The sequence below is a fragment of the Rhinatrema bivittatum genome, chromosome 4 (assembly GCF_901001135.1).
Source record: "Rhinatrema bivittatum chromosome 4, aRhiBiv1.1, whole genome shotgun sequence".
Taxonomy (NCBI): Eukaryota; Metazoa; Chordata; class Amphibia; order Gymnophiona; family Rhinatrematidae; genus Rhinatrema; species Rhinatrema bivittatum.
The window spans coordinates 219490935-220067023 of NC_042618.1; the positions used below are offsets into that span (position 1 = coordinate 219490935).

Below are 576089 nucleotides of genomic sequence, written 5' to 3' on the forward strand. Positions count from 1 at the left end.
AAAGAGGAGATTTGTAGTAGCCTAGGCCTGACAGCCAAACTACGAGGCCAATCCAATAAGGTACACTCAGCAAAATGCATATTTTTTGTGTGCAAATGTTACTCCCTATACAGTAACGAATTTTGCACACAAGAAAATATGCATGTAAAACTGTGCACCTTGCTAAGCGCCCTCGCATGGAAATCCCATGCAAATAAAGGCATTAGCCATTACCCCCTATGCAGGGAGGCATGCTGGCTTAACTCATGTTTTCTGGGCACTGGAAATTTTACTGGGACCTGTAATCAAGATTTATGAGCAGAAAACATGCTTTAAGGTGAATTTTAAAAGCAATACGCGCACCAAAACCAGAAGATGGACGCTCATACATCGCTTATTCGCGGCCACCTGATTTTATAAACCAGCTGCAAACATGCAGAAGTACCAAAGCGCGAATATCTCGCATCCGGGAAAAAAAAGGGGTGGAATGTGGTCAGGGCATGAACGTTCCAGTGTGAGGCTACGAGATATCTGCATCCAGGTCCTTTTCAGCCCAAAGTTACTTCTGCTATTTGTGAGGTGTAAGTCTAACTAAAACAATTTTTATATAAGCACCACTGTAAACAGCGATCCACTTAATATAGTCAAATCTAGAGCACAATATTTTTCTGTCGCTGTGAAAAATTTTTTTTGTGTGTGTGTGTTAATTTTGAATGAATATCAGAATTAATATCTTAAATTCAATACCTACACTCAATGTAGATCTAATAATTTCCAAAAAATCTTATTTGACTGTCTGAAAAAATATTTTTGTAGGAAGAGCAGAAGGTTTCATATAGAGTGTAGGTGTCCCTCACCAATTTGTTGCCGGTTATAATCATTAACCTCCTGCCTCCTCCGTGTACAATTTATTTGAACACTTTTTGAAAACTTTTCCAAAAAATTGTACACGGAGGAGATTTTTTGGAAATTATTAAAACAATTTTTAGCCATATATGAACAGCCTGAGAAGGTCTGGCTGAACTGGAGGGTGTGCAATCTAAAGACCTGGGGGGGGGGGAGGGGGGAGTTTGAGGACCTAGCTATAGACTGGACAAACTGGTGAAACTGGTCATGTTCTGGACATGTACATGTTATAAAATTCTCTTAATTGCGTGTCTCAAAACTGACATTTCGTTACTGTGTGCATAACATACCGTACACACACCTGGACTATTTTATAATACTTGTGCATACCTCTGCATAGAATATAAAATGTCAGTGCATCTGGCCACGTGCCCAGATACACTTGTATATGGGTGCACACATGCATGTTTTAGAGTTACTGTCTAAGGGCCTGATTTTCAAAAGCATTTACGCACGTAAAACTGGGTTTTACGTGTGTAAATGCACTTTAACTGTGTAAATGGACTTTTGAAAATTGCTACAATTTATGCCATTGACTTGTCCATAGGATTTACCCAGGTAAGTGCACTTTACTTTACATGAGTAAATGGCTTTTGAAAATTGCTATGATAGTATGTCACATTTACTCGCGTACCTCTATCGAAAATTCACCTGTAAGTGCACAACAAAGCAGGTTTCAGTGCATAAATATGCTTTCTGTGCCCCAAAAATGCCTTCTGCACTGAAATTATTTTTGTGCGCACAAATCATAGGGGTAGATTTTTAAAAACTGCGCGATCGCGTACTTTTGTTTGCGCAGCAGGCACAAACAAAAGTATGCTGGATTTTATAAGATACGCGTGTAGCCACGCGTATCTTCTAAAATCCTGGATCGGCGCGCGCAAGGCTGCCGATTTTGGGCAGCCGGCGCGCGCCGAGCTGCGCAGCCTGCCTCCGTTCCCTCCGAGGCCGCTCCGAAATCAGAGCGGCCTCGGTGGGAACTCTCTTTCGCCCTCCCCTCACCTTCCCCTCCCTTCCTCTACCTAACCCACCCCCCCGGCCCTATCTAAACCCCCCCCTACCTTTATCCATGGATTTACGCCTCCCGGAGGGAGAAGTAAATCCACGTGCGCCAGCGGGTTGCTGGCGCGCCGAGACCCGACCGGGGGGCGGTTCCGGAGGGCGCAGCCACGCCCCCGGAACGCCCCCGGGCCGGCGCCACGCCCCGGGCCCGCCCCCAAACGCCGTGCCACGCCCCCAAACGCGGCGTCACTCGGCGACGCTCCCCCCGACATGCCCCCGACACGCCCCTTTTCAGAAACCCCGGGACTTACGCCAGTCCCGGGGTTCTGCGCGCGCCGGCGGCCTATGGAAAATATGAGCGCCGGTGCGCAAGGCCCTGCTCGCGTAAATCCGGGCGGGTTTACACGAGCAGGGCTTTGAAAATCCGCCCGATATTGTATGTATAGAAATCATGTTTGTACACATAAAAGTTTTTTATGTGCACACATGATGATTTTTGCCTGAATAACCCCTAGGTGTAACATCTGACTGCACTGCTTTTCATTCTGGAATATATAGCTCCGTCAGGCAACAATTCCAGAACCAAAGGTTTGCTTGCTTTTATCTTTCTCTAAATATATATACATATATTTTTACAATTTTTCTAGTGAATTTAGGTTGCCACAGGGAAAGCAATTTTCAAAGCAATTCACCCTGGTGACTTAATCTGTCGGAAAATCACCCTCCTTTAATCTGGTTAAAAGTACTCGTGCTTGTTCACACCGTGCCTCCTTTAGCTGAGTTATTCAGATAAATGTCGGCTTTAGGGAACCAGTTCCTGAATGTAGGAGGGACAAGACATCAGTCACTTACATTATTCGCATCTCTTGATACATGACAAAATGTATTTCAACAACACCAAGAGAAAATTCATTAGCATTTGAATGCTTAAAATTGATGCATGTGTCACTGAGTTTATTACACTGAAATACTGCAGCTCACATTCCCATGAGGTGTGGAGCCTTTGGTTCACAAGATTGACAAACATAACACGTCAGCCCAGTGAGCACAATGTAATTCACGTTTATCTGGTTTGACTCTGGGATTCGTAGGCCTTCGTAACCTGTTTTCTATTTCTCCATTTCCTTAGCATTCATATGTGTTGATTGATTCCTTCACTTGTCCTCCACACTTTTATCAGGAAATATTATAAAAGTGCAAGGGCGGAGCTGGGTCCCAAAACTGCTCCTTATGAGAATAGCATCAGTGTCTCAATAGATGTTGCATGAGCTGTGCGATGTCAGAACAGAGTGGAGGAAGACATTAGACACGTGGGAGGCGTCATGAGTTTAACTAGCTCGGGGATACTTCTCTCAACAGAGAGATGTTGGAGGGAGTCTAGTCTCCAGGGTCCAAAGTCGGGGTGCCCAGGCATTCAGGATAAGGAGGTCTCATTTATTTAGGGGGCAAGATTCAGCTGCTGAGTGCTTCGCACCACTGAATATACCTAGCTATGTTAAAGTTAGCCAAATATGTTTATCTGGCTTACTTTAGGACATGTCAGTGGCACGACCAGAGTTAGCTGGAAAAATTATTTAGCTAATACTGAATATCGGATAGGGATGTTCATTTGTTTCATTTGTTTAATTCGTTTCATACGTTTCCCATTACATGCCAATTAGATGTGCATTCGTTTCATCTACTTCATATTACATGCTTGTATAGGAAACGTATGAAATGTATGAAACGAATGCACATCCCTAATATCGGAATTAGCCGGTTAATTTAGCCAGCTAACTCCACTTCTCCTCAAAACGCCTCCTACCCACCCTCAGAATTCCCCCAACTTATCTGGCTAAATTCTAGTGGATAACTAGTTAACCAGTTAGAATTTAGATGGATAAGTCTCTAAATATGCCAGTATTGCCATTTAGACAGATAATTTTTCAGTTATTTGTCTAAATAGCTTTTGAATATCAACCTTTATATTATTTTAGCACATAATTATGAGATGTCTGTTCACTAAAAAAGATCCAGGTGATGGACAAAAATAAAACAGTTCTAATAACTGGGGTCCAAGAATGGATTTCTGAGAAATTCTGAAGATAAAAAGAAGAGGGGAGTTAAGCTCCAAACCCCCTATTGTGTCTGAGAAGGATTTCTTCAGAGACTGGAGAGCAAGGATTGTGCTGTGCGGGACAGAGAAGATAGCAAGAATTGCTGAATGAAAAAAAGGAATCAGCTAGAGACTCATCTGCTCTTATTTAATGGAAGAGAAAGAGAGAGAGAGAGCTGCATCCAGAGGAGCAGGTGAAAAGGGAAGTGCCCAGGAAGGGTGCTCCTGACCTACAGTGCCAACCTGCCAGAGTGTGCAGGATATTTCAAATTGTTAAAACAGCAGTGGATCATGAGGAATTGCAGAAGGGCTTAGAGAGATTAGGAGACTTGGCTTCTTAATGGCAAATCAATTCAATGTAGACAAGTGCAAAGTAATGCATGAAGGGTAAAATAATCCCAGCTATAGGTACACATTGCTGGGTTCTCTGTTTAAGTGTCACCACCTAGGAAAAGGACCTTGGCGTTCTAGACAACAATTCCTTGAAATCTTTCCCTCAGTGTGCAGCAGCGGTCAAAAAAGAAAACAGAATGTTAGGAATTATTTGAAGAGGAACAGAGAACAAAACTGAGAATATTATAATGTCCTTGTATAGATCAATGGTGTGACCACACTTTGATTATTGTGTGTAGTTCTAGTTGCCCCATCTCTAAAATACATAGGGGCGGATTTTCAGAGCCCTGCTCGCCTAAATCCGCCCAAAACCGGGCGGATTTAGGCGAGCAGGGCCCTGCGCGCCGGTATGCCTACATTCAAAGAGGCCTACCGGCGCGCGCAGACCCCGGGACTTCGCGTAAGTCCCGGGGTTTTTAGGAGGGGGGCGTGTCGGGGGCGGGCCCGGTCGTCGCAGCGTTTCGGGGGCGTGTCGGCAGCATTTTGGGGGCGGGTCCGGGGGCGTGGCTACGGCCCGGGGCGGTCCGGGGGCGTGGCCGCGCCCTCCGTACCCGCCCCCAGGTTGCGGCCGGCGCGCAGGAGGCCCGCTCGCGGCGCGGGGATTTACTTCTCCCTCCGGGAGGGCGTAAATCCCCGGAGAAAGGTAAGGGGGGGGTGTAGACAGGGCCGGGCGGGTGGGTTAGGTAGAGGAAGGGAGGGGAAGGTGAGGGGAGGGCGTTAGAGGATTCCTTCCAAGGCCGCTCTGATTTCGGAGCGGCCTTGGAGGGAACGGGGGTAGGCAGCGCAGCTCGGCGCACGCCGGCTATACAAAATCGATAGCCTTGCGCGCGCCGATCCAGGTTTTTAGCAGATACGCGCGGCTCCGCGCGTATCTGCTAAAATCCAGCGTACTTTTGTTTGCGCCTGGAGCGCAAACAAAAGTAGGCCTATTCGCGGAGTCTGAAAATCCGCCCCATTGTGGATATAGAAAAGGTAACAAGAAGGGTGACAAAAATGATAAAGGGGATGGCAAAGCTCCCTTATGGAGAAATACTAAACAGATTAGGGGCTCTTTAGCTTGGAAAAGAGATGACTAAGAAGGGATGTGATAGAGATTTATAAAAACATGAGTAGGATGATGGAATGGTAAATAGAGAATAGTTATTTACGCCTTTCAAAACAACACCAAGACTAGGGGACTTTCTATGAAACTAGCAACTGGCAGATTTAAAACAAATCGTAGGAAGTATTTTTTTCACTCAGTGCACAATCAAGCTATGAACTCTGTTGCTGGAGGACGAGGTCAAGGCAGCTAACATAGTGAGGTTCAAAAGAGGACTGGACAAGTTCCTGAAGAAAAAGTCCCATAAAAAGTTATTGGCCAGGTAGACAGGAAAGCCAGTGCTTATCCCGGAGAGTACCAAGAAATAGTGTAATAAAGTAGACTGGTTACTGCCAGAGACAGAAGGCTGGGCTCAGTGGACCTTGATCTGACCCAGCATGGCACTTCTTATGTTTTATTACTATTGCTTGAGACTGTGATTTCTTTTAGGACCATGTGTCTCTGTACTGAACGTGCAGTAAGCTATGGTGTACACACAGTATCTTTTGTGATTTTTGTTTCCTGCAATCAAGTTCGCACACACACATGAGATAAGCATAATACAAACTGGCTGTTCATTAGATATAAGATTTGTTGAGAACCCATTCAATAATCTTCCAGAAAGCATTGCACATATTTCTGTATTTGGTTCTAAATGTGTATCAGACCATCTTAGGCCAAAGTACCATCTATATAGGCTAGTGAATAAACAGAATTTCCCTGTACGAAGCCAGATCAGTTCAGACTCCTGGGTTTTGCCTCCCTGCCAGCAGATGGAGACAGGGAAAGTTTCGCTGACACTGCACATAACCCAGTGTTCCATCTGCAGTCCCTCAGTATTATGTCTCCAGCAGATGGTAGATGGTGCAGAACCTGCAGATCTGCAGTCAGGAGACTGTTTTGGATTTATCAGCCTTCCTCCCAGAGGATTTTTGTGTCCTAGTGGGTCCTTCCCTGTCTGGTTGAAGTGGACGAGCTAGGCGTTGGTGACCCTTCTCTACACTCGCTCCTTTCTTTTGTGGGGTGTAAATCTGGTAGTCCACATCCCTCCCCTTCATGAGGCTGCTCAGGCAGCTACAGGCTCAGCGAGGCTGTTTTCTTTTAGTCGGTCCTGTTTTTAATTTGGCTGATTTTTCTTTTTTTCTGCTAGCAGCTCTGTGTTCAATTCTAGGGAGTAGGTATCTTTATGCATGGTGCCTTCTTTTCTGCCTGAGGTAATCTCGGCGTTCCATTTAGTTAGACAGTAGAGGTTCCAGTTTTTATGGATTGGATTCCTCTATGCCTCGTGCGGGGAGCTTAGGCTCTTAGATTGGAGGCATGCATTATTGAGGTATCTAAAGGTCACTTATGATTTCTATAGATCACATCTCCTCTTTGTAGACCATATCACTCTTTGTACTGTGGATTGGTCCAGAGAAGGGAAATAAGTCATCTAAGGCTACAATTGTGTGGGTGGCTGGAAGAAAGCGATCGAGTTGTCTTACATTTCTAAAGTGTACCGCTGCTGGAGGGTTTAGTGGTGCACTTGATGTGTTCTCAGGTGACTTCCTGTGCTGAGTCACATCACGTGTCCGCATGAAATTTGCTTGGGTGGCTACTGGGAAGTTGTTTGCCCACTTTTTCTAGGCATTATATTTTGGATGTCGGGGCCCTGGCTTCCATGTGCTTTAGTGAGAGTGTTCTACAAGTGGAACTCTCCACATCCCACTGAGTTAAGGGGAACTTAGGTACATCCCAGGAGTCTGGACGGATCTGGGTACATACAGGGAAAGGAAAATTGGTTCTTACCTGCTAATTTTTGTTCCTGTAGTATCACAGATCAGTTCAGAGACCCACCCATTTACTGGGGGGAGAATCTGTTGCTTGTACTGTTGCTTTGTGTATAGTGCGGAGTTGGAGGTTTTTAATGCTGATAGATTATGTTAAATTTGGGAAACGAGTTTTCCATTGTCTTTTTGGGCAACGTCATCTTCTTCCAGCTCGTTGGAGGGGAGCAAGTTTGCTTAGAAGCTTGCTTAGAAATTTATGGTTGTTGCTGTCATCTTGGCTTGGGTACAGGTTAATTCAGGTTAATACTGAGGGACTGCCGGTGGGACACTGGGTTATGTAAACTGTCTCCATCTGCTGGCAGGGAGGCAAAACCGAGGAGACTGGACTGATCTGTGATACTACAGGAATGAAAATTAGCAGGTAAGAACCAATTTTCCTATGTGATGGCTGCCCATTAAAATATAAAGAAAAGTAAAGAAAAAACCTGCAATAAAAGCACATTGCAGGAAAAGCACATTGCTGGAACTATGATTAAAATCAATACTGATTGCAGCAGATGATTATGTTCTGGTGTCATGTCATGGTGATTTATGATTGTCCCTTAACGTTTGGTTGTCTTCCCTTGCAGCTTTGCTTGTGTTTTCGTGATTGCTTTATTTATTGCTAGTGATATGTCTGGTTCTATACTCATATTTATTTGTCTGTTAAATATGGCATTCTTTCTCTTTCTATTCACAAGCCTGTTAGCATCTCATCCCCAGGTAAGCATCCTGTTACCATGGAGTTACCATGGTATCTCCATGGTGATGACTTGGAATCTTTAGCTTGTACCAGTTTTTGTGTTCATGGATCTTGTTTTAACCACATCAGCCCATTAATTTGAATTGTAAAGAGAAAAGTCCATTGAAATAAAAATAAATTACCACTAAAGAAATCCTAAGTAAAATAACTAAATGTTCAAAATCACTCTCACAACATCCTCAATTTCCCCAGGTATCACACTGTCACTTATACCTGTAAAAAATCTATCACAGCCACTTCCAGTCACATTTTTATTAATTACATAAAAATTAAAAAGGTTTAAAACAAACTAGGGTCTAGATTTATCATTTTGCTATAAATATAGCAGGAATAGTTCCCGTGATTAAAAAAAATAATGGGCATGGTTAAGCATAGAGTTACTGCATAGATATTGCAATGCACAGTACATTGAGAGAGAGAGAGAGAGAACGCACTTTAATAGGGTGAATAAGACTCTATATAAAGTAGCACTGTAAATGGGCACATTCAACTCAGGGTGGGTTAGGAGGATTGGGGGGGGGTGTTATATACAGTAAGGGGCAGATTTTCAAAGCGGTAGGCACATAAGATACACGCATACCCCCCGAAAACCTGCCCCAAGTTCCCCCTACACGCGCCGAGCCTATGTTGAATAGGCTCGTCGGAGCGCACAAGCCCCGGGACGCGCGTAAGTCCCGGGGATTTCCTGGGGGGCGTGTCGGGGGCATGTTGCGTCATCCGGGGGTGGGGCCGCGGGCGTGGTTCCGGTCCGGGGGCGTTTGGGGGCGTGGCCGAGGCCTCCGAAACTGCTCCCGGGCCGGGGAATCGTGCGGCCGGCGCGCACAAGTTACGCCTGCCTCAGGCAGGCATAACTTTTAAACAAAGGTAGGGGGGGTTTAGATAGGGCTGGGGGGGTGGGTTAGGTAGGGGAAGGGAGGGGAAGGTGCGGGGGGGGGGGGGGGGGGTGGAAGGAAAGTTCCCTCCGAGGCCGCTTCGATTTTGGGCCAACCCCATATTTTAAAGGATACGCACGGCTATGCGCGGTTCTATTAAAATCCGGCGTACTCTTGTTTGTGTCTGGTGCGCGAACAAAAGTACGCGCAGGCGTACTTTTTAAAAATCTACCCCTAATTGTACAAATCAGCTCCTCTTGTTGTACCTTTCATTGATTCAAATGATAGAAATTCATCATTCATATCAAATTTGCAGTTAATTCCTCTGACTCTGCATGTAACACCCCCTTCCCGCCAAACCCACCCTGAGTTGAATGTGCCCATCTATAGTGCTACTTATATTGAGAAGCTTATTCACCCTGTTAAAGTGTGCTCTCTCTCACTCCCTCCTTCCCTCTCCCTGCTGGTGATCACTGCCTAAAATCATTTGTAGGGTCAAACTCTGAGCTTCATCAGGTTATCTTCCTCTGACCATCACTGAGTACAAGAGTGTAAAAAGCCCACAACATGGCTTGGAAAATAACCCCCTTAATTTGTTTGTTCTTGGAACTTTATTTTAACTTGCTTAAATAAAGAAAAAACACCGTAAAATAACTGTAAAATAGTCCATAACCAACCCATGCCAACATTTTCTGAATTTCATGTGCAAATTATCCCATTAAATTATTTAATTCTTTTGATGCTGCAGTTTGTTTGTGTTCCTTTGGGCTTCCAGCTCAGTTGTTACCAGGATCTGGATCCGACACCATAAGCCTTCTTTTGCAACTACCCGAGGGATTTCCCCCTCTGTATTTATTACCCCCTCCTAGCTTATTTTAGTTCTGTCATTGCATCGATTGTCAGTTTGGGCATGTTGTATCTGTTATGGTTAAAGTGAGGAGCTGGATAATGTGAATATTTGGAAGTAAATTTTCAAAGCATTTTTCCTGGTACAAATAAAGGGCCAGATTTTAAAAAGCATTTACATGCGTAAATCTGGGTTTTACGCATGTAAATGCACTTTACTCGAGTGAGTGGGCTTTTGAAAATTGCCACAATATATGCCATTGAATCGTCCATAGGATTTATTCGCATAAGTGCACTTTACGTGAGTAAATGGCTTTTGAAAATTGCTACAATAGAAGTTACATTTATGCGCGTAACTCCTTTGAAAATTACCCCCAAAATGAACCTTCCTTGCCACAGAAATATGAGGAAGGGTTGGGCTGCATATCTGATAGGCATGTTTGGGAAAAGCACGTGTAAAAAATGTGTGCACATAATAGTTAAGTCACTGAGGCACCTAAAATATGTTAATGCTTTGAAACCTGGAAGTGTACACACATGAAGCTGAATAACAACTGCACATTCAAAGACAAATGTACGTGGGTACCTTGGATTTGAAAATCGGCTTTTTTATGGGGCTTAAAAATACACAGGCACTTTTGCAGTTATGCACCCAACTGAAAATTTACCCGTTGTAATTTAAAATCTGAGCCAACCCCGATTTTAAATTTTTGACCTGGTTTATGATTTGGAAGGAGAGGCACTCTTTTTTTTTATAGTTTGCAGAAATTTTTCTAATGCTGCTGCTGCTACTGCAAAAAAAAAAAAAGTGGAATAGGTACTGCCGTCTAGTGAGATATTACCAACCTGAATTGCTACCCAATTGCCCACAGTCAGCTGGGCAAATACAAGCTGGCACAAATTAAACATCCGCATCAACTCTCCTTAAATTCAGAGCCAGCTGGTCCTGAAATTCAGAAAGGAGATGATTCGCTCTGGACAAATCTGAGCTTGTCTCAGCAAAATGGATTGCACAGCAGGCTGGTGACAGCCAACATTCCAAGTTAGAGGTTAATCACAGTTTGTTTTTTTTCATCTTTATATTAGCCGGGATTATTATATCAGCCTTTATTCATTAAACTTATTGCTTGCCTTATTTTTCTGGGCTCGGATGATATTAGAAACTATGCAGCGCTTGGCATGACATAGAACCTACCCAAAGTTGGAGGGAAAAGGGATTGGCAGCCACAAGGCGGGGTTCCCTCTGACCAGGTTGCAGTTGCACAACCTTCTTTTTGTCTTGCTTCTCGTCATTAGGCCAGCTTTATAACCTGACAAGGTAGCTGAGTGGGAACCAGGAAACACTGGATGATCTCAGCGGTACATATGCAGCAAGCACTACCTGACAATGTGCTCATTCTGATACACGGCAGATGCAGAGCTTAGCAGACTGAACGCCTGGCTACTGTCAAGTGCAACTTTTTTGTTTGGCAATAGGTCGAATTAGAACCTTAGAAAGTTGCAATTCTCCAGAAGAAGAAAACTATTGAAATATATATATATATATATATATATATATATATTAAAACTTGCTCCACTAAAAAAAAGACTTGCTTCAGTTGAGGAAAAAGGTTATATTAAGGGGTTAAAAATTCTAAGCTCTTTGTCGCAAGGGGAAAATGAGCACATCAAATGCAACTGGCTCCTTCACTGTCTGGGACTACGTGGTATTCGCTGCCATGTTGATTATTTCTGCCGCCATCGGCATTTATTACGCGTTTGTTGGCGGTGGCCAGAAAACTACGAAAGATTTCCTGATGGGGGGCAGGAGCATGACCGCCGTCCCCGTGGCGCTCTCCCTCACCGCCAGCTTCATGTCTGCAGTGACTGTCCTGGGCACCCCCGCGGAGGTCTATCGATTTGGGGCCATGTATGCCATCTTTGCCATCAGTTACACGTTCGTGATTGTCATTAGTTCAGAGATCTTCCTCCCAGTTTTCTACAGGTTGGGCATTACCAGCACGTATGAGGTAAGAGCTGGTTCTCAGACTACTAAACTGTCCAAAGATTATAATTTTGAGGCGCTGAAAAAATGTACCTAAATGAAGGTTGGCAAAAATAATCCAGTTTAGATCTGGTCCTCTTCCTCTTCCCTGGATTAAGCCAAGCCTGGTTTAGTTTAACTAACCATGGCTTGACCCTTTTCTAAATTCATAAATATTATAAATGTGTTCGTAGTATATAATATTATATGGCTTTTTTAAAGCGTTCTCTGGATGACATAATTTAAAAGAAAATTTTAAATACAACAAAAAGAATGTTAGTAGTAGCAGTGTTTAATTCATTCAATCATTAATCAGTGAATTCATTTTGTATTTATTTGGTGCCCTGATCCATAAGGTCAGTCTGAGGTGCTAGGTGCTTAGAGAAATTTGAATGCAAGATTATGGCAAGCCTAGATGCTGAAGGGAAGCTCTCCATTATATGACATTGGGATGTTTCATCATGGCACTACATAGCCCTACAGAAATATGTATGGGAATAGATTTTTAAAAGACAGCTCAGTGGCTAAGATAATTGGATAGTTTAAGATTCTTAACTTTAGTTGGGTTTCCAGCTACAAACCCTGCAAGTTGGGTGAATTGATTTGAACTTTAATTCAGAATCATCCATTTGAGTAATGCATATTTGATAATTTTGGGAAAATGTGCATGCAAAACCAAAAATACACACATACTTTCGATGATTATAAAACAGCATGTATGCAATTATATGCATATATGCTATTTTTCCACGTTTAACTGCTTTGAAAATTTACTCAATGAGCTTCTGAAAATTGCTACTTTATGCACATAACTCCTTTGAAAAGGTGCTCCATATTGCTAATTTTCAAAGGTTTTACATGGATAAATGGGCTTTGAAAATTGCCCAGATATATGCTACTTTTACACATGTAACTCTGTTGAAAATTCACTCCTGTATGTAGAGATAGAAACATGGCACATTACTCACCTTTCCTCTCTCTTTTTCTCATTATAATATCACACCCAACTCTAGTAATAACTCACTTTTACGATAATTGTTGGCATCATATATTGGACAATAGATCCACCCTATGACTCCTCCAAATAATCTAATTTCCTTTATTCTCCTATTCGGAAGATCCTCCTGTCCTAGGACTTTCTAACTATGCTGAATCAATCTCCCTCTTGCTTTAGCTTCCTTCTACTGTGCCCATATTTGGCTGTCCTCCAAGCCTGTTACATCATACTCTTGTTGGGTCTGAAAATCTCAAAGATGAGCACACTCAAAACCATAGGCAGGCAAACACAAAGGAATCTGTTCAAGGGGAAAAGTTGTCCTGAGTGTCTGTTTTGTATTCATTTGTAGAGCAGAAAGCATAGCCAAGATGTAGAGGGCAGAGATAGCAATGACAACGTTAACCCCTTTGAACCTGGGTTTTTGATGGAGTTCTGATACTATGTCAACATTCAACTCACTGCTCTCTGTCCAGATTCAGTTCATGTTAAATGTGAATCTTCTTACCTCTGCTTGGAAAATCTGATTTCCAATTTTAGTTTAAAGCAGTGATGATTGGTAATTGTGAGTCACAGAGAGTGTGGGGTTTAGCAGTCATATTGTGGGGTATTTCACAGAAAGTTTAAGATAGATAACAGTTATTTAAGGTAGAGAGATCACATTGTAGGGCTAAGATGTCTTAGTACTAAGTCATGTGAAAACTGCCTCTGTAACACAAGTTACCTACCTGATAGTTTTAATGCTGGCTTAGTTCCCAAGTGCCCAATATACCAAATTAATGATAAACAGAATGTGCCAGCATTACCCCTAAAACATTACCCCCAAATCAGTTCTGGAGTCCTTACCTCTGGAAGGACCTAGACACAGTGAAAGTGGTGCAGAAAAGGACTACCAAAATGGTGTGGAGTCTACATCAGTAGCCTTATGAGACTTGGAGATTTATATATGTACAGTATACACTAGAGCAGCGCTTCTCAACCAGTGTGTCGCCAAACACCAGCAGGTGTGTCGCGTCTCTCGGTGTCCTACTGCCCCATTGTACTTTCCTTCTCCTTTTTTCAGCCCCCGCGGGCCAATTGGAAGTCTCCTTTCTTTCTACCCCCACTGCCCAATGGGAAGCCTCCTTCATTCTGCCTGCCCCCGCTCAGGCCAATCAGAAACCTCCTCTCTTCTACCTGCCCGTGGGAGTAGGGAGAAGGGAGGAAGCCTTTGATTGGCCGGTGAGGCAGGCATCGCCTAGCCCGGGGGTCAGATGGGAAGAATAGCAGTTTTGAACTCCAACGAAGCAAGGCTGCCACGAGAGCCCATTCCTGTGGTGACGAAGAGAAAAATCCGACCCCGATGAAGCAAGGCCACCACGGGAGCCTATTCCCATGGCAGTGAAGAGGAAAACCCGACCCCGACCAAGCAAGGCCACCACAGGACAGTGGCGGTGAAGAGGAAACCCGACCCAGACCAAGGCCACCAAGGGGGCCCATCCAAGTGGCGGCGAAGAGGAAACCCAACTGAGGCCACCACAGGAGCCCATACCCACGGCAGAACTGGAACCCATCCCTTCAGTGAAGGAAGAAGTTTTTGGTGAGAGCTGGTGTGTCTGTGTGTGAATGAGTGCCCTGATGAGAGCTGGTGTGTCTGTGTGTGAATGAGTACCTGGGTGAGAGCTGGTGTGTCTGTGTGTGAATGAGTACCTGGGTGAGAGCTGGTGTGTCTGTGTGTGAATGAGTGCCCTGATGAGAGCTGGTGTGTGTGTGAATGAATGCCGGGGTGAGAGCTGGTGTCTGAGGATGTGAATGGGTGCCTAAGTAAGAGCTTGTGTCTATGGGTGTGAATGGGTGCCAGGGTGAGAACTTGTGTGTATGTGGGTGTGAATGGAAGCCTGGGTGAGAGCTGGTGTGAATGGATGCATGGGTGAGAGCTTGTGTCTGTGGGTGTGAATAGATGCATGGGTGAGAGCTTGTATCTGTGGGTGTGAATGGATGCATGGGTGAGAGCTGGTGTCTATGGGTTTGAATAGATGCATGGGTGAGAGCTGGTGTGAATGAGTGCTTGGGTGAGCTTGTGTCTGTGGGTGTGAATGTGTGCCTAAGTGAGATCTTGTGTCTGTGGGTGGGAATGGATACATGGGTGAGAGCTTGTGTGTGTGGGTGCCTTGGTGAGAGCTTCTGTGTGGGGGTGTGAATGGGTGCCTGGGTGAGAGCTTGTATGTGTGGGTGAATGGGTGCCAGGGTGAGAGCTTGTGCATGTGGGTGTGAATGGGTGCCAGAGTGAGAGCTGGTGTGAATGGGTGCTTGGGTGAGAGCTTGTGGGTGTGAATGGAAGCCTGGGTGAGAGCTTGTGTGTGTGGGTGAATGGGTGCCAGGGTGAGAGCTTGTGCATGTGGGTGTGAATGGGTGCCAGAGTGAGAGCTGGTGTGAATGGGTGCTTGGGTGAGAGCTTGTGGGTGTGAATGGAAGCCTGGGTGAGAGCTGGTGTGAATGGGTGCGAGAGCATTTGTGTGTGATTGAGAGCTTGTATATAAGAGACCATGAGTGTGATTGAGAGAGAGAGAGACTGGTCAAGGAGGTGATGTGTTTCTGTGTAAGAGAGAGAGACTGGTCAGGAAGATGACTGGTGTGAGAGAGACTGAGACTGTTCGTGGGGGTCTAATTGTGTGTGTGTGTGTGTGTGTGTGTGTGTGTGTGTGTGTGTGTGTATGTGTAAGTGACTGGTTGTGGGCGCTAAGGAAGAGGACTGTGAGGACAGGGCTTCAGCAGCCCTTGCTGCTTCTGGTGAGTGCTATTGGCTTGGAAGGGAAAGGAGTAGGAGAGTTGCTGGAGAGGGTAAGTAAGGTGGCTTTTTAAATTTTTTTTCTTGATTGCCATTTTAATTATTGGGTATTATGCAATGTCTGCTGTTTTGAAATATTTTATTGATATTTGGACATGTTTTAATAATTTTTATGAGTTTTTAATTGTTGGATATTATTCTGTTCAGCAGCTGTTTTGTAACATTTTTAGTATAGATTTACAATTATTTCTGTGTGGGGCTCTATAGCAGCTTGGCTTATTCTGTTTTCCCAATAGGAAATGTATTAGTGTTTAGGGCCTGGTTTAATAGTTGTGTTTCTTAGATAGGGTTGTTACTGTTGAGTGTGTTCCATAATGCAGGTGTAACTTTGTGCGGGTTAGTTTGTGTGCATTATTGCAAATCCTGAGAGTCTGTTAGGTGCTATATTTCTCTTTCCATTTCTCCAGGTTTGCACTGCATGCAGAGTGGCTTTTTTTGTTTTCCATTCCAGTTTCTGTCTCCATATTTATAATTTGTGGTTTTTCTGTACTTGGTGAAGGGTGTGTGACTGAAGTGAGGTATTTTACTAGCATGTAGGCATTTGTATCAATCTTATTTGTTGTGTTTTCTCAATAGGATATGCATTAGTGGTAAATTACTGTCTTTTCATAAGGAAGGCTATTGTGCGTGGTAGTAAAGGAGTTTGTTTTGCTTTTACTGGGATGTCATCAGAACCAGAATATCTTTTTTGTATGGCGAGTTGTACAGGGTAATGCCCTAGATCTGCTCTGCACTCATTGCTGGGGGTTGAGGGGATTCCTGTGGATGCAGAGTGCATGTTTACATTTAGCCCTGTGATGGTCACATGTTCAGTGTGTCACGCATGTGAGAACCATCTGTCAGGTGTGTCCCGGCCTAACAAATGTTGAGAACCACTGCACTAGAGGAGAGAAGGGACAGGGAAGATATGCTAGAAATCTTCAAATACCTGAAAAGTATTAACAATGCACAAAAATCATGTACTACCATTAACAGAATACATGGGGGTAACCTGCACGATGCAGCAGTTATTACCATAAGCCACTTGCTGGGCAGACTGGATAGACCATTTGGTTTCTTTCTGCTGTCATTTGAATGTGAGGCTCCAAGAAAACAGACTGAGGAGGAATATGAGGAAATATTTCTTCGTGGAAAGCGTGGTGGAAACATGGAATGCATATGCCCTTCCAGAGTAGTTGGTAGTAGAGATGTGAATCGTGTGATCGATCGTCTTAACGATCGATTTCGGCTGGGGGGGGAGGGAATCGGATCGTCGCGGTTTTGTTTTTGTAAATATCGTGTAAATCGTAAATCGGGGGAGGGCGGGAAAACCAGCACACTAAAACATCCCTAAAACCCACCCCGACCCTTTAAAATAAATCCCCCACCCTCCCGAACCCCCCCAAAATGCCTTAAATTACCTGGGGTCCAGAGCGGGGGTCCCGGTGTGATCTTTTACTCTCGGGCCTGCGGTGCGTTGTAGAAATGGCGCCAGCTACCTTTGCCCTGTCATATGACAGGTCAAAGGTAGCACCGGCGCCATTTTGTTTTTTGTCCCCCGACGTCAGGAGCATAGGAGATCGCTCCCGGACCTCCCGGACCACTGTACGGCCGGCGCAAAATGGCGCCGGCCATACAGCAACACGATTCGACTGCAGGAGGTCGTTCCGGACACCCGCTGGACTTTTGGCAAGTCTTGGGGGGGTCAGGAGGCCCCCCCAAGCTGGCCAAAAGTCCCTGGGGGTCCAGCGGGGGTCCGGGAGCGATCTCCTACGCTCCTGACGTCGGGGGACAAAAAACAAAATGGCGCCGGCACCATTTCTACAACGCACCGCAGGCCCGAGAGTAAAAGATCACACCGGGACCCCCGCTCTGGACCCATAAATACATTTTCTCCTCTACGTCCACAGTCCAATTTCTTTAAACCATTCTATGTCTATTCTTATTTGACAGTTTCGTTTGCCCTTTATTTTTGCCATTGTATTTTTAACCCACTGTGATCATTTTATTTTGAATGTTTTATTCTGTATGTTTCCATTGTAAACGCCCCAAACTTTGGTGGGCGTGGGCAATGTGAGCTTTTTAAATAAATAAATTATTAAAATAGTGAGAGAGTTCAACAGAGCATGGGATAAACACATAGGTCAGGGCTTCTCAAATATTAAGCCAATGTGACCCCATTTTAGAACCGCAAAATTCACATGGCCCCCAGAGGACGGCCACAAGAAATCAGCAGAGGTGAGGTCCCTCTCCATCCCTCTCATCTTCCCCACATGCCAGCAGATCTCCTCTCAGTCTCTACCATCTCCCGTTGGTCCTTTCAACCTCTACCCCCTCCAGAGGACGTTCTTTCTTAACTTTTTCCCCTTCAGTGGCCCCACTCTTTTAACCTGTGCCCTGTCTAGTTGATCCCCTCTTACAGCCCTCAGCTCCTCTCACCTCTCCAGCCCCTCTCCTCTACCTCACCTCTTCTAGTGCTTTTCACATTCCCCACCTTATACCTTCTTACCGTAAGCCCTTCGTATAACCCTCAACGGATCCTGTTATCCTCTCCCTCTCACCCATCCTCTATTCCCTGCTCAATCTCGTCCCACATCACCTCTCTCTTATCTCCCTCCTCCAACCCTTCTTTCACATCCCCCAAATGATCCCCCAGCTCCGCTTTTACATTCCCTAGTTGATCTTCTGTCATTCCTCCTTTCTCAGCCTCCACAGCTAATCAGGGCATACCCTAGGCAAACCTTACAGCCAGGTGCTGCACCCCTCACACACATAATAAAAAATTTATGCAATAGCAGATTTTATATGAAAAAGGACAAAGTACAGTCTTCTGAGATAAAATTCGGCCCTTGGGCCTCGTTGTGTTTGGTTTATTACCTGTTTCAAGGAATACAATAAAAATTGCAAATTAAAAAAAAAAAAATCACAATAACATAAAGGTTTTATTTAGTGCATGTATTGCTATAGTCCCAGCCAGAAAACCCTAAAAAAGACACTTGGAACCCATATGGAATTAGGTCTATTGTAACACATGCTGGGTGTGGGCTTGGCCCTCAGAAAGTTATGAGAATATGTGAATTACATTTACATATCAAAACAGCACTAAATGCCAGCACTCAAGCATTAACAATCTTACCTATGAGAAGGCAACACTGCAAATATTACAGCAGGATCTAAAACACCCATTCACCTTCTTTTAGGAATACAGAACAAGCCAGGTTGCTACAAATCTCTATACAGAAATTACATGCTAGCAGGATTCCTCACCTTGGTTACATATGTGAAACAGAGAAACCCTCACCAAATACAGAATAAGATGATCATAAAGTTTAAATAAAAATGTGCAGATAAAAAAGCGGAACTGAAAACTGCAACAAATCAGACTGTATGCAGTGCAACATGGAAAAACTGAAATGCTACGATTTCTCATAAACCAAACAATAAAACAGTACAGTTCTCTGCTGTACTGGCATTTAGGGGTAGATTTTTCAGCGTGTGCGTGCATCTATGTGCGTGCGCTTCCCGGCATGCACACATGGACGAGCCTGGTGCACGCATGTTAGAAAATCCGTGGGCCATGCGCACATGCACGCCGGATTTCATAATACACGTGCGAATGTCTGGGCAGCGTGCGCAGGGTGGGGGGGGGGGGACGGGACTCTTTTGCAGTTTCCTCGCGTCGACACATTCGAGGCTTCCCCAGTTCCCTCCCAGTCCACTCCAATTAAGGAGTGGACTGGGAGAGAACTTCCCTACCTCCCTACCCAACCTCCCTTCCCTACCTCCCTACCCTACCTCCCTTCCCTACCTCCCTTCCCCTTCCCTTCCCTTCCCCTCCCCACCCCCTAAACCCTACCTAGCTTTTAAAATGTTTTTGTTTCAGGACTTACTTCAGCTCCAGAGCTGAAGAAAGTTGCGCACGCCAGCAGCCTGGTCTTTGGGACAGCGATCAGTGGTGCTGTCCCGCCAGTCCCTCCGGCCCACCTCTTCAAAGAGGCCCGGCCATGTCTTTTAAAATCCACCCTTTAATACTGAAGCCAGTGGGAGAAAGACAGAACCTCTTCTTCTCTGGCTGGCTTAACTGTACACATCTGGAGGTTGGGGTGCGTTGAAGGAAGGATCAGGATAGATGTCAAAATAGGGGGAGGGATCGGGGCTACTCGCAGGCTGATTACTATTTTATTGGGGGCATTGGGAGGGAGGGAGAGGGATTGGAGTGGCTCGCAGGCTACTTTAAAAACCATAGTTTAATAAGCCGCTAAGGGCTGACTTACTTGGATAACTTTATCTGGGTAACTCTAGCCTTGCATATTGAGTGAGTGATTCTTCCTGCTGAATATTTGGCATAAATCATCCACATAACTTTATCCAGATAACTTTGCTGCTGGCAATTTACTGAATATTGACCTCCAATACACCTTCTAGTGGAAAAACAGAACAAGCTGAACTACTACAGATCCCTTCACAGAACCTACATGCTAGCAGGATATTTCACCTCCATTACACATATAGGGCCAGATTTTAAAAAGGTTACGCGCACCGGGCCTATTTTATAAAGGCCCGGTGACGCGCGCAAAACTCCGGAGCTTGCAAAAAGGGGCGGGGCTGGGGTTGGGGTTGGGGACAGAGGCCTCCAACATAGTGGCCATTGCGTGCTGGCAGGCGCAAAAGGTAAAATAAAAATTTTGGGGGGGTTAGAGTAGGGCTGGGGGAGGGAAAGGTTAGGGGAAAGGGTGGGAAGGTCAGGTTAGGGGAAAGGGAATGGGGGAAGGCGGCGCGGCTCGGCACGCGCAAGGTGCACAATTGTGCACCCCCTTGCGTGTGCCGGCTCCTTATTTTATAACTTTCCCGCGCGCAACCTTTTAAAATCTACCCCATAGAACACAGACCCTCACCAAATTCAGAATAAAGGATCACAAAATTAGAAATAGAAATATGCAGATAAAATCTGAATTCTTCTTTGTTCTGCTGTCATGTCCTGTCCCTCCCCCCTCTTTCTGATACCTGCAGATAGGATAGGAGGGGGGCACAAAAGAGGAGAAGGGATTGGATTAGGGAGGGTTTTTCTTTTCTTTCACCTGTGCTCTGTCTACTCCAGGCTCACATCCTCCCCCATCCAGTTCCTTGCAGGCTGTTTGGGAGGGGAGGGACTGGAGTAGGAAGCAGAGGGCAGATCTCTGCTACCTGAGATTTTGAGCCCATAGGTAAAAGCAGCCTTGCTGATGATGCTCCTGCCTTGGGATTGACATCCAGGGCAGCCGCCCTCTTTCCCCTCCCCCATAATCCCAGCTCTGATGGTGAAACTTCATACGTGGGGAATGTCTAATTTTTTCTGGACTTAAAGCTTAGGGCACAAGAACACTCAAAATCAGCAAGAGGTTTTTTTTTAATCAAATTTATTTGGCTTCTTAAAAGACAAGTGTTCTTGTGAGATGCACTATGCCCTCTATCTGTAGTAACTTGCATCTCAGTGAATCTCTGACATGCCCTGACTTATATAATCAAACTACAACATTCCCGAAGCTTCCAGAAAGGTGTATCCGCCCACAAACACATGATACTGTTGTCATGACAATCTATCCTGTATAGGAAATGCTTGTGAGGACCTCCCTCAACTAAGAATTCTTCTAACCCTGTTCCTCCTCCCATGATAAAAGTTCCTTTATCAATGACTTTGCTGGCTTTGTTCTTCTGTTCTTCTCTTGATATTCTTTGTTGTATAAACAGGTAACAAGTCTGGTGTTTGAATAGAAGCTCAGCATGAATTCCATTTCTTGGCATCAGGGTTTACTTGAAAACTGTAACCTCACAGGATCTTCTTTTCAACTGATTTCTGTTCTTTGAAAGAGGCATCTGCAAGACAAAAGCTTGCATCCTGATTTCCTGCAAAATAAGTTTCCATGTATTGTGGTGCAGATATTGTCATTGATGCCTTCCTGGCCTGTAATTATAGGCTTTGCAGAGCCTGCCAGTAGGTCGATCTCAGGGATATTCTGCAAGTCATGCTCAGAAAAACACTCAAAGTTCATTCACCTTTGACAGGCTACAATACCGCAAAGGCATCTGGGAATTCTTGGTTATCTGCTCGGCCTATTCTTCAGGAAGAAGGAAGAGAGGCCTTGTATGGGCACTTACAACCAGTCTGACTCTTTCCTCCTGTGACTGCCCCTTGGTTTACTGGTTTCCCTCGTTTGTGAAGGAAATGGCAAATTCAGATTTTGTGGCCTTTGCCATAGATGTAGAATCAGAAAAAACCAAGAGCTGTGCCCCTGTGTACCAGGAAGTGCTGGGCAGAAGCACATGGAGTTGGGTTTAGTTTAGTTTTTCCCCTAGCTTTCAGCAAATCCCTGCTAAAAATAAAACAAACACTATATATGCATGTGTGTGTGCACGAAAACTACAGGGAAGTGAACAAGTAAAACAGAAGCTAGTTTGTAAATACAGATGAGAATTTAGATTCTATTGATATTATGTCAATTTGTTCTTCAGTTAGATAAACACTGATTCTACATCCGTCAGTTGTAAATTATTAAAGCAGCAATTCCAGATAACTTGTTTTTACATCCTGTAATTCAGTAGGAATTTAATTAATTACTTTATTTATTTTACTTAAGCACATTTACCTATTGCCTAACCCAAAAGTTCAAGGCAATGTATAATAAAAAACAACAAATGCAATAATATAAATAATTCAAAATAATACAAATACATAAATGAAAAGTAAAAGCTAATAAATAAAAATAGCAATGAGGGTGATATTCAGCAGTGGCACTACTAAGACAGATATGTTAGTACTTATCTGGCTAAGTAGCGACAGCTGAATATCTGGCCCCACTGATCTTCCACCACTTAGCCAGATAACTAGTTATCCAGCTAAATAGTTAGCCAGACAAATGGCAGGCGGGACGAGGGCATTCCGGAGAGGTTCCTACTTAGCCTACTAACTATTTAGGCAACAGAAGCCAATGTAGCTTGACAAATACTGGAGTCATATGGTCCCTCAGAAATTGCAACTGGAAACCATCTGAACTGCTGCATGTTGGACCATCTATAGGCTATGCAAAGTTTTCTTTGGCTGGCCCACTAAAAGGGAATTACAATAGTCAAGCTGTGAAAGAACCACACTAAGAGCTAGATTCATCAAACTATTGCATGCAATAGGAAGAGGGGTGTGTTTTGTGGTAATAGCCTATTTATCACAATGTGCCCTATTACCACAATAATGTTTTGGTAATACCACAATTATTGGAGCGAGAGAGAGAGAGAGAGACAGAGAGAGAGACTAGTTATAAGGCTCTTCTAGTAGTTAGGTATTTTTATCTCTATAGGAGGCCCACCTAGTATCTCAAGGTGAGATTTAGGTAGTAGGGTAGGGGTTAGGGGCCACTTTGTCATGCAGAGTGAGACGTACGTACAGAACAGTGCACTCTTGTTAAGATTTGATGTCCTTCGGAGTGAGGAAACTCACATAAAGATGAGATTTGTATAATGTTCTCTCAACCTAGCTTGATGGACTCTCTACCTGAGCTAGGTTGAGCTAGGTTGAGAGAACATTGAACAAATCTCATCTTTGTGTGAGCTTCCTCACTCCAAAGGACATCACATTTTAACAAGAGTGCACTGTTCTCACTCTGCATGTCAAAGTGGCCCCTAACCCCTACACTACTAACTAAACCTCACCTCGAGTTACTAGGTGGGCCTCCTATAGAGATATAAAAACCTAACTACTAGATTTGCCTTTCCGAAATTTCAGAAAAAATTCATTTTTGAGTTAGCACGTGCTAACTCCCATTAGTGCACACTAACTCCCAATAGTGCACACTAACTCTACCGGGTTAGTGCGCAGTAACCCGAAAATCATGGCCCCCGAAAAAAACACCCTGAACCACAGGAAAAATGAAATTCCCTTGGGGGGGCTCGAAACAAAGCCCGACATGAAATATTTACCCGAAGCACATCTCTACTTTTCACATGTGTTAAGGTGCTTTTTGCATGCAAAAAGGCCATAATGCAAGTAGGAAAATAAACCCCTAAGCTGCTAAAACAGAGGATCATTCCATTTCTGGAATCCAGTAGATTACAAGATCCAAGACAGCATGGCTTTACCAGAGATAGATCTTGTCAGACAAATTTAGAGCTATTTCTTTGATTAGATGACCAGAGAGTTGGAATAGCAGAAAGTGCTAGATGTAGTGTACTTAGATTTCAGTTAGGCTTTTGACACGGTTCCACATAGGTGACATAATTAAATTGAGCATCCTTGGTATAGGCCCTGAAATGTTTGACTAGGTTTGAATATTTATATGTATAGTCAATGTGTCTCCAATGCGTCTGTCTTTGTGCGTTATAATTAAATCACCACTAGTGAAAATAAAAATTTAAACCATATAAGATCCCTACATTTATACCATATTTAAACATATTATAGATTTAAAACCATAGTATAAAAACAATTATAAAGTATCTACTTGTAAAATATGTATAGAAACAACAGCACATATCTTAGTATCCTGATCTCACCAGAGTAATTTTCCAAACGAGACTAATGCGTCAATGGTTCAACTTATGTGCCTGGCGAATTACATCTTTAAATAGTCTATAAATAATAAGATGTCAATCATAACCAAACTTACTGAAAACAAATTCGTTCAATTAGATATTTGAACCCACAGAGCTTTCTGTATGCCCAAAATACATAAGTAGCTACTTCAAACTTAACAATAGGCCAACAAAATATTGCCATCATTATGCAAAAAATCTAATGGATTATGGAGAATCTTAAATCATTGTAATATGAACCTTAATGATTTTTATCTTAAAACAGACCATAATACGATGTCAATCTTAATGAAGCTTACCAAAAGGCTGACCATTCAATTTGATTGTTCAAACCCACAGGACTTTCTGTATGCCAAGAAAAAATAAATCACTGCTCCAAATGTAACCATTTAGCTGAAATATCGCCACCATTAAAGTAAATTCGTCAAATAAAAAAGAATCTTAGATCATGAATTGTTTTTATATTATGGTTTTAAATCTATAATTATTTAAATATGATATAAATGTCGGGATTTTATATAGTTTAAATTTTTATTTTTGCTGGTGGTGATTATAACACGCAAGACAGCCGTATCGAAGACACGTTGACTATACATATAAATATTCAAAAAATACAAGGTAGGATGTATTTATAAACATTGGCTCTATATGAATATTTTTGGCAGTGAACACCTTTTTAACCATATTTCATATATGTCATAGTTTTTATACATTTCCCCTGATGAAGCCCTCCTCGAGGCGAAATGAAGACATCTTTGTCGGGAATAATAATCTTAATAGCTTGATCATGATAACATGTTCGCTGTAGTCAGCGGAATATAGCTCCAGTGAGAATCTTTTGAACAAGCAGCAGTTTTTCACTTAAGGCAGCAACAATTGATGAAGAATATATTAAGCAATGTATCAAGCACGCTTTAAGATATTATTTGTTACTAGTAATGTTACATGTAACATTATCTTTTTTTGTAATTGCATCTTTATTGAGTTTTACAATATTAAAACAAAGTGATAGTTTGTAAAGCAATAGAGAGTACAAATTAGGAAAATACATTCTATAATAAGTAAATTACAATGAAAAAAAATAAATCAATCAATCTCTCATCCATCATAGAGGAAATCAAGAGGGGGGAGGGGGGGAAGAAAATAAAAGAGGTGAATAAAGGTAACATATTTCCAGATAATTCAAATGCAGCGTAAGACACCCCACCAAATGCAACAAGGTGGGGACAGCCGACGGCCCGAGAGCGGGAGATGGCTCCCGGGACCCCCAGGTAATTTTAAAAAGTTTGGAGGGGGGGGGGGGGGGGGTCGGGAGGAAGCAGTGGAGCAGTGCAGAGTAGTGTTCTCTCACACGGCCATCTTGGTTCTGCCCCCCCCCCCAGACATAACATTATCTTTTTAATTGTTAGCCATTTGTATATACATAATCATATGTATCAATAAATTGCATGTGTTTGCTGTATGATTGGTGAGCTTGATTATGATAGTTGAAATGGTCTTCAAAATTGTCTGTGCTTACTATCTATAAAATATTTAAATATGCTGTTCGCAATTGATAACATTTAAAGTGTGAGTATTTTTCTATATTCTCATATTAAAAAATTTATGGAAATTGTTTTAATTTAAATGTTTTTATTTTATAAAAAAAAAAGGGATATTGAAGTATTTTGTAGCAGAATTGTTCTCTCTATATGGCTTTTATATTTATGTTGTGAGAAAATTAAGTTGTACTTTCCTTCCCATTTTTGTCAGCAACATTGCTGAAGGATTATTGGGAAAGGCTAGCCATTTTGCCAATGATAGCGAAATCTGCAACAGGATAGACAGCCAGGAAGGGGTGGAAAATATAAGGAGAGATCTAGCAAAGCTTGAGGAATGGTCTAGGGTATTGGCACTGTGAGTTAATCCTCAAAAATGCAGAGTTATGGATTTAGGCTTGCAAAAACCCAAGGGATAGTATTGTGGGTGAAAGTTTAAGTTTGAAAGGAGAGCATGATCTGTGGATGATTGTATCTGATGATCTTAAGGTGGTCAAACAGGTGGATAAGGCAATGGTAAAAGCCAGAAAGATCCTTAGGTGCCTAGGGAGAGGAATGGTCAGCAGAAAAAGGGAAGTGATATTGTCCTTGTATAAGTCCATGGCAAGCCCTTATTTGGAATGCAATGTACATTTCTGGAGAACGCATCTTCAAAAGGATATAATTTGTTTGGAGTCAGTCCAGAGAGTGGCTACTTAAATGATCAGTGGTCTTCCTTGTAAAGCATATGGGGATAGACTGAAAGATCTAAATATGTATGTTCTGGAAGAAAGGCAGGATAGGGGAGAAGATATGATAGAGCCATTTAAATACCTTGAATGTTTCCATGCACAGGAGGTGGACCTCTTTCAAAGGAAAGGAGGCTCTCAAGCGAGGGGTCATGGGATGAGAGTGAAAGGGGTAGACGCAATAGGAATCTAAGGGCGGGTAATAGATGTATGGAAAAGCCTCCCCATAGAGGAGATGGCGACAAGGACAGTATCTGAATTCAAGAAGACATTGAATAAACACAGAGGATCTCTGAGGGAGTGGTAGGGATGATAAACTGAGTAGTTGTGGGGATGGGCAGACTGGAAAGGGTGTAATGGTCTTTTTCTGCTGTCATGTTTCTCTGTTTCCATAAATAAGGAATTATTCAGAAAAGGCCTGAAGCCAGGCCTTACTCGAAACAGAGGCAATATGAACCTCCAAAACACTGTGCAGTATCTAAAAGCACCCCCAAACTCTTTACAATGATTTTTGGTTCTAGAAGTCACCCATTTACATTGATAAAAATTCTATAGCTAGGATACCTGATTTACTAATCTAAATAATCTCCATTTTTGAGGAATTTGTCCTTAATTTGTTGGTTCCTATCCAATTGGAGACTTACGCTAAACTTTTAGGGGTCAATTTTAAAAGGAGCGTGCTTGTTACGCTCTCCTCCAGAGGGGAGGAGTTAGCAATCTGTTATCGCTCACTCCGCCAGGAGGGCAGAGTTAGCAATCTGTTCTGCTTTCTTCCTGAAAGGGGGAGGAGTTAGCAATCTGTCATGATCTGCTCCTCCAGAGGGGAGGAGTTAGCTGTCTGTAGTGCTTACTCCGTCAGGAGGGCAGAGTTAGTAATCTGTTAGCAAACTGCTGTTAGATGCTCCTATAAGGGAAAGAGGTAGCAATCTGTTATGGATCAACTCCCCAGGGAAGAGGAGTTGGCAATCTGTTCAATGATACTCTTCTGAGGAGAGGAGCTAACAATAGATATATTGTACTTCGCTATTGAGATAGCAATCTATCATGCCTCCGCTAAGGAGTAGCAATCTGTTATATATAGGCTGCTGGCAAGTCCCATAGAAAGAGGAGTTAGCTATCTATGTAATACTTCCATAAGCAGTGTTAGTGGTCGGTAGTGGTTAGCTCCCACAGAGTGACAGTAGTGTAAGGAATGACCACTTGCAGGAAATGGTGAATCCCTGGGCTGATGGCAGATGACAGCGCCCTCAGGAGGAGATCCTGAGAGGAACCACCAACTAGGCAGGAATATGAAATAAACTCAAATAGTTCTATATTAGGCTGGAAGCTGAACCACCAGTGGTGGCAGAAGTGAGTCATTGTGTCTGGCAGGGCTGAAGTCCTTCTGATACTGGAATATAACCTCTGGGTTGCTGAGTTGTAGAGAGAGACTAGAAGTAGTGAGTAGACAGGGTATACTGGATACAAGATGGTACACTCACAATAGTAGATGTCTGCAATGGTCTGTATGCCACAGAGAGTCTTCAGTCTATTCAGGAACAGGAGCCGTAGGCGAGCACTGGTTCCTATAAACAATCTGTAATAAGAACTCACAATAGCTGTATATGAAATGGCTTCTAGAGTAGAAGAGAGTCTGTAAAGGATTCTAGGAACATGGGCCCTCATGGAGCGAGCACGGTTCCTATCTGCAATCTTGCCAATGTAACTTACGAACTCTGTACCTGCAATAACATCTTGGAAGGGAGTCTTCAGAGTTATAGGAATGTAGGCCCTCGTGGAGCAAGTACCGATTTCTATCTACAATAGAACTCACTGGTTCACGTCTGCGATCGCTTCCAGGCAATGAGGAGTCTTCTGAGTATTCAGGGACGTAGGCCCTCGAGGAGCGAGTACCGGATCCCGTCTTGGCAATCTGAAATCAAGAAGAGAGAGCGGAGCCCCCGTGGAGCGGGTACTCCTGGTAAGTTTGAAAAGGCCGAGCAGTGAAGAAGGATTCCCCTCGCTGACTCGGATCGTTGTTGCAAGTATCGTGGACTGCCGAAGCAAGTCCTGTTGGAGTTCCTTGCTGACTCATTAGAGGTTAGCAAACAAAGACCTTTTAAAGTGAAAATGGATGACGTCACTACAGGGGGACACCCCCGAGGTTTGCGCCCTTGCTGGTACAAAGTCTGGAGCGCGAGCGCGCCCTTACGTCATCAGGAGCATGGCGGATCCATAGTGTCAAGCCAGCCCGGGGACACCAGGACCAAGAGGCAGGGAGAAGCCGCGGCTGCATCTGTCCATCAGAGCCGAAGGGAGTCGCTCCCAAGCTAGAGAGGGTGTAGCGAGGGCGAGAAGCGGCACAAACGCAACAGCGCTTCCATGTGTGCACGGTTCCTGGTGCGTGCACATGGACGCGCCAATTTTATAACATGCGTGTGCCAGCACAGGGGGAGATTTTGTAACCTACGCAAGGCGATGCAGTCGGGCCTCCCCCAGTTCCCTCCCAGTCTGCTCCAATTAAGGAGTGGACTAGGAGGGAACTTCCCTATCCCCCTGCCTAACCTTCTTACCATTTCCCCTCTCCACCCTGACCCCTAACCTCTGGAGCAGAAGTATTTTCCACTCACCGGCCGACTTCCGAGGTGCATTTCCCCGGGACAGTGGCTTATGACTGCTATCCCGGCTGGCCTCCATCCCGCCCTACCTTGCCCCTCCCCGCCCAGATCACGCCTCTGGCCCGCCCCTTTCTCAGGGCCAGGCACGTCTGAGTGTAATATGAGTTACATACGTGGCTGGGCCCATTCTAAAATGCGCGCAGCACGCGCAAGTCCCAGCCACGCACGTAACCCCTGTTTTTTATGCGTGTGGCCCTTTGAAAATTAACTTGATATTGAACAAAGTCTTCTTGGCTATCCAAACAAGGGCAGTAAATTTGAAGTACATCAATATAGTACTTAAATTTAAACTTGTATGACTTAATTATATCTAACAGGAGGTGGAGATAAATAATAAATAAAACTGGAGACAAAATAGCCTACTGTGGCATGTAGCTTTCTACAAGGTCTGGGTTTGAAGTCTCTAGACTACTGATTGATTGAGAGCTATTAGTAAAAAATGAAGTGAACCACTGAATGGCTTTGTCTCCAGTTATATTACCCAACTTTGAGATTCAGATTGAGGGATCTATGGTGGCAACAGCCTTCATTACATCCATTAATACCAAAAGGAAAGATTTTACAGGGTCAGTCTTAAATGATCTAACAAAGTGACTAATACAGTTTTCATACTAAATTTGCGAAGGAAACACATGTCCCTTAGGACAATGACAAGGATTCAAAGTACAGAAAGCGACCCATGTGTTCCCCAAGAGGCTAGGAACCTCTTCCACACTTAAAGGCTCAAATTCCATCATCTTATTTGGACAGTTTTCTGGTACTAAGCTACAGGTCATATCTTCACTTGCTGCAACAGTAGCCATGTGGTGAATTTTTAGAATCTTGTCCTTAAATTAAAAGAAACAACACGGGTACACTCCAAAATAGAGAGTGTAAGAGGATTACTCAAGGGGGAGCTAACTAATCGCTCCAACACAGCTAAAAGTGCCTTAGAACTATCAGCTGCACCAACAATTTCATTCTCAAATTATATGCATTTGACTTCCTGTATAGCAAATTTATAAACCTGGATTTGAATCTGAAAATGTATCTTATCCACCTTGGCCTGTAACTATTTGTCTGCTGCTGTGCTTCAAGTCGTGCAGCTCATCAGTGTGGGGTTAGGAAAACTAGAGCACCAATTCTCTCAGGGAACAAAAGATCATAGGTCAGAAAGAGAGTCAAATCCCAAACATCAAGCAGGTTGAAGAAAGAATTATCAGTATCAAAAACCACATCTTTCTTTAATCCCATTTCCAGAAATAGCAAGGTCAGCCTTCTTGTATTGTCCTTTCTTTCTGAAAACTGTCAAATAGGAATGGCTGCTCTTTCAAACAAAACTTCACAACATGCTCGTCTGACCAACAGACTGGGAGGATTTCTAAATTAATGGCAGACATAAAGGAATTGCAACTAAAAAAAAAAAGACCAAATCCAAAATATGACCAGCAGAGTGAGTAGGGGAAGAAACAATCAGCTTAAAATCCATAACTGATACAAAACCTGTGCATTCCCAAAAATTGGAAGATCCGCTTGCACTTTAAAATCACCCAATAACCAAGAGGAAATACATTTAATAAAGCCTGAAAAGAGACTATGCTGTCATCTGTGGCAGACTCTGTACTTACATACCAAACATACCAAACTGATTTGTTTCACCTCACTTGATCAATATACCTTGGGAGGAATTTTATGAACTGATAAACTATCTATGTAAAATACTGCTACCCCCACCACCCAGCTTTCACCTCGGCTCCTGGCTCTGGCCAACCTTGCATTTGTTCCTGTTACTCCTTCTTGCTTTGCCTGGTTCCCAGTAAGGACCTTCTTTTCTGGACTGTCTTGTCTGGTTTGTTTGTTTGATTCCATAGTTCTTGTCTGTTGCCAATCTTGCTTTGTCTTGTGTTCACCTTGACTTGTCATTGGTTCTTGTTTGCCTGTGTTTGTATATACATTGCCCTGTTCTTGTGTCCCTGTCCTGTCCTTGCCTTGTACTGTTTGGACCTCTTAGTGGCTCTCCTGTGTAGCTTTTCTGTGTGTTGTTCCTGTGCCTTGTTTAGGCTTCCCAGTGCATTTGCATGTGATGAGCACTATTACATTCACTCTGCATTGGACGCATGTTGAATAGGTGCTAATCCACTTATTGCTGAGCGCACTGTATTGCATCGGTCCCTATACGTTTTACCCTGTTCTTATCCTGTCTCTCCTTGCTTCTGCCTTGTCAGCCTTGCCTTGCTGTCTTCCTACCGGACACTGCTTGCCCAGCCTTGCTTTTGTTTCTCCCACCAACCTTGTTTCCCTCTCCTGTTTTACCTTTCCTCCCAGTCAGCCTCCCTTAGACTGATCTTCTGTTGCTGACCTGGACTGACTCTGCCCTTGCTTTGCTGATCTCTGATTGTCCCGACCACTGCTTGGACTCTGACTTTGTCTGACCGCTGCCTACCCTGACCACAGCCAGCCATGCTCCCTGTCAAGAAAGTACTGCTGGCCACCAGAACCTTCAAGCCCAAACCAAGGGCAGATGGCTGGACAGGTGGAAGATCTTACCCTGCTCGGCCAGAAAGCTCTGCACTGAGCCTGTTAGAGGAATCCCCATATCCAGCCGGTCCTACTGTGACAGGATGGAAGAAAAGCTCATGTTTTAAAAAGAGCACATTGGCATTAGGAAATGGCTTTTTCTGATCTCTGCTGCAGTCAGTGATCTCACTTACTGTGATAGAAAGACAGAGGTTTTGCTTTTTGTGTTCTTTTGGGTAGAGTAGGATAGGAGTGCAGATTGAAGCAGTGCCAATGAGACTGATTTTTGTGTCTCTCTGATGCAGTGAAGAGAAGCACAGCCTTGCCAACCTTTCTTGGTTCTAACAATTTTTTTGTGTGTGCAAATGGAGTCAATCAGCAATGCACATACATGTACTGTACATGTGAGAGACTGAGTTTGTGCACAAGCAAGCTGCTCTGGCAGTGCTTGTCAAGCATCGAACTGAACTCACTCTGTAAACTTGATTGGGTGTGTGACAGACACACTCATTCAGTACTAGAGTGGTACTGTGAGTGCTGGAATTCTACCTATATGATGTTGCCGATGTTAGTGTAACTGCAAACACCCATTCATGATCTGCCTCTAGAAACAGAGATGGGTATGGATTGCCCCCTGGGGCATCATGATTAGGTAGTGATGAGGCAGCTGATACAAATTCTGAAGCCCTTCAAGGATGCCACAGGGATCTGACTACCAGAAGCACCACCCTGGGCATGGTAGTTCTCATATTAAATATTCTGGAGGAAAAGAGAGAGTGTTTCCATGAGCAAGAGGGTATGGAAACAGAAGTGTTTCAATTTGTGGATTCCTTACAACAGCAGGTGCAAGAGAAACTGAAACCTCTGACAGAATACAAAACTTATATGCTTGCCATGATTTATGATCCATAGGTGAAAGTAAGTCTTGCCCTCTGGTCCCAGCACCTCACTTACATAAAGGAAATACTGGCAACTAGGGTGCATGAACAGGAGTGCCAGAGGCAGATGTGCAGTGGGGATATAGTGCATTAAAGAGTGGCCACCCCAGAAAGTAGTGCGAGCATAGCAGCATCCAGTCAGCTACCTTCCCCAACTCAATACACTAAAGCCACATTTTTCCCATAGAATCATATCTCCTGACACAGGCCATAGCTAAAGCAGCTGGCAACAGAGATTCTTGCCCCAGATCTCAGCAGAAATTTCTGTGACACTTTATCTAACAGAGGACATGGAAACAGACGTGCTGGGCACATGTCCATGGTCTGGCCAGGCCAAGGTGACCTAGCATTATCTTTTCGGCTCACTAACTAGTGAGCCGAAAAGATAATGCTGCCTAGACATTGCCCAGCAAATGTGTCTCCTGAATGGCAGGGGACATCATGAGCCCTCATTGTTCAAGGATGATGCATGAGTTGATGGAAAAATTGGTCTTTTTGAAATCAATCTGTTTCTGCTGGATTTCTCAATATTTCTGTGTGAGTGACAAGATAACTGAAAGCAAACAAGAGTACGCCGGATTTTAATAGATACGCGAGTAGCCGTGCGTATCTTTTAAAATCCGTGGTGGGCGCGCGCAAGGGGGTGAACATTTGTGCACCTTGTGTATGCCGAGCCCTGCACGTGCTGCCCGTTCCCTCAGAGGCCGCTCCGAAATCGGAGCGACCTCGGAGGGAATTTTTTTTTGTTCCCCCCCCACCTTTCCCTCCCTTCCCCTACCTAACCCACCCCCCAGCCCTAACTAAATCACCCCCACTACCTGTATTTTAAAAGTTACGCCTGCCCGAGCCAGCTGCCGGCGCGCCATTCCCCGGCCCGGGAGCAGTTTCGGAGGCCTCAGCCATGCCCCCGGAACACCTCCGGGCCAGCACCACGCCCCCGACACCCCCCTCCCAAGCAAAGCCCCGGGACTTAAGCGCGTCCCAGGGTTTTGTATGCACCGGCAGCCTATGCAACATGGGCTCGGCGCGCGCAGGGGGAGCTTGGGGCAGATTTTCAGGGGGTACGCGCGTATCTTATGCGCGTACCCCTTTGAAAATCTGCCCCAATATGTGAGAGATAGTTTTGCACATATTTTGGGAATTGCTGGGTGTAGTATTGTACTGTACAACAGTAGTATACTACATAGAATAGCCAGCCAGTAGAGTGTGTGTGCCACTGCCAATCTTTCTAACTCTGATGGTCATTCACTAAGCCGTAGTATTTTTCTTTGAGGGAAAAATACCATGGAATTCACCAAGCTGTGGTAAATGAACCAATGGCTTGGTGAATCACCCTGTTGCTTAGTAAATCCTGTGGTATTTTCCCAGCAGGAAAATACTGCAGCAGTGAAAGCCTCCCCACCCAAATCATGCTTGATGGCAGCCTGATGACAATGGGGCCACTTGGCCTGAGTAAGAACCCCCCAAGTAGTAAAACCCCAGGGGTCTACATTAGACCCCCCCCTGTCATACCATCATGCCATACACCTACCGCTGTTGCAGATGGCCTTTCGTTGTAAACGTAAAAAAAATAAATCTTTTACTGGACAGGAAAGCCTTGCTCTCCATCCCCTACCCCACCCCTTGACCGAAAAAACCTAGCCCTGGGATGCCAGGATACCTATCCTGTGGATCTCTCCTTTAAAAAAAAAAAGTGTCCCTGGTGGTCTACTGGACTCTCAACCCCATCCCCTCGTACTTCCTCTTACTTAAAAAAGCCTCAATTTAGTGCCTCCTAGACTCTAGAAGAGGGCGGCAACCATTTTCCAAAATGGTGCTGCCCAGCCCTTGCCTCATTACTTGATAAACTTTTACTGGATGGGGGAAGTCCCACCCCTTACCCCCAAACCCCACTCTTTGATTGAAAAAAAAACCAGTTTTTAATCCAGTCAATCACTCTAGTGCCCATGCCAAGAATGCTCAATTTATTTGTCAAAGGCCTTACTGAAATCCAAGTACAGTATATCTAGCTGTGATGGATATGCTAGGATCTTGGTTAATCCTTGTGCAGAAGGAAGACATATAGCGTGGTTATAAGGAGATATGGGGGGAAAAAGCAGGCTGAAAAAAAGCTACAATGACCATCAGTGGTACTACATTGCCCAAAAATCCTGAGAACTAGCATATGGCAAAACAACAATAATCAGCTGAGGCAGGATGAGTCTGCAGTTGTTTTGCTATAGGTTGTTAGGCAGTATAAGAGAGGGAGTTTTACTGCCAGAAAGAGGGAAAAGGGTAGGAAGGAGGAGTAGCTTCAGCCCCATTATGGAGGAACCTTCTGCTGAGGATGAGCCAGATCCTGATTTATAGACATTGCCAGCATGTAAGCTAAATCCCTTTTGATTGCCATTAACAGAAACATTTGCACTCAGTGTGGGGCAGTAAAACGGATTCCATATAGACCATGTGTGAGTATATTACAAGGATTAAAATAAAACTTAGGTTTAAATTGGCTGGACAATATTGTGATTTCTAGAAGCTATAGACTGGGCTGTTTATAACATAAAGACCTGAGAGTTAATTAGGTTAAACAGAGTGGACAGCACAGTTAAGGAACATTTCTTTTATTAGATGATAGGCATGGGAAAAGCTGAATACCTATTACTAAGCCAGGGACTAAGGTTTGTTTCTGTGAAGATACTAAAATCTTGTGCAAATTGTTGTGGTGTTGAACCCTTGGCTGAGACAAGGTTGCTGCTACCTGTAGGGGGAACCCCAACAGGTCTTCGTCGTCAGCAGGCAGAACTGGATGATGTGGAGACCCAATTAGACCTTCAGCAGTACCAGCCCTCGTTCACCGCAGGTTGAGCCCTTGGGTACTGGGGCTGGCTGGACTTAGGTGGGGGTCTCCGGGGGTGTAGAATTCCATGACGAGAGCCAAGGGCGTAGTCTGACAGGCCACAGCCGAGGCTGGCGGCAGTTGAGCAGAGGTCCAGGTACATTCCAGAGGTCGAGCAGGCAGTAAGCAAGTGGAGGTCAGCAGACATTCCAAGGTCGGGGCAGGCAGAGGACAGGCAAAGATCACAAGGCATTCTGAGGTCGGGGCAGGCAGCAGGCAAGCAGTGGTCAGCAGACGTTCTGAGGTCAGGGAAGGAAGAAGACAAGCGAAGATCCAGAACACGTACCGAGGTCAGAAGCCAGAAGACAATCCAAGGGGAAGGAGTCAGGAACATGGAGTCAGGAACACGGCAACAAGCAGCTCTCAAGGAGTTAGACTTGACTTGTTGCTGAGGCATCTGATGATTGCAGGACCCAAGGCTAAATAGGCCACAGGCTTGATATCATCAGGAGCGTGCGACTTTTCCCACCACTGGCCCTTTAAAAAGGAAGGAGCAGTGCACGCAGGCACCTAGGGAGCCAACCAAAGGCAGCCACAGGGAGAGCATCCCTGACACAGCGCTCTGAAGAAGACTGCAGGACCGGCATTGCCTGTGGGCACCGGCGGGGATTCCCCGCTGCAACGAAGGGAGCCTGAGGACTTCCTGATGCTGGTGGTGAGCGGGGGCCGGTTGTTGCTTGGTGCAGCTGGCCCGCATAACACAAAATGTGGCTACTGATATAAAGAATTAATATCTCCAGTGAGTGGATATTATGAGGGCTGCTTTAAAGCTTAAGAAAGTCAGGTATAACAACCTGAGAAAAGGAAAACTGGTACTTTATTCCCTCCATAGAGTCACTGCTGGGGAGGCTGCAATGTTAAGGTTTGTGCATTGAACCTCAGTGGAACACTAGGACTTGCCTCAGATTGTCAGCTGTACCTTTTTTCCCCCAGTGTAGATTGAATGGGGGGATAATTTAGCTGGAAGTCTTGTTCTTGTCTAATTAATATTTGGAAATAGAGAATGTTACAGGGAAACCACAGGGAACTAGAACCATTGTTAATAATTAAGCAATAGCTAGTGAGTTAAGTTGAAACTGTTCTGAAGTTAATAAATCCTTAATTATGGAAAGTTGCTATTGATAAGAATAGTGTGGGTTACAACAAGATGTTTTAAGGGCTAAAATTAGAAAATAAAACAAAAGTGATTTTAGAAATGTTTTCCCTTTTGAGAGGAAGCTGAGACAAATGTAGTAGGAGTGAATTGAAGGTGGAACTCTATAAGAGTCAGGACAACCAGATTAAGGGAACTGCCCTTCCAGATTAGAAGGAGTGGTTTTAACTACAGTGATTGTGTTTAGTAAAAAAAAAAATAATAATAAAAAGAATGTCTTTTGGATGTGGTGATTCACTGTGCATTGTGGAGGGTCATTAACACAGAACTACTTAATCAATTTAGAAGCAAAAAAAGATGCACAGGTGCCTCTACAGCAGGGCTTCTCAAACCAGTCCTGGGGACCCCACAGCCAGCCGGGTTTTCAGGATATCCACAATGAATATGCATGAGATAAATTTGCATATGCTGACACACACACACCCCTACCTGATCTTGTGCTCAGTTAAATCCTGAAGTTGAATTTTATTTTAAATTAGCCAATAATTTGTAGAGATGTGAATCGTGTGATCGATCGTCTTAACGATCGATTTTGGCTGGGGGGGGGAGGGAATCTGATCGCCGCGGTTTTTTGTTTTTTTTAAATCATTTAAATCGTAAATCGGGGGAGGGCAGGAAAACCGGCACACTAAAACAACCCTAAAACCCACCCGACCCTTTAAAATAAATCCCCCACCCTCCTGAACCCCCCCAAAATGTTTTAAATTACCTGGGGTCCAGTGGGGGGATCCCGGTGTGATCTTCCACTCTCGGGCCACGGCTGCGTTAATAGAAATGACGCCGGTGCTACCTTTGCCCTGTCATATGATTTAAAAAAAAAACAAACCGCGGCGATCAGATTCCCTCCTCCCCCAGCCAAAATCGATATGACAGGGCAAAGGTAGCGCCGGCACCATTTCTATTAACGCACCCGTGGCCCGAGAGTGGAAGATCACACCGGGATCCCCCCACTGGACCCCAGGTAATTTAAAACGTTTTGGGGGGGTTCGGGAGGGTGGGGGATTTATTTTAAAGGGTCGGGGTGGGTTTTAGGGTTCTTTTAGTGTGCCGGTTTTCCTGCCTTCCCCCTTCCCCCAATTTACGATTTTTGACGATAAATCGGGGGAATTCCTATTGTATCGCGCCTCTAACGATTTTTTACGATTTAAAATATATCGGACGATATTTTAAATAGTCAAAAAACGATTCATATCCCTAATAATTTGGAATGCTTTTATTGCTGTCAGTTTTGTTCTGCATTATCTGTGTTTGCATGGTTTGAAATGTTTCCTAGTTATATAGAATATTAAGAACGTGCAAATCTTTATTTAAGTGACTGTGTTTATTAAAGAATATAAGAGGCTGTTTATGAAAATAGTTTTATCTTTAAATGAACTTAATCTTATTTTATAAACTTCAATTTCCCTTGTTTCATTAAGACTTATTTATTTATTTTATTTTATTTATAGCTTTTCTATACCGACTTTCCAATAACAGAATTACTGATCAATTCGGTTTACATTTTAAACTTTAACAGTGACAAGTAATTGTCTTACAATGAACAGGAAGAAATAACTTGGAAATAAATATATGGGGATTATAACATAGATACAATATATAAAGCCTAATGTAGGCATAGGCATAAAAACATATCTCATATGAAGTGTTTCCCCATGGAGAGTTGAAGAATATGAAATAAGATAAGTTCTTTTAAAGATAAAACAGTTTTCATTTTTTATATGCAACATGCAAAACAAAAAAAGGTTTAATTTCAGACCTATGTTTATACATAAGGCAATTTGAAGGTTGTTACGGCTTGTAGTACCTATTATGAGGTGGAAAGTATTTTGGAAATAACAAAAAAATGGAGTTGATTACAAAAGATTATAAAATCTTGACTTTGTTCAATCCAGTTTGATATATAATAAGCACAGCAATGTTGTCTTTACTATGTTTATGTTAATTTTGATTTGAGATCATCTAATGATTTCAAGACACTCAATGTTTTTGCAATACATTTTAGTTTTATTTATTTATTTAAAAGACATAACTTGCTTACTCCAAAATTTCAAGGTGGGAGTACAATATAAACATGGATAAATATAAGATTATAAAACAGAACAACATTAAAATAATAAACACCACAAAAATGGAAGATAATGGCACTAATATACTGTAGTTCATGAACGCAAAATACTTTTTACTGTAGGTTTTAGTTCATAGGCTTCAATGTGTTCTTATTTTCCAAAATTTAATGTTGATTTCCAAAGCCTATATTTCACCGTGGAAGAACGTGTCAACCATAATTGTCAGCTTCAGCCTGTTAGAAAGTACATGATTTGAAAGTAAAATTATTTATATAAAGACAGTGAGGCCGATTTCAAAGGCATTTATTTGGATAACTGAAACAGCAAGTTTTGAAAATCAGGGCCATTTATCAGGATAATTGTTATCCAGTTAAGTCATTATCTGGATAAAATTTATCTGGATAAGTTCCTCAACAGAATTCAGATAGCCAAAGGCTAGCTCTGGATACGTGCAGGAACAGGATCAAAATTCTGAGTTCTCAGTCATGGTAAGAGGTTTTGGGGGGGGGGGGGGGGGGGGTGTCCATGTGGGATGGGAGGTTTAGGGTGGGGTTGACAGGGTTGGGGAGTTTGAACAATGACTTTATGCTTGGGGACCTTCGATTAAATTAGGGGAGAGCGAAGGGAGAGGTTTTTTGGGCCAATAGGCCCACAAAGTTTGATAGAAATTTTGGGAGGGCTTGGTGGGGGGGGGGGGGGGGGTGGAGGGATAACTTTGAAACCTAACCAGTGATATTCAATTAGAGGCAGGTTTCAAAGTTAATCGGGTAGGTTTATCTAGCTAACTTTATTCAAGGCTATTCAACAAGATATTTATTCCACTGACTATCTCTAAAAACTTATCAGGCTAATTTTAACCAGAGAAGTTATCTGTATTCCGGGTTTTTGAAAATTGACCTCATTGTATTTTTCAGAAGGAGCGGTAATTACGACATCGGTTCACTGGTGCCTATACCGGAGATTCTAGATTTTTATTTATTTGTTTTATTTCTATTCCGCTTTTTAGGTACTTCCGAGCAGATTGCATATGTTATCACATGATTTTTTACAGTTTAAGTTGCTGTATTAAAATGACTGGATATAAACTGTGGTTATTTTCCATCACTAGTCATGCTGCTAATAAATGGTATTTGCATATTATTCAATAGCTAGTATTTACATTTACATGGCTGCCATTGTTGTAAAACTGTTTTCCACTCTATTGAACCTTATGGATATATTTTCATGATAAATGCAATAGCAGATAATATTGTAATTTTTCCAGAAATCTTAGCTATTGTTCTCATTTTGGAATGTATTGATATGAACATTTCCCATATTTGTCTCTTTTTACAGTACTTAGAACTCCGATTTAATAAAGTTGTACGTATCCTTGGCACACTGATATTCATTGTAGAAATGGTAAGTCATTGAATAAGTTATTCTTTAGATCTTTTAGACTCTGTAATCTTCTTTAACCTGATTGCAGACTTACACATAAGAGGTTGCCAATACGTTTGTGCACACGATTCACTAAAAAAAAATATTCAAATTAGGGCCCGTGGTAAAAAGAGGCACTAGGGACACTAGCGCGTCCCTAGCGTCTTTTTTTTGACAAGAGCGGCGGCTGTCAGCGGGTTTGACAGCTGACGCTCAATTTTGCCGACGTCAGTTCTCAAACCTGCTGACAACCACGGGTTCAGAAACCAAACACCGGCAAAATTGACCATCCAGTTTTCAACCCGCGAGCCATTTTTACATTTTTTTTTTAAATTATTTTTAACTTTTGGGACCTCTGACTTAATATCGCCATGATATTAAGTCGGAGGGTGTACAGAAAATCAGTTTTTACTGTTTTTCTGTACACTTTCCCGGTGCCGGCAGAAATTAATGCCAACCTTTGGGTAGGAGCTAATTTCTTAAAGTAAAATATGCGGCTTGGCTGCACATTTTACTTACTGAATCGTGCGGGAATAACTAATAGGGCCATCAACATGCATTTGTATGTTGCGGGCGCTATTAGTTTCGGGGGGGGGGTCGGGGTTGGCCGCGCATTTTTGACGCGCTATTACCCCTTACTGAATAAGGGGTAAAGCTAGCGCATCGAAAATGCTCATCCAAACGTGGGTTAACAGTGCTGTACTGTATCGGCCTGATAGATTTTAGCACGGGTTTCATTTACGCATGTTTTAAAGACAAATAGTCCCCATGGATTGCAGGAAGATAATGATATGTAAATATACCAGGAGTAAAAAAATCACACTAAACTGAAAAAACTCACTTTTTTGACTAATGGCCCATTTGCATACCAACCTACGCTAGAAAAACTAGAATTCCCTGAACTTCCTAGTGGCACTCTCTTCCTTCTGCTTGGCTCGATGTGGCCAGGCTGGGCTGAGTGGGTCAGCCTGACAAGTCCTCTCTCCCTCCCTCGCCACTTTGCCGCACCTCCTCCCTCTTATCGAACAGGGCAGGGTTGGGTCCAGATCTGGGTCAGTCCTCCTCCTCCTAAACTCCTCCCTTTAAAATTAAGTTGGGCCCAGCAAGGCAGGATCGAGTCTGGGTCTGAGACCGGATTGGTCCTCTTTCTCCTCTCAGCCCCCTTCCTCTCACATTAAAAAATGTAAAATCAGGTGGATGGAATATATTGAAAATTGTATTGAGTGTCTTTGTTCATTTATAATTGTGAATCTCTGTGTTCTTCGATAGCCTGTTGTTTATGACTACTGGTTTATTGTTATATATCTTTCTAAATAAAATTATAAATTACAAACAAATTTAAAATCGGGCCAAGAGGAAACCCAGAGCCCTCCAATCCCCCGGAAACCACAGCTGAAGGAGGCCTTGCCTTTTCCAGCAGGGCTATTCCCTCTCTGGCAGCCGATTGGTCTCTCCACTGTCACATGTCTCAAAGGACAGTCTTCTGAAAGGGGATTGGTCCTTTCACTGACAGCTGCCAATGCGGGGTCATGTTTACTGGGCTGGCCCAGCCTGCCCAAATGGGGTTTGGAGCCCTCTTCGCTACTCTGACTAGGCATTAAATTTCCCACGGTAAAAGGATACTCGCTGGGCAGCCTTCCCACTAGCGCACCTCTTTGCATTGCAGGGTAATAAATTATGTTTTATTACCCTGCATTTAGCATGAGACGTGCCAACCTTGCTATGGGTTTTATTGCACAGGTGTTTCCATAGCTAAAATCCCTATTGCATGCCTGGGTTAGGTTAGCGCCAAAAAATCCATGCTAAAACTGGAGTTAAAACCTGCAGTAGGAGTTAATCCATGCTAAAGCTGGAGTTAAAACCAGCTTATTACATCGGCCCCTGAGCTTTTCCCTATAGATGCCCAGAGATCAATATTCAATGGGCTGGTGAGTGGGAAATTATCCTCGATAACTTTACCTAGATATTCAGTGGAACATACCTAGATAAAAGAGTGCCATTGAAAATATACAGTTAAAATTACCCAGTCAAAATAGCTAGGTAACTTTAGGACAGGTATTTTACTGTTCAGACATACCCAGCTAACTTCAGCTGGCTAAAGCTGACTATCAGTGCTCACTGGCTAAAATTCTACCACATCCCAGAATGCCTCCATCACCACCTTTTTTTAATGTAGTGTAATTCTGTGTGGGTAATTTTGAGTTACCTGGACAAACTTTATCTGGAAAGCGGAGGGAAATATTCAAAACTCAGGTTCTGTTTGGGTAACTTTAAAAGTTACTCTGAGAAACCCTTTGAAGATCAACCTCAAAACAACAAAAAAAGCTTTTCAGGATATCAAGCTTGATTGCAAATATCTTTACAGGAAATCAGATCTTTGTAGATTGTGACACGTTTTAAAGAGCAAACAAAAAAAATGTTTTTTGCCAAAGTATCACAATAGATACAAAGTTTCCCGTTTTCCCTAGGTAGTTATGCTACAATAAATAGAAAATATTTGCCTTTCTGCAAAATCTTTTGCCATAGGTGTTAAAACAAAAAACATTTGCCCAATCATGATTTGGCCAGGCACAGCTTTCTTGACTTTACTCTTATTCGTATCTCTAATGTACTGTAGATGAGAGAGATTTGTGTTATTGTAATGTCTCCCCATCTGTATATTCATTCCTAATGAGGTCCTTATACATTACAGGTGACCCCTATCTCTTTTCTTCTCCCCTTCCACATTATATGCATTTAGAGAATCGAGATGTAAAGAGATGTTTTTGGTTAATAGTTGCAAGTAGTGAGCATTTCATTTTGTGCACACTTTTCTACAGACCTCCAGTTGCTACTATATAGGCACATTTATTTCAAAGAAGTGTTGGAGCAAATGGTAGTCTAGAAATGGAGACAATGTGACATCACAGCTGCTATATAATCGGTTCCCTGGATGGTTTCGACAAACTTTTTTTGTATCTTTGAAAATGCAAATAGTACAAGACTACAGATTTGTTTGCACAAAGTAATCACTGTGTTAACTAATCCTGTGATTAAGATTTACTAAGAAAATGGAATCTATTTCTTGTTTGTGTTATATAACTGCATCCTTATTAAGTTTCTTATAATATTCTTCCTGTAATAATTGTCCATCTATTTCCTTATTGTGATCTATTCAATTGAGTCACACCCTTACCTTCTTTGTACAATGGTTTTATGATAATCTTTTAATCTTTTCTCAAACTATTGAGCCCTATACACTCATTTCTTGCAAGATTAGTGCATAGTTTCTTTCAACTGTTCCAAATATATTCAGCAATTATCCTTCCTCATTGATAGGAAAAAAAGTATCCTTGGAATGATTATTAACAGGAAGAATTGAAAGTACCTTTCAGTTTTAAGAGTTGCATTTCCTCTTTATTTATTTGATTTATTTAAAATATTTATAATCTGCCTATAATAATCAAATCATGCTAGGCGGAGCACAAAATTAACATAGAACAATGATTAAACTGTACCTCACTTTAAGACATCAACATACAATACAAAATACAATAAACCCACCACTACTGAAAATTTTGTTCTATATATCATTGCACTATCAGGGCATAAGTTACTCAAAAGCTTCTTTAAATAGATATTGTGTGTTTATTCTATTTATTCCCACAATTTTTGTTACTTAATGTTATCTAAAATATAATTTTCACGTCAGAAGCTTCAAATCCAAATCAATTCAATGTATAAACTGTGCACAAAGCCGAGGCATTTCCTTCAACTCAAAACCTCATCTGTAGGTAACTTACTACATGAATAGAGCAAGAGAGAGAGATTTTTCCTGAGTACCAGCATTCAAGGACATAAAGGTCGATTTTAAAAGCCCTACATGAGCCAAAGCTGGAAGATACGCGCATGTCTCGGGCCGGCATGGGACACGCAGATTTTAAAAAGCGCGCGAGCACGCATCAAAAAGTTTAAAAAGTGGGCGGGCGTAGTCATGATGTGGGCAGAGCACGGGCAGGACATGGACATTCCGGGAAGTTATCTTGAAATATTTACGCGCACAAGCACACATCAGAGTGTCCTATCGCATAACTTTACTTCTTCTATGGAAGGCGTGTAAGTATTAAAATTAAAAAAAATAGGCGAGTCAGCAGTGTTTTAAGGGTCAGGGCTAAAATGGTGAAAGGGAGGCTAAATAACGGGGGGGGGGGGGGGGGGGTTAGGAAATTTGATCTGTTAACTTGGCAAAATGGGAGTGAACTGGGAAAAAAGGCTATGGTTTCGGCGTGCCTGCGTATCTAATAAAATCTCCCCCATTTACGCAGTAGAGCCGGGATCTGCCCGCACATGCACACATCCATATAAAATTGTGTGTACCTGCAGCTGTTACTTCTGGGGTCTTGCCCTCTGCGGTTGATGGATCAACTGCTGTGAAGGATGTGTCAGAGGGCAACATCACCCGTTACCACTTGGCACTGGTCAATACAATGGGCGACCCTGGTGTTGTGTGATGACGTAGCCAGTGGTGATAGATCCAGTAGTGGTCCGCAGAGCGGAGTATGCCGAGGATCTATTCTGGGGTGAGACAAGGCAAGAGAGACTGAAGAGTATGAGTACTCACAAAGGCTGGCAAGCTGTTGGAGAAATGACCTCCGCAGCACGAATGTAGAGAAGAGGCTAGGCCCGGAGCGCTGGAACCCAGAAGTCCTTGCAGGAACAGGTCGACCCAGGGAGTAGACAGGAGTGAGGCAAGGCCCCCTGGGATTGGGTACCTTGAGTGTCCTTGTAGAAGTTGGGTAACCTGGAGAGTAGAAAGGAGCGGAGCAAGACCCACGAGAAGCGGGTGCCTTGAGTGTCTTTGCTGGAACAGTGTAACCCCGGAGGGTAGTAGGAGCGAGTAAGGCCCCCAAGGAGTGGGTACCTAGAACGCCCTTGTGGAATCAGCATAACCCCGGAGGGTTGGTAGGAGTGAGAATTCAGAGCGGAACGCCTCTGAATGGAGACGAAATTAGCTGGACAGAATCCTTGCTAACTTGTAGCTGGATTGGAGATCGGAGGCTAAGTACCCGGAGCTAATGACATCATGCAGTGGGGATGCCCCTGAGGTTCCCGCCATGACGTATTCAAAGGGGAGGGTGACGCGCGCGCGCGCGCGTGCCCTAAGTGACCTCAGTGTAAGAATGGTGAACGCAATCGCCCATGCTGGTCCGGGGACGCCAGAGAGGTCGGCGAGGAGAGGCGGAGGCAGCCATCTTGCCCAGAGGAGAAGAAAGAGAAAGAAAAGAGGTGAGACAGAGAGGGCACAGCTGTCTGCGACCGACGGGCACAACATATGGAACCTAACATTGTGTAACTATAGCATGGGTTATTTTTCCTTATATGCATCACCTTGCACTTATCCACATTAAATTTCATCTGCCATTTCGATGCCCAATTTTCCAGACTCACAAGGATGAAAGAAGCACTGTCTGGCAGATGTGCTGGTATTAGGGTCAGATAAGTGAAATGATGACCCATCCCGCTTTGGAAGGTCTGCTTGGTTCCTCCCACACATCTTTTATATTTGCACTGGATGAGGTGTGCTACATTGTTAGAGTTGCAGATGTAAGACCTATGTACTTCTATGGGTTTGCAAAACGCAATCAGGATGGCAATTTGTTTGCATATATATGTCTGCAAGGCTTGCATTTCTTCTTACCACATGAGCGTTCCTCTTGGCGCTGGGTATTACATAAATCTATGACTGTTGAACTATTAGAGGTGAATTTTAAAAGCCTGGCACGCGCATCAATTGGGGGATGCGTGCACAAGTCGGGTTGGCATATGCTGACTAAATTTTAAAAGCCACCCAGATACGTATCTCCCGTTGCGTGTACATCTCAAAAGTTTTCAAAAAGGGGCAGGGTGTGGGTGTGGACTGGGCAGGGCATAGGCGTATAGGGGTATGGCCAAGAGAAGTGTGCAGAAATATTTATGCGGCCGGGCATGCATCCAGGTCCAGTGGTGTGTAAGTTTACTTCTGCTAGGGACAAGGTGTAAGTTTAAAAATAAACTGCCATTTCTCAGGGGTTTGAAGGGTCTGGGTTTACTGGGGGAAGTGCAGACTATCAAACCAGGGGGGGGGGCTGGAGGATCTAGCTGTTAACTGTGCTAACTGGTGGATGAGCCAGGGTATACTGGCAATGGCATGGATGCATACCCATTTTAAAATTCCCCGCCTTACACGGTAGAAGTGGGATTTACGTGCAAAGGCATGTGCCCAGGACCGGCGCAACCAACTGTGCAAGCCATGCACTGGCATGGGGTGGTGGCCTGAAGGGGGCAGAAACCTGGGAGCCACATTCAGCCCTAAGATGAAGACAATGAGGTTGATGCTGTCACCACTGGACCCCAATTGAACAGGAGGCCAAGATCAGGAAGAGGCCGCTGCCAAGCTAGTGGTCCCAAATCTGCCAGGCAGCAAGAAGACAGCGGTTCCCAAGAAGAAATGCCGCTGACACCGCCACCACCAGACCCCACCAGGAGGCCAAAATCAGGAAGAGGCCGCCGCTGCCTGGAGGTTCCCAACCCACCACACAGCCGAGAGGAAGAGGCTGCGGGTTCGAAAGGAAGGAGCTGTGGTTTTACCCGGCAGTCCCAACCTGCCGTGCGGCTGAGAGGAAGGAGCTGCGGGGGCCGCCCGGCACTCCCAACCTGCCAAGCAGCCAGAAGAACAAAAGTCACGAGGCAATTCCTAACCTGCCCTGCGATGGAAGTGAAAAAGAGGAGAGCCGGTGGCTGCTGAAAGAGTCTTTGGTCTGTGTGTGAGAGTGAGCCAATATGTGTATGAGTAGGAACCTGTGTGTGTTTCTGATTGTGTATGTGAGTGTCTGAGCATGTGTTGTGTGTCTGAGTATGTGTTGTGTGTCTGAGTATATGTGTGTGAAAGGGAGCATTAAGACAGTGAAGAGACCAAGCTCTAGGTATGATGGATTAAGAGTCTAAATATGGTTTTTTTTAGCAATAAATTATGCAGATTATATCAGGAAAGGTTGCGGTATCCAAGCATAGGGTGTTCTCTGAATGGGTGGGAGTCCAGGCCTGCCACTTCTCTTCGTGTGTGTGTCTGAGCATGTGTGTGTGTGTGTGTGAGAGAGAGAGGGTGTGTGTGTATGTGTGTGTATGTCTGAGCATGTTTGAGTGAGAGGGATCGTGTGTGTGCCAGCATGTGAGTGGTGTGTGAGAGAGAGGATGGATGTGTGTATGTGAGCATGCATGTGTGTTTATGAGCATGTGTGAGTCTCAGCATGTGTGAGAGCATATATGTGTATCTCAGCATGTAAGTGTGAGAAAGATCTTGTGTGTGTATATGTAAGAGGGAGCATGTGTGTGTGTGAAAGGGAACATGTGCATGTGAGAGAGCATATGTATGTATGTATGTATGTATGTGTAATGATAGATACATATCTATATCTATGAAAGAGGGAGGAGAAAGCTTGTATATCCTTCTCCCACTAATCTATAACAATCCCAGGGTGATTGTAAATAAAAAATTTCCCGGTATGGAGAGCATGAATCCTTATCCTTACTAGTTATTAGTTTTAATTGTTTATATTATTTGCTGTTTTGAATATTTTATTGGTATTTGGGCAATTTAAAACAGATTTTATATGAGTTTTTAATTATTGGATCTTCCATTCATCAGCTGTTTTGAAAAATTAATTTTATTAGTATGTTTATACTATTATGATTTATATATTTATTATATTTCTTGATTTTATTGTTTAATGGCTGAGAATTGGTGCAGTTCTTTTTTCCCATTGTTGCACTGCATACAGAGTCTGACTTCTGGTTTCCATTTCGGTTTTTGCTTGCATGTTTCTATTTATATTTTATGGTTTCTTTTTTTCTGAATTTAGTGAGAGTCTGCCTGTGTTCTGTATGTGTGATCAAGGAGAGGTATTCTGCTAGCATTTAGGAATCTAGTAGCTTGGTTTGTTCTGTTTTCCTAATAGGAGGTATATTGGTGTTTTAGGGCCTAGTGTTGCCTTTTCTTGATAGGGTTCTTACTTTTTAAGTGCTGGCAGTTAGTGCTGTTTTGGTATGGGAGGCTTATTATATTTTAATTGTAATTTACTCATGGCTTTCTGAGGGTCAAGCCCACTCTCAACATGTGTTACAGTAGTCCTAATGCCATATGGGTTCTAAGTACCTTTTTTTTGTAGGGTTTTCTGGTTGGCACCATAGCAGTGTATGTAAATATTAGAGCTGTGCTTCAGCTAAAAATTTTGTGTCGCGCTTCGTTTCGGGGCCCCCCTGCGGGAATTTTGTTTATCCCGCGGTTCGGGTTTGTTTTTCAGGGGCCCCGATTTTCGGGTTAGTGCGCACTAACTAAAAAATGAATTTTTTCCAAAATTTCAGAAAAAATTAAATCGTTTTTCGGTTCTCCCGAACCATTCCGAATTAGGCAATTTAGTTGACATTGACTAATTCGGGAAAAACGATTGCACATCCCTAAGTAAATATAATATACATGTTGTGATATTTTTCTATCTCAGAAGTCTGAATATTCTTTATCATGTAAAATTTGTCATTATAAATGCATAATTCTTAGCTTTGTGTCTGGAGAGGGTGGGGGGTGGGATGCAAGGGTACATGGTTCACCTAGGGCGCCTAACACTCTTGCACTGGCCATGGGTTCCGGGGGAGGGATGAAGACCTGGAGGTAGGGGTGGGGGAGGGGGGGGGTGACAGTTTTTAAAGTTTAAGTTGCTGGAAGGAGCTGGGCTTTTTTTGGTGGGCCCAAAGAAAGAGACTAAACGAAAAAGGGAAATGGCGGGGCAGCACAATAATTGTTCGCACAGGGCAGCAAAAAGGCTAGCACCGGCCCTGCGTGTGCCCACTTAAAATTGGGCGCACATGTACGCGCGGTCAGGCTATTTTATAACATGTACACATGTTACAAAATAGCCGCGTATCTGGGCGCGTGCCAATGCAAGCACGCCAAAGAGCGCCTGCGCGCCAGATTGAAAGTTCCCTGTGTTTGTGTTGTATGTGTGATGGGAGGCAGGGGTCTGAATTACATTTCATTTTAATGTATTTTATTGTTCTTGATATTCCACATTTCCCATGAAGGCACAACAATTACAAAAAGAACTGCCAAATGATTCCTAACCCCCCATGTCCCCAGCTCAAACAGAAAAGAACTCCTAACACTGAGGATCTTAAGTGCACAATATTTATCTGAAGGTTTGATCAGGCTTCATTTTTTTTTCACCCTCAAGGACAAGTAGCTGTGGGGAGTACTTTTTGTCCTTTTGATGACAAAAAATGTGGCAGGTTTTGCACCAGGTCTCAAAGGGAAAGTATGAGCTTATTTTTCCTTTGAAAAGTGTCCAACTTAAAAGTAATTTGGGTAGGATCACTTTGAAGGCGAATCTGTGTGCGCAGGTTCACTTTGAAAGTGAGTGTGACGCATGCGCGTACCTGCTGACCTTATTCAGACTTTGGGTTGAGAAAGCAGCAAGGAAGGCTATCTAACAAAGCTGTGGGGGCAACAAAATGAGGATTAGAAGCCAAGATGTCAAAATTTTGATCCTTTATTGGAGACTTAAAATCTTAAAAACGCCCGACTCAGGCCGAGTTTCGCCCTCTGTCAAAGGGGCTGCATCAGGGGCTCTGTTATATCAAATAAAATTCATGCAGGTACAGATGGAGTATAATATAATGCATCAAATGGTCTCCGTGCTGATGTTTCATTCAACATATAACCAATATGTTGTAATCAGCATGTTGCAAAATAAACAGTTTATTTTGCAAATACACCGTGAAGATATGTGACTGACTGCAAATAAATGAATGGTATGCAGCCCATGGGAATACTATTGAACAAAGTTGATTACAGCCCCTGATGCAGCCCCTTTGACAGAGGGCGAAACTCGGCCTGAGTCGGGCGTTTTTAAGATTTTAAGTCTCCAATAAAGGATCAAAATTTTAACATCTTGGCTTCTAATCCTTATTCAGACTTTTACAGAATAACGCCCCCCCCCAAATGCTGCTCACATCAAAGTACCGCAGGCTGAGTAAGTTGAATTAGTCATCATTTGAAAATTCCCAACATTTGTTACGTTTCTTCCCCAGGTTTTATACACTGGAATTGTTATTTACGCTCCTGCGCTGGCACTGAACCAAGGTAGGGTGAGGGTGCGATGTTTTGTTTAATTTTTTAAAATGTGGTTAAGTGTTTCAGCGGGACTTCTGTAGAGTGAAGAGCAAGCCTTCATGGCAGCAGTTTGGCGGGGACGTCCTAGTATTGCTTGAGAGTTTAAGCAGGATGCTTCGGAAAATAAAATCAACAGTGCATAATTGAATTAATAATGTTATCTGGAGACGCTGTCCCAAGGAGAAGCTTGCATGGGCTTTTAAAAGCGCATAGGCTTTGATTAGCCGGTCTCGTGGATTTATGTGTACCCTAATATCAGGTTCCAAACAGGTAAAAAGAGCATTACTAAAAAAAATCCAAACCCTTATTTAAAAAAAAAAAGAAAACCAACAAAGTAGTTGAGTATAGATGACACTTTTGTAATTAGTGTTTAAAGCTGGACGTGTTCAGAAACACTAAAATCCCTTCATCGGGTAATGCATTAGAAGCGATGGCCATCTGCTAATTGGTATATTTTAAACATACAATAAAAAAGAGCCACTAAAGCCCCCAAAAGCAGTGATATACAAAAAAATGTGAACCAGGTACTATCATAAATAAGGAAAGCCAGGATACTGCACCATCACCAACTGGCTTGCTGTCACCTTATTTTTCAAAAATGTAAACACTTGTTATGCGATGGTGCAAAACATTGGTTTTCCTTATTTATGATATTTTAAACACACTCAATATGTGATTTTTGTTTTGTTTTGTTTTTTTTTTAATTCAGTGACCGGATTTCACCTGTGGGGAGCAGTGATTTCCACTGGAATAGTCTGCACGTTTTACTGCACATTGGTAAGTTTCCTGTTCCTCCATTTAGGAGGCGAAGAAAAGCGGCCACTAGTTCTCTGTTTGGCAGCTCTTTGCATTAGAGAATAGAGATGTGAATCGTGTGATTGATCGTCTTAACGATCGATTTCGGCTAGGAGGGGGAGGGAATCGGATCGTCGCAGTTTGGGTTTTTTAAATATCGTGCAAATCGTGTAAATCGTGTAAATCAAAAACCGGCACACTAAAACATCCCTAAAACCCACCCCGACCCTTTAAAATAAATCCCCCACCCTCCCGAACCCCCCCAAAATGCCTTAAATTACCTGGGATCCAGTGGGGGGGAGGGCGGGAAAACTGGCACACTAAAACAACCCTAAAACCCACCCTGACCCTTTAAAATAAATCCCCCTCCCTCCCGAACCCCCCCAAAATGCCTTAAATTACCTGGGGTCCAGAGGAAGGATCCCGGTGTGATCTTTTACTCTCGGACCTCGGACCTCCGTGCGTTGTAGAAACAAAATGGCGCCGGCGCTACCTTTGACCTGTCATATGACAGGCCGGCGCTATTTTGTTTTTTTGTCCCCTGACGTCAGGAGCGTAGGAGATCGCTCCCGGACCCCCGCTGGACCCCCAGGGACTTTTGGCCAGCTTGGGGGGGCCTCCTGACCCCCACAAGACTTGCTAAAAGTCCAGCGGGGGTCCGGAACGACCTCCTGCAGTCGAATCGTGTTGCCGAATGGTCGGTGCCATTTTGCGCAAAATGGCGCCGGCCATTCAGCAACACGATTTGACTGCAGGAGGTCGTTCCGGACCCCCGCTGGACTTTTGGTAAGTCTTGTGGGGGTCAGGAGGCCCCCCAAGCTGGCCAAAAGTCCCTGGGGGTCCAGCGGGGGTCCGGGAGCGATCTCCTACCGCGAATCGTTTTTCCATACGGAAAAATGATTCGACTGCAGGAGGTCGTTCCGGACCCCCGCTGGACTTTTGGCAAGTCTTGTGGGGGTCAGGAGGCCCCCCCAAGCTGGCCAAAAGTCCCTGGGGGTCCAGCGGGGGTCCGGGAGCGATCTCCTACGCTCCTGACGTCGGGGGACAAAAAAACAAAATGGCGCCGGCCTGTCATATGACAGGTCAAAGGTAGCGCCGGCGCCATTTTGTTTCTACAACGCACGGAGGTCCGAGGTCCGAGAGTAAAAGATCACACCGGGATCCTTCCTCTGGACCCCAGGTAATTTAAGGCATTTTGGGGGGGTTCGAGAGGGTGGGAGATTTATTTTAAAGGGTCGGGGTGGGTTTTAGGGTTGTTTTAGTGTGCCGGTTTTCCCGCCCTCCCCCTTCCCCCGATTTACGATTTTTTGACGATAAATCGGGGGAATTGTTATTGTATCACGGCTCTAACGATTTTTGACGATTTAAAATATATCGGATGATATTTTAAATCATCAAAAAATGATTCACATCCCTATTAGAGAACAGATAATCCAGCCTCCATGATCCATAATATGCGATCCAGGATTTGGAGTCAAGGGCCTAGTCCATATTTTATTTTTTTTTAATTACAATTCACAATGCTCATTGGTGAAATATTCTGTTTTTTTGGCCACATTGAAGGGCTTCCCTTATAACAGGCAAAGACAACTAAATTAAGCTGATATGAATGTAAAGAATAGATGTATGATAAAGAGGCGAGAAAGGCTTAGGCTGATGGTTCTTGAAAGCAGTCAAAACCTAGTGACAAAAACTGATGACTTGCTTTGAAAACTGACCTGTCTGTTTTATCAGCACTGGGATTCTCCATTGTTTACTGTTTCTACACAATGAGCTAGAATTTGCAAAGGTTTCTTCCATTTGTATGTCTGTTAAGAGCTGTTTGGGGTACTGACTCCTCTGTACTTAACCACTCAAACTTCCAGTTAGTCTGTCAACGCTCTCACTGCCAACTCCACTGGCAGATCACACTGACTAGCTTAAGTTAGAGCTAATTGACTGTATTGTTCTTTTTTCATGTTCTATTAAAACTTGGCAGACTTTGAGTGTGCAAAAACTGTTGCATTGAAATCTGAAGTGAGGGAAATTGCAAGGAGACAAATACTGTTGTTTTTCAACAACGATGGTCCTGAAGTAAGAAATAGATTTTCTTTGTACGTCCTTAACCCCATCTGAAAGTTCTGTCGCCAACGTCATTAACATAGAGCGTGCAGTCTTGCATAACAATTTCAATCCAATTTTCTTTAAAGCATCTATGAAACATCCTGAAAGATTTTAGCATTTTCAGGAGCTTGAAAGCTGCTAGATTTAACCAATTCAGAAACTGATTAAAATGCAATCCTTCCATGAGGGACAACATATATTCACTATGAAGATGTGAATATATTACATTTTGATAAAATTTGATTTTTCTGTGGTATTCTTTTACATATCTAATTGCCCTTTAACTCTAGGCATGTGCATAGAAAAAAATGTTATTTCATTTTGTTTTTTATTTGTTTATATATATATATATATATATATATATATATATATATATTGCTTGTTTTTTGCTTGTTTTTTTCATTTCACTTTTAATTGAAATGTATTTTGTTGTTTCCATGTTATTTTGAAATGACAGTGCATCTTTATGTAATTCTTCTTGGGCCCCTCCGTTTTCTGATATACTCACTAGGCCATTAGAGAATACCAGGGAAGAGAACAAATTTTTTGTGAATAGTGACATTTTTTTCTAATCTAGCCTTGATAATGTGCTGATAATATGAAAATAACACATGTACTTGCAAAGTTGAATAGCAAGTTTATCTTAGATGCTTGCTTGTGTTTCTGTTCCATGTAGGGTGGTCTAAAAGCCGTCATCTGGACAGATGTGTTCCAAATTGGGATCATGGTAGCTGGCTTTGTATCTGTTATTATACGTTCCGTAGTGGTTCAAGGTGGAATTGGCACTATTCTAAATGACTCCTATCATGGTGGCAGATTACATTTTTGGGAGTAAGTGTTTTTGAACTTTACTGCATCTAAGCTTAAATAACTAATATTAATTTTCAAATCTTGCGGGGGCAAGAATCACCTCTTGTGCATATAAAAAAACAGTGTGGCTAGTCTCAGCAGATCTGTATCAGCTAATGCAGTAATTATATTCAGCAGTTATTGACATAAAAGTTTATTTATAAAAATAAATCCTGTCTTGCTCAAGATTAGGAGTGTGTGTGTGCAATGTCAGTCCTCAGGAGGCAGCAAACTGGACTGGTTTTCAGGATATCCCTGATGAATATGCAAGAGACACATATGCATACAATTGAGGCAGTGTGTGCAAATGTACTTCATTCATATTCATTAGGAATATCCTTAAAATGAAACCAGTATGCAGCCCCTTGAGGAATGACGTTGAAAGCCCCTATACAAGAAGCATTAGTTTTCATGCTAAATATTTCTTTTCCTATTAAAATGTTTATCTTTTTATGCTTTACAAATAATAGTCAAATTAGGCAAATATTTGAGAAACAACAAAGAACTTGAAAACCATCCGTGTTATGTTTAACTTCAATCAAGCTGTGTGACCCATTTCTTTATAAATAAATTCCAAATTAAAAAAATGGACCATCATATTAAATGCACTTAGGGGTAGATTTTCAAAACTTTATGTGTGTAAATCCCGGACTTACGCATGCCGGGCCAATTTTTAAAGGCCCGGCCATGCATGTCAGTCCTGGGGCCTTGGGATAGGGATGGGGAGGGGCGGTCTGGGGGTGGGGCGAGGATAGAGGCATCGGCACAATGGCCATTTGCTGCTGTGCCGGGAGATTGCGTGCCGGCAGGATGCTGGCACGCACAACCTTCGCCTGCCCCGAGGCAGGTGCAAAAGGTAAAATAAAGATTTGGGGGTGGGCTAGGTTATGGTTAGGGGACGGGTAGGTTAGGGGAAGGGAGGTTAGTGTAGGGGGTTGGGAAGTTCCCTTCCAGTCCGCTCCGAAATTGGAGCAGACTGGGAGGGAACTGAGGAAGGCCGCAGCCGTCGACACTCGGTTCGAGCATGTTATAATACCGCATGTTATAATACCGCATGTCCATGTGTGCGCGCCGGGTAGTGCTCGCGCACATGGACACGTGTGCGCAAGTTTTTAAAATCTGCCCCTTAAGGTATAGCGCAACACCAGTGCAAAGTTATAATCACCTTTTATATTTTAGTTTTTTGATGTGTATGCAAATAAAAGTTGAAAAAATACTCCAGTCTCCCAGCAAACCATTAATTCTGCAACCATACAGTCATGTTGGCAATAATAAACACAAGCGGTATGAGTGCCTGTTCCACTCGTTGCAACCAGCGAGGAAGTTTCATGCTACACGTTCTTTAAGTTTTTTGACCCAATGATGAATTATAATCTCGAAACATAGTACTATGTCGCACTGGATTGCAGTGCACTACTATCTGTATAGCTGGAGTTTATTATTGCCAACATGACTATGTCTGTAGAAATAATTGTTTGCTGGGAGACAAGAGTATTTTTTATTTGCATACAAATTTTATTTGCATACACATCAAAAAATCTAAACTAAAAAAAGGATATGAACAGAAAATAAAAATTGAAAAAGATATTGAACAATTGGAGTAGTTGGACCTGTGATTATAAGTTTGCACTGGTGTTTCACTATACCTTCGATAGCCCAGATGAATAAGTGCATTTAATATGATGGTCCATTTTTAATTTTAGAATTTATTTATAGAGAAATGGGTCACACAGCTTGTCTGAAGTTAAAACAATAACTTTTTCTGCTTTCCATAGTGGAATTGTGGAAAGAAGTATATAAAAAGAGATCAATGTTGCTCTGTCTATCTGTAGACTTAGATACTCTCCAAAAAGGGACAGAAAACCAGAAACACTGGATCAGTTTTCACACATGTGGGCAACCTGAGATCTGACTCTATACTATTTAAACCCAGTGTCACTCTGCTGTTTATTCACTGTCCTGATGAGGGAAATTTGCAAAAGTTGTCACAGATGTATTAAGTTAGTCCAAATAAAAAAGTATCTCCTGCTGTTTCTTGACCCTTAATTTCTCAATATCTGTGGAAAGCTTCAATTTATATATCTGTTGATTTTAGACATGACATGTTGGTTGGAATAAAACTGATATAAAAGCTAGAATGAAAACAATGTATTGTTGTTCACAGTTGCCAGCTTCTTTTAGACTATGAAAAATACAGTTTATTATATCCGGTTAAACTGTAGAAGGTTTTATCTGATGAGACTCGGGAGATCTTAGAATCTCATGAGCGACATTAGTTTTGCTGGTCCTATAAAAGGTTTCACAGTCCACAGAGATTTGATTTTTCTCTAGTATCTATAGGAAAACTAACACACTACAGTACGTTTGGACAGTTCTACTGTGCCACAAGACATGAGAAATGTGACATTCTGAGCTTTCTGTTTTTGTGTTTAGCTTTGATCCTCATCCCTTGCAAAGACACACCTTTTGGACAATTGTCATTGGTGGGACATTCACCTGGACTGCCATTTATGGCGTCAACCAATCACAGGTTCAGAGATACATTGCCTGCAAAACCAGATTCCAAGCAAAACTGTAAGTTATTTTTAAAACTTTGTTTTTCAAAAATACTTTGCTTGCTCTTGGGATTGATGCCATTATCTAGTCCAGACGCCTTAATATTTAAAGAGGATAGCTGCTTTTTACCTTCCAAGTCTCTCTTATCTTTATCTTCAAATTTATTCTGTGTCATGTGTGTGGTACATCAGAAAAAGGTATTAAGAGAGGCAAAAGAAAAAAAGAAATCAAGCTAAGGGCCTGATTCATTAAAAGATGAATTTTAAAAATTAGATGTGTTCCTAAATTGAGAGATGGGCGCACATCTAGCACATGCACATGTCTACCCGAATTAATAAGCCATTCACACTTTATTTATTTTTATTTAGATGTTTTATATACTGACCCATCTAGTGATCACAATGGTTTACAAAAGTAACATTCATAGCTAGGTTCAGCATATAAAGATGGGTTACAGAGGTAGTATTCACCAACAGGCATCCAATGAGTTTTCCAATACATATTAGCTAAAGACCTAGGGCATCAGGCGTGGAGAACAGAGCATTTAATGATATAACGGATATCACATTTTAGACAGTACATTGTGTTGAGGTTCTTTCATTCCCTCGGTAAATTTATTCCTCATGCTTCAATTTATTTCTCTTGCCTTTCTTATTATTGTAGTTCTCTTCATTCTGATGATTTTATGTTACCTTATAAGCATTTTTGAATAGCCATGTTTTTAGCTCACTTTTATGTTCAATTTGTTTTTATTTTACAATAAACTAATTCAAATAGGGTGACGGAGTGCATTGGTATCTTACACACTCCGAAACCAACAATAAGCAACAATATAGCAAAATCCCATACCTGACCCCTACCACCTGCCCCTACCAACCCCAAATACAATAAACCAAGAGAAAGAAAAGAAAAAAAACCCCACAGATGAGAAAAACTGACCAGTCACTCAAGTTGCACTATTCATCAATAAACTTCTGGCTTTTGGAGAAAGTGATTGAATATAGTGGTTCGAGATTGTAAAAAAAGCACAGGAAGCTCTGTGGTCCATTTGTAGCAGGTCATGGAACAGATTATGCCATTAGAAAAAGGAAGGACCTCTGGGTTCTCTCCAGTTCAGTAAAATTGCTTTTTTACCCAGCAAGCACATGAAAAAACAAGGCATCTCCTTTAGCTTTGAAGGTCAATGGAGAAAAATGCTCAAACAGAACCACTTTAGCTCACTTTTAAATCTTTTTCTATCTGTTATCAAATGTAACATCTCGGGTAGAGAATTCCAAAGTTTTGGACCCACAATGGAAAACAGACAATCTCTTGCTTGTGATAGATGTGTGCTCTGAATTGTTGGGACAGTCAGTAGTCCTTTATTTTGAGATCTTAGTGTTTGCTGGGGTGTGTAGGGTTGTAGTGTCATGCCTATCATACTGGTGTCACTTGAATGAATAATTTTGAATATTAAAGTTAGTACTTTAAAATGGATTCGGGATTGTACTGGAAGCCAGTGCAGAGAAATCAGCGAGGTTGTAATGTGCTCAAGTTTCCTAACAGAAAACTTGCTGATGTATTTTGCAATAATTGTAATGGTTTTAGGACATTTGCAGGAAGACCAAGTAATAAGGGCTTACAGCAGTCTATGTTGGAGAAGATTAGAGTTTGCAATACAGTACGGAAGTCCTCACAGGTTAATAGAGGTTTTAACTGATGTAGTAATCGCAACTTGGCGTAGCCTGTATTAATTAGTTTATTGATGTGCTTTTTCATAGTAAGGTTCTCATCTAGCTGTATACCTAAATCCCGTACTTGATTTGAGGGAGTAATTTGAAAATTACCTAGGTTTAGAGCCAGTGGTTTAACTATCTACTTAACCAAATAACTTTAGCCTTTTTAGGGTTTAATGTTAGTTTGAGTTTAGGTAGATCCTGTTGTATTGCTTTCATATAGGTTGAAAGTGTGAATCCTGCTTTTTCCATTGTTTTGGAGAATGGAATGTAGAACTGTATGTCGTCAGCATACAAAAGAAAGTGATTCCTTAATCCACCAGTAATTTACACAGTGGGAACATATAAATATTGAATAGTGTTGCCGAGAGGGCTGAGCCTTGAGGTACACCAGTATTAATATTGGAGGTATCAGGTATGTGATTGTCCAATTTGACTTGGAATGTTCTGTTAGATAGAAAGGAGGAGAACCATCTGTGAACACTACCGTCAATCCCAATGTTGCTCAGTCATTAAGGAAAGGAGTAAAGTCTCAGTTGAATGGTGTTTCCTAAATCTAAACTGATTTGGGAAAATAATATCTTGATCTTCCAAATGATTCACAAGTTGAGATAGCACAGCCTTTTCCAATACTTTAGATATAAAAGACAAGTTGGATATGGGCCTATAGTTGTCCCAGTCATCGATTCTGCTGGTTTTTTGTTTTTCAGGATTGGCTTTATCACAACTTGCTTTAACTCAGGTGGTATGATTCCTTCTGAGAGAGATTAATTAAGGTTGTAATTGTGAGAGTGATTACACTGAGACACTTATTTCAAGGAACTGGAGGAAAATGGATTAGATGGGTGAATAGCAGGGTTAATTTTAGCAATGATTTGAATGCTTTCAAGATTAGTTGTTCTGTTGAACGAAGACCGCTTACACATAGCCTAGCTATCTTCATGCGATTTTGTGGGAGAACAGATAGGGAATTGAGTTTCAATCTATTGATTTTGTCTAAGAAGGATGTGACATATTCATTGCAGGTGGCCTTTGAGAAGTTTTAGTTTCTCATGATGGAGGATGATGGATTCTTAATTACATTTTTAACAACATCAAAGAGTAATTTAGAATTGAATATTACCCCATGAATTTGTTTTGCATAGTGTTTTTTTTTGCTTTATTTGTTAGCACACAGTATTTTGTTAGAAGAGATTTGTATTTTTCTAGGGATTCAGAGGATTGGCATGTCCGCCATTTTTTTTTCTAATTTTCTAAGGTTCTGTTTAATGTGTCTTAGATCATCATTGTACCAGGGTTTCTTTGGAGTTTTTCTTTTCTTTGTTAATAGTTTTTATCTGGACAGGACTGAGTTCTTCAGCTATTTCGTTGACAGTCTTATCCCAGGAATCCAATGCCGCAGAGGAATAGGCTTTATTTATTTCAGGGAGTTTGCTTTTTATTGATTCTGCAAGTACTTACATTTCTATCTTTTTCCTGAAGGTAAAAGTCTGTTTATCCTCTATACTTTTATGAATTTGGTTGAGGAAGGTTATTTCTGCCTTTATTAATTGGTGAGCAGACCAGGGTAACATGGTGTGAGAAGTATTGATTAAACAGTTGCTGCTACTGGCAAAAGTTAGATCTAGAATATGGCCCGCTTTATGAGTGACTTTAGAAACAACTTGGGACCATCCCATGGCTTCCATTGACTCTATGAACATTTCATGTGCTAAGGTTCTCTTTGGTTTATCTACATGTAGGTTAAAGTCTCCTGCAATTAAGGTAGTCTGGATTTGGAAACACCTTGGCAAATAATTCAGTTAGTAGTGAGCAGTCTTTTTATAGTATACCTGGTGGATAGTTGACCAATCCTAAGTTTAGTTGTGGAGATTTTAGAATTGCCACCTCATAGGGAGGGTTAATCTCTACTTTATTTATTTTATTTATGTATTTAAAGCTTTTTATATACCGATAGCCGTTTGCACATCATATCGATTTACAGATAACATGATAGAGAAAATACATGGAACGATTTGGTTATATGGCATGGTAAATGGGGGGGGGGGGGGTTACAAAACATGGTATGCAGAGAGTATAAGGTGTTGAAGGAGAAATATATATGTGAATATAAATATAAATAGAACTATGTACACATTACAAGGTATGGTCTGAGAGGGTACAAGATGTTTATATAGTGGACTTGATGATAACTTATGTATATATATATGTAGGGAACTAGCTTAAGCTCTTGGAAAATGAAATATATCATAGTTAGGATTGAAAATTTGGTTTAAGAGTACATTGTGGTTGTCATTCATCCAGGTTTCAGAAATGCAAAAAATAGTGGGATTTAAATCCTTTGTCAGATCATTAATCAGAGGGGTTTTTTTGTCAATGACTGAGCGTTTAATAGGAGCACAGTAAACATTAGTGTGAGGAAGTCCCCGCCACACGAAAGGTCCAATGCTTTTCTTGACCCCAGCTACGTCTTCTCCTGCAAAACTCAGCAACTGTTTAAATCCCTAGGCCCCGACCCGGGCCTCCGATGCCCTAGCAGGGCTTGCACACACAATTGAAATGTCTTTGTAGCAAGTCCAGCCACACTCCCAAAAACAGCACAAAATACAGTTTATGAGAAACAGTCTTTTTCCAACAGTTCCCACTGCAGACTCCCAGTGGGCCTCAAAAACAAAACTCCCCTTTTCACAGGGAGAAAACTCGCTTGGCTTTTCAGCCAGCCAAAACCGCCCTGCTTGGGAGTTGCTGCTAGTGCTGCTGGCACTAACGGGCTGCGGGCACCTGCCCGTACCCACGGTCTGCTTCTCCTGGCCTCCGCTGAGCTCTGCGCTGTGGGGGCAAGCCTCCCTAGACTGTCTTGCCGCTACGCGGGCCCTGACACCACCGGCCCCGACTCCTCCAGGCATCTCCTAGCTCGTGCCTGTGCCAGAACTCCGCCTCTTAAAGGGGCCACAGCGGGAAAACATAGCCTGGCCCTTAAACTGACGTCAGGAATCTTCGCAGATATAAGGAAGCTTCTCCAGGATTCTCAACTTGGCAATGAGTCTGCTTCGCTTTGGTGGTGCCTTGATTCCTGTTCCTGCCTTCTGAGTCCTGTTACTACCCATGCTCCCATCCTTGGTTCCTGTGGACGGATCTTCCGGCTTCTGACCTCGGACTGGCTTTGGCCGATTCTCTGGCTTCTGACCTCGGACTGGCTTTCGGTGACTCTACTGGTTTCTGACCTCGGACTGGCTATCGACGACTCTCTGGCTTCTGACTCTGGACTGGTTCTCGGTGATCCTCTGGCTTCTGATCTTGGACTGACTTTGGACGATTCTCCTGGCTGTTACCCAACCGTCTTCACAGGAGCCCACCTAAGACCAGCCGGCCCCCGCACACAAAGGCTCAACCTGCGGAGAATGGGGTTGGTATTGGTGAAGCTCCAGCCAGCCCCTGCAACTGCCCGGCCTCGCCTTCCGATGGTGGGGACCTGCGAGGGTTCGCCCTCTCAGGTTGCGCCAACTCCACCTTGGGCAAGAGGTCCACATTTCCGTCAGTTAATGCAACAGTTGCACAACATACCCCAACTCCCCTCAGTAGTGCAGCAGGTTACGGTCCTCCCAGACCTTTACAACAAAACACATAAACCCAAAACAGAGTTCAAACATACAGAATCTCCTTTGCAGTACCACTTACTCTGTTTCCATATCAGAGTCCGTGGCTTCCTCTGCAAGGATCTCTGTCTCCATCTCCTCCTCTTCCTCTGAGGAGCTCAGCTTTTCAAGCCATTCAAACCTTTCTGGTATGCCTTCCTGCTCCACAGTCATTGGTTCAGGTGTGTGTGAGCCACGGGTGCTTGGCTCAGCTGCACAATCAGTCTGCTCTCTCTCCCATTGGCTCAGCTGTGCCTCTAAGAACTTGGGAGTTGTAGTCTTTCCCCGGCAGCCGAAGCCCCTTTTGCTGTCTAATTCTGCTCCGGGCTCTCCCAGCAGTGATCCTGCCTGGGTTTTCATGCCTCAAAACAGCCTGCACTTCATCACATTAGGTATGAAGAGATAATGGAAGAGTTATTACTTATCGTAGGGATGACCATATTTGTGTTCCTTCTTTTCTTCTTTCCTCAGACACTCCTTAGATCTCCATGCTGACCCCATCCTACTACAGTTTCCATGAAGCACTTCTGATCTATAATTGCAGTCATCATTAGCAGGTGTAATGTATCTGACTTTGGTTCATAACTTCAGGTCCGCACGAAGGGGCAAGCTCCTTTGTTGTGCTCCTTCGTGCATGCGCCTCACAGCACAAGCGCAATCAGCGTCACCACCACAGAGATCTTGTCAGTGGGTGGGCTGTGGGCAGTCTAGCCGATGTGGCGCCTACCTCTTCCTCCCTCCTCGTGCCGGTTCTGGTGAGTGGGGCAGGTTGAATAGGCCAGGTAGGCCGCGTGCCCCTGCTGCTTTCAGTGGCGACGCCGCAGAGATCTTGTTAGTAGGCAGGTGGTGGGCAGGCTGTTGGCGATCCAGCCGACATGGCACCTACCTCTCCCTCCCTCCTTGTTCCGGGAGGGGAGTGTCATCAGCACATCCTCTGCGTTGCCGGTTCTGGTGTGTGGGGCTGGTTGGATAGGCCAGGTAGGCCGTGTGCCCCCGCCAATGTGCAAGCATGTCACATCGGGGAAAAAAAGGGCCAACATATAGGTGGGGCATGGGTGTTCTGGGGCATGGTCAAGAGATATGATGCATGTAACTATGCGCCTAGGTGCATGCCCAGGTATACTGTAGCACAAAGTTACTTCTACAATGGTTGAGGCACAACTCCAAATAATACTATTTCAAGCCATTTATTAAGTACTTGAGGTGTCTGGTTAAATGAGGGGAATGTAGGCTAAAGATCCAAGGGATCTGGAGGACTTAGCTATAGACTGAGCAAACTGGTGGATGAACTGGTGAAACTGGTTATGGGCTGGATGTGCACCTGATGTAAAATTCTCTCACTTGTGCAGCTCAAGGCCAACATTACACTGATGTGTGCATACCTGCTTAAAATTAGGAGTACCCTCGCAACCACTACGAGCACATAATATAAAATTGCAGTACATCTTGCCGTGCACTCATATACACATGTATATGTGTGCCTGTTTTAAATGTATCATCCTTGTGTTTTCCCTATAGGCACAGAATGAGAGAAAAGCCTTAAGTCACTCAGGTCTTAAATGACAGAGGGTTGTCCTACTAGCTGAGTCAAGGGAACTTCTGTTGGCAAGAGTCTGAAGAAGCAGGCTACTACTGCTGTCCTTGTGCTTCCAGAAAGGAAGATAGTGAAGTGAATGAGTGTGTGTGTGACTGAGCATGTGTGAAAGGGAGAGTGCACTGTGAATGTGACTGAGTATGTGTGTGTGTGTATGTTTATATGTGTGAGAGAGGGAGAGTGAGTGAAAATGTGTGAAAGTGGGAGAACATGTGTGTGATTGAGCATGTGTGAGAGAAAATGTGTGAGTAAGCATGTGTCAAAGAGAGTGTGTAAGTGTTATTGGCCATGTGTGAAAGATAGTATATGTCGGAGTGAGCATGTGTGTGTGATAGAGCATGTGTGAGAAGAAGTATGAAAGAGTATATGTGCGTGTCAGCAGCATATGTGAGAGGGAGTATGAGTGAACAAATATGAAAGCGTGTGTGTGTGACTGAGAATGCATGAGAAGGAATATGAGCAAGTGTGAAAGAAAGTGTGTGTGTGTGTGAGATTAAGCATGCGAGAAAGAAAAATAGTTTATATATGTGCCTGAGCATCTGTGAGAGGGAGTGTGAGTAAGCAAGTATGAAAAAGAGTGTATGTGATTGAGCATATGTGAGAGAGGGAGTGTAGGTTCAGAAGTTCCCAGGTATGGAGAATGTGGGATTTTTTTTATCCTTATTGGTTTTACTTATTGGGTATTATTTACTGTCTGCTGTTTTGAAACATTTTATTGGTGTTTGGAAAATTAAAAAAAATATTTAACTTATTATTGGGTTTTATTCTGTTCATCAGCTGTTTTAAAATATTTATTCTTTTTATTAGTATAGCTTTACTGTTATGCCAGATTTTTTTATATTTATTGATTTAATTATTTGTTTTGGAGTGAATTTTAAGAGTTGCTCACGTTAAAAAGTCCATATATGCGACTATCTGGGCTGAGTGAAAGCAATTCGTATTTTAAAACAGCCCAATTATATGTATATATGCGCGTGCACGAGCAACCAAATACGTGGGAGAAAGGGACAGAATTGTGTTTGTGGCATTGTGGACCCTTGGTCGCAATGGCGATGACTCTGCCCACGGGGAGGAGCCCCGTGGGGAACCACTGCGATAGGCTGACACAGATAGCAGACACAGAATGGATAGAGTCTTTATTGTACTGCTGTAGATAGATGGTGAAAGCAGGAAGGTAAGGCACAGCTCCACGTAGTGCCAGTATGTTCAACTGGCTTAGAAGTATAGTCTCACCCAGATGTTCACGATAGGCGGGAGTCCACAATGCGGGTAACGTCGTGGCTGGTGGGTGGAGTTGAGCGCCAGATCGTAGAGGTACTCACAGAATTAAGGCGTCTTCCTGGGGGTAGAATGGTGGGACCGAAGATCCGTGGTGCAGGATATGAAGATAGATAGGCCCTCGAGGAGCGAGTACCCAATGGTCCAATATCCTGAAATAGAATAGAGAAAAGACCCCCGAGGAGCAGTTGTATTAGTTAGTGAGGAACCCCGAAGGGAAGTTGGAAGCGAGAGACCCCCAAGGAGCAGGTGTCTAGAGCTTCTGCTGGAGCGAGGCCCTTAGCGTGAAAGCGGCATCTAAGCTGGCAGCTTAGAGCAGGCAGAGTAGCGAAGCGAAGTCTTTGTTAACTCAAAGTGGAAGTGGAGGTGGAGGCTAGATATACCCGGAGGTACTGACGTCATGCGGTGGGGCTGCCCCCGAGGTTCCCGCCATGTCGTGTATTTGAGCGTAGGAGATGTGCGCGCTCGTGCCCTAGGAAGCCACAGGAGTGAGCATGGCGGATGGGGACACCCATGCTGGTTTGGAAATGCCGAGGCCCTCGCACTCGGCACCGGAGGTAGCCATCTTGCCCAAAGAGAGTGAAAGGGGAGAAAAAGAGGTAAGGCAGAGCGGTTGCAGCCGTCTGAGACCGGCAGACGCAACAGAATCAGGACATGTCAGGGACATGCTGGGGTGAGGCCAACATTTACACACGTAAATCTTATTTTAAATCTGGTGAGCTGTTATTCACGTATATTTACTTCTGCTCTTGATGAGGTGTAAATCTGAAGACACTTGTTTTAGGCCAAAAATCACTGGGTGAGGAGTCTGGGTAAACAGAGGAGAGTGCAAGCTGAAGAACCAGAGGGGTCTGGATGACGTAGAGGTAGGCTGGGCAAACTGGTGGACTCGTTGGGCAAACTGGCTATTTCTTTCACGTGTGCATATTTTAAAATCTGCTTACCTGTATGCGTTAAAGCCAACAAATTCTTAAGGAAGATACATTATTTATGTTTGCTCATGTAGCCATTTAAAATTAGGGGGACCATACGCACTCCTGAAAAATTGTAAAAAGTATGCATGCAATTGTGTACAGGCGCTTGTGTGTTCATTTTAAAGTTACCGTCCCTATGAAGAAAGGTAATTTTTCTATTTCTCCAGTGTTACACTGCCTATAGAATCTGCCTTGTTGAAGTTAACAATTCAGTTTTTGTTTGCACATTTTTATTTGTATTTTGTGGTCTGTATTTAGTGAAGTTTCTATGTAGGGATCTATACCAGCTTGGCTTGTTGTGTTTTCCTAATAGAAGGTAGGGATGTGCAGAGCAAAATTTTATGTTCATATTTTTTATGTCCGAAAGGGGGTCCCACTTGCGGCCAATATGGACATAAAAAAAATCCAATGAGTTGGGTATATGTACATATGTGCAAAAAAAAAAATTAAACCCCCTCACCCTCCTTAATCCCCCCCCCAGACTTACCACAACTCCCTGGTGATCGAGCGAGGAGTGAGGACGTCATTTCTGCAATCCTTGGCGAGAAGCATGTGACGTCGGTGGCACGTCGAGTGACGCGGCGTCACGTGATTCCCGGCTCGTTCGAACTTTTGGCCAGCTCTTTTTGGGCCGAACGAGCCGTCCGGCGCGAACGAGCCGGGAATCACGTGACGCCGGCGTCACTCGACGTGCCGCCGACGTCACATGCTTCTCGCCAAGGATTGCAGAAATGGCGTCCTCACTCCTCGCTCCATCACCAGGGAGTTGTGGTAAGTCGGGGGGGGGGGGGGGGATTAAGGAGGGTGAGGGGGTTTATATTTTTATTTTGGCTCAACAATCGCGATTTCCCACATATCGAACATATCTATGTTCGATATGTGGGAAATCCGATCGTTTATGTCGATCAATTTTTTAAGTAAAAAAAAAATATGAGTTGCGTTTTACTAATGCGGTCAATCCGAATGCACACCCCTAATAGAAGGTGATTTGGTGTTTTAGGGCCTGATGTAATATTTGCTGTGTTCCCTTTTCACAAGTAAGGATGTCGGCATTTAGTGCTGTTTTGGTATAAGAGGTTTACTATAATCTAATTGTAATTCAGTTTATTCATGGCTTTCTGAGGGCCAAGTCTACCCTCAATGCAATAGGCCTAATATTATTTGGGTTCCAATTTTCTCGTTATACTTTTTAAAAGAGTTTTTTGGTTGGCACCACAGCAGGGCATGTAAATATAATATAATATGCATGTTGTAAGTGATATTTTGAATGTCCTATTCATGTAAAATCTGTTATAAATGCATAAATGTTTATGTATTTATTTTAAAATGTTTATGTATTGCAGTTTGCAGTGTTGCTTGATGCGGTTTACAAAATACATGAGTAATAAAAACAAAACTTAACACAGAAAAGCAAATACAAAAAATTACTCTAGTAGCAGCAAAACAAATCTACCTGTGGTCAAAGTCAAATCAGTTTCTTCCATTAGGCACAGTTCAACAGCGATCATACCAAATATCAGGGGCTGAAGGCCTGTTTAAACAAAAACGTTTTGAGGACCCTTTTAAATACTGTTACTTCGGTGGTCATTCGCAAGGTCAAATGTTAATTATGTGTAGGGAAATGGGGGAGGGGGGGGCTGGTGCAAGGGTGTTAGGCACCCAGGGCAAATCTTACATAAGGCTGTAAGGTTTGCCTAGGGCGCCTAATACCCTTGAAATGGCCCTGTAGGCAGCTTGCAGGGAACAGGAAGGGAGGGGTGAGGTTGAGGCTGGAGCAGACAAGAGCCAGACCACTCTGCTCTCTAATCCAGTCCCCGCCCCCTCCTGCTGTTCTTCCCTCCATGCCTGTCCTGAAGGGAATATGTGCATGTCCAAACCCTGCCCCAGCTCAGAAACACCTCCCTACAGTACATGTAAACTTGACGCACATACAGGGCATTCATGTGTAAGTTTACCCACGTGTTGGGCAGGCAGTTTTGTGAAAAGCCATTCCTGGGGGTAAAGCACTGTCACCTGTGCAAATGCCTTTGAAAATGACTTACACGTGGTGTCCCCCTCCAACTTGCTTGGACCTTTATGTAGCTTAGTGTAGTGGTTCCTAAACCAGTCCTCCAGAGCATGCAAATTTTATCTCATGCATACTCATTGTGGATATGCTGAAAACCTGACTGGTTAGGGATCCCCCAGGACAGGTTTGGGAACCTCTGGCTTAGTGGATTAACACGGCAGCCAAATGACTTCACATCAATTGCATAAGAAACCGACCCGTGCATAAATCCTTCATTTCCCACCTCTCTCCTTAGATCCCTTTATATCAATCTTTTGGGCCTGTGGGCCATTCTTGCCTGTGCAGTGTTGAGTGGGCTTTGCTTATATTCAATCTACAAAGACTGCGATCCTTGGACCTCAGGGAGTGTGTCAGCACCAGACCAGGTATGTTATCACTGCCACTGCTGGAATCACAAGGCAGGGCAGATTCTCTTTACTTCTCAAAAAGGGAGATGGAAGGGAGGCAGCAAATTATAGGAATAAGCAACCTGTAAATAAAATATTCAAAACCTTTTGTATGCTAGAAATTTTCGGTTGTTTGGGGGTCACCTTGGAGTTTGATCTGTTAAGTCGTGCCCAAGTGAAATCTGGTACTTAAGGTGGCCTTTTTTAAGCTGTGTATTTTATGTAGGCTAAAGCCACTACTGAGCGTTCATGAATTTCTCTCAGTGCTTCAGGAATTGGTACTTACTAGTTTGGATTGCTGCAACTCGATTTATATCGGGTTGACAGCAAAAGGTCCTCAGAGCTATACAAATTGTTCGAAACTCAGCTGCACACGCCCTTACAGGTTTTGGTCTTGGAGACCGTATCACCCCTATTCTCAGCGCTCTTCCTTGGTTACCAATGCAGTGAGGGATCAAATATAAGATAGCGATGCTCATCCATAAACTATTAAAGCATGACTGCATCCCCTCGGATATGCACCATGTTGTATATTTATTAAACTCCGCAAGTGTTAAAATCTGGCTAATGTGAGTTCCTTGATGTTCCCTCCTTGCAATTGGCCCATTTTTCTGAGACCAGTGACAAGGCTATTTTGGTGGCAGGCCTGCTCTCTTGGAGCATATTACCTGAGCAATTGCACATAATGTCATCCACACAGACTTTCAGAAAACAGTTTAATACTTATTTGTTACAGCAAGCATTTGAATTTAGCAGATAGGATAACATCTGCTTTGTTTAGGGCCTTTTTGTGGTCACAACTGTGAATTTCACTACCCAGGCCTTGTATGGTAGCAGTTTAATTGTGTTTGTTATTTGATTATTGCTATGTTCTAAATGTAATTTTATGATTGCTGTGTTGTACTCCACTTTGATCTGTGGATTTGCACAGGTTATAAAATAAACGAATGAATAAATAAATGGATTTCCATAGGTAAATGGGTATTTATCTCTATTTTGTATTTGTATTTTCAATGGGAAATACAAATACAAAATAGAGATAAATACCCATTTTAAACACATTGGGGCGGATTTTAAAAGGGCCGCGCGCGTAAATCCTTCTGGATTTACACGCGCAGCGCCGGCGCGCCTATTTTGCCTAGGCCGCCGGCGCGCGTAAGTCCCGGGGCTTCCTGTCGGTGGCGTGGCGGGATGACACAGCGTTTAGGGGCGGGGCACGGCATTTCGGGGGCGGCGACGCGGGCGTGGTTTTTGCCCGGGGGCGTTCCGGGGGCGTGGCCACGGCCTCCGGAACAGCCCCCGGGACCGGACCACGGAGCGGGGCAGCCGGCCGACGCGCGCAAAGTTACGCCTGCTGAAAGCAGGCGTAACTTTGCTGACAAAGGTAAGGGGGGGTTTAGATAGGGCCGGGGGGGTGGGTTAGGTAGGGGAAGGGAGGGGAAGGTGGGGGGAGGGCGAAGGAAAGTTCCCTCTGAGGCCGCTCCGAAATTGGAGCGGCCTCAGAGGGAACAGGCAGCGCGCGCTGGGCTTGGCGCGCACAGGTTGCACAAATGTGCACCCCCTTGCGCGCGCCGACCCCGGATTTTATAAGATACGCGCGGCTACGCGCGTATCTTATAAAATCCAGCGTACTTTTGTTCGCGCCTGGTGCGCGAACAAAAGTACGCATTCGCGCAAGTATTTAAAATCTACCCCATTGTTTGGACTGTTCTTTTTTTATTTGCTTATAAAATTACTTAATTTTTTTTTTCTTTTGCAATTCAACATATAATATATTAAGGTGAATGATTGATAAGACTGGGTGGCCCATGCTTTGCTGGGCACACTGACTGGCTTGCTGACACCTTATTTTTTGAAATATTTTTTGAAACAGTTTTTGAAATAGCTTTCTTGAAATTCATGTGATGGTGGATTGCAAAACCTTTCATAATAGCATTTAGTTCTCATCTTTTGTTTTGTTATAGCTTTCTGGGACTTTTAGAGGGTCTTTTTTTTGTTGTAATTGTGTTAACCAGGGAACCTAGAATTCAAATCCTGCTAATGCTCCTTGTGAGCTTGGGCAAGACACTTCACTCTCCATTGCCTCGGGTACAAATCTATATTATAAGCCCTCTGGAGATAGAGAAATACCCAAGTGCCTGAGTGTAATCTGCTTTTAAGTGTCACAAAAGATAGAATATAAATTAAAAAATATCGTAGGCACCTGAATATTGTAGGCACCTGTTAGCAAAATGTAGAAATGTTTGTATTCATTAAACTTCATCCATTTTGCGCCCTTCAGGGGACCCTCTGGAGTTGTTTGAAGAGCTCCTCTGATTCCAATATTGATGAATTTCAATTTAGTTGTGTTTGCATGCCAGCGAAAGGATTTATTTCTAAACCGTGATCATAAAATCATATTCTCCTAGTTTGACTGCCATGCTTGAACCTTGATTGCAATCATTATCACAGGGGCAGATTGCAAAAATAAAAAATGAATCACAATGGCCCTGCATAGCTTGATACATTGTGAAGTACCAGTAGATGGTGCCATTCATGGTGCAGCAGTGATGCCAGCAGGAAACTTTTCTATTCCCTTCTGTCGGCAAAGAATTGGGGGAACCTCCGGACTGGTATAAGTACCCATTCCGGAGAGGTGGTAAAGATAGCAGTTTGGAGGGCTCCCAGAAGGGCTTTTATTGCTGTGAGATCTAGCCATGATGGAAAATCACCAGGCCCAGAGGGCAGCTAGCAGTAAGCGCGGAGGCGCACTGGAAATCTGGTTTCGACAGTTACTATCCAGTTTTAAACTACCCTGGTCACAGGCAGGATTTGGCATGCAAATACTGCGTTTTAAAAGGCTTTGAAAAGGAGGCATGCCTACAGTATATATTGGTCTGACAGTGAAGGTTGAACAATAGCAACAGATGTGAATGAGCACACTACTAGAATTGACGCCAGTTGAATCTACTGCCAAACAGATACTTCAACAGCCGACTTCAACAGCCCCTGAAGCAGCTCAGAATTGAGCGAAACTCGGCCTGAGTCGGGCATTTTTTCTCAATAAAGTTCATTTGGTGTCTAAACTGTCTACCGATCCTCTCCGTTTGGTCGCTACTTGCAATATTGGATCGGTTTCCGGTTTGTTTCTTTGGACCTTCCCAGAGGGCAGCTTGCATCCTAGAGGAAAGTCCTTTGTCTGGAGGAGGCCCTGAAGACATGGCATCCTCCTCATGTTAAATGTTATCACCTGCTGCTGAGCTGGTACTAAATTTACCTTCAACTATATGACCATGGTTAATTAAGGAGTTCTTAGAGACCACGATGATAAGAGCTCATTATTACCATATTTCCATGCAGGTACATGCTAATGTTTTAGCATGGACACGCATGTACAATTTACTGTGGTGCAGGCTTTCATCTGCACTAAATCATAAGTGAGTAGCCCTCTACATTTTATTTTTAGATATTTTGATTTATAGTCTACCTTTCAGCCACTTCAAAGTGGATTACTTTCAGGTACAGGTACATATAAATGCAATTAATACTTACAGTAGGTATTTCCCTGTCCCCAGAAAACTCACTAAATTTTCTACCTGAGGCAATGGAGAGCAAAGTGACTTGCCCAAGGTCAAAAAAGATTGGCAGTGGGTTTTGAATGTTGGCTTCTCTGGTTCATAGCCCATTGCGCCAACCACTAAAATACTCCTCCATGCCAAATGCTTAGCATGCAAGATAAGTGGAAGCTTATTCTAAGAAACTGAGCCAACATACATTTTGAAAAAGCATTTTTATAAAACAAATACTGCATCATGATATGTGTAATATCTAATGGACTTTTTCAGCTTATGCCATATCTGACACTGGGCATTTTCCAAGACTTTCCAGGGCTTCCGGGACTTTTTGTGGCTTGTGCCTACAGTGGGACACTAAGGTAATTTACTAAGAGCATGATCCTGGAACATTTTATCATGTGATCTCTAGTTCATTATGATCCCTTGTCCTGAATTTAAATTGACAGTTGTTTTTTTTACTTATTATTGCCTCTTTATAACCCAATTTTATGCAGCGCTCTTAGGGCTGACATCTGCATGTCTTTTCAAAGCGAACATATGCGTCTAAGTCCGCTTTGAAAATTAGCAGGGCCACCCATTCTTTACTGTGGCAGAGGTGCGTACATTTATACCTGCTAGGGAGCATGTGTCAATGTCCATGCAAACATTTATGTGCATGCTTTTGAAAATCGAAGTACACGCATAAATGAGTTCCCCCACCCCAGCTCTGCCCCCAAGAACGCCTCTTTGCAGTATGTGTAAAAGTAGGCTTGAAATCACTTCCGCACCTACTTTTCCACATACAGGCCCTAGGTAATTAAAACAAAACAAAAATAACATTTACACACATAAAACTGCTTTTTATGCGGGTAAACACTTTTGAAAATTGCTACAATAATAATTACATTTACATAGGTAAATTCTTTTGAAAATTACCCCATAATATATATATATATGTATATATATATATTTTTTTTTTTACAATTTACAATTATATGAAAGTTGCTCTGTCTGCAGAAATTCAGATGAACAAATAGAGAAATGTGATTATTTTTATGTTCTGCAGTACTGTCTCCTCCAGTATCAATGCTTTAGCTGCTGTAACTGTCGAGGACCTCATCAAGCCTTACTTCAAATCTCTCAATGACAAGAAGCTGTCCTGGATTTCCCAAGGAGCAAGTAAGTCAAAAACTAAACAGATTGTGAAGTCTCTACATTTTCAATTTTGGAAGGAAATAATAAACCATAATAGAAAAGGCAGTGCAGGATGCTGCAATAGCAGGGAGCCAGTCACTGTCCATGTCCGACGTCTGTATTATCCGTGGCAGTGCAATGCCATCCAGCAAGCTGAAAAATTTGGCAGCAACAATTCTTCACCAGAAACATGCTATTTTCTCAGTGAAACCTAATCCTGCTCTTTACAATTTTAATACAAAGCACAATCTTAAAATTTACAGTGGCACTGATCCCTGTAAGTTAATGAAGATTTGACCCTGGTTCCAAAATGCCACCCTTGACCTCTACTGGCGCTGACCCTTACTGTGCAGAAGGGCCGATATGGGATTATCTGCCTTTAAGAAGTGGTAATGTCACCAGTGACACTTTTTGCGTATAAAGGATGAAACCTGAAGTAAGTAATCGGGTTTTTCTGCAAGGAGTTTTTACAGACAAGGCTGCTGTAACTGCTGGTGCAGAAGCAGATCTTTGCCGTTTTTCTCGTGCAGGGAGTAAATTATCTACCCTAGGCCTATGGCCCAGCTTCTTGAAAGAGCCTGGGAAAGGTGGGAGGGGTGGAATCATTAGAGACGAAGGAAACAAAGACATCTATCTACCTAAGCCAGCTGGATCCAAGCCTTTGAAAACTGGACAACCTAACTGGCTAAATGTTTCCCCCCAAAATTTGAGTAGGTGGCTAAATTTAGCCAGACAAATTCTGGGTGGGCCTAAGGGCAGTGTTAGGGTAAAGCCAAAATGCTAGGCCAAATAATGCTAATTCTAACGCTAGCCACCTAACGTGTCAGATAAATTTAGATGCTGCAAATGCAGGGCCTAAATCTGGCCAACCAAACTCAGAATAGTTAAAAAATGCTGCAGGGAAGTCCTGGGATCCCCTGCCTCACTCCAGTCCAAATAAGGATAGAGGGATGGCCAAGAGATCTCTTTTCCCACCCGCCTGTCCCCAAAGGATAGGGATCTCCCCAGGCCCTTTACAAGTTTGTTTTACATTCATATAGCTTTACGGACATATTAATTTATGGCTATAAAACACCATTTTTAAGGGAAACCAGTAGGGCAGGAGTGACAGAGGAATGCTCTTAGCTCTTTCTGCACTGAAAAACCTCATAAAAGAGTTACGTAGGGGCCAGGGAGGCCCCAGTCCAGGCTTATTTGTGGAGGTGGGGCTGGAAGAGCCTGGGGAGCCCTCATCTTATTTGCAGGAGGGTTGGGGGATATGGGGGGGGGGGGGGGGGGAGGCTCCAATTTATTTGTATGGGAGTGGAAGAATGAAAGATCCCAGGGACACCCTGTTCAGCCCCAGTCAGGTTAGGCAGCAGTGGGGTGGGGTTGGGGGGAGCAGGCAGGCCCTATAAGAACATTGCCATGCTGGGTCAGACCAAGGGTCCATCAAGCCCAGCATCCTGTTTCCGACAGAGGCCAAACCAGGCCACAAGAACCTGGCAATTACCCAAACACTAAGAAGATCCCACGCTACTCATGCCAGTAATAGCAGTGGCTATTCACTAAATCAACTTGATTAATAGCAGTTAATGGTCTTCTCCTCTAAGAACCTACCCAAACCTTTTTTAAACCCAGCTACACTAACTGCACTAACCACATCCTCTGGCAACAAATTCCCAAGCTTAATTGTGCATTGAGTGAAAAAGAATTTTCTCCGATTAGTTTTAAATGTGCTACTTGCTAACTTCATGGAGTGCCCCTAGTTCTTCTATTATCTGAAAGTGTAAATAACAGATTCACATCTACTCGTTCAAGACCTCTCTTGATTTTAAAGACCTCATCATATCCCCCCTCAGCCACCTCTTCTCCAAGCTGAACTGCCCTAACCTCTTCAGCCTTTCCTCATAGGGGAGCTGTTCCATCCCCTTTATCATTTTGGTCATCCTTCTCTGTACCTTCTCCATCACAACTATATATTTTTTGAGATGTGGTGACCAGACTTGTACACAGTATTCAAGGTATGGTCTCACCATGAGCGATACAGAGGCATTATGACATTTTCCATTTTATTAACCATTCCCTTCCTAATAATTCCTAACATTCTGTATGCTTTTTTGACTTCTGCAGCACACTGAGCTGATGATTTCAAAGTATTTTCTACTATGATGCCTAGATCATTTTCTTGGGTGGTAGCTCCTAATATGGAACCTATTATTTTTCCCTTGCATTTGTCCATATTAAATTTCGTCTCCTATTTGGATGCCCAATCTTCCAGTCTTGCAAGGTCCTCCTGCAATGTATCACAATCCGCTTGTGATTTAACTAATCTGAATAATTTTTTATCATCTGCAAATTTGAAAATCTCACTTGTCGTATTCCTTTCCATATCATTTATAAATATATTGATAGCAGCGGTCCAAGTACATATCCCTGAGGCACTCCACTGTTTACCCTTTTCCACTGAGAAAATTGACCATTTAATCCTACTCTCTATCTCCTGTCCTTTAACCAGTTTGTAATCCACAAAAGGACATCGCCTCCTATCCCATGACTTTTTAGTTTTCTTAGAAGCCTCTCATGAGGGACTTTGTCAAATGCCTTCTGAAAATCCTAATACACTACATCTACCGGTTCACCTTTATCCACATGTTTAATAATCCCTTCAAAATAATGAAGCAGATTTATAAGGCAAGACTTCCCTTGGGTAAATCCATGTTGTCTGATTTCCATTGAACCATATTTTTCTATATGGTCTATGTTTTTGATCTTTAGAATAGTTTCCACTATTTTTCCCAGCACTGAAGTCAATCTCACTATAGTTTCCTGGAGTACCCCTGGAGCCCTTTTTAAATATTGGGGTTACATTGGCCACCCTCCAGTCTTCAGGTACAATGGATGATTTTAATGATAGTTTACAAATGATCTGAAATTTCATTTTTGAGTTCCTTCAAAACCCTAGGTTGCATACCATCTGGTCCAGGTGATTTTCTACGCTTTAGTTTGTCAATCTGGTCTACTACATCTTCTAGGTTCACAGTGATTTGGTTCAGTTCATCTGACTCATCACCCTTGAAAACCATCTCCGGAACTGGTATCTCCCCAACATCTTCATTAGTAAACACAGAAGCAAAGAATTCATTTAGTCTTCCTGCAATGGCCTTATCTTCCCTAAGAGCCCCTTTAACCCCTTGGTCATCTAACAGTCCAGCCAACTCCCTCACAGGTTTCTTGCTTCGGATATATTTTAAAATGTTTTTATTATGAGTTTTTGCCTCTACGGCCAACTTCATTTCAAATTCTCTCTTCACCTGTCTTATCAATGTTTTACACTTAACTTGACAATGTTTATGTTTTTTCCTATTTTCTTCAGATGGATCCTTCTTCCAATTTTTGAAGGATTTTTTTTGGGCTAAAATAGCCTCTTTCACCTCACCTTTTAACCATGCCGGTAATTTTGGTTAAATGTTTTGTGTGTTTTTTAATTTAAGGTTTATTTTGGTTTGGCAAATGAACTGAACCAAAATAAACATTAAACAAGCCAAAAGAAAAAAAAGAAAAAAGAAGAAACAAACCAATACAAAAATTGTATTCCTTCACATCCTTACAGGATAATAAATATGTGTGTTTCCTTACTTATCTGTGAAACTTATACCCTCTGTAAACAACTAGTGCTCTGGTGAGGAACAATTAATCATAATGCATTGTCCAGTTTATACTTCATACAGAAATACCAATTATATCCCCTTTTCATTTTTCTATTTCCTTGATTTGTACATTTTATTCAACAAACATGAATATTAAGTGGGATATAATTTTTTTAAATAACTAAATATTTCAGAAGACTGAGCTAAAACTGTAGACTATTTAATGTTTCACCAAGGTATGCCTTGCTTTTTTTATTCATCCATTCTTCAGGTGTGTTTTTTGGTGCTGTATGCATTGCCATGGCTGCTGTGGCATCATCTATGGGAAGTCTGATACAGGTAGGTTTATATTAGTATTTTTTTTGTTTCATGGAATAAGAAATAAGTCAAGGCAATAGATGGTCCAATTTTGCTTCGGTGCAAAAATTGCACTGGATTTATCTGTGAGGACTGAGGAGCTCCCATTGTTTTCAGTGAGAAAATGTTGGTGCAAGAATCGAGTTTTAATGGTGATTACAACCCTAACATCCTGTGCTTCCAAGAAGGTATTGGGGTAACCTGCAAAGAACAGTAGTTATGACTAAAACAGCACTGGCGTGGTTGTATCGGGCTTCCAAAAAGGCACTGCAGCAACTTGAAGGGATGTACATTCATTTTAAATAAATGGCACATCTGCATCAAAAATGGCCTTGGATGAAAATACCAGAAAAAGTTTGGGTATTTTTGTTTGGTTTAAAAAAAGATGGCCTCCTTAGCTTACGAAGATTCCCACCAGGGCTTCCTCATGGCTTCTCTGGTGCTTCCTGGATCCTGCTGATCCCTGTCCTGCCCCCAAAAGAAAGCTTTGATGTCTGGCCTACCTGGCTAGGTTGAGCTAAGCTCAGCTGGGGCCTCCCCGGGCCCTTCTGATCCCCCTTATTTACTGGGCCAGGAACTTCACTAGTCCCCTACTTATCCCTTTCAATAGGGGTCCTGCAAAAAGAAACAGGCAGCAACAATCCCCATTCGTTCCTGCCCTGCTGCAATGTTTTTAAAAATGGCGCCAGTGGCTCAAAGATTGGCACCAGAGAGGCTTCACTTTGATGCTGATCTCAGGGCCGGACAGCACCATTACATTGTACTAAATTTCTTATTCATGTGCAGAAATGGAAAATTTCCAGCAAAGTGTATGCTGACCTCAGCAAATCATGATCTTTTGGGAAGCCTAGCTTCTATTTATGAGAGAGATATTTAAAACCCTCCAAGTTTCCATGAACAGGAGGTGAGCCTCTTTCAAAGGAAAGGAGAGTCTAGAATAAGGGGTCATGGGATAAGGAGTAATCTTAGGAAATATTTCTTTACAGAGAGCGTAATGGATGCATGGAACGGCCTCCCCATGGAGGCACAAGAGACAAAACCAGTATATGAATTCAAAAAAGCACAGGGGATCTCAGAGGGTGTTGTAGGGATTATAAAGCTGAATTAGATGGTGTGGGTGGGTAGTCTGGATAGACCATCTGTTCTTTTTCTGCCATCACGTTTCTATCTAGGTCATTCTTAATTCTGTGATGTGCCGGTATCGCGGCGGTATTATTCTAATTAGGGGAAGGGGAGGAGTGTGGGCGGGGTTTGGGTGGAGTTATCTCCTGGCAGAGCTGCGGGCGATAATGTTTTTCACATTATCTCCAACAGCACCGCGGGAAATAACTACACCTTTTCCCGTGGCGCTATGGAGATGATAGTGTGTGGCACAGTCGCACCGCGGTGGGCAAAACCACACTGCCTCCGTGTGGTCGCCTGCCCACTATCGCCCCCGCCCCTTTTTTCTTTGCGCCTCCTCATTCTGCTATAAATTTATTCATTTATATATATTCATATAGCAAAATGATGAATCTAGTGGTATGTTTGTTGTTTTCAAAATTTTAGAGCTCTATGACAGAGAATAAGTAGGCAGGAAGTAGTATGTTTTCATCCGTATACCTCATTTTAGCTGCTGTTGTCTTTTAACTTATCAAATGCTATGAATCCCAAAATTCATGTTTTTCATTCTCTACTTTTTCATATTCTAGATGTTTTCTAATGTTAAATGCATCTTATTTTTCAATATACCAGTGTCACTTTGCTATTTGGAATAGGGTTGATTGCTTTGCATGACATGTAATCTAGAATTATATTCCTTTGGCAGGCAGCTCTTTCTATTTTCGGCATGATTGGGGGACCTTTGCTAGGACTATTTTCCTTAGGCATCTTATTTCCTGTTGCAAATTCAACAGTAAGTACAAATTTAATAAGTACACAACACAGTTCACGGGGCTTTTGTGAAATGTAATCTTTGCCCCATACAATTCATTTGCATTTTTGACTAAAACATATTGGGGGTAATTTTCAAAAGAGTTATGCATGTGAATGTAACATACTATCGTAGCAATTTTCAAAAGTCATTTACTCAGGTAAAGTGCATTTATGTGAATAAATCCTATGGACATTTCAATGGCATATATTGTAGCAATTTTCAAAAGCCCACTTATTCAAGTAAATGCTTTTTAAAATCAGACCCTTCATGTAGCATTCAGTCCCTTATATACATAGCACATACAATACATGTTATTTTATAAAATAGGACCAAGAGACCCTGCTCATCTACTAATTGCCAAAAGTATTGCTCTGTACCCACGGCAATTCAGGATGGTTCCACAGACTATAAAATAACATTTAAAGACATAATTGTATAATTACAATAAGGAACTCCAGGGTGTATGGATATTGGGATTTCTCAGGCATCATGCATCACAACACAATTGGAACATACTGATACTGCACTGTAAAGTATACCTGGTCATATATTATTCAATTATATAATGACTTGAATAATTCCTCCTTGGTGATTGACTGCCAAGAATCCACCTCCTAAGCATAACGGTAATTTTATCGTCATAATAAAAGCATCGGAGGGTGAATATTTTAGTAGAATATTGCCCCTTTGGAGGTGTTGAAGGTGTTTGCATTTCAGCTTCACAATGCATGTATGGCGTGCTGATATCCACCAATAGTGAGCACTCCATCGCGCTTTATTGCTTAACTATAAATGTTGAACTCCTTGTTCTTCAATATCAGCATTATGAGGACAACTTTCAAAACAAAGAGGGAATGTGCAGAGCACTTTCCCTTTGATAATTACCTAAGGAGAAAATCCCCCGCAGAGATTTTGCGCCTGTTTTTTTCTGTGGGTACATTTTTTTCTCCTAGGTCAAGCAGAATGGTAGTCCTATATATGGGTGACATCATCAGATGGACCTCGGCACAGAAAACGTTTGTCAAAGTTTCTGGAACTTTGACTGGAACACTGAACATGCCCAGCATGCCACTATCCATGCATCCACGCGGGGTCCCTCTTCAGTCTCTTTTTTTCCCGAAGTAGTTGCCTCGCGGTAGTGGAGCTCTGCTTTTAGCTCATCCTTTTCAAAGTACTTCCTGGTTATTTTTGATGTTCTCGGCACTGGGTCCCTCTTCTTTGGTCGGTGCCATCCGACGAGAGGTAGGTGTTTAAATTTTCCATTCATGCGGTCGATTCCCGGTGAGTCGCCTCTCAGTGACCGATGGCCATTGACCGCTTGCTGGCTATTTTTCATGGTGGCATCTGGTTTTTGCTGATGTCTCCAGTGCCCGTAGACAATGTCAATTACTGATCCGCATGAGTTCTGTATGCTCTGCCTGGGGGTGTTACACGGCGTGTGAACATATGACCCCAAAGGCTGTGTGCCCAGCTGGATAAGATGGAAAATCTTTTTTCCAGAAAATCTGATCCATCTGCTTGGGCATTGGGGTTGTCGACACCTAGAGGCTGAGGGGAGCCATTAGATACGTCATCCCTCTCTACCCATCCAGTGGTCCCTCTCGTGAGAGAGGAGCAGGTGATAGGTCGTCTCCAGTGTCATCGCACTCAAGGATGTCAGGATCTTCATTTTCCTTGGCTCCAGGGAAAGACTGGGCCAAGTACTGAGGGAAGTCCCGCAAGCATCATCACTGGTCGCCTTCGGCTCATGGCCCCAGCTACCAATGCCCCTCTCTGAACCAATTCCCATTATCGGGTCCTCTGAGAAGGAAGAATCTGTGCAGCCGATGGTGCCCTTGGGGCCCTTAGTGCCTTGGCTGGGGTTCCCCGATCCTGTTCCCGGAAAATCAGGGATCTCGGTGCTGTCAATGCCCTTGGGGCCATCGATGCCCATGGTACACTTGATGCCCTCGATGCCATAACCCTGAGAGACCTTAGTGAGGAGTAACTCCCATATGATTCCTGGGAAGATGACACATCCAAATCTTCCTCGGAGCACTCAGATTACCTTCTTTCCGAGCCATCCCCATCAGATGAGAGGCATCGGTCTCCCCTGGAGAATCTTTCCTTTGCGGGCTATGGCCGAAGCCATCCCATTCTAGCTCTTCACTGAAGAGTGCACTCAGCACAAAATGCTGGAGGCCCTCCAGTTTGTTGATGCCCCAAAGGAGATAGTGGCTATCCCAGTCAATGAGATCTTCAAGGAACTTCTCCTTAGGATCTGGGAGCACCCTGTGTCCATTCCTCCAGTCAATTAGAAGGCGGACACCATTTACCTGGGCAACAAGCCTTGGGCTTTGAGAGACGCCACCTCTCGCACCAGTCTGTGGTGGTGAAGTCTGCCCTCAAGAAGGCCAAACGATCTTGCACCCAAGCCTCTGCCTCGCCAGGTCGGGGCCTTAGGTGCCCTAGGTAGGAAGGTCTTTCAGGTTGCTATGCTTATTGCCCATATTTCACCCTACTAACCATATATGACCCAATGCTACCGGAACCTGTGGAAACAGGTCCAGAAATTGTTGGAGCACCTACCCCAGCAGCAGCAGGACACTTTCATGGTGGTAGTGCAGCAAGGCCTGGAGGCAGGCAAACACGAGGTGCTGTCTACAACGGTGAGGGTGGCTGCAGTGGGCATTGCTGCTCACAGAATGGCCTGGCTTTGTGCCTTGGACCTTCGACCAGAGGTCCAGGAGAAGCTGGCGGATTTATCCTTTACAGGGGAGAATCTCTTCAGAGATATATTTAGGGACAGTGACACAGTGGCCCACTTAAAAGACCACCACGAGACCCTGCAACACCTCACAGCGAGTACTTCAGGTCCACCATGCTTGATCAGGAAATCCTCACAACAGGGTTCCAGGAAGTCATTTTACTGCCAAAGAAAGTACTACCCTCCTGCCTCTCGGGCATGCCCATCATGTGCCAGCTCTGAGGGTCACTCATGTCAACAGCAGACCCCCAGGCCTCAACCCACCCCAAAGCAAAGCCCCACTACAGGGTTTTGGCTATGAGCGAGAGAGCATGTGCCAGATTTCCTTACCTTCAGCCCCCTGCTCCCCGGTCAGAGGCCGGCTACATCTATTTATGGACCTCTGGCCCAGTATTACGTCGGACCAATGGGTTCTTGCCATCATTCACCAAGGCTGAACTTCAAGAATGTCCCCACGGACACTCCCCCATGTCCATTGTGGGGTCTGTCCTCATGAGAAAGTGCCTATGACAGAGCTCTCTGCCCTACTAATGGCTGGGGGCGTTCGAAACTTCCCCCCACCAGCGAAGCCGGGGTTTCTACTCTCAGTACTTCCTGATACCAAAGGAAACAGGGGACCTATGCCCTATTCTCGATCTGAGGGCCTTGAACAAGTTTCTTCAAAGAGAAAAGTTCAAGATGGTCTCTTTAGACACCCTGATCCCTCTCTTGCAAAAAGTAGACTGGCTTTGCTCCCTCAACCTAAAGGATGTCTATGCCCACATTGAGATCTTCTCCAGCCACAGGAAGTAACTCTTCTTTCTAGTGGGCAAGGAGCACTTCCAATACCTTGTGTTGCCCTTCGGCCTTGCTTCGGCTCCTCGGGTTTCACCAAGTGCTTGGTGGTTGTAGGGGGTACAGCTGCACCGGCAAGGAGTGCACGTGTTCCCCTATCTGGACGATAAGAAGCAACACCCAGCAGGGGGCGCTCCACTCCCTGGTGCTAACTACCCATGTGCTGCAGTCTCTAGGGTTTGTCATCAACTACCCCAAGTCACATCTCAGCCCATCTCTACATCTGGGCTTTATTGGAGCCAGACTGTACACAATTCAGGCCAAGGCATTTCTGCCCCATTACCGAGCACTTGCCCTGGCATCACTGATGGGGTTGGTCCACCGCAGTCATGTTTCCACTTGCCTGTTGTTCCATCTTCTGGGCCAAATGGCTGCATCTGTCCATGTTACAACATGTGCCTGCTTATGTATGCGCAGTGCTCAATGGACCCTGCCCTCTCAGTGGCTGCAGGCAACCCAGGACCTCAATGCACGTGTCTGCATCATGCAGCCTCTTCGGGCCTCCCTGTCTTGGTGGGAAAATCTCTCCAATCTGGAGCGGAGACTTCCGTTTCAAGCTCTCCCACTGCAAATTGTATTCACCGCCGATGCATCCACCCTGGGTTGGGGGGCGCATGTGGACAGCCTCCGTACACAGGGTCGATGGACAGCATAGGAAGCTCACTGTCAGATCAACTTCCTGGAGCTCCGAGTGATCCGCTTCGCTCTCTGGGAGTTTCGGGATCATTTGTCCCACAAAGCTGTCCTAACCCAAACGGACAATCAGGTTGCGATGTGGTACATCAACAAACAGGGAGGCATGGGTTCCTTCCTCCTTTGTCAGGAGGTGATGCAGATATGGTCCTGGGCCCTATCCCAAGGCATGCTCTTGCGAGCAATTTACCTGGCTGGGATGGAAAATGTGGTGGCAGACCGCCTGAGTCAGGCGTTCTGACCACACGAGTGGACGCTAGACCCCTTGGTAGTGGACTGGATCTTCTGCCTGTGGAGAAGCCAGGATGTGTATCTCTTGCCTCCCCTTGCAACAGCAAAGTCATCCAATTTTTCTGCCTGAACAGGAGCGACAGGAAGCCAACCTCGGATGCCTTTGCCTGCTACTGGGGCAAGGGTTTTCTGTATGTGTATCCTCCATTTCTGCTGGTAATGAAGAATCTCATGAAGCTCCAGCAGGACAAGGGGACCATTATCCTGGTGGCCCCATATTGGCTGAGGCAGGTTTGGTTTCCAATCCTGCAGGACCTGTCAATCAGAGAGCCCATCCTTCTGGGGACCTCCCCCAATCTGATCACGCAGGATCGGGGCAGGCTGCGCCATCCAAATCTCAGGTCATTAGTTCTGACGGCCTGGATGTTGAGAGGCTAGTCCTGCAGTCACTCGACCTCTCTGACGATGTGTCTCAGGTACTAGTAGCTTCAAGAAAGCCTTCCACCAGGAAGTCTTACAGGTTCAAGTGGAGGAGGTTCTCAGTCTAGTGTGGAGCTCATGGCATGGATCCATGCATCTGCCCCTTGCTGCAGTTGCTAGACTACCTGTGGCACCTCTCAGAGGCTGGCCTGAAGACCAATTCAGTCAGGGTCCACCTGAGTGCCATCAGTGTTTATCATCAAGATATTGGTGGTATGCCCATCTCTGTGCAGCATATAGTAGGATCCTGTTGTGTCCTGGGATCTCAGCATGCTGCTAGCGTGGCTCATCCATGACCTGTTCGAACCTATGTGCTCCTGCGATCTGAGGTTCCCAACTTGGAAGGTTCTCTTCTTTTTGGCGGTCACTTCATCTCGCAGAGTTAGTGAGGTTCAGGCTTTGGTGAAGTATCTGCCATACACAAAGTTTCTGCCTAAGGTGGTGACTGATTTTTATCTTAATTAGTCTATTATTCTGCCTACCATTTTCCCGAGACCTCATTCTCACCAAGGTGAATGGGCTCTACACAGTTTGAACTGTAAGAGGGCTTTGGCCTTCTATCTCGAGCACACTGCAGGCCACAGGCAGTCCACATAACTCTCCATATCCTTTGACAAGAACAAAATGGACGTTGTGGTGGGCAAACAAACTCTGGCCAACTGGCTGGCGGATTGCATCTCCTTCTGCTATGTGCAAGCAGACCTTCAGCTTGGAGGCCGCATTAAGGCTCACTCAATGAGAGCCATGGGGCATCGGTAGCCCACTTACGAGCAGTTCCCATTGCCGAAATCTGCAAAGCCGCAAAGTGGAGTTCCCTACACACATTTGCTGCTCACTACTGCTTGGACAAGGATAGTAACTTCAGCCAATCTGTCCTTCGTAACCTCTTCCAGGTTTAAAAACCCAACTCTCCCTGCCTAGAGCCCATTGTTTGGATTCATGTTGTGTCCCTGTGTTACCAAAAGCACCGCAGTTATTTTTGTGCCCATTGGCACCTGGTTCAGTGTCGGTTGGTCAACAGCCTTACTGGGAGCATCCTGTACTTGGTATTCACCCATATGTGAGGACTACCATCTTGCTTGTCCTAGGAGAAAGCAGAGTTGCTTACCTGTAACAGGTGTTCTCCTAGGACAGCAGGATGTTAGACCTCAGGAAACCCGCCCACCACCCCGCAGAGTTGGGTTCTCCTGCGTTTTATTTTATTTTTTCACTCGTGAATTCTGTTACGAGACTGAAGAAGGATCCCGTGTGGGTGCACAGATAGTGGCATGCTGGGCATGCTCAGTGTGCCAGTCTAAGTTCTAGAAACTTTGACAAAAGTTTTCCATGCTAGGCTCCATCTGATGAAGTCACCCATATGTGAGGACTAATATCCTGCTTTCCTAAGAGAACACCTGTTACAGGTAAGCAACTCTGCTTTCCTTTCCCACAGTACACATTTTTTGTGAAAATACAGAACTACAGTTATTGTAGCAATCCCAGCCCTAATCTTGCACCCAGAAACATCATAATACCAAACGGAGGGCAATAAACCTACTCTGTTGTCTGGTTTCCTGTTCCCAGAAGTTCACTATAAGCTCCATTTTTAAATGTTAATACTTTTAACTATATTTTTTTTTCATAGGGTGCAATAGTAGGTCTCATTTCTGGATTTGTTATTTCCCTGTGGGTTGGAATTGGCGCTCAGCTTTATCCCCCGTCTGCTGAGAGGAGTTTACCATTATATCTTAACACCAAAGGCTGCAATTTCACTAGTGCACATCTGGATGGCAACTGGACATCAACAATTGCAGTACCCACCATGTCAACCCTTGGGCAAACTCAAGTCCATGAGAGGTAGGCAAAAAGCGTACACAAGCCAAAAACATCCTTTACCTTTGCCTGAACATTTTTGGATAAAATTAACCCAGGATTTAAAAAATGTAGAGGGCTAAAAGGACAGTTTTAAAAGTTATTTAGGCAGGTACATAGCAATTTATGTGCACAAATTGTCTGAAAATTGCTCTGCCTTAGTACAGCCGAAGATAATAGATGGTGTTTCACAATGCATATTCTTTTAGCTGCATGTAGAGGGGGTGTTCTCGGCTGGGGCATGTTTGAACTTAGAAGTACTCAGATTTGCTGTGATGTGCTAGGCAATAGCCACTGCTATTAATTGCATCAGTAGCATGGGTTCTTCTTAGTGTTTGGATAATTGCCAGGTTCTTGTGGCCTGGTTTTTGGCCTCTGTTGGAAACAGGATGCTGGGCTTGATGGACCTTTGGTCTGTCCCAGCATGACAATTTCTTATGTTCTTAAGCACTACTAGGTTAATAAGAATTACAGCATTGTCTACGGATTATATGCTGTATAAACATTTATAGAAGGCAAATTGTTGAAATTCAAAATGATTCTTATTATTTATATAGTATTGTCAGTGGGACCAGTACTCTCTATGGGAACGGCAGTAATGGAGAAACTACACAAGGCATGCAGGGGCAATTTTCAATAGCTTGTGGTGTGTACTTAGGGGGTAAGTTTCAAAAGGATTTACATGCTTAAAACTGGGTTTTACACATGTAAATACACTTCACACATTTATGCCATTGAACTGTCCATAGAATATTCATATATCAGTGCACTTAAGAACTTAAGAACATAAGAAATTGCCATGCTGGATCAGACCAAGAGTCCATCAAGCCCAGCATCCTGTTTCCAACAGAGGCAAAACCAGCCCACAAGAACCTGGCAAATACCCAAACACCAAGAAGATCCCATGCTATTGATGCAATTAATAGCAGTGGCTACTCCCTAAGTAAACTTGATTAATAGCAGTTAATGGTCTGCTCCTCAAAGAACTTATCCAAACCTTTTTTGAACCCAGCTACACTAACTGCACTAACCACATCCTCTGGCAACAAAATCCAGAGCTTTATTGTGCGTTGAGTGAAAAAGAATTTTCTCCGATTAGTCTTAAATGCGCTACTTGATAACTTCATGGAATGCCCCCTAGTCCTATTATATGAAAGTGTAAATAACTGATTCACATCTACTCGTTCAAGATCTCTCATGATCTTAAAGACCTCTATCATAGCCCCCCTCAGCCGTCTCTTCTCCAAGCTGAACAGCCCTAACCTCTTCAGCCTTTCCTTATAGGGGAGCTGTTCCATCCCCTTTGTCATTTTGGTTGCCCTTTTCTGTACCTTCTTCATCGCAACTATAGCTTTTTGAGATGCGGCGACCAGAATTGTTCACAGTATTCAAGGTGCGGTCTCACCATAGAGCGATTCAAAGTCATTATGACATTTTCCATTTTATTAACCATTCCCTTCCTAATAATTCCTAACATTCTGTTTTCTTTTTTGACTGCTACAGCACATTGAGCCGATGATTTCAATGTATTATCGATTATGATGCCTAGATCTTTTTCCTGGGTGGTAGCTCCTAATATGGAACCTAACATCGTGTAACTACAGCTAGGGTTATTTTTCCCTATATGCAACATCTTGCACTTGTCCGTATTAAATTTAATCTGCCATTTGGATGCCCAATCTTCCATTCTTGCAAGGTCCTCCTGTAATGTATCACAATCCGCTTGTGATTTAACTACTCTGCATAATTTTGTATCATCTACAAATTTGATAACCTTGCTCATCGTATTCCTTTCCAGATCATTTATGAATATATTGAAAAACACCAGTCCAAGTACATATCCCTGAGGCACTCTACTGTTTACCCTTTTCCACTGAGAAAATTGGCCATTTAATCCTACTCTCTGCTTCCTGTCTTTTAACCAGTTTGTAATCCACGAAAGGACATCGCCTCCTATCCCATGACTTAATGTGGGTAAATGGGCTTTTGAAAATTGCTGTGATATTAAGTTACATTTACACATGTAACTCCTTTGAAAATTACCTCCAAAGTACATAAGTGAAATTATCCCAGTGCACTGCATCTGTTCTCAAGGGAAACAACCTGTGTAGCTTCCCTTAGACAAAGAACAGGTGCAAAGCATCTGTGTGCTCTGCCCCTGCTGTGTGTGAGATTAGCCGAGAGGGGATAATAATGATAGTAACATAGTAACATAGAATTGATGGCAGAAAAAGACCATATGGTCCATTTAGTCTGCCCAGCAAGTTTCCTATAGTAGCAATTGCCACTCTGTGCAGGTTACCCCTATGTTTCTGTTAAGGATAGTAACTGCCACTCTGTGCAGGTTACCCCTATGTTTCTGTTAAGGATAGTAACTGCCACTCTGTGCAGGTTACCCCTATGTTTCTGTTAAGGATAGTAACTGCCACTCTGTGCAGGTTACCCCTATGTTTCTGTTAAGGATAGTAACTGCCACTCTGTGCAGGTTACCCCTATGTTTCTGTTAAGGATAGTAACTGCCACTCTGTGCAGGTTACCCCTATGCTTCTGTTAAGGATAGTAACTGCCACTCTGTGCAGGTTACCCCTATGCTTCTGTTAAGGATAGTAACTGCTGCTCTATGCAGGTTACCTCCAAGCCTTACATATTAACAAAGAAACAATTTTACTGGATGAAGAGCCAACTTGAAAATTCAGACAATGCTGCTTGACGTGCTTTGCTTTTGAATTTGACCGTAGAAGCAGTCCTTTCCCTTTTGTCTGCGTATCAGTACCCCAAACCGTAAAAGTCAGAGCCCATGTTGGTTGACCTTTGAATCCAATTCTCCTTTCCCCCCCAAAGTGGAAAGCGATATCAAAGAGGACAGCAGTTGCTTTAAAAGCATCAAAGTTTATTGATTAAGGCTAGTAATCCGCATGCATACTGTTAAGGGTAGCAGGATAACCCCATGCGCCTTTTTCTTCATTTACGTCCTTCAGCCTTTAGGGATCCACAGTGTTTATGCCTTGCCCCTTTTGAATTTTTTGTTTTTGTGTTCACCACCTCCGACGAAAAGGCATTCCAGGCATCCACCACCCTTTCCATGAAGAAATATTTCCTGACATTGGTTCTGAATTGTCCACCCTGGAGTTTCACTTTGTGACCCATAGTTCTACTGTTTCTTTTCCAATTGAAAAGGTTCAAAGTACATACATGTGTGCTTTTGGAAATCCCATGAGTGCGAACCAGTAGATGTGGTGTATTTGGATTTTCAGAAGGCATTTGACAAAGTCCCTCATGAGAGGCTTCTAAGAAAACTAAAAAGTCATGGGATAGGAGCCGATGTCCTTCTGTGGTTTGGAAACTGGTTAAAAGACAGGAAACAGAGTAGGATTAAATGCTCTGTTTTCTCAGTGGAAAAAGGTAAACACTGGAGTGCCTCAGGAATCTGTACTTGGACCTGTGCTTTTCAATATATTTATAAATGATCTGGAAAGGGATACAGTGAGTGAGATGATCAAATTTGCAGATGACACAAAATTATTCTGGGTAGTGAAATCACAAGCGGTTTGTGCTAAATTGCAGGAGGATCTTGTGAGTCTGGAAGATTGGGCATCAAAATGGCAGATGAAATTTAATGTGGATAAGTGCAAGGTGTTGCGTATAGGGAAAAATAACCCATGCTGTAGATACCCGATGTTGGGTTCCATATTAGGAGTTACTACTCAGGAGAGAGATCTAGGCATCATAGTGGATAATACATTGCAATTGTTGGCTCAGTGTGATGTGGCGGTCAAAAAAGCAAACAGAATGTTAGGAATTATTAGGAAGGGAATGGTGAGTAAAATGGAGAATGTTATAATGCCTCTGTATCGCTCCATGGTGAGACTGCACCTTGAGTACTTTGTGCAATTCTGGTCACAAAATCTCAAAAAAGATGTAATTGCACTGGAGAAGGGTGACCAAAATAATAAAGGGCCCCCTTTGAGGAAAGGCTAAAAAGATTAGGACTGTTGAACTTGGAGAAGAGACAGCTGAGGGGGGATATGATAATCATGAGAAGACTAGAGCCAGTAAATATGAATTAGTTATTTACTCTTTAGGATAATACAAGGATTAGGGAGCATTCCATGAAGTTAGCAAGTTGCACATTCAAAACTAATCGGAGAAAATTCTTTTTCACTCAGCATACAGTTAAGCTCTGGAATATATTGCCAGAGGTTGTGGTTAAAGTAGTCAATGTAGCTGAGTTTAAAAAAGGTTTAGATAAATTCCTGGGGAAGAAGTCCATAAACTGCTATTAATCAAATTGACTTAGGGGTAGATTTTAAAAAGCATTTACTCGAGCAAAACTGGTTTTTTCTCGAGTAAATACACTTTACTCAAGTAAGTGGGCTTTTCAAAATTGCTACAATATATGCCATTGAATTGTCCATAGGATTTACTCAAGTAAGTGCACTTTACTCGAGTAAATAGCTTTTGAAAATTGCTACGATAGTATGTCACATTTACATGCGTAACTCCTTTGAAAATGACCCCCACAGGGAATAGCAACTGCTTACGACTGGCATCAGTAGAATGAGATGTAATTGCCAGGTTCTTGTGGTCTGGTTTTGGCCTCTGTTGGAAACAGGATGCTGGGCTTGATGGACCCTTGGTCTGACCCAGTATGGCAATTTCTTATGTTCTTATGTTTAATGTGCCTTCTTTTAATGCAGCTAAAAATATGTGCCTTGCGCAATCTGCATGTCCATTTAGTCGCTTTTGAGGAGAGTAATGATCAGTCAGGCCATTTTATCCTGGTAAATACCTGTTATCTGGGTATATCCCTTAGAAAATGCCCCCCTCCCCCATTTCCTTACCTGGAAAAGGCTTGCATTGTAGATGATTGTAACAGACATTCAGAATGGGGATTACTGGTGTGCACTTTAATTTTGCTTTTTGTTTGTGTTTTTCATTTTACTTGCGGTTTATTTCATTTTCTTTCATTTATTTGAAATGAAATAAACTACAAAATTAATGTAAAACAAAACAAAGAAAAACAACAATAAGATCTAGTCTCCTCTTCCTTCTCTGCCAAAAAAAAAAACATTACTGCGAAAATTTAAAAAATCTCAAGGTCCTCTGGGGGCTTGCACACATCCCCTACCCACCTCGGAGACCTCTTATACCTTCTCTCGGTTGGTGAAGTCCAAAGATATTTCTGCAGCTCAGGGCTGCCTGGTGACATTTTTAAAAATTGGTCCAGCAGGGAAGGAGCTACTGGGGATTGCTTGGGCCTCTTATGGACTTTGCCAATCCCAGAAAGGGTTAAAATGTATTCAGGGAATAGGGGTGGGGAGTGGTTGTTGGCAGACTGCCAGGGTGGGGGTGGGGGGGAGGGAAAGTGGAAGTGGAAAGGCGATAGGCATTGACAGTTATAGAAGTTTTGACACCCCCTAGGCACTTTTGGTGCTTCCACTCACCCATCTCCTGTCAGGGTAGCACAGGGATGTTCTTTGCTGAATGGGATTCAGCAGAGTTGGAAGGCAGCAAATCTTAGCCAGCCTGCTGCCCATTAATGTTTGACGCCCTAGGCACAGGCATAATGGGCGCCTATTGACAAATCTAGGGCTGGCGACAGGGAGCTCAGACTGTGGCTGGTGAATGCTTAGTGAAAAATGAAATGAAAAACATAAAATGTATTTGTTTTGTTTTTTTCCTTTTGGTTTATTTAAAAATGAAATGAAATCAAATGAGAAATTGAATTGAAATTTTCTGTTTCATTTCCAACCAATGTACATCCCCCATGGGGATGAGATGCAAAGTGAAGGCAAAGTTCTGATGGTTACAACATTGAGATAGAAGACGGAATCAAGGCTTAGGGCTGTAGAAACGTCTGAGGAACAGAGAGGAGGCTCGGAGACATAGAGGAGAAGGGAATTACAGAGGGAGACTACAGAGAGTAGGCAAACTTTGTGGAACTATGGTAAGGGAACAAATAGATCAGAGAGGAATACAGTGGGGCAGATTTTCAAAGGGGTACGCGCGTAAGATAAGCACGTACCCTCCCCCCCCCCCCCCCGAAAACCTGCCTGAAGCTCCCCCTGCGCGTGCCGAGCTTATGTTGAATAGGCTCGGCGGCGAGCGCAAGCCCTGAGATGTTCGTAAGTCCCAGGGCTTTCCTGGGGGCGTGTCAGGGGCATGTCGGGGGAGGTGTCGTGCTGGTGCGCCATCCGGGAGCGGGGGCCACGGGCGTGGTTCCGGCCTGGGGGCATTTCTGGGGCATGGCCGAGGCCTCCGAAACTGCTCCTGGGCTGGGGAATCGCGTGCCGGCGGCCAGCCCGGCGCACGCAAGTTATGCCTGCCTCAGGCAGGCGTAACTTTGCCAACAAAGGTAGGGGGGGTTTAGATAGGGCTGGGGGGGTGGGTTAGGTAAGGGAAGGGAGGGGAAGGTGCGGGGGGGAAGGAAAGTTCCCTCCGAGGCCACTCCGAAATCGATTTTGCATAGCCTTGCGCCCGCCGACCCCGGATTTTAAAGGATACGCAGCGCACAGCTACGCGTGTATCTATTAAAATCCAGCGTACTTTATTAAAATCTACCCCAGTGTATGCCAGACAAAGAAGGCATGGAAAATAATAGGTGGTAATATGTGTCAGCAAAAAGCCAAAGGAACGATAAAGGCTTCCCAGGGGCGATATACAATGAAAAAGCAGAAAGAGCTAAGGAGGCAGCAAACAGAGGAGCCAGCAAAGGGGCACTGATGGAGGAGTACAGAGTAAGAGGGAGGGGTAGAAAACCAAGACAGAAGTTTGTAGAGACTAGAAACTGGAAGAAATGGGGGAGAAAGTGGCCAATGGTCTTGACGTTTGCAGTGACCTTTTAGAAAATAGGGATAGTGAAGGGACTATGGAATTTGGCTAATGACATTTTACTATTGATATTTTACTAAAAGAAATTCTCTTTCCCCACATTTTTCTTTCATTTTTCAGACCGGCTATTGCTGATAATTGGTATTCCTTGTCCTACCTCTACTTGAGCTTACTAGCGACTCTAGTGGTTATAATTGTAGGCATAATTGTCAGCCTCCTCACAGGTAGGTATTAAACCCATTTTTGAACCACTAAATGTTAATAAGTGCTTCAAGAGATCTCTCGTATTCGAAGCAAAGCCATCCTACGATAATGGAAGGACAGGGTCTCACAGAAAAGCTGAGCTGTTCTCTCGGTCACACCCAGAACTAGAGTATGTTTCTACAGTATTTAAAAAGGCATAATTTACAATTTCAATTACATAAATCATCTTCAGTGCTATGTAATTGTGGTGATCTGCTTGTCAGTAAAAAATGCATGAGGATAAGATTTTCTTCGGCTCAGTGGAAAATCTGTTTACTGTTTCCCACCCAGACATTTGGACACTTATATACGATTATAACTGGGCAAGAAAAAGAATAGCACGGGACAAAGATGGCAGTCAATACAGCAGTCTGATTGAATGCTCCCTGGATACTTTATAACATTAAAATACTAAAATAAAGAATGACAGTATGGAAATGCCAAGTTAATATGTAGGGAAATGCAAGCCCAGATTTAGGAAGCTAGCACTGCTTCAAGGAACTGCCATCATGGCACTCTGCCTATGGGTGCTAAAATTATAAATCAGCCTTAAGGGAAATATTTAAGAACTGTACGTCTCAGCTTAAAAGCTATCTGGTATATAGGCAATATAGCATACAAAATGAATTGCAATTGTAATTTTGTTACAGGCCTAGAGCTGGATACAAATTTTTAAAATAAATACAGACTTTGTATGATATAAAGGTTGTCAAAATATTTGTCGCACTGTATATTATTAACTAGAAAAAAACAGTAAAAATGCAGGAGAATATATTACTCATTAACAGGCTGATACAGTACAGTGCGCTCCGACGGAGCGCACTGTTACCCTGCCATTGGACACGCGTTTTCCCTTACCCCTTATTCAGTAAGGGGCGGAAAACGCGCGTCCAACCCACCAAACCTAATAATGCATGTTGATGGCCCTATTAGGTATTCGCGCGCGATTCAGAAAGTAAAATGTGCAGCCAAGCCGCACATTTTACTTTCAGAAATTAGGGCCTACCCAAAGGTAGGCCCTAATTTCTTCCGGCACTGGGAAAGTGCACAGAAAAGCCCAGTAAAAACTGCTTTACTGTGCACCCTCCGACTTAATATAATGGCGATATTAAGTCGGAGGTCCCGAAGAGTAAAAAAAAAAAAAATTGGAAGTCGGCTGGCGGCTGTCGAGTCGAAAACAGGATGCTCAATTTTGCCGGTGTCCGGTTTCCGAGCCCGAGGCTGTCAGTGGGTTCGAGAACCGATGCCGGCAAAATTGAGCGTCGGCTGTCAAACCCGCTGACAGCCGCCGCTTCTTTTGCCCATTTCTACCGCCAGGCCTCATTTACATACTATATCGCGCGCACAGGCCCGCTCTCCCACGGACTTTACTGAATTGGCCTGATAGACTGCCATATAATGGAGATTACAATAGGACGATTGCAACAGAATTGACTAAAACATTTCTGTTACTATCTCCTTCACACCTCTAACTGTCTAATCATAGGTCTCATATAAAACAATCTACTTTTTTATAAGAATTTTTTTCTTTTTGCATTTAAAAATATATTATTAATTAAAATATTTCTCAATTCCAGACAGATTATTATAATTACCAGGAGAGGGGATGTAAAGAACTTAACTGGCTTGTGAGGGGTAAATGAAGTGATGAAAAATGTGAACATTAATGGAAAAATTCAACAGTGATGTTCACATTCAAACTTGAATAAGGCAATGTGTTTACCTTGGATACTTAGAAGTCAAGGTCAGCAAACAAGCTGTAGGTGATATTTTTCTCTAGCATTAATACATCTGTGATTAGATTTTGAGAACTGGGTTCTCTTCATCACATCATTTTACATTGATCTGATGAAGGCAGCCAGTCTCAAATATATTAAGTTAGTTCAATAGCTCAGTATTGCCTTCAGCTTTATTTCTACACATTCCCTGTACGTACCCAGATCAATCCAAACTCCTGGGTTTTGCCTCCTTGGCAGTAAATGGAGCAGAGAAGGTTTCACTGACACTGTACATAACCCAGTGTGCCACCTGCAGTCCCTCAGTATTTCTCTGTCTCCAGCAGATGGTAGATGATGTAAAACCTGCAGTCTGGAGAGAACAAAAAGATTAAAAGAGAAAATTTCTGGATCCTCCCAGGGGGTTGTGAGGTCCTGGAGGGGCCATCCCCCCTGGTTTGAGGTGGACGAGCAGGGGATTGGTGACCCTTTTGATAGGTTGGTCCGGAGGTCCATGGGGTGGACATCTGATGGTCCGGATCCCTCATCCCCCATGGGACAGCAGTGGAATCTGCTGGCAGTTCTGCAGTTGCAAGCCCAGTGGAGCAGGGAAGTATCCCTTATATATGGTTTGTCCTGGGCTGGGACGCTAAAGTTTGGCGAAAGGAGATGGATATTGCCAGTAGGGATGAGCATTTGTTTGCAACGAAATAGGAAATAGAGACGATATTTCCTATTTCGTTGCATTTTGGGGGGGCCGACAAAACGATAGGAAAACCCACGAAATTTCGTGTGGTTTTCTTATCGGTTTTTTTTTTGGGGGGGGGGGAGAAAGGGCACATTAAAAAAAACAACCCCAAACCCACCCCAACCCTTCAAATTTAATTAATTGCAACCTCCCACCCTTCCGACCCCCCCAAGAATTGCCCAGCACCCCCCCAAGACTTGCCAAAAGTCCCAGGTGGTCCAGTGGGGTCCCGGGAGTAATCTCCCCCTCTCGGGCCATCGGCTGCCACTAATTAAAATGGTGCCAGTGGCTCGCTGCCCTTTCCATGTGACAGGGGCTACCGGTACCATTGGTCGGCCCCTGTCACATGGTAGGAGAAATGGATGGCCTGCACCATTTTTTAACATGGCACCATTCATCCATTGCTCCTACCATGTGACAGAGGCCGGCCAATGGCACTGATAGCCCCTGTCACATGGTAAGGGCAAAGGGCCATCGGTGCCATATTGATTACTGGCAGCTGACAGCCCGAGAGGGGGAGATCGCTCCCGGGACCCCACTGCACCACCAGGTACCTTGGCAAGTTTTGGGGGGGTCGGAAAGGTGGTGGTGGGGGGGTTGTAATTAATTAAATTTGAAGGATTGGGGTGGGGGTTTTTTTTTTTCGTTTCGGGGCAGCTGAAAAGAAATGAAGGCTGAACCAAAAGGTTCTGCCAAATCACATCTCTAATTGCCAGTAGTCTAGGATGTTTATTGCCAGTAGTCTAGCTCTTTTCTGATCTGCCATGTGGCCTGAGCATCTGGAAGGTATTGGTTTCTATGTATCTTTATTTGTTCTCAGAGAATAAAAAAAGAAAAGAAAAAGAGAGAGAACAAGGAACTAGTTAGAGCAGTGGTCCCCAACCTTTTTTGCACCAGGGACCGGCTTCAAGCAAGACCATTTTTCCATGGCCCGACAGGGCGGGGTGGGGATGGGGCAGGGGTGGGGCTTTGGTCATATGGGGGCGGGGTTATGGAGGGGGTTGGATTTTAGTGCATACTTATCATTTAATTATGACATTTATAATGTGAATGTGACTCAACTCACCATAGGTTCAGAATGAGTGGGAGCACCGGGCTTGTTTCCCTTGTTTTCCAAACTTCACACCTCTCTCCTCCACCTGACGCCTTCCCACTCATGACCTCCCCTGGCTGTGAGCAAACCCCAGGAAGACACCCATTCATTCTCATACACAGACACACCCTCAGGCAGGCACCCAAGCATTCACACACATACACCCCCAGGCAGACTCCCATTCATACACATGCACACACTAAAGGCAGAGACCCCCCTCTCTTTCTTTTGCCAGCAATCTCAGAGCCTCTCTCATTCCTCTGCTGCCACTGTCACTCTGCCGCGTGGCTATTGGGGAGGCGCTGATTGCTGCTACTGGCACTGAAGCGCATTCTGCTGCCTCCTCTGTGCAGGTCCCGTGGGCTTCCAGTTCCTCCATGCTGATCTCGTACATTGTGAGATCCGCATAAAGTGCTACTCTTGCACATTCCCAAAGATTACGTGTGCCAATCACTAAAAAGTAATTTATTTTTTTTTACCTTTGCTATCTGATCTTAGTTTTCTAATCGGTTGGTCACAGGCTTTTTTCCCCACCTTCCCTTTCTTATTTTTTTGCCAATTCCTTTTATATTGTCTTTTTTTCTATTTCTTTTCTCTCCATCTTCTTCCCTCAGTCAGGTTCTCATTCTCACATGCTTTCTCTCTCACACACACACAGGTTCTCACTGTCACATACTTTCTCTGTCATTCATACATACAGTCTCTCACTGGCACATGCTATCTGTGTCTCACACACACAGGTTCTCTCTCACTCCCACATGCTGTCTTGCTCAAGCACAGGCTCTCACTGTCACATGCTCTCTCTCATACAGTCATTCATACATACAGCCTCTCACTGGCACATGCTGTCTGACTCTCACACACACACAGGCTCTCTCTCACTCCCACATGCTGTCTTGCTCAAGCACAGGCTCTCACTGTCACATGCTGTCTCTCTCACACACACAGAGGCTCTCACATGCTGTCTCTGCAAACATTCAGGTCTTCACTCCCACACACAGTCTCTCAACTCACTCTCACACACAATCTCTCAACTCATCTCATGCACACATATACACTCAGCCTCTCTCTCACCTCTGGGCCTCTTCTTTACGGGTCGCCACAGGATGGGCTCTGCAGTGGTCCTGGTCTTCTTGGGCCGCACTGCTCCTCTTCTGCATGCGGCTGATGCTCCTCCTTCTCCTTCCTGCCCGCGCGGCTCCGGCAACAGTTAGACGTTTAGACGTGACCTTTTTCTTCGGGCCGCTCTACCATGGCCCTGCTGATCTTCTTGCTGTGTGTATCCGGCACAGTAGTAGTTCACCACTCAGCAGCATCCACCCCACAAAGTGTGCTCTGAGCCACCGCAGAGCACACTGTTAGTGTTTAGTGCTGGTCTGCGGTGGCGCCACGGACCGGCAGAAAACCCCCAATGGCCCGGTCCTAGTCCGTGGACCGGTGGTTGGGGACCCCTGAGTTAGAGGAATCTGTGCAGCAGCGAGGTTCCAGAGAGGGAAGCTACCTTAGCAGCCTGGGGGGGGCTCAGCGATGAGGTTTTTCAGCAGCTTCTCTGCCAGCGGAGGAGACCGGGTGTTGACTCTGTGGTGCTGAGGGACTGTTCTGCTGCTTACTGTTAAGGTGCTGATGGTGCCACAGGTGCAGAGAGGAACAGCATGTGTGTGTGTGCAGCAAACATTGCATGGTGTTTGGGGGGTCTACGTCAAGCATGTCTTCACCAGTAGAACAAACCTTGTGGGTGACGGGGTCTAGAACTGAGGCTTTCTCTGTCAGCGCAGAAACAGTAGCTATTTTCGATTATCAGCGTTGGCGGGAGAGGCAGGGGAATCTCCTCATCGACTATCGCTGGTGGTTTCCTGTCCAAGAGAGGTGCAAAGAGACACTTGCACTGAGGAGGAGTCTCTGGTTCTGGTAGAGGTCTCCTGCCGGTTTTAATTTGCTCATGCGCAAAGCGTGTTTAGCGGGATGCTGGTTCTTGGCACCAGTCTCCATGGATTATCGGCCAGTCAAGAGCCCTAAGCTGTTGAGAAGCTTTTCAGGCTGATGATTTTTGGTGCCAGATGTTAAACGGCTCCGGGCCTAAACGCGCTGAAGGTGCTAAGCTGTGTGGTAATCCACGGCAGCTGTTCTTTTCCCACGTGCGTTGGCATGTGCACATTTTCTCACAACATGTTGGTTGCATGCGCAGGGACCTGTGTGCATAAGGCTGTGGCCTAGATTTAAGTGAGTACGATTGCAACCTAGACTTGAGTGCATATTTGCACAGGTACTTGAGCACATATTTACGCAGGTACTTGAACATGTATTTGCGCAGGTACTTGTGTTTTTGTGTGGGTACTTGTGTGCATAAGACTGAAACTTAAACTGGAGGCCGTATTTACGCAGGTCCTTGCGCATGTACGACCACGACCTAGTCTTGATCGCGTAGTTGCATGCGTCCTGGAGGGGTATGCATGTACGCCCGGGTGGCATTGGTGTGTGCACAGGAGGCTGCCTAGAGCAAAAGTTCAGGAGAAATAGGTGCTGGGGACAAACAGGTCCAAGTGTCTTTCTATCTGTGAGGCTTGCCATCTGTTAGCAATTCAGTCCTCACTCTCTCTCTGTTTGTGTCAGCGCTGATTAGAAGCTCAAAGCAATTTGACTGCTACAGCTTTTGCCCATATTTGGACATCCCCACTGCCTATGGTGTCTCTGGAGGGGAGTGGAGTGGGAGGTGAGGCAATGGTCAGTTCTCCTCTTTCTTTGTTCCCAGGGGCAGAAGTTTTCCAGAGAGAGAGAGGTTGGAGAGAGCAAGTTTGGCCTATGGCCTTTGGTATAGATCCATCCTCCTTCTCCTGGGTGGAATGTTTCCCAGGGCCTGCAGACATTTCTGCAAGGGCACCCAGCAAAGGCGAAGCAACCTACTATGTAGGGATCGCATGCTCGGGCCTCCTATTTGTCAGTCATAGCAGGCAAATGCCACAAGGAGGCTATCCCTGGTAATGTTCAAGGGGGTGTGGATCATGAGACATCGGAGGATTCCAATGGGGAATTGGCTTTCTCATTTCTAGATGAGGGAGAAATTGCATATGATTGAGAGCCGTTTTGGACTCTGCTCATTTTTTTTCTTTTTTCACAGAGATGTTTTGCCGAGTTTGTTGGCTTAGACTCTGAACACGCTCAGCATGGCCTGAGGCTGTTGGCTCAGACCCTGAACTTGCTTAGTGTGGTCAGAAATCAATTTTAAGTTAAACATCCTGTTTCTTTTCTCTCCATATCCATTTCAAGAGATATTGGATTGAAAGAAGGTAAACTCTGAGGTCTAACTCCAAGTCCGTCACAACAGTAGTACGTAAAGGAGACTTGTGTACTACTGCTATGATACCTTAATAGAGGCATATCTGCACATAGCCATCAGGCTGGAGCACTAGAGATTCTGAAGGTTCATGGTCCTAAGGGAACATTTTCCGTTTTGAGCCTACTTCGGTTGGCGATGGCTCCGTATGCCTTCATCAAGGGTGATGGTGGTGAGGGCGGACGCATTGCAAAAGGAAGGTGTGTTGTTGTATCCATAATCTGGTTGACTGGCTCATTCGTGTGAAATAAGATGACCTTTGTCGATAATCAATACAAAAGGTCCCGATGCACTTGAAGTCTTTAGGATGGTTGGTGAACCTAGCAACGAGCCATTTAGTTCTCTTACAAACTGTGGAGTATCTGGGAGCTCAGTTTAACACACTGGCAGAGAAAATGTTTCTCACTGAGAGAGATTGCTGAAATTGCAGTGTCACATTAGGCCTCTGCTAGAGCTTTCTGTGCACAGGGTCTGGGACTATTTACAGGTCCTGGGTTCTATGGCATCGACATTAGAATTAATACATTGGGCGTTTGCACTTATGCAGCTTCTGCAGCGGGCTCTTCTCTCCTGCTGGAATCCATTATTGGAAGTTTCCTCTTCCGTTAGAGAGGGAAGCCAGGGACAGTCTTTTGTGGTGACTTACTCGCAGCAATCTTGAGCATGGTGTGGAACTGGAGATTCCGAAATGGATAATAGCCACCATTGATGCAAGCCTCTCCAGATGGAGGGCAGCATGGCAAGATCAGTCAGCGTAAGGCCAGTGGTTGAAACAAGAGGCTTCATGGCCTATCAATCTATTTGAGATGAGAGTGGTGCATTTCATATTGCTTGCTTGTCTGCCAAGGTTATGTGGCCATCCAGTACAGATCCTTTCGGACAATGAGACAATGGTGGACTACATCAACCATCAAGGCAGAATCAAGAATCAGGCAGTGGCTTGAGAGGCCCCGGATTTGATATTCTGGGAAGAGCAGCAATGGAGCGTCTGGCCGAGTCTCACATCACTGGAGTGAACATCATTCAGGCAGATTTTATCAGTTGGATAAAGTTAGATCCCAGGGAATGGGAGCTGTCAGAGGCAGCAATGTGTCTCATTCACAGAAGATGGGGGTATCCTGACCAAAGAACACCAAGGTGTCATGGTTTTACAGCCGCTGAACAGAACAAAGGAATTGGAGCTCTGGTGCTGCCATGACTCAATAGATTCTTTTTTTGTTTTCCTTCCCGTGGCCTCTGGTAGACAAGGGATTACAGCGGATAGAGAAACATCCAAGCAACGTGATCCTGGTAGCTCCAAAATGGCCACATCTATCATGCTTCCCAGATCAAATCAACATTGCCATAGAAGGGCCCCTGAGGTTCAGACATTGGTTGACTGTTTTCTATCAGGGCTCAATATTTTTGGGTTAGGTGGCTCACTTCTGTCTCATGGTTTCATTTCTGAGAGAAGACGTCTGAGATGGAGGGGATATTCCAAAGCGGTTATTTCCACCTTATTGCAGTCTAGGTGATCTTCTACATCATTGACGTATGTGCAAATTTGGAGGCTCTTCGAGTCCTGTCTGTGTTGATGGAGTGTAGCCTCAGTCTATTCAGGTAATGGTGTTGCATATTTTGGGTTTTCTACAGAAAGGTTCTGGTCAAGGGACTGGCCTTTAACTCTCTGAGAGTCCAGATAGTGACACTGGGCTATCTCCAGCGTAAGGTGCAACATCTGTCTGCTCATCCAGATGTTAAAAAGTTCCTTCAGGGAGCTAAAAACTTGCATCCTCAGTTGCTGAACATTTATCCATCTTGGAATCTGAATCTAGTCCTTAGAGGATTGTGTGAGGCTCAGTTTGAACCACTAAAGAGAGGTATGGTTAAAGACTTGACTCTTAAAGTGGTTTTCTTGGTGGCTATTTGTTCAGCCAGGAGAATTTCATAGCTTCAGGCGCTGTTCTTTTGAGATCCCTTCCTACAGATGTCTGATTCGGGGGTATCTTTATGTATGGTTCCTTCTTTTCTGCCTGAGGTAGTCTTAGTGTTCCATCTTAGTTAGATAGTAGAGCTTCTAGCTTTTATGGATTTGGATTCCTCTATGCCTCACACAGGGGAGCTTAGGCTCTTAGATTAGAGGCATGTATTATTGAGGTATTTAAAGTTCACTTATAATTTCTTTAGATCATATCACCTCTTTGTAGATCAGATCACCTCTTTGGAGTGGTCCAAAGAAGGCAAATAAGTCATCTAAGGCTACAATTGTGCGGTGGCTGAAGGAAGTGATTGAGTTGATTTACATTTCTAAAGTGTGCCTGCTGCCAGGGGTTTAGTGGCGCACTTGACGCATTCTCAGGCGACTTCCTGAGCTGAGTCACAAGAAGCATCTCCGCATGAAATTTGCTGGGCAGCTACTGAGAAGTCGTTGCACACTTTTGCTAGGCATTATCACTTGGATGTGGGGAATCTGGCTTCAATGTGCTTTAGTTAGTGTTCTACAAGCGGAACTTGCCATGTCCAACCCGAATTAAGGGGAGCTTAGGTACATCAAAGGAGTCTGGACTGATCTGGGTATGTACAGGGAAAGAAAAATTGGTTTTTACCTGCCAACTTTCATTCCTGTAGTACCACAGGGCAGTCCAGAGATCCACCCATTTACTGGGGGGAGAGACCACTGTTCATACTGTTTTGGATATAGTGCAAATTGTTGGAGGTTTTTCCAGTGTTGATTGCTTATGTTAAATTTGGGAAACCAGTTTTCCATTGTTTTTTGGGCAACTTCCTTCTTTCAGCTTGTTGGAGGGGAAGCAATTTGCTTAGAAGCTTACTTAGAAATGTATGGTTGTTGCTGTCATCTTGGTTTGGATAAAGGTCAGTACTGAGGGACTGTAGGTGGCACACTGGATTATGCACAGTGTCAATGAAACTTTCTCTTTAGAGATGTGAATCATTTCCGGAATCGTTTCAGGTATTGGGTTCGTAGAACCGCGGAAAATCTTCGTTTCCCGCGGTTCTGAACGCTTTTTTTTTCGGCTTTCCTGAGCCAAAAAACCCCAAAACCCACCCCGTCCCTTTAAATCAAATTATTTAGAATCCCCCACTCTCCCGATCCCCCCCAAAACGTTTCTAAAGTATCTGGTGGTCCAGCGGGGGTCCCGGGAGTGATCTCCCACTCTCGGGCTATTGGCTGCCAGTAAACAAAATGGCACCGATGGTCCTTTGCCCTTACCATGTGACAGGGGCTATTGGTGCCATTGGCTGGCTCCTGTCACATGGTAGGAGCAATGGACGGCCGGCGCCATCTTAAAAAATGGCGCAGGCTGTCAGAAAAACGATTCACATCCCTATTCTCTGTTTCCATCTGCTGGCAAGGAGGCAAAACCTGGGAGTCTGCACTGATCTGGGGTGCTACAGGAATGAAAATTAGCAGGTAAGAACCAATTTTCCTTCATTCAAAAGATCCAGTGGAGAATGAGGACGTTATCCTGTTATTGCTCATGTTATCCGCATTCTGCACTTTACTTGTAACCAATAATCTCTGTAAACTGTGCCTGCAACTTGTTGAACAAGTGAACACAGGAAAGCTTAGCACGCACAAGAAAAGTAAACTAGAATGGCATGGTAAAAGACACTATGCACAAATCTGTACATTAAGATGCACATAAGAAGATTTTTTATACACACAGCCAACATAATATTAGAGGGAACATTGCTTATAACATACACGCTGAGAGCTTTCTCTGTCATAAATGTTATTCATAGCTGTTATTGTGTGTGAGCATAAAAAATATTTATAACTTTCAAAGTATCATACATTTTCTGGGACAAATACAGCAAGAGAACATTCAAATCCTCTGTCATAAAAAAAAGAACTAAAGCTGAACAAAGGAATTAATTCAAACAGCAAGCTTTTAAATATGATGTAATTAGAGCACAAAGCAATTTGGGGATTGTGTTATAACTGGATAGAGGCAGATATATGAGATGTTTGTACATATCTCATATTTCATTGCTAGGACTGTCTTGTAGAGAGGGTGAAGAAATGCTTCAGGGGTTACAGCAAAGGACTGGGAGTGAAGGCTTAATGGGTGAATTTCATTAAGCCACTATGTTACAGTCAGTAACTGGATTTAAGTGCATTTTTAGCTTCAATTTAGCCGATAATATTTAAGTCAGTTATACCCGTGCCCAGCGATAGCTACAAGGCCTAGGCTTCAATCGCTGAGAATCAGTTCTAAACTGATCAATTTCCCACACTTCTCAACTCAACCAAACCCCCAGAAATGCCCATTTTAAAAAAAAAATAACTCAGTATAGCTTGCCATTATATAGTTTTATTAGGTGGCTATATTTAGCCATTCCATTGGTGTGGGGGAGGGGAGAGGGGAAATCTTCACCCTGATGCAACGTTGACCCTAAGGAGGCTGCGGGGCCTGAGGAGAATCAGCTGGAGTGGGCCCTGGAGCATTGGCATGAGCTGCTCTGCCCATGCACCAGCAGGAAATAATCATATTTATGGGATGGGGCCACTGGAGTAGCATGGGGCTCAGGGCGTTTGCACCAATTTGTTGTCCTTATCCCCTCCCCCCAGCCCACTCAACAAGGACTCTGCCCCAATGGGTCTACCAGACTAACTTCTCAGTTAGCTGACTGGATCTATTTGAATATCCGACCTTCTGACTTTTAGCTTTGGCTTTGCCACTGATTCTAGGACTCTGGGCAAATTGGCACCTCCTTGTACCTCATTCTGTTAAGCTGTAAGTGGATAACAGTAATAATATTGTTCCATCTCATTTCTGAGGTGGTCGAGTGGCACCATTACATCCTCTACAGAAGTGGACACAAGTCTTGTATGTTTCTGAACTTTAAGCCGCTGTTAACACATTGAAACAGCTGTTCCTTGAAAACAAGATGTTTTAATCTTATCCTAATTACGCCTCTATCCTGTGGATATTTTGCAGGAGGAAGAAACCAAAATGTGAACCGTGATTTCCTCCTAGGCAGACAAGATGTCTCCTCCTGTGACTTCTTACCCTGCTATAAAAAAGACAAAGTAAGTAGCAGAGTTAGCTTGCTTTCTACGCGGTTATTTTCTACACCTTGACCAGCAATTCTTCTTTTCCTGGCTAAACAAAAGCTTAAAAAGAACATTCTTAGGCACACCTGTACATTTAATTGCTCTCTGTTAAACAAAAGATTTACCAATCTAGACACCTAAGAAGAAAACCGCATAGGAATCTGTGCACTAACAAGTGTTAGGGTAAATGCCTGCTTAATCGTGCATTAATGCAGGCAAAAACTCCCACCCCCTCTCTCATCATGCACAAACTCCCATGTCTGAAGCACAGTAGTAAGTGCTATTCATATGCACTTTAGCACTACCACTGGTTCCCCAATGGTAACTCTAACACATGTACAAATGCCGAAACCTAAATAAATGTAATTATTAGGTACTCATTAGGTATCATTTTTCAAAGGCATCCAGTCACATTATTAATGATTAATGTGGCTAAATTCTTCCACTTGAACATTGGCCCCACAATGCAGCCAAAAGAGGTGAGGCCAGGCATGATTAGGGCAGGAAAGGGAGAGTGTACATACCTGTACTTTCCTGTACATACTTTGCACGTGCGGGAAAGCAGGTATAAGATTGAGAAGTGTTTTTGTGCCCGCGATCTTCGGCTAATTCAAATCTTCAAAGGGGAACCCTGTGAGGATTATCCCTTTGAAAATTAGCTTGCAGGTGAGTGGATGCAAATTATCTGCAATTTTTCAAACTTTCTTCCTTGACTGCTCTACAATGAATGGGAATTATATTTATGTATTTATTTGTAATATTTCTATTCCACCCTATAGTAAACAAATTATGCTAAGCAGAACACAGCGATAACATAAAATACAGCTTATAAAACAGACATAACAGTTCATAAAAAAATCGAATTAGAATGAAAATAACAAAATCAGTTAACACCAGTTGCAGTCTCCTTGAAATAAAAGACATTTCAACTGTTTTCTGAAAAGCTTAATGGCCTGCAAGGAACACATTTCATCAGGTAGGGTGATCCATAAAACAGCACCTACGACTGTTAATGCTCAATTTCTAGTCTCTTGTAGGTGAGCTATTTTAATGTTGGGTACTGCCAGTAAATGTGAGCTTGCAGAATGCAGTAATCAAGCAGGACAGTATTTGGTAAATAAGCAAGTGCTCTCTCCTGTAAAGATTTAAAAACCATTGCCAAAATCTTAAATTTGATCTGACGAGCAACCAATGCAAATGTTTTAATAAAGGTGTTCCATGTTCCCTCTTAGGAGCATTACGAACCAAATGGGCAACTGAATTTTGCAAAAGCTGTAAAAAATGACATTTTGGGAACTCTACCTAAAGGAAATTGTAGTAGTCAATTGTTGTGAAAATAAATGCCTGGACCAAGGTTCAGAAATCTGGAACTTCCAGATACGCGCAAGGGGGTGCACATTTGTGCATCTTGCGCGCCGAGCCCTGCGCGCGCTGCCCGTTCCCTCTGAGGCCGCTTTGATTTGGCCTCCCCCTACCTTCCCCTCCCTAACCCCCCCCCCCAGGCTATCTACACTCCCCCTACCTTTATCGCGAAAGTTACGCCTGCCCCACGCCCGCCTGCGGCCACGCCCCCGGAACGCCCCAAATGACGCGCCACCGCGCCACACCTCCCCCCATCACGCCCCCCCAGGAATGCCCCAGGACTTGCATTTCAATACTAGTGATATTAAAGGACACACCGTGTTATGATTGTTTGATGTATCACTCCCATTCACGAATGGGACTTAAGAGTTAATTAGTTAAGAGTTAAGGTTGTTTCTCAATTGTGCCGATGATGGTTGATACAAATCTCACTTGCACAACTATGACCAACACATTCTGCTGTTACAGCGTTTCTGCTGGCATAAGCTGGCATCAGCTAGTGCCATGTTGAGGTTGGCTGTCAGCGGGGCAGGAGGCGGGGATGCTGGGAAGCGGGCATCAAACCTGGGCACGCTGGCAGTGGTGAGAGAGAGTACCGGGGCCTCCATAGGAGACATGTTCCTTTTCCCACTGCAGTTGTTCCATCTCTGCAGCAAGGGGGCCCTCTGGCTAACACTGCAGTTCCAGGGGATTGTAGGAGGGGGACAGTTCGAGGCAGGGAATGTGAGATCATTTGTTGACAAGATTTCCCACTAGTTATTCAGCTGATGACCACCACGTTGTTGTTTAATTGTGTTAATCACAATAATGATTTTTGGTTTTCAGGTGGACAACATTGAAGTCTTAGATTGGAAACCTTACCCAGCCTTAGATGAAGGAATTGATAATCCAGCCTTTAACCAGGTGGAAACGAAGTTCCCAGAAAATAAACAGCAACTCAGTGATGCTCATATATGACTTTCTTCGGAGTAAAAGAAGCAGCCTACAATGAGTTTCCCTATAGGTTTTGTGTAAAACAGCAGTTCAGTACAACTAACGCGGAAGTTGTTGCCGTTGAAATGCTCCAGACACCATCTAGTTCTATAATATACACTCTTAGAGAAAATAAAATGTACTTTTTGTTTAGGATTTTTTCATTTTCTCTAGGTTTTGCACACTTGGCCAGCTTCTAACTCAGGGAGCTTCTGTTGGATCACAGATTCCCTTCAACATCAATGGATCAGGTGGATCAGAGGCGGGGATCTTACAAGTTTCTGGCATGTTCAAGCCCGAAATTATAGAAAAATTAATTTTAATAGAAAGTATTTTTTTATGTTTAAGGCTATAAACTGATATATCTTAGTACTATATATCTTTGGAGAAACAGTTCAGCCTATCAAACACATCCCAGCTGACTAGATTGAAGAACTTCTTAAGAAAACATAAAGTTAAATGTTATTTTCAGGGTTGTTACAGGTTCATTTATGATTGTACAATGTCCTTCCCACCACTGCTGACTTACCAGAGCCAAAGATGTATTTGTTTGAAAGAAGGACCTGGGGGAGATCTACTGTTATTCACACAAAGTGAAAGCAATGGAAACATTATTTCTCTTATAATTTCGTATGACGCCTTTGCCAAGGACTTCTTCCAGATGAATGTTAGCAAACATTCGTTAATGGATAAATTGCAAAAATCAAAGAGAAAGGAGCTGGGAGCCAGTGACTGGCCAGGTGAGACCTCAACATGGCCACAGAACTGGTGCCCCTGAGCCCATCCTCCATGAAAACGTGGACTATCTGCATGCGTCTCCAGCTCTCACCCTCCCGGCGCCACCCCCCTCTACTTTGGTTTGGAAGGGGGCGGGGTACTCGGGGCTTCATTGCGTTACAGGCTGAGCCTGAAGACTCCTCAATCCCAGTGACAGCCTCTACACACCAGCCAGAAGAACAATGGTGGGTGGTCCAGGATGGGGGAAGGGGAACTAGTGACCGGTGGCCTGTTTAGGTCAATCACTGACACCCCCCCCCCCCTCCACTAATCTGTCTATTTTATTGTATTGAACTTTCTATTTAATCTGATTTGCAATGTGTTATGTTTTTATATGATATGCAATTTTATTGGAAACTGCTTTGATTATGTATAAAATAGTGGTATATTAAATTCAATAAACATAATCTCTGCAACCGTTTTCCAGGCATCTGAGCCTGCTAAGTCAGAGAATTCTCATAGACTGGGAGATGCTTTGTGGAGGTGAAAGGCAAGGCTCTCTTTGGCTCAGCTTGGATAGAAGTGGGCACAGCCCGGGCTCACAGTTTGAGAAACCAGGCTTTAAAGACTGAGGGCAGGGGCTCCATTTCCTGCCTCCATCACAGAGCGGTTTCTATGGCTGAGGCTGGGCTTCTCCCACTGAACAGCGAAGCGGTCCAGACACCTTCAACCGTTTACACAGGGTCAAGCCTCCACCAATGACTACTGTACACCGCATCTGAGAAGAGGATGATGATGATGAAAAAGGTGGTAAAAAAGTGAAGGTGTTTTGGGGGGGGGGGGGGGGCAGGAGGCTGTAACAGCATCTCTGCCCAGAACTGGAAGGTTGACTTCTTTGGCTAGCTCTACAACACAATGGGGAAATCCCCCGAAAGATGAAAGTTATAGGTAAGTAGAGAATAGTAAGGAATTGCTGTGTGCATGGGTTATCTAACCTTTGAATATTATCTTACATTGTTTGCTTGTATGCTGTGGCCATGCATTCCACTATGGCAGTCATCTCTTGTTCTTTGAATCAAGCTTGTATCCAGTCTTTTTCAACAGGAAATGAGGGTGGGGCCGGGGGAAGGGAAGAGGGGAAATGGATGTGATAGGAGATCAGCCACTGATTGTGTGACTGACAGCACTGGAAAGGCAAGATCTAAGAAATGAAATTCAAGGAACTGAAGAATTAATAGAAGCTCTCTTACAAAATTGTGCACCCCTTGCGCGCAGCAACCCTGGATTTTATAACACGCACGCGCCTGTGCGCGCATGTTATTAAATCGGGCGTACATGTGTGCACGCTGGGTAGCATGGACGTACATGTGCACGCGCTACCCGGCGCGCGCACATGTACGCCCAATTTTATAACATTTTAAAATCGGGCCCTAAGTGCGCTTGCACGTGTAAAGCCTATTGACAATTCAATGGCATATATTGTAGTAATTTTCAAAAGCCCACTTGCATGTGGAAAGTGCATCTACACATGTAAAACCCAGTTTAAGGGTGTAAATCCTTCCGAAAATTACCACCACAGAGGGCAAAAATTGAAAGCCCTTTCAACCTGTAAAATGCTGTTTTACCCATGTACAAGGGATTTTTTAAGAATTATTTTTTACCCTCTGTGCAGGTAAAACTACTCACACGTATATCGGTGTAACTCTCCCTTCACCAGGGCTCACCTTCAGGTGCTGCAGGGGTGGGAAAAACCTGTCTGCAGCCCCCACACTGGGGAATACATGGGGTCCAGGGGACTCCCCAAAGCGTTGTCCTCACCTAGGCTGTGTTCCAGTTTCAGAAAGCAGAATTTATTTAGAGTCCATAAAATAATCTCAGTCAAGAAAAACAGTAGAAGAAAATAGAGATGTGAATCGTGTCCTCGATCGTCTTAACGATCGATTTCGGCTGGGAGGGGGAGGGAATCGTATTGTTGCCGTTTGGGGGGGTAAAATATCGTGAAAAATCGTAAAATCGTGAGCCGGCACATTAAAACCCCCTAAAACCCACCCCCGACCCTTTAAATTAAATCTCCCACCCTCCCGAACCCCCCCCCAAATGACTTAAATAACCTGGGTGTCCAGCGGCGGTCCGGAACGGGCTCCTGCTATTGAATGTTGTTGTCTTCAGCCGGCGCCATTTTCCAAAATGGCGCCGGCTGAAGACAACAACATTCAATAGCAGGAGCCCGTTCCGGACCGCTGCCGTTCCGGACCGCCGCTGGACACCCAGGTTATTTAAGTCATTTGGGGGGGTTCGGGAGGGTGGGGGATTTAATTTAAAGGGTCGGGGGTGGGTTTTAGGGGGTTTTAGTGTGCCGGCTCACGATTCTAACGATTTATAACGATAAATCGTTAGAATCTCTATTGTATTGTGTTCCATAACGGTTTAAGACGATATTAAAATTATCGGACGATAATTTTAATCGTCGAAAAACGATTCACATCCCTAGAAGAAAATAATCAGCAAAATAGTCCAATATGCACAGTGAAAAGACAGCTTCTCGATCCAGTCCCAGCACGGGTTACTCACTTTTTTTCAAACAGCTTGAGTCGCTAGTCAGCAGAACTGTCCAACAGTCCCCCTCAGGACCCCATCCCTCCTCAGGCCCCAGATAGACAAGAGAGCCTCCTCCTCTTCCTCTTTCCACACTTTGGCAGCAGACTTCTCCAGAACAAGGGCAACTCCTTCCAGACGATCTACGCGATGTGCCAGAGTGATTGAACCGTTCTCTCTAGCAGATCAGCAAAGCTCCCAAGACAGGCAACACACTGAGGGATGCCCCCCCTAAGCTCAACACATACTACCTTCACAAAACTCTCAAAATGCCAGAAGCTCCTCCCAACTGCCTTGTGGAAAACCCCTTATATCCTATTTCCCAGACCCATCCCCTTTGGTAGAAGGCACCCCCCATCACTGAGCACATGCTCACAGCTCCCTGAACCACCCACCATGGGAAAGTTCTATATTTTACTGAGTGGCACCTTTCTGGCCAACAAACCAGACAAGGGTATGATGATAAACCTGATGATGCCTAGTATGATGGTCTAACCTATAGTCACCCTATATGATATTTCTTTGCTGAGGTGGATTTATTACTATTTGATTTCTGGGCATCCACTCATACGTTGTTTGAGAAATTGATGTTTGAACCTTTCTAGTCAACCCAGGCGAGGGTTGCATCAGCAATGCATGTACTTTTACCTGCTTATCTTTGGAGGTGTTCCCAGGTCAGGATTAGTCAAAGGAGACACTTAGGGAGGTCTGAATAATCAAACTTTACCCATATAGTTTTGCCTCAAAAAAGTACCCACATAAAAAGCAAACCCAAAGTACTTTTCAGGAGGCAATGATCAAAGCAAAAGTGCCCCCATAAGTTTGCTTTGATTGTTTCAGCAAACCCTCACAGGTTAAAACTACCCACGCGTGGCTTTCCTAGACCACGGGTACTTTGATTGTCTACCCCTTTGTGAACAAAAATGTGTTTTAAAATGAGGTTCGACAATAAAAGTAGGAGTGGTATGGACAAGAAGTTATTGGTAAAGTGAGAGTGGGTGCACAAACAGCCAGATGCAACCACACCAGAAAAGAGTTCAAATCGGGTTGTTGTGACTGGTAAGCCACAAACAAACTCAGGCAGGAAGATAAGCAGGGATACATAGACCACTTCAGGTCAGCTTTAAACAGGAATTCAAAGTATTTATGTAATGGCTCCAGAGGCGATCATGTCTAAAATGTGCAATTAGGGGTAGATTTTAATACCTACGCGCGCCCACACATAAAATCAGGGGTCGGTGCATGCAAGAGGGTGCACAGTTGTGCAACTTGTGCATGCCGATGCCCATGGCCTTCCCCGCTCCCTCCCCCTAATCTAACCTTCCTACCCCCTTCCCCTAACCTATCCCCCCCAGCCCTATCCTAACCCCCCCCCCCCCCCGATCTTTGTAGGTGCAGGTTGCGAGCGCCGGCAGCCCGCCGGCACGCGATCCTCCGGCATAGCCGGAAATGGCCGCTGTGCCGGGAGCCTCTGACCCTGCCCTGCCCCACCCCCTCCCTTGCCCCTTATTTCTCAACATTTCTCAGATTCGCACAATGTGCTCCGTATACAGATATTCAATCAATCTCCCTGTTTCATGATGCAGATGTCCTCTGTTTTTCATTGTTCCCAGATATCTCTGTTCACCTACTCAGGGTTTCCACCCTGTGTTATCCTGTTATACTCATTCTCCTTGTTATGTCTTTGCTCATCATTGTTAATTTTTGATATTTTTAAATTTCAAACATCGTTCAATGTAACACGTTGTTCTGTATGTAAACCGGAGTGAAGGCAACTCTGCTATACCTCGGTATATAATAAAATGCTAAATAAATAAATAAATAAATAAACAAATAAATAAATATTTCAGAGTCTTTGGAAATCGCTGCCCCTTTAATACCCATGGATGGACCCCAGTAGACCTGCTCCATACGAAACCATAGCTTTAAGCCTGAGATGGCATTTCATTACATCAGGCCCTAAATCTGCAAGATAATGTTTTTCCAGCTTCCCCCGATTATGGGTGTGCCTGCACCTGGGAAACCTGTTTTCTGTCAGCCTGCTTTCTAGCCAGGCCCTGCTCTATAAAGCAGGAGAAGTGCAAACCCTGATCTGGATTAAACATACGCAGTCTCTATGAAACTCTGGTTCGCTTAATTCTCTACCTGTTACAATGTCCCAGATATCACCCAAATGAGAGCCCAGTATCAGCGAACTGAGTGGCAAGAAGGGAGAGATAGAAGCAGAAGACCTAATCAGGAATAAAAGTGGGTAAATTCAACAGGGGCGCAGCCATGGGGGGGTGTGGGGGATGGGAAGAGATGCTTGGCGGCCTCTGTCCCCTCACTTTTGGTTCGGGGGCCCCCCCTCTCTCGTGATTGTCCTCCATTCCACTCCCTCCAACGCCTCCCACCTACACTTTCCCAAGTTCTAGCTGCATCCATCCAGCGGCCAATTCTAATTTTGAACAGTGCGGCTGCGCAGGCGCTCAAAACACAGCACCTCCTGAGGTGCGCGGGATGCCTGCTTTGGAGGCGGAATCCTTTGGCGCTGCTGCTGCCGCCACAGGGAAATCGGGATGCTGGATGCTGCAGAGGGTGCTGCCTACATAGCGAGCAGCTGCCGATGGTGCAAAGAGGCTAAGCAGCAACCCCTGAGAAAGTGGAAGTTGGAGTCTGCACGCTGGGTATGTGAGCCGCTGCCGCTGCTGCCTCCTCCAGCACAGCCCCAGCTGCCTGCGTACCAGAGCCACCAGTAGGAAGTCATTCAGGAGATTTAAAAGGGGCAGATTGCTCGGGGGTGTCTAAACAAACAAATGAGTGTCCGGGGTGGAGGGAGAGGGGTTTGAGAGGAAGGAAAAGAAAGGAACAAGCATGGTTCAGACCTGTATGCCTAGTGTCCATCCATATTAACCTTGGGTCCCCCTCAAAAAATGAGTCCTGGCTGTACCCCTGAAATACAGATGGGTGATAATGAAGAATTTCCTGATGCTGCAAGGAAGAATAAAAAATGAAAGCTGAACACTGCTGCATACTTCCATTTCCCATTCCCATGCAGAGTTAAGAAAATGCCATACTGGGTCAGACCAAGGGTCCATCAAGCTCAGCATCCTGTTTCCAACAGAGGCCAATCCAGGCCATAAGAACCTGGATTATTTTTATTTTGCAGTTAGATTTTTTTCTGCATGTTAAGGACATTTCTTCAGTTTGTCACAGGAAAAGAAGAAGTTCCACCCAGAACTGAAGGAACCTACTTTCTGGATTGCATGGGTGTGTGCGTCTGTGCTCTGTGCATATGCGTGTGCAGGCCTGTCCTGTTTTAAATGTTTTATCCTAAGTACATCTTTTTTTTTTTGTTTGTTTTACCGGTGGTGTTAATATTCTTCTTTACTAACCCAGAATCCTGGAGGTCTACTCTAGTACTGTTTCCGCAGGGACTTACTTTCTTTCAGCAACTACAGGGTTAACCATGGACCTAGAAACCAGCTGGAACCAGTCTGGACTCAGATATTTGCAGGGAGAGCAGGGAACCAATCAGGATTTATGTGTAAGAGCAGAGAAAATTGTTCTAGCACAGTGCGCATTGGGGAAAAATGTGAGGCAGGGAGAGTATGGAGATCTTCCTTCTCCCTTCTGCTACAGAGATTTTGGGTTAAACAAATCATAAAGGGGCAGATTTCTTAATAGGCAAAGTAGACAACCCCTGGGGTAACCTACGGGTGGCTGCCCCAGGGGTTGGGGGTGGGGGGTCAGTCACTCTGTGGGCTGGGGTTGTGCCAGCAGAGATTACTTCCATCATCCTGCACCTACTTCCTGTAGGCACAGCCAGTCGGGGGTGGGGAGGGGAGGAGCTGGGACTCCCCTTTTGATGACCAGGATGGCTGCTGGAGGGGGTGGCTGGCTGCCCATGCCTAAGAGGAACCAGCAATATAAATGTGGATGAAATCACACCAGTTCCAAGGAATTAAAACTGAGTTCACATATTGATCAGCTAACAACTCTGATGCTGGAACAGGGGTGACAGTGAAGGCAGTCATACAGAACAACCTGGAGGATTTCTGCAGGCTGTGTCAGTCCAAAAGAGATTTGCACTTTCAGCTTGAAACATAGCACCACCTTGGAGCAGAAAGCTGAGACAAGACCTTTTTCCCCCCCAGTGCCTAGCTACCCTGAGGAGAGATATATCCAAGGATTGCAATAAGCTAAAAAAAAAAGATTTCTTGAGGTCACGTGACGTAACGGTGGGGTAGGCTGTGTGCTGCCTGGCTCCGGACCCCCACCTCCCATTTTTCTTAAATTTCACAGACTCCCGCAGTGCGAAACTGACCAACTTGTGCTGAGCACCGTACTGCAATCAGCGGGCTCCGATCGGGGGAACATTTGTGTTTCTTCGTTGCCATTTTATGGCTTCTAAACCCCGGCGCCGGGAGCAGGACAAGCTAAAACCAGTGAGCAGCATATTGGCGGCGCTCCCGAGCCCGTCATATTCCAAACCTGCCTCATGGAAAAATATGTAGAACGTATGGAACTTTCTTGGAAATATCGACCTTTCCTACAAATTTGGGACCTATACCTGCAATATCTCTCTCTCTTCGAGCACAAAGTTTAATTTTGAAGATGTTACTTTACCACAGTCCATAGATGCTATTAGTTAAATCTGCGATTTGGCTCTTGATGTCTGCCTTGATAAGTGTAGAGGGCGTTGGGGGTGGGGGAGCAGGAGATACTGGGGGGAAACGAACTGTATTAAAAATGAGCATTATTCTTATTTTGTATTGCTAGCTGAGGTGTTCACCTTGGCTTATGTTTGTTACATGGTTCACATTTCATTAATAAACATATTTAAACATAAAATATTTCGTTGCTATATAATAGTTAGTTATGGGGAGGGAAATTTTGATACTGTCCAGGGTGCTGGCAGGCGCACAGTGGCAGGCCTGCTGCAAGCTCATTTTCATTGGGAAATGCCTCACTACATTTGAAAATGCAGGTGCTGTGCTCCCATGCACTTTGCACCTGAATTGAAGTAGGTGCAACATGCACGCATGAAAGTATGCGTAGAATTTGAATAGGCAATCACCGTGTGCACTTTCCCTCCCCTAATCTAATCCTACTCACTTTTTATACAAAAACGGCATGTATACTTTTATTTGCATACCGATGGGAGGTGTGTGGGTGTTGTAGGGGGGGGGGGGAGCCATTTTCAAACTGCATTTTTAGGTAGACTGAATAAAAGGGGCCACACAGTTCCCAGGATGCTCTCAACACCCCAGACCTCTGATTCTCTCTGCTATCACATTACACATGTAGCTCCTAGGATGCCAGGGTTCACCAGTAGGGTATAGACCTCTGAGGCCCTTACTGCAGTGGTGGGGATGCACAATGCAGTCTCTCAATCTCACCTATGTCTCAATTAATGATCAGTAGATATTCACTGAGGAAGAATTCAATATGCTGGGAAAGGCACCGAATAACACAGCAGAGAGCCAGTAGTGGTATTCAACAATAAAGAAAGAATTTAATTCAACGTGAAAAATAAAATCCAAGCCAAGATTGCAAAGAACAAAAATAATAAAAGGATGACTACTCCCATGGCAACACTCTCTTTGCCCATGGTGCACTTTATCCCAAATTTCCTTCGCTGGTCTGAATCCGTGTTCAGCACTCTCTCCCTGTAAAGGGTGGGAAAACTCTCCTCTCTCACTGATATAAGCCAAAGAGAAATTTCAAAAAAAGGGAAAAAAATAACTCCTTGGCTTCAAAACTGGAATCCCCTCCCCAAATTTCTGCAAACCAACAAGCTTTGACCCTGCGGTTGACTTAGTGCAGGGACACGCACTGCGCTAGCCAGCCCCTCCAGCAAGGGTGTGTCAGACCCCACTTGGGGAAACTGGTCAAAAATCACCAAAAAAAAGACCCAGCTTCTTCAATGCTTCAGACCTGCAACAATCTTCCGAAGGCTTCCACGGATCGATTGTGAGGCCTCCCAAAAGCACCAGCCTCCAATCCAATTCCCTCCTCTCCAATCTCCAGCCTAAGAAGGTCTAAAAAGAAAGAATATATATGTACATATATATATTACATCTCCTGAGCCCATTCCAAAAAGGAGAAGGCCAAAGACCAGGGGGAAGGAAACCCCAAAATGCAAATAACCTCCTGTAGCCTAGAAACCATTTAGTAATGGTGTGGAGTCACCAAGTCAATATTACCCCAGAAGAGGACAATTTTTAGCTGACCACAGGGCTTGCAGTACCGTGGGTATTTTGTAACTGTGGCTGTAAACTCACGTTCAAAAGGAAATTCTTTGTGGAGCTTCCTTTTGAAAACAACAGTTGGTGTGCACAACATGGGCACAATGTTCCTGCCTCCTTTGCACCTGCATTGAATTATTCGCGGGGATATGAATATATGCAGTCTCCGCACACACTCTGCTTCCCCTAACCCTGCCCCCTTTTCCTGCACGTCGAGGGACTGGGGAAGAGAGACGATGATTGTGTTGGTTGGGGGGGGGGGGGGGGGGGGAGTGGGGAGCGGGGTGTTGGGAGAGAGAAATGTGGATTACATAAAGATGTTAAGGGGGCCCGCACAGGCTGATTCTCTCCACGCCCTGCACCACCTTAGGTCAGTCCTGGGAATGGGAAGATAAAGTTGGAGGTCAGGTAAGGTCTGTGGTACCGCAGCAGGCCAGGAAAACGGGCACACTGGATAGGCCTGCTCGTTTTATGTGCCATCAGTTTCTCTGTTTCAATGTGGAAAATTAATTCACCAAGTTAAAAGAAAAGACTGCATCGTATCCTTTGAAGAACAGATATTTGTTACAAATCTTGCCAACACGCACAAATGAATTTAGCGACTAGGAATCCAGCACAAATTTTTCATATGCATAATTTATTTTCCAGGTTTATTGCATTTGCATCACATTATGCAATCATTCAACATGGCTTTATGCTGATGAACATTTTTCTTTAAAGCATGAAAATTAAACAATCTTCTTCCATATTTTAGGGTATGTACAAATAAGCAATCTCTATATATATACTTTATATATCCCTCTCTATATATGATATATAACACATTATATATATGGTATATAACATCATACAATTTTTTTCAGAAAGATAAATAAAAAACGCAATCAAAATGTAAACAGAATTTCAGTTTATATTTGGTGGCAAGATGTTAGATGAGGTTATAATATGAACGGATGCTAAAATGAAAGGAACCAGGTTACCACCAGGGGGGCCAAGTGCCCAAAAGGTAGCAGACTGGCTGAAAAATGAGAAACCAGTCCCAGAGTGCGTGTTTTCTCAATAAACATCTCCACCCGTTGACATACTTGTTCCATTGCCCAACGACCCCTTGCTTGCTGGATTGTGGAATGAAGTCACAGTAGATCCTTTGTGATGTGCTAACCTGCTGGTTACATGAAATGTCTTTGTCATGCTCCAAGGTGGCAGATTTTCATTCTGCAGAAGGTATGCTATTGTTCTGGCGGGGCAGGGGGAGGTAAACAGGATGCAGGTTGTTCACCTGGAAACAGTCGCAAGAATGAAGAAAGTATTAAATCAAGCCTTGATGATTCTAGTTCACTATTTTCACAAAAGAACAGGGGGGTGAGAGTGGGGGTGGGGGGACAGTCACTGTGCAATAAATTAAAATAATTGGTCAATTAGAAATGAAATCAGAAGGGTCAGTTTCCAAAAAATGCTCACCACATCACTTAGGTGGCCAAATTTTGGCTTGCTAACATTTAGGGGACTTGACAGCGGCCATTTGCCGCTGTGCCCGGGATTGCGGGCCGGCCATTGGCCAGCGCGCGCAACCTACGCCAGCCCGGAGGCAGACGCAACTTCTAAGTTAAAGGTAAGGGGGGGCTATAGGAAGGGCTGGGGGGCGGGTTAGGTAGGGCAAGGGAGGGGAAGGTGGGGGGAGGCGGAGGGAACAGAGGAAGGCTGCGTGGTTCGGTGCGCGCAAGTTGCACAATTGTGCACCCCCTTGCGCGCACCGACCCTGGATTTTATAATGCGCGCGGCTGCGCGCGCATGTTATAAAATCAGGCGTAGATTTGTGTGCGCCGGGTGGCACGCACAAATCTACGCCCGCGCGTAACTCTTAATATCCGGCCCGTAACTCCTTGCTGCATGGGGACATAATGACTGCACACAAAAAATGTGCAAGCAACTGCGAGTAGAACTGTGCCCTCTGCTGAGTACATCTTATTGCATTGGGCTCTCGTTTTTTAAACATTGGCTCACTGGTTTAAATTTGTTGCATCAAAGTTACTTTCAAAGGGCTGTAGTCACTTTTTCTAATGGGGATCATGGTGCTCACCTTTTAAAAATGACTTTGGCCTCCACTAATATCTGCATCAGCCCATGTAACAGGCATGGCATCTCATTTATCCTATTCGAAGCCTACTTTTACTTGCATTCGCAGCTTTACTCCACACCTCTGTCATACGGGTCAAATCACTACTCACACTCTCACACATCCTTTTTGCATGCGCACCCTTTTCAATATATGTGTAACCCCTCTTGCCAGGGGTGACACTTCATGCATGGAAATAAAGCACGGGTTCATGCTGTGGGGGGCAGGTTTCACCTCTAAGGCCCAGGGGATCATACTCAGAAAAAAGCAAAAGAGTCATCACACTGAGTGTTGCGTTCTAAACAAAAGTGGAGTTGACTGAAAAAAAATGAAGAGTTTGGCAGTATGAAATTTGAAACAGTCCACAGTACAAAAAAAAAGAAATAAATCAGCCTCCTATATAGATTAATAAGCACTTGTGCAGGCCTTAAAGAACTCTCCCAGCTTTCCCCGAAGGTGTCTTCTCCCTTAAAACCTAGGGTTGCCAACTGGCTCCAGATTTTCAGGACAGGTTAATCCAGTCCTGGTTTTACTCCCCTACATGCAGAGATTTGTAATCTTGCTTTTTCTTAAGGAATGCTCTAGGGAAATGAGAACAAGTCACTGCATGCAATAGGGTAAAACCAGGACTGGATCAACCTCTCCTGAAAATCTGGAGCCAGCTGGCAACCTTAACCTGTTCGGACCTGGAAATCCACTTTTGCCACACAAACTGGCCGATGCAATACTATGTGCTCAGGCTAGTGCACAGGTTAACCCGCGGTTGGACTTGCATCCATAACCCCTTATGCAATAAGGGGATAAGCGTGTTTAAAAAGTACGTCCAAACCAGCACACAGTTAATAGTGCTCATGCTCATCACACGTAAATACCATGTTGATGAGGTTATTAGCTAGTATCCCCTTATGTAAAAAATAAATGTGCACCCTATGAACATATTTTAACCCTCAAAAATTAATGCCATCCCGAAGCTGCATTAAGTCTTGAGGAGTCCCAAAAGTTTAATTGAAAAGCAGAAAATACTGCTTTTCTGTGGTTCATCCAAATTAATATCTTGGCAATATTAAGTCGGAGCAACCACAGAAAGCAGCATCGTGAAAAAAAATGTCTTGCTGGAGGTCAGGTTAGGAAAATGGATGCTCAATTTACGAGCATCTGTTTTCCTAACCCATGGCTGTGCATGGGCTAGGAAATGGGACGCTTGTAAAATTGAGCGTCAGTTTTCTTAACTCACGCACAGCCACTTCTCCTGGGCACCTGATGCCAAGGAGGTGCAAGGGATGCACAATTTGTCCTAGCACCTCCTTTTTAACGCAGCAGCTCATTTGCCTACTGTATCGCATGCCCCGGAGAGGTGGATGGGCCCCTGTTAGGAAACTGGGCGTTCAATCATGAGCTCCCGTTTTTTCCCACTCAGATATTGCATCGGCTTGAAAGTAAAGTAACACTCTCTACCTGATGGTATGTTCAGCTTCATAGATGATTCCTTTATACCTTGTAACAAGAAAAACCCTTCTTCCACTGCACTCAGGCAGATGGAGTAAAAGCTGACGTCACGGATATATAGTACTGCGCTGACATCAGCCCACCATTATTCTCTGTCTCCAGTAGATGGTGGATGCATTTTCCTATCGGGGATTGCTTGTAGTAAAAAAAAAAAAAATAAAAAAAAGAAGAAAAAGCGAAGATTATCGCACCGTTTTTACTCCTGAGGTGTCACCAAGTCCCACAGTTGAGTGCCTTTAGTCCTGTTGCCTTTTTCAGTCTTGGACTTAAAAAAATAAAAATAAATACGCGAAGAGATTGACAGAAGAGGGAGGATCATTAGTGAAGGCTTTAGCCCTCTCCCCCCATTGCTGGAGACCCGGTTGTTCTCACAAATAGATGAAACGATTGAAGACAAGGGAGGCTCGGCAGTGAAGGCTTTCACCCTCTCCCCCTGTAGCCAGAGACCTGGTCGTATTCTCAGCAAGGACCAGCTGAGCTCAAGTAAAAAAAAAAAAAAGTAAAAATAAACAAAGACGAGCAGAAGGCAGAGAATAGAGAGGTTTTATTCCCCTATTCCTTTTGTACCAGATCTTCCTCCCTCGGCATGTGTGGTCCGCGTCCTTTCCTTCTTCCCTCTCACTTCTCTGGGGAGTTTAGTGAGGTGGGGTGGCGGTGAAAGTATGGCAGGTTGAGCAGCCTCTGCCTAGGCCCCACTCCCAGGCTTGATTTTTCGAGCTGTGTGGTAGGTGGCGGCAGTGATTTCATTTGTTTGTTTATGCGCATGATTGCCGCACTGCGGTGTGGTGACATAGTCACTCACATGCGCACCCTACTGATGCACATAAGGTTGCAGTATATATTTGCGACCTATACTTCTGTGCGCCTATTTGAGACTGAGCGCCAACATGAGCATCCACTGTGCACTTTCCTAAGCACATACTAAGTGCCTGCCTGAGCGCGCACCGATTGCCTACCTGAGCATGTATTTATTGCTGAATTGTGCGCACGCTAAACATCTACCTGGGCGCGCACTGAGTGCGTACCTGACTGTGTATGGAGCATCTAATTAAGCACATACAGAGCTCCTACTTGAGTGCGTACTAAGCACTGACTTGAGCACATACTGCATGCCTGTCTGAGTATATGCTGACCTGAGTACGTACTGGGCGCTTACTTCAGAATAAGCATGCTGTGACTGTGCTTGAACGTGTCTTTTAATTGGGTGCACAATTGAAGTGATGGCGCCAGTAACAAACAAGTTAAGTGCCTAGCGATCTGTGCTGTTTGCCATATAAGGGCAATACAGCTAAGGACTTCTGCAAGTTTATGCCAGTGCTGACAGGCTGCTGGGCCATCCCCTTGGTCAGGGGGGACTGGAGCTAAAGGTGACTCATTGAGTGTGTCCCCTTCTTCAGTTGACCCTAGGATGGAATCATCTTTAGATGTTCGATCCGAGGATATCAGATTAAGGCCTATAGGGCCTGGTATAGGCCCATCCTCCTTTTTCTGAGTGGGATTTTCCAGGGACTACAGTCATTTCTGCAGGGGTGCTCAGCAGAGACTGTGATACTTTCAAAGCAAGATCACATACCCAGTGACTGTTACTGCATGCAAGCATCACGGTACAGGAGTACCTGGTTATATGCAAAGGGATGTGGATACAGATGATTCCGGCAAAGATTCGGGTTTCTACCCTGTGGCTGAAGGGGAAATCCCACCAGGTTTGGAACCACATGGAACTCTGCTCTATTTCATTTTTGCTGATGAGTTACTGAGTCTATTATCTCAGATTCTGAAACTGCTTGGTGTGACTGGGGTAGACTTTCTGGATGCAATTCAAGAGCTGATTGCCCTTTTATGGGACGCCCCAGAAGCAAACCTTAAAGAGGGACACGCTTTGGCGGACTGTACCCCTTAGAACCAGAGGTGAGGTGAACAGTTACATTTTCCAAAGGTGGAAGTGCTGGTGTGTTCTGTATCTAAGCAGACCACTTTTCCGGTAGGAGGAGCAGCTCTACAAGATGCTCAGGATAGGAGAATTGAAGCTATCCTTTATCAGGCCTTGAGGCCATGGCAATGAATTTGCAAATAGCCTCTTTTTGTTTCCTGATGTCTCAGGCAAGTCTGTACCTCTCTTGGGGCCTGAGGGAGTGGGGCCAAATAGCGGAGCATTGTTGCAACCAGGGCTGCTTCCTTAGTTGATGCGGACTGTGACTTGAGAGCAGCTAAATGACAGCTGTGGTTGTGAAATTGGTTGGCAGATAAAATTTCTAAGTCCAAACTCATGAGGTTACTCTTTAGGGGTCCTTTTTTTATTTGGAAGTGAATTGGAGAACAAGGTACATATATGAGGGGAATTCAGGTCCCTTGTATGCCAGAGGATAAGAAGCCAGCTTTGTGTCTTTTTGGGCAAGAGGCCATGCTAGAGGCTGCAGCCATTGTTGTCCCTATAGGGGAGCAACTACTCAGAGCTCTTGTCCTTTTGGTAAGCCTCAGTTCTTTTTATCCAGAAAGTTTTGGAAGAAGGTAGGCTCCAGGAGTGGAGTACCTCATCTGTCTCGCTGTTATTAGAGCTGGGTCCGGATCATGTCAGTCCAATGGGTCCTGGAAGAGTTATGAGAAGGCTATGCTCTGGATTTTTCTTTGCATTCTTCTTGATGCCTTGTATTCTTGCCTTGCAACTCCCTACAGGGTGGCAGTGGAGGCTTACTTAAGAAGGCTGTTGGAATTGAAGGCCAAAATTCCTGTTCTTGGATCATAAAAAAATACAGGACGCTGTTCCACAAGTGGCATTTGCTGGTGATTCATTTCCATATGGAAACTCTACGCATTGTAACAATGGCATTGCAATCAGGGGAATTCTCCCATCTCTAGATCTGATGGAGGCATTTCTACATATTCCCATTCATCGGGAACATCAATGGTTCCTGGGACGTGCTGTTCTAGGACATCCTTATCAATTTCAAGCCCTGCCCTTCCGGCTGGCCACTGCGCCAGGACTTTCTCTAAGGTCATGGTGGTGATAGCAGCATCTTTCTGCAGGGGTAGCATCTTGGTTACCCGTATCTGCATTGGAAGAGATTCACCTGGCTGACTCAGACACTGGAATATCTTGGCATCTGTGTCGTTTCTTAGCAGGACTGTTTCGGCCACGGAGTCTCATTCAAAAGTTTATTGCTCCAGTTCAGACCCTGGGAAGGTCTATTCACCTGACAGTGTGACAGGTCCTGAGTTCGATGGAAGCCATTTTGATTAGTGGCAGCCGACGGCCCGAGAGCGGGATATCGCTCCCGGGACCCCCATTGGACCACCAGGTACTTTTTAAAAGTTTTGGGGGGGTTGGGAGGGTGGGGGAAGCTAAAGGTTGTGTTTTAAAGGGTCGGGGTGGGTTTTTTGTTTATCGGCTGGGGCGCAGCCGATAAAAAAAACCCAAACAATCGGACCACTCGCAAAAAATTTCCCGATAGTCCCCGAACCTGGAATCGGAACCGATTCCGGCTCCAATTCACATCTCTACAAGACAGACCTAAACTTGTGTTTCTGGTGGCTCTGGCTTGGTTCAGAGGCCATGGCATGCCAATCTGTGGAGGCTATTGGCTGGCAATCCTCTCAAGCAGCCACCTTGGCTGGATCTATTATGCAAGGACCCATTCTACATGACGATTCAGGTCTATTTTGTCCTTTAGTTATTGAAGTGTGGTTATTCTGCTGCTGTGATTCCACCTTGTGCTGGGCTGGAATGTTTTTCGATGTCTCTGGAGGGTTTTCAAGGTCTGTTGTGAGGTGCGAGGTTCTCAGCCTCTCAAACTGGAAATTCCATTAATTTTTGGAAGTTTCAAGTGGCAGTTTTTGCCTCTTCTGGGGGATGGCAAGTCAATGGAAGGCCTTGGACTTCCCCTCTGGATGAGTCTCGAATCTTGAAGGGAGTTAAGAATATTTGTCCTCCTTGGTGGCTACCGGTGCCCTTCTGGAACCTTAATCTGGTTCTGGATTCTTGCTGGCTCCTGCCTTTTGACCACTACATAACCTCTCCTTGAAGCTACTTTCCTTAAAGACGATTTTTTTTTCTCTGTGTGACTCCGGGGGCAATGCAGTTCCAGACTATTCCTTCAGTTGACAAAAATGATTTCGAAGTTTCATTTGAATTGGCCTATTTCTCCTGCCCGTGCTGGGTAGAAATAGAGATGAAAGTGATTTTTGTTTCTTGCATACCTTGGATGTGGAGCAGCATCTGAGATGATGTTTGGAGGCTACTGAAAATGTCAGGAAGTCTGATCGATTGTTTCTTCTCCATGGTAGAGATAAACAAGGGGAACTAGCAATGCGGGCTATTATAGCCTGTTAGCAAAAGCATGTCATCACGGCTACCTGTTTGGTTGCCAAGATTCCTTTCTCTAAGCGACTTAGAGTGCATTCTGCTAGGGCTCAAGCGCTAGTGTGAACAGAGCTTTGATTATCGTCTCTGGACAAGTTTTCCTAGCAGCGATGTGGTCTTTCTTGCATACCTTCCCAAGCCTTCCACTTGGACGTTGGTCACAGCTTTTGCATGTGCGGTCTTAACTGGACCACAGGCAGCCTCCTGCCCTCTAACTCCTGAACAGAGTGGAAGGATTGACCTGCCTGAATGCAGAGGAAGGAGAAATTACTACTTACCTGTTAATTTCCTGTCCTCTAAAGAGCAGGCCAATCGCCGAACCACACTTGGCTTCCAATTTTTGCCTTTGGTTCGCTCTTTAAGTGCAGATGTTGCAGGTGTTGTTCTTGCTATTCGTTGGAGGACTGGTAAGTGTTTTAACTGGTCCCTCAGTTTAATGAGCATTAATTCTTTGATCTGCACTCAGTGTTCTCTATTGGTTGGAAGCATGAGTGATTGATCATTAATAATTTTCAAGTATAATCAGTTTGTCCGCAGTTTAGCTTTTCCAGAGAATACTAGCGAGCTGATGCCAGGGCAGAGCTACATATCTGTGATGTTATCTTTTACTCCATCTCCAACTGCTGGTAGAAGTGCATAACCCACTTGTGAGTATTGGCCTGCCTTCCTTAAAGGAAAGGAAATGATCAGGTAAGTAGTAATTTCTCCTTGATCTGGCACAGGTGGATCCCCATGGAATACACCCCAAACTCTGGATGAAAAGGAGAGGAAAAGGATCCACTCCCTTCCAGGAACCCAGTGCCTCCCACTAGCTCCTTTGAAGATGTCTCTTGCAATCCCCTCTACATGACTCAATGCCCTCTAATCAATCTCTGAATTAACTTATAGACCTCGTATCAATCACAAAAACTGATCCACACCTTTGGACTCCCATTACAAGAAAGTTTCTCCATTACATTTAAAGTAGGACCTCAACTTTTTCAAACACAACACTGCCTGCTGTCAGTGTCCACTGGGTCCAATCGATGTTTTCAGTAGCCGGTAGTCAAAAATGTAAAATTTTGATATTATTCAATTATTGTTCTGGTTGATGGTTATTATTGTAATGCATGTGTTTTACTCTTTCCATAACTCAAGCTGCAGTGGATAAATGATTTCACAATCAGCACATAGCTGGGACCCAACAGTTACTCACATACTCATGGCCACTCATTGTGGTGTGATTTCCCATTTTTCTTTCGCTCTTTACGCTCTTTCTGTACACGCTCTAGTTCAGCCTCGTACATCATTTCTTGAATTAGGTACTTTTCCCTCCGCATTCGGTCTCGCAGATCTTTGGGGAGATCCGGGATCAGGTAGGAAATCAAGTTTTTTATCGAAAAGACAAGGTGCTGTAAAAATCATGACATTTAGTTTAGTTTACTGTCTTATGAGACTGCCTTTCTCATAAAAATCAAGCCGGTTTACAGCAAATTTAACATACAGTCTTAAAGAGAGAGGAATACCGTAAATTCAGAGATGCATAATATGCTCTCATTAAATGACGTTAGCATTCATGTTTAAAGACATAAATGAGAACAATGTTTCTGGACCCTGAAACAGGGTGAGTGCGTCATGAATTATTTACAGTAACTGAATTTCTCACAAAATTCAATGTTTTGTTCGGAAATTTTCATGCCCAAACTCATAGAAGCATATTATCAATTACTGACTGATACCACTTGCTGGTTCTGCAAAAGTTCACTCTTATACAGTCTACATGATATTTGCAACAATTCATTTCTTTTTCCTTTTTCACAAAATGTTTGTTAAATTCGGACAGTGCAAAAAAAAAAAATTGACATTATGTGCTTTAAATACAGGGATGGTTACTTTCAAATTGGCGCGTGGGCACTCTTTGGCATAAGTGTGTTGGCATTTACCCACATACGCATCCATTTTATAACTTATGCGCGTATATGCGCGCATGCTCTAAAATAGCCTGCCCGCACGCATTTGTGCGCCTAACTTTAAGTGGGCGCGAACCTACGCGCATAAATCCTGCTACTACCGCGTAAGTCGGGGAATTTTAAAAGGGGCACACATCCACACCATTGTCAGTTTCACCAGTTTGCCCAGTTAACAGCTAGGTCCTCCAAACCCCCCTGGTTTGATAGTCTGTACTCCCCCCAGATACCCCAGACCTTTTAAACCCCTAAAAACTGGCTCGATTTATTTTTTAATTTACACCTTGCCCTTACCAGAAGTAAATTTACGCGCCACTGAACCTGGGCATGTCCCCAGGCACGTAAATATTTATGCGCACATCTCTTGGCCATGCCCCAAAATGCCCATTCCCCACCCAGACCATATCCATGCTCCACCTCTTTTTGAAAACTTTTGCGATGTGCTTGCAGTGGGAGATTTGCATGAAACTGGGCAGCTTTTCAAATTTGGTCAGCGCACACAGCCCAATTTGTGCGTGTATTCCCCAACTGAAGTGCGCACTGGGCTTTTAAAATTCACCTCTAACCTTCTTTTGGGAAAAAAAAACTTAGTAAATCAGGTCCAAAATAATATAACAAAAGTTATTGTATAAAGGGCTAAAAGTAGCAATTTCCCCTGGAATATTTTGCAAAAAAAAATATGTGCTTATCAAACTATTGATGAAGTAAGTGGAACTGGAAAATTTCACACAGCTTTCTAAGGGGATAATAAAATAAAATGTGAGTAAAAAAATGTTAATTTTAGTGCACATTTTTCTTACTCATGCTCTGAAAAACAAGTTAATTCCTGATGCAATAAGCTAATAGGTTGCAAATTTATCTGGGGTTGGAAAAAAGTGTACACCCAGTGCCATTATGTTTAACAGCTGGTGCCATTTTTAAATGTACCACAATCAAGGCAGGAGCGAGTGGGCATTGCTTCTGCCCTTTGGACCCCAGGGAACCTCACAAAGGAATAAGTGGAGGCCAGGGAACTGTCCAGCCCCAGAAATTTTTCCAGTGGACAGGTGGCATGGGGAAGGGTCAGAGAGGCTTGGGGAAGCTCCAGTTGGCATAGGCTAAGCCCAGCTGGGTAGGCTCGGGCCCCAAGTCATCTTTTGAGGGGGGCAAAATGAGGATCAGAGAAGGCCATGTAGGCCCAAGCTGTCTTTCTTGGGGGTGGGAGAGTGCTAGAGGGCCTTGGGGAGGTGATTTTTTTCAACAAATATAAAAATACTTGAAAATGTTTGTGTATTTTCATTGACGGGCCATTTTTAGTTCATTCATTAGTTGCATTCATTTTACATATGTTTTTAATCAATGCACATCTCTGTTAGCTCATTTTAATTTGAAAGTTTGGAAATTTAACTTTTATTCCAGCTCTGGCCCAGAAGTTAACTCACATTTCTGGGACTAGTATTAGTTTGTGGTGCTGTGCGCCAATGTGGCCCTGGACCTGAGTTTCCCAGTTGCCGTGGTCTTCTCAGGACCCAGGAGATCCAAGATCAAGACTCTGCACCTAGGAACTCCAAACGCAAGACTGCTGCACCATAAACCAACACTAGACCCAGAAATATAAGCTAATTTTACTCCACTTTTGGCTCCGTTTTCTGGCATTAAAAGGCACGAGTTAAGCTCTTAGGGCTTTAATTCACCTACTTTCATTTAGAAGTATTAGCTAATGCTTCATTAACATGGGATTTGTAAGGAGGTGCACTATTTTGTGTGCTAAAATCCTTATTAGATTATGAGTAAAAACAGCAGCACAAAAATATGTGCAATGACATGAATAGGAAAATGTGCATTCAGAGTAGCAAACCTTATTATATTGACCCATATATTAGTAAATTTCTGTGGCATATTACTAAATTAATATGCTTGTGGACCCCCCCTTGGTTCAGACTATGAATTACCTCTATGCTTGGTGTGGGGAGTGCCACATGAGAAATTATATTTGCTAATATGATTTATCTTCGGGTTCATAGCCTGAATGGATGATGAGACAGGGGCCCAGTCACCATGATACCACAATTCTGTGCCCTTCCCAAGCAACCTTTCACTTGTGGCACCACAGACCAGATAAAATCTTCACACCAGAATAAAACAGTAATTAACCCTTTTACTACTATTGTGTGAGTAGACAGTAAATCCAATCAGAACATTAAATGGGAAAAGTATAGTAAAAGTGAAGTATAATATAAACTTGCAGTTTTCTTATTTTAAATCAAGCAATGCAAAAATAACACTAGGTGTGGCCTGTTAGCCGGGGCAACCAACATATTCATATGGATAGTAAAAAAAAAAAATAATAATAAGGAATGCTAACAGAGAAAGGTTGGGGAGACAAAAAGCAGTGAAGTACACAGCTTTCAAAAACTGTCTTTACTCCTGAGTACTCAAAAAGGAGGAGAGGAACAGATCCACCCTAATGTTACCAGTTTGTAAAGGGTGCACCCTGTCCTAGACACAAACTTGGGTGGGAAAAAAGCAATCAAGAAAATGAAGAAGTCCCTCTTGATGGTGAGGCTGGCTAGATGATAAACCAAGGAGATGAGCACCACAGTGCATGAAAGGTCTCTCTGTCCTGGGGAGCTTCCCCAAATGGCTTACTTGGTACTAAACAGATAGCTGGCCATAAACCTTCTCCCTCCTCTACTAAGATACTCTCTGTGTAAAGTTTAGATTACTTAACCCAGTCTCTGTGCCATGTGCTCCTGGGCCTGGATATCTCTGGAAAGGAAGCCTCTCAGCTCTTGGCTCCTCTGTTGCTTGTTGAGCTTTTACATGTAGCTTGGCTATAAAGCAAGAACAGCTGTCTGTCTCTCTCTATTTCCTCAAACTATAGTCTCTCCTTCTTGATAATTAGCTCTTCAGGAGAAGAACTGATTGTAGGGCTGCCAGATACACCCTTCTCTTCCTGGCTCCCGGCTCCCACTCCTGGCCATCCCTGCCCCGCACACACAGACAGAGCCAGCCAAATTGCACCTTTTCTACCTTAAATGGTCTCCCAGCATTCCTTTGCCTTCCTCCTCTGTTGGCTATGAGGTGCTGCTCTCTGGGCAGGCTAAACAGTACAGCCCTTTTCGCAACTTGCTAACACAGTGACTGCTGGATGCTGGGTCTTGCAGAGCATTTATCATTCACAGGAGAGCTCACAGGGGGTTTGGTGTATTTTTATATTCGTTCACCTTGGCTGTGGGGGCTTGTAGTCTCTGCATGGTTGAAAACCCCTTTTCAACAGATCCAAAACACATCACTCAGATCCAGATGCAGCTTGGTCCATATTGTAAGGCTCCAACACATGACAAGCTCATGGGGGAAGGAACCTGATTTAAGTATCTTGCTACATGCTCAACAGCAGAGGGCTCTATCACCAAATAATTCCATATGATTCAAGCTAGATGTCTCCCGCTACAGTGAAACATCAAATTAAATCAAGAGCACTTATTGTAGTGACAGACTGTTCTAACAAGCAAACTAGCACTTTTATGATATAGGCCTGTCTGGATGGGAGGAAAACTGAGCTTGCACTAATACACAGGATACACACTCAGATGCCCTGCTATAAAGAAATCTAATGTTTTTATGCACTTGACAAGAGTAAGCAACCTAGAAAGACTTCACCGTAAGGGGTATGCAACGGATAACAGGTATGTAAGAACAGATGCAGATCATAGTGATGGATTCTCCCACTGAATGAAAGACAGAGTGGTCAGCTCTTGAAGCTATGTATGCGTGTGAAAAGTGTAATTTACACAGCTCATCTGCAAGCACAAAGGGGAAGACATAGTTTTCAGATGAATCCACTTTCTGGCATTGTTGCCTTTTTGGGTTGGTATTAATGTACCAGTATTTGTTACTTTATCAAGGCACACTCTTTGCCAGAGCATCCAGTCAGTAGCAGTTACTTTCCAAGCAATCAGATCAGAGAGCCCTGCTACAACTGGCAATCTGCTATCTGGCATATGCACTAGATGCCTGGCCACGCGAAGCTGAGCTGGAAGAAAAGAAGATTTGATGCCAGAAAATAAGATTTGATGCCATGTATGCATGGCATCAAATCTTGTATGCATGAAACCAAAATAAGATTTGATGCCATGTATGCATGGGATCAAATCTTGTATGCATGTATGCATGAAACCAAAAGTATGCGCATACTTTTGATGTTTATAAAATAGCACATACATGAATACAAGCTACCTATTTTTATTTGTGCTAATTTTCAGCACATAATCCCTTTGAAATTTTACTCATATTTGTTTTAAGCTGGATGTGGATTTCATGCCACAGTCAATGTTTAAGATGATTGCAGACTTTTTTGGCTCTGGCAATTCTTTGTGTAATTTCCATATCAATTAAGACACCCTGAGGTAATACATTACAGAGCTAGCAGAGCAATATCCACTAGGGATGTGAATCGGGCTCCGGACGATTGAAAATATCGTCGATATTTTCAAAATCGTCAGAAATCGGGGGCTCCCCCAAAACGATAGGAAAACCCCACGATATTGATCATAGGAGTTCTCCTATCGTTTTTTGGGGGAGGGCAGGAAAAACGGCACACAAAAATAACCCCTAAACCCACCCCAACCCTTTAAAACTAACCCCTTAGCTTCCCCCACCCTCCTGACGCCCCCAAAAACGTTTTACAGGTACCTGGTGGTCCAGTGGGGGTCCCGGGAGCGATCTCCCACTCCGGGCCATCCTCCCACTCACTGGCCGTCGGCTGCCACTAATCAAAATGGCGCCGATGGCACTTTGCCCTTACCATGTGACAGGGTATCCGTGCCATTGGCTGGACCCTGTCACATGGTAGGAGCACTGGATGGCCGGCGCCATCTTGTGCTCCTACCATGTGACAGGGGCTGACCAATGGCACCGGTAGCCCCTGTGACATAGTAAGGGCAAAAGCTATCGGCGCCATTTTGATTACTGGCAGCCGATGGCCCGAGTGCAGGAGATCGCTCCCGGACCCCCGCTGGACCACCAGGGGCTTTTGGCAAGTCTTGGGGGACCCTCCTGACCCCCACAAGACTTGCCAAAAGTCCAGGGGGGTCCGGGAGTGACCTCCTGCACTCGGACTGTCGGCTGCCAGTATTCAAAATGGCGCCGATAGCCTTTGCCCTTACTATGTCACAGGGGCTACCGGTGCCATTGGTCAGCCCCTGTCACATGGTAGGAGCACAAGATGGTGCCGGCCACGGATACCCTGTCACATGGTAAGGGCAACGGGCCATCGGTGCCATTTTGATTAGTTGCAGCCGACGGCCCGGGAGCGGAAGGACGGCCCGGAGAGGGAGATCACTCCCGGGAGCGAGAGATCACTCCCAGGACCCCCACTGGACTACCAGGTACCTGTAAAAAGTTTTTTTGGGGGGTTGGGAGGGTGGGGGAAGCTAAGGGGTTAGTTTTAAAGGGTCGGGTTGGGTTTTTTGTTTATCGGCTCGGGCGCAGCCGATAAACAAAACCGCGATCGGGCCCGATGGGAAAAAACCCACATGTGAATCGGAACCGGAATCGGAACCGATTCCGGCTCCGATTCACATCTCTAATACCCACATAGGGGTAGATTTTTAAACTTGCGTGAGCACGTCCATTTGCGCGCGCTACCCGGCGTGCGCGCATGTTATAAAATCGGGGGTCGGCGCACGCAAGGGGGTGCACAATTGTGTACCTTGCGCATGCTGAGCCCACACCAGGTCGCGCTGCCTTCCCCTGTTCCCTCCCAGGCTGCTCCGAAATAGGAGCGGCCTTGGAAAGAACTTCCTTTCCCCCCATCCCACCTTCCCTTCCCCTATCTCCCCTGCTCTTTCCCCCCTACCTTTTCCTTTTTTTCTCTCTTATTGCAAAACTTACTTCAGCTCTGGGGCTGAAGTAAGTTTCGTGCGACGGCTGACTGCCGGCACGCGATCCCCGGCACAGCGGCAAATGGCCACTGTGTCGGAGGCCTCTGACCCCGTCCTGCCCCCGGACCACCCCTTTAGTAAAGCCCCGGGACTTAGACGCATCCCGGGGCTTTATGCGCCTCGCCCGGCGCGTGTAGGGCTTTTAAAATCCGGCCCATATTGAGAACAGCATTGACAAGTAGTATATGCCAGATAGCCTGCTCTATTTGATTGTATGCTTCTGAGATCACACAGACTAATATTCCATTTTACTTGCTCTTATGCTATGTTATGTCTTCTTGTTTTTATGTATTGTTTTTATGTATTTTAATCATTATGTATGTTCCTTGTACCCTGCCCTGAATGTAGAAAAGGCGGGTAACAAATGTTTTAAAATAAATAAAATAAAAAATAAATTATTTATATACTGAAAACTGGATCATGATAATGGAAATCTTCAATTTTCTTGATATTATGAGAGAGGTGAAATCATGTTGCAATTCTCATAAACCAGGAGTCAAAAGACAAATCAACACACTGAAGAAGAACTAACCTCAAATACTATAATAAAAGCCAGACGTGCCGCTAGAACATGCCAGAACTGCAATGTGTAGGCATAAGGCTCCTGTGCATGAGGAGGAGCGCGATAGTCTCGGTACCTGAAAAACAAAAAATGTTTTATGCTTACAACATATAGAATATCTTCTGAGGCATTCACTCCATTGGAAAAACTCCATGAAGGCACTACTGGATTTCAATGGATGGGTATTTGTTTGCAAATGAAATGAAAAATGCAACAATACATCCTCATTTGTTTTGTTTGTAAAAAAAATCCCACCAAAATTCTGATTTTTTTTTTTCCATTTTTTTTTTTTTTGGGAGCTAGCATGCGCTATTTCCAAATAGTACACACTATTTCTGAAACAAAACCGAATAAAAACATGGAAACCGATGCGATGTTTGCATAACGAACGTCGGTATACAAAAATTTCAAATAAATAAATAAATAAATAAAGCCCCAAAATGAAATTCGGCCAGAATCTCCTCTTCCCCCATCCTGGAAAGGAAAGTTTTTGGCCTGCACAACCCTACTGAGTTCCATAGCCCAAATCTAAGCTTGGGATCTCATATGAGGTTATAAAAGACTTTCAGCAAAGAGGCATATCCTAGTCGTGAAAGCCCTAGGCTATAAATTCAGGGAACCACAGTTCAACTCCTGCTACCGCTCCTTGTGACTTTGGGTAAATCACTTTACTCTCCATTGCCTCATGTGCAAAACCTTCAGTACATGAATAAAATAAATAAATGACACATTAAATAAGGCACAACATTCATGATTAGCACTGTAGACTTTGGCCTCAGTGTTTTTTTGCTCCCTACTGAATCTGCTTAAAAGTTTAGTCCCATACCATATGAAATCAAAATAAAGCAGCTATTTAGAATTTTAATATTTCGCTTCATATTTTCCCGTTTGTTAAACAGAATTATAACACTCAGAAATCCAATAAGCCACTTGGTTTTGAAATGAGAATTTTAGTGGGTGTCAATGATTATATGTTTCAATCAATAGTGTAATAGCAAATGGTGTGTTTCCTTAAAACTACCTTATAAATGTCTTTTACACATTGTTTTGTCAAACCATGACTGTCATCAGTCTGTCCTCATCTCTGTTTTAATAGAAACCTGCACTCTTATTGCCAGAGCGAAAAAAAAAAAAAATCTGTTTTCAAATAATTTGCCAGTACAGAAATTAAATTCAGCTCTATTACATAAACCAGTTCACTGAATGATGCAGAGTTCAATTGATGGCATTTGAACTCTGAGCATCATGTTGTGGCTGTAATTTCTGATAAGAAAAAGATCAGTTGGTGCATAAATAATATTAAAAACCTGTAAGTAAATCACGGTCACATCATAAACTGCTGAATGATCTCAGCTTATGCCTTCTAAGCAGAATGATTACCACTGACGAATTATATGATAAGGTAGGTACATCTGAGGCAAATTTAGAACATTTAACTTAACAGCAGCATTTTTATTACGAAAATACTTCAATTGATTCTTATGACCAAAGGGTATTGTCTGAGAAAGTCAAGAGTAGGCATGTGCAAGGGAAAATAATTTGTTTTTGTTATTTGGTTCATTTTCGGGAGGGTTTTTTCCATGAATTTCACTTTATGGATTGCTTGATTCGTTTCATTCGTATGAAAAAAATGAATCAAGCAATAAAAAATATAAAACCCAAAAAATGGCCAAAAAACAAAATCAAAACCTCCTTCTAACCCACCTGGAAAAATGATAGGGCCAAGATCTCCCCCGGGCCCCACTTATCAGGTGGGGATCTGCCAGCAAGAACTAGGCTGAAGCCTTAGACTTGCATGGACCGAGACTGTGGTAGGTTGCCGCGGCCTTGACCTATTCAAGGCCAATGCTTTGGCCTAGGTTGGAGCCCTGAACCAGGCCCGATGTCATAGCCTGGAGGCCGGATCCTGATGCCGGGAATTCGGCCCGGATCCAGGCCTGATGCCGTGACCTAACCCGGAAGCTGGATCCCAATGCCGGGACCTAAGCCCGAGCCCAGGACCGAAGCCACGACCTGACCCACAGGCTGGGTCCTGACACTTGGGCCTCAGAATAGGCTGGAGCCCAGGCCTGATGCTATGACCCGACCCAGAGGCCAGGTCCTGGCACTGGAGCCTTGGCCCAGATCCAGGCCTGATACCATGACCCGCTCGGAGACTGAATCTCGATGACTGGGCCTTGGCCTGTTCCAGAACACGAGCCCAGGCCTGATGCCATGACATGATCTAGAGGCTGGGTCCCAGTGCTGAGGCCTTGGCTCAGTCCAAGCCCTGATGCCGTGAACCAAACGCCCGGGCTTAAGCTCAGACCGATGCTGCGACCCGACCTGCAGACTAGGTCCTGATGCCTGGACCTCGGCTAGGCCGGAGCCAGAACCCAGGTCCAATGCCGCAACCCAAACACAAGGGCCTAGGCCCAGACCAGGCCCGATGCCAGGGCCTTGGCCAGGAGGCCGGGACCAGACACCTGGGAGGCCTTGGAGCTTAAGTCTGGAATTCTTCTTTGGATCCTCTTCTTTTTTCGGCTCTTCAACGCCAAATGACATTGTCCACTGGGGTCATGCCAGAGTGAATTAACTCCAGCACATTCACCCCAGCGGACAGTGCCATTTTGATGTATTGCATTGTAGAGCATTGACATACATCAAAATGGTGCTGTCTGCTGGGATGAATGCTACAGAGTTAATTCATTCTGACGGAACCTCAGTGGATGCCATTATTTGGTGTTGAAGAGTCGAAGAAAAGGATACAAAGAGGATCTCCAGGCCTGTGCTCCAAGGCCCAGGCATCAGGATCCAGCCTTCTGGATGAGACCATGGCATTGGGCCTGGGACTACGCCTAGGCCCCAGAGTCAGGACATGGCCTCCAGGTCGGGTCATGGCATCGGGCCTGTGCTCGGGCTTCAGCCTAGCCGATGCCTAGGCAGCAGGACCTGGGACCCGGTCTCTGTGTTGGGTTGCAGTGTTCGGCCTGGGTCCAGGCCGAGACCCCATTGCTGAGACCCGGTGTCCAGGTTGGGTCGCAACATCATAGAAACATAGAAATCATGGCAGAAAAGGACCAAATAGTCCATCCAGTGAGCCTGGTAAGCTTATGGTAGCATTAGACATGCCATATAGGTCTCCCCCATAATGGTAACATCTGCCACACCATACAAGTCACTAGGGATGTGAATCGTTTTTGAACGATTAAAATTATCGTCAGATAATTTTAAAATCGTCCAAAATCGTTAGAGTGCAGATACAATACAAATGCCCCCGATTTATTGTCAGGGGCATTTGTATTGTATCGTTAAATAGGGTGCGAGAAAACCGGCACACCAAAAAAACCCTAAAACCCACCCCGAACCTTTAAAAGAAATCCCCCACCCTCCCGAACCCCCCCAAAATGTTTTAAATTACCTGGGGTCCAGTGGGGGGGTCCCGACACGATCTCCCTCTCTCTCTCTGGCCACGGCTGCATTGGGAAATGGCGCCGGTGGCCCTTTGCCCATATCATGTGACAGGGCAAAGGTAGCGCCGGCACCATTTTGTTTCCTGGCTCCCGACGTCACGCCTGCTGGAGATCGCCCCCGGACCCCCGCTGGACCCCCAGGGACTTTTGGCCAGCTTGGGGGGGGCCTCCTGACCCCCACAAGACTTGCCAAAAGTCCAGCGGGGGTCTGGGGGCAATCTCCAGCAGGCGTGACGTCGGGAGCCAGGAAACAAAATGGCGCCGGCGCTACCTTTGCCCTGACACATGATATGGGCAAAGGGCCACCGGCGCCATTTCTCAACACAGCCATGGCCAGAGAGAGAGAGAGGGAGATCGCGTCGGGACCCCCCGATGGACCCCAGGTAATTTAAAACATTTTTGGGGGGTTCGGGAGGGTGGGGGATTTCTTTTAAAGGTTCGGGGTGGGTTTTAGGGTTTTTTTGGTGTGCCGGTTTTCCCGCCCTCCCCCGATTTACGATTTTTAACGATTTTTTAAAACAAAAAAACCCAACGATAAGATTTCCCTCCCCCCCCAGCCAAAATCGATCGTTAAGATGATTGATCACACGATTCACACCTCTACAAGTCACCCCCATACGTAGTTTCCCAAACCATCAAAGTCAGCGCCCTTATTGGTTGCTGTCCGAGTCCAATTCCCCAATACCTCTTGCCGTTGAAGCAGACAGCAATGTTGGAGTTGATTCATCTCCATGCTTATTTGTTTTCCCAGACTGTAAAATTCATGTCTTTGTTGGTTGCTGCCTGAAACTAATTCCCCTTTTCCTCTTTACCCCCTGCTGTTAAAGCAGAGAGCAATAATGGAGTTGCATCAATACCAGCAAGTTACCCCCATGTACTCTTTTCCTCATTCCCATCATCTAGGCTTTAGGGATCCACAGTGTTTATCTCATGCCCCTTTGAAATCCTTCACCATTTTTGTCTTCACCACCTCCTCTGGAAGGGCATTCCAGGTATTTACCACCCTCTCCGTGAAGAAATATTTCCTGACATTGGTTCTGAGTCATCCTTCCTGGAGTTTCAATTTGTGACCTCTAGTTTTACTGATTTATTTCGAACAGAGAAGGTTTGTCAATTGTGCATCATTAAAACCTTTCAGGTATCTGATAGTCTGTAACATATATCCCCTGCATCTCCTCTTTTCGAGGGTATACATATTTAGGTCCTTCAACCTCTCCTCATAAGTCATTTGATGGAGATCATCCACCAGTTTTGTCGCCCTTCTCTGGACCGCTTCCATCCTGTCTCTGTCCCTTTTGAGATATGGTCTCCAGAACTGAACACAATACTCCAAGTGAGGCCTCACCAAGGAACTGTCCAAGGGGATTATCACCTCCTTTTTCTTACTGGTTTATTCCTCTCTCTATGCAGCCCAGAATTCTTCTGGCTTTAGCTATCACCTTGTCACATTGCTTTGCTGTCTTCATATCGCTGGACATTATCACCCCAAGGTCTCTCTCTTGCTCCGTACATAACAAGCCTTCACCCCCCATCACATACAACTCTTTTGGATTACCACATCCCAAATGCATGTCTCTGCACTTCTTGGCATTGAATCCCAGCTGCCATATCTTCAACCACTTTTCAAGCTTCCTTAAATCACTTCTCTTTCTCTCCAATCCTACCTCTTGGATGTCTTTAAACAGATCTCTGTCTAGTTCTTCCATTGAGTCGAAGGCCTGTACACCACTCCAGTAAAAATAGATGCACCATCATCTTTTTTTAGGACGGCCCATAATGCTTCTTCTTTACCCCACATTCCTTGCAGTTCAGTTGCTTGGATATTGTTTTTGACATAAAGAGTTATTCCTCCCCCTTTTCTGTCCTTCCATAACAAGTTATAACCCAGTATGGCATTATCCCAATCATGCAAATCTGTGAACCATGTCTCCATAACAGCAACAATGTCTAAATCCGCCTCCACCATTAGAGCTTGCAGGTCTGGGATTTATTGTCCAGACTGCAAGCATTTGTGCTCATAGCTTTCCAGCTTCTCCCCTTCAGGTTACTTCTCTTCTTGAACCTAAGCTTGGGCTCTAGTCTAGGCCGAGGCCCTGGTGCTGGGACCCAGCCTCTGGGTTGGGTCATGGTGTCAGGCCTGGACTCGGGCCCTGGCCTAGGCTGAGTCCCCAGTGTTGGGACCTAGTCTCCGGGTCAGGTCGTATTGTCAGGCCTGAGTCCCAGTCGATGATCCAGCGTCGGGACCTGGCCTTCATTGGTTACCCAATGTATCAGGTAAGGTTTTAAAAATTTTTTGGTGATCTCGGTTGAGTCCCTGGCATCAGTCCATGACTCCACTGAGAACCTGGTGTGCTCGGGCCTTGGTCATGGCCCCCTGCTTTGGGCCTCAGCCAAGGCCCTAGGTAAGGTCCTGGCTTCAGGCCTAGGCCAAGATGCTGGTGTGATGTTCAAGCACAGACTGCAACTCCTGCTTTGTGCCTTGGCCTATGTCCTAGGCAACGCCCCGGCTTTGGGCCTAGGTCTAGGCCGATGCATTAGTTTAAAATGAAAGGAATTAATAAGGTTCATTTCATTTGGATGTCCCGATTTAGTTTGGGGCCCCTCGAATGAAACAAATTAGCCTTATTCGTCAGTTTCATTTTAAATTAATTCACATCCCTAGTCAAGAGGACTAGATAATTATAACAATTATGAAAAGCTTTGCCTACTGCTGGAGACAAATCATGTGCTGCTGGTGCTTGATTGAACCAAGTGAATCATTTTCATACACAGCAACATGTCTGTTAGGGGTTTATTAGATTGCAAAGGAAGAATATGAAAGTTTAAAGAAATGAATTGAATAAGTTGACATCCATCCAATATATTAACAATTTCCATTTCAAAATGAATTCAATAGAAATGCATACAAATATATATTCTGTCCAATTGCTTTAAGTCATTAGCAAGAAATTATGGGGGCAAATTTTAAAGGCATTTATGTGCATTAAACCTGTTTTTATGCGTGTAACTGTCTCTTTGAAAATAGCCTCAATGGATATGTGCATAAAATTATGCAGGGAACATGTTTTTGCATGTATTTTTATGTGCATACTAAATAGACCTGCCAAGGAACGGTGCTGGAGCAGAATTAGGATTTACGTGCATACATTCAATTTTCATAAGTATGCATATAAATCCACACACAAACATTGCATGTGAATGCTGGGCGAGATTCTACACATACCAGTGAATTTTCTAGGCAGATATTTGCACATAAATCCATTTTGAAAATTCTGGGCAAAATCTGCGGGTAAAAAAGTACCCACAGACATTGTCCTATGTGGTGTGTTTGAAAATTATCCACCATAAACTAGGTAATATGACATCTGTAGACAGAATAAAAATCTAAGAGTTCATGCCACCTAGTCTTGAAAATACCTGCAGTATCTTATCGGTGATCCATAGACTTCATGTCCATCTGAAACAAGATCCGTGCGATTTTCAAAATCAGCCACCAGAAATACCGACAGACTGGCATTGACATAGCCGACCATGCATCTGCCATGCAAGTCAAGAAAGGAGTGGTTACCATTGGACACTTTGCAAGTTCAAAGTCAAGAGATCATGATATAAAGTTGGAAGGAGGGAAGCAGAAAGGAAATGCATCCTTATGAGAGGATAGTAGATGCTTGGAATAATCTTCCAACGATCAATCCACAAACATGGGGGTAACTCATCCTAATAACACTACCTAACCCGCATCAAATGTATTTTTTATTTTTATAAAATTGAAAACATGCCAAACCCCGGTCACCGATGTATGGACCCCAGTCACCGATGTATGGACCCCGGTCACCGATGTATGGACCCCGGTCATACATCGGTGACCAGGGTTCGGCATGTTTTCAATTTTATGGAATAATCTTCCAGCAGAGATGGTATTAGTTTATTTATTTATTTGTGCCTTTTATATACCGTCATTCCAAAAGTAGATCTAAACGGTTTACAAATATAGCATTGAATTACAATGTAGAAAGATAATAAATTTCAAACTGCATTAATATAAATGTATGAGTAAGGAAAAAGATTAAGAAACGTGATGGTCCCTTTTCCCAGTTCCCTCCCAGTCTGCTCCAATTAAGGAGCGGACTGGGAGGGAGCTTTCCAAACCAACTAACTAACCTCCCTCCTTCTTCCCCTCTCCTCCCCGCCCCCTATCCCTATCCTGTCTAACCCCCAAATTTTTATTTTACCCTTTGCTCCTCTTCCGGAGCAGGAGTAGCTTGCTGTACCGGCCGCCTCCATCCCCGTCCCTCCCTGTCCCCTAGACCGCCCCTTCCTCTGAGCTCGGCACTTTGGTGCATAACAGGGGTTACGCACATGGCCAGACCCCTTTGAAAATGCGCGTGGTGCGCGCAAGGCCCGGCCACGTGCATAACCCCCGTTTTTTATGTGCACAGGGGTTTTAAAATCTACCCGATTATGTTTTCTTGCTTTGGAGTTGCTGTGTGATTTATATTTTCTGCCCAGATTTATTTATTTCTATATATTTTTTTACTGTTTTCCCAATAGGTTTCTGTTGATAGTGAGGGGTTAATAGTTGAAGAGGTTGTGAAATAAAATTATAATTGGCAGCAATTATAATGCTATGGTGAACTCCCTTTGCTTTATAGTTGTTATGTAATTGATATTCTCTGTCCACATTTATTTCATTTATTTTTCATTTTGTTTTCAGCATAGGTGGTGTATTGGTGATCTATGGCCTGATATAATTTATTTATTTATTTTTATTTATTTAAGTTTTTTTATATACCAACATTCAAGACGATAGTCCCATCATGCTGGTTCACAAGAAACAGGGGTGCGATTATAATAAACTTTACAATTTGAACAATAGTGCAGAAAAGCAGTTACATGTAACAAGGAAATCAATAACTTGGAGTAAGAAGGGAAATGTAGATCAGATAATTATATAAATAAAACAACATTGTAAGAGGAGGCTATTAATGCCAATACTAGCGAAGTGTGTTGATTGATGGAAGTTAAATAATGTTGGAGTTAGGAAAGGCCTGTGTGAACAGCCACGTCTTGAGTCTTTTCTTGAAGGTTGAGAGGCTGGGTTCCATTTGCAGTGCTGCATTTTCCTAGGTGGGGTCATTCCTATGTGAGTCTTGAGAGTTGGACTTGTTTGTATATGGCAGGTTTACTTCCGAGGCTTTATACCCCAGGATAATTAGACCATGCTAATTATAAAGAAGGATTTGAAACTAAATGACAATTGACTACAAAGAGATAAGTGAAAAATATTTTTTCTTACTTTGGATTTGTTATGGGATCACTATTTCCTGCTCAGATTTATTTCTTTAAATCTGTTTTTCAAATAGCGATGTCTTCGTGTTTTTGACAGCAGATAAGGCAAAAGGTGCTATGGCCAAAATCTATCCATGGCTCCCTTTCCCCCTTCCCAAAATTCTCTCCCCTTTCTATTCCTTCCTCCCAGCATTCTCTCTCCCCCTCACTCCTTCTATTCACTTCTCCCCTCTCCTCTTCCCTCCAAACATTCTGTTCCTCTTCTCCCCACTCTTGCCAGGCATTCTATCTCCCTTTCCCTCCAGGCATTCTCCCCCTCATCTATTGTCTCCCATTTTTACCTCCCTTCAGACAGTCTCACCTCCTTTACCACCTCCTTTACCTCCTTCACCTCCTTCACCTATTTCCCCTCTCTTCCTTGCTTCCTCCAGGAAATCTGTCCCTTTTCTCTGCCCTTCCACCAGGTATTCTCTCTGTCTTTCCCTGCATTCTTTCAGGCTGGGGTCATTTTGCCAGTTTTGTGGGCCTTCCCTTCCCATGTCCCTCCCTCCTCTCCAACACTGGTGGTGCCTGCTTCACAGACTTCCCCAAGTCCCTTCCTTCTATGCTCAACTGTCTGACAGATCCTCCTTCTTCTGCCCATGCGGGCAGGCGTGATGTGGCTCTTATCTTTCTCCTTACTGTTGACTGCTACTTCTGGACAAATGCTCACCCAACACTGATGCTGGCTGCTAATTCTCCTGCACCACTACTCACTCATGGCTAGTGCTTCTCCTGGCACCACTGGGGAACGGTGCATTAAAGATGCAAAAGCCAGTGGTGATTCCAATGCTACCTGCCCTGGAACCCCTGCACCTGTAAGGGGTCAGCCCAGGATGGGATTTACAATGCTGCAGCTAGAATGCTTTATTTATTTATTTGTCTGTCCCATTTAATATCCTGCTTTTAGTAGCTTTAAAGTAGCTCCATCAGCCAGCATTGTCGCTGACTGGCCCACCAGCTGATCAGCACTCCAGTTGGGGGGGGGGGGGGTGGTGGAAATGCCTGTGGATCTTCTAGTCTCATACAGGCTGATTCAGTAAAGTCCGCGGGAGAGCGGGCAAGTGCCCGCTCTCCCGGCGCGTGCGCAGGCCACTCACCTGTGCGTGCGATGCAGTATTTAAATTAGGTCTGGCGGTAGAAATGGGCAAAAGGAGGCGCTAGGGACACTAGCGTGTCCCTAGCGCCTCCTTTTGGCCCGGAGCGGCGGCTGTCAGCGGGTTTGACAGCCGACGCTCAATTTTGCCGGCATCGGTTCTCGAGCCCGCTGACAGCTACGGGCTTGGAAACCGGACGCCAGCAAAATTGAGCATCCGGTTTTCGACCCGGCAGCCGCCGGCCGACTTCAATTTTTTTTTTTTTTTTACTTTTTTTACCCTTCGGGACCTCTGACATAATAGCGCCATGATATTAAGTCGGAGGGTGCACAGAAAAGCAGTTTTTACTGCTTTTCTGTGCACTTTCCCAGTGCCCGAAGAAATTAGCGCCTACCTTTGGGTAGGCGCTAATTTCTGAAAGTAAAATGTGCGGCTTGGCTGCACATTTTACTTTCTGAATTGCGCAGGCATACCTAATAGGGCCATCAACATGCATTTGCATGTTGAGGGCGCTATTAGGTGCCGCGGGTTGGATGCGTGTTTTCTGCCCCTTACTGAAAAAGGGGTAAGGGAAAACACGCGTCCAATGACAGTGCTGATCAATGACTGTATCGGCCTGTGAGTGCTCTGTTCGATCACCCAGCTCGCTCTGCTCCCAAGCTGTTGTTACTATGTAAGTGATATGAGATCATTTCATTATTTTTTGTTAGACACACTCTTCACTAAGGGGCAAACTTTAAAAGCCTTACGCGCGTAAATCCAGCTGGATTTACGCGCGTAGGGGGGTTACGCACGTCAAGCCTATTTTTCAAGCCCCGGGACATACGCGCGTCCCGGGGCTTGAAAAAAAAAGGGCAGGGCATGGGCGGCCCAGGGCGTGGCCAGAGGCCTCCCTAGGGCCGCTAGGCTGAGGGATTGCGCACTGGCACTCGGCTGGCGCGCGCAACCTACGCCTGCCCGGAGGCAGGCGCAACTTGCTAAATAAAGGTTGGGGGGGTTTTAGGTAGGGCTGGGGGGCGGGTTAGGTAGGGGAAGGGAGGGGAAGGTGGGGGGGGGGAAGGAAAGTTCCCTCCTATGCTGCTCCAATTTCGGAGCAGCCTCAGAGGGAACAGGGAAAGCCATCGGGGCTCCCTGTTATGTTATAAAATCGGGAGTAGATTTGTGCATGCCGGGTTGCGTGCACAAATCTATGCCTGCGCGTAGATATTAAAATCCGGCCCTAAGAGTGACTGGTGATTAACTATAAGACGAAACTCACAAGAATACTTTATAAGCTAAGGAAGTTAGGTTTGACTTGGTTCTGCATCTACACCTTACAACATGAAAAATCAGAGTTATAATGGACGAAAAATGATCCGACTTGAATTTTAAACTGAGATCCTCTTTGGATTTCCTTGGATTTTAAATTGAGATCCTCTTTGGATTTCCCTGGATTTTACTGAGATCCATGGTGCAACGCTTGATGAGATGATTAATAATTATTTTTAAATAAATTAAAAAATGTGAAAGATTTTTTTCCCATGGTTCTTGGCGTAATCTCGAGCCAGGCTGAAATACAGTTCAAGCTCTACTCAAACTAGCAGCCTCTACAGACAATATGCAAAGTGCAAGTCAAAACAAAGAAGACAATTCAGGGTCAAGAAGAACAACAAAGTTATAAACAGAGCAAGCAAATATAAGATGTGAATTTCTAGTAGACAGGCATGAAAGATGCATTATTAGATCTACATCGTATTTTCATATGGTATTTAGGAAACAGTCGCTTTATGGGTTGTAGAATTTTGAATGGAGACCTACTTTTCTCCAGCCTGGCCTTGTCCTGCACATGGTCCATACTTGTAGGCATAAACTAGCCGGGGAATGAAATCGGAAGTCACAGCTATGACAAATGCATTTGTGATAACAGAAAGGATGCCGATGCCCTCCAGAATTCCATACCAGATTCCTGTTCATGAAAGATAGCACCGTGTTAGCCAGAGGAAAGCAAAACTTACCAGCTGTGGTTTCAAATGGAAATGATTGATCTGACTGTCTTCATAAATGAAATCAGCATTTGATTTAAATTATCAGCTGTGACAATGCATCATCGCCACCAAAGCTCAATATGCTATTGTGCCAAAAATGTCATCAGCAGGACATGATATAGCACAAAATCAACGCCATTTGACCATACCATGGTTGCACTTTTCACTTTCTAAAATACAAATGACATGCAAATAATAAAACTAGATGTCATAACAGCATAACTTTTACAAAGTGCTCTATTATGATCAATATATTCTAATATTACTATCAGGAATACTTTTACCTTTGAGCAAAAGGATAAGCTGCCCCAGACCCTGTAGAGCAGGGGTTGTTCCTTTGCATGAGCACCCAGAGTTCTGCCTGGATGACTCTACTGATCAGTGCCCTGAACCTCAGGCAGCAGAGAACAGCCCTCTCTGCTTCCTGTTCTAGCAAATCCCCTTCCAGGCAGGGTGCAGTGAACAGGAGTGGAGAGGGTGAGCCTCGAGCAGACAGAGCACAGAGCAGATCAAAGTGGAGCCACACTGTTCCCTAATCCAGCCCCTCCCCTCCTGTCTGCAGAGAACAGGGTAAGGCTGGAGCGGACAGCAGAGCAAAGGATAGAAAGAGGAGAGGGAGAGGATCAGGGAAGAGAGGGAGGGGGACAGTCAATATGGAAAAAAGTAAAAGGGGACTCATCCACAAAAGTTTGCCCAGGGCTCATTAAATGGTTAAAGCAGCTGTGTGACTACTCAAACTGATTTTTTTTCTATAGCACCACAAATACCATGGTGTAAATCCAGAAATTTCCAACAAACAGGAGGGACAAAATAGCAGAGTGGAGAGGGAGATGACTGGATCATAAAACAATGAAGGTGGTGGAGATTCGATTTGAGCCTTAGTCGCTGGGCTTCACAGAGCTGATGAGGACCTGAACACTAGAAAGACATTGTTCTCTTTCATTTTCATTGATAACTGAAAATTTGGGTTTCAAAAAAAATACTTGAGGAGAAATTTCACTATCCTTCTTTCAAACAAAAGCTTATTGGTATAGACATCTCAGTTTCACTTAGTTTATCAAATTTTGCGGTTACTTTTTCCAGATAAATGACTGTTCTAATTAGAAGAAGACAGGATGGAGAGAAAGGACTGCAGAACAACTCACCTATATCTTTGGCTCTTGAAGCTAATGGCCGCCTCCACTGCGTGATAAATTTGTATGCATCAAGTCGGATTTCAATAATATTGTTAAGTAAGGCCAGAAGTGGTGCTAATGGAAAAGCCGCCACAAAGATGGTTGTGAAACCAAACTGCAGAACTATAATTAAAACATTAAGAATTCTGAGTCATATTTGATTCGCAATCTTGCAGTGTTTTTCCAACTATTCACTTTCAGGTCAATATTCCAAGAGTTTGATTGGGTGACCTTTGGACAAAATCAGAGATCTGGATATTTCTTCCCCCCCCCCCCCCCCCTTCCCTTGCCCTCGCTCCCTGGCTAAACTTCTTTGTCCGGGCAACTCATTACCTGCTCAAAATTTAGCCAGGTACAAAGAGATGGCATTGGGGGGCCCCTCCTAGGGCATGGTTTAACACCATCCGGGCAGAGCTCACATTAGATATCTGATAACTCTGGGTGGCTAAATAGTTGTCCTAAGGATACCTGGATAAGATAGAGGAAAAAAACTACCAAACCAGGGGCAACCTGATCCCCCCTCACTCCCACCCGCAAGATTGAAAAAGCAGAGGGCTTAGCAGCACTCAATCTCCCCCCCCCCCCCCCCCCCCGTCTTCCACCATCCAAGCTAAAGAAAGTCAGTGACAAGGAAGCCCAACACTCACCGACAGGGAAGGAGTCAATCCCCAGCCTCACTGACAAGGAAGACGTCAATCCCCCAGCACTCACTCTCACTGACAGGGAAGGAGTCAATCCCCAGCACTCACTGACAAGGAAGGAGTCAATCCCCCCAGCACTCACTGATAGAGACGGAGTCAATCCCCCAGCACTCACTGACAAGGAAGAAGTCAATCCCCCAGCACTCACTCTCACTGACAGGGAAGGAGTCAATCCCCCAGCACTCACTGACAGAGAAGGAGTCAATCCTCAGCACTCACTGACAAGGAAGGAGTCAATCCCCCAGCACTCACTGACAGAGACGGAGTCAATCCCCTAGCACTCACTGACAAGGAAGGAGTCAGTTCCACAGTTTTGATTGTGGCTTGGTCTATCACCCCAGAATACAGTGAAGAAATGAATATTAAAATTCTGGGAGCTGTGGGGATTTGTCCCACAACTTTTTTTTTAAGGTACGGGATGGGAGGGAGATTCGAGTGCTGCAGGCAGCTACTCTTCTTTAGCTTGGGGAGAAGGGAAGGGGGATCGGGTGCTGCTCAGCCCCCTGCTTTCTTTTAATCTGATGGGTGGGAGGGAGACAGGATCTGGATCCTGCTGGCCTGCAACTTTTCTTTTCAATATTCAAAAGCCCAGGGAGTGGCAAAGTTAGCCAGATAATTTTATCCAAGCATATTCAGTGCCGCTTTTACCCAGATAAGTGCCATTGAATATCTGGGTAACTTTACCTGCATAAAGTAACTTGGGTAACTTTGCCTCTCCCTGAGGGTTTGAATATTGACCTTCTTTTTCCTAATTTAGGGGCTGATGCAGTAAAACGCACACAGAGAACGGGCACTAGTTTTGAGCGCCCATTGTCTTAATGTGCCCACAGAGACATCCCCTAGGCGCCCGATGCAATATTTAAATGAGAGGCAGTGTTAAAAAGGGCGCACTAAGGGAAAATTGTGCATCCGTATGGCAATGGGCGCTGCATACGAGCTTCTATATTAATCCTGCTTCTTTATTTGTTATAATTCACTTCAGCAACCTCAGCAAAATATTAGGCGCCCTTTGCTATGGACGTCTGAATTGTGTGGCCATAAGAAAAGTGGGCTTCTTTTAATCAAATCAAAATACACATTTATTTTTCTCCACCAAAAGCAGTGTATTAAAGTTTCATGATACTAAGGGAGGAGGAAAAACCTATTGCAACACAGAGAACCTACTGTTTAATGTTTTTCATGAGTCCTTTACTCCACCTCTGAGGCTGGAGTTAACTTTTCTGTGTTTAAAAGTGCTTTACTGCATCTAATGTCCTCATCTACTTGCAATTTACATTTGATGGGCACTCTCTGGTACACGTGTTTTGAACGTGCTAATCTCCTTATTGCATCAGGCGCCAGTCTAGTGCATCCAAAACGCACACCCAACCGCATGTTGGATAAGTTCTTGGAGGAGAAGTCCATTACCTGCTATTAAGTTCACTTAGAGAATAGCCACTGACATTAGCAACGGTAACATGGAATAGACTTAGTTTTTGGGTACTTGCAAGGTTCTTATGGCCTGGATTGGCCACTGTTGGAAACAGGATGCTGGGCTTGATGGACCCTTGGTCTGACCCAGTATGGCATTTTCTTATGTTCTTATGTTCTTATGCTAGGCTGAGCACACTTTATTGCATCGGCCCCTTATGAAGGGAAGAAGGCTTGTGAGAACACCATGTTTGTGTTTGTGTGTGTGTGTATCCATGTGTCCTCTGCCAAGAACTACTGGGCCAGATTTTCTAACCTACGCGCGGGCGTAGATTTAGGCATGCAACCTGGCGCGCACAAATCTACGCCCAATTTTATAACATGCACGCGGCTGCGCACGCATGTTATAAAATCCAGGGTTGGCACCTGCAAGGGGGTGCACACTTGTGCACCTTGCGTGCGCCGAGCTCTAGGGGAGCCTCGATGGCTTTCCCCGTTCCCTCCAAGGCCGCTCCGAAATCAGAGCGGCCTTGGAGGGAACTTTCCTTTCGCCCCCACACCTTCCCCTCCCTTCCCCTATCTAACCCGCCCCCCAGCCCTACCTAAATCCCCTCCCCACCTTTATTATTTAAGTTGCGCCTGCCTCTGGGCAGGCGTAGGTTGCGCACTCCGGCCAAGTGTCGGCGCACGATTCGCCGGCCTAGCAGGCCTTCGGAGGCCTTTGGCCACGCCCCTGCCCCAGACCTCCCCGCCCCTTTTTTCAAGCCCCGGGACATACGCGTGTCCCGGGGCTTGTGCGCGTCACCGAACCTATGCAAAATAGGCTCAGTGCACGCAGGAGCGGGTTTTCGGGGTTACGCGCGTAATATACGTGCATAACCCTTTGAAAATCCGCCCCACTGTGTTTCGTATCCTATCTATACCAAAGTATCGGTAAATATGAGGGGATCCTCACAGGAATATTTGTTTGAACATGCTCACATGCGTACATCCCAGACAGTAGACTTCATTAGTACTGTGTGGAGCTTCTTGGTATGTCAGTTCAGCCATCAGAGGACGTATCCTTGCCATAGGTGAAATCCCCACCTGCTAGTCAGATGCCAACCTTTTTTTCTATCCTGGCCAGTGAGACCTGTGCACACTGTGCTTGATGGACAGATACCCCACGGAGGATATGGCATGCACTAAAGTGCATCAGGTTTCATAGGACATGGAAACATTACAGTTTTCTTTACCTTCCATTTTCAATGCTTGTGATATCTGACATACAAAGATAAGACAGTAACTTTGCCCTACTCATTTCTAGGTACTCCTCGAAGAGGCCATAAGGATTCATAGGCTGGAGGTTGTAGTCCCTTTCCCACTGCAGTAAGCTTGCTTTTCTCTCAGTGCCATGTTCTTGCCGTAATCTTCTCCTGGTCCACCAGTTCTGAATTAACCTGCGGATTTGGAAAATGGTGTTGCTGAGCTGCGTTTACATACAAATGCTGAAATTCACTAAAAGATCCTAGACGGCAGGTACTGACACCATCAATCAGATGTTGCAATAATGGCAGAAAAATAGCTGTGTGTAATAGCATATTAAGGAGCATAATAAGGAAAAAAGAACATGGAAGAGGGTCACATGCCTCATTTTTCATATAAAAACAGTTGAAGAAATAGTCCATGGAAGGTTATGTACCGTAAGCATAGAGTTTAGCTATGGCACATTAACCTTTAAGATAACTATCAAACCTACAGTTTTGCATAGAGTCTAAAACTCATATCTACTTACGGGTAGCCCAGTTCCATGAAGTTGTTCCAGGTCTGTTTTAGCACCATTATAATACCCATCTGCATACAGAGATCAATAAGGCATCCACTAGGGTGGCACTGATGATGCAAAACAGAGGATCGTAAAAATACATGACAAACCTTTATTACATCTGTTTTATGAATAACACATTTATGGGGAACACACAGTTAAGGATTACCGTAGTTTAATTTCTGCATGGCAAATATTTAATTCATTTTTATGCCTGTGATTTCTGTGTTTTATGTTCAGCAGTTTTTGCTGATGTCACCCATGGAACTTCCACTTTTCACTATCCGGATGCTGTCTGATCTTCCTTCTTGAGTCCTCCACCTGCACCTACCATTCTTCAGCTACCACAATGATATTATCCTACACTTTCAGTGCTGCTGTCAGAGTAATCCTGGAAGCGGCTGGGAGATAGTAAGGTATTATTGTACTTCTGGCTGTGGTATCAGAGATACAGGGGCAATCTCACCTGAGGGTGAGGAGCGGGGAAGGAGGGGGGGGGGTCATTATTTTGTACCCAACCCTAGGGAAGGAGGAGGTGGTTGGCCTCATGATGCTAGTACTCACTGCATTTTCTCTAATTTGGTGAGTTGGGACGGATCAGGTCCTATGCTTGACTTAAAGTATTTTTTAGCGTGGGGGGGGGGGCCTGGAGGGGGGGGGGGTGTCGGGCCTGAAGGTGCAAAAGATTTTTTTTAAAGTTCTATTTTGTAGCTACTTAACTAGCTATATTTTGAGTATAGCCAGTTAATTAGCAAACTAACCAGCCACATGCGGCCAGATAACCTCAGGACTGCCCTGATGCAGTTCCAGAGTTTAGCAGATATTGCTGAATATTGGCTAAATTAGCCGGAAAGCTTTGCTCCACTCTGGAATGCCCCTGGCCCCCCTCTTTTTCATCTGCTAAGTTGTAGCCAGAGAATGACGTATCTGGCTAAACCTTGGCCAGTTTGGCTACGTTTGGGACTGAGCTGGACAAATCCTTTAGAATATCGACTTCTTTGTATAGTTATGTTAAAGTGATGATTTAGCATGCTTGGTAAAATGTTTACCATGCACACACTAAAACATTTTTAGCACAGGATTTAGAAGGCGGTTTTCAAACTGCCAGTGTTATCACAAAGTCCAGGGCTAATTTTTGGCTGCAGACTTCGCACCAGCTTTTGAAGTGAATGTACACATCCACTTTCGCTTTTGAAACCTGCCTAAGGAAAAGTTGCCCTCAGATGTCTGTGTCCGCTTTTTTCAGCAAGGTACTTTTTCCAAGCAAAATAATGGGTGCACTTTTGAAAGTACATAAATGCATTTCCTGTTTCAATCGCCGTCCTAACCCCACCCCCGGGAAAGCCTTCTCTAAAAACAGCTAAACGTACGTGTGTTGTAGGAACAGGTGCATAGTTTTATCCCCATGCCAGATGGGGAAATTTTCAAGCGGTCAATTTCCTCCACTAAAATGCAGTTTTTACTCACATAAAATTGCTTTGAAAGTTCTCCTGTAAATGCAGAGGCAGGCGCCTCTGCACTTACAGGAGAACTTACAGGAGAGCTTCTATTGCATTCGCATGGTGTCATGCGAATGCAATAGAAGCTCTGGCCTGGCATCTGATAACTTGCTAAAGAAACTGATGACTCTTGGCATGATGCTTTCCAGCACCTCAGCCCCCTCTTCCTCCATAGCCACCACCACTTTTCTTTAAATAGATTTTGAAGGTGGTTGCTGTGCTCGGTGTATTAGGTGATACATTTAAAATTGATAAGAGAAAACCTATTTTTACTCAACGCATAAACTCTGTAATTTGTTTCCAGAGGATGTGGTGAAAGCTGTTAGTGTAGCTGCGTTTAAAAACAGCGTGGACAAGTTCTTGGAGGAAAAGTCTAGAAATCATTATTAAGGCGGGGTTGCAGAAATCCACTTCTTATCTCTGGGATAAGCAGCTTGGAATCTATCTACCCCTTGGGATCCTGCCAGGAACTTGTGATCTGGATTGGCCATTCTGGGAAACAGGACACTGAGCTTGATGGACCTTTGGTCTGATCCAGTATGGCAAGTCTTAGGTTCTTAATAATCATTCTGCACTGAGTACGACTAGTAAACATAACTCATTGAAATGCAGATCTGATGTAGATAACAAAAAATCAGGGCAGCACTGCTGTATGAGCAGTAGATGGCACTAACCTCTTCCAGTCTCCATCTGTTTAGCAGCCTCAAGTAGGCACCTGGGCGTCCTGTAAATCTTTAATATAAAAGAATATATGAAGCTACTCATGGACAAAATTTTCACAAATATATGCACTCAAGGGAAGTTCACAAAACTCTTGCTTCAGTTCTAATCTATGTACTTATAAATATATGGTAAGACCTCAAGATGCATATGGGGGAAGGGAACAGAACATACAAAGTGTAACTAAACATGAATGCTGTATAAACTTTGCATGTTGGGATAAGTCTTTCAAAAATGTATTCTCGTTGATCTCAGACTGTCTTATTGGCTGATATTAATTACTCTCAAAGGAATTAAAGGTCTAGACTAGAAAAGCACAATGCCCTGTACTATCTCATACTTCAGAAGGGGTGTCAGTTTTTCACAGAACTTAGGCCTGGATTTTCTAAGGTTGTAGAACTTAGAAAATCCGCCGGGAACGGGGGGCGGGCTTGTGAAAGCCGGCAGCCATCGCAGCACTGCGGTGCGCTGGCTGCCGGTGCGAAACTGGCGGCAATAAGGGTCCTTACCTTTCGCCTTCAGCGATGTCTTCATGGCATCGGCCGCTGCCGCCCAGAACCCGCCCCGATTTAGGTATCGGACGCAAAAAGGGACTTTTCGCGTGCGATCCCTTTAGAGAATGACCCCCTTAAAGAGTATAGGCCAAGCATATTTTGACAATTCACCAGAAAGCTGACATAGGGTGGTGTTCACAAATTCTGAGAAAGTGAACAAATTAAAAAAGAAAAAAATATATATAAATAACCTGCCTTCTTCCTCCCCCCCCCCCCCCCAACTCATCCTGTAGAATACTGAACCCTTCGGTGCTTGGATGTCTGTACACCAACCACAGTAATTAAAACTTTAATGTGCTGAGCACTTAAGATCCTTGTGGTTTTCAAGCACAAAGTACTGCATTTTATGTCCATTGCTGGTGACAGGACCCAGCGAAAGGCATCTTCTCTTCCATTAGCTAAACAGACACTATTGGTTGGGTTCATCTGAGAACTAGGCTTTGGCCATGTTGTTTATGCACTTAAACAGGAGCAGAGGACCCCCATTCTATTAATCTTCCCACAGAGATGAGTGTTCATTTTCAGTTTTTATTTTATTTCCCCTAGGAATTGCAATGTTATAACAAAAAAACAATCAGTGGAAAAATGACTTGGTTTTAACAAACAAGGAAAAAATCAGTGCAAAAAACATGAAAGTGAAGGCCCCTAAAAATACATTTCTCTTCTCTAATTCCTTGCACTGCCAACATCTGAATTCTTCTGGCTTCTTTTCTGTACTACTTAGCCTACGAATCATCCAGTTTGCTTAAAATTAAGCCTTTGGAGGACAATCTTCAAACCCATTTAGCTGGGTAAACCGGCCTGGCTTAAAATTTCCCTTCTCTGAAAGCCTAAAAAGCATGCATGGGACTCTCCCTGTGTACAAAACTTTTAGCCACATTAAAATGGGGAATTACTTGGATGGGGAGTGGGGGTCCTGGTTAGGTCAGGGGTGTAAAAACTGTGCACAGAATGCAATTTCAAATCTGCATGTGCACTTTTCCCCTGTTCCTATGCCCACAGAAAAGGGAGGTGCAAAGACCAACAGTACTTTTTCCACCAGGTACCCACATAAGCCAATTTTCAAAAGAAAAACTACATGCATTGTTTTCTCGGACAATTTGTCTACTAAGTCCGCAGGTGATCAGAAAAATTGGCCATGTGCTTTGTCCCTAGGCAGGCTACTGAAAATTACCCCCTTAAATTACATTTAGGCAGACAGCTATGTGAAGGATAACTACATATTTGATCTTTTTAACAGTATTATCTAATCTTTTTCCCACCTTGGCTAGGTCAAGAGAGCAACTGATGTGTTCTTACCTCCCAAGGAAGAATGCAATATAAAAGGTAGAACTGTTCAGATTGACAAACTGAAAAAGAAACATTTTCAAAGTGAAGCTGTTCTCCCACTCAGACTCGGTACGAGGCTGCTCTGTGGAAAACAAAAGAATGCCAAGGCTGTGTGGTTAGATAATGTCACCTAACAAGGCTGAGAGACTAGTCTGGCTCTGGAGTTAAATGGTCATGGTCATCACAATTAGGGGTGTGCATTCGGTCCCTACGTATTGGCAAGCCGCAACGGATGTGGCCATATTTGTTGTATTAGTGGGGAAGTGAAACATAGCGCAATTCCCCACAAATACACGAATCTTCGCAAAATTATTCAGCCGCCTAAAGAAACCAATTTAAACAACCCCCCCACCCTCCTGACCCTCCCCCCCCCCCAAGACTTACCAAAACTCCCTGGTTATCCAGTGGGGGGGGGCCCGCTGGACTTTTGGCAAGTCTTGTGGGGGTCAGGAGGGTCTCACAAGACTTGCCAAAAGTCCCTGTGGTCCAGCGGGGGACCGGGAATGACCTCCTGCACTCGGACCATTGGCTGCCAGTAATCAAAATGGCACCGATAGCCTTTGCCCATACTATGCCACAGGGGCTACCGGTGCCATTGGTCAGCCCCTGTCACATGGTAGGAGCACAAATTGGCGCCGATGGCCATGTGACAGAGGCTGACCAATGGCACCGGTAGCCCCTGTGACATAGTAGGTCAAAGGCTATCGGCGCCATTTTGAAACCAGCACCGAGGGTGTGAGTGCAGGGGATGGCTTCCGGACCCCCCACTGGACCACCAGGGAGTTTTGATAAGTCTTGGGGGGGTCAGGAGGGTGGGGGGTTGTAGTTAATTTAATTTTAGCAGGGGAACGAATCAAAATGGGCGTATTAACAGATCGGAGCACCATACGGCCAAATGCAACGTATCCACCCCCCGATGAATCCAAATCCCGAATGCAACGTATGGTGTCCCTCTGCACATCCCTAATCACAATGCTTAAGCAAGGCAGTTTCTTTTATTCTTGCTACCACAATGTTTTTGAAATCTGGATTAATGAATGAGGCATGTTTTTTCTTCTTTTCTTTTACTTTTTAAATTCTTTTTCTTTATTTATTTAATTTTATTATAATTATATTTTATGGTTGCATTTTAAATATTTTATTATTGTATTGTTTGTTTTTACTATCTGCTTGTTTATTTGAATTTTATGTTACTGATTGGCTATGTTTTTATTTATACATTATAAACCGCTGTGATTGATTCAGAACAACAGTATATAAATATAATCACCATTCTACAGACTGCACTCACTAAAATGTTCTCGTTCACAGGCCAATGCAACAAGATGCATGCAAAATCCAAATCCCCTGGGCACATCCCCTGTGCACCCAATGCAATATTCTAATGGAAAGAAATCAAAGTGGCGTAAAAGAAATGGGCAAGCTAAGGAAAAATCCACAGCCATTTGCCGCTGTGTTGGAGGATTGCGTGCCGGCAGGCTGCCAGCGTGCGCAACTTGCTCATACCCGGAAGCAGGTGCAACAGGTAAAATAAAGGTCGGGGAGGTTTAGGATAGGGCTAGGGGGTGGGAGGGTTAGGGGAAGGGGAAGGGAGGTTAGGTTAGGTGGTTGGGAAGTTCCCTCTAAGGCCGCTCTGAAATCAGAGCGGCTTGGGAGGACATGGGGAAGGCTGCAGGCCAGGCGTCAGCATGCACAAGTTGCACAATTGTGCACCCTCTTGCGTGTACCGATCCCTGATTTTATAACATGCGCGCGCATGTTATAAAAATGGGCATCCATGTGCGTGCGCCAGGAAGCACGCGTACATGGACGCGCATGCACAACCTTTTAAAATCTACCGCTATATGTTTTAATATCAGTACACAAATCAAATCAAATGTAGTCTCATTACTCTTAAGAATATGCCTGTACCGCTGCCAGTGGTAGGCAATGAGGCTGATTTACTAAACTGCAGGGTTTTTCTGTGGAAATGAGCTGGTAGCACTTGAAAAAGTTTGAGTGATGCTGCAAATTTAAATAATATAAAAATCACTTTGTGGTCCAAAATTTTGCGAGCAAATGTGCACAAAATCACAGATTTTATCATCTCGACGTGTAATTACATTTTTTCAAAAAAATGTAGCTTTTGCAAAATTTTTCAAGTGTAAATTTACTATTGTTGAATCACTAATGCATTGATTTGCATAGTTTTTTAGCTCATTAGTGATTTAGCATATGTTTTGTGAATGACTTTGTACAGACAAAAAATTACGCACATTAAAATGACATACAGCATGTGTTAAATATTGCAAACAAAATGTTGTGCTATTTTCCATTTTAAAGCAAATAAACATTGGGCAGTTTCTTGAAATAGGTTTATTTTGTGGCATACTTGACAGGAATGAACCTCATTCCTAAAACAGGGTAATTTGGGAATGATCTCAATCTCTCCAATGAACTGCTAATGCCCTTCTCAGTACTTGCATTGTGCCAAAGAGAGCCGCCTTCTGAAGTTCATAGGGTGTCTTAAATTTTTATCAGTTGCCTTTTGCAACTTTTCCTTTGATACTGTTGCTTGCTCTTTCACTTTTTTTTAGGGGGACTTTCTTTGTCTACCGCAAAGTTTTAAAATATGGGGTTTCTGGCATAATAATAGCAGTACATCATCTCCTTTTTATCCTCACCTAGGTAGTAGATTAATTTTTTCATTAGCGTCTGTGGTTTGTCAGCAGCTGCAGCGGAGCCATGAAAAACTTCGCCATAGTCTGTAGCTGCCCCAGTGCTTTTATGTTCACCTGAACCTGAAGATTCAGCACTATATTGCGACCACCTTCATTAGTCCTAGTGCTTAGATTAAGGATGGGCACCTTGCTATCTTGGGCTACGTGCAGCCAGTAAGTAGTCTTCTTTTTTGCTTACTATCATACTTCAATAGTAGTAGTTGCTTGGCTGAGATTCAGTCTAGATATTATGGAACGGGGTCATGATGTGAAAGCAAGTCTCGGTGAGAGACACTTCATTCTGTCCATCTGATAATTCTCTCACCCCTAAACACCCTTTGCAAAGCCATTTGTGGCTCAGTACATCAACCTCAATATTTGCACCAGGCAGAGCCTATACTATTGTCGCCGTGATAACTTGAAGCAGACACTGCAGCTGCCAACATCTCTCAGCTTGACTTGTTGACAGAATTAAACCTCACATAAAAATGGCCCAGATTTGCTGAAAACAGGTCGTTGCAACGACCCTCTCAAAACCTCAAAATGTTGGCCATATTTCCAATATTTGTTCGCATCCATCTGAAATCAGCCACTTTATGATTTTTTATTTTTATTTTTTAATAGCATTTGCTAAATCCTCACTGTGGGTCTTTACAAATCTTGTAAATAAGCCCACACAGTTCTGAGGCAGTGGAAAGCTTCACATTCATCAAGAGTCCTTCACAGCTCTCGAAACACATTTTTCATTTTCCTCATCATCCGATACATCATGAGGGAAATGATGGAAAAGGAATGCCCAAGATTTCTTGGGAGATATAGCATAGAAACTGAAGCCCTGTGAGAAAACTGTAAACTTGACCCCCTGGTATCCTGTCAGTGTTTTCACTATACCTTTCATCATTTCAGCTGATAAAATATCTTATGCTTCTCGCTTAAGAAACAAATCTGGATAATGAAGTTTACAAGGGCCTTAGCTGGCTCAGTGGCAGCAATGTTGTGCACTGCCATAGGGAGGACCTGAGTTTGATTTCTGCTCACCAGGTGGGGCCAGGGCTGGGGATGCTGTGGAGGGAGTAGTCACAGATCCTGGGGGGGGGGGGGGGGGGGGGAGAGACCTAGGTGTCACTCAATGGTTATACCTAGTGGCCGGTTATGGAGCTCGTAATTCCAGGAATCTGATGCATGGCCCTTGGCCAAGGACTCTCATTGCAATAACTGGGCTAAGCAATGTGACCAGGGCACTAACTTGCTGGCCCCTATTACCTGATGCCTGGAAATGGAGCTTTTTATGTGCTGATTGCCTATTCTACTTTCATTAATGTGTTGACATTCAGGACACAAACAGCCAGACCCTGGAGAGTTATTCTGTTCCAGCCTAACGGATATTGCAAATGTTTGTTAAATATATATTCTGCTTTTTGGCACTTCAAAGAGGATTACATCCAGGTACTGTAGGTACCCTATTCCCAGAGGCTTACAATCTAAGCACCTGATTTTAAAAAAACATTTACATGCTTAAAACTGGGTTTTACGCCTGTACATTCATTTTACCCATGAAAGAGGCCTTTGAAAATTGCTACAATAATATACGCCATTAAATTGTGAACATAATTTACCCATCTAAGTGCACTTTATACAGGTAAATAGCTTTTGAAAATTGCTACAATAGCAGCTTTATAACTCATTTTGAAAATGAACTGTTATGTTTGTACCTGAGGCAACAGAAGGTAATGTGTCTTGCCTAAGGTCACAAGGAGCAACAGCGGGATTTGAATACTGGTTTCTCTGGGTTCATATATTCTACTGCACTAACCACTAGGCTAGCCATCCACCTACAGCAGAGAAGGAAGGACAGGACTTCCTTTAACTCCCGCTTGCCGCCCAGTGACTAAAATGGCACCGTTTCCTGTGTGGAGAGTGCTTGTGGAGTTTTGGACCTCAGGTTCCTCTGTAGTAAGAAGCTGAGAACTAAAACAGCCCCTGGAATGGGAGGGGGCTGGAAACTGTGTTGATTGTTGATGGGTTTGCTTATGCAGGCCGCCCCTCCCCCCCCCCCCCCCCCTTTTTGCTTCCTTTTGATGTTGCATTTAATCTCATTGACCAATCATGCATGGGAGTGGCCAGGGATTGGGACAAAGCCAATGGGAAAACGCCGTAGACAATGAACTTGAAAGCAAGTTTAGTCACAGGAAGGGAGGGGAGGGACGAGCCAGGACAAATTGCTGACTGTGCCAGGCTTGAGTGCAATGGGAGAGGAAGGATGGCACTGACAGGCCGATGCAATATAAATGCGCTAAAAATGGGCGCTCATATTGAACGCCTGTGTTTCCCTAATGCGCACCTTCCACCTCTCCGGGGCGCGCAATGCAATATGCTAATGAGCTTCCACATTGAAAAGAACGCACTAGGGGAAACTGTGCATCCCTAGTGCGTCCTTGGCATTGGGCATCCAGGAGACGTGGCTATGTCTGGTTAGGTAAACAGATAATACAAGCGTCCATTTTATCCTGCAGCAGCTAACTGACCGGCACAATATACAGGCACAATATACACAGATTGGGACGTGTATATTGTGCCTGTATATTGTGGGCACAGACATTTTTTTTTCAGGCAAAACTTTTTAATTTTGCATGGTGCTGCTTTCTGCGGTTCTTCCTACTTAGTATCGCGACAGTACTAAGTAGGAGGAACCACAGAAAAGCAGTACTTTTGTTCTTAAGTTGAGCCCTTGATGTGCGGCAAGAGTGTATGCCTGCTCCAGGGCAGGCAGAAAATGTTCTGTGTCAAAAAGTGCACATCGGGTGTACGGCGATGTTCTGCATCAGAGGTAATAGCCTCATCTGTATGGCGTTTACTTGTGACGAGCGCTATTAGCTACGTGCTTGTCTGAACGCGTGTTTTGGATGGGATTAGCACATATTGGGAGTTGTTCTAGTGATCAAAAACCCACCACCAACCGTGCGTCAAGCTGAGCACTAGGCTGAGCCTACTATATTGTATCGGCCCCTGAGTGCAGGAGAAGAAAGGCACAAGAAGCAAGAATCTGGCACTCAGTGAGTCCATGGATGTGGGGAATCTGGCACTCAGTGAGTCCATGGATGTGGGGAATCTGGCACTCAGTGAGTCCATGGATGTGGGCACAAGAAGCAAGAATCTGGCACTCAGTGAGTCCATGGATGTGGGGACTCAGTGAGTCCATGGATGTGGGGAATCTGGCACTCAGTGAGTCCATGGATGTGGGCACAAGAAGCAAGAATCTGGCACTCAGTGAGTCCATGGATGGGGGCTAGCACTCTCAATTTCAGCAGCATCTATGAAATGGGACCACAGGAAAGAGTGAGCAGTAAGAATAAGATAGCTCCTGATTCGATGGTTAAATTAATAGCATTGCCTTCTGCCTTTACGATTAACGACATCTGCCTGAGCTCTTCAAGAGTGGCTGGATGGAAATCTGGTAATATTTCCTGTGGTGGTACAGGGCAACAGTGGTGTCCTGACTAGCTGTCAAGAAACCTAAATGGCCATATATGGGATAAGTTATCCAGCTAACCTAAGCCGGATAACATCCATTAAACAGTTTATTGAATATTGGCCTCTTTAAGATAGATCGATTTATGTCTTATTAAACTGAATCCATCTAAAAATGTGCCACAATTTAATTTGTGCTGCAAAAACACCAACAAAACCCCTATTTTTGGTACCCACCTGTGAGGGAGTGTACAGAAAACTCCCTCAGACTACCTTAAAGGTAGTCTCGCCTGGTCCTCCTTAAGGTTGAGACCCACAGGGAATCCTGGGTGAAGGGAGGAGCCCTTCACCAGAGTATAAGACCCCAGAGCCTAGAAGGATTAAACGGGCCCTGGGGAAGAAAGAGAGTCCCACCGTATGAGAAGACCTGCTACATTTAAGGTTTGAGAATGGCAATTGTTAAGACTTCCTAGGTTTAAGTTTGTGAGATAACTGTAAGTTGTTTTGTTTGGCTGTGCAATGCACTTTCCTTTGTTTTCACTGTATATAAACTACACAAAGAATAGCCAGAATTTCTTGCCTATTTTCCCCTGGCTGCCCCCAAGCTGCTACCGCTCGAGTTAACACATATGGTGACAGAGATGGGATTCCATGCAGAGTTTTTTTTTCTTTTTCCTGGGGCCTCCCAGTTCCACTCACCTAGCTTTTGCACCTCAGGCCAAGGAGGCTATCTCTGCCTGTATGGTCAGGTGTCAAGCAGTCAATAAGGACTGGACAGGCCAGCAGGTTGTTTTTTGTTTTATTCTGCTCTCCTATTCCTGGGGAGGTACATTGTGTGGAGGCAACTCGCTTAGCAGAAAAAATGGAACAGGTGATCCAGGTCCTTGCTATAGGGCAGCAAAATTACAAACTGTCCTACAAACACAAATTGATCAACAGCAGGCATTGTGCAAGCAGGCGGTGCAGCAGCAAACAGTGCTAATGTAGATTGCCCAAGCTGTGCAAATCGCCATAACCGATCCACCCTTAGTGCCACTGACACTCCTTAAAATGACCCCTGGAGAAGACCCAGATGGGTTGTTGAAAACCTTTGAGCGCACAACACGACTGGCAGGCTGGCTAGAGAACAGATGGGCTACCTATCTGAGGAATCTACTCAATGGGGCTAGTCAAGCTACCTACCAACAGCTTACCCAGAAGGGAGGGCCACCTACCAGGAAGTCAAGGCATCCAATCTCAAGCGAGTGGGACTCACCCCGGAAGCCTATTGACAGCAGTTTTGGTGGGGAATTCTTCAGGCTGGTGAAAACCCTAGGAACCTCTTCCACAGAGTGAAAGACATCACTTGGAAGTGGCTGCACCTGAAAGGGAAGACTGGGGTGGAGGTAGCCAAAATGGCTTTACTGGAACAATTCCAGAACAGCCTAGAATGGCCAATGCAACAGTGGGTTTGCCGACACCTGCACCTTACGCTGGAGAAGGCCCTAGAAGTGGCAGGCCCAGACCATGCCAGAGGCACCAAGGTTCCCAGAGACACCACCTAACCCAGGGAGAGATCAACAAAGTTCTAAGAACCAGAGGCCCAGACAACCAGTAGTGCAGATCCGGCTGGACTTTACACGTCAAGCTAAACCCTCCACCGGGTCACCATGTTACAACTGTGGAAAAAGAGATAATTTTTCCTGAGACTGTCCATGTAGAGGACAGGAGCCGATGGACATTAATGCTGTGATCCCACACTTTTGTAACTTCATGGATGTCTCCAGCCAGGGAGCTTCTACTTTTGTGATCTTGGTTGAGCTAGATGACGTTCCAACACAAATCTTAGTGGACTCTTGGAGTGTGAAAACTCCAAAAGTGAGTCCAAATTGACTATGACAAGGTGGTGACCCTAGCATGCATTCATGGGGACCCCCATGAAGACCCTGGTCAGCCAAAATATGGTTGAGATGGGAGTACCTCCTTGGCTACCCTACTCCGTGATCATTGGACAGGACTGCCCAAAGTTACGGTGTCTCTGGAAGTAGATTACAAAAAGTTCATCCAGCTACAACCAGGAAGAATTGGAGTTTCCAGAACTCTTTCCATTGGATGACCATGATCTTTTTCAGAAAGACTCTAACTCCCAAGTCCCAGAGGCAATGCCTACAGGACAAATACACATACACTGCTAATCTAGAGGCAGCTGGGGAGGAGGGCTCGGAGTGGGAGAGAGAACTGTTGCGTCCATCGGTGCTAGACGGCTTCGCCCCGTTTGCCTCACCTTATTCATGGCTCCTCCTGCTTACCTAGGAATGATTGCTACCACAGCATCTACAAGCTGACCTCTCTGGCGTCCCTGGAACGGCTATGGTGCAGCCTTCCGCCATTGCTCCTCCCAGGTACCTACTAGGGTGTGTGCGCGTGTGTACCCCACGTCTTTATGCCACCCTTGGCGCGAACATCGAGGGTGTTCCCTCATGCTGACATCACGCCATCCGGGTATATTACCTTCACTAGTTTGCTAGCTCATTGAGTTAGCAAGGACTCAAATTCGTTCTTGTCTACGCTACTCTGCCGCTTCCGTGCTGCCGCTGGAAGCTCTCTCACTGCCCTTCGGGATAACTGCTAACCTGGGTACCCGCTCCTTGGGGGCCCTCTGCTTTATTTCAGGTGCCTTACAGGGAACAGGCACTCGCTCCTCAAGGGCCTGCTCTCCCTGCCCCGGTGCCTATACCTTCATCAACATACCTGATGGAATCGCATACCAACAGCAAACACCTAGTGAGTACTCTAACTCTCAATTTATCTCATCCACAGTATCTCCTAGCTGGGAAACCTGCTGCGGAACCTCCTATCATCATCAAGGAGAGAAGGGCTCCCTCTGCCGAGGTCCCTAAGACTGCAACTACCAGACTGCCTCACTACTGCCACCTCTGGTGGTTCTCTTCAAGCTGTTTAATAAAAGAACTAACCATGTTTTGTGCATTATGAGTCTAGCCCAGTGCTGTGGCTCCTCACAGGGCTCCTCCCCGTGGGCATGGTCATCTCCCACAGCACTCAAAATACACTCACCCATAACAAGAACAACCACCCACCCAGAATGTCCTACCTGGCCCCTTAAAGTGGAAACCATGGGGTGATCCAGGAAACTTTAAGTGGGTTCAAAGAGAGGATGAATCCTTTAAGTGGGTTCAAGAGAATTTACAATGGGTGGATGCAAAGGTAGTCCCTGGAGCACAGCTTACAGACCCTGTTCCTCTCTATTTTGTGATAAAAGGGGATTTACTTTACAGAGTCACAAAGGCGAGTGTGGAAGGAGAAGTGATAGAACAACTCCTTGTTCCCAAACCCTATTTTCATCAGTCATCAAGTTAGCACACTGTCAACTTCTAGGGAGTCACCTTGGGGGAAAAAAAGACCTGGGAAAAGATACTGCACAATTCTATTGGCTGGGAATTCATAAACAGGTCTAGCTGTATTGCTGGTCCTGCACTACCTGCCAGTTCACAAAGCCTGCTGGCGTAGGAGTGGCAACTCTCATACCAATGCCTATGTAACCCTTATCTGGGGTGTTCAGTCCCAAGGGCACACAATCACATTTAGAACCTCTGGGCTGCTCTGGCTAGCTGACTCCTTCCCATATCGAATCTTGATCCCTGGGGGGGGGGGGGGGGGGGGGGAGAATCCTTTCTTTGGGGTGAGACTCTTGTCTAAGGTCCAGACAATGAAAGAAACTTTAGTGTGACCCTTGTATTTGTAGCTGTGGCATCCTCTGGAGAGGGATGCTGTGAATAACCAAACAGGACCAGGTGCTGGGTGTTAATTAACAATTTACAGATTGGTTTAAGGCAAATAAAAGTCCATCTTTAAATACTTGTGCAGTTACAGATGATGTCTTTACAGAGAGTGTTTCACTGTGGGTAGGTGTCCTTTTCTTTCAGCACACTGGATGATCTTTCCATGGTGTTGTAAATTGTGCACTAAAGCTCTCCCAGAAGCTTAACCGGGATCCTGGTCCAAATTACTTGAGATCCTGATGGGGGTCTCCTCACTCTTCCTTGACTCTATTGAGCTGCCCTGAAAGGGTGACTCCTCGGGTTGAAAAGTCTTTGGGTGGGAACCTGCTATCCAGCCTGGCTCCTAGTGAATGAAGAAGGGTGGCTTAAAATCTCTTCACAACAAAATGTATATTTTTCTTCTTGAAAACAGGATACATTTTGTCCATCAAAAATCTCACTCACAAAGATCTGTCATTGGTCTTGCCCACTTAGGGAGTAGAGTGGTGCTCATGGATCTTCAGACCTCTGGACAGAGATCCCTTTTGCCCCAAAGGGAAATCTGGCAAAAATCTCTGACTGAAATACATACTTAGGGATTTTCTGGCAGGTTGTGCACAGATGTCAATGCCCTCCAAAAAAAAGGGAAACCTGATGAGGCAGGAAGCCTCAGCATGGAGGAAAAAAAAATCCCTCATTTTGCTTCTCTGGTGTCTGCTCTAAAATGAAACTAGCCACACCTTAAAACACAAAATGGCTGGTTATAAAGGGCATGAGTAACCAATCCCTGTTCTCCTAGGTGGGAGGAGGGCAAGAGGGGGTGGAGAGTTCAAGATGTTATAGAAAAAGGGAAATGGAATTAAGGCATATGATGACAGACTGGGGGGTCCAGTCACACCTGTAATCGAGACCCCTTTTGAAAGAGTGGGCATGGATCTTGTGGGGCCACTAGAGAGATCGACTCGAGGAAATAAATACAATCTCATCATACTGATCTATGCCACCAGATATTTGGAGGTGGCACCACTATGGAATAAGAAGACCCTGATGGTGATAATCACCCTAATGGGCTGCCCAAGAGATGCTGATGGATCAGCGAATTCCTTTCATCTCCAAGGTCATGAAACAACTCTGCACCTTGCTCAAGGTAAAAATTCTGCAGTCCTTGGTGTATCACCCACAGACCAATGGCCTGGTTGAGTGCTTCATTCAAACGCTCAAACAAATGTTGAGAAAATTTGTGGAAGAAGATGGTAAGAACTGGGAGACATTACTACCCTATGTGCTGTTTACAATCCACAAAGTAACACAGAGCTCAATGGGATTTTCATCATTTCAATTACTGTATGGAAGGAGACCAAGATGAATGAATCTTGGACATAGCCCATGAAACCTGGAAAGATGAAGTGAACTCTGGGCAGAACCTAGTGGACCAAACCCAGGTTTCTTTTGAAGAGCAGCTGTCCATTACACAAACAGCTGACTTAAAGCATCTGGTAGAGAAAAACAAGATGATCTTCTTGAACCTGCCTGGTCATACCTACCTGTTGCAACATGACATCATTACATCTCCTGGAGTTTTAGTACGACAACAACCCTATCAGATTCCCAAGGTCATGCACCATGTCAAGATAGAAGTGAAAGAGATGCTCCAGCTTGAGCTAATAGAGGGGTTGAACAGTGATTGGTCCTCACCCACTATTGGTGCTGAAGCCAGATGGCGCCATTAGGTTCTGTATCAACTTTAAAAAGGTCAACAAGGTTTCAAAACATGACACCTATCCGATACCATGAGTCATTGAACTGATTGAGCGTATGGAATCAGCCCAGTTCATCTCTATCCTCAGTCTTACAAAAGGGTATTAGCAAGTGCCTGTCATGCCCTCAGCAAAAGAGAAGACTGCATTCTCTACACCCAGTGGATTTTTTCAGTTCACTGTACTCCCTTTTGGCCTTCATGGTGCCCCCGCAATGATCCAACGATTGGTCAACCACCTGTTTTGAACACATCAAGGATTCACAGCCACCTACATTGATGACATCGTGGTCTACAACTCTGATTAGAAGACACATCTTAGCCAACTCTAGGCCATGCTAACTTGTCTGAAGAAAGTGGGGCTAACAGCTAACCCTAAAAAGTGCTTGCTGGGAGGGCAAGAAGTCCAGTATCTTGGCTGCACCCTGGGGTAGGGCAAGGTCCATCCACAGGCCAGGAAGTTAAAGCATTCCTAGGCCTTATGGAATACCACAGAATGTTTATTCCGAACTACTGTTGATAAAGAAAGCCCCAGAGAAGGTGCAGTGGTCAGAGGAGGAAGAGAAGGCCTTCATGGTCCTGAAAGAAGTGATATGCTCTGAACCAGTCCTGATAAGCCTGGACTTCACAGAACACAGAACCCTTCACGGTGCATACCAATGCCTCATAATTCAGTTTGGGAACCATCTTAGTCCAGGAGAAGGATGGCCAAAAACATTTTATGGCATACATTAACTGAAAGCTGATGCCACATGAGAAGGAGGACTTGGCAGTCAAGTGGGCCTTATAGGCCTTGTGCTATTACCTGTTAGGATGGCAGTTCATGCTTATAACAGACCACCAATCACTCTTTGGGATAAATAGGAACAAATACTCCAACACAAGAGTGATGAGATGGTTTCTGGCCCTACAGCCCTTCATGTGACTCAGGGCATGAAGGGAGAATTCCAATGTGGATTTCCTGTCAAGAGAGGTGTCCCTTCTACAGGAGATGCTCATCCCGGCAAGGCTGAGCTGAGGGGGAGGGTATGTGAGGGATTGTCCAGAAAACTCCTTCAGACTATCTTAAAGGACGGCATAGCTGTCTTATCCAGTCTTCCTTAAGGTTGAGACCCACAGGGAATCCTGGGTAACAGGAGGAAACCTTCACCAGAGTATATGACCTTAGGACCTAGAAGGGTTAATGAGGCCCTGAGGAAAAGAGATAGTCCCACCGAATGAGAAGCATGCTACGTTTAAGGTTTGAGAGTGACAATTGTTAACGTCTGCTAGGTTTAAGTTTGTGAGATACCTGAAGTCAAGGTGAGTTGCCTACAAGTGATTGTTATGCTTTACACTATCATTTGTTATTTGTGAGATACCTGAAACCAAGGTGAGCTACCTAAGTTGTTTTGTTTGGCTGTGCATTGCATGTTCCTTTGTTTTCACTGTAAATAAACTGCACTTAAGGAACAGCCAAAGTCTGTCTCCTGTTTTCAATCTGGCTGTCCCCAAGCCACTACTGCTCAAGTTACCACACCACCAAAACCCCCTAATTTCCTAAAAAATAAACCCTATATTTGCATTTTATTAAACCCTAGGATCATAAGCCTTAATTATAATTTTATGGCTCATAATGTGATAAGGAACCTAGGTCTTTATTGAGTCCTTTTTTGTCAGTACGAAAGCATCTGATCATTTTGACTTCAAAATATTTTCTGTGGTGAGACTTCTATGTGAGGGGTCAGCAGGTCAACCGTTAGAAGCTGGTGAAGGGCTGGCAGCAAGTGCAAGAATTGTGCATGATGATGCCTGCCCACTGCTGGGGAGGGGAGCATTTGCTGAGTAAGCATGAAAGAGAGAGACTGTGTGTGTGTGTGTCTGAGAGAGTGTGTGAATATGACACACTCCTGCCAATCTCCACCAAGCTTAGGGCGACCAGAACTCAAATGTTCCTACCTATGCTGTTACCACCATGCAGCATCATGTTTCTTGCTACATTTTAACCAATCTGGAGACCTTTTCACAGTGGCTCTAGTGACTTTCTTCAACTAGGTGTTGGTAACACTGGTGTTGCAGAGAGACAGGATTAGCAGGTACCAGCTGTGTGAGAGAAAGATAGATCCCTTAGATTAAGGGTGGGATGCAGCTCATTGCTGAAGCCATGAACAGGAGGGAGGTGAAAATTATCTTGCTGCACTGACATTGCTGAGATCACTGGTGGACAAAAGTGGCAAAAAAATCAGCCCCAGCCCAGGGGGGGCGCAAGAAGAATGCAGGATTCTCTCTCCCTTCATCTTTACCCATCAATGTCTCGGTTTCCCTTCATTTAACCCTCCCCCCTCCTTTTCTATGGCTCTGGTTAGCCCAAGCCATTTGCACAAAATGTTCCTCTCTTCTTGCCCATTTTCTAAACATATGACACTGCTTTGTTTCTCACCAGATTTCTCTGCTAGCCACCAGTCCAACATGTCTGGTCAACTGTATGCTCCTTCTTCACAGCTGGCAAATTTTCTAACCCAATCTCTTTTTTTTTATATATATATATATATGAACTGGATTAGCACTTACTCCACTTCAGGGGACACTTGCAGGTCTGGTTACAATTCCAGTGCATGCAAGGGGGTGGAGCTACATGATCGGGATGAGGCTTGAAAATGGGGGGTCTTTTGTTTTACCTGTATTTGTTGGGATGGGTGGAGGTGCAGGGGAGGTCACTCACTTTCCCCATGGACTGCCAAGGATAATTATTTTTTTTAGGGGGGTGGGAGGGCTTTGGCTAGCATTTGTGGCCCCTTTAAAAGATTGTGGCCCTGGAATGTGAGGCTGCCACCCGTGCGTTGCTGCATCTGGGAACACATGGGCTTTCTCAGCTGTGGCAGCACGAGGAACATTCCCGCGGGATTCGCTAAAGTGCGGAACTCAGGTACCACAGTTTAGTAAATCCCCTGGTAATCTACTTGCAGTAAAAGGGTGCAGTAACATGCCAGTTTACTGCAGCTTAGGTGCCTAGTGCTGAAATCAGTGCTAAGCTCCTAACTTTTTTTTATTCCTCCACCACATCTGTGGCTCTCTGCTTTTTAGGCCTCTAAATGTAGGCGCTCTTCCCTTGTCAGGTTTCAAAGGGGCCAATTTACGTTCCAAACTCCAAACGTTAGTAACCTAAAACCATGTATAACATATTTAATATCAGTACATTCGTCATTGTACTGTGTGTGAAGATTATTATCCTCCCTGACCACAAAAATGTGTTTATCAATTGCATTTCAGAAACAGGAGCCATATAACAAAGAATTACTGGAATGCAAATACAAACAGTGACGTTCTTATTACTTTAGTTTTGAAGGCAGAGAGAACCATATTTTAAAAAAGAAACATTTTTACTTACCTAAATTTGTTAGCAGGAGAGCAACTTTTTCATATAGCTGCAAAAAAAAAACAAAAACCCAAGACTTTCGTAAACTGCATAAAATGTTTCCAAATGTGTCATTATGTGAAGCAAAAATAAACAAGTCTCACTCTGGGCACTTGCTGTCTTAAACAACCTGTAGAATGGGTCTCTTTTTATACTGGTTTTAATCTTTTTTTGCCTGCTAAATTGCTTTCCTGATTTCTCAGCTCTCAGGGCAGGACTCATAGGAAAACGGATTTCTGGCAGACACTAGACAGTTGTGAAATCCCCTGATGCAGGAGGCCTTCATTTACTGATCCTCTGCAGCTCAAATTGTGTTCTTTATGGCCAGTGAAATATCTTAAGTTGTATCCCAGACTGCGATTTCAAATTCAGAGATGTCAATATTCAGAGAGTCGGCGAGCGGGTAAGTTAACCGGGAAAAATTACGCATGTATGTATGCTGGATGTTCAGCAGGATTTATCCGGATAAAGTTCCACACACATTTATTTATTTATACAATCTCTTTTTTACTGCAAAATCATAATATATCGATGCGGTTTACAAACTTAAAATGCAGACATAAAAAGTTTAAAAAATAAAAGACAAAGAACTCAAGGTGCTATTCCAAAAACAGCTGTTCAATCGGGCTAATATCAATTCCATTCACTACTTCTGCCTTTGACGCTATAGGTCCAAAATATCTCAGAAATAGCCAGGTCTTTAAACTTTTCTTACATTCGGTAGTAGATAATTCACCTCTCAGTGATTCTGGCATATTATTCCATAGGACAAGGCCACCTATGGAAAAGTTTGGTCTCTAATCTCACCTATGAGATTGAAGGAATTTCCAGAAGTCCCTTATTCTGTGATCGTAAAGATCGCAAGGTGATTATACATTCTTAAAGCTGCACCAAGCCATGGGAAGTTTACCTGATTGATTAACTTATGGATCAGCATGAGGATTTTGTATTCAGTTCTTAATGATATTGGAAGCCAATGTAATTTAGCAAGAACTGGGGTAATATGGTCAAACTTCGTGCTTCCAGATAATAAGCGAGCTGCTGGATTTTTTAACAGCTGCAGTTGGCGTAGTGTTGAATCAGGAAGACCAAGCAAAAGGAATTACAATAATTTAAATATGCCAGAAGCAGAGATTGAACAACAAGCCTAAAATCTGAGGGTTCTAAAAGGGTTTTAATCCTCTTCAACAAACACATCCTATACCCGTGTGTGTGTGTGTGTGTGTGTGTGTGTGTATGTTGTCTCCCCTGCCCTCCTCCTCTGGCTTATAACTTTAGATAGGGTAGACCTAGCTGCACAAAATTTGATGTAGAGTTAAGTGCCTTGAGTTGGGGGAGGGGGGGGGGCATTAAACTTTTCATATTTTCCAAATTGGTGAGTACTTTGCAGAAATACAGGAAAACAAAGTTGAAACAGGACATCAGTCAATGGACAGAAAGCACACAGCTACAGCATCACAAATAACTGTAAAATTAGGAAAGCTACATTCCAGCAGGAAACTAATAAAAATGAAGTGAAAGGTACTGAAACGGTGCACAGTTCACTTAGAAGTCGATATTGAGAGGCTAACTTAGCCAGGATATACAGTGGCATGACCTCAATGCTGAATATATTTGGCTAACTTTAGACCAACTCATCTGATTAACTCAGCCAGATGAGTGTGAATATCGTGAATTATCTGGTTACGTTAAATTTTGAATGGGGCTGGATATTCAGACGTTGCCACTTATTCGGAGAAGTCCTTACTTAACCGGCTAAGTGGCACTAAATATCAAGCTTCCTCTGTGTACAAAAGTGCTAATTTATCTAAGTGGTTAATAAATACGGTGCTACTATTTTAAACACCATAAGGCAAATTTTAAAAGCCCTATGCACGCTAAATAAGGAAGATAAGCACAGAAGTCAAGCCAGTGCGAGCTGCATGGATTTTAAAAAGTGTGCAAATACATGGGTATCTCCTGGTATGCGCACAAAAATGTTAGGAAGTCCTAGCCTTTAACTGAGCAAAGTGGGAACAAACTGGGGAAACTAGTAATTACGTGGGCGAGTGTATCTACCAAAATCCTCCTACTTATGTGGAAGAGGTGGCATTTGCATGAAAAAGTCTGTTATAAATTTTCAGCTGGATATGTGGGTAAACCACGACGCGTATAGACTGTGTGCATGGAAGTTTATATGCAGTGACATGAGGCGTTCTGAAGGGTGGTATAGGGGAGGGGTTTGCCCTTCTGCACAGACTTTTGCATTTTCAAAAGAGTACATGTACATTTTCCCCAAAATAAACCAGGACCACATATTAGCAGATGTAATTAATGGTATGCAGGTCATTTTGGTGGGATAATTTTTAGTTGGAAGGCACATGTCTTCTTTCCCTTTGGAAACAGGTGTAACTTATACATGTATTTGGTTTGAAATTTACCTGGGCTGCAAAAAATGATAAAAAAAAATAGCCCCAAGGGGGTGATCTTGAAACTACCCACCTTAGTGTAAAATCCACTGGTACTTTTTATCCACTGACTTAGCCCCAGTTTTCAAAGTGAACGAATGTGCATGGATTCACTTTGAAAATGATCTCCCACCTTTACACCCATTAGTTTTGTTCAGGTTGTTTGCCTGAGACAAAAGAAATGAGTGCACGCTTTTGAAAATTCAAATGTGTGCATGGAAGTGCAAGCCCCTCCCTAACCTGACCCCCTAGAATGCCTCTTCTCAGGGCAGGTAATGTTACGCATGTGTGGCACACACAGGGAGGTCAATTAAAAAAATAATAATCCCATCTCTGCTGGTCAAACACTGCTTTAGCCACAGAAATGGCGTTCAGCATTACCCTCCCCGAGTGAAATTTTCAAGCTGACCGCATTGGGGGAAAAGATGGCGCATACTTTTGATCTCCATGGGCTTTGCACCCATTTTCAAAGCGAAAACATGAGGATATTTTCACTTTGAAATGTGCCGTGGGTACAAAGCACGCATGGATACTTGCACCTGCTTTTTCTGTGGGTAGATATTTTGCTGGAAAAGTCCATGCAAAGATTTGAAAACGTGCCTCTAACTCTCATGCTCTTCCTCTTCAACCTAATCATGACCCCAGTTATACCTCCTCTCAATGAGGCTAAAAGACCAAGTATGACCTTTAGTGAAACTGAGGCTGGGCAATTTCCAGACAAGTGATTGCTTTGAAAATGATTCTCTATAGACATTTTTCTAAAATGTTTTTATATGCATAACTTTGCAGATGTTCAGCTACTACTGCCAAAGGAACATTTAGCATAAGGCAATAATAAAGGTATTGGACAAAGATATGATTAATAGTATACATTTGTAGAGGATGCTGTGAGGGAAAAGTCAATAAAAATAAAGGAATAGCGGCAACCATGGCAGTATAGACATTTGCAAGCATTCTTTTCTCAAAAAAGAAAATGTGCCGTAGCAGTGCTTGAGTGGCACTGGGAGAAAGCAGAGTGTAAGCCCGGCACAGAAAGTGTTATTTGTAGCCTATCAACTAGACAAGTTCCACAGTAAAACAATGGCGCCGCTTACCACATTGAGTAACATGATTATGCAAAAGTTGATGCACACAGCAGTCCCGGTAGTTGCAACCTGAGAGTTATTCCTGATTAAAGCCCACTTGAAGGCAGCAAAAGTGCTGACAGTCACAACGCGGTAAATAACAATGCCAAAAACAGCAGCGATTACCACGCAGATCTGAAAGACAAGCAAACAGAGCTTATTATGGACAATGTTTCACGTCGCCTTGGAAAGGGAAAAATAAGCCAACGGGGGGGGGGGGGGGGAGGCAGAAATGTTTCAGTGTGGGCAGTCTGCAAGCAGTCTCATCTATAACGCTGGCATGTCATACCTTGCATTTACAAGTCATGAGTAAAAGCCACTCAAGAAAGGCTTTTGCAAAACATAACTATATACAGTATTCTATTAGATTACAGAACTTCATTGTAAAGTCATTGATGTCCAGACATTTTCTGGTGCAACCATCGACAAATGTCCTCACATGAGTATTTCTGATGATGAAGTTGAGAATGAGGATATCACTGATGATGAGGCAGCTAATATCACTCACACTCATGGCATTCCCCTGATGGGTATATGAGATATTCTGTCCTTATATTTATATTTTGCTTGAAATGTGGTTACTGACTACCTTCTGTGACAATTTTTTTTATTTGCAGGTAGAGGTCATTTATGAAAGCTTTTACCAGAGACACAGAATGGAAGAAAACCATTGCAAAAATCAGGCTTGTCAGGCCAATTCAGTAAAAACGGGGGAGAGCGGACGAATGCCCGCTCTCCCGGCGCGCACCGGCCACTCACCGGTGCGTGCGATACAGTATGCAAATGAGGTGGTGCAGTAGAATCAGGCAAAAGGAGGCGTTAGGGCCACTAGCGCATCCATAGCGCCTCCTTTTAGCCCAGAGCGGCGGCTGTCAGCGAGTTTGACAGCCGACGCTCAATTTTGCCGGCGTCGGTTCTCGAGCCCGCTGACAGCCACGGGTTCGGAAACCGGACGCTGGCAAAATTGAGCATCCGGTTTTCAGCCCAACAGCCGTGGGCTGAATTCAAATTTATTTTTTTTTTAACTTTTTTTACTCTTCGGGACCTCCAACTTAATAACCCGGTGCCAGAAGAAATTAGCGCTTCGCCGCTTACCTTTGGGTCGGCACTAATTTCTGAAAGTAAAATGTGCGGCTTGGCTGCACATTTTACTTTCTGTATCCCACGTGCATAGGGCCATCAACATGCATTTGCATGTTGAGGGCGCTATTAGTTGCCGCGGGTTGGATGCGCGTTTTCCTCCCCTTATTGAATAAGGAGTAAGGGAAAACCCGCGTCCAAGATCAGGCTAATAGTGTGTCGGAGCGCACTGTACTGTATCGGCCTGTGTGTTAGGGAGGTAAACCAAGAGATACACCAGTGTTGGGAGAAACAACCATCGCAATGTCTTTTAAGTTGTGAACATTTTTGTTATTGCATTTTGGCTGTTTGAAAGGATGGGGGAAGAGATCTTAATTTTGCTTTACTTTCTCATGCAAAGAAATTATTTTTTTTTTTAATTCCAGCAAACTTGTCTTAGTTGTCTTTGTTTTTCTCTACTCCTAATTACAATCCAGGATTGGAGGCCTGGATTGAAAAAAAAAAATTTGAACGTAATCATCCCACAAAAAATAGGTACTCAGAAGACAATTCTAAGAGTTGGATCATCTTATCACTAATTTCATTATTTCTTCTTTGTATAGACAGTGATTAGAAACCTATAATTAGCAGGTATTAGCAATTCCCATAAATCAGATGTAAGGGATGTGCAGAGGGTAAAGATAAGTTGCTATTCGGTATTCGTTGCGCCAGAACCCAAATCCGTTGCATCTGTTTTCATAGGGGGAAACCTGATTCGTGCTACATTCGGTATTCATTTTCCATTAAAGTTGGAAAAACAAACAAAAACAACATCCCAACTCTTTAAATTTAATTAACTACAACCCCCCACCCTCCTGACCCCACCAAGACTTGCCAAAATTCCCTGGTGGTCCAGCAGGGGACCGGGAGCAATCTCCTGCACTTGGGTCGTCGGCTGCCAGTAATCAAAATGGCGCCGACTGCCCTTTGCCCTTACTATGTCATAAGGGCTGATCAATGGCACCAGTAGCCCCTGTGACATAGTAAAGGCAAAGGGCCATCGGCTGCCAGTAATCAAAATGGCGCCGATGGCCCGTTGCCCTTACTATGTTACAGGGGCTACCAGTGCCATTGGTCGGCCCCTGTCCCATGGTAGGAGCACAAGATGGCGAAGGCCATCGGCACCATTTTGAATACTGGCAGCCAATGGCCCGAGTGCAGGAGATCACTCCCGGACCCCCGCTGGACCACCAGGGACTTTTGGCAAGTCTTGGGGGGGGGGGGGGGTCAGGAGGGTGGGGGTTTTAGTTTTTTTTATTTTTGCTTAAGATGCACAAAAAATTTGGTAATGATATGTTGCATTCATGGGGGTTCACCATACGTTTCATGGACCCACAAATGCAATGAAAAGGGACCTATCCGTTGCGGATTGCGCATACATTCAAAACGAATGCACATCCCTATCAGATGTTACCACCAATATACCCTCTAGGTTTTAAATTCTTAATCATTTAGAAATGGGATTGTTTCAAAGCACAGGAATTAATCTCGGAATGAAAGGCATTAATTCAGTTGTTTGTATACCCATATACATGTAAGAAAAAACTGAAGGGCTTGATTATAAAAACAATGGACAGGGCCTGATTTATCAAAAATCATTCTATTACTATGGGAAAAACCTTTGCCAGTGAGGCAAAAACAAAGGGGTGATTTTCAAAAGGAGTTACACGCGTACAAGTAGCATATATCATATGTTCAAAAGTCCATTTACGTGCGTAAAACCTTTTGAAAATTACCTCCAGTATGTATTATATGCTTAGAGATGGCTATCTCAATACCTAATGAATGAGAGGGATAGAATGTTACTGACTTTCAAAGGCTGAATAAACTGAGAGCTACAGAAAATAGCCACCTTCTGCCTAGGATTTTCTGTTGTAATCACAAAGCAATTTAAATCATAATTAGAAAATGAATGAAAAGTTAACAAACCATAAAAAATATCCCAGAAGCAGAAACAACAAGTCTACTACATTTATCGGCAAACGCTTGATAAGGCTCTGGCTTTCCGGATATTGGGTTCATTCGTTCTTTCTTGGAATACTTGGCTTCAAACTGGGGTCGTATTTCTTCCTAAAAGAGCAAACAAACAATTTTATAAGTGAAGTATATTTTGTTAATTTCTTCACAGTATCATTTTATCAATATCAAAGAATAACTGGAAGAAATGTGAAAAGGTTGGAATACTGGATTCAAATCAATCTTAGTTAAGAGAAGATCATTAATGGCAAAAATGTTTTTCGAACTGCAGTTATAAAATGTAATAATTTATCTTTGCATTACTAAACAATTCTTACTTGTGACAGGAAATGACCAATGAAAAAACAGGCAGAAATTCTATGAAGTCAACTAAGGATTTTTCTCATTAGTAAACATGAGAGGAATCTCATAGCAAATTATGAAATCGATGTACTAAAAGTGAGAATAATTTGCAAAGTCCACTTCACATGCAAAAATGTCAAATAGCCCACGCTACTTGTCGTTTTACTGTACAAAACAGCCTTTGCAACACTTTCTGCTTCTCAAATGTAAATTTTTCAGCTTTTCAAATATGTTTTGAGCTTGTGATAATGTATTTAAATTAATAGTTACTGAGATGCAAAATTATGCAAAGCAGCTCTTTAGCTATTATGGCATAGCAAAACAGTGCAAATGTTGATCTGCAGGCCAGGTTTGGCAAAAAAAAAAAAAAAAAAAAGCACACCTAAGAGACGTAGTTTTCTGTTTTCAGAGCTCAACTTTGCTGGTGTTATTTTGAAAATGGGATCCAGTGGCACAGGAGAGACTGAGGATCGCCCTGCCCCATTTTGACTTCTTGCGAACCACACATGGGGTGAGATGTGTCCAAAGAAGGTGGGGGGAAAGCCTGGAGGAAGTGGGTGTAATTATTTTATTTTGGCAACATTACGGTGGTGGGGGTGAGGGGATGGGGGTGTTTGGCAGCGACAGATGTGGCAGGGGCCCAGGTATTCCAAAACAAAGGCAAAACAAATTAACTTCATTGGGGGTTTTCTTTTTGTTTCGTTTTGTTTCATTTTGAAATGACATATAATGAAACAGAGTGTTTTGTTGCATTTTTAATGTCATTTCACAGCGAATGCTAACTCCTAATATTCAGAGACTGTTCCATTCACTGAGAATCCTTTCTATGAACACATGTTTTCCTAAGTTACTCCTAGGTCTACTTAGAAAATAAGCCATCCCCTTATTTTGACAACAAACACTGTATCCATGTGGTTGATTGCAAAATAAAAGACTAGCTACTTGGAAAACACTGCTCATATGGCTACTATTGTATAGTAGGAAATATATATTATACCACTAGGTCTTTACAATTCTGTTAACTTCAGTCTGCTTAGAAATATAAGGTATCTTCATCAAATCATAGTATCCAGGACTAGAACAGAACATGTATTTTGTCAGCATTATTGTGCAATGAGATTTTGCTACAGCATTTAGTTGCCATCTATTGATACAATTTTTCTCTCCATTCCAACTGTAAAATCGGTGCGGCTGAGTGAAACGCGTCAGAGATCATTTTTTGTTTCAGGGCCTACTTTGTGGAATGCATCGCCATCTTATTTGTGCTCTAAAGCAGTTTAGGAAATTGCTGAAGTCAGAATTTTATAGGCAGGTCTATGGTATGTCATGATCTGCAGTGATGTGACTTGCTGATTGTTTTTATGTTTTCTTTTATTTGCTTGTTTTTATTGTCTTACTGCTATTAATTGTATGGTTATGTTATAATTATTAGAGTATTTTTGTAATCTGTTTAGTACATATTTTGATATAAGCAGAATATAAACATTTTTTAAATAAATAAATGAGTGGAAAATTAATTTAAATTGTCTTTTATTCAGTTCCCTATGATTTTAAATATCATCACATAAAAAATATATAGGGGCATAAAAAAAATATAAAACATAGAGCCAGAAACAACCAATAGTATACAAAGTTGGAAAATCTGTATAGTAGAGCACCTTATATCCAAAGTACCTTTATTTGAAAATGACCACTATCTGAAAAAAAGCATGTGCTTCAACCCATGTTACTGCTCTGGAAAAATTCTATTATCCACAAATTGGGTGGCTTCCCATATTCTGTTATCCAGAAAAAAAACTCCCATTATCCAAAATTCATTTATCAGAAAACTCCCAGTATCTGAAACTTCCATTCTCTGGAAAAATTCATTCTCTGGAACAAGTTTGATCCAAACAATTCTGGATAAAAGGTGCTGTACTAAATTCTTAAACAATAAACCCTACAAATGATGAACCCCCAAAATCGATTCCATAAAACCAAGAACTCCAAGTACAATTAAAGGTTTGCCTCCAGGATGTATCTCTAGTTATCCTCCCTGTCTATAATAGTATCACATTAAATAAAATATGGGCCTTTCTTCAAAAGAAATAAATTTGCTTTTTTGTAGTTGTACTATGCTTCTGCATTTTCTTCAACAAATGATGCCTCTTGTATGCTATAACCTGCACTTTTTTTGCCTGATCCATAAATTTGGCTGAACATATTTCTTCCTTTTTTCTCCATTATATTATTTTGATATAATTTCAGTTTAAGATTAAAAAGTTCAAAGACATTTTTCCTATTAAATGTAGGGTCTTGTTAATATAGCTTATAAGAACACACTATCCATACAAACCTCCTCTTCTTCCCAGTCTATTAAGTCCCAGTCATAAGCAATGACTGCCCGTCTTCGTTTCCAGAACTCCAAAAAAACAGTGGCTACATCAGAAAAAGAATGGAGAGGCTATTTTTACACAAAACATTTATCATGACACCATTGAAGAGTGAAGCTATCATTGAAACATATAGAAACATAGAATATGTATAAAGCATGTTGACAAACTAAATAGCAGCAAATCACCAGGACCTGATGGTATTCACCCCAGAGTTCTAAAGGAATTCAAATATAAAATTGCAGATCTGTTACTGATAATCTCTAACCTGTCATTAAAATGTGCCACTATACCTGAGCACTGAAGGGTAGCTAATGCAATGCCAATTTTTAAAAAGGGATCCAGGGTTGATCTAGGAATCTACAGACCAATGAGCCTGACATTGGTGGTGGGTTAAAAGGTAAAAGAATAGAATTTCTGGACATATGGATAAACATGGCTTAATGGGGAAGAGCCAACACAGATTTAACGAAGGGAAGTCATATCTTACTAAATCTACTAGAATCTATTTAAGCTGTAAACAAGCACATGGAAAAGGGTGAGCTGGTTAATACAGTATATCTGAATTTTCAGAAAGCAGGTAGTAAAGTTTGTTGTGAAAGATTTCCCAGAAAATAGAAAAGTAAATCGAAAGGAGGCCATGTCCTATTGCGGACTGGTAACTAGTTAGAAATATAGAAAACAAAGACTAAATGTTTTATTTATTTATTTAACAGTTTTTTTATACTGACATTAAAATGCACATCATATCGGTTTACATTATAACAATGAAAGCAATGGAAATGGAAAGTTACAATGAACAGGGGAAGGGGTAACAGGACAACCAATATAGGGAGAATAAGTAAAGGCAGAGGTGAGCTTAATAGTGTAATATAAAAGAGAGGTAAAACTAATGGAACAAAACTATTTACAAAATGCAGCGAAGGCATAAAATTACATATTTACAGTATTCAGCAAAAAATTTGTTGGATTAAGGAAGGTTACATCTGTAGAGCACGGGTGAGCAGGCATGGGCAGGGGACGATGAGAAAATTAGTCTGGGAAGGCTTGGTGAAAAAGCCAAGTTTTTAGCATTTTTCGGAATTTTAAGGGGCATGGCTCAAGGCGGAGATGGAGGGGTAGGGAATTCCAGTGGGTGGGGCCCGCGATCGAGAAAGCACGATCTCTTGTGGCAGTAAGATGGGCTTTCTTAAGTGGGGGGATTTGCAGTGTGCATTTACGGTTCGTCCTAGAAGGTCGGGAGGACTGGGAAGGTTTGAGTGGTTCACTTAGCCATGAGGAGTTTTGATTGTATATGGCTTTGTGTAAGATGGTATGGGTTTTGAAAAGAATACGGTATGAAATAGGGAGCCAGTGTAATTCCTTCAGGACAGGGGTTATGTGATCAGATTTCCGAGCATTGCTAATCATCCTAGCTGTCGTATTTTGGAGTGTTTTTCCAACAGAGACAGGTAAATAGTAACATATCCCAGGGATTTCTGCTAGGATCAGTGTTGTTTAATGTTTTCATTAATGACCTGGAAAAGGGAGTAACGAGTGAGGTGATACAAATCTGCAGATGAAAAAAAGTTATTGAACATAGTTTAAACGTGAGCAGACTGAAGAATTTGCAGGAGGACCTTGCAAGACTGTAGAAATGGGCATCTAAATGGCTGCTAAAATGTAATGCGGATAAGTGCAAATTGATGCACATAGGGAAAAGTAATCCCAACCGTGAAATTCATTTTTAAAAACATATATGTGCATGCGTACAGTAGACCTTTCCTAAATTACCCTGCAGGTTGTATGCTTAGAGGCATGTGCAGAAGTCATTTCACATGTATTTTTACTTGTACTTGAAAGAGGCATTCTCGGGGGGCAGAGTTAGGGCATGGGAAACCAATTATGCACATATTTTCCAAAATTGAAAGAACATACATATGTATGCAACTTCTCCCATGCAGGCATAAACATGTACATGTATGCCTCAGAACAGTTTGTGCGTATCGATTAATTTTTCAAAGTGAATTTATGTGCATAAGTCGGCTTTAAAAGCCCAAAGTGCTATGTTATAAAATTGGACACCCCATAACAGTAACTTTAAAATGAGCACGCAGGTGCACATATACATGTGTATATAGGCGCATGGCAAGATGCAGAGCTATTTTATATCCTGTGCGCACATACGCGCATGTCATAAATAAATCCTGGTATGTGTCTGTGTGCTCCTAATTTTAAGCTTGTATGTGCACGCCAGCATAAGTCAGCTTTCGAACACGCAGGTGAAGGAATTTTATAACACACGCGCATCCTCCAGTTTACCCAGTCTAGAGCTAGGTCCTCCAAATCCCCCTGGATCTTTAGCCTGCACTCCCTCCAGTTAACCCAGACCCCTCAAACACTTCAGAGATGTCAAAGCAGAAGTAATTTTGCACTGGTCGCGCACCGAGGTGCTTAGCTACTTGCACGCATATCTCTTGACCCTGCCTCGAAACACCCATGTCCTGCCCGCCTTCAAACCCTTTTTTTCGATGTGAATATATGCGTGCATCAGGACTTGTATATGCATGTGGATGGCTTATAAAATTGGATGGACAGCGCGTGTGCTAGATGTATGCCCATCTCCTGATTTTGGCATGCGTCTAGCTTTTAAAATTCACCTTTATGTTCGTAATGCTGGGTTCCTTTGAGTCACTGTGGACATTACATTGAAAACCTCAGCTCAGTGTGCAGCAGTGGTAAAAAAAAAAAAAAAAAGCATGGTGGGAGACCACAGCTCAGATAAGACCTGTCACCAGGGCTGGATATCAGGAAAATATCAGCCCGGGGGATTTTTGCAAAACTGGCCCCTGGTGTTTCTGGCACCCTCATGCACTTTCCCTGCAGCACATGTGTCAACAGCTCCCAGAACTGAGCCAGGACTGGAACCACTCACCGGCTCGCTCTTTCACAATCTCTCTTAGTTCCAGGGATAGATCCTTTGTAGGAGGGGGGAAAGATTTACTTCCAGGGCACAATGTGACAAGAGTGACCTTTTTACACATTCCCTTTTCCTTTGTGTTCCCTTGGGAGAGGGAGACTTGTCTTACAGTGGGTGAAAAAAATACACTGTAGTCATTGAGTTAGTGGCTCAAACTGCAGCACCACAGAATTCTCTTGTTTTCTTACAGTCTCTTTCCCACTATCTGTGCAGGACTCACATATTAGGGCCAGAGAAACATCCTCTCTCCAGGACTTGGTTAAGTGGAGTTTCCAATCTGATAAAAAATGGTAAAAGTCTATGGCTCAGAGAGTAAATCTTCTCTCTCTTTCCTCAAGTTAGTGCAAACACCGGATGAGTGTCCCCAGTGATTTGTGATTTCCCTTACTCACGGTTAGCAGATCTTCAGGATCTCTTTGGTTCTTATACAGTCTCTTTATTTCTTCTTTCTGGCTCCCTGATGCGAGGGAGCCCCTTGAAGCAAGCAGCTCTCTTTGCTTCAAATAGGAAGGAAGGGCAGCCAAAACTTTCTCCTGAATCTTGAAGTCAAAGTCTGTTGTTCCCAACTGAATTTAACACTGGAGCTCCTCCTTGCAGCAGGTCACTGACACTTCCTTTCCTCATGGAGGGTATGGAGGGCAGGTCTTCTCTAAGTTGCACAGCCCCAGACGCAGGGTTCTCTGTGCCCTGAGCCCAGGTGGTGTACAAGTTCTCACAAGGCTCTTACCTCTTAAAATCTTTAAACATGAAAAATAGACCCAGAGGGAAAATCCCAACCAGCCAGTGGAAGAGGAAACTGCTCCCAACCCTGGTCAAGACCACCAAGCCTGGCTCCTCTGAGCCTGAAAAAACAACTCAAGCAAAACCTCCTCTCTCTACCCCATGACTCTCAGAAAACTTAAAAGGTCTACCCCCCCCCCCCCCCAAGCTCTCTGTAGACAGCTGCTATATAGACTCTCAGGGAGACGGCCATTCAAGACCCCTCAAAGGGAGGGGTTGCATTTGAATGGTAGCCTCCCCTTTATACTAACCTGTACTCCTATTGACTGAACTAAAGGGTCACCTGTTATGATTCCTGCCCGCGGAGCTACTCCCCGCGAGCAAACCTCTCACCTCCTATGTTGCCCTTCCCGTTGTGGCACGGAGCCGCCGACATCCTTCACGGCAGGAGCAGCAGTCAGCTTGCATCCTTCACTGCGGCAGGAGCCATGGACTTCGGGGTGCCTCTCTGGCACGGCGGGCCTGCTGCTATTTCTCTATGCGGCTGGGGCCGCCGCCGCCGTCTGCTTCATTTTCGCGGCCTGGAGGCTGCAGTCTCTGGTCTCTCCTGGCAGCCGGAGCAGCCTTCGATCCCTCCTGCAGTGGCAGGAGCCACTGCAGACGTCAGGGCCTGCTCTGCGGCCAGGCTCTGCTCTCCAGCGATGCAGCGGCAAGCATGGCCGCTGTCCTCGGTGCTGGACTTCCTGTTCCTGCCTTCCTAAGGGGCAGGCCCACATCTCCTTCCCCTTCTTAAAGGGGCAGCATAGGTGGGGTCCACTTAGCCCCACTGGAAGTCAGCTCCACCTGGTTTCCTGTGCCAGCCCTATTTAAGGGCTTCTTCTCCACTTCAGCTTTGCCTTGCATTGGAGTTCTTCACTCCTGGAAGTCTTGTTTTCAAGCGCTCCATCAGGTCTTCATTCTTCGTTGGAGCTCCATGTCCTGTCTTGCTTCATGAATCTTTGTTCATGAATCTTCGTTGCTTCCTGAGTCTTCATTGTGGTTTCCTGATGTTCCATGTCTTCATGTTGCGATGTCCCTAGTCCAGGCTTCCTGATGTTCCAGACTTCCTGATGTTCCGAGGTTCCGCTTCTCCTTCGCTCGTTCTGAGTCCTTCTAACCCTCCAGCTCCTTTGGTTCTCCAGATGACATCTTGTTGGGGTAAATCTGTCTCATCAGTTCCTGTCCTCATCATTGGAGTTTCGTCTCAGCTGGATTCCCTTCCTATGCTAGTCCCATTCTCAGCGTGGTCCGTGACCAGCCTCTTCAGGTTGTGTAGGGCGCGCAGTGGGACAGGGTGGTCCTTGACCAGCCGATTGGGTCTGCCTTTGTCTGTGGGCTGTGTAGGGTGCCCTGAGAGACAGTGCCAATGTCTGAACCTTCCAAGTTCCTCATCTTGTCCAGAGTCTTCCAAGTTCCTCGTCTCGTCCAGAGACTTCCAAGTTCCTCGCCTCATCCAGAGTCTTCCAAGCTCCTCATCCACATCCAGAGTCTTCTCGTCCATGTCTTGAGTCTTCTGTGTCACAAGGCCTCCGTCTGCCCTCATCCTCAGTCCGGCCTGCTGCTTCTTGCCTATCCCCAGAGGCAGGTCTGAAAGGGCTGGGAACGGTCGGAGGACTGTTCCCTAACCAACATTGCATTGTTGGTCATCCAGAAGCATGCAGGTCTGGCAGAGGGTCAGACTTTGACTTTGCCCATGCTGGGACATGCCTCGCCAACCCTCGGTGCTGTCTTGGATTCGTCTGGGGTCGTGCCGAGGTCCAAGGGCACACATTCCCCTTAAGTTGGAATTGCTCTCCTAGTGTTCCAGAAAAATATAACAGAATGCAAGGCCTTTCTCACTTAACATCACCCAGGTTTTAATGGTGACCTAACCGTAGGGTCATCACATATAATATAGCAGACAATGACAGCAACACCCATCTAATCTGCCCTTTCTATAATGACACAGTGTTGCATACTTGACTTGATTTCTTACTCGACCCTCACCTCCATGGCACTGAGACTCCTCTGTTCTCTTTTGCATGCTTTCTTGAATTTCATTATCATTTCTGCTCCTACCACCTCCACTGGGAGACTATTCCATGCATCCACCATCCTTTCTGCATTTTATGCTGCAGCAACTTGAAAGTAAAATTCTAAATTAGGGACCGTCCATAAATATCGACACACTACTTTGGCATGAAATCAGCTCCTCCCCCTTCTTGTCACTCTTTATCACAGGGCCCTTATTGGTAAATTTTTGGTTCTAATTTCCTTCCACCCCTGCCACTGATGTAGAGAGCAGTGCTGGAGCTGCATAAAAGTGAAGTATCAAGCCTAATTGGTTAGGGGTAGTAACCACCGTAATAAGCAAGCTACTCCCACGCTTATTTGTTTACCCAGCCTGTGCAATTTAGTCCTTGTTGATTGTCTTAATATAAATCCTCTTTTCTTCACTCCCCTGCCATTGAAGCAGTGAGCTGCACTGTATATGTATTCAAAGAGAGAGAGTCTCTCTCTCTCTCTGAGCAGCCGCCTCAAAGTTAAGCAGCAACATACATGCAATGCCTTTGCAAAATTTGTGGTTATAGGTGTCATTCTTGACTCTGCCTCCTTATTCTGAACATGCATGTATGTGGCTATTTTTGCGTGAGCAACGTTTTTAAAATCTACCTCAAAAGGCTGAATGTAAATGGTGCTGTGCTGTGTCATGTCTGGGTCTCTCAGCTAGCTGTGAGAGCACCTTCAGAAGAGATCAGTGAAGATATGGATGACTGATGCACTTCATATTTTATAAAATGAGCAATGCACCCATAATACACATGTCCGCACATGATTAATAGAATGCGTACATCGGCAGATTATGCTCCATCTTTCTTATGGTGTTTCATGTTGATTCATGAGTGCATTACTCATTGATGCCCTGTTGGTTCTGTTGATCCATTGGTAGGCTGTTCATTGCCATTGTTCCGGGGATGCTAGAATAGTAGAAGGAGAGGGGCAAGAGAGATGAGGCAGGCTCATAGGCAGTGGCAAACTGATGCTAGTTCCTCAAGTGTCTATCCTGGACTATGGAAAAGTTGGTAACTCTGGTGGGGAGAAAAAGGATTATGAGCCTATGCCCTGGATCTTTGAAGCTTCTAGCAATGTCCCTGCCCCAAACAACCTCAGAGGTCTGACTTTACTGCCAGTGCTACTATCTAAAGAAAGTAAGTAGAAACTGAGTAATCCTGCTGCCCCACAGTCACAGACCTGGATGTATCCCTACCCCCTCCTGATTCTGTGCAAGAGGCACAGCTTGAGTACAGGGCTGTGAGATTACTCAGTTCCTGCTTTCTTCCTTGTGATAACAGGAGCACCAGCACTGAAGTTGGAGCTCTGAGTTTGGGGGATGGGGGGATGGAGGCCCGCACACTCACACGGTGCAGGGGCAGAGAGCAGAAGGATAGGATTGGAGGCCTGCAGAAGGGTGGTAGTGGATGGGGTGGGAAATTTGTTGCTCCTAGAATTTGCTGCCTAAGGCACAGGCCTAGTGTGCCTGGGTGGAAATTCAGGCCTACTACTGAATTTAATTTCTGGATACTTTCTCAGCAGGTAATTCCCAGTTATGTGGAGATGTTCAACCTCCACCTCACACCAACATAAAAGAGAACAAAAAAAAAACTGTTGATGGGCTTGAGGTGTGCTAATATATCTATGCAGTATAATCAGGTCACCGGTCAAATAATTTAAAAGTACATAACAGTCACGTTGATTCTATGTCCTTTTCTGCACAAACTCAATTTCACTCTTATTAAGCTGTTTTAAAAACATCTACCTTCCTTTTCTGTGAAGGCTACAGGGATAGTTTTTGAAACTTTTTCCATAGGTATGTTATAACTCTTTTGCTTTGCTTTAATGACAAAGACATAGTCTTGAGGTCATATACAGCGCCAAGCCGTTTCTCCCAACACACTAAGCTAAGTGCAAATTCCAATATGGGTCTAAAATAGACCATTATTTTTTCATTAAAGCAAAGCAAAAGAGCAAAAGAAAATTCTTTAAAAATGGACTTGATATTATCAGACCTATTATATCGATGATATACTGGGTGCTAACTAGCATTATATTTGTATGCCTTGTATGAGGTCTCTTACCATCATATTTTCACTATTAACTGTGTACTCACACTGGTATAAGTGATTTATTATTTGGGATCATAGCATTTGGTGGATTGATTATTTTGTGCTGCTATCCCCTTTTCTATATTGCGTGCTATAGGATAATTGTGATTCTGATAACTACATATGATGCATTTTGACATAGTGCGAGCATTCAGAGGGTAATTTTAAAAGGTCAATTCAGAGGGTAAACCTATGCATTAGCCATGGAAGTGGCTCTTTATAAAACTGCCTGCCAAATATGAGCATAAATATATGCACATATATTCCTTTGTAGGGGTACTCTGTAAAGACTTTACGATAAATACACCTGTAAAAAGTACATCCCTTAGCGGTAAAGTGGCAGAGAGGCAGGTCATTAATCTTAAATATTGTATTATATTTTTGCTTAATATTGAATGCATTCTTTGCAAGACAATGTATTGGAAAATCCCAAGATATACAGAAATACACCAAAGGTTAGAGCCTGCATTCCATCTTAGTTCTAGTATTTACATATCACATTAACTAGACTGGTAGGAATAGTCAAGGCTGTTGAAATCCTAGAATATATGCTAAAAGTAAAAAATATGTAAAATTTCAACATGAAGTTTGGTTCCTGACTTCTGGGCTCAATTTACAAGAATTCACATTATTTAAAAGAATATCAGTATATTAATATATATGAGATAAAATTATAATGACAACCATTTAGTAAAAAAAGTTATGCAAACAAACTCATTGGTTTGTAAATTAGAGGTGTGATTTATTTAGTCTATTGTGTCAACAATAGTCTCTGAACTGCTTCTGAATTGCCTTGCTGGCAATTCTGCACTCTCCTGAAATATCCCATACTTTATGTAAATAAAGTTCTTTCTTTAAACTGCTGGTATTAAAGTGTTTATTTTATAGCCCACACAAGTTTACTCAGACTGAGTGGAGGCATTCCCAGGAGCAGAGCTGAAGAGGGATTTGGACTCAGGGCGAATCACTTTTGGAATTTCAAAGTATGTACATTAAATCCCCCCCCTTCCCCCCCCAGTTTTTCACCTACATAATAGAACTGTTTATAGGTAAATCTGGTGAGATCATTTTCAAAGTGGACTTAGGTGTGCATGTCCACTTCAAAAATTGGTGTATCTTACGTGCATTTTTTGCCTGCTAATTCAGGAAGGCTGTTTGAAAATTACTCCTTGAAAGTATAACAAAAATAATAAATTGCCATGTATACTCTTTGGGGGTTGGGGGGGAACAGACAGCTTTCTCCTATGCCTTGGAAATGTCATCAACTTCTTCCATCCCCTCCTACCTCTTCCCAGTAGAAGAGCCAGGTCCTGGAATCAAACTCTGATTTCCTACATAACAGCCCATAGCATTGTTGCTGGCCCATCAAGCCACACTGAATTTTTTAAAGTATGCTCTGTTCATAATAACGGCCCAATATGCCAAACATTTTAAACAATACCTGGCAAAGTATAAAAAGAGAACTATAAACTTGAGATGTGAATCGGAACCGGAATCGGTTCGGATTCTGGTTCCGATTCACATCATGGTTTGTTTTTTTCGTCTGGCCCGATCGCGGTTTTGTTTATCGGCTGCGCCCGAGCCGATAAACAAAAAACCCACCCGACCCTTTAAAACTAATCCCTTAGTTTCCCCCACCCTCCCGACCCCCTCCAAAAACATTTTACAGGTACCTGGAGGTCCAGTGGGGGTCCCGGGAGCGATCTCCTGCTCTCGGGCTGTCGGCTGCCACTAATAAAAATGGCACCGATGGCCTTTGCTCTTACCATGTGACAGGGTATCCGTGCCATTGGCCGGCCCCTGTCACATGGAGGGAGCACTGGATGGCCGGCGCCATCTTTAAAAATGGTGTGGGCCATCCAGTTCTCCATGTGACAGGGGCCGGCCAATGGCACGGATACCCTGTCACATGGTAAGGGCAAAGGGCCATTGGCGCCATTTTGATTAGTGGCAGCCGATGGCCCGGGAATGGGAGATCGCTCCCGGGACCCCCACTGGACCACCAGGTACCTGTAAAACGTTTTTGGGGGGGTCGGGAGGGTGGGGGAAGCTAAGGGATTAGTTTTAAAGGGTCAGGGGGGTTTAGGGGTTATTTTGTGTGCCGTTTTTCCCGCCCTCCCCCAAAACGATAAGAGAACCCCTACGAACAATACCGTGGGGTTTTCCTATTGTTTCGGGGGAGCCCCCGATTTCTGACGATTTTGAAAATATCGTCCGATATTTTCAATCGTCCGAAGCCTAGTATAAACGCAACCAGTGACTTACCCCAAACTGCCATGAAAACAGCAAAAAAGACAGTAGCTCCATTATCAAAGAGATGAGTTACCTGTGAAAGATGCAGAAATGTATTGATTTAACACACTTCAAATTTTTTTTTCATAATTACAAACATCTACACTGGATTATACAGTCATTTACAGAATATATCTCATGATTCAAGAATGTGGTCTTTCATGTCACATCAGCAGCCTGAGCGCAGATAATTCTGCAGCATTTGGCAAATCCTGTGTGGTAAAGTAATTGCTACAGCAATCACATTTAATAGTACATGACTCATTTCTGTGGTTGTGTGCAGAAATGTATTGAGGCAAACATAAGCAAGAGAAGACACAATCAAGAGATTCGTTTTTAGAAGAAAAACAAACTACAGCTGATTTTTTAAACAGCCTCTTTAAGGACTTTGCTGCTGTTTAAATATCATCTATGGCTGGATAGCAAAGTTAGCCAGGTAAGCTTACTTGGGGTCACCATTTATCTGGCTATGTCTTAACTTAAGAACGAATAGTATTTGCCTCCATATCTTCATGGTCAGGAATGAGGGATCTCAGAATGAGAATGAAAAGGGAAAGACTCAGGAGCAATCAGTGGTGGATCCATAGGACAGTCTCCCAGGAGACAAATAAAGTGTCAGATTTCAAGAAAGCTATGTCATATTTTCATACAGTGTACTTCATTAAGGGTTGACATATTGTTAATTTTACTTCCTCATTCAAGTTGGTTCCTGGTTGTCCAAACAGTGAAAAGGAGAAAACAGAGATAGCTTGGGCAGGTGTGTCAGAAGTCACTTGATATATTGTATAGAATCTCCCTCCATTGGACACTATGAAGACATAGTGAAGAACAATAGAGAAAGAGAGATGAAAGTCTGGGGCCAGATGTGGGATGCCATCATCCTGCAGGCCCCAAATTAGCAGCATTAGTGTTCTTTCATGGAAGCTCTGCATTTTTGAAAATTTTTCTTCCATGTTTCTACAGCATTTGATAATGGTTTGTCATTGTCTGCAATTGAAAGGTAGTGGTGGTGGTAGAAGGGTGGGAAATGCTATACTAATCGTTCAGCTGGCATCACAATAAGGGGCAGATTTTAAAAGATTTACGCACGCAGGGGGGTTACTTGCGCCGAGCCTATTTTGCAAAGGCCCGGCGATGAGCGGAAGCCCCGGGACACGTGTATGTCCTGGGGCTTGAAAAAAGGGGCGGGAGTGGGCGGTCCAGGGCGTGGGCATGGCCAGAGGTCTTCATAGGGCCACTAGGCTGGGGGATCGCGCGCCAGCACTTGGCCGGCATGTGCAACCTACGCCTTCTCAGAGGCAGGTGCAACTTGTAAAACAAAGGTGAGGGGGGGTTTAGGTAGGGCTGGGGGGCGGGTTAGGTAGGGGAAGGGAGGGGAAGGTGGGGGATGGAGGGAATGGGGAAAGCCATCGGGGCTCCCCTAGGGCTCGGCGTGTGCAAGGAGCACTAGTGTGCACCCCCTTGTGCGCGCCGACCCCGGATTTTATAACATGTGTGCGGCTGTGCGCACATGTTATAAAATCGGGTTGCGCGCACAAATGTACGCCAGCGCGTACCTCTTAAAATCTGGCCCTGTCAAGAAGCCATGACAGAATAAGCGATGACAGAGATACAGACACCCCTGCTAAAGAAAGAATAATTTCGAAACTTGGTTCATGTTGGGTTTTCTCAAGTTACAAGAGAATTGGTGTACACTGCTTTGAATAATACAGATAAGTTTTTTAATGATACTTTTTGGCACTATTTGTTAGGAAATGCAAAAATATCAAAAAAATTATAAAAACATGCATGAATGAAGGGGTGATGATATAACGGCTAACTGACAAATTTCAATTACAGTAGTCTATGTATGAGTGGTATTCCTTTAGAACATAAGAACATAAGAAATTGCCATGCTGGGTCAGACCAAGGGTCCATCAAGCCCAGCATCCTGTTTCCAACAGAGGCCAAAACCAGGCCACAAGAACCTGGCAATTACCCAAACACTAAGAAGAACCCATGCTACTGATGCAATTAATAGCAGTGGCTATTCCCTAAGTATAATTGATTAATAGCCATTAATGGACATGCTGTCCACTGGCGTTGTAGCAGGGTCTCAGCACAGATATCTGCTCTCTCTGTACTTCCAGCCAAGGCTAGAGAATTCTAGCAACTTCAGGACTAGTTCTCTGTCTAAAGGGCCAATCAGTACTAGCATTAGATCTCTGACCACTGGCCTTCTGATGAGTAATAATTTTCTAGCCAATAGCAATATTCTAGCCAACAATATTCTAGCCAATAGCAATATTTCACTGTAACGTTGTTATGGTCTAGAATAAATCTGCCAACCGTCACCCGTTTTTCAAGACAGGTTGATCCAGTCCTGGCTTTCACCATATTGCATAAAAAATCTTGTTCTGCTTTTGGGAAAAATCAGAAAAAATCCATGGGGTAGAACCATAGAAACATAGAAACATAGAAACATAGAAATGACGGCAGAAGAAGACCAAATGGCCCATCTAGTCTGCCCAGCAAGCTTCACACATATTTTCTCTCATACTTATCTGTTTCTCTTAGCTCTTGGTTCTATTTCCCTTCCATCCCCACCTTTAATGTAGAGAGCAGTGATGGAGCTGCATCCAAGTGAAATATCTAGCTTGATTAGTTTGGGGTAGTAGCCGCCGCAATAAGCAAGCTGCACCCATGCTTATTTGTTTTACCCAGACTATGTTATTAGCCCTTATTGGTTGTTTTTCTTCTCCCCTGCCGTTGAAGCAGGGAGCTATGCTGGATATGCGTGACGTATAAGTCTTCTCCCATGCCGTTGAAGCAGAGAGCCATGCTGGATGTGCATCGAAAGTGAAGTTTCAGGCCCATTTGGTTTGGGGTAGTAACCAGGAATGGATCATGCTGTCCTGCAAAAATGGAGCCAGTTGGTAACCCTATTTCAGATAAAAAATGCATGATGTCCAAAGGCACATAAGTAGCAAACTGAGGGGCCCGATATTCAGCATCACTTAGCTGGATAAGTTTGGCTATATCCGGCTAATTGGTGCTATTTTAATATTCAGCTATTCTTAGCGGCCACCACTAAGCTGCATAGCTATCCGGCTAAAAGTTAGTTCGCTGAATGGTGAGTGGAATTAGGGCACTCCAGGGAGGAACTACTTATCTGGCTAACTTAGATAAATTAGACTTCCATTGAGTAGGACTAAAGTTAGCCAGATAAACTTATCTGGCTAACTTTAAGATATCTGGGTATATTCAGTGGGGCAGCCACACTGCTGAATATGCTGGACAAGTTAGCCAGATAAATGTATCTGGATAACTTGCACAGCCAGATAGCAGCTGGATAACGAACTCTAAGCATTTTTCTTTTCATAAAAACAAAATGTGAAAAAACCCTTAGCATATCAGGCCCCGTATGAAGACAGGCCCAGGAACTCAAAAAGTTATCAATAATTTATTAAAAGATCTGATTTTGAAAAGGCTTTTTAAGAACCAAAACATTAGATGGAGGTGGAAAAGACCAAGAGGAAGACCAAACACAACCCCTCCTCCTCCTCCCAGTGAATCAATATCATTTACCAGGATAACGGTGTAGCAGAAGAGTAGCAAGGTGGAGGGTGGCTATGAATGTGAACCCCATATGAATAGGAAACAAGTGGGAGAAGATGACTTCTTGGTAACTACAGTATGTGACTGCCTGGCCTTACCTTGATTCAGTCTATGCATCTCCATTTTTATTAATGGTCAGTGGAAAAATGTTAGTTAATAATGCTAATAATTTGTAAAATTAATTTAATATCAGATATCTTGGACTTACTTGAAAATAATTACTTACAGTAAGAGACATAAAATGTAAAGTATTGAAGGATTCCCTTAAATTATCGGAGTAGTATTAGATTGTTTAAGGTGAGGTCTGGGCCCAGATTTGCACAGAGACAATTTAAGGAATTGGCTCCAGCACCAAATTGCAAAGGTGCCATCTATCCACTTGGTTCAGCACTGAAGAAAGTATGCCAACAGATCCAGGTGGCGCCATGCTTTTAAATCCCAAGTATTTCTCTACAATAAATCTCCCATAAACTCTTGTGTGTCATGTATGTTTGCCTTGGAGCAAGGACTGTTTCTTATGCGTCTCTGTACAGTGTTGCATATGTCTAGATGCACTTCAGAAATGATAAATGGCACTAGTAGTATTATTACTTACTCTCTAAAAGTCGAGAGTGCAGGTACAATCAAATTATTCAAACAGAATGATAATGAGCTCATTATTTATTATCTCCCTATCACTAAAGGTCTTTAAATTTACTTGGACCATCGAATCCTGGCAAATGTATCACTTGCTCTAGCTGGATGATAAATGTTAGCGTATCAGCGCATTAACATTTAACACTGGAGATAAGCCATGTTCTTGTGACTTCCCCCCCCCCCCCCCCCCCCATCCTGAAGGCCTCAGGACTGAGGACCAGGCTCCTTTTAGGCCTTTCCTCTTTCTCCCAAGAAAAAACAACTTGCAGACTTTGGTACCTGTTTTTTGTGTGGGTAAAATGTCTCTTGAAAATAGTGCATGTAGATCTAAAACCACCATCTTTGTGCGTCATTTTCTGATCCTGCCTACAATGACCCAGGAATATTCCCTCTAAAGTTAGCAGCTCGTGCAACTGCATAAATATTCTTAACTGTGCTTGGTGAGGGATAGGTGTGTAATTTTTAGGCAGTCAATTTGCCGGAGTAAATGTGTTTAAAAATTGTCCTCTCTGGGTGGAATTTCTGGAAGGACTTGAGCTGGTGAAAGAGTCAGTGGGAGGGAGGGAACATGAAAAAAGAGACTCTCTAGTTGGGTATAAGACTACTGGAAGTGGGGAAATGATTGGGGAAACTGAAGTGTCATTGGGGGCAAGGAGGAGTGAGAGTAATTCCTAGTTTTTGTAACACACCACAGAGGAATACTTCAATAGGCATAGCCCATGGGACACACTACAGATTATTTTTATGTATCTACTAATAAACACAATGGGAGGTCAATATTCCAAGCACTTAAATAGATAACTCACAAGTTATCCATCTGAATGGAAAATTTTGGGATGTTCACCCACTTAGAATAAATTCTAGCCGGATAAGTCATTATCCGGCTATAATTTAGTCGGAACAAAAAGAGGCATTTCAGGGGTGTGACAGACTTATCTGGCTAATGTAGCCAATTTTCAGAGCAGGTCTAAAGTTTTCCAGCCTTACATGGCCGGATAACTTCCTGCTTGGCCAGCTGTCTTCAAAAGATATTGGGTTGAGTAGTGCTGTCAACATTAAAAAAAATAAAAAGAAGCAAGAAATATGCCAGTGGCTCAAACCCCTTCCTTCCCCCAAAAAGGGGCCATGCACCCTCCACCCCCGAAACCTCTCTTACATATAGTTTAAGCTCCAGAGTCTGCAGGTTGGGCCTCTTCTTCTCTAGTTCCCTTAAAAATAAAAGGATCGGGCTACCTCCTACCCCCAGCCTCCCCACCCACTCACAAGTGCCATGCTGACTCCCCACATCCCTCCTGACCCTCCCCAAACCTTCCCCCCCCCCCCCCCCCGATATCTTAAAATGCCTGACTGGGAGCGTGGTAAATACTTCCCCATTTCCGGCACTTCAAGCGCTGCATTGTGAGGTTTTTCAGTTATCCAGCTACATGTAGCCGGATAACTTTAGGTAAGTATATTCAGCGGGATGTTTGTCCATTGAATATACTGCAAAAAAGTATCCGGCTCATTTGTCCACTAAACGGCCTACTGAAGATTGGCCTGTGTGTGTTTAGACTGGAGGGAGGGGAAGACATTGGCAACATCAGCACAGATGGACGAGCCTCTGAGGCGGGGCAAGGAGAGCACATCACACGTACCTTGGCATAAACACAGCTGTCCGACAACCTCATGAAGGGACAATATTTATCACACAAAGGACACATTATTATATATGTGGCTTGGCAGACTTCTTTACTGGAAAAGACAAGAAATTATTAGCCTGCTGTACCACTACTGTAATTTTCTAAAACAACATTCTCATTAAGGCAATTAATTTTGTGGCATGTCAGCGTAGCTTTCACTATTTAGAGCACAGGCAAAAGGACATTTTCAAAATAATGCAGCAGCCAGGTGGAGGATCTTTGGTCTGGTCTCACTGATGAGACCGAGGTGAATAAAAAATGTAACCGGCCAACTTCAGACGTTAGCGAGTTAAACCTAACGAGATAAAAAATGTTCCCCTTTTGACTGGCTAAACATGACCAGCTAAAATGCATCGAGGCTCGGAAAGGTAGCTGGTTAAAAACGAGGTGGGGGACAGAGGCATGGGTCGGTCGGAAGCAGAATTTTGCCACTTGGTGCTGATGTTCAGTGTTGACCAGTTAAATAACCCGATCAACTCTGAACAGAAAATAGCAGTTGCTAAATGTAGCTGGGAAAATTTTATCCTGTCGGATTTCAGTAGATTTTGAGTTGCAAACCTAGGATCTGATTCACTAAGGACTTTTTCCCATAGCCGTAAAATGGGAGAAAAGCCTTACAAGTAAACTTCAAGACATGCACGCATGCACACGCGTGCGTGCAGATTTTATAACGCACGCGCGTATATGTGCGCGTGTTATAAAATCGGCTATCCGCACGTACATGCATGCACAATATTATATTGATGCGCACAAGCGTGTGCGAATGCTGTATCAAACACGCAACTGGAAGGAATTTTAGTAGGTACGCGTGGAGACGCAATAAGCCTTTTTCCCATTTCCCTCCCAGTTTTCCCCAGTAAAGGAGAGGACTTCCTAAACCCCCTAGTTAACTTGCCTCCCTTTTACCTTATTAGCCCCAAGCCTTAAAACTCAGCTCACTAGCCTAATTTTTTGTTATACTACTTACACGCAGACCATAGCTTAGATAAACTTACGTGGCAGGGGACCCCAGCGCGGTGCTTGTGCGCGTAACTACTTATGTGCTGACTTCATGGTGCAGTCCTGGCCCACCCATGTCCTGCCTATGCCCCACTCAGACAACACCCATGCCCCACCCCTTTTTCAGGAAATTTTTATGCATGTACCGGGAGATATGTGCGTGGCCGCGGGCATTTGAAAATCCCCGCAGCAGGCGCGCGGCCCAGCCACACATGTATCTCCTGGTTTTCATGTGCACAGGGCTTTTAAAATTAGCTCTTAAGCAGGAAGTAAAAACATGAGCTAATTTTAGTGCACTTTGGGGCTGATGCAATACAGTACGCTCAGCCGAGCGCACTGTATAACCTGCAGTTGGACGCTGGTTGTAGAGGCGCTAACTAATCCCCTTATGCAATAAGGGGATTAGCACCTCTACAATGCGCTTCCAATGCGGAGTGAAACTAATAGCACTCATCGCATGCAAATGTGATTATCAGCCTCCATTTTCCTAATCTGTGCATTTGCGCTGGTTAGGAAAACGGACGCTGCTAAATTCAGCGTCCGTTTTCTTATCCGGCGGGTAGCCGCCGACAGTGGAGCTCTCTCGGGCTCACGGTGTCAAGGAGGCACTTTTAAATTGAAAAACGCTCACGTTGTTTATTTCTAAACAAAATTAAACTATGCAAACACAAAATTTACCAAGCACAAATGTCAACTACTGTATTTATCAAATAAAGATATGTTACTAACTTTCAACTCATGTGTGTGTGTATGTGTGTGTATTATGAGGGAGCCTGTGCGAGAAAGCATGTGAGAATGAATGCGAATGAGGCATAAAGGGAAGACGTTAGGAGGAGAGAGAAGAAATAGAAAAAGAAAAGAGAGCCTGAAAAAGGAACTGGGAAAAGATTGACAAGGGGCAAGTGGAAAAAAGAAACCAGAACCAACTGATTAGAAAAATAAAAAGATCAGACAATAAAGGTTAAAAAAAAATATTTTGAGTTTTTACTGATTTGAATCTTTGGGAATGTGCATTTTTTATATTTTTGTATTTTGCTCTTTTTTCAGTATTCCACTGTTCAGTCAAGTTTCTAAGACTTTCTATTTTGGTTTTGTCTGCAATGTTCTGTTTCTAATTTGTAGTCCCATATTTATAGCAGACTAGCTTGTTCCTTTACTCCAATAGGGGGTATATTAGTATTCTAGGGCCTGGTGAAATATTTCCATTACCGCCATTTCATAGATACGGTTCCAGTTTGAGGCCTGAGAGTTAGAGCTGTTATTATATGTAATGGTAGGTTCTATATGTCTTTATTTTTTTTGTAGAGTTTTGTGTTACTTCACAAATAAGTTGATTTAAAAACGAGCTTGCGTGTGCCCAAACATGAGCGTATCCATGTACAAGCAAGGATATGCTGGGATTTTTCATTGTGCGCGCACTTGCACATGTATGTTTTATAATCCACCAACCTCGTATTAAGTATACTCCTAATTTTAAGAGGTTACTTGAATACGGCTAGTGCACGTCTTCCATAGGACTTTGTCAGCTTTTATGCGCATATGTAGGCAGATTTTAAAGCATGCTCGAGCCAAGGACAACCCAGTTTTTCCAATTAGTTCACCAGTTTGCCCAGTTAATATCAAGGTATTCCAGACTACTCTGGTTCTTCATCCTGCACATCCCCCAGTTGACCTAGCCCCCTCAACACTTTCCTGTAAGCCCTAAAACTCGAGATCTACAGACTTGCTCCTCATCTGGAGCAGTATTATGTAGATAAGAAGACAATGTATATATCTTATTCAAAAATGTATATTCCCAAAGTATGTGTTATACCAATATGTGTTACTGACGATTGTTACTTTTGTAACACTTGGAACAACGGTCTATAAAATAACTAAATAACTAAATGCCACAGCCTCTGGTTTTTAAAATACAGAGTTGTGTGCATAACTGTTGGCTCCGCCCTGGTACGCCCATGCTCTGCCTATGCCCTGCCCATGCCCCACCCCTTTTCCACCCTCTTATTTTTGACACATGCACCGGTATATACACATCTACTTCGCAGCTTTTTAAAGTCCGCATTGCTTGAGGAGACCACGTGATCTGATGAGCGGGTAGGCTGCAGGCTGACCGCAGTCCCAGCTCCCCCACCAAAACGCAGTGCTTCCCGGGAGCAAAAAACACATCGTGGCTCCCCAGGTGAATCGGGGCCATCACAGAAAAAAATCAGGCTGTTTTTTCCCAGCGGCGATTCCGGGTTGGCAGCGAAACAGCAGAAAAAAGAAAAAGCAACAGATAAGCCTGCCGAACCCAAGATGGCCGCTGTCCCTCCGAGCCCTCCAAGCTCCGGCGTGCGGGCAGAACAGCCCGATTTGGTTGGGGAGGTCACACAGGTGGTGGTTCAAGCATTAGAACCCCGATTTTCAGAACTAGCCCAAAAAATAAATGCTGGAAATGAAACGCTCCAAGAACTAAAAATGCAGTTAAGCAGACATTCAGCAAAGAATAGTAGATGTGGAAACTGAAACTCAGCATTTATTACAAAAACAAGAATCTCTGACAAAAAAGATTGTGTCCCTGGAAGAAAAAGTGGAAGATCTGGGAAACAGGTCACGGAGGAATAACTTGAGGTTTGTGGGCCTCCCAGAATCTATCCTGAGAAAGACTTGGCAAACATTCTGGAAACATGGCTGCTCCCTGCTCTAGGCCTTGTGGAGCTAGCGGGCAGTGTGACTGTTGAAAGAGCACACAGATTGGGGACTATAAAACAGGAGATCACCAAACCCAGGGTGGTAATTGCACGGTATTTGAATTTCTGCACAAAACTGCTATTATGCAAGCCTATAGGAGGAGTACAACCTTATCCTATGAGGGAAGTAGAATAATGATTTTTCAGGACTACTCTGCTGCAGTATCAGCCAAACGCAGGGAATTCTCACCGATCTGTGCAGATCTTTTCAACAGAAAATTAAAATTCACTCTTCAGTATCCCGCCCACATACGTATGGAACACAATGGGGCCTAGCATAGCTTCGACTCTGTGGAGGCAGTGAAACAGTACATAGCGGAAAAAATGGATGCTAGGTGAAACCTCGACAGAAACTGAACCTTGGGTACATATTCTCTCTCCCAAAGAGGAGGAAAGCCATCCTCTTTTGGAATGGTAACACTGCTTAATGTTTTCATGTTTAAAAAACACAAAAAAGGTGGTTGTTAAGATTATTACAATTGGCCGGCTGAGGGGTGTTCCCCTTTACGATATGGCGGGGGAGCCGGTGGGGAACAATCAGGTGGTTCTCTTAACCTCTTATATATGGAGGGCATAAGTGAAATACAGGAGACCTGGGGGGGGGGGGGGGGGTGAGGGGGGACTGTGGGGGGGGGATGGGGGGCAGGGTAGCACTGGACCAAGTTTTGTGAGGCAGTGTGCTGTTAATTGTCTGTTCCTGATTTTGCTTATGGTACAAGGAGTGCAATGAATGGGCTTTCTACTAAGGTCACAAGGCCTCACTTCTAGGCTGGGAGGGGTAGGCCTCACGGTAATTTGGAGACAAGGTACACATAGTTTTCTAATCAACCACAGAAAGGGGTATGGCTGAAAGGCTCAGATGTATTTCCTGGAACATAGCAAGCCTAGGTGCCCCAATAAAAAGGACTAAAATGTTACAATCACTGCGGCGGCACAAGACAAAAATAGCGTTTCTACAAGAAACCCATTTAACTGCTGCTGAAAGCGCAAAATTAGCAAGGGATTGGGTTGGCAAGGTGTATTACTCTCCTGCAGTGCACTGGAAAGCAGGGGTGGCCATACTACTGGGCAAAAACGTAGTATTTGAAGAGGCCCATGTAGCTTCTGACGACGAAGGGCGCTATGTTCATGTGACGGGGAAATTATTTGGTACTGAGGTTACCTTGTGCAGTGTTTACGCACCGAATTCTTATCAACATAGTTTCTTCACCACTCTCACTCAATTTCTCACGATACATCAAAAGGGTCTATTCATTTTAGCAGGAGATTTCAATCAAGTTATGGATCCCGGGTTGGATAGGTCTAACCCGGGAACGCCTGCGTGATATAATCAGCGAAAGGGAGTACCTTATCTGTGTCAGCAACTACAGCTCATAGACCCCTGGCGGATTCTCCATCCCGAGGAGAAAGATTACACTCACGTAGCGAGGGCTCACATGTCCATGTCTCGTATTGACTATATCTTAGCCTCCTCCCACAGATTTAGCAAAATTGGAATGGCAGAGATAGGACCAGAAGAGTTTTCAGATTATGCCATGATATGGGTGGATGTGGGTCTGGGTGGGCCAAAACAGGGGCAGCCCAGGTGGTGGTTCCCGCCGCATCTTTCTGAGGATAGGGACTTTCGAGTCTACCTCCAGGAAAAATGGCAGGAGTATGCTCGTCACAATGAGAAACACCAAGTCAATCCCATCCTCTTTTGGGAGGTGGGCAAGGCAATGATGAGGGGAGACATAATTGCATATGTTATCAGACAACAGAAGCTGGCCAGTAAACAGCTTATAGATTTGGGGTTGAAGGCTCAAAAGGCAAAAAGAAAATTAATAGCACATCCCACTGCTCAGGTTAAAAAGGAATATAGGGACCTTCTATATACCTTAAATTGTTACATACATTGCAGAATGCAACAAGATATATTGTTTTACAAACATAAACTATTCCATTTTGGTAACAAAATGGGAAAACTACTAGCAAAACAGGTTAGAGCCCAACGAGGCACAGCATTTATAGCAGTCTTAAAATACCATAAGGGAATACAGCATTCTTCAGGGTCACAGATATGTGCACTTTTTCAAAAATTTTATGAATCCCTATATGAAGCTGACTCTAACCCACACGCACCAACTGCGGAAAGTCATTTCTTTAGCAATCTTTCTTTACCGAAGCTGACTGCTGACCAGTTGCAATTTCTCAACACGCCCATCACTATCCAGGAAATATGGGAGAGTATAGGGTCCAGTCAGTCCCACAAGGCACCCGGTCCTGATGGCCTAAATGCAGATTACTATAAATTGTTGAAAACGGAAGTCGGTGACCCCTTATGGGCCTACTTCTCAGATGTTGCTCAAAAAGGGTTTACTAAAGAGGCCACTATGGCTTACATCACAGTCCTTCCTAAAAGTGGCAAAGACTTCCTAAATCCTGCTTCTTATAGGCCAATTTCCTTATTAAATTATGATGTAAAATTATTTGCCCAGATATTGGCCACAAGGCTCAGTGGGGTGTTGCCATGTCTTATCATTAACAATCAGGTGGGTTTTCTGAAGGATAGGAAGGCCAGCTGCCACTTGTTGAGTTTATGGTTGGCGATGACACACTGCAAGTCCCATAATATCCCAGCGGTGGGATTTGATGCAGAAAAGGCATTTGATAGAGTGGCTTGGGACTACCTATTCTCAGTGTTGCAGAAATATGGCTTTCAGGGGTGTGTATTGCAGAACATTGCATGGTTGTATAAGCAGCTGCAATCTATTATTATGGCCAACGGAGTAATGTCCGCCCCCTTTGACCTCCAGAGGGGAGTTAGGCAGGGATGCCCCCTATCCCCACTGCTATATATTCTTACGATAGACCCTCTGTTGAAGGCCATAGATGCCGACCCCGAGATAGAAGGTTTCAGGGTGGGGAAGACACACTTTAAACTTGCGGCCTTTGCTGATGATGTATTGGTATTTGCGCTGAACCCAATTATTTCATTGAGAAGAGTTTTAGAACTCCAAACTCAATTTAGTCAGTTCTCTGGTTTGAAAATCAACTTTGACAAGTCGGAGGCCATAGATGTTACGGGTCAGGTCCAAACGCAGTGGCCGGGAGAATTCCCTTTACGATGGGTCACCTCAGAAATTAAATACTTGGGAATCCGCATACCGACTGATGTTAGATGTATCTATGATGTTAATATAAATCCTCTGTTGCACAAGACCAAACAAAAACTGAAAGATTTGGAGTCTCTGCCATTATCATTGTCTGGGCAGATCCAACTTTTCAAAATGATTGAACTTCCCAAGTGGCTCTATGTCATCCACATGCTGCCTGTTTGGATTCACAAGTCATACATTGCGGAACTGAACACTGCACTACAAAATTTCCTCTGGCGGCATAAGAAAGCAAGGATTACCCTAACGACCATGATGTGTCCACTGTCTGAGGGAGGGCTGATGTGCCCCAATCTTCACATATAATGTTGCCAATCTTTTGTGCCATATCAGGGAATGGCTGGGTACCTCAGACATCTTCACACCAATGGACATGCTAAAAAAACTGGTGTACACTGTTTGCCCTAAGAAACCTCCTGACAGCGCCAAAACCTGCGCTACCCCTACCCATTCAAGAATTCCCGTACGTGGTGGCTTGTCGTAAAGCGTGGTGACACCTTTGTTCACGGCTTCATGTCTCCTGGCAGACCTTAACCTTTGCAACCATTGATGGCCCTTCTACATTTACCCCTAGATAGGAAAATGTGGTGTTTCAACACTGGAAACAGCTGGGCCTTACTCATATCCATCACCTTTTTAATAAGAAAGGAGGACACATTCATTTATTTACAGAATTACAATCCACATTCAGGATTCATCGGAACAGTTTCTTTGCTTATCTTCAAGTGAGGCATTTTTTACAGACGTGGGCAGGTAGTACTATGGTCACCCCCCACCAAGCTTCATTGACATTCTTCTTCTCCCCTTCTACGAAAGAGATGACTTGTTCCACCATGTTGAAAAAGATATTGCCCCTGGACACCTCCGAGCGCCTTGCTCGTATGGCCGCTGCCAGGACTCTAGACTGTCAGTGTGAAATCTCCCCACCACAACTTGCTGATTGCTTTAAAAAAGTTGCCAGTTATACGGAAAATATACAATTATGGGAAAATCAATTCAAACTGTTACACAGAAGTTATGTGGCTCCAGTGCAGGCCTTCCGATGGCAGCTGGCTATGTCTACTGCTTGTATCAAATGTGGGCATAACTCTGCCACCTTCCGGCATAATTTTTGGGACTGCAACCTCATCCGGAGGTTTTGGGAGCATGTATTGGACGATCTGGGTCAACTTCTAAAGCGAGTGATACCAATGAACACAGGACTCTTTGCCTGCTGCATGTGACACGTGACATCTTACCAGGGGCCCAGAATCGGGCACACTGCCTGTTTTTATGCAAAGCCTTGCTATTAGCCAAACACTAGTCTATTCTGAAGCAGTGGATACATAAAGGCCCTCCGACTCTGACACAATGGAGACTGAAACTACATCAATTGGTGATATACGAGCAGCTTTCCGCAAAATCATCAATATCGGCTAAGAGAGGGCAAAAGTAGCGCCGGCCGTATTGCCAATATTCAAAATGGCGCCGGCGCTACTTTTGCCCTCACTATGTCGACATAGTGAGGGCAAAAGTAGCGCCGGCGCCATTTTGAATACTGGCAATAAGGCCCACATGCAGAAGGTCACTCCCGGACCCCCGCTGAACTTTTGGCAAGTCTTGTGGGGGTCAGGAGGCCCCCCCCAAGCTGACCAAAAGTCCCTGGGGGTCCAGCGGGGGTCTGGGAGCGATCTCCTGCACTCATGACGTCGGGTGACAGGAACCAAAATGGCGCCGGCGTTACCTTTGCCCTGTCATATGGTAAGGGCAAAGGGCCACTGGCGCCATTTCTTTTAACGCAGCCGTGGCCCAAGAGCGGGAGATTGCGCCGGAACCCCCCCACTGGACCCCAGGTAATTTAAAACATTTTGGGGGGCTTCGGGAGGGTGGGGGATTTATTTTAAAGGGTTGGGGTGGGTTTTAGGGTGCCGGTTTTCCCGCCCTCCCCCGATTTACGATTTTTTACGATTTAAAAAAAACAAAAACCATGACGATCAGATTTCCCTCCCCCCCATCCAAAATCGATCGTTAAGACGATCGATCACCCGATTCACATCCCTAGTAAAAACTACAAGCCGCTCATGTGCACACTTATCTGGAAAAGAAGAGGCACATCCGGGTAAGTTCTAATGAATGCAGCTAAGTAGCAGCACTTAGCTGGATAAGTCTGAAAAGCACTACTTGTCCATCTAAGCACTTTTCAGACTTATGCAGGTTTGTAAGAGAACCAGATAGGTCTAAATAAAAGTGCTATTTATCTGAATAAGTTGAAAATTGTCCGAGTAAGTGGCAGCAATGGTGCTAATTAGCTGCATAAGTCAGAATTTTGCCGGTTAAGTGTGCACAAATGATTTACCTGCATATTTGTACTTTGAATTTCAAAGGAATACACAAATAGATTTTATTCACATTATTTAGACCCCTTTACTCCCTATAAGTTGGCTTTTACATGCGTAAGTCGGGAGATTTTATAATATTCGCGCGGCAATGAAATAACCAGGTTTACCAATTAGTCTACCAGTTCACCCAGTCCATCTGCAGCTCATGAAGACCCTCCTGGATCTTCCGCCTGAAGTCCCCCCATTTCACCCAGGCCCTCCACTCGCTCATTTTTTCACTTTTAAGATATTTACAATTACTTACACCACATATTGACCAGGAAGAAATATACGCAAGTAAAAGACTTACCACTTTGTCAGGTTGGAAATAGCAACTTATAATCATAAATATTGGCTTCTCCCTGGAACACTCCTGGCACGCCCCTTTTTTACACGTGCAAATTTACTTGTAGCCCCCAATTTACATGCATATGTTGTGGTTTTAAAAATATACTCACATATATCCATTTTACGTATGCACATGCTATTTTGTTTTGTGCGCATCTTTTGAAAATTCAACTCTAAGGCATTATTTATTGATACATCTAGTAGGGTTCAGACCGGTATGCCTCCTGCATACCCATGTTAATCGTGGGACCATCCAAAAAATAAGTTCTGGATTCGCCACTGAACTTGACTACATCTTTAGTCCCCAAATGCCTGAACAGTAAGTTTTCCAGTGAATATTAAAAGCCCTGGGGTAGATTTTAAAAGGTTGTGCACGGGCATACATATGTGCACGCTACCTGGTGCACGCACATGTACACCCGATTTTATAACTTGTGTGCGCAGGCACACGCAAGATATAAAATCAGGGATCGGTGCGCGCAAGGTGGTGCACAATTGGGCACCTTGCGCGAGCTGAGCCGCGCTGCCTTCCCCCATTCCCTCCCCCCTAACCTGAGCTTCCCACCCCTTCCCCTAACCTTTCCTCCCCCTAGCCCTACTCTAACCCCCCAAAATTTTTATTTTACCTTTTGTGCCTGCCTCTGGGCAGGCGCAAGTTGCGTGCGCCGGCAGCCTGCCGGCACGCGATCCTTCAACACTGTGTCGGAGGCCTCTGGCCCCGCCCCCTCCCCACCCCTTTTTGCAAGCCCTGGGACTTAGACATGTCCCGGGGCTTTACGCGCATCGCCGGGCCTTTATAAAATAGGCCCAGCGCACGTAACTTTTAAAAAATCCAGCCCATTATACAAGCAAATCAATTAACTAAATCTTTAGTTATAACGCTCATATGGAACACAGAATTTGCCACGTTACCTGACTTGGCAGTAGTCCACAGTGAAGACTCCATACAAAAAGACAAACAGTCCAATGAAGGCAGCTGGGAAGAGCATTCCTGTATACCAGCCCAACCAGGCAAAGTATAAGCCAATTTTCTCTCCAAAATATCTCCTGTTTAACACAGCAAACCAGAATTACAGACCTGCTTGTTAAATGGTGTTCTCCAGTAATCAATACAATAGAATTTACATTTTTAGAAGAAAAGGTTTTTAGTACACTTTTCTGACCACAGTTTGAAATCTAAAATGGAGGTTTTCACCAAGGTTAACATGTCAAGAACAACTACAGAATTATAGGAATATCCCTTCTTTTAGTCATGAAGCCAACAGCTCAGCGATTTACCTTGATTTAAAAATAAAAATCTGTCAGCTGCGATCATGTATTATGCCAGCTAATGTTTAACATTAAAAATGTCAAACTGTTAGTTGTATTCTACAAAGAGATGGTCCATTTTCATAACACAGTAAGTCACGTTACCACCGATGAGTACTGGAGTGGTCAATTTATTTGGTTGACAATTATATTGCAACAAGACTCATGATAAATAGGTATCAAAAAGGTATACAGTATGACCAGTCTTAATTCTTCATAGCACATTTGTAGCATTATTTTTAATGTTAGACCTTGCCATGAAGATAAATGATTATGCACCTTGTCTGGAAGATTTTTAGAAAACATGATATAACTGGGAAGGTATCCACATAGACAGAAAAAAAGAGTTAGAAATCAGGAACCAAAATATTGTGCTAAATAAGCTGCTTCCAGAATAGCAGGAGATAAAAGAGGGAAATAACTGCTTTGAAGACACAGAGAGCCATTATCTGGCTAGATTTAGAGTACTTGTCTGGAAAAACAAGTAGGCAATGTGTACTTTCACTGGTTTGAACCCAGAAATAGTTGGGAATGTGGTCTAGAAATTTTATAAATAAATATGTAACCCTTATTTGGGATGTGGTAAGTCCAAAGGGCACACAATCTAATTTATTTCTTTGGGGCTGCTCTGGCTAGCTGACGTGTCCCCAGATTAACTCTCAATCCTTGGGGGATTCCTTTTATGTGTGGAAGCTCTTGCTTATGGCCCAGATGATGAAAAGAGGTTGCCAGTGTATGGATACTGTAGTAAAGTTTCCCATGAGGTGAGAGGCTGTAAAAATTAGACAGGACCAGGACTGGGTGTCAAATAATAATTGACTGATTCATAAATTTAAACAAGGTCCATTGTCCAAAAATGAGTGTATATCTGACTGCTGATACAGGATTTTCTACAAGGTTGGTAGGTATCCTTATTACAGACATCTGGGTAGAGCCCATGCTGATTTTAAATACACATACTCTCCCAGTGCCCGTCCCATGGAATCCTAGTGAGAGGTTCCCAATTTGTATTGCAAAAATCCTATCTTTAGACATCTTCCACCTTCTAGCCTGTCTTGGTCCCTTGATGTGCAGAGATCCGGATGGGGTCTCCTTCTCTTGTTCTTTCTTCCTTTGGTTCAGCTGTTCCTTTATCCTTAGCTGTTACTTCAGGTGATTTCTCTTGTGGAAAAATCTGTGGGATCAGGCTAGTTCTCAGCACTGCAATCCCTGTGGAGAAGGGGAATCCAAAAATCCTCCCTACTAAAGCTGGATTTTAAAAGCTCGGTGCACGTAAAAATTGCCTCTTACGTGCATGGCTGGGCCCTATGTGCACCACGTGAATTTTCTAAAGGGCCGTCCATTGCTCCTACCATGTGACAGGGGCCGGCCAATGGCACCGGTAGCCCCGTTACATGGTATGGGCAAAGGGCCACTGGTGCCATTTTGATTACTGGCAGCCGACAGCCCGAGAGCGGGAGATTGCTCCAGGGACCCCCGCTGGACCACCAGGGACTTTCGGCGAGTCTTTGGGGGGGGGGGGGAGGTTGTATTTAATTACATTTGAAGGGTTGGGGTGCTTTTTTTTTTTTTTTTTTTAACAAAATTGGCAACGAAAATTTTTTTTCGATCTGGGGGGTGGACCGAAATGGCCCACCCTGGACCTGAAAATGAAACAGCAATGAAAAAAAATGTATGCACACCACTACTATATACCATTTAGTCTGATGTCTGTGGTGAAAAAATTAATGGAATCTCTGCTAAAACAGAGGATAGTGCAATTTCTAGAATCCAGTGGATTGCAAAAATTGAGGCAGCATGGTTCTACCAGAGATAGATTTGTTAGACTAATTTGATCAATTTCTTTCACTGGAAGACCAGAGAGTTGGATCAAAGGCGAGCTTAGATGTAGTATAAAAGATTTCAGTAAGGTCTTCACATGGTTTAGCATCGGCAACTTATAAATAAATTGAGCACCCTTGGTAAAGGTGCTAGAGTGACTGACTGGGTCATGAACTGGTTGAGTGGAAGGTGACAAAGAGTAACGGTTAATGGAGGTCACTTTGAGGAGGGGGAGGTGCTACTAGCTCTGTGCCTCAGGAATTGGTCCTTGGACTGTTTTGTTTTTTTCCAGAATGCAATGCCGGAGTCTTGGCCTAGGCCCGGGCCAATGATGGAGCCTCTGCCAAACCCTTGCAGACAAACTTACCTGATTCATTGGGTATCCACAGAAGCAGCAGCTCTGGGTCCAGATGCCTGGGCCTTGGCCTAGGCCGGAGGCCAGACCCAGAGCTTACATCATGGCCCATAGGCCAGGACCCGATACCTGGACCCAAGTCCCAATGCCAGGACCTCAGCTTCAGCCTAGGAACAGGCCCAGATCTGGAGCCCAGGCCTTGGAGCAGCTCCAACACATCTGACATCCTCTTCTTTTCTTCTTCAACTGACTCTATCTTCTGGGGTCACACTGGCATTAACTAACTCTGGCACATTCATCCCAATGGAAGGCGCCATTTTGATGTACACAATATACAGCAATTCTGTACATCAAAATGGCTTCGCCACTGGGGTAAATATGCCGTAGATATCTATTTATTTATTTTAAAACATTTATTTGTCCTTCCTACGTTCAGGGCAAGGGTACAAGGTACATAGGTAATCAAAACGTCATTAAAAATTAACTCCGGTGCAACCCCAGTGGACAGCATCAGTTAAAGAAACGATGAGGATAGCAGATGCATCAGAACTGATTTGAGGCCTAGACTCCAGGCCTGAGCATGACCCTAGGCCAAGACCTAGGCATTAGGACTCAGCCTCCAGGCTGTGCCTGGTGTCGGACCTGGGTCCAGCCTGAGGCAGGCTGAGGTGTTGTGCCGAGGCTGAGGCCCAGGCTTCAGGATTTGGCCTCTGGGCTAATCCACAGCATTGGACCTGGGCCAGGCTCTGACCTAGCTCAAGGCCCAAGCATTGGGACCTGTTCTCCGGGCCAGGCCTCATTATCAGACCTGGGTCTGGGTTGAAGCCCCAGTGTTGGGACCCGGCCTCAGGGCTGGGCTTTGGTGTCAGGCCTGGGTCTGGGCCCCAGGCTCCAGACTGGGCTTGGCATTGAGTCTAGGCTGTGGCCCAGGCATTGGGACCTGGCCTCCTGTCTGGGCCCCGGCATCAGTCCTGTGTATGGGTCAAGGCTCTGGCATCAGGACCCGGCCTCTGGGAGGGTCCTGGCCCCAGAATGTTTTTACGGTGGATACTTGGCCTTGGGAGATCCTGTTTTTGTTTTTTTGGCATTTTTTTTTTTTAAATGTTTGATTTGGTTTTTTCACACGAACGAAACAAATCAAACATTCCATGAACCAAAATTTGTGGGAAAAAAAACCCTCCTGAAAACAAACCAAAAAAACCAAAAATAAATTTATTTTCCCTACACATCCCTAATAGTTGGTGGCCTCCTTTCTAAAGCATATGGGGACAAAATTAAAGATCTAAGCATATATACCCTAGAGGAAAGGTGAGATAGGGGAGATATGATAGAGACATTTAAATACCTCCAAGGTTTCCATGCACAGGAGGCAAGCCTCTTTCAAGAAAATGGAAGCTCTAGAATGAGGGGTCATGGGATGTGGGTGAAAGGAGATAGACTCTGGAGTAATCTTAAGAAATATTTCTTTAAAGAGAGGATAGTAGATGTATGGAACAGCCTCCCAATGGATGTGGTAAAGAGAAAAACAGTGTCTGAATTCAAGAAAGCTTGGGATAAACACAGGGGTAGTGATGGGAACTGTAAAGCTAAATTAACTGGGTGGAAGGGCAGACTAGATACTAGATAGGCCATACAGTTTTTTTTTCTGCCATCACATTTCTATGTTGCTATCTTAACCAGGAGTGGAAAACTACTTTATTTTTATAATGTAATGTAAAAGATGGACCTTTTTGCCAATATACTTCAAAATTTTCTAATTCTTGCCATAGAATCTACCCCTTAGACCAGTAGAGGCCAACTTTGGTCCTCAAGAGCTACAAAGGCTTGGTTTTCAGGATATCCACAGATTTGCATACACTGCTTTCGTTTATCTCATGCATATTCATTGTGAATATACTGAAAACCAAAGCTTTCTACAGCTCTTGAAAACTAGAATTGGATACTTCTGAACTACATTGTAGATAAGTTCCAGAGCTAAATTTATCTTTTAAGTGCTCCTAGCATAGGAGCGGGTACAGGGGTGGGTGGAGTGTCCTCCTCCAAATATGGGGAAATGGAGGAGCGGAAGAGGAGAGTGGGAGGTCTTCCTCCAAGATGTAGGGACAGGCCAGCAGCAGTTCTAGTTTGCAGTGCCCTGAATGGCATTGGCCCACAAGCCCCTGCACCTTTAAGGGAATGAATCTGACAGGGCGCTGTCACTCAGGCTAAGGTTGTTTGTGAGTGAGTGTTCCTGAAACAGAAGAAAAGTTGCCTCTTTCAGCCGGGTATCCCTAGGCAGCTGTGCGCTTTAGCTGATGAGAAATCTGGACCTGGGAGGTTCACTATAGCTCTAAAATAAGTACTGTTGGTTTACAAAATCTTGGGGGTTTAAGGGGAGAAATGATCATATGTATTATAATTAGGGGAGGTCCAAGAAAACAAACCGGTAACCGATCCAATGTAGCGGACAGCAGAAGAATGAAAGGATGGATCGGTTAAAATGGACTTTATTGAAACTTGCCCGACTCTGGCCGAGTTTCGCTCTGCCAAGCTGCCTCAGGGGCTGTGGCACATAAATATAAACAATTAAAAATACACACAAACATAAATATTTGTATCAACATATAAATATGATATAAAACATATTTAAAAAAAATATATTAAAAAAATATATTAAATAATACAAATACACAAACGCTTAAACAAGGGGACAATACATGTTTTGTGTGCATAAAATGATGATGTTGCATAAAAAATTACGTGTTTGAAAGTACAGATACCAATATCTGAAAAATCAATTGAAAACTGCGGAGAAGAGTGAAAACAAATCTTGCAAAAGACATGGTCTATGACAATCATCACAATGCATAATGCACTTCATCAAACAGCATATGGCTAATACATGCAAAATTTGTAGTAAAAGGAAGGTGAGAAAACGAAAAAAATATGAAATGGAATGTATTGTTGAGGAGATCAATGTATATAATTATTAATAAAATAATTGCGTTAAAAATTCATATAGATTGTAGTGTATAAGGATAGTATCATTTTTTGCCTCCAAAAGCAATATTTTATTTTAAAAAACTGCTCACAGGACCCACCCCAACCCTTTCCCTTTAATAAAATATACGCCATTACTCTCTCTGTATACACCATTACTCTCTCTGTATACGCCATTACTCTCTCCTCCATTAGCTTTTCTAACCGACTTATCTGTCCTGGGTGGGAACAGCAACCCAGGACAGATAAGTTGGTTATAGAAAAAGCTAATGGAGGAGAGAGTAACGGCACAGTAACACACATATTAAACAAGATTAGAGGCGCTTCATTTAAAGATTTATTATTTGAACATTTTTAAAGAGTGTATCATGCTGAAAAAAGAAAAACAAAACAAAGGGGTGGAGGAAATTGGTTAATGATTATAATTTGACAGCACATTACATGAGAGTAATGGTGTATACAATCTTGTATGAAACCTTCCACTCCATCCTTTAAAATATTTTTCTGTGGGGTTTTGATATATAAAAAATTAATAGATTGACTATAAGAAAGAAAAAGAGTAACACACTAGGGTGGTTTGCATGCCATAAAAGTTTTTTTGAAAAAAACAGTATAAAAAAACATAAACGGAGGAGTCAATGATTGGAGTATTACAAATTAGGCAGCCTCTGTCACCTGATGGGGCAATGGGCAATGAGAACCATTATTCAAAATGGTGTTATCCAGTCCTTTTCCCCTATCATGTGACAGGGGCTGCCCAATGGTACCAGTAGCCCTTGTCATCACATGATGGGACATTTTGAATAATGGCAGCAGGAGGTTGTTCCTGGGTCCTCACTAGACCACCAGGGACATTTCGGTGAGTCCTGGGGGCTCAGGAGGGTGGGCTAGGTTGGGTGAGACGGGTCAGCTGGTATATGGGTTGAATATTTTAATAAAGGGGAAGGACTGGGAGCAGGTCCTATTAGTTTTTTTTTTTTTTGGTTTTTTTTTAAATAATGAAACAAAAACAAAAAAATGATATGGCGAACCCAAAATGGCACACTCCCAAAATGATAGGGTAGATGAAAAACTTTTTTTGTGTGTGTACAGCCCTAATTGTACTGATTGCCTGTGACTAAATCACACCCATGATAGCATCTTTACTATTTTAATAGGAAGGACAATTTTCAAACCACATGGACTTGCAAGCCAATTTTGAAAAAGAAACTCCCCAGCGAATTTCCTTTTGAATATCCATGGTGGGTCAGTGGTGACGGGGTCTTTACCCCGCATATAGGCAAGTGGAAAGTACATAGGGTAGAGCAATGCTTTAGATTGTGTTGAGCCTTAATTGGAAAGATGGGCTCAAAATCCAAATATTAAATATACATGTTTACAAGGCACTCTGTTTTGTCTCATGCTTTTCAACTAACCCAAAGAGTGATGATATCCCATGAAATATGGAGCCTTACTAATAAAGATTTTGAAAATGGCTCAGAAAGTTCTCTCTCACATTATGGTTTCAATATGCATATGTAAGTGATAAGGAGTTATACATTTGAATGAAATGATAAACACAGCTGATATTGCCACATAGTGGCATATAATTACTTTCACATAAAACCTTGTGTTTGTACACTAATGATAAGCAGTAATTATGTCAGTAATTATAGAGACACATATTGATGCCTTCTGGATCATTAAGAATATAGGAAAAACAAAGTGCTTTAATTGGTTTCAAGTAATCATCAACACCTTGAGATTGTGATAAACACATTCTGTACTTTATATTGTGCATCTGGAAGGTTAGGACATAAGAAATAAGAACATAAGAAATTTCCATGCTGGGTCAGACCAAGGGTCCATCAAGCCCAGCATCCTGTTTCCAATAGTGGCCAAACCAGGCCAGAAGAACCTGGCAAGTACCCAAACACTAAGAAGAATTCCTAATCATCTCTCATGATGCAAATCTCTTTATTAGTGAAACAACCTCTCTCCCAAATGCTCAACCTCAGATTGATAACCACTCTCTTCCTACCTCCCCTTCAACAATTCCTGATTATTTCAAAAATTCTTCGTACGTAAGAGATTTAGGCACCCTCTTAGACAACCAGTTCAACTTTAAAAGATTTGTTAACAATACAACTAAAAAAAGAGGGATCACATCACTCCAATCCTATACCACCTCCACTGGCTCCCCATCAAATATAGAATTATATACAAAGTACTAACCATCATACACAAAAACTTACATAATCTAGCCCCACTCGATCTCACTTTCCAGATTCGCCCTAAATACTCCACCAGACCTTTGAGAAAAGCTTACCTTGGTACCCTCTTCGTCCCTCAAGCTAAAACATCTCTAAGAAAAAGGGCCTTTTCTACCGCTGGTCCCTCTAACTGGAACACTCTCCCTCCTGACCTCCGACAAGAGATTTGCCCTATCTCCTTTAAGAAAAAACTTAAAACTTGGTTATTCAAGCTTGCCTTTCCAGAACCATCTTGTTAGCTTAAAGCCTTCTCTACATCTCTTACTACACTTTTCTGTTTATTTCTCTCCCTTATATGGTTTGATCTGTTATTAATCTTAGTCTTTTTCATTTTTTTTTCATTTATTCTGATTCCCTCTGAAGAGACCCTTAGTCACTCTTTTGACTTTCCCTTTTATTTTATTTTTTGATTGATTGATTTATTTATTTTTATTTTTATTTTATTTTATTTTATTTATTTTATGTTATTATTTTTATTCTATTTCATTCCATTTATGTCTTCCGCTTTTCCCCACTCCTTTTCATACATACCTGCTCCCTAACTAAGCCTAGTACAAGAACAACAAATTTTTGAATTATACATTTACTGGACTTTTATCACTTATGACCTTCATTACTATGTAATCCAATCCAATTCTTATCTACCTTGATTACTATGTAATTTAAATTTTATATTTAGTTTTTCTTCTCATTGACTATTACTTAAAGTTGCTTAAATGTTCATTGTTCCATGTAAGGCCGTCTGGCAAGTTTTTGTTCTTTGTAAACCGGTTTGATTTGCATCTAATGTAGGAAGATCGGTATAAAAAAACAATAAATAAATAAGATCCCATGCTACTGATGCAATTAATAGCAGTGGCTATTCCCTAAGTAAACTTGATTAATAGCAGTTAATGTAAAGATTTGTAACCTATCATTAAAATCATCCATTGTACCTGGAGGATAGCTAATGTAAAGCAATATTTAAAAAGGGCTCCAGGGGCAATCCGGGAAACTACAGACCGGTTAGCCTGACTTCAGTGCAGGAAAAATAGTGGAAAGTGTTCTAAGTATCAAAACCACACAGAACATATAGAAAGACATGGTTTAATGGAACAAAGTCAGCATGGCTTTACCCAAGGCAAGTCTTGCCTAACAATTCTGCTTCACTTTTTTGAAGGAGTTAATAAACATGTGGATAAAGGTGAACCGGTAGATGTAGTGTACTTGGATTTTCAGAAGGCGTTTGATAAAGCTCCTCATGAGAGGCTTCTAGGAAAAGTAAAAAGTCATGGGATAGGTGGTGATGTCCTTTCGTGGATTACAAACTGGCTAAAAGACAGGAAACAGAGAGTAGGATTAAATGGACAATTTTCTCAGTGGAAGGGAGTGGGCAGTGGAGTGCCTCAGGGATCTGTATTGGGACCCTTACTTTTCAATATATTTATAAATGATCTGGAAAGAAATATGACAAGTGAGGTAATCAAATTTGCAGATGATACAAAATTGTTCAGAGTAGTTAAATCACAAGCAGATTGTGATAAATTGCAGGAAGATCTTGTGAGACTGGAAAATTGAGCATCAAAATGGCAGATGAAATTTAATGTGGATAAGTGCAAGGTGATGCATATAGGGAAAAATAACCCATGCTATAGTTACACAATGTTAGGTTCCATATTAGGTGCTACCACCCAAGAAAGATCTAGGCCTCATAGTGGATAACACATTGAAATCTTCGGTTCAGTGTGCTGCGGCAGTCAAAAAAGTAAACAGAATGTTGGGAATTATTAGGAAGGGAATGGTGAATAAAACGGAAAATGTCATAATGCCTCTGTATCGCTCCATGGTGAGACCCCACCTTGAATACTATGTACTAGAGATGTGAATCGGAACCGGAATCGGTTCGGATTCCAGTTCCGATTCACATGTGGATTTTTTTGCATCGGGCCCGATTGCGGTTTTGTTTATCGGCTGCGCCCGAGCCGATAAACAAAAAACCCACCCGACCCTTTAAAACTAACCCCTTAGCTTCCCCCACCCTCCCGACGCCCCCAAAAACCTTTCACAGGTACCTGGTGGTCCAGTGGGGGTCCCGGGAGCGATCTCCTGCTCCGGGCCATCCTCTCGCTCCCGGGTGGTCAGCTGCCACTAATCAAAATGGCACCGCTGGCCCTTTGCCCTTACCATGAGACAGGATATCCATGCCATTAGCTGGACCCTGTCACATGGTAGGAGCACTGGATGGCCGGCGCCATCTTGTGCTCCTACCATGTGACAGGGGCTGACTAATGGCACCGGTAGCCCCTGTGACATAGTAAGGGCAAAGGCTATCGGCACCATTTTGAATACTGGCAGCCGACGGTCCGAGTGCAGGAGGTCGCTCCCGGACCCCCGCTGGACTTTTGGCAAGTCTTGTGGGGGTCATGATGGTCCCCCAAGACTTGCCAAAAGCCCCTGGTGGTCCAGCGGGGGTCCGGGAGCGATCTCCTGCACCCGGGCCATCGGCTGCCAGTAATCAAAATGGCGCCGATAGCCTTTGCCCTTACTATGTCACAGGGGCTACCGGTGCCATTTGTGAGCCCCTGTCACATGGTAGTAGCACAAGATGGCGCCGGCCATCCAGTGCTCCTACCATGTGACAGGGTCCGGCCAATGGCACGGATACCCTGTCACATGGTAAGGGCAAAGGGCCATCGATGCCATTTTGATTAGTGGCAGCCGACGGCCCGGGATCAGGAGGATGGCCCGGAGAGGGAGATCGCTCCTGGGACCCCCTCTGGACCACCAGGTACCTGTAAAAAGTTTCTGGGGGCGTCGGGAGGGTGGGGAAAGCTAAGGGGTTAGTTTTAAAGGGTCGGGGTGGGTTTAGGGGTTATTTTTGTGTGCCGTTTTTTCCACCCTCCCCCAAAATGATAAGGGAACCCCCACAATCAATATCGTGGGGTTTTCCTATCATTTTGGGGAAGCCCCCGATTTCTGACGATTTTGAAAATATCAACGATATTTTCAATCGTCCGAAGCCCGATTCACATCCCTACTGTGTACAATTCTGGTCACCCTATCTCAAAAATATATAATTGCGATGGAGAGGGTACAGAGAAGGGCGACCAAAATGATAAGGGGACTAGAACAGCTCCCTTATGAGGAAAAACTAAAGAGGTTAGGACTCTTCAGCTTGGAGAAGAGATGGCTGAGGGGGGATATGATAGAGGTGTTTAAAATCATGAGAGATCTAGAACAGGTAGATGTAAATCGGTTATTTAGTCTTTCAGATAATAGAAAGACTAGGGGGCACTCCATGAAGTTAGCATGTGGCACATATAAAACTAATCGGAGAAGGTTCTTCTTCACTCAACGCACAATTAAACTCTGGAATTTGTTGCCAGGGGACGTGGTTAATGCAGTTAGTATAGCTGTGTTTTAAAAAGGATTGGATAAGTTCTTGGAGGAAAAGTCCATTACCTGCTATTAATTAAGTTGACTTAGAAAATAGCCACTGCTATCACTAGTAACGGTAATATGAAATAGACTTAGTTTTTGGGTACTTGCCAGGTTCTTATGGCCTGGATTAGCCACTGTTGGAAACAGGATGCTGGGCTTGATGGACCCTTGGTCTGACCCAGGATGGCATGTTCTTATGTAATGGACTTCTTCTCCAAGATCTTATCCAAACCTTTTTTGAACCCAGCTACACCAACTGCACTAACCACATCCTCTGGCAACAAATTCCAGAACTTTATTGTGCGCTGAGTGAAAAATAATTTTCTCTGATTCATCTTAAATGTGCTACTTGCTAACTTCATGGAATGCCCCCTAGTCCTTCTATTATTCGAAAGTGTAAATAACCGATTCACATCTACTCGTTCAAGACCTCCCATTATCTTAAAGACCTCTATCATATCCCCCCTCAGCCATCTCTTCTCCAAGCTGAACAGCCCTAACATCTTCAGCCTTTCCTCAAAGGGGAGCTATTCCATCCCCTTTATCATTTTGGTTGCCCTTCTCTGTACATTCTCCATTGCAACTATATCTTTTTTGAGATGTGGCAACCAGAACTGTACACAGAATTCAAGGTGCGGTCTCACTATGGAGCGATATAGAGGCATTATGACATTTTCCGTTTTATTAACCATTCCCTTCCTAATAATTCCTATTATTCAGATGGACAGCAGATGGCCAACTCTATACTCTCTTTACCCTTTAAATACCCACTGCTTGCCCTTGCAAGAGATAGATTGCTGGGCTAGATGCACCTTTGGTCTGTTCCAGTTTGACAATTCTTACCTTCTCACAGATATATGTGCATGCTTTCCTTTGGAAAATTTTCCCTGCCAAAACTAGCAGCACACATTTACACTGTGTGCAGAACTTTCCCAAAAAAATGTATGTGCACACTTTTGAGAATTCAAAACGTGCACAGAAGTGCAAATCCCTCCCCAACCCCACCTCTGAGAACTCCTTTTCTCACTATGGGTAAACAGGTACACATGTGCGCTGATTAGGAAAACAGGACGCTGATAAATTCAGCGTCCATTTTCTTAACCGGCGGACAGCCACCGACAGCGGACCTCTCTCCAGCTTGCGCTGTCAAGGAGGCACTAGGGGCACACAATCGCCCCTAGCGCCTCCTCGACAGTGCGAGCCCTAATTTAAATATTGCATCGTGCCCCCAGGAGAGGTGCCTGGGGGCAAGTTATGAAAGCAGGCGCTGAATACACAGCCCACTTTCAGCGCAAGTTTTTTGGATCGGCCCCAATATGTATGATGTTTACCCGCATATTGGATTAACAACTTTGTAAACCTGTTAAGGCTTGAGTGGGTGGTGGGGGCAGGGTTAAATGGTTTAGCAATGAAGAGGGTGATTATGATTGTTCTTTGTTTGTTTTAATATTTGTTAATGCTGTTTGTACTGAAAAGCGCTCTGATAGTTTTGCTAATGGTGCAGTCTATACATGTTTACATATAGAAACATAGAAATGACGGCAGAAAAAGACCAATTGGCCCATCTAGTCTGCCCAGCAAGCTTCCACACTTATTTTCCCATACTTATCTGTTCCACCATCCCCTGTCATTGGTGCAGAGAGTAGAGATGTGAATCGTGTGCCCGATCGTCTTAACGATCGGGTTCAGCTAGAGGGGGGAAAAAATCTGATCGTGGGTGATGTGGGTGATGTGAATCAGAATTGGTTCCGATTCACATCGTTATTTTTTTTGTAGTGAGGCGCGACCCTTTAAAATTAACCCCTTACCTTCCCCCACCCTCCCGAACCCCCCCAAAACTTTTTACGATTACCTGGTGGTCCAGTGGGGGCACGGGGACCGATCTCCCGCTCTCGGGCCATCGGCGCTATTTTGGCTGCCACTCAAAAATGGCGCCGATGGCCCAATAAAAAACCCCACCCGACCCTTTAAAAACAACCCCTTAGCTTCCCCCACCCTCCTGAGCCCCCCAAAACATACCTGGTGGTCTAGTGGTGGTCCCGGGAGCGATCTCCCATTCTCAGGCCATCGGCTGCCACTCATAAAGATGGTGCCGATGGCCCTTTGCCCTTACCATATGACAGGGTATCCATGCCATTGGCCGGCTCCTGTCACATGGTAGGAGCACTGGATGGCCGGCGCCATCTTTAAAGATGGTGGCGGCCATCTTTACGACAGCAACGACCATCTTTAAATATGGTGGCGGTCATCTTTAAATACGGCAGTGGCCATCTTTAAAGATGGCGGCGGCCATCTTTACGAAGGCGGCGGCCATCTTTAAAGATGGCGCCGGCCAGCCAGTGCTCCTACCATATGACAGGGGCTGGCCAATGGCACGGATACCCTGTCATATGGTAAGGGCAAAGGGCCATCAGCGCCATCTTTATGAGTGGCAGCCGACGGCCTGAGAACGGGAGATCGCTCCCGGGACCACCACTAGACCACCAGGTATGTTTTGGGGGGATCGGGAGGGTGGGGGAAGCTAAGGGGTCGTTTTTAAAGGGTCGGGTGGGGGTTTTTTTTTATCGGGCCATTTTTGAGTGGCAGCCAAAATGGCACCGATGGACTGAGAGGCTAAATTATAGCAGGATTAATACATATCCAACTAAGTGGCTGAATATGACTATTTTGCTATTTAGATGGGTAACTTTTGAGTTATTTGTCTAAATAGCTTTTGAATATGGACTTCATTGTTAATATACTCTAAGAGTGATTGAAAATGATGGAGGTTGAACAGGGTACAAGCTAATTAGTCCTTGGTAGGGCATGTTGCAATATTGGACTATCTTTCATAATTTCTTTTATGCTTTAGTTTTTCAAAATTTGTTATTATATATATGTTATGTTTGTACATTGCTTTGAGAGACTTTTTCTGAAAAGCAATTTATAAAAGGAATAAAATGAGGAAGGATAGCTGCCAAAACTGCTCATGTGCACCCATTTACATGTGTATATGAGCCCATGTAAAGTTGCTACCATATTTTATAACCTGTGCATAAAATGATATACACGGGTTATAAAATATGTGTGCATATGTGCGTACAAATGCTCGCGCAAGTTCGAACTTATCTGGATAAATGCAGATTTATCAGGCTAAGTTGTGGCAGTTAGCTGGATAAGTCCAAAAAATGCTACTTAGCACACCTGCTGCTATGTAGCTGGCTTACACTGGCACCTTATTCATTCCCCCCGCAAAACTCACACACCTCATCTCCACCAAAGACAGAGCATTATCCACTGGAACTCTATGCCCCCCAACATACGACTTGAGCCCTGCACTCAGACATTCAAAAAGAAATTAAAGGCTTGGCTCTTTAAACAGGCCTTCGTTTAACACCTCGCCACTCCATCTTGCTGACACGTGACCCAAGTCTCCTGTACATAATCCCTCTCTGAGTTATTTCTAATATGTTGATCCAGTTACTTTGTTTCTACTGTTCTCCCCCTTCTCTGCCTATCCTCCCTCCACTATCCTTTTATCCTCTCTGATTACAACCTTCTACTTATTGCCATATTGATCAACCAGTTATTTGTTTTAAGGTAACTTTCTACCCTGTTCTTTTCCATTTCCTCCTCTCTATCCGTTCTATGTAAACCAATGTGATGTCCATACAAACTTCGGTATATAAAAGCATTACATAAATAAATAAGATAAATCTCCAAATTCCCACTTACATGCACAAATCCAGTACTGTGAATAGATTCAAAAGTTAGGATCTAAGTAGGCATCTCAAAGATGAGGTGGAAGGAGAAATAACCAACAGGACACAGTGATACCAGGGTATAAATTATACTGATATAAAATTGGTGGAGAGGTGGTATTATATGTAAAAGATGGCAAAGAGTCAAACATAATACAAATCCTGCAGAAAACCTAATGCACTACGGAGTCCTTAGGATTGGAACTTCTATGTATGATGGGTAAGAGTATTGCAGTGGGTGTATACTAGAGATGTGAATCGGAACAGATATCGGATCCGATTCTGGTTCCGATTCACATCTATAGAGATGTAAATCGGAACTGATATCGGACTACTGTCTATCTGGCCAAGATGATGAAACAGACTGTGAAATGCTGCTGAAATAAGAAAGGCAAATACATTTGGCAACACAATAATAATAATGGGAGATTTCAGCTACCCCAGTATTGACTGGGTCAATGTCTCACCGGATGCTAGACAGGTTAAGATTTTAGATGCCATAAATAACTATTTCATGGACATTTGGTCCTAGAACCAATAAGAGGGACAGCTACTTTAGATATAGTCCTCAGTGGAATACGCAACCTGGTGCAAGGAGTTACTATGGTGGGATCACTTAGCAATAGCGATCATAACGCAATCATAATTGACATAATTACAGGTGGAAGGACATTAAGTAAAACTACTGGAATAGCATATTGCTTTAAAAAGAGAGACTGATGGAATGAGAAAATTAGAAAAAAATCTAAAAGGAGCAGTTGCAAAAGTTAAAGTTTGCATGAGACATAGACATTGCTTAAAATTACCATCTTGGAAACCCAAATACAATGTATCCATGCATTAAAAAAAGTTGAAGGAAGACCAAAGAATTGCCTGCATGGTATAATGGTGAGGTGAAAGATGAAGTTAAAGACAAAAGGACATTGTTCAAAAAAATGTTAAGTAGACTCAAATAAGAAGAAAATAAGCAAGAGCATAAATAAGATGTGTTAGGAAGCGCTAGGAGAGCGATTCCACTTCCCAGGGGATTGTGTGTCCTTGGACCACGGCTCGACCCCAGAGGAACTCCAAAGAGGTGCCGAGGCAAGCGAGGCATGCCCGAGCATGGGCTGGACAAGAGCGAGGCTGGAGTGAAGACAGACGATGGAATCCGGAGCAGGGACAGGGCTGGACTGAAGACAACGATGACTGAAGGTATTGATCCTCCACTGGACCTGCACGCTTTAGGAAGACCAACAACGCAATGGTGTCTTTTGAACAATCCTCCAACTGTTCCAAACCCTTTCGGTCCTGCCACTGGGTAATGGCAAGAAGCAGCAGGCCGGATGGAGGCCAAGGGCAAATGAAGACACGAAGAGGACACGGGAGTGGCAGCGGCAGTCACAGTCGTAAAGAGAGACTCTCGGCGGGGCTCAACCCTGCCGCACAGGGCAGAAGACTGCCACGGCCTCCAGGCTGCGGAGGATGGCGTCGGCGGCAGACTGCCGCAGGAAGAGAGCAGCTGGGAATGGCGTCAGCGGCCCGACTGGCCGCGAAGGTAGGGGGCCTGCCCCTGCTCATCACAGGCAGGTTCACAACAGGATGTAAACATAGTGCTAAGACAAGCCAAGGAAGAATTAGAGAAGAAGCTGGCCAGAGAGACAAAACTAACAATAAAATGTTTTTCAAGTACATTCAAAGCAAAAAGTGTGTGAGGGAATCAGTTGGGCCACTAGATAACCGTGGGGTTACAGGAGTTTTCAGCAATGACAAGGAAATAGCAGAAAAACTTAGTTGATATTTTGCCTCAACCTTTATGTACCCATGCCAGAAACATTCTTTGAAGGTGATAATGCAGGATGTAATAGATCAAACTGATAAACTAAAAAGAAACAAATTACCAGGACTTGATTGTATCCATCCCAGAGACCTGAAAGAACTCAAACATGAAATTGCAAACCTGTTACTAGCAATCTATACAATATCATTTAAAACAGCCACAATACCTGAAGACTGGTTTAAAAAGTCTCCAGGGGTGATCCAGAAACTATAGACTGGTGAGCCTGATGTTAGTGCTGAGTACAATGGGAGAAACTATACTTAAAAATAAAATTACTGAACTTATAGATAGACATGGCTTAATGGGGAAGATTCAACATGGTTCTAGCAAACAGAAGCCTTGCCTTATAAAATTATTAGATTTTTTGAAGGTAAATTAACATGTAGAGAAAATAAGCTGATTGATATAGTGTACCTGGATTTGCATGGGATAGGTGGGAGTGTTGTATTGTGGATAGGTACATGGTTAAAAGATAGGAAACAAAACATAGGACTAAATTGTCAGTTTTCCAAATAGAGAAAAGTCATTAACGGAATACCACAGGGATTGGTACTGGCACCTGTGCTGTTTAGCATATTCATAAATGATCTAGAAAACAGAACATCAAGTGAGGTGATCAAATTTGTAGATGACACAAATTTATTTTAAATAAAAGCAGCAGATTGTGAGGAACTGCAGAAGGACCTTGTGAGAATAGGAGACAGTGCATCTTTACGTCAGATGAAATTTAATGTGGAAAAGTGCAGAGTGATGCACACATAGAAAAATAATCCCAACTTCAGTTACACAGTGATGGGTTCCATATTAGAGTCACCACCACCACTACTTGTGGATAATACATTGAAATCCTCAGCTTAGTTTGTGACGGGAGTCAAAAAAGCAAATAAGAATGTTCTGAAAAGGAATGGAGAACCAAAAAGAAAATATATATTGCCTCTGTATCGAGCCATGGTGCAATTGTACTTTGAGTATTGGGTGCAGGTCTGGTCATCTCATCTCAAATCAGACATAGCAGAACTAGAAAATGTGCAGAGGAAGGCGACAAAAATGATAAAGGGGAAAGAATGGCTCCCTTAAGATGAGAGGCTACACAGGTTAGGGCTCTTGAGCTTGGAAAAGTGATTGACTGAGAGGAAATATCATAGTAGGCTGGAACAGATAAATAAAGGAGGGCTATTTACCCTTTCAAATAACACTAAAACAAAGGGACACTCCATGAAACTATCATCTAATAGATATAAAACAAATTGTGAAAGAACTTTTTCATTCAGTGTACAATCAAGATGTGGAATCTGTTGCCAGAGGATGTGGTCAAGGTGATTAGCATAGCAGGATTTTAAAGGTTTGGACAAATTCCTGGAGGAAAAGTTCATAAAACATAGACTAGAGAATACTATAGTTATGCCTGGGAGTGAGTAATAAATAATTCTATTTTGGGATCTGCTAGACACTAGGGGGTAGATTTTAAGAACTTGCGCATGGGCATCCATGTGCGTGCACTACCCGGTGTGCACACATGGATGCCTGATTTTATAACATGCGCACGCAGGTGCGCACATATTATAAAATCGAGGGTCGGCGCTTGCAAAAGGGTGCACATTAGTGTATCTTGCCTGCACCGACGCCCATTGCCTTCACCTGTTCCCTCCCAGGCCACTCCAATTTAGGAGCAGCCTAGAAAGGAACTTCCCTTCCCCCTACTCTATCCTTCCTACCCCTTCCCCTAACCTTCCTGCCCCCTAGCCCTATTCTAACCCCCCCCCCCCATTCCTTTAACTTTTCGTTTGCGCCTGCCTGCCCTGCCAATACGCGATCCCCCGGCACAGCGACAAATGGCCACTGTGTCGGGGACCTCTGGCTCTGCCGGACCACCCGCCCCCTCCCCGCCCCTTTTTCGAAGCCCCGGGACATACTCGCGTCCCAGGGCTTTATGAGCATCGGCAGTCCTTTTTAAAATAGGCCCAGCGCGAGTAGGCGTTTTAAAATCTACCCCTAGGGATTTGGACTGACCACTGTTGGGAGGCAGGATGATAAGCTAGATGGACTTTTGTGTGAACCAGCATGGCATGTTCTTATGTTCTTAAAAAAGATCTTAACAATTGCAATACCAGCCCCCGAAGGGCCAAAAATGCACATTGCTCCAACAAGAGAGCATAATTCACCAGAACAAATAGCAATGAAAGATTGAGTAATATCAGCAACACCTCTTGCCTTTTATCAGAAATCCAGAAGAGCTTTAATCAGTAGGGATGTGAATCGTTTTTGAATGATTAAAATTATCGTCCGATAATTTTAAAATCGTTCTAAACCGTTAGAGTACACGATACAATACAAATGCCCACGATTTATCGTCAGAATTTATATTGTATCGTTAAATAGGGCATGGGAATTATTTGGGGGAGGGTGGGAAAACCGGCACACCAACACAACCTCTAAACCCACCCCGACCTTTTAAAACAAATTCCTTACACTCCCCCACCCTCCCGAACCCCCCCAAAATGTTAAATTACCTGGTAGTCCAGTGGGGGGGGGGGGGGTCCCCGGCGTGATCTCCCGCTCTCGGGCCATCAGCGCCATTTTGGCTACCACTGATAAAAAGGCGCCGATGGCCCGAAAAAAAAAACCCACCCGACCCTTTTCAAATTACCCCTTTGCTTCTCCCACCCTCCTGACCCCCCAAAAAACCTTTAGATGTACCTGGTGGTCTAGCGGGGGGTCCAGGAGCCATCCCTTCAATCGTGCCGGTGCTGGAGGTTTCAAAATGGCGCTGATCGCCTTTGCCCTTAACTTGTCACAGGGAGCGACCGTCGCTCTCTGTGACAAGGTAAGGGCAAAGGCGATAGACAGCCAGTATGGTGCCGATCGCCTGTGACAAGGTAAGGGCAAAGGCGATAGACTGCCAGTATGGTGCCGCTCCCTGTGACAAGGTAAGGGCAAAGGCGATCGGCGCCATTTTGAAACCTCCAGCACCGGCACGATTGAAGGGATGGCTCCTGGACCCCCCGCTAGACCACCAGGTACATCTAAAAGGTTTTTGGGGGGGTCAGGAGGGTGGGAGAAGCAAAGGGATAATTTGAAAAGGGTCGGGGTGGGGTTTTTTTTTTGGGCCATCGGCGCCTTTTTATCAGTGGTAGCCAAAATGGCGCCGATGGCCCGAGAGTGGGAGATCGCGCCGGGGACCCCCCCCCCCCCCCCACTGGACCACCAGGTAATTTAACATTTTTTTTTGGGGGGGGGGGGTCGGTGGGGTTTTGTTTATCTGCTCAGGCCTCACTAAAAATTTAACAATGTGAATTGGAATCGAAACGATTCCAATTCACAATCTCTAACGATCCGATTTTTCCCTCCCACCATCCGAACCTGATCGTTAAGACAATCGGGCACACGATTCACATCTCTATTAATCAGCTTAGCAAAACAAGGATCTAATAAGCAATATGTTGCTCTCAACTGCCCTAAAGTCTGCTTAAAGTCAGCAATCCCAACTTCCTAAAAGCTCTAAGTCCTATTATTTGTTTCTCAACAACCGGGTGAGCTTTGCCCGTTCCCCATAGCCAAACCATTAACTGATCTTTTCATCTCTAATTCAGATCATAATTGAACAATCTTATCTGAGAGAGAGAGACCATATGGCTGACGCTATCTGGTGTGCTTACATTTGAACTATTGTCCACCACCCTATTACCCAGAAGTCTATCCACTATAGCGAACACATCCCTAGAACTAGAGCTGGCGAAGTTAATAGCCTCTGAAAAATTACTTAACAAATATTTGTGTTTGGTGTTCACCTTCACCTGTTCCCTCATAGGGGGACAGACTTAAAGATCTAATCATGTATATCCAAGAAGTAGGACCATAAAAAAATAGACACAAATAGGATTAAAATCAAGAAAAACATCAAATGATTTTCAGAAGACTGTGTTCATGAGATAGTGAAACTAAAATTAGATAACATGATGGGGCTAGATAGGATACAACCAGGGGTATTACTTTGGCAACACGTGTAAAATTGCCATGCCAAAAACCTTCTCTGTATTAAGGGACATTAAAGAAGTTCTGGCAGCTCTACTGGTTGACCTTTTCAATGCTTCTTTAGAGTTGGGAGGCAGGCAGATGTGGTTCCTTTTCATAAAAGTGAAACGTGAAGGCTGTTAACTAAGGCTGGTTAGTCTGACCTCTCTAGTTAGTATATTAATGAAATTGCTATTAAAACAGGATAGTGCAGTTTGTGGAATCCAATAGATTATAAATTCAGAGGCAGCATGGTTTTACCAGAGGTAGGTCTTGTTGACAAAGCTGATCAATTTATTTGACTGGGTGACCAGAGTGTTGGATCAAGATGGATTTCAGTAAGGCCTTTGATTATAGACAACTTATAAATCAACTGAATGCCCTTGGTATGGGCCATAAAGTCATTGACTGGATTAGAAATTAGAGGTGTGAATCGTGTGATCGATCGTCTTAACGATCGATTTTGGCTGGGGGGGAGGGAAATCGGATCGTGTTTTGTTTTGAAATCGTTAAAAATCGTAAATCGGGGGAGGGCGGGAAAACTGGCACACCAAAAAAACCCTAACACCCACCCCAAACCTTTAAAACAAACCCCTACCCTCCCGAACCCCCCCAAAATGTTTTAAATGACCTGGGGTCCAGTGGAAGGGTCCCGGCGCAATCCCGGCGTGATGTCCCGCTCTCTGGCCACACCAAAAAAACCCTAACACCCACCCGAACCTTTAAAACAAACCCCCACCCCCCCCGAACCCCCCCAAAATGTTTTAAATGACCTGGGGTCCAGTGGGAGGGTCCCAGCGCGATCCCGGCGCGATGTCCCACTCTCTGGCCACAACAAAAATAACCCCTAACACCCACCCCGAACCTTTGAAACAAACCCCCACCCTCCCGAACCCCCCCAAAATGTTTTAAATGACCTGGGGTCCCGGCGCGATGATCCCGGCGCGATGTCCCGCTCTCTGGCCACGACTGCTGTGAAGAGAAATGGCGCCGGTGGCCCTTTGCCCTTATCATGTGACAGGGCAAAGGTAGCGCCGGCGCCATTTTGATTCCTAGCTCCCGACGTCATGCATCCAGGAGATCGCTCCCGGATCCCCGCTGGACCCCCAGGGACTTTTGGCCAGCTTGGGGGGCCTCCTGACCCCCACAAGACTTGCCAAAAGTCCAGCGGGGGTCCGGGAACGACTTCTTGCACTCGAGCCGTATTGCAAAATGGCACCGGCCATACGGCCGACGCCATTTTGCAATGCGGCAATACGGCCATACGGCCGGCGCCATTTTGCAATACGGCTCGAGTGCAAGAGGTCGTTCCCGGACCCCCGCTGGACTTTTTGCAAGTCTTGTGGGGGTCAGGAGGCCCCCCCAAGCTGGCCAAAAGTCCCTGGGGGTCCAGCGGGTGTCCGGGAGCAATCTCCTGGATGTGTGACGTCGGGAGCTAGGAATCAAAATGGTGCCGGCGCTACCTTTGCCCTGTCACATGATAAGGGCAAAGTGCCACCGGCGCCATTTCTCTTCACAGCAGTCGTGGCCAGAGAGCAGGACATCGCGCCGGGATCATCGAGCCGGGACCCCAGGTCATTTAAAACATTTGGGGGGGGGGGGGTTCGGGAGGGTGGGGGTTTGTTTTAAAGGTTCGGGGTAGGTTTTAGGGTTTTTTTGGTGTGCCGGTTTTCCCGCCCCCTGTTTAATGATACAATACAAATGCCCCTGATGATAAATCGTGGGCATTTGTATTGTATCGTGCACTCTAACGATTTTGGACGATTTTAAAATTATCTGATGATAATTTTAATCGTTCAAAAACGATTCACATCCCTATAATAGAAATTGGTTGAGTGGGAGGCAATAAAGGCTAGTGGTATGGAGTTCACTCCAAGGCAGCAGCATTACAGGAATCACTCCGTGAATCAGTTCTTTTCAACAGTTTTGCAAATGACATTATGAAAAGATTATCATCTTTTTGTGGATTCCAATACCTCCAACAGGGTAGAAACCCAGGAAGGTGTGGCAAACATGCAGAGAGATCTAGCATAGCTTGACGAATGTGTTAGAGTTTGGCAGCTAAGACTGAAAGCTAAAAAAATGCAGTCATGCATTTAGGCTTCACAAACCCAAGGGGGTGATACAGTATAGGGATGAAATTCTTGTATGCATGAAATAAGAGCGGGATCTGGGGATGATCAAATCTGATGATCCTAAAGTGGCCAAACAGGTGGTCAAGGTGAGGGCAAAAGCCAGAAAGATGCTTGGATGAATAGTGAGAGGAATGGTCCGCAGAAAAAGGGAGGTGATATTTCCCCTGTATAGGTCCCTGGTGAGACCTCACTTGGAATATTGTGTACAAGTCTGTTGATGTGGGTACTCATAGGCCCTTAGTCACAGTGAAACACTTTTTGACATGTTACACAAGAAGTCATTATTCCTGTTCTCCTAAGCTTTTGATTTTTTGATCATAGGTAGCATTTAACAAGTATAACTTTATACATGACAATTGTGCTTACAGCTTATAGATGGATGCTATAAGCTAGATAAAAATGAAGAAAGAACTGGACTACAAGGTCATAAAAACATATCTAGAACATGGACAAGGCTAGTTGAAATTCCATCTAAACTTATAAAGAACATTCTTAGAACAAACATAAGGCTGCTAATGCAGCAAAATTCCAAGAAAATATTTACATATAAGACAAGGATTAATTAATTTGGAGAATGAGAGCAAATTACCATACAGCCATTCAGATTATTTGTTTATAATAGAAAGCCAATCAAAGAAATTCTGACAATTACATAGCCTAGTTTTGTTATCAGTAAAATCATTTGAGAGGGAGTTTATCCTAATGCCTTGCATGGCACTCTGCCTCTCCATAAAGTACCTTATTATTTAATGTTTAAGATTTATATTATTTTATAGCATTTATTAAAAAGCTTTTCTCTACAGCTGTTGTCTTTAAGCATTTATTTTTAGAACCTCAACAGTACCTTCAAAAGGATATAAACTGGATTGAATTGGTCCAGAAGTACTAAAATGGTCAGTAGTCTTTGTTATAAAGCATATGGGGACAGACTTAAAGATCTAATCATGTATATTAGGGATGTGCAGAGGGACGCCATACGTTGCATTCGTGATTAGGATTCGTCGGGGAGCAGATACGTTGCATTCGGCCATATGGCACCCCGATGCGTTAATACGGTGATTTCTATTCGTGTCCCAGCTAAAATTAAAATTAACTACAACCCCCCACCCTCCTGACCCCACCAAGACTTACCAAAACTCCCTGGTGGTCCAGCGGGGAGTCCGGGAGCCATCCCCTGCACTCTCACAACCTCGGTACCGGTTTCATCATGGCGCCGATAGCCTTTGTCACAGGGGCTACCGGTGCTATTGGTCAGCCCCTGTCACATGGTCATCGGCGCCATCTTGTGCTCCTACCATGTGACAGGGGCTGACCAATGGCACCGGTAGCCCCTGTGACATAGTATAGGCAAAGGCTATCGGCGGCATTTTGAGTACTGGCATCGGACGGCCGGCATGCAGGAGGTCACTCTGGGACCCCCGTTGGACCCCCAGAGACTTTTGGCCAGCTTGGGGGAGCCTTCTGACCCCCACAAGACTTGCCAAAAGTCCAGCGGGTGTCCGGGAGTGACCTCCTGCATGCCGGCCATCCGATGCCAGTACTCAAAATGGTGCCGATCGCCTTTGCCCTCACTATCTCACAGGTACCATCGGTCGGCCCCTGTGACATGGTGAGGGCAAAGGTGATCTGCCTTTGCCGTTGCCAGTACTCAAAATGGCGGCGATCGCCTTTGCCCTCACTATGTCACAGGGGCCGACCGTCGGTACCTGTGACATAGTGAGGGCAAAGGCGACCGGTGCCATTTTGAGTACTGGCATCGGACGGACGGCGTGCAGGAGGTCGCTCCTGGACCCCCGCTGGACTTTTGGCAAGTCTTGTGGGGGTCAGGAGGCCCCCCAAGCTGGCCAAAAGTCCCTGGGGGTCCAACGGGGGTCCAGGAGCGACCTCCTGCATCCGGCCATCCGATGCCAGTACTCAAAATGGCGCCGATAGCCTTTGCCCATATTATGTCACAGGAGCTACCGGTGCCATTGGTCAGCCCCTGTCACATGGTAGGAGCACAAGATGGCACCGATGGCCATGTGACAGGGGCTGACCAGTGGCACTGGTAGCCCCTGTGACAAAGGCTATTGGCGCCATGATGAAACCGGCACCGAGGGTGTGAGTGCAGAGGATGGCTCCCGGACCCCCCGCTGGACCACCAGGGAGTTTTGGTAAGTCTTGTGGGGGGTTCAGGAGGGTGGGGGGTTTGTTTAAATTTTTATTTAGGTGGCCGTATAATTCGGGGAAGATTCGTGTATTCGTGGGGAATCGCGATACGTTTTGCTTTTCCACGAATACTACGAATAGTGTAATATACGTTGCGAATAGCCAATACGGTGAAAACAAATGCACACCCCTAATGTATATCCTGGAAGAAATACTAGAGAGGGGAGATATGATAGAATACAGCAATGCACAGGAGGGAGGCTTCTTTCAATGGATAGGAGGCTCTGGAACAAAGAGGTCATAGGAAATAGAGGATACTCTGGAGCAAGCTAAGGAAGTATTTCTTTACAGAAAGGGTGATGGATGCATGGAACTACTTCCTGGTAGAGGTAGTGAAGACAAGGACAGTATCTGAATTCAAGAAAGTATGGGACAAGCATAGGGGGATCTCTGAGGCAATAATAGGGATAGTAGAACTGAGCAGTTGGTATGGATAACCAGACTAGACAGAAACATGACAGCAGAAAAAGACCATATGGCCTGTGTTTCTATGTTAAAATAGTGCTTAGTCTGTGGAAATGGCTCATTATAAAATTGCTTGCTCATTGCCCAATATGTAGAAAAATTTCAGCATTAGCAGTTTACCCAGATTGAGAAGAGGTATTTCTAGGAGCAGAGATGGGAAGGTGTTAGACTTACATGCATACTTCTGCATTTTCAAAAGATTGTGTGTAAATTATCCTGAAAATTTCCTGTGCACAAATTAACAGGTGTAATTGTGTGTGGGTAGTTTTAGTGGGATAATTTTCAAAGCAAACTACATTGTTTGAGAACTGTTGTAATTCGTGTATTTGCTGACTTTCCTATTCAGTGTATTATAAAATTACTTCCTAATTTAAGTGCATTTGATTTCATTCAAATACACTTCTATACAAATTACACACACAACAAATGTATTAAGGAGACTAATATAGAATTTTACCGTACAATATCCAAAGGCTGGTATTTATACCATACGCCCCACCAGGCCCAGCACTCATACAACAAATGTCTGTGGTTTTCTGCTCCATGTGTTCGTATAGAATTTTTACTTCTGTGACTTCCCTGAAAAATAAATAGAAGTATTATTTTGAACAACCAAAATGCATCTTAATTTTCAAATACTGCCATATTGTTATTTTCTACCTATTTAGTTTTTTTTAGGGGCAACTGTGACCCAGTCAGGCATCCAAAAACATACATTGTAACCAATGAATACACAGACAAAACTGTTTCAAACAGAATGTGTGAAGACCACAGTTTTATTGAGACTCTGACAAGGAAATCTAAGCTATATACCCAAGCCCTCATATATATTATAGAGGTATTAGGGATATGCAGAGAAACATTTTTCATCTTGATTCATTTTTGGATCTCTTTATTTGTTTGTTTGTTTGTTTTTTTCATTTTTGTTTCAGAAAATAGCACACACATTGCAAATAGTGTGCCCTATTTGTAAATAGTGTACTCTTTTGTAAATAGCATGCTCTGACCTAAATTTATCATTTTGTAAATTTCACAAGAATAGCACCTGTGATTAAAAAAAAAAAGGGGCAATGCTGTGAAAGAGAGTGATAGAGAAAACCTCTTTATAAGAGTGTCATATAAGTAAACTATTTATACCACTGTAGGAGGGGCAATCAGTAACTCGGGGTGAGGTTTTGGTGGTGGCACGGTTTTGAAGGACAGTTTTACATGCACAGTCAGAGGTACGAACAGCAGATTTGATGTCATTTGGAGTGATGAAAGGTACACAAAGATGAGATTTATACATTTGTACTCTCGACCAGCTAAGCAGAGATTGCATCAAACTAGGTCTAGAGTTCTGTACTGTCCGTACCTCTGACTGTGCATGTAAAACTGCCCCCCAAAACCTAGGCCACCACCATAGCCTCACACTGAGTTACTGGTTGTCCCTCCTACAGTGATATAAAAAGTTGACTAATGTGTGCTTCCCTAGAGGTTCTCTCTCTCTCTCATCCCATTTCAGGCATAACACCAGGAAAAAAAATGTAGTTATTTCTGGCATTAAAACCCCCAATAACATGTGTTACTCTATTGCATAGCACCCCTCATTTTAATATACTCTGACCTAACTCCACCCTAAGTCCTCTCATTCAAGACAAATTTTAAAATTTGCAAATGCATCTTGCGATGCGTTATTTATCGCAGGCGTTATGGCATTATTGCAGGTGTTAGGACCCTGATGTGATTTGAAAAATGACCCTGTTAGTTTGCAAATAGTGTACAATATTTGCAAATAGCACATACTGGGTCTGATTTGCATAAGAATTTACATGCATACAACCTGGTTTTATGCATGCAAATGGCATTTTGAAAATTGCCCGGGGGGGGGGGGGGGGGGGGGGGGGGGTTTCTGCATGTGAAAGCACATATTTCTAGTGCACACGAGCGCATACGTCTGCCATAATCTTTTGACCCTAATTTTCAAAGTAATCATACACTTTGTACTTGCAGACCTCGGCTCTACATGCCTAGTTATAAAATGACCCTCCCTATCTGTGCACTGTTTTCCGAAACCAAAACAAAAATGTTCAGGGTTTTCAGGGGAACTGTGTATTCTTTTTTGACTAAAATGAATCTAAATGAAAATTCCTGCTTTGGTGTGGGTTACCATTTATTTTAAAATAAATGCACATCCCTAATAGGTATATAAGTGTAGAAATCCAATGGAATCTCCACTAGCGGTTCTGGCCTAGTTAGAAGTTAGCAATGCAGGCTAGAGGCATATACCATCCCCCCCCCCCCCCCACTGGAGGTGCTGCAGTGGTAGTTTACTACCTAGTGACCCCCCAGGTTTAGTATGGCATTTTTGATTTGGAGATTGATAAAAATGATCTGATTTTTGTAGTTCCCCTAGGTTTACTCAATAATTGGCTACAATCATGTGCTGAGTAGATTAGGAAATGAGAAAACCACATCTTCTGATCCACACCAAGACAGAAGACCTCCCTGTTTCTGATTGCTTTTGTATTTGGAGACTTTATCTGGGATGACGTTTTCTGTTCATCCTTCTTGCTAGCGAGAGAAGAGTGGGGAAGAAGAATGATTTTTTTCTCTTTTTGCATTATTTTTGATCTTTCAGTCCAAAGGATTTCATAAACCTCTAGGAGGAGGTTGGGAGAGTGAAAGAATACTGTCTGGAGGAGAGAGAAAAAAAAACCTGAGACACCTCACAGGAGTTTCTGCCAAGGATAAACAGGAATAGGGAGGTGAGGAGATCTCTGAGTCAAGCTGAAAGCTCCAAGTTTAGAAGGGGAGGTCATGGAGGATAGGAGAGAATCTATTCCATTTCATCCTGGGTAGCCTCATAATCCATTTGTGGGAAGACATGGGGAATCCTTGGATGAAATTAAGAGATCACAGGCACAGATCAATTTGGATTTTATTTAGGGGTAGATTTTCAAAGGGGTACGCGCATAAGATACGCGCGTACCCCCCGAAAACCTACCCCAAACCCCCCCTGCGCGCGCCGAGCCTATTTTGCATAGGCTCGGCGGCGTGCGCAAGCCCCGGGACGCGCGTAAGTCCCGGGGCTTGCATGGAGGGGCGTGTCGGGGGGGCATGTCAGGGGCGTGCCGGGAGTGACGCGGCGTTTCGGGGGCATGTCACGAGTGACGCCGATTTCGGGGATGGCGCCGCGGGCGTGGTTTTGACCCAGGGGCGTTCCAGGGGCATGGCCATGGCCTCCGGACCAGACCCCGGACCAGAACATGGAGCGCGGCAGCCGGCCCTATCTAAAACCCCCCCTACCAAAAGGTAGGAGGGGTTTAGATAGGGCCGGGGGGGTGGGTTAGGTAGGGGAAGGGAAGGTGCGGGGGGGGTGGAAGGAAAGTTCCCTCCGAGGCCGCTCTGATTTCAGAGCGACTTCGGAGGGAACGGAGGCAGGCTGCACGGCTCGGCGCGCGCAGGCTGCCGATTTTGGGCAGCCTTGCGCGCACCGACCCCGGATTTTAATGGATACGCGTGGCTACGTGCGCATCTATTGAAATCCCGTGTACTCTTGTTCGCGCCTGGTGCGCGAACAAGAGTACACGTGAACGCAGATTTATAAAATCTGCCCCAGCGTGTTTATTTCATAAAGACATTTTTTTTTTATAGGAATAACCAACCTGTTGATCAGTGTCTCTTTGGACTGATTACCATTTAATGCCTTGAGCATTGAAGAATCAATATCTCCCCATGTCAAACAACTCTAGAAGTGATAAGGAGTGCATAATATAGCCCCTCAGATCCCTGAAGTGTCCTTTATGAGGGAACCAAGAGATCAAGAGATATAAACTATTGTATAATTCATTTGTATGATCTTCGATTTATTAAATCTCAGCTTGTGTAACAATGCAAGTCAAAGCTAAAATGCAATATCTGATAGCAAGGAACAAGCGTTAAAAGTTCAAACGCTCCTTTCTAAATGGTCATCAAATTTACATGTAAGTTTAAGATGCTATACAACAGATTTGTGTCGCAGTGCTACAACAGTGAATTGTTCTTATACGATCCATTCCAACTAAAAGTCTCACAGATAAAAGAAAAATATGATAAATGATGGCATTAATGCAGAAATATTCACTTTAGTATTATTGATTAGATATGAGTAAAAGGGTAAAGTGAAATGAAGGGAAAAGTAAAATCACTACCTCATGAAGTGGAAATGCAGCTTCATAGGAGCCATTAGTAATCAAACGGTTCAGTCCTAAAGGAAAAAAAATCATAATAATTAGCAAGATTGAGTGGAAGAATTGAGAAATCACTTTTATTGAGATGTCACAGTTAAAACTATAGCTAGAAAAATAAAAATGGATCATGTTCAATAAGGAAGACAGGAAATAACCTTCAGTTTTGAAAAGATGACATTTTTCGTTCCTCGATTTTATTTGTCTACATATTTTAACATTCATATGGAACAGGAAGAGCAAGAGTGCCTTAGTGGTTAGAGCAATGGCAGAGTAACCACTTCCCCCCACTGACACTGATTGAGCAAATCACTTTATCTCATGTTCCCTCAGGTACCCACTGAGGGGTGAATTTTAAAAGCATTGCTCATGCTAAAAGGCCCACATGCTCGAGTATCTGGGCCACGCATGAGCAATGCTTATTTTAAAAGCTGCAAAATACCCGCTTATGTGCCCCTGCTTGAGCAAAAAAACAAAAAGGGTGGAAAAGAGGTGGAGTTGGGCGGGGAATTGGAATTCCGGGGAGGATCCAAGAGTTACGCATGTAAATCTGTGTTTTAAAACTGGTCACCGCAGCGCACAGTGCTGTCAGCCGCGTACATCTACTTCTGCTCCTGATGAGGTGTCAGTCTTCATAAATCTCTGTTTAGGCTTAAACTGATTGGATGAGGGATGTGGGGGGAGTGCAGGCTGAAGAACCAGAGGGGTCCAGATGACCTCGAGACGGACTGGGCAAACTGATGGACTAGTGGCTAAAACTCTGAATGTCCATGTGAGCATGTTTTAAAATCCGCTTCTCTGCATGCATTAGTCAATAAAGTCCTAAGGAAGACACTTGAAATACGTTTGATCGAGTAACTGCTTAAAATTAGGCATACACATATGCATGATAGGCGAATTTTAAATCATACACACGTAAATGCGTGCATAATTGAAAATTCTAGTATTTGTCTGGTTGCGTGCCCATACACGTGCTCATTTTATTATTGTCCCTGATTGTAAACTCTTCTGGGCAAGGACTTACTGACGAATTTAAAAAAAATGCTGTAAGTCTTGCACATTATTTGGAAAGGCAAGCAAAACGGTAAATTAAATAATATTAATTTTATCAGTGAAATATTGCAGAGATTAAAATTATATGTAACCAGGGGTTACTAAAGTGGTATGTCCTGGTCACCCTGCTTTCAGTTTTTATTTCATAGGGGCTGGGTGATCAGAGCATGTTCCTGTGTTGAGTCACTAGATGGTGTGTGTGAGCTGCTGGTAGAGGAAGTGAAAGCAGCTGAGTAGAGACTGAAGCCTGGTGGAATGTTTTTGCCAAGTTTGAACAGTTTTTGAGATTTCGTTCAATTATATCTAGGGGCATGTGCCACCGTGTGCAGTCAGAATGGCCAGAGAATAGGTGCAGACTAAGTACTGGCTGAATATTCAGGAACTTTATTAAGTTACAACAGAAAAACACTGCATATCTTTACAGCTTACAAAGAAGAGCAATACAGCAACTTAGAGTTTCTCAATCTGGGCCTTTCCTAAGGTTCTTCCTATTTCCCCTGAGCCCCCTGTTCCTTCCTGGGCCTTGCTAGAAATACACCTTCCAAGGAATTTCCTCCTGGACCAGGATTCCCTGTTGCTTGGTACAGATGTGCATTCATTTAAAACGAATGCGCAAAACACAATTAAAAAGGCTGATTTGTTTCATTTGGGGGTGGGGGGTGGAAAAGAATTGGAGGCCACCCCAAATGAAACAAATCTTATTTGTTGCATTCATTTTAAATGAATGCAACGGGCCTAAGCCTAGGCTTGAGGCTAGGGCCTTGCCTAGGGCACAGGCTGAGGCCCAAAGCAGAGCTGTGGCGTATGCCCAAGTACGATGCTGGCTCCTCAGCCTAGGCTTATACCCAAAACTGGAGCCTCATCTAGGGCATAGGCCAAGGACCAAAGTGTGGGCCATAGAAGCAGCCAGGCTGATGCCTGAGCATTGGCCTAGGCTGGATCTGGACCAAGGTCTGATGCCTCAGCCCAGCCCAGAGGCCAGGTCCCGATGCCAGGGCTTCAACCCGGACCCAAGCACGATGCTGGAGCCTAGCCCAGAGGCCAGGTCCAATGCCGGGGCCTCTGCCTAGGCCAGGGCCTGGGCCCAAAGCAGGGGCGGTGGAAGGGGCCAGGCTGGGTTTCGATGCCTGGGCCTTGTAATAGGCTGAAGGGCAGACACAGACCTGATACCACAGCCTGGCCCAGAGGCTGGGTCGTGATACAAGGTCTCAACCCAGATCCAGGATCTCAACCCCAGGGCCTCAGCCTAGGCCAGGGCCTGAGCCCAGGCCCAATGCAGTGGCCTGGCCTGAAGGCCTGGTCCCAACGCTGAGGCCTCAGCCCGGACCTAGGTCCAACATTGAGGCCTGACCTGGAGGGTGGATCCTTATTCCTAGGCCTCAACCTAGGGTCAGGCCCAGGCCCGGAGCCCAAATCTTGGAGCAGCTCCAACATCCTGACCCCCCCAAAACTTGCCTAAGGTCCCTGGTGATCCAGCGGGGGTCCCGGGAGTTATCTCCTGCTCTCGGGCCATCGGCAGCCAGTAAACAAAATGGGGCCGGTGGCCCTTTGCCCTTACCATGTGACAGGGGCTACTGGTGCCATTGGTCGGCCCCTGTCACATGGAAGGAGCAATGGATGGCCCGTGCCCATGCCATTTTCTAAAATGGCTCCAGTCGTCCATTGCTCCTACCATGTGACAGGGGCCAACAAATGGCACCGGTAGCCCCTGTCACATGGTAAGGGCAAAGGGCCAACGGTGCCATTTTATTTACTAGCAGCCGATGGCCCGAGAGCGGGAGATGTTCCCGGGACCCCTGCTGGACCACCTCAGACTTTAGGCAAGTTTTGGGGGGGTCCGGAGGGTGGGGGTTTGTAATTAACGAAATTTGAAGAGTTGGGGTGGGTTGTTTTTTTTTTTTTGGGTGAAAATTGCCAAGAAAAAAAACGATATGATGGAAAACGAAGTTTTCCACAGGTTGGCTAACCCATAGCCCAACCCGGCATAAAAAAAACAAAGCACATCTCTAATGGGTTTCCTAGTGTACTCACCAAAAAGTTATAAAATGTGCCTAGCCTACCAGAAACAACAATTTCGTTCTGTACTCACCATTCAAGTTGACATCTTTGGCTTGCGGGAAGGGAGGAGGGGTAGGATTCCCCCCTCCCCACTCCCTCAGAGCACATCTATGGCCCCCAAACACTCATTTCCCCCCCCCCCCCAGCATACTCATTCCTCCCCTCCTGATACCTTGCTGTAGCCAGCTGAGTGCTACACTCCCTTTCTGCTGCTGCACAGAAGCTTCCTTGGTCAACAGCGCTTGCTCCAATGCTGTGCCGGGTCTGCCTATGTGCTCCTGTGAACATTTGCAGCTCTGGGTGCATCTGAGATGGACAGGCCTCATCGGCAGCAGCAGCCAATCACTGCAACAGCAGAGCAGAAGTCCCACCCACCAAGCCCAAAAAAATGCGATTGACAGGAAAAAACGCCCAATTAGAAGTAACCACACACACGAGCGGATACACATGGCCTTGGCCGGCATTCAAGTTGTAACTCAAGACTTTGATTGTAACTCAAAACTAAAATTTTGGTTGTAACCCAAGTTGTTCGTATGTCAGGCCAGTTGTAACTTGAGGGGCCACTGTATCTGACTTATTCTTAGACAAGTATTGCTAAAGTCTGTGTCTGCTTTTTCCTTTGAGTTTAGGTCCCAAACTTCTTATTTGTTTTCATTTTTATTGTTTTACTGCACTCTTTTTCATACTTTTTTTTTTTTTTATCTTTGATGTTGTACACCACTTTGAGTGACCTTTTGAAGACTGAAGGGGGGGGGGGGTCTTGTAAATATAATAAATAAAAACAAATTAATAAAGCAGTACATCATCACTTACCAATTTTGTTTTTCCCTTCTTCATATTTAACTCTCTGCAATATATGATGAACAATTCTACTTCTTGTGGCGTTATTGAAGAACGTGTCTTTATTGTGAATGATGAAACTATAAAGGGGGGAAAAAAAGGTACCCAAACCTATCAAATCAGTTGAAGTTTACTTAAAAATCTCATTGCATGCTAAACATTTATAAGAAATGTCTGTCACAGTTCCTCAGCTAACCATGCAAACTTCTAGTAGCCATATAGGTCCTAAGGATCATCTGAAAATAATACTGAAGGGACCTCTGCGGCCTCAGAAGCTTCTGCATATCATGATCTCTCGATAGGTTGGTCCAGTAAAAGGGATCCACTTTGCTGAACCAATGAAGCATGAACATATAATGTGTGAATTATATTTATTTTATGTTATAATATTTATTATATAATTATTGTATTAAATATCTTATTATATATATATATATATATACATACAGTATATATATTAAATAACTCTATCTATCTATATATAGTCACACACACATATATAGTTATATTTATTATTACATTATATTATATAATGTTACCTCTTCTCCGACCTAGCTGAGCACAGGAGCTAACTGGGAAGGTTAGAGGCAAGAGCTGGGCCTATGCCTCTAGAGGGCTCTTGCCACACAGGAGGGGGAAAAAAAATCAATCTTTTAAGGTTTTTAAGGTTTATTTTTCTACTTTGGAGGTCTTCAGCAACCAGTCTGGTAGAATAAAACACTGCACTTCACACAGTAGTAGTTGTGCAAAAATAAAGTCCTTTACGGTTTACCGATTTCAGGAAATCATAAAATCCCAGTACACTGAGGATTAGTGCACCAAGCAGTACAGAAAAATATAAAATTCAGCAGCATAAAAACTGTGAACGCAGTCTCTCGCATAGCTGCACAGGTTAGCTCTATGGGTCAGACACCCCCCCCCCCCCCCCCCATCCCTCCTTCTGGGCACCCTCTGATATGTTTCTTTGGATCCTGCTCTCTTTATATCTCAATAGCAAACTGGAACTTCATCTGAATAAGGTAAGAACATCAAAAGCTGATTCCCAAAGGCAGCAGCTCATGAAACAAGGCTTCCAGCTCTGGCAGTCTTCGTTGGATTCCGACTTGAAACTCTAGTGTTTTCCCATCTTAGAAGCACTCTCTTGACAGATTAGGGACTTACATATCTTGTCCTTAAGGCTACATCTGTATCTTCTAAAAAACTTAGGAATTAACCCTTTTTCTATCTGAAGTAATCCTTCTTAAATGGATTTTCAGGGAGAAGAGTAATCCTCCTTGGAAGCCTCAGTGGAACATCTCTAGTGCTAGAGACCTGGGCACTCTCACTTTGAGCTCTAGCCAACCTCATAGGATATGATACTCCTTCAGCACCTCTCTACTGAGAGAGACACCCTTCCACCAAGATCTCTGCGCTTGGAGAGAGAGACCAATGGAAAGAAGTTCCCCAGAGAACCCTGTACTCGCAGGGTCACGGGAGTTTTGTTAAAATGCTGATGCTTCCCACTGGAAAATACCAACCAGTTAGTGCTACTACTCCTGCTCTGAAATCACTCATTTGCAAGTGGTGCATACCAGTAAAGGGCAAATTTGGGGCTCCTTTACAATTAATATATGTATTTAGTAATATTATTACATTTATAACCTGCCAATCCACTGACAGCCTGTAGTGAGGAATAAAGGAAAAGCACCTGAAATAAAATGAAACTATTAGCAAAAACTAAGTGCACTGGTGGTGGAAGTAAGAGTGCAACTCAACAATTGATTCAGTCTTAACGTTACCCACTTTTCCCTATACATGGTAATATGTGTCTAGATTGAAGCACAACAGAAATAAGTAGTAATAGTAGCACTAGTAGTGATTTGCGACCTTAGTGATTTCATCTGAAACAATGGAAAAAGAAATGTCCCGTTTAATAATTGTGGCTGAGGAGTAGTCTAGTGGTTAGAGCAGTGGCCATGTGGCTAAGGTCTGATCCAAGGTCAGGTCGGCACCATTTTGAAAAATGACACCGGCCAGGCCCAGGGCTAGCAGGGCACTTCGGGCCCTATCACGGGATTCTCTTCCATTTTTAGGGGTGCGTGAAGGGGCTCAGGGGGGTGGGGTGCCCACTGAACTCCAATGCCTTTTTGGAACATTTAGGGGTTAGGTGAGGGGCAGGTATTGGGGGGGCACTATACCCCCAACGCTTTTGGTTGACTATTAGGGTGGTGGGACCATGACATCCACTATTTTGATGGAAAAGGAGGTGGGGGAACAATTTCTTTATTGAAGACAGGTTTAGGGGGGGCCCCCGGTGCCAGCCCCAGGGTGAGCAGGGCGTCAACCTTGACCTCAACTCAACTTGGTTTTTTTTTGTCACGGCACTTTTTTTTCAGCATGACCCTTTAAAGCTAAAGCAGGAGCTTTGGGATTCACGTTAGCATCCCCGGCCTTCAATATTCCATTTAATGAGTCCCCAGGAGGTGTAGTTAATGTATCGCGGTTGACCACTTTCTAAGTCGGCTGTGATAAATTATTAACATGGAAATGCATATTAATGAGCTGCTTTGCATGGCTTTGCAAAATTCATGCGTACAAATTGCATGTGAAGCAGCTCATTGTGATAAGGGAGGGAATCACGTGATATTGCTGAGATAGAGTTATATTGCACAATAAACAGTGCAATAAAGCCCTATCGCAGCTTGATAAACTGCCCTGTTAGATTGTGAGCTCTCTGGATATAGAAAAATACTGACAGTATCTAAACATAATCCACTATGAAGTGACTGAAAGGTGGAGTATAAGTAAAATAAATAAAATATAAACAGTGGGGCCATTTTTAAACTTACAACAGCTGACAGTTGTATTTTGTAGCTGAGAAATATTCTTTTCTACTCACTGAAAACACAGAAACCTCAGACCAGTTTTTCCAACAATAATTGCATGCTGTTTTCCATTTTTCTGTGCACATCCTCTAGCAACTCTTATTTTTTAATGTGTCAAGTGAACAGATGTGTGTACTTAGAAAACCTCATCTGCCTTCCCTTTGGAGACATTTCCATTAGGGACCTGACAATTTGAAAAAGCTGTACCATAACTTTCCAAATGACTACAGATTTAAAAGAGGAAAGCTGATAACCCCAATCGCAGAGGTTGAGCCTGCATTGGAATTATTATATTTATCATCACCCTGTTTTTACAGTAGACAGAAGATTATGGGAGAGCTTTTATTTCTATGTACATTTTGATCTACTAGTCCTACCCTATGTGAGGAGTGAGGAGGGTTTGCGTGGGGGTAGGAGATAGGGTCCAGAAGGGTCTGCTTTCTGTTTCCAGGAGTGAGAGAGGTATGAGGTGTCGACCAGGGTGGGTGGGGGGTGGATTTCAAAAGTCCACTTGGTTTCCAGAGAGGGATAGGTTGGGACAGAGAGCCTCTCCCTGTGCCAGGTTCATAGTGTTAACAGGTCTCGTTTCTCAGGCCTGGTTATCAGAGGCTGCAAGGGACAAAGCTAAATGCAGCCGCGTTAAAGTAGCTTTATTCAGTTTAACATGGTCTTTTTAATGCCACTGCATATCATTAGTTTTGTACAATGGAGAGTAAAGTCCGATACAATGGCAGTATTAAAACTGGCATGCAAATCATTTTACTATACTGAATTTAAACCCAGTACATAAACCCCAAAGCTTGGTATCTGTCGTTTAATGGAATTAAGTGTCATTTCATGAAAGAGTCTTGTTTGCCTACATTTAAGAGATTTTTATAATTCTGCATCTAGGAGAAATCTCTTAGTTATAAGCAGAGTCCGACACAAAAGTGGTTGACTTAGCACACATTTGTAGCTTTGGAGCCGCAGCACCAAGGCTTCAACCCTGGCCTTGATGATTGGCGGCACTGCTCACTAGTTTCAAACTTGCGCTAATTCCACCCCCTTTCCGGTCTGTAATCGTGTCGCCAATAGATATGTGCATGCAGTTTTCAGTCTAAACAGTATTCAAAAGGTTCCTCCATTTTGTGTTTTTAGGAAGCATTATTGAGGCCCAATTCATGCAAAAATCTTAGGCCAAATATAGACTGATATTGGGTTAATGCAAGTTAGTCCTTCAGGAATCCTTGATGAGAGCTCTAGAGAAGATAACCTGTAAAGCAGACTCTACCCAAAAATATCCATTGAAGCAATGCTTTTCCTTGGAGAGCGAGTGGCCTTTATACTTACGGCCCGATTTTAAAAGCCGTACGCGTGCGTATACCGGGAGATGTGCACCTGGGTGGGCTGCACGTGCGCAGGCCGGGAGCGGGGTCTGGGCAGGGCGTGGGCGGGGTGCGGGCAGGCTGGGACAGCGCGTGCCGGCAGCCAGCCAGCCAGCCTGCACAAGCTACTACTGCTCCGGAGAGCAGGTAAGTATGAAAACAAACAAAACAAAAGATAGTTAGAGGGGTTTTAGGGGTCAGCGATGATAGGGAAAAGGGGAGGCAAGTTAGCTAGGGGGTTTACGAAGTTTCCTCCCAGTCTACTCCTTTATCGGAATGGAGTAAGAGGGAACTGGGGAAAGGCCCTATCGCATCACGGCGCGCTTGTTACAAAATTTACCCCCTTATGTGCGCGAGTCGGCGCTCATGCACGCGCTAATATAAAATCGGGCGCGCAGAGGTAGCAGATTTTATAACATGCATGCATCAATGCGCGCATGTTATAAATTTGGCCCATCCATGTGCGCGTGCCGGGAACCGCATGCACACGGGTTTTAAAATTGCCCTTTTGGAGAGCAATAATGAAAGGCATTGCTGCCTGTAAAATGATATTCCTTATCGTCCTGCTAGACTAGTCATTACATAGGGGATTTCCCCACAGCTGACAGCGACAGCGGACACCCCTCTTTATGACCTCACGCTGGGCCTATAAGTGGGGTGTGGTCCTGGACCAATTCGATATTCTCTGTCTTCAGCAGTTGTGATGGATAGACAGGTGTAAAGCTCTCAGCCTGGTTGAGCCCCTTGACTCCAGGGCTACCAGTCCTTAGGGGCTGCTTCCCCCAGTAGGAATCTACTCCTGGGAAACTTAGGTCCCCTGGTTGAGCTTCCTCAGGTCTCCTCACAGTTCCCTAGGGGTCTGGTGAGTACCCTGGCAGGGGGGAAGGGGATTTCCCTCTTCTCTAACCCAAGGAATCGGGAACCCAGGAGTATGCTAAGGCTGTGAGCTCTCATCCCCCCTTTCCAACCCTATCTTTGCACTTTTCCCTGTCACCTCTACACCTCCTTTCTTCATCCTGCTCAGGCAAGTTGCCAATAAAGCAAAAAAAAAAAAAAAAGAGCAACAGGAAGAGAGCTCCGGGATTCTGAGACAGGAACTACGGTTGCTGCCCTCTCAGGAGTGATTGGAAGGGTGAGTTATTCCATTTCTACTACGAGGCAGCCACGGGGAAAGAAACCTCATAATCAAGTGCAGCGGCTGTGTTCGTGCTACTGCAGCCAGCTTAGTGCACCTGCAGGAGGAGGTGAAGGGCGTGACAAAGTGACAGGTGGAAGGCCTGGAAGGATACTTGGGCCACGAGATGATAGCATCTGCCTAGCTCAGCGGTCTAAGCACGCAGCATTGTGTTTCTATCTATGCCATTCCAAAAAAAAAAAGAAGTGAGAAACAAAGGCACCCATGACGAGGGGAGCTCAGGCCCTACACCTCATTCACAGGGTTTCCTCCCCACTCCGACTCTCTCCCTTCTATTTAAAAAAAAAAAAAAAGTGGAGGGGGGAAGAGGGCCATGATGAGAGGCCTAAGGAATTAGTTATATTGTGGAAAGTTATTAAAAAGAGCAGAGTAAAAATGCAGGGCTGGGATGATCTAGATAAGGAGCATTATGAGGAGATGATGAGAGATTATAGAATTAGTTCTCACAAGGCAAAGAGATTTTATTATGTTCAACAATTAGAAACATCCCTTAATCAACCACTTGAGCTGTTGCACTTAGTGGGAACACTGATTGCAGAACCTAGGGTAGATTGTAACAGTAATCCGAGTTGTGAGAATTTAGCACATTTTTTTTGAGGAAAAGATTTTGAATCTTCAATGCCAACTTACTTTATCTGCTCCTGTATCTGAAAGTATTCCATATACTATCTGGATGGATTTTAATTGGTCAGTTTAGATTGGCAATCAATCACACAAGAGACAGAGCTGGCTGTAAGTAAAATACATTCTACGAGTCAAGGCTTGATCCATGTCCTTTTGTGTACATTTTTGTGTGCTACTGTTTCTTATTCTTCAATAATTATAAATTGATTATTGAGTGAAGAGGTAGTGACAGATTGCTTAAAATTAGCAACAGTCAGGCTAGTATCAAAGAACAGTAATGCCTCTATGGATGACCTTGTTAATTTCCATTCAGAATCTAACCTGCCAATCCTGGCTAAAATATTGGAAAAGTATGACCTATTCCAACTGGACAAATTTATGCAAAAAGGCTCTGGTACTGGATGATAATCAGTTCAATTTTAGGAAAGGGCACAACACAGAATTGCTACTATTATCCCTTTATTGACCCTTTACTGTCATCTTGAAAAGGGAGGAATTGGATTATTGGTTCACTTGGACTTGTCTGCAGCATTTGACACTGTTGATTATGGTACGCTTTGGAATCAGTTGCGACAAGCTGGGATTGGTGGGCAAGTGATAAGGTGGCTTAGGTCCTTCTTAATGGGAAGAAAATTGAGTACAGTTGGATAACGCTTGTTCAACCTGAAAACCCTGCGTTCTGGAGTCCTTCAGAGATTGGCTCTTTCCTCTGTATTTTTGACATATATCTTTCACCTACAGGATCATATATTTCATCTATGTGGATGACATACAGTTGTGCATCCCAAGTGGCATGGATGGTTCTTCCTGCCTACCGCTCTTGTATAGATGTTTAGATGGAATGAGAAACTGGTTGGGAGTGCAAAGTTTGTCATTAAACACTGTTAGAAAAACAAGTTGATGTGGCTGAGCAAAACACCCCCTAATGCAGATTTATGGATCATCTTTGAAGGTAACTTTTTACCTGTGTATATGGAGGCTAGATTCCACACTTTCCTTGCACTCCAATGTTAAACATGTGGCCAAAACAGCAATTTTAAAGCTTAAAATGTTAAAGCCTTTGAAGGCATTATTGTCTACCCAACTTGTTTAGAACTATAATCCATACCCTTGTAATAAATCATCTGAATTATTGTAATAGTGCATGGGTTGGCTTACCAGATACATTGTTTCAGGCGTTACAAGTGATACAGCAAGCTGCTGCCAGTCTCCTGATTTTACGATCATATTACCCATGTATTAAGGGAGTTACATTGACTGCCTGTTAAATATCAATCGTATTTTAAATTGCTGCAATTGTTATATTTGGAAGATGACTGTATTGTTGCTTGTAAGGATCAATAGTATGAACCAACATGCGCGTTACGCTCAGAAGAAACAGGATTGTTGAAGATCCCCCAACATGGGAGTTTTGATCACAATTGATCCTTAGACAAACTTTGATTTACGCCACTCTCTCTCTTTAGAATAAGCTTCCAATTTAGCTAAGACAGGAAACCGATTTAAAACATTTAGGAAAGGCTTAAAAGCATTATTGTTTCAGAGAGGTATTGATTAAGTTATTTTACTTCATGTTAAAGGAGCGGGCCTTTTAATAATTTTTTATTGGTAATTAAAATGCAATATAAAAATATATTTACATATATTTTGTTATGACCGCTGTTACTCACTTTGTGTGTTGCTGCCCTCTCTCCTTTGGGAAGGCTCACGGCTGTGGCTAGCCGCTTCAGACACTCATGGCTCCGTTCCAGGATTCCCGAGGATGGCAAGGACGCCGCCACCCGCCATGTATATATTTATTTATTTATTTATTTAGAAGTTTTTAGGGACGCCAGGGCGGGAACCTCAGAGGTGTCTCCTGTTGATGATATCACTAGCCCTGGACTCTTAAGCACCATCGAGGCCTGACTCTAATCGACTTGGCAACGAGTTCCCTCCTTGCTGAATCCTGCTGTTCTTGCTACGGATGCTGGTTCCTGCTTCTCCTGGCATGAGACACTCTCGGGTACCCGCTCCTTGGGGGCCCTGCTCCTGTCTCTGGATATCCGCTCCTCGGAGGGCTCTGCGCCTTGAACGCTATCTGCCATCTCCCCGCTCCTCAGGGTTGCTCTAGGAATTACTTTTCCCGCGAGACTCTACTTCGGTGTACCCTGCTCTGTGGACCATTGCCGTTCTACTCTGCTTCATGGAGACTCAGTGTGGTGAGCCCCGCTCTGCAGACCATTGCCTTACGACTCTACTCGTGGAGACCAATGTAGGTGTACCCCGCCCTGCAGCCACTGCCTCACTACTCTACTTCGTGGAGACCAACATAGGTGTACCCCGCCCTGCAGGCCACTACCTCATTACTCTGTTCCGTGGGACCTAGCACTAGTGTACTCCGCTTCACGGGCCATTGCCACCGCTAGTGACTAGCCGCGCCCCCGCTCCTTAGCCAGATAAATCCAAATATCTGTTGCTTCAGAGGTGGACCTTTGGCTGAGGTGGGGTTGACACAACCCGTAGGCAAAGACCTACGGGTCCCCACAGTCGGCAGGTGGAGTGGGCTGATAGACAGAGGCCACTGGAGCTTCACCTATACCAGCCCTTGTTCCCCGCGGGTTGACCCTTTGGGTGCCGGGGCTGGCAGGACTTAGGTGGGCCTCTGTATATAGTCGCAGAAGAAGTTGGTTCAGCCCAGAGACAACAGGTGAGAGATGGTACAGTCTACTCCTGGACTAGGTAGTGTCCTGGAAAATCGGGCACCAATGGAATGAAGGCAGACAGGGGTCGCTTGAGCAAAGAGCAGGCCGAAGCCTGAAGAGACCGCGTCCAGGGAGTAGTAGGAGAAGCGTCCAAAGGCAGGCTTGAGTCAGGGCTGGCGGCAATCTGAGGGCAGTGGCAAGCAAGGCTGAGGTCAGGCAAAGTGGAGTTCTGAGCCTGGAGATAGGTGATGTGTAGTTGGACGAAGCAGAGGTCAGGGTCTGGAGATAGGCAATGCGTAGTTGGACGAAGCAGTGGTTGGGATCTGGAGGTAGGCAAGGTGTAGTCAAGCGAAGCAGAGGTCTAGGTCTGGAGATAGGCAGTAGCGTAGTCGGACGAAGCAGAGGTCTGGGTCTGGAGATAGGCAGTAGCATAGTCAGGCGAAGCAAAGGACTGGGTCTGGACCACTGCAAGTTTTGCAAAACACTCTTTCGGATAGTAGAAAGACTAGGGGACACTCCATGAAGTTAGTATGGGGCACATTTAAAACTAATCGGAGAAAGTTCTTTTTTACTCAACGCACAATTAAACTCTGGAATTTGTTGCCAGAGAATGTGGTTCGTGCAGTTAGTATAGCTGTGTTTAAAAAAGGATTGGATAAGTTCTTGGAGGAGAAGTCCATTACCTGCTATTAAGTTCACTTAGAGAATAGCCACTGCCATTAGCAATGGTTACATGGAATAGACTTAGTTTTTGGGTACTTGCCAGGTTCTTATGGCCTGGATTGGCCACTGTTGGAAACAGGATGCTGGGCTTGATGGACCCTTGGTCTGACCCAGTATGGCATTTTCTTATGTTCTTATGTTCTTAAGAGTTTTAACCAGCAAAAACAAAAGAGAACATATCACGGAAACACTGGTTGAACTACACTGGTTTCCGATCGAACAAAGAATCCATTACAAAACATTGTGCACCATACATAAATTAATACATAACGAAAATGCAGACTGGTTAAATACAGCCCTCTGAGTACACGTCCCTAACAGAAACCTAAAGTCAGCAAACAAAGCCCTTCTGACTATACCATCAGTCAAAACAGCAAGACTAACACAAGTAAGAGAGAGGTGAGGGCAAAGGTAGCGCCGGCGCCATTTTGAAGATTGGCAATACGGCCCGCGTGCAGGAGGTCGCTCCCGGACCCCCACTGGACTTTTGGCAAGTCTTGTGGGGGTCAGGAGGCCCCTCCAAGCTGGCCAAAAGTCCCTGGGGGTCCAGCGGGGGTCCGGGGGCGATCTCCTGCACGCGTGACGTCGGGAGCCAGGAACCAAAATGGTGCCGGCGCTACCTTTGCCCTGTCACATGATAAGGGCAAAGGGCCACCGGCGCCATTTCTCTTAACGCAGTCGTAGCCAGAGAGAGGGAGATCGCGCCGGGACCCCCCCCCCACTGGACCCCAGGTAATTTAAAACATTTTGGGGGGGGGGGGGGTTAGGGAGGGTTGGGGATTTGTTTTAAAGGTTCGGGGTGGGTTTTAGGGTTTTTTTGGTGTGCCGGTTTTCCCGCCCTCCCCCGATTTACGATTTTTAACGATTTTTAAAAAAAAAACAAAAACACGATGATAAGATTTCCCCCCAGCCAAAATCGATCATTAATACGATTGATCACACGATTCACACCCCTAATATGAATTGCCTTTATGTCAAAATTACAAGTATGCACTAACAATGTTTGTTGTTCCTCAGGGTAGAGAAGGCTTTCCCAGTAGTGAAGGCAGATATCTCTGTAGCTAAGATTCTGCTGAGAGAATTTATTCCAAGGTTAAAAACTAAGGGCCTCATTTTCCAAAGCTATCGCAGGCTTGCGCTGTTAGCGCAAGCCTACGATAGCTAGCGAAAGTAGCGCAGACCTGCGCTACTGAAATCGAGGCGGAGTCGGCCCCGGAAGAGGAGGAGTTGGGGGCGTCACCAGGGCCAACTCCTGTGAGGACGGTGCGCCAAGCGGAAAGGTAAGGCCCTTTTCACTTGCTATTTTGCGCCCAATAACTACACCTTCTATGGTGTAGTTATTGGGCGCGATGCTGGCAGCGATCGCACCACAGCGGTGCGATCGCTGCTGGCTAACGCAGGACCGCCCCCCCGCCCCAGAATAGCGCAATTTTCTAAAGTATCGCATGCCTGCGATACTTTAGACAATGAGGCCCTAAATCTGGAATTTATTCCAAGGTTAAAAACTAAATCTCCTTGAGGCATAACGATAGAAACATGAAAGTAGCTTTATGACCGCTATTTGCTGAATTAATATTAAAATGTTTAGTTTCAATAGAACTATAATTTCACTGTAATCACTACCTCAATTTTGTGGTATGCCAGACTTATTTTTCAAGTTTGACTCTGCCATGAAAGATGTGACGTTTGAAGATGACATTTTTCCCAGTTTGATTTCTTTTCATTTTTTAAACAGATCTATTTTAATTCTGACTTTTGTTTTATTCCGAATCAATCCAAACACTTCCCAAACACTTTCTGGTCTAGTTTTGAGCTCAAATATGTGTTAATTGTCATTTGTCTTGTGTTATTTGTGTGTCATTACACCTGAAGAATGCAATGAATGAATTTGTATCAGTTCAGTGAAATATATGTTTCTAGGTAATGTCTGAACACTTAAGTTGTTATGATGGAATCTTCTCACTGATTAATTTGAATTTGTTTTGCTGCTCTTATATTAGAGGCTATGCTTCGATGTCAAAAGAAATACACCATACTGGCAGAGGCCACGTGTCATTGATTTCAGAAATCAACCCACCCTTTCCATCCTTTGCAACAAAAGCCATCAGAAGCCATCTTGCACCCTTCATTATATGAACTGAAATGTCCACACTTCTTGCCTGATTTTCTCTTTACGTTTGTTTTGTTTTATGCCTTACCCAGATGCTGCTTTCCTTGTTTTTATGAGAATGTACTTTTATTTGACATGTGATAACTGATTGTCATAACAAAAATATTTTTGTGATATACCTAGTCAATATCTAGTTAAGTATCTATTTGCAGATGCCATTATTTAGATTTCCAAATTAATGATACGGTCTGAATTAATGGAGTTTTTATTAGTCCCTACATTCCAAGTGTTTTGTAGTATGCATTTACTTGCTGAGTCAGCTAAATGATCGTTTGATATGTTCTCCTCTATCTTTATCTATGGAAGCTAGTTTGATTACATTCATGGTTCAAGAGGGATCAAGAGAGATCAAGAGGGATATTTAATTCTCCCTTATTTCTTGTTTTTATTTTACTGACTTTCTTCACTTTCCTGTGCAGGGACTCGCCCAAATAGTTTGGTAGCCTTATGAGGACATTATTTTGTATGTGGACAAAAAGCATACTGAGCACTTCCCCACAGGGTGGGCCGGCACTTGTTTCAGTGCAAGTGTTTTATCTTACACACACATTTGTCTGAATTTGTCTGTAATTCCAGATGTTTACTCTAATTATTCCTGATTGAAGAGAGAATTGCAACAGTTGTTAGATTTCCTTAATTCTTACAAAACCACCCTATTAGCCATTACAGGTGTCATTCCATTAGTTACAGGGTTTCTTTTTCAATTTATGGTACAAAGATGCAGTGCATACAAGCCATTTTTAGAAGTTATGGTTTCTGAGTATGAGTGTACTTTTAACAAAATTATTAATAAATTATCACAGCTATATGTAGAACCGAATAATTATTTGTTATTATCCCAAGGCAGAGTATTTGCTATTGTAAAAGGACAAGGTTGTGTTTCCATTGATAATTTTGAATTGGCAATAGATTTGGTCTACCTGTTGGGAACAACAGGTAAATTGGCTCACATTCCTAGGGGAAATTGGGCAGTGGTTTCTTGTGGTTTACTCTGGTTCTTTTTCTAGGTGTGATAGTAGTGTGTATGTGCTTGCCTATCTGTTTATTGTTTATGGGCTCAACCAACATCTCCCATGCATTTGCTCATACCTGCGACAACTCCAACCAAAGATGCCTTCCACTCCTAAGATAATGGATTCTCAGAATAACACTGTGCATGCCCAATATGCAGAGCCACGTGCTCCTATAACTGAATCCCATATGTAAAAACTGATGGTAGAAACAGTATGCTTGGCAAAGACGGGTAAGATTTGGTTAGCCTACCACTAGGATGGGTTACACCGGACAACCTAAGACAGCCAGATACGGGCCATCCGGAGTGAAGAATTATTAGCGATAATTCTTCAAAAGGGAAGTGAAGATTTAGGTTAATTATAATTACTGCTTTAAGAAAAAGGTCTCATGTTGACTAATAATTGGAATAAAAAGACCTGAAGAGGGAAAAATGTAATTCTCTCAGCCTAAGGCTGAGCATGGCGTGAGAGTGCTGATAAGCAAGGCTCCAAGAAAGTTATAACAAACAAAGAAAACACTGAGTAAGCAGAATGTGTGATGTCTGAAAGGCGCGTGAAGGAAAAGTACCAGCAAATGTAAGAGATGAGCGAAGGGAGGGGGAGAATTATGAGAGCCATGTTTAACAGTCTATAAAAAGGTAATGCAAATTTAAAACAATGAGTAAACTGGCATTGTCCACAAAACAGTATATTCTATAAACTGGGCTCCAAGTTTACTTCCTGAAGGAAACACAATCTCGTTCCCTTTGGTTTCCACTATCTTGATTTTTGTATGCATGCATGAAATGAACAAGTCCTGCCAGCTTTTATAAGATCTCCAAGCTACTTAACAAATGTTATGTTTTGAAACTGAAAGTCTGTTTCGTCCGTCACTGGCTATCTCTGAGGAAGAAACTAACCAGGGTAAGTTCAGGTCTATTAACAGAAGGAGGGGTTTTGGGCCAGGACACTACATTTGTTTAAATCGGTGCCTTTGGTGTCACTTGTGGGGGTGGGGGAAGGAGGACCCTTACTGTCACATGGGGGAATTGGGGGAAGGGGGTCATCAGTGTCACTTAAGGGTGGTGAGGGGTATTTACTATCAGGGGAGCCAACAGTGTCACTTGGGGAGGTAGGGGGAGGGGCTGGAGGCTTTATTTTATTGGAGGGATTTGGAGGGGCAAGAGCATTTACTGGAGGGATGTGGGGTGGGGTGGGGCCATTGCTGTGCAGGTGCATTTTTTTAATTTATATTTTGGAGGAGTCAGGGCCACCTCAACTGGAAGCCCTGGGTTGAGACAGGGGCAGCACTGACCCCCGCTCAACCTCCCTCTATTTTTTGGGCCAGTGTCCCTTTAAGACGATGGCAATCCCATGAGGTTGGGGCTGCCATCGTGTTAAGACTATTCACTGCATTCTTTTGTCCCCTGGTGTTTTGGCTGTGAGACAAAAGAACACACCATACAGCCATGATGCTTTTTTCAAGGGAGGGGCCCCACTATCGTGGCGATGCCCCCTCCATGATAGTAGGACCCCTTGTGATAAAATATCGCTGCAGTGCATCCAGTTAGCTGTAGAAGTACCTCCTCCCCATTACACCCCATCCCACAAACCACCTAACTAGCTATCTACTTATCCAGATAAGTAGTTTCAACTTATCTGGCTAAGTGGCACTGTACATCAGACCCAGGGACTTTAACACCTCTATGGAAAGATAACACAAACCTGTCCTTTAATGATTCATCTCTGATTATGTTTTCCCTAATATTTTTTCAGATTCTGATTTTCCTACGACTAGGGCAGTAATTCCAACTCTCCATATAAAGGAAAGCATGATTTTGTAACAAAGTTAACAAATACACACATAAGTTTACACCAGGTTTGAAAACAGGCGTATGCACCTCTGTTCGCTTTGAAAACGATAGCACCAAAACTACCTCCACACATTTACACCTGTTAATTTGTTGGCAGGAAATTTATAGGGAAAATTAATGAGCATACTTTTGGCAATCTCAAAGTTTGGGCACAAGTCCAAATACCCCACCTGATAGCCCTCGGAAAGGCCTCCACTCAGTCTGTGTAAACTTACGTGCACACAGGACATACACACTGATCATAAACTTGGATTTTGCAAAATATGAATGACAAATAAACCAATAAATAAACACCTGCATATCAGGTGAGAAATGTGTATACCAAGCCATTTCCATGGGTAAAACACTCTTTTACCCACATAAAGGCCTTTGAACATTACCCCCCTCATGGGGGAAATTTTCAAAACTGTGAGGGTCACTGCAAAGTCTGCACCAGATCTCAAAGGGAAAGTACACACAAGCTTTCCCTCTGAAAATAGCAAAACAAAAAAGCACCTGCAGAGATTTGCATGTGCGATTTCTAGGGATACTCTTTCCTTGAAAACCAACATGTAGAATTTTGAAAATGCAAAAGCATGCACACTGCTGCCGCCCTCTGAGTGCGCCTGCTTCCCCTGTGGATAAAAGTATGCACATTGTTGGTCCCCGCATGCACTTTTACCTGGGGAAAGGTTAGGCAATTGCCAGACAGCCTATTTACCCAGGCAAATGGCTTTTGAAAATTTCCCTCCCAATAAGGAGAATTTCTAAAGGGATGCGCGTGTTCAAATTACCAGATGCGTGCACATACAGATGAATTTTCAAAGGAGTTACTCGCATAAATGCAATATAGTGTAACAATTTTTAAAAGCCCACTTACATGGGTAAAGTATATTTGCACGTGTAAAACCCATTTTTAAGCATGTAAATTCATTTGAAAATCAGGCCCAAAGTGCAAAATACAATGGCATATATTGCAGCAATTTTTCAGAAGCCCACTTACATGGGTCAAGAGCATTTACACATGTAAGCGTATAAATGCTTTTGAAAATCAGGTCCAAATAGCACATATTTGCGCAAATGCTATTCTATAAATATCCAACATATACATGCAAGTAATGATGTGCAAATAAAGTTGCTCATATAAAAAAAAAGAGCAGGTCAGGGGCGTTCCAGGGTGAGGGCCAACATTTACATGCATAAATTGCTATTTTATAACCTGCCAAAGCACCGCATATACATAGATTACCTGTGTATATTTACACCTGCTAATTACATGGTGTAAGTAAGAATAAAATTCTTTATAGCCAAATACCAACTGGGGTGTGGGTAAACTGAAGGGAGTTCATGCTGAAGAAACAGAAGGGTATCGATGACCTAGAGCACACATATCTTAAAATCTGCAGACTTGCATGTGTAAAAGCTGACAAGTGCTAAGGAAAATATTCGTGTCACATCTCCACAAGTAAATGTTTAAAACAGGGAGCACAAATATACACATTTTGCAGATGTACACCACTTTTCAAGACAAGTTTTTAAAAAGTACCATTTATCCAGATTACTAAAATAGCTGGATAAGTCTTCAAACTCTATTTAACCGGCTATCTTAATTATCTGGCTAAGTAGAGCTTTTCTTTTACTTATCCGGCTATCTTATTTCGCCAGAAAAGTCTTAAACAGCGCTGCTTAGCTGTTTTTTGAGACTTTTCTGTCTAAGTGGCAGCTTGCCGCCACTTAGCTGGATAAGTCAATACTTATCTGACTATGTTGAAAATACATGCCATGTATTAGGGATGTGAATCGTTTTTCAACGATTAAAATTATCGTCCGATAATGTTTATATCATCTTAAATCGTTATAGAACACGATACAATAGAAATTCTAACGATTTATCGTTAAAAATCGTTAAATCGTGTTAGTGCGCACTAACTCGAGTTAGTGCGCACTAACTCCCCGTTAGTGCGCACTAACTCGATTTAGTGCGCACTAACTGAAAATGATACAAATAAACACTTTCCAGGTCACTGAAGGTCAGTTAGGAATGAATATGTGTTCCTATTGGCTGGCTGCCCTCTTATCTATTGATGTTACCAAGGTTACCACTGAGGTGATGGTTGGGGGGATGGGAAATGGAACTGGAAACTAATGAACACCAACAGAAAATGAAACAAAGTGTTCACACTTCCCAGGTCAGTAAAGGTCACTTAGGAATGAATATGTATGTATGTATTCCTATTGGCTGGCTGTGCTCTTATCTATTGATGTTACCAAGGCTAATACTGAGGTAATGGTTGGGGGGATGTGAAATGGAAACAGTTGGAAGCTTGACAAAAAAAGTAATGTAATGATCAGCACTCACGTGACTAGAACTTGTTTGTTTATTATTTTTGTTAGCAGGCACCTGAAATGCTAGTGCATGTTGAATTTGCCAATCACTGTGCATTTTAGAAAGGTGGTCCTGGCTGGAACTGTACACAGTTCAAATATATGTAATTGATTGTTGGTAAGTGTATTTTTTAAGTAGCCACACTGGCACAAGTATGTTTACTTTTCCTCCTACTTAACTCACTAGCTCAGCTTTGTAAGAAGGGCTTCTCTGCTTGTGTGTTGTTTTTGTTTGGTGTGAGGAGAGCAGAAACATCAGATCTTTATTCAATCTACTACAGTCATCTCTTACAGTGCCCTATCCCTATTAATACCAGGAGTGTTGTGATCTTCCTGCACACAGTGCCCTAACCCTGATACCAGTCTGAGACAGCTCCCTCCCTGCATTACTAGTGAGAGGCTGGCTTCACAGACAGGGGGGAGCTGCCTGACCCTCACTCCTGACTTCCCCCATGTCCCAGCTAGTGAATGGTGTGTGGGTGAGGGGGGGGGGAGGATGGTGAAGTCTGAGACAGCTCCCTCCCTGCATTACTAGTGAGAGGCTGGCTTCACAGACAGGGGGGAGCTGCCTGACCCTCACTCCTGACTTCCCCCATGTCCCAGCTAGTGAATGGTGTGTGGGTGAGGGGGGGGGGGGGGAGGATGGTGAAGTCTGAGACAGCTCCCTCCCTGCATTACTAGTGAGAGGCTGGCTTCCCTGATACCAGGGGTGTTGTGATCTTCCTGCATGCAGTGCCCTATCCCTATTAATACCAGGAGTGTTGTGATCTTCCTGCATGCAGTGCCCTATCCCTGATACCGGGATGTGTGCAAGAAGATCACAACACCCCCGGTATCAGGAATAGGGCACTGTGTGCAGGAAGATCACAACACCCCCGGTATCAGGAATAGGGCACTGTGTGCAGGAAGATCACAACACCCCTGGTATTAGGGATAGGGCACTGTGTGCAGGAAGATCACAACACTCCTGGTATTAATAGGGATAGGGCACTGTGTGCAGGAAGATCACAATACCCCTGGTATCAGGGTTAGGGCACAAGTTCTAGTCACATTGACTGATCACATTACTTGTTTTGTCAAGCTACCAACTGTTTCCATTTCCCATCCCCCATATACTGTCAGTAGGAAACTTGGTAACATGAATAAATAAGAGGGCAGCCAATAGGAATACATATTCATTCCTAAACTGACCTTAACTGACCTGAAAAGTGTCAAATTGTATCATTTTCAGTTAGTGCGCACTAACTCCCAGTTAGTGTGCACTAACTCCCGTTAGTGCGCACTAACTCGAGTTAGTGCGCACTAATCGGAAAAAACGATTTTTAACGATTTTTTAACTAAAAAATCGTGCCTAAGACGATTTTCTTGCCCTGCCACATGATATCTATCGTTAAGACGATATGGAAAACGATTCACATCCCTACCATGTATCTTTTAGATATTGTCTCTGATTATTTTTTGTAAATACTTTTAAATTTATGTAAATTTAATTTCTGTACACTAGTTTTCCCCTTTATTTGACTACTGTTTCCTGTTCCCATGTTTTAATCTCAGTTACTGTTCCCATGTTTATTAATTTCTAGAGATGTGAATCGTGTGCCAGATTGTCTTAACGATCAGATTCGGCTGGGGGGGGGGGGGAATCTGATCGTTAAGATACGTGAATTGGAATCGTTTCCGATTCCAATTCACATCGCTAATTTTTTTTTTAGGGAGGCCCGCGCCGCTAAAAAAAAAACCCCACCCTATTATAATAGGGGCTAATGAGTAAAGATGGCCGGCGCCATCTATAAAGATGGCGCCGGCCATCCAGTGCTCCTACCATGTGACAGGGGCCGGCCAATGGCACGGATACCCTGTCACATGGTAAGGGCAAAGGGGCATCGGTGCCATTTTTTTCTTAGAACAGCTGATGCCTGGGAATGGGAAATCTCTCCCCAAGGCCCCCCTGGATCTCCCCCTGAGGCCCCCCTGGACCACCAGGTAAATTTTAAAAGGTTTTAGGGTGGTCGGGAGGGTGGGGTCGATTTAAAGGGTTGGGTGGTTGTTTTTTTTTTAGCGGCGCGGGCCTCCCTAAAAAAAAAGGGTCAGGAGGGTGGGGGAGGCTAAGGGGGGTTGATTTAAAGGGTCGGGTGGGGTTTTTTTTTTATCGGGCCATCAGCGCCATTTTAATTAGTGGCAGCCAAAATGGCGCCGATGGCCCGAGAGCGGGAGATCGCGCCAAGACCCCCCCACTGGACCACTAAGTAATTTAAAATTTGGGGGGGGGGGGGTTCGGGAGGGTGGGGGAGGGTAAGGAATTGGTTTTAAAGGGTCGGGGTGGGTCTAGGGGTTGTTTTGGTGTGCCGGTTTTCCCGCCCTCCTCCAAATAATTCCCGTGCCCTATTTAACGATACAATACAAATGCCCCTGACGATAAATCGGGGGCATTTGTATTGTATCATGCACTCTAACGATTTAGGACGATTTTAAAATTATCTGACGATAATTTTAATCGTTCAAAAACGATTCACATCCCTATTAATTTCCTGTTTCCCATGTTCTAATTTCAGTTACTGTTCCATGTAAAGGCCTTTGCCTATCAGTTCTAAGTTAATTGTAAACTGATACGATGTGCAAACGGTTATCGGTATATAAAAATGTTAAATAAATAAATAAATATGCGGACATGTTGTTGAGTAGGTGTATGCCTATTTTTCATAGTGTGTGCACATTATGTGTGCACGATATAAAATACATGTGCACATCCATATAGCTGCGTAGATTAGGGGTGTGCATTCGTTTTGAACTTATATATAAAACGCTACTTTTTTTTTTTTAACTTAAAAAAGTGATGAGGCGAAAACGATCGGATTTCCAACTTATTCAACATAGCTATGTTGAATACGTTGGAAATCGCGATCGTTGATCCTAAATAAAAATTTAAACCCCTCACCCTCCTTAATCCCCCCAAGACTTACCAAAACTCCCTGGTGGTCCAGCGGGGAGTCAGGAAGCCATTCCTCTATTCCTTTGCGAGGAGCACGTGACGGCCGCGTCACTCCGACGTGATGCGGCCGTCATGTGGTCCACCGCGGTTCCGCTCCCGGACCCCTCGTTGGACACAAACGGAACTTTTGGCCAGCTTGGGGAGGTCAGGAGGCCCCCCCAAGCTGGCCAAAAGTTCCGTTTGTGTCCAACGAGGGGTCCGGGAGCGGAACCGCGGTGGACCACGTGACGGCCGCGTCACTCCGACATGACGCGGCCGTCACGTGGTCCACCGCGGTTCCGCTCCCAGACCACAAACGGAACTTTTGGCCAGCTTGGGGAGGTCAGGAGGCCCCCCCAAGCTGGCCAAAAGTTCCGTTTGTGTCCAACGAGGGGTCCGGGAGCGGAACCGCGGTGGACCACGTGACTGCCGCGTCACTCCGACGTGACGCGGCCGTCACGTGGTCCACCGCGGTTCCGCTCCCGGACCACAATCGGAACTTTTGGCCAGCTTGGGGAGGTCAGGAGGCCCCCCCAAGCTGGCCAAAAGTTCCATTTGTGTCCAATGAGGGGTCCGGGAGAGGAACCGCGGTGGACCACGTGACGCGGACGTCACGTGCTCCTCGCAAAGGAATAGAGGAATGGCTTCCTGACTCCCCGCTGGACCACCAGGGAATTTTGGTAAGTCTTGGGGGGGGATTAAGGAGGGTGAGAGGTTTAAATTTTTATTTAGGGAACCGGTGCACGTATGGACATAGACTCAACTTATGGAATTCTCCATATGTCCATATTGACCGAAATTGACCCCCCTTTTCGACTTATGGACTTATGAACATAAACTTTTTGTCTGCACATCCCTAGCGTAGATGGACGATTGCACACTTGTTTTAAAGTTATACTCTTAGCCTCTACATATTCAAAAGACTGCCTGGAAACTGTGCTTCTGTTTATCGAAAAATGAATCTCATTCACTGAAAATCAGCTAAATTCACTAAGATCAGCAGAAAAAAATAGTTGCCATTTTAGTTCACCTTCATAGATATCACCCACAACTAGGGATGTGAATCATTTTTTGCCGATTTAAAACAATCGTCAGATATATTTTAAATCGTCAAAAATCGTTAGAGCCGCGATACAATAGCAATTCCCCCGATTTATTGTCAAAAAATCGTAAATCGGGGGAGGGGGAGGGGGAGGGCAGGAAAACTGGCACACCAAAACAACCCTAAAACCCACCCCGACCCTTTAAAACAAATCCCCCACCCTTTAACCACCCCGACCCTTTAAAACAAACACCCCACCCTTTAACCAAAAAAACTAAGACGATCAGATTCCCCCCCCCCTCAGCCAAAATCGATCGTTAAGACGATCGATCATACGATTCACATCCCTACCCACAACTAATCTGTTGACCTTTATTTCTACATACCTAAGATTAACAGAAATTTTCAACAAAATTGCTTCTTAATTTGCAATATATTTACAACTGCTGGCTGTGCAAAACCAAGCACACATACACCATCTTCCATTTTGAACATAAGAATCTGCTTTATGCTGCAAGACTTACTGGTGAATCCGTTGTTGGCTGAAGGGGGCAGTGTAGCAGTCATTCTCCTCCAAGTCTGGTAATGTCTCTTTGTCCAATTTCATGGGCTTTCTGGGTAGCCATCCCCGAAACCTGCTTATTTGCTTCTCCATCCTGTCATACATGGAAGTTAAAATTAAACAATACATCAGTCCAACACTGATCTATGTAACTATAATAAAATAACAACAAAAACAACTTTATGGGAATTCACAATATGTAGATCTTTGCAAAAAAATCACAGGCAATTATAAATTAAGGATGTGCATTTATGTTTTGTGTAGTTTCATCTTAGTGCACGTTATTTTGCTTTAGTTTGTGATGTTTCATTGTAGTATGTACTAAAATGAAATAGTGAGCACTAACTCGAAATGACATGAAACAAAATGAATAAAAGGATAATGAATGAAATAAAACAAAACTTTTCTTATGTTCTTTTTTCCACACTCCTATTATAAATTAGAGATAAATACAATGCTCAGTTAGATTCTAAGCACTCTGATTGGCTGGAACATATCCTTCTTCTCTAGCTTAAACTCCAGGATACTTTTATCATCTATTTAATTTTTAATACTTTAATGAAAAACCCTTCAAAAAACGTTGACTCAAAATTTAGGCTATAAATTGCAAGACTCTCTAATGCATAAGGACCTAGTAGATATCCTGTTCATCATGAATTATTGTTTAATTGGCGAGGAAGAGGGGGAGCTTTGTTGATAAATGATGAGTTGAGTCTTCAAAAAGCTCCATAACCTCTTGAGAGCTTTGTACAATTCAGTGTTCTCATCCGACCCTATCTGTTTTGACATAATTTACATATGAACAATTCACACACTGCATTAAGGATACATCAAAACCATTCAAACAAGTCCCTTTTTGTGGGCCCATCCAGAGTAACCTGCGACATGGGAGTCGTGGGGCCACTTTAACACTTTTTCTTGGAGTTTGCGTGGAACAACCATCTTCCCTAGTGGAATGGTCATAGTGGAGGCCAGAAAGATCTGAGCTGAATCAATAATGTCTTGGGTGGATCCAGGGTGCCCTCTGCCAGAAAGGACTGGGAGAGGGCATCTGCTTGGACATTCTTGGTGGCTGGCCGATTTCTCAGTTCGAAATGAAAACATGTAAATAATAGCACCCAACGGGTTTGGTGGGTGTTCAGCAGTTAAGCATGATGAAGATGTTCTAATTTAAATAGTAATGTGATGTTGAGTGCCTTTGAACCTATGGTTAGTTATATAAACAATAAGAGAACTCAAGGGTCTGTCAACATTCAATTTCAACAATATATAATTTATTCATAGAATATATATATAAAAACAATCCTATCTAAACAATAACTACTCTCTAGCACAATCATTCCTCCACACCTCAATCATACAACACATATAAAAACATTATATCATGATGTAATATCCCATCACCATAAATATAATTTCAATTTGATTAACAGTATAAAGTGTCTATTGCAATATCACATAATCTGTATTTGAATATGCATCACATTGTATTACAACCCTGCCAATCTATTTAAATATACAAAATCTTGTCTATTCATATTCCAGCAATAAACACTTTTCTTTTCCGATCATCACAACCAAAGCAGTGACACCGTCCGCTGGACCTGCCCGACAAGGACTCCTTGTTTCGCCCGACTCATCTGGGCTTCATCAGGGAAATTCTCGCCACTGTAGTCTCTAATTCATTCTCTGCACATCATACAACTTTTCACCGCTTAAAATATACAACCTCCGTTGTCATGTTCAAATAATCTTTAATCCATTCAATTTTCAAAATATTGGCGAAAGTTGCTTCACATTTAGTATATCACTTCGCTAATTCCGGAAGCCGACCGCTTCCTCCGGAACTGATGACATCACGTACAACTGATGACATCACGTACAACGGCAGTTGTACGTGATGTCATCAGTTCCGGAGGAAGCGGTCGGCTTCCGGAATTAGCGAAGTGATGTACTAAATGTGAAGCAACTTTCGCCAATATCTCCCCTCCATAAAAATGCTACGGAGGCTGTTCTCTCCCCAGTTCAGCTTTGTGGCCATGGTCCGGAACTCAATTGCATAGTCCATTAAGAGCCTATTGCCCTGATGAAGATGAAGGAGGTCTGAACCCACCATGGCCAACTGACTGGGTTTGTCAAAGATGAGCTTAAAGGCCTTGACAAATTGTTGCAAATCTTGAAGAAGGGAATCCTCTCGCTCCCACAAAGGAGAGGCCTAGGCCAAGGCCTTTCAATCCAATATGGAGAGCATAAAGGTGGTCTTGACTGAATTATTGGAGAATAGTGCTGGCTGGAGGGAGAAATGTATAAAGCATTGGTTCAAAAACTCCAGCAGACCAGAGGAACTGGAAGGGGAATCATGGGTGGAGCCAGTATGCCTGCAGATGCCGTGATGGCTGCAGGAGGCAAACAGGCAGGTGAGGCTTCCGTGGCATCCAGACGGGCACTGAGCTGCTCCATGGAGCCCACTTGGAGCTCCAGAAACTGCTGCTGCTGGATTTTCTGTGCCAGGCCAGGAATGGCCTGGAGGCCCGAGATATCCGCCGAGTCCATGGACTTGGCAAAATGTTGCAGATGTGGACCCTTAGACTGAGGGGGAGTTGGCACGACCCGCAGGGAGGAGCCCTGCAGGTTCTCACTGTTGGTAGGCAGAGATGGCAGTAGCAGAGGCCCAACTGGAGTTTCACCAATACCAGCCCACATTCCCCTTAGGTTGATCCCTCGGGTACGGGCCTCTGTGGAGGTGAAGATCCATTGTCATGAAGTCATTGCAGGCCAGCACAGAGCAGAAAATGGAGTTGGATAAGCAGCGGTCAGGACAGGCAGCAGTCAACAGGGTCAAGTTCAGGCTGTGGTCAAAGGCAGGTAGCGTACTCGCAGTGTTGTGGTTCAGACAGTGGTCTGGGCAAGTGGAGTTCAGTCAGGAGCGGAAGCAGGTAGTTTTCAGGGGCAGGTGTAGGTTAAGCAGCATTGTGGTCCAATCCAAAGTCAAGCCAGAAGTCCAGAATGAAAGCAACCAGGAATCCAATCTGAAGAGATGAGGAACAAAAAGGAGGACAAGGGACCACAGGAGCAAGATGAGACACTGAAGACAGACGAAGGAAAGACTGACCTCGAAGACAGGAACTCAAGAGACAAGCACACAGCCAAGGAACCAGGAACAGGACACAGGAGCACAGGAATGATGCACAGTGGAAAGCTAGCACCAGGAATGTGGAGGCAAAGCACTTCTCCAGGAGGAGTTGACCTGTTGCCAAGACATAGGCTGCAGGGGGAAGTTGCCATAAATACTGAAGGAGCCTAATGTCATCAAAGGGTGCAACAGGCCCTTTAAATGTCAGCAAGCTGGCTGTGTGAGCCTAGGGAATCCCTCCAGTGTTGTCTGCGGTGGCAGTGGCATTGGCCTAGCCACGCTGAGGGGAAGCCAACCACGGTGTCAGGAAGCTATGTACCTGGGTCGGAATGGAGGTAAGAGCAGTGGTCCATGGGATGGGCCAGCGGACTGCTGATTACAACAGCCCTGATTTACTAAGGCTTTTCTCCCATTCTATGTTTATGGGAAATAAGTTTGAAGATCAGTAAAGTTAAATTGTAAGCCTTTGAAGAGCAGCATTAAACCTGTTTTTCTATTTTTTTGACTGTTAAATTTCCCTCAACTCCTCTTAGCTTCCAGTTCAATTGCATAGGGCCTTCACTGGGATATGGTGCCAACAGCCTTCATTTACAACTACCCAGGCTGCTTTCTCCATTTTCAACTCTCTTCCAATTAGCCTAGTGATCAGAGAAGTAGTCTTCAGCCAGGAGCCACAAATTGTGGCTCCCTCCAGAACCAGGAATTCGTGCACCTGTCAATCTGACTTCCAGGTGTCACCACTGTGTGAGAGCCGAAACTCCCTGTAGCCCTTCTCAGTATTCTGGCAGGCTTGAGGAAATGAACTCAGGGGTTGGCATGGTTGCACGTATTATTGAATCTGAGCTTTAAGACCAGTCCCATTTTTATACAATTTGTATCTGACATATAGAAGAGGATGAATATTAATGGGAATATTATGTTTCCAGCAATGACATTTACTGAATAATGGTCTAAAATGTTTTCCCATACTAACTGGAAATAAATTAAATGTAAGGCAGAAGTATCAAAGCTGATGTAAAAAATAAATAAATTCAGATTTTGTGCAATATTTAAATAAAGTATTTCTATCTTACTGTTCTCCTAGGAGCTCATTTAGACTATTTGAGCTGTCAGGGTAGCTATTTGTGCCAAATAAAGCCAAGATGTGTAACCACTTATCTGCTAGATCACGGATGGTCTTCAGGAGCTACATACAGGCCTGATTTTCAGGATATCCACAATGAAAATGCAAGAGATAGATTTGTATACAATGGAGGCAGTGCATGCAAATTTATCTCATGCATATTCATTGTGGATATTCTGAAAACCAGTCCAGTTTGTGGCTCCTGAGGGCCAGTTGGTCACTCCTGAATTAGATAGTCATATATCAGTTATAGGTATCTGTTCCATACATCCACAAGCCTTTTTTTAAAAAAAAATTTCTAATTTTATTTCCTACTCTTCCCTTTTCTCTTAAAAAATGCTTGTTCTTGTGCATTATTTATACATAGGGCTACTGATCTTAGATTGTTATAACATGTCAATTTCAATGTTTATTTTTTAGCTAATTAGGATTTTTTTTGAAGACGTGTAAAATCGGTGTTTGAACATTTAAAGGTGTATTTTAAAAGCCTGGCGCATGCCACAACTGGGAGATGCACGCACATGTAGGACTTACATGTGCCCACTAGAGATGTGAATCGTGTGCCAGATCGTCTTAACGATCAGATTCGGCTGGGGGGGGGGGGGAGAACTCTGATCATTAAGATATGTGAATTGGAATCATTCCCGATTCCAATTCACATCGCTAATTTTTTTTTTAGGGAGGCCCGCGCCGCTAAAAAAAACCCCCACCCAACCCTTTAAATCGACCCCACCCTCCCGACCCCCCCAAAACCTTTTAAAATTACCTGGTGGTCCAGGCGGGCCTCGGGGGCCTCGGGGAGAGATCCAGGGGGGCCTCGGGGAGAGATTTCCCGTTCCCAGGCATTAGCTGTTCTAAAAAAACAATGGCGCCGATGCCCCTTTGCCCTTACCATGTGACAGGGTATCTGTGCCATTGGCCGGCCCCTGTCACATGGTAGGAGCACTGGATGGCCGGCGGGAGGGTTGGGAGGGTGGGGTCGATTTAAAGGGTCGAGTGGGTTGTTTTTTTTAGCGGCGCGGGCCTCCCTAAAAAGAAAGGGTCGGGAGGGTGGGGGAGGCTAAGGGGGGTCGATTTAAAGGGTCGGGTGGGTTTTTTTTTTTATCTGGCCATCGGCGCCATTTTAATTAGTGGCAGCCAAAATGGCGCCGATGGCCCGAGAGCGGGAGATCACGCCAGGACCCCCCCCCCCCCCCCCCACTGGACCACCAGGTAATTTAACATTTTGGGGGGATTCGGGAGGGTGGGGGAGGGTAAGGAATTGGTTTTAAAGGGTCGGGTGGTTTTGGAGTGCCGGTTTTCCCGCCCTCCCCCAAATAATTCCCATGCCCTATTTAACGATACAATACAAATGCCCCTGATGATAAATCGGGGGCATTTGTATTGTATCATGCACTCTAACGATTTAGGACGATTTTAAAATTATCTGACGATAATTTTAATCGTTCAAAAACGATTCACATCCCTAGCGCCCACCATATTTTAAAAGCCACCTACATGCACGGGTATTCCCCGCTGCGCACACATCTCACTCAGAATAAAAAAGGGGCGTGGTGTGGTCAGGGCATGGGCGGGGCATGGGCATTCCAGGGTGGGGCAAAGACATATGCCTAGGTCTAAATTTTCTTCTGCTATGGAGGAGACGTAAATTAAAAAAAAAAAAAAAAAGCCATTCCTGAGGGGCTTAAAGGGTCTAAGGGTAAATGGGGGAAGTGCAGGTCATTAAAGCAGGGAGGTTCTACCGTGTAAATTGGGGAATTTTAAAATGGGCGTGTGCCGACACCATTCCTAGTTTTACCAATTTGTCTCCAGTACGCCAAGTTAAGAGAGAGGTTCTCCAGCCCCCTCCTGGTTTGATAGCTTTCACTCCCCCAGTTAGCCCCGACCCTTAAAACCCTGCAGAACTGCCTAGTTTTCTTTAAGTTTTAACTTACATGGCATCCATAGCGGAAGTACAGTTACACGGAAGGTGGCCTCGGTGTGCACTTGGTTGCATCGGTATTTATGCGCACATCTTAGATTCACGCCCCGAAACTCCCATGCCCCACCCAGACTACGCACGCGCCCCACCCCTTTCTGAAACTTTCAAGATGTGTGCACTGTGGGAGACACGGACGCATCTTGGAGGCTTTTAAAACCCGCTCTGCGCACATCCCCTAATTAATGCACGTGTCAGGCTTTTAACGTTCACCTCATAAGTATCATGTACGCATATAAAGATGGTAACTTTCAAACCAGCGCACATGTGTACATTTATGCGAATACATCGGTCCGTGCCCAGGTACATGTCCATTTTATAACATACATGCACATATGCACATGTTATAAAATACTCTGGCCACACGCACATATGCTCCAATTTTAAGTTGGGCGCGCATGCGCAAGCAAATCCTGCTTCTACCGTGTAAATCGGAAGCATTTAAAAGGGATGCATGCTGACGCCATTGCTGTTTTACCAGATCATCCCCAGTTCACTCAGTTAGGAGACAGGTCCTCCAACCCCCCCTGTTTTGATAGCCTTCCCTCCCCACAGTTAGCCCCGACCCCTAAAACCTTGTAGATTTGCCTAGTTTTCCTTAACTTTTAACTTACACGGCATCCATAGCAGAAGTAAATTTATGCAGCAGGGGACTTTGGCGTGTGCCAGGTCACATCGGTATTTATGCTCACATCCTCTTCCCCGAGGGATGGTGAATGCTGCCTCCCCAAGGCATCCCTAGTCCTGGCTGGCCCAGGGAGCAGAAAACCTGGCCCCAGGCATAAAATCCATGCCTTCCATATGGCAGTGTACAGTAGCCAACTCATCTCCCCTTCTTTAATAAGCCACAGTAAAAGAGAAAGAGCCATTTGCTAAAGCACTCTGATCAGATGTTTCAATCCAGCATAAAAAAAAAAAAAAAAAAGTTGAACGAAGGGCACGTTACTAACCTGCTCATGAACTTGTATCGCCGGTGCAGGTAATAGATTTTTCTCCTGGAAGAACAGCAAAAATGAAGCCAGTCGAGAAGAAAACCCATCGTCAGTTACAGTATGAACTAGCAAGGAAGGAAAGGAAATTGAAGATAGAAGCCTGTAAGAGATGGAGGAAGGGACTAGAAAAAAGAGAGGTTAACACAGAGAACAGTCACGTTGAACTTTTCCCGACAACTTCACTTCAAATGTCGTTCCATTTTGTCTTGGTTGAGGTGAACAAAGTACAGAGATTTGAAGGTAGTTTTCTTTCAAAGAATTTGATGATTTGCGTTTGTTTCCTGAATACACTCGTATGGGGGTAAATTTTCGAAAGCTTAGGAGCCGATGCAATAATGTGCATGTTATAGCCTGCTATAGGTGCTATAGCTCCTACAGCAGGGTATAGAATAAGGCTCTAATGTGCCTATTAAGGCAGTTCTAACACATTGAGGTGCACCTGCTAAAACGAGTGCTTTCATGAATGTAAATGAGAAAGCATCATAAGCAAATTAATCTTTACCAGGGTCATGGTTAATAGGTGACCCCCCCCACTCATTATTTACAGTGGGCCTAATCAAGCCAAAAATGAAACTTTTGCTTTGTACAGAAAAGTTCACGGCCATGGAAAGTCTTACAATCCCCTCTGCTGACTGGCCCAATGTGAAAGAGCTGGCTAGCAGGGGATTTAATCCCCCCACCCCAGAGCACAGGGCAGGGGCCTGACAGCCCCCCCCCCCCCCCTTCCCTTCCCAGAGCACGACTGAAGGGGCTGATGCTCCAGGGGATGTTTTCCTCCCCCTTAAGGCAGATATCTCACCCTATCAGACGAAGGCCAAAAACAAAGGGGGGCAGGGGTGAGCAAGCTTCCCTCCCACCCGTAACTTAAAAACTGGCTCTGGCTGAGCACTTGGGCTCCTTTGCCTTGCCTCTGGGCATGAGATAAAGTAGGGCAGGAGCTTAGCCAGGGCCATTTGTCAAGCTTGCCAGATACAGATAAAGGACCAACACTGCATTAAAACAAAGGATGTATACATTTTTTTTTCCTGGCAACCAATCCAGTACTTATGTTAATCCATTAAACAGCGGAACGTTATCTAACATTAAACACAATTGTTTTACATATATTCTTATGAGTAACAAATGTTTATTGAAATAGTTTACACAAATGTCAATGCTCACATACCATCTTTATGTATGTAATACAATGTAAAGGTGCACACATTAATATTCATCAAATGCAAAATTCTAAAACACCATCCAAAACCATTCATACCTCATCTCTCAATCATACAATCTATCCCTACCTAGTATAGATAGATGGAATTTTGTATTTGATGAATATTAATGTTATGTGCACCTTTAGATTGTATTACATACATAAAGATGGTATGCGAGCATTGACATTTGTGTAAACTATTTCATTAAACATTTGTTACTCATAAGAATATATGTAAAATAATCGTGTTTAATGTTCAGATAATGTTCCTCTGTTTAGTGGGTTAACATATGTTGGTGAGATTCAGAGGTAAAGTTACACTCATTATGGTTCAGCCAATCCTGTACAGCAGCTCTGATGTACATTGGGATTTAATATAATGCCTGCAGTAATTGCAGGCTTTGAATGTCAGAGTGACTGTTCTATCGGTTATAAGAGGTAAAGAGAACAAATTTTGAAACAAATTATCCTGGGAAATTCAAGGGATGTGCAGCCCCCAATTTTTCATTTCCTTTTGTTTTTTTGGAGGAGGGGTGTTGTTTTTAGTTCATTTAATGCTGCATTTGGTTTGGTTCATTTGTCAAATGTAAAAAAAAACAAACATTAAACATGATTAAAAACACCAAAATAAAAAAAAAACCAACCTGATTTAGGAAAAATGGGCTTCTGGTGGCCCTGGCTGGGTCTCTCCCCAGGCCCTTGCAACCTCCACTCCCCGGCCAAAAAACCGAGCCTGCCCAGATCCAGCCCAGTATTAGGGCTTTCACCCCCTCCCCATTTAAAGTTGTCAGAGCTAGGGAGCTCCCATATTGGATCCCACTTACACCTTTCCCAGATCCTCACTGAAAATGGGCAAGAGCAATGCCCACGCACCCCTGTTCAGGTCTTTAAAAATGGTGACAGACGCTTGGAAGATGGTGCTGAAGTGATGTCACCTCAGCACTTTCCTCTGGTGCAGCCAGAACCATTTTCATGTAAGCCTAGCCCCAGTAGCTTTTAAAATAGAAGGGGGAAGGCCCATACCAGGCAGGCCTCAGCCAGGCCAGCTCCAGGCAGGCTCCAACCAGACCAGATTAATTTTTGGCGTGGGGTCAGAGGAGGCCAGGAAGGCCCAGCTAGGGCTGCCAGAGGATATTTTTGTCCAGAATTCCATGAATATGAAAACGTTGGGGTATTTTCATAGGAGGCTATTTTCAGTTCGTTCCATTCAGAACGAACCAAAAATAGTCTCATTTGTTGCATTTTTGGCATTCGTTAGAAGTAAATGTAAATTTCTAACAAATTCACCTGGCTGAAAATGACCCCCCTTATCTAGCCTAAGTACACACAGGGTTTCTGCAGCATTCATACTTCTAACTAGATTGAAATGAGGTGGGGATATTCCCATGCATGGGGAACAGGCATGGTAGGGAAAAATCTTGCACAGCTTAGATCATCAAATCTATACATAGCATTTTCCAAAAATGCAGGTATAAAGTCCATGGATACTTTGTACCCATAGATAATTTTCAAAGGGAATCTACCCCATGCAGTTTCCCTTTGTTTGTATTAGGTGCATAGTCCAAGGATACAAGGCAACTGTGGACTTTGCTGCTATCATGATTGCCTGAAAATTGCTCCCAAAATGCTGGAATAGTGACAACATCTTATTGAACCGTTTTAAGATTTAACAGACTAATGGGATTTCTATAGTAAAGGGCATTAGTACTAATGCCTGCTTAAGGAGGCAAATTTATCAGCAGCAATGGGCTTTTTAAAAACTGCCTGCTCTAAATGCAGGTAACATTATGCGCAGAGATGGCAGCTTTCAAACCGGCGCGAGGACACCCATGTGCAAGCATGCATTGGCCCGTGCCCAGGGACGTAGCTATTTTATAACTTGCACATGGGTGCTATAAACTAGCCAGGCCGCACACACATGGGTGCCAAATTTTAAGAGGATGTGCGCGTATGCATACAAATCCCGCTTATAACACGAAAATCGGAGGATTTTAAAAGGGGCGTGAGCCAATGCTATTTCCAGTTTGTCCCCAGTTCACCCAGTGAAGACACAGGTCCTCCAAACCCCCCTAATTTAATAGCCTTTACTCCCCTCAGTTAGCCCCAACCTTTAAATTCCCGCAGATCTGATTTTAACTTGCCTGACATCCATAGCGGCAGTATGGTTATGCAGCAGGAAGCCTCAGCACACCCCGGGTCACATAAATATTTACGTGCAGATCTCAGGTTCACGCCCCAAAATGCCCAGGCCGTGCCTATGCCCCGCCCCTTTTAAAAAAGTTTCTAGATGTGTGCATTGCGGGAGATACGCGTGTTTCTCGCCAGCTTTTAAAATCTGCTTGACATGCACGACGGGCTTTCCAAATTCACCTTATAGTCCTACAAAAAGTCCCTGCTCAGTATGCGGGTAAAACTACACATATGCAGCCTGTATATGTGTTATTTTACCCACATACAAGGGAGGTACTCCCAGGGGTAGGGTTAAGGAAGGGATCTGAGTTATGGCCAGTTTCAGCAGTTCATCCACCAGTTTGCCCAGTCTAGAGTTAAGTCCTCAAAATGTCCCTGGTTCTTTAGTCTGCACTCTCCCCAGTTACCCCAGATTCCTTAAACCACTTTATTTATTTATTTTTTTTAAACGTATACCGCCTCCATAGCAGAAGTAGAGTTACGCAGCTCTGGAGCTGGGCATGTGCCCAGGCACGTAATTACTTGCGTGCACTTCTCTTGCCCCTGCCCCAGAATGCCCCCGCTCCACCCATACCATACCCACATCATGCCCCTTTTTCATACCAAGTGAGTTATTAGGCTGCTTTTAAAATCGGGTGGACACTCGTATGTCCTACATGTGCGCTCATCTCCCAATTTTGGTGCGTGCCCGGTTTTTAAAATTAACCTATAAGTTTGGACATTTACCTACTCTAGGAGAGGCATTCTGAGGGGTGGGGTTTGGAACTATATGCATACTTTTGGCCAGAAAAATTATCCACACTAAATAGCAGGTAACCATGTGAAAAATGAGGAGATTAGAATAATTTGGGAGGGAAGTCTTTTGTACACGGGGATGGTAACTTTCAAAGCAGTTTGCGGGCATACACTGATGTATGTACGTTGGTGCATGCCCAGAGATGCAGCCATTTTATAACTTGCACGCACATGTGCACACAATTTTAAGTGTGCATATGCCTAGCCACGGCACGCCCTATCCAGTCTATGCCTACATAATGTCCCTTTTTGAAATCGAGTGAGATATGCGCACCGCAGAAGATACGCATGTATCTGGCGTCTTCTAAAATTCAGCAGCGTGTGCATCCCCCAACTGATGAACATGTCTGGCTTTTAAAATCTACCTCTATGGATATGTGCTGAACATATTTTTGTTTTGTTTTCATTTTATTTTAATTTTTCCTTTTTTTTGTTTCATTTGGTTTTGTTTTGGTTTGTTTCATCTATTTAGATCTAATAGAGATATTTTGTTTTGTTTCCTCTATTTAGATCTATGTAGATGAAACAAAACAAACAAATGAATAAAAAAAATGAAAAAAGAAATTAAAACTAACAAAACAAAATAATGTTGTGCACATCTCTAATATGTCAAAAATTAATATGCTAATAGCCTCATTATGTATTAACCCTGGATTGTTCAGACAGAATTAATAACTATGAAACTTAAATTGAGGCATCTAACATGCAGAGCACATTCTGTATTATCAGGGCCAGGCTATGTTTAACAGGGCCATAGTAACACTACTGCATTAAGCATATCATTAGTTTCATACATTGGGTGTTAAAGCCATTACAACCAGTAGGTAACTTGCATTATGATGCCGGTTTTAACACTGGCTATTCCATAGATGCCTATCTGTGGCTTCTATCCAGATAGCCAATTTCTGAAATACAATATATTTACCATAAATTGCATCAGTTCTAAAACATACCTTAAATCTACAATGCCTGTTCAGTACATATTTAAATATATTAACAGCCAGCATGTAAAGATATTTTTTCAAGATTAGAAGCTGCTGTCTTCAGTATAGCAACATTTTAAATCATGCTGTGCATTTCTTAGATTTTACATAAAATCCTATTTGAGGCAAAGTAAGACAGCTTCCTACTTAGTTATCCGATTCAGATAACTTTATTGGCATGATGATTTTACATGTTTTGTGAAAGTAGTAATCCAATGATTTAAAAAAGAGAGTAAGAAAAGAAAAGAACAAATTAAAAATAATATTAACAATGCATTTCAGAGTTTATATGGCCAATACCAAAACCAACTCTCCTCAAACAACCTTGTTAATTTTAGGCTGTGAATAATAATCACATACCATATGCTATAATACATTAATATGCTATTAAATAGTCAAGACAAATTGAAAACTTTGATTGGTTCATTGTCATCATATGACTATGCATTAGTCATATGATGATATTGGACCAATCATAGCTTTCAATTTGTCACAAAGAAAGGGAGAAAGGACATATTTTATACTATTAAGTGCAAAGATATATGCAAACTATTTATACCTACCTGAAAGGCATTCTTACATTCATCAGTTCTGCGTATCTGCCCAGTACCTCCCATGGCGCATGTAGCTTCACAAATATGATGTCACTATTTGTTACGGAAGACTGTGGCAGAAGAAAAATAGTCACTGAATCATTTCACTCTCAAGCATCACAACGTGGTAAAAGAGCACAGAGCCATGCCTACAGTATAATTTATAGTTGCCCTTTTCTTAGTTTTGTGAGCCATGCAGATTATTGTGGGCCACAGCAGGTCCACCTGCACTGCAGGTCAAACAATTTGAGTGAGATTTAGCCACTTTATCCTATTCCTGGTTTGAAAGGTTTCAAATCTACTCCCTACCGGTTCACTCTTCTCTACTAATGCTAATTTAAAGTAAAGCTTTTTTATTGGTGTTTTCAACAGAAACAAATCGTGTTGACCTTAGTACTACAGCACCAGTGTCAGGCAAGGTAACATATGGATGAACATGTTCTCTAAAGCATCACAAATAGTAGCAGAGAAGAAAATATCTCCCCGCAATCAAAATGAACACATTTTGCATATTTTATTAATAATAGTGTGATCAATCATGTCCCATTATTATCTGTAGAAGAATGAATGATGACTACTGCTGGAAGCTTTGGAAAGGAAAGCTATTTTGAAAATGCTAATAAACAGCCAGAAATAAAGTTCAGAGTGCTATAGAGGTCAAAAACTGAAACAGGAAAAACAGACAACATAATAAAGAAATAATTGCAAAAAAATAGTCTCTCTCTTATATCTTGATAGGGTTTTAAAAAGGTGCAAGGAATGAACCTAAGTTTCAAACCTATCCACGGTACAGCATTTGGGTGCATAATTGAAGACATGGAAATTTATGCTAGCATTTTCTAAACTGTACAGTGAGAGCTTCACAGTTTAACTAATACCACGTAGTATGTGTCTATGTTTCAGAACACATGGATACTTCCAATGCAAGAAAATGCATACGTTCTCTACCTCTTTTACTGATGAAAATGCAGTATTGGATCAACACCAATTTGGTTTCTGCAAGTTTTTCAACACTGAGACTCTGTTACTATTTAGTCTTGATACGATTAGATAGCGGAATCAGTGATATGATGGTTCTGCTGGATATTTCCGCAGATTTTGACACCTTGAATCATAAGATCTTACTGTCACAACTGAAAAAGACTGGGATTGTTGGTATTATATATGACTGGTTTTCATCCTATATTTCAGACAGAACCTGGGTCTGCCTGGTGTCAGTCACCAATGCCTGGCACAATATAACATCTAGCATTCCTCAGAGTTCTACTTTCTTGACTATCTTATTTAATATTTACATGACTCCTCTTTGTAGATTTTTACCAACGCTTGGTGTGAATTATAAATTAAATCCAGATGATATCCAATTTTTTGTACCAAAATTATCTTCTTGGTCCACAAAGTGGAATTTTTTGACCATTAAATTCTAGCTATCCCATAATCATCTAGTGTTCAATATCGTCAACGCCAAAATAATAATTCTGAGCAGGCACCTCGCCAATGATGCTCACTCTTTATTTCTTTTCAATGGCTGTAACAGTGCAGTTTCTACACAGGTCCAAAATCTAAGCATTATTTTAGATTCCAGTCTTTCTATGCACTTCATTTTAAAAGTAACGGATGCTACACAGTTTAAAATCACTACACCATTCAAATTATTTTCACTTAGTAGTATATCTATCACTTGACCTAACTGGAATAAATTACTGCAACTCTTTGTATATTGATGTGCCTGCCCAGGCTCTAATAGGCTGAAGCAGAAAGATGCGTTCAGCTGAAAGTACCTATTTATAAGGAAAGGTTCGGGAGAGGAACATACTTTTTTTTTTTTATTTGGACAGGGTTGGGGGATTTGGAAGGGACGTCATCGCATGACTACTTCTCTTTTTATTTTTTAATTACATTTGGTGGTCAGGGCCACCTCAAGTGGTGACCCCAGGATGAACAGGGGTGGGGGGGGGGGTCCAGCTTTGACCCCCTCACACATTTTCCTTTTTTGAGTGGGCTTTTTGCATTTGGCATGGCTCTTTAAGGCAAAGGTGGTCCTGTGAGGTTGGGGCCTCCATCACACACCTAAGGGGCCATTTCCACATTGTTTTGCCCTGCGGTGTTTTGCTGCAGGGCAAAACATAATGGGAGTGGCCCATTATCGCAGCAACACCCCTCAGTGATAGTGGGACCCTTCCCGTGAAAAAACATCGCAGCTTAGTTGCTCTAGGCCTACGTTTGTACCTGAACCAAAGGAGGCTAAAATGACTTGTTCAAGGCCACAAGAAGCAGCAGTGGGATTTGAACCCTGACTTGTATTAACACTAGACCCGAACCGTTTTAGCAGTTTTTCAACCAACATTTAAGCTTTAATTATCATATAGCTCTATTATTAAAATTATGTTATCGTTCCATGTTGGCACATGTATAACTTGTAATCTATACCAATTAACCTTGAATATCCTTTTGTGCCTTTTTGTAAACCGTTGTGATGGTGATTTAACTTAAGACAGTATAGAAAAGTTTTTAAATAAATAAATAGAATAGGGTAGAAGCCAGTCACCCAAAACAAGGATGTGCACAATTGAACACAAGTCTGCAGCTGTGCACACAGAATGAACTAAAATGCAGGCTTAAGTCAAAGATGGAGTCTTCAGCCACATGGTGATCATAGACACTTCCTATGAGATTGTGAATCACATAGTGGAGAAGAAACTGCAATTGTTCTTCCCTATTAGATGTTGCAGACATGTGGACTGCTGAGCAAGCATGTTGTTTGTGGAAACTTTGTATCGTCAGTCTCAGCAATCCTGTGTCTATAGATGGTGATGACCAATCCAATCAAGATTAATGTTGGATCCTAAGGAACTGAATAAGCACTGACGTTCTGAGCAGAGATAAAGTTTCTGAACTATACAGATTGTGGAACTTTTCCTGTGCACATTTCCCAAGTGAACTTTTCCTATGTGACCTTTTTCCAGAAAAGTTTTCCCAAGAATTTTTTCACCAAAACTTTAACTGTTGCAATTCACTATGGGGTGAATTTTAAAAGCCTGGCGTGTGCCAAAACCGGGAGATATGGAAGTATGGCTGGCTGGCGCGCGCAACGTGAATTTTAAAAGGCACCCGATTACACGTGTATATACCGGTACATGCACCAATAAGAAGTTGCAAAAAAGGGGCGAGCCGTGGGCATGGTCTGGACGGGACATGGGCATTCTGGGACTTTAACATGAAATGTGCGCATAAGTATTGACAAGCACAAGTGCACACCAGGGCCCCTGCTGTGTAACTTTACTACTCCCATAGATGGCAAGTAAGTAATAAAATCAAAAAGTTTAGGCTAGTCAGCGGGGTTTTAAGGGTTGGTGCTAACAGGGTAAAAGGGAGGTTATTTAACTGGGGGTTTAGGAAGTTCTATCCCTTAACTGGGTGAACTGGGAACAAACTGGGGAAACTGGTAATTGCATTGGTGCAAGTTTACTAAAATCCCCCCACTTACGTGGTAGAGGCAGCATTTGCATGCACATGCATGTATCCATATATAATTGTGCGCACACATACATGCATACAGCCTATTTTACACAATGGGGAAGGTTTTAAAAGCCCTACGCGTGTAAATCCAGGTGGGGTTATGCGCACCGGGCCTATTTTCAAAAGGCCCGGCGGCGTACGTAAAGCCCCGGGATGCGTATATGTCCCGAGGCTTTTCTGAATGGGCGGGCAGGGGACGGGACAGGGGTGGGGCAGACGGTCCGGGGGCATGGTGGGGTGGTCCAGGGGCGGTCTGGGAGGCGTGGCCGAGGACTCCGGCACAGCGGCCATTTGCCGCTGTGCCGGGGGATTGCACGCGGGCACTTGGCCAGTGAAGGCGTAACTTCTAAAACAAAGGTACCGGGGGGGGGCTTGGGACAGGGAGGGGAAGGGAGGGGAAGGGGGGGGGATGGGGAAAGCCAGCTGGTCTCCCCGAGGGCTCGGCGCGTGCAATGTGCACCCCTTTGCACGCACCGACCCCTGATTTTATAACATGCGCGTGGCTGCACATGCATGTTATAAAATCAGGCATACATTTGTGTGTGCCAGGTTGCGCGCACAAATGTACGCCCACGTGTATATTATAAAATCTGCCCCAATGTGCGCATATACACGTGTATGTTATAATATGTCCATGTCCTTTGACGTGAGCTGGCATACGCATGTACATGTGCGCCCATGCATCAGTATCAAAGTTACCATCCCAACCTATAAACTAGCAAGCTTAAGACTGAGTTCCTTGCACAGTACAGCCTGATCCATTAACCTTGGAGTAGCTGCCTTGTCATACTTGCCAATTTTGCCCCTGCTGGAACTTGAACAAGCCAAGACCTTCTTTGGCCTGTCCCTGCCAACATACCTCACAGAGACATCTGTGAGTCCTCTGGGCTCTGTTTTCCTTTTAATAACCTGTTATTTGCCTGCTTGGGTGTTCTTAGATTCCACCATGCCAAGCTGTGAGACAGGTCCTGGATCTCTACAGGATTGTGACTGGCCAACGGCTAAGAGTGAGATAAAACTGATTTAATTAATCTTTCAGTTGGATTAATTAGTTTGGCATTACATATTTGTCAAATGCAGGTTGACTTGGAGATAACTTAAAAACAAAACTATATTTACAGTATGAAAGTTTGTATACTTCTGCTGCTAAAATAAAACTGATTGACTACTTTATGAATGGTGTAAGCTTCTGCTCCCTTAAAAATTATTGAATTTGTATCAGAGATTATCAGTTACATCTGCTAATTACCTGCTAATCATCGGCTAATCACCAATGGCTAAGAGTGAGTTAAAAATGATTTAACTAATCTTTCAGTTGGATTAATTCATTTGGCATTGCATATTTGTCAAATGCAGGCTGACTTGGAGATAACTTAAAAACAAAACTATATTTACAGTATTATAGCTTGTATACTTCTGCTACTAAAATAAAACTGTTTGACTACTTTACGAAAGGTGTAGGCTTTTGCTTCCTTAAAAACTATTGAATTTGTGTCAAAGATTATCAGGTAAATCTGCTAATCACCTGTAGTCTAAATGTACCATATGTGCTTTCCTGGTTCACTGCTCTGACTACTATGCAAAAAATAGGTCTCACCTGCAACTATATTTAAAATTAATTTTCAAAGTATATATAATTCAAAGCCAAAAGCTTGAAACAGAAACAAACAGAACAATGACAGCATTATAACCCAAAAAATGAAATATAATATACAACAATTTATCTGTAATGAATTACCTGTTTATAGAAAATAAAAGAAAATCTCCAATACTAATTAAATTGATCTATGCTCAACTTATGTACAACTTCCTTATCCTGGAGACATTTTTTATGATTATCAGGATCACAAAAAATACACTTAGTATTAGCTAGTTTTACATGACATTTACAAGGAAATCTGAACTGAAAACTATCACCTAGTGCTAAAACTGTCTGGGCCCAATATTCAAAGTGCAAGCAGTGCTATTTAGCCTGATAAGTGGGACTTATGTGGCTAATTAGCGGCCGCTGAATATGCAACTATGTTCAGTAGGGATGTGAATCGTTTTTTGACGATTTAAAATATTGTCCGATATATTTTAAATCGTCAAAAATCGTTAGGGCCACGATACAATACCAATTCCCCTGATTTATCGTCAAAAACTCGTTAGAGGCGATATGCAATAGGAATTCCCCCGATTTATCGTCAAAAATCGTAAATCGGGGGAAGGGGGAGGGTGGGAAAACCGGCACACTAAAACATCCCTAAAACCCACCCCGACCCTTTAAAATAAATCCCCCACCCTCCAGAACCCCCCCAAAATGTCTTAAATTACCTGGGGTCCAGGTATGGCCATATTGCCGTATTGCAAAATGGCGCCGATTCGAGTGCAGGAGGTCGCTTCCGGACCCCCGCTGGACTTTTGGCAAGTCTTGTGGGGGTCAGGAGGCCCCCCCCCCAAGCTGGCCAAAAGTCCCTGGGGGTCCAGCGGGGGTCCGGGAGTGATCTCCTGCACTCATGACGTCGGGGGAAAGGAACCAAAATGGCGCCGGCGTTACCTTTGCCCTGTCACATGACAGGGCAAAGGTGGCACCGGCGCCATTTCTATTAACGCACCCGTGGCCCAAGAATGGAAGATCACACCGAGACCCCCCCCCCCCACTGGACCCCAGGTAATTTAAGACATTTTGGGGGGGTTCGGGAGGGTGGGGGATTTATTTTAAAGGGTCGGGGTGGGTTTTAGGGTTGTTTTAGTGTGCCGGTTTTCCCGCCCTCCCCCGACTTACGATTTACACGATTAAAAAAAACAAACAAAACCGCGACGATCCGATTCCCTCCCCCCCCCCCAGCCAAAATCGATCGTTAAGACGATCGATCTCACGATTCACAACTCTAATGTTCAGTAGCCATCGCTTAGCCATATAAGTTCCTTATATGGATAAAAGTTACACGTGCAAAAGTAGGCACGTACTGAGCGGATCGGAGTTAGCTGCATAAGTTTACGTCTACGTTTAGACACCCCGTAGAGCAGGTCTAAACTTAGCTGGGTAGATTATCCAGCGAAGTGTGCACATATATGTGTATATTCAGGGGCTTTGCCATGCTTCTGAATATACATTGTAACAGCCAGGTTAGTTCTAACTGGCTAAGTTACTTGCACGGCCAGCTTTGAATACTGACCCCTCTATTTTCTTCTGAAGAAATAACTCCCATCTGGCAGGGTTACTTTCGTCACATGGGGAAACATGTCCAGTCTTTTACCCAAAAGAGATTTCTCTTAAAGTTTAAAAAAAAAAAAAAAAAAAAAAGCTTCAATATATATATGATCCTTATGATTTTCAGAGACAAATGTGAGTAACAAAGTAGAACTAGAGCAAGCTACCTCTTGGTGCCAATTTATTAAATTTCTCCAGGCCCTATCAGCTGTAGAAATTGAAACAGCTGAAGAATCAGAAAAACTTCCTTCATTCCTTCTTTGTGGCAGATATTACACCTTAGCTCTATCAGGAATTTCAGCAGGGGAAAATCTTAAAATCTGAAGAAAAATACTCTTATGCACATCTCTAGGAGACACTAAGGAGACATTGGGAAAATTAATAAACTGCAAATTAAATCTCCACGAATAATTTTCTCTATAAAGGGAACTGCAGCAATAGCTGGAATCATGTGGGCAGCCCCTTTTTCTCTTCCTTCCCATTCAGGCAAAATAACTGACCAAAAAATGGATAGAGGGGCGTGCCCCTTTTGGGGGTGTGGCTTCAGCGCCCCACTGGAGCTCCTTTTTAGAAAGTTCTCCAGCGCGCTTGAAAATGATATCAGGGCCAGAATGTCAGCAGGCAATAGCGTCTCTCTCCATCGGAGTCATTGCTCCCCTCTGTGTGCCGCAGGAATACCTGTTTTGAAGGTCTTCTGGGGCGATTGTAAAAGATGTCAGGCCTACAGTGTCAGCAGGCGACAGTCTCTCTCTCTACTGGGGTCAGTGTTCTCCTGCAACTTTTTGTTTGACCCTTATTTCTATATATATTCACATGGACTAACACGGCAAACACAATACTTTGTCTCAGAATATAACACTGAATCCAGATGCATTTCATACCTAGCAACCCTTCCACATTTGGCACATCACCACGTAATATAACTTCTGTCTTTACTCAATTCACTTTAAGTACTAGTACATAAGAGACTACCCTATAAAAAAAAAATAACTCCAGCTATTAACATGTATTTTTGCAAGAATCATTTACAAATAATGTGCTATTTCTCACACATTTTGTAACCCTAGTATTTTCTTCCCTAATGCAAAAATTGTCATGCATTTGCTGTATTAATGTATTTTGTGTAGTTTGATTCATTGCATCTTGGAGAACGTACAGTAATTCTGCTTTTCTACTCGATCACTTTAAATGGAAGAATTATTCTGGATGCCCTTTAAAATACTACTTTATGCTGCGCCTGAGGAAAAACACACATTTTATACTTTACTATATGTAGTTTTTCAGAGTTATGGAGGGGAGACTGATGCATGTCTGGATTTTAATTTAATCATCATTCAACAGTCTCTAGACATAAGAATTTCCTTTGTTTACATGATGTCAACACTACTTTTTTTTACAGAATGCTGCTTTGAGTGTCGTGGTTTTGTACAGATTTAATATTTGTAATGCATGTCTATGAACTGATGATCTGAAACAAATCATCACCTTGTCAGATGTTTTTCTTTTAAGTTCAAATGGTCATTCACCTTTATAATGTCAATCCATAGGATCTCAGGCCCCTTCTCCAAAGACATTAATATTTGTGCTTTTACCCTTGGCCTTTCACTCTGTGAGTAGATTGCTATAACTGGAATTGCAGTTCAACAATGTTGTGATCCTGCCCGCGAGGAGCGTGGGCAGGCTCTTACCTTCTCACAGCCAGTCGGGCTGCTGACGCTGCTGCTTGCTTTCTCCCTGAATCAGCTGGGGCTGTCCCCGCAGCTGTTCCCATGCGGTCGGCTCCTCTGTTCCTGCCTTCCCCAGACGTGCTGCTGCAATCCCAGGCCCTTCAGTCAGCAGGCCGTCTCTGCTGGTGCCTGCTACAGCCCGGGTCCTTGCCTGGCTGGGAAGCTGTCCCTGCCAGTGCCTGCAGCCTGCTACAGCTCTCTACTCTGCCTGCAGTTTTACCTCTCCTCCTGGGGCTGTCTTCACGGCATGGAGCCGTTCCTGCAGTCAGCCCTTCTCCTGCTTCAGTCCTTGCAGCTGGGAGCTGCTCCACTGATCTGCCTTCACCTAGCTCCAGCCCAGGGCTGCTTCACTGCTTCCCTGGCTCTCCACGTGGCTGAGGACGCCACCAGCTTCCAGCACTCATCTCTCCAGCTTCCTAGGGCGCGAGCGCGCCTCTCTCGTCTGTTCTTCAAGGGCCAGCCAGGTGTGGCCCCTGCTGGCTCCTCCCTGGGCGTTGTCCACCTCAGCTCTACAAAGGGATTCTACGTTCAGTCTGTCTTTGCCTTCGCAAGGAGTTGGTCACTCCTGAGACTCTCGTTCCAGGAGCTGCCTTGAGTTCCAGCCTTCTGCAAGGTCTAAGTGTTCCATGTTTCCAGTTGTTCCAGTCCTGATGTTTGCTTGTTCCTGTTCCTGCCTTGAGGTCTGATTCCTAATCCGGTATCCATGATCCAGTCCAGATATTACAAGCCTGTACCTTGATCCTGAAACTCGCCTGAAAGCTAAGTACTTTGCTTCTGAATCTCTTGAAAGCTATCACCTTGATCCAGTGTCCTCCAATGTCCTGGTACCTCGCGGCAAGCCATGCCGTGGCCCGTGACCAGCCCTCGGGGTGGGCTGATTAGGGCCATCTGTGATGCAAGCCATGTACCTCGTTTCTAAGTCCCTGAGAAGTCCTTGTTCCTGATCCTGTTTCCTGCCTTGGCTGCCAGTGTGCAGCAATCCTGCCTTGGCTGCCGGTGTGCAGCAACCAGCTTCTTCCCTGTTACCTTGATGTCGGTGCCAGATCCAGTTCCTGATCCAGTCCATGTGTTCTGCCCTTCGTCTTGTCTGGCTCCTGAGCCTTCTGGTCCTGTTGGGCCCTGGAGTGGCCAACAGGTGGGATTTGTCCCTGTGCTTTGGAGCTTCCCTTCCTGCCAGCCGACGGGGCTTCGGATGTCAGTATCCCAGCATCGGAGTTCGCTTCGCCTGGATCTCTCCTGCATTCTCCTGTTCTCAGCGTGGTCCGCGACCAGCCTTCCTGGGCTGAGTAGGGCGCGCATGAGACAGGGTGGTCCGTGACTCAGTCCCACGGGTGGTCTGAGTAGGGCACCCTGAGGGACAGTGCCCATGTCTTCCTTCAGCCCTTGTTCCTGAGTCTACATCTGCACCCTCAGTACCTCACTTCTGAACCTACCTCAGCATCATCAGTACCTTGCTTCTGAGTCTACGTCTGCACTCCCAGTACCTTGCTTCTGAGTCTACGTCTGCACTTCCAGTACCCTGCTTCTGAGTCTCGTCTGAATCTATGTTCCAGCCTTCGCTGTCCTGGCCTCTGTCCGGCCTGCCGCTTCATGCTGTACCCTGCGGCAGGTCCGAAAGGGCTGGGAACGGTCGGAGGACTGTTCACAAGACCAACATTGCGTTGTTGGGTCTTCCGAAGCGTGCAGGTCCGGAGGAGGGCCTGTCACCTGGTCATCACTCCAGTCTTGCTTCCGTCCTACCCATGCTTGGGCATGCCACGCCTCCCGCAGCCCTCTTCGGAATCCTCTGGGGTCGAGCCGCGGCCCAAGGACACACCTCTCAGGAAGTGGGATCGCTCTCCTAGTGCTCCACAACAAACAATGTGATATATTATTTCTGAATTATATATTTTACAACTGCATGTTTGATCAGAAGTTTGGAAATGCTTTTATATTTGATAAATCAAAACAGGTGAGAGCTGAAGCCACAAATACATTGAATATTCATAAGTAATTCAAACTAAATCTGTATACATATATAGATGAAAATAAATGCATGTAAAATACAGGCCTGCTCATCGAAGGCCAACCGCAACCACAATAAGAGTCGCTTCAAAGGGCTGCATAACCACAGAAGCATGCCATAATATGTACTTTTTGTAATTATCACAGACCAAAATCATTGGTCTGCAATTACAAAAAGTACTTTATATTTCCTTTAAAACATGTATAATCATCCTTTTTACTGGAATGTTATGCCCAATCCCGTTTCTAGATGCTAGAAAATGCCAAATCTAAAACCGTCAAATCAAAATCAAAATTGTCCATGCTGGTGCAAACCCACAGGTTCATTTTACCCATTAGTTTGGCACCAATAATCCAAGCAAAAACCACATGTGAGTTTTGCTTGGATTGCCCATGGAAAAGTTACCTGCAAATAAGTTCACCTGCTTGCTCAGCAACCACATGCTAGGGGTGTGCACTGAACATTGTTTTTATTTCATTTGTATTTTCTTTCTTCATTTAGTTTCATTTATTTAAAACAAAAGGTACAAACAATAAACAAAAGAAAAATACTGGATCCACCTCCATCCCCCACCCTCTGCTGTTGCCACTAAAGCCTCCGACGCTGATTCCCCTAGACCCAAACACTTAACAGATCTGAGGGTCTATGGAGTAGGACCACTTCCCAGTTGTTCCTGCTCTACTATACACGTGTAATCGGGTGCCTTTTAAAATTCACGTTGCACGCGCCAGCCAGCCATACTTCCATATCTCCCGGTTTTGGCACACGCCAGGCTTTTAAAATTTACCCCATAGTGAATTGCAACAGTTAAAGTTTTGGTGAAAAAATTCCTTGGGAAAACCTTTCTGGAAAAAGGTTACATAGGAAAAGTTCACTTGGGAAATGTGCACAGGAAAAGTTCCACAATCTGTATAGTTCAGATCCTTTATCTCTGCTCAAAACGTCAGTGCTTATTCAGTTCCTTAGGATCCAACATTAATCTTGATTGGATTGGTCATCACCATCTATAGACACAGGATTGCTGAGACTGATACAAAGTTTCCACAAACTATATGCTTGCTCAGCAGTCCACATGTCTGCGACATCTAATAGGAAGAACAATCGCAGTTTCTTCTCCACTATGTGATTCACAATCTCATAGGAAGTTTCTATATACCAACCCTTTGTCTTATGAAACAGTAAATGAAATCAACAGGTCTGAAGCAGCTTCAGATGGTAGACAATCTCTGATAATTGACTGGAATGTGTTTGGTGTGAGAGTGCTTAAGGATTACTGGTAGTGGAGTGGGGTGAGAGGGCAAGGTCAGAGAAATACCAAGGAGACCCTGATAATGTTGCGATCCTGGGCCGTGCCCCAGGATCCCCACTCACCACGCGGCCCGCCCCGGCCGCGGGAGCTCCCCTCCGGCCGTCCAGGCCCGAGACGCGGCCTACCTCGGCGTGCTCCCTGCGAGGGAGACGCCGATGACGATCCGCTGCTGGCCCCGCCCCCTAGGTGCGCACGCAGGGGCTCTAGATTTAAAAGGGCCAGCGCGGGAAAACTGAAGACAGCCTCCTGATGACGTCAGACGCTGCCGGGTTATTTAAATCCGGCAGTCACAGCTAACCCTCGCCTTGCAACGAGGTTCACTTTTCGGAGTAGCTAATTGTGCTTCCTAGGGATGTGAATCGTTTTAGGACGATTAAAATTATCGTCCGATAATTTTAATATCGTCTTAAACCGTTATGGAACACAATACAATACAGATTCTAACGATTTATCGTTATAAATCGTTAGAATCGTGAGCCGGCACACTAAAACCCCCTAAAACCCACCCCCGACCCTTTAAATTAAATCCCCCACCCTCCCGAACCCCCCCCCCAAATAACTTAAATAACCTGCGGGTCCAGCGGCGGTCCGGAACGGCAGCGGTCCGGAACGGGCTCCTGCTCCTGAATCTTGTCGTCTTCAGCCGGCGCCATTTTCCAAAATGGCGCCGAAAAATGGCGGCGGCCATAGACGAAAAAGATTGGACGGCAGGAGGTCCTTCCGGACCCCCGCTGGACTTTTGGCAAGTCTCGTGGGGGTCAGGAGGCCCCCCACAAGCTGGCCAAAAGTTCCTGGAGGTCCAGCGGGGGTCAGGGAGCGATTTCCCGCCGCGAATCGTTTTCGTATGGCCGGCGCCATTTTCCGTACGGAAAATGGCGCTGGCAGGAGATCGACTGCAGGAGGTCGTTCAGCGAGGGTTCCGGCGCCTCGCTGAACGACCTCCTGCAGTCGATCTCCTGCCGGCGCCATTTTCCGTACGAAAACGATTCGCGGCGGGAAATCGCTCCCTGACCCCCGCTGGACCTCCAGGAACTTTTGGCCAGCTTGTGGGGGGCCTCCTGACCCCCACGAGACTTGCCAAAAGTCCAGCGGGGGTCCGGAAGGACCTCCTGCCGTCCAATCTTTTTCGTCTATGGCCGCCGCCATTTTTCGGCGCCATTTTGGAAAATGGCGCCAGGCTGAAGACGACAAGATTGAGGAGCAGGAGCCCGTTCCGGACCGCCGCTGGACCCGCAGGTTATTTAAGTTATTTGGGGGGGGGTTCGGGAGGGTGGGGGATTTAATTTAAAGGGTCAGGGGTGGGTTTTAGGGGGTTTTAGTGTGCCGGTTTTTCGATTTTTCGATTTTCGATTTTTAACGATGTTCCGGCGAGGGATGGGGTTCGGGAGGGTGGGGGATTTAATTTAAAGGGTCGGGGGTGGGTTTTAGGGGGTTTTAATGTGCCGATTTTTCGATTTTTAACGATTTTTAACGATTTTTCACGATATTTTACCCCCCCAAACGGCAACAATACGATTCCCTCCCCCTCCCAGCCGAAATCGATCGTTAAGACGATCGAGGACACGATTCACATCCCTAGTGCTTCCTGCTTGTTCCTGACATCTGATTCCTGGCTCCTGCCCTTGCTTCGTTCTTCAACTCTGGCTTCAGCTTCCGTCCCTGGTTTTGGCATCCAACATCTGATTCCTGGCTCCTGACCTTGCTTCGTTCTTCGACTCCTGGCTTCAGCCTCCGTCCCTGGTTTTAGCATTCGACATCTGACTTCTGGCTCCTGACCTTGGCTTGTTCTGGACTTCGGCTTCGTCTCTCTCCACTGCCGGCCATCTTTACTCATTAGCCCCTATTATACTATACTCTATAATAGGGGCTGATGAGTAAAGATAGCCGGCGCCATCTTTAAAGATGGCTCCGGCCATCCAGTGCTCCTACCATGTGACAGGGGCCAGCCAATGGCACGGATACCCTGTCACATGGTAAGGGCAAAGGGGCATCGGCACCATTTTTTTTTAGAACAGCTGATGCCTGGGAATGGGAAATCTTTCCCCGAGGCCCCCTGAACCACCAGGTAATTTTAAAAGGTTTTGGGGGGGTCGGGAGGGTCGGGTCGATTTAAAGGGTCGGGTGGGTTGGTTTTTTTTTAGCGGCACGGGCCTCCCTAAAAAAAAAATTAGCGATGTGAATTGGAATCGGAAACGATTCCAATTCACATATCTTAACGATCAGAGTTTTCCCCCCCCCCACCCAAGCCGAATCTGATCGTTAAGATGATCTGGCACACGATTCACATCTCTAATCAGTAATGTTCATTTTCCAGATTTTATATTGATGTTGTGCAGTTCAACATAATATAAATGACAGGCTTACCTCTTTTTCCATATGCAGTCCCTCCGCTCTGATATTTCTTTCAAACACCTCTCTCTTCTCCGTCTGTGGGCTGGATTTCCTATACACCAAAATGTAGTCAACACTACATTTTCCATCACTAAAATACAGTCCTTTAGTTCTGTTCTTTTCTGGTACACTGAGCCCCTGTGCAGAAAATATTCAAATGACCTCAGTTGTAGATTTTTCAAACATATTATTGCAAAAACAAAAAGTGTCTAGAAATCTGGTTTAAGACTGGGGTCGTTATCATTTCTTCCCTGATTTTTCAGCAAATCTGGCAATCTGATCTACAGTTACTAGTAGTAGTCAGTAAATTCTACCCTCCAGCAATAGCCAGATTATGGAATGGGTTTTAAAACTGGGAACATGGATCTCAAATTTTGTATACTACTTCTAATTTCAATCCAGCCAGAACAAGAGGCACATGAAGAATTTTCCCATTCAGAAATAATTATGGAAACCATAAACTAGAACCTTTTTTATGGGGTTGGACATTGCTATTATGCTTTTTAGTAGTATTTGAAATGTGCGGATTTTGTACATAACATATTTGTCCATTTCAGTCATGAATTTTCATCAGGAATAAATAAAAATGATTTTCTTTGAAGAAAACGGAAGTTTAAACTAGACATATTGGCCTAGCGCTATATATCGCTTAGGGCTATAGTATAAATGATCTATAAATAAATAAATAAATGACAAAAATGTAATTTCATCTTTGTTTTTTTCACATTATATTTGTAAAACCCTGACCTATGGGAGGAATCACATAAATAACTCCACCTCTCAGCGTTGTGATTTAGAATAGGTATGTGTAACACACCCACACAACTTCCAGGGACGGGGAGGACAGGGCTGGGACAGAAAATTAAAGTAACATAAAATAATCACAGGGAGGATAAATTTGAAACAGCCGCATGCATGCCCAATACACACATATATATAATGCACGAAAATCAACTCTTGTATTTTATAACCTGTGTGTATATGATATGCGTGAGTTATAAAGTCCATGCAAATGTACCCTGCGGCATGCATGCGTATGCAAAAAAAAACAAAAACCCACGAATATACATTGCACTTATCTGGTTAAGTTCCAACATCTGGCTTTGCTGCTACTTAGCTGGATAAGTCTTAAAATCGGCACCTATATGGCTAAATCAGCCAGATAAGTCTGAAAAGTGCTACTTATCCAGATAACTAGCTCTGTTTGAGACTTATCCATCTATCTTACTAAGGGCGGGATTCATCATTCCTCGTGGAATGATGAATCCCATGAAAAGAGGCGGGGGGGGGGGGTGGGCCTGCGAAAGGCCGCAGCCATTCACACCACAGCGGTGAGATTTCGTCGGCCGCAGTGGGGCCGGATGCAGCCTTTCACAGCGAATAGCGACACCATAAAAGGTGCAGCTATTCGCCACGCTACTGCAGGCGATAATGCTCCTCACATTATCGCCTTCAGCGGTGCCGCGGCTGACTCCTCCCCTTCCCCGCCCCGACTCCTCCCCTCCCCCTAATTTGCATTATATCGTATGCGAAAAGGCCCTAACGCACGCGATAATGCTTTGAAAAATAACCTCCTTAGATGGATAAATAATGCTTTTAATACTTATTCGGATTAGTCACAAATTAACTGGATAAGTGGTGCGCAGCTACTATACCTGTGTATTTTTACTGCTAACTTTTTTAATATACACGTGGAGATTTTACTTGCATAATTTTCTCCTTGTAAATCGGGTTTTACAGTGTAAATTGGGAGATTTTCTAACATGTGCATGGCAATGAAATTACCAGTTTTACCAATCACTCTACTAAGTCGTCCACTCCATCTACAGGTTACTTATTGAGACTCTCCTGGCTCTTCAGCCTCAACTCCTCTCATTTATTTATTTTATTTAGAAACTTTTATATACCGGCATTAGTGGGTACATCATACCGGTTCACATAATAACTGAAAGTTTGGAAAATACATTTCAACAGGGAGACAGTAACTGGGCAGGGGATAAAATAAATAGGCAGTAGGAAAGATAGTTAAAAAACAAGAAAGTCATAACCAGAGAATACAGTTTATTTCACCCAGACCCCCCCGCCCCCCCCACCTAAACGTCATTTCACTTTTAAGATGTTTACAATCACTTGCTCCAGATATAGAGCTAGTGTAAATATTCATGGGGAAGCTGCCAAATATACCTGTGCAAATCTCTTATAAAATAGCAACTTACACACGTGAATGTTGGCCCTGCTCGGGAACACCCTGGACTGCCCCTTTTTTTACACTCGAGGATTTACTCGCACATCTTACGTGTGTATGTTGTAGGCTTCTAAAATAGCATATCCCTGAGTATATACAATCTACATGCTTATCAAATAATACCCAATAATTAAAAATAATAAGGATTTTAAAAATCTCCCTCTCTACATATTTGTCATCCTAAGATTGTTGTAGACTGAGGGCACACATGCACACTCACAGACACAATGGCCAGGATTTTAAAAGGCCCAGCCATGCGTGAAAGTCCCGGGGCTTCGAGAAAGGGGAGGGGGTGGGGAGGGGCTAGAGGCCCCCGGCACAGCGGCCATTTGCAGGCTCAAGAGGTAAAAAAAACATTTTGGGGGGTCAAGGTTAGGGCTAGGGGCGGTAAGATTAGGGGAAGGGGTAGGAAGGATAGATTAGGGGGTAGGAAAGTTCCCTCCCAGGCTGACCCTAAATTGGAGCGGCCTGGGAGGGATTGGGGGAAGGCTGCGGGCGTCGGCGCGTGCAAATTGCACTAATGTGCAACGGTCCGAGTGCAGGAGGTCGCTCCCGGACCCCGCTGGACTTTTGGCAAGTCTTGTGGGGATCAGGAGGGTCCCCCAAGACTTGCCAAAAGCCCCTGGTGGTCCAGCGGGGGTCCGGGAGCGATCTCCTGCACTCGGGCCATCGTCTGCCAGTAATCAAAATGGCGCCGATAGCCTTTGCCCTTACTATGTCACAGGGGCTACCGGTGCCATTGGTCAACCCCTGTCACATGGTAGGAGCACAAGATGGCACCGGCCATCCAGTGCTCCTACCATGTGACAGGGTCCGGCCAATGGCACGGATACCCTGTCACATGGTAAGGGCAAAGGGCCATTGGCACCATTTTGATTAGTGGCAGCCGACGGCCCGGGAGTGGGAGATCGCTCCCGGGATCTTCACTGGACCACCAGGTACCTGTAAAATGTTTTTGGGGGCGTCGGGAGGGTGGAGGAAGCTAAGGGGTTAGTTTTAAAGGGTCGGGGTGGGTTTAGGGGTTATTTTTGTGTGCTGTTTTTCCCGCCCTCCCCCAAAATGATAAGGGAACCCCCACAATCAATATCGTGGGGTTTTCCTATCGTTTTGGGGGAGCCCCCGTTTTCTGATGATTTTGAAAATATCAACGATATTTTCAATTGTCCGAAGCCCGATTCACATCCCTAATGCTGATAGACTCTCAATCATCAGCTCTGTGTATAGTATAAAGGCTGGAGAAGGTATTGTCAGCTGATGATCTCATGAGCCTACATCCTGCTTCATTCTGAAAACTGCCACTGTGTTGAATATATAAGCTAACTCATATCTCATGAGGTCTCATTTGGTTGGTATGATGGCTTACGCACATTCTATATTGGTCTCTTATAAAACAAGTATTTAGTGCCACCTGAGAGCTTTAGGGGCCCATGTCAGTACCTGGCTATTTAAACAAGCCTACCAATGACTCTCACACAAACACTCACCCAGACCCACAAGGTCTTTACCCCCATCGCAAGCCCTTATTTAAATTTGTTGTTCCCTCCTATATCGTGTTTATCTCTTCAGTTATGAAAATTATAGTTACATGTTCCTATTGTCTTCATGCCACCAATCTCCCTCCAATTTATATTCCCAGCATGTATCCCCCTGACCTAAAAAACTCTAAAGATGTTCAATTTGTTAAAATGTATTTTCCTTTCATTCCTCAAATCATTTTACTGTAAACTGATGTGATGTGCAAACGAACGTCGGTATATAAAAGTGTTAAATAAAATAAAAAATAAATATGCTTCTCACAGATATGTGTCATGTTGGCAGATGTAGATAATCCTCTGTGCATAGTTAGAACTCTGACTCCCTCATTAGCAGTTAGGGAACAGGCTTCCACAGACATCAATGATGGTTGATTACGAACAGGTCAGGAACATACACATTGGCCATGTGTAGGTGCACAAAGTGCAGGAGGAGGTCTGCACACAACTATGGACCAACAGATATGTATAACTGTGTGTGTCTGGGTGAGTGATGTGCTGTGTTAGCCTCTGTTTAGAACTGTGTCTAGGGGTGATCTTGACCTCGTAGTTCCCTCTCTTTCCACACCTATGCATACCCCAGAGTTGGCATTGTGTGTGTGTGTATCTATTTTGCACACACTGCCTTTGGACACAAGTGATCCTGTGCTTCCACTCTTTACAAGGGATGCCTCAGAGAAATATATCTCTGATCGGATGGGGAGAAAATGGCCTGATGCTTAATCAAATAACATTCCACCTAGGGCTCACACTGTTTATTACTTGCATTGAGGGTGTGTGTGTTAAACTTGGCAGCATCAGACCTTAGATAAGGTGTGCCACATTTATGGATGAGTCGATATTTGCCTATAGTGTACACCTTCCACCCCTGACTCGGACCCTGATGCTTTTTTACCTAGTACCTGGAGTGGGCCTAATTGTCATGTTATTTGGGAGTGTGCCTGATTCCAAGAGTTTCAGCTGCCAGGGAATGCATTTGCCTGTTTTGGTGGGGTGGGGGGGGGGGACGGGACACGACAGGGGTTGCCTGAGGCCTGTTTACAATCCTATTAGAGACTGCTTTTTTCGAGACAGTGGCCTACTTACCCTCCTCTCTATAGAACATATCCTAGACACTTGACATAGAGGCCGCCACACCAGGCCACATCATTTGAGACATACTCTGCCATATCTATAAGTTGGCAGGTTAGACCTACAAATATTCTGCCTTATATAGCTAGATATATTTTCTGTGCATATATAGAAGTGGTGACAGATTTCTGCTGTTGATTTTAGGGGATAGGTTTAACTGCAAACATTTGCCACTTCAATTGTCCACTACACAAAATGCATTATGATGGCTGCTGGAACACCATGCCAGCAGTGAGTGACAACTGAGGATGAATGAGGGAGTTATGTAGGCCCAAGAGCAGACAGCTATGAGGCCTGCGGTTGCTTGGGACCAGGCACACCTCCACAGACTGGCTGCCACCCCTGTACTGGCCTGGTTTGTGGATCTGGATAATACCTGTTCACTAAGGATGATCCTTAGCGAACAGATAAGTTGTCACATAGCTGCTGACATGGTGTTCCAGCAGCCTGAAAGTAGAAGACATTTTGTTTAGTGTAAAACCTAAAAAGGGTTAGGTCCAGATTGCCTTTTAAGTGGAGTGAGGACACAAGTAAGGGGCCCAAAGTTAAGTCTTGTGGGGTGATTAGTATAACTTGCCTTTTACACCACATAAGCTATGTACTCTCTGGCCTTGGCACCTGTAGCTGCAGATGTATGCTCCCTAGATATGAAGCACAACTAGGCCTTTATGTATTTTTCAAGTAGTCTTCTGACTAAAGACTTATGTCATCATAGCATTCGGTGTCAAAGCCAGAGAGAAGCCCATTGGTTTGGTCAGAGGTGATATATATTCGCAATGAAAGAGGCCAATGTTTTGTAATAGCTGTACTATGGCATTTGCTTAGCTAGACAACCTGTTAATCCTCAACAGAGTAAAAACATATCTAATGCACCTCTAGCCATGCATTCCTACACCTATTCTGCATATGGAAGTGAAAACTAGCTAGCTAGTGCCCATCTCATATACATGCCTATGTACCCAAGAGTTAGCTAAGAGTATGCTCTCTGGAGAAGGCAACTGGAGCATATTGTGATGCTTCACAATAAGGAGCTTACTGTTTAGCTCTTGCCATCTTCCTTGGGAGCATACAATGAGCTTTTGATTGTATGTCATAGGCCATATGGTATTGCCTGCCAGAAAAGTGCCAGAAACATGCCTAGTTGGAATGGCCAATGGCACTCTAGCATGCAAGGTCATGTGGATCCCAAACCTTTGACCTAGAAAACCCTTAAGAGAAAAAGCACACAAAGAAAACAGACAAACAGAAAGTGTTCTTTCAAACCTGTGACCACTTTATCACACAACAAATGTCATGAACAGATTGAAAGCAAGTTGACATCTTTGGTAATCAGATTCTGCAACGACAAGATATCAAATTGCATATGAAATTGTAACTGAAATGAAGAGCACATTGAGTGTAGACCTGTATATACATTGTTCCAATTGGCAACATTACATATAGGGGCAGATTTTAAAAGGAGCGCGAATAGCCTACTTTTGTTTGCGCTCCAGGCGCAAACAAAAGTACGCTGGATTTTAGTAGATACGCGCGGAGCCGCGCGTATCTGCTAAAAACCTGGATCGGCGCGCACAAGCCTATGGATTTTGTATAGCCGGCGCGCGCCGAGCCGCGCAGCCTACCCCCGTTCCCTCCAAGGCCGCTCCGAAATCGGAGCGGCCTCGGAGGGAACTTTCCTTTGCCCTCCCCTCACCTTCCCCTCCCTTCCCCTACCTAACCCACCCGCCCGGCCCTGTCTAAACCCCCCCCTTACCTTTGTCGGGGGATTTACGCCTCCCAGAGGCGTAAATCCCCGCGTCAGCGGGCCTCCTGCGCGCCGGGACGCGAACCGGGGGGCGGGTCCGGAGGGCGCAGCCACGCCCCCGGGCCGCCCCGGGCCGTAGCCACGCCCCCGGGCCCACCCCCGGAACACTCCCGACACGCCCCGAAAACACCGTGAGGTTCGGGGCCCGCCCCCGACACGCCCCCCGACACGCCCCCTCCGAAAACCCCGGGACTTACGCGAGTCCCGGGGCTCTGCGCGCGCCGGTAGGCCTATGTAAAATAGGCTTACCGGCGCGCAGGGCCCTGCTCGCGTAAATCCGCCCAGTTTTGGGCGGATTTACGCGAGCAGGGCTCTGAAAATCCGCCCCATACAGTATTAGCATCTTATCCTTTTGCACAATCTTGATTACAGCAAAGAACATAGAAAGTGAAAGTAGCACCCCAGTAACTACAGTACAGCTCTAATGTTAGAGCTGATAGCAGCACAACTATGTGATGTTAAACAAAAGGCCCAGACAATCCGTGCTGAAAGAGTGCACTCAAGGGGACAGCCTAAGGGCCAAGGCTGCACAGTTCAAGAAGAAGGCCTACACAGTCCATGTTAAAAGAGTGCCCTCAGGGACAGCCTATGGGCCAAAGCAGCATAATTCAAGAGGAAGGCCCACATAGTCTATTTTGAAAGAGTGCCCTCAAGGACACAGCCTAAGAGCCAAGGCAGCACAGTTCAACAAGAAGGCAGCAGGACCAGGACCAAAGAGCATAGCATGAAGGTATAAGCCCCAGGAGAAGACAGTGCAGCATGGAGGCAGAAGCCCCATGAGAAGACACCATAGCATGAAGGCCGAGGACCAGGAGAAGACACCGCGGCATGAGGCAAGAGCCCAGGAGAAGACACAGTAGCATGGATGCGGCAATAGGATGAGATGAGATACCAGCATGGAGGCAGCAGCAGCAGCAGGATGAGATGAGATGAGATACCAGTATCAGGAGCAGGAGATGAGTTATGATGAGAAGAGACAGCAGCTGGACGGTGTCTGGAGACCACAATGAAGCTGGAGTTCGGGCAGAGCATCAAGGAGGATATATCAGAAGCAGACAGCAGGACAACACTAGCAGACAGTAGACCATCCCCATCATCAAGCCAGCACAGGAACTCTGTAGTGAGGATAGGTCCAGCAGGCTTCTTCCGTCTAGCCGGCACAGGAACAATGTAGTGAGGACAGGCCCATCAGGCTTCTTCCATCTAGCTAGCACAGGAACGCTATACAGAGGCCTGGCCAGGCTTGTTTTGATGTTATATGCCACCAGTTCTGCAGCTTCATGGCCCTTTGCCATGGTGTGGCTTGCCATTTGGGGTCAGTTTGTCTTTGGGGGGCCTACCCATGGCTTATCTCTCAGGAGGGGACTGCTGCAGGGGTGGAGTCCTGGGATGCTAGGGAAGGCACAAGTGGAGGCTCTGACATGCATTGTAGAATCTGAGTCAACATGCTTGTCATATTGTTAAAGGCTGTAGCCACTATTGTTAGAGCTTGTGTATGTGCTGCCAACTGATCATGCAGGGCCTGGGTTTGACTGTTAGCCCTTCTCAGGCACACTAACTCTGCCCATATGTGGTGAAGGTGTACCCCATGCCTCCTTTCCAGTTAGTCCAGCTGCTCATGCATCAAGGGCTCTGTTGGTGCCAGTGCTGGTGCTGGTGTTGGTGCTGGTGCTATGATGGTCATGGCATGATGCGAAGTTTGGACCTCCAAAAATGGCTTAATGGGGCTGGTGGGCTGCTGTACTTAGTGCCTACTGCCTTGTGCTGGTGACATGGTGTGCTCAAGAGAGGTTGTGCTGGCTTAACTGGCTCCCACTGCAGGTTCACTTCCTCTATGAAGCCTGTTATGTTTAAGCTGATATTGAGAGAGCTTGCTAAGCCGAAGGGTTCCAGCATCTACAAGTGCTCAAGGAGGCTAGTGCTGCTGCTCTTCCTCCTCCTCCTCGCTGAACTGCATCTGTGCATCCATGAGTAAGGGTGCCCGGAAAAGTGCTGCAGCGCTCCTGGTCCCTAGGGCTTGACAGCTGGGTCTGGCTGAGTCCTGGGCAAAAGCTGTGGAAATAAAGAAGAAGACATAAGTACCAATGCTAAGAAGAACACATGTACCGTTTGGCATAAGATGCACACTTTGCATCTCCATCAATGTGAGCATCTTATGCCAAATAATGTGGGCAACTGGAGCAGCCTTGCCACTTAAAGGTGAGTTGAACTTACCGGCTCTGGCTCGCATGGTGTCCAGCCGCTCAGCCATGCCCTCAAAGACATCCAGTTTCAGACGTTGGACAAGGCACTCTTCCATTGGTATCAATATTATTGGATAAATGGCTCCTCCTCTGGTTTGCCATATATATTTGTTCTAGTTAGACACCTTCATTTTCATCTGGGCTTTCATGTCACGCTACCTGTGGCTACCTACTCCCCACTATGCTTCACGCCACTGAGCCTGGATAGAGCCTGGGCAATGGTGTGCCAGATCTGGCCCTTAGCTGCCCTTGATGTCTTGGTGGCCTGGTTGCCGAAGAGCATTGCATAATTCTCCAGGACCCCTGCAATTATCATCTCATTGTCCTCCATGCTGAACTTCAAAGCCCTCAGATGGATGCGCCCTGTTGCCTAGCTGCCAGATCGGGGTGCCACTTCTGCTTCTGGAGAGATGTCCTCCCTTTCCTCACTCTTCCTCCCACTTCCCTCCCTTCCCCCCCCCCCCCGGCATGTGCCCTACCAACTCTTGTCCCCTTTGCTTCCCTGTCTGTCCCTAGCCTGCCATCCTCATCCCCCTCTCGCCTCCTCCTATCCCTTTCCTTCTACTCTACTTCTTGTCTGTCCCTACTCCTTCTCCTCCCCTCTCTCTCCATGCCTCTCATACTCATCCTCTCCACCACTCCTCCGTGACACCATCACCACCACTCCGCCACACAAAAAGACAGACAGACAAACTGGACTAACAAACAAAAACTTTCACTCCAACAAAGAAGACAAAAGACCATGGTAAAGGGAAACAGATGACCACAGAAGACCAGACAAAGCACTCAGGTAATTGAATGAAAAAAGCTCCCAATCCCACTAAACCACTAAACTCACTAACACTCCTCTCCTCTCTCCAATGCCTGATACACCCTCAAAGAGGCAGCTGCAGGAAGCCAGTATATATAAACAAAAAAAACAACACACCACGCATAAATCAACGCATGTCGCATAAAATGACACAAAACATGATAATGTATCGTGCTTCGTGAAAATTGCCTATGCAATGCAGTAGACAGGAAATTAGCCTAACCATGCCCTTTTTTTTTTTTTTTTTTTTTTTAAATCGCAGGCACTATTTCTGCTATATTTATAGCAATTTGATGAATCTAGGCCTTAGAGTCATAATCTATAGGAAACAGAAACAAAGCTTTATAAAAAAGAAAAATTATGAAAATCAGCTTTTTGTAAAATTATAACAGAAAACCACTAACTCTGCCCTACATTTCAGTTCAGTTCATTTCAAGAAATTTAAAAAAAAATGGGGCTTCAAAGTTTCTTTCTAAATTCTGTCCAGAATATTAGCATAAGTTCTAAGTTTAATTTTATGTAATTGTTGAATATTTTAGACAAACTGTCCACAGTCCAGATAGCTGATGAAGCAGTAGTTGATGCTTGGGAAGAACCTGTCAGGGCTTGATGCTGGTATACCCAGGACAGGAGCAGCGCTGGCTCAGGAACAGGAAAGGATAGAGTCTTCACCTGTACTGGCCACCTCCCCCTTGGGTTGAGCCTTTGGGATCTGGCGGCCAGCAGGACTTGGATGGTACAAGGGCAGGAATTAAAAGGCACCCACAAGAACAGGGCTAACTGTAGGAATAGAATGAAACAGAACAAAGCGCCCACATGAGACGGACAAATAAATACAAACAAACAAAATCAAGACAAGGAGATATGGGACAAAGGCACAAAGCAAACAGAAGGTCAAAAACTAAGGCCTCAAACAAACCAGAAACAAACACTACAAGAACAAGCAACAAGGTGATTACACAGAGCAAGAAGGCCACTTAAGAGAGAAGGCCAAACACAAGACTGGAACAATGGGGGACCAGAACAAGAAGCAGATGGACTCCAAGCTGAGGCAATGGTCCTGTGAGTGTGGCAGTGCTGCTTCAAAGAGTCTTCAAGGCATAAGCCTGTGCAGCTCAGACTGTGGCCCACTGATGACCCCTGCAGCAATCCAGTGAGCCCGATGGACAACTTGTCTCATGGAGAAAATGTCTGAAACTCTCACAAAATGAAATTATATTCTCTCTCTATTTTAAATAAAATTGTGACAAATCTTCCAAAATTCCCTGCAACTAAATTAGCCTAATACTAATAGTATGTAATCAACTATTCTAGGGACTATGAAGCTAACTACAAAATAAATAAAACATTATCTAAAAAATCACTTTAATGCTCTTGCTAAAAGAAAAACAACAACAAAAGTCTAAGCTTATTCCTGCTGCCAAAACAGGAAAGCAGCAAAGAGCAGCTGTTTTTCTCAAGCTGCAGATAATCCTCTCACATCAAGGCTACAACCCTGTATCTCGCCCTTTCTCCTTTCTCTGAGTGGAGGAGTAGCCTAGTGGTTAGAGCAGTGGGCTATCAACCAGAAGACCAGGGTTCAAATTCCTCTGTTGCTCTTTGTGACCTTGGTTAAGTCACTTTACCCTCCATTGCCTCAGGTACAAACTTAGGCCTGGATTTATCAAAATGCATGTGATATGTTTTATGGTAATAGGCTGTTTATCACAAAGTGCACTATCTTAGTGCTTCGCAGAGAGAGAGAGAGACTAGCTATAAGGCCCTCATACTAGGTAGGTATTTATACCTCTATATGAGGCCCACCTAGTTACTTGAAGTGAGGTTTAGGTAGTAGTGTAGGGGGTTAGGGGCCACTTTGACATTCAAAGTGAGACGTACAAACAGAACAGTGCTCTCTTCTGAAGATTTGCTGACCTTCGGAGTGAGGAAACTCACCCAAAGATGAAATTTCTGCAATGTTCTCTCAACATAACTTGATGGACTCTCTACCTGGGTAACATCAAGCTAGGTTCGCATGCAAAAATGCCATATAGCACTTTGATAAATGACCCCCTTAGGGGTAGATTTTCTAAATTTGCGCGAACAAAAGTAAGCTGGATTTTATAAGATACGCGCGTGGCCGCGCGTATCTTATAAAATCCAGGGTCGGCGTGCGCAAGGGGGTGCACATTTGTGCAACCTGTGCGCGCCGAGCCCAGCGCGCGCTGCCTGTTCCCTCCGAGGCCGCTCCGATTTCGGAGCGGCCTCGGAGGGAACTTTCCTTCGCCCTCCCCCCACCTTCCCCTCCCTTCCCCTACCTAACCCACCCCCCCGGCCCTATCTAAACCCCCCCTTACCTTTGTTTCATGATTTATGCCTGCTAAAAGCAGACGTAAATCTGCGCGCGCCGGCCGGCTGCCCCGCTCCATGTTCCGGTCCCGGGGGCTGGTCCGGAGGCCGCGGCCACGCCCCCGGGCCGAAACCACGCCCGCATTGCCGCCCCCAAAATGCCGCGTCATGCCCCAGAAATTTCCGTGTCATTCTGCCACGCCCCCAACATGCCCCCTCCCGCCCCTTTTACGAAGCCCCGGGACTTACGCGCGTCCCGGGGCTCTGCGCGTGCCAGCGGCCTATGCAAAATCCGGCCGGATTTACGCGCGCAGGGCATTTAAAATCCGCCCCTTAGTTTGTAAGACCTCTGGGGATAGGGAAATACCTACAGTAACTGAAGGTAATCTGCTTTGAAATGCTGAAAAAAGTGTGAAAAGTAGCCTTACATTTTAGACTTAATTAGCAAGGCTCATTAATATTCAGTTCCTTGCCCCTCATTGGCTCAAGGCAGGCATTTCACATACAAGCTCTGATGCAAAACCTACAATTGGTCCTTTCAAATTAAAATAGTGTCCCATGGACTAAGAAAAGGTGATTATAATATATTCTAATATGTTCCCCTGTCCAATAATGTCTACTTGGTGTCTCTTTTGCATACTTTTATTATAGTTTATTCAGCTTGAAAATTTGGATCTGATTGCTTAATGTAATGTAAATATTAGGGATGCGGTTTTATTTGAAAATGACATAGAAACAATAACATTTGTTGTTACTTTTTATGTCATTTTCAAAACAAAATGACAGAAAAATAAAACAAATAATTTCATTTTAGTGCACGTTACATGATTTTAACATGCACTAAAACCATTTAAAGGTGAATTTTACAAGCCAGGCGTGGGCCAAAATTGGGAGATGTACACACATCTAGCACATGCGTGTGTGTCCACCCGATTTTATAAGCCACCCACATGCATGCACAAGTACCGATACTCGAATATCTTGCATCAGGAACAAAAGGCAGAATGTGGGTGAAGAATGGGCCTTCTACGGCAGGGCCAAGAGATATGCACTCAAGTAGCTATGTGCCTGGGCATCTATGAACGAACTATTTTAGGGATCACTCGAGTGCTTCTCTTTAGGTTTTGGTGCAATTCACAACATTGATTTTATTTCTTAGTCTCGCTCATTATTAATTGAATACCATTTGGTGACCTACATGAAATGAATCGGTGGTCCCAGCCTAGCTAACAATGAGCAGGTGTCCACACCGCTAAATGGCCACCATCACAATTCGGCACCCCTGTTGGGCAGCCTCAGCACAGAGGTCAAAGACCGAGCAGGCGTGGGGACTGGATTGCCCTGGTGGTCCCTCCAGAATAGGGTTGAGGTACACTGGCGGGGTAGTGTGAAGGCGGCTCGCATGGCTGCTATTCATGCCGACATCCACTTTGCGGATGAACGTAGGACTTCGATTTCCAGTCCTATTTATCCAGCATCGTTCATTAGCACTAAACATCACTAGCAAAAATGAGAAGGAATTACAGGATAAAAAAAAAAAGTACACTTATAGGGCTCACTTTGAACTTTTTATGTAGTTGATATGCATCTATGTATTATTTGTGAGAAGAAAAAAAAAAAAGTAACCTGCAAATCTGCATCCTGGCTATACATAATGTTTGGATCTGGCCCAAATTTATTTTGTTCATCTGATACTCACCGTTCCATCTATTTCCAGTCTGCTGGTTTCATCTGAAGTACTGGTTGAATTGCCAGGATGGAGCAGAGAGTCATCATCTTTGGAAGGACTGTTTACCCTCTCCAAGTCATCAAAGAAAACGTTTACATCTTTAGCCACTGAAAAGGAAAGCAAAGAGTTTGAAATGAGAACACCTAAGCGGATGATCTAGCAAAGAATGCAAGTAACGCAGGTAGTGCTACCTTATTGCTTGGTGGCTCAAATTATCTTACTGTTTGGCGGGAAGAGCTGCACAGGAAGTAACTTAACAGGGAATGCGGGAAAAATGAAGTTAAAAAACTGCAGTACATGTTCTGCATCAATGATGCACAAGGTTGGCAGTCAATAAGGGTAACAAGAATAAAAATTAGTCAGTTGCAATTTTTACTTTCATACCCAGTGGGTGTTTTTAGACCTGACTAATATACCAGCTAGGACTCTGAGTTTCTGCAGAATAATTATAGGGGCTCAAGGTAGGAATTAAAAATGAGAAAAAATGAATTCTATAAGATGTTAAGCCAACTGATTGACACATTGGCAAAATTTGTATTGTATTGTTTAATATAGTCAGTATTTGTATTGTTTAATATAGTCAGGAAAATACACGTAACGAGTTTTCAAACCTTTATAGCTCATATGCTAGTATTTGTATTGTTTAATATAGTCAGGAAAATACACGTAACGAGTTTTCAAACCTTTATAGCTCATATGCTTCTTTATCTGAGATCCTATCATAACAGTTTTGTTAGCTTTACATTGATAAAACTACTATTTTTGACACATTTTCATATTTTCAAAAGGGTTGACAAAATTTCTATTAATAGGAAGTCACACTTGAAACCACACCACAAGAGATTAATAGATTACTGTTCAACTCAATGCATTACTTTGCTGCTTGGAATTGGTTTGTCTCAGCTCTGGTAAACCTCAGTTCTCAAGTTATCCAAATATAATTTAGATTTATGTTTACTTGACTTTGCCAACGTAGACATAGGTCAATTCTCCTCTCTTTTTAGAGATAGGTCAATTCTCCTTTCTTTTTAGACACAGGTCAATTCTCCTCTCTTTTTTTTTTTTTTTTTTTTGTTTTGTAGGCTGATATTGTATGATCAAAAGAATTTTAAGTTCTCCTACCGGTACTATGCAAAGTCTGAACTTCCGCCCTTCTCGACAATACTCACACAGCTGAGCATGTAGATAGGACATAAGGCACTCAGAAGCTGCACTTCTGAAGTGTATGCGTCTGCAGTTCACTGGAACAAATTCTCTTTCCTAGATTTGTTTCCAGAAATGCAGACTACAGGCTTTTCCAAAGCTATAAAATATTGCTAGAAGAAAAGAACTAAGAAAAGATCAATTATCAAGATTTATGGTTCCCAGGATGCTATGGCCAAAGCAGTATCAGCAGACAACAAAATATCAGATGTTTATTGTTTTGGGAACAGAAAAGTAGAAGGCACTTCAGGAGCTCTGTCCCCTTTTGTTCTCTTCTCTTTGTAATGATTGATGATGCCCCGAGGTGGCCACCGGGAGTCGATCCGGGCCTTGGCTGTAGGCATCCCATATTTTTGTAAGCAGTTCCACTCTGCAGGACCCTCCAGCAACCGTGTCTTTGGGGTGCAGGTGGAGCAGCGAACTGCATGGCTTAGTAAACAGTCCACCTTGATAGAGCTCTGCCTGTAGCAATCTCCCTTGGCTCAGCTCCAAGAAATAAAACTCACCAAACAACAGTAACAAAAAAAAAGACTGGTTTTAATGGGCAAACAAAAAAGAAAAAAACTCTGCACGTAGACACCTTTTCAGGCCTCTTAGGCTCTAGCACAGCTCACCCCTTCTCCCCACGTTGTGCTCCAGGCAACAGCCTTCCCAGTCCTCCAAAGCAAAACAAAGCAAAATAGTCAGAGTAACCTAACTCAGTCTATTTCCATCTCTATCTCAATTTCTGCCTTCAGGCAATCCACCTCCATATCCTCCTCCCCTTCTGTGGGGCTGGATCCCAATTTAAACTCCTCGGCGGCGTCTTGTAGTTTGTAGTTTAGATTTTTTAAATTCTGCTTTTCGCACTTTTTTTCAGCATTTCAAAGCGGATTACATTCAGGTACTTTAGTTATTTTGTACTTCCTCCTTCCTAATCAGGGGCTCCCCTGTGTGTGTCCAATCCCCCAGGGTCATGCCTCCCAGTAAATGATCAGCCCTCTCTCTCTCTCTTCCCATTGGTCTATCAGAGGCTCTAAGAGCCTGGGAAATGTAGTTTCCCTCCTGTCTCTTTGTGGCCTTTGCTGCTTGGATTTGCCTATGACTCTCCCTGGGGTAATCCAGTCCAGGTTTTCCTTACTAGGTTAACAGTGGGCCTCATCACAATGATTAAATGTATTTTCAGCTGCTATCATTCCCTGATCATTTGTTTACTCCTCCCAAGCGCAAGACTGCGGCTACAACGCCGCTGGGGGCACGGCCAGGTTGGCTGCAACTACAGGTAGGCTGCAACACCTGGGCCTCTACCTGCACTGGAGACCGCTGGGGACCGCGGCAAGGAAACGCCGGGAGTGCTCTCCACCCCTGGATCGATGAGGAGAGGAGGGACTTGCTGGAGAGAAGGGACCTGCCGGTGCTGCGGTGGCTCCCCTCCCACAGCCCACAGCCCACCTACCATCTCCCCTCTTCTCGAGCACAAGACCACGGCTGCGACACCGGAGGTGCATGCTGTGGGAGATGCACGCCCTTGGCGCACACAAAGGAGCACAACAAGGGATCTTGCCCCTTTGTGCATCCCTTCATGTGCGCCTGCAGTGGAGCCCTTGGTGATTATTAAAAGTCACTACAACCACACTACTACAACACAATAATGGAGTCACAACACCTGATCAACCCCACACAAGAACAGGACATATATGGTAACCTAAGTAGAACCACAAGAAACAACCAAAGATAGAAAGCTAAAATGGCCTTCCCGACTATATCCTCCTGCCTACCGTTTACACTGCTATTATTGAATGTACAAACCTTATAAAAAAAATTCCACTGATAAAAGATCGACTAGAGGAATTAAATCCTAAACCTTCTGCATTACTGAAACCTGGCTGAATGACAAAGACAATGACAAAGTCATCAAATTACACATCCCAACTACAATGTCTTTCACTTCCCTAGACTTAAACATAAAGGAGGGGGTCTATTAATAATCAGTAAAAACCTTACAAATTAGAGATTAACCCAGCCTACGAGATAGCAATACTAAAATCAACACAACTAAACACAGGGATAGTCTCTGCCCCCCTGGAATACTTCAAAATGACTGCTCACCACTAATCAAATTATTTACAAAAGTGTTTCCATCTCCTGACTCTACCCTAATAGTAGGAGACTTTAACCTGCATGTAGATAGAACACAAAAAAACTACATCATATGAAACCTTCCAACAAACAATGGAAGCAATTTGTTTCTAATCCCACTCACAAGGCAGGTCACATTCTTGATCTAATATTTTCCAATAACATCAATACCTTCCACACTATACTGCCCTGGTCCAATCACCAATTAATCAAACAGAAATAACCTTCCTCAACCAAACTCAAAAAAGTATAAATCAAAATCAAAATTTCACCTTCAGAAAAAAGATAAAAACTGATGTACTAGCAGAAATAATTAAAAACAAATAAATCAATCTTGAAAGTCCTTTACTTCGCAAACTTGTTCCGCAAACCAGTCTTTTTTCAGCAAACACACATTTTTGTAAAGAACTACCCACTGTCACTTATCTTAATCAGCTCCTTCATGCCCCAACATGAGTTCACTTTTCGATTGTCTGCATCAGGGGGACCATACTGCTTTCAAAAATGCTTGTAAAACGAAAGACTGTTTGCTCCAATCCATAGAACACCGAAAACGTTTTCAAAATGAAGCTTTTTTTTGCGGTCTATCACATCAAGGAGCTGATTAAGATAAGTGACAGTGGATAGTTCTTTACAAAAATGTGTGTTTGCTGAAAAAAAGACTGGTTTGTGGAACAAGTTTGTGAAGTAAAGGACTTTCAAGACTGAGATGAGAGCCTTGTTGCAAGAAAAGTTTTTCTCCAAAGTCGGGGTGTTTTAAGATATTTTAAAAAGATACAAAAAGAAGAAATAATCAATAAAATTGGATTTAAGAGTTTACAAAGGATGTAGTATGAACATTCTGACTACTTGAAAGTCCTACAAAAAAGAAAAAAAAGATACAAACAATTAGTATATATATAATCAAGAATTGTAGCGGTGGAAGATGTAAAATATTGTCTACCGAGAGAGACTTTTGGGTTGTTTTGTGATTAATTAGTCCTCAGAATACATTGATGTGTGGGTTTTGGTTTTGTTGTTTTAAGGAAAAACTCCTCCAAGTTAAACCTCCATCTCTAAACCTAGGTAATTTTCATATAACACCTTCAGATCAAGTACGGGACGACTTAGGAATCCAGATAGACGAAAATGTTACAATGAAAAAAATACATAAATAAATTAATCACTACAGGATATGCAAAACTGCACATATTACATAGACTGAAACCTTTACTAACCCTCGAAGATTTCCGAATGGTTCTACAATCTCTAATTTTCTCAAACATAGATTACTGTAACTCTCTACTACTTGGACTCCTAACCTGCCTAATAAAAAAACTACAACTACTACTAAATGCTGCTGCAAGACTCTTAATTGGTACCAGGAAATTTGATCACATTACACCCTCACTAATAGCACTGCACTTGCTACCGATACAATACCGAATCTATTTCAAAGTATTAACCCTAATTTTTAAATTCATCCACACTGATAACCCTGGACTAATAGGCAGCATGACTCTACAACCATACACACCACAATGAACTCTTAAGGTCCCAAACCAAAGGATTATTAATTGTGCCAACAATCCAGAGCACACACCTGACACAAATAAGAGATCATGTGTTTTCCATAGCAGGCCTCAAACTGTGGAACTCACTACCAGAGACAATACAAATGATCCCAGAAAGAAAGACTGGAGGCAGGCCTGTTCAAATCAAAAACTCTCCAGATCCTCCTCATTTATGCCCCTCCGGGGGTACTAAACCTTGATGTATCGCCTTTAGTGGAAATCATAGCTAAATACTTGACCTTGGATACTCCTTCCATCATCCTTGGGGACTTTAATCTACATATTGATGTCAGGCCTCAATCATCTAATTGTGAAGCTCTCCTTTCCTCACTCTCAGCCATGGGCTTTACCCAAATTATCACCCAGCCTACTCATAAAGGGGGTCACACCCTTGATCTTATCTTTACAAATAATAGCCTCATACAACTCTCATCCCCTTCCTACCTTCCAGTACCATGGTCAGACCACTTTATGATCACCTCCACTTTTAAAGTGACGACAGGATCCCTTGCACCCCTGCCACCAACAACTCTGCACTATAGGAAATCTTGTCCTTCAGAAGCCCTTGACAATTCTTTATGCAAAGAACTACCTAACTTGGATCTTTCGAACCCTAACGCAGCTATATTTTCTTGGCAAAATATCACTGAAACTATAGCAAATATTCTATGCCCTCTATTATCAAAGAATATCAATCCATCTCAGAAACATAAACAACCATGGTTCTCTATGGAGCTTCGCACATTAAAACAAACCCTAAGACAGAAGGAAAAGAGATGGCGGAACTCCCCTAATCCTCAATCTCTAGCCATCTACAAAGCAGCTCTCCATCATTACAGAACCATGACACTGCGAACCAAAAGAGATTTTTACGCCCACCGTATCCATGATATGTTCTTCGATGCAAAGGCCCTTTTCGCTTATGTTTCAGACCTCACTAAGATTACTTCAGCACCAATTTCTGATGATATAGCCCAATCAAAGGCCAATGAACTGGCCATCTTCTTCCAGAGTAAAATTGCTAATACCTTGGCTAAATTACCCTCCAATCCTTTCACAACTTCTTTAGATCCCCTCTACCGCCCCAACTCATTCACAGTATTGGAAACATTCGAACCCACCTATTCTACAGAGGTGGAAACTATCCTCAAGAGAATGAAACCCTCCTCTCATCCACAAGATTATATCCCATCTAAATTACTGCTTCTAATACCAGACTCCATCTCCAAATTCCTAGCAGACATTATTAACTGCTCATTTTCACAAGGTATCTTCCCAGACACTCTCAAACTAGCAACTCTCAAACCTATCCTCAAAAAACCAAATTTGGACCCAGATGATCTAAAAAATTATCGACCAATTTCCAATTTGCCATTTATAGCCAAAATCATGGAGAAAGTAGTAAATAATCAACTATCAAATTACTTGGAGGAAAATAATATACTTCATCCTTCACAATATGGATTTCGGAAAGAACATAGTACGGAATCACTCCTCATATCACTCCTTGATCAAGTATACCTGGGAATTGACAAAGGATGCTCCTTCCTGCTTGCACTCCTTGATATCTCCGCAGCCTTTGATACAGTCAACCATGCTATATTATTAAACCGGCTATCCGACATAGGAATCTCAGGATCTGTCTTCAGATGGTTCGACTCATTCCTCAGTAATCGAGGTTATAAAGTTAAAATTAATAATATGGAATCTCCTTATACTAATTCCCCACATGGAGTCCCCCAGGGCTCCTCTTTATCTCCCACCCTATTTAATATTTATCTCCTCCCTCTCTGCCATTTCCTCTCATCACTAAATCTGAAATTCTACATATATGCAGACGATGTCCAAGTATTGATTCCTATAACAGGCTCTTTGGACTCAGCAATCAAATTATGGGAATCTCACCTTCAAACTATTAACCATCTCCTTACTAGCCTCAACCTGGTGTTAAATACCGCTAAGACCGAACTCCTGCTTATCACCCCTGAAAATAGTCTACACTTTCAACAAATGCACAATATCTCCCACATCACTCATGCTAGAGATCTCGGAGTTATAATTGACAATCATCTGAACTTGAAGAAGTTTATAATTATACTATAAAAGAATGCTTCTACAAGTTACAGGTGCTTAAAAAACTCAAGCCTCTCCTATATCACCATGACTTCAGGACTGTACTCCAAGCAATCCTGTTCTCTAAGGTCGATTATTGTAACTCGATCCTGCAAGGTCTACCAGCTGTTACATTAAAACCTTTGCAACTACTCCAAAACGCAGCTGCAAGGATTTTGACCAACACTAAGCGCAGAGATCACATCACGCCCATTCTAAAAAACCTACATTGGCTTCCAATTAATTTTAGAATTGTTCACAAATTCCTTACCATTATTCATAAAAACATCCACCACCAGACTCCACTAGACCTACTACACCCTCTCAAATTACACTCCTCAGCTAGACCTTTGAGAGATGCCTATAAGGGATCCCTTCATGTTCCCTCAATCAAATTGGTACAAAAATTAACAATCAGGGACCGGGCTTTTTCAACAGCAGGCCCCACCATTTGGAATACACTACCCCCAGACCTTCGACAGGAAACCTGCCTCATAGATTTTAAGAAGAAACTGAAGACTTGGCTTTTCTGTAGAGCCTTTCCTGTCTCCTAGACTATATTCTACTAAGATATTATTCAATCAGCTGTACTTCAATAACTAGCAGAATGTCATATAATCATGTTATAATGCTAGAGTTATTCTCCTGAGGTTGGCTTCAACCCCCTTCTCTCTGTTATATCTCTCTACTTTGATTATCTGTCTCTTCATTTCCAATTCCAAGTTATTCACCATTGTTATAATGTAACTTTTACCTTCTGCTCCTAATCTGTCTCCTCTTTTGAGGTTTGACTAGTTACTGTTAATGTACTATCGTTCTATGTAAACCGAGTTGATTTGATCTGTATCAAGAAAATCGGTATATAAAATCCCTAAATAATAAATAATAAATAAATAAGAGATCATGTGTTTTCCATAGCAGGCCTCAAACTGTGGAACTCACTACCAGAGACAATACAAATGATCCCAGAAAGAAAGACATTCAAATGTGAACTAAAAACGTGGCTATTTCAAAATACTTATAACCTAACTTAAATCCACCAGAATGCAGAGTCAACAACAGCAAGAACAAAGATAATATCTAGTAACGAAAGAACAAAGTACATTATGACAACTCCCCTATGATTATGTAAATTACTAAACAGAATCCCTATCCTTCTAACCTAATGCCCCACCTCCTCAGCTGAGATGTATAAGAACATGGTAACATAGTGAAAAAAAGTAATGACGGCAGAAAAAGACCAATGGTCCATCCAGTCTGCCCAGCAAGCCTCCCATGGCAGTAACTGGATACCGCATGATTCTCTTAAAGGTAGTTACTGCCGCTCCGGGCAGGTTACCCCCAGGCCTCTTTTCATTCATTTCCATCCTCTAGCCTTTAGGGATCCACAGTGTTTATCCCATGCCCCTTTGAAACCCAAGATTCATATGAACCCCTCTGTATTGTTCCAAAGTATATGTGACAGCAAATTATCTATGCTAACTAAATATGTACGGGACCTAGGAATACAAATCGATGAGAACTTTACAATGAAAAAGCATATAAGCAAATTATTTAAATAGGATACTCCAAGCTGAGAATATTACATCAGCTGAAACCATTACTGACAATACAGGACTTCCGCACTGTTTTACGAACACTAATATTTTCTAACATAGATTACTGCAACTCCCTATTACTAGACCTACCTTCAGGACTATTAAAACCACTACAGTTACTACAAAATGCCTCAGCTGGACTCTTACTAGAGACAAGGAAATTTGACCACATCACCCCTTCACTGCATTGCCTTCCTGAGCAATCCAGAATCTATATAAATAAAAATGTTAAATAGTTTGTACGCCGTCGCTAATCTCGCCAACCGCTTAACCGAATGCGTTCAAATTTGCACACAACATTCACTTCCCATACGGGATGGATCTTATACACTTACATTACATATAGGTCACACCTGTGACAGGTAATACAAGTTTAAAAATTGCTTACACAAAACAGCAATATCTGGTGGCCGTCAGCGCAAGCGCAGCCTCTTACACCTTTCACACACACTCACACACCACACCCCACCCCCACACAGGGCTATTGTCTTTCATTCACACTCCCTCATAACACACAGAAATCCACACTCATCACATCACACACCCCCACCCACACGCCTGCCAATGTCACTTACTTCACCCACCCTCCCAAAACACACCAATACACAAATTCCTGGCTGCTACATTGGGAAGCCATGCATTTCACATACCCTCCGAATTTAAATTAAAGTACCCTCTTCCACCCACCCTTGCACTGCACTCCGATCACACACTACACCTGATACAAGTCCGTGCTTCTCTGCCGGCACCACAGGAACGGTCCGGGACACATCGCATTCAGTAGGGCCGTCGGATGCCAGCAACCAAAATGGCGCAGGCGGACCTTGCCCTTACTGTGCTATACGGAGACAACAATGATGTCGGTACACCATGTGACATAGTAAGGGCAACAGCCCGTCGGCGCCATATCCTCAGCGGACATTTGCCCTTTCGAGGTCAGGAATCATGACGCACCACTTTCACCGGTGAAGGTTTGCGACATGGCAGCCGGCGGAACAAACCCTAGCACACACCCTCGCCACCGGCTGGCAGTTTACACAGGTAGCCGGGGAGGAGCACGGTGAGGGACCGTTCTTATTTTCCGCCGCGCGTTTTTCACAGGGGGGGGGGCCACTGATTCTCCACATCTCCCGAGAGGGGGGCTTTAGCGTGGGTTGCTCTATTTCGCCGGGTTGGGGGGTGGGCAGGAAGGCGTGCTTGCATATTTAAACTATTCTTTGCTGGTGCTGTTCATTTGGGGTAAAAAAACACAAACTGTAACCTTTACTGCTCTGTTCTGTTTTTTCAACTTAACCAGGCTCAGCTACTGCACCAATTGCTTTCAAATTTGGACACAACCTTGCTTTCACTTTCGGCAAGGTTCTTCTCTATCTAGATTACATAGATGTCACACGGTTACAGAAAAAAACATGTTTTTACATGTGTGTGGGGAAAACAGCGACATCTGTTGCACAGACATGCAACACACGCTATCTACCTTGAGAAATGAAGCTGCTGTACTGCGCATGCGCGGGCGGGAGCGCACGTCGGGCACAGCGGGACCAACATGGCGCTGGGAGGGGCAGCAGCGGTGGACCGGCGACAATATCGGGTGTGGTGGTGTTGGCCGGCCGAAATTCGACACCTGGGAGGAGCTGTGGCGGCGATCTGGTACGGCTCACGTGCACGACAGGGAGGGATCCTCGCTGACCTCGCGCCTTCGGAAGCGGGCCACACAGAACCGCACAAGAGGGAGAGAGACGGGAGGGGGGGGGAGGGGCAGCTGGGAGGGGATTGTGAGCTGGAGGGGATCAGAATCAGGGAAGGAGATTGAGAGAGGGTGCGGTGTCACCGACAAAAGGGTAGGGAGTAGGCGGGGAGAGGTGACAGTGAGGGGAGGGTGAATGAAGGGGCAGTGAGTGTCAGTGGTGGGAGTGGGGACAGGGGAGTGAAGGGGGGGTTAGTGACCGAAGGGGGAGGGGTGAGTGTGAGGGGAGAGAGCTGGAGTGGGGACAGGGGAGGAAAGAGGGGGTGAGTGACCAAGGAGGAAGATGATGTGTGACTGTGACTGAGGTATAAGGGGAAGGGGGAGGGGGGGAAAAGAACCTGACTCTGCCACTGCAACGTGTGGCCGGGCACAGCTAGTTCATTATAAAGTATTAACTCTAATTTTAATAACATATCATAAACAGCATTAACTCATGCATAACAAGAGTGACACTTTAAACATACACACCGCAGAGAGCCCTAAGATCACAAAACAAAGAACTTATAAATGTGCGTACAACACAGAATAGAATAGACATCTAGCACAAATAAGAGACCGAATGTTTTCCATAGCGGGACTCAAGTTCTGGAACTCTCTTCCAGAGTCATTACATTTGATAAAAAGAAAGCGTTTCAAACGTGAACAGAAGACATGGCTCTTTAGAAATGCATGATTTAACACAAAATGCCAATATGCTATTAACTTGCTTCTCAGTCAAAACCATAGATAATGTTAGTAGAATGAGCAATAAGTATTGAGCGATGTAAAGTGTAACATGACAACTTACTGATTAATACGTGAATGACAATGAAATGGAAATTATATATTACAAACCACTATCTTAGCACCTTAATTAACTCGTACTTGATGTTGATATATTCTCCTAGAATATGTATTTGCTGTTGGGTTGATCCAGAATATGAATGTTGACCCAGAATATGAATGCTGATTTTGAAAACCACTGTGATCTTTTTTTTCGAACGATGGCATATAAAACTCCTAAATAAACAAACAAACAAATAAATATGTATCTTACTAAAGTATGTGACATACCAAAATATATGTATTTTACCAAAGAATGTGTTATACCAATATACCTAAATGTGTTACACCAAAGTTTGTAATGGCCTAAAGGATGAATGTTACTTTTGTAAACCGCTGTGATTCTCACTTGGAATAATGGTATATAAAATAAACTAAATAAACAAATAATGAATATGCATCTGCCAATTTACGGCTGAATTTTAAATTAGCCATGTGCTTAAAAATTGCCACTTACGCGCGTGGCCGGGCCCTGCGCGGACTGTGCACATTTTCAAAAGGGCCCGGCCACGCGCGTAAGTGGCGATATGTGCACAAGTGCCGGGCCCTGAGAAAGGGGTGGGGCGAAGGCCTGCCGAGACAGTGGCCATTAGCTGCTGTTCCGGGGAAGCCTGCGCCGACAGTTGGCTGGCACTCACAAACTACTTAATGCTCCAGGGGAGCAGTAAGTAGTAAAACAAAAAAAATGTAAGTCGCTGAGATGGGTTTAGGGGGGTGGGGAGGAGAGAGGAAGAGGGAAGGGGTTTTTGGTAGGGGGGTATGGAAATTCCCTCCCAGTCCGCTCAATTGGAGCAGACTGGGAGGGAACTGGGGAAGGGCCGATTGCGTTGCCGCATGTCGTTTGCAAAAATTTATCCCCCCTGTGCGCCGCCCGCACCGGCGCGCACAGATTGTAAAATCCGGCGCACATGTGTGTGTGTGGCCACCAGATTTTGTTATGTGTGCGCCGGCGCGCACAAGTTATAAAATCAGTGCGTCCATGTGCGTGCACCAGGAACCATGCGCACATGGACGTGCGCGCGCATCTTTTAAAATCTACCCCATAATGTGCTTTTACATCCTACTGTAGGACTATCCAAGCCTATCATGGGGACCCCATAGTCATTCAGGTTTTCAGGATGGCCTCCATAAATATGTATGAGATACATTTGCATATAGCAAATTTTCCAGTGTATGCAAATTAATCTCATGCATATTCATTGTGGATCTCCTGAAAATTTGACTGGCTGTGAGATCCCTAGAACAGGTTTGGGAAGCCCTGCCCTGCAGGCTAGGGTGGTATATCCCTACAGTGCCAGTCCTTTCCTCAGATGCATGTTCCTAATGGATCCCAACGCCATGCCACATCTCCAGAGATGTGGCATGGCGTTGGGATCCATAAGTGTAGATTAGAGAAGCAGGCCATTTTGTTACAGCACCCCCACTGGAGGCTGCTGCAATGGTCTGTTCCTGCCTGCTCAAAAGCAGGTACTCCGAGGTTTGGTGTGGCATTTTTGTCAGATTTTGAAGAGGAACTGTTTTTGTGGTTCCCTTAGCCTCCACCCTGTATTGGCCCAAAACGTTTGCTGAAGGGGTTGGGGAGTAAGAAATCTACCATACGCTGGCTCACAACCAGTAGTTAGTGGATCTCAGTGTTTTTTAGATTTTTGAGTACTGTTGAGTCTGGAGGTTTTGTTTGGAAGGGGAGGCATTTTTTCTGTGTACCCTTCCTACCCGTGAGAGAGGAGTGGGGAAGAATATGGATTTTTCCCTGTTTACATTTTGTTTTGGATCTTTCAATCAGAAAGATCTCCTAAGGTGTTCAAGGAGGAGGTTGGGAGAGTGAAAGATAGCATCTGGAGGAGAAAAGAGAAACAGATTCCTCACAGAGGTCTCTCCCCAGGAGAAATGGGAAAGTTGAGATTGGAGAATTCAGAATCAAGCTGTAGATCACAGGTATTAGAACAGGGGACCCATGAAGGATAGGAGAATCGTTCCATTTCACCATGGACAGCCTACTATCCCATTCACAGAAAAAAAGGGGACACCTGGGAAGAGACTAAGGGACCACAGACAAAGATAAATTTGGATGGATTGTAACAAGAAGAAAGCGTGCTTAGTGTCACTTGATTACACTGAACAAGCTGAACAGTAAACCTTTTATTTTTGGAACTCTTTATTCAAATGGCCAGCCTGGTTATCGATACTCTTCGGTACAGATACTAAGGGTTGAATTTTCATAGTGTTACACATGTAAAAATTAGCATATACATGCATAAGTAGCTTGTACTCGTGTACCTGCTATTTTATAAACAGCAAACATACACATGTATTTTCACTTTTGCACACACATATACATGCATAGAAAAAGGTGTGGACTAGGGGCATTCAAGGGTGGGGCCAACAGTTATACAAATAAGTTGCTATTTTATAGGGGACTTATATATGTATGCTTCTCAACTTGTTTGCATAATTTTACACCTGCTAATTATCTTGCGCAATTGATATCAGACTCATCTATTGTATACTATTAGTTGGGTGGGAGGCCTGGGTGTACTGGGTGGGGGAGTTCAGGCTGAAGAACCAGGAGGGTCTCGATGACCTAAAGATGGACTGGGCAAACTGATGGAGGAATCGGAAAACAAGTGACTTAAATTACACATGCATGTTATAAAATATACCAACTTGAGGGGCAGATTTTAAAACCTACGCCCAATTTTATAACATGCGCGCACAGCCACATGCATGTTATAAAATCCAGGGTCGGCGCACGCAAGGGGGTGCACAATTGTGCAACTTGCATGCGCCGAGCTGCGCAGCCTGCCTCCGTTCCCTCCGCCCACCCCCCGCACCTTCCCCTCCCTTCCCCCACCTAACCTGCCCCCCAGCCCTACCTAGAAACCCCCCCCCCCTTACCTTTGTTGAAGAAGTTATGCGTGCCGGCCAATGGCCAGCCCGCGATCCCGGGCACAGCAGCAAATAGCCGTTGTGCCTGGAGGCTCAGGCCATGCCCCCAGACCACCCCCGCCCCGCCCCTTTTTGCAAGCTCCAGGACAAATGCGCATCCCGGGGCTTGTGGCGCCGCCGAGCCTTTGCAAAATACTGCAATGCATTGAAATATGCTCTTTCAATAAATTGCAGGTATTCGCACATAAGCATATCTACATGTGCATGTTGGGGGGTAGACATACATGATACGCACAGGTTATAAAATAATGTAGTAGTTCTCCGCACAGCCATATACACAAGTATATGGAGCAGCATAGAGTTGTCTGAAAGTTATCCTCTAAGCATAGGGGCAGTAACTTTGAAACAGTTGTGTGGGCGCACACGTGCATGCGTTTGTCAACTCATACCATGGGGCGCACGTATATGCGCGCATGGTATAAAATAGACTGAATATGTGCACATGTGCATGCAATTGTATGTAGGCGCGCGCCTAGGCACGCAAATGCTGCCTCTACCGCATAAGCGGGGGGATTTTAGTAGATACGCGCTGACACAATTACCAGTTTTCCCAGTTCGTTCCCAGTTTGCCCAGGTAAAGGATAGGATTTCTTAACCCCCTTAGTTAAATAGCCTCCCTTTTACCCTGTTAACCTTGACCTTTAAAACCCGGCTTGCCTCTTTACTTTTATTTGCTTTCTGACTTACACGCAATCCATAGTAGAAGAAAAGTTGTGTGGCAGGGGACCCCAGCACACGGTTGTGCGGATAAGTATTTGCACACTGGTTTCACTGAGAAATCCAGGAACGTCCAAGCCCCGCCCAGACCATACCCATGCCCTGCCCCTTTTTTGAGAGAACGTTTTTGTGCACGTAGTGGGAGATACACGCATACACGAGCACCTTTTAAAATCTGTGCGATGCGCGCCAGCCCGACTTGTGTGCATATTTCCTGGTTTTGGCACGTGCTGAGCTTTTAAAATTCACCTTTCAGTTTATACCCACAGAGACATTTATATTACATCTTGGGCCCTGGAAGTTTAGCCTCCCGACTCCCATCCCTTCCCCCGTTCATTAAATCCTCACTAGGGTGTTTCAGTGACTTTGCAGTGACTAAGCCCTGGTACTGAGTGTGACCCCCACTACGGTCATAGTTAACACTAGAAGTAGGTCTACATTAAAGATAACACATACAGCACAATTCTGAACAAGATATAAACTGCATTTTTTTGGCCCAAGAAAAGGTAACATTTTGCATAAATGTTTTTAACCAGTGAACTGAAATGTAAAGCAGAGCAGTTCAGAAAACGTGACCTCCAAGCACATGCTATATTCAAATTTAAAATGGACAAAATGATCATTGCTGCAGTGCTGACATCATTATCTCTGGCAAGGACAACAACAAACAATGGGCCTTTTGCACTAAAGGTTTATCCCATTTAGGGCTTGAATTACTCTGGCTTTTTCTCACCTCGTCCATGCTTGTGGGGAGGAAAGCTTAGTAAGTCAGGCCCAGAGTCTCTATGTGCAACAATAACTTAGTTCCACTCAATAGTAGCTGCAGGCAAGCAGTCAGTTTTAATAAAATGAGCTTTGACACGGAAGGCAGCCACATCATTTTCTCACACTTAGGGAGGTATTTAAACTGAATCCTTTGCTCTCTAAATGTTAAAAGTGAACAAAAACGGAGCTCAGTTTCTTGAGCTTTGCTTTTTTTTAACCATGTGTTGTTTTTTTTTTTTTTTAATCATTAAATTTATTAACAAACTGTGAGGCCAGCAAGGACTTTATTTTTCTCTCTTTTATGGAAGTAGCCTATGTTGTGAAAGAAATAATATATTTTTCTTTAATATCTATTATAAAATATAACAGTAAATAGCCCAGAAGCACTATTTGCTAAAGATATGCAATACTTGTCATAATTTAGGCCAGCAAGTAACAAAATGATCTTAGTTAGAGCTTATCTTTAGAATAATAATTTTGTTTAGTTCATAAATATGTTTAAAAAGAGCATGGATTCAACTTTGAGGCTTGACCACACTGCAAATAAATGATGTATTAATGAGCAAGAATCTTTTAGTAATGCAACCCTGGACAGGTTCATAACAAAAGTTACATCAATGGCTGGATGCTTTTTAAAAGAGACTTCACAACTTGCATGGTCTTCGACCGATTGAGGCTCACTGAGCATTTACCACAGGGCTGAAAAATAATTATTTTTCAGATCATACAGCGCCAGCAGTTTAATACTACCAGCACTGTCATTACAAGGCCCATAAATATGCCACCCAGTTTTATTTTCTGCTGTTAAGGGGATTTAAAGCACTACTGCTGTGCAGCAGCACAGTGGCTGTTCTCTCTTTCCCAAAAGCAGTTGAACCTTTTGATAAGAGCCTCCCCTTGACAAAATACCTCTGTAAAAGTGCTTTGAGAGAGGGGAAAATGCATCTGAAAGAGCCTGATGTCTCTTAAGAACAGTAGCCTGTCACTGCTCCATACATATATTATTTATATATTTACTTTGAGGAAAAGGCTAAGTCAGCAGTACCTAAGCTTATGGTAGCAGTACAGATGAAGCTGCCATTAGGTCTCGAGGAAAGTGTAGGTGTATTGCAGGTTTCCCAGCAGTGTTTTTGAGATGGACTGAACGATGATGCCGTCTAATAGGAAATTTACTGCAAAACGTCTACCTTGCTGACCTGTCGAAAGCTGGGGCTTGCTGAAGTCTGTCCCTTTTTCTTCCTTGGTCAACTACAGAAAGCCAGCGGCAGCTCCATTCAAGGGGACCTTCATGAAGTGCCTCTTTCAACCAACTCAGTTTGTTTGTTTTTTTTGGAGTTTCAGATTTGCAGCCTACAAGAGTGGGGATGGTGCTAGAGGAGATTCTCTGTCTACTGTACATGCGCTACCCTGATTTATTAGACAAATTCAAAATATAAAAAAAAATAAAATTGTGAGGTCAATATTGAAAATGGTTTGTCTGTATAGCTTTTAAGTTACCTGCACAAACCCCTGAAATTTCAATTTTCCACTCTGGTGCTCAACAGAATTTTACCTGGGTAACGTTTAACCTGGTTAAAATTTTGCTGGATATAAGGAGGCAGGGCAGGGGTCATTCCAAGGGCATGGACTAAATTTATCTGAGTAGCACCGAAATTCAGCACTATCTGGATACATTTAGGCGGGTAAGTCTGGTCATGTAAATCACCTAGAGTTCTCTCAAAATCAAAGCGAAACCAGAGAGGGAAATAGTATGTAAACCTATTACCACAAATCTTAATACAAGACTAGAGACAATATCATCAGCAAATGCTCAAAGTTATTTAATCTGCTGTCTCTCGCTCGAAATGGGCCGCAGGCAGTTTTCAGCCTTCTGAGCAATATTCATATAATCATTTATTGTCTCATGTCTCATACACCCACTAATCCAAAAAATTTTTTCTTTGTACCTTACTTATTTAAATACTGGAATTTCCTTTATTATAGCATCTACAAATCCCAATATGCATCAGCCTAATAACAATCGGCCGATACAGTATAGTGCGCTCCGACAGAGCGCACTGTTAACCCTCTATTGGACGCGCGTTTTCGACGCGCTAGCGTTACCCCTTATTCAGTAAGGGGCTGAAAATGCGCATCCAACCCCCCGAACCTAATAGCGCCCGCAACATGCAAATGCATGTTGATGATGGCCCTATTAGGTATTCCCGCGCGATTCAGAAAACAAAATGTGCAGCCAAGCCGCACATTTTGCTTTCAGAAATTAGCGCCTACCCAAAGCTAGGCGCTAATTTCTTCGGGCACCGGGAAAGTGCACAGAAAAGCAGTAAAAACTGCTTTTCTGTGCACCCTCCGACTTAATATCATGGCGATATTAAGTCATGAGGTCCTGAAAGTTACCGAACCCGTGGCTGTCAGTGGGCTCAAGAACAGACGCCGGCAAAATTGAGCGTTGGCTGTCAAACCCGCTGACAGCCGCCGCTTCAGTCCAAAAGGAGGCGCACTAGTGTCCCTAGCGCCTCCTTTTGCCTGTTTTTACCGCCGGGCCTAATTTGCATAGTGAATCACGCGCACAGGAGAGTTGCAACCAGCTTGAAGGCTGGTTGCAACTGCCCATGGAAAGAACAAAGGAGAGGTGGCCCACCTTGCCCACAGTCAAGCTGCTATAGATTCCCAGGAGCAGTGGCTGGATTTTCAGCAGCCAGCAAGGTTCCAAGACCCCAAAGAAGGAAGAAACCTAGCGGAAGCACTCCCAGAGCACCTATTGCCCAGGCCCAAAAAGAAACCCTTGCTGGAGCTGCAGGAAAAGAAAGGGGAGCCCTCCCCCGCCCCAACACACACATAAGAGAATAGCTGAACAAAGAAATCATGAAGACTTCTTGTTTAAAACCCCAAATTTTCATCCTTTTCAGGTTTTAGTAAGAAAACTACTCATCTTTAGCACAACGGATCAACTTCTTTCACCTTGTGATGCAGCAAGCGCCCAACTACCCTTCTTTCATACAATGATAGTGTTTTTACCAAAAGCATATTGGGGCTCTGTAGGATAAACATGTTCTTGTTAAACAGGTGTGCAACTCAGCTTTCTGGCTCCCTGTCAGGAATACGGCGGTCTGATCAGCCGCCTACATGCCAGGGACAGGATGAATCAGACTGGATAGTAGCAACTGTTGACACATAACATGGGGGGATAGTGATCAATCATTTCTCTCTCGCACGCACACTTGTTTACGGCACGGTATAAAAGAGCAGGACTTTCCAGTGTCCGGCGGGAGTAGGAGATATTGCCTCTATATACGTATAGAGTGCTGGACACTGAAAACCCCCTTCTCGCCTATGCTGACCTGACGACTCCTCGATACAAGGCTGATGACACGAAGGGTGCTGGATGGCATATGCAATCATGTGGTATGTAAATAACTTTCTGTAAATAACGTCTATTACCATGATGTCACATTAATAAATGACGTCATAGATATTGTGTCAGAGTCCCGTACTCTCTCATTCCCAACATTTGGCGTCACGCACAGGATGTCTCTATTTAAAAGGAAAAACGGAAAAGAGACATCCGAACCACCAAGCCTGGTGGATCTAAAAATTCCTGGATGGGAAAAAACCCCGTATAAAATGTTGGCCCAGGAATGGGCTACGAATACAGGGCTCATGGAGGCTTGGAATATAGAAAGAGAACCTTTAGATATTGTAAATCAACTCCAACAGGTCCCTGTAATAAAAGGAAAAGAATTGGGGACAGTGGGACACAGAGGATGGGTAGTATTAACAGGATATAGGAAATGTCATGAACAAAAAAAGCGTGTTACAAGAGAAATTAGTTGAACTAGAGCGAGAGATAGACAACCTCCTCAAAGATAATGTTATGCTTAGGTGTCACTTAGAGACGTTTAAACAGAAGGCAGAACATTATCAGATGGTGGCCGAACGAGCTGCTGTGCGGGTAGCACAACACAAATATAGAAAACGAAGAAGAAGAGTAAATCAATCTAAAATACGAGCATGTATTATGAAAGATGACTGGGATCCAGAGATATGGGACGGGGACATATGGGACTCTATGGACAGTGAGGAGGAGGCAGTAATTACCCCTCCCCCTGTAGAGCAAGCCTGTCCTATAGTCAGGCGTAAATTAAAGCAGACCAGCGATGGTAGAGCTATAGAACAGGAGGGTACACAAGTAATGGAGGACTTCACCCAACAAGACGTAAGTGAGATATTGGATCGCATGGGGCAAAAACCAGGAGAACCTATTGACCGCTGGCTAGTGAGATTATATGAATCGGGGGCGGGAGACATTATGATTGATCAAAAAGATGTTAAAAGATTCATTATGATTTCTACCAATCCCGAGGTAAGGGCAGCTATCAGAACAGTAGTTTGTTAAGGGGACATGACGGACTTGTTTCGAGTAGTTGCCGCTGCCACTAAAACAAGGTATAGCACTGTATTAGATTGGCCCATCAGTAACAAACCATTATATAATATGCATGATATCATACAGCGTATCAAAGAAATTACCATGCAAACATGGTGTCTGAGGATTTTGCAGGGAGATTTTCTGGACCTACCCCTGCCCGGTATGGCTCGGGCAGAGATTATGCGTACCGTAATCCCGGCACACAGGTCCATTATGTTGACCTTGCTATTAAATACGGCTGGGAAGAAAATTGGAGATTTGATTCGGGCAATCAGAGAGGTCCTAGATTTAGGGATACAAGAGCACAATGAAAAGACTTTCACATTTAAAGGCGAAGTACGTGACAGGGGAGAAGGTATTCGAAAGGGATACAGGGATCTCCGAAACCAAGATACGGACACACGGGTGTCAAGGAGAGATATGTTTGCAGCATTGATAGCTGCCGGAGTGGCTAAAGAGAAAATAGATGGTATTCCAACCAAAGACATGTATAAATTGTATCTGCAAAAATGCAAGGGTAAACAAAAGAAAGGGAGGAAGACTGGGGAAAAGTGTTACTAACAAAGATGAACCAATTGTTGCAAGAGAAAAAAGAGCAAGAGGAAAATGCTACAAACCCCTTCATAAATGAGTCTGAGTCCGTACAACCCAGCGCCCCACCTCAGGAGGCCAATAGTACCAGACGGTATCCGGACTTATCCTGGGCAGAATAGGAAAAAGGCCATACCCCCCAAATCGCTGCCGTCACCGTGGATAATCGCCCCCATATTGGGGTAGAAATGCAATGGCGAAATGGGGACAGCAGGTGATGGCTTTAGTAGATACGGGGGCGGAGACCACTTTAATATTTGGAAATCCCAAGAAACATGGGGGGCAAAAGGTAGAATTAGCGGGTCTCAGAGGAAAAACTGTGATAGGAAAAAGAACCATAATTTCTTTAGTCGTGGGAGGATACAAAATTCCTCAAGCTAAGGTAGTAATTGTACCCATTAAGAAATATATAATTGGGATGGATCTGTTACAGGGACTTAAGTTGAATACAACATGTGGGCAAGTGGTGTTTGGAAAGGCGCCAAGTAAGCAAGAGGCATTTGAAAACAACAGACCAGTATATCTATCCAGAACAATAATAGTGGGTAGAACTGTGGGACCAGAAATAGCTTTGCCTAAAACAAGGGGTCCGGTATGCCAAAAGCAATACCGGATACTTGGAGGACATAAAGAGATAACAGAAACAATTAAGGATTTACAGGAAGCGGGAGTGCTAATTCCAACCACTAGTGGTTGGAATAATCCCATCTGGCCAGTGAAGAAATCAGATGGTTCGTGGAGAATGACAGTAGATTACAGGGCTTTGAACAAAAATACGGACCCTCTGACTGCCGCGGTCCCTGATATTGTAACATTGGTAGAGCAGATACAGCAACATTCGGGGAAGTGGTACGCCATAATTGATTTAGCAAATGCTTTTTTCACAATTCCTATCTGTAAAGAAAACCAAGAACAATTTGCCTTCACGTGGGAAGGATGACAGTATACCTTCACTAGACTACCTCAGGGATACTTACATAGCTCTACCATATGTCACCGGAGGGTGGCAAAAGATTTAGAAAGGTATGATTGTCCAAAAGACATACAATTAACTCATTACATTGATGATATATTAGTACAAAGGGATACAGAAGAGCAAGTAGCAATAGCTCTAGCACAAGTAGTAGAAAATATGGAGAATAGAGGTTGGAAAATTAACAAGAATAAAATACAAGGACCTAGCAACACTGTGAAATTTTTGGGGATACAGTGGTCGAATGGTAAAAGAGAAATCTTACCAAAGGCAAAGGATAAGATATTGTTGTTTTCCCCGCCGCGGAATCAAAAAGAAGCCCAGAAGTTTATAGGACTATTTGGATTCTGGCGACAGCACATTCCACATTTGGAGCAAATATTGTCCCCATTGTATAAAGACACTCGAAAAAAGGAAAAATTCGAATGGGGATGATTACAACAAGATGCTTTTGATCAGGCTAAGGTCGCTATCCAAACAGCATTAGACTTATGGCCTATCAGGGAGGGGCCAGTAGAATTACAAGTTTCATTTTCTTCTTGTTATGCGGACTGGAGTCTGTGGCAGAAACAAGACGGTAAACGAGTACCGTTAGGGTTTTGGAGCAGGAAATTACCTGATGCTGCACGGCAGTATTCAGCCTTTGAGAAGCAGTTACTAGCATGTTACTGGGCTTTGTTAGACCCGGACCAATTAACTCAGAACCATGAAATCCTTATGCACCCTTTAATCCCAATTATGCAGTGGGTACTCAGCACCCCGCATACCCATCGGATAGGGTAGGCGGAAGAAGCTTCCATTGTAAAATGGAAATGGTATATCCAGGACAGGGCAAAATCAGGCTTGGCTGGGCACTCCATGCTCCAAGAACAGGTAGCAGAAATTCCTATTAAGCAAGAAAAAGAACAGATAGAAACATTGGATATTCCTCCTTCTCCGATTACTACCGGGGTACCATTTGACCAATTACCCAAAGAACAGCAGTTACATGCTTGGTTTACAGACGGCTCGGCTAGAATGAAGGGAACCGAGTGATTATGAAAGGCTGTAGTGTATAATCCCCATACAAACGAAGTAAGTCAGGAGGAAGGGAAAGGATGAAGGGAAAGGAGGAAGGGAAAGGAGGAAGGGAAAGGAAGGGAAAGGAAGGGAAAGGACAGGATGAATCAGACTGGGTAGTAGCAACTGTTGACACATAACATGGGGGGATAGTGATCAATCATTTCTCTCTCGCATGCACACTTGTTTACGGCACGGTATAAAAGAGCAGGACTTTCCAGTGTCCGGCGGGAGTAGGAGATATTGCCTCTATAGACGTATAGAGTGCTGGACACTGAAAACCCCCTTCTCGCCTTTGCTGACCTGACGACTCCTCGATACAAGGCTGATGACACGAAGGGTGCTGGATGGCATATGCAATCATGTGGTATGTAAATAACTTTCTGTAAATAACGTCTATTACCATGATGTCACGTTAATAAATGATGTCATAGATATTGTGTCAGAGTACCGTACTCTCTCATTCCCAACAGGCTCAAATAAAACTCAGCACCAGTACTCATGAAAGGCAACAATTTACAACTCATCACTGGGATGAAAGTTCTATTTACGAGAAGTCACAATTTGCAACTTAATAGCGTGTCTTACTGGTGTGCCCTGTGGGCAAGCTGCATAGCGGATGTACTGCAAACCTTGAGCCTGCCAATCCCTGATTGCACTCCCAGCAGGTAAAAGCAGGCTTCAGCCAATGCTGGTGCTATTAATAGGTCCGGTATCATACCCATCTCCCTGTATATAGTGCTGTGTTTGCCCAACTTATTATTTTCTACCCTCCCTGTAAATGTTTTGAGTATTAAATGTCAAACTCAGCCCACACCGGCACTGCCCTTTTGAGCTCCCCCCAACATTTTACATGAACCCCCATTTCCTGGATTGTTCAATGAAAATGATAGCATTCTAGGAAATGAAAACCTAATTGCATGTTTGAGACTCGTTTAGATTCTTCTGTACAACTGTTTACCCCTGGGTGAGACGGATCCCTTAGATTGCACTCAACTTCACATTGAAAAAGATTTCGACCCTATCTGCTCTCAGTTCTCTATGGATAGCCCTCCACAACTGAGTTCCAGGGCTCCCTGTGGGGGAAAGCTTAGCTTCAAGGCCCTTTTCCATTATACCCAGAACAATCCCCCTTTCCTTCTCTGTAAACAGCGCAGATAATAGTCACAGTCTTTTATATCCACAAATCACACGGAAAGGTAATGTGGTTCCAACTTCTTTACTGATAGTTGATTAAATGACTGAAGAATCTTTACAGCACACAAAATTAGATTTCAAAAAAAGTCAATGAATAAATAAACAGAAGAAAGATGAATAAATGATTGACCTCACTCTTCTAGTAAAGTCTGAATTTAATGGATCTCCTTCTCCTTTTACATTTTCTAAATTAGAAGAAAGTTTAATCCTCCTTCCAGCTCCCAAAGTTATCACATAGATTCTTCCCATTGTAGTCCTGATTACCCATCAGGATGTATGTCCCAATTATCATAATTCTCCTGAAGTCTTCTCACATACAGGGCAATATAGTAAAGTGCGGCCATGGTTACCCTGCTCCTAACCCGCTTTCTACTCACTTTTTGGCCGCGTTAGTCCAACCCGCGATACACTAGCCCCTTTAACCCATTCTTACCGCCTCTTTAAATCACCGGGTAACCCCTTCCGCCCGCGGCATGTATATTAGATGTAAACTATCGAATTAGCTATTCCCTCCCATACAGTAACGCGCGCCCCGACTATCGCTTTTTTAATCTGCCGTTTTGCCGCGCATTTAACCTGCTAATTTACCGCCTACCCTTACCCCTGCATTAGAGGCAGGGGTGAGGGTAGGCGGCAAACTTTCCCCCAGCCCTCGCTCACCTGCCCTGGCCGCGTCCATGGATGCTGGTCTCCGGGGCAGCCCCAGTCCTCTCCCCTCCTCCCGAAGCAACGAAAGCGGAAAAAAATCAAAAAAGCGAAAAAGCGAAAAAAAAAAGTAGCAATGAAGTGGCCGGTCTCCTACACTCGGGATTGCCAGTCCTCTCTCCCCTCCTCCCGAAGCAAGGCGTGTAAAGCAGCCTTGCTTCGGGAGGAGGGGAGAGAGGACTGGCAGTGTAAAGCAACGAAGCAACTTACTCTTCTTGCAGCCCCCCTCCGGAGATGGACATCGGTGGACCGCAGCTCCCCTGCCTCCCGGAGCTGCTGGCGAAGATGGATGCCTGCACGGGCAAAACGGCCCCTGTGCGTGCAATTGGGCCACTCAAGGCGTGACGTCATGACGTTTGGCATCACGGCATGTGACGTCACGTCTTGAGCGACCCAATTGCACGCACAGGGGCCGCTTTCGCCTGTGCAGGCATCCATCTTCGCTGGCAGCTCTGGAAGGCGGGGAGCCACGGTCCGCCGATGTCCATCTCCGCCGATATCTGTCTCCGGAGGGGGGCTGCAAGAAGAGTAAGTCGCTTCGTTGCTTTACACTGCCAGTCCTCTCTCCCCTCCTCCCGAAGCAAGGCTGCTTTACGTGCCTTGCTTCGGGAGGAGGGGAGAGAGGACTGGCAATCCCGAGCATAGGAGAACTGTCCACTTCCTGGTACCTGTCATTTCAAATGTCATTTGAAATGACATTTGAAATGACAGATACCAGCATGTCCGTGAAGCGTTAGGCCAGCACACCCAGGATACTGTATAGCGCTCTATACAGTAAAATGGGTTGCACGGGCCTAACGCTTCACGGACACTTCTTGGATGCAGCTTGCATTTGCAAGCTATTTACATACAGTATCGAGCGGTAGGTGAGCTGGACTGTGTGTGCGGCAACCGCGGGTGCACCCGGCACTAACGCAGCTCTTCCTACCGCTCCTTACTGTATCGGCCTGATAGTTTAGATCTCCTGTGACAGTACCAATGGGCACTCTTCCCTCAAGTGTCACTCACTTGAGTCAGCAGTCATATAGTTCTTCAATACCTTCAGCTCCTTCCCTCTGGCAATAGACATGAATCCATTTCTCCATTGATGAAATCTTCACTCCTCAGGCTTTCCTAAGTGAAAGACTCCTCTTCCCTAATATTTTAGAAAAACGGATTCCTCAGTATCAAGGGCACTCAGTTCCAGGCAGAACAAAAATAGACTTTGACTAAAAAGGGGGGAAAAACAAAAGAAGACAGGAAGGGTGGAACAACTTCCTTGCCTCAAAATGAGGAGACGGTCACTAAAGACAGTTAATTCAAAACTGAAACTACTCTACATCGGGTCATGGACAAGTCTGTCCCCTGGAGGTGTGATAGAACACCACCAGAATCTTCCCAACCCCTTTATCTAACCTTACACAGGGACACCCCAATTCTCTGTAAAGGCATACCAAGGTTCTCACAGGGAAAATTCTCCAAAATAGGATTTACCAGAATAAAATATAATCAGAAATAGGGCTGATGGACAGTCAAACCCTTAAGGGCAAACTTGACCCTCTCATTAAATAAGTTCGAAAAAATTAGACAACAGCAGACTGAAGGCTCCTGATCTTTTGAAAGGCTAACTGAAAATCCACATTCCTAAGATGGTGTCTGGTAGTGATAAACAACTAGAGCACACCTTCCGAGTCTCCCACATGGGGGAGAAAAACCCAAACCTCGTCTCTAAAATTCTCTCTGAATCTCCCCATCCTAGTTAGTACAGTAGGGATGTGCAGAGGGATGCCATACGTTGCATTTGGGATTCGTATTCGTCGGGGGGGCAGATACGATGCATTCGGCAAGGGGGGCCCCTGATACGTACATGCGTTAATTCGTATTCGTTTCCCGGCTAAAATTGAATTAAGTACAACCCCCACCCTTCTGCCCCCCCCCCCGCAAGACTTACCAAAACTCCCTGGTGGTCCAGCGGGGGGTCCGGGAGTCATCCCTTGCACTCACACCCTCGGCTGCCGGTATTCAAAATGGTGCCGATAGCCTTTGACCTTCTATGTCACAGGGGCTATCGGTACCATTGGTCAGCCCCTGTCACATGGTAGGAGCACAAGATGGTGCTGGACACCAGGGGTCCGGGAGCAATCTCCTGAACTTGGGCCGTCGGCTGCCAGTATTCAACATGGCACCGATAGCCTTTGCCCTCACTATATCACAGGGGCCAACCATCGGGCATAGCACACGATAGCGCCGGCCATCCATTGCTCCTACCATGTGGTTGTCTTCGATGTCTTATTGAACTGGTCTAACTCGGTGTGCAAAACAAAGGATAATCATTTTTACCCTAAACTCACTAAAAAGGGGGAAAATAATTTGGTTCAGGTTTGTTCAAAAGTCTTTTCACACACAGACTGGCACATCCAGAGCTCTTAAGTGAAAAACAGCTTAAACTTACTTATAGTTCCTCTCCTCTGATATATTTCTGTTCTCAGAGGTTTTGAATTTACTTCCTCTCCTCTGATAGATTACTGTGCTCAGAGGTTTTGAATTAAACTCTGACCCAGAAATATCTAGTTCTGTTTCATATGAAACACTGAATAGTCACTTAAATTGCACAGTCACTCTCAGACCAGAATCTGAGTTAAGTACTTTTGCTGTAGAACTTCAACAGCCTATTAACTCTCTGGTACTATCAATTTATGTAGCAAAGGTTTGCAGTGAGGTCAGACTAAAAAGTTTATTAATATTTTTACTTGTTAACTGAAAAATGTAAACAGAGTGGGGTAGATTTTATAAATGTACGCACAGGCGTACTTTTGTTCGTGCACCAGGCGCGAACAAAAGTACGCTGGATTTTATAAGATACGTGATCTTATAAAATCCGGGGTTGGCGCGCACAAGGTGGTGCACATTTGTGCAACCTGCGCGCGCCGAGCCCAGCGCGCGCTACCTGTTCCCTCCGAGGCCACTTCGAAATCGGAGTGGCCTCGGAGGGAACTTTCCTTCCACCTCCCCTCACCTTCCCCTCCCTTCCCCTACCTAACCCACCCCACCGGCCCTATCTAACCCCCCCCCTACCTTTGTTGGCAGATTTACGCCTGTGGAAAGCAGGCGTAAATCTGTGCGCGCCAGTGGGCTGCTGGCGCGCCATCACCCGACCACGCCCCTGGACCGGCGCCATGCCCCCGAGCCCACCCCCGAAACTCTGCGTCACTCGCGGCACGCCCCCCCGACATGCCCCTCCATGCAAGCCCCGGGACTTACGCGCGTCCCGGGGCTTGCGCGTGCTGCCGAGCCTATGAAAAATAGGCTCGGCGCACGCAGGGGGGGTTTGCGGTAGGTTTTCGGGGGTACGCGCGTACCCCTTTGAAAATCTACCCCAGTGTTTTTATATACCTCAATTTCTCATACTCAGTAAATTTTCTCATTACAGCAGTCTAACTGAACTAAGCCAATGAAAATCTCCACATCTTGGCTGTAATTTTAAGTAACTGACTGTTGTTATACTTTTGCTGCCACAATTCTTACCTGGATTGCTCTAATATGAACAAAATTTTTAAATTGCAATCTCATTCCTTCCTTTCAGTCACAAACACTCTACTTTGAGTTTATTAACAATTCCCTCCGGATTCTAACCTTTCAAACAAATAAAGTGGCTCTGTAAAAGGAGCCCGAAACACTCTCCACGTGAAAAAGCTCTCCTGCTGGTGGGGACTAATCCTTAGCTTTGGCAGGACTGACATAGCAAGCTGACAATCAGAATCTATAGTCCTGCTCTTCCTGCTGAAGTCATTCTACTTCAGTCCCACCCTCTTGTGTTTAACATCTGTTTTTATATACATCCTGTTATACCTTTTCAAAATTGTTAAGAAAAAAAATTACAACTTGAATCTTGTAAACCGTTATGATGGCTTCACCGAATGACGGTATATAAAACTCAACAAATAAATAAATAAAACTTCACAACTGATTCTCCCTACCTCCCCAGGCTTGTAAGTCCAGGGGAGGTGTTATCTTCCTGCTAGCAATGATAACAAGATACTGTTTGTTTTTTTTATTCCCTGAAGCCTGTCACTTAAGACTCTTGTCATCCAGCTTCAGGTTCTATACTTTGAGCCACAACAGCCTCCCCCCTCCAGGCAGACAAACACTCAGAGGGGAAAGAAAACAAGCCACATCCCAGCAATACTTTCTACAGCCTCAGAACTCAGGTCAGAAAAAAAGACCAAATGTATTTACCCCCTTATGGTATTTTTAACCCCTGGTTACACCTCCACTGGCTCTGATCGGTTTCTGCAGGGAGTTGGAACTGATTTACAGTTCTGCGAGCTGATTTACTTTTGGAAAATGGTGGCCACTATTCTTGGTTGTTCTGCCAAAAAGTAAGCCCTGGGTAACAGACACAAAAACAGGTTGAATTAGCACAAGTTTGAAACGTGTGATTTGTAGTGCTTATCAAGGCCAGGGTTGAAATCTTGACGAATGGTGTTATTGTGTTAATTAAACCCCTTTTGGTGTCTGTTTTTTTGCTCTGCAACATTTGCTTCAGTATCACCCCCTTATCTTCCTGTTCCTTGTAGAAGAGAAGAGGAGGTAGAACAACAGGAGAGAAGGTGCTGAGTTAGTGAGTAGAGTGGCTGTTCTTTACTCTGCTTGCTCCAGGTTCACCTCCTCTCTCCTCTTCCCTGCAGGCTGCCTGAAGGGGAGGGCTGTAGCAGAACACCCCTGCTGCTCTGCCTCTTAAGTCTGAAAAGAAGTCGTGGAACTGCTTTTCGGGTCATTCCCCCACAAATTAAGCGAATTTAGGCTGTCGCCTATGGCGCTGACCCTTAGGGGGCACTGAAGAGTAGCCAAGTGGTGCCGTGAGCAGAGCCAGTTGCATCAAAGAAGAGTAGAGATTCATCAGGCCACGAACAGCACGCTGCTTATGGCCCTGAGAAGCATACAGTGGATGATGCGAACAAAATAGGAGAAGTCGGGTGTGAGACTAGTGGGGGAGCCACAAATGGGGGGTGCAGCACGACGCGAATGGTGGGGGGCAGGCACAAGGCAGATCACCTAGGTCACTCACTACCCTTGCACCAGCCCTGTCTCTCTTTCTCCCTCTCTCCACCAGTTCTTTCCCACCAGTCTGACTGTCTTTCTCCCTCCACTATTCCCATTAGTCTCTCTCTCTATCTCCCTCCACAAGCCCATCCCATTTTTATCTCTCTATCTCCCTCCACCAGTCCATCCCTGCCAGTCTCTCTCTTTCCCTCCACCAATTCATTTCCACCAGTCCCTCTCTCTCTCTCTACCAATACATTTCTACTATTTTATTTGTCTCTCCACCAGTACATTCCACCAGTTTATGTGTCTCTCTTTTTCCTCCAACAGTCCATTTCTACCTGTCTGTCTCTCTCCACCATCCATTCCCCCCAGTTTATATCAGTAAGCATTATTAAATAACTTTATTTATCATGAATGAGTCTGGTGTGCATATAATTATTTCTTTGTTATTACGTTATAAACTTTTGTACATGGCATATAACCGCAGGTAAAAATTAAAGAGAAGCATGTGGGGGTCCATGAAAATTTTGGAGGTTGAAAAGGAATCCATGCTCCCAAAAAGGTTGGGAAGCCTTGTACTATATCTACTGGCTGGCCTTTATCTACATTTACTTATACCTTCCAAAAACTCTAGTAGATTGATCAAGGCTTCCCTTGCTAAAACTATGCTGCCTTTTCCCCCATTAAGCCATGTCTATCTATATTATTTGTTAGTGTTACAATGATATGTGACAACTTATTTTTGAAAAATAATGCTCATGGGGCATCACAATCACTCCTTCCCCCATTAGATAACTAAGGATTTCCCTGTAAGCCATGGGGTAGAGTTTCACTAACAGGGATGGGGGCTTAATCATGGGGAGAGGTCTATTTTACATTTAGAGTCCCAGTAGAGTTGTGGGGGTGTAGGGTGTAAGGAGCCATTAGAACCCCAGGGATTTTTTCACAAAGGAGGTTGGGGGCCTGGAATGGGAAGCTGCCCATTGCCTATTTCCACAGCCAGGAATATATGGTACCTCTGGCCGTGGCAACGGATGTGCTGTTTTACTGCAGCATTGGTCCTAAGATTATTAAGCTAGCTTAGCCACACACAAAAAAAAAGTTTGACGCTATCGGACTGTCACTTGGGCTCTGTTACTAGCTTTGCTCATCTTATTCTTAGTTTCTGTAATCATTTTGCATTTTTATACTTCTATACAGCTATGTGTCTTGTACAAACGTTAGATTAATTTATGAAATAAATATTTAAACAGTAGAGTACTCAGTAGTATCCCATCAGATATTTTCTTTGCACTAATATGATACAGTATTATGGAACCTAAGTAAGAAAGCAATCCACTGTTCTCTTATTCAGTGCAGACAAAAAATATCCACAGTTTTCACATTACATCCACTGTTCTGTTATAGATTAGCAGTCCTAGGTTTACATTTCAAACCAGAAATATTTAAAATTATTCCAATCCTACATAAGGGTTTAACACTACTGCAAAAAGCTATTTACACCTTCTTGACACTTCATCTTCCTTGAATAAACTTCTACTGAACCCATGTTCAATCTCTTATTATAGAGGAATATGATGGTAGGAAGCAGTTCCTCAAAAATCATATAAGCATGAATCACATGTAAATACAGGACTTAGCTGTCTCTCTGTCACACATTTTCCCCTTCACTGGAAATCAGATTCTCTGATTTGGTGGTTTCTGTATTAGGAAGAGTAGTTTCTGAAGGCATAAAAGACCTAATAAGGTGAAAAACTATGGGTGGAATTACATACAACTCCCATATATTGTCCACTAGGGATGTGAATCGTTTTTCAACGATTAAAATTATCGTCCGATAATTTTAAAATTGTCTTAAATCATTAAAGAACACGATACAATAGGAATTCTAACGATTTATCGTTAAAAAATCGTTAATCGGGTTAGTGCGCACTAACCGGGAGTTAGTGCGCACTAACAGAAAATGATACAAATTGACACTTTTCAGGTCAGTTAGGAATGAACATGTATTTCTATTGGCTGGCTGCTCTCTTATTTATTGATGTTACCAAGGTTCCCACTGAGGTGATGGTTGGGGGGATGGGAAATGGAAACGGTTGGTAGCTTGACAAAAAAAAGTAATGTGATCAGTCAATTTGACTAGAACTTGGGCCTATCCCTGATACCGGGAGTGTTGGGATCTTCCTGCATGCAGTGCCCTAACCCTGATACCAGAGGTGTTGTGATCTTCCTGCACGCAGTGCCCTAACCCTGATACCGGGAGTGTTGTGGTCTTCCTGCACGCAGTGTCCTATCCCTAATACCGGGGGTGTTGTGATCTTCCTGCACTGAGCAGTGATATGGCACTGCATGCAGGAAGATCACAACACTCCCGATATCAGGGATACGGCACTGCATGCAGGAAGATCACAACACTCCCAGTATCAGGGATAGGGCACTGAGTGCAGGAAGATCACAACACCCCCGGTATCAGGGATAGGGCACTGCATGCAGGAAGATCACAACACTCCCGGTATCAGGGTTAGGGCACTAGTGTGTGCAGGAAGATAACAACACTCCCAGTATCAGGGATATGGCACTGAGTGCAGGAAGATCACAACACCCCTGGTATCAGGGATAGGGCACTGTGTGCAGGAAGATCACAACACTCCCGGTATCAGGGTTAGGGCACTGTGTGCAGGAAGATCACAACACTCCCAGTATCAGGGATATGGCACTGAGTGCAGGAAGATCACAACACCCCTGGTATCAGGGATAGGGCACTGCGTGCACGAAGATCACAACATTCCCGGTATCAGGGTTAGGGCACTGTGTGCAGGAAGATCACAACACTCCTGGTATCAGGGATAGGGCACTGCATGCAGGAAGATCACAACACCCCTGGTATTAGGGATAGGGCACTGTGTGCAGGAAGATCACAACACTCCCAGTATCAGGGATACGGCACTGCATGCAGGAAGATCACAACACTCCCGGTATCAGGGATAGGGCACAAGTTCTAGTCACATTGACTGATCACATTACTTTTTTTGTCAAGCTACCAACTGTTTCCATTTCCCATCCCCCATATATTGTCAGTGGCACACGATTCACATCCCTATTGTCCACTAACACATCACGTAAATGAGAATCAATATTTATTATCAAAATTTTACATAAAAAAGTATACAATACCAATAAAATACATCACACACAACACACTCACACCCATTCATTCAATAAAACCATATCTTCACCATTAACACACCATTTGTATATAATGGAAAATACAGACCAATATTAAACATGTATATCATGAACGCACAGTACAATAATCCTATAAAAGGTATTACCACATCATATATAATCATACAAATACACTTTCTCATTATTTCTCTGTGATAACATACCCATGATTTGAACTATTACATGTGCTAGGCAATTAACTACTGCATTACTGTTGTCGCATAAATTCTGCTTCTTCAAAAATGCCCTTGGGCAGTATTCTTTGAAGTTGCTGGGTTATTACAGCGTGTGCAGTTTTGTTGCAGTGGAATTTATGTGACACTTCTAAGCGATTGTTTCATCAGTATAGAAGGAGCAGCAAACAAGGGAAGTTTAACAAATAAAAAAGAGGGGACATTGAAGGGCTTATGTAATAATAATAATAATGACAACAGTAATGCAGTAGTTAATTGCCTAGCACATGTAATAGTTCAAATAATGGGTATATTATCACAGAAAAATAGTGAGAACGTGTATTTGTATGATTATCTTTGATGTGGTAATACCTTTTATAGGATTATTGTACTGTGCGTTCATGATATACATGTTTAATATTGGTCTGTATTTTCCATTATATACAAATGGTGTGTTAATGGTGAAGATATGGTTTTATTGAATGAATGGGTATGAGTGTGTTGTGTGTGTGATGTGTTTTGTTGGTATTGTATACTTTTTTATGTAAAATTTTGATAATAATTAATATTGACTCTCATTTATGTGATGTGTTAGCATTAAAAGAGCTGTCAGGTGGACAGTTAGGTTTCGAATCTGGCCCTTACTAAACAGAATGGAGTACAGTACTCTGATCAATGATTCCATTTAACAAGTGTGATCAGTTTGGTCAGCTAAAATTATATAAATACTGGAATCATCCTTGGCACCTATCACTGAATGGCATGTATTTCTAGAATGTAAAGAATTTTGGTGCTTGCTGGGTTTTGGAGTGGTTGGTTTTTTTTTTTGGTTTTTTTTTTTTTTACCTTGGTGAGGGATTTTTGTTTTTCCGTTAGAAAGTGCTGCTCTACTTAATCCAGAAGAGGCAGCCTCCATTCTTATTGGTCTTCTGGCCGCTGGAAGTGAAGAATGCCTGACCACAGGCAGCCGCTGGGAGATGGGATGGCTTGCCACACTTCTCCTTTGATAGATAGGCACACGCTTTTCAGCCCCATGAATGGATGTATTTATACCTGATATAAATGTAAAAAGATACCAAGCTTAGAAACAAGACCATCTACTAACGTATAACCAAGAAGAAAACAGAGTATGTTGCAGTTACAGCTAAAACATGACTAGGTTGGATCTCAGTGTTCCAGGCATCATGCCACAGTGATGTTTTCAGAATAAGCATGTTTAAAGCAGAGGCATTGCTATGTACTTAAAAAATTCAGAGCTTGGACACATAGGGTTGCCCCAAGAGATTTTTATAATTAAACTCAACAAGCACGAGCACCCACATTCGTGTCCTGTATAATACAGGAAACAAATGTAACTGAAACTCTGCTGGCCTTGAGAGCATGCACCAACCTCACAGGCAAAACACACACTGGACAAGCCAAGAAGATATGCCATATTGGTTGACTCTTACATGATGAGTGACGTGCTGCCAGTATTTTATCAAGGGGCTGTCATTAAGCTGTATTCCATTTGGTAAAACACTTCTTGTTTTCACAAAACTATTTAACCTTCTACCATATCTCTCCATACAACAAAAAACTAAATTATACATGGAGAGGGTAATTTTCAAAGGGTCTTCTGTGGGTAAAACACTGTTTTATGAACAGAATTCGCCTTCTACAAAATTGTTCACCCGATATGCAGGTAAACTTATGCGCACATGTTACATTCATATGTAAGTGTACTTGGACTGACCAGAGGCATTGCCAGGGGCGGGGTCAGGGAGAAGTTTATACTTCTGCGCATGCTTTTGGATTTTAAGAACTAATAGGTAAATTTTAAAAGTCTTACGTGCACCAAAGCCGGGAGGTACATGCGTGTATCGGCTCAGTGTGCGCAACACAAATTATAAGAGGTGCCTGGGTGCCAGGCAGATTTTAAAAGGCCCGGTGGCGCGCATAAAGCCAGGGGATGCACATATGTCCCGGGGCTTTTCTGAATGAGCGGGCAGGAGGCGGGATGGGGGCGAGACAGACGGTTCGAGGGCATGGTGAGGCAGTCCGGAGGCGTGGCGGGGCAGTCCGGGGGTGGTCTGGGAGCCATGGCTGAGGACTCCAGCACAGCGGCCCTTTGCCGCTGTGCCGGGGGATCGTGTGCCTGCACTCGGCCGGCAGGCGTAACTTCCACAACAAAGGTACGGGGGGGGGGGGGGGTGTTTCAGGCGGGACAGGTAGGGGAAGGGAGGGGAAGGTGGGGGTGGGGGAGGAAAGTTCCCTCCAAGGCCGCTCCGAATTCAGAGCGACCTCGGAGGGAATGGGGAAAGCCAGCTGGCCTCCCCGAGGGCTTGGCGTGCGCAAGATGCACCAGGGTGCACCCCCTTGCACGCGCCGACCCCTGATTTTATAACATGTGTGCGACTGCGCGCATATGTTATAAAATTGGGCCTACATTTGTGCGCGCCAGGTAGTGCACATAAATGTAGGCCACGCGCAAAACTTTTAAAATCTGCCCAATCTCTCCTAGAATGCGAGTATACATTTTTTTCATGAAAGGGGCAGGGAATGGGCGTGGCCTAGGCGGCACATGGGTGTTCCAAGAAATATGAATGAAACCAGTGCATAAGTATTTACGCACACCAGTGCTCGCTGGGGTCCCTGTCCACGTAACTTTACTTCTGCTGTGGACGGCAAGCAAGTCATGAAACAAAGAAAACTAGGCTAGTCAGCAGGGTTTTAAGGGTCGGGGCTAATAGGTAAATGGGAGGCAAGTTAGCTAGAGGGTTTAGGAAGTCCTCTCCTTTACTGGGGTGAACTGGGAGCGAACTGAGGAAACAGGTAACTGCGTTGGCGCATTTATCTACTAAAATACCCCATCTCATGCGATTAAGGCGGCATTTGCATGCACATGCGTGTGTCAATGTAAAATTGTTTGTAAATGTATGCATGTACACCCAATTTTATAACAGGCGCGCATATACGCGCATTTGTTATAAAATCATCGCACCCCTGTGCACAAGCGGGCAAATACGCGTACATGTGCTTCCGTGCGCAGGTCTTACAATTAACCTTTATGTGTATTAAATTTCACCAAAACAAGCTCTGCACATATTTGCAGCAGGTGTGTGGACAAGTAGATTTGGTGGGATAATTTTCAAAGAGGACCTCTGCATGTAAATCCACTTTGGAAAAATGGAGTAATTTATGTGCACATTTGCCAACTAGTTTATGTACAATATTTACAAAATTCTTCCAAAGAGGGTCATTTTCAATGGGACTTCTATAGATAAAATAGTTTTTTACCTCAGAGATGAGCCTTTTGACAACTGCCTGGCCAATATGACCTGCATACTCCCTGTATTTATTTTGTCTGTACCTGCGCGTATTCATTTTATTGTGTGTGGGTGTATGCTGTGAACTGCTTTTATTGTAATTTTTTTATACTGATGATGCGGTAAATAAATAGTAAACACATCTTGGAGAGGTATTTCGGGGGGTGGGGGGGGGGGGAGGTGTATGCAGTGGAGTCTAGACAGAGTTTGCATTCGTACTCCCACTTTTCAGTTTTGAAAGCATGCACACAAATTTCCCTGAAAAAAGTCCCTGCTTACAAAACAGCAGGTGTAACTTTTTGCAGATAGTTTTCATGGGATGGTTTTTGCAAAGCGAACTTACAGCGTTTAAATGCACATTGAAAATTGTTGCAGCAAAAAATCGGGCCTCTGGATGGGGGCATGGCCTGAGGATGTGACACCTGGGATGGGGTTAATGCAGCAGTGCAGGGCCTGGGGCAATTGGCAAAATGTCCTCTCTTTCTCTACCCTTTACCCCCCCCCCTCCCCCTTCCCCCCCAAGGGAATGGAATGACCCTGGGTTTTAACCAGAAGATCTAGGAAAAAGCCTAAAACCAGACTGAAATCCACCTGGTTGAAATGTGACTTTGAATTATTTGCACATCTCTAGAATTGACCTATGTGGTCTGGGAAACTCTTGTTCAGCATCACCTTTGGATAATTTGGCTGCTGGTCTAAGAAAAAGTATCACAAACTGCAAAGAAAACACCTTCAACAAAGTAGTTTCTCAGATAGAAGTTTTGCTAATATAAGTTGCATATGAACTCACAAAATTGCTTGAATTTTGCTTAGAGCAGGAAAACGTAATGGATATTAGAAATCTAAATCAGATATGTCAGCGCAGAAATGCCAGACAACATTTATTCCCAGACAAAATGCAAGCAAAAAGCATTACCACTTATCCAAAAACTCACATCTTTGGCAGTCTTAGAGCTCCTTATTTTTAAACTGAGGAGAAATATATGTTAGTTGTCGTGACTTTCAGACCTAATTTTGGTATACCTTCAGCAATGGTGCACTGCTTTCCCCAGTCGTTCCCGGATGACCGTAGGAACGATGCCAGTCATAACCGTAAACCCAACAGCTTTGAAATGTCTACATGTTACAAATGCAGTCTTGGTATCATACAGAAAGAAAGGGCTATACACTACACAAGCACTGTTCAAAGTGTAAACTACAGAAGAAAATAGCCACCAGCTACATTTTAAAAGCTTTAATAATGTTCACAGACAGGACAAAGAAGTCAAAGTGCAAGGCTTTCTGGCAGAAGAAAATGGTTATTATAAATTGGTAGATTAGGCTCAACCCGATCATTTATTTTATCGGTTTCCCGATCCATGACAATTTAGGAAATATTGTACAAATTTCCTAATTGTCAAAAAATGATTGCACATCCCTAATGTTTACTACAGTTTCATTCGCACGGCATAAGAACGTATATTTCTGGTTTTGTTTGTCTTCTAAGCCTGTTTTGGACTGCTTAGTATTTTTGTCAGATTTTTTTTTTTTTTTAAACTTTACTGCCTATATTTTGTCTAGTAAATTCTGTTTTGTTTTGTTTTGGTTTTTTTTTTTACAACAACACCTAGTTGTGGACATTCTGTTTTGGGTAGGGTTGTGAATTTGTTTGAAATGAATGTGGAGCATGAACCAAAAAAGCCTATTTTTTGGTTTACCTTGCTTTGTTTCATATGAAATACTGGTACTTCCAAAAAAAAAAAAAAAGGGTTATTCATTTCAGCAAAAATGTATTTTTAAAATGTACACTTCCTCTCTGATACCCTATTGCCAGTCATCCCATCCACAGCCATTCTGATGCTGAAAGAGGAATGAGTGACCCCCAGTTGTTCCTGCCCTGCTGGCTCTAATTTAAAAATGGTATAGGTTTCACAGTCAGCCAGCACCATGCTGCTTTACGGCTGTAAAACAACGGGCTATCAACCAACCCTGAGACCAGTGCCATTTTTTAACTGGAGATTGCAAGGCAGAAGCAACTGGGGATTGCTCCTGCCCTTTTCAGCTTTAGAGAAGAGGTATGGGAGTGGTGGGGGGGGGGGGGGGGAGGGAAGTGTTATACATTACATTAAAAAAAATAAAAATAAAAAAATATGTCAGTTCCGCAAATGAATCAAACAAAAAAAAAGACATAAAAGCCTGATTTTCAAAAGCATTTACACACTTAAAATTAGGTTTTACCCATGTAGATGCACTGTACCTGTGTAAGTGGGCTTTTGAAAATGGCTACAATATGGGGCAGATTTTCAAAGCCTTACGCACATAGGGGCTTTACGTGTGCCTGGCGACACATGTAAAGCCCCGGGACGCATGTATGTCCCGGGGCTTGAAAAAAGGGGTGGGGCATGGGTGGGGCGGGGTGGGTTAGATAGAGGAAGGGAGGGGAAGGTGAGGGGGGGGGGTTCCCTCCGAGGCCACTCCGATTTTGGAGAGCTTCGGAGGGAACGGGAAAAGCCACTCTAACCTGAACCTGAGCCTTTGTCATGTTCCTTATCTCCAGAGTCTTCATCTATGATCCTTGGACTCAAATCTTCGTCCAGGTTTCTAGTCTTTGTTCAAGTGCCAAGCCTTCAGTGTCTTCGTCCACGTTCCTCATCATGCCATGTCCTGACTTCTGCCATCGTCTGTCCTGATGCACTCATTGTTCCAAGTGATAGGAACAAAAGGAATATCTATCGAGTGGCCGGAGAGCTACCCAAGAGACCAGCATTGCGTTGTTGGGTGTCATTTGTGTGTGCAGGTTCAGCAGAAGCTGGACAAGTCCAAGTCATGTTCCAAGTACAAGTTATGTTTCAAATCCAGCCCATGCCTGGATATGCTTGCCTCCCCTACCTTGAAGCCTCGCCCTGAGGTTGTGCCATGATCCAAAGGCTCACTCTCTCTTCAGCAAGCAATCGTACCCCATGCTCTCAACATACATGCATTGGTTATTTTGATTTTAGACTACTGTACAGTTCAGTCTATGAGTTTTAGAAAAAAAAAAAAAAAAAGCTACCCATAGATTACAAAGGGTGCAGAACTGATCTTGGGAGGAAAAAAAACCCTGGAGCGACAAGATTTCTTCCCTTCTTAGGGAACTTCATTGATTGCTAGTGATGGTAATGTCTCATTTCGAATTACTGGCTTTGTTGCTCCATGCCTTCTGGGGATCTGGTCCTTTGTATCTGAAGGTCTATGAGCTAACACATGTAAAATCATTGCAGGAAGCATACTTATGCATCCTGGCCCTGAAGGAGCTGAAACCTGCAAAGACCAGGGCCAGCTATTTATGGTGGTAGGCCCTCAACTTTGGAACAGTCTCCAGAGAGATATGAGACTAGAAACAGAGTATTTGGCTTTTAGAGCAGCTAATTTTTTGTTAGAAACATTGGATTACATTTTTTTTTTAAATTGGGCTCTGGTGATTGATGGATATATTGAGAAGCCATGATTTCTTTTTAGCTGTCAAAAAGGATGGATAGGGCTGTTAACATACTTGCCTTTATGCTGTTATTGATTGTTTTTTGTATTTAGTATATAGATTGGAATATTATGTATTTATGTATGCTATAAGTCTTTATGCATTAGGTATGTATATAATATGCTCATTTTGTTTCTGGTATGATTTATGTTCTTGATGCATTGGCATCTTGTATTGTATTCCACCTTGAAGGGTCTGCAAGGTTAGAAAAAGAGATAAGAAATTATTAATTTAAATTAAATGGTAACCCTTATGCCCCCACCCTCCAGATGCAGAATTTAAATGATGGTATTTGCAGTTTAATATAAGTATGTGCAGAGGAAACATTTCATTGTGGTTTGTTCATTTGTTTCATAGTGCATCTCCATTTGTTTCATTAGTTACAAATGAAAAATGTTTTTGTCATTATTTGTTTTTTTCATTCATTTGTTTACCCTTAAAGTCAATGGGGAAACAATGCAGCCTATTTTGGGTTCCCAAATTGGGATTTTCTAATCATTTCTGATGAAACTGGTGGGTAGACATCATCAGAAGGATGAAGGCATGCCAATGAATCAAAACTGTGTCAATGTGGCACCAAAAGTAGCATGAAGAGCCCAAGGATCCACAATGGGACAAACAGTAGTGGCAGGAATTCTCCAAGGCACTGTCAGAGGAGCAAAAAAGGAGAGCACATCAAGGTTTCAGAAGAGGGTACCAACAACAATGGCATGAATCCTCAAAGACAGCATGAGAGGCAAAGTGGCACTATTAGTGGCATCTATATCTTAAGGTACCATGAAGGGGAAATGAAGCAAAACAGGTAGCAGGAAATAACCCAAGGCACCAATAAAGCAGATCAAGGAGTGGCATCAATATACCAAGACACCATGAGAAGTGCAAAGCAGACACTCACAGTGGCAAGTCTGGGATATGACAGTAAGGCAGAGTGACAACAAGACCTTCACAGTGCTAGGTCAGTGTATGGCAGTAATACTGAGTGGAAAAAATACTCCTAAGGTATAAGATAAGGCGTATAGCAGCAAGGCAGAGTGGCATAGGAGATGTCTGTCTTCCTGTTGCACTTACCAGTTGTCAGATTTAGTACAAGAGAATGATCTGTCATTAGTATCATTTTTGTCACGTAAGCTTTTATTGTATTTCCTACTTGAACTTGATCTTAATGCTGGGTGGAATTTTGTTTTTTGTTGTGAAATCTGCCTTTCGATTGTGACAAAAGTTTCAATCAGAACATGCAATGGTCTCTCATCAGTGTGGCTTTCCTGATTATTTGAAATGTTTGCTTTATTAAGAAAGTTTTTCCCATATTCTATAGCTGAACACAGTCTCTTGCCTTTGTTGATTTTCTGGTGTTGCATTAGTTCTCTATTCCTACTGAAACTTTTCCCACATTCAGAACATGTAAAAGATCTCTCCTGTGCATGTTTTCTGTTGTGTCTGCATTTCTTCTTTCTAACTGAGGATTTTTGGGGACAAACCACACCAGTATAACCAAGAAAGAAGGGTTGGAGTATTAGGCTAGGATCCTAGAGATATACAATAAAACAGTAAGGTAGAGAACCAAACAAAATGGATGGATTAGAAAGAGAAACTTATGGTTTATTTTTTCAAATTTTTTTTCTGGGGACAAAACACCCCAGTATAACCAACAAAGAAACAGGGTAGGAGAACTAGGCTGGGATTGTAGAAGGGTACAACAAAATAAAGAACCAGAAAAGAGGAAGGGTAGGAGGAAAAACATGGTTTTTTTCTTTTTCACATTTTTTTTTCTGGTGACAAAACACCCCAGTATAACTAACAGAGAGGAAGAAGTAGGCTGAGAACCAAACAACATGGAGACTTCCATGCTAATACATGGCATGTAGGCATAGTACCAGCAGTACCTCCAAGGTGTTATATCAAGGGCAATGCACATAGGCAAAACAGAAGCAGCAAGACCCCTAAGGTGGAACATCAGGGGCATGGTAGGTAAGCATGTGGCAGCAAGACCCCTAAGGTGGTATATCAAGGGCATGGCAGGTAGAGAGAGTGGCAGCAAGGCCTTTAAAGTATTTTCAGTCATCTTGCCATTCACATGGAAATTCTAGAAACCCAAGCAAAGGCAGATTGATTTTCAAAGACTAGCTTTTTATTCAACTTTGGTGCCAGCCTTGAGAGATGAGGGCTAATGATGCCCCCTGCCATTGAGAAGATATGTTCACTGGGTATGCTGGTTAATGGGCAGAAAAGAAATTGATGACCCACCTTGGCCAGGTCTGGCCAGAATATAGACTTGTATGCCCAATATGCCAGCACATGAGTGTCCATCTCCTTGATGGGCTTTGCAAGATAGCATTTCATAGAAATTTCTGTTATAGTCTTCTTTTCTAGGATGGGCTGAGAGTCTTTCTTGCTGGTTCCACACCACCTGGGCCTAGAAAGTCATCCTTTTCCCCAATAGCAATGAACCAACCCCTTGGGACCATGAGAATTGGGGAAGTGGCAGAAGAGTTAGCACCAGAAACAAATTATTTTATGGACCCTCAGGCTATAGTAAACTCCATCAAAAAAGGAATGCACATTAAATAAATAAATTAGATTCTTGGCTATGACATGCTAGTGCTGAGAAGCTGCCCAAGAGTGTTCCACTTTATCTGAGATTCTATGCATATTTTCCCCATGTAAAATGGGAAACAGGAACCTAAAAAAGCCATGAAGCTCAATGAAACCACTTTCTCTCTTGAAGGTATTTGAACCAAGCATTTGCTCGATACAAAGTCAGAAATTAATAAAAAATGTATGGGGTTGGGTTGGGGAAGGGATTGCTGGGTAGGACTTTAGAAGAATGGGAAAATAAATGGATATCTATCCATGAGTTAAATATGTGTGGCACTAATTTGTAGGCCAGCCACAAAAAGGTCAGCAGATAAAATATAGGAGGTAGGCAGAAAAGATTTGTGCAGCTGTATATATCTAGCCTAGAGTCACTCAAGTGAGAAAGGCTAAAATAGAAAGACAGACTAGGAAGGCTTTCATATAGGCATAGATCTTCCAAATTGTACACTCCATCTACATCATGATAAACCATGAATAAAGGAACCAGGCAGTCACAGTCATAAAAAGATAAAATAATATGGACATAAACTGAAAAAGATTCCCCATCTTCTTGAAAGAAAAACCAAAAGAAGGATTATTTGCCTTCATGCAAAGAAATGGAACTTCGCTTTAAAATAGTATGGGGCATGAATAGGATAATACGAGAAAAATAAAATAAAATGGGGTTTCTTGAATAAGACCACAGAGCTGGAGTAATGTGAAGGATGAGTTAATATGCTGCTGCTGAACATTACTACTTAAGGACCGTGTCCCTCTCGCTTCACTCTCCAACCCCACCAGTGGGATCTCCGTTCCAGACTCTATATTCCTGCTTAAGCAGAAAATGCAAGGAATGGCTGGGTGGGGCAAGTGACTACTGTCAGGCTGCTTGGTGATGTAATAAAAAGAAGGGTAGAGAGAGAGAGCTATAGGATTCTAGACCCTGACCCTCCTTTTCCCCTGACTGAGCATTCATGGACTTTAAGGTAAACTCCAAAATAGAGAAATTTAGAATTGCACGCCAACTTCAAAGAGTATATTTTAGGGCTCCATGACTGAGATGTGTGTGTGTTATAAAGGGCGTCTTGTAGTTGCTCTGTGAGAGAGAGGATGAATAGGGGGAGGTAGAGATGGAGGTGGAGGAATTGGGGATAGGTGTGTGTGTGGTGGGGAAGGCATGGCGAGGGTGAGTTGTCAATCTTGCAGGCAGTGTATGGGGTGGGATGGGATGGCGTATGTGGTGCAGTGGTATGGATGAGGGTACACAGGTATTGGAGGTTGTGGAGGAGTGGTGGTCAGCAGGTGGGATGGGGTGGGAAAGGGGTGTGCACTCTTTTTCCTTTCAATCTCTATTTTGTCCTCCTCCCCATCTAAATTTTCTCCCCTTCTCCCCCTTGCTGCTCTCCTCTCTCACTCACCTCCTCACCTTCCCTCAGCTTTCCCTCTCATTTACCTCCTTTCCCACTCCTCTCACTCACCCCTCCTGTCCCCTCCCCTCTCACCCTCCTTCTTTCCCATTCACCCCTCCCTTCCTTCCCTTCCCTCTCCTCTAACCTCTTCCCCTTACTTTTTTCCTTCTTCACTCCTCTCACTCACTGCCTCCCCTAACTCAGGCTTCATTCTTCCATGTTCACCCAGAGCTTTAACAAATTATTATTAATGTTTTTTATTATTATTTAAATTTATTATTAATGTTTTTTACAATCTGCATTTCAGCATTTCAAACTGGATTTACATTCAGGAACTGTAGGTGTTCTCTAGAGCTTATAAACAAACATTGAATATGATGGCAGATAAGGCCCATCTTATCCACCCAATTTAATTCCTGTTGTATTGCCTGGGGCCTACTTCACTCCTTTATAATGAATCCTCTGTGCTTATCCCATGCCTCCTTTAATTCTGTCACTGCTTCTGTCTCCACCATTTCCTATTCCAAGTATCACTACCCTTTCCCTTGAAGAAATAGTTTCTAATGTTACTCCTAAGTCTATCAACCTAGAATTTCCTTTCCACTGAAAAAGATTTATATGACAGTGTTATATAGGCAGAATATAAGTATTTCACTTAAATAAATAACTAACTAACTAACTAAATAAATAAATAAACAAATAGATAAATAAATAAATTTGCTTCTTATGCATTATTTATACCTTTAAGAAATATTTTGCTATCAAATCCCCCAGTCATTCATCTCTTCTGCTGGGATTTATATTTATTTCCTTAAATCTCATCTCACAAGACTTTTGATTTAGATCCTGCCCCATTTTTCTAATTCTATATCCTTTCAGAGGTATGGCCTCCAGTACCGGATACAATATGCCAGATAAAGTCTCACCAACATTCGTTTTCTACTGCCTATGCACTCTACTTTCCTTTGGCTCTGTCCATCTCCTTATCACACTGTTTTGCTGATCTTTGTTGGTGTACATCAGTATTTCACCCCCATCACATACTGCTTTCTTGGATTTCTGTAGCCTGAATGGATGACTCTGCATTTTTTTTCACTAAAACTTAAATGCCAAGCAAATGACAAATACTCAAGCTATCTTAGAGCTCTTTCTGCCGTGAGGTGTTCACCCCACTAAAGGTTTCTGTCTCATCTACTAAAAGCAAACCCTTCCTACTAACCCCCTCTGCAATATCATCCATGAAGATATGAAACAGAATCGAGCCTAGGAGTGAACTCCACTAATCATCCTTCTTTTCTGCTCGTGAACTCCACTTACTACCATCCTCTGTTATAAAGGTTAAAGTTTAGACATTGCATTTCACCATCAAGCTCACAGTCTGAATTATTCTAGCAACAGGCGAGTCCTCAAAAGTAGAAAATATGGGCTTAGGCTTATCCCCTCAAGATTGATGGAACACAGGCTAGGCTAAAGTCCTGAAAGACTTTGAGGTCCATATTGGGCCGCTATGTGGTTGTGCTATTTTGTCAGTTAAACATCTCCGGCTAACTAGCAGGGTGTATTCAGTGGCGCAGTTGCACTGCTGAATATGCCCGGCTTTCTTAAAGTTATCTGCATATGGTAAGCGGCTAACTCTGAATATCGGCAAAACTTATGCAACTAACTCTGCTCTTCCTGCCCACCCCTGGAACACCCCCTGACTTATGCGGCTGAATATAGCTGGGTAAGCCATTTAGACAGATAACTAATACGTTATCCGTCTAAATGGTGTTTGAATATGAACCTCTTAATTTTTTGCAGTCCACTGGATCATTCCAGCAGTTTAGGAGTGCTCCCTTATGCATAACGTATGATACAGAAATGCTACAGTAATTAGAAGGGATGATAACTTTAAAAGATATGCACGTATACCCATATCCACATGTATATGGCTGAGCGCAGATCTACACCTTTGAGGTTGGATTTTAAAAATTCTACGTGTGTAAATCCATTGGATTTACGAGCGTAAGTGGGGTTACTCGCACCGGGCCTATTTTAGAAAAGCCTAGCGACGCGCGTAAGCCCCAGGACGCGTCTAGGTCCCAGAGCTTCATAAAATGGATAGGGAGGGGGCGGTCTGGGGGCAGGGCATGGCCAGAGGCCTCCGGCACAGTGGCCATTTGCCGCTGTGTCAGAGGATTGCGTGCTGGCAGGATGCCGGCGCACGCAACAGGTAAAATAAAGGTCGGGGGAGTTAGGATAGGGCTAGGGGGCGAGAGGGTTAGGGGAAGAGGAAGTAAGGTTAGGTTAGAGGGTTGGGAAGTTCCCTCCCAGGCCGCTCCAATTTCAGAGCAGCCTGGGAGGGAACGGGGGAGGCTGCGGGCATCAGTGCATGCAAGTTCCACAATTGTGCACCCCTTGTGTGCGCCGACCCCCGATTTTATAACATGCGTGCACCGGCGCGCGCAAGTTATAAAATCTACCCCTTATTTTATAGCCCACGCGTTTCATGTATGCGCGGGTTATAAAATATATGCAGTTCTTCCCTGCAACATAAAATAGCTTGGTTCCATAATGAAGGAATGCATTTTCAAAGTTGCATCTACTTTTTAATGGGTAGGCTGCATTGGACTCATGCAAAGAGAATTCAGCTCTAAATAAATCAAATGGGAACAATGCAAACACTTGATTCTGCACAGAGGGTTGCTGTATATGAAAAGAGAGGTAAAATGATGTGCCTTAACAACAATGGTACCCAGAAAAAACGCTCATCAAACCCCTCTCCCTTGGGTGTCATGCTTTACTTTTAGATAGCTGTCATTAGTATAAGGTCACATACTCCAAGGGAGCATCAGCAAAGAAGTAATAGTAGATTTTGTGCTCACCAAAGTCTTGTAGCTTAGTCATTCATCACTCTCCTCTTCATGTGAAGATCATGCTTCTGCGAGGCACTTACATTATTCATAGAGCATTTAATATTTTATGTGTAGCAGAAATATCTCGACAGATAAAACTCCAGTGTCTGAGGAGGTATACATGTAGCAGATGTTTATGTAGCTCAACAAATTAGTGTTGGTTTTGTACTAGTCTGAACTGAGAATATTTGGATCAACCATAAATGCATTCTGTGATGGTCAGAAACATAGCGACATCAAACACTGCATACTGCTAGGCAAATCAGTAGAGATGTGCTGTTTTAGAACAGAGGTAACCAGCTCTGGTCCCGTAGTGCCATAAACAGGTCTGGTTTTCAGGACATCCACAATTAATATGCACAAGATATATTTGCAAACGATAGAGGCAGTGCATGCAATACAACTTGTGAATATTCATTATGGAAATCCTGAAAACCAGACCTGTTTGTAGCAGTCCATGACCAGAGTGGTCTACCCCTGTTTTAAAATGACAAGGAAATAAGGACATGTTTTGTTTTGTGTTGTTTCCCAAAAAGACACAAAAAGACACAAAAACAATGAAATGTTCTTTCTACCTAAGCTAAAAGCATTTAGCACCTGCTAAAATACCGTGGCACAGGCTAAAGTGAAAGAAATGAAATGAAACAGAAACGAAACAAAGCAAAAAAAAAAAACTGCAATGAATAGAAAATGAAATGGAAAAACACAAGTTTTAGTTCTATACAGGCCCCTACTTTTCAGAAAGGCCCAAAACTGAACTGGCATGGAGTTCTCAGCTCTAGAAATTAGTCCTTCTAGAATAGTGGTGCACTGGCAAGGGATGTAGGGAGTTTTGCACTGCCATTAGTGATCTGCTGATTGTGGTCTGTGGGGAATAATGCAATCTGACCAGAATGGCACAGAGCAGGATCCCAAGCTGAGAAGCCACAGTATGAATTGAAAACCAGTGTGACTCTTTAGCTGCTGACATAATAAATCAGAATGGCCTTTTTTTTATTATTATTATTATTATTTTTAATCAGCAAAGTGACCAAACATGACATGAAATTCATTTATTTATTTGTTTTACTATTTTCTATACCGGCTTTCACAACCAAGGGTCACATCAAACCGGTTTACATTTAACAGGGCGTGCATTGTACAGAGAACTCAAGCAACAATAACTGGTGCAGGAATTGTAGTTACAATAAACAGGGAAATACAACTGGGAGCATAGGAGTAAGAAGAACAGAGATAGATTTAGAACAGAATTATTTACAATGAATATTTAAAAGATGCAAAAGACAGGGGATCATTTTTTAAACTCCTGCAGGGAGCTTGCAAGCACATTTTCTAAGGGAAACTCCCCTCAAAGTTTCTCTTGGAAAATGTGGTGGCCAGCTGGCCCTGCAGGTACTTCAGTCTCTCCAGACTTTGCACCTGCTTTGTAGCAAGTGCAAAGTTCAGACAGCGAATCACATACAGGGCTTTCAAAATGAAATCTGTGGGCATTGTCTGCTGGCTCTGCCTTCCCCTGACTCCGCCCCTTTGTGGCATTGCTAAAACTATCCGTGCTGTTTCACAGCACAAGTACTTTTTTTTACCTGTAGCCTATCTACATAAAACCTTTTGAAAATTGCCCTCACAATGGAAGTCCAAATGTTTCATTTTCAGATTGCACAGCCTAGCTCTACGTATTCCCTGTGTAGCAACTCTGAAAATTGTTTACGGGGGAAGACTAATGGTTGATACTGCAAAGACAGCAGAAAGATTTCACAAATGGTACACTGTACAATTGCATGTGTTATTGAGGCTTGGAAAGGGTCTTATATTAGAAAAAAATATTGATGTTAGGCACCATAAGTTATCATATAAACAGTATAAAGGAGTGGAGAAATAGCAGTGGGTTTAGAACCGGGGAAGCCAGGATTCAAATCCCACTTATCCTGGTCTTGAGCAATTCACTTCGCCATCCATTGCTTCAGCTGCAAACTTACAAGTGAATTTCCAAAGGTGTTTCACGCAGAAAAGTAAACTTAGACTCATGTATTGTAAGTAGAATGTATGCTATTTTATAACCCTTGCGAGCATGTGCATATTTTCAGTTTCACGCATATATTTTACCAGGGAAAAAAAGGTGCAGTCTAGGGGGGCATTCCAAAGTGGGGTTCAGATGTACACGTGGTATTTTGTAAGATATATGTGTATACATTAGCAAACTTGTTCATACACTTTTACACCTACTAATTGTCTCACGTGAGTGAAATTGGACTTGCCTGTGGTCTGGGAGAGCTGGTAGGGTTCAGGGTGAAGTGCTAGAGGGTGTAGGTTAACTGGATACAGAGTGGGTGGAGGTATGAGCGAACTGGTAATTTCTAAGTACTTGTGTATGCTTCATAAAATTCCTGCTTCTATGATCAGTTGTGTTTATTCATGCAGTGTCATAATTATTTCATGTACAAAATATATTTATTGGATAATTTATTTGATAAACCACTAATCCCAAAATACATTGAATTAAGTGGTGTATAAATGCACATAAACATCAAAACACATAATACATAAAATACATTATTCAACCATAACATTTCAACAGAGGGAAGTATATCAATTATCAGGGAATGCTTCTGTAAACAGGTATTCTTTAATTGTTTGTGAAAAGTTTTCACATCAGCTATTAATCTCAAATACCACAACAATGCATGCCATAGCTGTGGACCAATTATAGAAAATATACACACATATGTTTATAAAATGGGTAAAGAAAATGTGTGTAACCTTATCGTAGGCACAAAAAATGATGGGAGATTTTCCCTATGGAGAGGTAGGTCCATCTCCCAAATTTAGTGGGTTCAGATTTATGGGTCATGCAGATGGTGAAGTGGACCCTGATGGAGACAGCAGAGGTAGCTTACAAATCTCTAGACTCATCGAAAAGAAACAACCTCCCCTCCATGAATTCTAGCCCTTAAGTATCCCTTAGTGTTGGCAGCTGTTGTGAGTGCGGGGGTGCGGTCGCTTGCTCTAGAGAGATGTGAGCCCTTGGGCCATGGCGCAGCTCAGGGAGGAGCCCCAAGACACATGCCGTGGGAGGTGAGGGTGTCCAAGCACGGGCTGGAGCTGGAACAAGGCTGGACCAAGATCGAAACATGGAACATCTGAGGAACTGGAACAAGGCAGGCTCAGACCTCCACTGGACCTGTATGCATAAGTGAGACCCAGCAACGCAATGCTGGTCTCAAGAGTAGCCCTTCAGCCACTCAGTAGCCCTTTCGGACCCGCCGCTTGGGAACGAGTGCGTGAGGCCAGACGAAGGCTGAGGGCAGGAACATGACGAGACATGGAACTGGGGAACTTGGAAGGCTCAGATGAGGATTCAAGGAACTTGGAAGACTCAGACGAGGATTCAGGATTCAGGCACTAGTACAGAGTGAGTTCTGCACCACAGCGTGCCCTACACAGCAGCCCGTGGCTGGTCGTGGACCACACAGGAAGCGAAGCAGACTCCAGGCGAGAATTCAAAGATTTGAAGCTGGAAACATGAAGAAGATTCAGGAGAGGCCTGCACCGAGGCGCGCCTTACACAGCCGCCCGCGGCTGGTTGCGGACCATGCTGAAGCGGAGCAGGCTCTAGCTTGAGTCTAGGACATGGACGGAAGCAGAAACAAGGAACCCCGAAGACCAGGAACAGGATTCAAGGATTCAGCACTCAGAATTCAGATTCAGGAACAGACCTCTGCATTAAAAGCAAGGGCCTTCCGGAGACTTGCACTGCAGACATGAAGACAGGCCTTGTGCCATGAAGCACCCTACACAGCCCCCATAGGCTGGTCACGGACCACGACAGTGGCACGCCAGGAAAGGTGGACGAGAAAGAAAACTGGAAGCAGGACGAAGAGCCGGAGAAGGGAACATCAAGACCAGGACTGGAACATCAGGAACATGGAACATCAGGAACATCAGAGAGACGATGAAGGAGCTCCAATGAAGAACAAGACCAGGAACTACTAGACCTATCCCCCCACCCTATTTCACTCTGTTGAGGCAGGTGGCATCAGGGATCATTATTCCACTAACCTTGTGGAACTATAACAAAGCCTGCTGCAAATAGCAAGGCCCCACTGCAATGAATATTAGGGACCCAAATTGTCCCTCACCAATTAAGAGCCATTGGGCCTCATGGGTATGGCTCATAGCCACCATTGTTAGAGGACAGGGTCAGAATGCTGGGCCAGTCCCCCACTAGGCCATGACAAGCAATTTTAACATGGGCCTAGGCACCAAGCATAGCCCCAAAATGAACTCCTCTCAGGCTGTCCCCCACTGCTACAGTAATACAGCAAAGAACAATGGATTCCCCTAACTGTCAAACAAAAAGGCATCCAAAAGATAATTACAAACAGAGGTAAAAATTAAGTCTACCAATTTAAATTACTTATGTTCCAAAAAAGGGGACAATAACTTTCAATAAATCAATAAAGTCTTCAAAAGGAATCTTCCAGATCAAACATTTTGGGGTAGATTTTTAAAAAATATGCGTCTGCGAGCTCGCGCTACCTGCCATGCACATATGGATGTGCGATTTAATAACATGCACACGCTGGTACGTGCATGTTATAAAATCATGGGCAGCGCCCGCAAGGGGGGACAGAGTTACGCAAAAATTGCATGGCGATGCATCGTCGGGCTTCCCCAGTTACCTCCCAGTCCGCTCCAGTTAAGGAGCGGACTGGGAGGGAACTTCCCTACCCTCTACCCTAACCTCCCTTCCCCTTCTCTACCCCCCCCTATCCCTACCCTAGGTACCCCTATTTTTTTTAATTACCTTTTGCTCCTCCAAAGGAGCAGTAGCAAGTTGCGCGGCACACAGCGGCACACAGCGGCAAATGGCCACTGTACTAGGCGCCTCCAGCCCTGCCCTTCCCCATCCTCCCCGGACCACCCCTTTGCCAAGGCCCGGCTCTTGTATGCATAACAGGGGTTACACGCGTGGCCATGCCCCTTTTAAAATGCACACAGTGCGCGCAAGGCCCAGCCGCACACGTAACCCCCTGTTTTTTACGTGCTCGGGCCATTTAAAATCGGGCCTTTAATGCTGTAGGAAAAAATTGTTTTTGGAAATTTTAATGAAAAATTAAATGAAAAACAGGTGTATAATACTGGAATCATTATCAGTTCATTCAAGGGAACATTTGTAAAATCATTACATACCTTTAAAAAAAATATGCAAAATACAAAAATGATTTTTTTAGATATTTTTTATGAATATGTGAATATACTAAAGCTCTACTATTCTAATCTCAGGCCTATACCTCTAGCTCTTCCTAAATGAGCATTACAAACAATTTTCCATTGAATACAATCACTACCCCAGATAATGAATCCGGTATTATAAAGTGTATGAACACACCAGCAAAAAATGCTTTATCCTGAAGATTCCATTAGAAGACTTATTCATTTATTGAAAATTATTGTCCCCTTTATTAAACATAAAGGCATGCCACAGTGTATAAGATTCGAACATATTGCGAACAAAAGAACAATACTCAATTGACAGTTATTCAAAGGATAAATTTAAATTGAAGAAATTCAGCAACAGGAAGAAAAAGAAGAGATAGGTGGGAGAGCTGGCAAGACCAAAGAAAGCTTAGCTGCAGCAATAGGGCGATATGGGAGATTATGTCTCTGTTTTAAATCTCGCCCCCCTCCCCCCCCCCCACCATGTTCAACATTATTGCCCGCTGCCAGCCAATCTCTTGGGGTGCAGGGTTACCTGCAGATGCAAGGAGAAATGGGAGCTGCCAGCTAACCAGGACGTGTCCATGCATGCAATCCAGTTCCATCTGGCCAGAACAAAGAAGGCATTAGGAAAAAAAAAAAAAAAGGGAGGGGGTTGTCAGCACAATTCCGGATCCACTGACCAGTGCTGCAGCTGAAAGCCCAGGATGACAGGGACGAACCATCCCACCCTTCTGCCAGTCTGGTGAGCCAGGAGAGTGGTGGGAGGGGAAGGGGATGATTCCCTCCCAGTCACAAATCGTTCTCCTGCATGGGTCCGTAGGGTTCCAGTTCTTATATCGCTGAGGTTTGTACAAGTTTCTGGAAGACAGGGCCATTAACAATTATTTGCCAGGCAGGCACTGAGGGTTGCTCCTTCGTGCATCTAGAAGGTGAGATCTGCTGGGTGCTTCCAGGAGACCCAGATTGGCCGCAGTTGGAGACAAGATGCTATGATCAGTGGTCCACTGGTGTGAACCAGCATGGCTCACCTTATGTTTTTATGTTCTTCTGTTTAGCAAGTGAAAATTCAATCTAACATAATGACTGAAAATGTAACCTGTAAATATTGAGGATATTTTGAAACTTTTATCTTCACTTAAATATGTCTAATAACATGTTTATAATTGGAACATGTTAATTGAAGAGGCCAAAAGTATATATTTGAATGAACATGGTTTGCAACAATACTGATGTTAATGAGAACAATTTTCAAAGCAATTTACATGGGTGAAAAGTGTTTTACCCCCATTAATTGGCTATCTGAAAATTGCCCCTCTCCAAATCCAGCTAAAAGCCTCTATGTCCCTCCTCGACCTGCTTTTAGCTGCATTGAAAGGAGCCATTCCTGGAGAGTTGTTTGGGGGTGGGTGTGGAAAAAATGTATGCACAGGTGGCATTTTCAAATCTTTACACATACAGGGTCATTTATCAAATCGTGTTATGGCGTTTTCGAATGCAAAAAATGCCTTAACGCACGCGATAAGCACCATTAACGCATGGTGCAATGCAAATTTTTAAAAGGGGAGGGATTGGGGAGGAGTTGGGGGTGGGATTTCTGAAAAAGTGGGCTTGCTTCTTACTTTGTAAAGCCATAACGCACAATATTGCACAGTTTTCACGCAGAAAATAACTACACCTTTTTCAATTGTGTTAAGCTGTGCATTGTGCCCATAACGCAATTTCTTCACAAATTCCGTTTTGGGCATTTTTAGGCTGGGGAAGGGCCTGAGATATGGGAGGAGAGTTGGGTAAGGGCCTGAGATGTGAGAGGGGAGGGAGGCAGGAGAGAGAGAGAACGCCTCTGGGGGGTGGCACCATAGTAAGCAGCTATTTATACTACTATAGGAGGCCCACCTAGTAACTCTAGGTGAGGTTTAGGTAGTAGTGTAGGGGTTAGGGGCCCCTTTGACATGCAGAGTGAGATGTATGAACAGAACAGTGCACTCTTGTGAAGATTTGATGTCCTTCGGAGTGAGGAAACTCACGCAAAGATGAGATTTATACAGTGTTCTCTCAACCTATCTTGATGCTACCCAGGTAGAGAGTCCACTTTGCAGATAGGAAAATGCACTTATGTAGGTATTACCATGAAGTGTGAAAAGTTAACGCACTTTGCGGTAATACATAGAGCACATTGCAATAATTAGGAAATTACCATAAAATACACCTTTTTTTCTACCGCCTGCAATACTTACAGCAATTTGATAAATCTAGGCCAAACTTTGCCAGCAAGGATCTACCTACTCAAAATGGTGCAAGTGACTATGCATAGGTTGCACAGCAAAAATCTATGCACACTTCTGCTTTGAAAATTGGTGCACAGCCTGCATGTAAAATGCACTCGCTTTCTTTGTCCCAATGAGGACAATTTGTCCCCGATAAAAACAGTTATTGAATATATCCACTCTCCTGTAACCCTAGTTGAACACTGCCTGGCAATAGCGAAACACAGATAGTCCAGCAAGCACCATATACTCTGGATACATTCTACGGTCTCTGGGAGTAGGGGGGGTGGGGGGCCAGGGGAGTGCTTGTTAAATGGTGAGAATGGGGTATGAGTGTGGGCTGTATGGTTAGGAGATGGGTTTGGCTGGTTTGGGTTTGGGGACTGTTCCAATGGTAAACAGGTAATGGGATGGAGATACTCCAGCTGTCCTGAAGCATACATGCACACATGTTATATTTATTCTACCTGCCTCTATCTTCCTTCCAGCTTGTCTTTAAGCCTCCAAGTTTTCCATACCTTGTTGATTGTAACTTTGACTTATTCCTTTTTCTTTGTTATCTATTATTTACCAGAATTGTTACCTCAGTTTTACCCTTTGTTAAAATGTAAACCGATCCGATATGGTTATCTACTATGAAGGTCGGTATAGAAAACTGCTAAATAAATAAATACATTCTGCTGTCATGGTTTGACTCTTCATTGTTCTATTGTTATCCTTTGTTGTTCTGTGATGACATACTCTTTATGTGGGCTCATGGTGGCCTGGTTGTGTTTCCTTGCCAAAAAAAATTATTTTGAAAAAACAAAAACAAAAAAACAGTTATTGGATTATGGGTAGGGTTGGGGGTTGGAACCCAAAAATATATCAATAGGAGAAGGTCTGTGGCTATTCTATCTGACTTCCATCAATGTGTTTTAGTTACAGGGCTCAGAATAGAAGAAACTCTTTTAAAATATTTACAGAGCACATAGGAAATAAAAATAAATATTTTTTCTTTAAAAGTAATATTAGAAACACTAGAGTACAATATTTAAATCCTATGAACCAATGAATCATTTTATACTTCTTTTACATCAATGCATTTTAAGCAGTTCATTATAAAATTGCTAAACACTAATATCAGATCTTTACTTAATTGCAATGCTTCCAGAAGCTAAAAAAATATAAAGTGCCTGGTTCAGCAATTAACTGAAACCATTTTAAATGCTAACATGTCATGTGTCCAGGGAAAAGTTGCTTCACTAGTATTGTTTTAATAAAGTGTTGGAAAGTGAGGGCTAGGAATAACAAGAAAATGTAAATCCCAAATTCATATTCTAGTCATGATTAAGGAGTGCGAGTTTCTCCTGAAGGCTGGAAAATTATTCATCAAGAAATACTGAGGAGTGCATATTACACTTTTTTTTTTTTTATGACTGAGGCAGAACTCCTGGAGTCTTCACTGAAATGCTGCTCTCCCAGCTGCTCCTTCTGCTAATTGTGAATCTTGATGTTAATGTAGGCACTCAGGTCAAGGCTTGAAGAACAGAAATGTAGACAATGACAGCAGGTAAGAACCCCAAGGCCCAGTTTTTCTGCCCAGGTTACAATGCTGACTAGAGTGAAAGTAAAACATGGTCATGGTGTTGGTCACAACATTTGGAATTGATTTTAATGAAAAAATCCTCACTTATCTGCAAACTAAACTCAGCAGTTTTGTGTTGCCGAGAATTGGCCAGTTGTTTAAAAGGGTGATACTGTGTATTTACATTGCTAGTTGCTATCAATTTCCTACAATCTTGAGCATCCTGCAGATTTTCCAATGAACCTTACTGTATATTGGTTAATTTCCTCTTAAATATTGAGTAATCTTTCCGTTTCTCTTATAAAATTACTGAGTCAGTGCAAAGCTACTCTATACACTTTTGGGTGAATCTCCAGGGGTCGTTCATTTCTGATAAGTACAATTGTATACACTTAATTTTTTCTATAAAATTGTTTTGTCACTATAATAATCTGAGTAATATAAGGATCAACTGGACATTAAATTTGAATATTGAGGGGCTCAGGTAGCAGCACTGTGTGTGATGTAACATAGTGGACTCGAGTTTAAGTTTTCTGTCCAGAGTTTGCAGGGCTAAGACATGCTGTTTAAGGATGTGTAGTTGTTTGAAACAACTTAGGAAATGGTGTTTCCTTGGGTAATGTTCTGAAGGAAACAAGAGAATAAATGAATTAAATTTTGTCTTTTTTGTTTGTCAATTCACATACACTATTTGAAAATAGAGCATGCTAAAAACAAAAAACAAAGTAGATTTTAAAATGGTATGAAACAAACAAAATATAAACAAAAACATAATGAAAAGCTAAATGCAATGAATGTTTGTTTTGGGGTTTTTTTGCATTAACGCTGTAGAGGTGACTCATTCAAGCCCAGGATGATTGGCAAGAGAGCAACCACTACTATGACCCTACTGGCCACCAAATGACTCTGAAGGATAGCCTCAGAAGAAGTGAAGGAGAACCTGAGATCAACAAGGATCTCCTTTAGTGGTGCTTAAGCCATTCCTCCAGCCCCCACTAGCCAATCAGATTTGAAAGATATCCCTAAGGAATACATTGGAGGCAGCACATGCAAATATGTATATTCATGAGGGATATCCTGAAAACCCAACTGGCCATAGAGAGCCCAAGGACCCGTTTGATTACCACTGGTCGATAGCATGCAACAGGAGGTAATTTTGACAGACTAGATGGGCCCTATGGCCCTATCCTGCCATCATATTCTATGTTTCTATGAGACATCTTTCTAGCCCTCAATCCCCCAGTGGGGTTGCCTAGCCCTGCCGCCAGTGACATCATCGAGGTGCCAGGATTTGAGGACCTCGACATTGCTAAGGCAGTGTGTGCAGTGCATCGTGCAGCAAAGGGATGTGACAAAGGAGCCTGCCCCTTTGTAAGCCCTTTCGTGTTGCCCCTGAGTGACACTATCCTATTGAAGCTAACAACATCTTTGAGCCTCTCCTTGGTGTTATGTACTTAACCTAATTTTTTTTTCTTTCCTTCATTCACAATGAATATCTGAATGATTACTGGACAAGGACTTTATGGACCTTTATCAAGGAGCTTTCCAACTGAAGTCAGACGGTGCTTAACGCATATATCTATCAATGCTCTTCAATTGCTATTAACTGCCTCTGTGAAATCTTGCATGTTTTTGAATGCTCAATCTGTAAGAAAAAAAACTCCTGCCATTTATGATTTACATTCCATTGACTCACTTGATTGCTTGTTCATTACAGAATCATGGTTATCGGACACTGACAACATCACTATTAAACAGCTCTGCTCCCCAAATTATGTAGCAATCTCTAGACCTAGACCAAATCGCCATGGGAGAGATATACTTGTTCTAATAAAAAATACCCTTGATCCAACTCAAATGCTGTTAAGAGTCACACGATCCTTTTAAACTCCTGTTAATCTCAACCAGATCTCTAAACTGTTGTACCTATTAGCTCAAGATATATTACCTATTTTACAAATCTTTTCTACACTACTATGTGATCCAAATAAAGCCATAATCCTGTGAGATTTCAATGTACATTTTGATACCATTCCACTACTTATGTCAGCACAAATTCTGCAAGAAGCAATGCTAGGCATGGGTTGGGAACAACTCATCAATTTCTCAACACGCAAATATTCCCACACTCTTGACTTGTTATTTATTAAACCCCCATGGGTATGTGACAACTCTCTCTAACTTTATCCCACAAACCCATTCCCTGATCATATCATCATCTTATCACCTTCTCTTGTGCACTACTTACACCAGCCGCTCCTAATATAGAACACTCCATTACCAGTGTTCTCAGGAGTGGATACATCAACCCCGATTCGTTTACAGAGGTATTTATTCCCAAAATTCTTACCACAAATGTATTCCCAAAATTCTAACCACAAATTCCGAAGACATTCACACAGCTGTTACTAAGTGGAAAGAATTTATTGGATGAAGTTGCCCCCACAAAATATGTATACACAAAAAGAGGACTCACCAAGCTCCCTGACACTCTTCTGAACATAAAGAAATGAAACAACATCTCAGGCACGTGGAACATTGATGGAGGAAAAACCTGATAACACAAAGGAAGGTAGCTTACAATATCTATCTAAAGAACTATAGGACGAAGGTTAATGCCACAAAAATAGCATTTTATATGCACAAAATACAAGCTTCCAAAAATCATGCCCAACTATTTAATATAATTTAATATAATTAATGTATTTATTTATTAAAATTTATAAACCGCTTTCCTGGTTTAAAACAAATTGCTCAAAGCAGTGTACAGTCATAAATACATTAATATACAACATGTGTGATGATTTAGGTGTATTGGTATTGGTTTCTGTGCAAAAAGGCAGCCTTTAAGTTAAAGGGCAGGAACAATTTGAAGTTGGCATTAAGATGACTATTCTAGCAGGACTACAAATCCCAGGATTCCAATCATATAGTTTGAGAAAGGTGGTGCAAAAAAAGGGCTGAGTCAGAGGGAAGCTCCCTCAACACACTAATAGGCTGCTAGTTCCCATAGAAGGAACCAGAGGGGAACAACAAGGGAAGAAAATGAAGAGATGTAGGAGGTGGAGACAAAGGGCACCTGGCTAACAATGGAGGACAGTCCTGATGAGGATGAGACAAAACCAGATGGACATTCCCATTTCTAAGCTAAGCTTCTTGCCCAGAAAACAGCAAGGAAACTGTGGCTACTTTCTGGGGGATTTGGGAAGCTGGTTTAGAAAGCAGCAGATGGTTACACTTTGAATCAATGTAATAGAAACCACTGCAGAAGGCTAACCTCGATAGAGCACAACTCATGAGAAACCCAGAGAGGGACAGCTCTAAAAGCAAAAAAAAAAAAAAGACAAAACAGGAAGAGGAAAAGGGCTTATCTAAAAACCCAAGGAACACTAATCAAGCTTGTAGCCAGTTTCACCAGGCTGATACAGAACAGTGCACTCGGCCAAGCGCACTGTTTAGCCCCCGTTTGGCCGTGCGTTTTTGACACACAATTATTACCCCTTATATTATAAAGGGGTAATAGCGCATGGAAAATGTGCGGCCAACCCCCCCCCCCCCCCCCCCCCCGAAACTAATAGCGCTCATCATATGCAAATGCATGTTCATGAGCCTAATTAGTCACCCACAATACAGGCAGGCGTTAATTTCAGAAGGCACTGGGCAAGTGTACAGAAAAGCAGAAAAAAACTGCTTTTCTGTACATCCTCTGACCCAATATCATAGAGATATTAAGTCGGAGGCCCCAAAAATTAAAAAAACAGTTATTGAATATATCCACTCTCCTGTAACCCCAGTTGAACACTGCCTGGCAATAGCGAAACACAGATAGTCCAGCAAGCACCATATACTCTGGATACAATCTACGGTCTCTGGGGGTAGGGGGGATGGTAGGGGGGGGGGCAGGGGAGTGCTTGTTAAATGGTGATATTGGGGTATGAGTATGGGCTGTATGGTTAGGAGATGGGTTTGGCTGGTTTGGGTTTGGGGACTGTTCCAATGGTAAACAGGTAATGGGATGGAGATACTCCAGCTGTCCTGAAGCATACATTCTGCTGTCATGGTTTGACTCTTCATTGTCACCTAACACAATACAAAATCATATCCAAGATGAAAAACTCAGTCTGTCCATTAAACTCATGTCCCACAGTGATATTAAACATGCAAGTGAAAGCCTTCTATAATACTGGGCTTCAATAGTTAATCTTTCCCTATAATCTGGTAAACTTCCTGATCTGTTACAACAAGCTGGTATCACATCTATTCCAAAAAAACAATCAAGTGATCCCCTTAATGAGACCAATTACCATCCGATTTCCAATTTACCTTTCCTAGCCAAACTCATCAAATCTGTTGCCCTCTCCAAACTCACAGACTTTCTAGAGGAACATGAAGTTCTAGATTTGCAGCAACATGACTTTAACAAAGGATATAGTACCAAAACATTATCATCATCATTCGACACAATACTTTGTGGTTTTGATGCTAATACTGACTACATCTTGGTGCTCCTTGATATAACAGCCGCCTTTGATACTGTCATTCCCTCATTCCTCTTAAAATGTTTGCCCTCTACAGGCATCTCTAAAATGGTTTTAAAATGGTTGAACTCATTCTTATCAGATCGCATGCACCATATCAAGGTAGGCTCTTCTCGCTCAAATTAGTTGAAAATCACCTCTGGGGTTCTGCGAGGCTCTGCCCTTTCACCTACCTTGTTTAACATTTATTTGGCCCCATTCTGCAAGCTCTTCTCCTATTTGAGGGTCAATTACGATTTTTATGTTGATGATCTCCAGTTCTTCTTACCATTCTCTCTTTCCTGAACCAATATCCTGGACTTAACATCTCTCAGTATTCATACAGTTAAATAATGGTTAATGTATCACAGATTACAATTAAATCTCTCAAAAACCTCAATAATTATTCTTTCAACAATAAAAAAATCCTTCATGTCGCTTTCCGATCTCACATATTCTTCCAGACCATTAGATCCCAATAAAACAATCTGTTAGAAATTTTGGTATTATAATTGACTGTACCTTGTCTATGAATGAGCACATTGCTAATATTGTAAGGTCATCATTTTTACAAATTGCACATTGAAAAATGTAAAATCTTTGTTAGAACTGCAAGACTTTCACTTGGTGCTACAAGCATTAATACTCAACTCACTGGACTATTGCATTTCCCTTTACCTTGGTCTTCCTCTTTCTTCAATACAAATGATCCAGAACTCTGCAGTAACAATACTAACAGCAAGCAGAGATCACATTATGCCCACTACACTGGTTGCCTGTTGCCTGGAGGTCAAAATACAAAACGCTCTATATGATATATAAACTATTGAATAATTACTCCTTCACCTGGCTTGCTTTAACACAGACTCTACAAGCCTTCATGCCAACTGTGGTCAGTGGACAAAAATCTGCTTGAGGTACCAACTGTGAAAACAGCCAGACTAGAGATTACAGCAATTACTAGAGATTATCCCCCCCCCCTAAAACTCTCTACGTCATGAGTAGTACCCTTCCCCCCTCCCTTCCCTCCCCTTATTCCACCTGCTAAGTGCTATCCACTAAGAAATCTTCTACATTTATCCATTACATGACTCCATATAGATTTTTATTGCTAAGTTATCCTCTCTTGCTTCTATGTCACAATGTCATACTTCCACATGTAGTTCGCTATTTTGATTTTATCCTTCCTATGTTACAATGAGTCAGAATGTTATAATCCTATTTTATTGATGTACATCCTTAATTTTTTTCTTGTTTTCTTACAAGTTACTATGTTACAATGTAAAATAAGCAGACTCTGCCTTATTCATTATGTTCGATGTAAACCGATGTGATATCTCGATCGAATGTCGGTATATAAAAACAATAAAATAAATAATTAAATACTTGGAACAGATCCTTCTCCCGTTAGCGCGCACTAACACAAAAAACGATTTTTACGAAAAATCAGGGGTAAAATTGATCGTTTCTTTCTTTAAACCAATTTCTAACGAATTTAGAAATATCGTACGATATTTCAATTCGTTAGAAAAACGATTCACATCCCTACTAGCCACTGTGAACTCCTAAACGGAACATGCAGGTTATAAGAATTTTTAAATCAATAAATAGCCCTCAGGCTACCCGACTACCCACATCAGAGGTAGAGGGCTTAAATGAGAGAAAAATGGGGAGAAAAAACATTAAATAAATATGCAGAAAAGAACTTGGTTTTACATTTTTTTTTCCCAAAAGATCAGTTTTAGCAACTGTCTTTTGTCTTACATTTGATACTGCCAAATGAAATGCTCTCCAAGCCAATCAGTTGTAAACTCTAGTCAGCAATATCTGACAATAAAGGTCTACAAGAAGCAGCAGTTAGAAAAATCAACATAGAAAGATATGTGTGCATATAGCGGACACATGGTAACAGATACATAAAGGGATTTAATTAGAACATGTTTAATCTTGGGAGCAGTGGCGCCATTCGTCAAGGCTTCAACTCTGGCTACTGACATGCTATTTAAATCATATTTATTTTAAATTTTTTTTAATTCTATTTTCCCAAAGTAGACGACTATACTGTGGTAATTGTCTTTTTCATGCTATTAGAGATCATTCCTCTCCCAGTGACTTGAGATATCTAGCTCCAGGTTTGGGCCTTCTAGTGGTAGAGCCTGCTAACTGTAGGCACTAGTGTTTAACAAAATGACCATGATCAATTAAACAACAATATTAAGTCTATCCATTAATAATTAGAAATGCAGCAACGGATCTTGTGATTGCAAGCTGCAGGTCATGCAGGACTGATTCCAAGTGAGGGTAGTAAATTAAAATGCTTTCTCAGCAGTCCTGTAAAAGAGATTAAGCCCTGGCAACCAGACCTCTTTTTTTTTTTTTTTTCCCAACAGTATGCCAGATGCATATTCAATAAATTGATTCCTCCAAAACCCCATTTAATTTGAAAGCAATAATTTCAAAAATGCAAATTAATTTACTTTTTGAGTAATACATGTTCATTATCCATTCTACCCGCTGATCAAAACATCAAAAGGCAATGTTCGCCAAGATGTAGAGAAGAATGTTTTAGAATGCGTGCTGTAATACAGATTTACAAGCTAGCACAAGATATAAAACCAGGTACGTAATATTCATTCCATTTATACCATTTCATTTAAATTGTATTTTTTATAGCCTAAACCTTTTACTCTGGTGTAACTTCCACTAAGCCTGTCTTTTTCCTGATGTCTGTTTTAATAAGAGATGTTTGGTAATGTCTTCTATTTCACACTTAGGCTATAGGCATCATTGTTGCCCTGGTTGATAAATTATGCAGAATGCTCTTAAAACTGCACAAGTTAACTTAATCTGTTAAAAGCAGTGTAGTCAGTCAACAGTCCCATTGTCACTGGAACTGCTGTTGTATCTTTTACTTTTGGTTGTATCCGGTTTACCAGGTTCTGCTATGGTGATGAAAAAATGAGCTTAAGCTGTCACTGAGATTGATCAAGGTCAGATTAACCAAAGTAAAAAAAAAAAAGAAAGAAAGAAAACAAGTAGAATTCAGAGACATGACTTTAGGAATGATTTCCAACATAGATTTGAAGGACTGTGTGTGGGTGTATAATGTGGAGTATGGTTGTGCGGGGTTGTTGTTGTTTCTGCTTTTTTGGGAGTATGGAGGATGTGTGTGTATGTGTGTATGAGTGAATTGAGAAGCTGTATCTTATTTTTCTTCTGTTGAGGGGAGTATGAATGTGCTGGGAACTGTGTGTGTTTGTGTGTGGGAGGTGTAGAACAAGGTGTGTCTTCTATGGGTGTGTGCATTTGTGTGTGTAGTGTGTGCATGTGAGGATTTATGGGGTTGTGTGGATGAATGTGTAGGGGTGGTGTGGAGGATGTACTTTAGAAGTGCCTTTTTGTGCATTCCTTTACCAATTGCTTCATTTATTGTCCCTGTCTCTGTGTTTCTCTGCCTGTGTTGCTCTGTGACAAAGTACTGGAAGTATGAGGGTGGGGATGGACATTTGGTATGGAGGGCTGGTCAGCATTTTTACAATTTGAACACCTCCTAATAGTTTCCCATAGAAAGCAAAGGGGATTTTTTTTTTCCCACAGAAAGCAATGGGAATTTTTTTGGAGGCTCAGTTCTCTGAAAACGCTGATCTGATATCTGATGATGTTTCTGGTTTTCAAACTCAGCTGAGATATTCACATATTCTTCCAGCACGTCAAATTTGGTGAATTTTCATTCCTTTTTATGGAAAGTTATTGTGCCTACAGATGGTTGGGTGGATGGATGGATGGACAAGTATCGATCCCTTTTACATAGAAAGCATCAAAAGTAGCACAACATAGCTGCTGGAACCCCTCAGACATGCAATCCCAGGTTTTACTTAAACCAGAAAATTTCAGTTTGGTTTAAGTTTTTGGTCAGATTTTCTCCTGGATTTGCAGAGAAAATTTGGCAAACGATACATCTCATTTTTTCAACCACTATCAGTGCTTCAAACAGCTGTACCTCCTCATGCTAATAACCCCCCATACAAAAAAATTAAAGTATCCCCTGCTCCCCTCCTCCTCCGCACACACACTACACCTTGTACTCATATCATACACATACACACACAACCCATTAAAGAAAAACCTTTCTTTCACTTTTTCTCTCCTGTAATTCCTCAGAAACCCACAGTCACTTCCTGGAGATAGCCTCTATCTGAGATAAATCTGATGGCAACATCCAGGGAACTTTTTGATTCACCGGAACTTAACTACAAGTTCATTGACTCCCGGAGCCCAATACATTACCAGACCTGGTTTGAATTTGACAGATTGTATGGGCAATCCCATGAGTTTCCATCAAACCGGTTTTTATTTTTTACATATCTCGACTGGGGGAGGGGGGGTCATCCATTTGGTGCCAGGGAGCAGGAGCTATTAGTGATGTCATCTTGCCCCACCCCCTGCCATTTAACTTAAGAGAAGAATGCGCCTATGACACTTCTCCAACTGCCAAATACTAAAAATAAGATCTCTATAATATCAGAAGAGACCAGCAGAGGAGGTCTAATAAATACTGTACAGATTACAGCCAAGAATGGCAGCAACAAAGCCAGAAGGCAGTGAGATGATTTGAGGCATTGCCCGGTTTGGTGTGCAGTCAAACCCCAATGCTTTATACTTGTTTTCCAAGAGACTGAATGCAGTACTGCATGTTTTAAATCTTATAAAAATTCCAAAACTTTTGCATTTGCATACTGATGTGATCTTGCAGATGACACATTGCCAAGTCTAATGGACCCCATACTGTTCATGCAGAAGCACATTCAATTTATTTGACTTCAGGGAACTGTAGTTAAACCTGCTGCTCTGTTGACTTGAACTACATTTCTTTTGCGCTTGAACTGCATGAGCTTTGGTGTACATAATGAGAAAGTGGCATTTCTGTTCTCAGCTTCCAAAACAAAAAAGAAACTGTAGATTGCAGAACCAGTTTGCAGCTTTCTTCTTAACCTGTCTGCAAATACATGAAGCCTGACCTGTATCCACTGAACTAGCACTATATAACTGTATAGTTTAGATCGGTGTTTTCTCAACCCAGTCCTTGGTACACGCACAGCCAATTGGTTTTACATGATATCTATAATAAATATGCATGAGAGAGATTTGCATACCCTGCCTCTCATGTATGCAAATCCCTCTCATGCTTATTCACTGTGGATTTCCTGAAAACCAGTCTGGCAAGATATGTCCCGAGGACTGGATTGAGAACCTGATTTAGATGAATTTCAGTTTAAACTGAGATCCATCAGGACTAAGGGTATTGCCTATTAGTGTTGCACATAATTTCTGCAGGTAACTAAGCATACTTTCTATATGTGTTAAATAGCTTCAAATTTAGGCCTAGATTTATCAAAAAGCAGTAAATATCACATGTGATACACCTATCTACAAGGCCCTTCTAGTAAGCTATTTATGCTACTATAGGAGGCCCACGTAGTAACTTGAGCTGAGGTTTAAGTAGTAGTGTAGGGGTTAAGGGCCACTTTTGCATGCAGAGTGAGACGTACGAGCAGAACAGTACATTCTTGTGATGATTTGAAGTCCTTCAGAGTGAGGAAACTCACACAAAGATGAGATTTGTACAATGTTCTCTCAATCTAGCCTGATGGACTCTCTATTTGGGCAACATCAAGCTAGGACTTTTAATGATATGTGTTGTTTGAGGCTGAGTTCTGTGTCTATTATTACACCGAGGTTCCGTACTTTCTCGGCTATTCCAATTTTCTGATTACTTTTTAGTAGGATCGGGGATTGGATGACTGTCATGTTTTTTCGTTCAAGATGGAGGAATTCAGTTTTCTCGATGTTGATGACTAGTTCCATTTGGTTTAGTAGCTGTTTAATAATGTCAAGGTACATGATTGCTAGATTTAGTGTTTTTTCCAGTGAGTAGTAAAATCTGAATATCATCAGCGTATATGTAGTGTATGATACCCAGTCCAGCTAGGAGGTGGCACAGAGGAAGTAGGTAGATATTAAAGAGTGTAGCTGAGAGTGCTGATCCCTGTGGTACGCCAGTTACTAGATTTATTTTCTCTGACAATGTGTTTTTTATTTGAACTTGATAATATCTGTTACTTAGGTATGATCTGAACCAGGCTTTAGTTTTTTCCTTTAATCCAATTTCATCGAGCCTATTTAGCAGTATGTCATGATTTACTCATGGCTTTCTGGCAGCCAAGCCCACATCGAAAGCACTTTATAATAGGCCTAATACCATATAGGTTCCAAGTGTCTTTTTTGCAGGGTTTTCTGGCTGGCACCAGAGCAGTGAATATAAATATAAAATGCATGTTGTTGTGACATATTTACCTCAGAAGACTGATCTTTGAATGTCCTTTTTCATGTAAAATCTGTTATAACTGCATAATTTTTACTTGGGGGGGGGAGGGGGTTGCATAACTCTGTAAGCTTTTCCTAGGATACCTAATACCTTTGCACCAGTTCTAGGATGGCAGTGGAGGATAAAAGGGTGTGATAGGTAAAAAAGACAAGTTTTCCTAATGGTGGGATGGCAGTTGTTAAATAATTGTAATTTTCCTGACTGTTCAATGGAATGTTACTGATATTTTTATATTTGGGATCATTTGCTGCACAGTTTTCTAGTAATAAGGCAAGTAATAAAAGTTGTTGTGTGGAAGGACAAGCCCAAGTGTTTGGGATAAGCATGGGGGAGTGATAAAGGAGTGAGCCTGGGATGGGTGATGAGAGAGAAGGGGTGAACCTGGGGAGGTTGTGAAAGAGAAGGGTTAGAGCATAAGAAGTGCCATGCTGAGTCAGACCAAGATCTATCGAGCCCAGCATTCTGTATTTGCTAGTCCAGGTCACAATTACCCGGCAGATCCCCAATAGTTGATCTATTTCTTGTATCTCACTCCCAGGGACAAGCACTCTGGAGGGGGCAAGTCTGGGTGGATGGGAATGAGGGATGATCCTTGTGGAGTTAGAGTGAGCCTAGGATGAGGTATGAGCAAGAGGGTTGAGCTGGGGGGGGGGGGGGGGGGGGGAGGTGAGGCACATGTCAGAAGAAGTGATCCTGAGGGGTGAGAGGTTAAGCCTGGTGTTATGAGAAGGGTGAACCTACGGTGGTGCAGAGCTGTATTTGCTAGTTTTTTGTCTCTTTTATTAGTTATTTATTTAGATTTATATTCCGCTTTTTGCACTTTTTTCAGCGCTTCAAAGTGGATTACATTCAGGTACTGTAGGTATTTTCCTATCCCCAGAGGACTTACAATCTAAGGCCTGGATTCATCATTCATCGCAGAATGATGAATCCAGCGAAAATGGGGGGAGGGGGGGCAGGCCTGCAAAAGCCCGCAGCCTTCGCACCACGACAGTGTCTTCGCTGCCGGCTTTCTCACCGAATAGCGCCACCGTGAAAGGTGGTGCTATTCGGCGCACTACTACCGACAATAACATTGGTAACGTTATCACCGGCAGCAAAGACACCGTCGACTCCTCCCCTCCCCGACTCCTCCCCTTCCCCTAATTAGTATTATATTGCATGCGATATGGCCTTATCGCGGGCATTAGGGCCCTAACGCACACAATAAAGCTTTAGTGAATGACCCTATAAGTTTGTACCTGAGGCAATGGAGTTAGTTTTATATGTGTTCATTTATTATTTTCCTTGTTTATTGTTTTTAGCTTACTTTTTACCAGAAGCTTTTTTTTTTTTTTTAATTTATGCAGTTTAAAAAGATTTTGACAGCAAATAAACATGTCAATTACAAGGCAATTTATGTATATAATTGATCAAATTGATCAGTACGCAAGACAAACAAATTAAAGGAAAATTCTTTATACATTGCCAGTTATAAGGAAAAGGAAGGCCCCAATTCAATTAGTCTGGAGCATAATTAAGCAAAATTACTTAAGGAATAGGTGCGTTTAAATGCAATTACAAATATATAAACCAATGACCAACCTGGTGAAAGTTCATTTTTTAACTCTTGAGTCTATAAATTTTTTGAGTTCCAATGGTTCTAAAAATACGTATCGCTCATTTAGATGTTTAACGATACATTTACACCAGAAGCTATTTTAATGTTTATGTTCTTATGTTTTTAATTTAGTTGTTATGATTGTAATATTTTATTCCTTGTAACGTGTTTTAGCATTTTTTTTTTCTGAAAAAAGCAGTTGATAAATATGATTGATTGTGAGACAGTGAATGGGATTGGGGTGAGAGAGAGGGGATGACAGAGGATTATATGGAGCATGTTAAAGAAAAGTGTTTAGGTTGGCGAGCAAAGAAAATATTGCATGTGTTATGAGTGTGTATTTGTGTATATGACTGAGGGCATGTCAAATTTGGGGAAGGGCATAAGACATTTTTGTGGTGCCACTTGACTGAGCAAATGAGGCTGGCTGGAGGGAATTGGAAAAATGTTAAAAAAAAAAAAAAAAAGCAAACTGTGAAATTTTAAGAAAAAAACAATGAAATAATTTGCTTTGGTCGCCATCTGGGGTTATGTCAATTTTCAACTACTAAAATAGGGTCACATCGGAGAACAGTTTGAGGAGCATTCTGTTAAGCTTCAGGTGAAGGCTCAGCCCTTTCCGCTAACCATAAATAATATGAAAGCGCTGTTCTTTGCTGTTCAATAGAGATGAGCTTTTGTTTCCTTTTATTTGAAAAGAAAACAAAATAAACAAAACCCTCAACTGAATGAAAATTTTATTCATTTTCTTTTCATTTAGAAAAAAAAAAAATCTTGGGTCCCCTCCCACTTCTCTTCCACCCCATCAGTTTCCCTCCCCTGTACCTCACCCTATCCATGAGCTCCAAATAGGGCAGGAGAGATCCCCAGTTATGTCTGCTCTGCTGCTGCAATTTTTCAAAATGGCACCAATAATGCGAGCCCAGCACCATTTTGCTGCACATTTTGGGTCGCTGGTGCCATTTTGAAACATAGCAGCAGCAGCACAGAAGTGATTGGAGATCGCATCTGCCTTATTTGGAGCTGGCAGATAGGGTAAGATACCGGGGAGGGGGTTGGAGAATGGGAGAGAGGGGCCAGAGATTTCTTTCAAATATATTTTTGTTGGCAAATAAAGAGGGTAGAACTCCTGGTCCAAACCATTTTGAGATTTGCTTTTTCATTTCTAGGTTTTGTTTTTCTATTCTGTTTTCTTTGTTCATTTTAAATAAATAAACACAATGAAACAAACATAAAATACAACAAAAGAAAGAAAAATGAATTTAAAAAAAACACAAAATAAAATGAAAAATGTGTGCTGCACACTCCTACTGTTTAACAAGAATCATCTTATAGCAAGGTTGGACAATGATATTTTGGCAGAGTGCCAAAAAAAAACCAAGAGGCATCTCCTTTGGATGATCCTTCTGCTGATACTTGTTGTCACAAGCAAGGGGTCCCCACCTGAATGAATCCTGCTGCCACCCCTCAACTAATCCCACTACCCTAATACTACACCTCTGTGCCCGAATCAGTGCCCATTGTACAGTGCCAGCATTTTCAAAACTCATGAGTCGTCCATGATGATCTTGTGCACTGCAAGACTTGATGAAGCCAGCCCATGCATTATGAAAATTGCACCGGGATCAGCATACTGGGTGGAAGATGTGGATCACAGGCTGACGGTAGCTAACCTGTCTCATAATACATGGTAAGGAATATCCTGTCTGTTCCCAAATGCAGGTATCCTTTGGTATTGTATAGTTGCTTTCTACAATCTGAGAGCTAAAATGGAATTATCAAGCTAAGGAGCATCATTTAAAAGCCATTTCCTCAGGTGGAGCAATACTTTACCCTCGGAAATGTACTTTTATAAAGCTGCATGTCCAATATGTGACTAACTTAAGAACATGCCATACTGGGTCAGACCAAGGGTCCATCAAGCCCAGCATCCTGTTTCCAACAGTGGCCAAGCCAAGTACCTGACAAGTAATCAAACAGATAAATCACAAGCTACAATTGCTTATTAATTACCATAATAACAGTTTATGGATTTTTCCTCTAGGAACTTATCCAAACCTTTTATAAACTTAGTTACAATAACTGCTGTAACCACATCCTCTGGCAATGAATTCCAGGGCTTAACTATGTACTGAGTGAAAAAGAATTTTATTTCATTTGTTTTAAATGAACTACTTGCTAACTTCATGGAGTACCCTCTGGTTCCTTCTATTATCTGAGAGAGTAAATCTATTTACATTAACTTGTTCAAGTCCTTTCATGATTATGTAGACTTCTATCATATCCCCCCTCAGTCATCTCTTCTCCAAACTGAATGGCGCTAACTTCTATAGCCTTTTCTCATAGGGCAGCCATTCTATGCCCCTTATCATTTTGGTTGCCCTTCTCTGCACTTTCTTCAGTGCAGCTATATCCTTTTCAAGATGCAGTGACCTGAATTGCACACAGTATTCAAGATCAAGATGGGGTCTCACCATGGAGCGATACAGAGGCATTATGACATCCTCCGTTTTCTTTGCCATTCCCCTCCTAATAATTCCTAATATTCTATTTAATTTTTTGATTGCCACAGCACACTGATCCGATGATGCCTAGACCTCTTTCCTGGGTGGTAAATCCTAACATAGAACCTAACATTGTGTAACTACAGCAAGGGTTATTTTTCCCTATATGCATCACTTTGCACTTGTCCACGTTAAATTTCATCTGCCATTTGGAAGCCCAATCTTCCAGTCTTGCAAGGTCCTCCTGCAATTCATCACAATCCGCTTGAAATTTAACTACTCTGTATAATTTTGTGTCATGTGCAAATATGATCACCTCAATTGTTGTAACCCTTTCCAGATCATTTATAAATATATAAAAAAGCACTGGTCCAAGTGCAGATCCAAGAGGCACTCCACTGTTTACCTTTTTTTCACTGTGAAAACTGACCATTTAATCCTACTCTCTGTCTTTTAACCAGCTTGCAATCCACAAAAGAACATCGCCTCCTATCCTATGACTTTTTAGTTTTCTTAGAAGCCTCTCATGCAGGACTTTGTAAAATGCCTTCTGAAAATCCAAATACACCACATCTACCGGTTCCCCTTTATCCACATGTTTATTCACTCCTTCAAAAAAATGTAGGAGATTTGTGAGACAAGACTTCCCTTAGGTAAATCCATGTTGGCTGTGTCCTATCAACCCATGTCTATCTAAATGTTTTGTGATTTTATTCTTTATAACAGTCTCCATGATTTTTCCCGGCACTGAAGTCAGGTCTATAGTTTCCCAGATCACCCTTGGATCCCTTTTTAAATATAGGGGTTATATTAGCCATCTGCCAATCTTCAGGGTCATTGGATTAGTTTAATGGTAGGTTACAAATTAATTGAAATAGGTCTGAAATTTCATTTTTTAGTTTTTTCAGAACCCTCGGGTGAATACCATCCAGTCCTGGTGATTTACTACTCGTTTGTCAATCTGGCTTACCACATCTTCCAGGTTCACCGTGATTTGGTTCAGTAGATCTGAATCATCAACCATGAAACCTTCTCCAGAACAGGTATCTCTTCAACATCCTCTTCAGTAAGCACTGAAGCAAAGAAATTGTTTAATCGTTCCATGATGGCCTTATCTTCTCTAAGTGCCCCTTTAACTCCTTGATCATCCAACGGTCCAACTGACTCCCTTGCAGGCTTTCTGCTTCAGATATATTTTTAAAAAATTTTATTGTGAGTTTTTGCCTCTGGGGTAGATTTTATAACATGCGCACGCGCTACCCGGCACGCGCACATGTACACCTGATTTTATAACTTGCGCGTGCGTGTTATAATATCGGGGTCGGCGCGTGCAAGGGAGTGCACAATTGTGCACCTTGCACGCGCAGAGCCACGCTGCCTTCCCCCATTCCCTCCCCCAAACCTGACCTTCCCACCCCTTCCCCTAACCTTTCCCCCCTAGCCCTACTCTAACCCTCCTCAAAAAATGTGTTTTACCTTTTGCGCCTGCCTCTGGGCAGGCGCAAGTTGTGCGCACCGGCCGACTGCTGGCATGTGATCCCTGGCACAGCGGCAAATATGGCTGCTGTGCCAGGAGCCTGGCCCCACCCCTCCCCTTTTTGCAGGCCCTGGGACTTACACGCGTCCCGGGGCTTTACGCTCATCCCCAGCCTTTTTAAAAATAGGCCAGGCGCACACAAGGCCAGTTACACGTGTAAATCCAGAGGTTTTTTAGTTATCCAGCTATATGTAGCCGGATAACTTTAGGCTGGTATATTCAGTGGAAAGTTTCACTTGCTGAATATATGGGACAAGTTATCCGGCTAACTTTAGCTGGATAACTTGTCCACTAACCAGCCTACTGAATATGGATCTCTAGGTTCCTTCCTGCTGCTCTCTGATTTCTGGGGGCAAAAACCCTCATCCCCTGATTGCTTATAGGGGTGCCATAATTTTAAACTCAGTCCTTCTACAACATCATTTTTAATGTGGGATTTAGTTCTACATGCTCAAAATTTAATAACCAATAGATCTGAGTTACATTAGAAACTATAAAGCAAAATCACTTTTTGAAAAGTTTTAACAATTTTTAAATTCAAGAGCTGCTGTCCTGTGCTCTAAACTTAGCTTGTGATTCACTAATGCTTTTTGCACATTCTGGGTCTAGGGAGGGAAAAAAAAGCTCAGTAAATCAGGAAAGGAATCAATAGAACCAGGGGTCATGAAATGAAACTCCAGGGGGAATGATTCAGAACCAGTATCAGGATATATTTCTTCACGGAGAGGATGGTGGATGCCTGGAATGCCCTTCTGGAGGAGGTGGTGATGAAGACAAAACAGTCAAAGAATTCAAAGGGGTATGGGATAAACATGTGGATCCCTAAAGGTTGAAGGATGTAAATGAAGAAAAGTGTGCATGGAGGTAGCTTGCTGGTGCGGCAATTACTACCTCAACCAATAAGCCTTGATTTTTTTGATGCAACTGCAACATTGCTCTCCACTTCAATGGCAGGGGGAAAAGGAGAGCTGGATTCAAACAATAACCAGCGAGGGCCCCAACTTTTACAGTGTGGGGAACTGATAAGCATGGGGGTAACCTGCATGGAGCAGCAGTTACTACTCTTAACAGAAGGCATGGGATTACTACCCTTAGCCAATAATCTTTGATACTTTTGTCACAACTGCAACATCGCTCTCCGCTTTGATGGCAGTGGGGGGAGGTGGGGGAGGGAAGTGAAAGAGGAACTGGATTTGCACGACAACCAACACGGGCCCTGATTTTTGTGGTCTGGGGGGTACTGATACGCGGATATAAAGGAAAAAAGCAAAGGACTGCTTCTAAGGCAAAGTCCATAAGCAAAGCACGTCAAGCAGCACTGTCTGAATTTTCAGGAAGACTCATTACCCAGTAAAAATGTTGCTAGCAGTAAATTTGCATGGGTTATTATAAAGTTTGGGGATAACAGCATGGAGTGGCAGTTACTACCCTTAAGAGAAACATTGGGGTAACCTGGATGACATGGCAGATACTACCATAAGACACTTGCTGGGCAGACTGGACGGACCATTTGGTCCTTTTCTGCCATCATTACTATGTTACTATGATAGTTAATATACATTGCTCTTGACTATATGTTCCCTGCTAAAATCTTAGCCCTCTTTGTTGAAAGTTCTATGGTTATTATGACGATGTGAACTGCATCTTTCATAACCTGGGGAATACCCTGCAGTAAGCTGCATGAAAACAGACAAGTAAGCTTGCATTTTACTCAGAATTGATTTCCTGACAATCTACAGCAGGAGATTCTATTTCACTCTCCAAGCATTCTGAGCTACTCCAGTTTGTGTAGTGTTCATGCAAAATCAGGAAACGGTACTGCAGTGTCTCCCTCCACTGTTACAAAATTTTGAAAATGTTCCTTCCTCAGAATTACCTCATCTCTCTGGCTTTATGTAGAAGGTTCTCGACAGGAAGACAGTTCTAAAAAAAAAGGAATATCCAGTTTCACAACATGGCATTTATTATAATCTTCAGAACCTGGTGCTTTAAAGATCTTGTCAATGTGCCCACTATCATACGGCGATAATTCCTAAAACCACAGATTTTTGTAACCTCTGCTTTGCTTTCAGTTATGTACATGGAAATACACACTATGTGCCAAGAAAAGAAGTAGAAATAGTCCCTTCTCTGACCTAACTCCAACTCTTTTCCCCATGGGTAAACCTATGTGCATTGTGAAACTGCACAGATATTTTTACCTGCACTATAGTGGGGGTGGGGGGTGGGCATGCAATTTTCAGAAGGTATTTTTTTTACCTGTGTAAAAACCTTTGGTACCTTCTCTTGTGCATGCATGCACTTTAACATATACAGATACACAGTCCATCTGACATGTATCAGATTTTAGCAGCACAGTGCAGTGACTAATCCCTATATGACTCAGATTTCCACAACTACTTATGACGAAGAAACCAAGATCCTTATATCTCGTTATTCCCTTCCTCTTTTTACAGTGCATTCATCACGCCAGTGGTGTCACTAAAATACTTAAATGGATATGGAAAGCAAATTGGAAGGGAGCTAAATGGAATGCTGACAAAATCAGGGACAGATAGATAGTCATGAGGCATCTTGGATCAGGCCAGAATATGTAAATGTTGTGAAATCTACTGTATGAGAAAATAAAGTTAATGAACATAGAGAAAAAGCAGGAAAAAAAGAGTAGAATATATACTGTTGTATTTCTGCCTTATTTATTCTAGTGCTTGGTTTCTGCTCTCAGGTTTCAAACCTGTGCTTCCCTCTGCATGTAAATATGTGTCCAATACAAGCTCTTTACTTTTCTGTTCACCTCTAAACAAAATCCAAATGTATGTCATTGGTGGAATACAAATATAAGTTAATGTTATACATCATTTATAGCAGTTATATAGGTTCTGCTTCAACAGAACTTGTCAAATGACTCATGCAAGCAGCACAAAATAGCCCATTACAATGGCCATCCACACCTTAGCAACATGCGTTGCTATGCATCAATACAATCTAAAAAAAACCCCCCATAAAACTGAAACTACTTCACAGCATGCAGTTATAGAGTCAAAGTTAATTTGCTGCTGATAAGATTTTTATAGAAAACCCAAAATTGATTTTGAAATTGGATTATAGGGTTAGTTTTGTGGTAAATGAAAGCTAAACTTGCATATGAGAAATTACACTGCAAAAAAATAATGAGCATAGTTAGTTTTTAATAATTATTCAGCATCCAAAACACAATATAAAAAAACTTTTAGAAATCTCCCTTTTAGAGCTTTGTGTCATCTTTCTGATGTTTCTACTCATTCAATCAGTTTTACTTATGTAGCCGTATCACAGAAAGGTGATCCTTTGCTACAACCTTCACTCTGATGCTATGACTTTATGCTCGGAAGAAGTCATCAGTGGCACCCGTGAGCATATTTGGTGAGGCTTATGATGGAAGGCGATTGTTGGCATGGAGTTTTTGCTTGAGAGAGGTTTTCAGTGAAGAGTTATTCTTCTGTACAGCTCACCTCATGGAGATTAACTACTTATTCCAATCTTAGGCCAAATGGTCTACCAACAAAAGCTCTAGGGGGACCAGATTATGAGAAGATTACCTTCCTAGAGGTCTCGCCATCTGATTCAAGTGGAAGAATGGCACAAGTGTCTGATTACTGGGAAGCGAAGATGTCTTGGTGGTACCAGAAATGAATTCATTAGTAAGGCATCAGTAAGAATATTTGCTGCTATAATGTGCTGTTGATGCTGTAATTTTTGCCCAGTATGGTACCTATGGTTGGTTATACATTTTGTTTAAATAATTGATTTTGGTCTCTTTTCTTGTAAATATATTAGAGATGTGAATCGTGTCCTTGATCGTCTTAACGATCGATTTCGGCTGGGAGGGGGAGGGAATCGTATTGTTGCCGTTTGGGTGTGTAAACTATCGTGAAAAATCGTTAAAATCGTGAGCCGGCACACTAAACCCCCCTAAAACCCACCCCGACCCTTTAAATTAAATCCCCCACCCTCCCGAACCCCCCCCCCCAATGCTTTAAATTACCTGGGGATCCGGCGGTGGTCCAGAACGGCGGCGGTCCGGAACGGCCCCCTCAATAGAATCGTGTTGTCTTCAGCCGGCGCCATTTTTCAAAATGGCCGCCGCAAAATGGCGGCGGCCATAGACAAAAACGATTTGACGGAGGAGGTCGTTCCGGACCCCCCCTGGACTTTTGGCAAGTCTTGTGGGGGTCAGGAGGCCCCCCCAAGCTGGCCAAAAGTTTCCTGGGAGTCCAGCGGGGTTCCGGGAGCGATTTCTTGCCGCGAATCGTTTTCGTACGGAAAATGGCGCCGGCAGGAGATCGAGTGCAGGAGGTCGTTCAGTGGCGGTCCGGAACCCCCGCTGAACGACCTCCTGCAGTCGATCTCCTGCCGGCGCCATTTTCCGTACGGAAACGATTCGCGGCAAGAAATCACTCCCGGAACCCCGCTGGACTCCCAGGAAACTTTTGGCCAGCTTGGGGGGGCCTCCTGACCCCCACAAGACTTGCCAAAAGTCCAGCGGGGGTCCGGAACGACCTCCTCCGTCGAATCGTTTTTGTCTATGGCCGCCGCCATTTTGCGGTGGCCATTTTGAAAAATGGCGCCGGCTGAAGACAACACGATTCTATTGAGGGGGCCGTTCCGGACCGCCGCCGTTCTGGACCACCGCCGGATCCCCAGGTAATTTAAAGCATTGGGGGGGGTTCGGGAGGGTGGGGGATTTAATTTAAAGGGTCGGGGGTGGGTTTTAGGGGGTTTTAGTGTGCCGGTTTTCCTGCCCTCCCCCCTCCCCCTTCCCCGATTTACGATTTTTTAACGATAAATCGGGGGAATTGGTATTGTATCGTGGCCCTAACGATTTTTTGACGATTTAAAATATATCGGACGATATTTTAAATCGTCAAAAAATGACTCACATCCCTAAAATATATTGGCATCTTGGAACCATCACCTATGGCATATGAATTGAACTTTATTCATCTGGTATTTGAGTTCTATTGAGGTGATAGAAAACAGAGAGTAAGGGAATTATCCAAGTTGGCCAGACAAGAGAATTATTTCTAGCCATACCCTGTCCAGTGGAAGTATCACCTTGACCTTGACTATTGCAAGAATTGCTTGACCAAGAACTCAGTAACCAGACAGGGGTTTGGTATCCACCTACCAGCCATGGGTTACACATATATTGTCATTATTTAATATTAAAGAACTGTAAAGCCCTTTGGCATAAATCATAGATTAAAAAAAAACATCTTAATGCACATGCTGTTTAATGAATAGTATATTTCTTGAGACATTATAGGGTACTTGAATGAAATTGTAGATCAAGAAGGGAGGAAAATGAATCAAAAAATGATCTAAAGGGTGTCAGTATCCCATCATAAGAGATCAGAATCTTTCTGGTATTTTTATTTTATGTTTCGTTCAATTTATTTTTATTTGGTTTTATAGTTTTGTATGTTTATACATGTTAATTTATTGTTTTATTGTTTATGCTTGTGTATTAATTTGTAAATTGCTTTTATTGTTTTTACTGATTATGAAGTGTATAATTTGCTAAATAAAATAAATCATTATTACAGAGTCGAAGATCAGCTTGTGACTTTTTATAATGCTTCTTAGCTGCATGACCTTGAAAATGTGGCATTATGTGTTGCTTTGCATATGCTATACACAGTAAATTCCAAAATATTTCCATTCTGGAATAAACTTATACCTTATAGTTCAGTTGCACATATGGTATGCACAATTATATATCAAGGCAATGCACAACAGAGATTTGTATTTAGAAACCAAAATAATACATACTGATACTATTAATAAAATCACCACACAGAAGCTCTGTATCCTCACCCAATAATTAAATTAATCAAAAAAGAGAGGATATATTCAATCTAATCTATTTTTATTTTTTCAAATTAACAGGAACAACACCATCAGTAATAGTGCAACTGTAGTTTAATCCACCGCCTCTCGCCACGCAATGGGCCGCAGGCAATTTCAGCAGTTTGTCAAGCACTCTGTTTGTAATCATTTGATGTTGTTCCTCGTATACTCATAATGTTTTATTCAATTTACTTAAAACAACATCAAATGATTACAAACAGAGTGCTTGACAAACTGCTGAAATTGTAAGGGGTAAGGGGTAATAGCGCGTCGAAAATGCGCGTCCAACCCCCCAGAAACTAATAGCGCCCGAAACATGCAAATGCATGTTGTTGGCCCTATTAGTCATTCCAGCGCAATACAGAAAGCAAAATGTGCAGCAAAGCCGCACATTTTACTTTCAGAAATTAGTGCCTACCCAAAGGTAGGCGTTAATTTCTGCCGGCACCTGGAAAGTGCACAGAAAAGCAGTAAAAACTGCTTTTCTGTGCACCCTCCGATTTAATATTATGGCGATATTAAGTTGGAGGTCCCAAAAGTTAAAAATAATTTTTTAAAAAATTTGAAATTGGCCCGCGGCTCGCAAGTTGAAAACTGAACGCTCAATTTTGTCGGCGTCTGGTTTCCAAACCCGTAGCTGTCAGCGGGTTTGAGAAACGACGTCGGCAAAATTGAGCGTCGGCTGTCAAACTCGCTGACAGCCACCACTCCTGTCAAAAGAGAGGTGCTAGGGACGCGCGAGTGTCCCTAGCGCCTCTTTTTACCGCGGTCCATAATTTCAATAATTTTTTTTTCTGAATCACGCGCAAAGGAGAGTGGCCTGTGCGCACGCCGGGAGAGCAGGCACTCGCCCGCTCTCCCACGATTTTTACTGTATCGGCCTGAAAATGAACGTTCAAAACTGAAAATACTGCTTAGCGCCCTCGCATGGAAATTCCATGCAAATGAGAGCATTAAGCAGTATTCTCCAATGCAAAGAGGTGCGCTTGCCTAGCCCTGGTTTGCTTAACAGTGGAAACCTAACTCCTGGTCAGAGCTAGAGTTAAGTTTCCAGTGCTACTGTGCTGGCACAAAGCTCATTTTAAAAGTTTTAAAAAGGGGGAGGGAAAGAAGATATTGCTGACTGGGAGAAGTTATTGCTGACTTAGTTTATTCAGTTAAGTACTGGCTTCTCTGGCTAAGTAGCCACTTAGCTGGATAAATGCTCTCTCTTCCTGGTCAGCGATAACTTCTTTTTTTTACCCTTTTTTAAAAACTTTTATATAGGTTTTAAGTGCCAGCAATAATGGGTCAGCTGTAAATCTCCCCCTCTCCTTCATGAGTTAAAATGTGCATATTTTACACTGAATGCACTTTTTAAAACTCCCAATGCATTAGCAGGCCCGGCACCACCGCATGTGCAAACCGTGCAATTGCACAAGGTGGCATACCTGGTGGGGCGGCATCAGGAGCAGGAAGAAGACATGCTGCCACTGGTGGACCCGATCCCATAAGCAGCAGAAGAAGGTGAGGCCCGTGGCACCGCCAGTGGACCTTATCCCAACAGTGGGGGAAGAAGAAGGTCCGTGGTGCCACTGGTGGACCGGATCCCACTGGTGGAAGAAGAAGAGGATGCTTGTGGTGCTGCCAGTTGACCCAATCCCACCAGTGGCAGAAGCAGGAAGCCACAGCAGAGGAAGCCCATTTGGCAGCTCCTCCTTCGCTGCTGGCCCAGCGCTATTCAACACTCGCTGTGCTAGAACTTTCTGTATTCTTGCAAGATGAGTATACAGGAAGTGCTAGCACTGCAAGTGTTGAATTACCTCAGGGCCAGACAGGAAGAGGAGCTGCAAAATGGCTGCTCTCCACACAGAAGGAACAGGCTGACAGCAGCAGCAGCAGAAAATGAATGCCCCATGGACTCTGATTTCCTGGTCTGCATGTGTGTGTGTGAGTGAATGGGAGGCTGCCTGTGATGAGTGAGTGTGTGTGTGTGTTTGTGTGTTTGTGTGTGAGTGAATGTGAAGCTGCCTGTGATGAGTGAGTGTGGGTATATGTGTGTGTAAATGGGAGCCTGCCTGGAATGAGTGGGTATGTGAATAGGAGGCTGCCTGTGATGGGTGTGTGAGTGTGTGTGTGTGAAAAGGGAGGCTGCCTGGAATGAGTGGGTGTGTGAAAAGGAGGCTGCCTTGGATGGGGGTGTGTGTGAATGGGAGGCTGCCTGGGATAGATGTGTATGTAAATGGGAGCTTGTCTGAGGGGTGTGTGTGTGTGTGTGTGTGTGTGAAAGAGAGAGACAAAGAGAGAGAGAGAGAGAATGGGAGCTGCTTGGGTTGTATGTGTAGTGTGTGTGTGTGTGTGTGTGAGTGAGTGTGAGTGAGAGAGAGAGAGAGAGAAAGAATGGGCTGCAGGTGAATCCCAACCTACCGGCAGCTGAAATGAAGATGAGGGCCTGGGGCTGCTGGTAGATCCCAACCAAAGCAGAGCTGGAGTCGCCCGCGGGTTTGTCTGAGAGGGAGTGTGTGTGTGTGTGTGTGTGTGTGTGTGTGTGTGTGTGTGTGTGTGTGTCCACTACAATCCCAGGGTGACTGGAAATCAAAAGTTCCCAGGTATGGAGAGCATGATTTTTTAAAATCCTTTTTAGTTTTACTTTTCAGGTGTTATTTGCTGTATCTGCTGTTTTGAAATATTTTACTGGTGTCTGGGACATTTAAAAAAAACTTGCATATAAGTAATTAGTATATTGTTGAAACTTTCATGAATATCCAAATTATTCTACAATAATGTTTAAAAAAAAAAATTTTTTTTTCCTCACTTACAAATTTCGTCCTCTTGGAATTGCCTCTATGATGATTAGTTTTTGAACAAATATGTTTACTTCTTATCTGTAAGTTGTGTAATTGGAATGTATGTTCAAAACTTTAATATTTCATTTTGCAAAGTTGATTCTTACTTTGTAATAGTTTTGAAAAATTAATAAATTAAAAAAAACTTGCATATAAGTTTTTAATTATTTGATCTTTTATTCATCAGCTTTTTAAAAAATAATATTAGTAGTGTGTTTTTAGTATTATGATTATATATTTATTTTATTTCTTGATTTTATTGTTTGATGTTTGCGGAATGGTGATGGGTCTTTAAAGATGGCGCCGGCCATCTTTACTCATCAGCCCCTGAAAACCTTCTCCATTACGGGTACCTCCCCAACATCCTCTTCAGTAAACACCGAAGCAAAGAAATCATTTAATCTTTCCGCAATGGCCTTATCTTCTCTAAGTGCCCCTTTAACCCCTCGATCATCTAACGGTCCAACTGACTCCCTCGCAGGCTTTCTGCTTCGGATATATTTTAAAAAGTTTTTACTGTGAGTTTTTGCCTCTACAGCCAACTTCTTTTCAAATTCTCTCTTAGCCTGTCTTATCAATGTCTTACATTTAACTTGCCAATGTTTATACTTTATCCCATTTTCTTCTGTTGGATCCTTCTTCCAATTTTTGAATGAAGATCTTTTGGCTAAAATAGCTTCTTTCACCTCCCCTTTTAACCATGCCGGTAATCGTTTTGCCTTCTTTCCACCTTTCTTAATGTGTGGACTGTGGACATCTGGACTGTGCTTCTAGAATGGTATTTTTTAATAACGACCACGCCTCTTGCACATTTTTTACTTTTGTAGCTGCTCCTTTCAGTTTTTTTCTAACAATTTTTCTCATTTTATCAAAGTTTCCCTTTTGAAAGTTTAGCACGAGAGCCTTGGATTTGCACACTGTTCCTTTTCCAGTCATTAAATCAAATTTGATCATATTATGATCACTATTGCCAAGCGGCCCCACCACCGTTACCTCTCTCATCAAGTCCTGTGCTCCACTGAGAATTAGATCTAAAAATGCTCCCTCTCTCGTCGGTTCCTGAACCAATTGCTCCATAAAGCTATCATTTATTCCATCCAGGAACGTTATCTCTCTAGCGTGACCGGATGATACATTTACCCAGTCTATATTGGGGTAATTAATAGGGATGTGAATCGTTTTTTGATGATTTAAAATATCGTCCGATATATTTTAAATCGTCAAAAATCGTTAGAGGCGATATATAATAGGAATTCCCCCGATTTATCGTCAAAAATCGTAAATCGGGGGAAGGGGGAGGGCGGGAAAACCGGCACACTAAACAACTCTAAAACCCACCCCGACCCTATAAAATAAATCCCCCATCCTCCCGAACCCCCCCCAAAATGCTTTAAATTACCTGGGGTCCAGTGGGGAGGTCCCGGTGTCATCTTCCACTCTCGGGCCATGTCTGCGTTAATAGAAATGGCGCCGGCGCTACCTTTGCCCTGTCAGGAGCCCCCCCCCCAAGCTGGCCAAAAGTCCCTGGGGGTCCAGCGGGGGTCCGGGAACGACCTCCTGCACTCGAATTGTGTTGCCGTACGGCCGGCGCCATTTTGCAAAATGGCGCCGGCCGTATGGCAACATGATTCGAGTGCAGGAGGTCATTCCCAGACCCCCGCTGGACTTTTGGCAAGTCTTGTGGGGGTCAGGAGGCCCTCCCAAGCTGGCCAAAAGTCCCTGGGGGTCCAGCGGGGGTCCGGGAGCGATCTTCTGCGCTCTTGATGTCGGGGGACAGGAACCAAAATGGCACCGGCGCTACCTTTGCCTTGTCATATGACAGGGCAAAGGTAGCGCCGGCGCCATTTCTATTAACAGATGTGGCCCGAGAGTGGAAGATGACACCGGGACCTCCCCATTGGACCCCAGGTAATTTAAAGCATTTGGGGGGGGGGGTTCGGGAGGGTGGGGGATTTAATTTAAAGGGTCGGGGTGGGTTTTAGAGTTGTTTAGTGTGCTGGTTTTCCCGCCCTCCCCCGATTTACGAAGTAAACGATATTAAAAAAAAAAAAAAACCGCGACGATCTAATTCCCTCCCCCCAGCCAAAATTGATCATTAAGACGATCGATCACACGATTCACATCTCTAGTAATTAAAGTCTCCCATTATTACTGCACTACCAATTTGGTTAGCTTCCCTAATTTCTCTTAGCATTTCACTGTCCAACTCAGCATCTTGACCAGGTGGACGATAGTATACCCCTATCACTATAGTCTTCCCTGACACACGAGGGATTTCTACCCATAAAGATTCAATTTTGTATTTAGTCTCATGCAGGATGTTTATCCTGTTGGACTCTATGCCATCCCGTACATAATCCACTCTGAAGAGCCTTGAAAAGCGGAATTTAAAGCAAATTATATTTAGCCCCTTTCACTATCTAAATTTTATTTGGCTAACTCTTTACCTGTGTAGAATTTAGCCAGGGAAATTAAGGGAGGGGGGGAGAGGGGCATGCCAGAGGCAGGGCTTCAGTTTAGCTGCGTGGCAAACAAAATGCTGACCTAATGTTATCTTGGCCACTTTAAATATAAGATGCTCTATTATCCTGTAAAATGTCCATATTCAGGAGTGCGTGGAGAGGGAAATATACCGGGGTATATAAAATCAATAAAGAAATAAAATAAATAAGCAAGAATATTCAGGGCATATTTACAATAAAAAGAAAACGGAAATATTATGTTTGAGTTTTATAACCAACCCCTCTAACGCACCGCCTACTAGTTTAGTAGTTGGCAAAGAAACCATTCAAGTTACCAAACTTGCACGTAATCTCGGTGTGTGGGTAGACACTAATCTATCCTTAAAACAACATCTCAAAAGTGGTGAAAACCTCATTTTTTAAACTACATGTTCTCAAACGATTACGCCCCCTTTTATTTCCTCATGATTATCATTCTGTGCTTCAAGCATTAATTTTATCTGGTCTAGACTATTGTAACGGCCTATACTTGGGATTGCCAGATTCCTCCATTAGACCGTTACAATTGATATTGAATTCAGCAGCTAGACTCCTCACCGGTACCCCACTAAAGCAACGTATCTCACCAATTCTGTACAAATTACATTGGCTTCCAGTTAAATACATGATTCAATATAAAATCATTATGTTAATTCACTCTCTCTTGAATAACATTGAATCTACTTGGATGTGTTTCACGTTACATTTTTACAGACCTCAACGAGAACTGAGATCTACGGGGAAGAATCTGCTAGAAATTCCCTCAGTGAAAAATGCGGCATTAAGCATGACTAGGAATAGAGCGTTCTCGGTTGCTGGCCCCATAATGTGGAACTCACTGCCAGACCCACTTAGGTTGATAAATAATCGTAAGGAATTTAAGAAGGCGTTAAAAACCTATCTTTTTCAGGAAGCGTTCAAAGATGTAGAAGTTCCTTAATAGAAAGTATAAGACAAATCACGTGTGTTTACATAGCTTACTTTACTTTTCCTGCTTTTAATTTTTTAATGAAAATTGGCCACTCTCTCTCTTAATCATTTTTATTTTTATTGATAATGTAACCATGATGTATTTTTATTCATACTTAGTTATTTTAAGTTTTATTTAGTACAAATTATTTTTAACCTTTAATAATTTAAGGTTTGTATTACTGTAAACCACTTTGATCAGTAAATTTTACTGGAAAACGGTATATAAATTTGTTTAAATAAAATAAATAAATAAATAAATACAGCAGATTTACTGCTGGGTATTCTTGTTTAAAGTTACCCATGTAAACTTCCTGCTCCCTGTGCTCCTGAATATGGTTCTCTTGCAGGATTAGTAGAGCACCTTATATTCAGCGTTCCTTAATCCAAAGCTCCCATTATCCAAAACGTCATAGGCTTCGGTCTGTGTCCCATTATCTGGAAAAACTCCAATGATCTAAAAATTGACTTTGTAAGTTCCATTATCTGGAATACTGTAATTATCCAAAAATATATGGGGCAGTTCTGTTATCCTAAAACATCCATTATCTCAAATAAGCTTGGTCCCAGTCATTTTAGATAAAAAGTGCACTACTGTATCATTTCAAGAAAACCTTGCATTAAGAAAATGAAGCAAACATGAAAGAAATAAAGATTCCCTCAGTATAAATCATCCAAGAAATATTCACATGCAGACTTCCTACCCAGCCCTCAAAGGTAGGAGGGGAGATTCATTACTGATGTTGCCCTTGTCCCGATTTGGTCCTGGACACAGAGGCTCATGGGGAGGCTCAGAGCTTAGCACAGACCCCATGACCTCCCAAGGTTCCCATACAGGGAGGGTAAAAGATTTAACTCTTCAAGGCCCTTAGGGATTTTCCTCACTAGGGTTCTTCTGCTCATCAGCCCAGTCAAAAGCACAAAAATCACCACACAGACTCCAAAGCTGCTGTTCAAAATAAAAGATCTAAACTGGCACTGATGATAGGTAAAAAAAAATATATATATCCCACTTCCAATATGGCACCAGGACAAATATAACCAGTGGTGTGACTCCTGATATTCCTTTTTCCAGAGATGTTTCCAGGACCCTAGTTAAGGTCTAAGCTATCCATGGATAACTGCCCCCCAAGGCCTTCCCCCATGACCCACTAGTTTTCTTCAGTGGTAGATAATAGATTAGATAATAGATCTTAGTAGTGGTAGCAATAGTAGGAAATCACTTCTACTAGAATTTTTAGGTGCTAGATGGGAAGTCATCAGAAAAATGACATTTTTCAAATTAAATCCCTGACCTGATTTCCCATCACTTACAGTTTGTTATGGATAGCCAAGCTACCTCTAGTCATTGCCAACCTAGAAGCATGCAAAATGTTAAGGGAACTGGATTCAGACAGCAACCAATGAGGGCACTGACTTTTACAGTCTGGGGAACTCATAAGCATGGGGGTAATGTGCACGGAGCAGCACGTTAACAGAAGGCAAGAGATTACTACCCATAACCAATAAGCCTTGATGCTCTTGATACAACTGCAACATTGCTCTCTGCTTCAATGGAGGAGGGTTGGTGGGAAAGAGAAATTGGCTTCAGATACACCAACATGAGCCCTGACTATTTTACAGTCTGGGATACTGATGCTCAGACATAAGGGAAAAAACACAGGACTGCTTCTATGGCCAAGTCCTTAAGCAAAGCACGTCAAGCAACACTGTCTGAATTTTCAAGAATGCTCATCACCCAGTAAACCCTTAAGAAATACACGGAGGCAACTTGCACGGCAAGGCAGATACTACCATAGGAAGCTTGCTGGGCAGACTGGATGCACCATTTGGTCTTTTTCAGCTGTCATTTCCATGTTACTATTTTCTATATGTTGTTTTAAAGCGTCAATTTTCTGAGAATGGTGTGCGAGAGTCCTGGGATTGGCCTTGAGTACGAAGATTAGAAGTAAATGCTTCCAGGTCCTCCAACCATTTGGAAACAGATAAATCAAGTGTGGTGATGGTCCAAAGTGCCTCTGTGCTCTGAGGCCTAGGTATTTGGTGCTTTTAAAATGTTGTGCCCTAGGCTGTTGCCTATGCCTAAATTATGACTAGAAGCTGACATCAAATTATTTAAAAAGGGGGCTAAAACTTGGCTTTTTAAACAAACCTACCAAGAGCTGTTAACATAATTATCTTACACTTCTGAGTTTATATCAAGGTAATGTTAATTTTTATTTTTATTATACTATCTCTACCCTAACTATACTACCTCGCTAAGGGGCGGATTTTAAAAGAGTTACGCGCGTAACCCTTAAAAACCCCCCCTGTGCGCGCCGAGCCTATTTTACATAGGCTCGGTGGCGCGCGCAAGCCCCGGGACGCACGTATGTCCCGGGACTTGCAAAAATGGGCGGGGTGTGGGTGGGGCCATGGGTGGGGGCGTGTCCAGGGCATGGTAGCGGTCCAGGGGCGTAGACAAGTGCCCCGACACAGCGGCCTATGTCGGGGCCTGCCGCGCCGGCAGACAGCCAGCGCTCGCAAAATAAGGTAGGGGGGGATTTAGGTAGGGCTGGGGGTGGGTTAGATAGGGGAAGGGAGGGAAAGGTGGGGGGAAACAAAAAAAAAGTTCCCTCCAAGGCTGCTCCGATTTCGGAGCGGCCTTGGAGGGAACAGGGAAAGCCATCGGGCTTCCCCTAGGGCTCGACGCATGCAAGGTGCACAAGTGTGCACCCCCTTGCATGTGCCGACCCCCGATTTTATAACATTTACAGTATATCCCTGCAGCTCAGTGTGGCTCCCATTCCAGGATTTCCTCAGGCTGCTAGTTTGTTGGACAACAAACACAACAATGAACCTCTCCATGGAGCTTTGAGGGGGCATTAAAAACTCTGGAGGGCAAGCCCTTGGTTGTCCCTTCCTCTTCACCATGAATTGTTAAAGGGAAAAGTAGTAATACTCCAGGATAAGTTGGAGCTCAGGGAGATGGTAGCTACATGCTAGGTAGGTAGTACCATCTTAGATTCCCAGCGGTTTTAAATATATTATAATTTATTTGTTTATATTTAATAATCCACTTTTAATTGTAAAAACCTCAAAGTGATATACAGTTAAAACTGTATTTCACACTCCATATAACCTACCCCACTCCTCCCCATTCCTTCCCCTTCCTATCCATATATATCGCACAAAAACAACAAAAAATACATCATCCCAAATCAGATATCACTCGTATAGTCCTACTATACCATATTAAATTCAATCCACCCCATTTCCCATATACCACTCCCCCATAGTCTAACCCCTCCCTTAAGCCCTTAAATCATCACCAATCTCATGACAATCGCAACCCTACATCATCCCAGCTTCCACTATACAGTCCCACCCCCTCCCAAAAAGAGAAATTATATGTTAGTTTAACAAAACTAGAGTGTAATTATCAAACAGAAGCAATACCTTCTCTCCCACTTAAGAAAACTCTGAAGTAACTAAACCATCACATGCTTGTTAATAGCCATGTTTTGATTATGTTTTGAAAAGTCAAGTAATTTGGTTCTAATCAGGCCTCTAAAGAACCTTAATTCCTCAACTTTGGAGTAAAATATGAAAAAGCTGTACATTTAGTAACCATCAGGAGCTGATAGCTAAACCTGCTGAGAAGATTGTAATGATCAGTATATACTGAGAAAACAGCTACTCTAGATATTGTGGTATACCTCGTTGCAAACATCTAAGGGTTAAAGACAGCACTGTAAACGATACTTTACACTTAGTTTACCAATGCAGAAAATATAGAAGTGGAGCTATGTGACCTGTACTCCTCTTACCCTCAACCAGGCTTGGCAGCAGCTTTCTGTAATAACTGCCACCATTTTACTGTCACTGCAGTAAAATGCTTTCATTAGGCAGGGTGAGACAGCCGCCTCAGGTGGCACAATTCTGGGGTGGCAGAAAATGCCCCCCCCCCCCCCCCCAGACACCCCTATGGCAGTCAGAGCCAGACATTTAAAATCTGCAGAAGTCACCAGTGTTTGACATCACTGCAGCACGCAGGCTCGCCAGACTACTCTGCCTCATGCAAAGGCATGATGGTGGTCCTGCTCCCTGCCACTGATTTCTCCCTGCTCTGCCTCTTACTGCTGCACTGTGGTGGTGTTTGCTGCCTTCATTATAATTGTTATTATAATAATTATTGTTTCCCTTTGTCTTCCATTGCTCAGTCCATATGGAGGCGGCCATGGGGGGGGGGGGGGGAGGGGGCGAGGGGGGGAGACGTCCAGCTGGGAATCCAAGAAGAAGAGTGAACCAGGTAAAGCTCTGGTAGCACATCAACCAGGAGCTGGAAGAGGGAGCGGGGGAGGGAGGTAGAAGTCTGAGGAGACAGGAAAGCTGAGGCAGTGCTGCAAGGCTGGACTGGGAGGCTCAGAGCGGAGACCCGGAAGGCGTTTAGCTGGCCCCTCATCGGCAGCAGCACTGCAGAGACAATCTCGCGCATCAAGCCTATGAATATGGCCAAATGCAGACTCTACTCCTCCCCACTCTCCAGCCCTGTTAAGAGGTGCTCAGAGTCAGAGTGTAGCTGCCTCTGTAGGCACCCTACCAATGTACCAGGACCTTGATGAGGAAAGGGTAGAGAGAGAAAGAGAGTGATTGCAGGAGGTAAGAGAGAGCGCAAGAGACTGATTGGGAAGGGGGTGACTGGTGAGAAAGACAGATTGGGGAGTGACTGGTGAAAGAAAGAGACTTTGAGTGCACCCCTTTTGGGTGCCAAAGGGTGCCAAGGGGGGGGGGGGGTGCCATCTCATCCCTTGCCTCAGGCAGCAGATAGCCTTGAGCTACCCTAACTGAGAGACCCTGTTAAAGGAAGATAAGTAGTCTATCTTCCCTAATTTAAGTGCATGGGCTGTACCAAAAAAAAGTATTGCATTAGAAACTTTCAGAATTTATTTGTATGCTTATATATTTTGCTTGGCAATTTCTTCCTGCACCTTTAGCCTTCTAGTTCAATTGGAACTGACTTCTGTTGAGTAACAGTGCCATGAGCCTTCATACACAACTATGTGGGTTATTTTCCCTATTTCATAACCTTCCCTTGCCCAGCCATTGCTGTGATGGTCATTAACTGGAAGTCACAGCCTGTGATACCCTTCAGAACCCAGAACATGTGCCCTCTAGTTTTAGCCAGTAGGTGTCACCATTGAGCACCACCCATGGGTACTTGCCTCTGCAGTATCCCCAGCCCTGGCGAGTCCAGGTAGTGATAGCTGGATTGGGGAACAGAACTCGGCTCTTCAATTTGGCAGTGCATAGTATTTGTATTTATTAAAATGTGTTAATCACTTGTGCCTAGGTCTTAAGCGATATACATAATAACTAGGGATGTGCAGACCAAAAGTTTATGTTCATAAGTCCATAAGTCGAAAGGGGGGGGTCATTTGCGGTCAATATGGACATATGGAGAATTCCATAAGTTGAGTCTATGTCCATATGTGCAAATAAAAATTTAAACCCCTCACCCTCCTTAATCCCCCCCCCCAAAAAACTTACCAAAACTCCCTGGTGGTCCAGCGGGGTCAGGACGCCATTTCTGAACTCCTTTGCAAGGAGCACGTGACGTCAGCGTCACGTCAGAGTGACGCGGCGTCACGTGATTCCCCGCGGGTTCGCTCCGGGACCCTCGTTCGACCCAAAAGGAACTTTTGGCCAGCTTGGGGGTGTCAGGAGGCCCCCCCAAGCTGGCCAAAAGTTCCTTTTGGGTCGAACGAGGGTCCCGGAGCGAACCCGCGGGGAATCACGTGACGTCGGCGCCACATCGGAGTGACGCGGCGTCACGTGATTCCCCGCGGGTTCGCTCCGGAGTGACGTCGGAGTGACGCCGCGTCACTCCGACGTGGCGCCGACGTCACGTGCTCCTCGCAAAGGAGTTCAGAAATGGCATCCTGACTCCTCGCTGGACCACCAGGGAGTTGTGGTAAGTCTTTGGGGGGGGATTATGGAAGGTGAGGGGTTTAAATTTTTATTTTGGATCAACAATCGCGATTTCCAACGTATTCAACATAGCTATGTTGAATAAGTTGGAAATCCGATAGTTTTCGCCTCATCACTTTTTTAAGTTAAAAAAAAAAATAAGTAGTGTTTTACATTTAAGTTCAAAACGAATGCACACCCCTAATAATAACATACATAACTGATACAAAAGATTCAAACTTAAGACAAGCTATAATCTAAGGTGAAAGCAACCATCACCAAGGTTGTAATCAAATGATCTGCAAGTTTGGAAGTGTTCTAAAGACACAAAATCAAGCAAAAGCCAGTCTCAGCAAAAAAGATTTCAGGAATGCTTTAAAGGGTTTTGTGCATCCCATAAGTATTAGTGCTTGCTACCATGATGACCCACATTTATTTTTTGACAATCAATCTGCAGACTTGCAGAGTCATTTTCCTCACCCAGATGGAACGGGTATAAGAGACAAACCACGAGGTAGTTAGAAGAGAATGAGGAAAGCAGACTAGAGGACAAGCTGAAAGGCAAGAGCACAGTCCACCCTGACGCCATTAACACGACGGTGGGGGGATGGGCTCTTCCTCCCTTTTTTCTCCTGTGCTACGCTTGTGATGCGGGGGTGGGTGCCTGGCAACAGCCGGGCATGTTTTTTTAATATTGTGTGGGGCTTCGGGATTGGCGGCGATTTTGAGGGGAAGGTGAGGGGGTTATGGGTTTGTTTGCCGCTTTTTTTTCCTGGGGAAGCCATTTGGTTCCCTCAGGCATGCGTTCCCTGGCTTCCCAGGTTGTGGTTTTTTTTCTCCAACCCTCCCTCCCTCCCCTGTTGTTCTGGTTGTTATTTGTATGTCATTTTTTGGTTATGTTCTTGTTGCAGTTGTTGGCGGGAAACCCAAACCTAAGTTGGGGGATTGTTCAAATGCATAGATGACCTGCGTGGTTGATGAGGTGGGGGGGGGGGGGGGGCATGTAACTGCTACATGAGGCAGCTGACATTCAGTGAGGTCACAGTTCGGGCTGCGGGTGCTGCTGGGTTGTGGAGGGCGAGGGCTGGTACGCGGCGGCGGATGGCTGGAGGAAGTCGACAGGGTGGGGATGGTGGCGGTTCTTCGCAGCCTGCCACTGGGAATGAGGTGGCAAGTTGCAGGATGGTACATTTGAAATGAAGGTGGGGGGAGGATCGGGTGTGGGTTCTGCATTGTTTGGCTCGGGGTATGTATTAAGGAAATATATTGCGGCCTTTGTAAACCCAACTTTATATACAGTGTTTTCTGTGGGGGAGTACATCACCGGAGTCCTGCTTTACCCATGTTATTGATTGCACTATGATTTTGAGAGGTCAATAAGCTTAGCCTGGCCCTAGGAAGATAGGTAGCTGTTCATGTATGTATAGTTAGAGCTCAGACAGAACTAGAGTTTATGGGTTTTTTTGCTTTCTTTTGTCTCTTTGCATATTGTTTATTTGTCCTGGTTTCCTTCTGTGTAAATAAACCCATCTGAATGTAGAGGTGTGTGTTTTATTTTGCATCAGCTATGCCAGGATTCATGCTGGCCCCTTACAAAGGGGCCCGATGCAATACAGTGCGCAAATGCATGTGAATGATCCTGTTACTCATTCACTCCGAAGGCAAAAAGATAAATGTGCGTCTCAGACGCCCATTTATCGCTCAGATATTAATGCCTGCCTGGAGCAGGCATTAATAGCTGAGCGCATTGAAAAGAAGTACAGAAAGCAGAAAAAACTGCTTTTCTGTACATCTTTTTTAAAGTAAAAATAAATAGCTCGGCGGACTGCCGAGTTATGAAGACCGACGCTGATAAACTCGGCCTCGGTTTTCATAACCAGCCGTCTGCCAGTAATGAAAATGGCCGCCGAGTTTATCAACGTCGGTCTTCATAAGCAGCAGCTGTGGCGGGTCGCGTTAGGAAGGAGGCGCTAAGGACGACCCTAACGCCTCCTTCCTAGCACGACCCCTAATTTCCATATTGCATGGCGCCCCCCCCCCTTGCGGGCGCCATGCGTGCGTTAAAGAAGCGGGCGCTGAAAAGTTAGCGCCCGCTTTCAGCGCACATAATTGCATCAGCCCCAAGCTGTAGTTATGAATTCATAAACCTTATGCTCATAACAGGAATCCCAGTGATACAAAGGTGGTCACCAGGATTGTCAGAAAGGGTGAGCATCCACCTGGGGCACCGAATGTGCCACGCTCCTACTGTCATCATAATGGCAGAAATAAAACGTGAGCTCCTACACAGCCACATCATCGAAAAGGGATGGTCCGAGGGTTACATGACTGAAATGTTCACTTCTAAGGCAGAAACAGTTCAAGAAACTGGCAATCGTCAAAGTAACATTTTCATCTACTTTTTGTTTGCACTTTTCCAGATAGTTTCATAAACTAAATACTAGATTAACAATTTAGCTTTATAAGAGAAAAATTTTGTCCCATAAAAATGGACTAAAGAAGACTGGAAGCAATAACTCCCCCAGCCTTTGACAAATACAATCCATGGAAGCTATGTCCCCCTCTTTGTATTGGGGTTAGAGGTCACTTAGTCTGTTGGGTCAAACAAAGCCATATGATCCACAAGGAACATTGCTATTTTCAATTTAAGAATGTCTCTTACTCTCCCCTCTTTCAACAGAGATTTACCTACATTATTGCATTAAATAAATGAAAAAAGGTTAATCAGCTACTGTACATGTGTAGGATTTTCATTCCAATGTGGATTTCTGAAGACTTTAAGCTTATATCTATAAACTTTCAAGGATGCATCCCATCATCACACTTGGCCAATTCAGATTGAGAACCGACACCAACAAGCCGATACAGTAAAGTGCGCTTGACTGAGCGCACTGTTTAGCACGCGGTTGGACGTGCATTTTCAGCACGGGTCGACTATTCCTTATACTGTAAGGTGTTTAGCGCGTCAAACGCATGTCCAAACCCCCCCCCCCCCCTCAAAAGTAATAGGGCTCAGCATATGCAAATGCCTGTTGATGAGGCTATTAGTTAGGCACCCGAGATACTGAAAAAAAAATGTGCGGCCAAGCCGCACATTTTATGCTCACAAATTAATGTTAATTTCTGAGCAGCCTGAAAAAGTGTACAGAAAAGCAGAAAACACTGCTTTTCTGTACACACTCCGACTTAATATCCTAGCAATATTAAGTTGGAGGAACCAAAAATGTTAAAAAATTAAAAAACATAACCAATTAAAAAAAAATGTGCCGGTCCATTTCGGAAAATTGACGCTCGTAAAATTGAGCGTTGGCTTCCTGAACCCGCTTGACAGCCACCTCTCCTGGGTTTCCTTTCCTCTAATAAGAAGGTGCTAGGGACGCGCTATTGTCCCTAGCACCTCCTTTTTAGCGCGACCCCTCGTTTAAATACAGGATTGCATGCCTAGGAGAGGTGGCTGGGTGCACATTGGGAGAGCAGGCGCTCAACACGGAGCGCCCGCTCTCCTGCGCTTCTGATTGTATTGGCTTGCAAGTAAGTGAAAAGCTTGCAATGACATCATCATACCAAGGGTGTTCTAGCTCTTTCAATTTTTTTTTCCTGCAGTTGTTTTTCTGTGCACACTTCAGGCACACAGCAAAAGAATCTGTATAACAAGGTGCCCTGAGGAAAGACTAGCATGCACTCCTTTAAATGCTCGGTCTCATCATATCATGCATAGTCTTTATGAAGATCTTTCTCATTCTTTTATCTAATTTCAGTCTTTAAAAATAAACCAACAAATTAAAAAAGCTGTGCTAACATGCAGCCTTCCATTTCTTCACAAGCACAACATAACTGAATTCTGACAAAATATTATAAATCCAACAGCCTGAGAGTAGCTTGTTATATAGAAACTGGAACTTGCTTAGCAATTTCCAAGCAATGAGATTAGCAAAGTGTATTTTCTTTGAAAATTTTAATTGCAAACTTGAAATTATCATGGTCTCTTGCGTATTGTCCATGCCATTCTGTCACAAATTATAAACATGCGATAAAACCTCTTTCCATAAAGGTTACATTTGTAGTGCTAACAGTAAAATTGAGGTATGTTTAAAGAACCATTTAAAGAAAGACAGATGAAGAAAGATGCTGAATCTTCTGAAGAAAACAGAACAAGAGGTAAACAGGGAATAGAAGGTACCATAGACCCGAGAATGCCAGCAAGATTGCTCTTAGTAGCTCTCTCTGCATGCAATTTTATTTTTTGTTTTTTTAATGTGTAAAGAGACTTCAACTGGAGCCCAAATCAATTTTATATCTGTATTTTATGGTGCCATGTTGGGGTTTTTTTTAATCAAACTCCATTCTGCCCTTCCTCATCCTCATTTTGAAGTCATTTTGGCTGACCCCTACTGAGCTAACTGCAATGAGTTTCTGCCATGTTCTCTCAAGTTCCCGGGCAGAGAAGACACAGGCATGTGCTCCATCACAAAAGCAGATGCTACCAGCCTAAGCAAGATGCTGCTAACACAAGCAAGGGGAAATTATTAGCAGGATTGTTTCTAAATATCCTCTAGAACCTATTAAGAATACCGAAACGGTGAATGGAGAGGAGGTTAAGCCATTGAAAGGGTAAAGTCATCAGTGCAAGCGTTTCCTGGTAAGAAACCCATCCAACCCCCCACCCCACAGACCCACACCTACACTGGCTGGTCTTACAAGTAAGAGAGAAAATAACGGAATAGCTGGCCAGCCAAGCTGCATTTTTTTGTCTTCTGTCTTTCAGAAATGGGGTGGTCTAGTTCTGCGTTTCATTCCAATGCAGCCCGATCGTTTGGGAGTCACCAGTTTGTACCCGTTAGAATTGCTGTACTATGGGCTTGCAGTGCCAGCACAGGACTGGCAGCACTTTCACGTTGCCTCGCAGTCTCTTAATCCAAGGACACCAGACACAGAAGCGGTGCTGCAGCTGCAGCCACCGTGCGAAGCTCATGGGGGGAGGGAGGGATAAAGCGCCCCACATTCTCTCCAGCAGCTGCACATTGTGATGCTTCAGCTAAATCCAGGGCACCAGCTTGCCTGCTGTTCTTAAATAGTGACAGTACAAGGAATGAAGGTCACAGAGCTGAGAAGCAGAAATGTACTGCACCAAGCAAGCTATGGTCAATCAATACATACAGTAGGTTCATGCTACTACCTTACTTACCATAAAAGCAGAAAGATCCGAGCACAGTGAGACGAGGGGATTCTTTCTTATCTACGTTGGACGGAAAGGCACCCAGAGACCGCTTACTGTCCGTGTAGCTTGAAGAATACGTAACGATGTGCGGCAGATGACAGCACAAAAACTGTAAACTCCTTTGATATCGCCACTAAAACAAATTTAATTTAAAAAAAAAACAAAAAAACCCTTTCTCTGTAAAAGCCTAGCAAGCCTGAGGATGACTTCTTTTCGCAGAGCTGCGGCTGAATCAGGCTTTCATTTTCCCCGGCGAGCCAAACGCCACCGTTTCCAGTTTCACACTTTGACGATCAGACTTGGAGCTTGTTCTGGCAGACTCTTATCACAGGACAATAAAAAGAAGAAGAAGAAGAAAAAAAAAAAAAACCCCAGAAACCCAAAGGCTCAGGAATTCCCTCCCCAAGTAAAACCAGAAAGGTAGGAGACAGCCAGCAGCATCGGTATTCCTAGGCAGTCACTGGGAGCAGCCAATGAGAACCCGGAAGCCGTGTCAGCAGCACCAGGGCTGTCCGAGAGGGCAGCAGCACGGACGCGGCAGGCAGGCAGGCACCGGCAGAGCAGCCTTTTGGGGTTTATCGTTCACTAGAGTCAGGCAGGCACCCAAACGGGCTCTCGCCCTTTCTGCTTTCCGGATACGAGTTGCCTACGTAGTTCTCTGCTGCTGCTGCTGCTTTATAGAAAGAAGAATGAAAAAATAATGCACCTTCCTGGGCATTTTTAAAGTTTGTCTTTGCACTGATGAAAAAAAAAATAAATCAGGCGACTATAATGAACTGAGTACTTTGACAAGAGATGTCATTTAGGGTTATGGGCATCCATGGGACAGGACCGCATGGAAAAAAAAAAGTATAAAGCACTACCACATAATTAAGACAATCAGGACAATCTCATCCCAGGACACAGGACATCATGTGATGGTACAGCATGACGGCAGCATCTAAAAGGTGGCAGGCTCAAGGGCTTATCACAAATCAGCAATCTGAAAAATCCCTAAATCCAACACCAAAAATGTAAAACAACACACACACTAGTACATTCAGCCTGTTTATGTGGATGATCTAGGACTGTGATCGTCACTACTTTTTAAGAAGGGACCTCTTTGGATCCAGTGAGGCTAGAGAAGAGCAGGGTTGGGGAGTGGGGTCCCCCCCCCCCCCTCCAATGTTGCAGATGTCTGGGGGGGGGGGGGGTCCCTGTCATCCCCTCTGTTCCTCCCTCCCTCCCTGCTGCTCTTCAGCCAGCATATTATGTATGTGTGTGTGTGTGTGTGTATATGTATGTGTGTGTCTTCCCCTGCTGCTGCTGTGTTTAAGTGTTCCATTGCCCCTCCACCTCCAGCCCCCTGCCTTAGTTCCTACCCCTCTTCCCATGCAACCTCTCAGATTACACTGGCCCTGGCTCCCCTTGCCAGCAGCTAAAACACTGAAAATGTGAACTCACGGTTTACTCTGCAGTTCTGTGCCTCCACTCCTCTCTAGGCCGCAGTGCTCTTCCTGCTGCTGGCTACAATGGGGTTGACCTCTCCCACCACTGCTGTGCTTGTCCTGCTGTTGGCTGTGCCATGTTTCCTTCCACTTTGTATGGCTGGGACCTGGCTGTTCCTGCTCTTCTGGCTCTCCGTGTATTGTGGGGCTCAGGTCAGGAGGGAGGTGGGGGTGGAGGCAGGGCTCAGTCTTCGCAGCAGGGCTGTGTGCCTCTTTTGTTCCTCTCCCACTCACTGCGGTGGGGGGCCAGACTGAGTGGGGGCAGTGCTTTTCACTGCCACGGTCTGCCTCTCCTTCTCCACTACAGCTAACTGCTAGGCCAGGCTGGGGCTGGAACAGGGGCAGAATTCTTTGCCCCGTCTAGGTCCCCAGCCTTCTCCTGCTCATCTCCCGCGAAGCAGGGAAGGAAGAGCCCTTCAACTGCAGATGAAGCATGAACAGGGTGTATTTTTTCCCAGTGGCAAAGGAAATAAAAAAGGTTTCTGCAGCAGCTGTTACAGCGGCCACTGTAAAAAATGGTCACCATGCAGCCTGCTCAGGCTCCTGTGTCAAGCTCTCCACATGGGCAAGGGGCTCAGCTCCCTGGGCCCAGGAGAAGAGAGTCAACTCTGGCTACATCATCCAGGCCCTGGTAGGAGAGAAAAGAAAAACAGGCACCTGGTTAAGGTCAATGTTCCCTCTAAGGATTGGGTTGATGTGTGCAAAAAATCTGCTTGTGAACAAAAATGTTTAGTTACATCAAATAATTATGCTCACATTGTAATGTATCATTTTTATGCTTACAGCAACCCAATCTTAAAGGGAACATTGGCTAAGCCCATCCCTTAAAATACTCACCTAATTTACTAACAGCAGTTATATATACAAAATATTTTCTGGAAGGCACATTCAAAACCATTTTCTTCATGCAAGTGAAATTAACAGAGGAAACTTCTGTTTAAAATAGAAATGAGGAGGAGATGACCATAATGCCGTAAAAGCCAGTGATAAGTGCCATCATTTTCACAGCAAGAATTAAAGTTACACAAGAACTGGACCTTTAAAATACAGAGAGACCTTCACCTAATACAGAATAGAAAGATCATAAAGTATAAATAGAAATGTGCCACAAAAACAGTACTGAAAAACCACAAGCCCGACTGTATTATGCAGTGCAACAATGGAAATACAGAAACATCATCATTCCTCGCAAAACATCAAGCAGTAAAATAAAGAGATATGAAACATCATTCATAATATTAAAACCAAACTGATAAAAAGAATAAATATGTCAAAACAGCCAATGAACATCCACTAATTTAAAGAACTTGCATAAATTTGATCTAGTATTTCTCAAACACCAATTAAATATTCCAAAACACATGATAAATAAAACATCGGATAATTTTAAAATGTTCTATGTCCCGAAAAAACAAAATATTTCAAAACAGAAACATCAAATTACACCAAATAATTACAACTAATAAGGATTAAAAAAAAAATCTCCTGCTCTCCATACCTGGGATCTTTTGATTTCCAGTCACCCTGAGATTGTTGTGGATTGGGAGAGGTAGGGCTGCACAAACTTTATCTTCAAACTCTCTGTCATACATGCCTATGCTCTCACACACACTCCCTTTCTCAAATATACACAGGCTCTCTCTTCCTCACACAGGCACACACACACATACATACAAGCTCTTACACACATGCACACAGGCTCTCTCTCACACACACATACCCTCGCATGCACTCGCACACCTATGCACACAGGCTCGCACACAGATTTGCACACACCAGAGTTGCCAACTGGCTCCAGATTTTCAGACAGGCTGATCCAGTTCTGGTTTTACCCCATTGTAGTTCTGGTGTTCCTATTGATTTCTCTCAGAAAAGCAAGATTACAAGTCCATGCAGGGGTGTGGTAAAACCAGGACTGGATCAACCTGTCCTGAAAATCTGGATCCAGTTCACACAGACACACAGGATCTCACACAGACACCCACATTTGCACGGCCTCCTCTTCATTTCTGGCTGCGGTGGGATGAGCACCACTGTGACACACCCCCCCCCCCCCCCCCCCCCGACGGTCTCTCTTCTTCTTTGGGCCACAGTGAAATGAGTTCCACCGAGGCCCCGCCGGCCTTTTCTCTGCTTTGGCCACAGTGGGATGAACTCTATTGTGGCCCCATTGGCATCTTCTCTGCTTCGGCCGTGTTAGGATAAGTTCCACCATAGCCCCCGATAGCCTCTCTTCTGCTTCAGGCCATGGTAGGATGAGCTCCACCACAGCCCTGCTGGTCTTCCTGCACTGGAGGAGAAAAGCTGTGCGTAGTCACAGGAAAAGTTGTGTGCGGCCGTGCACTCGCACAGCTTAGCAGGAACACTGGTTAGGGATACTCTCCCCATGACTGGGGGGTGAAAGATCAGGAATCCCTCCATGGATCCAGGGAGGAGATAGCAGTTAGCACAGGGCACAATTTAAAAAAAAAAAATCACTTTCATGTTTTTTCATGGGTTTTCACTTGTATATATAGAATATAAAAATTGCAAAATCTAAAAGCATATATGTGCAAACAACACAAACATATTTGAAAACACAGAGGGACACAACCACCTCAACAGAATTTATTCAGTGCACACATTCAAGCTGGTTTGAAAGCCAAACCCATCAGATGATGTATAGAAAGCTGCTGTGCTTGGTTGCAAAAAAATGTGATTATTTATAAACCACCTATCAAAATTTCTAAGCAGTTTCCATGTAAACTATTTATAAAACTTTAGCACATAAACAGATATCAACACATTAAAACATAAACATAAGACTTAGTTCATAAAAACATATCAGGACATTAAAACTAACATTAAACAAAAATGCAACCCTGCCTTATCCATAATAGCTGCCTGAGATATTGCATATTAAAGCAGCCCATTAAAATCCTATTAAAACTGGAGCCTCTTCATCCCCAGCCCTCTTACTACTGCTGGAATAGGCATCTTTCTAAATTTTGCATAAATCTGTTTATTAACAACCAGATGAGTAGATACTACAAATCGCATGAAGCTGATTGGTACTGCACATCCCATGCTGTGACAAGATACATTAATTGTATTACAACTTGTACAAACACAAAGATATGAATACTAATTGACAAAATACAAAAGATTAACCCACCCCCTCCCCGTCCCTAAACCTCCCCCCTTCAGCACTACATTGAATACAGGAAGATAAAAAAGAAAAAAAAGGGAAAAATGATTTTATAAAGCAGAGTAAAGAAAACTAGTCATATTAAGAGAAATCATTTAAAATATAACCATGAGCTCTAGGTGTAAGTGGGTCTACATAAGGAAGCCAAATGCACCAGAGGCAGCCATCCTTCCCAGGGAGGAGGAAAAAGGTAGAAGAGAGGCGAGATAGCAGGGTGGCTGGTGGACGTGAGGACTGCCTGGTAACTTGCCTTCCTGGTGCGAAGGTGGCAGACCTCATGCGTCACCTAGATAGGATGGCCTCTGTTGGAAACAGGATGCTGGGCTTGATGGACCCTTGGTCTGACCCAGCATGGTAATTTCTTATGTTCTTATGAGGCAGAGTGGTCGCAGCCGTCTGCGACCGACGGACAAAACAGTTCCTTTGGGGGTTCTTTCAAATGCTGCTTTTTCTAGTGTTTTGATACTCTCTTTAAGGAAAACTCAGTGATGGTTCTGTTCTTTTTACAAATTACAAATCATATACCCTGAAACATCCTGAAAATCACATCCTGAAACACCTAAAACCACTTATACACCATCATGATTTCCGAACCGTGCTGCAATCCCTCATCTTTAACAGCCTCGACTACCGCAACTCCCTTATGATCGGCCTCCCAAAATCCACCATAAAGCCACTCCAAATATTGCAAAATGCCGCCGCCAGAATCCTCACTGGCAAGAAGAAATCAGATCATATCACCCCCGTTCTGAAAAGTCTCCACTGGCTACCAATAGCACAAAGAATTGAATTCAAAACTCTGACAATTGTCCACAACACAATATTCAAAGAAGCCAACCCTACCCTTAATGACATGATTCACCTTCACAAAGCACAACGATCTACCAGAACAGCATGCAAACTGAATCTAGACATACCTTCCCCCAGCATTGCCAAACTGACCACCACGAGGAACAGAGCCTTCTCAATCGCAGGACCCAAATTATGGAACTCCTTACTTCACTACCTAAGTTCACTCAGTGACATTAAATCATTTAAAAAGGAACTAAAAAACCTGGTATTTCAACCTAACTTTTCGTGATGGCGTAGGTTAAGCCGTCCACAACTTCCTACCTCATTCCTCTCCTACGCACGTCTCGCTCGAACCCCCTCGAATGTCCTCCCCCTCCCCGCACCTATCTATGTGCTCTGCCCTCAGTCCCCCCATTTTTAAATGATTTTGTTTGTTGTAAATTGTTCTTTTCAGTTTGTAATCGTTGCTCCCCTTTTCCTATGTCCCATAATCCGTTCACAGTTTATTAAGTCGTTCCAGTGTTATCGAATTGTATTAAGTTGTTTTCTTGTAAACCGGAGTGAAGGCAATCCACTATACTTCAGTATATAAAAGCCTTGAAATAAATAAATAAATATACCCGTATAACAATCTAAATATTTATTACAAAATCTTAAAATACAATATTCCTAACATTTCACTATAATCACAAGCTTAATACATCAACACCACACATACATCCACTCATTCAATATTTAAAATCACTCAGGCTAACAAATGTACAATATTATCATACAATTTCATATTACAACAATAACATTTTCAAAAACTCAACTTCATATATATTAGATCGTCACATATACATTCCTGAAACAATGTTATAAATCTGATAACCACACAAATGGATTTCAGCCTAACCAATATTCCAGTCCAAAGTACTCAATAATATATTCCTCTCTCTTCTTTTCTTCTATATGTGCTTCTATATGTGCTTCCATGTATATGTGAAGATCTAATATATATGAGGTTGAGTTTTTGAAAAATGTTATTGTTGTAATATGAAGTTGTATGATAATATTGTAATACATTAGTTAGTGTGAGTGATTTTAAATTGCGAATGAGTGGATGTATGTGTGTTGTTGATATATTAAGCTTGTGATTAAACTGGGATGCTATTAATATTGTATTTTAAGATTTTGTAATAAACATTTAAATTGTTATACGGGTATTTGATTTGTAATTTGTAAAAAGAACAGAACCATCACTGAGTTTTCCTTAAAGAGAGTATCAAAACACTAGAAAAAGCAGCATTCGAAAGAACCCCCAAAGGAACTGTTTTGTCCGTCGGTCGCAGACAGCTGCAACCACTCTGCCTCGCCTCTCTTCTACCTTTTTCCTCCTCCATGGGAAGGATGGCTGCCTCTGGTGCTGATTGCCGAAACCCTCAGCATCTCCAACACAGCATGGGTGTCCCCGTCCGCCATGCTTCTTCCTGAGGCCTCCTAGGCGCGCGTGCGCGTACACCACCTACGCTTTTGAATACGTCATGGTGGGAACCTCGGGGGCGTTCCCACTGCATGACGTCAGTACCTCCAGATATTTAAACCTCTGCTCCGCTATAGCTCAACGAGTTAGCAAGGACTTCGGTTTTGCTACTCTGACCGCTTCTAAGCTACTCGCTTGGATTCTTCTTTACCCTCTGGGGTAACTCGCTCCTACGGAAGCTCTGGGTATCCGCTCTTTGGGGGCCTCTCGCTTCTATCTGCCCTTCAGGGTTCAACTATCTAACCTAGGACACCCGGTCCTTGGGGGTCCTATCTACTTTCTTCCAGGATCCTTTGGTGCTCCTAGGTACTCGCTCCTCAAGGGCCTATCCTGCTCAGGGTATCCTGCACCTCGGGTCCCTCTCTCCATTCTTCTACCAAGGAAGTTACCAGCACTGCTACTCTGTGAGTATCGCTACACTCCAACTCTCTTTATTCCACCCTTCAGGTTCGGCTTATCCCACGCTGCGGACTACTCCCAACCCTGCTACATCCGGGTGAGACCATCATCTATAGAGACTGAACTTACTGTGATATCGGTGGCCTACAGTACTATCCCTTCTTTGAAGCAAGATCCTACTTACATCAGTAGTACAATAACGCTTTCTTCCCTCAGTGTTTGCTTACTAGAGTCTAGCCTATCACTGTGGTTCACCATGGGGCCCCTCCCAGTGGAAGAAGTCATCGCCACTTCGACCAAGAGTCCACAGCATGCCACAAACCAACAGGAGCATGCAAAGTATAACATAATGAACTTAGAGTCAAGAGTCAAGTAGATTCAAGTAAGGTCAATTCACATTTTAAGGGGGTGTAATAAGAAGTGGTCATCAACCAATCTCCCACATGTCTAAGAAAGGCTGCTCTATTATAACATTTCAAATTAGGAAATCCCAATCAGCTCTTAAACCAAGGTTTTAATAGTGTATGCATCACGATACAAGGTTTACGCCATGCCCATATATATTTTCAAACAATTTTTAAAAAAGACAGAACTATAGCTTTAGAAAGAAAAATACATAACATAGAGAAGAAATAAAGCTACTTAGGAAGTTGAATCATCTTAAGAAAAATGAATCAGAGAAATGGAAAATGACAGCTAAGTTCACAAAATATCCTTTGTGAGTAGGAGAAGGTGAGACCCATTTAAATCCATCATTGCAGTAGAATCTCTACTAATAAAAGCTCCTAGATATTTAAAGAAGTCAAGGTGAAAACCTCAATCCAACTGGATGGGTCAAAAGAACCAATAGGAAGGGCCTCTGATTTATCCAAATTTAAGGTAAGCCTAGATAAATTTCCATACCTCTGGAATTCTGACAAAACTAGTGGTAAGACCTGTAGAGGTCTGAGAATATGTATCAATAAATCATCAGCAAACGCTGCCAATTTAAAGTACTAAGATCCCAAAGAAATCCCAGGAATATCAGGATGATTATGAATAACATGCAGAAAAGGGTCTGAAAGTACAAATAATAAGGCTGAAAGTGGGCAGCCTTGTCTAGTATCTCAAGCAAGTTGTATTTTTTCTGAGACAGCTACCACCACCTCCAAAGAAGAATACAAAGCTGAAAGGTTCTACATAAAGAAACCTTTGAACCCATACTGTTGTAAAACTGCAAACAAAATAATCCCAATCAACTTTGTCGAACTCTTTCTCAGCGACAAAACTAATTAAGGATTCCCACTGTTTCCTTCATGACTTTTCTAGAGAGGCAATAATCTTACGAAGATTAAGAACTGACTGAAGTCCTTTACAAATCCTACTTGAGAATCCACGATCAAATCTGGGAAAATACAAGACAACCTGTCCGCCATTATTTTGGCGGATATTTTAGTATCCAAATTCAACAAAGACGAAGGTTGATAAGATTGGGGATATAAAGGATCCTTATTAGATTTAAGGAGAACATTAGTAACAGCCCAATTGTCACTATAAGTAAATATTCCAGTTGCAATCAAATTAAAAAAAAAAGGGCAGAAGAGTTTTACCAAGATAAGGAATAAGAGGTTTATAAAATTTGGATGTAAAGACATCCAGCCCTGGTGTCTTATACAGTTTCAGCTGCATAATAACCCCAGTAATTTCCTCGAGCTTAATGGGCTCATTTTAAAACTGAAGTTGTTGGGGAGATACCCATGGTAATGGAACTGAAGAAAGGTAATTACGGGTTTGGAAGCCAGAATTCAGTTTAGCTAAATATAATTGTTGATAATAATGTATAAAGATAGATGCAATATCTTAATTTGAATTAACAAGCTTCCCAGAACCATTTTTCATTGCAATAATATATCTGGAGCCACCCCAATGTTTAGTAAGGGTAAGCCAAGCATTTTCCCTGCTTTATTTCCAAACTGAAAAAATTAATAATACAAGTAACTTTTCTTAATGAGTTGATGAATCAGTGAATTTGAAATAACCTGAGTCTCTTTATCAACACAGGAAGGACAGTATAGAAAATGAGACTTCTAAAATTGCAGTTGTTTCTCTAGAGAAAGAACAGATTTATCCAAGTCTTTACTTTTTCTAGCTACACAGTTAATGATCTTTCCCCAAAGAACAGCCTTGGCCATTTCCCAAAATAGAGGCGGATGTTGCTGATGTTGCTGATTGAAAGACACATAATCTTTCCATTTATATTTCAAATAGCTAGGAAAATATTTATCTTGAAAAAGAAAAGAAGATAAATGCCAAATAGGCTTAACTCCAGTATGGTGAAAATGTTCTAGGGACAACCACACAGAGGAGTGATCTGAAATTACAAATGGACCTATTTGTACATCAGAAACTTTTGAAAACAAGGATTGAGATAAGAGAAGATAATCAATTCGTGAATAGCTACCATGAGCCCATGATATATGGGTGTAGTCCCTTTCAGATGGAAGGACCACCATGCATCTAATAAATCAAAGATTTGACAAAGATAACATGTACCTTTGAGTCCATGTCCTTTTCATGTCACTGTAACCTTACTTTTATTTATTTATTTATTTATTTATTTATTATTTTTGTTATACCGAGTTTCGTGACTTGCATCACATCAACCCGGTTTACAATTAACAATGTGTGTAAGGCAGAGAGTAACAATGTAAACAATATTCCCAATTCAAACTTCAAATACAGTAAAACAATAATAAGGATGTGAGAAAGTTACAATAAAACAGGGAAAATTAACTAGGATCTGGAAAGGGGGAGAAATAGAACAAAGAAATATTTACATATCAGCCAAATGCATCAAATAATATAGTTGTATAGCAAAATAAATAAATATGATAAGAGTTGTGAAGGATGATAGTATGGTGTTGAGTATGGGTAGGTGTTTGTGGATTTTTATTTTAATCCAATTTTTGAATACGAGTTGGTGCTGATGGGTGGAGGTTTTAATCGAGGCCTGGGAATGCTTTTTTGAAAAGCCAAGTTTTTAGTCTTTTCCTAAATGTTAGGGTGCATGGTTCTTGCCTCAAGTCAGGTGGGATAGAGTTCCATTGAGTTGGACCTGCTGAAGAGAAAGCTCTGAGACTCAAGGATTTATGTTGGTAGGTTTTAGCATGTGGAATCTGGAGTGACTCTTTGTAGTATTCCCTGATGGGTCTGGCGGATGTGTGTTTTTTAAATGGGATTTGTAGGTCAAGTTGAGTGTGTTGGTGGATAGCCTTGTAGATGATATTGATGGATTTGTACATGATTCTGTAGTGGATCGGTAGCCAATGGAGGTCTTTGAGGATAGGGGAGATGTGATCGATTTTCCTGGAGTTTGTAAGGATTCTGGCTGCTGTGTTCTGTACCATTTGTAGAGGCTTGGTATAAGAAGCTGGGAGGCCTAGTAGTAGTGAGTTGCAATAATCTAGTTTGGAAAAGATTAATGCTTGCAAGATTTTATCTTAAGATGCATCATTCACACAACTGAAGTTCCCACCCATGAATATTGAAGGAACTCTAAAGCTTTCCCCAATACAGGAAATATTTTGAAATAAAGAATGGGAGTAAGAGTTAGGCACATATATATTACAAAGCAATAAAGGTTGGCCATAGAGGGTACCATGTAAAAAAATATAATGACCCTGAGAATCCAAAATATTTTTAATCAATTGAGAAGGTAAAGTCTAATCAATTAAAATAGCAACCCCTGCTAAAGCTGAGCCAGAGGAAACAAAATATACTTCCCCCACCCATTGACGCTTCAGCTTAGCATGTTCTATATCAGAAAGCTTAAGCCCGGATTTTAAAAGGCCTGCGCACATAAAACTCAGGGTTTGCATGCGTGGCCGGGCCTTGCACGCGCCACATGCATTTTAAAATTGGCCCGGCCACGCGCGTAAACCCCGATACGCACACAAGTGCCGGGCTTCTCTGAAGGGGCGGGCCAGGGGGTGGGGTAGGGGCGGGCCAGGACAGCACTATTCTACGCTGTCCCAGGGAAGGGCGCACCGGCAACTGGCCGGCGCACGCAGATTACTTCTGCTCCAGAGGAGCAATAAGTAATAAAACAAAATAACTGTAAGTACAAAGTTAGGGTTTAGGGGGTAGGGGGTAGGGAAGAGAGGGGAAGAGGGGAAGAGGGAGGGAGTTTAGGTAAGGGGGGTAGGGAACTGGGGGAGGCCCGATTGCGCTGCCACATGAATTTCCTGAAAATTCGCTCCCCCTGCGTGCACTGACTGCACATGTGCACAGCCATCAGATTTTATAACATGCACGCGCTGGCGTGTGCATGTTATAAAATAAGCGCATTCATGTACGCACGCCGGGAAGCTTGCGTGCACTCCTTTTAAAATCTACCCCTTAGTCTCTTGCAAGAAAGCTACATTGATTTTATGTCTTCTTAAATGCTGAAGAATCTTAAAGCGCTTAATAACAGAACCAATACCTGCGACATTCCAGGTCACTAAGCGCAAAGCACTAGGAATGCAAAATACCAAAAACAGGAAAAAATGACAAAGAAATAAACACAGGAAAAATCCCTGGAGCTTTCCCATCCTGAACCACTAAGGAATAGAAAAACTATACTTAGACACAAAGAGCAAACAGCTTAATTTCTGAGAAAATACTATGACAGTGCTGAAGTCTCCCCAAATACCTTCTAAGAATCCATCTCCCCCTCCAAAAATATTAACAAAGACATAGCTTGGTAAAAATAGCCATATCAAAAACAAAAAACATCTTTTCCCCAATATGAGCAAAAAATACCTTTCACCGTAGTGGTGGGAGTCTAATGCGAATGCAGACCCTTCCCCATAAAAAGGACCAAAAAAAGAATCCTAAACAGAAGAACCTTAAGGGGTAGATTTTTAAAAAATATGCGCATGTCCATGTGCACACGCTACCCAGCGCGCACACATGGACGCGCGCTGGCACGTGCATGTTATAAAATTCCAGGCAAGGGGGGGAAATAATTTAGCAAATTCGCGGGGTGACGCATCGGGGCCTTCCCCAGTTCCCTCCCAGTCTGCTCCAATTAAGGATCAGACTGGGAGGGAACTTCCCAACCCCCTACCCTAACCTCCCTTCCCCTTCCCCTATCCCTATCCTAGCTCCCCCATTTCTTTAACTCACGATTTGCTCCTGCAAAGAAGCAGGAGCAAGTTGCGCACGACAGCACAGCGGCAAATAGCCACTGTACCGATCGCCTCTAGCCCCGCCCCTGGATCGTCCCTTTTTAAAGCCCCGGCACTTACATGTGTCCTGGGGTTTATGCACGTGGCCGGTCCCATTTGAAAATTGGACCGGCGCTTGTAAATCCCGGCATTTACGCGCTCCGGGGTTTTAAAATCCAGCCTTAAGTCTAAGAAGTATTACCAAACTGAATTGTAACATCAATCTTGTATAAGACAGACAGCAAATAAAAATGTAAGCATATCTTGAAACAACAAGAAAGCATTGTTAGGTTGAAACAACAAGGGTTGCGAATAGTCAGGCCATGCTTTCATGCTTTTAGTTATCAGAAGTAGGCGGCCAGAGGTAAATGATTGCCTGATGTAGAGGCAAGCAATTAGTAGAATATATTTAGCTTGTCTGATTTCTTACAGCTGTGCGGGAACTAGGATTTAAGGCTTTTATTGTCAGAAGTCTGGGACAGGATGAAAAGAGAAAGTAGGTGAGAGGTTACAGAGGAAAGATGTTCTGACATGCTTAGCAATGCAAATATGGTGCAAATATACACACGGCCAGTCTATTTTATAATGTGCGCGCATATACGCGCGCAAGTTATAAAATAGCCGTCTTTCTAGGCACGAGCTGGTGAACTTGCGCACTTGTGTGCCTGCACACCAGTTTGAAAGTACCATCTCTGACTGTAAGCCCACTGCGGATAGGGAAAAGTGCTTGAATGTAATCCGCTTTGAAAGCGCCTGAAAAGTGGAATATAAATCAAAACAAATACATGAGGACGGTTCCTGTTAGTGAAGTGTTGGCCTAGTCTTTGAACTGGTTCTACTTATAATTTCACCACTCAGGCCTAGAAGAGCAAGCACTGTGGGAAGCCATGATTCCAGCAGATTCAGAAGAACAGCATCAGATAAATCCTTGGCGAACCCCACAAAATGAACATCATTTTGAAGGCAACAGTTCTCAAGGTCTTTGATTTTTGCCCCAAAATATTTTGTACAGCTCCCCAGCCTTGCTGTTCTTGTTCCAAATGTTGTGTGCAAGCTTCAGAATCAGACTGCCAATTTTCAACTCAGATTGTTTCTTATTGACATCTTCCAATTGAAAAGTAAGGCCACCCAACTTTTAAATATTTTATCAAATTTCTCATTTAAAGCCATAATAACTGCAGTTGTTATGGCCAGCACAAGGGGGTCTTGCATGAGAGAGGAAGGGCTTTCCTTGGGATTATCAACCATCTTGCTATCGGGATTTTTAGACCTATCTTTATCTTTCCTCATCAACCTGGAGGTCATCTCATTTGAAAAAGAAATGCTGGAAACTACCAACCTTCTGGTATTAAACACGCCACAAAGTTAGTTCTGACTGAAAGAGCTAAAACATGACAATAAACAACAACAAAAAAAGAGAAATGAGGGAAGGGTTGCAGGAGCTCAGCCAAAACACATCTTGCTCCTCACATCGCACTACATGACTCCCCCCCCCATCTTTTTACACTTTAGCAACAAGCTTTCCTCCTTAAAGGGTCATTTATCAAATTACTATAAGGTGTTTTTGCATGTGTTAAGCCCCTTTAATGCCTGCAAAAGCACCATAACGCATGGTGCAATCAAATCAGAAAAAAGGGAGGAGTGTACAAATGCTGTTTTTAGCTCCTGGAGAGCCAGCCTAGCTGTCAGGGCCCTTGAGAGAGAGAGAGAGAGAGAGATACTAACCATTTATATCTCAATAGGAGGCCCACTTAGTAACTTGAGGTGAGGTTTAGGTATTAGTGTAGGGGTTAGGGGCCACTTTGACATTCAAAATGAGATGTACAAACGGGACAGTGCTCTCTTGTGAAGATTTGATGACCTTCGGAGTGAGGAAACTCACCCAAAGATGAGATTTGTGCAATGTTCTCTCTACCTAGCTTGATGCTACCCAGGTAGAGAGTCCATCAAGCTAGGTTGAGAGGACATTGCACAAATCTCATCTTTGGGTCAGTGGCTCCCGGCACAGTGGCTATTTGCTGCTGTGCCGGGGATCATGTGCCGCAACTTACTTCAGCCCCAGGGCTGAAGTAAGTTTTGTAACAAAAAGAAAAAAAGATAAAGGTAGGGGGGGGAAAGGGTGGGGGAGATAGGGGAAGGGAAGGTGGGGGGGGGGGGGGTAAGGAAGTTGCCTCCTAGGCCGCTCCAATTTCGAAGCGGCCTGGAAGGGAACGGGGGAAGGCAGAGCGGCTCGGCGCTCGCAAGGTGCACAATTGTGCACCCCCTTGGGTGCGCCGATCCCCGATTTTATAACATGTTATAAAATTGGTCGTACATGTGTGCGTGCCGGGTAGCACGCACACGTTTTAAAATCTACCCCAGAGAGAGTTTAACAAAAAAAAAGAAATATCACAGTAAAGAATAAATCATGTTGCATATTTCAGTAAAACATTATAGTCTCTTAATTCAGACCTTCCAACTTTGAGAGGAGGGAAAAGAATGCATAGGTGATACAAAAGAAAAGGAAAAAAAGAAACAGTGGAAATGGCTTCAACATGAAGCCCAACCCAGGAAAGTCTAAATTTATATCAGGAATTCACTAGGGAAATAGCCAGCTTCCACCCATCAATAAAAGATTTAAGCTGTTCTGGCGCAAAAAAAAAATAATATATATATATATATAACATTCATTCCCAAATTTTATGGCACACTTACAGGGGTATCAAAGTAGGAAAGAAGCCCCCAAAACCTGAAACTCTGAATGTAGGGCCAAAAAGTTACCCTAGCCAGGTCAGGATAAATCCTGACTGAGTGTCCCAAAAAATTCACTGACATATTTTTAAAGCAACTTTTCATAATGTAAGACACTTCATGCTCACTATAAAGGAAACTAATAATGATGCCTTTCACTTATTTCAATAGAAGTAGACTCAAAGAAACCTGTGGAGCATCATGCAGGCTTAGATTTTTCTTGAATGGAAGAAAATATATTTTATTAATGACAGGAATAGACTCTACAGGGAGATGTAACATATTCAAAAAGAACTTCCTGAGAGTCATTTGGGGTAATTCACCCATCACCCTAGGGAAATTTGTAAACCACAGGTTATGAGATCTCAAGTGATTTTCAAACAATCCAATTTTACGAACTAGTGACCCACACTCCTGAATCATGGTGACATTCACTGACTCCATCTTAGGAACAGCAGTTTCCAAAAATAACATGTTCTCTGAATGTTCAGACACTATTTTCTGTTGAATTTGAGCAAGAGACCCCATTTCTGAGGACAGGGAATCTACCTTAGCATAGCATTCAGATGAAAATGGCTGGCAATTAAGACCCATAGTGCATCCAGAGTTACAAGAGCTGGTGAGGGGGCTGGAGAAACCTCTTGCCCTGAGCTGACTCACCAAGTGCTGCAGCAGCTCCAGCAACATTTTCAATATCAGGAGAGTTCACCCACAGCAGATATTCAAGGTGGGAGACTGCTTGCTCCAATAGACCCAGCTCCTGGGCTTCTTCTTTGCAGCTCTCTCCAGTCATGGCAAAAATTCTTAAAAACATAAGACTTGCTATACTAGGTCAAACCAAGGATCCATTAGGGATGTGAATCGTTTTAGGACGATTAAAATTATCGTCCGATAATTTTAATATCGTCTTAAACCGTTATGGAACACAATACAATACAGATTCTAACGATTTATCGTTATAAATCGTTAGAATCGTGAGCCGGCACACTAAAACCCCCTAAAACCCACCCCCGACCCTTTAAATTAAATCCCCCACCCTCCCGAACCCCCCCAAATAACTTAAATAACCTGCGGGTCCAGCGGCGGTCCGGAACGGCAGCGGTCCGGAACGGGCTCCTGCTCCTGCATCTTGTCGTCTTCGGCCGGCGCCATTTTCCAAAATGGCGCCGAAAAATGGCGGCGGCCATAGATGAAAAAGATTGGACGGCAGGAGGTCCTTCCGGACCCCCGCTGGACTTTTGGCAAGTCTCGTGGGGGTCAGGAGGCCCCCCACAAGCTGGCCAAAAGTTCCTGGAGGTCCAGCGGGGGTCAGGGAGCGATTTCCCGCCGCGAATCGTTTTCGTACGGAAAATGGCGCCGGCAGGAGATCGACTGCAGGAGGTCGTTCAGCGAGGGTTCCGGCGCCTCGCTGAACGACCTCCTGCAGTCGATCTCCTGCCGGCGCCATTTTCCGTACGAAAACGATTCGCGGCGGGAAATCGCTCCCTGACCCCCGCTGGACCTCCAGGAACTTTTGGCCAGCTTGTGGGGGGCCTCCTGACCCCCACGAGACTTGCCAAAAGTCCAGCGGGGGTCCGGAAGGACCTCCTGCCGTCCAATCTTTTTCGTCTATGGCCGCCGCCATTTTTCGGCGCCATTTTGGAAATGGCGCCGGCCGAAGACGACAAGATGCAGGAGCAGGAGCCCGTTCCGGACCGCTGCCGTTCCGGACCGCCGCTGGACCCGCAGGTTATTTAAGTTATTTGGGGGTGGGGGATTTAATTTAAAGGGTCGGGGGTGGGTTTTAGGGGGTTTTAATGTGCCGGTTTTTCGATTTTTCGATTTTTCGATTTTTTAACGATTTTTCACGATTTTTCACGATATTTTACCCCCCCAAACGGCAACAATACGATTCCCTCCCCCTCCCAGCCGAAATCGATCGTTAAGACGATCGAGGACACGATTCACATCCCTATTGGATACGTTCTTGGTGGAGAAATCCATTAGCTGCTATTAATGGAGTAGACTTAGAAAATAGCCACTGCTATTACTAGCAACGGTAACATGGAATAGACTTAGTTTTTGGGTACTTGCCAGGTTCTTATGGCCTGGATTGGCCATTGTTGGAAACAGGATGCTGGGCTTGATGGACCCTTGTTCTGACCCAGTATGGCATGTTCTTATGTTCTTATGAGGCAAATTCCAGATAGTTTTAAAACCAGGTAAGTGCATAGGAAAAAATAATTGGCAATACATCAAGAAACTCAGGCCCTTAACGCATTGTTCATTATACATTTTCCTTATAAATGTATATTGCATTTCAATAATGTGAAGTATGTCTTTTATAAGCCTTCTCAACTTCAATTTTTTTTTTTTAACTCTAAAATACCATAATGACTCTGAACTGTGAAACAGTAGTGGTTCTGTGTATGAGTATTTAAACTGCTGTCCTCTCTGGGTGAGATTGCCTCTATTTTTTTCTTCATTTAGTTCTCACTTAGAATCTTTTCTCCTAGTTTGCAGTCTCTTTAGGACACAATTTTGTATATTTCTTCTGTTTCATTTTTGCATTATTCTGAGTAAGTATTTGTGTCTGAATTTCGACACAGGTTTGTTCTTGTGTTAAAATTGAAATCAATTAAATAATTACAAATAATAATAAAAAAATAAACTAGTAAAAGATTATTGAAAACAAAAGCCTGCCAAAATCTACCAGAGCTAAATCAAAGCAACCCCTACTCAACAAATGAATGTAAAACAAAGCTTCCCACATGACTATTAACTTGCATGCCAAGTGCCTATCAGAGTACAATAAATCAGCTGGTCAACAATTAAAAATGTGGGTCTAGGGGGTGGGGGATGTATGTTGGGGGTATCATACCCCTTGTTGTTTTGTTGTGTTGTTGTGAGGAAGATGTTAGGGACCCTGAGTCCCTTGCAGTTTATTGTGTGATGGGTTAGTCGAAGGACTGAGACTTTTGAGGCTTCCAAGACACTTATCTTTTATATCAATACAGATGAGCAGTTGGGGCATATAGGGGTAGATTTTCAAACCGCGCGATTTGGCCTACTTTTGCTGGCGCATCAGGCGCAAGCAAAAGTACGCTGGATTTTAGTAGATACGCGCGGAGCCGCGCGTATCCGCTAAAATCTGGGATCGGCATGCGCAAGGCTATGGATTCTGTATAGCCGGCGCGCGCCGAGCCGCGCAGCCTATCCCCGTTCCCTCCGAGGCCGCTCCGAAATCAGAGCGGCCTCGGAGGGAACTTTCTTTTGCCCTCCCCTCACCTTCCCCTCCCTTCCCCTACCTAACCCACCCGCCCGGCCCTGTCTAAACCCCATCCTTACCTTTGTCGGGGGATTTACGCTTCCCGGAGGGAGGCGTAAATCCCCGCGCACCGGGACGTGACCTGGGGGCGGGTACGGAGGGCGTGGCCACGCCCACGGACCGCCCCGGGCCGTAACCACACCCCCTTACCCGCCCCCAAAACGCTGCCGACACGCCCCCTAAACGCCGCAACGACCGGGCCCGCCCCCGACACGCCCCCCCCTGGAGAACCCCGGGACTTACGCGAGTCACGGGACTCTGCGCGCGCCGGTAGGCCTATGTAAAATAGGCTCACCGGCGCGCAGGGCCCTGCTCGCCTAAATCCACCCGGATTTGGGCGGATTTAGGCGAGCAGGGCTCTTAAAATCCGCCCCATACTGTAGATCCCTTAGTTGTTATGTTGGGTGGTAAGGGAGGGGGACGATGATCAGGGCACAAAGGCCCTTTAGTTCTTGTCCAAAGTGAGAGGATCAGGGCATAGAGGCTCCTTAGTTTCATGTCAGGGTAGTGGAATTGGGGCATAGAGGCCCCTTACTTTTTGTCTTGGGGAGGGATTGGGGTGAAATCCCCATTCTGACTTGCACTTTCACTTTGGGCTCACAAGCACAGGGATTTTTTAATATGTAGCATGTACACGCTCCACTTTTTGACTTATTGTGCATGCTTCTTTTACATGTCTGTTATAATAGCTACATTTTAGCAGGCACACCAAAAATATTCTGCATTGCTCGTTAAGAAGCATTTAGTTTGCATGCTAAAATAATGTAGTGCATGTTTATTGAATAGCTCCCCATAGAGCTCACTATACAATTGGACACAGTTGTTGAAGAAATATTGAATCAATAAGAAAATGCCATGTTATAGCTACAATAAGAATGAGAAAAATAATTAAATCCTGTAGAGAAACAATATTGTAGAGGAAATGCATATTCTTTGAAATCCTTTGCTAATTACTTATAGGCCAAAAAAATTCCAAATTAATTTGAACTCATATGTCTACACTGGACTGCACTACTCAACTATGAATGAATCATATATATCTGTATCTTTTCCTCTTATACAATCGATCATTCATGTATTGATTTTTTCCTTTATTTTTAATCCTATTTTATCTCATAGGTCCAAAATGTAGAAGATATCTTTCATGCTCCATCTATACTAGTACGAATAGAAATCCAAAAATTAAAAGGTTGCTATAATGAATATAGCTTACTAACATCCTAATTGCCAGAACTTTTCAGCTTTCCTTGCCCCTCCTCTTCTTGATAAAGTTACATATTTAATTAGCTTGTTGGAAGACCAGAAGTCTGTCAAATCCAACATTTTTCTAATTTCCTAAAATCCATATGATAATCCAGAAGAAAGTGAAAAAAAACAAACAAACCAGGACATCTGTAGCCAATTCTCATACATAATGGCAAAAAAAATTCCTTTCTAATTCCAAATGTGGTACTCGGCTTACACCCTAGATCATCACTTTAACCTATAGATAAACCTCATTGCACCCAACAATCTCTTTCCCCCAAAAATGTGTCCAAATTTCTTTTGGAAGTTATTTGCTAACATTTCCATGATTAGCTCCACCATCAAAAAGTTCAATAAATTTTACCACTTTGAGTAAAGAATTCCTTCTTCTGAAAGTGGTGAAATAAATGTACCTTTCATTTCAGAGGACAGTCACTTTGTTTTGTTGCCTCTGGAGTTAGACAAAATTGTCTGCCAGGTCCTCCTAAGGCCTTCTACAGCAGATCATGTCAAATGATTCCTTCGACTGGGTGACTAGAGAATTAGATCAAGGAAATGTGTCGGATGCGGTTTACTTGGATTTGAGCAAAGCTTTTAATCCTGTGCCACACAAGAGGCTCATTAATAATCAGAGTAGTATGAGGGTCGGTCCCAAGGTGGCAGAGTGGATTAGAAACTGAGTGAATGATAGACATCAGAGAGCAGTGGTAAATGGAATTCACGAATATTAACTGTGTGCTGCTCTGGAAGATCAAAACTTATTCTGACCCAAGAAAGAAGAAGAGACTTCCAAAAGCTAGTCAAGAAAAAAAAAAAAAGGTATCACCTTACATACTTTTTTGTTTTAGTTGTATTTGTTAATCTTTATTTCCATGTAATTTAAAACAGAATGCTTAGGAAACAGCACCTGTGAAATTAAGTATGCACTGTGCGGCTGATCTGGGCCATCACCATTCATAGAGTTTCTGCTCAGCCCCTTGTCTCGTTTCACATCTTGCACTTAGAAGTATTGCATTTTGTTTCTGTTGCACTCAATGCCTTTCAGGGGAAGGAGCTGATGTGCCAGTTCCTATTTCAGTGCTGTGGTTGAAAGCACCCCAGCGGGAAACACGATGCTTTGGTGTCTATCCAAGCATAGCTGGCTATGAGGCAAACCCTGACAGCTTCTAAAACAGCTTAACTCTGAGGAGAAGGCCCCCAGCAGCTCCTTGTTTAATTATTTTGTGAAAGGAAAAATATGGCTCATTGTACGGAGCAGAGTTGGCAAAGGGCCCCTTGATAAGAAATAGGTAGTACACCACAGGCTTGCCTTTCAGCAAGACGGAATATGTTTGTATTAGAATTGCAGGCATGGAACTACTGTTAATCGTTACATTTGCTATCTACAAATCAGACGATTGAGGAGTGAGGACTATGTACTAAATAAAGGCTTTCTATTATTTTGAATCTGATGTGCTGAAGGGTTTTCCCAGTTCTGGTCCTGCTTCACTAAAGTTTATCTCCCTTTTCTGTAGCCATGGGAAAATGCTTAGTACAGTATAAAGGGACCCTATGTCTGTTCCAAGCGCAGAAAAAGCTGACTCAAATAACTTGATGCTGAGGAGCAGTTAGCTTACGGTCAGGATAAATACCCCAAACAAAGTAAGGTTAGAAAACAAAAAATGAATACTTTTCTGAGAGCACAAGTGATTAATGGACTTATTCCTCTACCAAGAAAATTTAAGCAAGGACCTATCAACAAATGTATTAAATACAAAATCGGAATGCTTGTACACAAGCTTCTCAATGAGCAAAAATGTCATTGGGCCAATGCTATCCTCAAATTTTACCAGCCAACCAGACTACTTCATTCTTCACAGAGAGGTTTACTTGATGTTCCATCTCCAAAATTCGCCTAACACAGCACTACTAGTGAATGCACCTTCTCTATAGCAGTACCAACTCTATGGAACTCTTTTCCAATTGAAATCAAACTTTGTGGTTCACTTCCTCAATTTAGAAAACTCATTAAGACCTTTTTATTTAATCTAGCTTATGGTTAATTTTACCCTACTATTTTACCAATTTGATTATTATTCATATTCATTTAATGTTTTCAAGTTACTGTTTTTATTTATTTATTTATTTATTTATTTATTTATTATGCAACACATTATTATTTTGATTTTAAATGTATGTTGTTTTCTATTATTCTTGATTTAAATTGTGTATGTTTTTATGTTCACCACCTAGTCCTTCTTAGGGTTAGGCGGTTTATAAATGCAATAAATGTAAATATGTAAATGTATGTAGCATTACCTTCACTATAACCACGCAACAGCATTCTATTGAAAAGTAATACTTTAGAAGACATGAAAGAAAAACAGACTTCACATGTAATAAAATTATTTGCAAGCACTCAGATTTTATGATGTTCACAACTAGCACATAATGTGTAATATGCTACAAAGCTAAGATTATGCTTAGGGAGGATAATTTTAAAAGGCATATATGCTGATAAAAGTGCTTCACCCATATAAATCTCCTTTAGCAAAATTGCCTGCCCAATACGCGGGTAAAAATCACACACACTCCCTGTACTCACGTGTTTTTAACAAGGCATTCTGAGGAGTGGGCTTAGCATTCAAACACATTTTTTTAATTTTAAAAAGGTGTGCATGTAAATTTCCCCGAGAAAAACGAACCTGCTGGAATGTTCCTTGGGTAATTTTCGAAGCAAAAGTCCATATGAACTTTCACTGTGAAAATCACTGATGGCAGACTTTAACCCTCTCAATGCTATGCTAAACAAAAATTGGCAAAAGCAAATACAAAATTCTTATGAAATTATTGGCAACGTAATAAATTACAGTTTTTTGGCCCACTCTTACATGTTCAGGAGAGAGAATGATAGTCCATAGATTAGACAGCTCTATGGATACAAATTCAAAGCCCTGAAGTCCAGGGGTACTAAGCTCCAGACCTCAAGCATCACCAACAGGTCTGGCTTTTATAAAATCTGCAATAAATATTTGTTGGATGTGCTTGCAAATACGTGGGCTAAAAAAAAGGGTTACATTTGCATGGCTTGGTTTCTCTGATCAGCAAATCTGTTGACTGGCATAAGGAATCCCTGCTTTAGGTGACCTTGGGCAAGCCTCTTTTTCTCCCTGCATCTTAGTTCTTGCAGTAAAGAGACTGCAAAAACTGAGTTCTTCCTCCTTTTTAGCAATGGGCACGAATACATCATATTTCACATAGACAAAATCACAACCTTTCCATGTTGCAATTTACACAACTAAATTGGACAGTCATAGTAACAACACGTTGAGAATTTATCATGCCCTTCAACTGCAAACATGGACTGCTAGGACATGCCCTTTTTGCCTGAGGTATGGCTCCATCAAATGCTGATCATTGGTTCTGGAGTTAGATACTATGCAATAGCCAGGAGAGTGTTCTGTAACAGAGAATATAGCTCCTCCACTTTTATGTATTTATTTATTTATTTCACTTACATACCATTGTTCTGTTATTTTCAATCACGGCGGTTTACAGCAACCAGTTAAATAAAATCACTTTCAACTGGCAAGTATTAAAAACATAGAGGTACATTTTAAAAGGTACGCGCGGGCGTCCATGTGCTCGCGCTACCCGGCGGGCAGACATGGACGCCCGATTTTATAACATGCGTGTGCAGGTGCGTGCATGTTATAAAATCGGGGGTCAGCGCGTGTAAGGGCGTGCACCTTAGTGCATCTTGCACGCGCCAACGCACATGTCCTTCACCTGTTCCCTCCCAGGCTGCTCCAATTTAGGAGCGGCCTGGGAGGGAACTTCCCTTCCCCCTACTCTATCCTTCCCACCCCTTCCCCTAACCTTCCCACCCCCTAGCCCTATTCTAACTCCTACCCCCCAACCTTTATCATACCTCTTGTGCCTGCCTAAGGGCCCAGCACGCGTAGGGCTTTGAAAATCCAGCCCATGGAATATAAAATAAAATAGAAATAAAATAAAGTTAAACAAATCAATAAGAAAACAAAATACATATCAAAGAACAGCAAAAATTTATACAAATTCTCTTTCTCCCTGAATTACTTATTTGGTTCACTCTCGAATGCTTGAAGGAAAAGCTATGTTTTTAGATCTTTTTTAAAAAGTTTTAAATTCCTTTTGTATCCTTAGTTCTACTGCCATGGTGTTCCACAGTTTTGGACCTCCTATTGACAATGTTCTCTCTCTTACCTCGCTTAAGTGAGCACTCTGGAGTGAAGGTATACTCAGTAGGCCTTTATTCGCAGATCTCAGGTTGCTTTGTGGGGAATGAAAGTGCTTTATAGCACTCAGCCAATCTGTGTCTTTTTGGTTTATCATTTTGTGTATTAAACATAATGGGCCAGATTTTCAAAAGGTTACGCGCGCCGGGCCTATTTTCAAAAGGCTCGGCAACGTGCCTAAAGCCCCAGGATGTGTGTAAGTCCTGGAGCTTTACTGAAGGGGCGGGGTGTGGGCAGGGCAGGTTGTGGGCGAGATGGAGGGGTCTGGGGGCAGGGTCAGGGTCAGGCTCCCGGCACAGCGGCCATATTTCCTGCTGTGCCGGGGATCGTGCGCCAGCAGTCGGCTGGCAGGCGCAAAAGTAAAATAAAGGTCAAAGGGGGTTAGAGTAGGGCTAGGGGGAAAGGTTGGAGGAAGGGGTGGGAAGGATAGATAGGGGGAAGGAACGGGGGAAGGCAGCGCGGATCAGCGCATGCAAGGTGCACAATTGTGCACCCCCTTGCACGCGCCAACTCCTGATTTTATAACTTGTGCATGCCTGTGTGCGCAAGTTATAAAATCGGATGTACATGTGCGCACACCGGGTAGCACGCACGTTATAAAATCTACCCCAATACTTTATAGTGGATATGCATTTTATGGGTAAACGGTGTAAGAATTTTAGAACTGGAATGATGTGATCATATTTCTTGCTTCCTGTAAGCACCCTTGCATTGGCATTTTGTAACATCTGCAGGGATCTGATAATAAAAGTTGGGAGTCCTAGTAGCAGAGAGTTTCAATAATCGAGATTTGAGAATATCAATCTCTGGAATGTAGTGCGAAAGTCCTATTGGGACAACATATGTTTAAACATTTCAACAGACGTAGTTTGTCATAATCTGCTCTAATCATATTGCTGATGTGCGTTTTCATTGTTAGGTTACAATCAATTACTACTCCTAAGTCTCGAGCAAAGTCAACGATTTTGATATTTTGTGATTGAATAGGGAAAGACAGAGAGGAATATATTGTGTTCTTTCTATCTAGCCACAAAATTTATGGTTTTTCTAGATTGAGCACCAATCTTGTATGTGATAGTTTCTAAATAGCTGCAAAATATATTTTTAATGTGTTGAAGTTTCAACTGGTATTAGAAAATGCATGTCATCGGCATATACATAAACATTAATGCCTAAACCTGCAAGTAGTCTGCACAGTGGAAGGAGATATATATTAAACAATGTTGTTGATAGTGAGAACCCCTGTGAAACACTAGTTTTCATAGCAGTACTATATGAGACATTGAAGCTTGTTTTTACTTAAAAAGTTCTATTTTCCAGAAAAGAGTTCAACCAGTTTAATGCATGCCCACACAAATCAGTTTCAATCAGTCTCTGGGCAAGAATAAGATGTTCTACAGTGTCAAATGCAGCTGATATGCCTGTTAATTTTTTTAGACCTATGTTAATCTATTTTTCCTTTAAATTCCCAGAAGTGGTCAGGTACACAAAAATGAACATAAGGAGCGCTCATAAAAATAAACAACAGGTGTGTGGCAAAATAGCCCAAAGCCCATACAATGTTTTTTTAATCATTGGTCCCTAATGATAACAGAACAAATTCTTTTTGGTCTTTCTATGCAAGCAAAAATCCATCAAAATAAGCTCAGTTCAAAAAATCCATCAAAATTTGTTTCTAAGCACCTTAGTTTGTGTTTTTATACAAGCAAACGTCCACAAAAATCCAGGTCCTATACTGAAACTACCCCAGTGTTTCACATTTACTTAATAAATATATGCAGGTTCTATACGTCCCGGATTTATAAAAAACTTTAAAAACCTTGCGTGATCTGAAGCGGGAATCTGTAATATTCCACCCCACATCTTCCATGAGGTCACTGTTTCAGGTATTGTCACACAGCCCCGACCAACATCACACAAGGCTTTCACCTTTATGGCAAGCAGGGCTCTATTTCTGGCTATGCTGAGGAGACATGGAAAAGAGGAGGCCTATTATGTTGAGTGTGAATCCTTGATATGAGGATATTTAGAACTTAAGGACCTTTGTTTTCAGCTTTTATTTTAGTTTTTCTGGAAATTTATCAGTGTTTATTACAGCAAGAACAAAAATGGGAGAAATCAATGGAAAAAACCTGACTCATTCTTCCCAGGTAAATATGAATTGTGTTTTTGTAATAAAACACAAACTTCCCTGGAAAAATAAATAAAAACAGAAAACAAAGGTCCCTGCTAATATTAGAGATGTGCATTTGTTTTCAAACAAAATGAAAAACGCAATGATTATTCAACTACCCCTGCTAAAATAGAATAAACTGTCCTATTTCTTCTACTATTTCCTCGCTCTTTACTCTCTTATTAATGGATAGCATTTACTAGGGGTGTGCATTCGTTTTGAACTTAAATGGAAAACGCAACTTATTTTTATTTTTTAACTTAAAAAAAAGATGAGGCTTAAACGATCGGATTTCCAACTTATTCAACATAGCTATGTTGAATACGTTGGAAATCGCGATTGTTGATCTAAATAAAAATTTAAACCCCTCACCCTCCTTAATCCCCCCCCCCCCAAGACTTACCAAAACTCCCTGGTGGTCCAGCGGGGTCAGGACGCCATTCCTGAACTCCTTTGCAAGGAGCACGTGACGTCGGCGTCACGTCAGAGTGACGCGGTGTCACGTGATTCCCCTCGGGTTCGCTCCCGGAACCCTCGTTGGGCCCAAAAGGCACTTTTGGCCAGCTTGGGGGGGCACGTGACGTCGGCGCCACGTCAGAGTGACGCGGCGTCACGTGATTCCCCTCCGGGTTCGCTCCCGGACCCCTCGTTGGGCTCAAAAGGAACTTTTGGCCAGCTTGGGGGGGCCTCCTGACATATGGACATATGGACATAGACTCAACTTATGGAATTCTCCATATGTCCATATTGACCGCAAATGGGACCCCCTTTCGACTTATGGACTTATGAACTTAAACTTTTGGTCTGCACATCCCTAGCATTTACTGTGCATTTCATAGATTTCAAGAGAAACGTTTTGTCACAAAGATTTATATATGTCAAGACTGTAGGCTAGGTAATGAGCAACTAAACTGGACTTCAGTTCTCAGGAGATTTGCTATGTCCAAGGTACCCACATCCTGTTATACTCAATTAGCTTTAAGATGAAAACATTAATCAGACTCTGCAAGCTTTCTAGCTTCCAAAGAGCATTGATTCAACGCAACTATGTCGAAGTTCAATTTTTAGTGCAAATTACCAATGAACATTGTAAATATGCCATAAACAAACCCATTGAATTCAGTGTTCATAAAGGGCACAGTATTAACAGGACTGGAAACTTAAGTTCCTAACTGATCCACAGAATAGATATAAAAAGCTACTCCAGGAGTGAGAAGAACAGCCAGGCTAAGAGCAAGTCCCATAAGAGCATAAAAATTGCTATAATGGATCATAACGAAGGTCCATCTAGTCCAGCTTCCTGTTTCTGACTGTGACACTTAGAAGTCCTGTATAAAAAAAAGGGTATGCTTACAATAACCATGCTCTTACAGTTTCCAGCATTCATGGTTTAGAGAAAACTAAACTTGGAGAGGCATCCTTGACTATTATCTTTAACACTGTAGCTTATAATTATCTTGTATAAATTTGTCTGATACCTTTTCTGAATCCAACTCAATCGTTTATCTCCATGGTGTCCTATAGCAAAGAGTTCCATTGTGAGAGTAATTTTCTAGCAACATGTGTAGAGCTGAAGTCCATGTGTAGAAGGTATATGCAGACTTTAACCTGAATTTTGAAAGTGAACTTATGCGCGCCACAGGGCCATGGCCTCCCAAATTTCAGGCCTCCATCACCTGGTTGCCTACTTACCAAGCATAACTGGAAGTTGAAAAGGAGCACATAAGGAGTAGTAGAAGCATTGTGTGAGTGGATGTGTGCATTTTAGCTACTTTTTACCTGATCTGAAGACTTTTCATGGTGGATCTAGTGACTTTCTTCAAGCAGTAATGCATAGGTATCAGAATGGGATGGGCCACCCAGGCCCTAGTCCATCAAACTTTACCTCAGGGACAGACCATCCCTACCTGCAGGCAGAAGGATGACCCTAGTGGTTTTCTAGTATCAAGTGTTTTATTAGTAGGTCAGGGAATGAATAATTCTAATTTATGATTGATGCAAAGAATGTACATAAGAAAGAATGACATTAACTGTAAACATAAAGTAATACATTGGCAGAGGGGCTGGGGTTGGAGCTGGGGTAGAGATAGAGGCGAAGCTTGGTTCCCCCCCCCCCCCCCCCCCACCACCAAAAAGGCATTCCGTTGCCCTTGATTTATCCTAAATTTGACAAACTTAGCTAAGGATGATTTCAGAAGCTAGGCTTTTAGTGGACTCAGGGTTCATACATACACATCACATATCTGTAACAAGTGTGATAACAGAAGGAGTAAACAACAAATGTGTGGGTTCAATGGGGAGAGAGTTTTCACCCTGGACTGTGTTTTGGCAAAACTGCACATGTTTCTCAAAACATAGTTTCAGATGCACACACAAAAAGAGGCAGGAGAGGGAAATGATAGAGACAGACAGTGTGAGAAAATTTTCACTGATAGAAGCAACTCAGCTGTCCTAATCATATGAAAAGTGTTTGCACTACATTATTAACATTGCAACTATTGCCTCTGTTATATCTGTGTATTTTGCCTTGTTATCTGGAATATAACTTAGCATTAATAATAAATACTGCTTTCTTAGCATCCAGTCAGATGAATCTAGATCAAGTGGGTTATGCACGTCTACCAGCAGATAGAGATGGAGCAAACTGATGTCACAGTATATATTATACCCCTGCTGTGACATCTGCCTGCCGGTATTCTCTGTCTCCAGCAGATGGTGGACGTTCATCTCTCTACTGGGGATTGCTTCATTTTGTAAAAGGAGAACTAAGGATATTACATTGCCACGCTCTCTTATGGTGATATCAAAAGCTGCCTCCCCGAGTTGAGAATTCCTGAAGTGATTTCCATGGTCCCTCAGATGAGTGCCTTGGTCCGATAGTTGGTTTTTCAGTTGGCGTGGACTTAGCTGCTTAAGTAGCGGAAAGGCAGCGGGTGCAGGAAGCCGAATGCGGCAGTGACGGAATATGCTCTCTCCCCTCGCAGCTGGAGACCGTCTCTGTTCTCAGCCAGGTAAGGCTGAGCTCAGGTAAGTTTAAAAAAAAAAACATATTTACAGAGATGTAAAAGGAGGCTTTTGTAGTTTAGAGCTTCCTCCTTTTTTCCAGTCTTAATGTTTAGCGCACCACTCCAACATTTGTCCCGCTCCATGGGAGGTTGAGGGATGTGGGCAGCTTGGCGGGTTGAGCAGTCTCTGTAGGCTAGGCCCTGCTCTGAGGCTTTTTTGGTGCACTCTGCGTGATAGGCCCCAATGGCATTTTGCATGCTTTTCTTAGGCTGCCCTCTAGAGGACTGTCAGTTGGGCATGTGCGTCTAGCTGTACATCCAGGTTGTGTATCCAATTTTTGGTCACATAGGGGGTCATTTATCAAAATGAGATAAGGCGTTTTCGCATGCGTTAAGGGCTTATCGCATGCAAAAAGCCCCGTTAACGCATGCGATAGGCCCTTAACGCATGCGAAAACGTGTTTAACGGGATAGCACCATATCGTATGGTGCAATGCAAATTCAGAAAATAGGAGGAGTTAGGGGCAGAGAGTGGGCTGGGTTAGCCGTCTGCGAAGAGCTATCGCACAGCCGTAACGCCGATTTTAACTACACCTCTTTGAATTGCATTAGGCTGTGTGATAGCTGCCGTGACCGTGCGATAAGGTTTCATCGCCTTTTGCGATGTCTCTCCATCTAGCTTGATGTTACCCAGGTAGAGAGTCCATCAAGCTAGGTTGAGAGAACACTGCACAAATCTCATCTTGGAGTGAGTTTCCTCACTCCGAAGGTCATCAAATCTTCACAAGAGACCACTGTTCTGTTCGTACGTGTCACATAGAATGTCAAAGTGGCCCCTAACCTCCTACACTCATACCTAAACCCCATCTCGAGTTACTAGGTGGGCCTACCATAGGGATACAAATACCTACCTATGGGGATGACATTATGGCCAGTCTCTCTCTCTCAAAAATGGTCCACCCAGTAGTCATATGCAGGAAATACAACAGGTCTGACACCTATCACAAATTCAGATAATGTTATCACAATGTGCACTAACTTAGCTCTTCACATGCAGTACTTACTGCATTTTGATTGTCAGGCCTTGTATTCCATGCATCTAAGTTAAGCAGTGCCTTAAGTGCCCATGCGCTTAAGTTGATGTCTAAGTTTTGGATACCTAGGCATTGAGACACCTAAGTTTTGGATGCCTACTGTTTTTGCACATACAAAAAAAAACCCAGCTAGACACACACCTCTGGCCACCGCTTAAGTGCACTGTCAGCAATAATGGCACCTATGCCTAAAAAACCTTTCTCTTTGTACTTCCTGTCATATTCGAGCATCTCAGCCAGGAATGCCCACTAACTTGTGCCAGCACTGTTTAGAGGCTCAGGGAGAATTGCCTGAGCCTCTTACCTTTCGATCCAGTTACACTCTCTTGTAACTGGATCGAAAGGGTACAGATCTTCCAAACCCAACCCCCTTTGAAATTAGCCTCTGGGGCACCCCACTCAAGATCAATTAATTCTTGAATGGCTTCCATCACAGGGAAAAGACAAGAGGCCTTCCGCAAGGAAACCAAAATGGGACTTTTCTTTGGCTCAGTCACAGCGTCTACTCCAGGAACTCCGAGAATTGCCTGAGCCTCTTGCCTTTCGATCCAGTTACACTCTCTTGTAACTGGATCGAAAGGGTACAGATCTTCCAAAACCCAACCCCCTTTGAAATTAGCCTCTGGGGCACCCCACTCAAGATCAATTAATTCTTGAATGGCTTCCATCACAGGGAAAAGACAAGAGGCCTTCCGCAAGGAAACCAAAATGGGACTTTTCTTTGGCTCAGTCACAGCGTCTACTCCAGGAACTCCGAGCATTTTCAAAGTCTGGGAAATCAGAGCTGGCAGCTCATCTTTATGAAAGAACTGTAGCATAGTTCAATATGGTTCTAATCCTAGAGGAATTTCACCACCCTCAAGGTAGTCCGGATCGGCGTCATCATCCGTGCCATCCAGACCTCCATTGTGAAGTCCCGCTGCCGCACTAGCAGTAATCCGGCACTTAACAGTAGGTCCCGGCAAGGTTCCTACATGTGACTCTGCTCTGGGAGTATTAGAGAGGGCTGAAGATTGCCCCTGGAGAAAGGATTGCAATCCCTAGAAAAACTCTACCCACGAAAAGGTAGAAGCATCCAATCCAGGACATACTTGAGACATATACACTGAGCTACCATACTCTGCTGAGGAACCAGTTAGGGGAGTTCCAAAATCAGGCTCCCCACCTGAGCCGTCTGTACCCTGGCCTAATATCCAGGGTACAGACGGCTCAGGTGGGGAGCCTGATTTTGGAACTCCCCTAACTGGTTCCTCAGCAGAGTATGGTAGCTCAGTGTATATGTCTCAAGTATGTCCTGGATTGGATGCTTCTACCTTTTCGTGGGTAGAGTTTTTCTAGGGATTGCAATCCTTTCTCCAGGGGCAATCTTCAGCCCTCTCTAATACTCCCAGAGCAGAGTCACATGTAGGAACCTTGCCGGGACCTACTGTTAAGTGCCGGATTACTGCTAGTGCGGCAGCGGGACTTCACAATGGAGGTCTGGATGGCACGGATGATGACGCCGATCCGGACTACCTTGAGGGTGGTGAAATTCCTCTAGGATTAGAACCATATTGAACTATGCTACAGTTCTTTCATAAAGATGAGCTGCCAGCTCTGATTTCCCAGACTTTGAAAATGCTCGGAGTTCCTGGAGTAGACGCTGTGACTGAGCCAAAGAAAAGTCCCATTTTGGTTTCCTTGCGGAAGGCCTCTTGTCTTTTCCCTGTGATGGAAGCCATTCAAGAATTAATTGATCTTGAGTGGGGTGCCCCAGAGGCTAATTTCAAAGGGGGTTGGGTTTTGGAAGATCTGTACCCTTTCGATCCAGTTACAAGAGAGTGTTTACATTTTCCAAAGGTAGATGCACTTGTGTGTGCATTCTCCAAGTGGACCACTATTCTTGTGGAAGGAGGAGAAGCCTTGAAGGATGTTCATGATAGGATTGAGACTATCCTTAAACAAGCATTTGATGCAGTGGCAATGACCTTGCAGATTGCTTCATGTTGTTCTTTGGTGGTTCAATCTTGTTTACTTCTCTTGCAGGAGGTTGACGACTCTGGGGTGAAATTCAGGGCAGTTATGGAGCCAGCTTCTGCTTTTTTGGTAGATGCGAGCTGTGATTTGGTCCACTCTTCATCCAGAGGACTGGCATTCATTATAGTGGCCAGGTGGGTCAAGATCACATCGGATCAATGGGTCCTGGAGGTGATATGAGAAGGGTATGCGCTGGAGTTTCACAGTGTTCCTCAGGACATGTTCATGGTGTCTCCCTGCCACTCATCACAGGAGAAGCAGGCAGTGGAAACTGCATTGGCAAGGTTCCTCAGTCTGAGGGCTGAGGCTCCAGTGCCCAAGTCTCAAGAAAATACCGGTCATTATTCCATTTATTTCATTGTGCCCATCCTGGTTCTCAAAGGTGTCAACTGGCATCTGCGGGTGATGCATTTTCACATGGAAACATTGCACTCGGTAATAATGGCCATGCAATTGGTGGAGTTACTGACAGCCTTGGATCTGTCTGAGGTGTACCTTCATATTCCCATCCAATTAGAGCATCAACGCTTTCTGCAGTTCGCAGTCCTGGGACGCCATTATCAGTTTCTGGCCCTGCCCTTTGGTTTGGCTTCCACCCCAAGGTAGGGATGTGCAGAGGGACGCCATATGTTGCATTCGTGATTCGGATTCGTCGGGGAGCAGATACTTTGCATTCGGCCGTATGGCACCCCGATGCATTAATACGGCGATTTCTATTCATGTCCTAGCTAAAATTAAAATTAACTACAACCCCCCACGACTTACCAAAACTCCCTGGTGGTCCAGCGGGGAGTCCGGGAGCCATCCCCTGCACTCTCACACCCTCTGTGCCGGTTTCATCATGGCGCCGATAGCCTTTGTCATAGGGGCTACCGGTGCCATTGGTCAGCCCCTGTCACATGGTCATCGGCACCATCTTGTGCTCCTACCATGTGAAAGGGGCTGACCAATGGCACCGGTAGCCCCTGTGACATAGTATGGGCAAAGGCTATCGGCGCCATTTTGAGTACTGGCATCGGGCGGCCGGAATGCAGGAGGTCGCTCTGGGACCCCCGTTGGACCCCCAGGAATGTTTGGCCAGCTTGGGGGGGGCCTCCTGACCCCCACAAGACTTGCCAAAAGTCCAGCGGGGGTCTGGGAGCGACCTCCTGCATGCCGGCCGTCCGATGCCAGTACTCAAAATGGCACCGATCGCCTTTGCCCTCACTATGTCACAGGTACCGACCGTCGGTACCTGTGACATAGTGAGGGCAAAGGCGATCTGCTGCCAGTATTCAAAATGGCGCCGATTGCCTTTGCCCTCACTATGTCACAGGAGCCGACTGTCGGTACCCTTCTTTTATGTGCACAAACCTCCAGACAATTTTAAGCACAGAAATGCTTTTGAAAATTCATCCCTGTATAAAAACATACCTTCATTTGTTTATTTTCAACCTGCTTCTTGATAGTTTCATCAGGTGTCTCATAGTTCATTTTTTATGAGCAGCAGAGAATAATGATTCTTTATTTTCTCCACTCGTCTTTATTTTATATACTTCTGCAAGTGTCCTTCTAGTCTTTTCTAAACTAACATACACAGAAAACTCCTTGCACATACAAGCTGATAACTGCTAGGATTTGTAAGTAAGTGGGTCCTTTGGCCGAGGTGAGAGGTGATACCGCTCAGGGGAGGAGACCCAATGAGCCTTACCATCGGGAGGCGGAGCCTCGGCTGCAGGATGATATACAGCAGTGGTATAGATGTAGGAAGAGGGGATGAGACCCCAGGAGGCGGGCCACGGAACGACAGCGCAGAACTGACGTCAGTCTCAGTTCGTGTGACAGGAGTCAGGCAATAGTTGCGGCACTACCCGAGGAGTGGGGGTGCCGGGGAGAAGATACAATCACTGAATTACACTGGGTCCGTAGAGATGGCATGTAAGAGGGTTCCTCAGTGGGAGATCACGGTAGTGGTCCACAGAGCGGGGTACACCGGCGAGGGTCCCTCTAGAGATATCACGGCACGGGTCAACAGAGCAGGGTAGACCTGGAGGTGGCTCCTCACAGCAATGGTCTGCAGAGTGGGGTACACCGGAGAGGGTTCCCACATAGATATCACAACAGGATTCCACAGCATGGTACTAACAACGACCGAAGACAAGTAGTAGTTCCGTAGAAAGCCTCGGGAAGCAAGACAGGCAGGAGTCCGGGTGAAAGGCCCTCCGAGGAGTGGATAGCCAGGAGACGAGAAAGGGCCCCTGAGGAGCGGTTACCCGATAGTCTCACACCACGGAAACAGGAACCGGAACAATGCTGAAGGAGAGTAGATAAATGCAGCAAGTGACCTCATTGCCAAGTCGCCGGCTATCTGGGCTGGCGAGTTTAAATATCGGAGTTGAGTGACGTCATCTGATGGGGACACCCCCGAGGTTCCCGCCATGACATGGTTAAAGCAGGTTGGGGAGCGCGCGTGTACGTCTGGGGAACCCCGAGGGTAAGATGGCAGACAGCAGTGTCCACGCTGCTCGGGTAGGCCTGGGAACAAAGGCTGGAAGGCCAGTGGTAGCTGGCAGAGGCCGCGAGTTCGCCCAGTGGAGCCAAGGTAGTGAAAAGAGAGGTGAGCAGCAGCAATCACAGCCATCTGCGGCGCGTAACAATAACATGGAGCAGCAGGCAAAATATAAAAATAAAATAATCCTTGAGGAATCCAAAGCAGGCAGAAGAGCAAACTACCCCAACCATCAGTTAAGCTCATGTCTAGCAGAAATAACCAGCAGCAAAGTTTGGGAAATCCCCATAAAGTACTTATGGTTTCAATACCCTCAACTTTTCAGTAGCATGCATTGTATATCATATAATTAATGAGGAAAATAATGTCTTACCTGTAATTACATAAGAGAAAAAGAACTGGTAAATCCCCCTTAATTCATAGAATTCATTAAGGTATACTGAAAGGTAAGTGATGGCATTGCTTAGCTAACTAAGGCCAAACTACAGCAAACCAAAAGAATGGCTTCCCTACTGCAGTGCAGAGCCCAAGACTTACCGCATCAGCCCCAGTGTGCCCCCTTGCTGTTCTCTGACTTTACTTGCAGAACACTCAAAAGCCATGGAAGTGGCCCTCTCTTTTTCCTGGCAAACTAATTGGCAGCCTTTCTGTGGCTCTGGTTTGACTCTACCAGTAAATATCCTGGGTATATGTATATATGCAGCGATTACTACAAGGATCTCAGCACTTTAAAACCTTACAACAGCAACATGGGATGGAAAAGTGGGAGTGGCAGAAACAGAGTGCCATGGGCCAAATCAATAACCTTGGGCAAGCCATTATTCAACTCTGGAAAACATGTCCAAATTGCAACAGAGTCTGTTAATCCCAGATCAGCCTCATCAGCCATCTTCAGACCCCTAGATAGGACATTCTTGGAAGGCAGTCATCTTTGACTGTGAAGGTTTGCAAATGATGATGAATGCCACAACTTATTGACTTTCACAGCTGTATAAGAGTTTAATCTGAGCACCCTAGTCTACATGCTCATCCTTCTCAATGCTTCTGCACTTGGCTCTCATTTTTGAAGGCTTTACTCTCATTTTGTACCTATGGTAAAAACCTTTTATAACTAAAGCCCAAAGGGCATACATTTAGCATTAATTATCTTGGTTATGAAAATTTAGACAGATGCATTCCATGGTATGTCATCAAAAAGTGTGCTTTCGAAATCAGAGATCCTAGTTGCTGTAGCTAACTGGTTTTGCGGCATTTGACATACAGTATCTGACTTGACATACTCGGCATTTGACATATCTTTATCTTATTTAAGTAGTGAGCAATCAATATGCTGTATTTGAGAAACTGTCAGTCAAATACCAGACCAGACTACGTCTTACACATAAGATAAAATGAAAAGCCTGATTATTCATAAGATTAGAGAACTAAAGCATCCATTAATGCAGGCTCAAAATGGATTAATTGCTGTATGAATGGAAATCCTGTCATGTGAATGATCACTGAACATCATCCATTAAGATTAGCTAATGGAGGATGGTTGATAGATTCTTGCATATTTTAGAGACTCTAGTCACGTGCAAGAGATTTATGATGATGTCAGAACAATCCTTAAATGAAATATTGATATATTGCTTTCACAAATAAATATTTAATTATAGGTCAGTGAAGATCATACTATAAAATAGCCATTTTAAAGCATTGCAGATTTTTATTGGGTAACAAAGAAAGTTTATTTTCAAGACTGCCTCCACTGTTAGCCATTTCCAGTAAAATATTATTCATTTCCCTGAGCATTTATTAAACAATATATGAAGATTTGTTTGGAACTCTTTTTTGACTGGGAAAGCCAGATGAAGACAAAAGTCAGGCTTTCAAGATATTGACAATGAATATGCATGAGATTAATCTGCATGCACTGCCTCCACAGCATGCAGATTTTATCCCATGCATATTTATTGTGGATATCCTGAAAACCTGACTGGCTGGGGGTCTTCCAGGACAGGTTTGGGAATCTTTGTGCTAGAGGATGTATGTGGATTGGGGAAGGTCTGAATGTACTGGCATACCCGGCGCTACCGGGTGTACAGACTGTGCAATTGCACGGGGTGGCACACTGGGAGGGTGGGGGCTGTGATTGAAGGGGGCCTAGCAAAAGGAGCAGCAAGAGGCCTGTGCAGCTACCAGTAGACACCATCCCACCGGTGGCATAAGAATGGAAAGACCCTTACAGCCACTAACGGCAGAAGAAGAATACGGGAGCTCATATGCAAGCCAGCCCTGTGGTCCTCAACACTCATGGTGCTAGTACTTCCTGTATACTCATCTTGTGCATAGCAATATGAGCATACAGGAAGTGCTACCACTACGAGTGTTGAAGGCCGCGGGGCCAGCCTGTACACAAGGGAGAGCTGCAGGAAGGACTCTTACAGCTCTGCAACATTCTGCTCTTCCCCAAGGAACGAGGCACTGGTGGCAGCAGTTGCAGCAGCAAGAGAGACCTGTGGACCCTGCCTGTATAAAGGTTGTGGGCATGGGTGTGTGTGTGTGAATGGAAACCTACCTGGGGGGGGGGGATGGTGTGTGTGTGCGTTTAAAATCATGAGAGGTCTAGAACGGGTAAATATGAATCGGTTATTTACTCTTTCAGATAATAGAAGGACTAGGGGGCACTCCATGAAGTTAGCATGTAGCACATTTAAAACTAATCAGAAAAAGTTCTTTTTCACTCAGTGCACAATTAAACTCTGGAATTTGTTGCCAGGGGATGTGGTTAGTGAAGTTAGTGTGGCTGAGTTTAAAAAAGGTTTGGATAAGTTCTTGGAGGAGAAGTCCATTACCTGCTATTAATCAAGTTGACTTAGAAAATAGCCACTGCTATTACAAGCATGGGATATACTTAGCTTTTGGGTACTTGCCAGGTTCTTATGGCCTGGATTGGCCACTGTTGGAAACAGGATGCTGGGCTTGATGGACCCTTGGTCTGAACCAGTATGGCATGTTCTTATGTTTTTATGCGTGTGAATGGGAACCTGCCTGGGGGGGGGGGGGGGGGGATGGGTGTGTATGTGTGTGAATGGGAGATTGCCTTGGATGAGTGGTTGTGAATAGGAGCCTGCCTGGGATGAGTGGGTGGGTTGGTCGTGAATGACAGCCTGCCTGGGATGGATGGATGGATGGGTAGGTTAGTCAGTTGGTTGTGAATTGGAACTTGCCTAAGATGGATGAGTGAATGGGAACCTGCCTGAGGTGGGAGGGTGGTTGGGTGTGAATGGCAGTCTGCCTGGGGGGGATGGATGGGTGTGTTTGTGTGTGAATGGGAGCCTGCCTTGGGTGGGAGGGTTGTGAAAAATTTGTGTCACCCTCATTAATCCATGACAAGCTCAATGTGACTGGAAATCAAAAGTTTTCAGGTATGGGAAGCAGGGTATTTTTCCCTTCTTGTTTTAATTATTGGTTGTTTGATGTGTCTGCTATTTTTAAATTTTTTATTGCTGTTTGGAAAATTTTAAAACTTTTTATATGAGTTCTTAATTATTGGATGTTATTCTATTTGTCATCTTTTTGGCAATATTCTTTTTGTTCGTATGATTTATTATGATTGCTTTATATTTCTTGATTTTGTTTGATATATGATGACTGGTAATGTTTCTGTTTTTCCATTGCTTCATAATATACAGAGTCTAGCTTGTTGGAGTTTCCAGTTTAGTTTCTGTCTACATATTTCTATTTATATTTTAAGGTCTCTCTATTCTGTTTTTGCGAAAATTTGTCTGTGTGTTCTGCATGTGTAAGCGAGGTGAGGTATTCTGCTACCATGTATAGTTTCTATGTAGGAATTTAAAGCGAACTGGTTTGTTCTGTTTTCCTAAAAGGAGAAGTTTTAGGGCCTGGTGTAATATTTGCCTTTTTATAGATAGTGTACTTCCTGTTTGAATGTTTGCAGTTAGTACTGTTTTGGTTTGGGATTTTTAATATATAGTTGTCATTCAGTTTACTGAAGGCTGTCCAAGGGCCAAACCCACACCTAAGAAGTGTTGCAACAGGCCTAGTACTAGTGGAGATATCAAACTGCTGATTTCAAGTATGTGCACAATTATTTTCAGAATAGTATACACACGCACAGGCGAAGAGTAGACAAAGTATATAGTCCAAAGACTTTAATAGAATTATTCAAGCACGGACCGAGTTTCGCTCAGAGCTGCATCGGGAGGGACTAATGCAGTGTAGAATTTCAACCATAGAACTGAATCTGGACTCTGCGTAAGTGGATGAAATTATACACTGCATTAGTCCCTCCCCGATGCAGCGAAACACAGTCCGTGTTGGGGGACCTGATTGATAACTTATGTATACTGTATTGAGCCTGTGGAGCAGCCGTTTACAAAATAATAATAAAGCAAGAAAAGACTTTCTGCTTGAATAATTCTATTGAAGTCTTTGGACTGTCTACTCTTCACCTGTGTGTGTGGATTATTATTGGAGAGTAGCATTTCTCCTTTGTTTATTGTCAGAATAGTATACACACGTTTTTTTTATTTTTTATTTCGGCATTTTCAAAATCAATAACAAAACATTATATTTGTATACAGATATTGTAATAAATCTAATAGAATCACAAATATTTCAAAAATAGTAATAATAATCATTCTCTGTATTTTCTCAAGGCATTACTAGAGAAAGCCAATTATACATGAGCGATTTAAAGGAAACTCAATTATAGAGAAAAGCTGATTAAAACACTTTTCTCATTGTATTCAGAGATAAACAGCTGAAACTTTTCTATTGCTCTTAATCAATTCCCACATTAGCGGGATGGGAATCCAAGAAAGACTGTAATTGAGATATCTCATAAAATACATATTTCTGTTCTTGATATTTTAGTTCACACCTACATGGGAATTTTAATATGAATTCAGCACCCCTTGCAAGAATTTCGGATTTTAATTTCAGAAACTCTTTCCTTCTCAGTTGGGTTGTCCTTGAAAGGTCTGGATATATCCATACCTGTTTTTCGTGAAACCTCTCAAGACGATGCCTGAGAAATAAACGGAGAACAGAACCTCTCTCAGTTGAAAACAAGATAGATACAAGAAGTGTACCTCTAGTAGGTATATCAGTACCATCAGTAGTTTCTATTACCTCTGACAAATTAATAGCCGCCTCTGGCTGCAAATTTCCAAGTTGATTTTCTCTATTGGGTCTTAAAGGTAGATAATAAGCTTTCGCTAATGCCGGTAAAGATTGATTTGGCATTTTTAAAATATATTGTAAATATTCCTTAAACATTTCACCAGCAGATATTAAATTCTGTACAGGAAAATTCAAGACCCTAAGGGGCAGATTTTATAAATCTGCGCACATGCATACTTTTGTTCGCGCACCAGGCGCGAACAAGAGTACGCGGGATTTCAATAGATACATGCGTAGCCGCACATTTCCATTAAAATCCAGGGTCGGCGCGCGCAAGGCTGCCCAAAATCGGCAGCCTGCACGCGCCGAGCCGCGCAGCCTGCCTCCATTCCCTCCGAGGCCGCTCCGAAATGTCATGCCCCCGGAACGATCCTGGGCCGGAACCACGCCCCCGGACACGCCCTTGAAAACACCGCGTCACTCCCAACACACCCCCGAAACGCCGCGTCACTCCCGGCATGCCCCCGACATGCCCCTCCATGCGCGTCCCGGGGCTTGCGCGCGCCGCCAAGCCTATGCAAAATAGGCTCGGCGCGTGCAGGGTAGGTTTTCAGGGGGTATGCGCGTAAGATACGCGCGTACCCCTTTGAAAATCTACCCCTAAGAATGGAATATTTTAAAGCATTCTCAAGAAATTCCAATTTCTTTACATTACTTACTTCAGATTTAACCAGATTATTTTGCACTGTTTCTACCTTTTCCAACCTCTCCTCATTTAAAACCACTTTGTTATTGCATATAGAAACTGTGTTTTCCAAAGTTAATACTCTCTGTTGAAAATTAGCAGTATTCTGGGTAAGTTTAATTATCGCCAGTTCCAGTGATTTAATTGCAGACCATAATGTGTCCATGGTAATCTCTGATGATTTTTGATGTAAAATAATCTCTGGTTCAATCCTGGTTTCCTCCCTACCCCCTGTGGGAAGGTCTCCAGTCCTCAAACCTTCTTTTAAGGTAATGCTTATTTCATCTGTGCCCTCATTCAACATAAGAGGGCCAGCCAGATTTTTTTGAACTTACACTTGGTGGGGAGGGAGTAATAGGAGCGCCGGGGCTTAAAGAGAGGGCTTTGGCCTGTGGATTTGCTTCTTGCTCTAAAGCATCATCCACAGCGGCCCCTTCCTCCGGCTTACCTGCTGTTGTACACACATATTTTAAAATATATCTGCCTCTGTGTTATTATGCATTATATTCATGGCTAAAAATACTAATTCCATGCAAAAATTAGTTGACCAACTGGGAAATCCATATTCAGTGGCATTTTGCCAGCTAACTTTGAGTTATTTGGCTAAATGCCAACTTCTGAATATTTCCACCACTTATCCAGCTAAAATTTAGCTAACTCTGATTATGCCATAGATTAGTCCTAAAGTGAGCTAACTTTAAGCTAGTTGGATATATTCAATAGGGATGTGAATCGTTTTTTGACGATTTAAAATATCGTCCGATATATTTTAAATCGTCAAAAATCGTTAGAAGCGATATTTAATAGGAATTCCCCCAATTTATCGTCAAAAATCGTAAATCGGGGAAGGGGGAGGGCGTGAAAACCGGCACACTAAAACATCCCTAAAACCCACCCCGACCCTTTAAAATAAATCCCCCACCCTCCCGAACCCCCCCAAAATGTCTTAAATTACCTGGGGTCCAGTGGGGGGGTCCCGTTGTGATCTTCCACTCTCGGGCCACGAGTGCGTTGATAGAAAATGGCGCCGGCGCTACCTTTGCCCTGTCATATGACAGGGCAAAGGTAGCGCTGGCACCATTTTCGTTCCTGTCCCCGACGTCACGAGCGTAGAAGATCGCTCCCGGACCCCCGCTGGACCCCCAGGGACTTTTGGCCAGCTTGGGGGGGGCCTCCTGACCCCCACAAGACTTGCCAAAAGTCCAGCGGGGGTCCGGGAATGACCTCCTGCACTCGAATCGTGTTGCCATACGGCCGGCGCCATTTTGCAAAATGGCGCTGGCCGTACGGCGCTACCTTTGCCCTGTCATATGACAGGGCAAAGGTAGCACCGGCGCCATTTTCTATCAACGCACTCGTGGCCCGAGAGTGGAAGATCACAACGGGACCCCCCCACTGGACCCCAGGTAATTTAAGACATTTTGGGGGGGTTCGGGAGGGTGGGGGATTTATTTTAAAGGGTTGGGGTGGGTTTTAGGGATGTTTTAGTGTGCAGGTTTTCCCGCCCTCCCCCGATTTACACGATATTTTAAAAAACAAAACCGCGACGATCCGATTCCCTCCCTCCCGAAATCGATCATTAAGCCGATCGATCACACGATACACATCTCTAATATTCAATAGTGCGACTATGCTACTGAATATCTCGCCAAACTTACAGGGTCATTTTTCACATTACTATGCAAATGTTATATATAGTATGCAAATGGGAGGACTTGGAGAGGAACTAATGGAAATCAGAGTCTGCTAGCACGGAATGCGGTAGAGTAACGCACAATAACGCGGGATTTAACCTCATAAATAACTACACCTTTCTTCTTTGTGTTCTACCCGCATTAGCCTTGCGTTACCGGGGAAAATGTTTTTAGCGCACAAGAGTGAGTAAGAGAGAGAGACATTCAACTCGGGGTGGGTTGGGGGGGGGGGTTACATGCAGAGTCAGAGGAATTAACTGCAAATTTGATATGACTGATGAATTTCTGTCATTTGAATCAATGAAAGGTACAACAAGAGGAGTTATCTTAGAGCCTGCATTGTACAAATCATCTCCTCTTGTACCTTTCATTGATTCAAATGATAGAAATATCAAATTTGCAGTTAATTCCTCTGACTGTGTATGTAACACCCCACCCCCCCCCAAACCAACCCTGAGTTGAATGTGCCCATCTATAGTGCTACTTATATAAAGCGTCCTATTCACCCTATTAAAGTGCATTCTCTCTTTCTCTCCTTCCCTCTCTCTCTCTTTTTCAATCTGCTTGCCAAACCATGCCCGTTTTTTATCACAGGCGCTATTTCTGCTCTATTTATAGCAAAATGATTCTAGGCCTTAGCCAGTTGAAAGAAGATAAGTTTATCTGGCTAATTTAGCAAGCCAACCAGTGGCTGAATATTACCCACTATGTGTTTGGAAAATAGGCAAGAAGATTTGCTGTCGGAATATGATTTAAGATTATGAATCTATATTCAAATTATTAAATGTTAATCTAATGTGGACAAGTGACCACATCTGGAACACAGCAGATTGTATTAGACTCCAGTATCATGCTCATGCTCAGCGGTGTTTTAGATTCTCACTTTTCTAATAAGGCAATCTACAAGCCACAGTGGGCAGGTCCACTAAACAGTTTTCCAGTGGACACAAAATGGAAAAAGCACTTTGATACATCTGTCCCCATGTTCTTCTTTCAACAGTACAATATTGAGACATTCCAGAGCCTACTCCAAAATGCATCATCAGAGTGATCATTTTTGTATAACATAATTATAAACTCTAGGTGGCAGCATTTGCAAGCTACAAACATTTAAAATGTTATACATACATACTTAATGTCATGCAACATCTTGTATGCCTAGTCAAGTATCAATATTTTTATGCATTTACACAACTCAGTCAACAGAGTACAGCAAAAAAAGAACTGTCTGGTATACAGAAGAGCCAGAACATTTAAACTAAATACCTAATAACAGCATTAAAAACTTCTAGATTAAGTTCAACCATACCCAGGATGTGTTTCTTGCTGGTTTCCCTCTTGATGAATGTACCATTATTTTCCACTAATTGCAAAGTAACTGCTTTAGTTATACATGACTTGCAGGTTCTCAGTTAATAAACTCTTTATCTGGTAGAATCACAAGTGTTGCCAATATAGCGCAGAATTCTAGTAGCCATATTGGTTCTGAGAAAAACTGGAAACTTTGTAGGTTATAACATTTTTTGACAAAAAGAATGAGTATCTGCTTGAGTCCATTTAAATCTGCTTATCTTTGATAGCTCATTTCCAGGGCAGTCTCTCTTATTCCCAGGCTCCAAAAGGGTCCATATGGAGTCCATAGCAGTGCCAGTAATTAAATAGAGTACTACAATCTTGAAAACCTAGAAAACAGTTTTGATGGAGACCAAATGTTGGTCAAAGATTGCAGCCCTCCATTCATTTACTCTAGCGAAACACTTTTCAAAAGGACCAACAAAATGCAGGTTGTAAGATATGAGATTTTGAGATCACAAAAGTCCCTTCCTCAGATGTGATTGCAGTGCTAGAAGAAGGAAGTTTTACATCTAGTTGTAGGGTGAGAATTCTCACAATAGAGGTAATCAAAAGGTATCAAGCTGGATTTACACCAGTTAGAAATTATTGGCAGAAGCTTAATCACTGGAGGTATTAGAATTATTGAGATCAATTTTCAAAGGGATTTAGGCACTTAACCATGGGATTAGGTGCCTAGATTCCTGGATTTGAAATTTACACTGCACACAGACAGATTAAGTACAATCACATAGTTTCACAACATAATTATATTTCAAGTAGGCATCCCCGGGAGCATGCTTGAGTGAGGGGAGAAAAGTAGCTGCATATAACTGAAGGTTCAGTTATGCACACGGAGGTTCTCCCCCCACCCCAGTTGCACACATAGCTGGTTCCTCGAATGCTTACTTGCGTACCTATAGCCAACTCTCTCTTCAAAAACTGGCTGAAGGTACACAGCTAGAAAAGTACCCAGAGAAGGTTTGCCCCCTTTGTATCTAGGGGGTAAAGAAAATCTCTTCTCAGGATTGAGACTAGAAGGTACTAGAGACTCAGATCATGAATCTAATTTCTTGGTTCAGTCCAATAAATGAACGTATTTCAGTTCCCACGTCCTTCTTTCCTGTTTGCTTTTAAAATTGCCTTTTATTGGATACATTTTTTCAGCACGTGTGCTAGCAGGAACACTGCCATCTTGGCTAACATAAGCCAATTTGTATTAAAATGAGCTGCCTTTAAGTGACTCTTTGGGCCCCTTTTACATTTCTTTTAAAGATAAAGGATACTTGAAGTAAAGGCATACTCAAAACCATTTTCTCTGTAGTTCATTTACAATCTATTTATTTAAAAAATAATTAATTAAATTTAATTAAGACTACTTGCCATTAGAATGCTCTATTCTTGCACATAACGCGATAGTTTCTAGATACGTTAATTCAAGTCAGTGAGATTTCAAAACAGTAAAAAAAAAAACATTTTAAACATTGAGAAGACTAGAGAATCTTCTTTACCTGAGGTGTTCTGACTCAGAGTTTCCTGACTGCTGCTGTAAGAAGGGGCTGGAATGATAGAAGGTGAAGGTGGACAAGACAAAGCAGCTGACAAATCCTGCGCTGGTATGGAAGATTGAGATACAGAGATGTCAGCATCCTCAGAGCTGTATGGAAGCTGATCGCGTGGAAGACAGGGATCGTTTTGTGTACATGGATTTTTCCATTGGCATGGCCCCGTGGTAGTCGGGCCAACAGTATCAAAACCTAAAGGATAAAGACACAAATTTGTGATTCAGCATGTAAATTTGGATAATTATTCATGTGGCATTTTTCAAAGCTCATCTAGTGAATAGTTGCTTTGAGGCCAATATTCAAATGCTACTTAGCTGGATAAGCTAAGTGGTGGCCGCTGAATATCCGGCGAAGCGGGGGACGGGCCTGCGAAAGCTGGCAGCGATCGCACCTCCGCGGTGCGATCGCTGCCGGCTTTTGCACCCAATAGCGCCATCGTAAAAGGTGGTGCTATTGGGCGCACTACTGGCAGCGAAAAGGGTTGTTACCTTTTCGCAGCCAGCGATCTTTCTTCAGCATCCGCCCCGATGATGCCCCGACTCCTCCTCTTCCGGGGCAGACTCCGCCCCGAGCTAGCTATCGCACATGAAAGTCCCTTTTCGCGTGCGATATGCTACGAAAATGACCCCCTTAGTCAGATAAGTCTCTTATAAGATAAGTTGTGGGCTGATTGGGGCAGTTACTTTTCTGGTTAACTTAGCTGGATAAGTTACGAAAATCATACTTATCCAATTAAATTAACCTGATACATTAGACCTGCCATAAAGAAGGACTAACTTAGCTTGATATAACTTGTTCGGCTAAGTGGCGATTTTGACAGGGATATTTAACAGCATAGTCGTGTTGCTAAATATCCCATGTAAGTTAGCTGGATAAGTTTTATCTGGCTAACTTATATAGACGTTTAGGTTTGAATACTGACCTCTTTCCATATAACGGAAGAAGGGACCTGTGTGGTCTCAAAAAGTTCATCTAAAATACTACCAGTGCATAATTTTGTGTCGATCCAATGGAAGATATTACAACCAGAAAAGAATCCAATTGTATCTCAAAGTCAAAAAAACTACTAGTACTCTGCATTATTATGGCACTTTGAAACAGAAACCCTTCATTTTAATGGAAGGGACCATAACTGAGTCAAACATCACTCTCCTTATCTGTACGTAGAACATCACTTCCAATTAGATTGCACAGTCTCTGTAGATACTGTCTGTTTGGCCTAATAGTATGTATTTATATAATTGTATTTAATTTGATATTCCATCTTTCCATTAACAGCACAAGGCAGATTACTTTAAATCTAAGTCAACAAATATTCCAGTATAATATATAAAACAATACTGTAACTATAATAAAAACAAATCAGAATAAAACAAAATTTCTTTAAAACTATTGACTTCTTACCTAACCAAAAAATTCGATCAAACAACCAGGTCTTAATTCTTTTCCTGAAGGGAAAGAAATGCATTTCACTTCAAGCCTCAGTGGGCTTGGCATGCCTCATTGTTGGAGTAAAGAAACTGAAAGCTTTCTGCCTGGTAGATGTAAGCTTAACAACTGAGAGCAATGAACAGCCAGAAGACTGGCTGAAATCAAAACTACAGGAGGTAATGTTCAGATCTAGCTGGGGGCAGGTCCCAGAAGTCTGGTTCAGTAGAATTTGGGTTATTTTGTGCTGTCTCCAAGGGTATTGTCATAAAAACAGACTGTGGCAGTGGGAGTATAACTATTCCTTTATTGTGTTGGTTCATGCAGTGTGGTTCTGAGGAAGATATGTAAATAATGTGAAGGTGTGTTCAGCTAAGTCAATCTGAGAAATTAAATAATATATCTGAGATTTGAATTCGTATGTATCCCAATTTTCTGAGTTGTGGGATTAAAATGAGATCTGGTTATTCCATATAAACAAAAATGAGTTGTGTCAACAAATGCATATTTATGTTTTTAAAAAAGTGATATGATTTTTTTTGGCAATCTTCATAATTTGGGAAAAAGTATGCTTGATGGATTACAAAAATGCATATTTTTATTAATATTCTCATCAGAGTTCTTTTTCCTACTGATTCTAATGGAATTAATGTGGTGCAACTGTCCTTAAAATATTGAAGAATGGCATGTTTTTGTGTGAAGTTTGAACTTCACTCCCTTTCTCCAGAATCTGAGCATGTTTCCTCTGTCCCTTTTCCAGATATGCACGATATTATGCAGTGAGAAGAGAGACTGAATGGCAAATGTATTCCATAGCAACAGTGCTCCTAGTATGAGCCATCCTAAAAGTCCATGAAAGCTTGGAGAGAGAGTAGTGAACAAACATCCTCATGGTGGCATTTCTTTAAGGGAGGATCTGAACGGTATCTTATTCCCTGGAGATGGTGAATATCCTTGCAATTGGACTTTAGTACCTAAATTTAGGTGAATCAGGTGAAATGTGAAGATGAATTGCTTATCCAGCTCTCTTCTGTTTTTAAGACAGAGTATTTTTGTACCTTTGCTAAGTGCATGGGTCCTATTAGGGAAGAGAAGAGGAATGTATATGAGCTGCAATTTCTTTACAAGTGCTGTCATTTTTTATCTTCCTATAAAGTTAACAGGTCATCAGGAATTTATGAACAAGTAATTTGTCATTTAGATATCCTTTAAATATTAAACATACAGAAACCCATTCAGGCTCCTGCAAGCTAGGCAAATCTAATGCATGGAGAGGAGACCTACACATTGGAAAAGGCTTAATCAGCCAAAATGGCCTTAAACTGGAATAAAGTTTGGATAACGTATCAGCAATGTACTTCACCCCTTATAGGGAAGTAGGTATTATGGAAGAAATTTACACTCATCTAACTTTTTCTTTAAAACAGAACAAACAAAGGCTTGCATATGATTTCTTACCCAAAGTAATCTGGCTAGCACAACTGTAATAACTGGTTCCACTGGAGAGGTTGCAACTCCCACTGCTGAGATCTTTGTCTGTAATACATCAAGAATGTTAAGCATTAACCACAGAATGCCAATCTGGATTAATTTAGTGTAGGCTTATTCAGTGAGGGCAATTTTCTAAGCGCCCACGCTGCTGCTGCCAAGCCAGCAGGTACTTTTAGCCTGCGGATTGTGCTGCACCAGTTTTCAAAAGGAAAAGTCCGCATGCACTTTGACTTTGAAAATTTGCAAGGGGGAAGGCGCCTCCGTCTCATGCAGATGCTTTTTCTGACTAAAACTATACATGGAGTTGTGACAATGCAAAGCCATCATGTCGTTTTCTTTTCCGACCTCACCCCACCCTGAGAAACGCCTCCCCTGCAATACACGTTGTAGAGCTACATGTGCACTCTTGTTCTCATACAGGGCAGGCAGTTTTCAGACAGCCAATATGCATAGATAAAACACTTTTTACTCATAGAACTTGTTTTGCAAATTGTCCTCTCTCACTGGAATCTTAAATGTTCAGCTTTCCCAGTTATTCTGTTTTTCTGCCTTCGCCTTTGAACAAGAAAAATGACAATATGGCACAGTATTAAAATATTTAAACAACCCATATGGGTTCCTTATTAACTGTTATTTTTCATCTCCTTTTTCTTCTAGAAAAAGAAAGATAATGACCGCTACAGAAAGCAACACTGCTTATTCTTGTGAACAGATGCTTAAAAAGACAAATAAAGAAGTCTTCCTAAAGAGTATAGTTGGTGTTTTAGGTAGAGATGGGTCAAATCCTATAAATCAGAATCCCCCTTTAACTGACTTTCTTCAAAACTTATTCCAAGTGGGCTAACAATGTCCAAAATGAATTGCAGTTTACTGAAATATTAATAACATCAGAATGGGTGATATGTCAAGTCCCTGTTCTCAGTAAATCAGTCTCATTGTAAAAACTCTTCAGTGGAGGAGTAGCCTAGTGGTTAGAGCAATGGACTAGGAACCAGGAGACCACCATTCAAGTCACAAAGGTTTTACTGCAGAGTGTGATAACTTTTTCACACTTTGCCTATGAGAGAGAGAGAGAGAGAGAGAGAGAGAGAGTGAGAGAGAGAGAGGCTGAGACTAGCTACAAGGCCCTTCTAGTAGTTAGATATTTATACCTCTATAGGAGGCCCACCTAGTAACTCGAGATGAGATTTAGGTAGTAGTGTAGGGGTTAGGGGCCACCTTTGACATGCAGAGTGAGACGTACGAACAGAACAGTACACTCTTGTGAAGATTTGAGGTCCTTTAGAGTGAGGAAACTCACACAAAGATGAGATTTGTACAATGTTCTCTCAACCTAGCTTGATGGACTTTCTACCTGGGTAACATCAAGCTAGGTTGAGAGAATATTGTACCCCATGTAGAGGCTATAAAGTACAATCATATTTCACAATGCACATTAATTGGGCCATGTTTAGGTTGGGGAAGTGAATTAGGCACATATTAGGGATGTCCATTCATTCAAAACATATGAGTAATCAGAACCCAGATGGCCCAACTTCAGTCCAATTTGTTATACCAAAAATTAATGAATGGTGCCTAAAAAAATCCCAAAATTTTGGGGTGTTTTCATTTCAGCAAATAGTGCTCATTATAAGCAAATAGCACTCATTATTTGTTGAGAAATAAAAAAAACCATATCCCTGACCCCTGCCCCCCCCCCCCCCCCAGCACCGCTTTATCCTTCAACCTCCCCCAAGCCCTGCCAATACGCTGGGGTGGGTTCAGGGCCTACATGGCTGGGCTGAATAAAGATAGCTGGGACCTCCATGGGCCCTTTCAACCTCCTTATCCCACCAATAAGCCAGGGCCAGGGACCTTCCCAGCCCAACATAACAGTTATGTGAGGTCTGACACAAAGAAAGAGTCAAAAGTAATCCTCACCCTGCCCCCATCAGTATCTCTTTAAAAATGACATCATCCAGTCCTGAGACCAGTACCAAAGTGATGTCAAAATGGTGTCAATCTCAGGGCCAGTGGGTGCCATTTTGTTATACAGCTGTATGACTGTATGGCTGTACAACAAAGAAAAAGAAATGGTGCTGGCCAGCCCTGAGACAAGTGCTGTTTTGACATCGCTTTGGCACTAATCTCAGGGGCAGCTAGCACCATTTTTCAAGAGATTCTGGTGAGGGATGATCCTTTCTTCATGCCAGAACCCCACAGAAGAGATAAGTGGGAGCTGGGAAAGTCCCTGGCCTCAGCTCATTTGAGGGGGGAGGCAGAGGCAGTAAGAGGAGCTTGGGGAAGCCCTGCCTGAGCTTGCCTCAGTCCAGTTTTCTAGGTCATATCTCCCCATCACCAGAGTATTGGCAGTGGGTGGGATCAGGGGAGGTCCCGTGAAATAGCAGCAGGGGTCTGGGGAGGACCCATTTCTTTTAAATATTTATTTCAGTTCAACAAATGAAGCAAACCAAAATAAACATTAAAACAAACCAAAAAATGAATACCCACCTCCCCAAAACAAAAACATTTGGTCTGCAAATCCCTAGTGCATATAGGTGAATTTTCATTTGTATGCACATAGTTTCCCCCGCATACTTCACTCACAGATATAGCAGGTGCAAGGAATACAGAGATGTTTCTACTCACGTAAAGTGTAAGCCAATTTTCAAAGAAAATTACCAGAGTATTTTCTTTTTGAAAATTGACATACACTAATGTGGGTACAAAAGTGCTTGGTGTCTTTACATCTAGTCAGATTAGTAAAACTTGACCCTATATGTGAATCTCAAATCTTGATCCTTGAATCCTTTAATAAAAGAGGATTTTATGCGTGTAAGTTGCTTTGAAAATCAAGTCCTATAGGTCTTGGTGAAACAATGTATAATCTTCTTTCTTTTGAACATCCTCATTTAACAGTAGATTGTGTCTAATAACCTGAAGCTTTTGTATAAATAGAACCATGTACGTGAAATCTATCTTAACTGCAAAAAAGGAATAGTTGTATCCTATACTTATGAATATATGGATTTAATTTATTTATTTATTTCTACAGACTTGATTAATTGCATATTTTACATATGGAATCAAATATGCATTGCTATGATTTTTATAATGATATTGTTTTAAATGTGACATTTTGTATTTTGCTCTGTTTGTTGTTTTGTTTAGGCAATGCTATTAAATAAATAAATAAATGAATAAACATATTGTAACCTAAGTGAAGTACAATAAACCTGAGAAAAAACAGATACAAAATCCAAATTTCATAAAAGATTAATAAAAAACAATAAAATAGCAAATACATAAATCAATATAAACAAAACAAAATAAATGGAACAAACTTGCTAAACACTAAAAACAGTAAACTAATAAAAAAAAACCCTAAGCATTATCAAATATAAACAGCACTAAATAAAACAGAGTAGATCATAACTAATCATCAATCATTATAACCATTAGTAAATTACTACTAAAAAAATTAAATATCTATAGTTTTAGGTGATCAACTGAAATCTTTTATTTGATCTATGTGCCACCAGATATTGGATATTTAGTAACTGGAAAAGGTTGAAATGGTCAAAAACCCCATTATGCTGCCAGAAAAAGTTTGCTCTTATTTGTTTTTTATTTTCTGTTTGTTGTTTTAATGTGTATGTTCGGCTTGTTCACAGCTTTGGGTTATGCATTGGCAGTATATTAATTTTAATAAAATGAAACGAAATGAAATGTTTGAACAGGTCTCTATACAAAGGGAACCCAACTGTGGGAATGAGCAGTGATCCCCAAAGGCCTGGAGACAAACTATTCTGATTCCAGCTTTTCTTAAAACAGTAACTCTTTATTATAACTTCACACATGCACAACCATACGCTCTCTTCTCCTCAGACAGTGTACACACCACTTAACAGTATGTTATGTTGCTTCATCTCAGCTCAGTGTTTGGACAGTGTTGCATACAGGAGCTGCCTTCCTCCCAGATACTTGGCCTGGTCTGGTTATCTCCACCTGGATCCCAGCTCTTATTCCCCAGCCTTTAGTTACACCCTCTGAGCCCCACCTGCCCCGCATGATCCTGCCCATAGAGCATACTCTCCTTAAGGAATTTAAGGTGGACCAGGCATTAGCCCAGTCCCGCACAGCTAAATAGGGGACCACTAGGAGCACTGCCTTACACCAACTTTCAAACCTATTTGCTGTACTAGATTTGTGTACATAAGTGGATGATGATTCTTCCTCATCTTCTGTTGCTGCTGCAGCCCCAGCTATGAATTTGAGATGAGAAAGGAGGGAGGGGACATCCTGAGAGGAGGATTTGGGCAGGAGATATCATACCCTACTCCCTCCTTCCCCCATAGTCTATGGGCACGTGCCCCCCCCTAATCTGGTCCTGGTCCTAGATCTACAAAACAGCTTACATCAGAGGTTGTCAGAAAGGCCTGGCAACAACTCTGTTTTTCAGGATACAAGCAATGACTGATCATCAAATGTATTGGCATACACTGGGACTAAGAACAAGGTTAATAAGCATAGCTTGGTTACCCTAAAAACCAGACCTGCTGGTGGCCCTCAAAGACTCAAGTTGAGACTCTGTGACTTATACTATATGCTGATTATACTTGAAGAAGAATGTCCATGGCTCTATTATGCCCCTGGCAAGGGGTAGGGGCATTGGGAAATCGTAAAAAAAAATATTAGAGATCTTTGAAACATAATTCACCAAGAACAATGAAGATTAAGAAAAGTATGCATAATTTCCTGACAAATGAAAGCAATTCAAACTGCAAAAGGGGGTGTCTGGCTTGCTTTTGAAGTTAGCTGGACAAAACCTGAGATTTGAACAGTTCCCTCTGCTCCCCAACAAAACTTTGTTTCAGCAACTCATTGCCCAGACAAAATTTACAAGGGTAAAAAAAAGGCATTGCTGGAACTGTTCCCAGGGAGCAGATTTACTTTGAACAAAGTCTGGTTGCACAAATACTTGATCTAAAGTTATCTGCATAACTTTATCCACGTCTATTCAGTGCAATACTTATCCAGCCAACTTTAGCTGAATATCTGGCTTAAGTTACTAAGGTAACTAACTGGCTAATTTACTTACTCTACAGCTAACTCAATATGGACCTCATAGATTATTGAAAATTTTGGATAATGAGTAGGTGACTTGCCATCCTAAGGGCCTGATGTAATAAGGTGCACTCAGTAACATACACAGTTTTGCTCCAATTTGTGTGCACTTTTTTTTTTTTTTAATGCAAATTGTATTCCCGATGCATTGAATTTTGCGCACTAAGGGGCGGATTTTAAAAGGGTTACGTGCGTAATATACGCACGTAACCCTTTAAAAACCCTCCTGCGCACGCCGAGCCTATTTTGCATAGGCTCGGTGACACGCGCAAACCCCGGGACGCGCGTATGCCCCGGGGTTTGAAAAAATGGGCAGGGCTGGGCCCGGGGATCGCGTGCCGGCACTTGGCCAGCGAGCGCAACTTACGCCTGCCCGGAGGCAGGCTTAAATAATAAAACAAAGGGGGGGGATTTAGATAGGGCTGGGGGGCGGGTTAGAAAGGGGAAGGGAGGGGAAGGTGGGGGGGGCAGAGGGAATGGGGAAAGCCATCGGGGCTCCCATAGGGCTCGGCGCACGCAAGGTGTACAAGTATGCACCCGCTTGCGCGCGCCAACCCCGGATTTTATAACATGCACGCGGCTGCGCACGCATGCTATAAAATTGGGCATAGATTTGTGCGCGCCGGGTTGCTCGCACAAATCTATGCCCGCACGTAGGTTACAAAATCTGGCTCTAAACATGTGTGCATAAAACTGAGCCTAGTGCTTAGCGCCCTTGCATGAAAATCTCATGCGAATGAAGGCATTAGCTTTTACCCCCTAAAGCAGAGAGGTGCGCTGGTTTAACCCATATTTTCTTAGTAATACCAACAGTACCTGAATGTAATCCGCTTTGGAGTCCTGAAAAAAGTGCAAAAAGCGGAATATAAAAAGCTAAATATATAAATAAATAAATACTGGAAATTTTACTCCTTGTAAAGTTTCCAGTACTAGGGTTTAGTCTATGGGCAGAAGCAGGAGTTCTAGTGCCAGGGCTAGTACTTGGGATTTATGCTCAGAAAACACTCTTTGCATACGCAAAGCATGTTTTCTGGGCATAAAAATGATTTATGTGCACAAAATATATTTTCTGCGCTGAAAGCATTTTTGTGCTGGTTTGTGCAAATGAACATCTTTTAGGCTCACATGACAGGATTTTTGCTCGCATGTATTCCGTCAGAGACTTCCCCTGCCACTTGAATTCAAATGTGCAATCAGCCCATGCCGAGTGCACATTTTACCCAAGGCTTCTGCACTCAATTTTGTGTTTGCGCACATTAGCAAGCCATTTGCTGACTGCATCAGGAGATACATTTTCTTTCACTGCCTGCATTAAGAAACTATGCACTGAATTTCAGCTCACAGTATTAATGCAGGTCTTATTTACATTGGCCCCTATATTTCTTTAATATGCTCATCCCCACTTCAGAAATGTTATACAAATAAAGACAAAGTAGGAATGCACAACTCCAGTCTACAGGAGCCACAAACAGATTTGTTTTCAGATTCCTCACTATGAATGTCTATGAAATATGATTGCATAGGTTTGATTTAAGAAGCAAACCTGTTTGTGGACAGTTTAAAATTGTATATAACTAAGTTACAGCATAATTCCTGTAAGGAGCCCAGTTTTGCTTTCATAGACATTTGAATAAAAACCCTGATGAATTGATTAAAAGATTCCTTTTAACTAAAATTTTTTCACTGTTCAGTAGTCCTGTGAGTGAATTTGATAATGGCCTCCTAATTGAAGAACAATACCAGGCTCAAACTGCCCTGTTGCAGTAAGATGACATTTTCCATGGTCTTCTATGATGAATTACGCTTCACTGCAGCATGGCTGAGTCTGCCAATAAAACTATTTTGCTAACTTTATATTATTTTCATGTATATTGTGAATACAGGTAAAATTATTATGATGAGTAATTACTAATGGCTTGATGTATACTCTCTTTACATAAATAAAATCATGAAAAATTCCCCAAATAGCAACTTCAGAACAGATCTCATTAATTTAAAATATAATGCCAGAAAAAACGTTTTAATTCACATATTTGAGCCAGAAAATGAAATGTAGAAGTTCCTTTCTCAGAAAGTAGACAGCTATCAATGGGAGCCAGAACACCCCAGAAACGGATAAATTTTGAATAAGGAATTGAATTGGAAATAAGAACATAAGAACATGCCATACTGGGTCAGACCAAGGGTCCATCAAGCCCAGCATCCTATTTACAACAGTGGCCAATCCAGGCCATAAGAACCTGGCAAGTACCCAAAAACTAAGTCTATTCCATGTTCCTGTTGCTAGTAATAGCAGTGGCTATTTTCTAAGTCAACTTAATTAATAGCAGGTAATGGACTACTCCTCCAAGAACTTATCCAATCCTTTTTTAAACACAGCTACACTAACTGCACTAACCACACCCTCTAGCAACAAATTCCAGAGTTTAATTGTGTGTTGAGTGAAAAAGAACTTTCTCTGATTAGTTTTAAATGTGCCACATGCTAACTTCATGGAGTGCCCACTAGTCTTTCTATTATCTGAAAGAGTAAATAACTGATTCACATCTACCTATTCTAGACCTCTCATGATTTTAAACACCTCTATCATATCCCCCCTCAGCCGTCTCTTCTCCAAGCTGAAAATTCCTAACCTCTTTAGTCTTTTCTCATAGGGGAGTTGTTCCATTCCCCTTATCATTTTGGTCGCCCTTCTCTGTACCTTCTCCATCACAAATATATCTTTTTTGAGATGCGTCGACCAGAATTGTACACAGTATTCAAGGTGCGGTCTCACCATGGTGCGATACAGAGGCATTATGACATTTTCTGTTTTATTCACCATTCCCTTTCTAATAATTCCCAACATTCTGTTTGCTTTTTTGACTGCCGCAGCACACTGAACTGATGAATTCAATGTGTTATCCACTATGATGCCTAGATCTCTTTCTTGGGTGGTAGCACCTAATATGGAACCTAACATTGTGTAACTATAGCATGGGTTATTTTTCCCTATATGCATCACCTTGCACTTATCCACATTAAATTTCATCTGCCATTTTGATGCCCAATTTTCAGCCTCATAAGGTCTTCCTGCAATTTATCACAATCTGCTTTTGATTTAACTGCTCTGAACAATTTTGTATCATCTGCAAATCTGACTACTTCACTCATCGTATTTCTTTCCAGATCATTTATAAATATATTGAAAAATAAGGGTTCCAATACAGATCCCTGAGGCACTCCACTGCCCACTACCTTCCACTGAGAAAATTGTCCATTTAATCCTACTCTCTGTTTCCTGTCTTTTAGCCAGTTTGTAATCCACGAAAGGACATCGCCACCTATCCATGATTTTTTTACATTTCCTAGAAGCCTCTCATGAGGCACTATGTCAAACGCCTTCTGAAAATCCAAGTACACTACATCTACATGTTCACCTTTATCCACATGTTTATTAACTCCTTCAAAAAAGTGAAGCAGATTTGTGAGGCAAGACTTGCCTTGGGTAAAGCCATGCTGACTTTGTTCCATTAAACCATGTCTTTCTATATGTTCTGTGATTTTAATATTTAGAACACTTTCCACTATTTTTCCTGGCACTGAAGTCAGGCTAACCAGTCTGTAGTTTCCCGGATTGCCCCGGAACCCTTTTTTTAAATATTGGGGTTACATTAGCTATCCTCCAGTCTTCAGGTACAATGGATGATTTTAATGATAGGTTACATGCAATACTTTTCAGTTCACATAAATTTATTTATTTATTTATTTATTTTTAATTTTTATATACCGGAATTCCTGTATGCAATACAAATCAATCCGGTTTACAAGTAACAAAAAGGTTGCCCTGGTCTGGGAGGTTAGACCAGGGTTTTTTACATAGAACATTGAACATTTGCTTACAGTAAATAAATCAACCTGATATTAAAATAGAAAGTATAAAATAGCCTAGGCATGCATATGTGTGCACCTAATTTTGCAAGTGGGCATGCACAATCACGCACATCCGGGTATGTACCACGCAAGTGGGGGAATTTTGTAAAAGACTTGCGTCCATGCAATGACCAGTTTCACCAGTTTGCCCACCAGTTCGCCCAGTGTAGAGCTAGGTCTTCCAACCCCCCTGGTTCTTTAGCCTGCATTCTCCCCAGTTATCCCAGACTCTTAAATCCCCTCAGAGATGCTTGGTTTGGGGTTTGTTTGTTTGTTTTTAACTTACACCTCCCCTCTCTCTCTCTCTGTTGTAGAAGGGCCCTGATAGGTAGGCTGGCTCTCCAGAAAAAGTTATCACAGTTTGTGCTAATACCTATGCAAAGCACTAAAATAGCACACTTTGCAATAAACTGCCTGCTACCATAAAACACACCCCTTTTCCTATCACATGCGATATTTAGTGCATTTTGATAAATCCAGGCCATAGTGTGATATATTTTTTACTTATGTTGTTAAATAAAGACACCTAACTTTACTGTAAGCAAATGATCGTTATTGTATTTTATGACTTTATTTGATATGTTATAGGGGGTCATTTATCAAACTGCTATATGGTGTTTTCGCAAGCGTTAAGGCGTTTTCGCATGCAAAAAATGGCTTTAACGTATGTGAAAACGCCATAATGCATAGTGTGATGCAAATTTTAAAAAGGGGAGGAGCTTGGGGCTGACTTCATAATTTGCGATGCCATATTGCATTGCTTTAACTACACCTTTTTCATAAAGCTCTGCTTTGTGATGTTTTTAGCTCCTGGAGAGCCAGCTTAGCTATCAGGGCCCTTCTACAACCGGGGCAGGGGGGGGGGGGGAGAGGGAGGGGGAGAGAGAGAGAGAGAGAAAAAGAGAGAGAGAAAGAGAGTAGTCATAATGCCCTCATACTAGGTAGGTATTTATACCTCTATATGAAGCCTACCTAGTCACTCGAGGTGAGGTTTAGGTATTAATGTAGAATTATACATTTTTGTCTCCACCACCCACATGGGGAAGTTGTTCCATGCATGCATCTATCAATCTTTCTGTAAAGAAATATTTCCTAAGATTACTCCTATCACCTTCATCCCATGACCCCTCAATCCAGAGTATGCTTTCCATTGAAAGAGGCCCACCTTCCGTGCATTGATACCATCAAGATATTTAAATGTCTCTATCATATCTCTACTATCCCACCTATCCTACCTTTCCTGTGAACTCTTTGCATTTTGCTTGCATGGGAGAACTACAGAGTGCTTGCAACCCAAGAATTCCATTTTTTCAGTCAAAGAATAATTCTTACTGATTTGCTGGTTCTAAGCCCTTTCCAATCTAGGTACATTCATAAAGCTACTTTACCGTATCCAGCAAGTGAAGATATCCTGTCCCGATTGACGTTTCTGGTTGGACTGGTTGGAACAGATAACGCAATATCCCCACCAGGTTCCTCTGCTCCCTCTTCAGGATTCATTGCCCTGTAGTGCCTCAGCTTCACCGTTCCATCCGGGAGAACAGGCTTGGTTTTCATGCCTGGGTTGCGTTTGGGACTCAGGCAGCTTCTGTCTGCCTGCAAAATGCACGACTGCCACATTCTGCCTGCAGGGAAGAAGCCAGAAGGTTTGTAAATTCCAGTGGAAGGTCCATTTCTAAGCCATTTGCAGTAGCAGGTGTGTGGCCCAGAGGATGAGGCAGCTGGGGAACCTGTTTCCTAGCTAAAACAGCTGTTCATTTCTTTAAATCAGACTCTGGATGGCAGATTGTTCTTGTTATATGGATACACTGACAAGAACTTGGGATGGACAACACTGCAAAAAAACAAAAAAAGAAACCAAAAAACTGCAGAGTCAAAATAAATGATGAAATTCCGTGAAGATAAAAATGTTTCATAACTCAGGCCATTGACAATGAGATAGAGGGTCCACAATTTTGCTGCCTCAGGCCCTCACCACATCCATGAAGAATGCACCCTGAGCATAACACCCCTCTTGCCGAATGGCTCTGGTAATTCTGACTTGCTGGCCCACATGATCTGCTATGTTCCCATGGTGCTCTTGATTTGACCCTGTGCTAAGAGAACACTGCTAGCATTAGGTCCCTCAGAGGTAATACAGCCTTGCAATTCAGAGGAAAGAAAGGTTAAGTGGGAAGGTCATGGAGGGCTGGGGAGGGAGAGAACCATCAGGAGAGTACAGGCTGGGGTGAAGATGGAGATGTGCAGGGGGAAGATGGAAGAGTGGGGGTGAATGATGGAAGGCAATGGGTGAGGGAAAGAAGACTATGGGTGGGGGATGGTAAGAGTTTGGGAATTTTGCTAAATATGAAAAATGCCAGAAATGTGCTTAGATATCTCAGAGCATATGCGACTACAGAGCTGCTGGAGGTATAAGTGACTTCAAAACTATTGCCTTCTACCTCTGTCCCCTCCTTTCTATTGCATTAGCTATCCAAAAAAGAAAATCCTGGAGCCAGCCTGTACGTTAATGCACCTTTATGATTTAAAAAGTATAACTTTTAAATGCCAGTAATCACAAGGAGCATTTACTATCATATTGATCTTTTGTGTAAAGAAAGAAAAATAAGTTGTGTAGTAGCTTTTAGCAGCAAATAAGAACCAAAAGATTGTTTGGCACTAAGCAATTCTAAAAGTATTTCAATATTTAAGCGAATAAATAGTAATATATGTTAATTAGACATTAAACAATGAAAATTAATTAAAAAAATAAATAAAAAATAGAGCAGAACAATTATTCATCAGAAAAAAATTACTTTAACATATATTCTACTTGATTTATCTACTGGTGAAGGTGATAAAAAAAATGTTGTGTTGTATTGATAACAAAGAACAGAAATATGGAAAATCTTACTCACCAATTCATTCATGGAAATCCATATGTTTAAGTTTCAGATTTTTTTTACATAAGTCAAAATGACATCACCTAGAAGGTTGGATAGTTTAGCAAAAATTATTTAATTCATTCAGGCAAACCTAATCATGTTTACCAGTGCTATGTTGTATTAGCCCAATTTTCTGTCAAGAGATGAAAAAAAGTCAAAAAGTGAAAACATTTAAAAAGGTCAAGCCTTTCCAAACTGGTACTTTATGAAGTTGGACCTTGAATTTGATACTCCTTTCTTCTGTCTAATTCCAAACATCAGTGAATCCCTCCTTTGCTTGCCATCTGCTGCAGACCAAAGCCACCTTGTCCAGCTGCTGACACCCACTCCTGCTGTCTTGGCTCTGCTTCCTCACTTGAATCCCGTCTCTCAAGTGGCTAGCAGCACGCTCCCAGCTAGCTTCCTTTCCAGTAAGATCAGCAGCTGGTGTATGTCCCTTCCAGAGTGCTCTGCTTACCCTCCTCGCACTGCAAAGCTGGTTCTGAACTAATAAACACTGTTCCATGGCTGGCCTGCTCAGCTCCACCTCTCAGGCAGCTGCCAGCCTGATCACCGGAGCATAAGAACTGCTTAAAGCAGCACAAGGGGAAGAAAAAAAAAAAAAGCCAGCAGGCTGATGCTTCACTGCCTTGGGGACCACCCCATAACTTCACCTGCTCAACAGATATCTCAAGAAGCTAGTGGTCAACGGAGGAGGTGGAGGAACTTAAATTGCTTTCCTATCCATCAGGCCAATGCAGAAAGCCGTGCGTTCAAACTTGGCAGATATCATGGGCCCGATATTCAAAGCATGTTCAGGGCTATTTAGCTGGATAAGCAGGACGTATGCGGTTCAGTAGCGGCCGCTGAATATGTACCTACGTTCAGTGGCCGCCACTTAGCTGAATAAGTCTCTCATACAGCTAAAAGTTACATGCACAAAACGTATGCGTGTACTGAATGAATCGGGGCAGACAGAGTTAGCCATATAAATATTTAGAGTTAGCCGCATAAGTATCCGTGTAAGTTTAGATGCCCCAATAGAGCAGGTCTAAACTTGGCCAGATAGACTTATCCAGCTAAGTGTGAATATATACACGTATATTCAGCAGCTTCACCGTTCTAGCCAGCTGTTACTTACATGGACAGCTTTGAATATCTACCCCTCTGTGAAACGTTAAAAGTTCAGAGCACAGGTGTAAAAAAGAAAATGAATCCATCAATCACAGCCCTCCTGGTCCCAAGAACCACGTTTAAAAACCAAAGGAAGAACAATAATATAAGGATGCTGAGGACAGGTGCCATGCAGATAGCAGCTGCAAGGCTCTTCTAACTATGCAATAAGAGAAAAAATATCCTGAGGCACATATGATTTTTTTTTTCCTTTTAATACATGTGGGATACCGTTTATTGAACAAATATATGTTTTATTACACAAACTTTTTGGCAAAAAGTATACAGCAAATCTTGCATAAAAAATTACAAGGCTATCCAATGTCTGACATGATCTCAATGTTAAAATAATGCCAGTACTTTTACACAGTACAGGAAGAGTCTATATCCAAACTGGAACTGCTTTGAGAAACGCGTTCACATACTAATCACAGTTCGGGCAATTTTCAAACTGCCCACAGAAGTGCAAAGCAGGCAGGTCATTTTTACCCACAGACTTTGCACTAAATTTTAAAGAAAAAAAAATGTTCCCTTTGAAAATCATCTATGAAAACGTACTGCACAAGCCTGCACCTCCCTTTTCTGGATAAAGTTAGGAACATACTTTTGAAAAGTTAAAAGCAGGTGCATTCTTGCAAGCTGCTCTTCAACCAAGGTCCCCAGGCATGCATCCTCTCATCAGGGTAAACCTATGCCTATAGTGGCACTAAGCTGGTGATTTTACCTGCACTTTAGATGGGCAATTTTCAAAGACCCAATCTGTCACTGTTTTTTACTGGCAGAAATGGCTTTGAAAATTGCTCTCAGTCTGCATGAGATCGAGAGAGATATGGCAGCACTTGCTCTGATCTGGAAGCTCTTCGACATTAGAAGTATTCCCATTCTCTTGTTTATACAGATTGGGTATTCAAACGTGCAGGCCACATTGCAAGAGTACTCGTTGGGGGATGGCATTTTCAAAAAGATTTACACACTTTGGTTTTATCAAAATGCGGTAAGTATCGCATGCGATAGCAAAAGGGGTGTGGTTTATGTAAATATACAGTTTATCGCAATTTGCGTGAATTACCTATGCGAAGAGCTAAGTTAGTGCAAATTGTGATAACATTTTCAGATTGTGCGATACGTGCAGACCTGTTGTATTTCTTGCATTCAACTGAGAGAGAGAGAGAGAGAGAGAAACTGGCTATGTTACCCAGGCAGAGAGTCCATCAAGCTAAGTTGAGAGAACATTGCCCAAATCTCATCTTGGAGTGAGTTTCCTCACTCCGAAGGTCATCAAATCTTCACAAGAGACCACTGTTCTATTCGAACGTCTCATGTTGAATATCAAAGAGGCCCCTAACCCCCTACACCAATACCTAAACCTCACCTCGAGTGACTAGGTGGGCCTACCATAGGGTTACAAATACCTATCCAGGGGGATGACATTATGGTCAGTCTCAGTCTCTCTCCCCATCACACAGCCTAACACAATTCAAAAAGGTATTGTTAAAATCAGCATTACAGCTGTGCAATAGCTCTTCACAGACAGGCAAGCCCACTCCTATACACATGTGAAAACACCTTACTGCATTTTGTTAAATAGCCGCCTTTTGAGAGAGAGATTTTAAAAGCCCAGTGTGCGCATCAGTTGGGGGATGCATGCACACCGACTAAATTTTAAAGGCCGCCCAGATGCATGTGCATCTTTCGCAGTGTGCACACATCTCACTCAATTTCAAATAGGGGCATAGTTTGGGCAGGGCATGAGCAAGAGATGTGCACATAAATAATTATGCGCCCCTGCGCATGCCCAGGTCTTGCGTTGTAAGTTTACTTCTGCTATGGAAGAGGTGTAAGTTTAACAATTTTAAAAACTAGCCATCCCTGAGGGGTTTAAGGGGGCTGGAGTAACTGGAGGGAGTGTAGGCTAATAAACCAAGGGGGGTTTACAGGAACTAACTCTACACTGAGGAACTGGTGCACGAACTGGCGTGGACACACACCCATTTTAAAATTCCCCGAGTTATGGGGCAGAAACCCGAGATGCGCAGCTGGATGCACATAAGCCAAAACTTAGGTGTACATGTGTGCATGCCCAGGCTACTTTATAACATGTGCGCAAAAGTTCTAAAATCGCCACGTCCTTGGGCGCGTGCTGATGTGCGTTCGTCAATGTGCACCCGCGCGCTGCTAATGCCAAGTTAACAGGCACTTATCACAAAACAAACTGTTGCATGATAGCTAAACGGTTCAGTTCATAGACTCAAATAAGAACATGACTGGTAAGCTGCTGTTCCTTTTTGGGACTGTGGGTTTTGTTGGTGTGGCTTATTTTCAGAATTAAAGCTGGCTTTTCAAGCTGCTTGGAGGGTAAGTAGCCAGCCAGAAATATATTTACATGGGGCGGGGGGTGGGGGAAATACTGGAATTATCCTTTAAAGAACACAGGTTTACAAATGGATTTAGATAATCCAGCAGAATATTTTCTCTCAGGTTTTTGTATTTCGTGTTACCACGACAACATTTTTACAGTTCAGCCTAAGCAGCAAGTCAATGTAGCCAAAATGCTGTATTACTTAACAATGTCGTCCACCCTTTGCAAGAAAAATGTGCTATTTGAACATGAAAAAAATGAAACTTTGGCTTTTAGCCATTTCTGCATTTCCCTGCTTTTTGATTGCTCCCTAGCCTTTGCTGAGTACAAAATATTATATTTTTTAAACTGATTTTTTCCCCCTGGTCATGAACTTGTATCACACTTATGCTATGCATCGGTTCATCACAGTCAAAGCCTTTTCTGCCACATTGAGCTTGCTTTAAAATGAGAGTTTAAATAAACTCACGTTTCCCAATCAGTGATCACCATGGTCCATTCACTTTCTTTTTGCCCCTTTCAGCACATTCCTGACTCTGTTTCCTTCTATTCTGTAGATGTGATCGTAAGATAGAAGCCATTGTGGAGGGAGAGGGAAGGGGTGCTTTCTATTCCCAGATTCTGAATCCCTATCCTCTTCTTGCTTCAGCCATTGCTTACACTTTGGCATGCACAGCCACCAGGTGAAGGAGCACACCTAAGAAAAAGCTGGCATCCATTTCCCCAAAATAGGAGTGGCAATACCACAATTAAGGCCCTAGGGATTAATTTCACAACTGTGCTTCCAGAATTAGTTTATATACTAGTGGCAAGTGTGATTGGCAAATGCAATTTCACAAAAGATGTCAGTAATGCAGAAAGCTAAAATAAATAAAGCTACAGGCTTGCTACTATTTGATAAGGTTTTTCATGTGTCTTAGGATATGGAGACAATAAGAAAAGAATATTTCACTCAATGCATCCAAAAAAATCTAATAAGAAAAAATGTTCTTTAATGACCATCATAAACATGCTGAAAGACTATATTACAATCTTAAATGACTTATGTCTCCACTGGCATGTGAAGTTTAATCATAAATCAATGAGATGAATTGCATTTGGACATAATGTTAAACAAATTATATCATTCAATATTAAGAACATAAGAAATTGCCATACTGGGTCAGAGCAAGGGTCCATCAAGCCCAGCATTCTGTTTCCAACAGTGGCCAATCAAGGCTACAAGTGTTAGGAAGCGCTAGGAGAACAGTTCCACTTCTGAGGAGAATGTGTGTTCTTGGGCCATGGCTCAACCCCAGAGGAACTACGAAGAGGTGCCGAGGCAGGCGAGGCATGCCCGAGCATGGGCAGGACAGAAGCAAGGCTGGACTGAAGACAAGCGATGTAATCTGGAACAGGAACTGGGCTGGACCCAGCCTCCGCTGGACCTGCACGCACCAGTGTGACCCAGCTGATCACGAGAGTAGCCCTCCAGCCACTCAAAAGCCCTTTCGGACTCGCCATTTGGGAATAACGAGTGCGTGAGGCCAGACGGAGGCTGAGGGCAGGAACATAAAGACACAGATGTAGACTTGGATGCACAGACGAAGACTCAGGCAAGGACTTGGATTAATCAGGAGTTCAAACAAGGATTCGGGTTACTCAGGAGTTTCAAGCAAGGATACTGGACTTGGGTAAAGTACTGGGTGAGACTTGCTTCGCAGCGCGCCCTACACAGCCTCACATGGCTGGTCGCAGACCACACTGGACTCAAAGCAGACTCTAGGCGAGATAATGGAAGATTGAGACTGGAGCATGGCAAAGATTCCATAGAGGCCTGCACTGGGGCGCGCCCTACACAGCCGCCTGTGGCTGGTCGCGGACCACGCTGATGCAGAGCAGGTGCCAGCAGAGTCTTAGGCATGGATGGAGCAGACACAAGGGGACTCCATAGACCGGGAACAAGAGAATCAAGATTCAGGAACAAGGTTAAACGACAGAGTCTCCCGGAGGCTTGTGCTTACAGAGAAGAAGAAGAAGGCATTGCACCATGAAGCACCCTACACAGCCACTCCCGGACTGGTCATGGACCACGACATGGCACTCCAGGAGAGGTAGACACAAGGAACCTGGGAACTGGATGCTGCGGTGAAGACAAGGGCGTCAGGATCAAGACAACAAGACATTCAGGAACGGAACCACAAAACAATGCATCTGGAATGTCAAGACTTTCAGGAATGAACTCACAGGACAGCGGGACATCTGGACATGGAACATCAGGAATGAAGGCTCAGACGAAGACACAGGAGCTCCAACAGGAAACACAGGACCTTGAAGCGATGGAATAGAAAAGACTCCTGGAGTGAAGGACAGGAACATCCAGGAGCATCTAACTCCTTGCGAAGGCAATGATGGACTGTTAAAGGGCCCTTTTATAGGGCTGAAGCAAGGCAGGTCGGTGATGTCATCATTGAGGATTGTGGGGGCTTTTCCTGCCACTGGCCCTTAAATACAGAAGAGAGGCGCACGCTCACGCCTATGAAGAAGCAGAGAGAGCAGGGTCATTGGTGGCGTCCCTGCCACATGGAAGGCCCGAAGAGGAGCGGCTCCCTGCCGCGGAGATGGAGCAGAGGACCGGTAGATGCAGGCATCTGCAGGGACGGCTTCCCTGCCATTTGCAGACCCCGGCAGCGGCAAGGACGGCTTCATTGCCATCCAAGGACCCTGGCAGCAACAGCGGCGGCCCCAGCTGCGAAGGAAAATGCCCGGCGGTTCAACCCTGCCGCGCAGGGCAGGAGGCAGCCCCGGGGGAGCCCGGACACAGCGGCACGGTCTGCCGCAAGGGGACAGCGTCAGCGACCCGACTGGCTGCGAGAGGTAGGGGACCTGTCAGCGCCCATTGCGGGCAGGTTCACAACAAGTACCTGGGAAGAACCCAAAAACTAAGTATATCCCATGCTACTGATACCAGTAATAGCAGTGGCTATTCTCTAGTAGCAGTTAATGGACTTCTCCAAGAACTTATCCAAACTTTTTAAAACCCAGCTACACTAACCGCACTAACTACATCCCCTAGCAACAAATTCCAGAGTTTAATTGTGTGTTGAGTGAAAAAGAATTTTCTGCGATTAGTTTTAAATGTGCTACATGCTAACTTCATGGAGTGCTCCCTAGTCCTTCTATTATCTGAAAGAGTAAATAACCAATTCACATTTACCTGTTCTAGACCTCTCATGAATTTAAAGACCTCTATCACATCCCCCATCAGCTGTCTCTTCTCCAAGCTGAACAGCCCTAACCTCTTTAGTCTTTCCTCATAAAAAATGCTCTAAAAATATGTTTTTACAGAACAGTTTGAGGACATTTTTCAAGTGGATAAGTGTAGCAGGGCAGGGACAGTGCGTATTCATAAGTCCTTAGTATGACTACTGCCTGAGGCTTCCGGTACTTTATTGCATTCTAAGGTGAAGGCAGAGTTACCTGATTTATCAGATTTTCCTTTTATTCATGCTATAAAACACATCCCTGAATTGATGGAAGATGCTACTCTAAGGGAGATGCAATATAAGCTCCTGCGGACCGCCTACTTGTCTCCATCTTGGCTGCATGGAGTGGGTTGTTTGGATTCTGCCCTTTGCCCTAAATGTTATTTGGATAGGGGCACTTTGGGATATTGTTTTAGGGAGTGTCCCGCTATTAAATCTTTTGGGGGGAAAATTTGTGGGTATTTGGTTTCTTTAGTGGGACAAGCGGTGGTTTTCGCCCCTGAGTGTCCTTTTTGATGTGGTGTCCTCTTTCCAAATTCATGGGAAGGACAAGGGTCTTTTGACTAGGGAGGAGTGCCGGCTTGCTAAGAAGGCCATTCTATTGCAGTGGTGTGCGTGAAAGCCCCCAAGCTTCTGGTTTTGGTGCAACAAATTTCACACCTACATGCAGATGAAGAATCAAACTACTACGAGGTAGGGATGTGAATCGTTTTTTGACGATTTAAAATATCGTCCGATATATTTTAAATCGTCAAAAATCGTTAGGACCACGATATAATACCAATTCCCCCGATTTATCGTCAAAAAATCGTAAATCGGGGGAAGGGGGAGGGCAGGAAAACCGGCACACTAAAACCCCCTAAAACCCACCCCCGACCCTTTAAATTAAATCCCCCACCCTCCCGAACCCCCCCCCCCCAAATGCATTAAATTACCTGGGAGTCCTCCGTAGCGGCGGTCCGTGGCTAAATCGGGGGAAGGGGGAGAGCACGAAAACCGGCACACTAGATCGTGAGGTCTTCAGCCGGCGCCATTTTTCAAAATGGCCGCCGCAAAATGGCGGCAGCCATAGACGAAAACGATTCGACGCAAGAGGTCGTTCCGGACCCCTGCTGGACTTTTGGCAAGTCTTGTGGGGGTCAGGAGGCCCCCCCAAGCTGGCCAAAAGTTCCTGGGGGTCCAGCAGGGGTCAAGAAGCGATTTCCTGCCGCGAATCATTTTCCGTACGGAAAATGGCGCCGGCAGGAGATCGACTGCAGGAGGTCGTTCAGCGAGGTCCGGAACCCTCGCGAGATTTCCGGACCTCGCTGAACGACCTCCTGCAGTCGATCTCCTGCCGGCGCCATTTTCCGTACGGAAAACGATTCGCGGCAGGAAATCGCTCCTTGACCCCCGCTGGACCCCCAGGAACTTTTGGCCAGCTTGGGGGGGCCTCCTGACCCCCACAAGACTTGCCAAAAGTCCAGCGGGGGTCCGGAATGACCTCTTGCGTCGAATCGTTTTCGTCTATGGCCGCCGCCATTTTGCGGCGGCCATTTTGAAAAATGGCGCCGGCTGAAGACCTCACGATCTAGTGTGCCGGTTTTCGTGCTCTCCCCCTTCCCCCGATTTAGCCACGGACCGCCGCTACGGAGGACTCCCAGGTAATTTAATGCATTTGGGGGGGGGGTTCGGGAGGGTGGGGGATTTAATTTAAAGGGTCGGGGGTGGGTTTTAGGGGGTTTTAGTGTGCCGCTGGACCACCAGGTAATTTAAGGCATTTGGGGGGGGGGATTTAATTTAAAGGGTCGGGGTGGGTTTTAGGGGCTTTTAGTGTGCCGGCTCACGATTTTAACGATTATGACGATACTTTACACACACAAACGGCAACAATACGATTCCCTCCCCCTCCCAGCCGAAATCGATCGTTAAGACGATCGAGGACACGATTCACATCTCTACTACGAGGTCCTTTGAGCATAAAATTACTTTTGTCAAAGTATGGCACCCCTATCTGCAGAGACTATCTCCAAGGGCCAGAAATGAGGTAATTAATTATCCTCAAGAGGGTATGCTGGCACGGTACTGTGCACTCAGGTACACCCTATGTGCTGTTCTTTTCCACTGCTGGGGGGTGGGTGAGTCGGAGGGGTGGGAGAAAATCTGTAAAATTATTTGATCAGTTGACTGTGTTTTATTGATTGTTCGGCAGGCCTCAGTGTCCTGTATGTCACACGTATGTTCTGATTCTTTTTAATATACAGTCTTCAAGTAAAAAAAAATAAATAATAATAATCTGAAACACTTTGCAGCAACGCTGGTGAACCACCAGTCTAAAGCCTAGATTCATCAAAATGCTAAAAGTTTGCATGGATAACGCCTGCAATAAGAAAAAGGGGTGTGGCTATGATAATTTTAGAATTACCACACTGTGTGCTATGCGTAGGTAGTTTATCACAATGTACATTAAAGTTCTGAGAGAGAGAGAAAACCTCTGGGGCGGCATACCTAGCAGTCATCTATTTATACTGCTATAGGAGGGCCAGCTAGTAACTCGAGGTGAGGTTTTGGTGGTGATCTGGGGTTTTGGGGCCAGTTTTACATGCAGCATGAGATGTACGAACAGCACAGTACACCTCAGTGAAGATTTGACATCATTTGGAGTGAGGAACGTCAGACTAAGATGAGATTACTTCAATGTTCTCTTGCCCTAGCTTGATAGTACCCTGGTAGAGAGTCCATCACCTTCTCTTTCCTTTGCTCTCCCTCCTCTTCCTGGCATCATCTTCATCTTCTCTTCCCATTCCTCTGGTATCATCACCTTCCCTTTCCTCGCCCTCCAACCACCTGGCATCATCACCCTGGGGGTGGAAGGAAAGGGAAGGTGATGGTGCCAGGAGGATGGAGGGAGAGGAAAGGGAAGAGAAGGTGATGGTGATGATGATGATGATGGGGGGTGGAGAGAATGGGAAGGGACGAGAAGGTGGTGATGATGCCAGGAAGCTGGAAAAACAGGGAAGGGAATAAGATGATGATGTCAGGAGAGAGGGAAGAGACAGTGATGATGGGGGATGGGGAGTGTGGCAGAAGAGGGAAGGGAAGGGAAAAGAAGGTGATGATGATGATACCAGAGGGTGGGGGGATAGGAACAGGAGGATAATGTTGATGATGCCAGGGATTAGAGAAGGGAACATGATGATGCCAGCGGGTTGAGGGAGAGGGAATGTGATGATGATGATGATGATGATGCCAGAGGGTGGGAGAGAGAAGGGAAGAGAAGGCGATGATGCCTGGAGAGGAGAATGAAGGGAAGAGTAGAGAAAATGATGACGGTGAAGGTGATAGTGTGCCACAATGAAGCAAACTCTGTCCTGAGTGTGCCACAACACAAAAAAGGTTGGTTACCACTGCCATAGACGGATGTTGGCTAATGCTGCTTTGCTGCTCCAAAGGGAGGGATACTGGAGACCCTCTGCCAACTAAGGTAAACACTAAATCACTGTAGATCAGTGTTAGAAATCCAATGCAAGTATAAAAAATAAAATAATACAGTAAAACTCATTTTAGCATGCCCCTCACCAGCACCACAAGAAGAGACATGGCTAAAGAGTGGTATGTGGAGGTTAGTATAGCTGCTGAGTGCTCGGCTCTGAAAATTTTGTGTCTTTACACAGCAAACAAGTAAAAGGATTCCCCTTCCAAAGAGCTTTTAAAAATACATACTTTGCTGCCCCTACCCCACAGAAATGCAGGAATTTGGTGTCTTAGCCAGAGCCATGGGCTGAAACTGAACACTTATTAAAAATCCCCCTCAGAGGTGAAATCCGTAGACAGCACCAGTGACGTTTGCACATGCAAAAGAGCAGAATCTCCTAAAGTGGTAACCAAGTCTATCAATCCCATTCTTGTAAACTTTTGATTGATTTATTATCAAATTTATAAACTGCCCCACCCCTAGGCTCCAGAGCGCTGTACAGTATTAAAAAGTAATACTAAAAGAACAAAACAAAATCACCTAAAGCAGGTGCATGAAAGGTAATCTCTTCAAAAGGATTTCTCTTCTGTTAGAGATGACAATGAGGCTAGGACATGGTTTCTTTTTTGTTCCAGTCAGCTTCCATAGGCAGCCTTGTAAAGGCAAAACTGAGAGACATCTAAAAAAACATTTAAAGGTGAATTTTAAAAGCCTGGCGCGAGCATAAATTAGGGGATGCATGCACAAGTCGGGCTTATGTGTGCTGATCGAATTTAAAAAGCCACCCAGACGCACATGTATCTCCCACTGCACGCACATCTCACTTGATTTCAAAAAGGGGCGTGGTCTGAACAGAGCACGGGCATTTTGGGGCATGGCCAAGAGATGTGCCTGTAAATACTTGCTTGCCCTTGCATGTGCCCAGGTCCACTGCCATAAAAATTTACTTCTGCTAGGGAGGAAGTGTAAGTTTTAAAAAAATGTAAACCAGCCATTTCTGCCAGGTTTATAGAATTTGGAGTAAATGGGCGGAGTTGCAAGGGGTTTTAGAGGACCTAGCTCTTAGGTTTAAAGGATCTGGGCGAACTGGTGGACGAACTGGCAATTGCGTGGATGTGCTCATGTTATAAAATCTGCAGTAGAATTGGGATTTGCATGCTCCCACTTAAAACTGGGTGCACATGTGTGGGGGGCCAGGCTATTTTACAATGTGTGTGCATATGTGCACACAAGTTATAAAATGGCCACATATCTGGGTGTGCATGGACAGACACACATGCACCGAAGCACACCTGCGCACAGGTCTGAAAGTTACCGTCTCTATCAAACAATTCAGGTTTGCCTCCACCACAGCTTCCACAGCATCTGGACACTGTCAGTGATTGCTGTGGTCAGAAAAATAAACCTGTAACCTAAGAGCACAGAAAGGGCTATAATAATGAAATAAAATATAAACACTAGCCTTTGAAAGTTCAAGGATCAGACGTATACTTACCAAATCTAAGATCTGTTGTACTGTTAGTGGCAAATTTTTAAGAAGCTGCTCGGTGACTAGGTTGTGGCTGAGCATTGCCCTAAACCTAGTCAGTTATAACATGGCTGACTAGCTTTAAACCAGCTATATTATGTACCTATGTACAGGGATCACTGCCTTATTAGCTAATTAGCACTGAAAATTTGTGCTAGCTAAGGTCCACCCCCAACTTCCAGGAATGCGCACTTTTGAGCAAATGAATATAGGAAACTATATTTAGTCACTCCTGGTAAATTTTCAAAATCTCAGGTCTAGTCCTACGTCATGGTCTGGCAGTCTGGAGTCAGGGAGCAGAGGCAGTACAGGGCTGCAGGGCAGGACTGGAGTTGGTCTTCTGCCTAACCAACCCCCTGCCCCCACAGGTTGAGCCCTTGGGTTCTAGGCGCAGATAGGATTTGTCTTCCGAGGAACATCATGGTATGGATGGACTGGAAGCTGAGTACAGGCTGGGAGCTGAGGACAGGTGTAGGCTGGACAAGGCAATGCAGGCTGGAAGGTGAGAGCAGGCAAAGGCTGGAAGCTGGACACAGGTCCTGGTTGAGGACTGGAAACAGGGCACAGAGTGGGGCTGGATACAGGGCACAGGCTGGACTAGGGATAAGGGCAAGGACTGGGAAACAGAAAAGGACTGGACAGGGCGGTGCAAGACAGAACAAGGACAGGATTAGACAAGAACAGGACTGGACAGGTAACAATAAACAGGAAAGCCCAACAGGGCACAAGGCAGACTAGGAGAACCTAGAGAGCCTGGTGTTGCGACCGTCGCTGCCCGACGTCTCCACCCTGCCCACCTTACCTCTTTTGCGACTCCTCTTTGGTTGATGGAAGTTTGGCTGCCGCGGCGTCATCTTGCCGTTCTCCTCCGGCGTCCCCGGACCGGCTAGACGCTACCTTCCGCCATGTTCTCCTGAAGCCTAAGGGCGCGCACGTGCGGCACGGCCCCGATTCAAGTACCAGCTGTGGCACGAACCTCAGGGGTGACCCCCTGAGTTGACATCATCCTCACCGGATACTTAAGGTCTTTTGTTTTGCTAGCTATTCGAGTTAGAAATGGTTAACGTTACCTAGCTTCCTCCAGGTATCGCTGCGGATGGGATTCGCTCTCTGCATACCTTGCTACTCTGCCTCCTCGGACTTTACCAGGGGTACCCGCTCCTCGGGATCCTCACTTTCTCTCTTGCTTTTCAGGTCGCAGTCTGGAACTGGTACTCGCTCCTCAAAGGCCCACGTTCCCGGATCTGCTACCGAATACAACTTCTGCCAGGAAGTCACCACTGCCTACAACATCAGTGAGTTACCATCTCTCTCTCAGAGCTTTCCCTGGAACCAGGTACTCGCTCCTAGAGGGCCTACTTCATTCCAGCCCCTGGGCTGCTTCAAGAGACTATTGTGTGATAGTTACCATCAAGGTTCTGTTCCTGAACTCTGCATACCCTGCCTACTCACTATATTCAGTTTCTCTACAGCTGTTTCTCTACATCCTGGGATCGCTGTTCCAGTGTCTGAGGGACTACAGCCCAGCCGGGCTCTTCCAGCTCACTACTGCCACTTCTGGTGGTTCACTATACAGTTTAATAAAAGATCTAGTGTGTGTCTGTCTCCCAACTCTAAGCCTGACCGGTGGCCCCACGGGCATGGACATCTGCCACCAGCCCAAGGATCCACCCACAATTATCACAAATAATAACACCTGGAGGCCATAAGGTAAGGCAGAGAGGCTCAGGGGGCCTCAGAGCAAAGCAGGAAAGCATAGGAGGCCACAAAGCAAGGCAAGGAGGCCTGGGAGGACACAGAGTAAGGCAAGGGGCCAGCTCAGGGAGCCAAGGTGACTCAAAAAGGCACTGAGGCATTGAGCAGGCTGGGTGAAGTAGGGCTGAGGCTTGGGCATAGTAGGATCAGTTAGGGGGTAATTGGCAAGGTAATGAGCAAGGCTCCCTGAGGACTCCTGGTAGAGGGAAGACTCTGCAGCAGGCTGAACCTTGGCATGGGAAGACTGCACAGCAGGTGAAACTGTGACAGTACCTCTCCCTTTAAGACCCCCTCCTCCTGGGTCCCATTTACCATGGGAGCTGTGGTCAGTAGGTACTAGGTTTCTTTGAATTGCAGTCAGTGGAGTCCAGATTTTCAGGGAAGACAAAGGTGGTTGGCACAGAAGTGCTGAACTGGTGTCTCTCTTGAATAGTGTTCTTGGCCCAGAGTCTCTTTGGGGTCATGGTCTTGGCCTAGAATCTGTCTGGGACAGGGGTCTAGGACTGGCATCTTTCTGAGGCATTGGTTATAAACCAGAGCTTTGGTGGCACTAAATCTTGGAGTCAAGTTCCCTGGGGCGCTGAAGCTCTGAAGCAGGTTCTCTCGAGTGCTGAGATAGTTCTCTGGGGCACTGAGGCACCAAGGCAGGTTCTCTGGGGTGCTGAAGCCTTGAATGAGGAACTGAAATGCAGAGGCAGGTTCTCTGGAGTACTGAGGCAGGTTCTCTGGAGTGCTGAGGTGCTAAAACAGGGTGTCTCTGGCATTAAAGCACTAAGCCAGAACCTCTCTGGTGCAGATGCACTGGATTAATGTGCTGAGATACTGGGCCAGAATCCCTCTGGTGCTGGGCTGCTGTGCTGCCATCTCCCCGTGACTGAGCAGTGGATTCAAGGTCTCTGAGGCTGGACTGCTGGTGTAGAACCCCTCTGTGGCTGAACAGATGACTCAGAGCCTCTCTAAGGATGGACAGCTGGCTCAGAGCCCCTCTGTGGTTGGACCGCTGGCTCAGAGCATCTTGGTGGCTTGCGGCTGAAGTGCTGGCTCAGGGTCACTCGATGGCTGGAGCACTGGCTCAGAGTTTCTCAGTGGCTGGAATGCTAGATCAGGATCTCTGGATGACTGAACCGCTGACTCAGAGTCTAGGTGGCTGAAGCACTGGCTCAGAGTCTCACTGACTGGAGCACTGGCTCAGGGTCTCTTGCTGGCTGGACCACTGGTCTGGAGTCTCTCGCTGGTTGGACACTGGCTCAGGGTCTCTCACTGGATGGACCACTGGCTCAGGGTCTCTGGATGGCTGAACCACTGGCTCAGGGTCTGGGTGGCTGGAGAGTTGGTCTGGGGTTTCTCACTGGCTGGAGCACTGGCTTGGGGGGTCTCTTAATTGCTGAACCCCTGGCTTAGGGTCTCTGGGTTGTTGAAACACTGGCTCATGGTCTCTCAGAGGCTGGATCACTGGAGAAGCATCTCTAGGGCACTGGGTAGCTGGGTCAGGGTCTCTCTGGTACTGGGTAGCTGGGCCAGGATCTCTCTGGCACAAGTTGTCTGAAACTGTGTTTCTCTGGCACTGGCTGACTGGAACATCTGAAATGGAATTCTTCAGAAGAGGATCTGAGCTGTATTTCTCATGGAATGGAATAGATGGAATGAGCTCTTCCTGGAGTTGAGGCACCACTGAGATCTGAGATCTCTTGCTTCTCTCCGCCTGCCCTGATCTTGGAACTGGACTGTGGTATCCTCTGGTCTCCTTCCTTTGGTCCTGTCTGGACTCCGTCTCACCTCCAGATGACCATGCTCTCTCCATCCGTCATCACAGGGGTCCACCTAAGACCAGCCAACCTTGGCATCCAAGGGCTCAACCCGTGGGGAATGTGGGCTAGTAGTGAAGCTCCAGATGGCCCCTGCATCTCTCCAGCCTCGCCTCTCGATGGTGGAGACCTGTAGGGGTTTACCCCCTCAGGTAGCACCAACTCTGCCTCAGGACAAGGTTCCACAATCCTATCCAGATTTGCAACATCTGGAAGGGCCACTGGTTCAGATGGAGTATCCAGTATCTAAATAAAGCCAAGAAGCTCAGAACAGATGCCTTTGTCTTTGCATATATGGATCCCCAGTGCTGTACCCAACTTTTCCACAAATTTAGAATAGGTAAGATCCTCTGGGAATAAGATATGGTCCGTAGGATATAGAAGTGTCTGTCGGAGGGTATGCCAATAGAGTCTTTATCCAAATCTAAGGGCACTGGCTCACTTATCCAGAACTCTAATGCTGAAGAGGAGGACCTCTGCCAAATCTCAACGCACCAGGAGAGACCCAGCAATGCAATGCTGGTCTCTGGGGTAGCCCTCCGGCCATTTGATAGCCCTTTCAGACCTGCCACTTGGGAAGCAGATGTGACAGGACGGACAGAGGTTGAGGACAGGCAATGGTACTGGAGCTTGGAACAAGACATAGGAACTTGGAGACTTGGACAAGACTTGAAGACTTGAACAAGAAAAGGATGCTTGGAACTTGGACGAGACGAGGATGCTTGGAACTTGGACGAGACGAGGGTACTTGGAACTTGGACGAGATGAGGCGTATTTGGAACTTGGATTCAGGATGCTCAGACATGGATGGAGATACAGGATGCTCAGACACATAGTCAGGATAGTCAGACGAGGGCTCAGGATACTCGGACGAGGACAAAGGCTCAGGATACTCAGATGAGGATAAGGACTTAGGATCTAGGTCAGGATGAAAGCAGGCATGAGGTACTCCAAAGATCAGGAACAGGTTACAAGACTCAGGATTCAAGACTCAGAACTTGGAACTTTAAAAGTAAGGGTCTTCCGGAGGCACTGCCGATGAGAAGGACATCATGATCAGGACTCGGAACTTGGAAACATCAGGATCAGGACTCGGAACTTGGATACATCAGGATCATGACTCTGGACAGCAGGACATCAGGGCGTCTGGACATCTAAGACATCTGGACATCAGGAACCTCTGGAGATGAGGACATCAGAGATGTCTGGAACACAAAGCATGGAACATCAGGTACTTCTGGACCAGGGACATCAGGACTAGGAACATCTGGAGACTGGAGCATCTGAAGACAGAAACATCTTGAAGACAGGACAGATGAGGACGCAGGATCCAACGAGAGAACAGGACATGGAACGAAGATGAAGACGAAGGATCAGGAACCACAGATGATGACAAGGGAATTCCCACGAAGAACGGAGTGCCTTAAAGAAGCGAGGAAGGATCACGGAGGTCTCCTGGATTGAAGAGCTGGAACAGAGAATCCAGGAGTTGACTATCTCCTTGCGAAGGTGAAGACGGACTGAAATAAGGCCCTTTTTATAGGGCTGAAGAGGAGACGCCTTGGGAACATCATCAGGTGCAGCCAGGAAAGACTGCCCACCACGGGCCCTTTAAATCCAGAAGAGAGGCGCGGCCACACACCAAGGAAGAAGGCAGGACCTTGGAGAGTAGAAGGGGTGGTGCCCAGGCCTCAAGGAAGATGGTGAAGTCGGCGGCGGCCACCAGGCCATGAAGAAGGATGTCACTGGCGGCCCGTGCCACGAGAGAGTGGCTGGTTCGACGGCGGCCTTCAGGCCGTGAAGAGCGGATGGGGGTGATGCTCAGGCCGCTGGAGGCAGCAGAGATGGCGGCGGCCTCCAGGCCATGGGGAGAAGAATGGCGGCGGCCTCCAGGCCACGAGAGTAACAGTGATCAGCAGCTACAGCCTCTGGGCTGCGCTACAAGGTGAGAGGTTGCTTGCCTAGCCCGCAAGCAGCATCGCAACATAAGCTCTGGAACTTGTTGCCAGAGAATGTGGTTAGTGCAGTTAGTGTAGCTGGATTCATAAAATGTTTGAATAAGTTCTTGGAGGAGAAGTCCATTAATTGCTATTAATCAAGTTTACCTAGGTAAGAGCCACTGCTATTAATTGCATCAGTAGCATGGGATCTTCTTGGTGTTTGGGTACTTGCCAGGTTCTTGTGGCCTGGTTTGGCCTCTGTTGGAAACAGGATGCTGGGCTTGATGGACCCTTGGTATGACCCAGCATGGCAATTTCTTATGTTCTTATGTTATGATGGCAGCTGTCATGGGGTGTGAGTCCTTGAGCTGTGGCAGGATTGATTCAACCCAGTAGGCAAACCAGCTGGGCTCATACTGACAGTGGATAGACACGCTCAAGAGGGGCTAGGATTAGACGTCACCTTTTCCCCATAGGTTGACCCCTTGGGTTCTGAGGTTAGCAGGACTTAGGTGAGGGCCCCGGAGGAGAGCGGTCAGGTGGAGTTGAACACAGTAGAGTTCTGGGCAAGTGGTAAACAGACAGTGTCAGTATCTGGGCAAAGGTCAAGACAACATGGAATCAATCAGGAACAAGGAGGTATTGAGAACCAGGAGATAAGACAAGAGAGACTGGGATGAGGCAGGGTGAAAGGCAGAGACTAGAATAAACAGGAATTGGACATGGACAGGAACAAAGCAAGGCATGGAGCAGGACTGAAACAAGGCAAGATGAAAAGCAGGAGAAGCAACACACACTGCAGGCAAGGCATGCAGGGGACCTGTTGCTGAGGTGGCATCTGTTAGCATGGTCAGTGTTTAAATGGCCCAATGGTTCTGACATCGTCAAAGGGTGCCAACAAGAGATTCCCGCTGTGGGGCCTATTTAATCAGAAGAGCACATCTTCCCGCGCCTATGGGTGCATGCGGAAGCAGTGGCATTGGGTTAGCTTGGACTGCGTCCTGGGGTAAGTGAGGTAGGCTGCAAAATCTGGTGCGGCCAGCCAAGCATTACAGCAGCTAAGATGTATCCTTACTAGTGTGAACAGAGATAACTGGGCAGACTAGATGGACCAATTGGTCTTTTTCTGCCATCATCTACTATGTATGTACATATGTAATGTTATCTCTGTACTTTGATTTGCTACTGTTAAGTATTTACCTTGTTGCATCCATACTTTTTAATTTACCACCAATTTTTTTTTTTTTTTGGACATTGCTTTCAAATAGGTCCATTTTTCCCCAATGGGTCGTGTTAATAGATCCTCATGTATTTGCTCACTCAGTATGTTGTTTGTATTTCAGGAAAAAAAAATGATTTATTTATTTAAAATATTTATATCCCACACACTCCAATGTTTGGGGCGGTTACTTCTTTACACACATAAAATCCAGCTTTTGCTTAGTACAATTTTAGAAACAAAACATCTTTTTAAACTTATCCTTGGAATATAATTTGATAAAATAAATAAGCTAAGGTCAATATTGTCTAAACGAGCCTATTCATACTTTCCTGGCTGAAAGTTATGTGGCATATATGCAAATCTGTGAATGCTTCTGGCAACCATTTACTGAATGCTTCCTGAAAGGTCAGGTGGGTCTTGTACCCGGCTGGCCAACATAATATGGTGCCAGGCCTTTCCCTGACAAGCTGGGGTGTTACAGTTGGGGGAAGCTGCGGCTGCCCATATCTGAGCTCGTGCTGCAAGAGTAGGCAAGGAAGGGGGGGTGTGAGGAGGTTTATTTTCAAACCTTGGGATTCCTAGGGAACCTATTGGTTCCCCTGTAGCCGGGGCAGTCGGGAGTGGGAGGAGTTGTGGGCGGATTCTGTTATTCGGCAGGCATTTGCTGCTTACCTGCCGTGCGCCTGGATGTCGATACCCGCCCGCCCGGCCCCATGTTTTGGTTTCTGTTACGGTTTGGGGGTTTGGCTTTGTTGCAGCTAGGGGGGTGAGCGGGTAGCCCGAGCCGATTGGGGGAGTATGCAATTGTTAAAAGTGTCTGACTTGACAGGTGTCAGGTCAGTGGTTCCTAACTGAACAACTGGGTGCAGTTGTTGTTGGTGCGACTCCTTGCTTGGGCGGTGGCGGGGGTCGACGTGGTCGGTCCCTTGCTCGGCAGCGGTGGGAGTCGTGGGGGGCATGTTTGTAATGTGACTGCATATAGGCTGGGATAGCCTCTGATTGCCCGTCTTGCTGGTCTTTGGCTGATGGGCGAGGGAAGGGGAATTGATTGTTACAGTGAGCTGGCTCGGGCTCCGGGATGTTTGTGTATAAAAGCTGCGGCTTGTTGATCCCAACTTGTGTTATGTGTATTTATTGGTTGTAAAGGGACGGGCGTGGGCAGAAGCGTCTGTCCTGGCTACCCATATTATGCTTATCGGTATATGCACGTGCTTCTTCATGAATGTAAGATCATGCTTCCTAAACAGAAACAACTATATGCAGCTTCTTTTTGTTGAAAACTTATTTTAATAACTGTCTTTGCTGATTGCAAAGTGCCTCAGGTCTTTGCAGCAGTTCATTGTCAGGCCGCTCTCCATTTGGGTGCTAAGCAACAAGTCTCTGCATCGGATAATGTAAGTATCCAAATCAGTTGTTTTCTGTTTTGAAGGCTAGTAGAAAATTGTTAGCCTTGGTTTTGTGCAACCCAAGTAGGCGTTAACCTTTAAGACAAGCCTAAGCATGCCTGTTTCAGTAGAGTTTAATATAGCAGTGGGGGTTCCAGAAAGGAAAGAGAGAAGTCTGTTTTTACATGCCACAGATGGTGTTACTATTATGAGTTAATTTTCTGGGTCTGATGGAAGTAGGTCTCTGTAGTTCATGTACAGAAATAAATGCACGTGCTCTCTCCCTCCCTCTGAGATCAAATTAGATTTATGGATGTGCACTTGTTGTTTATATTGAAGATTTTATTGTGCCTTGTTAAGCAATTGTTAAAAATAACTCAACTGCGAGGAAGTGAGGGTAAAGCCAGAGACCAAGGAGGGTCTGTAGTATTAGAAAAAGGAAAGGGAAAATGGGCAGACTAGATGGGACTTGCAGTATATATCAGCCATCATATTCAGTTTCTATGCACAGGTGTAGATTGGGGAGGGGCAGTGCCCCACCAGTAGATTGGGGAGGGGACAGTGCCACCCAACATTATTCTCTAAAACTGACTACTGTAATGCTTTACTCCTGGGGCTCCCCATCTCCGCCACCAAACCACTACAGATGCTCCAGAATGCAGCAGCCAGAATCTTAACCAACACCAACCGGCAAGCTCATATCACCCCTATTCTCCGAAACCTGCACTGGCTGCCAATAAAATACAGAATCCTACATAAAGCACTCACTATAATCCACAAAACCATCCACAATCAATTGACACTAGACCTTCAGATCCCTTTCAAACTCTACTCATCCGCAAGACCCATCAGAGAAGCATATAAAGGAACTCTACTAGTCCCACCTAACAAATCCGCCCGTCTAACTTCCACTAAAGAGCGTGCATGCTCCACAGCGGGCCCAGTCCTCTGGAACAAGTTGCCGACTGACCTAAGACTGGAACCCTGCCTTCTTACTTTCCGACGAAAACTTAAGACTTGGCTTTTCCTCCAAGCCTTCCCCTAATTTCTAAAGTGTTCAATCCAGACTCAGCCCAACTGAAGGGATGTTCGCACTAGTTTCAGTACTATTCATATGTATTTTTACCCCTAGTTAATTTTGTCTTACTACTTCCTGGCTACTCTAGCCCCCAAGTTCAATCTCCTTATTATATGTAACTTTGCTTCGGCTCTCTTGTTTGGTTAATTAGTTATTCCCCTAAGTTCCATGTAAACCAGCCTATTATGAATCCCTTCATGAAGACCGGTATAGAAATATGTTAAATAAATAAATGCTACGGGCTAGTGCTGAGTTGGCCATCCCTTCCCCGATACACATACACATCCCTAGCTCATGCCCTCCCAAATTAAGCAGATAAACTATGCCTTCCTTTTCATCCAGCCAGACTAGTCCAGATATATGGGTTTTTCCCCCTGAGCAACAGTCGGAGACAGAGATTAACAAACTTGCTGATGTCGCACTATATATATTCCCATACTGACAGTATGTTCTGTCTCTAGCAGATGGTAGGCTAGCATATTCCACAGTGTGAGCCAAGGCCTGGTTAGGCTGAATGAAAAGGATCTAAATTTCAGGATTGCTCCTGCGGTGAAAACCTTGGCTGCCTCACCTAGTTAAGGCTTAGATGGGCTGCAAGCGTTGATTTTGTCTCTGGATTTGATCTTAGGTTTCCCTCCTTTCCCTTCCCCCAACCCCTCCATCTCCCTGTCTTCCCCATCCCCCATTTCTCCTGCAGGGCTTCCTCTAGAAGTATTTTATCTGGAGTTTTTTTTACTTCATTCCCTCTGTCTTTAACTGCCTGAAGTTGAAAAAATAAAAGTAAATAGAAAGGAACAGTGCTTCTTCTGAGGAAGCATAGAGTCAGTTAGTTGTTTTGACATCAGGTTCACAGGGAGTGCAGCTCCTTTTATTTGTACAGGTCCATGTAAAATGTTTGGTTTTTCTCCTCAGGCACTGTGGGGATGGAGCAATGGTGGTTCCCTTAGAATGCAGTTAAAAGACTGTGCTCTGCCTGCAGTGTGGATCTCACCTACAGATGGGGGGGGGGGGGGGGGGGGGAGGAGGTTCCTATTGCTGTGGGTGTGCAGAGAAAAGGGAAACTGGGCTGCAGGAAGCATTCCCTGAATCGAGAAGGGACCACATCAGGGGAGTCATTCTTATAGACGCTTTCTGCTAGCATTTTGACTTAGGCTGTTGGAATGGTGCCATTTTGGGAACACCACATATTTATTTATTTATTCATTTATTTTGAGATTTTATATATTGTTCTTATATAAATCTACTGTGATTTTCTAATACATATTAACTAAAGGTCTAGGATAGCAGGTTTGTAGTACAGAAGTTCTATTTCAACAATTTTTCATATAGATTGTGAGCCAGGCTCTGCCCTGCTAGATCCCACAGTGTAGGAACAGTCAGGCAACTCTAGGACGGTGAGAGTAGCGGCTGTCAAAGGGCCAGCTCTTTGTTTTCAAATTTCAGGATCTTCTAATTGGTCTGCTATATCTGCAGAATTTTTGAGATGTCTGCACCAAGTCTTTTGTGTGGGGCAGAGTGCTGCTACAGTTCTTTCCGGTGGTTCAGGCCAAAGGAGATTGAGAAGGGAGTATGAGAAGGAAATGCAGTGTACCCTGCTTAGTCCGAGGAGGCAGAGTAGCATAGATAGTAGGGGTGTGCATTCGGATTGACCGCATTAGTAAAACGCAACTCATATTTTTTTTTTACTTAAAAAATTGATTCGACATAAACGATCGGATTTCCCACATATCGAACATAGATATGTTCGATATGTGGGAAATCGCGATTGTTGAGCCAAAATAAAAATATAAACCCCCTCACCCTCCTTAATCCCCCCCCCCCCCCCGACTTACCACAACTCCCTGGTGATGGAGCGAGGAGTGAGGACGCCATTTCTGCAATCCTTGGCGAGAAGCATGTGACGTCGGCGGCACGTCGAGTGACGCCGGCGTCACGTGATTCCCGGCTCGTTCGCGCCGGACGGCTCGTTCGGCCCAAAAAGAACTTTTGGCCAGCTTGAGGGGGTCAGGAGGCCCCCCCAAGCTGGCCAAAAGTTCTTTTTGGGCCGAACGAGCCGTCCGGCGCGAACTTGCCGGGAATCACGTGACGTCGCGTCTGAGTGACGCGGCGCCACGTGATTCCCGGCGAGTTCGCGCCGGACGGCTCGTTCGGCCCAAAAAGAACTTTTGGCCAGCTTGGGGGGGTCAGGAGGCCCCCCCAAGCTGGCCAAAAGTTCTTTTTGGGCCAAACGAGCCGTCCGGCGCGAACGAGCCGGGAATCACGTGACGCCGCATCACTCGACGTGCCACCAACGTCACATGCTTCTCGCCAAGGATTGCAGAAATGACGTCCTCACTCCTCGCTCGATCACCAGGGAGTTGTGGTAAGTCTGGGGGGGGGATTAAGGAGGGTGAGGGGGTTTAAATTTTTTTTTTGCACATATGTACATATACCCAACTCATTGGATTTTTTTTATGTCCATATTGGCCGCAAGTGGGACCCCCTTTCGGACATAAAAAATATGAACATAAAATTTTGCTCTGCACATCCCTAATAGATAGAACGAATCCTTATCATTGCTAACTCAAGTTGTTAGCAATTCAGAGACCTTTAAATATCTGAAGCGGATGACGTCATCTCAGGGGGACACCCCTGAGGTTCGTGCCACTTCTGGTACTTGAGGCGGGGCCGCGCCACGCCCCTAGGCATCAGGCCAACATGGCGGATTGCAGCGTCGAGCCGGTCCGGGGACGCCGGACGAGGACGGCTGAAAGACGTCGCAGCAGCCAGCTTTCCATCAACCCCGGAGGGAGTCGCCAATGCGGTAAGGTGGGCGGAGTGGAGACGTCGGGCAGCGACAGTCGCAACATGCGGGATCTCAGTGGCTTGAAGGATGTTGGCAGCGAGAAGGAATTAGAAGAGGCCAAATATTCCTCCAAGGCAGAGGATAGCTCCCCTGTGGTCATATTCTTTCACATGGCTGATCTGTCCTCTTTGATATCTTATTCGTTAAGAGGTAGATTTTAAAAGGGCTGCGCACAGCAAAACCGGGAGATACATAGTGACTTACACGCATGCGCACATCATGGATTATAAAAGGCCTGTAGCCACACGTGAATCTCCCAGTATGTGGATAAAAAAGGTTAGCTGAAAAAGGGCCGGAACAAGGGCATGGTCTGAGCAGGACATGGGCAGGATGAGACTGCAGCATGCAGTCAGTTATGTGCATTTACATTTATTATTATTTATGAATCGCCTAACGCTAAAAGGACTAGGCAATGAACAAGATTACAGTCATAATATTAAAATTATATTGCCAAGAACAGAGAATAAAACAAAGCGTAAGCAATAAACAAAAAAAAAAACCTCATGAATAAAAAAGAACAAACATATCATAAACGTCAACAAAATAACAAACTTAAAAATAAGCAGTTAAAAGGAAAGGTTTTAACTAGTTTTCTGAAACTCTTAATAGATTCGCATTGTCTAATGTCAATGGGAAAATTGTTCCAGAGAGTGTGCCCTGCAATGGAAAAAGCAAACTCTTGGGTAACATGGAGTCTACTGACTCTCAAAAATGAAATCTCAAGGATACCAAGTTGGGAAGAGGGCAACAATCTCGTAGGTTGATAGAATCTCAAAATAGCATTGGCCCAGTGGCATGTTTGATCATTTAGCGGTTTAAAAATTAACATACTGATCTTGTATTTAATTCTTTCATGAACTGGAAGCCAGTGTAGTTCAATTAGCATGGGGCACATTTAAAACTAATCGGAGAAAGTTCTTTTTTACTCAGCGCACAATTAAACTCTGGAATTTGTTGCCAGAGGATGTGGTTAGTGCAGTTAGTATAACTGTGTTTAAAAAGGATTGGATAGGTTCTTGGAGGAGAAGTCCATTACCTGCTATTAAGTTCACTTAGAGAATAGCCACTGCCATTAGCAATGGTAACATGGTATAGACTTATTTTTTGGGTACTTGCCAGGTTCTTATGGCCTGGATTGGCCACTGTTGAAAACAGGATGCTGGGCTTTTCTTATGTTTTTATGTTCTAATTAATGTTCTAATAAAATCATAGAGCATATAGAAAGACATGATTTAATGGAACATAGTCAACATGGATTTACCCAAGGGAAGTCTTGCCTAACAAATCTGCTTCACTTTTTTGAAGGGGTTAATAAACATGTGGATAAAGTGAACCGGTAGATGTAGTATATTTGGATTTTCAGAAGGCGTTTGACAAAGTCCCTCATGAGAGGCTTCTACGAAAACTAAAAAGTCATGGGATAGGAGGCAATGTCCTTTCATGGATTACAAGCTGGTTAAAAAGACAGGAAACAGAGAGTAGAATTAAATGGTCAATTTTCTCAGTGGAAAAGGGTAAACAGTGGAGTGCCTCAGGGATCTGTACTTGGACCGGTGCTTTTCAATATATATATAAATGATCTGGAAAGGAATACGACGAGTGAGGTTATCAAATTTGCAGATGATACAAAATTATTCAGAGTAGTTAAATCACAAGCAGACTGTGATACATTACAGGAGGACCTTGCAAGACTTGAAGATTGGGCATCCAAATGGCTGATGAAATTTAATGTGGACAAGTGCAAGGTGTTGCATATAGGGAAAAATAACCATTGCTGTAGTTACATGATGTTAGGTTCCATATTAGGAGCTACCACCCAGGAAAAAGATCTAGGCATCATAGTGGATAGTACTTTAAAATCATCGGCTCAGTGTGCTGCAGCAGTCAAAAAAGCAAATAGAATGTTAGGAATTATTAGGAAGGGAATGGTTAATAGAACAGAAAATGTCTTAATGCCTCTTTATCGCTCCATGGTGAGACCACATCTTGAATACTGTGTACAATTCTGGTCGCCGCATCTCAAAAAAGATAAAGTTGCGATGGAGAAGGTACAGAAAAGGGCAACCAAAATGATAAAGGGGATGGAACAGCTTCCCTATGAGGAAAGGCTGAAGAGGTTAGGGCTGTTCAGCTTGGAGAAGAGATGGCTGAGGGGGGATATGATAGAGGTCTTTATGATCATGAGAGGTCTTGAAAGAGTAGATGTGACTCGGTTATTTTCACTTTCGAATAATAGAAGGACTAGGGGGCATTCCATGAAGTTAGCAAGTAGCACATTTAAGACTAATCAGAGAAAATTCTTTTTCACTCAACGCACAATAAAGCTCTGGAATTTGTTGCCAGAGAATGTGGTTAGTGCAGTTAGTGTAGCTGAATTCAAAAAAGGTTTGGATAAGTTCTTGGAGGAGAAGTCCATTAATGGCTATTAATCAATTTTACTTAGGGAATAGCCACTGCTATTAATTGCATCAGTAGCATAGGATCTTCTTAGTGTTTGGGTAATTGCCAGGTTCTTGTGGCCTGGTTTTGGCCTCTGTTGGAAACAGGATGCCGGGCTCGATGGACCCTTGGTCTGACCCAGCATGGCAATTTCTTATGTTCTTATGTAGATGTGGTGTGATTGTTTCGTCTTAAGCCAGAGAGCAAATGCACAGCCAAGTTTAGTAGTATCTGTAGTGGATGTATACAGAGAATTGTAATAGTCTATGATAGGAAAAAATAGAGGCCTGTAGAACAGTATGAAATTCAGGTAAATGGAGAAACTTTTTGAGACCAGCAAGGACACGAAGCCTGTAGAATCCTTGAGAAATGGTTTGTTTAATTTGAGAGTGAAAGGAGAGAGTACTGTCTAAGATAAATCTGAGACTTCTGATGTGGTTCTGAACAGAAAAGAAAAATTATTAAGAGTGATTGTATTAATTTTAAAAGAAGAATAAAGACTGTGTATGGCTAGAAACTCTATTTTGGACATATTTAAAGAAAGTTTGTGATGCTTTAACCACTTTTGAATGGTGGAAAAACAGATATTGCGGTATTCTAGTGTGTCATGCCATGAGAGGCGAATATGTAAAACAAACTGGATGTCATTAGCTAAAGTTTATAGCAATCAGTTAAAGAGGAGAGAATTTTGCAAATAGGGCCAAGATATATGTTGAAGAGTGTGGAGGACAGCACAGATCCTTGAGGGACACCAGTTTTAATGGAAGTGAGAGAGGAGAATTCATTTTTAAATTTAATAGATTGAGTTTGATTGGAAAGGTAAGAGTGAAGCCAGTTGAGAACAATACCGGAAAGACCACATTCCTGAAAGTGGAAAAGTAGAATGTTCTAATCAATCTTGTCAACAGATGCAGAGATGTCTAATGAAACAAGATGAAATTGTTGACCGGAGTCAAGACCTCTTCTTAACATATCAGTGAGCAAAAGAAGTAGAAGCTCAGTACTGAGAGAATGTCGAAAGCCATATTAATGAGGATCTAATAGCTCAGATTTCTCTAAATGATCATTTAATTGACTTAATACAGCAATTTCCAGAATTTTAGTGAAGAAAGGTAAGGCAGAGATCAGTCTGTAATTGCCTGGATCAGAAGGAATAAGATTGCTTTTTTTCAACAAAGGACATACTATGGCCTTTTTTTAAGGAAGAATGTACAGAACCTTCACTAAGAGACAAATTAATAAGTTTAGAAAAGATTGGGGCTAAGATATTCCAAGAGGATTTAAAAAGAAAGGAAGAGCAGAGCGAATGAGGACACAGTGTGCTGTTGGACTTGACTATAAAATGTTCAACCTCATAGATATAGGGCATCAGAAAAATTATTGTAGGACAGATTTAAGAGAAAGGGAGAAATGGTATCATGAAATAGGGTGTTGTCAATGAGACCCCGAGACCAGAAAGTGGAAATCTTGGAGACGTGGTTGGGATTAGAGATGCATAAGAGAAATTTAATACAATAATGGTCAGACCAAGGCACAGGTGAAATACTTAATGATGCAGTTGAGTGAGAAAAGGAGGACTCATTGATGAAAATAAGGTCTAAGGTATGGTCAAGATTGTGGGTGGGAGCATGAATAATTTGAGACCAACCAAGAGACTATAGAATATGTAAAAACAGGGTATATTGATTGGAGAAAGGAGATATATCAATATGTAGATTGAAATCTCCTAGAATGACCATCTTGTTTAAATCAAACTTTGAGAGTGGTAATTGCTCGAAGAATGGGGACAAATCGGAAGGTAGAAGTTTGGGAGGGGCATAAACTAAGCAAATGGAAAACTGGCTAGAGGAAATGATGAGCGTTTCCAAGCCTGAATTACTATTTAAATTCTCAGTTTTAACACATCTACTACTTTTGATGATAATGAGTAACCCGCCCCCATGTTTCTTGGGGCAGGGTTGGGAAACAGCAGAATAGCCAGGGGGTCAAATTTGATTTGTTACAAGATGGTCAGAATCTAGTAGCCAGGATTCAGTAAAGCAATAGAAATCAAGTTGCTGTCTAAGAATGAAATCGTACAACAGGTGACATTTGCTCTTAATGGATTGAACATTAATCGGGCAAAGTGACAAATTAGAAGGAACATTAACCAAAGACATCTTAGTGAAAGGAATTCTAATTAAATGAGAGGAACGAAAATAATTTTTTATGGATCTGTAAGGAAGACAGTTCTCCATATCAACCTTGTCCAGTGATGGACTGTATAGGAAAGACAGGGTTTTCACAATCACTCACAGTTACAGGGCACTCAGCAGCACTTGTTGTGCACAAAGGAGCTCCTTTGTGCGCACGATGAGGCATGTACTCCCCCTGGTGTCGCACACCAGCTCTTTATCCCCAAGGAAGGTGACATCTTCAGGGTGGCGGGGCCAATGGCTGTCGATGTTACAGGAGCCGGTGGGAACAGAGAGGGCACATGATCAGCTCGCTCGGTGGAGCCCATAGATGGCAAAAGGCTGGATGTGCCAGGGAGAGCAGCTTGAAAGTGATCAGAGAGTCCATGACCATTGTCACACTCCGGCTTTTCACACCCCCCCCCCCCCCCCGAGCAGGTAACATCATCAGGGGCAGGGCCAATAGGCATTGTGTTGCAGGAGCCGGCGGAAACAGCGAGGGTGCATGGCCAGCTCTCCCAGTAGAGCCCATAGATGGCGCCTATCCAAAACCATGTAACTTGCTTCTGCTATGGGCTGCGTGTAAGTAGATTTAAAAAAAGGGTAGTTATGAAGGTTTTAAGAATTGGGGTTAATAGGGTAAAAAAGAGACTAGTTAGGTAGGGGGTTTAGGAAGTTCTCTCTTTTACTGGGGTGAACTGGGAGGGACTGGGAAATATGCCTAATGCATCGCCACGTGCAACTACTAAAATCCCCCCACTCACACGATCGAGACAGTATTCATGCGCACATGCGGGTGTCAATACAAAATCATGCTGACTTTATAACATGCGCGCATAAATGTGCACAAGTTATAAAATTGGTGCATCCATATGTGTGCACCAGCAAACTTTGAAACTTAACACTTTAGTGTACTTCATATTGCTGAAGAAAAAAGTGGAATAAATTTCTGTTTCAATAGAAGATCATATTATGACTAGTAGTTGGAAATCTGCAAAGGCTTTTTCTTTGTACATATCAGTTAAGGACTTAATGGATATGAATTGGGACTCTCCTGAGGCTAGTTTTAAAGGGGAATTGTCACAAAATGGGGGGTGTTTTGTGTGCCCTTGGGCCTCAGCCTGACCCCAGACGGATCCAGGACCAAACCGAGGGTTGACGGCGTGTTCCAGCATGGCTGACGGTCTTACCCTCTGCCAGGCCTGCAAGCTCCCAAGGTCAACAACATGATGATGTTGGAATGTGAATGGTCCTCCGACCATTCCGAGCCCTTTCGGACCTGCCGCTTGGATCGGCATGGAACATCAGGCCTGGCCTGAGGACAAGGGCAGACGGGCCTTGACACGAAGACATACACCAAGGTCGATGCTACGGCATCGCAGACGAAGACATGACACCAAGGCTGATGCGGACAGCATCAGAGACGAGGGCTGGCACAGGACATGACACCAAGGTAGCTGAAGACATGACACCAAGGCTGATGCGAAGACATCACGGACCAATGGTCAATGCGACAGCATCCTGGACCAGGGTCGAGGCGACGACATCAGGAACAAGATGTTGACAGGATACCAAGACTGATGCAATGGCATCCAGGACGAGACGAGGAACTTGACGAAGTCCAGACGAGATGAGAGATAGGGTGGAAGGACATTGGCACTGTCTCAGGGCGCTCTACACAGTCCACCCGTGGGACTGGTCACGGACCACCCTGTCCCACTGCGCGCCCTACACAGCCCGAGGAGGCTGGTCACGGACCACGCTGAGAACGGGACAAGCACAGGGAAGAATCCAGCCGAGGCAGAACTTCGAAGACGGAGCCATAAGTCATCCGGAGCTCCGCAAAGGCTGGCAGGACATGACAGCTCAGGAGCACAGGAATGAATTCCACCTGTAGGCAACTCCACGCTTGGGAAAGACGTGATCCAAGAGAGCATGGCCTGACAGGACCAGAAGGCTCAGGAGCGCTGAAGACACAGGAGCAGGACACCAAGGAACTTGGAACATCAGGAAGCAGAAGATCAAGACGAGACACCAGGACACCTGGACGGGGACCTCAGGCATGAACATGACTTGACATGACGATACGAGATGAAACGAAGAGGAGCTCCACGAAGAAGACCTGACGGAGCTCTGGCAGGCAGGAGCCCCCACAGAGTGAAGTAACTCCGATGCAAGGCAAAGACTGAAGTGACAGAGCAGCCCTCTATAGGGCTGGAGCAGGAAGTCCAATCTTAGGTGGGGCCAGCACACTTCCTGTGTCTGGCCCTTTAAATTCAGGAGAGAGGCGTGCGCGCCGGCACCTAAGGAAGGAAGCAGGAGCTTGTGCAGGACCGCGGACAGCGGCCTGCACTGACATCTTCCACACAGGAGGCAGGGCTGGCCTGAGAGTCAGGCCTCGATGACGGCAGTGGCTCCAGCCACTGCAGGCGGCCCCAGGGGTGGCTCCAGCCACTACTCGAGCCCGGGGATGCTTCAGCATCTAATGTGGCTTGGTGCAGCTCTATATCTGCAGAGTCCACCGCATTTTCATTGACCAAAGCCAGATCCTGCGAATCAAAAAAAACTTTTGTCCCAACGGTAGTTCATCAAATTCTGGCTCTGTCATTTCTTCTGTGCTCTTCTTGCTGCAAGAGTACGATTTGTGCACTGGTGTATCTTCTGTTTCAACATCTTTCAGAAGGCCTCTTCATTTATGACACCTCTTTAGTTTTGGCTGCTGCTCGCTTTCCATTTCCAGCTGTTTAGGGGTCTCATACACATCCATTATTTTATTTTCAGGATCACAAACCTAAAGCTTTTCACAAACAGCTATAGCACTTCTGCCTGGAGATTATGTTCTCATGTGACCTCTATCACATGCTTGCTTCTACATCCGGCCTTGCAAGTTTGGGTGTGCCTATGCAAAATACATTGCATGCAGTTCATCACCTTTTATTTCTTTTAAAATTTACCCTAGCAGGTTTCTGTAGCGAATAAGCATCTTAATCTGTAAGCCAATCAGTCAGGATTTATACCAGCAAAACTACCTACAGCGCCTGGGTCATAATACATTTTCTTTAAGATCTGCTGGTGCATGCTTGTGCATGCTATGGCTGTAAATACAGAGGTCTGTTTTTTAAAAGAAAATTAAATCCTTGTTTTATTCACCTTTGCAGACCCACAACTTCCAACACCCAACACTCTGCTGTTAATTATCCTCTGCTCAGATTTCACTCTGCCAGGATAGGGGTGGTTGGGGGTTGGGGCATGCGTATCTACAGTGAGGGGAGGAGGGAAGGGGAGAGATTCTCCCTAACTCTGTGTACAGAATGAGACACAGTTTCCTGCCACCTCACAGCTAGTAAATTAAAAAAAAAAAAAAGCATGCTTCCGGCTCTGTCATCATTAAAAAGTGTCAGGGACATTTCTGCTGATGATCTAGGGGGCGCATGTTTGGGGAGTGGGTTGGGCTTTGTATTGTACTTCTGGTGAAATCATCAAAAACAGCCAGAGTCCATTAATTCTGTTGTCATTAAAAAGTGACAGGGCCCTTTCTGATGATGTTCTAGGGGGGGGGTGTTTTTTTGGGGGGGGGGGGTGAGGGGGTGGACTTCCAGTGATGTCATACCTGCGACATCATAGGGGGGTTTGGCTTGGGGCATGGCATGGGTGGGGCCACCAGTGACATCATGGGGTGGGGTGTGGGTGGGGCCTCTCCATTCACTTCTGAGGGGAGGAGCATGGGCGGGGCCTGGGTGAAGCATAGCCAGGGGCAGAGGGTGGGGTTGGGGTGGGAGGAGGTGGGAGGGGGAAGGGGTACATCCCCATTCACTTCTATGGGGAGTGGGCGGGGCATGGGCGAGGCTTTGACCGGAAGTGAGTGCTGATTGGCTGCTGTCATCCTTATCTCACCTGTCAATCAGTTTGATTGACCATGTACCCATAGACTACTGGCGTTTGATAAAGTCCCTCATGAGAGGCTTCTAAGAAAACTAAAAAGTCATAGGATAGGAGGCGATGTCCTTTCGTGGATTACAGATTAAAAGATAGGAATCAGAGAGTAGGATTAAATAGTCAGTTTTCTCAGTGGTAAAGGGTAAACAGTGGAGTGCCTCAGGGATCTGTACTGGGACCGGTGCTTTTCAATATGTTTATAAATGATCTGGAAAGGAATACAATGAGTGAGGTTATCCAATTTGCGGATGATACAAAATTATTCAGCATAGTTAAATCACAAGCGGATTGTGGTACATTACAGGAGGATCTTGCAAGACTGGAAGATTGGACATCCAAATGGCAGATGAAACTTAATGTGGACAAGTGCAAGGTGTTGCATATAGGGAAAAATAACCATTGCTGTAGTTACACGATGTTAGGTTCCATATTAGGAGCTACCACCCAGGAAAAAGATTTAGGCATCATAGTGGATAATACTTTGAAATCGCTGGCTCAGGGTGCTGCAGCAGTCAAAAAAAGCAAACAGAATGTTAGGAATTATTAGGAAGGGAATGGTTAATAAAACAGAAAATGTCATAATGATTCTGTATCGCTCCATGGTGAGACCATACCTTGAATACTGTGTACAATTCTGGTCCCCACATCTCAAAAAAAGATATAGTTGCGATGGAGAAGGTACAGAGAAGGGTACCCAAAATGATAAAGGGGATGGACAAGCTCCCCTATGAGAAAAGACTAAAGAGGTTAGGACTTTTCAGCTTGGAGAAGAGATGGCTGAGGGAGGGATATTATAGAGGTCTTTAAAATCATGAGAGGTCTTGAACGAGTAGATGTGAATCGGTTATTTACACTTTCGGATAATAGAAGGACTAGGGGGCATTCCATGAAGTTAGCAAGTAGCACATTTAAGACCAATTGGATAAAATTATTTCATTCAATGCACAATTAAGCTCTGGAATTTGATGCCAGAGGATGTGGTTAGTACAGTTAGTGTAGCTGAGTTCAAAAAAGGTTTGGATAAGTTCTTGGAGAAGTCCATTAACTATTAATCAAGTTGACTTAGGGAATAGCCACAGCTATTAATTGCATCAGTAGCATGGGATCTTCTTAGTGTTTGGGTACTTGCCAGGTTTGGCCTCTTTTGGAAACAGGATGCTGGGCTTGATGGAACCTTGGTCTGACCCAGCATGGCAATTTCTTATGTTCTTACTCGGGTGTTGTCTCAGTAACTGATCTCAATTGGGTGCGCATTTGTCTTCTGGAGTGTACTATGAGTGTTCCCTCGGTGTTTATTCATGATGTCTAATAGAAACTAGAGATGTGAATCGTGTGATCGATCGTCTTAACGATCGATTTCGGCTGGGAGGGGGAGGGAATCGGATCCTTGCCGTTTGGGTTTTTTAAAAATCGTGAAAATCGTGAAAATCGAAAACCGGCACACTAAAACATCCCTAAAACCCACCCCGACCCTTTAAAATAAATCCCCCACCCTCCTGAACCCCCCCCCCAAAATGCCTTAAATTACCTGGGGTCCATTGGGGGGGAGGGCGGGAAAACCGGCACACTAAAACAACCCTAAAACCCACCCCGACCCTTTAAAATAAATCCCCCACCCTCCCGAACCCCCCCAAAATGCCTTAAATTACCTGGGGTCCAGAGGAAGGGTCCCGGTGTGATCTTTTACTCTTGGACCTCCGGTGCTTGTAGAAATGGCGCCGGCGCTACCTTTGCCTTGTCATATGACAGGTCAAAGGTAGCGCCGGCGCCATTTTGTTTTTTGTCCCTCGAGGTCAGGAGCGTAGGAGATCGCTCCCGGACCCCCAGGGACCCCCAGGGACTTTTGGCCAGCTTGGGGGGGCCTCCTGACCCCCACAAGACTTGCCAAAAGTCCAGCGGGGGTCCGGAACGACCTCCTGCAGTCGAATCGTGTTGTCTATGGCCGGCGCCATTTTGTGCCGCCATTTTGCGCAAAATGACGCCGGCCGTAGAAAACACGATTCGACTGCAGGAGGTCGTTCCGGACCCCCACTGGACTTTTGGCAAGTCTTGTGGGGGTCAGGAGGCCCCCCAAGCTGGCCAAAAGTCCCTGGGGGTCCAGTGGGGGTCCAGGAGCGATCTCCTGCCGCGAATCGTTTTTCCGTACGGAAAAACCAAAGGTAGCGCCGGCGCCATTTCTACAAGCACCGGAGGTCTGAGAGTGGAAGATCACAGTGGGACCCTTCCTCTGGACCCCAGGTAATTTAAGGCATTTTGGGGGGGTTCGGGAGGGTGGGGGATTTATTTTAAAGGGTCGGGGTGGGTTTTAGTGTTTTTTTAGTGTGCCGGTTTTTTCGCCCTCCCCCTTCCCCCGATTTACGATTTTTTGACGATAAATCGGGGGAATTGTTATTGTATCACGGCTCTAACGATTTTTGACGATTTAAAATATATCGGACGATATTTTAAATCATCAAAAAATGATTCACATCCCTAAAACTAGCTGATTGTGAAAAACAAACAATAATAAAGATTCCCAATTCTATCCAGCACAGAGGAATCAGTTGTAATGCTGTGAGTGTAAAAAAAAAAACCTCTCGCTCACATATTCTGTCAGTCTTTCACACTGTTGTCACAGTCACTCTGTTTTCTCAGTGCTTTTATTCTGTTATACAGTTCTCAGCAATCAAACAGTGACTTGTGTAACATTTATTATTCACAGGAGTTCCAGTGACAGTATAATTCTGTCATCAGCTTTCTCTCTCCTAAGTAGAACTCTCAAGGTACTGTCAATATAGACTAGTGCTGTGAAATGCTGTCAATGTTCCTTTTCACGGAAGGTTAGCTTTCTATTAAGTAACCTGGCTTCTGCAGCTATATTTCAATGATAGTGACTCTCTGGCTGATGTCACTTCCACATAGCTGTGTGTGCCAAGCTTCACTGAGTTAAATTTGCTTTACAGTCAGGTATTAGACTTTATACAGGGATTTCTATTCCTGAACTGATCCTCTTGTTTCTCATTGATTTTTCAACACCAGTAGTTCTCAGATTTTTTTTTTTTATATCAGGATTTACTTCAATTCTCCAATGTATTAGCGAAGATAAAATAATCACTTGATTACTAGGGATGTGAATCGTTTTTCAACGATTAAAATTATCGTCCGATAATGTTTATATCGTCTTAAATCGTTATAGAACACGATACAATAGAAATTCTAACGATTTATCGTTAAAAATCGTTAAATCGTGTTAGTGCGCACTAACTCCCCGTTAGTGCGCACTAACTCGATTTAGTGCGCACTAACTGAAAATGATACAAATAAACACTTTCCAGGTCACTGAAGGTCAGTTAGGAATGAATATGTGTTCCTATTGGCTGGCTGCCCTCTTATCTATTGATGTTACCAAGGTTACCACTGAGGTGATGGTTGGGGGGATGGGAAATGGAACTGGAAACTAACGAACACCAACAGAAAATGAAACAAAGTGTTCACACTTCCCAGGTCAGTAAAGGTCACTTAGGAATGAATATGTATGTATGTATTCCTATTGGCTGGCTGTGCTCTTATCTATTGATGTTACCAAGGCTAATACTGAGGTAATGGTTGGGGGGATGTGAAATGGAAACAGTTGGAAGCTTGACAAAAAATGTAATGTAATGATCAGCACTCACGTGACTAGAACTTGTTTGTTTATTATTTTTGTTAGCAGGCACCTGAAATGCTAGTGCATGTTGAATTTGCCAATCACTGTGCATTTTAGAAAGGTGGTCCTGGCTGGAACTGTACACAGTTCAAATATATGTAATTGATTGTTGGTAAGTGTATTTTTTAAGTAGCCACACTGGCACAAGTATGTTTACTTTTCCTCCTACTTAACTCACTAGCTCAGCTTTGTAAGAAGGGCTTCTCTGCTTGTGTGTTGTTTTTGTTTGGTGTGAGGAGAGCAGAAACATCAGATCTTTATTCAATCTACTACAGTCATCTCTTACAGTGCCCTATCCCTATTAATACCAGGAGTGTTGTGATCTTCCTGCACACAGTGCCCTAACCCTGATACCAGTCTGAGACAGCTCCCTCCCTGCATTACTAGTGAGAGGCTGGCTTCACAGACAGGGGGGAGCTGCCTGACCCTCACTCCTGACTTCCCCCATGTCCCAGCTAGTGAATGGTGTGTGGGTGAGGGGGGGGGGAGGATGGTGAAGTCTGAGATAGCTCCCTCCCTGCATTACTAGTGAGAGGCTGGCTTCACAGACAGGGGGGAGCTGCCTGACCCTCACTCCTGACTTCCCCCATGTCCCAGCTAGTGAATGGTGTGTGGGTGAGGGGGGGGGGGGAGGATGGTGAAGTCTCAGACAGCTCCCTCCCTGCATTACTAGTGAGAGGCTGGCTTCACAGACAGGGGGGAGCTGCCTGACCCTCACTCCTGACTTCCCCCATGTCCCAGCTAGTGAATGGTGTGTGGGTGAGGGGGGGGGGGGAGGATGGTGAAGTCTGAGACAGCTCCCTCCCTGCATTACTAGTGAGAGGCTGGCTTCACAGACAGGGGGGAGCTGCCTGACCCTCACTCCTGACTTCCCCCATGTCCCAGCTAGTGAATGGTGTGTGGGTGAGGGGGGGGGGGAGGATGGTGAAGTCTCAGACAGCTCCCTCCCTGCATTACTAGTGAGAGGCTGGCTTCACAGACAGGGGGGAGCTGCCTGACCCTCACTCCTGACTTCCCCCATGTCCCAGCTAGTGAATGGTGTGTGGGTGAGGGGGGGGGGAGGATGGTGAAGTCTGAGACAGCTCCCTCCCTGCATTACTAGTGAGAGGCTGGCTTCACAGACAGGGGGGAGCTGCCTGACCCTCACTCCTCCGGGGTATTGTGATCTTCCTGCACACAGTGCCCTATCCCTGATACCAGGGGTGTTGTGATCTTCCTGCATGCAGTGCCCTATCCCTATTAATACCAGGAGTGTTGTGATCTTCCTGCATGCAGTGCCCTATCCCTATTAATACCAGGAGTGTTGTGATCTTCCTGCATGCAGTGCCCTATCCCTGATACCGGGATGTGTGCAAGAAGATCACAACACCCCCGGTATCAGGAATAGGGCACTGTGTGCAGGAAGATCACAACACCCCCAGTATCAGGAATAGGGCACTGTGTGCAGGAAGATCACAACACCCCTGGTATTAGGGATAGGGCACTGTGTGCAGGAAGATCACAACACTCCTGGTATTAATAGGGATAGGGCACTGTGTGCAGGAAGATCACAATACCCCTGGTATCAGGGTTAGGGCACAAGTTCTAGTCACATTGACTGATCACATTACTTGTTTTGTCAAGCTACCAACTGTTTCCATTTCCCATCCCCCATATACTGTCAGTAGGAAACTTGGTAACATGAATAAATAAGAGGGCAGCCAATAGGAATACATATTCATTCCTAAACTGACCTTAACTGACCTGAAAAGTGTCAAATTGTATCATTTTCAGTTAGTGCGCACTAATTCGAGTTAGTGCGCACTAATCGGAAAAAACGATTTTTAACGATTTTTTAACTAAAAAATCGTGCCTAAGACGATTTTCTTGCCCTGCCACACGATTTCTATCGTTAAGACAATATGGAAAACGATTCACATCCCTATTGATTACTGAGATATGCTCTCCAGTTAATAGTTCCCTCAGTTTTGGTTACATCGTGAGGGAATTTTTAAAATTTTACCCTTATCACTGCTTTTGAGATTAGTTATCAGTGACATATAATTTCATTCCCAGCTGGAAAAGCTATGAATGATACTGGACACCTCATTCTCACCTTCTCTCATTCAGAATTTATACTATAAAATTGGCTTCTAATTTTGCGGACCAACCAACATTTAAAAATTACCTAAGCAATCCTGTGTTACTAAATCTTACCTTTGAGGTCCACACTGTCACTAAAACACATGCATTCACACTATTTCTCTCTCATACAAGTATGCCCATCCTCTCTGTGCTTCACTGTTGTGTATTTCTGGGATTTCAGAGCAGTTTCTGAAGAAAACTGGCCAGATGCCTTCAGCTTGCTCATTTAGTCAAATCTATACTAACTGAGATCTCCAACCGCCATACTCAGGGAGATCAGTACTCTGGTAATGACCTCAGCAAAAGTAGTTCCAAGAGGCATTTTAGAACCACTTTTAATATACTTTTAACCTATACGCCCCATCTTTGTATGGAGCTATATAGAAACAGATATTTGGAAATTTTAAAACATAGTTTGAGGTTAAGATGAAATCTGAAATTTTTTTCAATGTGAAACATATGTATAAGTCCGCTAGCCCCTTTGCAGAGTTTCTCCAGCACTGGATCATTTGCATAGACACCTGCCGCAGAATTCCAGTCATGAAATGGAGTCAACTGAGGTAAAATCAGGACTGGATCAGATAAAATGGGATCTTATTTTCTGAGAAATCCAAATTTCCTTTTCCACTAGAGGGCCTCTTCCAGGTCACACCCCAACTCTACAGCAACATCAGGCACCTTACTCAGAGTCTCCAGCACTTCACCCCTGAAGCAGTAGCAGCCTCTCATATGCTGCACTGAAAGCTTTGGGGCTTTTTTTCTCTTTAGCTGCAATGATGGTGACCAAGGTCCCAGCCTCTCTGTCTCTCATTCTTCTGGGACTGGGATACACAGGCTGCTTGCTCTCCTTCTGATAAAGCTCAGAACAGCTAACTGCCTATGGTCTATAAGGGCTAGGGATGTGAATCGTTTTAGGACGATTAAAATTATCGTCCGATAATTTTAATATCGTCTTAAACCGTTATGGAACACAATACAATAGAGATTCTAACGATTTATCGTTATAAATCGTTAGAATCGTGAGCCGGCACACTAAAACCCCCTAAAACCCACCCCCGACCCTTTAAATTAAATCTCCCACCCTCCCGAACCCCCCCCCCCAAATGACTTAAATAACCTGCGGGTCCAGCGGCGGTCCGGAACGGCAGCGGTCCGGAACGGGCTCCTGCTACTGAATCTTGTTGTCTTCGGCCGGCGCCATTTTCCAAAATGGCGCCGAAAAATGGCGGCGGCCATAGACGAACACGATTGGACGGCAGGAGGTCCTTCCGGACCCCCGCTGGACTTTTGGCAAGTCTTGTGGGGGTCAGGAGGCCCCCCCCAAGCTGGCCAAAAGTTCCTGGAGGTCCAGCGGGGGTCAGGGAGCGATTTCCCGCCGCGAATCGTTTTCGTACGGAAAATGGCGCCGGCAGGAGATCGACTGCAGGAGGTCGTTCAGCGAGGGTTCCGGCGCCTCGCTGAACTACCTCCTGCAGTCGATCTCCTGCCGTCGCCATTTTCCGTACGAAAACGATTCGTGGCGGGAAATCGCTCCCTGACCCCCGCTGGACCTCCAGGAACTTTTGGCCAGCTTGGGGGGGGGCCTCCTGACCCCCACAAGACTTGCCAAAAGTCCAGCGGGGGTCCGGAAGGACCTCCTGCCGTCCAATCGTGTTCGTCTATGGCCGCCGCCATTTTTCGGCGCCATTTTGGAAAATGGCGCCGGCCGAAGACAACAAGATTCAGTAGCAGGAGCCCGTTCCGGACCGCTGCCGTTTCGGACCGCCGCTGGACCCGCAGGTTATTTAAGTCATTTGGGGGGGGGGTTCGGGAGGGTGGGGGATTTAATTTAAAGGGTCGGGGGTGGGTTTTTAAGGGGTTTTAGTGTGCCGGTTTTGCGATTTTACGTTTTTCGATTTTTTACGATTTTTCACGATTTTTCACGATATTTTACCCCCCCAAACGGCAACAATACGATTCCCTCCCCCTCCCAGCCGAAATCGATCGTTAAGACGATCGAGGACACGATTCACATCTCTAATAAGGGCAGGGCAAGAAACCCTCTTGGCTGAATTTCCCCCCCCCTCCCCCTCTTATCTGTAGCACCCTGCTGTTTCTTAATCATGCCCCCCAGCAAACAAATAAAACAAATAATGCTGCCTTTCTCCTTACACTGCCCATGCAGTCAGCATGGGCTAGTATAGCATGGGCTACAACAGCCTACATGCCTTCAAATAGTCACAGCAGAGACCCAGCCAGGTAAATTAATATTTTAAATTTGTGTTTCCAGTCTCTTTCTTCTTCTTGCTACTTTTTCAGTAGCAGACTAGTTGTTTGCCATTTCCTGTGCTCTCCCCAGGGTTGTAAAGGTCTCCTGGGGCTTCTCTGCAGCCCTCTAACAGCAGCTCAGGAGCCCAGGTAAGTTTTATTATTTAAATAAAATAGAATAAAATGTAAAAAATGTATACCCCCAGCATTAATTTTTAACCCCAACAGTTACAATCTTGTCCACATTAAATTTCATCTGCCATTTGAATGCCCAGTCTCGCAAGGTCTTCCTGCAATTTTTCACAATTATTCCAAATTGTGATTTAACAACGTGGAATAATGTTGTGTCATCTGATCACTTCACTCATTGTTCCCCTTTCCAGATCATTTATGAATACGTTAAAAAGCACTGGTTCCAGTACAGATCCCTGAGGCACTCTACTGTTTACCCTTCTCCACTGAGAAAACTGACCATTTAGTCCTACTCTCCGTTTCCTATCTTTTTACTAGTTTGCAGTCCACAATAGGACATTGCCTCCTATCCTATTTTCCCAGGAGTCTCTCATGGGGCATTTTGTCAAACGGCTTCTGAAAATCAAAATACATTATATGCACCAGCTTACATTAACCCCTTCAAAAAATGTACCGTAGCAGATTGGTGAGGCAAGATTTCCCTTGTATAAATCCATGCTGGCTGTCCCATTAAACTATGTCTTTCCATATGTTCTGTAAATTTATTCTTTAGAATAGTTTCCAAGATTTTTTCTGGCACTGAAGTTAGACTCATCAGTCTATAGTTTCCCGAGTTACCCCTGGAGCCCTTTTAAAAGATCTGAGTTAAATTGGCCACCCTCTAATCTTCAGATATAGTAGATGATATTAATGATAGGTTACAAATTACTAGTAATAAATCTGAAATTTAATTTTTCATTCTTTCAGGACTCCGGGGTATAAACCATTTGGTCAGAGTGATTTGCTGCTCTTTAGATTGTCAATCTGCCTTATTACATCTTCCAGCTTCACTGTGATATGTTTCAGTTCTTCAGAGTGATCACCAGTGAATACTATTCCTGGCATGGGTATCCCCCTCCATCCTCTTCAGTAGACACTGAATTAAAGAATTAATTTAGCCTTTCCATGATGGCTTTATCTTTCCTAATGCCCATTTAACCCCCTCAATCATCTAACCATCCAACTAAATCTCCCACAGGCTTCCCGCTTTGGATATATCTTTTAAAGTTTTTATTAAGTTTTTGCCTCTATGGCCAGCTTTTTTTCAAATTCTCTTTTAGCCCACCTTATCAGTGTTTTACATCTAGCCAATGCTTATCTTTTGCCTATTTTCTTCAGATGGATCCTTTTTCCAATTTTTGAAAGAAGCTCTTTTGGCTAAAATAGCCTCTTTCACCTCATCTTTTAACCATGCCAGTAGTCGTTTGAACTTCTTTCCAAATTTTTAATGTGTGGAATACATTTAGACTGGGCTTCCAAGATGGTATTTTTAAACAATGACAATGCCGGATGCAAACTCTTAACTTTTGAAGCTGAACCTTTCAGTTTTTTTCTAATTATTTTTCTCATTTAACAAAGTCTTCTTTTTGAAAGTTTAATACTAGAATTGTAAATTTACATAATATCCTCCCTCCAGTCATTAAGTCAAATTTGGTCGCACTATGGTCACTGTTGCCAAGCAACACCACCACCATTACCTCTTGCACCAAATTCTGTGTCCCAGTAAGAATTAGAAGTGAAATGGCTCCCCCTCTCATAAGTTTCTGAACCAATTATACCATGAAGCAAGTCATTTATTTAATCTAGAAACTTTACCACCCTAGAATGTCCTGGTGTCTGCCTGCTCCCAAGCAACAGCAGGCCTTCTCTTGTTTCTCTTAATGGTAGTAACTGCTGCTCTGTGCAGGTTACCTCCATGTTTCTCTTAAGGGTATTAACTGCCGCTCCGTGCAGGTTAAGCTTTTTTATTTGTTCCCATTCTCTAGTATTTTAGGGATCCACAGTGTTTATCCCATGCTCCTTTGAAATCCTTCACCGTTTTAGTCTTCACTACTTCCTCCGGAAGGTCATTCCAGGCATCCACCACCCTCTCAGTGAAGAAATATTTCCTGACATTGGTTCTAAGTCTTCCTCCCTGGAGTTTCAAATTGTGACTCCTAGTTCTATTAAATTGTTTCCAATGGAAAAGGTTTGTTGACAACCATGGATCATTAAAACCTTTCAAGTATTGAAAGTCTATCATATCACCCCTGCTCCTCCTCTCCTCCATGGTATACATATTCAGGTTCTTCAACCTCTCCTCATAAGTCATTCAATGGACACCACCCACCATTTTGGTCACCCTTCTCTGGACCGCTTCCATCCTGTCTCTGTCTCCTTTGAGATTCGGTCTCCAGAACTGAACACAGTACTCCAGGTGAGGCCTCACCAAGGACCTGTACAAGGGGATTATCTCTTCCCATTTCTTACTAGATATATCTCTCTCAATGCAGCCCAGCATTTTTCTGGCTTTGGCTATCGCCGTGTCACACTGCTTCATGGACTTCAGGTCATTAGACACTATCACCCCAAGGTCTCTCTCCTGCTCCGTGCACATCAACCCTTCACACCCCCCCCCCCCCCCCCCAACGCATATAATTCTTTCAGATTACCACACTTCAGATACATGACTCTGCATTTCTTACATTGAATCCCAGCTGCCATATCTTTGACCACTCTTCCAGCTTCCTTAAATCCCATCTCATTCTCTGTACTCCTTCTGGCATGTCCACTCTGTTGCAGATCTCAGTATCATCCGCAAATAGACAAACTTTACCTTCTATCCCTTCCGCAATGTCGCTCATGAAGATGTTGAACAGACCCGCTCCCAACACCAATCCCTGTGGCACTCCACTTAACTCCATTCTCTCTTCAGAGTAGGTTCCATTTACCATCACCCGTTGTCTTCTATCCATCAACCAGTTTGAAACACACCAACTCCAAGTTGACTCCCAAGCTTCTCATTTTGTTGTTGAGCCTTCTGTGTGGGACCATATCAAAAGCTTTACTAAAATCCAAGTAAATTACATTGAGGGCTCTTCCCTGATCCAGTTCTCTAGTCACCCCATCAAAGAAATCAATTAGATTTGTCTGACAGGATGTTCCCCTGGTGAATCCATGCTGCTTCTGATCGAGCAATCCACCAGATCATACATAATTCACTATCCTTTCCTTCAGCAGAGTCTCCATTAATTTTCCTACCACCGAGGTGATGCTAACTGGCCTATAGTTTTCAGCTTCTTCTCTGCTCCCACTCTTGTGAAGCAGGACCACCATCGCTCTTCTCCAGTCACAAAGATCTATTGACCAGGTCACACAGTGGACCCACCAACACATCTCTGAGTTCCCTCAGTATTCTGGGATGAACTCATCAGGCCCCATGGCTTTGTCCACTTTCAGTTTTCTTAGCTCTTCCCATACATTAGACTGGTCTACATTTGAAAAAAGGTTTTCTACCGACCTAATTATTTTTGCTGATTTTACCCAAATGAAAGGTGCTGATTCCAAAGATGAAGTAAAAAAATATGCAATACGTCAAATTTTTCTCAAATGAGAAATGTTTGATTAAAGATTATAAAGTCAAATATCAAGGGTAATATGAAGTTCTGAAGAAGCAATAGCATGTAATATATTTGTTTCATGCAAAATCAAGTCTATTGTCTAACCAAGAAAGCAATAGTTATGTAAATTTTACTGGTCCTTTTCTTGCTCAGTAACTCCTAATATGGAACCTAACCTTGTGTAACTACAATGTGAGTTACTTTTTTCCATGTGCATCACTTTGCACATGGGGAAAAGAAGCTTATACTTCTATGTAACATAAGTCCCTAAGAACCAGAATAGCACAATTTTTTTTAAGTGAAGAAGAATGTTTTGTTTCCGAGGTTTATTGGAGGGTTTTTTAGATTGAGGCTGCCAATCTAATTTTATGTTTAAATCTTTTTTATTGTATTTTGTTATATTAGTGTTTAGGTAATTTGACTGTGCAAAGTAGACAATTGTTGGCCTTCTATTAACTGGCATTAAATAATGTGTCTCTAAAAAGCCCTGTATATATCAAAATAAAAAAAAATGTGTCTATGCAACTGAAGCTAATGTCTCACTTCTTCTGTTCTTTTAACTGTTTAGATAATGACTTTGATTAAAGAAAAAATAAACCACCTCAGCAACAGTGTCTGTCAGATTTTTCGTAGCAATGACTAAGGGGAAGGAATAGTTTCCACGTAAATTATAAATTCTCTTAAATATTTGTTAACCTAATGGCCATGGTAGTACTTTATTGTTCTTTACAGCTTTGAAAACAAACACCAACACTGTAATGCAACCTGCTAATTTATTAAGGGTGTGCACTTACATTCTTTTCATTTTGTTTTCATGTTTTTTTTTGTTTAATTTTGGTTATTTGAAACAAAAAACAAAATTAATTTTAAAAAACAAAGGAAAAAAAAGGTAAAATAGCATCTGGTCCTAGAGCTCTTTCCCCAAACTGAAAAATCCCATGCCACCAAAATTTAAAAATGCAAGCCTCCTCTTCTAACCCTCCCCTCACAACTGCTCACTTCTTACTCCATCCATAGGATCCAAAGTTCAAATGAGGCAGGGGTGATCCCCAGTCACTGCTGCCTTGTTGGTACCGTATTTCAAGATTGTTCTGGCCATCCAGTATCATTTTGAAATACAGCAGCAGGGCAGGAGTGGTTGGGGCATGCTCCTGTTCCATTTGAATCTGTAGATGAAGGTGAAATACAGGTGGGTGAAGGTTCCTGAAGTGGGGCTGTGGATGGGGGCAGTAGAGTAGGAGGGGAAGGGGGTTCAGGCTGGGGCTAACTGCTTGTACTATTGAAAATGAAACAAAATTGTGATGCTTACGTTAAGGTAAAGTTGATTATGTATCTTATTTCTCACTTAATAAAAAATATTATTCAAAAAAAAAGAAAAACAAATGATATTTTTCTTTTGTTTCTGTTTTAAAAGAAAATGAAATAGTAAATTTTATAATTTCCTATTTTGTTTCAGACAAAAGCATATTCCTATATTTGGACAACATCATCCTTAGCTCATTGTATATGAAAAGGTAAATTTTAAGACCTGCGCGCGGGAGCACATGTACGCTTTTTTGGTATTTCAGTGGACCGTAGAACAAAATCATTAAATTCCTTCATTTTTAAGCTGAAATTTATGTTATTGCTGATGCAGTATTAGCATTTAATGGATTTAAAGGTAACTTTTACTTAAACGGTCAATCCATTAAAATCTTTGCAAACTAGAGAACTACTGAGCTGGTCCTCTTCAGAACTAAGCAAAATTCACACTGATTAACGCAAAGAATACATATGTATGAAGATTTCTCGGGGTAGGAGATATTTTAAAAACAGAATAAAATATATTTGACAGCATTAGAAATAGGAAAAGTGAATTTTCAAAGTGATTTACAATTCTTTAAAAATCACCCTCCATCAATGTGACAAAATGTCTGAGTGTTCTTCTGCAACACGCATACTTGTAGCCATTTTAAGACAAGTCATGTCTAGGAGTCGGGGGAAGAAAATAACCGGCCCAATATTCAGAGCTGCCCAGATAAGTAACTTAGGCCTGGATTTATCAAAATGCGATAAGTATCGCAAGTGATAGTAAAAGGGGTGTGTTTTATGCTAATATACAGTTTATCACAATTTGCGCTAATTACCTATGCGAAGAGCTAAGTTAGCGCAAATTGCAATAACATTTTCAGACTTTGCGATACGTGCCATACCTGTTGTATTTCCTGCATGCAACCAGGGAGGGGAGGGGAAGAGAGAGAGAGAGAGAGAGAGGGGGGGGGGGAGAGAGAAAGGGAGAGGGCAAGAGAGAGAAGCCATAATGTCCTCTCCCTAGATTGGTATTTGTATCCCTATGGGTGGCCCACCTAGTAACTCGAGGTGAGGTTTAGGTATTAGTGTAGGGGGTTAGGGGCCACTTTGACATTCAATGTGCGAACAGAACAGTGGTCTCTTGTGAAGATTTGATGACCTTCAGAGTGAGGAAACTCACCCAAAGATGAGATTTGTGCAGTGTTCTTTCAACCTAGCTTGATGGACTCTCTACCTGGGTAACATCAAGCTAGGTGGAGATAACATTGCCCAAATCTCATCTTTGGGTGAGTTTCCTCTCTCCGTAGGTCATCAAATCTTCACAAGAGACCACTGTTCTGTTCGTACGTCTCACGTTGAATGTCAAAGTGGCCCCTAACCCCCTACACTAATACCTAAACCTCATCTCGAGTTACTAGGTGGGCCACCCATAGGGATACAATTACCTATCTAGGGAGAGGATATTATGGTTAATCTCTCCCCCCCCAATGGCTAGGCTGATGCTCCGGGAGCTTCAAGTCTAATAAAACAGGCCTTTCAGGAGACATTCAAAATGCAATAAAACTTTACCGCCCTGTAACGCAAGCTAACACACGGCTTAACACTACTGAAAAAAGGTGTAGTTAAAATCAGCGTTAAGCCTGTGCAATAGAACTGCACAGACTGGCAAACCCAGCCCACTCCCTGCCCCTAACACCTCCTCTTTTCCAAATTTGCATCGCATCATACGATATTGTGCTATCGCATGTGTTAAAGACATTTTTGCATGAGGTAAGGGCCTATCGCATGCGTTAACGGGGCTTTTCGCATGCGATAAGCCCTTAACGCATGCAAAAATACCTTAGCGCGTTTTGATAAATGACCCCCTTAGCCAGATATAACATTTCCAGCTAAGTTACCAGGGACATTCAGCAACATGGCTACACCACTGAATATCCATGTACAATTCACTACTTAGACAGATAAGTTATATTTGGCTAAATTAGACCTGCTTTATGGCAGACCTAACTTATCTGGTTAAATTAACTGGTTTAGAGCGATTATTGCTACTTATCAGGTTAAGTTAACCAGATAAGTAAAACCAACTTGATCCTCCCACTGCCCGCCCACAAAGTTCTCCAGCTAAGAGCCAGATAATTCCTACTTATCCAGCTATCGAGTGCTGAACGTGCTTTCAATATCGGGCCCATAGTGTGCAGATTACATTTTCAAACCTACAGATGTTGTTTTCAATGAAAAAGTACCTGCAGGAAAAAGCAGATACAAATGTCTATGGGATACTTTACATTTGTAGCAAGTTTCAAAGCAAAAATAGGCACATACTTTGGCTTTGAAAATTGGTGCAAAGTCTATGGGTTAACAGCAACTTTATGCTAGTGTTTACAATTTGTACATTGGTCAGCCAGCAGAGTTGCCAGAACTTCTTTGTTCCCTTAAAACTCTTTGATATATCCCATCTGGCCCCATCCCTTGCACTACTTTTAGTTTAGCTAGCTCCTCATGAACACGGTCTTCTGAAAATCGTTTGATGTTTACCTTGCTTGCAATCTTATTTGTGCCCACTTTCTTTGGTCATACTCCTGGCCCTTCCTCAATGAGGACCTAACAGAAATATTTGTTAATCAACTCCGCATTTCCTATTCAGACTTTATACTCTTCACCAATAAGTCTCACAATGCCACTTTTGCACTTCCTTCTATCACTAACATATGTAACAAAGTCTTATCCAACTATTTTACTTCATTAACTATTTTTTTTGTATCTTTGCTTTCCTAATTATTTCAAGCTTCTCTTTGTTTTTCCAGATATTGTTGCCTGTCTTCCTCTTTGTGCAATCTCTTGTAGCTTATGAACACAAACCTTTTTTCTTTACCTGTTCAACTTCATCTTTGGAAAAACATAGCGGCCTTTTTTCCCTTTTCCCTTTATTTACTTTCCCTACAAGAGAACAATTGACTTTACAATATCTCCTTTTAGTTTTGCCCACTGCTCTTCTTCTTCCCCTAGATTTTCCCATTCTGACACAGGTCATAGCTTCAGCAGGATATTATCTTCTGCCAGTCAAGGAGACCCCAGGACAAATTTCAGTCACATGCTATCTCACAGAGCCCATTGAGAACAGATCTAGTGGCATATTGGGCACACATGGCTATAGTCTGGTCAGACTTTGCCATGGTGGCCCAGAATTTCCTCTCCTGCTAACCAACCAGAATACCTAGTAAGCAGGTATTCTCAATGGCAGGGGAACATCATGAGTTCACATCATTCACGGCTGGCACCAAAGTTGGTGTAAATTTAGTCTTCATTAAAAGAAACCTTCTGTTAGGTGTCCTAGAATTTCCATGTCAATGGCAGAAGGACTCAGTGCACAGCTACAGTGAACCATTGACCACAGTTTTAGCTCTCAGCACCTTGCTGTGTTGTTGCCAGTTGCTACTTTTTTTTGCTGCTGTCCAGCCCACTCCTCATGCCCTGCTTCTCTCCTTGCTGTGTAGTTCTGCCACTGATAGTGTCCAGCCTACTGCTGACCCTCTCATGGTGCCTTTGCAAACTCACTGTGATTTTGTCCTGTCCCCCCCCCCCCCCCCCCCCCCCCCCCCCCCCCCCGTGCTCTGCTACTATTGGTGCTATTTTGCTGCTCTTTTGGTGTCTTGGGCTGCCCATGCCACTGGTGTTGGTGCCTTTTGCATCTATCACAATGCCTTAGGGCTCTAACATAAGAAATGCCATGCTGGGTCAGACCAAGATTCATCAAGCCCAACATCCTGTCTCTGACATTGACCAGTCTGGGTCAGTTACCCAGCAGATCCCATGAAGTAGACCTATTTCCTCTTCCTCACTCCCTGAGATAACAAGAGTTTTCTTTAGTCTACCTGGCTAATATTTTATTAACCTTTCCTCCAGGAACTTGTCCAAACTTTTTAAGACTCTACTATGCTAATTGCCTTGACACATCCTGTGGCAACAATTTCAGCAGTTTCATTGTAAGCGGAGTAAAAAACTACTTTCTACAATTTGTTTTAAATCTACCAATTATTACTTTCATGGAGTGCCCCTTTGTTTTGGTATTATTTGAAAGGTTAAATAACTGCCTTTTATTTACCTGTTCCACCCACTCATGATTTATAAATTTCTATCATGTTTTTTCTAGTCAGCTCTTTTCCAAGCTGAAGAGAACTGCATAGCCTCTCATCAAAATGGAAGCTGTTTATTCTCTTTACCATTTTTGATGTCACTGAGCTGGCACCATTCCTTACTGCTCATTCTTTGCCTTGAGGTATTTATGCCACTGTGCTTGTTGCCTTATGCATTACTCTATGCCTTGGGTTTCTGATGGCATTTTTGGTGTCCTTTTCCCCACTTTTGGTGCCTTGGAGTGTGTTCTTTCAGGCTATTCATGACCTGTGGTTGATGGACTTTACTACTTGTTTGGTGCCTTGGGGGGTCTTCAATGGATAACAAAAAGAGGTATGTTAATACAACTAGGATTGAGAGAGAGCGAGAAAGAAAGAGAGAGAGAAAGAGAGACTATATATAAAGCCTTCCTAGTAGTGACGTATTTATATTTCTATAGGAGGGCCATCCAATAGTTCGAGGTGAGGTGTTGGTGGTGGTTTAGGGTTTAGGTGCCAGTTTGTCATGTAGAGTGAGGCACACATCAGCACAGTAAGAACATCAAGCCCAGCATCCTGTTTCCAACAGTGGCCAATCCAGGCCTTAAGAACCTGGCAAGTACCCGAAAACTAAGTCTATGCCATGTTACTGTTGCTAGTAATAGCAGTGGCTATTTTCTAAGTCAACTTAATTAATAGCAGGTAATGGACGTCTCCTCCAAGAATTTATCCAATCCTTTTTTAAACACAGCTATACCATCTGTACTAACTACATTCTCTGGCAACAAATTCCAGAGTTTAATTGTACATTGAGTGAAAAAGAACTTTCTCCGATTAGTTTTAAATGTGCCACTTGCTAACTTCATGGAGTGCCCCCTAGTCTTTCTATTATCCGAAAGAGTAAAAAACCAATTCACATCTACCCGTTCTAGACCTCTCATGATTTTAAACACCTCTATCATATCCCCCCTCAGCCGTCTCTTCTCCAAGCTGAAAAGCCTTAACCTCTTTAGTCTTTCCTCATAGGGGATCTATTCCATTCCCCTTATTTTGGTCACCCTTCTCTGTACCTTCTCCATCGCAGTTATATATTTTTTGAGATGCGGCGACCAGAATTGTACACAGTATTCAAGGTGCGGTCTCACCATGGAGGGATAGAGGCACTATGACATTTTCCATTTTTTCACTTTTCCCTTTCTAATAATTCCCTACATTTTGTTTGCTTTTTTGACTGCCTCAGCACACTGAACCAATGATTTCAATGTGTTAGCCACTATGACGCCTAGATCTATGTTCTATTACCCTAGCTTGATGAACTCTATAACAGGGTACCATCAAGCTAGGGTGAGATAACATAGTACAAATTTTCATCTTTGTGAGACTTTCCTCTCTCCAAATGACATCAAATCTTCACCGAGGTGTACTGTGCTGTTCGTATGTCTCACTCTGCATGAGAAACTAGCCCCTAAACCACCACCACCTCACCTCGAACTATTAGATGGCCCTCCTATAAATGTATAAATAGTTGCACACTTTGAGGGCCTCCCCAGAGCCTCTCCCTCTCTCTTCTCCCCTCTTCCTCCCCAAGCCCAGAAATGGCCAAATTGCAATTCTAAAAATTTATCATGAATTGCGTTATAGCCATTTCAGGCATATCGCACAGCCTAACTCCAGGAAAAAAGGTGTAGTCATTTCCAGCATTAAAACTGTGCAATAGCATGTGTTATGCTATCGCATGGTGCGATATTGCCCCCCATTTTCATAAATCCCACCCCAACTCCTCCCTGATTCCACCCCTTCCAAAAATTTGCATCCACGCTACACGCCAGCATTATCGCATGCGTTAACGCCATAACGCATTTTGATGAATGACAAGGTCAGTGTCTTAGAATCCCTCTTTGCTTTGCTGCTGATGCCAGCCTGCAAGTTTTACTAACCCTGGATAGAAAACCCCAGTTTTTTAACCCCTTCTATTCATTGTTTCTCCCATTGATTTTAATGGGAAATGAATGACATGAAAAAATGAATATATTTTTAGCCCCACACCAAGCGAAAAATCACTGAGCTAAATGAACAAATCAAATCAAAATTTTTTTACATGCACAACCTCATAAAGGTACAGTCATTGTTGAAGAGCAAAGAGTAACCCACTGAAATTCTCATTCGCAAACCATGATTTGCTCTTGTGGAATTATAACTACATCTGCATCTATCAGTGTCTACTTGTTTTTATCTTTGATGATCAGAGGCTCAGAGTGGTTTTGGTCTACACTGTACTGTCAATGGGGGCTAAGTTGTATTAAAAGAAGGAAAGGGAAATAAGTAAGACAAAGGAGTCAGAAAACAGAATGCGTACACAAAATAGAAGATTTTAATGATCCAAGCTGAATAGTTCAGTGCAATGTTTAATGGGATTTTGTCAGTTGTTGGAAATTTGAGATGGCCACATTCTGGTCCCCATTTCATTGTTCTTTGCCAAACAAAGCATCAGCAAATTATCAAAATACATAAGAGACCTAAAATAAAATGTAATGATTTTTATGTGCATGATTTCTCATTGATGGAATCTCCCATTTAAGGGGTTCTTAACTCTTCCAGACAGAGCATTAGCTGCCAAACTATGCCCTTTCTGTTGATTACTGCTACTTAACTATTCATTCCACAGGGGGGGCCATAGCAGAAGCATTTATATGAAAGTCCCTGACACAACCATTGACCCTCTCTGGGACCAGCACTGATGGTTCAGCCTGGATATGAGAAGAAGAAAATTCATTCCACAGACTTTATTCATTCTTTCCCCATGATTGAACCAGATTATAAACCATTACCTCAATAAGCCTCTTTATCAGGTTCTGGTGTAATGAAATACATTCTTTTTATTTAGATTAGGGAGGTCTGGACTTACAAATATATCCTTTAAAAAATTTACTAAATGTTTCCAGGACACTAAGGTAAGGAAAGAACTAGGAAAATCCGCACCTGGCATTTTGTAAGGCTTTTCTCGCCCCTTCCCCTGTATCTTTTTAGCCTCCTGAGAAAATAAACTTCTGCGTAAGAAACAGATGGCCACTGGTTTGGGGGGGAAAAAGCACTTTCAGTCATAATGCTGTACATGCAGGGCAGTAAGATTAATTCTGCCATTTTCCTCTGTGATGTTAATAATAAATTCTGCTGTTCACATCTTGCACCATATTTCTTCTGAGACAGTGCTAGCTATAAAAAAATGTTGTGCATAAATATCTGGGTACAGGTGGATACTGTAACACTTACTGGAACAAATCTGTTTCTGGATGATAAAGCACTAAGTGCAACCTCAGCCTTTTTGTAAAATAAGACAAAAGACAACAGCCTTCATAATTTTTTTCTGTCAAAATAAAAATATGCCGTGGGACAAAAATAGTTTCACGGGCACTTATTGCTATAGTTTATTTCGTTTCACATACCAATGAAAAGGTTTTCTATTTTTATTAAAGTATCATCTGGAAGTCAGTGGGCAGATTAGAGAAACCTGTAGATATCAATTCAACTATCACCTCCCCATTAAGTCACTCTTGAACAGGTTACGTAACCCTTTTCCAGCTCCTTCGCCTACTGTAAGATCGTGGGTTAGTTTCAAAATTAATTGAAGCCTTGATTTCATCTAAGAGGTGGCTACATTACTGTCTTTTTCTGCATATTGGTAAAGCACTATTGGACACAAGGATTAAAAAGGGAGCAGGGAGATCCAGAAATAGGACATTCAAGTGAGAAAAGAAAACCAGAAGTGCATGAAAGAAGTTGGGTGGAGAGGGAGCCAGAAGATGATCGTCTGTTCCTAGTTATAATTGTTTGATTCCAGATTCCCAGGTTAGTTGCTGGGAGCAGTATGCAATCAAAAGTGAAAATCGCCCTTCTATTATCTAGAAGCCTGGTCGCCACATTCTGTTAGGATGGCATGATCAGTCTTGCCAAATATTGATATTGAGTCAAGAATGTTTTGGATTTAATGTTTATCATTCTGTTCAGTCAGAGATTTACTGTTCAGGGTTATGCCATTTATATGAAATAGAACATACAAGAGAATAAAAAGCTATTTGTTAAAACCATCTAATTGATTTTTTTTTAACAGATATTTGCTCCTGTATCGTCACAGATGTGTTGGAGTATGATGCACAACATGCTCTAACTACAACCAGTGACAGAGATTAGAAGTGAAGCTCACATATCTGAATTTAAACTACATGAATGCAAGTAGAGATGTGCCAAATCATTCTGTATTAATCCAAAACCCCTTCACACTGAAAGGGATCTGAATAAAACAGTCCAGGTCCAAAGTGCTATGAAGAATCACCAGAAAAGTGAACCATGAACTGTTAGTGAGGTTCAGTTTGTCTTTTTGCTTGGATATGCCTTGCAAATATTCTTTTTCTGGAATTTGAATGTCCCCTAACACTTCTATACATGATATTCCCAGATGATCCTGCCCACTGCTTCCCACTTCAGAGCAGCCACAGACAGTGGAAAGAGCTGGAACAGGCTCTTTTGTATGAGACTGGAGTGTGTGGCCAAGAGGAGAGAGACACAGAGGTGCACAGTAGGAAGTAAGAGAGAAAATAAATTAATTATAGTACAAAAAAAAATACCAAAGAAATTAAAATTTCTAAAGAATAAAGGAAAGAAGAAACAAAGGAATAGATGTGATGCTACCCGCAGCTGGAGCTGCGGGCAGCCTCTTACCTTTCTTCAGCCAGCCGACCTCTTCCTGACGGCATCTTCTGCACGGCGGGCCTTGCCGCCGTGCTTCCATGCGGCAGAAGGACGCCGACATCATTTCCTCTCGGCCTGGAGGCTGTCGACGTTTCCTTGTCCCCTCCGCGGGAGAGGCCTTCAGTTCTGGCTCTTGCTGCGGCAGGGGGCCACCTTTGACCTTCCTTCGTGGCTCGGACACCGCCGCTCCGACGTCAGGCCTGGTTGAGGCCTGCTCCAGCTTGTCCTCTTTCGCAGCATCGTCAGCAGGGCCACTTGTCCAGGGTCCTGCTGTTTCCTGCTCCATAGGCACAGGACCGCGCCTCCTTCTTAGATTTAAAGGGCCCAAGGCTGGATATGCCCCGGGCCCCACCTGGAACTCCTCCCTGGGCATCTTCCTTCTTCAGCACTATAAAAGGGCCCTGCAGTCATTCCTTCTTCACCTTGGCAAGGGGTTAGTCCTCCCTAGGACTCTTTTTTCCTGCTGCTGTCCGGCATCTCTTTGTTCTTCATGGGATCCCTTGTCATCTGTGTTCCTGGTCTCTGCTGACATTCCCTATGTCTCCAGATGTTCGTCCATCTGTATCTTGAGTCTGAGGCCTGATGTTCCGCAATCCAAGTCCTGATGTTTTGTGATCCAAGTCCTGATGTCCCTGTTGTTCCGTGATCCAGCCTTGATATCCCAAACCCCTGGTTCCTCGTTGCCACATTTCCTGGTGTGCCATGTCATGGTCCATGACCAGCCCCAAGAGCAGGCTCTGTAGGGTGCCTCGTGGCACAAGGCCTGCCTTCTCACCTGCTGCACAAGCCTCCGGAGGGTCATCCTTGCCTGAAGCCAAGTCGTGTCTTGGTCCCGTGTCCTGAATCTTGTTCCGACCCTCGGATTCCCTTGTGTTTGCTCCGTCCATTTGTTAGGCGCTGCTGGAACCTGCGCTGCTTCAGCATGGTCCGCGACCAGCCACAGGCGGCTGTGTAGGGCGTATCCCGGTGCAGGTCTCTACAGTATCTGGGACATGTTCCTTGCACTTGCTTCACTTCTCATCTGGGGTCTGCCCCGCATTCAGCATGGTCTGTGACCAGCCCAGTGGATGGGCTGTGTAGGGTGAGCTGCATCGCAGCCTCAACCTAATACTTGATCTTGAATCCTCGTCTTCAGTACCTTGTTCCTGAATCCTTGTTCCAAGTCCTCGTCTGAGTCATTCCAAGTCCTCGTCTGAGTCATTCCAAGTTCCTCGTCTTGAGTCTTCATGCTCCAGAGTCTTTGTCCGCCCTTGTCTCCTGTCCGGCCTGCTGCCTCTGCCGTTACCCAGCGGCAGGTCCGAAAGGGCTTGGAGTGGACGGAGGACTGCTCAGAAACCAAACTTGCGTGGTTGACCTCACTGAGGCTGTGCAGGTCTGCGGGGGCCTGGGCTCCTGGTCTCAGCCCAGACGGGACTTCATCTCACCTGCCTCGGCGCTTCCTTGGAGCTCCTCTCCTGGTTCACTGAGGTCCAAGGTCACACTTCTCCCCAGATCGGGAGCGTCCCCTAGTGTTCCCTCCTATGTCTTCAGAACAATAGATGGGAAAAGTCTATCAGTGAGACAGGGACATTCTAGGCTAGCGGATTTATTTAGGCATAAGCTTTTGAGAGCTAAAGTCCACTTTATCAGATGGATCTGCTGGACATGCACTCTTGCCCTCAAAATGTTATGCCTCAGTAAATCCATTTGCCTGTAATGTGCCACTAACCTTTATGTTGTTTTAATTAATATTCCTGCCCTCTTGCTCTAACTGATTTTATAATGCACAAATAGCTTTTCTAGTCATTTTAAAATAAATTTGCAGGTACTGCAATCCACTTGGTACAGAAGTGGTTTAATTTCAGTGGCTATAGCAAAGCAGGATGCTACATACAGAATAGTTACTATACTGCTCTAGAACAGGAGTAGCCATCTCCAGTCTTCAAGAGACACAAGCAGGTCTGGTTTTCAAGCTATCCATAATAAATATGCATGAGATAGATTTGCATGCACTGCCTCCACTGTATGCAAATCTACCATGCATATTCATTATGGATATCCTGAAAACCAGGCCTGTTTTTGCCCTGGAGGACCAGAGGTGGCCACCCCTACTCTAGAAGATCTGCATGGGATCCTCCAATAATACTGTACCACCTTTGTGCAGACTCAAGTATAATCAACCACGATTTAATTTTAGTTTATGGGGACAATTTTCAAACTCCTCACCTAGGCACAAAGTAAAGTATATGGACCTTGTACCTAATTTTCAAAGGGAAAGTGCACATGTACTTTCCTTATTAAAACCATCCATTGGACCCATGGAGCTTGCATCTGCTTTATGTGCAAGTGAAATTTCCATGGAAAATAAAACACACAGGGGTAGATTTTAAGCCCTGCACGCGCTACCCGGCACGCACACATGTATCGTACACCCGATTTTATAACATGTGTGTGCATGTTATAAAATTGGGGGTCGGCGTGCGCAAGGGGGTACACAATTGTGCACCTTGCACGCACCGAGCCATGTTGCCTTCCTCCATTCCCTTCCCCCTTAACTAATCTTCCCACCGCACCCAGCCCTACTCTAACCCCCCAATTTCTTATCTCACCTTTTGCGCCTGCCTGGAGGCAGGTGCAGGTTGCGCATGCCGGCAGCCTGCTGGCACGCAATGCTCCAACATAGCCGCAAATGGCCGCTGTGTCGGAAGCCTCTGGCCCCGCCCCCTCCCCACCCCCACCCCTTTAGTAAAGCCCTGGGACTTAGACACGTCCCGGGGCTTTACGCGTATTGCCAGGCCTTTATAAAATAGGCCTGGCACACGTAAGGCAATTTACGCGAGTAGAGCTTTTAAAATCCGGCCCATAGATTTAAAAACCCAAGCTAAGTGCATTATTTTCACATCCCAACCTACACACTCTTCTGAGAATGCCTCCTAGCAGTCTGGTTAAATGTTTATGTGCTGTGGCGGAACACATGTCCTATTTAACTCGATTGAGGAATGTCAGCTTTTAGACAGCCAATTTACCAGAGTTAAATGGCTTTAAAAATTGCTCTCCCCATGCATGTGAGAAAGCTTAACGGAAATAAATAAGCTTGCATGCACAGACCTGCAGGAGGATGAGGAAATAACTTCTAATAAAGGCACAGGCCATGCCATCCAAAATGAAAGTCAAACCTCATAGTGAAAGACTGTCCATGGAATATAGGATGTGTTACAATGCTTCACATTCATTGTCCATGATCAACTTTTTCAAGTGCTCACCTACTGATCCAGGCCTTTTCCATTCTACCTTCCTGTAAAATCTCAGCCCACTGGAAAATCATATCTGTTACATTATGAATGTGTTGTATAATTTTCCATTAGCTATAATTAGTATTGCTGCATTTTTTATCCCATCAGATTTTGCTATATTTGTCTGCTATTGATTGCTTAATGTAACTCGCTGTTGGACTGATGTCTCACTATTACAATTATGATTTAACAAGCTTTCAATTCTTACAGTGGAAAAACATGACAAAAATAAACGATGACGACATAAATTCACTACCTTCTTTAGTAGAGAAGGAGATTCAGTGCTATGACATCTGTTTACCCAAGATAGGTAGAACCACCCTGGTTTCAACAAACGAAAAAATTGTCAAAAGGTGCTTAACTATTATCATTTTATTATATCATCTTTTTGGGCCTCTTGACACTGTTTTTTGCCTTCTAGTTTAATCACAATAAGCGGATAAACCCAACAGCTGCAAAACCACTTCAGAAAAAAACTTTGAAAAACAAAGGCCTACGAATCTGCATATAAATAATGGCACAGTGGTCACTAAAAATGCAAAGAATTTACTGCTATGAAAAGTTAGGAAAAGGTAGCACTGTCTAAAAGTTGTATACAATTGTACAGTGCATCCAGGGACAGATTTTGGTGTCCCTAGGCACTGTTGGTGCTGTCAACTACTCCAATCCCTCCCCAAAGCTGAACCACAAGGATCTAAGGCACAGTCCCCTAGTTTCCTGAGGCAGCTCAAGGGTAGATCCTGTGGCATAAATTAATAAATTCTGAAGCAAATTGGCAAATGTTTCCATCTTTTATATTACACTCTAAAAATTAACTAGTTCTACACTATTACTATAATTTATTTTAAGAACATAACATATGAAATTACCATATTGGGTCAGACCAAGGGTCCATCAAGCCCAGCATCTTGTTTCCAACAGTGGCCAATCCAGGCTACAAGTACCTGGCAAGTACCTTATTGCAGCCAGTTCCCAAAAACTAAGTCTATTCCATGCTACTGATGCCAGTAAGAGCAGTGGCTATTTTCTAAGTCAACTTGATTAATAGCAGGTAATGGACTTCTCCTCCAAGAACTTATCCAATCCTTTTTTAAACACCGCTATACTAACTGCACTAACCACATCCTCTGGCAACAAATTCCAGAGTTTAATTGTGCGTTGAGTAAAAAAGAATTTTCTCTGAATAGTTTTAAATGTGCTACTTGCTAACTTCTTGGAGTGCCCCCTAGTCCTTCTATTATCCAAGAGTAAATAACAGATTCACATTCACCCATTCTAGACTTCTGATGATTTTAAAGATCTCTATCATATGTACTCTCCGCCGTCTCTTCTGTAAGCTGAATAGCCCTAACATCTTTAGCCTTTCCTCATAGGGGAGCTGTTCCATCCCCTTTATTATATTGGCTGCCCTTCTCTGTACCTTCTCCATCGCAATTATATCTTCTTTGAGTTGCGGCGAACAGAATTGTACGCAGTATTCAAGGTGCGGTCTTACCATGGAGCGATACAGAGGCATTATGACATTTTCCATTTTATTAACCATTCCCTTCCTAATAATTTCTAAAACTTTGTTTGCTTTTTTGACTGCTGCAGTACACTGAGCCAACAATTTCAATGTATTATCCACTATGATGCCAGGATCTCTTTCCTGGGTGGTAGCTTCTAAAATGGAACCTAACAATGTGTGACTACAGCATGGGTTATTTTTCCCTATATGCATCACCTTGCACTTATCTACATTAAATTTCATCTGCCATTTGGATTCCCAATATTCCAGTCTCACAAGGTCCTCCTGCAATTTATCACAATCCGCTTGTGATTTAACAACTCTGAATAATTTTGTATCATCTGCAAATTTGATTACCTCACTCATCGTATTCCTTTGCAGATCATTTATAAATATGTTTGAAAGCACGGGTCCCAGTACAGATCCCTGAGGCACTCCACTGTTTACCCTTTTCCACTGAGAAAATTATCTATTTAATCCTACTCTGTTTCCTGTGTTTTAACCAGTTTGTATTCCATGAAAGGACATTGACACCTATTCCATGACTTTTTGTTTTTCTTAGAAGCCTCTCATGAGGGACTTTGTCAAATGCTTTCTGAAAATCCAAACATACTACATCTACCAGTTCACCTTTATCAACAGGTTTATTAACCCCTTCAAAAAAGTGAAGCAGATTAGCCTTGGGTAAAACCATGCTGATTTTGTTCCAATAAACCATGTCTTTCTATATGTTCTGTGATTTTGATCTTTAGAACACTTTCCACTATTTTACCTGGCATTGAAGTCAGGCTAACCAGTCTGTGGTTTCCCGGATCACCCCGGAGCCCTTTTTAAATATTGGGGTTACATTAGCCACCCTCCAGTCTTCAGGTACAAAGGATGATTTTAATGATAGTTGACAAATTTTAACTAATAGATCTGAAATTTCATTTTTTAGTTCCTTCAGAACCTTGGGGTGTATACCATCTGGTCCAGATGATTTACTACTCTTTAGTTTGTCAATCGGGCCTACCACATCTTCTAGGTTCACCATGATTTGGTTCATCAGTGCATCTGAATCATTACCCATGAAAACCTTCTCCGGAACGGGTATCTCCCCAACATCCTCTTCAGTAAATACTGAAGCAAAGAAATTGTTTAATCTTTCCATGTTGGCCTTATCTTCTCTAAGTGCCCCTAACCCCTCGATCATCTAACAGTCCAACTGACTCCCTCGTAGGCTTTCTGCTTCAGATATATTTTAAAAAGTTTTACTGTGAGTTTTTGCCTCTACGGCCAACTTCTTTTCAAATTCTCTCTTAGCCTGTATTATCAATTAGGGATGTGCAGCCCGAAAGTTTATGTTCATAAGTCCATAAGTCGAATGGGGGGCTCATTTGCGGTCAATATGGACATATGGAGAATTCCATAAGTTGAGTCTATGTCCATATGTGCAAATAAAAATTTAAATAAAAATTTAAACCCCTCACCCTCCTTAATCCCCCCCAAAACTTACCAAAATTCCCTGGTGGTCCAGCGGGGAGTCAGGAAGCCATTCCTCCCAGTGGTTTTGCGAGGAGCACGTGACGGCCGCGTCACGTCGATGACGCGGCCGTCACGTGGTCCACCGGGATTTCGCTCCCAGAGCCCTCGTTTTGAACAAACTGAACTTTTGGCCAGCTTGGGGGGGCCTCCTGGCCCCCCCAAGCTGGCCAAAGGTTCCTTTTGGGCCCAACGAGGGGTCCGGGAGCGGACCCGAGGGGAATCACGTGACGTCGGCGTCACGACGGAGTGACGCGGACGTCACGTGATTCCCCTCGGGTCCGCTCCCGGGACCCTCACGGAACTTTTGGCCAGCTTGGGGAGTTTTGGTAAGTCTTGGGGGGGGGGGATTAAGGAGGGTGAGGGGTTTAAAATTTTATTTAGATCAACAATCGCGATTTCCAACGTATTCAACATAGCTATGTTGAATAAGTTGGAAATCCGATCGTTTACGCCTCATCATTTTTTTAAGTTAAAAAAAAAAAATAAGTTGCGTTTTTCATTTAAGTTCAAAACGAATGCACACCCCTATTATCAATGTCTTACACATTTAACTTGTCAATGCTTATGCTTTATCCTATTTTGTTCTGTTGGATCCTTCTTCCAATCTTTGAATGAAGATCTTTTGGCTAAAATAGCTTCTTTTACCTCACCTTTTAACTATGCCAGTAATTGTTTTGCCTTTCTTCCACCTTTCTGTGCTTCTAGGATGGTATTTTTTTTTAACAATTTCCACACCTCTTGCACACTTTTTTTTACCTTTGTAGCTACTCCTTTCAGGTTTTTTCTATTTTTCTTATTTTATCAAAGTTTCCATTTTGAAAGTTTATCACTAGAGCCGTGGATTTGCTTACTGTCCCCCTTCCAGTCATTTATTCAAATTTTATCATATTATGATCACTATTGCCAAGCGGCCTTCACCACTGTTACCTCTCTCATCAAATCCCGTGCTCCACTGAGAATTAGATATAAAATTGTTCCCTCTCTCATCTGTTCCTGAATCAATTGCTCCATAAAACTGTCATTTATTCCATCTAGGAACTTTATCTCTCTAGCATGTCCTGATGTTACATTTACCCAATCAATATTGGGGTAATTGAAATCTCCCATTATTACAGGGAGGAGACCTCAGGGATAAGGAGAGGAAGAAAGGTGATTCAGGAATGGGGGGAGGAGAAAGGGGGACGAGTGTGAGAAGGAAAGAGAACTAGGCTGGGGAGGATTAGGAATCTTGGATGGGGACAAGGAGAGAAAGGGAGGATTTTGAATTGAGGAAGGGGAGGAGGGAATAGGTAGAGTTTGGGAGTGGGTTCCAGGATCTGGGGAGAAAGGAGATCTAGGATCTGAGACAGAGAATCCAAGATCAAGGGAGGGAGGATTTGAATTGCAATGGGTAGGGAGGAAAGGAGGGAGGTGTACCTATCATGTTCTGGTCCTGCTCCTTTTTGCATCCCCTCTCTAACATCCAACCAATATCACATACACACACCACATTTGACACCAATCTCTTCTTTCTCTCACACACAAACACTGCCCCCAACTCTTGTTCTCCTATCTCTCACACACAGACAGCCCCCCCCCCAACCAATTCCCCTCTCATTTCCCAGCCTTTCTTACCACCCTCCAATGATCTCTGCTTAGTCTTTTCTAATTTCCCCAAAATGATGCCCCTTTGCTTTGTCTGCAGCAGGTTCTCCTGCTCCCTGCATGCTGCCTGGACAAAAGGGGCTGGATCAGGAAACAGAGGGCTGTTCTCTGCTGAGTAAGATTTAGCACAGCTGAAATGCAGCAAATCTTCAGTCATCTTGCTGCCTCCTAGATTTCTGCTGCCCTAGACTGAGGCCTAGTGTGCCTATTAACAAATCCAGGCCAGAGTGCATCAACAAAAGCAATTATGTGGATGGGAGAATGATTCAATTTTTAAGTTATCACAAATTCTGGCAAAATCTGTGTCACAAATAATTTGTTGATCTTGGCCTAGTTTGGGTGAAAATATTGGTAGCATAATTTTATGCGCATTCTGCGAATATCTGGGATTGAGTTTGGTGAGACCAATAAGCTTGATGACAATGTTGGGCAAATTAATAGCAGCTATTCTGAGGAACAAAATTACTGGCTATATGGACAAGAACAGATGAATGGGGAAGAGCCAACATGGATTTACAAATCCGTTACATTTTTTAAAGGGCTTAATAAACATGTGGACAAAGGTGAGTCAACTGATATATTGTATCTGGATTTTAAAACAGTGTTTGACAAAGTCTCTCATGAGAGGCTCATCAGGGAATTAAAGAGTCATTGGCAAGAAGGCAGTGCCCTACCTATTGTGGATTGGTAACTGGCTGAAAGAAAACAGAGAGTAGGGCTGAATGGTCATTTTCTCTTAACGGAGAAAGGTAAATAGAGACATACCCAGAAATCTGTACTGGAACTGGTGCTTTTTAATATAGTTATAAATGATCTTGAAAAAGGAGTAATGATGAGGTGATCAAATTGGCAGATGAACCAAAATTATTCAAAGTAGTTAAATCACAAGTTAAATTAAAATTATTCAAATGTATTAAATCACAAGTTAAATCATAATACCTCTGTATAGATCCATGGTTCTGGTCACTCCATCTCAAAAAAGTTATAGTGGAACTAGAAAAGCTAAAGAGACGGGCAACCAAAATAAAAAGGATGGGACAACTCCCCTGTGAGGAAAGACTAAACCGGTTAGGGTTCTTCAGCTTGGAGAAGAGATGACTGAGGAGAGATATGATAGAGGTCTATAAAATTTTAAGTGAGGTGTAATGGGGAAATGAATGGTTATTCAATCTTTCAAATAATACTAGCACTAGAGGAAACTTCATGAAGCTAATAACTTGCACTCAGTGCACAATAAAACTGTGGAATTTATTGCCAGAGAATATGGTGAAAGCAATTAGTATAGAGGGGTTTAAAAAGGATTTAGATAAATTCCTAGAGGAAAAGCCCATAAACCACTATTAACCATGTAGACTTGGGAAAGCCACTAATCTCTGGTTATGAGCAAGAAGGATTGGATATATTCTTTGGGGGTCCTGCTAGGTACTTGTGACCTGGATCGACCACAGGATGCTGGATTTGATGGACCTTTGGTCTGACCCAGTATGGCAGGGGTGGCCAGCTCTGGTCCTCAAGAGCCACAAACAGGTAAGGTTTTCAGGATATCCACAATGAATATGCCTGTCTCATTGCATTCTATAAATAATTTTTGTATTTTTAGAAAACAGTTGAAAGCCCATCTTTTCCAGGAAGCATTTTTAGCATAACAGAGTATTTTAAAATAATGATTGTGTAGTTTAAGGGATTGTTTGTCGTGTATGTTAACTGTGATTATGCTACTGTAGTTTGAAATTGTATGATTTAAATATTATAAACCGCCTAGCACAGTGGTTCTGATATAGGGGGCAATAAATGTTTTTGGGTTTTTTAAATAAATAAATGAGAGGTTTGCATATACTGCCTTCACTGTATGCAAATCTATCTCATGCATATTCATTGTGGATTTCCTGAAAACAAGCCCTGTTTGTGACTCTTGAGGACTGGCATTTGCCCCCCTGCAGTATAGCATTAATTATGTTCCTATCTGAAGTTGACAGTAAGCTTTCTTCTTTTACTAGAGACAATGTATTTCCAAATAAAGTTATTTGCTAAGTTTTAGCCTTTTTGAGCAATTATTTTCTTAAGAGGCCGGTAGAATCAGCAGCTTCACATATCTATGGCATTAGGATGATGCAGCGTTAAAATATTCTAACTGTGAGCTGCATTACTCACAAGGATTGTTTTATTTCATAGCATTTTACTTATTTTTCAGTGACCATTGCCTTGAGAAATATTTACCATCGTCATGCCTCCAACCTGCAGTTACACCTCAACAGCTTAAGGAAGCCTTGAGTAGCCTGGGCCTCCTAATTACCACTGAGGAACTCCTTAACGTTTGAGAAAGGCAAGTGTAGGACGTCTTTATTCACATAAAACTGCTCAAACACCATGATAGAAGAATTAACTAGGTGAACGTGTAACTGGTCTAGAGATGGTAAAACATATAAACTGGCAAAGAGATAAATACAGAGTATGAAAAATTAGGAACAGTAAATATTCTAAGTACAGAAGAACATCTAATTACCCTCAATATTGCAGCAGTAGCAACATTTTTTCAAATAATTAGTCAGCAGTTAAAACATTCACTGCCCTTACTTTGTGCTTACTTGTCTTTCATTCCTGAGGAGATATTTGTGTTTAGAGGCTTTAAAACCTTTTTCTGCTTTTCCATTCCTACCATTTTGAATCTAAATCAAATCATGGTACTACTGTGCGAATCCCAGTCAGGAGCACAAGCAGGCTTCACACAATATATGTACGGCTGAAATTTCAAAGCCATTTACATTCATAAATCTTGGTTTTATGCATGTGAATAAATGTATTAAAATAGCCTGGAGCTCAGATTGCTTAAAAGTATGCACTTAAGTTGGTTTCAGCAACTTGAGGGCAGTGAGCTGTACAGTGGAGACTGTAGCAGGAGATCTGCTCCCTGCATGCTTAAATAGATTCTGACCCGAATTTGACCTTCCTGCTTAAGAGGGGATTACCAACGAGAAGTCCTCTCCTGTTGCTGACTTCATGGCCAAGATCTGCGGGGCCATTAAGAAGACGCCGACAGAGCCAGTTTGACTTTGTTTGTTACTCTGCTACCTCGTTTACAGCTGCACGTTGCACTTTCTTAAGAAACTACCTTACTTGGGTTATTTTACCTGCAGAGGGGATTATCAACGGGAAGTCTCACCCCATTGCTATCATGGCCAAGAGCTGTGGGGCTATTAAGATGACCAGCCCACTAGTGGGCCCACCAGCAGCAGGCCACCGACGAATGGCCACAGCAAAGGGCCGTGTCCCTTTGCTGAGACCTTTGCCGGTTTTGGATGTTTTTAAGTTGGGGGGGGGGTCACTTTTTGTTATTTTTTTGATGGCTTCTTCCATGATTCCCATTATTAGCAAGAGGGGATATTATCCTTCTAATCATTTTTATAAAATTAATGAGGAATACTGATTTTGACCATAAGGAGAATAGAGTTTTACCAAATATGTCTATTTCTGGTAGCATAGGAGGGGAATGTCTGCGAATTTGACTTTATCTGTGGTTACATTAATGCAGCCTCCTTGATTAGTAAACCTAATTTAATTTCATTGTTTTTGGATGAAGGAGGGTTGGATTTACTGTGTTTTACTGTGCCATGTTTTTCCATTGATTATGTCTTGTGCAGCAGGATAATCTTTTTATCAGGATATTAGATCAAGTAGAAAGGGGAGTGCAGTTATTTTGTTTTATAAATCGAGTTTAGGTTTGAAATTTGTCCCAATTAAGTTAGGCAATGGATATATGAAAGTTTAGTGGTTAAGATGTTTGATTGGATGATAGCTGTTTTGTATTGTCCACAGGTATGATCAGTAAAAACCCTACCCCTATAATTGATTTTATAACATCTTTGCTATTATGTAACGATAAGATATTAATCTTGGGAGATTTTAATATTCATAAAGATAATAAACCTGTTTCTGGTTTTATTGATTTTCAGGAGAGTTTTCTTAGTTTAGATTTAATACAAATGATTTCAACTATAACATATAAAGGGGGACATATTTTAGATTAGTTAATTCTTCCTTGCCGGTATCAAGCATTGATTGATGATCTTGAGATTCATCCAGTCTTATGGTCGATCATTTATTTGTTTCATTTTCTTTTTCATTGTTTGATGGTACTAGGAGTCTTGTTATGACTCCGGCCACAAAATATTTAGGAAACCTAGGCTATTGATCCTGTACAGTTTATGAGGAATGGATTAAGGAATCCATACCTTTTGAAATCAGTAGGGGTGTGCATTCGTTTTGAACTTATAGGTAAAACACAACTTTTTTTTTTTTTTTAACTTAAAAAAGTGATGAGGCGAAAACGATCGGATTTCCAACTTATTCAACATAGCTATCCCCCCCAAGACTTACCAAAACTCCCTGGTGGTCTAGCGGGGAGTCAGGACGCCATTTCTGAATTCCTTTGCAAGGAGCACGTGACAGCGTCACGTCGGAGTGACGCGGACGTCACGTGATTCCCCGCGGGTTCGCTCCGGGACCCTCGTTGGACCCAAAAGGAACTTTTGGCCAGCTTGGGGGGGGGTCAGGAGGCCCCCCCCAAGCTGGCCAAAAGTTCCTTTTGGGTCCAACGAGGGTCCCGGAGCGAACCCGCGGGGAATCACGTGACGTCTGCGTCACTCCGACGTGACGCCGACGTCACGTGCTCCTCGCAAAGGAGTACAGAAATGGTGTCCTGACTCCCCGCTAGACCACCAGGGAGTTTTGGTAAGTCTTGGGGGGGGGGGATTAAGGAGGGTGAGGGGTTTAAATTTTTATTTAGGGAATCGGTGCACATATGGACATAGACTCAACTTATGGAATTCTCCATATGTCCATATTGACCGAAATTGACCCCCCCTTTCGACTTATGGACTTATGAACATAAACTTTTGGTCTGCACATCCCTAGAAATCAGTACAGCTACAATTGTTATGGATTCTTTTGTTAAGGCTTTAGATAAGGTTACTGATGTGGTTTCACCACTGCAAAGTAAAGTTGTTAAAAGATCAAGACCTAGGGCTCCTTTGTTTAATGATGATTTGCATACAAATAAATGATCACTATAGTGGCTGTAGAGAGCTTGGCGGAAACACCGGTCTGCTGACAACTGTGAATTATATTTAACTTCACATCAAGACTATAAACAATGTTTTGAAAAAACCAGGAAAGAATATTTTAGAACTTATCTGGACAATTCGTTAAATCATCCTAAGGAATTGTTTTGGTGGTACATAAGATAGCTGGGTTAGAAAATCAATCGAGTCATTCTGGTATTCATTTCTCAGCACAACAGTTTGTTAAAAGCTGTGTAAATAAATTAGCTTCTTTGATTAGGGACAAGATGATCATATATAATTTAATTTAATATCTAGTGACATAGTTAGGACCTACATGGGAATGTTATTAGGTTAGTCAGAATGAGGTTGAGGGATATATAAAGGTTTTAAAAAATTCCCGTAGTGTGTTAGATCCTTGCCCTTTTTCTTTATTATTTGGTATAATGGATGCTTTTTTGATATTTGCCTGATGTATTAAAGCTTTCTTCGATTTGTCCTATACTTAAAAATAGGGATAGATTTTTGCATGACCCTTTGAATTATAGACCAGTATCTAATTTGAATACTTCAGGTAAATGGCTAGAAAAACTTTGTCTATAGGCAATTAAGTGGCACCCTCTCCGACAGTGATGTTTCATCGTTTTCAATGTGGTTTTCCTAAGAAACATAGTACAGAAATGATGTGAATTTCTACATCAGACTTTGTATTTCAGTTAGATAAGAACCTTCCCGTGATCGCTATTTTTCTTGATATAACAGCAGCATATGATATGGTAGCGCATGAGATTTTGTTACAGTGCTTATATCTGTTCGGGATAGGTAGTCTAGTTTTTCAGTGGTTTCAGCCTTATTTGTCTGGAAGGAAGCAGTGAGTTCATTTTCATGGGACCTAATCAGAATGGTATGTACTTCAGCTAAGGGTCCCTCAAGCTTCTATTCTATCACCTGTCCTTTTTAATATTTGTTACCTTTCGGTAATTTGATTGAGCAGCTTGGGATTGAATTTAGAGCATATGCATATGTATTTTCCAATGGCAGAGCGTATGCATATGTATTTTCCCATGGTAGAGTCATTAGAGAGTACCATGCTGAACATTACCAACTGTCTGAATAAAATAAATTCTTGGATGACCCAGAATAATTTGTTTTTAAATCTGGGTAAAACTGAAGTGATTTGTTTTTCCTGTAGGTTACAGTCTTTACCTGATTTGGAGAATTATCCCATTCTAGTTATTGGGATTAGATTTCCTATTACTAAGGTGGTAATAAATTTGTGAGTTATTTTTAATGTACATTTGAATTTCTTACCACATTTGAGAGCAGTATTGAAATCAGGGTTTTTTAAATTACATTGTTATCCCACGTAACATACATGTTAGACAAAAATGAGTTTTGGGCCTCGGTGCAGTCTTTTATATTATCAACAATTGATTATTGTGTGGTATGTTCATTAGCCTTCCTGCCTCTAGAATTTGGGCACTCTATACATTGCAGAATGCCACTGCTCGATTTTTTTGTGCAGGGTTGACCCTGGGATCATAATAGTCTAGTATTGTATGAACTACATTGGCTACTACCACTTCAAAGGATTCAGTTTAAAATTCTTGTGTTGTTTTTAAAGTTTTAAAAATAGATGGTCCATGTTATCTGAATTTATTGAAGCCGCATCATCTTACTAAAACTTTGCTTTCCCAAGTCTTCTTGAAATTCCTTCAGTCAAAATGGCCCATTTATGTGAGACACGTAATCATGCCTTTTCTATTATTGCCCACTATTATACAAAGCTTTGCATGCTGCTTTACATGGTATTTAGGATATTAAATTGTTCAGGAAACTTTTGAAGGCTCATCCCTTTGGAGTTGCATTCGAGAAGATCTGTATCGAGGCACTGGATTTTTTTCCTTGTATTTTTTTATATTTATTTTATATGTTTTTGATGTTTTGTATTAATATTTATGATGGTTATTTCTATTTTATTGTATGTTGATTCATCATAAGCGGGTTATAAAAGATTTTAAATAAATAAACAATAAAATACATGCATGCTTCTACACAAACTGCAGAGAGGCATTCCAGGGGATAGTACTGAAGCAAAGTTTGAACTTAAGCACATAGAAGCCAATATTCAGCTGTTGTCCGGCTAAACATGTTATCCAGCTAACTTGGCCAAGATATTCAGTGCCATGACTGTACCACTTAATATTCTCAGCTGTCTTATATATAAGGCTGAATATCGGCACTTATCTGGCACAATTAACTGGATAAGTAGCTCTGCCCCAGAACATCCCTGTCTGTCCTGTCCCACCCCTGACTTATCTGACTAAATGTTTACTGGATAAATAGCTGGCTAAGGGGGATATTTACTAAAGGTTTATTGTGTGCGTTAGGGCCTTATCACACTGCTCTCAAATGCGATAAGGCCCTAATGCACGCGATAAACCCCTATCGCATGCGAAAAGGGCCTTTTCACGTGCGATAGGATGTAAATTAGCTGGAGGGGAGGAGTTGGAGCGGGGCACCACAGTGCGAATGGCTGCGGCCCTTCACAGGCCTGCCCACCCCATCATCCCCCCGCCCCCACCCCCTTTTTCGCGGGATTCATCATTCTACGAAGAATAATGAATCCAGCCCTAAGTGGTGGCCATTGGGTGCAGTCAAATATTCAGACAGGATCACAGAGCAAGTTAAGGGGGGTCATTTATCAGTTCTCCACTAGCTTACCAATAAGTCTTCTTTGACGTAGGGAAGGTCTGGTGGGGCCCCTTAGATCACAAGGGATTTTTTTCTTGGGAAGGGGGAGGGGATCCACTAGATCCCAGGAATTATAGCTTTTGTTGGGGCATGGGAGCCAGGGGGGGCTTGATACCATGGGTGGGGTTGTCTTTGGTAAAAGGGGGATCTGGGAGAAGAAGGAGGTAATTTTGCATCTAATGGGAGGGTTTAAGGTAGGGGGTCAGTGCATCACCCCGAGCATTTTTTGGGTTTTTTGGCCCATGCTGCCTCCAAAGGTAGCAGGGGGTCATACAAGACCCAAGAGAGGATTTCTTCGCAGAGCTGAGGGTAGCTATTTTTGGGTCAATGAACCCTTTGAGGTATCCAGGGGCCCTCATAAAAAAAAATAACTACACCTTCTCCAAATGCAATAGATTAACCATGGCTGGTTTTGTTTAATACAACTGAAAGCAAAAATTCAACCTCGCAAATTCATCTACATTAACCATGACAAAAGAGTGACCCCCAATGGAATACAATTACTTTTTCACTTAGTCCATCTCATACATTTCAATACACATTTCAATGTTATAAATGAAAAATATAAAATCGGCGCGTCTTTTAAAATCTAGCTTTAAGGCTCTGTAGAAACACAAAGCCTCCAATCCATTGGAAAATTAGCAGAAATATTTTGTTTTCAGATTTCTCTGAATGATTGAAAACCAAACTAAAATCCAAAGTTATTACAAAAAAACCCTGTCTCAGCTACTTCACATTAACATTGATTTTGAATTGAGTTGGGAAATATCTTTTTATGTATTATTTATCTCAAACTCAAAGTATTGTCTAGTAAAAAAAAAACAGTTTTCTTTGCTTGCATTGCTCTACAAAGCTTTTAAACAAAGCCAGGCACCTGCAAACAGAAGGATGAACTTAAGAAAGCGATGATTCTGCAATTTTGACAAATCAATTCTTGTTTGGAGATGCCCTGCTTCCTGGCAAGCACTCAGAGATAATGCAGCTACAAAGCAGAAATATTTGATGATTTGCAGTACCAGAAATTACTGTCGTAGCTACCACAGTTCTATGCTATGTGATAGTTTTTAGGATGACACATCATGCCAGCCATTGATAGAATTGGCGATTGTACACAAGGCATGCCACAACATCAGACTACAATTCCTATTTATTAGCAGAGCATGGCAGTCTTAATCCAAATTTCATTCACGTAGGGGTAGGTTTTCAGTGAACCACCTCAGTGGCAAGATGCACAAGCACTTTATTACTAACGTAACATTGGCAGATTTTCAAAGAGAAATTACCCCAAGCAGGTTCTCTTTGAAAATTTGTTAGTGTTATGAGGCTACAAAATACTTGCACCAGCAATGTCTACAGATGCACTTATTCAGGAAAATAAATATGGTTCTGATGTACTAAAGTGTTTTTTCCCAATTTGTATCTATGGGAAAAATGTTTAGTTTATAGGGCCTTATGTATGTATCTTAGAAAAATCCAATATGCTCATGTAGATTTCTCCTTCAACGTAAACACACCCCTAGGAACACCTGTTTTTAGTGTAGATAAAAGTGCACGTGTGCATACAGTAGTAAATTTACCAATAGCCGGATATGCCCACATAACTCCAGAAGTTATTCAGGTATATTGAGGAATATACATATAAAAACTGGCCATGATGAAATTCCTCTTCAAGTCCAAACTCTTAGCTCTGTATTACACTGAATGAATTTGTGCAAAAATACTTTTAAAAACAAAAACAGGTTGTAATCCTATTTCCTTTATTTCATTATCAGATGCATGAACTTTAATAAAAAAAAAAAAAAAAAAGGCTACTATCAAAATGCTATATAGGTCATGATAATAAGCAATCAACAAATCAGTTGGCAATATTTAATACTCTATTTTAATATTCATTAAAGTAACTAATACCTGTGCATAAGCTTACGTGTTGCCTGTGTAATATAACGATCAACTTAAAATATTGCTATATATGGTAATACCCTGGATACCAAAAATTATATATTTATTTATCCTAGCATGCTCTAGCTATATGGTTCACTTGCCTTATGTGAGAAAATGAGGAAGTTTCTTTTTCTAACTGCATAACACCAGGGAGTTTTGGTAAGTCTTGGGGGGGGTCAGGAGGGGGGGGGGGTGTTTAAATTGGCGGCCAAGCAATTCGGCGAAAATTCGTTGTATTCGTGGGGAATCGCGATATGTTTCACTTTCCCCACGAATACAACGAATAGTGCAACATACGTTGCGGATCGCCAATACGGTGAAAATGAATGCACACCCCTAAATTAAACCATCTCTAGACCTAGGTAATTTTCACATCACACTCTCTGATCAAGTATGGGATCTAGGAATACAGATCAATGAAAACATCACAATGAAAAAGCACATAAACAAATTAATTAAAACAGGATATTCCAAGCTACGAATTTTACATCAGTTGAAACCTCTACTAGCTTTCCAGGACTTCTGAACTGTTCTACAAACACTAATATTCTCAGATTACTGCAACTCCTGAATACGAGGGCCTACCCTCAGGACTATTAAAACTATTACAGCTACTACAAAATGCTTCTGCAAGACTATTGTTAGGGAAAAGAGAATTCGACCACTTCACCCCTTCGCTGATAGTTCTATACTGGCTGCCAGTACAATCAAGAATCTACTATAAAGTACTAACACTAATTTTCAATATAACCCAACAATAAAAACTCCTGCTTAGTAGGTGTTACTCTCCAACCATACAAACCAAAATGAACACTAAGATCACAAAACAAAAGACTATTAACCGTACTTCAATCGCAGAGCACTCATCTAACGCAAATAAGAAACCAAATGTTCTCTATAGCAGGCCCCAAGTTGTGGAACTCTCTATCTGAGTCATTACATCTGATTACAGAAAGAAAGAGCTTCAAATGTGAATTGAAAACATGGATCTTCAAAAATGTGTATGATTTAACGTAACATAACTTGTAGAAAATTACATAGATAATGAGACTTAAAGAGTATTAAGACAACTCACTGACTACCTTGTAAAATTTAAAAGGAATTATTTTATCATGAATTACAATTTTAATAATCTAGTTAACATGTTTTGATGTTGTACTGACATATAATGTGAATGCTGCTTTTGTAAACCATTGTAAATCATTGTGATCTTCTTGAGGAATGACTATGTATAAAATGCCTAAATAAATAAATGTCCTGCCTTAAGCTATATTGCCCAGCTAAACAGTGCAGTCTCAAATCTTATGACAACTGTCTGCACAACTATTAAAGGAAGTCAAAGCTGGAATTCATGAAATTTATAATATCCTGCTAAGCTTTTGAAAAGCCACCCTGTAATGGACTGAATATGTTGATCTAATGCACATCTTATGAAAATAAAATACAGAATCCACCAGTATATCATAGACACACTATCATAAATGTGAAAATAAGTATTAATGACCATCATATAACAGAAGATGATATTTACTTATTTGTAGAAAATCAGCAAAATGGTCTCAACCAGACCTCGTCTTGAGAATATACTCATTGGTCATTAAGAAATATTTTTTGAGACATTTTCATTATGCAATCGTTAGAAATGTATATAAACATTTTTCAATGTTGCAAATAAAAGGACTTAACTCGAAAATTCCAAATTCTATGCCTTGAAAGTAGTCGCCCGACACCAGTTTCAGTGTTTCGGTATCTCTGCATCAGGAACAAAAAATGAAGAATTCAATCTTTGCAAAATTTGAAACTTGTCATAAGGTCTATGTTGAGGTACCAGACATTCGAAAAAACACTAACCAAATATTTACTAGCTGATGTTCAAGCTGTCAAAATGTCCTTTCACATGTGGGAATGACAACAGAAACGCCAACACAGTATCTATTCTTGCCGGTTACAAAAGCAAAAGAGCAATTTCAAAAAACAAATATTTCAAACACAGTCATTTGAAAATGCTATCTAAAGGCAGTACTTACTAGTTTATGGAAACTCTGAATAAAGTTAACCGCAAGCTGTTTCACTGATTCAAAATGATAGCATTGCCAACTGGAGAAAACCAGCACTGTACCTCCTAATGCCGGGTTTAAAGCAGAAGTGGCAGGAACAGACATGAGAGCTGTCAATCATTTCAGAGTCTAATGAATGGTGGCCAAAATATGTCAAATAATACATTGAAAGATATATGTTAAATCAAGCTGTACCAGTCAATTTGCTCATTCAAGCCATTAGGTGTTATGGAATCTAGATAAAAAATAAATTTTTGTTCCCGATGATTTAGAAAAGAGTGAATATCTCCTCCCCAGGGCTGGACTCAAACCGCTTTCAGTGGTGACCATCTGAGGTGTTTAAATTGAGTATGTCGAATACAATGTTGTACCATTGGAGCAGTGAGCGTCTAACACTTGATTTTACTGTGATGTTCTCTTAGCCTCATATATACCTTCCTACTAGTCCTCCCGATGTAAATGAGAGGACAGGGACATTGAATCACATAGATGACATTGTTATTAGTGCAATCTGAATAGGAATGACGCTTGGGTTGTGGGATGAGTCCAAACATCACCCGTGATAGTAAGTGCACACATGTCACAATGGCCGCATTGGAAGTGACCTATTGGATTTGCTGAAAATGTAGGTTCCAAGGTTGTCAATGCTCTACAGTGTGCTCCTTCAAATTGCATTCTTGACTAAAGGCAAACCTCAGAGGTTGATGGAAAACAGGCTGTAAAGATAGAACATGCCAGTGTTGCTGGATAATAGATCTCAATTCATGTGCACGATTAGTAGGCAATTGTTTGGCCTTGTAATCAAGTAAACCACGTCTGTCCTAGTATCTCTGGCTCATTTATATGGGAGGGGGATAGCCCGGTTCAAGGAATGTGTTCTTCAGATCTTGGGCTTGTGATTTGAAAGTGGTCAGACTGGTACAGATATGTCTTGCTTTAAAAAAAAATTGACTGGTAAATTCCATTTAAAGGACCTGGGATGATGACTCGGGAAACGCAATAAATTTTTTTGTCACAGGGTTTACGATATAGGTCTGTACAAATCTGAAGGTCCTGGCTGTAAATGCAAATGTCAAAAAAAAAAAAAGATACTACAAATTGTATTCCATGGTAAATTTGAGGTGAGGATCACAGCTGTTGAGCCATAGATGGAAAGACTGTAATTGTTGATCGGAACCTTTCCAGATAAAGAAAATATCATCTCTATATCTGGACCAAAGTGAAACTGATGAAAAAAATTATGATGGATAAATATATTTCTCTTCAAAGTCTGACACATCAGGGGTAACCAAAGACCCCATTACTACCCCATCGATCTGGTGATAAAAATTTGAATCAAACATGAAATACTTTTCACATAAAATTAATTCTGCGAGTTCAGTCAAAAGGTCATGGGAACATGCTGAGACTAAGGGCACTTATCCAAAATCATCTGAACTAGATGAAGAGCAGACAATTGAGGGATGTTGGTATATAATGACTCCACATCCATTGTAACAAAGAACGCTCCTGGTGGCAATGAATGCAATGTTCGTAATTTGTGAAGCATGGGTGATGTATCTTGTAAATAAGATCTGGAAGCTTGAACGTGTGGTCGCAAAAAGATGTCTAAAAAAGATGCTAGTGGTTCCAAAATAGATCCATTGGCCGATAGATACATTGGTCTACAAGGGTTTTATGGACTTTAGGGACTCCGTATAAAACAAGTAAACGTGGGGATATAACCTTCAAAAAAGTGAGGTGTTTTTTTTTGTGTCAAGAAACCACAGTCCATGTTGGAAAGCGAAAGGTTGGACACAAGTAAATTTTAAAAGGCCTGCACATGCAAGATTGGGGGGTTACGCGCCAGGTTGGGCCTTGTGCGCACTGCATGCATTTTACAAAAGGCTCGGCCACGCAGGCAACCTCTGTTTTGCACTGACGTGCTGGGCCCAAAGAAAGGAGCGGGCTGGGGGCATGGTCTGGGGCAGGGAGAGGCAGGGCAGGACAGCGCCATTCAACACTGTCCCGGGGAAGCACGCACCAGCAGCCGGCCGGCACGCGGAGATTACTTCTGCTCCAGAGGAGCATTAAATACGAAAATAAAAAATTTGGGGATAGTTAGGGTAGGTTTAGGGGGGCGGTGAGGAGATGGGAAGAGGGATGAAGGATAGAGTTAGGAATAGGGAAGTTCCCTCTCAGTTAGCTCCTTAATTGGAGCAGACTGGGAGGGAACTGGGGACCGGTCGATTGCATCATTGCACATAGGTTATAAAATCCCCCCCCCCCCCCCCCCCCCATGCATGCAAGTTGCTGGCCCCCTGCCCATGCGCGGCCAGTGGATTTTTATTGCATGCACATGCCAGGAACTGCGCTCGGGTCTTAAAATCGACCCCTTTATCTTGTAAAGTCAAAGTGTGGTCTCCAGAGAGAGGAGTGTAGTACCTCACATCGTTCAATTGTCGATGTATCTCCTCAGATTTATGGTATCCATCACATCCACTGCTCCTCCTTTGTTGTCAGGTTTGATTGCTCTCTTTATCTCTGGATAGGATGCACAGAACTGGATGTTCTTCAGTAGACATATTAAAGAAAGTTATTTTGGACTGATGGTTCCATTGCTGCAAGATTTTTTTTCACACCAAATTGCAAAATGTTTGTAAATGTGGGTCCAACAGACCTGAAGGGAGCCAATGTGATTTTGGTCTAACCAAGGACATATCCAGAAAGTCTGTGGCGTATTTAGAGAAAAAAAAAGGAACACCTTGCCAGGCCTGCTTTACATTTTCTCAAGCTGTCTTGCAGATTAAAAAGAGCATGACTCCAGCTCCTACCATTTTGCTTTTCAGCCAAGTCGGACTGCAGTTTCCAGGTAATGTCCCCACACTTAATGCGACTTTATTTTTTTCATCCACATGGAATACATTTATAGCTGGTTTTCAACAATGTTTTAAACAGGCATTCAGGAAGTTTCTGAAGGAACCAACACAAACAAGAATTCTTCGAAAGCAGGCACATGACATTGGAAGTTTACCAAAACGATGCATCATTTAGAAACAAAGGTAGATTTTTTTTTATTATTATTATTTATTGACATACAAGGCCAATATAAATAACAGACTTAGTTCAACCATGCTTTAAAAATGTACATGTGCATGCATACATATACTAGAAAGGAAACTTAGAATTGTGAATAGCTCAAAAATCTACTGAAAATTAGTAAAAAAAAAATAGTTACAAATAAAGTTCTAGAGTAATCATTATCTCAAAAGATTTATATCGGCTGATTATAAGGAGTTATTCCAATGCAACTATTTTCCTGCATGGATCTGTCTAATAAAGCAATGATGATTATGTGGTAGACCTTTTTGGTCTGGCCACTAAACGCCACTATCCCTGTCTTTATAACACACTTAGAAAGGGAGCCATCCATACCCTTCAATCCCTCCCATCTGGAGATTCTGATTGGATGACTCGGTGCTATTTAGCCCAGCCATTTCAAGACTCAAGGGGTTCGGTTAGAGAAAGCAGCTGCAGAGACAACATGTATTATTTCCACACTCTCGTAGAGCCTCCTGGGCTTATGTTAGAAGTGATTCCTCCAAGTGCACTCCCTGCCAGAGGGTCCTTCATATTCTGGGTTAAATTGAGATACACTTTTAAGCCTGAAACCCTTCAGGGCAAAAGGGATCTTTTCAGGGGATCAAGATCAGTGATCTTACTCTACTCCCGAAGTAGGGATCCTGCTTCGCGAGACAGTGAGAGCAAAGAAGATATCCAGATTAATTTTTGAAGTATTTTTGGAACTTAGGAATAGTGGGGAGGTATTCTGGATCCTCCTTCCCTACTGGGATTACAGTGCAGAGAGATAAGCCTGATCCCCTGAGTTTTCCCACAAGAGAAATCAACCGAAGTAACAGCTGAGTATAAAGGAACAGCATAACCAAAGGAAGAAAAAAAACCAAGAGAAGGAGATCCCATCCAGATTTACACCCATGGAAACTGGACAGGGAAAGAAGATATCTAAAGGCAGGATTTTTGTAAAGGGGACCCCTCTCTCTAGGATTCCACAGCCCAGCCGCTGGGAGAGTTTGCACTTAATATCATTATGGGCTCTACTTAGAGGTCTGTAATAAGGACACCTACCCACACAGAAAGAACCCTGTAACTACAGTCAGATGTACACATCAGTTTTGGACAAATGGACTTAAATTTAATCTTATTAATCAGTAAACTTTAACACCCAGACCTGGTCCTGTCTTGCTACAGCCACTCACCTCATGAGAATCACTTAAAGTACAGCACACATTGGATACCTTCTTTCATCATCTGGGCCATAAGTGAGAGCTTCCCACCTCATAAAAAGAGTCCCTTCCCCCCCCCAGGAATTAAGAGTCAGCGTGGGAGTGAATGGTTAGCCGGAGCAGCCCCAGAAGATATAAATGAGTAATGTGTCCCTAGGAATACGTTTCTTAAAAAAGAGGTTACAATTATAAGATAATTTGTTAAACAATTTGTATTGTGATTTAGTGCTAGTGTAAAGCAGGTCCCAAGCTGCCATCTCCCAGTCTTGGACCCTCTTTGCTATTGCCATAGTGTAACAAACGCCATACCTGTAAAGAAGCATACCTGACCCCTCTAGGTCTGATCTCACCAAAGTTCAACTACTCAGTGTCTCAGTGGCCAGTTAAGTTCCAGCAGGATGGATCTCTTTCTCTCTGGTTGCCACAGTTCCTTCTCTCCAATGTCCTCAGTTCTCAGTATCTGATGTTGTCCTGTTGAGATCTGAATGTTCCCGGACACCAATTAATCCCTCACACCATCAACATATGTTACACAGCCAGGTCAGCCTCTTCTCCTTGTAAATAACTATCTAATGTTATCCTCTCTTTTATTTTTCTTCTCCCAGTTCTATCCTCCTTGTTATTTGTAACTGCCTCCTTCTACACTACTAGGTTAGTTTGTTGTTTATTGTGCACCCCTGTTTAAATGTAAACCAGCATGATGTGATTGTATCATGAATGCCGGTATATAAAATTCTTAAACAAATAAATAAATAAATAAATAAAATAAATGTTACAATTCCAGCATTTTCGTCTTATACTCTCATGCAGAATACTCCCACTTAGCATTGTGAATGGTTTTACTTGTTGCCAGGCCTTATGATTGGCTAGTGTCATTTAGTGCTGGACATTTTTAATTGATTATCTGTTTATCAGCGGGACACTTTGCTTACATCAGTGAATTCATTATCATGAGTCTATTATCACCTGCTCCAAGAGGTCATTGTTTACTCCTTGACTGCTTTTTTGTGGCTCCAACTGTCTTCTTAGGTTAAGAACATAAGAACATAATATCTTGCCATGCTGGGTCAGACCAAATGTCCATCAAGCCCAGCATCCTGTTTCCAACAGAGGCCAAACCAGGCTACAAGAACCTGGCAAGTACCCAAATACCAAGAAGATCCCATGCTGCTGATATAATTAATAGCAGTGGCTATTCACTAAGTAAACTTGATTAATAGCAGTTAATGGACTTCTCCTCCTCCAAGAACTTATCCAAACCTTTTTTGAACTCAACTAGACTAACTGCACTAACCACATCCTCTAGCAACAAATTCCAGAGCTTAATTGTGCGTTGAGTGAAAAAGAATTTTCTCTGATTAGACTTAAATGTGCTACTTGCTAACTTCATGTAGTGCCCCCTAGTCCTTCTATTATCCGAAAGTGTAAATAACCTATTCACATCTACTCATTCTAGACCTCTCATGATTTTAAAGACCTCTATCATATCCCCCCTCAGCCGTCTCTTCTCCAAGCTGAACAGCCCTAACCTCTTCAGCCTTACCTAATAGGGCAGCTGTTCCATCCCCTTTATCATTTTAGTTGCCCTTCTCTGTATTTTCTTTGTTGCCAGAGGATGTGGTTAGTGCAGTTAGTGTAGCTGGGTTCAAAAAAGGTTTGGATAAGTTCTTGGAGGAGAAGTCCATTAACGGCTATTAATCAAATTTACTTAGGGAATAGCCACTGCTATTAATTGCATCAGTGGCATGGGATCTTCTTAGTGTTTGGGTAATTGCCAGGTTCTTGTGGCCTGGTTTGGCCTCTGTTGGAAACAGGATGCTGGGCTTGATGGACCCTTGGTCTGACCCAGCATGGCAATTTCTTATGTTCTTAACTATATCTTTTTTGAGATGCAGCAACCAGAATTGTACACAGTATTCAAGGTGTGGTCTCACCATGGAGTGATACCGAGGCATTATGACATTTTCTGTTTTATTAACCATTCCCTTCCTAATAACTCCTAACATTGTTTGCTTTTTTGACTGCTGCAGCACACTGAGCCAACGATTTTAAAGTATTATCCACTATAATGCCTAGATCGTTTTCCTTGGTGGTAGCTCCTAATATGGAACCTAACTGTGTAACTACACCAAGGGTTATTTTTCCCTATATGCAACACCTTGCACTTGTCCACATTAAATTTCATCTGCCATTTGGATGTCCAATCTTCCAGTCTTGCAAGATCCTCCTGTAATGTATCACAATCCACTTGTGTTTTAACTACTCTGAATAATTTTGTATCATCTGCAAATTTGATAACCTCACTCATTGTACCCCTTGCCAGATCATTTATAAATATATTAAAAAGGAACAGTCCAAGTACAGATCCCTGAGGAACTCCACTGTTTACCTTTTTCCACTGTGAAAACAGACCCTTTAATTCTACTAATGTCTTTTAACCAGCAATCCACAAAAGGACATCACCTCCTATCCCATGACTTTTTAGTTTTCTTAGAAGCCTCTCATGCAGGACTTTGTCAAACGCCTTCTGAAAATCCAAATACACCACATCTACTGGTTCACCTTTGTCCACATGTTTATTCACCCCTTCAAAAAATGTAGGAGATTTGTGAGGCAAGACTTCCTTTGGGTAAATCCATGCTGGCTGTGTCCCATTAAACCATGTATATCTAAATATTTGTTTTATTCTTTATAATTTTAACATGATTTTTCCCTGGCACTGAAGTCAGACTCACCGGTCTATTGTTTCCCCTCGAGCCCTTTTTAAATATCAGGGTTACATTGGCCATCTTCCAATCTTCAAGTACAATGGATGATTTTAATGATAGGTTTCAAATTAACTGAAATAGGTCTGAAATTTCATTTTTTAGTTCTTGCAGAACCCTGGGAACATCTGGTCCAGGTGATTTACTACTCTTCAGTTTGTCAATCTGGCCTACCACATCTTCCAAGTTCACCGTGATGAACCTGGAAGCTCTGTGGATTAATCTGTAAAGAGGGAATGGAACATCCATCTAGATTGGTGTGATATACAGAAGACCATTGCAGACAGATTTAATGGAAGATATTCACAAAGGTGCTTTGAAAGGGGAGGTGCTATTTCTACATGATTTCAATCTGTTTGGAGGTTGATTGGGACATTCCAGTTGCAGGGAAACTTTTCTATCAACTGGTAACAGGATCCACATGGAAGAGGGTGATACCAGACCTGGTGGACAGTGTTTGATAGCATAGTGGATGATCATCTGGGATCCAATGATTACTAGATGATCTGTTCAGTATTAGAGCGCAAGCAGTAATTGTTCATTCAAAGGTGAGAGTCCTTACTTCAGGAAAACTAATTCAATTAAAATGGGGAAATACCTCCACGAGTCATTAGCTGGATGGGAAATCTAGGTGAAGTAGAAGATCAGTGGGCCAAACCAAAAGCAAATAATGTTAAAGTAAATAAAGGTAAAAGCAAAAAGAGGCTATGATTTTCTAAAAAAAAGTGGCTGAAAAAGTAAGAAAACAAAGGTTAGCATTCATAAACTACAAGAGATCATAGAAAGAGGAAGACAGGCAACAATATCTGGAAAAGGTAGAAAAACTGTGGAAGTACTTAGGAGAGCAAAGATGCAAATGGAAGAAAAAATAGTAAATAGAATACATAAAACAGGGGGACAAGACCATTTTTTAGATGTGTTAATGGTAGGAGGAAGTTTAAAAGTGGAATTGTGAGACTCGGGGGTGAATGGGAGGAATATGTAGAGGCTGATTATGAAAAGGCAAACTTGCTTAACAAATTTTTCTGTTTGATTGTCACTGAGGAAGGGGTAGGAGTAGGACTACAGAAAAAAGAAAACACTTTCAGAAAAGTGAGGAGCTAGAGAAAAGTAGATAAAGCTATGAGGACAGATGTGTTACCTCCAAGGGTATTAAGGAAATTTAGAAAGGTTCTGGCAGCTCTGCTGGCACCTTTTCAATGGTTCTTTGGAGCTGGGACAGGTGGATGAGGTTCCTCTTCACAAAAGTGGAAATAAGGAGGAGGCTGGGAACCAGATAGCTGGAAATCCAGGGCAGCATGGCTGCTGGAGACCATGATCCTTTTGAAGGAGTTGGTGAATACGGACAATCCACAATGGAGCTTAATGCTTGCCCATCCAGACAAGAATAAGAGTGTGGAGGGATATAAGCAAGATTGAATTGGTTCGTGGTGGAAGCAAACCCCAGGAAATGAAAGAACTTTGATCATTTTAAAGCAACAGCATATCTCTACTCATTTAAAAGCTGAAATCTTTTCACAATAAGTTTACTTGTACCCAAATGATTAAGCAACTTTATTTTATGTACTTATTAGTCACCTGGTGCCAGGCTCTAGGCTACTTACAAGGGATACATGCATAATCCATAATTAACATAGCTTGAACATAAAAACTCTGCAAATGAAAAGCAAAATACAAAGTAAGCTGCTTACCTTCCACAAACAAATAAAGGTATTAAGATCCCTCAAAGTTCTTCAGAACTAGGCTAGATGTGAGCCTCTGGTCCAAGCAGCTGTAGCTCTACCTTTGCCTGATGCTCTACTAAAACTGTGCAGCAGATAGGAGACCTCTAGTGTTTGCTGCATAGCTGAGTGGAACTGAAAAGGTCTTGCTTGACTAAGAGGAAGATATTCAATGGGCCAGTAAATGTAAAAATTTCCCAGGTAACGTTACCTGGATATTCAGCAGGCACTTATCTGGAATTACCTAGAGAAAATTTAGCAGACGAGTGGGGATGAATTTTCAGTTCTCAGATTTTGATTGAAAATTTACCTGGTCAGAGCCTTTGAATATTGATGTTAGCTTTTTCCCCCCATTGTCACAGAATGGGAAAAAGCCTTTGTAAATCAAGCACCAAGGGGTAAATTTTCAAAAATTTACACGCATGGCAGGGCTTACGCGTGCCGGGCCAATTTTCAAAGGCCCGGCCACATACATAAATCCCCGGGACGTGTGTAAGTCCCGGGGCCTCGGGAAAGGGGCGAGGAGGGGGTGGGGTGGGACGTGGCTAGAGGCGCCCAGCATGGTGGTAGGGCGCACTAACCCGAAAATCAGGGCCCTCGGGAAAAAAAAAAACACCGAACCATGGGAAAAACGAAATTCCCACGGTGGGGGGGGCCGAAACAAAGCCAGACACGAAATTTTTACCCGAAGCACATCTCTATAAAATAGTATGTGAAAACACCAATACAAACTTGTATTTTGTCTCTCTTTCTTATATATTTTTACATTTATATCCTCTTAAGAGGGGTCTCTTATTGTACCTTCTATTCCTTTATATAAAAATGTTGTTGCCATTTTAATGTAATTTGCAAATGAAGGAACATCTTTTTCACAGGCCACCCTCTCGCATAAAGAATCATGCACAACTGGTAATTGTCACACACAGACACAAACAGCCATACACAAAAACTGTTTCCCTCTTGCTCACATACACAAACACAGCTTCCCAATGTATCTTTCTCTCTCATGCACACACTTTTTGAAAATTTGCACTCACTGTAAGGAATATCTTTAGAAATTTCATGTATTTCATGAAGTACATGTTTCCTATTTTGTTTATTTTTCTTTTCAGACTTAACTTAAGGCAGAAGGATGGAACGGTGCACTACATGAGATTTGTAGAAAAGTTGCAAGGCAGGTCCAGTCTAAACCGGTTGCAAAAAATGCTGGAAAATTTGAAGGACAGGTTTTTTTGTTGTTTTGGGTTTTTTTTTTTTAAGCAGCTGGTTAGATGCACACATGAAAAATCACTTGTAACTGGTGTTACATATTCTTTTTGTAAATTGAATCTTCTTGTTCATGTAGACATTTGCTAAAAGTTCACAGTTCAAGTGACAATTCAAAGTAAAAAAAAAAAAAGTAAATGCTATTTCATCTTTTATTAATTCCATTTTCACAAAGTAATCTCCTTGATGGAAAAGCTCTGTCACCATAGTAATTTCCTTTGATTTCACCAGATAACTTTGTCTTCAATTCAACACACCTAATTTCAATCTTAAACAATTATCTGGCTACTAGCCCTCTTTCAAGAGCGCTTTTTTTTTTTTTAAGTGGAACACTCATACAAAATTGCAGAAGATCCTGAATATCCACCCAGAATTTGTGATTCTCATCTCACACAGTGTTTTTAGCAGTTCTCTCTCTTCGTGATCTCTGAATAGCTTCAGCGATGTAGATTCATCAATTCAGTGTCAAACCATAAACTGAAATATGGAAGATGCTATGTATTGTTAGAGGGATTTCAGATCACAATCACATTAGTGTTAGAAGCAAAATTATATGCTGTATTATAGAGTGGGGATTGATACCTTTTATGGTGGATTAAACTTTAAATCAAACATCTTTCAATTTGTTTTATGGAGCATTTTGTTTATGAAGCATTATGATAAAAAATAACTATTTTTATGATAAAAAATAGTTATTTGAAAGATCCGGATAGGCAAGCTTACTTTATTTGCGGATGGGAAAAGGAGAAGAGTTTCATTCATTTCAAACTGCAGTAAATATTCTATTTTCTGGCATTCACGGGGAATAGTGGTTGCTTGTATATAAAATACGCTGGTTAACGGAAAGCCCACTGCTTCCTACGCCAGTTCCTACTTTTCCAGGCAAGAGCATAAAGGCAACAAGAATGGAGGAGGTAAGACTAGAGTAGACAGAGCAGATCAGAGAAGAGCTACTTTTGCTCTCTATTCCATTCCCTCCCCTCCTGTTCTTTGCAGGGAATAGGAGAAGAAGGGATGAGGCTCGAGTGGACAGAGCAGATCAGAGAAAATCTATTCTGCTTCCACTTCAACCGCTCACCTCCAATGATTCTTCATGCCCACCACCACCACTGAAGGTGCCGCATGGGCTGATTAACATTGCATTACAGATGGTAAAGTGCTAGATAAAGGAGCTTTTACTGTACTACAGTTTGTTTGATATGTCTCAGACTTGTAAGTGTAGTGGTAATCATAGGGTGGAAAAAGTGGGCTTGGTTTACTTAGGAATAGGGTTAGAGTTAGGGTTATTGGTAGATTTAGGGATAGAATTAGGGTTACAGTTATGGTTAGACTTAGGGTTAGACTTCGGGTTAGTGTTATGGATAAGGTAAGGGTTAGGTTTAGACTAAGGGTTACAGTTAACGTTAGGGTTAGACTTAGACAGGGCTGGTGGAAGGGGAATAGACACCTAGGCACCTTCTGCCTTGCGCTCACCCCCCAGTTGTGCTGCCACCCCCCACATGGCTCACACCCAGGGGCAGCTCAAGGCAATGTGCCACCTGAGGCAGGGACCACATGCCGCCCCTTCAAATTTAAATAAAATAACCCCCCCCCCCCCCAAAGACTCACAAAAATCCCTAGTGGTCCAGCATGGGGCCTGAGAGTGATCTGCCATTCCTGGGCTGCCACTAACCAATAGGGATGTGAATCGTTTTTTGACAATTTAAAATATCAGCCGATATATTTTAAATCGTCAAAAATCGTTAGAGGTGATATTTAATAGGAATTCCCCCGATTTATCGTCAAAAATCGTAAATCGAGGGAAGGGGGAGGGGAAGGGGGGAGGGCGGGAAAACCGGCACACTAAAACATCCCTAAAACCCACCCCGACCCTTTAAAATAAATCCCCCACCCTCCCGAACCCCCCCAAAATGTCTTAAATTACCTGGGGTCCAGTGGGGGGTCCTGTTGTGATCTTCCACTCTCGGGCAACGGGTACGTTGATAGAAATGGCGCCGGTGCTACCTTTGTCCTGTCATATGACAGGGCAAAGGTAGCGCCGGCGCCATTTTGCTTCCTGTCCCCCGACGTCACGAGCATAGGAGATCGCTCCCGGACCCCCAGGGACTTTTGGCCAGCTTGGGGGGGGGCCTCCTGACCCCCACAAGACTTGCCAAAAGTCCAGCGGGTGTCAGGGAACGACCTCCTGCACTTGAATCGTGTTGCCGTACCGCCGGCGCCATTTTGCAATATGGCGCCGGCCGTACGGCAACACGATTCGGCTAGATTTAGAATTAGTGTGTGAGGTTAGAGTTAGGGCTAGATGGAATAAAGTTAGCATTAGACTTAAGGTTAGGGGTTAAGGATAAGTTTAGGGTAAGGGTCAGATTTAGAGTTAAGGTTAGGGTTAAATTTAAGGTTAGGGTCAGGTTAGGGTTAGACTTTGGGTTAAAAATAGATATGGTTAGGGTTAGAGAGACTTAGGAATAGCATTAATGTTAGATTTAAGATTATGGTTGGGGTTAGGGTTAGATTTAGGTTTATTTTTAGTGTTAGGGTAAGGATTAGAATTGAGGTTAGGTTTAATTTTGAGGGTAGACAGAGTTAGGGTTAGACTTATGTCCAGGTTAAAAGTTAAAGTTAGGGTTAGGATGAGGATTAGAGTTAGAGTTAGGGTTAGACTTATGGTTAGGGTTAGGTTTAGACCTTTGGGATAGATTTAGGATTAGTTAGATTTAGGGTTAGTGTTTAGGTTAGCATCAGACTAAGGCTTAGTGTTAGGGTTAGACTGAGGGTTATGATTATGGTTAGACTTAGGTTAAGGTTAGGGTTGATTTTAGGCTTAGGTGTAAGGTTGGGGTTTTGAATTAGGGTTAGCATTAGATTAAAATTTAAGGTTAGGATTAGTATTAAAGTGGGATTTAGTATTAGGGTTAGATTTAGGATTATGGCTAGGTTTATGGTTAGGGTTACCCATATGGTAAGGGTTAAGGTTACAATTAGGATTAGATTTAGGGTTAGGGTTAAACTTATGGTTAGTGTTAGAGTTAAGGTTAGGGTTACAATTATGCCTAGGGTTAGGGTTAGACAGACTTATGTTTTGGATTAGACTTAGTGTTAGGGTTACACTTAATAATTGGGTGTGGCTTCTACAGGGTTACATTTCGGGTTAGGGATGGACTAGATTTAGGGTTAGACTTAGGTTCAGCAATAGGGTTAGTGATAGGATTAGACAGGGTTAGAATTAGCATTAGGGATTAGGGATGTGAATCGTTTTTTGACGATTTAAAATATCGTCCGATATATTTTAAATCGTCAAAATCGTTAGGGCCACGATACAATAACAATTCCCCCGATTTATCGTCAAAAAATCGTAAATCGGGGGAAGGGGGAGGGGAAGGGGGAGGGCGGGAAAACCGGCACACTAAAACACCCTAAAACCCACCCCCGACCCTTTAAATTAAATCCCCCACCCTCCCGAACCCCCCCCCCCCAAAATGCCTTAAATTACCTGGGGGTCCAGCGGGGGTCCGGAACGGCCTCCTGAAATCGAATCGTGTTGTCTTCAGCCGGCGCCATTTTGCGCCGCCATTTTGCGCCGCCATTTTGCAAAATGGTGGCGCAAAATGGCGCCGGCCATAGACCAACACGATTCGACTGCAGGAGGTCGTTCCGGACCCCCGCTGGACTTTTGTCAAGTCTTGTGGGGGTCAGGAGGCCCCCTCAAGCTGGCCAAAAGTCCATGGGGGTCCAGCGGGGGTCCGGGAGCGATCTCCTGCCGCGAATCGTTTTTCCGTACGGAAAATGGTGCCGGCAAGAGATCGACTGCAGGCGGGGGTCCAACGACCTCCTGCAGTCGATCTCTTGCCGGCGCCATTTTCCGTACGGAAAAACGATTCGCGGCAGGAGATCGCTCCCGGACCCCCGCTGGACCCCCAGGGACTTTTGGCCAGCTTGGGGGGGCCTCCTGACCCCCACAAGACTTGACAAAAGTCCAGCGGGGGTCCGGAACGACCTCCTGCAGTCGAATCGTGTTGGTCTATGGCCGGCGCCATTTTGCGCCGCCATTTTGCAAAATGGCGGCGCAAAATGGCGCCGGCTGAAGACAACACGATTCGATTTCAGGAGGCCGTTCCGGACCCCCGCTGGACCCCCAGGTAATTTAAGGCATTTGGGGGGGGGTTCGGGAGGGTGGGGGATTTAATTTAAAGGGTCGGGGGTGGGTTTTAGGGTGTTTTAGTGTGCCGGCTCACGATTTTAACGATTTTCACGATACTTTAAACACCCAAACTGCAACAATACGATTCCCTCCCCCTCCCAGCCGAAATCGATCGTTAAGACGATCGAGGACACGATTCACATCTCTATTAGGGATAGACTTGGGGTTAGGCTAGGATTAGGGTTAGAGTTAGGGATAAGTTTAGGATTAGATTTAGATTAAGATCAGACAGGGTTAGAGTTATATTTAGAGTTAGACTTAGGGTTAGGGCTAGGATTAGGGACAGATTTAGAGTTAGGGTTAGATAGGGATAGGGTTAGGTTTTAGACTTAGTGGAATGGTAGTGTTAGGGGTAGGCAGGGTTAGAGTTAGGGTTAGACATAGGGTTAGAGTTAGGGATGCTATTAGTGTTAGGGCTAAGGTTAGATTTAGGTTTAGGTTTAGAATTAGGGACAGGTTTAGATTTCAGGTTAGAATTAGGGTTATGATTAGGTTTAGACAAACTTAGATTTACGGCTAGACCTCTGGTTAGGGTTAGGATTAGATTGTGTTAGAGTTAGGGTCATGTTAGACTTAGATTTAAGATTAGGATTAGACACAGAGTTAGGGTTAGACTTAGGGTTTATGGTTAAGATTAAGAAAAGTGGGAGGAAGGCAAAATGATTACTTCTAAAAGTATTGTAGCCGAAAACACATCCTTCAAAAATTGGAAGAAGGATCCACCTGAAGAAAACAGGAAAAATCATAAGCATTGTCAAGTTATCTGTAAAATACTGATAAGGCAGGCTAAGAGAGAATTTGAAATGAAGTTGGCTGTAGAGGCAAATAACATAATAAAAACCTTTTAAAATATATCCAAAGCAAGAAACCTGTGAGGGAGTCGGTTGGACCATTAGATAACCAAGGGGTTAAAAGGGCTCTTAGGGAAGATAAGGCCATTGCAGAAAGAATAAATGAATTCTCTGCTTCTGTGTTTACTAATGAGGATGTTGGAGAGATACCAGTTCTGAAGATGGTTTTCAAGGGTGATGATTCAGATGAACTGAACCAAATCACTGTGAACCTGGAAGATGTAGTAGGCCATATTGACAAACTAAAGTGTAGCAAATCACCTGGACCAGATGGTATGCACCCCAGGGTTCTGAAGGAACTCAAAAAAGTAATTTCAGATCTATGTTAAAATTTGTAATCTATCATTGAAATCATAGATTGTAACTGAAGATTGGAGGGTGGCCAATGTAACTCCAATATTTAAAAAGGGCTCCTGGGATGATCCCGGAAACTATAGACAAGTGATCCTGACCAGTGCCGCTAAAATAGTGGAAACTATTCTAAAGATCAAAATCACAGAGCATATAGAAAGACATAGTTTAATGGCACACAGTCCGCATAGATTTACCCAAGGGAAGTCTTGCCTCACAAATCTGCTTCATTTTTTTTTTGAAGGGGTTAATAAACATGTGGATAAAGGTGAGCCAGTAGATGAAATGTATTTGGATTTTCATAAGGCTTTTGACAAAGTCCCTCATTAGAGGCTTCTAAGGAAATTAAAAAGTCAAGGAATAGGTGTCGATGTCCTTTCTTGGATTACAAACTGGTTAAAACACAGAAAACAGATAGTAGGATTAAATGGTCAATTTTCTCAGTGGAAAAAGGTAAACAGTGGAGTGCCTCAGGGTTCTGTACCTGGACCGGTGCTTTTCAATATATTTATAAATGATCTGGAAAGAGTGAGGTAATCAAATTTGCAGATGATACAAAATTATTCATAGTTAAATCACAAGCGGATTGTGATAAATTCCAGGAGGACCTTGTGAGACTGGAATATTGGGCATCCAAATGGCAGATGAAATTTAATGTGGACAAGTGCAAGGTGATGCCTGTAGGGAAAAATAATCCATGCTGTATTTACATGATGTTAGGTTACAGGAAAAAGTTCTAGGCATCATAATAGATAATAAATTGAAATCTTCAGCTCAGTGTGCTGCAGCAGTCAAAAAAGCATACAGAATGCTAGGAATTATTAGGAAGGGAATGGTAAATAAAATATAAAATGTCATAATGCCTCTATATCCCTCTATGGTGAGAACACACCTTGAGTACTGTGGTACAATTCTGGTTGCCGCATCTCAAAAAAGATATAGTTGTGATGGAGAAGGTACAGAGAGAGAAGGACAACCAAAATAATAAAGGGGATGGAACAACTCCCCTATGAGGAAAGACTAAAGAGGTTAAGGCTGTTCAGCTTGGAGAAGACACGGCTGAGGGGGGATACGATAGATGTCGTTAAAATCAAGCGAGATCTAGAATGGGAAATGTGAATGTTGAGATTACTACCTGATAATCTCCTTTTCCTTAATGTAGACAGATGGACTCAGAACAAATGGGATAGTATCCGTGTGCTAGCAGTTGGAGACGGATCTGACGTCAGCACGGGGGTATATATATCCCCAAAGGAAGCGTAGCAACTCAGTAATCTTCCTTGCAAAAGCTGTTATGGAAATGTGTACTGACGCTCAGTGAAAAGTGAAACAGGATTCCCCATACAGATTGATAGTAGCTGGAGACCGCCAGCATTCCCAACCGGAAGGCGTTGACACCTGGTAGAGTGTACGCTCTTATGGAAACAGATGACATGGCTTACCTTGAATCGGTGAAACCCATGTACGCAGGCAGCTGGGCGGGATGCTGAGTCCATCTGTCTACACTAAGGAAAAGGAGATTATCAGGTAGTAATCTCAACATTTCCTGGCGTGTAGCCAGATGGACTCAGAACAAATGGGATGTATAAAAGCTTTACTCCCAGCCTGGGCGGGAGGCTGCCTGAGGCCCATGTAGTACCACCCTCGCAAAAGCTGAGTCCTCCCTGGCCTGGACATCCAGACGGTAGAACCTGGAAAAGGTATGGAGGGAGGACCACGTCGCTGCTTCACAGATTTCTGCAGGCGAGAGCATCCTGGATTCCGTCCAGGATGCCGCTTGTGCTCCGGTAGAATGAGCCTTGACTTGTAGAGGCGGAGACTTCCCGGCCTCCACGTAAGCTGCTCTGATCATTTCTTTAATCCAGCGGGCGATGGTGGGCCGCGAGGCCGCTGCACCTTGCTTCTTCCCGCTGTGCAGGACGAACAGATGGTCCGTCTGTCGTACTTCTTGTGTCACTTCCAGATATCTGGGCAGCAATCTGCCAATGTCGAGATGGCGTAATAAACGCCCTTCTTCAGAAGTCTTCAAACCCGCCGTGGTAGGCAAGGATATGGTTTGGTTAAGATGAAACTGTGAAACCACTTTAGGTAGAAAGGAGGGAACCGTACGCAGATGGATAGCCTCAGGAGTGATTCTGAGAAATGGATCACGGCAGGACAATGCTTGTAGCTCTGAGATGCGGCGGGCTGAACATACAGCCAGCAAGAACACCATCTTCAAGGTTAGAGACCGTAGACACAGGCCCCGAAGGGGTCTGAAGGTGGATCCCGCGAGGAAATCCAAAACAAGATTGAGGTTCCATAAGGGCACTGGCCACTTCAGTGGCGGACGAATATGCTTGACTCCTTGCAGGAAGCGAGAAACATCTAGGTGCTTGGCAATAGTCTTGCCATCCTGCCTGGGACCAAAGCAAGACAGCGCAGCCACCTGAACCTTGATGGAGCTGAGGGAGAGACCCTTCTGAAGTCCATCCTGCAGGAAATCCAACACAATAGGGATTCTGGTCGCATGTGGATTGGTGCCGTGAGTGTCGCACAATGCTTCGAATACTCTCCAGATGCGAACGTAGGTGAGGGATGTGGAAAACTTGCGAGCTCGGAAGAGTGTATCAATCTCGGGCTCCGAGTAACCTTTTTTTCTTCAGTCTAGCCCTCTCAATGGACAGACCGCAAGAGAGAATTGAGCTGGATCCTCGTGGAGGATGGGACCTTGACGTAGGTGGTCCCAGAGAGGGGGCAGGGGAAGAGGCTCCCCTGCCAGTAGCCTTCTCATGTCTGCGTACCCGGGTCTTCTTGGCCAGTCTGGTGCCACTAGAAGAACTAGGCCCCGATGTTCTGAATCTTGTGGATGATGGCGCCCAGCAGAGTCCACGGAGGAAAGGCGTATAGCAGAGTCCCTGGAGGCCACGGTTGAACCAGGGCATCGATTCCGTGGGAGAACGGATCGCGCTTGCGGCTGAAGTATCTGGGTACTTGAGCAATGGACTTGTCCCGAAGATGCGCCTCTGCCCAAACCATCAGTGGGGCGATCTCCAGAGATACTTGTCGGCTTCTGGTTCCGCCCTGACGGTTGATGTATGCCACCGTGGTGGCGTTGTCGGACATCATTCTGACTGCTCTGTTCTTCAGTCTGTGCGCAAATCGAAGGCCAGCCAATTGGACTGTCCAAGCCTCTAGACGGTTGATGTTCCACGTTGACTCTTCTCCGCGCCACCGCCCTTGTGCGGTGAGTCCTTCACAGTGCGCTCCCCAGCCGCTCAGGCTGGCATCTGTGGTGAGCAGCGTCCACGTGGGAGAGGACATCCTCGACCCATTGCTCATGTGGTCGGACTGCAGCCACCACCGTAACTGTGTCCGGACTCTGGCAGGCAGAGGTAGGTGCGTGGAATAGTTCCGTAGACGAGGGCTCCAGCGAGATAGCGGGGAGTGTTGCAGAGGTCTCATATGGGCCCTTGCCCAAGGTACCACTTCCAGGGTGGATGCCATGCGGCCAAAAACCTGCAGATAATCCCACGCGATGGGCCGACTGGCTTCCATCAAGTACTGGATACGCGTCTGAAGCTTCAACCTTCTCTTGGAAGTGAGACTGACTGTGTCTGCCTGCGTGTAGAATTGCACTCCCAGGTATTCCAGAGACTGGGAAGGCTGTAGGCAGCTCTTGCTGAGGTGGATTACCCAGCCCAAGCTTTCCAGAAGGGCGATCACTCCCTCGGTTGTCCGAAGGCTCTCCTCTCGAGATTTCGCCCTGATCAGCCAGTCGTCTAGGTAGGGATGGAAGTGATCCGAATGGATCGGGATATGCAGGTATGCCTCTGACAGGTCCAACGCCGTGAGGAATACTCCTGGCTGTACTGCAGCCTTGACGGAGCGCAGAGTCTCCATGCGAAACCTCGGTACCCGTAAGTAGCGATTGACTGAGTTGAGGTCCAGCACAGGCCGAAAGGTACCCCCTTTCTTGGGTACCATGAAATAAATGGAATAGTGTCCAGAATTCACTTCCCAGGCAGGTACTGGGATGATGGCGTTCAAGGACAGGAGCCTCGCCAAGGTAGCTTCCAATGCTGCCTTCTTGTGCATGGGACAGGATGATTCCCCAAACTTGTACGGAGGGGGATGATGAAAGTCCAGATAATAGTCCTCCCAGATAATGGCGAGGACCCACTGGTCCGACGTGATCTCGACCCATCTGGGGTAGAAGAGGGTTAACCTGCCCCCTATGGCTCCGTCCTCCAGAGGAATCGGCGGATTCTCATAGGGAGGCGCGGCCGGGACCCGAGCCCGAGCCTGCACCCCTCTTGCGCTGCTTGGTCCGAAGGACTGATTCCTGGCCTGAGAACGTGGTGCCTGGTAGCAACCCCTATAAGGAACAAAGCGCTGTGAACTCCTGCCCCTGGAGGGCTTTGGAAAAGCGCGCTGACTCCTTCTGAACCGATCTTCCGGCAGTCTAGGCACTGGAGAGGCACCCCATGTACTGGCCAGTTTATCAAGGTCGCTGCCAAATAGGAAAGAGCCCTTAAAGGGCCATCTGGTGAGGTGCGTCTTTGAAGGCACATCAGCTGACCATCTCCGGATCCAGAGCTGCCTCCTGGCGGCTACGGAGGATGAAATCCCCTTAGCTGTTGTCCGGACTAGGTCTGATGCAGCATCCGAGAGAGCTGACTCCATGTCAGCTGCTGGAGCGTTGTTCCTAACCTGTGACAAACAGGCACGCGTCACCACTGTGCAGCAGGTTGCAATCCGCAAAGATAGAGCTGCCACCTCAAAGGCCTGTTTCAGAATGGCGTCCAGTCGCCGGTCATGAGGCTCCTTGAGGGCCGTCCCCCCTTCAACTGGTATGGCAGTGCGCTTGACCACAGCGCTAATCAAGGCGTCCACCTGAGGGCACGCCAGTAGGTCCTGGATAGCTGGTGCCAATGGGTACATGCCCGTCAGAGCCCGGCCCCCTTTGAAGGAAGCCGCTGGTGCCGCCCATTCTAAATCTATCAGTTGTTGTGCCGCTTGCAAGAATGGAAAATGGCGGGCTGTAGGACGAAGACCGTCCAGCAAGGGGTTCTGCGCAGAGAGTACCGTAGCACTGGGACCTGGAATATCCAACTCCGCCCGACACAGACACCGGGTCGGAGAGATCCTCCTTAGGGAAGAACCGCCTCATGATTCTATATGGCTCAATCCCTGGGGGACGTTCCCCCTCGTCCGGGTGTCCAGCTCATCCGGTGAAACCTCCTGGTCTGAGTGATCCAAACTGTCCAGCAGCGGGAAGTCCCGCTCACGATAAGGGCATGAGGGTCTTGGAACAGGATCCATAGGAGCCGCCACCGCAGCGGCAGCCACCGCAGTCGCAGCCACCGCAGGAACAGCAGTAACAGCGGGAACAGCAGGACCTGGATGGGGAAGCCGTTTGCAATCTGTACAAAGGCATGAATCCCCTTCCTGGGGAACTGTCAGCCAATCGTGTCTGAGACCGGTCCTGGCCCGAGGGTCTCCCGGCCTCCTCACATTGGGCACATAGGGAGTCTGGCTCTTCACTGTGCGTGGCTCTAAGCTGGCATGCAGAGCAGAGGCCAAGGGTTTTAATGCCCGAGGCAGGCGGCGCCGCCGCTGAAGACGCTGCGGTGTTCTGATCCATTGAAAAGAATGCGCTGCATGCTTAATCGAACAGGCGCTCAATAATAATAATATGCGGCAGCAATAGGCGCTTAATACAACAGGCGCTCACTAAATAATAATATGCGGCAGCAATAGGCGCTTAATACAACAGGCGCTCACTAATAATAATATGCGGCAGCCATATGCGCTTAATACAACAGGCGCACAATACATATAACATGCGGCAGCAATATGCGCTTAATACAACAGGCGCACAATACTTATAATATGCGGCAGCAATATGCACAATATGTTCTCAGCAATAGGCGGCTATGAACACAGCACAATTGTATGCAATATGCACTCAGCAATATGCAGTTAGCAATACACGCCCTATGGCTGTCAATAGGCTCTCAGCTATAAGCAGTTAGCAATACACGCTTAATGGCCTTCAATATGCGCACAGTAATATGCGGTTAGCAATACACGCTTAATGGCATTCAATATGCTCTCAGTAATATGCAGTTAGCAATACATGCCTAATGGCCTTTAATATGCTCACAGTAATATGCGGTTAGCAATATACGCTCAATGGCATTCAATAGGCTTTCAGCAATAAACGGTTAGCAATATAAGCTCAATGGCATTCAATATGCTCTCAGCAATAGGCGGTCAGCAATATACGCTCAGTGGCCTTCAATATGCTCTCAGCAATAGGCGGTCAGCAATACACGCTCAATGGCATTCAATATGCTCTCAGCAATAGGCGGTCAGCAATACACGCTCAGTGGCATATGCGCACAATAATAAGGCAATATACGCACAAGGAGGAATAAACCTGCGCCCATTACCGGCGCCCTACCTGAACGAGGCCCACAAAATGACGCCCTCCTTGGCGTGCCACGCTGCCGATCCTCTGTTCCCTCGGAGACCCGAAACACGAGATGTACGCCTCACCTGAACCTCGGCGCTTCTCGGCTGGAACCCAGGCGGTCTCCGGCTGCAGGGAGAGCGGGGCAAATACCTTCACCACCGCGTTTGAGGATATGCACCCGCTGCCTCGTCCACGCCGGGACCGAGGCACCTCGTAAGCCTCACCCGAACCACGCCCGGGAGCTGTGTCCCTGCCACGATTCGGCCACTGGACCGAGGACTTAGACCTCCGGGGGGACCACGGAAATCACCCCGGGCAGCTCAACTGGGGGAGTGACCTTCGGGTATCACCGCAGGAGCGCGGGGCTCGATATGTTTGCAGAAAGTAGAAAGTAGAATCTGGAATTATAAGAAAAGAGAAAAATTAAAGTAGTCTTGGAAAGCACGCTCAACCAACGTGCAGGCACTCCAAACTGCTTTGGAGACGGAAATTACTGAGTTGCTACGCTTCCTGTGGGGATATATATACCCCCGTGCTGACGTCAGATCCATCTCCAACTGCTAGCACGCGGATACTATCCCATTTGTTCTGAGTCCATCTGGCTACACACCAGGAAATTGTTATTTACTCTTTTGGATAATAGAAGGACTAGGAGGCACCCAATGAAGTTAGCAAGTTGCACATTTAAAACTAATCTGAGAAAATTATTTTTTCTCAACGAAATTTAAGCTCTGGAATTTTTTGCCAGATGTGCACTTAGTGTAGCTGGGTTTAAAAAATGTTTGAATAAGTTCTTGGAGGAGAAGTCCATTAACTCTTATTAATCAGTGCTATTACCGGCATCAGTAGCATAGGATCTGCTTAGTGTTTTGGTACTTGCCAGGTACTTGTCGCTTGGATTGGCCACTGTTGGAAACAGGATGCTGGGCTTGATGGACCCTTGGTCTGACCCAGTATGACAATTTATTATGTTCTTATTAGAATTGTGTAAGCGTTTAGGGTTAGATTTATGGTTAAGGTTAAAGTTAGGGTGAGATTTAGTCTTAGACTTCCAGTTAGGATTAGGGTTATGGCTATGGTTAGATTTAGGGTTAGGGTTAGACTTAATGTTAGGTTTCAGGTTAGTGTTGGTTTGTGACTTAAGTTAGGTTTAGAATAAGAGTTAGTGTTAGACAGAGTTAAGTTTATGATAAGGTTAGGGTTAGCTATGGTTAGGGTTAAATGTAAGGTTAGCCTAGGATTAGCATTATTGTTAGAGTGAGGATTAGGTTTGGATTAGAATTAAGGTTAGACTAGGAATAGGGTTAGGGTTCTTCTAGGGTTATGATTAGGGTTAGAGTTTGGAACATCCTAGGGTTAGGATTAAAATTAAGGTTAGTTTAAGGTTTGGGTTAGGGATTGCCTAGGGTCAGGGATAGTGTTGGGGTTAGGATTATGGCTAGTCTAGGGTTGGGTTAGCTTTAGTCTAGTTTATGTTAGCATTATGGTTAGAATTAGTCTAGGGTTTGGGTTATCCTAGGGTTAGAGTTAAACATGTTAGGGTTGGATTGCCTAGGGTTATATTAGCATATGGTTAGGTATAGGGTAGAGTAGGATTAGGGTTAGGTTTATAATTAGCATTGGATTAGGGTTAGTGTTATGTAAGCTAAGGTTTATCCTATAGCTTGAGCTAGAATTAGGGTTAGATTTAGCATTAGCCTATTAGGGTTAGTGTTATCTTAGTATTAGATTTAGGATTAGGGTTAGCCTAGTATTCATTTTAAGGTTAGGGTAAGGGTTAGAGTTAGGATGGGTGTTAGGGTTTAGTCTGAACTGTCTAAACTCTTTGTCCAAAACATTTTTTTGTCTGTATACGTGTTTTGTCTTCACTTCCTCTCTGACTGTGGGTTCAGTTCACTACCCACTGTTGTAAAGGCTTGTTCAAGAAATTTGGATTTATGTTGGAATTCACCTCAGCTTACCACCCCCAGAGCAATGAACAAAATCAGCATGTAAATCAGTTCCAAGGCCTTTCTACAAATCTTGACAGGATAACGGGGCCTCCATCCTCCTATGGGCCAAATTTTCACATAATAACACCCCCCCCCCCCGCTTTCTATTTTTCTCTTTACCTGTCTTGACCTGTCTATGACTTTGTACAGTTTACAATTTTTCAACTCTATGCCTTATGGGTTTTAACACCTTTATGCTGTTTGCAATTGGGGATTTTGACACCGTGTTCAGATTGACCATATTCAAACCTTGGGGAGTGGCACTTTTATGCTGTTTGAGATTAAGTGCACTCTATGTCTTGGGGGTTTGATACTTTTGTGCTGTTTGCTATTGACCACACTCTATGCCTTGGGGATTATGATGCTATTGTGCTGTTTGTGATTCAGCACTCTATGTCTTAGGATTCAATGCTCATTAGCATGTATTAGCTGTACAATTACTACAGTTATCCAAGTAACAGATGAAGCCAACACTGATTTAATGACCCATTCACTGTTTCACTGTTCTAGCTATATGTGCTTAACATGTGCATGGTTCAATCTTCATTCTTTTTCAGAAGCATGCGCTACAGGGTAGGATCCACCTGGTAGCCATGCATCTGATTTGGATAGGCACTTCACTCTGTTGCAGGTTGCCATGCACCAGATGGAGAGCAGAGGGTGGGCCCCCATCTGAAGGGAGGGCCTTGGCTCAGCTGAGAATAAAAAAAGCTAGCCACCACAGCCTTCCCTTGATTAGAAAGCAGGGTGGTCTGATGCTCTGAAGAGAAAGCAGTCACAAAAGCCAGAAGAACATGCATGTTATGGACACCAAACATCTCCTCACCCTGGCTGCTGGGTGAAGGGGCTGGTCCTGTTTCTGTACTTGGGCCCCTGGGTGAGCTGCTAGGTGAATGTGCCTTGCTGTGCTGAAGAAAGCCGTTAGGGGGGCTTCCTATACCATGCTACAAAGACTTCTGATAGGGTCCCAAAGGGGAAACCATTTTTGGTACCTTAGAATGCTTCCTCCTCTGCTGTGCTGTCCTATTGGTTCTTTCTAAACCCCCTTTCTGTACAGTACTTGCTGACTCTTGGATTTGCTTTGGCCATCAGATGCTTTGCCCTCTTGCTGCAACACTACTTAGGCCTTTCATGCTACTCCTGGTACTGCTTTGCCCCTCCTGGAGCCTTGGCTTTTTGATGCCATTCTTCCTCCCTCCTCTGCCCTCAAGGTACACCTTGGGAGGTTTTAAGCTACCCTTCTTGCTATGTTGCTGTACTCCTGTTTCTTTTTTCAGTCACCAGGGCCCACTAATGCCACCTCTGCTCCAACCCAGTCTTAGTACTTTACAGTGCTTCCTCCATGGTCTGGCTGTCTTTGAGCCTCTTTCCAAATACCCTTTCCCCTAGGATATTTGCTGACTCAGACTTGCCCTGGCCATCAGCTGCTGTGCATAGTTGCCGCACCACTTCATGCCACTCCTGGTCCCTTGGCCTTTTGATGCCATTCTTCTTCCTGCCCCTGAGGTATACCTTGGTGGTTTTTCAGCTACTCTTCTTGCTGCATTTGTTCTCCTCCTGCCATTTCTGTTTTTAATTGCCAGCGCCATTGCTGCCACAATGCTCCAATTCAGTCTTGATCCCTTAGAGTGCTTTCTCCTCTACTCCTGCTATCTTACTGTCTTGGCAGTAGAGGAGGACCGGAAGGCTCATCTGAATACTGCTCCCAGCATCCCCCGGGAGAGGAGTCCAGAGGTCACTGCAAGCAATCCAGGGATTGACTTCCACAGCCCCAGCTTTCAGAAGCCTTGCACCCTTTGCAGTCGAGGAGGACCGGAAGCGCTCGCCATTAAACCCTTCCATTAACTGAGTGAAGATTAATTTAACCATGGTTAAAGAGGATTGGTAAGTAGAGCTTTCAGAAATTTTTGGGCTTATAAAAGTTTGGTGAAAGGTGAAATTAAGGGATATATTCTTTAGAGTTTGTGTGTGTGTGAGTTAATAAGCAAGCCAGAGATAGTTAATTCTAGTGTCTGTCTTTCCCACCCACTCAACCCTTGATTTTTAGGCATGAGATACTTTCTTATTAAAAGTCAATCAGGGTCTTATCTAAATCACACTATTGTACCAGAAAGTTTAATCATCCCCTTGTAGGACACTAGCTGATTAATTAGTAAATTCACCTGTAAATTTAAAGTACTCTCATTTCAACTCCCTTTATTTATTTATTTAAAAGTTTTTATATACCGCACAAATGGATAAAGTATATCCGTCTAGGCGGTTTACAAATGTTCAAAACACATGCATAATTTTAAAACAAAGATACAAACATTTATAAACAAGACGAAAATATTATTGTAATTGAAAAGCTTGAATGAATAGATGAGTTTTCAGTGATTTTTTAAATTCTCTGCAATTGGAAGTCAAGCAGATACATTCTGGTAAAGAATTCCATAATGTTGGACCTGCAACTGAGAAAACGCGTTTACGGGTTAATGATAAACTAACAGATTTTACAGAAGGAACTTCCAACATGCATTTGTCAAAAGAACGTAATTGTCTGGATGGTTTATAAATTCTTAAAGAGCATAACCAGATCGAATCAGTGTTGTATATTAAGTTGTGTATAGTGGATAAAATTTTATATATTATATGGTATGATACTGGGAGCCAATGTAGTTGTTGTAAAATAGGAGAGATATGTTCATTTCGGGAGATATTGTATAGCATACGGGCAGTTGCGTTTTGAACTAATTGTAATGGGTGAATTGTTGATTGAGGCAAGCCAAGATATAAAGCATTACAGTAGTCTAATGATGATAGAATTAGTGTTTGAGTAATCAATCGAAAATCATTAGGGAGGAGTAATGGTTTCAATTTCTTTAACATGTGAATTTTGAAAAAAGATTTTTTTTTACAGTTTCAGATGTTATTTGTCAGATAGTTTGGAGTCAAGAATTAGTATCCTAAACTTAACTAGGAACTCAGTAAAAGTAAGATGAAGGCAGCAGTCCAGCAGCAAGAGGGGGGCTTTCCAGTCTTTTGCATCGAGTGTCACATGTATGATTTTTTACCAGCCGGTGAGAGATTGTATGTGTGCACTTGGTGCAAAGAGCTCCTGGCTCTCAGGGAACGAGTCCGATCTCTGGAGGCTAGAGTAGCAAACTTGGAGGAGCTGAGGCAGACAGAGAGGTACATTGATGAGACCTTCAGGGACATAGTAGCCAAATCCAGTCTGGCAGCCCCAGCACTGCCTTGGATCAGAAAGGTCTCCCAGTAGGAGAACATCACTCTGGTGTAGCAGGAAGTGATCCTGTAGCAAGGACCTGCTCTCCAGGTGATTAATTGTCCTCTCGCACTGAGGACAAGTCTCCCAGGGCTACTGCCCAGGAGGGAAGGGTTAGGCCGGCCATCATAGTTGGTGATTTGATTATTAGAAATATAGATAGCAGGGGGGCTGGTGGACGTGACGACCGTCTGGTAACTTGCTTGCCTGGTGCGGAGGTGGCAGATTTCACACATCACCTAGATAGGATTATAGACAGTGCTGGGGAGGAGCTGGCTGTCATGGTTCATGTGGGCACCAACGACATAGGAAAATGTGGGCGAGAGGTTTTGGAAGCCAAATTTAGGATTTTAGGTAGGAAGCTGAAATCCAGGACCTCCATCCAGGGTGGCATTCTTTGAAATGCTTCCTGTTCCACGTGCAGGTCCCCAGAGGCAGGCAGAGCTCCAGAGTTTCAATGCGTGGATGAGACAATGGTGCAGGGAAGAGGGATTCAGCTTTGTAAGGAACTGGGGAAACTTTTGGGGAAAGGGGAGACTTTTCGGAAAGTATGGGCTCCACCTTAACCAGAGTGGAACCAAGCTGCTGGCACTAACTTTCAAAAAGGAGATAGAGCAGCTTTTAAACTAGAACAAGGGGGAAAGCCAACAGTCACTCAGCAGTGCATGGTTTGGAGAAATGTATCCTTGAAGGATACTAATGAAACAGGAGAGTTAGGGCATCCCAACAGAGAGGTTCCATTAAAAGCAAACAGTCCATGTGCCTATATGTAAAAAGATCACTGAAGCTAATGATTTCCGAATTATCTCTAACAACTGAAAAGCAGGTTGTTAATACAAAACACACACTTTGAAATGTCTGTATGCCAATGCCAGAAGTCTAAGAAGTAAGATGGGAGAGTTAGAGTGTATAGCAGCAAATGAGATTGACATAATTGGCATCATAGAGACTTGGTGGAAGGAGGATAACAATGGGACAGTGCTATATCAGGGTACAAGTTATATTGCAATGATAGGGAGGATCAACTTGGTGGGGATGTGGCACTTTATGTACGGGAGGGTATAGAGTCCAACAGAATAAAGATCATACAAGAGACTAAATGCTAAATAGAATCTATATGGGTAGAAATCCCATGTGTGTTGGGTAAAAGTATAGTAATAGAAGTATACTTACGTCCACCTGGACAAAATGGTCAAACAGATGATGACATGCTAAGAGAAATCAGGGAAGCTAACCAATTTGGCAGTGCAATAATAATGGGAGATTTCAATTACCCCAATATTGACTGGGTAAATGTAACATCAGGACTTGCTAGAAACAAAGTTCCTGGATGTAATAAATGACTGCTTCATGGAGCAATTGCTTCAGGAACCAATAAGGGAGTGAGCTATTTTAGATTTAATTTTTAGTGGATCGCAGGATTTGGTGAGAGGTAACTGTGGTGGGGCCATTTGGCAACATTGATCATAACATGATCAAATTTAAACTAATAACTGGAAGGGGGACAATAAGTAAATCTGCAGCTCTAACACTAAACTTTCAAAAGGGAAACTTTGATAAAATGAGGAAAATAGAAAAAACCTGAAAGGTGCAGCTGCAAGGGTTAAAAGTGTTCAACAGGCATGGACATTGTTTAATAAAATCCTAGAGGTGCAGTCCATATGTATTCCACACATTCAGAAAGGTGGAAGGAAGGCAAAAAGATTACCATCATGGTTAAAAGGTGAGGTGAAAGAGGCTATTTTAGCCAAAAAAAAATCCTTCAAAAATTGGAAGAAGGATCCATCTGAAGAAAATAGGATAAAACATAAGCATTGTCAAGTTAAGTGTAAAACATTGATAAGACAGGTGAAGAGAGAATTTGAAATGAAGTTGGCCATAGAGGCAAAAACTCATAAAAACCTTTTTAAATATATCTGAAGCAAGAAACCTGTGAGGGAGTCGGTTGGACCATTAGATGACAGAGGGGTTAAAGGGGCTCTTAGGGAAGATAAGACCATTGCAGAAAGACTAAATTAATTCTTTGCTTCCATGTTTACTAATGAGGATGTTCGGGACTTACCAGTTCCGGAGATGGTTTTCAGGGGTGATGAGTCAGACGAACTGAATGAAATCACTGTGAACCTGGAAGATGTAGTAGGCCAGGTTGACAAACTAAAGTGTAGCAAATCACCTGGACCGGATAGTATGCATCCTAGGGTAATGAAGGAACTCAAATGAAATTTCTGATCTATTAGTTAAATTTTGTAACCTATCATTAAAATCATCCATTGTACCTGAAGACTGGAGGGTGGCCAATGTAACCCCAATATTTAAAAAAGGCTCCAGGGGCAATCCGGGTAACTATAGATCAGTGAGCCTGACTTCAGTCCTGGGAAAAATAGTGGAAACTATTCTCAGGATCAAAATCGTAGAGCATATAGAAAGACATGGTTTAATGGAACACAGTCAACAAGAACAGAACAAGAACAAAGGAAGTCTTGCCTAAAAAATCTGCTTCATTTTTTTGAAGGGGTTAACATACATATGGATAAAGGTGAACCGGTAGATGTAGTACATTTGGATTTTCAGAAGGCATTTGACAAACTCCCTCATGAGAGGCTTCTAAGAAAACTAAAAAGTCATGGGAAAGGAGGCGATGTCCTTTCGTGGATTACAAACTGGTTAAAAGACAGAAATCCAAGAGTAGGATTAAATGGTCAGTGGAAAAGGGTAAACAGTAGAGTGCCTCAGGGATCTGTACTTGGACCGCTATATATATATATTGATCGGGAAAGGAATAAGACGAGTGAGGTTATCAAATTTGCGGATGATACAAAATTATTCACAGTAGTTAAATCACAAGCAGATTGTGATACATTACAGGAAGCCCTTGCAAGACTGGAAGATTGGGCATCCAAATGGCAGATGAAATTTAATGTGGACAAGTGCAAAGTCTTGCATATAGGGAAAAATAACCCTTTCTGTAGTTACACGATGTTAGGTTCCATATTAGGAGCCACCACCCAGGAAAAAGATCTAAGCATCATAGTGGATAATACTTTAAAATCATCGTCTCAGTGTGCTGCAGCAGTCAAAAAAGCAAACAATGTTAGGAATTATTAGGAAGGGAATGGTTAATAAAACGGAAAATGTCATAATGCCTCTATATCGCTCCATGGTGAGACCGCACTTTGAATACTGTGTACAATTCTGGTCGCCGCATCTCAAAAAAGATATATAGTTGCGATGGAGACGGTACAGAGAAGGATAACCAAAATGATAAAGGGGTTGGAACAGCTTCCCTATGAGGAAAGGCAGAAGAGGTTAGGGCTGTTCAATTTGGAGAAGAGAGACGGCTGAGGGGGGAATATGATAGAGGTCTTTAAGATCATGAGAGGTCTTGAACGAGTAGATGTGAATCGGTTATTTACTCTTTCGGATAGAAAGACTAGGGGGCACTCCATGAAGTTAGCATGGGGCACATTTAAAACTAATCTGAGAAAGTTTTTTTTTTACTCAACGCACAATTAAACTCTGGAATTTATTGCCAGAGGATGTGGTTAGTGCAGTTAGTATAGCTGTGTTTAAAAAAGGATTGGATACGTTCTTGGAGGAGAAGTCCATTATCTGCTATTAAGTTCGCTTAGAGAATAGCCACTGCCATTAGCAATGGTAACATGGAATAGACTTAGTTTTTGGGTACTTGCCAGGTTCTTTTGGCCTGGATTGGCCACTGTTAGAAACAGGATGCTGGGCTTGATGGACCCTTGGTCTGACCCAGTATGGCATTTTCTTATGTCGATCAGATTTGTCTGACAGGACCTTCCCTTGGTGAAACCATGTTGCCTCTAGTCCATCAATTCTGCTGCTTGTAGATAGTACACAATTCTTTCCTTCAGCAGTGACTCCAATACCTTTCCCACCACAGAGGTGAGGCTAACCGGCCTGTAGTTTCCAGCCTGTCTGCTTCCGCTCTTGTGAAGCGGGACCACCGTCGCTCTTCTCCAATCACTCGGCAGCACTCCCATTTCCAGGGAGCTATTGAACAGGTCACACAGCAGAGCTGTCAGCACATCTCTGAGCTCCCTCAGTATCCTGGGATGAACCTCATCAGGCCCCATGGCTTTGTCCACCTTCAGCTTTCCTAGCTCTTCCCATACATTCTCTTCCGTAAACAGAGTTTCATCCATTCTGCTTCCCTCCAGTTTCTTGTTAGTTACAATATTGTTCTGTTATTTCAACAAGATGTTCTTGTATTATATTTTTGAAAATTCATAAATAAAAAATTTTAAAAAAATCATACAAGAGATGAAATGCTCAATAGAATCTATATGGATAGAAATCCCATGTGTGTTGGGTAAGAGTATAGTGAAAGGAGTATACTAATGTCCACTTGGCCAAAATGATCAGACAGATGAAATGCTAAGAGAAATCAGGGAGGCTAACCAATTTGACAGTGTAGTAGTAATGAGAGATTTAAATTACACCAATCTTGACTGGGTAAATGTAACATCAAAATGTGCTAGAGACATAAAATTCCTGAATGGAACAAACAACTGCTTCAGGAGGCGGAGGAGAAGGGGAAAGGAGAGAAAAGAGCTGCAGAGGTGCTTACCGGGGGTGAGGACTGCTTTCCCGGCCCCAACGGGGCTTCTGCTCGACCCTCCTGTGTGACGTCATCATTATGGGACCGGCGGGGTCCTTAAAGCTGGCCCCTTTTGCAGTACGTAGCTGCCACCGGTGCGTCGCCTAAGTCGGGCGCACGGCTTTGTCCTTATTCAGCTGGAACTTTGAATAACTACTTAAAAGTTTCTCTAAGTCTCCCCGTCTTATGAAGGAACATTTGGATTAAGAGTGGTACTTCTGAGACCTTCCTGAAAGGATCGAAGGATAAACTTGTTAAGGAGAGGCCGGTTCTGGTAAGCGCCCCAATTTTTATTAGCTTCAATAATGCTACATGCAAAGAGGAAGGGACGATTGCGAATGGAGTCCTCTGCTCCAGTATCAACTACCCCTTCGCAACCTTTGAGGGGTACTTTGTGCCAGCAGCAGCCTTAACACCAGGAGAAAGGTCCGCAGAGGGGTCAGGTAAGGAACATAACCTGCCCCTCATGGACGAACAAACTTTGTTGAGCCTGGGTGCATCTGAAACGCCCTCCCCTCCATTTCAAAGTAATCTCCAGGTTTCTGTTCCAGATTTACGGCGGGGGGGGGGGGGGGGAGCGGAGAGAAATCTGAAGCAGAGGTGGGAACTGGGGGTGTTATGGTGGACTCTTGATATGCCTAATCGGGTATTGGTAAACAGTTACGAGAAAGAGAATGTTGTGTTAGGAGAACAGAAATCATCAGAGCCGTCTAGGAAATCTAAAGGGCAGGAGAAGGGGGAAGGACTCAGCAAGTGAAATCAGAATGATTACGGAAGCTTGCCGAGAAGGGGGGGGGATGAGCACTGGTCTCACTATGAAGAAATTATCTAAACCAAATATAAATCACTTTAGATTCTATTTGGAATGCGTTGGTTATACAGGAAAAATCAATCTCCTCATTAACAAAATGTAATAAATACTTCTCAAAATACGATCCAGATAATGGAACCTATGTTAAATTCCCATAAGGTTAAAATAAAAAAGACATGTCGGATCAATTAACTACTGTCCAAGAAATACAAACTAATTTAATTCAATCGGATATGAGGAGGAGAAACATTGAAAACATTGAGAACAATGAGATATTTAAGTCTTAGAATATTAATCTTTCCAAGCATTAAATTAATATCTCCGAAAGAACAATTTAAAAAAATCTTATGTTCTTTTGTTGTCTTTAGAAACGTTACCACCGACATCTAAGATTTATTTTGCTTCAACTAAGAATGTGAATGAGATAGGTTTAAAAGTCCCTAATTTGAATATTGAATCTGATTTAACTGCTTTCTTGGAAGAACCATCTGAGGAACAGATAGATTATCGGGGAACTTTACTTGTATCTTTTGTTTCCCCCGCAGATAGGGACTTGGTTGTAAGATTGTTTCTTCGAAACTGAAATAAGTTGTACTATGGACAAAAAGTCTGGATATATACAGATATAACGAGAGAAACACAATCTCGTAGGAAACTTTGTGGGAATGTGCCAGGAGGCAAGATCACTAGGTGCCCAAATAAATATTAGGTACCCATGTAAATGTATGATGAGAATTGATAGTAATAGGTATGTCTTTTATGAACCATCACAGTTAAGGAGTTTTTTTTAGATAAACGCAAGGGTGAGACCAGTACTACCTAACTAGTTCAGGTGACTAAAGGATAAAGGCTTGATAGTTCCTCATTTTCTTTATATTTGTTTTTCTTATTTAATGAATATGTTCCAGTAAATCCTGAGGTCCTTTCATTTCTTTATGACTTACTAACAAGAAAAGTAGTTTGTCAGTTTGAATTGTAATGGATTTTTCTTTTTTTTTTTCTCTACCCATTGAGGATATGAGATATAGCATTATATTTGATGTAAACTTTTCTGTATGTATTATGACTAAAATAAAAAAAAAAAAGTTGCTTCATGGAGCAATTGGTTCAGGAACCAAGTAGAGATATTTTAGACGTAATTCTTAGTGTAACACAGGATTTGGTGAGAGTGCTAACGGTGGTGGGGCCACTTGACAATAGTGAACATAACATGAGTAAATATGAACTAATGACTGGAAGGGGAACAATATGTAGATGTACAGCTCTAACACTAAATTTTCAAAAGGGAAACTTTGAAGATCTACTGTCCTATTCAATTACTCTGTTCTTCATCTTGCAATTTGCTTAAAGTTCCATCTTTGAGAATTGCCAGATTTGACAAATTGCGCAAAAGTCTTTTTGGGATTTCAGGTGCCGTGGTTTGGGATTCTGTTCCTGAGGTTCTTAAATCCAAATCCTATCACTTTTAGGAAACCGCTCAAAGCTCATCTGTTCACTTTGGCATTTAACACCCAAGTTCTTACTATTTAATGGTTCTGGTGCCAGTCATCTACATCAACTATGTACAATTGGGGAGACACCTGAACTACAACTGAGTAGCCACCGCATTATGTTGGTTATGGCAGTCTTAAGTTGTATTTTGTGTCTCGAATGTGGCGTTAATGTCAAGTGTTTTCTTTGTGCGATTTTATGATTATATATACTTTATTGTAACGCAGCTAGAATGGTGGCTAGAGCAGGATATACTTTTTTTAAATGGCTTCTTGCTTTTTCGTGTTAGTTTGGTCTTCTTTCGTTTCATGTTTCTATCTTTGTTTTTCTTAAAGAAGAATTTATACATTCAAACCTTGGTTACATAGCAATTGCCTCCTTTACAAACCTCTCCTCTTCCCCCTCCCCTACTCAACTTCTCTGAAAGAGCATATCTGCTCTTTTGTTTCCCTTTGGTAGCTAGAAAGGGTGTTTGGGGAGGGCTATTCCCACAAAACAAACTGGAAGTTCCACTCAGGGCCCTCTCCCTCCCAACTTGAGTGGCTCCTGAGATTAACAACTATTTCCTCTCACCAGGTACATTCAATAAATAAAAAATGTTTTAAAAAGCTGCATGTGCTCCAAGGGCTGTCAGATGGTCAGGACTCAGACTCAAATCTTTATTAAATGCACATTATGTATTTCCTCTCTCAACTACTTTGATTATATGTTAAGTTTGTTGAATTAATGAGTTAGTATAAAATAAAAACATTTCACACAAATACAGCAGTAACCATTTTATTAGTGTATAATATAATCATCTACATTCCACCGAAAAGAGCAGCAGTTAAAATATTTCAAGAGAAAAATGTTATACATACAGTCCACCAAAATCCACAAACATGCTATAAAACTTGAACTCCAACCTGATTATAGTAAAATCTGAGAAAATACCAGAATCACAAAAATGTAAGCTTTAGCATGAACCTGTGCCATAGGTCAGTTTCCCAACCCTCTCCTTGAGGCACACTAACCACTTAGGTTTTCAGGACATCCATAATGAATATGCATGAGATGGATTTGCATACCCAAATCTCTAATGTGTATTCATTGTGGTAATCCTGAAAACCCAATTGGATAGGTTATGGAAAGCACAGCCTTCAATGAGATGAGCATGATTCAGTATATCAGTTTATACAGCCTCATATGGATAGAACAATGACAATTACACCACATATCAATTATAGTGCAGCTCAGAAAAAGCTAAAGAAGGTTTCAAAGGCATCCATTTCTTGTATATGGATCCAGAAGCACTCCCTACAAGGAATATAAAAATGACTTCTTTAGCCACTCTTCCCCCTTGTTCAGCTTAACTCAGTTGATAGCCTTGTTAGAACTAAATAAAATAAACCATTCAGTATTTACAATCCCCTTTGCAAATATTAAGTATAATTTAGAAATCATGTCAAAACAGCATATCCTATATTACAGAAATAAGATAAACTACATTTTAAAAACATTCCTAATCTCTATTGTTATACAGTATTATGTTAAGAACAAAAATGATTACACAGTAAAGAAAACAAACCAGCTTCACAAGAAGTTTTACTATGGAAGCAAGAAGTTACATCGTAGTTCCAGTTCCCAAAGAGTTGTTACAGTATATGGTTAGGTGGTCACTAATGACATTCGTATGTATTTCTTAAGAATCCCTAACACACAGAGGTGAGGTATAAAATGGTATTAGCGGAAATATGCATTCATATTAAAAATACTTTAGTTAATAAATATATACAGTGCATGGCATGAACTAAAATCACCAATAGACAGTTTTGTTCCTAAGGCACAGTATCAGAAAACAGTGTGGGCTGCAATAGTGTAATTTACAGTCATCTTTAAAAGTGGAGTGGGCCATCCATTACTCCTACCATGTGACAGGGGCCGGCCAATGGCACGGATACCTTGTCACATGGTAAGGGCAAAGGGCCATCGGCGCCATTTTGATTAGTGGCAGCCGACGGTCAGAGTGGGAGATTGCTCCCGGGACCCCGGATGGACCACCAGGTACCTGTAAAAAGTTTTTTTTTTGGGGGGGGGGGGGGGGGAAGCTAAGGGATTAGTTTTAAAGGGTCGGGGTGGGTTTAGGGGTTATTTTTGTGTGCTGTTTTTCCCGCCCTCCCCCAAAACGATAAGAGAACCCCACGAACAATTTTGTGGGGTTTTCCTATCTGTTTCGGGTAGTCCCCGATTTCTGACGACTTTGAAAATATCGTACGATATTTTCAATCGTCAGAAATACGATTCACATCCCTACTAGGGATTATTAGGAAAGGAATGGAGAATAAAACAGAGAATATCATAAGGCTTATGTATCACTCCAAGGTGCAACCTCATCTTGAGTATTATGTAAAGTTCTGGTCAACACATCTCAAAAAAAGACATAGCAGAAATAATTCGTACTGAATCCAAACCAGCTTACTCACTCTTATGTTATACTCTAACACAGGCAATCTAATCAATGTCCTTTTTAAAAGCTGGCGTTATACAGGAAATTGCTGTCTGTGTAAGTAGATGGATGTCCGTTTCTTTACATGCAACTAAGCAGTTTTTGCTCAAAAATGTGCCTTTTTGCACATTTTGCCATAAGCCACCATCATGGCATGAAACAAGCTAATCTGAAAAAAAAACAAACAGCCCACTGGCATCCCGACCAGAATTAGAGAAAAATGGGACTGCATCCATTTGCACTGGCATATACCAAACTTAGATGACCCCAAAAGTGTGTCCAAGGAATTAAAACAAATGCATTCACAGTGATATTTAATCCCCAAAATAACCATTTTTAGTAAAATAAAAGAATCTGAAGTTTACAACCCTGCTTGCTTTTTAATTTTTTAAATGAAATAATGTTGGAAATAAGTTTAACAAATCAGTTCCTTTTTATCTATAGCAGGTATATTGGTGTCATTTGTAACTTGGGCCCAAAAAACAATAAGGAAAACAGTTTATCGAAGCCATTGAGGAAACAAAAAAAGGATAACACCAAATGTCCTTTAAAAATATCTACCTTATATATGGGCTCTGACCGATGGCTCGCAAATGCGCAGTAGACAGCAGCTCTACCGCGCATGTGCGGACGGGAGAGCATGTCGGTCAGGGCGGAGCTAAGATGGCGCTGGGAGGAGCAGCAGTGGCGTGGCGGCAAAGATATCGGGCGGAACAGCGGCGGGAGTGTCAGGCGGGCCGAGCCACAATAGCTGGGAGGAGTGGCAGTGGCGGAGGAGATAGCGGGAGGAAATGCAGCGGTGGGAAGGAGCAACTGAGGTGCGCGCCAGGGAGGGATCCCCAGAAACCTCACGTCTCCGTGAGCGGGCCGTGCTGAAGAGCACAAGAGGGAGAGGGAAGGGGGTGTGGATGAGCTGGGAGGGGATGAGAGTGAGGGATGGGATTGAGAGAGGGAGTGGGAGGGAGAATGAGGGGGGAGGCGAATGTGAGGGAATGGGAGTATGAGGGGGTATTTATTTATTTATTTAATACATTTATATACCGTTTCACCAAAAACTAGAAATGACCGAAGCGGTTTACAATATTTTCAAAAGAAATTTAAATTAGTAAGTTTTATAGAAAAATAAAAACAAACACAAATATGAAATAAAACTTACTTTAACTAAAATAAAAACCAAAATTACATTAAATCATAATCAATCCGACAAAACCAAATTTAAAAAAATAAAAGTAGATATAACTAACATTAATTTATAAAAAACTTAAGTTTGCAAACTGTTGTGTGTTATTAGAATATTTGATTAATAGCTAAGCGACTAACCTATCTAAACAGTATCTAGAATACTGAAGGCTTCTTTGAAAAGATGAGTTAAGGCTTTTTTAAATTCCTTTTTATTATAAATTTGCCTTAAAGGGTCAGGCAAGGCATTCCACAATGTGGGTCCCGCAACTGAGAATGCTCTATGTCTGGTAACGTTTAAAGCAGCCTTTTTTACTGAAGGGACTTCTAGGAGATTTTTTCCTTTTGATCTAAGATCCCTAGAAGGTTTATAAATTCTGAGTTTGGAACAGAGCCATGTAGAATCGATATTGTTTAATAGTGAGTGAATAAGGTTGAGAATTTTGTATTTTATTCGATACTTTACCGGCAACCAATGTAATTTCTGTAAAACTGGGGAAATGTGATGCCTCATCGGAGTAGCTGTAAGTAGTCTCGCTGCAGAATTTTGGATAATTTGAAGCGGTTTAATGGTGGATTCAGGTAATCCTAAATATAGGCCATTACAGTAATCTATACCAGATAGGACTAAGGCCTGCAAGACTGATCTGAAATCATTAAAAAAATAATAAGGGCCTTAATCTTTTTATCACATGTAACTTGAAGAATGAGTTTTTCACAACCTTTGAGACATGTTGTGTAAGTGATAAATTTGAATCGATCCAAACTCCCAAATTCCGGGCGATTTTGGTAATTTGGATGGTATCCTTTCCCAATTTAATATTTACAGGAGGAGCATTATTGGAGTTTGATATGAAGCTCAGTAATAGAATTTCAGTTTTCTTTTTGTTTAATTTTAAACGGTTGTGAGCCATCCATTTTTCGATGGTACTTATAAATAACTGCACCATAGCCAATGTTTCTGTCCAGGAGGATTTATACGGTACAAAGAGTTGAATATCATCAGCGTAGATCTTATACTGTACCTTCAGTGATGAAAGAATGACACAAGGGAAGCAGGTAAATATTGAACAATATTGGTGATAAAGATGATCCCTGAGGTACGCCTGTAGATTGAGAATAATGGTAAGAAGAATGGGAGCTTATATTGATTTGACATTGACGGTGTTCAAGAAAGCTTTTAAACCAATTTAGTACTGTAGAACGCAATCCTATATAATGTAGAATAGATAATAGAATTTTGTGATCCAAGGTGTCGAATGCAGCTGATATATCCAAAAAGATCACCAAGTAATCTGTGTAGGAGTCTAAACCTCTCAGGAACGTATCGAAAGATGAAAGAAGGAGAGTCTCTGTGGAATAGCCCTTGCGAAATCCATGTTGATTTGGGTTTAGAATACTGTGTTCATTCAAATACTCTTTAAGTTGGAATAGCACAACGGATTCTAGGGTTTTGGCTAAGGATGATAAAGAGGCTATAGGTCTTAAATTTGAGAAATCCGAAAATGGGAGAGAGTTATTTTTCATTATAGGCAATACTGATGTTTGTTTCAGCGCATCTGGGAATTTTCCCGATTGTAATGACTGGTTGAAAATTTGGCATATATAAACGGGATAATTCTCAATAACACCTCTAAACAATGATCCTGGCCACGAGTTAAATGGTGAATTTGAAACTTTTTGTTTGCTCACAATTTTTTGTATATTATCTGCAGAAATAGTCTGAAACTCAGACCATTCCACATTAAAGGCATTCTGTTCATAACTAGGATACGATAGGTTACTGAATTCTTGGGTTATTGTTTCAATTTTTCCTTGAAAGAAGTTTGCAATTTGATTGCAAGTTTCATTTGTAATTTCTGAATTAAACACGGTACGGTTTGCTGTTAATGTTTTAACTATACTAAACAGTACAGCGGGATCGTTATTAGCTTTTCCAATTTTCTCCGCAATAGTGTTTTTTTGCCAAGTCAACTTCTTTTCTATATAGCTTCAAAGTGTTAGAAAATACCATTTTTGTATGTGAGTCTTTTTGCTTTAACCAGTTACGTTCTTTTTTCCTAAGGTCTGTTTTTAAAAGATGAAGTCTATCATTAAACCATGGAAAATTAGGTTTGCTAACATTTTTCTTTTGTGTTATCAATTGGAAAGGGGCAACCAAATCTAAAGTCTTTGTGATAGCCAAGTCCCAGTTTTCTAAAGATTTATCTACATTTTCAGCCAATTCACTCGGTAGTTTAGAGTTTAGTTCATTTACAACTGTGTCAAGAGATACAGTTTTTCTCTTTTTTGCTTGCTTTAAAGGTTTTTGAGATTCAACCTTAGCTGGTAATGCTGAAAAAGAGATCAGATAATGATCAGACCATGGAACTGCCTCAATCTTAAGACTAGATGGAGATATATTGATATATGAGGGGTTATGAAAAACCAAATCCAAGGTATTACCCTTGTTATGTGTGGGGCCTGAAATCAGTTGTTCCCAGCCTAAGCCAAGCATGGCATTTAAAACAGAAGCAACTAGGGGAGAAGAAGAATCATTATTTATATGTAAATTAAAATCACATATTAAAATTGTTTCCTTTAAGTTCACCGTCACTGATGAGAATTTCTAAAAATTGGGATAAATCCCGTTCTAGGGATTTTGGGGGACAGTAAGTTAAAATCACATTCACATACTGCGTGGTGATAATTAAAATCTCAAAAGGCTCTGTACTTATAAGCAATTTCCTAACTGGATTTAGAGAGGATTTGATTAAAGCTAATACCCCACCTCCTCTACGACCTACCCTAGATAATGAGAAAGCATTATATTTGTTTAGACAGAGACTATTTACCAGAACAGAATCTGAGTCTTTCAGCCAGGACTCTGTTACTAACAAACAGTCAGGGAGTATGAGGGGGGAGGTGAGTGAGGGAAGGGGAAGGAGTGGGAGGGAAGGGAGTTTGAGTGGGGGCGGGGGGGGGGGAGGATGAGTGACTGAGGTGAATGAGTGTGGGGAAGGGGGAGTGAGGGAAAAGAACTGTAGATGGGTGCAGTGAGGGAAAAGAACTGTAGACGGGTGGAGTGTCTGAAAAGGGAACGAAAAAATGTATTTAATGCTTAATGGCTTATTTATTAAGAATTTGCCCGACTCAAGGCCTGAGTTTCGCCCTTTTATAATGGGGCTGCTTCAGGGGCTAATAAAAAAAAAAAAAAAATATACATCAGTATATAGAACCTAAAACATGTTGCAAATATAATACAATTATAAAACAAATATTATGATAGACACACCAATAAAAGATATTAAAATGTAAATATAGACAACAAATACTTAAAAATGACAGACTACACTCCTGATCTTTTAATGGCAAACAGCTAGGTTGTCAAAGTATTATGGGGCGGATTTTAAAAGGGTTACACGCGTATATTACATGTGTAACCGCGAAAACCTGCTCCTGCGTGCTGAGCCTATTTTGCATAGTTCCAGCGACGAGCGCATGTCCTGGGACTTGAAAAAGAGGGGCGGGGCTGGAGCCTCCAGGCACAGCGGCCATTTGCCGTTGTGCTCGGGATCGCGGGCTGGCCTTTGGCCAGCGCGTGCAACCTACACCTGCCCGGAGGCAGGCGCAACTTATAAAGATAAAGGTAAGGGGGAGGGGGCGGAGGTAATGGAGGAAGGCTGCGCGGTTCGGCGCGCACAAGTTACACAACTGTGCACCACCTTGCGTGCACAGACCCTGGATTTTATAACATGCGTGCGGCTGCGTGCACGTTATAAAATCGGGCGTACATTTGTGCGTGTCAGGTTGTGCGCACAAATGTACACCCGCGTGTACCTCTTAAAATCTGGCCCAATATGTACTAAAAACATTTAAATAATTTTAAGAAATTTTAATATGGCACCAAAAATTGGAAATAAGACTTACAGGCCAATACAGTACAGTGCGCTCCGACGTTTTCCCTTACACCTTATTCAGTAAGGGGCGGAAGACGCGCGTCTAACCCGTGGCACCTAATAGCGCCTTCAACATGCAAATGCATGTTGATGGCCCTATTAGGTATGCGTGCGGGATACAGTAAGTAAAATGTGCAGCCAAGCCGCATCTTAAGTCGGAGGTCCCGAAGGGTGTAAATTGGGCCGACGGCTGTCGGGCTGAAAACTGGATACTCAATTTTGCCGGCGTCTGGTTTCCGGGCTCGAGAACCGACGCCGGCAAAATTGATCGCCGGCTGTAAAACCCGCTGACAGCCGCCGCTCCGGCGCTAGGGACGCACTAGTGTCCCTAGCACCTCCCTTTGCCCGTTTCTACCACACCACCTAATTTACATACTGAATCATACGCACCAGCAAGTGGCCGGTGCGCGCGCCAGGAGAGCGGGCGTTCGTCCGCTCTCCCGCGTTTTTACTGAATCAGCCCGTTAAGATTGGAATTACCTTTTATTTATTGGCAACAAGTTTTATGTTCTATATACTAATGTATATTTTTATTATTATTATTTTTAATAGCCCCTGAAGCAGCCCTATTATAAAAGGGCGAAACTCAGGCCTTGAGTCGGGCAAACTCTTAATAAATATTTTTAAAGGATATTTGTAACGTGGGACCCATGCCCACATTTGAATTAGGGTTGAACTTGTCTGGATAACTGGAGTCAGGTTACAAATAAGTTCATATAATTTGAGTCAATTTCAGCTGCTGTTCTGGAGAGATCTGGCTTTTATTCAGTTACTGAACTTGCATCTTTGTAAGTTCATTAACTGAATGTGTTGAAATTGACATAAAAAGAAGATACATAAATCTCCCATTTTTAACCTAGTTTGGACATACTCATTCCAACAATCTGAACGAAGCACTAGCAGATCTGAACTTGGATCTAAAGTGGCTTGAAAGCATTCATCTCTGCCTAATTTGCATATTTTTGGGATACATGTTATCAAATAGGGGTCATGATAGCATGTCCATGTCAACAACCAACTCCCCAGAAAAAAAACAAACTTTAAATGTTAAAAGGCAACAGCAAAACAGTACCTGGAGTATAATATGAAGTTCTGGTTTCCCTACTTTAATGCAGCAGTGCCTCCTACAGATACTTAAGGAAAAAAGTCTTAAAATTTATTCATGCACACTTGGACGTTTTCTGCATTTTTTTTTTTTTTTAATCTTTTATTTTTCAATTTTAGAGCCTTTTTTTCTTGGTCAGTCCAACTAAGCTCTAGGAGTAACATGCTTATCTGTTTCAGCTGAGTACTTTGAGGTAAATTTTAAAAGCTTGGTGTGTCCCAAAAAAATTCGAGAGATATGGATACACAGGCTTGCACCTGCTCACCAAATTTTAAAAGCCATCCAGATGTATGCATCTCCCACTGTGCACACATCTCAAATGTTTTCAAAAAGGGGTGGGGGCATGGTCTGGGCAGGACATGGGAGTTTCGGGATATAGCCAAGAGATGTGTGCTAAATATTTATGTGCATGGGCACGCGCCCAGATCCCTTGCTGCATAAGTTTAATTCTCTAGGGATGAGGTATAGGTTAAAAAATAAAGGGGCAGATGCAATACAGTGCGCTCAGCCGAGCAAGCTATTTAACCAGCAGTTGGACGCAGGTTGTACAGGCACTACCTAATCCCCTTCTGCAAATACATGTGAATCAGGCTATTAGCTATTCACGCCGAATACAGAAAAAAAAAAATAAGTTGTGCGTCTGACGTTTTTGTGCTCAGAAATTAACGCCTGCCTGGAGCAGGCATTAATTGCTGAGTGTGTCCAAAAGTTATACAGAAAAGCAGAAAAAAATGCTATTCTGTATATCCTTCTACTTAATATCTTTAAAAAAAAAACTAGACAAACCAAAAAAAAAAAAAGTATTAAAAAAAGCGCCAGCAGTCAGCTTCAGGAAACGGACGCTCAATTAACAAATGTCCGTTTCTTGAATCCCTGGGCCGTGCGCCGTTTAGGAAAAACGGATGCCGATAAATTTGGCATCTATTTTTCTAACCAGCGGATGGCCGATGCTCGCGGGCTGCCTAATTTAAATATTGCATAGTGCCCCCAGGAGGGTACCTGGGGGTGCATTAGTAAAGCGGGTGTTGAGTGTTCAGTGTCTGCTTTCAGTGCACATTTATTGCATTGGTCCCAAAGAGCCATTTTCTCAGGGGTTTAAAGAGTCTGGGGTAACTGGGGGGAGTGCAATCTATAATCATTCTCTAGGTGAACTTAATAGCAGGTAATGGACTTCTCCTCCAAGAACTTATCCAATCCTTTTTTAAACACAGCTACACTAACTGAACTAACCACATCCTCTGGCAACAAATTCCAGAGTTTCATTGTGCGTTGAGTGAAAAAGAACTTTCTCCGATTAGTTTTAAATGTGCTACATGCTAATTTCATGGAGTGCCCCCTAGTCTTTCTACTATCCGAAAGAGTAAATAACTGATTCACATCTACCCGTTCTAGACCTCATGATTTTAAACACCTTTATCATATCCCCCCTCAGCCGTCTCTTCTCCAAGCTGAAAAGTCCTAACCTCTTTAGTCTTTCCTCATAGGGGAGCTGTTCCATCCCCTTTATCATGTTGGTTGCCCTTCTCTGTACCTTCTCCATCGCAATTATATCTTTTTTGAGATGCGGCGACCAGAATTGTACACAGTATTCAAGGTGCGGTCTCACCATGGAGCTATACAGTCATTATGACATTCTCTGTTTTATTCACCATTCCCTTTCCAATAATTCCCAACATGTGCCCGCACGCCAGTTTGAAAGTTATCATCATTGTATTTAAAGCTCCAGTTTTAACTTTTTGCTGTTTATCCACCAGGAACTATATTCTTTAATACACAAGGATAACTGCAGTTACAAATCAAAGAAATGTGTAAAGTGCATAGGCCATCGTTTAAAGTGGATCCTTGTTTAAAAAAAGAAAAAAAAAATTACTAACCGAAGAACAATTCCTAGCAGAACCTCTTGGGATACAACAGCAGCCTTTACAATGTGCAGAAGTACTGTGCAAAGAAATAAATCAAATAGGAAACATTTTCAACAGCACCCAAGTTAATTAGGGAAACATTTACCATAGGAGGAAAGACTAATGGTATCTCCTCTCCAAAGTAAAACTTCCTTCTACCATGCAATATTACTGTGTACATACATCTGTAATCAACCTGTGGATAAATTAGACTGTGTGTTTACATTGGTCTAAATGGACAAGATAAGGTTTTGAAGCTATTAATAGGGAAACAAAGCTAATTATAATTTTTTGTAGCATAATGGAATATCTGCTTAGTAAGGTCATACATACATGTGTAGGGCATTTGTTAGAAAAGAACTGGTAATTTCATGACAGAGAACATTAAGTAATACTAAATTAATGAAATATATCTCTGTCTAGAACAGAGAACCAGAAAAACACTGAACCTAACTGGCACATCTTTTTGTTTTTTAGTCCAACTCCTCAAATTTTTTACCTTACTGGATTTTAAAGTATAAATTCTGAAAATATCAATATGCATCCTGATCT

The 576089-nt window shown here is 43.4% G+C and overlaps 2 protein-coding genes across 2 annotated transcripts; one reads left to right on the plus strand and one right to left on the minus strand.

The window, feature by feature from the left end:
• The first annotated feature begins 11096 nt into the window (after positions 1-11096).
• LOC115090520 (sodium-coupled monocarboxylate transporter 1-like) lies at positions 11097-107103 on the plus strand. Its single transcript, XM_029599721.1, has 15 exons — positions 11097-11754; positions 39917-39982; positions 50099-50150; positions 50890-50957; positions 53755-53909; positions 56361-56501; positions 67983-68112; positions 71958-72046; positions 72733-72845; positions 76761-76828; positions 78654-78740; positions 85370-85581; positions 92548-92651; positions 104501-104592; positions 106804-107103. Exons 1-15 carry the CDS (start codon positions 11404-11406, stop codon positions 106933-106935), a joined length of 1860 nt encoding a protein of 619 aa, XP_029455581.1. The 5' UTR covers positions 11097-11403; the 3' UTR covers positions 106936-107103.
• Positions 107104-117112: 10009 nt separating this feature from the next.
• Positions 117113-457062, minus strand: ANO4 (anoctamin 4). Its single transcript, XM_029599722.1, has 31 exons — positions 456935-457062; positions 455426-455662; positions 444987-445064; positions 442047-442292; positions 402422-402430; positions 334962-335168; positions 301128-301264; positions 287308-287472; positions 273158-273258; positions 267387-267431; positions 260165-260296; positions 238750-238856; positions 234790-234845; positions 231075-231196; positions 205017-205151; positions 194472-194568; positions 188578-188638; positions 178416-178498; positions 175691-175831; positions 172613-172777; positions 169045-169081; positions 153967-154078; positions 152068-152125; positions 149865-149962; positions 149387-149529; positions 145950-146102; positions 144578-144725; positions 139773-139892; positions 132874-132979; positions 125667-125862; positions 117113-117771 (listed from the first exon to the last, which is right to left on the minus strand). The coding sequence occupies exons 2-30, from the start codon at positions 455655-455657 to the stop codon at positions 125671-125673; spliced, it is 3486 nt and encodes a 1161-aa protein (XP_029455582.1). The 5' UTR covers positions 455658-455662; positions 456935-457062; the 3' UTR covers positions 117113-117771; positions 125667-125670.
• Between the last annotated feature and the right edge of the window lie 119027 nt (positions 457063-576089).

What these genes read in the sequence shown, in the direction of transcription:
- LOC115090520 (XM_029599721.1), top strand. Translation starts at nt 11,404, where the DNA reads ATGAGCACATCAAATGCAACTGGCTCCTTCACTGTCTGGGACTACGTG. An exon ending in GTGTGTCAGCACCAGACCAG is followed by an intron (nt 68,113 to 71,957) that starts GTATGTTATCAC and finishes GGACTTTTTCAG; the next exon opens with CTTATGCCATATCTGACACT. An exon ending in AATTGTCAGCCTCCTCACAG is followed by an intron (nt 92,652 to 104,500) that starts GTAGGTATTAAA and finishes GATATTTTGCAG; the next exon opens with GAGGAAGAAACCAAAATGTG.
- ANO4 (XM_029599722.1), bottom strand. Translation starts at nt 455,657, where the DNA reads ATGTGGCAGTCGTGCATTTTGCAGGCAGACAGAAGCTGCCTGAGTCCC. An exon ending in AATGTAAGAATGCCTTTCAG is followed by an intron (nt 267,432 to 273,157) that starts GTAGGTATAAAT and finishes CTGTTCTTCCAG; the next exon opens with GAGAAAAATCTATTACCTGC. An exon ending in CTGCATTTCCACTTCATGAG is followed by an intron (nt 231,197 to 234,789) that starts GTAGTGATTTTA and finishes TTTATTTTTCAG; the next exon opens with GGAAGTCACAGAAGTAAAAA.